Source organism: Lepus europaeus, chromosome 11 (assembly GCF_033115175.1).
Source record: "Lepus europaeus isolate LE1 chromosome 11, mLepTim1.pri, whole genome shotgun sequence".
NCBI classification, from domain to species: domain Eukaryota; kingdom Metazoa; phylum Chordata; class Mammalia; order Lagomorpha; family Leporidae; genus Lepus; species Lepus europaeus.
Window position 1 is genome coordinate 56,017,945 of NC_084837.1, and position 487,338 is coordinate 56,505,282.

Sequence of the window (487,338 nt, forward strand, 5' to 3'; positions counted from 1 at the left end):
GTTATGAACATATATCCCGAGGAAGCCCATTTGGAACTGAATTTGGATCACCAGGACCTGTTACATGATTCCATATTGGAAGCAGAGCACAAATCTAAGACTTTGCTTTTTAAATTTAAGAATTCTAAGAATGAAATGCTTTTGTCTTTTAATTAATAAGGACTTCTTTGTGTTGTTTATCTTGCCACAAACCACATGACCAGTGCTGAGCTTTACAAACCCCAAATAACTTCTTTTATCTTCTGTACCCTAAGTTTATGTCCTTAGTTGAAATGATATTCATTATCTGTAGGTACAATACAGTGATTGCCATTTTGGCTGTTTTTACAGTATTCCTCTGCAGAAGAAAAGGCAGAAAAGAAATTTATAGAAGGAACATGCAACAAGGTTCCAAGAAGGGGTGAATTGAAGAATTTAAGGATTATAGCTGGGCGAGTGATTTTTATGACTGTCAGGGAAGGAAGAAAGTCTTGTCTGTATTATGGAATCACTAAGTTGCCATTAATATAACATTGGCCTCTAAGACATGGGTTCTCATCTCAACTGACTACAGACTGAAGAATTTTGGAGCTAGGGTCCTGTGACATAGTAAAAAACATAATTGCAAGTTGAAGTATTGAACTAAGTGTTCTCCTTGGCTCCAGATGTGGGCAACACTAGTGTAGGACAGCATTCTGTATTGAGGTCTCTGGGTAGATGAAGCAACAGTGTGAAGTATTTGTGTTGTGGCTTTATTGCTATAAAATCCAATGTCACAATTTCCTGAACCTTGACTGGAGATTCCCAGTTGTGACTAATATACAGAGTACTAACATGACATTTTTCCATTTATGTGACAAAGGCCAGAGGGAAAAAGGTTTCTACCCTATAACAGAGCACCATGTATCTGTAACCCTCAAAAATAATATCAGGCTTTCTTTGAGTTTCCCTTCTCCTTCATTTCTGAATTGGAATCTTCATTGGTCCTCCATTTGCCTTTAAAACTAGTGTTTGTCAACCACTTAATAACAGATCATCTCTTGAGTTCTTGGAACTATCTGGAGAGTCTGTATCAATACTCATTACATATCTATGCACGTGTAAATCCTTAGGAAATTATAGCTATGGTAATTTTATAAAATTTTTTAAAAATATGACCAGTTGAATGAGGGTAGTCACATATGTAATTCTGATACAAGCATCCTCTAACCGCTCCCATCTTCTGTGCTTCTTCTCTTCAAGCCCTTCTAACCCTTTCTGTGAGTGCTCGGGGTCCTATTGACACTTCTGGTTGACTAGATACATGCTTTTTTTTTTTTTTTCTTGGCAATCGTCATTTTATCACTCTCAGGGATTTTCTACTAGAAAATAGAAATTTTCTGTTTTCTTGCCCCTTTCTGTCTTCCTCCACTTAAAGTACACCTATGTAGTTAGAACAAAACTTGAGGAAAATAACTCACTAAATATAACAGTAGGTAATAAATGGTAATTGTATTGCCATTCCCAGGGGGGAGATTTCTTTTAAGCAAGGAAGCCTTGAAGACTGGGCAGTATCTTAATTTGAGAAACATCATTTTGTAATATTGACTTATAATCCCTATGATTATGTGTGGGGATCTTTGCCATGGAAAGACATTTTGAAGAGCCTTCCCATCACTCAAGGAAACAGCCACCTTCACTACCTGTGTGACATTTCAGCTATTTCTGTGGTGAAAATCCACACAGCTGGCTGTTGCTTACAGATTTTTGCGTTTTCTCTGCCATTCCATTTGAACTCAGGCAACAAGTAGAAAAATAAAACAATACATGCATACACAAATATTGACTAAGCCTTCTGAGTTACTTATTTAAATTTGAAAAAGCATATAAAGATTTATTTATTGGAAAGACAGAATGATGGAGAGGGCAGAACAGAGAGAAAAGATCTTCTATCAGCCAGTTCACTCCCCAAATGGCCACAATGGTCGTGGCTGGCCAGGTGAAAGCCAGGAGCCAAGTACTCCATCCAGGTCTCCTTCATGGGTGGCAGGGGTCCAAGTACTTGGGCCATCATCTGCTCCTTTCTCAGGTGCATTAGCAGGGTGCTGGATCAGAAGCAGAGCAGCTGGGACTTGAACCTGTGCTCAAATATGAGATGCTTGCATCGCAAGTGGGGGCTTAAACCACTGGACCCTGATGCCAGGTGCTTATTTAAATTTTAAAGTTTTAAATTTAAATTTTTTTACCTTTAAATCCAAATCCTGAACCCTCTCCTCATACTGTGCTTTAAGTTAAGTAGAAGATTATCTTAGGAGGTGCTTTTTGGAGGGTAAAAGGCTTGCCCCATCTTTGCAAAGGAATATTCCAATCATGAGTTATTAACACAGCTTTGTTTTCTAAGCATCTCCAGGCTTCTTTGCCTCAGGATTTCTGGGAGTTTTGATGGATCTGTTTGGTGAGGTCTAGAGAAGTTGAGAGGCCTAAACTAGGCTGTGCAGTGAGTCCCCTATGGGGAAGGGAGCCTTTTGTCCCAAGGCTAAAATTAGTGCACTCCCCCATCTCTCAGGTATAGACAAGTTCTGCTGGTTAAGGGTTGGGTGGAGGAGAGGAAGGGGTTGCAATCAGCCTTTTGGCTAATGCCTTGGGCTGGTTGAGGTCAGCCAGAGAGGGAGGATACGTCATGGTTATGCTTTGATTTGTCACTATGTGATTTATGCTCCCTGTTAGACAAGCTGCTCTCTTCCCCTGTTCTCTAACAGGCAGTCTCATTGCTGGAAATGACTGTCAGCTGCTTGCTCTGCATAGACCCCATCACATGCCTCACCACTGGGGCCTGGGAAGCCTGACCACAGACCGGCGTCTCCAAGGCATGAATAATTAGGGAGGCATAATGGAAGGCACTCACTGCACCCTCCAATTGCATAAGCCCATTACCGAACTCTGCTACATCAGCTTCTATCTGCCAAGAGGAGAAGTCAGAGGATTTTCATACAAGGGCACCGTAACTCTAGACAGATCCAATAAAGGTTTTCATAACTGCTACCAAGTCAGAGAGGGGTCAGACATCATCAGCCTCCGCCGGCAGCCGAACGAACATCCAGGCGACATATTTTTCAAGCAGACTCCCACGAAAGACATTCTGACGGAGCTGTACAAGCTCACAGCGGAGAGGGAGAGACTGCTGGCCGATCTGCTGAGCTCAGACCACATCCTAGGGATTACCATGGGGAACCAGGAAGGGAAGCTGCCAGAGCTGTCTGTGAGCCTGGCCCCCGAGGACGACTGTTTCCAGAGTGCTGGCAACTGGCAAGGGGAGCTCCCCGTGGGCTCTCTTAATAAGAGGAGCACACACGGGAACAGAAAGCCCCGGAGGTTTGGTGGAAGGAGAGAGAGATTCGAGGAGCTCCCACAGAAGAGGACAAGAAGGAAAGGGCGTGGGGGCCAGGAAACTGCTTCTCACCTGGGGAAGGACCAAGTCTGCCCCAGCAGCTCCCTTCCTTCCAGAGTGGAGCCTCAGCTTCGGCTTGTGGAGCAAAGAGCAGACTTGTTCTCGAATGGGGTGCTTACCTCTCCGCCGCACAGGAGGGAGAGCTGCCCCTCGGATATCCTTGGGATGCTGGACACAGACGTTGGCTTTGGGAGTTCTGGGCTTGGCAGGGGAGTGCAGCCCCCAAACTACAGCTCCACGGAGGCGGGAGAGGATGGCGTTGAGGGGCCACTGAGGTGGCCTCCTGGACTGCAGCATCATCAAACAGGTTTGCCTGAAAGTCAGAAGGACTCCGAAAAGCATCCAGAGGCAGTGGAGAGGGCCAGGACGAAGAAGTCGGCTGAATGGGCTTGCAGGAAGAAACCTGTCTGCAAAGCGGTGGCCCAAGTCCAGGATCTGTCTGCTCAGATACAAAGAGTGGTTACAACACCTCCTGAGGCTGAGGAAGGGAATGTCCTTGGCCCAGCACCCCAAGCTGACTTTATACCCAGAGCAGAACTGCTCACCCCCCCAGGAGCGCAGAGCCCCAGACGCTGGGGCAAAGAGCGAGAGCATGGGTCTTCTCAGCCATCAGCCAGAGATTCTGTTTCTGACACTGAGGGGACTGTGAACAAGGTCCTCCTGAAGGGTATAGAGAGCAAGAAGTTAGATGAAGCCACCGAGGAGAAAAGAGCCCCCCATGGCCTCCCAGGAACCAGAAGCAAGAAAAGAGCTGGGCCGTGCCGCAGCTTCAGTCCTGACTCCCCACACCTCCAAGATGGTAACAGGCGGCCGTCGCCCCCAGCGTCAGCAGCTCTGGGCACGGTCTTTAATAATTCATCCCCTCAGTCAGGCACACACACACGGACGTCACCTGTTCCCTCACCTCTGTCTCCAAGGTGCCCCAGCCCACAGCAGCATCACAGGATCCTCCGGCTCGCTCCACTGCCTGGGGAGAGGGGAGCTGCTCTTCATGACTCTCCTGGGGGAAAGAGCGGTGTCTTTCCTGGGTCCTCCTCTGCTGACACCTTGGAGCCACCATCCTCTGCGAAGGTCACGGAGACCAAAGGAGCCAGCCCGGCCTCCCTCCGAGCAGGCCAAGCTCAGTTGGTGCCTGAGGAACCTTTGGAAAAGAGCTTGGGGCCAGGGAAGACCACAGCTGGGTCCCAGCCCCCATCACCTCCAGGTTAGTCCCTGTTTAAGATGCTTTACAAGTGGTGGTGGGCGATTGGAGAACTATCAATTTGCTTGTGCTGTTGTAAGACTGGGTAATTAACGAGAGATGAAAACTCCTAGGCCCGTCAAGTCAGTATATGTCATAGCAAGAAAACTGGGAGTGATACAGGGGGCTGTGGAGATGGTGAGGACAGTGTTGATTCGTGGGCTCAGAAGTGCAGTTGCCTCCAGAAGCAATGTTTTGTAAATGTCGTGGTGGTGGCGGGGTGAGGCATACTTTATAGCTGCCTTCACAATTGCCTAACATAAGGGCTCTCAGAGGAAGCAGGAACCTGCAGAGAGAAGTAGCAACTTGTCCCTGCCTTTGATGGGAGCACTGGGTAATTGGCCCCTTGACCTAAATTCTATTGTTGGTGCTGCTGGAGTCATCCTAGGTACTCTAAGCAGAAGGACAGCAGCACATTTGTGTGTTCATCCATCTGGAGTTAGACATTCTTGCTTTTTTATTAATCACTTTTGTAAGTACCATTTTATGATGAAAACTTACCCCAAGAATGAATTTAGTCTCATATGAAGAAATTTAGTTGAAATTTTCTTTTCTATTATGTTTTTTTAAATCAACACAAAGTAACTATTTATTCTCAAGCTACTGTTGTTACTAGGATAACATCATTTCTTATGCAAAAGGTACTCTAGTTCTAGTCTGATTGGGATGCTTAGTGTGTTTTAAAATTTTACATGAAGATAATTTGGGTGGTTCAATAAGACCAAAAAGGCAGTGTGTAAGAAGTGTCACTCTTGTGTTCATTACATATTTCCAGGCCAACATAGCCAGATGCTTAAAGTTTTGCATGCCATTGTATATGTAACAGGTTCTTTTTCAATGTTTTCTTTTAAGCAGCATATGGCCAATACTTTGTCTAGGGAATAGCTCATTAATATAACATATGGTGTCTTCAGTGTTAGAAAAAACTTCATGCACAATTTTTGAGATAAAAATACTTGTCTAGGAAAGAGAAGTTTCGTACACCTTCTGTTCATTTTGAACTTGTAATTTTATAAATTTCTCTAAATCATTGGACCAGGGGTGCTTCTTTAAAAATGTGTTAAATGCTTATCATCTTGTTTTTGCAATGTGTCAATCTTGCTGTTTTCATATTACAAATAGTCTGCTTCACCAAGAATGTATAGAATTGTAGATTTTGGATTATCTATTATCAAGCCTTAGTGATGAAAATCCTTCTCCTTGTGAATGCTGGAGACTTGGAAATAGTTGTCCTTGGCAAGGAAGCTCTCAGAAATTATTAGGTGAGAGACGTCTGGAGGCTCCATGTGGAATAGCTACCTTAATTTCAAGAGCTGTTTTTAGAAATCACCAAATTCTAGGATTGTGTGTACTACTCATTAAGAATCTGTGCATTAAATACATAGGTCTTCAGTAAAATTCCCCCAACCTTTGTTTAGAATTCTCTTGTTATTTTGTTGTCATTTTCTATATAAGAATATTATAAAAGCCCCACTGTACCTGGGTCAAGTTAGGCAAACAGAAAACAGTTTGTACAGCTTACTGACCATGAGCCCCACTGAGGGATGGCCAGTCTTTCCCTGGTCTTCTCCATGCAATTGGTCATCACTGTTCCTTTTACTTTGGCCTCAGCCTTCATTGGGATCTTCAGTAGTACTTTTGGGATCTTGTCACAGGACTCCTAGGGATTCCTTTGCCAGGGAGAACTCCTGAGCTATTAAGGTCATCATGGAAAGGGGAAGGAGAGTAAGAGTGGGATAGAGCTTTCTTCTGGCATGGATAGCTTCTTTTATACTGATTGCTCTCTCCTGGACATCCAAAGGTTATCTCTTACCAACCCCTCTTTGAAAAGCATTGAGGAAGGAGTTCTCCAGATAAGATCTTTGATATCTGTCCTCTGTTCTGATTCCCCTCTGCTCTTTTGACTTTTGCTTTCCTGTAGCCATGAGTCCTCCTCTATTCTAGATCCTTCTGTGATTTCCTATAGCTGGTGGGTCTATATTGGGAACTGCCTTTGTCTTTTGCTAATCTTCTGCCACCCAATCTCAGCAGAGGCCTCAGGCAGCCTCCAGCAGCCCAGGCAGAGGAGTGTGTAATTCATTCACCATCCCCGAGCAGTGGCTCTTTCTCTGAGTCCAACTCCCACCCTTCTCCCATGTTAGCTATTAACCAGGTTGAGTTTATGGTCTGTGGACATTTATTTCCTGTGGAAATAAGTTGTAGGTATTTTATTGAAGTGAAGTGATTAAGATTATCAAAAGTTCTCATTAACTGCTCAAGCAAGAGATTAAGTCTGGCAGAAGTAATCAGATCCATTTCCAGTTGGAAGACTCCTTAGTGTTACAGACAAGTGGTAATTCCCAGGAAAGGGTACAATCCACATTTCCTTCTTACCGAGAAATTACAGCCGACATCATCTCCATCCACCAAAGACACCATCAAGGTATTAAGAGGCTACTGATGGTCTTCTATTATTGCATTTCTAATTTTCCTCACTCTTCATGCTAAGCGCTACACACAGGAATTTCTTATTTGGCGGTGATAAGATCAAATAGAGAATCTACTAATGAAGAATGGTGGCCACACTTGTCCTCTCATGGTTCTCCTCCCCCACCAGTCTTGGAACTTGTTTCATAGTGGTTTACTCGGGTGATGGAGACAGTTGTAGAAGCTTTCCAAGCCTTTGCAAAATATGGTATTTCTCCAACCTTGAGGATTCTGGCTGTACCAACCAGCATCTCAGTGTCCTTGGGCCTTGGTGCTGGAATTCTTTTCTATTTTTGTTCACTTCCACTCATCTTTGATCTAAAAAGACTCTTTGAATGCCTGAAGAATCATGTGGAGTTTGGCTTACCATGCTGTAGAGATGCCCAGTATTTAGTACACTATAGAACAATCTCATGATCTTTCTTCCTTTGATTGAAATAAGTGAGGGGGAGTAATGCCTGAAGCATTGTTCTTGTTATGAAGAATCATTTGGTCAATTCTTGTGACCATCAAAAGATTAGGAATTGAGAGGCATTCATGTAATAAATTTTATTCTATCTAATGCTACTATCAAAGCTTTCATTTCTTTCTGGACACACATTATAGGTATGATAAATTCCATATTAACATTGAGTTTTGATCCAATTCCAATAAAAATTAAAGAAACTTCATAACATTAATGATATATATATATATATGTAAAGTCACTTAAGATTACAAGGAAAGTATGTGGTATATAGAAAATTGTCTTCAATTGCTTATAGGAATTCAAACAATTGAATATACCATACAATACTCATATAAAACAAATATAGGATTTTAATTGACAGGTAGTAAGTTGCTGTACACCTTTGAGGAAGTAAGGGGATTATAATTGAAACTGTATATAGCTATGACTTAGCAATGCTATTTTTAGTAATTTATCTTACATGAATATATGCATCAATAAGAATATTTGCATATGAATATATGCATATGAGTATTAACTATAGCATTATTTGTAAAGGGATATCTTCTGGAAAAACATCTATCAGTGGAGAAATGGTTAAGTAAATTATAGTACATTTATACTCTATAATAATATGAAACTATTCAGAGTATTCATTTAAATTTATGTCTAAGATACAAAATATTATATAAAATGCTCTCAATTTTTATAAAACCAGTATCACCTCTTCCCATGGGTGAATATGTGTATTTGGTATTTGTTTGAATATTATGGAAAAAAACTGGTCAGGTTATTAATATTCCTCACTGAGGGGCAAGACATGTGAAGAGGGGAATGAAGTAAAAGGAAGGATCCAGAAGCATTAGGGAAAAGCATTAAGTTTTCTCTTTATATATTTTTCCCTATTTCTCTGATTCTGATAATGATGTCACTTTTTTTATTAAACAGCTGAACTTTATTTATTTGAAACGCAGAGTTACAGAGAAAGAGAGATCTTCCATTCACTGGTTCAGTCCCCCAAATGGCTACAATGTAGTGGAGCTGGGCCACTTGGAAGCCAGGGACCAGGAGCCTCCTCTGGGCCCCAACATGGATGGCAGGGGCCCAAGGACTTGGGCCATCCTCTGATGCCCTCCCAGGCACATTAGGAGGGAGCTGCATTGGTAGTAGAGCAGCCAGAACTCTACTCGTGCCCACATGGGATGCTGGCACTGTGGGCAGTGACTTTACCTCCCATGGCACAATGCCGGCCCCTACTGTGTCATTTTCATGGTATTTGAAGAGGTAGGGCTGGGAAGCAGGACTGGCTGAGGACAGAGAAAAATCTAGAAACCAGAAGAGGAAGGCAGTTCAGAAAGACCCTTGGATTAGACAGGGAAGAGACACCCCTGGGCCTGACAGAGCAAGAGAAGCAGTGGTCACTGGAACCCAGCAAGGGGAGATTACTGGAGAGGACTGTCTCACAGGAACAGAGGTTTGTGGTAGCACTCATTATAAAGGACCCTGTGAGTTTAAATATTCTTAACTCTCCATTATGTCTATAAGTCTCTAACTGAACCAAGCAGAAGGCAGTGAGGGAACCAAGGCAGATAATGTGGCCTACAGTCAGCCTTCCAGGGCCACAGCAGATGGAGAAGGTTGGAGAATGGTTCTGGAAGGGCAAGAGGGAGACTAATGCAGATGAATTGGGGCATGAAGGCCAGGAAAACACTGTCTTCTTACTCCCATTGAAGGAGTTATCTCAATGGAATGACCAGTCTAAGAGTAGATTGTAAGAGGCTGAACACGAGCAGGTGATGAGGAACGAGAAATAGTGGTTATGAGTTTCCTCAAACTTATTAATGAGTGAGTGTATAGGGATAGAATGATGTTAAAATTATTTTTTATTTGAGAGGCAGGCAGATATAAAGAATGCTCCCATCTATTGGTTCACTCCCAAAATGCATGTAGCAGCCTGCCAGTGCTGGGCCAAGGATGAAGCCAGGAACCATGAACTCAATTCCTTTCTCCCTTGTAGGGGGCAGGGACCAACTACTTGAGCTATCATGGCCACCTCCCAGGGTCTGTACTGGCAGGAAGCTGGAATCAAGAGCAAGAGATGGAGCTTGCGATTGAATTCAGATGGGCTGTGAGTGTCCTAACCAGTGTCTTAGCTAATTCATTAAACCCCCGTCCCAACAGAATGATATTTTAAATGAGCAACAGGATGTGCTTTATTATCGAACAATGATTATCTTGATGCTACATGATTGCAGCCTTTTCCTTTTTTTATATGTGACTTTCAGCCTCTAAACTTAATGAATTTGACTATCTCGTTTATTGTTTAAAAATAATGTATGGAGAAAGTGAATGAATTAGAAATTCTTGTGGTGCAGTTTTCAGTCCATGATTCAGAAAAAAAAAAAAGAACTGGATTTAAAAAAAAATTCTTATATTTAAAATGACTGTTATCACATTGTATCTGCTTTCTTTTTATGAAAAGTACAGTTTCAAAATTAGTCTTCTCCAATTATCACAAATTAAGAATGACTAATTAGCATATGAAATATTAAATTAGTTTTCTACCAATGAACAATTTGTATTTTGAAGTCAGCTCCAGTATGAAATAAATGATGAGAATTTTTCTCATTCAAGTTTTGATTTTTAAAGGAGTATGTTTCAAAGGTCAGGATCATGGGTAAGATCAAATGTTTAAAATCTCAAGCCAGCTCTATGCTTTGTGAATTTTTTTTTACCCAAATTAAGGCTGAATTGTGCCTCGAGGGTAACACCTTCTACTGAATTGTTTCCCAGTTGTCTCTCTTTCTGTTATTGGATTCAGAGCACAAGATTTAAAGTAAGGGTGACAGTCTGTCTCTTGGGCCATGTGCAACATCTAAAGTTATTCTAAAGATATAGAAATTACAGAAGTAACACCAAGATGAAAAGTAGTACCTGCTAAATAATATAAAAGAGAAAGCCACTTTTAAACGATTCACTGTTTCACTTCCCACATGGCTGATAACAGCCCGGCTAGGCCAGGACAAATCCAGGGGCCAGCTGCTGCGTCCAGGTCTTCCACATGGGTGGCAGGGGCCCAGGTACCTGGGCTGTCTTCCGCTGTCTTCTCAGGCACTTGAGCAAAGAGCTGGATTGGAAACAGAGCAGCTGGGACTGCAACCAGTGAGCTAATATGGGATGCTGGAGTTGCAGCCAGTGGCTCAACCTGCTGCTCCGTAACACTCGCCCTCATCTTCTCTGGATAGCTGGTATCAGGTAACAACAGTTACCCATCTGTCACTTTATCTGCTTTCTCATCACTTACATGGATAGTAACTTCTGGTAGATAATTCTGAAATGGAAATCAGCCTATATCTGATGTATACTTGTGGCCTCAGGACTGGATATTAGGTCATGCTATTCCCCCTAGAGTGCCCTCACAACTCAGCCTCCCCTTGTAGCATCTTCTGGAGTTTTATTTATTTACATCCCAGAGAAGGCTCTAGAGGAGTTATTGTTCTCTTCTCCTCCTATTCCCCCAACCACTGTCATAATTATTCTGCCGCATTAAACTGATACTCTCTACAGAGCCCAGAGCCTTATAGGAAAGAACTTGACACAAGGCCAGAATGGGAATTCAGATGTGACTGTAGGATGTAGAGAGATGTGGGGTCCTGAAGGATGTTGACAACAGGGAAAAGCAATGAGCAGCTGGAGAAAGAGGACCATGAGAGCTCAAATCTGGGCCCAAATGGCTGTTCCTCTTCCTCCACAGTGCCCCTTCCCCCCAGGGAGAAGGGCTTTTGGCAGGAAGCAAGAGAAGCCCTTGGTCGTCAGAGGCCCCTGGTTTTGCAATGTGGAAGAGCTATTCAAGAGAGGCAGAAACGTTTTCACTGGCCAGAGGGAGAGAAGTGGCCCAGCCTTTGTGTTGGAAGAGGTGGTCAGCAACCCAAGGACAGCAGAGTGACCAGAGGGATGAGAGCAGCAAGCCCCCACCCCTGGAAACTCTGAGGGACCCTGGAAGGCATGACTTTCAGGGAAGTTATGTGAGGGAGGAGGAGCCTCAGAGAAGACTGGACTGTGGGCCTGGGGAGTGAGCGAGGACTTGATAGTGAGGTTCAGATCTTTTATCATTCATGTTACACAGTTACATTCACAATAAGGCAGCAAGAGCTTCCAGTTTTCAGACTTTTTTTTTCCCCTAAAATTCTATATTCTTGTTTGTTTTTTAAATCTCAGTTAAAGTTTTGAGTTTTGTGTTCGGGGAGAGGGCCCAAATATAATTCTGTGCCTGATGAAAGCTGTTGGTTTCTGAGTCAGCCCAGTAGAATTGCGGGAAGTAAATTATACGGGCAGCTGAGCCTCAGCTGCCTCCTCCCTGGGATTTGGATCTGTCTGGGCACGTCTGATCATTAGACAGTGGGGCCCACAAGAGTCTTTGCTTGAGGGCTTGGAGAATTACCACAAGACAGGGCTGCTGCTAAGGAAAGCAAGGATTTGAGGCTCATCAGGTGACAGCAGTAATGAGGGGAGGGACAACAGTGAAAATGGCATGACACGTGTCTCCCAGATTTTCTGCTGCCTTAGCCCCATCGACTCATGTCTGGATCCTTGGGAGAGATGACTACGGTTAAAAAAAAAACACAGTGTGAAAATATAGAGTAGTGTTACTGTAATTTATTAAAGATACTGAAGATAAGGTTCACTAAGGAGACTTATAAGCCTTGTGCATGCAGAATCTCTACTTGAGGCACTGATGAAGCATGGTGTCACAGGGGGTAAGGTAAAGTGAACTAGACTTTATCTCCTTCAAGGAAGCAGAAAACTAGGAAGCCAATTTTGGCAGTGGCAAGGGGCCTTTAAGCAGTTGGAGAAGACAGGAAGGATGGCAGAGGAGGCCACATCCACAAGCACACCCCACTTCTAGAATCTGGAGGAAATTGGTGTGCAGAGAAGACAAGCACCAAAACTGAGAGCCAAAGAATGATTGTCGTGTCTTGTTATTCCTAACTGCAGTTGCTGGAAGGAATCATAGCAAATTTTAGGCTTTTTTTATCTTTTTAAAAAACTTTTATTTAATAAATATAAATTTTGAAATTACAACTTTTGGATTATAGCGGTTTTCTCCCCCACAAACCATCCCATCTCCTACTCCCTCTCCCATCCCATTCTTCATTAAGATTCATTTTTAATTATCTTTATATACAGAATATCAACTTAGTATATACTAAGTAAAGATATCAACAGTTTGCACCCTCACAGACACACAAAGTACAAAGTACTGTTTGAATACTCGTTTTATTCTTTTGAGAACCAAATGAAATAATGTCAATGAAATGTTTAATAAGGTGTTAGAAAATGCTAACTTTTTAATCATTATAGATAGGGCTGGAAAATATTTTTTTAAATTTTTTGATTTCTCTATAGTGGTGGTTACCAGAGGCTGGGAAAGGAGGGATATGGAAAGGATGATTAATGGGTAGTAGGTTGTAGCTGGATAGGAGTGAGAAGTTATGATGGTTCTATTGCATAGAAGGGTAACTATAGATAATGTTAAAACATTATAAAGTTCTCTATTAAAAACAAAGTAAAGGAAGAATTTTGAATGTTTTCATCATGAAGAAATGTTAAATGTTTAATGTGAAAAATATATTTACCCTGATTGGACATTACACAATGTGTACATTTACTGATATATCACATAGTACATATGTATAATTTTTATATGTCTGCTAAAATTTTTTAAAAATTAAAATAGAAAGAATTTTAATATCACAATCTTTTTGGTGTTTTCCTGTAGTGAAATTATGCTGCAAATAACTCATAGCACATAGCTTTGTGGATTTCTTGATTTGCTCTTAATTAGAGCTGCTACATGTTTCTGTTTTTTGAGGCACTTATAGTACCTGTGTAACATCTTCATTGGTCTTTTACTGTTTTGTGGAGGTTATACTGGATTTTCTACATAATTTGCTAAAACAACAGGGCAGAGAGCACACATCATACCTTTGATGCACTCCCTACAGAGTACAGCTTAAAAGTGGTTCACTCAGTAGCCTTGAATTTAGTCACGATTTTTAGATTTCTAAATTAAATTAAGTAATAATAGAATTGGGATTGCTTGTGAGATTAATAATGTAATTTAAGTATGAAATCATAAAGGTTGAAATAGCAAAAGAAAAGAAAAGGTGTCCTTCTTACCAATTATTTCTGAACGAGCTGGCACAAAACTTTCTCAGTTTATGCAACTGTTGGTAATGTCCCTCCTGATTTCCAAGTCTCCTTTTCTTTTCTTTTTTTTATTTATTTGACAGGTAGAGTTTTATGGACAGTGAAAGAGAGAGACAGAGAGAAGGGTCTTCCTTCTGTTGGTTCACTCTCCAAATGGCCGCAACGGCCGGAGCTATGCCAATCCAAAGCCAGGAGCCAGGAGTTTCTTTTGGGTCTCCCATGCAAGTGCAGGGCCTCAAGCACTTGGGCCATCCTCCACTGCTATCCCAGGCCATAGCAGAGAGCTGGACCGGAAGAGGAGCAACTGGGGCTAGAACCTGGAGTCCATATGGGATGGCGGCACCGCAGGTGGAGGATTAACCTAGTGTACCACAGTGCCAGCCCCCCAAATTTCCTTTTCAAAGACAGTGAGTTTGCACCTTGATCATCTTATTACTATATACATTTTTAATAATATTCTCTCATTGCTTTGTGCATTATTCTTGAGTTCCCATCAAGCTTTTTTGGAGTTTCCTATCTTGAACTTTGGATGAATGATTTGCAGTTCCTTGAATAGTAGATCAATATGTACTGATATAAGCAACAATGTTCTAAGGTTGTTGAGTTTAATTAAAAAGCAACCTTCTAAATTACAGTAGCAATGCAGTGACTGTGAGTTAAAGGTTGCCCTTAGGAGCAAGCAAACAGAATGACTGGAAATGCTATCAGCTCTTTTTACCCTGCAGAGTAAAGAGACTTTCCGCCATTATATTCTTGGCATCCCATCTTCATTGGGAACCAGTTTCTACTGGTGATAGAGCATATCAGAATTGAAATAGATGCTTCTTTATTTTATTATTTTCAAAAAGCTTTCCTCAGACAGCTATAGTATCACATTCATCATTATATACCTGGAGTCAATTTCAGTAACTGACATATGGCATGTACTCAATAAATATTTTACTGAATGAATGAATAAATGGATGGACAAATGCTAAGAGAACTTGATCTGTAACTAGGTAACAGGGACACATTTTTCCCATTTATGTTGTATTGAACAGGATGAAACTAATTTCATACCATACTATGTGATTGTTCTCAGTACTGGAACTTGATTTTGCTAGATAATGCTTTTTAGTTTTAACTAATGTTAAAACTATATATCTGCATAGGTCAGGAAGATGGGAATGAAATTTGGTGAAACTTGGATACTCAAGGCCAAGTCTTTTACTGAATGAAGAACCTGTTTTTTAATTAAGTTAAAACTTTACAATGTGATCATTGTAACCACTAGAATAGGTTTTTTTTTTAAAAAAAGTGAAATTTAACTTGACTATCAAAGCCACTAACTGAGGGGTAGTCAAGTGATAAAACTCGAAATAGAAACCAGAAATGGCTTAAAGTTTCATGTATTTCACTGGTCACAGATTAACTGTGTTGCATTATGCATGATCAAAGCCCAGCGCACTTTCACTGGGGAACACTTTATGACTCAACCTGTTGGTGAACCAGAGTCTGGGCAGTTACCTGTAATTCTTCTAGGCTGTGATTCAGGGGGCCCTGCAAGGTCCAGCTACTGGGTACCTAATGCCCACCATTGAAGTTTACCTAATGTGTAGGAAAGCACTGTTGCTTGAAAATTAGTGTACAGTGTAATTATCCGTTGAGGCCATGTGATTTATTTTCAAAAGCTATGCATATAACTCATTATAAGTCATTATATTAATTTGTCCATAAAGCTCCTATTATTGCCTAGCAGAGCAGGATCCTTACAGAATGGGCTGTGGAGCAGGTTTCTTTCTCTTTTTTTTTTTGTATTTTTTTAATCTTTTATTTAATGAATATAAATTTCCAAAGTACAGCTTATGGATTACAATGGCTTCCCCCCCATAACTTCCCTCTCACCCGCAACCCTCTCCTTTCCCGCTCGCTCGTGGGAAGCAGAAGTCAAAGCCAGGAAAGGAATAGGCAGACCTGGATGATGGCATGAGAATTTGAGGCAGTCTGAGAAGATCAAGGATCATAATTACATCTGAAAATCCTTTCTCCTTTGCCATGTAGCATAAGCTAATCACAGAAGAGACAGGGCGTCATATTCACAGGTTCTGCTTTCACTGAAGGAGGGAGAGTCATTCTGGGTGTGCAAATCAGGGGATAGAAATATCGGGTAGTATTTTAGAATTCTGCCTACCACAGTAGCCTTCCATTGTCTAGGACTCTCCATTCCCTTTCTGTCCTTCCACTTCCACTGGTACAGCCCTGTCTCCACAGCTTTCCTTAATATAGCATTGTGTATCCATTATAGTTTGTTCTCCATCACTGGATCATATTCATAAGTACACTAATGTCTTCATGTGCTAGAACTTCAAATGCCAGCTCTACTACCTGGCAGAACACTGACAACTTCCTCCATTTCCTCCTCTATAATTAGGAGTGATAATAGATGGCTACTATATATGTAAATACATACACTTCTTATGAGTTTTGGTAAAGGTTATTTAAGGGACTTGGCACAGTGTCTAGCAAAATATTTACATTTTGTTTTCAGTATTTTGTGTCTCAGTGGTTTTATTCATATATTATTTCTCCACAATGGATAATCTGGAAATTCTATGCATCTTTCAAAATTCATCCTAACTTTGGTTATGCAGACTGTCAATGTCAGGAACTAGATGAAAGGTATAGAAAGCTTTCTATGTTTTACTTTTCAGTCAGACCTAAATTCTTTCAAAATAAAGTTACTTTAAAAAAAGAAACCCTAAACATTATCTCCAGTATAAGCTAACCTTCTGACTTCTCTCTGTATAATGAACACTTTTCCTTTGTATTCTCATAGGATTTTATACATGATGTTTATCACATTGCATCAGACTTTATATATCTCTGTCTAGAATTCAGACTCTGGAAGCAGAGAATATGCTTTATTCATCTTTTTGTCTTTAAAATATATAGTATCACAACTGACATAGCTTACAACATATACTACAAAAATGCTAGCTCAGTACTTGTTGAATGGGTGTTTTCATTTATTGGGCACAAGAGATTCCCCAATGACAAATGAGATGTGGTTATAGGAAATGTAAAAGTATGGAGAGTTAGAATAGTGTGGAACAGGGATTGTCAAAATGTGGTCCCTGGACAAGCAGCATTATTAGCTATGACTGGATACTTGCTGAAGTACTATTTCTTGGGCCACATCCTCTGGACCCACTGATTCAGAAACTCTGGGGTTTGGGGCTAAACTGTATTTAAACATGTGGGGAGGGAACAAGATAAAACATAAATTATTATACCAACAAATAGATATATTAAGTGAATTCAAAAGTTTTTATGCTCAAATATTTTATCAGAGGGAAGTGATATAAATGAGTTATCTTTGATAACTAAATTCCCGTTAAGCCATTTTTAATGATTTTGAGAAATTATTATAGACCTTATCAGATTGAGGGACCTAAACACTTGTAAACATAAATAAATCTCATTTTTTTTTCATTAGTTTATTTCCAACAAATTCTTAGGCATTGCTTTTATATAGGAGTGCCATTCTTAACATTTCCATAACATTTGTTTTTGTGATTATGATTTTTTTTACTGTTAATCATAACCATTCTGACCTCAATATGATGTCTTCAAATAACTGTAGATGCCTGCCAAGTCCTATGGCTGTCATGTGGTGTGAGATGATATTCCTCCGAATTGTATTTAAACATACCCTAGTCTCCCAGTAGATAGCCTTTGGAACCAGCTTTATGTTATTGGCAAATATTGGTTGAGTTATAGTATTTTATCTACTTTATAAGCAAAATATTACAATCACACATCTGCAGCTTTATCCTGAAGAGCAGCACCACCAAAGATGGCACTTTGTTGCCATCTTTCTAATTCCTTTAAGGGTGGATGTCTTGAGAAGTCTTGTGATACTGCATGACTAATTCCACAAAGTGCCCGAGTCAGGAGAGATGGACTGCAGCCTCTCTGCTGCAGAAGCTGTCCAGTCACCACCTCTGTGTGACTGGAAGAAAACCACTTCCTTTAGCCTTTGGACAAACTTGACTTCTCAGAGATCTCAGGGCTGCCCTTTCAAAACCCCACCGGCTTTTTGGTCGATTTTTCCTTATCATGCTAAGGAGATCATAATTTATACAGTTGTTCAGTTGAACTGAATCCAGGAAGAAGTTGAAATCATGAAGCAAAAGTTCAAATCCTGCCTCTGTCAATTGCAAGTTGTATCTCTGGGCAAGACATAACCCCTCCAACTTTCATACTTTAACAAAGGGTTAAAAATACCACTCTTGCAGAATTGTGAAATTAAATCGTCCCGTGTCCATGAGAGTGCTTTGCAAATGTCAGGATTTATTATTATGTTTTCAAATGGCAACCTCAAAAAGAGCAATCACCTTTCAGTTACTCTTAGTGAGCCCAGTAGTGTCTATGTCAGAGGCCCAAAGCTAAATGGACATTCTCTGCAGACCACAGCTTTGGAAACTACATTTATTTTCTCATCCCTCAGGGGCATGATTTACTGTTACCTCTTCCAGGTAGGGAACAATGGAAACTGATCATCTTTGTGTTTCAAGGAAACTGCCTCTGGCACTAGTGAGAATGTGACACACCATAAATGAGTAAGACTGAAAAGGGTCCATCATTGTTTTGGTGCTTGGAGATAATTCTAAGACTCTGTAAACTCCTATTTGGATGAAGTTGGTTGGATCTGCTGCTGGAAGAGAAAACTCTTGAGCACCACTCTGAGGTTCTTGCCCTGAGTGTCAGAAAAGACAGTTGCTATATTCAAAAATGCTGAATCTGCAGTCAGCTGAATAGTCGTATTCATATTGTTAATTCATGAAGCTGTGTCAGAACGGAGAAAAGTACCATTGACATGCCACAATACCCATCTCGACTCTGGCTTCTGTTTGAATCTTTCCCTTTCAACATCTTAATCAAAGTAAGAGAAGAACTGAAATGGAGAGAGATACCAGATGATGGAATCTAGCTTGTTAAGGTCTTCCTAAGCTATGTGGATCAGGGATAAAATCAAGAGGATGCTTGAAACATCAGCATTGAGATTAAAATATCCACTTATAAATAAAAAGCACAAGAGAATTTGGCTTCAGTTTTAGTTGACAATGTGTTGATTTTGAATGTGTTGGCTAATAGGGCTGTTTAAAGCAACAAGTCAGGCTACATTAGTAATAGTTATTCATATCAGGGAAGGAAATGTGCTACTGTATCCCAGAAACCTGAAGTTTCTGGGGGTAGTCATTGGTATATATTTGAGGGGTGCTCTTGCCTAATGAGATTACATGTAAGGGACAGGATGGAAACATATCTGGAAATTGTTGCCTAGGAAAAAAGTTCAACAGAACAGCGAGACTGAAAACTGGAAAGATACACACGACAAAGGCAGTGTGGTGGATGCCCTGTATGCTACTTTCAGTGCCAGGGCCTTCACTCCTTCAGCTGCTGGGAATGTTGCTGGCTGGTGGCTTATAGCTAAGTCCTTCCCCTGGTACAGCCCTCTCCAGAAGGGAGCTGCCTTGGCCAAGGCTACAAAACCTCCTGGAGGTCAGCCCTGTTGAATGACATGTGAAGGCCCAGAAGCCCAGCCCTGTTGCCTTGTACAGGACAACTCTGAAGGGCCATCCTTGCTCAGAGCTCCATACGTGACCAGCTGAGGCCTGTGTTGCAACTACATCTCCCCTGTCCAGTCCTGCCACCCGCTCTATGTGTTCTTCCTGATAGCGTTCCCCAGTAAGCCTTCTTCGTGGAAATCCCTTCTCCGACTCCATTTCCTAAGGAATCCTACTTGCAGCGGCCAACCTGACGTGACACTACCTGCAACAGCTCCAGTTATTTGTCACAGGATAGGATATGTTATTCCATCAGTGATTAGGAAAGGGTTCCTTACAAGCACAAGCCATAAAGAAGATTGTTGGTAAATATGTCTATACTAAAATATTACTAAGTTAAACTCATTTGACTATGGCAAGTGCTAGCACTTTAAAAATCCTAAGATATTCTGGGAGAAGATATTTGTGGCATTTATGTCTTAAAAATTAATGTTCAAAATATTGAAAGAATTTGTATAAATTAATAAAGAAAAGGCAAACCACCCAAGAGAAAAAATATGAGCAGAGAGTCATCTTACTTAGGAGAAAGTCTAAAAGATCAATGAGTATATGATTATATAGTCAGTCTTATAAGCAACTAGAGAAATGACAAAAATAGGCTATTTCATTCAATCAAATTGGAAAATGTTATTTTGAAATGATTTCTTTTTGCCTTTCTTTTCCTTCCCTTCCTTTGCCTTCCTTTCTCTGTTTCTGTGTCTTTGAACATTCTCTTTCTATTAAGAACATATTTTCCATTAAGACCAAGCGTAAATGTCATCTTTTCGTGAAGCTCTTTAAGCTCTCTGGTTAGAGTTAACTATTTCTTTTTTTTTTCTTTTTGACAGGCAGAGTGGACAGTGAGAGAGAGAGAGACAGAGAGAAAGGTCTTCCTTTGCCGTTGGTTCACCCTCCAATGGCTGCCGCGGCTGGTGTGCTGCGGCCGGCACACCGCGCCGATCCAATGGCAGGAGCCAGGTGCTTCTTCTGGTCTCCCATGGGGTGCAGGGCCCAAGCACTTGGGCCATCCTCTACTGCACTCCCTGGCCACAGCAGAGAGCTGGCCTGGCAGAGGGGCAACCGGGACAGAATCCGGTGCCCCGACCGGGACTAGAACCTGGTGTGCCGGCGCTGCTAGGTGGAGGATTAGCCTATTGAGCCGCGGCGCCGGCCAGAGTTAACTATTTCCTATTAAATATTCCATGTACTCCTTTGTGTTTCTTCCAATATGAAATACTTGATACTGCTGGAATTATTTGTTTACCTGTGAAACTCTGACACTAGAAGACCAGCCCCTGGGTAGGAGCATCAAATATTTATCTGTGCATTTCTGGTGTTTATGATTGTGTTGGCACTTGAGTAGAGATAAATATTGGATGGGTGAATATACCAGCTCCTTGCCTCTGTAGCTTTTCTGTAGATCAGTTCCTTTCAAACCGAGAGCTGAAAAGTAAAATGCTCTGTCGTGATTACTTCCATTTCTTTTTTGATGTACCCACTGACATTTGTATATTTGTGAAGTGTTCTTCTTGCTCATCATCTCAGTGGAACATGTGATTGAATGTGGTCCCCACTCTATTTAAAGGACTAAGAAGGGGCAGGGGTTGTGTTGCAGTGGGTTAAGCTACTGCTTGGGGCACCCACATCTCAAGTCAGGTTGCTTGGTTGGAGTCCAGGCTACTTGGATTGTGATCCGCCTTCCTACTAATGTTCCCAGGAGGCAGCAGATGATAGTTTATGTATCTGAGAGTTCTTGCTACCCAGGTAGGAAATCTAGGTGGAATTCTTGACTCTGGGTTTCCACCAGGCCCATCCCCAGATGTTATAGGCATTTGGGATGTAAACCAGTGGATTGAAGATCTATCTTTCTGTCTCTCCCTCTTTCTGTAATTTTGCCTTTCAAATAAAGAAATGAATCTTTAAAAAAAGTAAATAAAAAGGATGAAGCCAGATAAGTTGGGTTTTTATTTGTTTTATTTATTTATTTACTATAGGTGGAAAGTTGCACAGGTGCAAAATAAGTTTTGTGTTTGTTGTTCATTGCATATCTTGTGGGTGTATTGCTGCTTAGTGGACCCATCAGGATTTATTTTTGATCCTGAAAAAAATGAAATAAGTAAGTATTCTTTGCCTAGAGAGATAAAATATGTTTATGTACTTTAAAAAATAAAATATCTCCCTCAGTAAATCTCCTTGGAAATGTGTATCCTCAAGGCAATTGAAATCCAATTGCTTTTGAAAAGGCCAGTGGCAGTTCTACAAGCTCTACATGGGAGTATCTGATTTGAGTTGATATTTTTGTTTCTTACAGTGTTCATGAAATATTAAAACTGGAGGGCCATGGCCCAGTAACTTCATGTAACAGATAATAAAAATAAGCTTCTACCTGAAGTGTCATAACTGTTTAGTGATAGATATATTTGATTTTATAACTTCATTTTGGTGTTTTAATTTGTCTATATTCTGTCCCCACCACCAATTTTTAACAATTTTTTCTTTTTGTTGTTTGAGAGAGACTGACTCAGAGAACTCTCATCTACTGGGTCATTCCCAAACAACTAGGGCTAAATCCTGGAGCTGGAATCTCAATCCGGGTCTCTCACGTGGGTGGTGGGAACCCAGTTATTTGAGCCATCCTCACTTTCTGCCACGGTCTGCATTTTGCACAAAACAGGAGTCAGGAGTCAGGCGCCAGGACTGTGTATTGAACTATGTACTCTGACATGGACATAGGCATTTTTACCTGTAAGCCAAATGCATTCCGCATACTACTTTATAGGTAACATGAAATTTATTATGATCTCTAGTGGCTTTTAGGGTTACAATAGATACTTAAATATCCTTGAAATTTTCCTGACAACCAATAGCTTCGTGGCCTTTATACCAATAATAAATAATTTTCATTAGCACCTAAACTGAAGGAAATAAGCAGCTCTATTCTAATGCAGTTCTTCAATTATTTAGACTCATAAGCAATACTATTTTCTCATTAATTAAATTGTGACAAAGATTTTGTTAAGTATAGTCCATCTTATATAATTACAGAAATATCATTAGTAATACCCCTGAACTTTCATTTGCTCATTGGTTAAAAAAATCAGTAAACCTTTGATAATCTTTTTACTCAAAATATTGAGAGCCTGTGATTTTAATAACAGAACATTCACCTGGACTTTGCTTGTCTTGCAAGGGTCACTTATGCCTGAAGTGTTGTTGCTTGATAATCCAAGTTTTTCTTCACCATGTAATATATGATTGTGTTTTTGAAAAGTGATCTTAGACTAAAATGCTGTACTGTCTTGCTGAAAGGTTTCTAGGGGTAACCTTCACTAATCTCCATTTATAAGTGGTCTTTAGTAAGTTCAAGCAAAATGCATTTCATGAAAAAAACATGCATGGATGTCAGCATTTTGGTGGAGGATGTCAAAATAAACTTATCTTTTAATTTCATTTTTCCATAAATTTTTTGAAGCACCCTCGTGTGTTTTCTGTCCTTTGTTAACTTGACAAGATTTTGAGTAATTAAAACTAAATATAGGCATTCTAACCATATGGTTTCTCTATCCTTGATTGGGTGGATGTAAGATTTGAAGGAGGCATCATGGAAGAAAATAGGCAGTTTTGCATAATCTCTCTTAGTTTTCTCTTCTCTGTAATGACAATAACAAAAAGCGTTTCACAGGAATCTTATGATTCCTGTAAAAGTGTTCAGAAATGACCAGTGGGTAGATTATCTTGAAGCTGGAATCCATAGATTTTGAATTTCTTTAGTATGGGATTGTGTCTTTTTCATGTCCGTTTCTGGTACATAACTGGCATAAACTGTGGACATTCTGTAGAAAATATGAGAGGAAGAAAACTTCCTTTCAACTTGTGATGAAAAAGATTGGATTCTTAAAATAAAATTTAATCAAATTTATAAGTAGAAAGTGATGATTTCCTGATACAAGGAGCAACTAAAACCGGTGAAGACTGGTATGGGACCACAGCAAGGGATGATCACAGTAGCTGAGTAAGTGGATGAGGGAGTCAGTTCTGCACCAAACTTAATCTCACCTGAAATTGTTCTCATAGATAAACTAGCCATGAATTTTCAACTGGATTTTCATAAAGAGGATGTAGCATTTTCTATTAAAATTTACTGTATCAAATATCATTTATAGTTTATTTTACATATTTATGCTTAAGTTGATATGCACTGAATGGATGTACTTCTTCATGGTCAATTCTCTTGTTATCACCATGAACTCTCAAATTAAAGAATTGCCTCTGACTTTGGTATTTTTATAGCAGATTGAGACCTTACCTAATTATTGTGAACAAGATTTTCATGCCTAGATTCAGTGAAACCATAATAAATAGATACTCGTAATAGAATGCTGCTTTTAAGGATTATTCTTAGCTCAGAGTGTTTCTCTATTATACCAGTAGCTATTAAAATGATCATATGAATATTAAAATATGCTGATAACAAACTAATTTTTCTATGGAAGTACCGTTTACCAACATACTGGCTGAACAAATATGATATAGCATTGCTTAAGCATTTCATTCCTGTCTGTGGAAAAACTCACCTAAAATCAAGTCTTTGATTAATGCCCTCAGGCTGCTCAGAGTTGATTATTGTAACAAGAAGTCACTTTGTGGCCAGCGCCATGGCTCACTTGGCTAATCCTCTGCCTGCGGTGCCGGCACCCCGGGTTCCAGTCCTGGTTGGGGCGCTGGGTTCTAGTCCCGGTTGCTCCTCTTCCAGTCCAGCTCTCTGCTGTGGCCCGGGAGGGCAGTGGAGGATGGCCCAGGTGCTTGGGCCCTGCACCTGCATGGGAGACCAGGAGGAAGCACCTGGCTCCTGGCTTCAGATCGGTGCAGCGATGGCCGTGGCAGCCATTAGGGGAGTGAACCATTGGAAGGAAGAACTTTCTCTCTCATTGTCTATAACTCTCTCTGTGTCTCTCTCTCTCTCTCTCTCACTGGCTAACTCTGCCTGTCAAAAAATTTAAAAAAAAAAAAGAAGAAGCCATTTTGTTAAGAAATGATGATGGGATTTTCCTCTGGTGTAGACATTTTATGTTAGCCCTGCCAACATTTTCCTCTCATCTTCTGTGCCTCCATTTCTCCAGAAGAGATGAGAAGCATCTGCTCATCGTTAATTGATGGACTGCCAGAACTCAGCTCTTCTTTTCTCCCTTCCCTGGGCATAACATTCTAGAAAAGCCAACTCAGAATCATGAAAATAGAGTGATGGACATGGAGAATTAACATTCATTACAGAGTCCCCAGCTGTGCTAGACTAATTACAAGGAATATAATTTAATCTTTTGGAGTCTGTCCTTTTCCCACTATCTCAAGTCCTCTGTGTATGTTCACAAAAAGAAATGGTATCATCTGAAGGAAGACTCTCTATAGTATAATTTTTTTTTAATTTCTGTATCTTTATCCTTTAAATTACCTTGCCCCCATAAACTCCAAAGAGATCAGTTAGGTAAATGTTCTCTTATAACTGAGGTCATTTGCCAATATTAGCCATGCCGTGAAAGTCTAATCTACCATTTATGTCCTAATGACTTAAAAATGCCATCTGTGCTTTTTAGATTTTAGGGACTGAAATTTATTCTCAAGAAAACTTGGCCTGCTGGCTCATTCTGATCACTTACATCCAATGTGTGCAATTTCATCAACCAAACAGCTGTTTTGCTTTGTCTCAGCTCACAGGTGCAGCCAGGGTGCCACCTTACTCCTTTGGGGAATCGTGGTTGTTTGTGAGTTAGGCCAATTGTGTTGGATGTGTGCTCCAGGATATTTCATATGGGTTCTGAGAAGCTTAGACGGGGGCCTTCAAGACAGTAGAAGCTGCAAATAGTAGGTTTGGTTGTTTAAAAACCAAATCATCTTCCTTATCAGACTAGGCATTCCATGGAATAAATGTTAAGTTGTGTATGTTTTGTTATGCTTGGGCTGAGGGCATAAACTAGCTCATTTGTGATCAAGGACTGGGTCTTAGGTGTGGCTTATTGAGGAACTGGAAAAATTATTTCTTTCCTTTGGGGTAAAGAGTGATCTATAAAGTTCTAAGGGAATGGATTATTTTAAAGCAATTTAAAAAGATATTATTTTAAAATGTATGTTCCAAACATTTCCCTGATCAAAGGCTAAACCTTGATTTTATCACACTTAGCTCAACCTGTGGAGTATTCTTGCCCCAAAAGCTGGATCTATAGGTAGTCGGGTATCTGGAGCGAACTTCCATTGTACAGGAAATGTGGAGGATACTAGATTAGGTGAAGCAATACCATAAGCAAGCAAACAGGTTAGACCACAGTGTGGGACTGAACTGGCATTCTTCAACCAGTCAGAGGCATTAAACAAATGAGACTGATTGAGGAATCAGTTGAGGAAGACTAGCCTGGAAAATTTCTATAAGAGGCCAGCGCTGAGGCTCACTAGGCTAATCCTCCACCTGTGGCGCCGGCACACCGGGTTCTAGTCCCAGTCGGGGCACTGGGTTCCATCCCGGTTGCTCCTCTTCCAGTTCAGCTCTCTGCCTGCTGTGGCCCAGGAATGCAGTGGAGGATGGCCCAGGTCCTTTGGCCCTGCACCCACATCGGAGACCAAGAGGAAGCACCTCGCTCCTGGCTTCGGATTGGCGCAGCACGCCAGCTGCAACACGCCAGCCGTAGTGGCCACTTGGGGGATGAACCAACAGAAAAAGGAAGATCTTTCTGTCTCTCTCTCTCTCACTGTCTAACTCTGCCTGTCAAATATATATATATATATATATATATATATATATATAAGAAACCTATGGACATAGCAGCTAAATGTAGTATGTAGCCTTTGTCTGAAATATGATCGATTCAAGACATTTTTGAGACAAGTATCATTCTGTATTAGTATTAGATGATCCTGTGGAAAAACTATTAAATCTGTTGGGTAGGATAGTGGCATTGTGGTTTTGCAAGACAGAGGTTTTTAAAGTGAGGTCTCTAACCAGGATTACTTGGGAATGCATTAGAGATGGAAATTTTCACCTCACCCTAAACCTTCTGGATAAGATACTGTAACATTGGGGCTTAGCAAAATTGTGCTAGTCACTAATGCAAGAAAACAACCATACTTTAGAGACATATACTGTAGAAAGTAGACATGAAATAATACAAAGGGCTGGCTTTAAAATATAAAAGTTAAAATAAAGCAAAGACTCTGGTGGAGACAGTGTGGCAAAATCTTGATAACTGTTGAGTTGGGATAATTGCTATGTGTACTTTATTATATTTTCTCTATTTTTGCATATTTTTGAAAATATTCATTAGGAAAATTTCTTGAAAAATTACAATGCCTTTTTGTTTGGAAAAAAAAGAGGAATCCTCTTCAGGGAAATCAAACTATTTGGTTCTATATTTTATAAAAGTTTCCATTTTGCCCACAAATAAGACTTAGGGATCTTTTAATATTTTATTCTTTTTTTATTTAAAGATTTATTTATTTGAAAGCCAGAGTTACACACAGAGAGAAGAGGCAGCAAAAGAGAGAGAGAGAGAGAGAGAGAGAGAGAGAGAGAGAGAGGTCTTCCATCTGATGGTTCACTCCCCAGTTGGCTGTAACAGCCAGAGCTGCACTGATCAGGAGTCAGGAGCTTCTTCTGGGTCTCCCACGCGGGTGCAGGGGCCCAAGGACTTGGGACATCTTCTACTTCCCAGGCCATAGTAGAGAGCTGGATTGGAAGTGGAGCAGCTGGGACTGGAATCGGTGCCCATATGGGATGCCGGCACTGCAGGCCAGGGCGTTAACCCACTGCGCCACAGTGCCGGTCCCAATATTTTATTCTTAAAAATTTATTTATTAAAACTTAGGTTTTAGATGTGGCTGTGCCTTTCACCAGTGGGGTGGTCTAGGTAAGTCCATTTTCCAGAAACTTCATCATCCTTAGCTGTGAAATTGAACCCTGTTCAATGAGTGATCAGTTGCAAAAGTTGTTTCAAGCCTGCTTTTCTGATTCTCAGAGCATTCAGTTGGGCTGTCAGGGTCTCTGGCAGCATTTCCGAGGTCTAGAGTTTGAGATGTGGGTGAGCACTTTCTCTCCCCTGACCCCAACATTGCTGTGGATCTCTGACTTCATACCTGTTTCCTGTTTCAGAGAGTAGCGACATTTTTGGGGATGTCTGAGGCGCTGGCACATCAGCCCCAAGAGAGTAAATGTGGTGTGGAATTTCTTGACAGAGGTCTCCAGCAACTTGAAGTCAGAGGTGCCTTTTGGGGTCAGAGATGGTGAAGGCCCAGAGCAGACCTGAGGATGCTGCTGCTCCTGGCAGCAGCCCGGAAATTCTCTTTTGCCTCTGCTGTTGCTAGATGGGGAGAAATGTAAGTGTGACAGTGTAAACTGATACCTGAGTGGGTGTGGAGCCCTAATTCATAGCTCTCACACCTAAAGAGCACTGTTGATTAGAATGACCAAAGCTGTATTTCAATGCTTGTACCTGGCTTAATGATGACAGGGAAGGTCTCTTTATTTTTGGGAGGAGTCAGATTATCCAGGAAACCACAAAAGTAGGAAATTAGTAGACTAATTCAAGCCTCTCTATGTTTACCTGGAGGGGCTTAGACAAGAGGAAGGCAGTATCTCACTGGAGAAAGGTATTGAGGGCCATACTAAGCTGTGTTGGGGGAGAAGGTGGCAGAGGTGGATATGAAGCAACTGCAGGGACATCTGCACAGGTCACATAGAATGGGCAATAAATTGGGAAGAAAACAAAACAGTAGGGAGCTTGTAGAGATAAGGAACAACAGCGGCACAGTCCAGGGGCCAGGAGTTGGTGATGTATTCAATCTACTCATCTTTAGGTTCCCTAATAGAAATTTAATTCCCACAAGCATAGGCAATCAATGGTCGTGCTCCTACCAACAGAACATTTCCTAGAGGCCTTTTCCTGGCACTGGCAACTTGTTTATTTACCTTCTCGTGTTACATCCATCCTTTTTATTTTTCTCTTTTGACTTTGGCCCTGTGTGTGCCACAGCAAATAAGTTTTGTCTGTGGACACTGGCAAACAAATAACAGGAACAGCAACAATAGTCCATTATTGAGCTGTACTATTTATGTAGCAGAAATTGAATTGGACAGTTGACAACTATTATATTTAATCCAAACTACAATCTAAACAGTGGCTACTATTATCTCCATTCTACAGAGGAAGAAACAGAAAATCAGAAAAAGGCGTAAATTGTCCAGGTCACCCAGCTAATAAGTGGCACAACCTGGAGTCAAACCCAGGTCTGACCGACTGCAACTGCAGTCCCTCCCCACTTCTCCTCATTACTGTGCCTTTGTTCCCTGGTGACAGAGAATGGAGTGACAACCTGGACCCAGAGCAGTGGGATACTCTGTTAAGCAAGCCACATGGTAGAGGGTTGCTGTGAGAAAAAACCTGAGATCTGAGCATTGACCACCAGGGATAGAAGGTGCTGTGAGACCAAAGAACAGAGGGCAAATTTAAGATTACAGAGCATATGATTCATTGGGAGGACTTAAAGACAGAAACATGGTCTTAGGCAGCTGTGAGACACAGTGATCTCTGTCCTCACAAGGCAGGATGAAAAAGGGGTTTGTAGGCAAAGGTGGTCCATGGGTAACATGTGGACATTCTCAAGAAATATTAACATTCTAGGCATTAGATAAGACCATTCCAGTTTCTGATCTAGCAAGACAAGCCCAGAAGGTTACCTTCATGACTTTGTTTATTTCATAGGGCTAGGGATGACCTCCAGAGGCAACTAAAGGGTAAGATGGCAGATATGCCCAAAGTGGCTGTAGTCACCACAAGCTGAATACCCACTGGGTCCTGTAGGGGGCCCCCTTCATTTACTTAAGGTCCATGATCCTGTAGAGAAGCTACTCCTCAGTGTGAAAAAATGGGCAAGCATGTCACACAGTATGTTGAGAGGAAATACATTGCTTACTTTTGGTAGTGATACTGGATGGCTGGGAACCCTGGAAGGGTCACCACAGCTCTATTTGGGTTCCTAGCTTCTGTGAGAGAAATCAGTCACAGCTGGAAAAGTGAAAGCAAGAGAATTTTATTAAAGAAAGCGGTAAAGAACTGGTTACCTGACGTTCAGGGAAGCCCCCGAGTTGTTAGGGTTTTACATTTATTGGGTCCAGGAAATGTGTGCTATGTGTGCTAATATTTGAGCAAAATATCCATCCTATTTCTGTGAAAGGGGTGGTTCTACCTCTTTTCCCTCCTTGTCACTTCCATGGGTTGCCATGGCAAATGTAAACTGCTGTGGCAAGAATGGAAAGGAAGTGTTTTTTATTACATTAATGCATTTCAGTGAGGGTTTAATGAGGCTGGAGGTTGGCTAGATGCCATGTTGGATCCAGCCAGTTTGTACCAGTCTCTGGTCTGCCTCCTCTTATCTTCAGTCTTTGTAAGACCTTGGTTTTGCTTCCTGTTTGAGTAGGTGGGGACTGGGGCTTGCCAAATACAATCTCAGGAGGGAAAGTAATTTTTTGAATGGAAGCTGAACAAAAATCAGAATTCTCTCCTGGGAAGAAATGCAGATGCCAGGACACCTCCTTAGTGATAATCATTAAACATCGTCCTTCGGCCTTTAGTTATTAGTTATGGTGTACTCACTCTTTTGGGACTACATTATTTTGGAACCATGCAGGTTTCTTCTTTTTCTAAATACATAGTTACCTTTCTCATTCAAGGTAGGCAAGGAGAACTCTAGAATGCCTCTGAAACTCCTACCTCAGCATCTTCAGTAGAAGAGGCATTGTGGGAGAGGTGTTCAGCTGTAGAGTAGGAGCAGTAGGAAAGGTCCCAGTGTGGTAGGAATGAGAGGACAAGCCTGTTCTAAGGGCAGATGACAGCTGTGAACAAGAGCTACATCTGCAGTGACATCTGTGAGTACACATATCACTGCTTCTACAGAACTTCAAACTCAAAACATTCAGACTCAAAAAATTCCCTGTGAGGTGGATGGTTATATTTTAGTCTGATTTTTTTTTTTTTTAAAAAATCACTATTTAGGGGCCAGAGCAGCGGCATAGCAGGTAGGGCCACCGCCTGCAGTGCTGGCATCCCGTATGGGTACTGGTTCAAGACTCAGCTGCTCCGCTTCTGATCCAGCTATCTGTTGTAGCCTGGGAAAGCAGTAGAGGATGGCCCAGATCCTTGGGCCTACACCTGCGTAGGAGACCCAGAAGAAGTTCCTGGCTCCTGGCTTTGGATCAGCTCAGCTCTGGCCATTGTGGTCATTTGGGGAGTGAACCAGCAGATGGACGATCTCTCTTTCTCTCTCTCTGCCTCTGCCTATCTGTAGATCTGCCTTTCCAATAAATAATTAATCTTTTTTAAAAATTCACTGTTTAGTTTATGTCCTACCTTATGCTAGAAAGGATTTAAGGGACTTACACTCAATATAGCAGATAAAATACCTTTAAAACAAGTGATGAGTCAGAAGACATTTTCTTATAGGGTTATATTAACCAGCACAAATTTATCTTGACTGATGGTGTATTTCATAGCTAAACTCAATGGAGCCTTTAAAGGAATCTTTGCTTCCATTTTTAGGAGTAAATAGCTATAATATTGTTCATCAAGAAAAGCACTTGCTGAAATATGTTATAGAATTAGGAATTGGGAGTTTATCAACTATTCCATAGATCTAGGTTTCAAGTTCTTACTTTCCATTCCCATTAGAAGCTTTTCACAAACACTTCTGTCTCTGTGTTTATGCTTATGTTTCTGTCCTTGTCTCTGGGGCACATAAAAAAATCTCTTCCAAGAGATCTGAAACCTCTTCAAGACCATGTACTTTTTGTGCAATTCCTAATAATTCTGTCTCTGCAGTAGCTGATTTCATCACTACTTTAAAAAGGAGGGATAACCAGGGTAATTTGCTGTATAAATAGCAGAGGGAAGACTTTGATGTTAAATCACACATTTCTCCCTACCACATTGTGATGTTGGCTGTGACCACGAAACCATCATCTCTGAACTTAAGCTGTAAACACAGGTCTGTCATTGTGATTATTTGTATTTATATTTGCAAAGCACTTAAAAAATCATTCATTCAGGAAATATTTGTTGAATACCTGTTATGCATTCATCACTACTCTAGGTATGGTAGACATAGTAGTGGACAAAACAGACAAAACCAAAACTAATTCCTGTCCTCCTGGAGGTCACCTTCATTCTAAAGGGGTGAAGACCAAAATATAAAGCAATCAGTAAGTGTATACCATTTTAATAGGGCATAAATGCAATGGAAAAATATTCTGTGGTTTTATGGCTCATACAATACAAAGTTTAGTGTTGGTATGCTATGCATGATGACAATTCCATTCAGTTTTTTCCCAGAATCCTTTTATTTAAGGTATACAAACTTCATGCATTTCATAAATATAACTTTAAGAACATAGTGATTCTTCCCACTATACCCGCCCTCCCACCCACACTGCTAATCTTCCTCCTCCCTCTCCTATTCCCAGTCTTATATTTTACTAAGATCTCTTTCCAAGTAACTTTATACACATAAGATGAATTCTATACTAAGTAAAGAGTTCAAAAATAGTATGAAAAAAAAAAACTGGCCGGCGCCGTGGCTCAACAGGCTAATCCTCCGCCTTGCGGCGCCGGCACACCCGGTTCTAGTCCCGGTCGGGGCACCGATCCTGTCCCGGTTGCCCCTCTTCCAGGCCAGCTCTCTGCTGTGGCCAGGGAGTGCAGTGGAGGATGGCCCAAGTCCTTGGGCCCTGCACCCCATGGGAGACCAGGAGAAGCACCTGGCTCCTGCCATCGGAACAGCGCGGTGCGCCGGCCACAGAGCGCTACCGCGGCGGCCATTGGAGGGTGAACCAACGGCAAAAGGAAGACCTTTCTCTCTGTCTCTCTCTCACTGTCCACTCTGCCTGTCAAAAATAAAAAAAAATTAAAAAAAAATAAAAATAAAAAAAAAGACTGGGTTGTTGCCAGCGATACTTCCAACTTCCCTTCTAAAAAAAAAAAACAAAACTGTTCCTCAACAGTAGAGATAAGTCATTGCATCTCAAAGTGTCGATTTCACTTCTATAGATTATCTTTTAGGTGCTCTATTAGTTACCACAGATCAGGGAGAACGTATGGAATTTGTCTTTTTGGAACTGGATTATTTCACTAAGTATGATGTTTTCCAGTTCCATCCATTTTGTTGCAACCGACAGGATCTCGTTTTTTTCACCACTGTGTAGTGTTCCATGGTGTACATATCCCATAATTTCTTTATCTAGTCTTCAGTTGACAGACAGTTGGGTTGATTCCATATCTTAACTACTTGTGAATTGAGCTGCAATAAACATGGTGGTACAGATAAATCTTTCATATACTGATTTCATTTCCCCTGGGTAAATTCTCAGGAGTGGGATGGCTAGGTCATATGGTAGGTCTGATTCATTTTTTCTGAGGTATCTCCATACTGCCTTCCACAGTGGCTGCACCAGTTTACATTCCCATCAGCAGTTGACTAGGGTACCTTTTTTCCCACAATCTCTCCAGCATTTGTTGTTTGTTGATTTCTTATGAAAGCCATTCTATTAGGGGTGAGGTGAAACCTCATGGTGGTTTTGATTTGCATTTCTCTGACAGCTAGTGATCCTGATCATTTTTTCATGTGTCTGTTGGCCATTTGGATTTCCTATTTTGAAAAATGCCTGTTTAAGTCCTTTGCCCATTTCTTTTTTTTAAAAAAATATTTATTTATATATTTATTTGAAAGTCAGAGTTACACATAGAGAGAAGGAGAGGCAGAGAGAGAGAGAGGTCTTCCATTCGCTGGTTCACTATCCTATTGTCTGCAACTGCTGGAGCTGTGCCAGTCTGAAGCCAGGAGCCTGAAACTTCCTCTGGGTCTCCCACATGGGTGCAGGGTCCATCTTCTACTGCTTTCCCAGGCCATAGCAGAGAGCTGGATCTGAAGTGGAGCAGCCAGGACTTGAACCGGCACCCATATAGGATGCCAGCAATGTAGGCTGTGGCTTTACCCACTATGCCACAGTGCTGGCCCCTGCCCATTTCTTAACTGGGTTGTTTGTTTTGTTATTGAGTGTCTTGACCTCTTTATATATTCTGGTTATTAATCCTTTATCAGTTGCATAGCTTGCAAATAATTTCTCCCATTCTGTTGGTTGCCTCTTCACTTTCCTGAATGTTTCTTTTGCAGTTCAGAAGTGTCTTAATTTAATGTAATCCCATTTGTCAATTTTGCCTGTGCCTCTGGGCTCTTTTCCAAGAACTCTTTGCCTATGCCAATGTCTTGCAGGGTTTCCCCCATGTTCTCTAATAATTTGATGGTATCAGGTCGTAGATTTAGGTCTTTTATCCATTGTGATTGGATTTTTGTGTAAGGTGTAAGGTAGGGGTCTTTTTTCATACTTCTGTGTGTGGAGATCCAGTTTTCCCAGCACCATATGTTGAAGAGACTGTCCTTGTTGCAGGGATGGATTTTAGCTCCTTTGTCAAAGATAAGTTGGTTGTAGTTGCCTGCGTTTACTTCTGGCATTTCTATTCCGTTCCATTGGTGTATCCATCTGTTTTTGTACCAGTACCAGGCTGTTTTGATTACAACTGCCTGTAGTATGTCTTGAAATTTGGTATTGTGATGCCTCCAGCTTTGTTTTTGTTTTATAAGATTGCTTTAGTTATTCAGGGTCTCCTGTCTTCCCATATGAATTTCAGTATTATTTTTTCTGTATCCAAGAATAATATTTTGGTTGGTATCTCATTGAATCTGTAAATTGCTTTCTTTATTATGGGAATTTTGATTATATTGATTTTTCCAATCCATGAACATGGAAGATTTTTCCATTTTTTTGTGTGTATGTGTCTTCTTCTATTTCTTTCTTTAATGTTTTGTAATTCTCATTGTAGAGTTTGATGTCTATAGTTAAAATTTTTCAAAGGTATTTGTTTTTTTGTAGCTATTGTGAATGGGATTGATCTTAGAAGTTGTTTCTTAGCTGTGGCATTTGTGTATACAAAGGCTATTGATTTTTGTATGTTTATTTTATATCCTGCCACTTTAGCAAACTCTTTTAATTACTTTCAGTAGTCTAATAGTGGAGTCTTTTGGATCCCCTATATATAGAATCATGTCATCTGAAAATAGGGATAATTTGACTTCTTCCTTCCCAATTTGTATGCCTTTGATTTTTTTTTCTTGCCTAGTGGCTCTGGCTAAAAATTCCAGGACAATGTTAAATAGCAATGGTGAGAGTGGGCATCCTTGTCTGGTTCTGGATCTTTCATAGTGATGATCATGTTTCTGTGTTTCTGTGTGCAGCACATCCTTAAGCATCTTTTTTAAGGCTGGACAAGAGGTGATGAATTCTTTCAATTTCTGTTTGTTATGGAAGGTCTTTATTTCACCTTCTTCATTCATAAATGAGAGCTTTACAGGGTACGGTGTTCTGAGTTGACAGTTTTTTGGTTTTTTTTTTTTTCCTCTAAGACTTGGAATATATCTCACCATTCTTTCCTAGCCTGTAGGGTTTCTGATGAGAAGTCATCTGTGAGTCTAATTGGAGATCCTCTGAAAGTGATCTGACATTTCTCTCATACATATTTTAGAATCTGTGGAGAGTTTGACTACAGTGGGTCGTGGTGAGGATCTTTTCTGATCATGTCTATTTAGTGTTCTATGTGCTTCCTGTAGTTGGACATCCCTTTCTTTGCCCAAATTAGGAAAGTTTTCTGTAATTATTTCACTAAAAGGGCCTTCTAATCTATTTTCTTTCTCCACACCTTCAGGAACTCCTAAGATCTGTATGTTAGGTCTCCAAGACTGTTTTTTAGTTTTCTAATTTCTTTATCTTTCTTTGGTCTGACTGTAAAGTTTCTAGAGATTTGTCTTCTAACTTGGATATTCTTTCTTCTGGCTCATCGAGTCTGTTGTTAAGGCTGTCTGCCACATTTGAATTTTTGCTGGCATCAGGAAGGAAAGATCCTTTTCACACTTGACAGAAGTATGCACTGTCCTGAAACAGAAAAAAAGCCATTCCCTGGGGGAAGAAGAAGTCCTCTGGGCAGGGGAGAGTGCAGCTGAAGAAACCAAGAACTTAGCCAGCCAGGTCCATGATAAGTGATACACTCCACTGAAATGCTCCTGGAATCAGGTCACTTCCTCAAGGCTTGAGGAATTCTTCATTTCCAATATTCTGTTTTGATCTCTCTTTGAAGTCTCAATTTCATGGGAAAAATTATCATTCACTTTATTTATGGATTTTTTTAATTTGTGGCTTTGTTTCTGATTACTTCTAAGTAATCCTATGATCAATTTTTTGAATTCCGTTTCTGGCATTTCTTCAGTCTCTTCATCTTCACGTGTTGCCGTTGATTTCTCAACAATGTTGCAGTGGGTTCATTTCTGAGAGGAGCAGCGTGGTGGGGGCAAGAGGCACGGAGTCAACACACAGACCCCGGGAGTCGGGTGAAAGCAGGCCTGAGGCGAGCAGCCCACAGACTGGTTTATTACAGTTGGTACAACAGCTTATATATAGGAGTCGGGTGAAAGCAGGCTTGAGGCGAGCAGCCTGCAGACTCGTTTATTACAGTTGGTACAACAGCTTATATAGCCAAGACCAGCCAATCTGGTCAAGGGGCGGTCTATGCCCCAACCAATCACAGCCTGTTGCCAGGCAGTTTCTAAAGCCATCCAATCACAGCCTGTCGCCAGGAAGTTTCAGAGCCATCCAATCACAGCCTGTCGCCAGGCAGTTTCCAGAGCCATCCAATCACAGCCTGTCGCCAGGCAGTTTCCAGAGCCATCCAATCACAGCCTGTCACCAGGCAGTTTCCAAAGCCATCCAATCACAGCCTGTTGCCAGGCAGGCTCCATTGCCAGGTGGGTTTCAAAGCCATTCCTGACTAACTGACGCTGGCTTGCCAGTGGCCACCTTCGCATGGCCTTCTCATTCCACTACATTCACATTCTAGTATTGAAGTGTTTTTGTGTTACTTTGGACGTGTCATGTTGTCTTCCTTGTTTCTTGAATTGCTGTGTTTATGTTTAGGCATTTGTGGAGATGCTTGTTGGATTCCCCCCACTCCCGACCCTGTGATGGCTGTTATCTTTGGACTATACCTCTGTGGCTTAGTGGAGTATCTGCTCTTTCAGTGAATACCCTGAGGCATGTGCTGGGTATGGCCAGGGAGCTCTGTTCAGTACTCCAGGGTGAGGGGAGTGTCCAAGATGACACCCAAGTTGAGCATGGTAATTTTTTTTTTTAATCAGAGGGGAGGTGTTTAAGCAGCTCTGTTGGCATAGTCTGATGCTCACCTCCTCTCCTCCAAGGAATCCAATGCTGGGCACTAGCATAAGTGGGTACAGTATTCATCTGTGTTGCCAGAAGAACCACACAAAGGATCTGTGCAGTCCATGGTGTGAACATGGCTCCTGTAGCAATGACCCTCACTAGGGAATCAGCCATCCCCGAGCATGTGGAGCCACCCACGGTGACTGCCCAAAGACCCAGCCACACCCTGCACTCTCCCATGCAGCAACAGTGTTTTCTCAGTCCCAGCACACGAGGTTCCCATTGAACCACCTGTCAATGCTCCTAGCCAGATTCAGGTGTCTCTTCTCAGCTGGTTGCCGGGTGCGCAGACACGAGGTGGCGCAGCTGTTATGTATGTCCAAAATGGTGCTCGCCCCTCTCAGCTAATTATAGGACGCCGGTGCTGCGTGGCTGGGGAAAGAGAAATATGCTCCCTTTTTCTCCCTCTAGGTTGGCTGCTACACAGTCCCCCACACAACTCCAGGCTGGACTCAGATCAGGCCTTTCCCGCAGCCTTATTGCCTGCGGTGAGTCTGAAGTCGCCTCACTCTCTAAAGCTGGTGCTGAGGCTCTCAGCTGCTGGGGTCCTGAGCTGTACATGTCCAACCCTCCACCTAGATCCACAATGTCCCTCTAACTTGCATGGAGTTTCCTCTGCAGTTTTCTCTCTAACTGTTCCCTGAGATTGCACTCTGCTTTTTTTTTTTTTTTTTAACTGTCTTCCCTTAGACTAGAGCAGTAAGCTCCCTCCTAGTCTTCCATCTTGTAATTGCTATCCATTCAGTTTTAAGTGGTATATATTAACAGTGTTGCCTAGTCTTGAGGAAGTGACCTGATTCCAGGAGCATTTCAGTGGAGAGTGTCACTTATCATGGACCTGGCTGGCTAAGTTCTTGGTTTCTTCAGCTGTACTCTCCCCTGCCCAGAGAACTTCTTCTTCCCCAGGGAATGGCTTTTTTTCTGTTTCAGGACAGTGCATACTTCTGTCAAGTGTGAAAAGGATCTGTCCTTTTCCTGGAGCAAAAAACAGCTCCAGGGAAGTCAGACTTTATAGACAGACATTCTGCCCCTAACTGGGCTGCTCTGTGCTGTGTCTTACTCTGAGATCTTCCTCTGGTCCTCAAATCATTTATATGTGAAGTCTACAGTGCTTATTGGATTTCATGCAACTCATATATCACTTCATTTGAATTTTAACACTTAAATTCCTTGGGGAACCAAAAATAGGAGGAAAATTGGAAAATAATTTGAAAGGAGAAATTCAGGCAACAAAATGTTTCAGATGTATGGGCTGCTGTTAATTAAACTGCAAAACATTGTGACTCAAATTTATTCTTCTTTGTTTTTTAATTTCTCAGAAAAGGTGAGATAGCTGCATGTCAGTGAGATTTGGCAATACTTTCAGGATCAAGGTTTTCTAGTTTCCTCCCCTCTCCGAGTTCTTCACTTGACCTTGTGGCCTGTAGTCCAGGAGTTGGCTATGGAGTTATCCCAGTCCTTTACTGTTTCCCATGATGCAAACTTCAGATCCAGAACCCTACATAGCCATAGCCAGATACAAGATGTACTGGTAATATAGCCAGAGATCTTGTTTTGAAACTCCATTTATATGGCACACACCCTGCTTTTTATTTAAATTGTTGTTTGCCGAGGTGAGGTGGCACCATTAGCTCAGCATTCCTCTGCTCCACTTTCTCCTGAGCCTTTCCTGGGGTCATACAGTGACATCCTTGCTGTAGTTTTGTTTCTTGTAAGGATTAAGTCCTATAATCCTACTTAAAATTAGTGGAATTATCAATCTCATTTGGTAATTTATTTATTTCATAGAAAGCCGTGGTTTTCTGGGTATTTTTGGCATAGTTTTAAAAACTGTGGGTTTTGTGGGTTGAGGGTAGTGCCTTGAGTAATATCTCATCTGCAGCACAGGCTGGAGGTCAGTGCACCTGCTTGTGCTCTTCTCAATCCTGAGCCAATTGTTTGATGTATTTCATTACATTTCCATCTTAGTTACATTTATTATAAAACAAGTAGAAATGTTCAGGCTTTGTACATTGTCCCAGAGATGTAACAACATTGTCTCTGGGGCTCTTTGGATCCTTTGAAGGAAGGATCAATAGTCACAGTTATCATTTTTCGTAATTATGGAAATGCAAGCACTGAGATGTCGTTTAGACCCATTATTACTCCTAAGGCAGAGTTCCAGAGCAAGGTGACTCTCCCAGTGTCAAGTAGTTAGTCAGGAGTGGAGCTAGGGTCAGGACGCAGGTTTCTAGCAGCTAATTCTCTCTCCTCTGCAGTGCCATGACCCTGTCTGTATTCTTTGATGGGTTTACAGATATGCAGGGATCTCCTGGGTTCATATTGTCAGAGGCCCCCTTGAGACCACCTGTTCTAGCTTCTCCACTTCATAGAGGAGAGAATGGAAGTCCAGACTTGTATCTTGTCCCAACCTGTAGAGGCTGTTGGTGCTGGGACTGGGACTAGCGACTAGGCCCTTGACTCCAGTTCAGTGTTCTTTCAAGCACAGCACCTCCTCTTCCACAATGGCAGAACCTTGGGGCGGTGTTTTAGCTCCCAGCCTAGAGATTCCTATGAACTCAGTCAGTGATCTCTCTTCCTTGTAGGTTGAGCTGTGAAGGATGTCTAGATCCCTGGGAGGATGGTGTTTGATATGGGAGGCAGATGCACGCTTCTTTATGATTTCAGGAGTCATGGTCGTTCCTTAGGCCTCTGTTCTACAAAGTGAGGGCAGTGAAGTGGATGTGCCTTTGTGTTCAAGAATTCTAGGCCCTCTCCCAGCTGTGTGTGATTCTTCATGTTTTGTCCAGTAGAGGGGGTTGTGCACTCACAGACTAACAGCCCCTCTGAGCGCCTACTGCAGGTTAGATTCTGGTGGAGACACCTTGAGGGGGCAGTGAAAGGGATGCTCATCCAGGCGAGGTACATGAGGTGGGGGGAGCTGGAGACAATGATAGAGAAGTTCAAGTGACTGTACTGCATGGAATTAGCAAAGGAATGAAAAGGACACATAGGAAACAAATCACCAGGGTCCCCAAAGTTGTTTGTAGGTCAGTGCCACGCCCAGAAGTATAATAGGCTGGGAAACCACAGGTTTGGGTGCCCTTAATTATGCAGGTTGCCTCTACTCTCAGGTGTAGTGAGTGTCCTGAGTACAATATACAATTATACCATCCATCCAGCACCAGAGCTTTCTGAGCTGTACTTCATACAATCATGCCAGTTCCAGTCTGAGGCTTCTTTTCTAATTTACATAGTGTGAGCTGCATCAGGAAGAAATATAATATCTCCTTTGAGCAGCAACTTGCATACCTGAAGCCTATGTGATGAAGGCTGGGAGGGAGACTAGACGGTCCTTTCACTTTCAGAGGGGGTAGACCACAGGGGATCAAGGTAGAGGAAGACAGGAAAGGGAAACCCCAGAGCTCCTGAGCACAGAGTTGTTTGAACAGAGCAGGAGAGAGAGGTTACAGAGAAGCCAGAGTGCTGTTTTGTCGAAAACACTCCACTGTTCATATTTTGTACTATCAGAATTAAAACAAGCATTTACAGCTGGGAGCAAAGGAGAGGAAGAGGGGAAGCAGGGACAAGTTCTGGAGTGAGGGACTTTGTGGAGGGGATGAGGAAAGACAGTCCTTGGCGTTCTTCTGACCCAGCCACAGAAAAGGTCATTTTAGGTCCTCCCTGAGTGGGGAGGAAGTCACAGGACTTTTCAGGGTACTTCCTAGACTGGGGTGTCTTTGTGTTCTTCCTTTCTTGTACAGAGGGTCAGGGCAGGCGTGGGAAAATAATGATACATGCTGTTTCTGATCAATATCTTTCTCTGAGATCTGCAAGTGCTTTCCTCACATCTAAGTAAATAACATTTAATGGCATAGGAGAGGTGTTTCTGTAACTTGAGGCTGGATCACTCCCAGAGGCATTTACCTCCTAAGTGTTGACTCCAGTTTTTGCTTGCTCTTATCCAACACTTTGACCACTGCTGTGACCTTTACGTCTTCATCCATGTCCTGATAGCCTGTCCTCATGGCTGCTCAGGCTGGTGGCTTTGAGGGGGTGGCCGACAATGATGTAACTGTCTATGTGGAACTCATGCTGGGGTAGTTTCTGGAGGCTCTGAATACTATTTCCTGAGGCAAGCACTTGGCATTGCATATTACGTTCACAGTTTATGAGAAATCTTTCAGAATATACAGTGCTGTGATCCATGCCTACATCAGACCCTACCTGAAAGTAGTCTGGGCTGTGCTGACACACAGTGAGCAAACAAATTGATGACCACTGTGATCTGAGGTTTTTTGTTTTTTTTTTAACTATCAAATAAGTAAGTACTCACATCTATATTAACAGACTTGTTTTATATAATTTTTCCATCTTCAACTGACACTAACTTGTTCAGAAAAAGTGCCATAAAAGTCAATAAAAACAATAACCATGCTCCTCCACCTTTTAATAGGCTCTTTATAGTTTGCAGTGCACTTTCACAGGCGTCATGTTATTTGATCCACCTACCCCCCTGTGACGCCCGTCACAAATATTATTGTTTGCTTTGCAGGTGAAGAAACCAAAACCTAGCATTGAAGTAAACTCCACTAAAGAAACACAGCTAGCAAGAGACAAAACCAAAACTCAGATCTAGTTTTTAAAAATTATAACATATTAACATAGAATAAAGCAAATTGGATAGTTTGGCTCTTAAATTGGAAGAACCACAGTGTGGTATTATGTCTACTCATTTGTTGGAGACACGTTATTTTAAAAATCAATAAATAAGAAGTGCTCCCAACCCTTTAAATATGAAATTGCCACTTAATAATTTGGGCATTAAAAAATGCATATCATGAGGGCCTGTGCTGTGGCGTAGTGGGTAAAGCCACTGCCTGCAGTGCCGGCATCCCATATGGGCGCCGGTTCGAGACCAGGCTGCTCCACTTTCGATCCAGCTCTCTGCTATGGCCTGGAAAAGCAGTAGAAGATGGCCCAAATCCTTGGGCCCCTAGACCCAGAATATGATTCTGGCTCCTGGCTTCAGATCGGCACAGCTCCAGCTGTTGCGGCCAATTGGGGAGTGAACCAGCGGATGGAAGACCTCTCTCTCTCTCTGACTCTCCTCTCTCTGTGTAACTCTGACTTTCAAATAAATAAAAAAATTTTAAAAACGCATATCATGGTGGGTATTTGACCTAGTGATTAAGACTCCTGTTAGGATGTCCATGTCCTACGTTGGAGTACCTGGATTTGATTACCAGCTTAGAATTTTGACTCCAGCTTTCTGCTAACTTGAGCCTGGGGGCAGCAGTGATGGCTCAAATTATTTAATTCCTCCATTCATGTGGGACACTTCGATTGAATTCCTGGTTCCTGGCTCCTGGCCTCAACTGCCCCCCCCCATCCCTGCCCCCAACCCCTGGCTGGTCACTGGGGGCACTTGGAGATTGTGTCAGTGGATGGGAGCTCACTGTGTGTGTGTGTGAAATAAGTAAACAAATATTACATCTATATTAACAGGATTATTTTATATCATGTTATTTTCTTATCAAAATTGCTTAAAATAAATTTTAATGTTTGTACATATTTCAATGTGTGAATTCATCATAAGTTTAAAAACCTTATTATTGTGTTCTTGGGTTTTGTTGGTCTTTGCTATTATAAACTATAGGGTAGCTCACAATACCTCATTTAAATCTTTGTTGACATTTCTAAATAGTTTCTTTTTAAAAAGATTTATTTATTTATTTGAGAGTCTTAGTTACACAGAGAGAGAAGGAGAGGCAGAGAGAGAGAGGGGTCTTCCATCCACTGGTTCACTCCCCAATTGGCTGCAACTGCCAGTGCTGCATTGATTTGAAGCCAAGAGCCAGGGGCTTCTTCCAGGTCTCCCATATGGGTACAGGGGCCCAAGGACAAGGGCCATCTTCTACTGCTTTTCTAGGCCATAACAGAGAACTGGATCAGAAGTGGAGTAGCTGGGAATCAAACTGGTACCCATATGGGATGCTGGCACTGCAGGCAACGACTTTACTCACAATGCCACAGTGCTGGCCCCTCTAAATAGTTTCATAAAAATAATTCATAGACTTAAGCATTTGACTGTTATTTGCTTCATTTTTCAAATGTGTATTTTCATAAATACACACATGGACCAATATTTTTGGTTCTGTAGGATTTTCTGAATACAATGAGATTCTTCTTAATGACTTAAATGATTATAATAAATAATGGAAATAGAAAAAAAATGCTAGCAGAGCTATCTTTAGTGATTGGCACATGAGGAAGTTTTTCTGAATTTGTGAGAACTTGAATCAAGAATGCAAGGATGTTTCGCCAAAGGAAACTGGAGTCTCTTCCAGGTCATATGGGACAAATCCTTTTAAAACTCAGCTTAGGCATCACTTTCTTTAAAGATTTTCCAGACACCTGACCCTATGTATGTAACAAATGTTGATTTCACAGTCTTCCCATGTGTTCCCGCATGCTACATTTGCCATATGTGACTGTGAACCCTTGAAAATAGGGATTTCGTCTTACAAGGTGTGTGGCACATTGTAGTTGCTAGGACTGCCATAACAAAATACAACAGTATAGGTAGCCTAAACAGCACGTATTTATTTCCTTACAGCTCTGGAGGATGAAAGTCCAAGATCAGGGTGCCAGCAGGGTTAGCTTCCTTGGGGCCTTCTCTCCTTGGTTTGTAGACAGTTACCTTCATGCTTTCTCTTCACATGGTCCCCTTTTGTGTACATGCGCCCTGTGTCTCTGTGTGCTTTCCTCTCTTCACCAGTCAGATTTGGATTAGGCCCATGCTAACAACTTCATTACAATTTAATTACCTGTTTTTAAGTTGTCTCCAAATATAGTCACATTCTGAACACTGGGGGTTAAGACCTCAATGTATGAATTTTGGGGGAACACAATTCAGCCCCCAATAGTTCCTAATACATAGTTTTACTGTGAAATACTTGACATGCTCATAGCTGAATATGAAGATAATATTTACATTCAGCATCTTACTTTCTGGATACAATTCCTGGTGGGAACAATCTCTTGCCAGACTTGGAATAAGAGACCTGGGTCCCTTTCGCTCTTCCGATTACCCACAGTGGGATCTGAACCACCCCCAGCTTTCGTCTCCTAACCTGTTAAATTGGGATAATAACACCTACCACAACAGTTAGGAGGCATGATGAGGTCATGCGTACGGGGGTGTCTGGCATGGTGTGTGCCATGAAGTAGACATCAGAAACTGCCAGTTCAATCTGTCAGTTGAAAGGTATGTTGGAAATCAGAATTATTTTAATTTACTGAAGAAGGAGGAGCAGGTACTGACAAAGCTCGAAAGATACCTATATTTCAACATTGTTTTAGTAATCTCACCATGGTTGTTTATACACGCTGCTGTTTCCACCTCACATTTATTTTAGCTCAGTTTGGTGATTTTCCTTTGAATAAAACAATGGCGTGCTTAAATATTTACATTTAAAGCTCTTGTTTCTTACCTACAATTTGTAGATCCCACTGATATCAATGTTTGCCCCTGAATTCTCATAGCTGATCACTTTGTGGTGTTGTCTAATCACGGTTTTCAGTGAGAATTATGTTAATTGGATTTTAAACTATGTCTTTCCATAAAATGTCATGATTTCTCATCCTTAGTGTAATGGTTATAACTCCAATGAAGCTTTTTTTGAAGGGACCTTGGAATGTTGTAAGACTACAAATTCTCCTCAGGAGGTAGAAACAGTATGTTTGTGAATGGAAATGGCAGACAGTTGGAGCCTGGGAGGCATGCAAGTGGGGATGGGATTGATTATTCTTTGAGATCCTTCAAGAATCAGTGATCCATGGGGCCAGCGCTGTGGTGCAGTGGGTTAAAGCCCCGGCCTGCAGTGCTGGCATCCCATAGCAGCGCTGGTTTGAATCCCAGCTACTCCACTTCTGATCCAGCTCTCTGCTATGGCCTGGGAAAGCAGTAGAAGATGGCCCAAGTCCTTGGGTCCCTGCATGCATGTGGGGGACCTGGAAGAAGCTCCTGGTTCCTGGCTTTGGACTGGCTCAGCTCTGGCCAATGCGGCCAATTGGGGAGTAAACCAGAGGATAGAAGATCTCTCTCTCTCTTTCTCTCTCTCTCTCTCTCTCTCTCTTTCTCTGCCTTTCCTTCTCTTTCTGTATAGCTCTGACTCTCTGACTTTCAAATAAATAAATATATATATATATATATATATATATATATATATATTTAGTGGGAGGTAAAATAGCAAGGTTTATTAGGGAAGGGACATCCGTAAGGATGGATGGGCACCTCTCCAGACAGAGCCTGAGAGGGTGCCCAGTTGCTTGGACTGGGTGTGTGTGTGTGGGGAGGAGCAAGGTTACATTGTTGAGTGGAGAGATTACATCTGGCCAGACCAGGCGGGCGGCTCAGCAGAGAGGCAGAGGGCTGAGTGTGCAGTCTGGTTGAGGCTGGGGGTTTTTAAGGAGATGGGTCTTGCTTCCCCACCTCTGCTCCTCTTGGAACAAAGGGCTTTTTGGATGTAAATAGAAAAACTTCTCTCTTGAAGGTCTGAAACAAAGGACTTTATGGATGCAAATGTTATCAGACAGGAGGAAGGGAGCAGGGTGTTTGAGATGCAGATACTAGGCTGCACCTGGGAGATTGTGGAAGATTGTCAGGCAGAAGGGGTGGGGACCTCCACCTGGCAGGTCATCAGTTAGAAGGGGGCAGGGCAGGGTAGGATGTGAATACTGGGCTGCCCCTGAAACACCATTGGGATGACCTTGAGATGCAGCATATGCTGGACATAGATGTCTTCTCTTTAGGCCTGTTACACACACATAAGCTCATAACTGACTTCCTACCTAACATTCCCCCCTCAAGAGGTAACACCCCAAATTCTTCTTTGGGATTACGGATGGAGTTCCGTTTTCTGTAACTTCTTCAAAGCTGGCATGTGGGCACCAAGGGGGATTTGGGTATTTCCTCTTGCTGTCTGTCTTATGGTGTGTGACAGTGGCCTTGGAAAGACTGTCCTGCTCAGTCCAGAGGGCTGCTAAGGTCATCCAGTGGAATGGGCTGGAAGCCTTGTCTGATGACCATTTGGAGTTCATGAGCTTTTAGTCTGTTAGAGACAAAACAAACAAAGGCATTAAAACACATGGTCCAAAGAAAAGCAGCAAGATTACAGAAGTTATTGGGTCAATGAGAGGAAATAGCTAGGATTTCCATGACCAGATGTCAGGCCAGAAATCCCAGCCCTGCTTGGCCTGGTCCAGGAGCTGTTTGGCTTTGTCCAGGAAAAGTACGAATTTGGATTTGTACCTGTCTAGTCTGATTGACCCAGAGACAACATTCTTCCTGGAACATGGCACAGATACCTCCTGGAGCAGCAGTTAGCATGTCCAATATTTCTTTCTTTTATAACCTTTTGTGACTTCTGCACACCTTTTTTAACTTACTTGAAACATTCCATCATTTCCATTCCAGTCTAGAGTAAACTAGCCATCAGGATTCTTACAAACCATGTTCTTTCCTCATTTAAAAAGCTCTTTCCTTTTTAACCCTTCTTATCAACAACACTCTTTACTTCTTAACCTTTCTTACCAAGCACACATTTCTATACTTGTGATTTTTTTATAGAGCCTGGTTGGCTTTTTCTACCTTACCAGAAGACTGAGGTCTCCATGCAGAGTGAAGATGCCTTACAAATCCCTTGTGTGATCTAGAGCTCTGGTTAAGGCAATCAGTTCTGCTAACTGAGCAAAAGTTCCTGGGGGCAGAGCACACTTCAATAACATGCCATGCTGTAACTGTTGCATACCCCGAGAAGCAGGTCCTGTCTGACAAAGCTGCTTCCATCTGTGAACCAAACCTCATCTGTGTTAGTCAGGGGTCTGTCTCTTAGGTCCCTTCTGCTGGCATAGGTCAAGTCTATAGTCTCAGTACAGGAGTGGAGGGGACCACCTTCCTCTGGAACTGGCATTAAAGTAGCTGGGTTTAGAGTAGAGCAATGCATTAATAAATAAATCTTTAAAAAAGAAAAATTCAGTAGCTCAGAACAGAGTCTTTACTTCTGGTGTTGTCTAAGAAAGACTCCCCACCTGCCTCCCTGTCAGGGCATTCTGCCGTGATCTGCTTCTGAGTGTGTCCCTTCTCCTCACCTACCAGTTCTCATGCCCTCCCCTCTTGTTCCTATGTTATTTCCCATCTCTTGCCCTTTACAATCTTATTTCATCCTCCTTCTCTATCTCTCCGTACTCTCCTATACAATGAGCTCTTGGGTGTGAGCAGAGGCATGAGGTCCCCCAGAAACCCAGCTGCTACCTTTGTTACTCTTCTACCACCCACTTCTTGAGAGAGTCCAAAGAATACAAACTTGGATAAGTTTCATGTGATTCTCCATGGATGTTGCCAGTGCGTATGGCATTGGTGTTCTCATAACCGTCACTACAATAAAATATGCCCGAGATTATCTCCTGGATCCAGCATAGCCCAGAGGGAATTTCACAGTCCCAAGTGGGAGCTTCAGTTGGAACAGAGCTGGGTTTGATTTGGAAATATTTGTATTTTAACTTTTATTTTGGTTGGATAGCTTTAGGATTTAGGTTTGTTGTCTGTCTTTACTAGTGATTAAACAATCTTTTTCCAGTTTTCACTTTAATAAAGATGGTTACACTTGGGTTTCATTTAGGAAGTAGTAACTATATTTTTTATTATTTTGTTTAGAGATACATCTGGGTTCAGTCATTAACTCAGCCTGTTAATTGTTCTGGTTCATATCTTGAGAACTGGGACTGAGAGGATGGGGCGGCATAAGTGTGGACAGAATTGTGTTCATTAGAGGGTATTAGGATCTAGGTTGAACCTGGAAGAGCATTAACTATAGGGTTACTTATTTGAGTGACTGTTGTCCTGAAAATCCATGGGGAAGGGTGTCTGTGGTTGGGTGGTGATTCCTCAGTAACCATTTGATTCTTTTTGAGAGAAACAGGTCCTGCCTAACCTTCTCTCTATTTGCAGGAATCTAAGCTGTGATATCTCCTCTTCCCTCCTTGTCAACAGGACCTGTTTTATCCTTTGCTAATACCCATACAGTGCCTGGAAAATAGCAGAAGCTCAACATGTCTTTTTGCAGTGTGTGCCTTGCAGGTTTTCAAACACCCACATGGAACCATGACAGCATCTTGCAGCTCTCTCTGCAGAGCCGGCCATCCACAATTCTTTCTTTGTCGGGCACCACCTTGCCTTTCATCAAGAGGACGCATTTATCCCACTTTGCAATTACACAGCCTCAGTTATTTATGGGTATCAGTTTTCTTTCCCAAAGTTTCAGAGCCAGAGGACTCACTGGGAAGGCAGGAGCAAGAGAGCTCAGGTTTCCTGACCCTGCAAATTGGCTCTTACACTCATTTGTCTTCCTCCTGTTCCTCCTTTCTGCTCCAACCTGCCTGCAGCTTGCATTGCTCTTTCATTGTCTGCTCTTCCCGGCTGGGCTGCTGAGTTGGCTCCTTCCTAGGCATGTTGCCAGGATTCTCAGCTCTCTCCTCTCTGCCCATTTCCTACTTCTTCCTTTTGTGTCTCTGGTTACTGCAGAGTGTGTTAAGAACTCTCAGTTTGAATCTGTGGAACTTTTTTCAGTGAACTTTGGAGGTATTTCGTGGGGAGTAAGAGCAGAGGCAGAGTAGAGCTGGTCTGTATGGAACAATTGTGGACATCATAGATATCAGCCCTCTACCACTTACGCTTCCTTGCTCGCTGTGTCTCACACGATGCTTCCCTGAACAAAGCTCTGTGACTCTGAGCTTATCCATTTGTCAGAATGCTCCGGGCTTTTCTGCAGGATGGGCTGCCCACGGGGCCCTTCTACTTCCTCTCCTGTCAACTCTTGTCCATCTGTGAGGGCCTGGCCTCCTGCTTTCCTTGCGATGGTGCTTCCTGGGTCACCCTGTTCATCTCTTCCTCCTCTGAAATCTAGGAGGATTCCCCGTATCTACACACGGGGCTTAATCACACACCTTGTCTCTAATGAGCATGTGTGCACCTTATGACCGGAGATAGACTGCATTTAATCAGCAGCCATGGCAGCTGCAATGGCAGCCCTGCTGCAGGAGTGTGACATTTACACCGTGGGTTATCGTCTGCAAAGCCCTTTCATCCTCTTTATCTCACCTGGTTCTCACAGCTGCACTGGGAGGTGGGTATTATCCTCTCCTCTCTTCTTCAGAAGTCATGGCCCCAACTCAGAGCCTTTAACCATGCGATTTTTTAAAAAAAGATTTATTTATTTATTTGAAAGTCAGAGTTACACAGAGAGAGGAGAGGCAAAGGGAGGGAGGGAGGGAGGGAAGGAGGGAGAGAGAGAGAGAGAGGTCTTCCATCCATTGGTTCACTCCCTAGATGGCCGCAATGGCCGGAGCTGCGCAGATCTGAAGCCAGGAGCCAGGAGCCAGGAGCTTCTTCCAGGTCTCCCACGTGGGTGCAGGGGCCCAAGGACTTGGGCCATCTTCTACTGCTTTTCCAGGCCATAGCAGAGAGATGGATCGGAAGTGCAGTGTCTGGGTCTCGAACCGGCGCCCATATGGGATGCCAGCGCTTTAGGCCAGGGTGTTAACTTGCTGTGCCACAGCGCTGGCCCCAACCATGCGATTTAAAAAATATGTTTTTTAGGGAGAAATTGGACATTTTTTAGTGGGCTCTACATAGCTAATAATGCTTGGGAATTAAACATTTAGGCATTTAATGCTAATGAAACACTTCCTTAATAAACTCACATAAAGATTGGGAGGCCTCAGTCGCTGGAACTGTGGGAGATTTTACAAAAACTTCACCATAGAAAGTGGGCCATTAGACAGAACTTCTTAAAATTTAAAAAAAAAATTATTTATTTAAAAGGCAGAGTGACAGGGAGAGAGGGAGGGAGGAAAGAGAGGGGGAGAGAGAGAGAGAATTGTTCACCTACTGGTTCATTGCCCAAGTGGCTGCAACAGCCAGAGCTGGGCCAGGCTGATGCCAAGAGTCTAGAATTCCATGTGAGTCTCCCCATGGGTGGCAAGTGACCCAGTGCTAGTGCTATTTTCCACTACTTTCCCAGGTATATTAGCAGGGCATGGATTGGAATAGCAGCAGCCAGGACTTGAACTGGCAATCAAATATGGGATGCCAGTGTTGCAGGTGGTGGCTTAACCTGCTGCACCACAGTGCTGGCCCCTAAAATTTTTTAAGTTGCATTTTATATATCCAAATTTGAGAATTATTTGAACAGCAAATATTACTAATCTGTAAACTCCATTAGATAATTAAATAATTCTTCATTTGTGTTGTCCCAGTGCCTTGGTCCTCATGATCCAAGAAGAGTGTAACTTTCTTCAGTTGGAACTAGTCTTCGAGACAGATTGTGAAACAAAATTGTTTTCTGCAATGATAATTGCTAACAGTCATAGGCAGCTTATTGTATGTCAGATGCTTTCTGTGTATTATCTCTAATCCTTACAGGAGTCTTAGAGCTTATTTCCTCCATTTTATGGATGATAAAAACTAAACTTAGAGAAGAGACCTTTTTAAAAATTTTTTCTTTTTAAGTTGAGAGGGAGGCAGGGGGCCAGAAGAGAGAAAGAGAAAGAATGAATCAGTCTTTCACCCTTTTCTTTAACTCCTCAAAAGCCCCCAACAGCTAGGGGTGGGCTAGGCCAAAACCAGAAGCTAGGAACTTAATCCAGGTTTCCCACATGGGTGGCAGACACTCAACCACCCAAGCCATTGTTGCTGCCTCCCAGGGAGTGCTTTAGCAGGGAGCTAGAATGGAGGGCTGGAACTAGGGGCTGAACCCAGGAACTCTGATGTGGGATGTGGTCATGTCAACCAGTGGCCCAACTCTTGAACCAAGAGTTGATCTTCTTAAGTTGTATGCCCACACCTAGTAAAGGTTAGATCAGGGATTCAAGCTGTATACGCCACTGTATCATGTACATCTCTGGATACAATCCTATTGTAAAGTATTGTGTTATTTTAGAAAGAATGGTAATAGGGAGAAATCAGTCTCTTTTTAATCTTCAAAAAAAAAAAATCTATGAATGAGTAGACAAAGGCTTGAGAAGGTTGTTAATGGGTTGCAGGGATACAACCTCATTGAATTGCCTCTGATTTCAAAGAAGTCCAAGGCTGAGTAGAGGAGAGTACACACAGTGTCATTAACATTGCCCATGTGGCAAGCCAGTTTCCATGACTAGTTTTCCCTTCCAAATTAAAAAAAATACAGATGGGGCTGGTGCTGTGGCGCAGTGGGTTAAAGCCCTGGCCTGAGTCACTGGCATCCCATATGGGCGCTGGTTCTAGTCCCAACTACTCCACTTCCTACCCATTTCTTTGCTGTGGCCTGGGAAGGTGGTGGAGGATGGCCCAAGTCTTAGGCCCCTGCACCCATGTGGGAGACCCAGAGGAAGCTCCTGGCTCCTGGCTTCGGATCAGCACAGCTCCAGCTGTTGCAGCCATCTGGGGAGTGGGCCAGCGGATGGAGGACCTCTCTCTACCTCTCTCTCTACCTCTCTCTCTGTAACTCTGTCTTTCAACTAAATAAAAAAAATCTTTAAAAAAATTTTTTAAATTTTAAAAAGTACAGAAAAATTAAAATTAAGTCCTCTTTTCTCATGTACTGTTGAACTGGTCCTGTGCAAAGAACATAATGAAGAGGGTAAAAGGGTGCTGTTGAGTCAAATATATGATTGGTGTATTTTACTTCCTCTTTCTCCAAACTTTGTAGATCAGTTCTGGAAAATGAAAGTAACCATCTCAGATTCCTCTTCCAGTAGGATGTCCACTATTAAAGTAAATAAAACGTGCACTTTACAATTAAAATACCATTGTATATGTTGATGGTGAAGAGCAAGAGCTTTTCCACCATCTCTCAACTCTGGCTATACATTAGGATCTTCTTGGAGTGCTTTAAAGCAGTCTCCAATGGGGCTGGCATTGTGGCATAGCAGGTAAAAGCTGCTGCCTATGATGCTGGCAACCCATATGGGTGCCGGCTGCTCCACTTCCTATCCAATTCCCTGCTAATGCACCTGGGAAAGCTGCAATGGATGCCCCAGGTCCTTGGGCCCCTGTGCCTATGTGGAAGATCCAGAAGATGCTCCTGGCTTCTGGCTGCAGACCAGCCCAACTCCGGCTGTTGCAGCCATTTGGGGAGTGAATCAGTGAATGGAAGATTTCACTCTCTCTTTTGGCCTTCCTCTCTGTAAGAGAGAGATAAATAAATAAATCTTACAAAAAAAAAAAAAAAAAAGAGTCTCCAAGCTGAATCCCAAGCAGTGATTAAAAAAAAAAAAAAAAACAAACCTATACAGCTGCTTCTTATACTGAGTGGTAGGGAAATGGAGAACGTTAATGATAAAGAAGCAGAATGTCAAGGGCAGGTGAAATGTGCAGACAGACCCCCTCACAGGTTAGAAGTTCTGAGTGGCAATTGAGAGTTTTTACCAGAGCAGCAGGAAGTTGACCCCCAAAATTCCATTTTTGTCTATTAGTACATCAACTTTCAGTCCCCCAGAATCTACTCCCCCTTTTCTGATAGTACTACCCCAGTTTTCCTTTGGGGAGCCACAGCTCACACTTTTTGCAACAGGATGAGGCTTATCTCCTGGAATAGAGATGATCACGTGATCCAGGACTGGGCGATGGGGATTCACTTCAGATGTTCACTGTGTGGTTTCAGAGATAGGCACATTTTCCATGTTGCAGAGACTGACTCCATCATCCTTTGCTGGTACGGTTGGGGTGCCCTCTTTGTAACTATGATTACTCAGCTAGAAGGGTGTAATTCTGAAGCAGTAATGACAGTCTTGATACTACGAGGAAAAAGCAGAACCAAGAGATGCAGAGAGATGCCTTGTGATAGCATTTGAGCATCTGGATCCAGCCATGCCTTTAATTTTGGACTTTTTGGTTATATGAGCTAACAAATTTCATTCTTCCAGTTTAGTTGGGTTTCTGTCACTTGCAACATAATAAACTATAACCAAGCAACTCCTCAGTGGTATCAAAAAACCAAATGAAGGAAATGCTATACTGATGTTGGAGTGAGGAGTTCTTCCTGGAAATCTAAATCTGTTCCCTCAAATAGCTAGCTCTGATCAACCCTCACCACATCTCTTGCCCCCATATAGTAGATTTAATTTTCCTCTCTTTGTGTACTCTTGGTTTTAGGGAGAAACAGATTGTAGACCTTGTTATTTATCTCTTGAAGATACATTCAGACTTAATAAGCTGATACTGCTTTTGGGAGTCATTGGCAAAGATACTCAACCTTAGATTTGTGTCATGTATTTATCCAACACACATTGATTGAATTAATTCTATGTGCTGTAGGTGCTTAGGACCTTGAATGCCAGGCTCAGGAGTGTTTATATTATTTACCAGAGGATGAACTTCATGGAAGGCCCTTGAGTGACATGATCCACGCCTTGATTCAAAAACATTAACCAGACAGTAGAATGAATAGTGGCAAGAGGTTAGGACAAGGAAGGTTGGTTGGTGATTATTGTAACTGATGAGGACTTGAACAGGGGCTGGAAAGAAAGATAAATATGAAAAGCATTATATAAATAGATTCACAAAGCTTAACAATTTTGACTTTGGGGAAATAGAGCAGTTCTAGATAACTCTAAAGTGTAAACTTCAGTTAAGAGAAAATGGAGATGTTATAAGTCCATTTAGTTGTGTGAGTATAGCCAAATTAACCTCTCTTGGCTTGTCTTTTCATTTGTAAAAGTCATTAATAGTAATAGCTTAGTAGATTGTTATGAGACAATATATTTATTACTATCCTTCTGTACCTCTGGGTTCCACATCTGTGGATTCAACTAACCACAGACTAAAAATATTTTTTACAATTCTGTTTGTACAAAACACACACAGATATTTTCTTCTTGTTGATTTTTCCTAAACATTGCAGTACCACAACTGTTTTCATAGCATTTATATTATACGTATATTCAGTATTATAAATAAGCTAAAGTTGTAAGGGAGGACGTGTGTAGATTATACGCAAATACAACACCATTTTATCTGAGGAACTTGAGCATCTTGCATATCTGAGGAGGGTACTGGTACCAATCCACCAAAGATACCAAGGGACAACCGTGTGTATAAGTCAGCTCAATGCTTGGCTCATAGTACGTGCTAAATAAATAATAGCTTCCTTAATTAAGATCAAAGAGCCTGTACTGTGCCAATTGTTTACCATCTTTTTATATAAGAAATATGACCAGTTCTTTTTTTCTTTCAGATTATGTGGCAAGATAATAAAAACCTTAATTCTTAGCTCTTTGGAGTAGCAAACATGATATAGGATAGGACAGCATGGGTAAACTCATGTATTCATGGATTTCATGTAGATATCATGTTTTTTCTCACACATTATATGTTATATCAGTGGCTATTAGATTTGAATATTGCTGCATTATCCAGTGAGACTATTTTAAAGTTGATGTCAGGATATTGGTCTTATTGTTTATTCTGTAGTAGTTTATATACTCAACACATCTCGAAGGCATACATGAAATTTATTGTGGGCTAAGCATTTAAAGGGTAGCCTAAAGCATACTACCTAAAACCATTATTAGTTTTATGAATCTGTTCTAAACTACTTACCTGAATACTGTAGCATGTACTTTTCAAGGGAAACTGTTAATGAATGACTATGTTTTTTTTAAAAAAAATTCTTCTTGAAAAGCACTATTAGGTGAACTTATGGACCAATTTTTTTTTTTTTTTTTTTTTTTTTTGACAGGCAGAGTGGATAGTGAGAGAGAGAGACAGAGAGAAAGGTCTTCCTTTTTGCCGTTGGTTCACCCTCCAATGGCCGCTGAGGCCAGCGCATCTCGCTGATCCGAAGCCAGGAGCCAGGTGCTTCTCCTGGTCTCCCATGCGGGTGCAGGGCCCAAGGACTTGGGCCATCCTCCACTGCCTTCCTGGGCCATAGCAGAGAGCTGGCCTGGAAGAGGGGCAACCAGGATAGAATCCGGCACCCCAACCGGGACTAGAACCCGGTGTGCCGGTGCCGCAAGGCGGAGGATTAGCCTGTTAAGCCACGGCACCGGCTACGGACCAATAATTTTTTTGTTTGAACTAGAACCCGGGGTGCTGGTGCCGCAGACGGAGGATTAGCTTAGTGAGCCGTGGTGCTGGCTATAGACCAATAATTTTTAAAATAAGGAATGGAGGCCGGCGCCTAGTCCCGGTCGGGGCACCGGATTCTGTCCCGGTTGCCCCTCTTCCAGGCCAGCTCTCTGCTGTGGCCCGGGAGTGCAGTGGAGGATGGCCCAAGTGCTTGGGCCCTGTACCCCATGGGAGACCAGGAGAAGCACCTGGCTCTTGCCTTCGGATCAGCGCGGTGCGCCAGCCGCAGCGGCCATTGGAGGGTGAACCAATGGCAAAGGAAGACCTTTCTCTCTGTCTGTCTCTCTCTCACTGTCCACTCTGCCTGTCAAAAAAAAAATAATAATAATAATAAGGAATGGAAACAAATAGAATTGGAATATGATAAAAGTAAATGAGGCTTCTTGGCTTACTTATTTATTTATTTTTGGTGAGTATAGGCCAAAGGTTTCAATTGTAGGCTTCACTTGACTAAGAACATTGCATATTATTCTTTTGGCAAAGCAGAATTTGTTTCATTACATTGTTGGCTATAAGGGCACCCAGAAACTCTTTTATTTGCTTCTAAAATGTTGTTCTTTATTTGCTGATGGCTTTGTTTCCCTGACTGCATTTCCAGTTCCTTGATAGCAGGGATTGTGTCTTATTGAAATTGTTTGCTTATAGTACCTATTTAGTAAGTAAATAAATGAATAACTTACTATTAAAAATAGTAATGGGTATGCAGTTAACTTCTAGATTTTTCTTATTATGGTTCTACCTCTTGCTTTCTTTTTCTTCTTCAGTTCTTAAAAAGGGAAAGTGGTACTTGTTAACTATGTACTTCATGAGGGAGTGATATAACAGATACAAGATTCCCATGTTTGTGTCATGTGGAAGCAAATTTAATACAGAGGCAAATCTCATCGGATACGAGGGAATAAGTAGTGCCCTAAGCCTCTCAATTTATAGGCAGCCCAGGACATTATGCACAATATTGGCACTGAATTGAATACAACCCTGAGACTTCATGTGCCCTGAGGAAGCAGAAATCCAAAGTGATTGGTTATTATGATACTCAGATTCAGAAAAGGAGTATGATTTACGTCATACTTGCAAAGTGCTTTTTGTTACAGGAGATAGGACCCCCTACTTTTGTCTCTTGGTAAAAGCCAGGGCTTTAATTTTTTGTTGTTGTTAAACTAAGGCTTTGGTGAAAGCCCATCTATCTGTGTCAAGTGGAGTGTTATGCAGCTCACATTTTTGGTTCACGTGGATGAAGGCAGGATTATATCCTACCTCTAAAGCCAAAATGCTTACTAAGAAGTGATAAGGAAGAGGTGAACCCATTTCCATCCATGGCTACAGGTTGAAAGTACTATAAATAGCTCAGTGCACAGAGCAACAGATACATTTTCAGAAGCAAGAGTCCTGGAGGTCATGTAAAAAGTGGAAAAGAGATCCAACAAAAATACTAATATAACGTCTATAAAGTTAAATATATAAGGATATTCATTGTACTTCATAGGAAAGAAAAAGAAAAAGTAAGGAAATACCAAATGAGTCATATAGTCATCTACTTCTATCCATAAAAAAATGTATGTAGACACTTAAAAGAATGATGTAGATATGTGTGAACTGACAATGAATAGTAGAAAATAGGAAGATAACCAAAACCTGTAGCAGTAGGAGTGTCTAATGTGGTGGCAAGAGGGCTTTTTCCAGTTTTGCATTGTGTGGTTCTGAATTACTTGAATGTCCCACAGTGAACATGTACAAGATGATCAATTTTGAAAAATTCTCTCCTCCTGGTACATGGAGAAAACTTTACTTGCTAACCCTCTGTACAACCCTCTGTGTAAGCACAGTCTGGAACCTGACATATTGACAGAGAAAGGAAGGAGAGGAAAGTGACTTGAGCAAGCACATCTGTTCTGTTAGCTGATGTGCCATAATTTGTAAACATAAAATATTCCTATTTGCCTTATTTTTATGTTCTTTGAAGCATTAAAGCTAAAGAGCAGATTGATTTTAAAAAATTCAAAACTTTATTTTCATGTACTTGAAAGGCAGATTGAGAGAGAGCTCTTTCATGGCTGGTTCACTCCCCAAATGGCTGCAACAGCCAAAGCTGGGCCAGGCTAAAGGCAGGAGCCCAAAACTGTGGGTCTCTCACATGAGTGGCAGGGACCCAAGCACTTGAGCCATGGATTCTTTCTGAGAGGGAAAAACAATTCTCATTTCAACATGAAGCTCTTCGTTGGTCAGCTGGTTATGTCCTTGAAAGTAGAGGTTAGCGTCCTGAATCAAACTGTGCCTTCAGCTAGCATTGTGACCTCAAATTGAGTCATTTAATCACTAATCTCTCCATTTCCCCACCTGTAAAATTGGTAATAATAGTCCTTACCACCGCATTCCTGGGTGGGGTGTTGTGAAGCTTATAAGATCATGTTTGCAAAATGCTTTGAGCTCCTTAGGTATAAGAAGCAGTATAAACACAAAGTCTCATTAAGGTAATTACACAGGTATTTTTCATAGTTCAAGTTTATATCCAAGGCAAAAATGTAGTCATGGAGGACATTTTATGGGAACAGGGTAGGAGATTGGCATTCAAAACCTGAAAATGACATTCAAAACACATTTTGAAAAATAGAGTGGAAACATTGGATTGTAGACTAGGAGAACCTAGTTTGGAGAGATGATTAAAAAATGAAAATAAAAATAAATTGTTAAGTTCCATTTTGAACTGAAAACACCTTTTCTAAAGCAACATGATCACTTCTGTTACCTGAAAGAGAAAGAAAAAGGAAGCTCTTCACAAATAGTTTTGGTTTTCACAAAACGTTTTGCCATTAATATGACTGTGAAGCGGTGAAACCTGTCTGGCCCACTGTTCATACAGAAGGTTGACTCATTAATGCTTGGCAGAGCCTCTTCCCAGGTGGCACTGTACCAGAAATTCTGGTGATGGAGCCGGGGAAGCACATCCTCTACACAGTTCCTTCTTCTTAGGCCATCCTGAAAACTCATAATGTTTACTGCAGGCTCTCCACCCTTTGGCACCATGGGTGCACGCTACCACTATAATCCAAGATACTCACAGTCAATTTCAGCTCCCAAGATTTGGAAGTGCCGACACAGGAGGTCAGTAACCCCAGAGGAAGGTAAGCTTGAAAGCAAAACCTCTGCTCTTGGTTGCAGACGGCAGCAAGTCGTGTGTTTATTTAAAATAGACATCTATTTAGATGATCAGTATTGAAATTCCTCTTAATAAGTACTTTTATGTTGTTGGCTTTCATGGGCTGAACCATGAAAGACAAATTCTTGGTGAAAGGTCATTGGCATATGAGTTGAATTAGATATCCTCGAGCTGTAAACTGGAGGGGTGCTCATACCATCTGAATTTTAGTATTTTCACTTGATTATGTTGGCAAAACTAATAAATGTGTTTATTTTGTGTGTGAAAAGAAAGGTTTAGGAATAAGCTTTATTCTGGAGAGGTTATATTTATCATAAAGATTTTGAGTAAATGTAACCATTTCTGTTTTTGAAGTAAGATTTAATGCCATTTTTTAAAGAGAGGTTGATGTAATAAAAGGCTATATCAATGTCAAGAAATATTTAATACCAATTATTGGGCAAAATTTGTGAAAGCATTTTGTGTCTATTATTTAATATGGTCATTGTTTAAATTATCCTATTTATATTTAATGCTTAAAATATTTGATATATTATTTAATATTTGTTATACTATTAGGATGTGAAAGGAAGGGATTTTCTAATTTGTCCTTTCCTATAGGAACTGTCCATTACTATCAAATGAATTTTTAATTTATTTCTATGAAGCAGAATATTTAACTTTCTATTCTAATTAGAGAAATTAAGAAAAATAAATTATGTAAAATAAATTAATTTCAGCCTTAAGGGAGAAATTGACCCTTTTTTAACCCTTCTGTTTCTATTTGCTGGCACAATCTCTGTTTTTCTGTTCTGTTCTAATCTTTTATATGGACTTCCTGGTATGCCTTTGAGAATCTCTGTGTTTGAAGGGGACCATTAATGGTTCCAATGGACCCAAATTAAGTAGATATTAAGCTATGAGTAGAATTATTAGTAAAACAAATAAGACTTTGAGTTGTAATTGCTGAGTGAGAACTAGTAATTAAAACACAAAAAGCTGAAGTTTCCCATGGAAGATGTTAGGCAATGAGTCAAATAATTTTAAGTTTGCAAACTACCTTTTGCAATTCATTAGTATTTTTGAGAAATACATGCACATATATTTACATTTGCTCAGAATTCATATGATTTTATTTTATGAAAAAATCAGAAATATTTTAGAAAGATGTGTATATAAATCCACAATATATTGTATAAAATTGTTTTGATTTGAGACACCAGTATTTTTTTCTTTCTAGAACCATAAAAAGAGCATTATTCCCTTTCCCTGCTACTACCCTATCACAAATAACCCAGAATATATGAAGAATAGTCATTTGAGTGCAGGGTATATCCAAATTTTATTCAATATTTACTCCAAACACTAATTTATATGGCCTTGAATATATTTTAGAACCATTGCTTGCTTGAACTGCTATTCCTTTTAAGGGGATATTAATCTTTGTGTCTTTCCTATGTCATTGGGATAGTGCGGAAATGCTGTTTGCTGGATGATGACTACCTCTAGTAGATATGGACGAATCATCTATCAGACCCTAATGTTGTTCACTTATTAGAATCATTGAAAAACATTTATTATTTTTAATTTCTTATTCTATATATCTGTAAATTTTGATCTCTGATGCAGACTCACTAAGTTTATTGAGGTTCAAGGAGAAAATATTCAGTTTAATGCATAGTTGAGATTTTCCAATAGCAATTGTCAAGGTTAAAATGTTTGGGTGAAAAGATGTTCAACAACATGTCCCAATTGAATAAGAATACTCCAAGAAATGAATGCTACCTTATAAAATCCCACAGCCTCTATATTTCTCAGGCATGGCAATCATCGAAATACAGCTATGATTTCCATACCCTCCAGATTTTAAATTACTCTTAAGTAGATGCAGGATTTTTGCATTGTCTTTTTGTAGCAGGAAATTACATATGCTTTCATTGTTACTGCCAGAATCTGAGGGCGTATAGCTTCCAGCAGTGGCACCTGGATTTGTTTTCTTCTTTCTCTTTTGGGGTGGGGGTTGGAGGCTCATGAGAGCTATAGGAGGGGAGTAATTTCTTTGTCAACACCCAGTAGTTGAAACATGTTTCATATATTACTCATCCAGAAACTCTGCTAGTAAAGACCTGTCCCCTTGCACTACTGGACTATACTCCAAACTAGACCTTTTATTTTCTCCACCACTGTTCCTAAGCTCTGGAAGTAGAGATGATATCCCTGGATCTAAAACTAACTTTAATTTCAAATAGGATGTTTTCCAGCTGCAAGATCACCCATAGCTCATTGATTTATGTGCCATGCTTCATGGTAGTGTTAGTAAATATTATTGGTGGTAATATTAGTAATAACAAGTACTTATTGAATGCTATATAAAGTACAGTAAGTATTTGATCGTGTTCAGTCATCACAAAACTCTTTGGGGAACCTCTATTCTCTCCATTTTATGTTCTTTCAAATTTTTTTATTTATCACTTGTTTTACTTCCGAGACAGACAAACTGACAGATGGAACTCCCACCCACTCTTTTACTGTCTAGATGCTCACAGTGAGTGGGCCTGGGCCAGGGTCAGGCTGATGCCAGATGCTAGAAGATGAGAAATCAGTCCAGGTCTCCCATGTCAGTGGCAGGGACTCAGCTACTTGATCTATCACCTGCTGCCTGCCAGGATGGGAATTAGCGGGGAGCTGGAATTCAGAGTAGAGCTGGGACTAGACTATAATCACTCTGATGTGGGATGCTGTTACCCCACTATTCTATCTGCTATGCAAAATGGCCACCCCATCTCCATTTTAAAGAGAGAAAACCTGTCCAAATTCAAGTGAAAATTAACCTTTCTGAATCTAAGGCTTGTAGTCTTTCCTTCGTTCTATATTTTGCATCAGAAAAAAATAACATATCCTATATTTTGTGTCTTATAATCATGTTTGGGATTCAGTATGAATTCACCCTCTACAACTGCTTTATCACAGGCATAACTGCTAGAAGAGGTTGGAATTGAGTGCTAAATGGTGGGCAGCAGTAATTTTATCCTGGGAGGTTTAGTGCATTTGCAGATTTTTTTTCAAGTTTTGTTCTTTGGTGATGCCAGAATTAGTGTGAGCCAAGGATATGTTAAAAGAGTTCCCCCAGTCAAGATGTAATGGGAAGTATAAAATTAGGTTTCTTAGTCAATAGGTGAAAAGGTTGTCTTTACAAGTAACTACTAATATTTTAAGGAAAATCATAGCACTAACCAAATACCAGGGACATGGCTAAAAATTGGGAACTTCCATTCTAAGGTTAATCTCTAATCTTCCTGTCTGTGCCTTTAAGGTTAGAGACTATACTTCATTCTACCCCAAGAACACTCTATTATACAACTGCCCAGAACTACCTGAGAATCTTGCTGTTGATATTGTTGCAAGTGGTCCCATGAAAGAATCTGGTTTAAATTGATAATGATGAAAATGGGCCTGTTGGTAGAGGTCAAGGTGGTGGTAAATGCTGTCATCTGAAAAATCACTTGACCACAAGGATTTTAACAGTCAAGCAGTGATGCAGAAAAGTGAGCTTTTAAAAATTTTTTTAAAAAAAATTTTTGACAGGTAGAGTTAGACGGTGTGAGAGAGAGACAGAGAGAAAGGTCTTCCTTCTGTTGGTTCACTCCCCTAATGGCTGCCACGGGCCCGTGCTGCGCTGATCTGAAGCCAGGAGCCGGGTGCTCCCTCCCAGTCTCCCATGCAGGTGCAGGGCCCAAGCACCTGGGCCATCCTCCACTGCCCTCCCGGGCCACAACAGAGAGCTGGACTGGAAGAGGAGCAACCGGGACTAGTACCTGGCGCCCCAACCGAGACTAGAACCTGGGGTGCTGGCGCCGCAGGCAGAGGATTAGCCGAGTGAGCCACGGCGCCAGCCAAAAAATGAGCTTTTATACAGTGCCTGAAAACATGGCCAGAAGTAGCAACGTGTCAGCTGAGAATAGATTCCAGGGATATGAAAGACTGGAAACATGAGGAAGAACAACAGGTCTAGAGGGAAAAGGTGAGCTGTTCCAAACAATTACCTGATGCAGGTGCTGTGCACAGCTGGACTTCAGGTGCTCAGTGCACTGTGGCTGTGGTGTGTAGGAGAACCATGTGCATTTAAAAACAGAGATAGGAGGAGTGGGTGGGTGTATGTGAGGGAGGCGGGCAAGATACTGTCTCTTCCTGACCCAGGTATTCCCGTGACTTGTGGATGAAACCCAAACTCCCTAGCTTTCATGAAGTGAGCCTTGCCAACCTCTCCCATAAACAGCCCGTTTTCCAATTTTTTGAAGCATATACTATCTTATGAACACATACATTCTTTAATGGGTAAATATTTCACATGGCCGGCGCCGTGGCTTAACAGGCTAATCCTCTGCCTTGCGACACTGGCACACCGGGTTCTGGTCCCGGTTGGAGCACCGGATTCTATCCTGGTTGCCCATCTTCCAGGCCAGCTCTCTGCTGTGGCCCAGGAAGGCAGTGGAGGATGGCCAAAGTCCTAGGGCCCTACACCCGCATGGGAGTCCAGGAGAAGCATCTGGCTCCTGGCTTCGGATCAGCGAGATGCGCAGGCCGCAGCGGCCATTGGAGGGTGAACCAACAGCAAAAAGGAAGACCTTTCTCTCTGTCTCTCTCTCTCACTATCCACTCTGCCTGTAAAAAAAAAAAAATTTTTTTTTTCACATGATTTTCCCAGTGAAATTTTAACCTCAGTACCAAGTATTATTTCTCGTAAGTATTCCTTTCTTGACCTCAGCTTCTCAGCTTCCCATTTTCCCTTTAGGAGCATCTTGGGTAGCTCCCTCTTTATTCCTTCAGTGCTCTCCTTTAATGTTTACATTCCAAGAATTTGTTTAGTTCCTCATTTTCCACATGGGGGCTGGGCTCTTTGAAGACAAGAATTTGTTTTATTTATCTTTGTATCACATAATTCGGTGCCTGGCAGAGTAGGTGCTTAATCATCATTTTGACTGAATGGACAAATGAAGCTTTTATGACCTTGTAAATGTGCTTGTAAACTTCATACATTGATCATATATTGAAATAAAGATGAGCACAGGTCACCATTTAACTTCTGCTGTTTGCTCAGCAAGGAGACTCCTACACTTGTCAGTGGTTGGTTGAACAGTAATTATAGAGATGTTTGCATGTTTTTAGACATGAATAGGTAAAACAAGAGAGACAAAAAAGACCTCCAGAAGGCAGAATCTTCCTACATTTAACAGCTAATATGGAATCATTTTAATTCATTAAGTTATGGTACCTTATGGGCATTTGAGTTTAGGCTTTAGTCAGGTAATGGAAATACAGACTTTATATAGTTCAGGTGAGATATCACTGCAGCCATTACTCCTTATTTACTTACTGTCTCTCTCCAATAAAGGTGCATTGCTGGTCGTACAGCAGAGGAAGGAAATCTTGAGTGCTTTTGTCATGAGACAAAGAGAGACTGACGTCCTTGTGTTATATGCAAACAAGCAGCTGGGTGTTCAAATGGTTGAACCAACAATGACTTATTCCAGATATAGAACAGATGTAACAGAGACAGACTTCTGTGAATCTAATAGCCACATAGTACATATTCAGCTCTTTCCTGAAACTTCTTGACGGCCATTGGAGGGTGAACCAACGGCAAAGGAAGACCTTTCTCTCTGTCTCTCTCTCTCTCACTGTCCACTCTGCCTGTCAAAAAAAATTTTTTTTTAAATTCATATTTTAATGATTTCTGTGTATTATGTTTTCATCTAAATGTTTAAGACACAGAGGTCAATTATTTCTTCTTACATCATTGGCCTGAAGCTAGGTTTAACATCCTGGGCTGCCTGATTTTTCTTTCTTGGACAATCAGGAGTTCATAGGAGAGATCCCCCATAGGCCTGGACTGGGCAGTTGCATGTTCCTTCCTGTCCATTCTTGCATAGCATCAAGTTGAAGGGCAGGCACTGGCACTAGTATCCTACAGGACCTCCAGGAAATAGTAGATTCTGAGCTAAACCAGGTTGACAGAGCAGCACCAAGAGAAGACATTGGTAAGAAACCAGCCTAGGAGACTATGGAGAGCTGCCACAACAGGGGGCATGACTTAGACCTCAGGGAGCTAAGCCCGGAGTAATTCCTGAGCTAAGGAGCAAGACACTTGTGGGTAAAAACTTAAGAATATTTAAAGGGGGATGGTGAGCATTTGGCACAGTGGTTAAGCTGCCACTTGAGATACTCAGCATTCCATAGTAGAGTACCTAGGTTTGAGCCTTTGGTCTGCTCTCCATTTCACTTTCCTGCTAATGTCTACATTGGAAAACAGCAGGTGATAGGCCAGGTAATTGAGTCCCTGTTGCCCATGGGAGACATGGATTGAGTTCTAAGCTCCTGGCTTCAGCCTGGGCCTGCTTTGGTGGTTGCTGGCATTTGAGTGCCAGCAGATGGGAGAACCATTGTCTATACCACTGTCTTGTGGTATAGATAGATATGGATGTATGTATATCTCTCTTTTCCTTTCAAATAAATTATTGGTCAACTAAAATTAGAGTGACAGGAGAAGTAGTTTTCAGTTAGGGTTTTGCTGTTAAAGCTCTGCTTTGAAGTATAATGGTGCCTCAAGGGCATAATGTACTGGGTGGTGGTCTGAAGGAATCAGGCTAGGAGGATATGACCTGGCCATAGAGCTGGCTCTGAGATGGAGCACCAGATCTCTAAGATCTAATGTGCAAAATGATGGGTTGAAGCTGTATTTGATTGTGGCTGATGTTATGTAAGGAGCTTCTATCTAGAAGGCAGAGAGACAATGGTAGCCAAGGTGAGTGGCAGAAATGTTTAAGCTGGAGTGTGGGGTAGGCTATAGAGGAAGGTGCCTCAGTGTGAGTTACTTGCATTTCCAGTAGGGGGCCACATATTGGCCAATGGAAGGGGAGCAAGGTCTTCTTTCACACAGAATGAATCATTGGATAAATGAAGCTTTAAAATTATGTATATCACCCCCTGTGTTTCCAGCTATGTTGCATACAAAAGCAATGCAATACAATAATAAAAATGGTGTAAAGAAAGAAGGCTGGCATGAAACCCACTTAAATATTATAGTGGCTCTCCTGATATTGGGCCTATGTCAATTTATTCTTCTACTCATATGTATTTCCTACAATTTCAGTGTAAGTAACTCTATCTTGTTAATGAAGAGCAAATTAATATATTTTTAAAAGTATAGATAGAAAGGTTTGTAAAATAAAATGCCACAGCTCCACAGTCTTGCTTAATTTTTATTAACTATTAGTTGAAGAAGTAAGAGTCTTGGATGATTCAAAATAGGATAATTCAGAGTTTGTGGTAGACCTCCATCACAAATACATTGGAATATTCATGGTGTTTAATTCCTACAATGACATTGATTGAATTCATGCCAAAGAGCCAGTTGACCTTTCAGAAAGAATGTGTCAGAAAGTGAGTAATCCATTAACAAATAATGACATAGTACACAGGTCAAGCTTTAGGGGGACGACATCCTAATTACACCAATAAATGAAGACATTTGAAAGGTGGTATATTTGGAGTTGGATTTGCCTCAGGGGTCTTAAACACCTGGATTGGGCTTTACATGTAAATGTGTTGTTCCCTTATATCCCACCCCAACACACTGAGGCACTGTGAAGAGAATGGAGGAGACTCACTCTACTGCCAATGTGCCTAGTAGCAAAGATTCTCCAAGATTCTTCCTGCTCTTTCCTCCATCACTGCAGAGGGGGACCTGAACCTGGCAGCTAAGCCCTTCTAGCAATGTAAACCCAATACCTCTGAGACTCAGGATTTGTGTTTAACTGTTCCGAAAGCCCTTTATTCCCTGTCATCTCCATACATCACTTCCCAGAGCCAGGTTCATGGTATGTGTATTACACTCCTGTTGCCGTTCTTTAACAACCTGGTCTGAGCTCTTGGAGAACAGGGCAGAGACAGTATCTTAAACTTCTAATGATTAAGCAGCAACGACTGTTACAATGCACTTGATAGGTGCAGGTATAAAATATACTAGATGTATAAGCAGAAAATGCACCAGTCACTTAAGGAATTGGAGTTTTGTAACCAACTTGTTTCCACTAGTGTTACTCAGTGTTTTGTGATAGAGTATAAATAATATGTTGGTATCCAAAATTCTTCCCTACACAGTGCTCTTTTTGTTAGACGTCTCTAGGAAACTTTTGGATTTTATTGGATTGGTGTGGTTAGCAGTAGCTTCATGGAGCTATAACTGTTTTTTTTTTTTTTTTAATTAAAAGGATTATATTAGGGAAAAAAAAACCTCCAAAAGGAAAAATGTGACAATGCAAGTCTTCTTTTTTTTTATTCTTTATTTTTTATTTTTGACAGGCAGAGTGGACAGTGAGAGAGAGAGAGACAGAGAAAGGTCTTCCTTTGCCATTGGTTCACCCTCCAATGGCCGCCGCGGCCGGCGCGCTGCGGCCAGCGCACCTCACTGATCCAAAGGCAGGAACCGGGTGCTTCTCCTGGTCTCCCATGGGGTGCAGGGCCCAAGGACTTGGGCCATCCTCCACTGCACTCCCGGGCCATTGCAGAGAGCTGGCCTGGAAGAGGGGCAACCGGGACAGAATCGGTGCCCCGACTGGAACTAGAACCCGGTGTGCCGGCGCCACAAGGCGGAGGATTAGCCTGTTGAGCCACGGCGCCGGCCGCAAGTCTTCTATAATGCAGCCACCTCAACTCTTTACATAGAAGAGATTTTAAAATGATTTATATCAGTCTATTTTATATTTTATATACTGTGACCTATGATTATTTCAAACTTTTTATGTTTTTATAACAAAAATTATTGATTATGGCTTTGTGGTCGTAATGGATACTAATGTTTTAGTATGTAAATTAACCATAATGCTAAACCCATTATTAGATACTTAAATTGTTTGCAATTTGAAACTGATAGCAAATACTGTAGCTAGTATCTTTATTTTCTTTACTGTTTTTTTTGTTTTTTTTTTTTTTTTTGACAGGCAGAGTGGACAGTGAGAGAGAGAAACAGAGAGAAAGGTCTTCCTTTTCCTTGGCTCACCCCCCAATGGCTGCTGCGGCTGGCGTGCTGTGACCGGTGCACTGCGCTGATCCAAAGCCAGGAGCCAGGTGCTTCTGGTCTCCCATGCGGGTGCAGGGCCCAAGCACTTGGGCCATCCTCCACTGCATTCCCTGGCCAGCAGAGAGCTAGCTTGGAAGAGGAGCAACTGGGACAGAATCTCTAGTCCCGACTGGGACTAGAATCTGGGGTGCCGGCTCCGCAGGCGGAGGATTAGCCTATTGAGCTGCAGCACCGGCTTATTGTTGTTCTTTTAAAGATTTATTTATTTTGGGCCAGTGCTGTGCACAGCGGGTTAAAGCCCTGGCCTGAAGCACCAGCATCCCATATGGGCGCCAGTTCTAGTCCTGGCTACTCCTCTTCCGATCCAGCTCTCTGGTATGGCCTAGGAAAGCAGTAGAAGATGGCCCAAGTCCTTAGGCATCTGCACCCATGTGGGAGATCTGGAAGAAGCTCTTGGCTCCTAGCTTTGGATCTGTGCAGCTCCGGCCAGTGGATGGAAGATCTCTCTCACTCTCTTTACCTCTCTCTGTAACCCTGACTTTCAAATAAATAAAATAAATCTTTAAAAAAAAAAAAAGATTTATTTTATTTGTTTGAAAGGTGAGTTACAGAGAGAGAAAATCTTCCATCCACTGATTCACTCTGCAGTTGTCTACAAGAGCCAGGGCTGGGCCAAGCTAACAGGATCACAAAGCTTTATCCAGGTCTCCCATGTGTGTTGCAGGGGCCGAAGCACTTGGGCCATCTTCTATTGCTTTCCCAGGCAAATCAGCAGGGAGCTGGATTGGAAGTGGAGCAGCTGGAACTCAAACTTGTGCCCATATGGGATGTTGGTGTCACAGCTCGTGGCTTTACCTGCTACACCACAACACTGGCCCCCAACATTTTCATACTCAGAGTGTTTTGTTTCCATTAAATTATTTCCTAAAAGTAAACTTATAGAGATACAACTAGTAAAAATATATACTTTGGTAATTCTATAGTTATTCCTAAAAATTAGCCTCATAGACAGTACTACCAATTTATATTAAAAAAGCATTATTGAGATGTAATACACGTCATACAATTTCCTCATTTAAAATATATAATTCGATAGTTTTTAATATATTCACAGGGTTGTACAAGTATTTTCATAGTTAACTTTAGAACATTTTCATCATACCCTGCAAAAAACACTACACTCATTTTTTAAAAAGATATAAATTTATTTATTTGAAATTCAGTTACACAGAGAGAGGAGAGGCAGAGAGAGAGAGAGAGAGGGAGAGAGAGAGAGAGGTCCTTCATCTGATGGTTCACCCCAATTGGCCACAACGCCCGGAGCTGTGCGGATCCAAAGCCAGGAACCAGGAGCTTCTTCCGGGTCTCCCACGCAGGTGCAGGGGACTTGGGCCATCTTCTACTGCTTTCCCAGGCCATAGCAGAGAGCTGGATCGGAAGTGGAGCAGCTGGGTCCCAAACCGGTGCCTACATGGGATGCTGGCACTTCAGACCAGGGTGTTTACCTGCTGTGCCACAGTGCTGGCCCCAAAATGCTACACTCATTAACAGTCACTCTCTTTTTCCCTACAATCCCCACCAGCCTGAGGAAACCGCTAATTCACTTTGGATTTGCCTATTCTGGACACTTCAAATCAGTGCATTCATTCAATATGTGGTCTTTTGTAACTGGCCTCTTTTACTTAGCACGTTTGTGATGTATCCTTTCTACGGACAAATAATATTCCATAGTACGGCTAGAGCACATTTTTGTTTGTTTCTACTTTTGGCTGTTGTGTATAATGCTGCTATGGTTATTTGTGTAAAGATTATTGAATATTTATTGGTAAGGCAGAATGACAGAGAGAAAGAGAAGGAGGGAGAGAGGAAGAGAGAAACATCTTCCATCTGTCTCCTAATTCACTTACCAAATGCCCATAATAGCCAGGACTGGGCCAGGCCAAAGCCAGGATGCAGAAACTCCTTTCCAGCTCCCGTGTGGGTGGCAAGAGCCCCAGTACTTGGGCTATCATTGGCTGCCCTCCCAGGCACATTAGTAGAAAGTTGGATCAGAAACTGGGACCCTTGGCCTAGAACTGGTACTCCTGTGTGAGATGCAGTTGTCTCAAGTGGTGGCTTAACCTACTATGCTAAAACACCCACCCCATTGTGTACATGTTTTTGTGTGGATATACTGTTTTAATTTCCCTTGGCTATATACCTGGGAGTGGAATTGATAGGTCATATTGTAATTCTATATTGAATTTTTGAAGAAATACCAGAATGTTTTCCAGAGCTACTGTACCATTTTATATTCTCAGCAACAGTGTGTAAGCATTCCAGTTTCTTTAAATCCTTGTCAATTGACACTTGTTATCTGCCCTTTTGATTATAGTCATCCTATTGGGCATGAAACAATGTTGCACTAAGATTTCAATTTGTATTTCACATGATTCTTTAAATTATTTTTTCATATTTTAAAACACCTATGTATGGTTGAAAGCATTTTACAACACTTTAAAAAATCAGAATAATTTATAAAGGACATACACAAAGCACTCTTGAAAACACACAGTGAACTAACTCATAGATTTTGAGGCAAATACGCCATCAGAAAAGGCCAGAAACAGCATGCCTTGTAAATATTAAAGTTAACATTTGAATAGCAGTTTATAATTACATAGCACTTATATATGTTGACTCATTTGAATAATTATTTTCTTAAGTGATTTGCAAAGACAATTAAAAATGTAAAGGCTGATAAAAATATGTTGCATGCCACAGCACTAAAATTTATTTTACTGTGGGAAAATTATTTTACTAAACATACTGACAAGTTTTCTATATTTTTACTTCAGTAGAAAAGAGAATAACAAAGGAGTAGCAAATGAATTTAATAAATTTTAAACAAAATGTCTTGTTGCTTTGTATTTTCAGGTTCTGTCCTGAATATAGGCAAGCATTAAGAAGAAAAAAGAGGGGAGAAGGTCCAGTGTGAGGGTCTGTGGGTCCCTGTTCTTTTAATGTTATTTGAGATGTCTGAGTAGTTCTCCTAAGAAAGTGCTCATCTTTTGCTTTGCCAAATTTGACTTTTTTTTTCTTTTGTTTTGAGTCGGGTGTCAGGAAACTATTATAGTGCTATTTTAGAAAAACCTAGAAAGATTTATAAAGATAGCCAGAAGAAAACCTTCTATATGGGCCAACATTGTAGAGCAGTGGGTTAAGTTGTCATTTGGAGCACTGGCATCCAATATAAGAGGGCAAGTTTGAGACCCAGCTACTCCACTTTCCATCCAGCTCCCTACTAATGAGCCTGGAAAGGCAACAGTGGGTGGCCCAAGTACTTGAGCCCCTGCCACCCACATGGGAGACCAGAATGGGGTTCCCGATTCCTGGCTTCAGACTGGTCCAGCCTGGGTGTTATAGCAGTTCAGAGAGTGAAGCAGTGGACAGAAGATCTCTCTCGTGCTCTTTCTTTCTCTCTGTCTCTCCATCTCTCTTTCAAATAAATAAATAAATCTTTAAAAAAAAAGAATACTTTTGATCATCATCCATCAACCATAGAAAGATTACTGTTAAAATTTATATTCCTGTCCAATCTTTTTATACTAAAAATATAAATAAATTTTATACTAAATATATATTTATACCAAAAACCTACTACATATTTTAGCTCAGCATACTATAAACATTTCTCGTATTTTTATACATACTATAAATATTTTAACTATTGTGAATTGTTCCTTATGAAGAATGGGCCATCCATTTCCTATCATTTACCTAATTTTGGATGCTAAGATTGTTTATAATTTTTTCAGTGTTCTAATATGACAAAAATTTTTGCAAGAGGTGTTCATATTTTTCTATATAGTAGATTCCCAGGAGATGTAATACATTTTCAAAATTATGATAATTATATGCATTTTAGTGTTTATCAAATTGTTCCTCAAAATTTTATTAATATAATTCTACCCAAAGAGTACTAATATACTTGTTCATTTACTGATTCAACAAAGACTTGATGGGAACTTGCTGTTTCCAGCCATTGAGTGAAATATGGGGGCTAACATAAATATGATGAGCATAGACCTGCTTTATTAGAGCTAAACACCTATTTTTCTACTCTGTTGCCAATATTACATATTTTCAAGGGTTTAGGCTTTTTTATTTTATTGGAAAATGTTGTATTTTATTATTTTAATTTGCATTTCTGTATTACTGGATTTTTCCATAATCATTGGCTGTTTTTCCCTATTTGCCATTTGCCCACTTATCAAAGTCTTAACAAAAATATGGAAATTATTATGGGTTTGTATGTTGTCCTTTCTCAGGATTGTCACAAATCTTATTTGCATGTTAGAATAAGACTTTCATAATTCAATAAGATATTTTGGTTTTTCTGTTACCATGCTAAATACCCATCTTTGTCTTGATAGAATCATGAGGCATGTTCTAGAACAAGTATGGGTCATTATTCCTTGCCTTTGGAGGAAGAAATGGAATGTAAATGGTCAAGTTATGAGAACTTTACTAGGTTGTTCAGTTTTTTCTTGGACCAACCATGAGCATTGGCCATTTTGATTATTAGAATGGATAATGCTTTCCCTGTTCTGGAAACTGATTGATCATCTGAAGGATTCATATTGGGAGGCAGAGCGGTAATCAATATTGTAGGCTGAGGTCACTGACAGGGGCCAGAGGCAATAATGTGTGAAATTTAAGATGAATTGCTTTTTGGGTTTTATCTGAATTTAGTAAGACTGGGGAGTTGTTTGTGCAAATGTTGTCTTTTTAGGGTCTCTTTGAAGTGATCATCTAATGAATCAAGGAAAAGGCAGTTAAATCCCACTTGGTGAGAACATCAAAAGAGGAATAGGATACAGTTACATGGTAGGAGCCAAGGGCTATCAGTTGACCTTTCTTAAGAGTAGGGTGAAGAATTTGGGTGATTGGATAGTTTTTATTATTTAGTGGTCTTTTTTATCCTTTTGTTTTTATACTTTTCCTTTTTTCTCCTTATCTTGTCTAGGCCTGGGCTAGTTTACTTATTTAACAGCTGAGTTAGAAAATTAGAAAATAAAAGAAATACTTACTAACAGCAAAACATCTGGAGTTATACCTGTTTTTTAGTTCCTAATATCAGCGGATTACCTTTATCCTTTAAAGTTGAGGAAGCCACAGCAATGATCCTTCAAGTGTCTTCCATATCACATCCTCAAAATTTCATAATTTAATCTACTATTTTACTTGAAGGATAGGGAAAGTAAGAGTCTCATTTTGAATAATTATTATTGTTTAATTATTTTTATATACCATTTTCTCCTTTTTTCTATTCACAGGGGTAAAAGACATGTTGATGGTTCACACCCTCTGATTATTTCAGTATGATCTGTAGCTTTATATATTATTCCCTCCTACCAAAACTTTTTCCAAAGAAGCAAGTATTTAAACTATCCAGTTGATTATCATATATATTTGGTTTTCTCGTTAAGCCAACAAGGTTGTCAGTGATTAAGAAATACCAAAAATGGGGCTGGCGCTGTGGTGCAGCAGGTTAACACCCTGGCCTGAAGCGCCGACATCTCATATGGGCACTGGTTCTAGTCCCAGCTGCTCCACTTCTGATCCGACTCTCTGCTATGGACTGGGAAAGCAGTAGAAGATGTCCCAAGTCCTTGGGCCCCTGTATCTGCGAGGGAGACCCAGAAGAAGCACTGGCTCCTGGCTTTGGATTGGCGTAGCTCCGGGCATTGTGGCCAATTGGGGAGTGAACCATCGGATGGAAGACCTCTCTTTCTCTCTCTTTGCCTCTCCTCTCCTTGTGTAATTCTGAATTCCAAATAAATAAATAAATATTTTTTTAAAAAAGAAATACCAAAAATGAATAGACAGAGAAAGAAACAGAGGGCTTACTCAAAGAATGGCAAGAACATGGCATTCATCTCACACTTTTCTCCTGTTCCAGGGCAGGCACCATTAATAAGTCATAAGACTTTTCCACTGAGCCTGAACATAGCCCCAGAATTCTTGCTAATGTTTTATTCTTTTTTTTCAAAGATTTTATTTATTTATTTGACAGGTAGAGTTACAGACAGTGAGAGAGAGAGAAAGAGAGAGAGAGAGAGAGAGAGAGAGAGAGAGAGAGAAAGGTCTTCCTTCTATTGGTTCACTCCCCAAATGCCCGCAATGACTGGAGCCAGGAGCCAAGTGCTTCCTCCTGGTTTCCCATGTGGACTTGGGCCATCCTCTGCTGCTTTCCCAGGCCACAGCAGAGAGCTGAACTGGAAGAGGGGCAACCGGGACTAGAACTGGTGCCCATGTGGGATGCCGGCGCTGCAGGCCGAGGATTAACCTAGTGCGCCATGGCGTCGGCCCCTGCCAATGTTTTATTCTAGCCACTGTTTCCTAATAACTTATCATCCAAGCTAAAACCTATGTCCTTTTCTTCATAAGTTTACCAAGCACCTCTGGGGCTTTAAAAGTTAACTGTAACTGATCCATGTCCTACATGAGATACAAAATACATTAATACTTCCTTTTTCTGTCTTTTCAAAGAGGGGACACGCTAATGCCATCTACAGTAGAAGACAGACCTGAAACCTTGCATTGTGTCAGCTAACTTTGAAACTCATTAATTACATAGTTTGGGGAAATGAGAAGTTCTATGGGTAACATACTTAGGAGAGTTGGCCGAGAGGTAGTTACAAGAGGCATTTCTGCTGGAAGGATATATGAGTAGAAACCTGTGTGGTGTGAGGAAGTCAACCATGCGGCAGAATGGGGGATGGAGTTCCAGCAGAGAAAACACTAAGTGTAAATGCCAGAGATAGGAGTGGGGTTAGTGTATTGCAAAGACAGCAATAAGGTTGAGGTGGAGTGAAGCAAGTAAGGAAAGGAAAGGAGACAGGGGAAAGAAGTAGCAGGGGTCGGATCAGGTAAGGTTCTCCAAGGCCAGGGTTTTGAATTTTATTTGAACTATCATGGGAAGTTATTGGAGGATTTTGTTCTGAGAGGTGGTGTGACATTTTGGGTGCTTTGTGGAGAGTGTTAAGAGGGGCAGGAGTCGGCCGGCACCGCAGCTCAACAGGCTAATCCTCCGCCTTGCGGCGCCAGCACACTGGGGTCTAGTCCCGGTCGGGGCACTGGATTCTGTCCCGGTTGCCCCTCTTCCAGGCCAGCTCTCTGCTATGGCCCGGGAGTGTGGTGGAGGATGCCCCAAGTTCTTGGGCCCTGCACCCCATGGGAGACCAGGAGAAGCACCTGGCTCCTGCCTTCGGATCAGTGCGGTGCGCTGGCTGCAGCGCGCCGGCCGCGGCAGCCATTGGAGGGTGAACCAATGGCAAAGGAAGACCTTTCTCTCTGTCTCTCTCTCTCTCACTGTCCACTCTGCCTGTCAAAAAAAAAAAAAAAAAAAAAAAGAGGGGCAGGAGTGGAAGAAGGGAGAAGAGCTTGCGACCACGTCAGTTGCCTAGATGAGAGTAGATGGTGACTTAGACTGGGTGGCAACTATCAGTGAAATTGTCAGGTTTGGGACACTATTAGGGAGCAGAGCAAACAATATTTAAGCATAAAACACACATGGAATGTGAAGGAATCAAAGGACTTAAGGATAAATCAGGTTTTTGACCTTGGAAACCATGTGAACATTGATGCCATTTACTGAGGCAGGAACAAGTAAGGAGGAAAATCAAGAGTTTGGGATGAACATTAGCCAGGCAGTAAATGATTGAATGCTTCAGCGACATAGGAGAGTGAGTGGTCATGGCTGGATAAATTATTTGGGAATTACTAGAGTTTAAGTTATATTTACAATTTTGCGGGTGAGTAAAATGATGAACAGTAATGAGTGAAGATGAAGACAGCCAAGTCCATGTCTTTGGGGTGTTGAAGCACCTAGGGCAATGGTTCTGTTAGGTGAGATGGCATCCCCCAGGTGATGCCTGGCAATTTCTGGAAGTATTTAAGTCATTGTCTTTGCCAGGGGAAGGAGGGAAGGATGCTACTGACAACTAGGAAGTAGAAGCCAAGGATGCTGCTAACCACCCTACAATACTGGGAACATTCCTATACTGAAAAGTATTATCTACTCCAAAATGTCTATAGTAATGAGGTTAAGGAGCTGATTGAGAGGTAAGGAGGATGAAGAGCCAGAAAAGGGACTGAGATGGAGTGAATAGTGAACCAGAAAGAAATGTGGAGAGTGCTGAGGATATATTTTCTAGAATGGGATTTCAAGGAAAAGCATGTATTCAACTCTATTGGATGCTACTGAGAGCTTCCATTATATGAGAATGGGATTGAGAATTGACCACTGGATGTGATGAGAAAGAGGACTTTGGGTGGCAGGTACCCAAATACTTGGAGCCATCTTCTGCTGCTTTCCCCAGGCCATTAGCAGAGAGCTGGATTGGAAGTAAAAAAAATCCAGGACACAAACCTGCACCCATATGGGGTGCCAACATTGCAGGCAGAAGTTTAATCTGCTATGCCACAGTGGTGGCCCATGAAAGGTAATAGATTTAAATGAAGTTTATGCATTTTTGTAGAATCATGTGCACATTAAAGAAAGCTGGTTTGTTAAGATGCCAGTTAGGAAGTTCATGATCCACATGAGTACTGAGTCTGATTCCTGGCTCTGGCTTCTGATTCTACCTTCCTGCTAATCGCTTCTGGGAGGAAGAAGTGATAGCTCAGGTAGTTCAGTTCCTGCCACCCATGTTGGAAACCTGAATTGAGTTCTCACCTCTCAGTGTGGATGCCCCAGACATCACATACATTTGTGGAGTGAACCAGTGAATGGGAACTCACTCTGTCTCTGTCTTACTGTCTGTCCCTATTTCTCTCACTCTGTCTCTCTCTCTCAAATAAATATATTAAATTTTGAGAAAATTAAGCTGGTTTTAAGAAAAGTTATATAAGCAATACCAAGTGAAATGTTTGGTGCTCTCATTGTTTAGTATTTTTGTGTTTTTGAAGCTCTGGCTTTGGTGATCCTAATTAAACCAGGAGTTCCTTGATAGAAAATCATGGTATGTTATGAAGTTAGGAAGATTTGCATAAATGAGACTGTGCCATAGCTCTGAGGCCCTCAATAAGCAAAAATAAATGGATATTTTCTACCATTCACAAGAGTACTGGTTCAGTGACTCTGGTTTTTCAGTTAAATTTTCCTAATTTTTTGGAGGAAAAAAATCTGTTGGCACTGGTTGGAGTCATGTAGCCATTTTTTGACCAGTCAGGTTTTAAAGAGTCCAGGTCATGGCAGACTTGGCTGCTCAGAGCCTTCCCTGTGTACTGGGAACAGTTTGCAGAGAAAGAGGAATGTTTATGGAACAGGAAGCCATTCTAAAAAATATCTTTCAGTTTTCACCCCTTTATTTTTACAGCCCAAGTATGTCCACAGCAGTATGCTGCAGTCCTGCTGTGCATAACTACAGGCACTTCCTTCCCGACAGGAGACAGAACAAACATACAGTGACTAGATCTGGAAGTAGCATCATAGGCACACTGTTCTCTGAGTCCATAGTCTGAAGGTGGTATTTTTTTTTTTCTTTCTTGTTCAATCGTGGATTCCTTATAGTATTTTATGAGTCAAGTGGATACTTTTATTATAACTAATATGCCTTAATAATAAGATAAAAAATGAAAAAGTAAAGAATATTTATTGAAGGATAAAACAGAAATGTTCAATCTAGATATCCCAACAATGTGTAAGAAAGTACAGATTTAGTCAAGACCACCTAATTTTCCAGCTGTGAAAAGGTCATGCAGTACACTGAGTCTTTCTCCAGTCAAGTTGTCTTTGACTTTAGCCAGCATTTTCATCTGTCTGGGCTTCTTGCAAGGGGTCCCCTTTGTTTCTGAGGGATTTGGCAGTCCACTCAAGATAACAAACACTGTGAGAGTCTTCTGAGCTCAAAATAGCTCAGAGAAAAATTTTCTTTGTTATTCAAAGAGGTGACTCCTACTCCCCACTCGTGATGTGGGAAGAGACCTCCACGTAGCAGTGACACAGCTTCCAGCCTAGAGTCATCAGAGCCAGATAACAACGTTTAGTATAGTATTGAACTGTGCATTTGGCCCAGCAGTTAAGGTGCTGGTTGGGATGCTTGCATCTCGTATCAGTGTGTTTGGGTTTATATCCCCTTGCTGCTGATAAAAGAGCAAACTGCTACAAATTCTTCATTTGTTCTACAAAGGTCTTTTAAGTCCATTATACTCTGAGGATGCAAGAGCCATGATATTGTCTCTACTTACAGAGAGTTCAAAATGTTTGATACTGTTCCCAAGAATGGAGTAACATTGTTCCCCAGTCTATTTGCCTTACTATCACCAGAAAGCTATTTTTTTCTAGGATTGATGTACACTGTGGGAGGCAGCAGATGACGGCTTAAGTACTTGAGTCCCTGACACTCACGTGGGAGATCTGAATTGAGTTCCTGATTCCTGGCTTTGGCTACTGTAGGCATTTGGGGAGTGAACTGGTGGATGGGAGCTCTGTCAGCCTGTCTCTCTCAAATAAATATATAAAAATTTTAAATGTTTAATATTAGCCCTTCAGTTTCTGATTTTCTGTATCCAGCAGGGAGAGAGACAGCATCATGTATTGGTCATCAGGTTGGAGCATGTACTTCATGTCCTGAGGCAATTCCTATAGGCCAGGGTGGCCCCTCCATCACTCTGAGAACCGCTGGAGAGGGTCCATCTATCTTCCGTGTGCTGCAGAAACCACCACAAATGAGGCGTAAACATTCTCATTGCTTTGTCTTCTAATGCTGCAAATATTACGACTTGAATTAGCATTATTTTTTAAAGATTTGATTTTTTTCATTTTTTGCAAAGAAAAAATAGTGCAAATCAGGTCAGCAAAGTAATACCTCTATTATTTTGCCTTAAATTATCCAATTTTTCCCTTTTTTTAATTTTTAATTTTTTATTTTTTTTTATTTTTGACAGGCAGAGTGGATAGTGAGAGAGAGAAGACAGAGAGAAAGGTCTTCCTTTTGCTGTTGGTTCACCCTCCAATGGCCGCCGCGGTAGCGCGCTGCGGCCGGCGCACCGCGCTGTTCCGATGGAAGGAGCCAGGTGCTTCTCCTGGTCTCCCATGGGGTGCAGGGCCCAAGGACTTGGGCCATCCTCCACTGCACTCCCTGGCCACAGCAGAGAGCTGGCCTGGAAGAGGGGCAACCGGGACAGAATCGGTGCCCCGACCGGGACCAGAACCCGGTGTGCCGGCGCCGCAAGGCGGAGGATTAGCCTGTTGAGCCACGGCGCCGGCCCAATTTTTCCCTTTTTGGTTAAATCACAGTATCCTTGAATCTGTAGCAAATCACGGAGCTGTTTTAGAATTAACTTATCTGGAAGACACATTATTACTTTATGCAGTAATGGTATTTATGTTTTCTTAGCCAATTTGGTTCTCAATTGTCAGAGCTAACATGGGTGCATCTCCTCTCAGTTACGCTGAGTCCTCTGGTATGCCATTTCCCCTCACCTTGTGTGAGGGTGGTTAGGGCTTTCCGGGGCACTTTTCACATCCCTATTGTAGGGTTTTCATTTACAATAAAGGAGAGAATAAATTATCTGGTGCTTCCATTCATCAGCAAGGAGTCCTAGCTGTGACTCATACCATTCTTTTGAATTATAAATTGTGCCAATAACTATGTATATAAATGAAACCCAGGCTCACCATAAAAAACTTGCCTCCTGAAATGCTTATCAGCAAAATACAGTTCAGTCTTGTTCTCTTGCCCTTTTGAAGCCATAATTGATTGTATCTGCTTATTTATAATTTCTCAATAATGCTAGGCTCAGAGCTTCTTCATTTATTGCTTGATAGAATCATTCTGGAAAAAGTTTATTTTGAACATGAAGGTATTGTTAAGTCCTTCTTGGCTTAAAAATGTGTAATGAACCCATTTCTATTCTTAGCATAGATTTTGCTCACTTTATAGATCAAGGGCTTTCCTGAAAAAATTGCCTATGAAGTTAATTTTCTTTTAGTAAATTTATTCTTATACTAACAAGCATAATACATTGCAGCTATGTGTTGGGTAGCTCATAACCTAAAGAAATAATAACATTTCATTTGAGGTTATAGTACTCCTCTCAGGGGGAAAATGGCAATTTTCAGGTAACGATAAGATGCTAAAATCAAATTACTACACTAAAGATCATTAAGATTAATTTTATGATTGACCAAATAGAGTCAAGGTGTAAAGAAAAAGAAACCTTGATAACTTAGCTGAACATAACATTCTGAAAAGAACCTGCCTCCTTTAACATTCCACATGAAAACATGAAACTTATTTTTCTGTCGCTACCCCTGCCACCTGCTCTTTAACGTATTGTAGTTTGACGGGAGGACAAGAAACAACAGAAATATTTCAAAATGGATAACATACAACTTGAGAACATATGTGTTGAACCACCATTTGAACTTGAAAGTGTCTGCTTTTGATAAATGGAGTTCTGTGCCTTTCTACATTTTTGCTTCCATGATGTCTAACCAAGCCAAGGGGAATGATTCTGACAAGAGTGTATGTAGTGCTTATAGAGTGCCAGGCATTGCTCTTAGTGCATTGCTTATATTAACTTTACTCTTCAGTAACTCCAGAGGTGGAACCAATATTCCCCTCTCTTACAGTGGAGGCTGGGACATAGGGAAGTTAAATAAATTGCCACAGGTTCATGGCTAGCAAGAGATTGGAACTGAGATTTAAATCTAAGCTATTCTGCACCAGAGTTCATACTAAGCTCAAGAGTAGGTGCTCATTAAAACTGATTTAAAATTTTTTTAAAAAAAAACAGAGCTTATCACATCAACAGCCTGGATGTTCTGGGGGATAACATTGTGTAATGGATTAGGCTGCAGCTTGTAGCATCAGCATCCATATCAAAGTGCCTGTTTGAGTTCCAGCTGCTCCATTTCTGATCCTGCTCCGCTAATGTGCCCGGAAAGGCAGTGCAGGAGGATGGTCCAAGTACTTGGACCCCCGACACCCACAGAAGTCTGAATGGACTTCTAGTATTCTGGCTTCATCCTGGCCCAAAACTGAATGTTGACTGGAATTTGGAGAGGGAACCAGTAGGTAGAAGATCACTCTCTGTCACTCTGCTTTTCAAATTAAAAAAAGAAAAAAGAAAAAAAGCTGTGGATGTTCTGTATATAAACTGTTCATGTAATGTACAAGGCTATTTTATTTGTGGAAAAATAGAATGAAAAGATGTTTATATTTGGGAAAAACTTTTTTAGAACTATGTACCGTTTTCTCATAATATGTACTTTCCATAAACTTTTTGAAGATCCCCTTGTGTCTAGTTCACTTAATAACTATCATATACTTGTTAAAAGTAGGTAGATGTCACAATGTAGGTTAAGCCTCCACTTAGGATGGCTGCATCCCTTATTGGAATGCCTGGGATCTATTCCCACCTCTGTTTTTCTGATCCAGTTTTCTGCTAGAAGCACTAGAAAATTGCACAAGTACTTGGGCTCCTGTCACCCACGTGGGATACTCAGATGAAGCTTATGGCTTCAGCCTGCATAGCCCTTGCCTTTGCAGACATTTGCGGAGAGAACAAGCTGGTGGAAGGTATCTGTCTGTCTCTGTCTCTCTCATTCTCTCTCTCTCTTTTTTGACAGGCAGAGTTAGACAGTGAGAGAAAGAGACAGAGAGAAAGGTCTTCCTTCCGTTGGTTCACCCCCATATGGCTGCTATGGCCAGCGCATTGTGGCTGGCGCTCTGCGCCGATCCAAAGCCAGGAGCCAGGTGCTTCCTCCTGGTCTCCCATGCGGGTGCAGAGCCCAAGCACTTGGGCCACCCTCCACTGCCTTCCCAGGCCACAGCAGAGAGCTGGACTGGAAGAGGGGCAACCGAGACAGAATCTGGTGCCCCAACCAGGACTAGAACCCTGGGTGCTGGTGCCACAGGCGGAGGATTAGCCTAGTGAGCCGCGGCGCTGACCACTCTCTCTCTCTTTCTCTCGCTCACTCTTCCTCCCCCCCTCCCTCCCTCCCACACTCTCTATAACTGTGCCTTTCAAATAAATAAGTAAATTTTTTAAAATAAAAATCAGGAAGTATGGTGGAAAGCAAGGCAAGAAAGGGTCTGCTCAACTCTTCCTCCCCATCAAAACTTTTCCCTGTACATGAAAGATAGTTTAACGAGTAAACTAACACATTCTGTAGAGAAAAAAATAGATTGCTATCATAGTAACCACTGGAGACACTTGATTTAAACAGGGAAATCAGAGAAGGTGTAATTAGCTCCTGGTCTAAAAGTTGGGTAAATGTAAATTTCTTCATATTAAATACCCATATGAGAAAGTTTTATTATAATCATTGATCTGGTGGAAAAGAAGTAAAACTGAAATCAGTGTTTTCATAATCCATTTCCACTTTAGGAGGCTTGTGGAAGGGGCAAAAAGCAGAGAGACATCATTTCATTTGGCTTTGCTCAGGGGTAGTGCCTGATGATGCAGACTCCTTGGGCTTGTCCCGCAGTTGTGGTGCTGATAATTCCCAATATCAATTACATCTTATGGTGGAATCTTTCCCTTCTCAAGAAGAGAAGGATGGCAGGAGGAATGGATAAAAGCAGTGAAGAATGGAGGAAGGAAGGAAAGAAGGAATTCTGTAATTTAGGGGTGACACAAGACTAGACTCACCTCCCACCTGAGGAAACTAGATCCCATTTACTTAAATTTTAGCCTTATGAGAATAACTCAGTTGTGGAGTTTGAAAGAGAATTTCCATCTTCCCATTCTCTCAAGTTTTTACTCTTCTAGTTATACCTGCTTATGCATCTTCCCATTTCTTCTACAGCTCTTTCTTTCCTTAAAAACTAAGGCGGAAAAGATACCTCTGAATACAAGTATAAATGCTTCTGAAACTTGTTCTCTGTTGCTTGTGAAGATGCAGCCCTGGGATAAGAACGCAGTATGAGACTCTGAAGTCTTACAGCCTCGTAGTTAGGCAAATGTAAATAAGATAAATTAACATACCACAGAGTGTAATCCAATAGGGCCATCATGCATATACCTATGGAGAACTCCAAGATAACAGGAAAAGGGGAGACTTAGTCTGGAAGGACATGAGTTAACAGTGCAGAGGAATTGAGTTTTAAGGAGAACTCTGAAGGCTAGGTGGCACTGTGTCCTTCAGATACAGGTGGGTGGTCAGTGCAGCTGAAGTGGACAGATAAAGTATGGTATAGGAAACGGAAAGCAGCCCACTGTGACTGGAAGTTGGGATACCCGTGTGCAGTTATGGAGTGGTTATGGGAAAGAATGTTTCATTCAAGCATAAAAGGTCTTCCTGCCCAACCGAAGAATTTTAATTCTATTCTTTATGCAATGAGAAGTCATTGAAGGTCTGTAAACTGTCATATCAAGGACTGAGGGATAAGATTAAAAGCATACACAAAGTCTTTTCAGTTGTAAGCCTCCTACTACTAAAGAATGACAGAAAGAATAAGCTGTGCTCCTGGATTAAGATAGAATTTGGGGAATGATGATTTTACATGGTAGAGTCTCTGACACTGGTACTGATGTCAAAAATAAGTTCTGACTTGTTCAGGAAAAAAAAAGAATTTATTTTATGTTTTGGATGTGGATATGAATGAGGTGTGGGGCAAGGATTGCTATGAAAGATTACAGGATTACCCAGATAAATAGAGTTACAGTTCTCAAATTAGGATATATTTCCAGACTTTGCCAAATGGGCCACCTTCAACATGCACATCTTGAAAGAATACATGACTAACAGATAGTAGTTTGGATTGACCTGCACAATTGGGCTCACTTTGCAGCTTCAGTTTACTAGAGAATTTTCAATGTTCTGCCTTCCTCCTTTGGTAGTTATGACTTGATCAAATCCATTTCTTACACTTTATAATTTTTAAGTATTTTTTTCTGATTATAAAGGGAATATTTGCTCATTTTATAAAATTTAGAAAGTCCATTGAGAAATATAGAAAGCAGGGCTGGCATTGTGGCAGAGTGTGTTAAGTTGCTGCCTATGATGCCAGTATCCTTTATCAGCACTGATTAAGTCCTACCTAATCCACCTTCAATTCAAATTCCTGCTAATGTTCCTGGGAAAACAGCAGAAGATGGCCCAAGTGCTTGGGCCCCATATCCATGTGTGAGACCTGGATGAAACTCCTGGCTCCTGGCTTCAACTTGGTCCAACCCTGACTGTTGTGATCACTGGGGAGTGAACCAATAGATGGAACATCTCTCTCTCTCTCTCTGTGTGTGTGTGTGTGTGTGTGTGTCTCCCTCTCTCTCCATAACTGTGACTTTCAAATAAATAAAGGTTTATTTTAAGATTTATTTATTTTATTTTAAAGGCAGAGTTACAGAGAGGCAGAGGCAGAGGCAGAGAAAGAGATGGAGAGAAGTCTTCCATTCACTGGCTCACAACCCAGATAGCCACAATAACCAGAGCTGTGCCTATCTGAAGGCAGGAGCCAGGAGTTTCTTCCGGGTCTCCCATGAAGGTACAGAGGCTCAAGGACTTGAGCAACCTTCTATGGCTTTCCCAGGCCATAGCAGAGAGTTGGATTGGAAGTGGAGCAGCCGGGGCTTGAACCAGCATCCGTATGGGATGCTAGTGCTGTAGGCAGCGGCTTAACCACAACACCGGCCCCATAAATAAAGATTTATAAAATTCTACTTGGAAATACCTTTTTAAAAATGTAGAAGGTACAGGAATATAAAAAGAAGAAAATGAAACATGTTACAAATATTTTGGTCTCCTTATACGTATTAAAATTTGGGTAAAATTGCATTTTGTACTTTATTTCATACCCTGAATATTCTCTTATCAAATATTCTTTGAAAATATTATTTTACACCAAAGAGAAAACCTGTTGAAGTGAAATGGACACTATAAGAAACAATGACCTGATCAGCTCTTGTCCTGACTGTTGATGTACAGTGTAATACTTTATCCTTTTTAGTATTTTGTTGTTGTTGTTCTAGTACTAGTGGTTGAACTCTGTAATTAACACACAATTATTGTTAGGTGTTTAAATTTTAACTGAAAAGTGATCCCTGTTAAATATAAGAGTGGGAAAAAGAGAGGGAGGAGATGTACAATTTGGGACATGCTCAATCGGACTTGCCCCAAATGGTGGAGTTAGAAACGTGCCAGGGGATTCCAATACAATCCCATCAAGGTGGCATGTACCAATGCCATCTCACTAGTCCAAGTGATCAATTTCAGTTCACAATTGATCACTCTGATAGGTCTAAGAGTCAAAGGGATCACACAAACAAGACTAGTGTCTGCTAATACTAACTGATAGAATCATAAAGGGAGAGAACGATCCAACATGGGAAGCAGGATACACAGAAGACTCATAGAATGGCAGATGTCCTAAATAGCACTCTGGCCTCAGAATCAGCCCTTAAAGCATTCGGATATGGCTGAAGAGCCCATGAGAGTGTTGTAGGCATGGAAAGCCAAGACACTGTGGGGAAAAAAAAAGAAGAAGAAGAAGACCTAAATGAAAGATCTCTGCGAGAGAGATCCCAGTCAAAAGAACGGGGCCATCAAAGAAGGAGGTACTTTTCTCTGAAGGGAGGAGAGAACTTCCACTTTGACTATGACCCTATTGGAATAAGATCGAAGTTGGCAAACCCTAAAGGCTTCCATAGCCTTGGCAACTCATGACTAGAGCCAAGGGAGATTACTGACGCTATAAACAAGAGTGTCAAATTGTTAAATCAACAACAGGAGTCACTGTGTACTTATGTCTCATGTGGGATCTGTCCTTAATGTGTTGTCCAGTGTGAAGTGATGCTTTACACTTTGTGTGTCAGTGTGGGTACAAACTGATGAAATCTTTACTTAACATATACTGAATCAATCTTCTGTATATAAAGATAATTGAAAATGAAAAAAAAAACCTGGTGTTAAATTGGAAATTGCATACAAAATTAATCAATTTTTTAAAAATATCATGTAGGATCTCTGTCTTTAATGTGCTGTACACTGTTATTTAATGCTATAACTAGTACTCCAACAGTATTTTTTCACTTTGTGTTGCTATGTGGGGGCAAACTGTTGAAATCTTTACTTAATATATACTAAACTGATCTTCTGTAAATAAAGAGAATTGAAAATGAATCTTGATGTGAATGGAAGGGGAGAGGGAGCAGGAAAGGGAAGGGTTGTGGGTGGGAGGGAAGTTATGGGGGGGGAAGCCATTGTAATCCATAAGCTGTACTTTGGAAATTTATATTCTTTAAATAAAAGTTGAAAAAAGAAGAAAATATTATTTTAAATAACTGCTAATATTTCATAGTATTGGCTATATCATCACTTACGGCATTGGTTTCTCACTTTTTTCTATCATAAATCACACTTTGACTTATGAATGTACAACTTTTTATAGTAGATCTTGACTATTATTCTTCTAGGATAGAAGAATGATGGAAGATGATTATTCTTCTGGGATAGATTCATATAAATGGCTTTTAGGGTTTTTTTTTTTTGGTTGAAAGATAAGAACATATTTTCAGTATTTTAGAATGCAGGTTGGCAAGCTGTTCTGTAGACTCAAATAGTACCTATTTTTGACCCTGTGGGCCATAAGGTCTCTGTTGCTGAGGCTGGTTCTCTTCCTCCTCCTCTCATTCCCTTTCCACCCTCCTCTCTTAAACATGTAAGGAGACAGACTGTAGGTTCTCTGTGACCCTTGGGGGCCATTGTTGTCACCCCTGTTTCAGTTTTAAGTTGGCAAATAGCTTTTCAAGGTTGTGTATGAATTTATACTTTTACAAGGAATCTTTGAGTATATTTGTTTCACAGGTAGCTTCCCTGTATAGTCTTGTCTTTTTCTTAAGGATTTATTTGAGAGGCAAAGTTGTAGAGAGAGAAAAAGAGAGTGAGACCAAAGAGAGAGATCTTCCATCTACCAGTTTACTCTCCAAACGGCCACAGTAGCCTAGACTGGGCCGGGATGAAGCCAGGAACCTATTCCATCCAGGTCTCCTACATGGATGGCAGGGTCCCATGCACTTGGGCCATCTTCTACAAGAGCTGGATTGGAAGTGGAGCAGCTGGGACTCAAACCAGTACTCATAGGGGATGACTGTGTTGCAGGGAGTGGCTTAACCTGCTGTACCACAATACTGGCTGCCATGTATGGTCTTAATATTGCTTTGGGAAAATTCATTCATTGAGACATTCACATTCATATACTATATTTTCTTAATGGGCACCTCTACATTTTTTTTTTTACAAATAGAGTTAGATAGTGAGAGAGAAACAGAGAAAAAGGTCTTCCTTCCATTGGTTCACTCTCCAAATGGCCGCAACGGCCGGAGCTATGCCAATCCAAAGCCGGGAGCCAGGAGTTTCTTTTGGGTCTCCCATGCAGGTGCAGGGACCCAAGCACTTGGGCCATCCTCCACTGCTATCCCAGGCCACAGCAGAGAGCTGGACTGGAAGAGGAGCTACCGGAACTAGAACCCGGTGCCCATTTGGGTTGCCGGTGCCGCAGGCAGAGGATTAACCAAGTGAGCCACGGCGCCAGCCCACCTCTACATTTTCTACTGGTTTTTATTCTACAAATGTAATATTATATGTTCAGTTCACAATATTCTACTTGGAGCAAACATTTAGCCTAGTGCTTAAGACCCTGGTGCAGAAACCCATGTCCCACAGGGGAGAGCCTTGATTTGAGACCCAGTTAAGGCTCTAGATTGCAAGTTCCTGTTAATGTAGATCTGGGAGGCAGCAGGTGATGACTCAAGTACCCGGGTCCCTAGTACCCATATAAGGGACCTAGATTGAGTTCCTGATTCCTAGCTTCCAGCTTGCCCAATCTTGTCTATTGTGGACACTTGGGAGTGAACGAGGGGATGGGAGCTCTCTGTCTTTGTCTCTGCATCTTGATTAAGTAAAGTAAATGTACTAAAGACAGTTATTTTGTTAGGAACTGAATTAAATAAATATACTTCTAATGTATTACAGCCTGGAATGGCCAGGGAGTGTTTTCTGCTTTCTGTATATTGAAATCACAACTATATTTCCTCCTGAAAGTGTTCCTCCTTCAGACATGAAAGTTTCCAACTTCACCAAGTGGAGGGTTTCAAAGAAAGGAAGCAAAAATTCTTTAAGTGATTTAGTGGATATAATAGTGAGAAATGCAATTGGTTTCACCTCTACTTTTGGCTCCCAGATCTGTGTATTGTAAGAAAAATGTCATCATATTTTTCCTACTAGTTGAAGGCATATATTAAAACCTGGACAAATGACAAAGATTTGTGTTAACATCAAAGCTGTGAAAGATACAAGGATGGTGATTTATAAAACAGTCCCACTTAAATTTCTTTCTGGTTAGTGAGAAAGCTAGAAGGCTTTTAGCAAATGACTGGGTTATTGTGAACATACTTACATTAGTATGCCAACTGCAGTTGCTGTTTCAGATATAGCGTCCCTACCAAATATATTAGCACGGCTCTGTGGACCTAATATGCACTTATTGATTTAGAAAGTGTTTTGTTTTCATATCAATTAATTCATTCTCACCAAGAAGCAACAGAAGTATACTATCACTGCCTTACTTTAAGGCTATGAGAACTTCTTATTCTGTGTCATGATATAATCTGAAAAGAGTTTGATCATCCAGATAGCTCACAGAAGATTACACTGGTCCATTACATTGCTGCTATTATTTTAATTGGGTATAGTGAGCATCAGGTAGCAAGTACCCTATATGCCTTAGTAGAATGCAAGCATGCTAGGTAGTAAGAGATAAACACCATCCATGATGCCAACTGTTGTATCAGAGTCCTGACAAGACATAGTTGGTACATTCATAAAGGTTTAAACTGAATATAACTTAAGACATTATGTCCGGACTGAAGGGGAGGAGAAAGGAGACAAGCATGGGTTTGTGAGGTTCCCAGGAACTAGCAGCAGCCAAGAGCCTTTACCAGCCTTAGGCCTGAAGGGGAGAAAGAAGGGGTGAGTATTATAGAAATGAGATAAGAACTGGAAGCGTGGAAGGAAAAGGCCATGCAGCAAGAGCTGTGGGTATAGAAGAAAGTGACCACATCTAAAATATTGAATCATCAGGGGTGGAGTGGCATGGCTCTTTGTACCTTTTCTCTCAAGTTTCTGCTGTTTACTCTGTATGTTAGAAGTTCTCCACTGGCTGTCTCATAATCATTGGCTGTCTGTAGCTCCTTAAAATCTGAGGATTTGGGACACACTTTGTGGCATACAGAGGGTCAAGCCATCACTTGGGATGATCACATCCCATTTTGTAGGGCTAGTTCAAGTCCTGGTTGCTCAGCTCCCAATCCAGTTTCCAGCTAATTTGTCCTGGGAGGCAATGGATGATGGTTCAACTACTTGGGCCCATGCTACTCACATGTGTACCTGGATGGAATTCCAGGATCCTGGCTTCAGCCTAGCCCAGCCCTAGCTATTGTAGGCATTTGGGGCATGAATAAGTGGATGGAAGCTCTCTCTCCCTTTTCCTTCCCCCTCACTGGCTCTCTTGCTCTCTGTCTGCACTTCAGGTAGATTGAATATAAAATAAACATTTAAAAATATTTTTTAAAAAAAATCTGGGAACTGTGAAGCTAAATGGAAACCTTCAGTGCCTATGTAAAGATGTACTAGATTTAAAAAATATATATATTTATTTATTTGAACGGCAGAGTCACACAGAGAAATTGAGAGAGAGAGAGAGAGAGAGAGAGAAAGAAAGAAAGAAAGATCCATCTTCTATCTGCTGATCACTCCCTAAATGGCTACAACAGTTGGGGCTGGGCCAAGCCGAAGCCAGGAGCCAAGAACTCTATCCAGGTCTCCCACATGGATGGCAGAGACTCATGTACTTGAGTCATTATCTGCTGCCTTCCCAGGTGAATTATTAGGGACCTGGATCAATATCAGAGTAGCCAGGGCTTGAACCAGTACTCCAACATGGGATGCTGGTACTGCAAGTACTGGCTTAAGTCACCGTACTCAAACACCTACCCTGAGATGCATTGGATTTAAACTTCATGGTAGGGTGACCTGTGATGACTGTTTATTGAGGAACCTCCAATCTCTGTATCTCCAAGTTCTTTCTCGTGAGCTGGCCATGTTTTTCCCACAATAATGGGGAAACCGTACCTGCTTAGCCCTAGAGACTAAAAAGTATTCTGCAATGAAAAAAAGCTAAGGCCTCAGCATTCAGTACTCAGGAAGCATATGGTTACCGAATCTTCTGTTTTCTGTGAATCAGCTAGACATCAGTTGTGTCTGACCTACCTGTCGTCCAGAGGATAAACGTTGTTGACGAGAGCGAGGAGCAGTCACTCAGTGCTAAGTAAGGCTATCCATTTCTCTCTGACTACTGCATTAGCTGCATTCCAAGTATTTTCTACTTTCCCTTAGGATTCTTCTTTGGTTGTAGTTATTCTTAAGTGTATTGCCTGATCTCCAAATACTTGGGGTTTTATTGATAAATTCCATATTCACTTGAAAAGAAATGTATTCTGCAGTTATTAGATGGAGTCTCGTATGTGTATCAATTTGGTAAAATTGGTAGTTGGTGGGATTTAATTTTTCCATATCCCTATTGATTCTTCTGTAAACCTGTTATTACTAAAAAAGGAGTGTTGAAATTTCCAAATATAATTGTGAATTTATCTATTTCTCACTCTATTTCTGATAGCTTTGCTTATGTGTTTTGAAGTTCTGATACTAGATACAAAATATCCAAGTTTAGGACTCTTATGTCTTTTTGATGAATTCACTGTGTCATCATTGTGGAACTTGTCCTTTGTCTTACCCCTCCTTCATTTTTTTTTCTGAAGGGCTTTTGGCTCTTTAAGGTTATCATTCTGTTAAATTCTGGGTTGCAGACTCTGACGAGAAGTCTGTCCTAAGTCCTTTCTTCAGTTTTCTATACATAATATTCTTTTTTTTTCTCTGACTACCTTTATAATATGTCTTTTCACACTTCTTTTCAGAAATATTATTTATGATGGTTTCTTTGTATTTATGCTGCTTGAGGTTTATTGAGCTACTTTGATCTGTGGGTTTATAATTTCATCAAATTTGGAATGTTTGAGTGAATATTTGTGTGAACAATTTTATGTCCTTCCTCATCCCCTTCCTCCTAATTATGCATATATTAGACTGCTTGGTAATGTCTGCTGGGTCACTGGGCCTCTGTTACATTTTTTCATTCCAGAAATCCTCCCTTTACAGAAAGCCTAGCAATTAGTGGCTCACCTCCTTCATTTTCATTCTCAAGGATGGTGGGACTGCTCTGCTTGCTAGTGAATACCTAAAAATAGTTGTTCCAATATTTTGTTTAGTTTTAGTTGTTTATCGCAAGAGGTTAACTCTGAGCTCTGGATTCAGAGCCTAGTTCTACCACTTACTGTTGAACCCTGAGCAAAGTCAATTACCAATTTCATTGTTTTCTTATCTTTCACCCCGGGGTTATTTTATGGCTACCTTGCAGAACTGTTGGGAAGATCCTCAGTGATAAACAATGTGTATAGAATGTGCGATACAAAGTACATGTTCCATATGTGGAACATAACTCACATTTAAGAAAATGGATCTGCTGAGAGGAAAGTGATAAATCAGTCCTCTAAGGCACTGGGTGGAGTGCAGGGCTCTTCCTCACTACTGAGGCCTGGTGGAAGAAGGGAAATGAAAACCTCTGGTGCCCAAGATGTTTGGGCAAAAGGTGGCAACGTGGACATCTAGAGGCCACCACTTAGCCACTCTTCTGGAGAGCTCACCACTTTAGTTCCAAATCATTGGACAGTCCAAATGTATCCAGACTTTTGTGGTGAGAAGGACAGAAGTTATTGGTAGAAAACTAGACCAGCCTTATTGGCTCTGGTGCTGACAAAAAGCTCATAAATGTCAGTGTTGGTCAAAATATCCAGGGTGGAGCTCCGGCGAAGGTGAGAACTAACTTGATTAAACAGCCATTTCGCTCATAATTTCATATGAAAAAGTCTTTGTTAGACTTGCTCCTTTTTTTTAGTGTACTTTTTAAAGAAATTTTATTTTTAATGATAAATGTTTGAGGTGGTAGATATGCTAATTACACTGATTTGGTTATATATGTGTACTGAAACATCACATTGGGTCTTAAAAATTTGGCAAATTATTATTGTATTTTGTCCTTTAGCAAATGGTGTGAGACATTGTAATGTACTTTTAGTTGGCAAGGGTACACAGAGACATGTTGGCAAGGGTACACAGAGACATGTTGTTTTCTTAATGTCTTAAATGTTTACCATTAATATTGATAAATGTGCCTTCTTTTTTGTTCATGTTTCATATTATCAATATTCCTTTTTTGTGAGTCTCTTAAGATAATTTGTTTTTGGAAAGGAATTTTTAAAAAATCATGCATAGTATACTCATATTTTATTTAAAGGCTTAGTATTTCATATTTTTCTTTATCATGCCTCCTTACCTATTAAGATAATTAGTAGTTCTAAGAGTTGGGTTTCCCACTGGTGCAATTATCCATTTAACAACAATAATATATAAAGGGGAAATGCTATTCAAACTTACTTATAATGAATGTTAGATGACATTTTCTGTATTCTTATTCTTTACTTCAATAATGATTTTTGTTAGTAAGCAGGTATATTCCTTGTAACCAAAGATACCAAGATTTTTGATAACTTAGGCATTTGAAATGTCATCTTATTTCTTGAACATTTATTTCTGAGAATAGACAGAAGCTCTTAATGTTTCAGTGACTTCTACAACTTTCTGAATTTGACCCTTTCTTGGTATTTCCTGCACCAAACCTTACCTAGTTGTATCTGCCTCTATCTTCTATCAGTTCCCAGCATCCTTTGTATTACTTTCTTGAAATATGTGCCCTGTTTTTCAAGTGTTTTAAACATTTATTAATTTATTTGAAAGGCAGAGTTACGGAGAGAAAGAGGCAGAGAGAGAGAAAGAATGAAGTCTTCCATCTACTGGTTCACTCCCCAAATGGCAACAATGGCTGGAGCTGGGCCAATCTGAACCCAGGAGCCAGGAGCTTCCCCCAGGTCTCCCCTGTGGAGACTTGGGCCATACTCCACTGCTTTTCCAGGTCATAGCAGAGAGCTAGATCAGAAGTGGAGCAGCTGAGACTTGAACCAGCATCCATATGGGATGCCAGCACTAGAGGTGGCGGTTTCACTGGCTATGCCACAGAGCTGGCTCCTCAAGTATTAAAATATTCAGTATAATTGTAGTGAGTTTGCTGACTTGAGTTATCAATATTTGCCACTCATCTAACATCTGTACTCTTCATAGAAAAAGACCATGGAAGGACGTTACTCATAATAATTTCTATGTAAACAGCTACTTAAAATGCTACTTCATTTAAAACTATGCTTAAAAATAGTTTGTTCGTGGTTCTAGGCTCATGTATTTGACTTTTAGGGACGTCAAAGGGTGTTTATGAAGGACTGTGCAGAGCTGTTCTTTGTGGAGACGATCAGCTACTTGCACAGAGCTACTGCATTTGATGACGAGGATTTTATTTTTAGAACTTGAACAGATTTTGGATCTGCTGCATTGCAGTGCTATTGCGAATTCTTCTGAGCTTAATGATTCTTTTCATCTTCTTTGACCCCCCCCAAAAAAAAGTCCTTCACATGAGTGTGTGATGCTTAATACAAACTCATTGCCTATAGGTGTTTTACTTAAACAAGGACTTGTTTGCCTCCTCCATCCAATCTGTCCACTTCCAACCTGGGAAGTTTCCTAGAAGAAAGCAATTTTGAGCCAAGCTCAATTTCAGGTATATTCTTATTATCCTCATCTTATTGATGAGGGAAAAAGGACTCAGGGATGTTGGTAATTTCACCAAGATCAAACAGTTAGTAAGAATCAAGAATCAAGCTGGTGCATGCTCTTAACCATTCACATTGACATCTTTCTCAGATCTCAACATTCCCATCTGTGAATTGGTGACAGAATCCTTGTGCAAATAGCATAAATGCTTTCCCTAGAACTTGGATTTTAGTTCTGCCTTTGTCACTATGTTGGGTATGTTGAAAATCTCATAAACTTTCTGGATTTCAGTTTCTTCAACAATAAAATGAACAGGTAATTGGGGAGGCATACACGATAAATTCTGTTTGATTTCATTTTAACTTAAACATGATTTTAGACATCTAAAAAGTATTGGTCTTGTTTGTGATAACTATGGGTACTTTTCTCATAGATTTTTTTAAAGATTTATTTATTTGAAAGGCAAAGTTACAGAGGAAGAGAGACAGAGATGTAGAGAGATCTTCTGTCAGCTGCTTTACTCCCCAAATGGCCACAACAGTTGGGGCTGGGCTAGGCTGAAGACAGGAGCCAGGTGCTTCTTCCGGGTCTCCCATATGGGTGCAGAAGCCCAAGTGCTTGGGCCATCCTCTGCTGCTTTCCCATTAGCAGGGAGCTGGATCATAAGTGGAGGAGCCCAGACCCAACTGGTACCCATATGGGATGGTGGCATCACTGGCAGCAGTTTTACCTGCTCCACCACAATGCTGGCCCCAATATGCTTTCTTAAAATTCTGTCTACTTAGCTTGTTTGATGACACTGCATCATTTAATACCACTGGTAAAGAAAAGGAGAGTGTGGGATTGAGGAATGTTGATTTCTAATTGACAGAAACCAGCCATGAAGACTATACTTTTGTCAAAGTTCTGTCTTCCTGGATAGACACAAATAGTTATGCACACAGGCACACACCCTCCTTACAAGTACTTAACAATGTCACTCTCCATTAGCTACACATCTAGATGGCTGCCTGTCTTACTTTTAAGTACATGTTTGAATAGCATAACAGAAGACAACCTGCCTATCTTTACCTATCAGTTCTGATATTCACAGTTGAGAAAACTTTACCTTTCCAAATTTATTTCAAGTCAGGTATGATGGATGGGTTTAAGAATTATAGTATGAGAGCTAAAACTTATGAGAGCTTCAAGCTGAGATTTCCTCCCCCCTCTCCTTCTCTCTCTTTGAAGCATAACCACTTCATCATTGCTGTCAAATAAGGGCTTGGTCTGACAGGAAAATTAGAGGAGAAAGCCTGAAAGGCCCTGTAATTTTGTTCCTTGGGAACTTTTGTCCACATCTGATGATTTTGTAGTGTGATTGAAAACTTTCCCCTGGAAGCAGATGTATATGCATATATTACCAATATTCATTAGATGATTTAGGACAATGCCTGGTAAATAAGGGCAATGTTTCTAACAAAATTATTTGTATGTAGTTCTTGGTATGAGTGAGAAAATGGGTATACCTTGACTTTTCACTTAATTTTTCTAAACTTCTGTTCATTGAATAATTGTTTTTGGTATTATTTACAAAATACAAATACCGTGGTCTTTAGGCCCTCTCTGTCAAAAACAGTTTAAATATGTTAGTAGTTAAAGTGTTTCTGACAGAGGCAGATGATAGTATATGAGGCAACTGTTTAAACAAATAGGACTAAAATCTCAATGGCTTACAGCAAATATTTATTGTTCTCATTCACTGGCCTGAGAATTGGTTAAGGTTCACTTGATCCAGTGTAAATTCAACTGAGCATGGTTCCCGGCTGCAGGAGTCTGTGTTTGGGTCTATTCCATGTGTCTCGTTCCAGGTTCCCCAGGCATACATGTCTCATGGTGATGGCAGAAGCACAAAGCAGGACATAAAAACACACAATGACTCCTAAGGCCTTTGCTCAGAATTGTTGCACTGTCTCATTGTCTGTGTTCAGTTGGCCAAAACAAGTCAAATGGCAGGGGAGATATACAACACTGACTGTTGGAATAAGCTGCAGACGCAGCCAGAAAATGCTTCTGGTGTGAGTTTATAACGAACGGGGAGACTGGAGAAGTGAGTGTAGTCATCTAATGTACCACAGGTAGAAAGACTGATTTTATTTTGGAAAGATAAGCTACAGCCATTGCCTCCATTTTAAATGGCATATTACCTTTCCTTTCTATCTGCTTCTGTTGTTTTGATCATTGATGGCAAAACCCCAGTCTGATGTTATAGGTTAGCATCAGGAAATGCAGCTCATCATTTGAATGGTTGGGAAAAGCACAGACTTTCAAGGTGGTCCCAAGGTAAGTCACCTTCCATTCACTGTAACTGTGCTGTATGTTGTATTAACCATGCTCAGCTATAAAATTAACCCATGTGTGTATCTGTGATCAATCAAACTGTTGAAATGTCCTTCAGAAATAAAGTAACTCATGAATATGGAGTAACAGACTTGTAATGAGTATATGATCAAATTCGTAAAACAGCTTTTCACAAAATGTTCAGTGAAATTCTAACACTCCGAAATCTGTATTAGTAAATCAAATGACAGGCTGGCGCCGTGGCTTAACAGGCTAATCCTCTGCCTTGCGGTGCTGGCACACCGGGTTCTAGTCCCGGTTAGGGCACTGGATTCTATCCCGGTTGCCCCTCTTCCAGGCCAGCTCTCTGCTATGGCCCTGGAAGGCAGTGGAGGATGGCCCAAGTCCTTGGGCCCTGCACCCGCATGGGAGACCAGGAGAAGCACCTGGCTCCTGCCTTCGGATCAGCGCGATGCGCCGGCCGCAGCGGCCATTGGAGGGTGAACCAATGGCAAAAAGGAAGACCTTTCTCTCTCTCTCTCTCTCTATCCACTCTGCCTGTCAAAAAAAAAAAAAAAAAAAAAAAAAGAAAAAGAAAGAAAGAAAGAAAGAAAATCAAATGACAGTTGACTGTTTTGACGGAATTTATTTACTTAATTTCATGTAATTTTCTTCTCTCTTTATTAAATTGATTTAGCCAAAGTAAGTAGTGTAGGCAGTACCCATCTTAATAAATACAGACACATGTTTTATTTCTAACCAAAAAACTTGTGCCTGTATTATCAAAACTCTCCATATACAAAACCACTTTGTTGTGATGGTCTTTGGAATGATTCATTTGTTCAGTGTCCTAACCTCCTTTGTCAGACTTTTCAGAATAAGAATTTTATGTTCTTTATTTCTGCCCTTGGTCCTTTCCTATCCCAATGATCCTGATCCAGTGATTATGCATCATGAATTAACCTCATGTGTTTTTCTTCATAGGGATATTGTCTGGTTAAACATCAGGTGTTAGGAATTGGCTCGCTAAACCTTAAACCATTTCTAGAACATTTATTGTTTCTGCTTCCATTTTATGTTGCTTTTCTCTTGCATAAAGAGTGAATTGGATTGTACTCTTTCCCTCATTAATGCGCTGTTAAATAGCCACATCCAATGTGTTTGCCTACATGGGTGTATGCATAAGCATGTGCTGTGTATATACATATGCATATATGTGCATGTGTGTACATATTTGTTATATCTCAGGACCCCAAATCCTTGCTATTTTAGGGATTTTTCCTCTCTCTCATGTAAACAATGAACTTATACTCACCAGACAATGTGCCTCTGATCTTACAGATATCTTACCTTAGGTGTTGTACATTGTGTTTTGTGATTGTATATTTCAATGTTTTTATTATTTTTATAATCTGTGTATACTTTGCCCAAAGCCAGCAGCTATTCCACAATAAAAATGGAAAGTGGAAGGATTTATAATGAGGATATATTTAGTCATTAATAATTTTTAGAAGTTACGATAGCATGGTGAGGGCACACTGTGAACCTAGGGAAATTGTTTCCTTTTTTTTTTCTTTTGGTCAAACATGAACAGAAATATACCAGAAGGTGGGTAAGCCGAATAAATGGAAGCAAAATGAGTCTGAGCTTTAATTTTATCATCTATTAAAGTGTAGGTGGTGCTATCTTCTTCTCAGGGTTGCCATGAGGACAAGGCACAGGTACTTAGCGAGCTCTTGCAAGGATTTGTTCCCATGTCTTTGGAGTAGGAGTGAGGGTGCCTTGCAGACAGAAGGCCCTCAAGTAGAGGTCACAGTGAGCAGCAAAGGGCAGGACTGCAAATGCACTCAGTCTCTGGCCTCTGGCCTACGTGAAGGAAGAGCCTCGTTTTCTCATTGTAGAGGCACTACACAAGACCTTGAACTCTCATTTTCCTCTGTGCCTGCCAGAAGGTGTTTTGCGGACAACCTGCCAGAGGGCACACTTTGACCTATGTCACCTTTCAGTTCAAAGTATTATTAGAAACCAACAAACTGAATAAGCAAACAAAAAAATTAGCTCTTTTCAAATTTGTTTTCTTCTAAAATGCTACTCTGTTATAAAGGAGAAGCATGTTAATCCACAGTCTCTTTGTTTGCTGACTTATTTCCAGCTCAAGTTACTTGTAAGTCAGGTTTTCACCAAGGTAAAGGCTGTTGGCTGGCTTTTGGGTCACTGCCAAATAAACTCCCTAACAAGGATTATATGTAATAAACACCCTATCATATATCCAGTAGTGATCCCTTTGCTGAAGTACATTGAGTCAGAACTTCAACTTCTGTCTCATTGCTCAACATCTTCCAAGGTTACTTACCAGGAATTAAAAGAGAGCTAGGAACTTGAATGTTGTATGAGACTTTAAAGGTGATCTAATCTAGTGTTTTTCTAATTATGTTCCAGGAAAACACTAGTAGCTTGCAACATGTGTACTGAGTGTCCTTTATATGGATCCCATGATCAAACACGTTTGGAAACCCCTATTTTAAAGAGTTAAGATTCTTTACTAAAGGACATCTCAAGGTCTTTAAGAGACTGACATGAGCCATGTCTCTCCAAGGAATGCAATGTGGAATTTTTGTCACACTTATTTGCCATGGCTTCCTTTTGTTTTAGAATACACATTGTCATCTCAGAATGCCAGGCAGAAGCCATAGTGTGGACCCTAGAAGTATGACCTCTAGTGTTGTAGCCTGAGTTCCTAGCTTTACCATTAACCAAGTTTATGGTCTTGGGCAGATTGCTTAACTTCTTTGTACTTGAGTACACTAATTATACCTAACTATAGGCTATCTTAAAAATTGAAGAGCAGCACTGAAAGCAGTGCCTGGCATGTAGTAGATTATTATTATTATGCAAACATAGTTTAAGTGAGAATGAGCTAACCTAATCCTCTCCATTCTGGAGATGACAAAATTGAGTCCCAAATAGTTTATTCATGGAGCACTCACCCATTTGACAAACATACCAAGTATCAATGTGCCATGTATGATGTTTCTATACCCAGAAACAAAAATGAACAGGGCACATTTCTAATCCCGGAAGCATGCACACACTAGTAGTGTGTTGTAGTTGTAGTAGTAGTTAGCTCAAGTGACACCATTCAACAGTACCGCCAGCAAGCTAGGCCTCCTGTCTTCCGTCCTTCCCTCTGATTCCATTCTGCATGAACGGGAACTGGGAAGTCTGGATTGGAAGCAAGAATATGGAGCCTAGAGTACAGCTAATAGACATATTTAAAATTGAGGATAAGTACCCACATTTCAATTTTTTGTTAGTGTGATCCTGAAAGCATAATTAAAGGAAATACTTTTGGAGGAAAGCAAACTCTAAAAATATAACCTAAAAAGTAAAATAAGAGATAGTTTGAAGTGGTCCATGTTGGAGTTCCCCAATATGGCTGTCTTGTGTTTTGTTTTTGTTTTTGTTTTCTTTTAAGCTTCTGGGAAGCTAATGGTCTCTGTGTTTGTTTAGGTACCTCTGCTGATGGCTTGCCCTGGGACTGTTTCAGTGAACAGACAACAAAAGACCTTCCCAACAGGGATGGAAGTGCATGGGTCTTGGGCTATAGAACAGGACCAGCCTGTCCATTTCTGTTCCATGAGGAAAGAGAGAAGCCAAACAGAAGTGAATTGTACTTGGATCTCCATGTAAGTAGAAATTTTTGTATTTGTGCTGTGGTTCTTTGCAGTCAACAGAGGCTTATTTAATATGCACTTAATGTAAATTGTATAAGAAAAAGCTGCTGAGGATGCATTTTGTGTGAGAACCATTCTTTTAAAAATCATTGGGGGCCAGCGCTGTGGCATGGCAAGTAAACTGCCTTGTGAGTGCTGGCATCCAAACCGGATGCCGGTTTGAGTCCCAGCTGCTCCACTTCCAATGCAGCTCTCTGCTATGGCTTGGGAAAGCAGTAGAAGATGGCCCAAGTCCTTGGGCCCCTGCACCCATATGGGAGACCCAGGAGAAGCTCCTGGCTCCCAGCTTCAGATTGGTGCAGCTCCAGCCATTGCAGCTATCTGGGGAGTGAATTAGTGGATGGAAGACCTCTCTTTCTCTTTCTGCCTCTCCTTTCTCTCTGTGTAACTCTGACTTTCAAATAAATAAATCTTTTTAAAAAATCACTGAGTTGCAGAAATTCAGAAACTTGGTGATCTGAAGTTTGTGCACTAACCAGCGATTTCATCTGAAGAGATGGTGTTTGTAATGTATCTGAATGTTTTCAGAGTGCTTTATTCACATTAGCTTTTCTGTCTAAACCTTGTGGGATCACCCAGTTGCTGATAGTCACTTCTGAATACCATCTTACTAAGAATTTGTGAATAACATATGTCAGCTGTTGGATATGCTCTGGATACTCAAGTGAAATCTAAGTAGCTTGTCTTCCTTGCATATTTATAACCTTTTTTCTCTCTAGCTGTTCAGTTAACAAGTGACCAGGTAGACAGGAAATCTGATGGCTACAGGATGACCTATTTAAAACACATAGCCTACTTATTCTCATTCATTTGTGTTCTCATCGACCCAGAAGCATTGAGTCCCCAACACAAAGCACTGGGATAGGTTTCATCTACCAACACATTTAGATGGCCTGATCCTATTGACCAGACTGTCACAGCTCTCACCACTACTTTAGCCACCCCAGATCCTGTCACAGATGCAGTGAGCACTGAGCATCCAAGATGCTTTTTGTTTTCTTTTTCCCATTAACTTTAATGTCTACTGACAATCTCATGTTCTTCAATTCACTACTTTCTGGCCTGGAACTAAGTATTGATGAGTGTTATTATATGAGTGGTGATACAGGGTGGTTTAGTTCAGCCATGTTCATATGAGTGGTAACAAATGAGCGAGAGAATCCTGTGCTTTTTGTAGCTCTAAAGTTCATAGTCACTGTATGTGATTTTAGAAAAGTTTTCGGCGTTGATTATTATAAAATGAGGTTTGGACTGGAGTCTAAAGATGACAAATCTACACCCATTGGGAGATGACATGGGAATTTGTAAAAGGTTTTGGTTTTGCCTTCTGATCTGAACAGTGAAGTTGTGCATCTTTAGAGATAAGCTCAGAGTAAGAAGTCTAACAGTGACATCTGTTGGTGAGTTTGCTTGTGGCAAACTGCGGGCAGGCTGGAGTATAAAGGTGCTGAAATGAATTTTGAACTGCTACTTTCTTTTCCACCTATGTTTTGAAATCAGCTAAATGATTTATTTCTGGTTTTTCCTTCTTGCCTGTAAATGAAAGTGTCCTGTAACTTCATAAATTTATCATAATTGTAAAATTCATACACAATCATTATAGAAAAGTTGAAATATGTAGTTGAATTGGAAGAAGAAATAATCCACAGTCTTAGTAGTAAGGACAGCAACTGTTAAAATCTGAGAAATTCTCTTTGTGTTTTTCACTATGTGTGAGTTATTTTCAGTGAGAAATTTTTAAACATATAGGCATGCTAGATTTTATAACCTAACTTTCTTTTCCTCTTCCTTCCTTCCTTCTTCCTTCCTTCCTTCCTTCCTTCCTTCCTTCCTTCCTTCCTCTCTCTCTCTCTCTCTCTCTCTCTCTCTTTTTTTAAACCAATTGCTCTTCTACTGCCTATCCATGTTACTACAAATTCCTTATGGATGTGTTTAAGGTGGTTGAGTCATATTCTACTAGACAGTGCGCCAGCATTTATTCAACCATTTCTCCATCATTGGCTGTTAAAGTTGTTTCCAATTTTTGGAACACTTTTATTGTTTGGAAATAGGTGAGCGGACTACACATAATTTTGCCTCTATCTTCTTTTGCCACCACAATTATGTAGGGCTATTCCTTAGTACACCTCTGGAGGTGATTATCTTCTGTAAGCATTTTTAGGCTTTTGGTATATATCACTTTTTTTAAAAAAAGATTTTATTTATTTATTTGAAAGGCAGAGTTACAGAGAGGCAGAGAGAAAGAGAGAGAGAGAGAGAGGACTTTCATCCACTGGTTCACTCCCCAGATGGCCGCAATGGCTGGTGCTGTGCCAATCCGAAGCCGGGAGCCAGGAGCTTCCTCTGGGTCTCCCACGTGGGTGCAGGGGCCCAAGGACTTGGGACATCTTCTACTGTTTTTCCATAGCAGAGAGATCAGAAGTGGAGTAGCCAGGACTCAAACTGGCGCCCATATGTGATGCCGGCACTGCCATGGTGCTGGCCCCATATCACTATTTTGAAAAGGTCTTTTCTTACTCAGGCCTTTATGATTTATGTATATATTTATACATCATATATTACATATATATGGTATATAAATTATATACTATGAGTATTATATATCTTGTAAATAAGTAATTTTGTTATATATTTATATAAAAGGCAAAATATGTTTTATGTTTCTTAGTTTTCTATAATAATTTTTAAACATTAGAATAGTTTAATTACATTATTTTATTTTTTTAAAGAGATTTGCTTAAAAGTCAGAGTCACACAGAGAAAGGAGAGGCAGAGAGAGGTCTTCCATCTGCTGGTTCACTCCTCAGTTGTCTTCAATGGCCGGGTCTCCCACATGGGTGCAGGGGCCCAAGGACTTGGGACATCCTCTACTGCTTTCCCAGCAGAGAGCTGGATGGGAAGAGGAGCAGCCAGGACTAGAACCGGCACCTGTATGGGATGCCTATGCTTCAGGCCAGGGCTTTAACCTTCTGCGCCACAGCGCCGGCCCCATAATTACATTATTTTCTATATCAGAGGTTTTTATACTTTGGGCTCTACAAGTGTCTCACTTCCAAGCCCTCTCCCCTCTTTAGACAATGTGATTTGAATCCCATATGTTTATATATTGATATGATAAGTAAGATTTCTATTGGAAAGGGTTCTGTTGATTTAGGAAGAGTATACATGATGTTAGTGGCTATCATACCAGCTGGCAAGGACATCCTTCCTTCCTCTGGTGGCTTTGAACTCTAATGTCAGAGAGGAGTACACTGCTAAGCAATATGTGAGTCAGCTTTCAAAACTGGACAAGCACCACCCTGATTTCAGTTGTAAGCCTGATTTGCAGCATTATTGTTGAGATATTACTGGGCCTGTTTCTCTGGCTGTGCTGACCCTCATTAATATGGAAGAATGACAGCTAAAATATTTAATAATACGTGGAAGTCTGTCATCCATAATTTGGGGTGGATGTAGTGTCAAGGTTAAGGTTGTTACTGAGTTCCATGGTTTAGTTTGGCATTCATCTTTTAGTTACTGAATTATAAGAAGATCCAAGGGTTTCCTCGGGGGATGGCAGAAGTGGTGTTGGTATAGAGTAGACATTAAGGAGACTCAGGGGAGCACCTATTTACCAAACTAAAAAAAACCAAACCAGAATAGCTCTCTTTCTCTCCTCTTCCCACACTTCTGACACCAAATGTTTGAGTTGTCCACATGAAGCAAATCTCTGTCAACTCCCAATAAATGTTGAATAATTCAATTCAGTTCTGGCACTATCCCCGAGTTAGCATCAGTCTCCATAGCTTAAGGGCACAGTCCCACTAGACCATCCCACTTCAGGTGCCAGTGACAAGTAATGGGGTTCCAGTTCACTGACTGGGATGCTAATTGGAAGCTTCCATGAACTCCTACTTAGGTTCAATAATTTGTTAGAGGGGCAGGTTTTTTGCACTGGGGTTAAGATGCTGCTTAGGATACCAGCATCTCATATCAGAGTGCCTGGATTCAAGTCATTCAGTATTTCAAAATACATATATACATACTTACCAACATACATACTTAAAGATAAGTAAGGTATTTGCTAGAATGGCTTACGCAACACAGGTAACCAATTTCCTTACTATTTCCGATTTATGGCAAAACATGTTTGAAAAGGAAATAATTGAATAGCTAGATGAAGACATACAGATAGTGAGGTCTGGAAAGGTTCTGAACATAAGAGCTTGTACCCCATAGAGACAGAACTCCTTTGGTTAGGGTTTTTATGGAAGCCTCATTACACAGGCATTATAGGTTAAATTACTGAATGTTGGTCCAACTGCTTTGTGGTCAGTTCAGGTCTGTTTGGAGCTGAAAAGTCCAACCCTGTAATCACAAGACTGGTTTTTCTGGCAACCAGCCCACTGTCCGAAAGACCTTCCCCAAACTTACCTCATTAGCGAAATCTTAGGTGTGGCAGAAAGGGGTTTCTTGTGAATAACTAAATACTCTACTTGTACTTTGCTGCACCAGAGCTGTTTCTGGAGCTGGGGAAAAACTCAATATTATTATCTTATTAATAATATTAATATTAAGCTTATCACTTAGGAAGTTACAAGGCTTTTAGGAGCTCTGGTCAGGGACCAGAGGCAAGGACCAAGTACATATTTCTTATTAGATCACAAGGTCACATAACCAATATGTATTTCAGTGGTTAAGCAGCCAATGCTGCTGTCTTGGTGCCAGACTGCTGTGTAGAGAGGCTCTGTTTGGGTCATGGTCCTGCAGTCCTGCTCAAGCAAATTTCATGCACCACTCTGAGCAAAATACAAAGCCGTTGGAAGACTGAACCCATGTGTTGTCGTCTCCACTTTTGGATGCTGGGATTGTCAGATACTGTATTGGACATGCTAATAGTAAAAAAAAAAAAAAAAGGTTTATATTTGGTTGAAATTCAAATTTAAATGGGTGTCCTATATTTTACTGATTAAAATCAGTATAGCCCTAAGTACCACTTTTGGGACAACATCCAAATGCACTAAATGTGTGAATTGGTCTAGGGTAGCATCTATATATGTTAAAATCTAACTCCCCCCAAAGTGCCCATTTAGAATATGAAAGTTAAGGAGTTAAATAACAGCAAAATAGGAGCTACCATTAGCCATGTACCTCAGATATCAGTGCACTTTGAACCAGATGTGTCAAAGGCAACTGAATGTGGTCAGAGACCAGAGTCAGTGGAGCCTAACTCCTTATAACAAATTCAGTTTCCTGGAGAGTCCATTTGAGAGGCATGTTCATCAAAGTGCCTGTAAACATGGGACATGGTTGGGGAGAAAAGACATGTGGCCTGAGATTGAAAACAAAGACAAATAGCAGAAATGGTAAATGGTCATTGGAATTTTATGCTGCTTACAACAGCCTCTGAAAGTAGGATTTTGCACACCAGCTTCTTGTGACAGGCAGAGTGGACAGTGAGAGAGAGAGAGAGAGACAGAGAGAAAGGTCTTCCTTTGCCATTGGTTCACCCTCCAATGGCCACCGTGGCCGGTGCACCATGCTGATCCGAAGGCAGGAGCCAGGTGCTTCTCCTGGTCTCCCATGGGGTGCAGGGCCCAAGCACTTGGGCCATCCTCCACTGCACTCCCGGGCCATAGCAGAGAGCTGGCCTAGAAGAGGGGCAACCGGGACAGAATCTGGTGCCCTGGCCAGGACTAGAACCTAGTGTGCCAGCGCCGCAGGCGGAGGATTAGCCTATTGAGCTGCGACACCAGCCACACACCAGCTTCTAACATACAAAGTCTGCATTCTTTTTGGTGATTCTCATTTCCAGGGATCATCACGGTCTTCTCGCCCGTGAGTCTCTGGAGATTTCGTACCAAACTGGCCTGACTAGGGAAGCAAAGGATGTAATTACCGCATCCACACCCACTCTTGACTGTCTAAACTAGTAGCAAGAATTTCCATGGGTTGATCACTTCCTATGTGCCAAACACAACTGTTGGAGGTTATTTTTGTGCTTGATGTACAAAAGAGAGAGATACAGAAAGGGCAGGAGCCAGATTTGAACAAAGGCCTGACTCTAAACCCAATTCCTTAAATGTTCAACCCTTCCACTTCTCCACTACTTTAGGTGTGTTTTGATTGGTTTTCTTTTACTTTGCTTTTTATTTAAGAACAAAAGACATTCATTTAATGGCTATAGATTAGCTTCCACAATCAGTGAGAACTGAGAAGCAGGCTACCACCGAAATTACCCTGGGGATTTCAGTTTCAAAATTGTACAGACTGCTTTCTGACAAAATGACTCTGCATTACATGGAAAGGGCCCCATCTTTGGAAGGCTTTTATGGAAGCCAAAGAGAGGCTACTCCTTAAAGGTAATGGCTACAGCACTGACTTACCCAAATCATTAGGATATTCATGACAAAGGACTTGGAAGTAAATTCAGAAATAGCTAAGAAGATTGTTTCCTCAATTAGTGTGTTTGTGTGTGTAAATATGTGAGTAAGTGTTTATGTGTATGAGAGATAGAAGATGTGTCTGTTGTGTGACCACATCTTCCATCCACTGGTTCACCCTCTGGAAGCCCATAGTAGCCAAGGTGGCCAGGTCAAAGTTAAGAGCCGGATCTCCCATATGGTGTGGCAGGGACTCAAGTACTTGAGCCACCATATGCTGTCTCCCAGGTTGTACATTAAAAGGAAGCTGGAGTGGACCAGGGACTGAAACTCAGGAACCCTGATATGGGATGCAGGTATCCGAAGTGGTATATCTTAACCACTAAACCAAAGCTCATCCCAATCTGATTTGACTCCTAACCTTGAACTATAACCAGACATCTCTCCCAAATTCTAACTTTGGAATTGATGTGGAGGTTTGTTATTACATTTAAATAAGAATTCTCTTTTCTGCCATTCATGAAGATCATTTCTTATGCATATATGCATTTTCCTTGACATCCTTCTTCTTGTATTCCCTACATACTGCAAGATAATGGTGAACAGTAGCATTTCATATTTCTTTATAAAACAAAAAGAATATCAGGCTCAGCTTAATCATTGAAACATGTTTATGGTTAACAGAACTGTGAAATTCACTTTTCTGTTACATTGATCACACTCATTATCCTTTTTTCCTTCACCTTTTCTGATATGAAATATAATAGCTATTCATATAAAATTTGGACTCCAGAGTATAAACACAGAAAATTTTGTGTGGGCTGCCAGAGTCTCAGGCAATGGCTTAACCCACCATGCCACAGTGCTGGCACCTCGCTGAAATTATTAAGGGGTTTAAAAATCAACTTGGAGGGGCTGGCATGTGGCATAGATGGTAAAGTCACCACCTGTAATGCTAACATCCCATGTGAGCACCAGTTCATGTCCCTGCTGGTCCATTTCCAATCCATCTCCCTGATAATGGCCTGGGAAAAAGCAGCTGAAGATGGCCCAATTGTTTGGGTGGAATTCCTGGCTTCTGGCTTTGGCCTGACCCAGTCCTGGTTGTTGTGGCCATTTGGGATGTGAACCAGTGGATGGAAGATCTCTGTCTCTCCCTCTCTCTCTGTAGTTCTTTCAAATAAATTAATAAATCTAAAAAAAAAATCACCTTGGAACTCAGGAAACATAATAAAGAACAGGGTGAACTTTTCCTGCAGCCTGCAGTGGCCACCTGAGAAAACTCTAAGCTAATTACTCTTTTCAAGTGCTTCAGATTAAAAAAAAAAAAAAAAAATCCAGACAGCACTGGCCCTGAAACACCCAAAGGACCTACTTGAGTTTTCTTTGGCACTTGATTTGCTCATGGCCCAGCTGTGGGGAGGAATTGTATTTAGCCCCTCTGTCCCAGTGTATAGATTACAGGGAGCTACAGGGGGCATCTTCCTTGTGGGCTGTCAGATCATTAGTAAGTAATTGTTTCTTATTAATGCAGTGTTTTAAAATACTGTTAGATGCTGCTTGGTTTGTTTCTTTCTTATAAAAAAAATATGTAATACCTATACAGTCTTTCCATGTGCCACACTTTGAAGAGTACCCATCACATATTAATCTATTTAGTCCTCATTAACAGCCCTTGAGGTGTGTGCTATTCTAATTCACAATTTCCAGATGAAAAGGCAGTAGCTTAGCTGTAACTTGCCCAAAGTCAGGCTTATAGGGGCAACGCATGGTGTAAGGCCTGAACTGAAGGCCATGCTTTTTTTTTTTTTTTTTTTTTTTTAAGATTTATTTATTTGAAATTCAGAGTTACAGGGTTTAGGTATATATATAGAGGGGGGGGAGGGAGGAGAGGTCTTCGATCCATTGGTTCACTCCCCAGGGCTGAGTCAAGCTGAAGTCAGGAGGCAAGAGCCTCTTCTGGGTTTCCCACATACGTGCAGGGGCCCAAGGACTGGGACTATCTTCCATTGCTTTCCCAGGCTCATTGGCGGGGAACTGGATTGGATGTGGAGCTGGGACTCAAACTGCCACCCATGTGGAATGCTGGCATTACAGGCAGCAGCTTTACCGGCTGTGCTGCAGTGCTGGCCCCAGGGCCATGCTCTTAACCTTGCACACTGCCCTTGTTCCTTTTTCATCCAAAGACTACTGCTCTCTTCCAGCTTCACAACATCCCCTGGCCTCTTGTGTTCCCTTGTATTTTTTTCTAGTTTGTTATCAACATTCAACCTATTTCCACAGAAGCCTTGTTACTGCCTGCCGGGAGTGGTCATCACGGTAGGCAGGTGCAGCCTGTTTTCTTTTTAACCCATTAGTGAAAACAGTCGTGAAGTTTTGATAGGTTGACCCAGCGGGGCTGTTAGAAATCTTGCCCTGATTGGCAGGGGCACGTACCACGCCATCAAGGCAGTATAACAGAATGAGAAGTCTCGGGAAGCCTCTGTCTGTCTTTCATTGGGCCTCCTGATATTCCTGTGACTTAGCAAGGTGGTGTTCCCATTTCAAAGATGTGGAAAGTGAGCCTAAGGCAACTGCTGATGAGAAAGAGGGTAAGAGTGCATGACAAAAAAATTAGATTGAAATTCTGACATTTGCAGCTGCATGGATGGTACCAGAGATCATTATGTAATTGAAAAACCAGATGCAGAAAAAGAAGTACTGCATGTTCTCTTTTCTGTGTATAAGTTTAAAAAAAAAAAACAAGTAGTTGATTTGACCTCATAGTAATGACGGTAGAGGCTGGGAAGGGTCAGGGGTATAGGAGTTGAATGACAGGAATCAAAACAGAAACAGGAGTTCTGGTGTTTGCTAGAACAGTGGGCTGATTATAGATCATAACATCGTATTATATGTGGTATAAAGAAGTGAAAGAGGGGCTGGCACAGTGGCTCAATAGGCTAATCCTCCGCCTGTGGCACCGGCACACCAGGTTCTAGTCCTGGTTGGGGTGCCGGATTCTGTCCCGGTTGCCCCTCTTCCAGTCCAGCTCTCTGCTGTGGCCCGGGAATGTAGTGGAGGATGGCCCAAGTGCTTGGGCCCTGCACCCCATGGGAGACCAGGAGAAGCACCTGGCTCCTGCCTTCGGATCAGCGTGGTGTGCCGGCCACAGCATGCTGGCCACAGCGGCCATTGGAGGGTAAACCAACGGTAAAGGAAGACCTTTCTCTCTCTCTCTCTCTCTCTCTCACTGTCCACTCTGCCTATCCAAAAAAAAAAAAAAAAAGTGAAAGAGGAGCTGGTAGGCTCCAAACACAAAGAGGAAATAAGGAAAGTGAAAGGCTAGTTGTCTGGTTTGAGCAATTTATGCTGTAGAGTATATGTGTTGAGATGTTGCACTGCAGCCCATACAAATGTATAAGTATTACATGTTAATTAAAGAGTGAAATAGCAAGATGATAAAATAGTTCATAAACTGTATCAAAGAGAAAGATCACATGGCCTCTCAGTAAGAGGAGGTGTGGTACACAGGAGATAGGAGACCTCATTTTCAGTCTGGTCCAGCTCTGTGAGCTGGGACCAATTCTCCACTTCAACTGTTTCATCTTTAAAACAAGAAAGTTAGGGGCCAGTGTTGTGGTATAGCAAGTTAAGCTTCCGCCCATCCTATAATGGGCACCAGTTCTGAGTCCCGGCTGCTCCACTTCTGATCCTGCTCCCTGCTAACACCCTGGGAAAAGCTTCAGATGATGGCGCGAGTGTTTGGGTCCCTGCACTCACATGGGAGACCTGAAGGAAGCTCAAGGCTCTTTGCTTGGGCTGGGCCCAGCTGTGGCTGTTGCAGCCATATGGGGAGGGAACCAGTAGACAGAAGATATTCTCCCTCTCTCTCTCTCTCTCTCCCTCCCTCTCCCTCCCCTCCTCTCTTCATGACTCTGCTTTTCAAATAAGTAAAAAATAAATCTTTACCAAAAAAAAAAAAGTTAAGCTAGATGGTTTCTAGTATGTTTAAGTTCTCATTCTGCCTCTCAATAACTTTGTTCTACCCAGATTCTTCCACAAGCTTACTCTCCTTTTGAATGACATTCAGTCAACAGATGTTTTCTGAGTACCAGTGATGTCATCATTTCCTAAATTCTCCCCTTTTGTAATAGACTTCATGGTTAGTTAAAACACATCCTGAACACCCCTCAGCCCCAAATTTGTCATCACCCGTTGCCCTACCTATATCTTTATTCATAGCTTACTGACTTTCCCCAGTCTTCCATAGAAAGCTTCTACCCTCTTATTTCCCTTACTAATTTTAACTCCATGTTCTGCATGTTGTTTCAAACATCTTCACGTGAACCTATTTGAACTCGTTTGGGAGGCTGGAAGCAATTAGTCATTTAATTCAGGTTGGGAACCTAAATCACGTAAGTCAGACAAGGAGGAACATGACAATTAAGTCGTCTAATCCCCGTGAAATGTAAGCTCCTTTGCTTTCCTTTCACCTTGCCATTCTGGGGTTTTATGAGAGTGTAGTAATGCAGTGAATCATCTAAACTGCATGATATGCGGGAGACCTACCGAGAGTACGAGGGCCTGTAGGGCATTTTCTTTTCAGGCAGTGTCTAAGTTTTACAGAATGATTTTTAAGAAAGCAGTTTTCTAATGTCACGAAAGTCAAAGGCCCAGGCTTTCCTGCCTGTTGGTGGAGGTGTGTTTTTGTTGCAATTGTTCTTTTAAGCGTGTCTCACCAAAGATCTAATTGTTGGACAGGTGTTCTTATCTCTCTGGACTTTGGAGGTCCAGCTTAGAGGATGGTGACATGGAAGAAACACAGGGAACTTACTGGTTTGAATTTTAAAATGTAAAATGCTGTGCTCAGATTTTAAGTAGTGAATTACTGATTGCTTTTAACAAACAAAGCATGTTGGTCAAATGTGAATTATTTATCATGTGTGTGTTGACTTAATCGTCTGAGGTGGACCACTTTCACCTGGCATTTCACACAATGTGGCTACTGGAAAGTATCTTGAAGTTAGAACAAAAACAATCAGCTGAGATTGTAGTAGGTGATGAAGAAGGAAAACTTTGACTTCCATTGATTTTGTGTAATAGGGGCTTATTAAGTGTTAGCACAGAATAAGATGACCCTGAGATAAATAATGTCTAAGAGAAGTGATGGTTTATACTTCTTCCTCCCCCAAAAACATTAAGGCCTTACAGAACTGGGGAATCTTTTTCAGCCAAGGGCCATTTGGATATTCATAACATAGTTTGTGGGCCATACAAAATTATCAACTTAAAAATTAGCCTGCTATACATTTATTGAATTTTGAGTCTCACCTGTGGTTGCATTGGCAGGGCCAGACCAAATAATTTCACAGGGCCTTAATATGGCCTGTGTGTCTCTAGCAGGCTTAAATAGACTCATTTTTCAAAACTGATGTAAATCAAATCTGTAGTTTCCTTATGGTAACACTAAAGTCTGAAACTTTTTAATTCCCTATATGACCACAGACAATAACGTTCCATATAGTCATGAGAACCAGTGACCTAAAGATGTCAGTGCTCAGGGGCCGGCGCTGTGGCGCAACGGTTTAAGGCCCTAGCCTGCAGTGCCGGCATCCCATACTGGCTCCGGTTTGAGTCCCACCTGCTCCTCTTCCGATCCAGCTATCTGCTATGGCCTGGGAAAGCTCAATTCCTTGAGTCCCTGCAACCGTGTGGGAGACATGGAAGAAGCTCCTGGCTGCTGGCTTCGGATCAGCTCAGCTCTGGCCATTGTGGTCATCTGGGGAGTGAACCAGTGGATGGAAGATCTCTCTCTTTCTGGCTCTACCTCTCTGTAACTCTGTCTTTCAGATAAATAAAATCTTGGAAAAACAGAATGTCAGTGCTCAAAAGCCCTCCTTGAATTCCCATACTGCTCTTGCTGACCTAGCTTCATATTTATATGGGCTATGCTTGCTTTCTCTCAAAATTGTTTTGGGTCTAGCAATTGCTATTCAGACTGAGCCTACAATACTCAGTTACAGTCTATATAAACACTCTCTTGACTGACATGTTGTACTGAACTATACATTTTATGAAGGTGGAAGGCTGGGGTATCTTCATTTTGATTGTTCTGGAACCTAATTAACTCATGAGTTGGTACTCATTATAATGTTGGATGAACAAGTCTGCAAGAGGAGTTGTGCTTCATAAATAAAGGAGAATGGTGCAAGTAAGCTGGACATTTTGATGTTTGGTTACAGAGGTTTCTTTGCCTTATCTATGGTCAGTAAAAAAGCCAGTTAGGTGTTAACTAGAATTTTCTTTTAATGAACACTTCTAGATTTTGTTCCCAAGTTACAGAAGTGGAAAATAAGAATTAGTCTCAGTGTTAGATTTTTATGAAGTCTGTCTTCTGTGTCCTCTTTGCAGGGGCAAGGAGGTTTTTTTTCTGCTAAATGTCATTTGGGTATTTATAACATCATTCACAGGCCATATAAATTAACAACTTAAAAATTACCCTACTATAGATAAACTGAATTTCAGGTCACTCCTGTGAGGAACAGACCCAGAGGATCTTATGTGGCCTGTAAGCCGGACATTCCCTACCCGTTAGAGGGTAAACTACATTTCACAGGATAGTGAGAGTCCACATTGAACTGGGCCTAAAAGCTTTTGTACCTCCAGACTCAGCTGTCTGTGGCATCTGCTGGTGGCAGGAAGCTGAGCTCTGGGCCTTAGAAGACATGAAGAGTACAGGATTTAGAGCATGAGTACCTGGCTCTGTGCACGTGAGCAAGCTATTTCATCTTCCTGTGCCTCAATTTTCTAGCATGGAAAGAGAATAATAATATATCAACCTCACATAGTTGCTGTTTGTATCACAAGAGTTAATACTCATGGAGCACTTAAAACAGTGCTGGGCACACAATAAATACTCAAATGTTAGGTATTATTCTTCACCATCTACTAGATGTGTAAGGTGATCTGTAACCTCTCAGCTATGATTGCCTGACTTCTAAAATGAGCCTTTGGCTGGCATTGTGGTGTAGCAGATTAAGCTGACACCTGCAACACCATCATCCCATTTGGATGGTGGTTTGAGTCCCAGCTGCCCCACTTCTGATCCAGCTCCCTGCTAATGAGTCTGGGAAGGCAGCAGAACATGGCCTGAGTGCTTGGGCCCTGCCTCCCACATGGGAAAGCCAGATGAAGTTTCTGGCTCCTGGTCTGGCCTGTCCCAATGCCAGCTGTTACAGCCATTTGGGGAGTGAACCAGCAGATGAAAGATCTCTCTTTGTCTCTCCCTCTCTCTCTGTCTTTAAAATGAATATCTAAATAACAAGTAAATACAGAAGAACTCATTTTTTAAACAAACCTAATAATAACTTGTTTTAGAGTCAAAAGGCTGCAGTCAATTCGGGACCCAAACTTTCTCTACTTGCATGGAATTGTGTTGGAATCGGTGGGTATATGGATACAGAGGGGATGCAGAGACTCTAATCCTGTTCCATGCTATGGAATTAGAAGGGCCAGTAACCCCTTCCAGCCTATGTTTCATTCTGACCAAATCTGTAGAGGGTCCTGGAAGTCGGCATTAGTTAAGTTCCAGAAAAAGGAGATGTCTCATTTAAAAAAAGAAAAAAGTAGCACCAATGTGTGCCGTGTCCTCCTGCTCATCTACCCCATCTTACACCTATATCAGATGGTCTTTGAAACCCATTAGAAGACCAGTCTTATTATCTAGTATAGTGATGTCTTCTTTCTACAGTCTCAACGCAGCAGAAGTCTTAGGTTTCCTGCAGGAAGGAAGTCTATTCTGAGGTTTAAATGACACGGTTGAATTTTTTTCTGGAGTGTATTAGTGGCTTTTTGATTAAGAGTGCTTCAGTTAATTTAAAATATACTAAAATCAGAAGTAGAAAGGAAAGTGTCCACTTAGACACAAGATCAAATCAGCGTTTAGAAAGCGAGTGCTCTCAGCTGGCGCCACAGCTCACTTGGCTAATCCTTCGCCGGTGGCACTGGCACCATGGGTTCTAGTCCCGGTCGGGGCGCCGGATTCTGTCCCGGTTGCTCCTCTTCCAGTCCAGCTCTCTACTGTGGCCCAGGAGTGCAGTGGAGGATGACCCAAGTGCTTGGGCCCTACACCCACATAGGAGACCAAGCTCATGGCTTCGGCAGTGTGCTGGCAGTAGCGGCCATCTGAACCAGTGGAAAGAAGACTTTTCTCTCTGTCTCTCTCTCTCACTGTCTAACTCTGCCTGTCCAAAAAAAAAAAAAAAAAAAGTGAGTGTTCTCTTAACTGTCCCCATAGGGTTAGGTGGGATACAATGATAGGCACCTGTTTTTTATTATTTGTTTGAGGGTCCTTTTTGAACACATTGCTGAAAATGTGTTATAGCAGTCAGAATTTCTTCGTATTATATGGAAGAGGATTATTTGCAGCACCGGGGAACGTGGCACAGGATATCAGTGATAGCCATTTCCAGCTGTTGATATGGTAAGACTGTCATTTTGCTGTGGCTAAAGCTTGCTTTTCACAGAACAAAATGATGTGTTTTTTTTCACCATTTTGCAAAATTCTTCTTGGAGCCTCACTCAGAGGGAGCTGGCAATTGCTATTCAGCCATTTTGCCTCTCTTCCTCATCCAGCACGGTTCCCTGTCTACCGCAGGTGCTCACTGCATACTGGCTGGCTGAATTGGCTTTGGAAAACACTGACGGGAGCTGTCCCAGGAGGCAGCTGTGCAGACGGAGCTGAAATTTCTCTTCTGTGCTTAGTTGCCAGGCCCTCAGCACAGAATCAGTGATGAAGGCTACACTGAGCCGAAGTGTGAAGATCCGTGTGTCTGTCCGGGTTTAGTTCTAGATAGCTGGGGTCTGTGACAGAGACCTGACTGATAAAGACCTTTCAGATGTTTTGCCCTTGAGGGGACTGTGGCTCCTTGGCCGACCTCTGATGGATTGCTTTGCCTAACAAGGCCAGTTGAGGGTTGCCTTGTGTGGTGGCAGCTTTCATTTCGTTGGCTGCAACACCAAAGCAGAGAGGGGTGCCCTGAGCCGGGCAGTCACAGCTGCTGAGCAGAAAGAATTCTGTGGTTGGCACAGGGAGTGTGCAGGGTAATCAGGCCTGCCAGGCGGGGGCTGTTTACTCTGCAACCCTATGGCTGATGGACTCTGGGCGTGGTGGCTGTGCTTGCTAAGTACCTGTTTGTAGGACACGGAGACAGCCAGGGCAGAGCTAAAACAGCAGTAATATGAAACCAGTCCTGTTGGTTTCCTTTCTCCCCAGCTGCCAGCTAAAATCTGCATTCCAGATGAAACCTGTGGGGGAAGCGGAGGCAGGGGGTGGAGGTGGGGGGTGAGGGGGATGAACTCCAAGGGCAGTAAATTAACTGCTTTGGAGAGTTCTGGGCGTTTGGGGATGGCCTCTTTTGACTTGATCTGGTTTGGGCTTTGCGAATGGCTGTGGACCTGGGTGCACTCCTGGGTTCTGGGCCTGATTGCCATCCGCATGGAAAGGAAGGCCCTGTAAGAAGCGTTTTGGGCATTTTCTGCTGATTCACTTCTGAACCCCTTGGGCAGCTCCCAGGAGGTGGTGGCTACCGCCTGTTGTCCGGGGCCAGCTTGCCGGCTCAGCACTTTCAGGAACCTCCACTTGCTCACCAATGAGGAAGTTGAATGCAACCAGGAGAACCGCAGGCGCTGGGGCGGAGCTCCCCGTGAAGTCCCGGGCTGGGATTACAGGGCAGGCTGACTTTCCCTCCGACAAAAAGCCTTTTGTCGACGGGGATAAATACGGAAGTCCCAGCCCCGCAGCCTCGCGGGTCCGTGAGTACTAAGGTGCGCAGCCTCGGCTGCTTCTGGGCGTAGAGCACCGCAGACGGTTTACAGTTGCCCTGGGCGGGCCGTCACCACGCACGCCGGAAGGAGGGCTCAGTGACTCCTGAGAGGCGAAGTGTGTTCGCCGCCGGGCAGCCCAGAGCCCGGCTGCCTCCCAGGTCCTGTCGCTCTCTGTCCTGGAAGTGAAGAGTGAAGATCAGATGGAGTGGATACACTGAGGGAGCAGGGGAAGGTAACACGAGTCAGAACTTCCACCAAGGGCGCTGCTGGGACATGGAGGACGATGGTAACTCTCTGAATGAAAGTGATGTCTCAGGACCTGAGAAACCCGAAGCTGGACTTGAAATGGCTCAGTCGATCCTGAGTAAGTTTTCCATGAAGTCCCTGTTTGGGTTCACCAGTAAGTTGGAATCTGTGAAGCCTGAAGAGGAAGAGGCTGTGCTGAAAGCATTCCGCAACTTGGAGGGAGATCCCACACCTCCGAGAGATGAGCCCAGCAATGGCTCGGAGCCGCAGGAGGCGGAGGCACCGGTCCCACCTGAAAATGGTGAGAAGACTGCAGGCGTGGAGATGCAACCCAGAGGAAGTCAGGAAAAAGCAGAAGCAGGGACTTCACTTCCTGGCCAAGAGCTACCTCCACTGGATACCTCGAGTGCGAACAAAGATGAGGCCATTTGGGTCCGTGGGACCCTCGTGCACACCACCAGTGATTCAGACTCTGATGATGGTGGCCAGGAGCCAGAAGAGGGAAGCAGCGCCAAGGGCCCAGAGTCTCCGGGTGTCCTTGTATCTGAGCCCTCCCAGGAGCCCAAAGAAGAACCAGGAGATCCTAGGGAAAGCACGGCCGCTGGGGGCATGGATGATACGGAGCTCTGGACAGAGGGTCCTCCGCGGACTCCACCTGAGATAAGTGGGGAACCGGAACCTGGCAAAGATGGCCTTCAGACAGAGCACAGCCCTGGCCTGGGCCGGGCTGGAGAAGAAGGGTCCCGGGTCCCACCTGCAGGAACTGGCCAGAATTTGAGTGCTGATGTCACCAAGAATGCTGCTTCTAAAAAGGAAAGCCTGGGAGAGAAGCCATTCCAGCTTCCAGCTTTTTTTAGTGGGCTTCGTGTACTGAAGAAGGGGGCAATGGCTGAGGGAGGGGAGACCATCACTGAAATTAAACCAAAGGATGGGGACCTGGCTCTGCTCAAATTGACCCAGCCTGTTCAGAAGTCCCTAGTGCAGGCAGGGCCCCAGACAGTGAGGAGTGGGGAGAAAGCATCTGATCCCAAGGCCACTCCCACTCTCCTGGAGCAGCTCTCTCAGCTGCTCAACATTGACATGCCCAAAACGGAGGGGAAAGCCGCAGACCCCGGCTCACCCAAGGAAGAAGAGATGGGCGGCAGTGCTGACCAGGAGAGCCACGAGGACCCCGGAGAAGCCCAGACACAGGGTGGTGAGATCAAGGCCAAGCCACCGGAGACTGCCCTGGAGGCCTTTAAAGCCTTATTCATCCGGCCCCCCAAAAAGGGGACCACAGCGGACACCTCTGAGCTGGAGGCTCTCAAGCGCAAGATGAGACATGAGAAGGAGTCGCTGAGAGCTGTGTTTGAACGGTCCAAGGCCAGGCCAGCGGATGGCCCCTCCGACTCCAAAAGTGTATGTAGAATTGGGTTTTTGCATTTCGTCGTTAATACGTGGTGCTCTCGATCCATTTTTAGGCTTCCTGTAGATATGAATGTTGGTTGTCTCTTGTTAGTGGCTCCCTTGTAGGTAAAAAGATGATAATAACAGAATGAAATCATCCAGGAAAGGAGAATAGAGTCGGACAGAAATACTTCTCTTTCCTCCTCATAGTTTTCTGGAATATTGTAAGAAATTTATATGTAAAGATGTGTAGGTAGGAAGAAGGCTTGTCATTCTGAGTTTAAACGTTTACAGTAAATGCCTTATAAAAACTAGCCAGCATGGGAGGTGAGGCAATGTGGATATGTAACCCAGGTTTACAGGAATTTCCTCACCACTTAATTATACCTTTGTGAAAACTATATTTTTCCTTTGAAAGTCTGCCATTTGGCAAGCTGTGTTTTTGTGATTTGAGCTCAGTGTTCCACGTTCGTTGTGAGACTTCTTGACTGAGCTCTAGATTTAGAATGAGACCTGGGTTTTAATTCTGTATCATTTCCTGGCTGGATGGCCTTGATAATCTTTGAGCATCAATCTTCTCATGTGTAAAATCTGGAAAATAACCCTTATGTTATGTGGTTGTTGTGAGGATTATTTCAAGTTAGTGCAGAAGAGACATTTAGATCATGGAAATTGCTGCTACTCAAAGAAAAAGAACTTTTAGAATACCAAGTATGTGTCTAGTAGATCCTAAAGTTTCATAAGAACAATAAATATAATTTCTTGCTTAATATCTGTTCCATATACGATTGTCACTCCCTCTCATGCAATTGGTATATTCAGTTGAAATGTTAAAAGTTATCTTGGATTGTAGTTAAACACTAAGCATACTTGTGAAAATCAATTCCTATAAAAATAGCTTGACTATGAAGGCAACCTCATTCGTTTTATTTAGTAGGAAAGAAAAGAAGAATTGAAATTAGTAGTGTTGAATACCTGGAGAAGTATGTTTTGTCTTACTGTAAATGTTCATGGAATAAGCAAACCTAGTCCTTATTTCTATAAATAACCCTGGAGTGGTTGAGGATACATTTACAATCATTCCAGGATGTACCTGAATATGATACATTTGCGTCTTTGTCTTCAGCTTAAGATGTATTTGTGCTTTTAAAAAGTTACCTAATAAAAAAAATTACCAAGGGCTATGTAATACTTAGCCTTGAGTTTTTTGTGTGTTGTTTCTCAACTTTCACCCAAACAACTGATCGCTTCACATTTCTGGAAGAGACTCAGACAAGTAGTAGGATGATGAGACTGTAATTGAGATTGCAGTGAATGAGAGCAGTGTGCGACTGATAATTAAAATTAGTTTTAGAATTAGAGCTACAGTGTTTGCTTTCAAGAATTAATTGGCTCTGGCCACATTTCATTTAATATATTCTTTGTCCACTTTTTCAACAGTCTGACCAGAGCCCCACAGAGCAGGATGATAGGACTCCTGGCAGACTCCAAGCTGTCTGGCCACCCCCGAAGACAAAAGATGCAGAGGAAAAAGTGGGACTGAAGTACACTGAAGCAGGTAATGTGAAAAGAAGCCAGGTACCCAGGAATGAACCTTTTCCTGCAACAGCTTTCAGTTCTGGTTTAGCAAACTCTCAGAACTTGGGGTTTTGTTTCATTACACGATATAATACTGAAAGCTCCTCTTTCTGGTTTTGCTGTTAACCTTTGCACATTTATTGTTAACGCATCTCTTAGAGGTGAAAGAGGACTGGAGTGGAATGAGTGGAAGGGGGCATGTGTGTAACACAGGAGAAGCTTTGGGGAAGTAATGGAGAAGGTAGGCCACAAATTCCTCAGGAAGCAGGTGGTTGGCGCTCATGAAGGTTTGCGTGAGCTGGCCGTGCTGCTGCAGGAGGCTGAGCATGATTCTCCAGAGCTGAAATCTGATTTGTTGTTTGTCTCTGAGTAATGTTCCTGAGAGAAAGAAACCTTGTGCAGTGCGAACGTACAGATACCATATCAGTTACTCACTGGCTGTTGTTAGACAAAGCTTTATTTAATGCATGGCCAATTTTAAAGCAATCTAACTCTCTGGAAGAGGTCCCAGGAACTTTACTTGAATCTATTTAAATCGAGTAGGAATCTGGATTTTTTTACTTTTTAAAGTGAAAGGTTCACACAAAATTTAAAAAAAAAAATGACCAAAGAATTAGAGGATGGGTGTATCTTAAGTAGGTGCATGCACAAATGTGTCTATATCCCTGATGAACCCGCTTTACCTTCTCCTGATATTTGGAAATTACCTACACATGTCTTATCTTTTTTTGTTGATTGTCATTGTGTGGGTGGTTTTGTGTGTGTGTGTGTGTGTGTATTCAGGTCAGCTCATGTGGTTGTAGAAAAATGCTTATTTTCATTCCTACTCATTAATAACAAATAGACCAAAGTTAGGGTGATTCAGTATGTTCTTGTGGAATATCAGATTACTTCTTGCATCTTGGGATTGTTTCTAGTCTGCATTTGCACAATTGGAAACTTGGGACTTTACCCAGACATTAAGAACTACAGAGAAGTTTTATTTCCTGTGGTATTTGACTCACAGATTGAACACTATCATATCCTCAGGGAAAATATACATGTGTAGCTGTTTCAGGCTTCTTGCCCATTTTTTAATTCCCCAAAATTAGAGTGTGATCCACCTGCCAAGCTATTTTTCTCAGAAGATGACAGAGTGTGAATGATTGAAAGTCCTGAAGTTTGCTTAATAATGAACCCTGTGAGTTCTTACTCCAGTTTGTAGTAGTTTTAGTCTTGTCCCTACCAGAGACAAGATTGTTGGTGCTCTTCCTGTAATTACATGTGTAGGGAAAATATACATGTGTAGCTGTTTCAGGCTTCTTGCCCATTTTTTAATTCCCCAAAATTAGAGTGTGATCCACCTGCCAAGCTATTTTTCTCAGAAGATGACAGAGTGTGAATGATTGAAAGTCCTGAAGTTTGCTTAATAATGAACCCTGTGAGTTCTTACTCCAGTTTGTAGTAGTTTTAGTCTTGTCCCTACCAGAGACAAGATTGTTGGTGCTCTTCCTGTAATTACAGGGCGTTTGCCATGTAAAGAATTAAATAAATAATCGTAATTGGTTTTTTATCCCGTGGTGAGTAATATTTGGAAGCTTTGTACCCCTACAGATAGCCCTTAGTCTTTGTTTACTCTCTGCTTCCACTTCCAGAGGTTCAAAGCTGCATTGCAGTTCACCATGGTAGTGGTTTTCTCAGTCTTTGTATAGTGAAATGTGTACTCAGAGCTACTGAAGATCTTAAATGAAGTGGGGGAGAGGAGGAAGGCAAGAAGAGGTTGCTAATGATAGTTCTGTTGGGTGAGCTCTGTCAGAACCATTGTACTGGGAGACAGGGAGGGCAGGTGTCTGGAGAGGGCGACTGGCTCCGCAGCCAGCTCCGGGTAGTGGGCAGTACCGTGACATAGTTCCTGTGCTCCTGGTCAGGGCTCAGCTTCTTGGAAACCTTCTGGATGCTTTTTAATGTGCTCATCTGGAAGTGTGTTCCAAAGAAGAGTGAAATCTTCCATGTCTGCAGGAAACTTATTTTCTGCCCCATTACTGGATATAGCTGTCTTGTCATTTATTGCTGATTTTGAGGAAGTTAACATGTTCTCTGAACAACTGGTCTCTTAGAAGCATTTGGTTTATAATTGAACACATTTTGTGAACCTACCATTGGTTTCCCTGCCCTCAGAGAAACACTTAGAAAATTTGCCATCTATGGGAAACACACAGATGAATGGAGATTACATCCTGGAATAGTTCAGGGTGTCAGTCTCCTGTTTTTGTATCCTCAGTGTTCCTTATTTTTCCTCTCTTATGTTATTTATCAAAGTAGTGAAATGGGAGGTTAAGACTCTTAAGATTCTTGTTTCTTAAGTGCTGTTAGAATTCTGTGCTGTTCATCCAAACCCAGACCTCAGCAGGGCTGAGAAAGGGATGATGTTTGTTGTCATCTTGAGCCCCGCCCACTGTCCTTGGCTGCACTCAACCACTTTGGACTTGCTACTGCTTTGTTTTTAATGTTCAGAATGTACTTTATTTAATTTGTCATTTTTTGGAGGAAAATGATTCTTATTTAAAATATTCTTTCTTGTTGCTTATCTGTGATTTTCCTTTATTTAAAAAATATCATTGAGTACTCTTTTTATGAAGCCTTAAGAAAACACCTAATAGTGCAGATTAACATGTATTCTGCATTAAAAGGGAAGAGGGTCAATACTGCTGACACTGTCCCTTTAAACTGGAGTTCATCTCTGGGGTTCTCCTGGTAGTTCAGGGCTATTGAAGTGGCAGTGACCAAGGTTGCTCTCCCTGCTGCTCCCAAGCCCCTCCGCACCATCTGCATCTACTCCAACTGAAAGTACCTCCTTGGCAGCTGAATTCTTTGACTTCTGCCAGTGCCTCCAAGACCATTCTGCTGATACCATGCCTACCATTGAGGTGTTCTCACTTGTCTGAGCTCTTGGAACTTTGTTGATGTGCCTGTTGAAACTCCCCAGCGTTCTCCAGAGCTGTTACTGAAGAGACTGCTGTAGGTGCTGGAGTCGACCTGTTCTGGAGGAAGGGGAATGGAATTCCCAGTGTTGATTCACTGCCCTGCCTGGGTTGCTCTGCTCAAATGAAGCAGAATTGTTTTCCCCAGCTCCTGTGCTGTGCTTTCCTGCATTATAGTCACCAGTGTGTTTCTGTGTTTGGAATGCCTTAGAGAATGTTGGAAGGAAAGGAGCGTTTTGTCCTCTTTTTTCCTTGAAATGGGATTGGAATGACAAACTCCATGCTTCTGTAAGAATTGTCTTTCCTCTTCTGAATGCCAGACCTTGTTATTGAAACAAGCTTATAGCAAGGTCTTGCTTTTTTCTCTGGAGTACTTTGAGTACTTTTTCTTTTTCTTTTTAAAGTGGGCTCTTCTGATCCTTAAATGGTTAATAAACTCCTGGTGACTTCCTGTTACCTTTTCTGTGCTGTATACCAGACAGATCTGGATCCAGTAAACTTGAGTAGCAAGTGAGTGAAGCTTGGAGCTAATGTAAAACCCAACCTTGAACTAAATGGACGTGTGTTTTGTGATATTAAACAAGGTCGACTAAGAAGAAAATGTCCATCTTTAAATTTGATGTAGCAAAAGCTACATTTGTCTTGCATAATAAGCAGTGTTTTCTTGCATTCTTAGTACACAACCCCGAATATGGTGGGTGTTATTCAAAGGAACTTCAAAAGGTTCATGGAAAATGGAGTTAAAAAATAAGTTTATTTTGGTACAAAAAAAAATCCACAAACTTTTTGAAGACCTTTATTTGTATTCATGAATTTCAAAAAGTTTTTTGCATCAAGATAAACTTACCTTTTAATTTGGTTTTGGTTTTTTCATGAGCTTTTTTTAAAGATTTATTTATTTGAAAGTCTGAGTTACACACAGAGAGGAGAGGCAGAGAGAGAAAGAGAAAGAGAGAGAGAAATATCGATCTTCCATCCGCTGGTTCACTCCCCTATTGGCCGTAATGGCTGGAGCTGTGCCAATCTGAAGCCAGGAGCCGGAAGCTTCCTCAGGGTCTCCTACATGGGTGCAGTGGTCCAAGGACTTGGGCCATCTTCTACTACTTTCCCAGGCCATAGCAGAAAGCTGGATCAGAAGTGGAGTAGCCAGGATTCAAATTGGTGTCCATATGGGATGCCGGCACTGCAGGTGGCGGCTTTACCTGCTATGCCACCGCACCGGTCCCCCATGAGCTTTTTAAAGTAAGTGTTAGTGACTTGCTCCAAAATCCTTTTAAAAGAATTAACTTGAAAATATAAGGATATTCTAGGTAATTGAAACATAGCATAGGGCTAATCTTCTGTTTATTGCAAACTTGAATGAGACGTGTTTCTAACCCACGTTAGATCACCTTTTTCCTTTTACTTTGTTTAATCTTAAGACTCTTCACTTCATTTTCTCTTGGGTAATTGTTTCTGTGTCAACTAGAGTCCTGTCACAAGTCAAGTAATGCTCAAATTGAATGATTGAGGGGGTTTTTTTCCAGGCCATTCACAAAGGTGTGAGCTGAGTTTAGGAAAAGCCGTGAGATGGAGCAGGATGATGAAAAGCTTTTCCTGCCCCTAGGCCTGAATGATCATGAGTAGGAATAAGCTTTGGAGAGCTAAGAACCTCATAGGAATCTAAGTAGTATGGAATCTAAGTAGTACGGAGAGCTGCTTCCAGACAGGAACAGTGTCCGTTAGTAAAGACAGAACCAATCCATGGTTACATGCTGGGTGTGATGTGGAGGAAACAGCCTGACCCCATTCCATTTCTACTCCATGGTCTCCAGCTCTCATCCCCACTGGCCACACCCAGAGAGAAGTCCGAGGACTGGGAACCTCTTGATGCCATCCTTTGGGGAAGCTGACAGAGCCTAGAGTGGGGCTCAGAAGTGAGAGAGTAGATGTAGAGGGGCAGATAGGTCATCCTCAGTACAGTTCCACTGCCAAGCAAGCAGCCAGCCCCAGCAGAGAGAAGCTTCTAAAGCCTGCCTGGAGAAGAGCATTTGCCTGGTTCTGCCTCACAACACCGGGCATGGACCTCTTAACGCAAGGGCATGACCACGCTCCTGTCTGATCATCCCATGGGTTATAGTTTCTGCTCTAAAGAGTTCATAGAAAATAGATGGCGAGTCTTCAGAGCCTCACTCTGAGGATATCCTTAACATTTTGAGACTTCTTCCAAAATCTGGAGATGACAGAAAGATACAGGAAAAAGAAAAGTATTGCAGTGAGTTTAGCATGCATTTCAGAGCCTTCTGGATGTCCCAGCTGTCTCTGCAGGTCCCAGACTCCAGGGAAGAACCCCGGTTGCAAACACTGAGACCAAAGCCGAGCTTCCTTTCCCATTCAGCTCCTGTTTTGTCTAATGGAGGACTGCCTGAAATGTCTCATTTTTGTCCCCACAAAGTTTAAGGGAAGATGTTGTCATGGTGTGCCTCAAAATCCTGGAAGGAAATGAGGTTAATGTTTTTGGAATTAAAATGGGACCATGTGGGGAACTGTCAGTGAGTCAGTTACACCACAGAACAAATGTAGGAGAAAAAAATCCAACGAAGGAACGCACTCATGTTTTCTGAAATGAGCTGTGCACATTTAGTTTCTCTGCCAGTGTGTGTCTGGAAAAGTTTGTCTCAGCATTTGCAGGGGCTGGCCTGTGTACACACTGCCCTTGCCTTTGCAGAAGACAGAACTTAGCAGGAGCTTTGTGGTTACTGAGTGAACAAGCTGTCTGTACACATGGCATCTGCTGAACTTCAGAGCAGCTCCGTAACATCCTATTCAGAGTGTTTTGGATGAGAGAGAAATAGCCCATCCCGCAACTTAGTAAAGATGCACTTTCTGGTTCGTTTCTAATTTGGGTTTGCCTCGTTATAAAGTGATAGAGCTGTTCGTCACCCTTCCTGGTGAGTCAGACATGCTTGCTTTACCAGCCAGAGAGAGAGCTATAAATATCTTGGAATATTTTATTGGTCTTCTGTAACTTGAATTTTAATTTCCCCACTCATAGCTAACAGGCTACAAGAGTCACACATGACTTTTCTTTAAAGTCATAGCATGCAAATTGTCCTAAGCATCCCCTTACACACCCTGGGCAATGGGTTTGTCCATCTTTCATGAGGCTTTGTGACATGCAGCCATCACTTGATTGTGATAGCCCAGAAACTTGAAGCTATACAGACAAGAGATCAGGATGGCTTTAGATCTGTAAGTGTAGAAAGGGGTATACTGGGACATCAAAAGTGTGACAGACATGCTAAACTGCCACACCCTGCAGAGCTGGAAGCTGTGGAGAGCAGACTGACTTCCCCCAACCCTCCCAACAAGCAAATGGCAGCCAAAGTTTGACCTGAAACAGAGAGTACCCGAAAGTGGGGACCAGGGACTCAAGAGTTACAGTTGTGTTTAAAGAAATATTAGAAAAGATCTTTGGTTCAGGGAAGTAGAAGCAAGAGATTATAATATAGAACCTCAATGTTTATAATTTAAAAATGCATAGCAGTAGGAGCATCTTGGAGATCATTTAGCACATCCTGTTCGTTTTATGGATGCAAGTCAGTAAGGTTTTACTTGTTGAAAGAGACATAATTAATAAATGTGCTGAAGTCACAGACTGAAGAGTATGTCATCTCCAAATAGGAGATATAGTGGAGAGTGATGGATTTTTTTTTCCCCTGTCAATGCACTACTGTATAAAGATCCAACAAGGAAAACACATGGGGACAGGAGCTTTTAACAGTTATGCTGGTTGACAGAAGAAATTATGGGACCTGAAGTGCCAATATAAACCATAAAAGACAGTATATGAGGGCCTCACTGGCTCACGGCAGGTCTGCAGATGGTGACTTGGTTATCTCATACTGCTGTTTGTTTGATTCTTCGTGAAAATCAAAGAAGAGAATTTAAAGATGAATTTTATGCTAGGGAAGCTCACCTAACTTTTAAAGCCAATAAAAATGTTTGTAGTCTGTGGAGTCCTGCTGTGTTCAGGTGAGGCTCATTCAGTTAATACTGATTGAGGCACAGTCTGTGTGGTAATGTGTGATGTATGTGTATTTGATTTTAGGAGGTGAAATAATGTTTTTACTTTAGTGGTTATTTTGGTAGTTCTGTGGGGCCTAAGAAAAACCATAGCCTGCACATTCAGTCTACGATGTGCCTCTTTTGGGGAGATGAAAATGAACTTGCTCTGACAAATTGTATGCCACATTTTACAGTAGCTGTTATTGTCAAAATCTATATGCAGGTGATTCCTGCAAATTTTTTTCCTCTCCTGCTACTCTTTATTCTAGCCACCAAGTATCCTTTCTCCAGATCCTCCACCAGGCAGCCTTTCGCCATTCTGCCTTCACTTCCGCCATCTCTAGCCCCAACCCTAGGTTTCCATTTTCAATTTAGTGCCTTTCTCCCAGTGTCCCTTTCATGTGCTCCTAGCCATCAACTAGTTCAGCAAACAGAGGACACTCCTTTGAATCCCTCTTATAGAAGGTACCTGGGAAATTATAAATAATACTTTTTTATTCTGTAGAAAAACAGAGTACTTCTGTTTCTGAGAAATTGTAAACCCCAAATTTCAATATATAAAGTGAACTCTCAAACCTTCTCCTCCGAGATAAAAGCAATCACCAGATGGAAAGGGCAAGAGCAAGCAGAAAACTATCAAAGAGAAAGAAAAATAGAACCAAGGAAATCCAAGGACATAATTAAGTTTGGCATTATCTTTACTGTTACTTCCATTGCTTGCACATCAACCAGACTTGAATTTGAAGCCTGGCTCTGTTTTGTGCTATTTGTAACCTGGAGCAAGATATTTAACCATGGTTCTGTGTCTTCATATATAAAAATGAGTCTTGAAAATTACTGAGCTTCAGGTAGGAGGTAATGCAGGGACTTTCAAATTGGTGGTCAAGTTGGGTAGAAGTTAGGGCAACCTAGGACCTGAGTTCTTGCAACTGACCCCTAAAGTAAAGACAGTGTAGTCTCATGAGATTGAGCTTTTAAACCTGTGGAGTTTGAAGCCAACTCCAAGTGGCTGGTGTCTGAATTTAGCCAACTCCTAGGAAAACCAGGCAATATCATAGAATAAGAATTGATGTAGATATTGGAGAATTGGTTGGTGTCAGAAAAAAAGATATCAGATGAATGAAGTAACTATTTTCCTTTCTGAATATTTATTGAGGTCATGATACCATGCAGATGTATTTTGCATGGATGTCACCTGACTGAGGCCATTATTTTTATTGAATTCCCTCTCATCCTGTAGACATTTTTCATGTTTCGATAGCCTTCATAATAATCCTTTTTAATGGTTACTTGCTGATGATAATTTTTATAAATAGCTCTAGAGCAAATGTTTTGGGACATTTCAGTTAGGAAGCTGGAAACCTGAGGCAAGTCACCAGCCTACCTAATCATTGCATTAATATATTCTTTCAAACTGGAAGGAACTTTGGAGAATATCCCTGCTTGCTTAGGTGAAGAAATGGGTGTATGGAAAGGTCATCTCACTTGCTACTTCATGGTACAGCCAGAACTAGGATCGCAAGGACTTTTTTCTTTCCATTTGTAATGCAACCCGCTTGTCTCTCAGTCCAGTACTAATTCACCTCCTCCTTTTCCCCAGATTGTTTCTCTCATCCTGATTAAAGAGGGATCCATCTGACTTTCAGGAAGGAAAAAGGAAGGGAGCAGTCTGACAAGTCCAAAGAAAGATAACCATTATGCATAACTCAGTGTGAATTATAGAGAGCAAAAAATCATCCTTCATACTGATCCCTCAACCCACCTAGAGGGGTACCTGTTAATCGCTTTTGTATAGCATTTCAAGCACTTTGGTATGTGTTTGTGTATACATGTGTACAATAACATACCAGGCAAACCGTTTCCACATATATGGGTTCCTCCTGTACAAACTGTGGTAGTATTAGCTACTGCTTAGCCTGTATCAGAGGCCTTCACGTGTCAGTACACGAAGAGCATTCTCATTCTCCTAATGGCTGCATAGTATTCTGTAGAGGAATAGCTAACTTAATAAACTATTCCCTTATCAGTGGACTTCTGAGTGCTCAGAATCTTTCATTGTTACAAGCAATGCTGGAATGAAATTCTTATACATCTGCTTTAGGCATGACTGAATTTTAGGGTAGAATGGAAGCGAATTACTATGTTAAAGTCCTGGCTCACTTTAACCACTGATAGGTACTATCCAATTGGCCTCATAAAATATTGAATCTATTAATATTAAACCAAGACAAGAATAACAAGAATACACATTACACTTTAGGAACATTCATTTAATACATGCCTATCTAATGGGTTAAAAATGACACACTATTGCTTTTTAATACACTGTTACTTTTAATATAGGCAAAATGGAACATCTTTGTGTGTGTGTATTGCCTATTTAGATTTCTGCTTCTGACTTGTTTGCTGGTGATCTTTGCTTGTTGATTACCTGGGTTTTTGGTCTTTTTTCTTACTAATTTGAAGGAGCTTTTTGTATATATGAAGGAATCAATTCCTTTTTTACAATTTCCTTTTTTACAATCTCATTCAGCCTGTTATGTCTTTTTTTTTTTTTTTTTTTGACAGGCAGAGTGGATAGTGAGAGAGAGAGAGAGAGAGAGACGGAGAGAAAGGTCTTCCTTTTCCGTTGGTTCACCCCCCAATGGCCACTTGGGTGGCACGTTGCGGCCCGCACACCGTGCCGATCCAAAGCCAGGAGCCAGGTGCTTCTCTTGGTCTCCCATGGGGTGCAGGGCCCAAGGACTTGGGCCATCCTCCAGTGCACTCCCGGGCCACAGCAAAGAGCTGGACTGGAAGAGGGGCAACCAGGACAGAATCCGGCGCTCTGACCGGGACTAGAACCTGGTGTGCCAGCGCTGCAGGTGGAGGATTAGCCTAGTGAGCCATGGCGCCAGCCCTGTTATGTCGTTTACCTCATATCTTTTATTATACAGAAGTTTTATATTTTATGTTAGCAAATCTTTTCTGAATTATTTGTTGTGATTTGTGGTCGTAAGGAAGGCTTCCTTAACGTCAAAATTAACAATATGTACCTTATATAACTAATACATATATGTTTAGATTCTAATTCTGTTGATTGTATCTATGTGTGATAAAGACATGCTAAAAGGTGGCTGTGTACCATAATGTTAGCGAGTTGGGCTATGGGATCTGATGTTATAGAATCAATTGTAGGCTTCAGCAGCAGCTGACTCCATAATTCTAGGAAAATTAACTCCTTTTTGGGTCTCAGATTCCTTATTTGTAAAAATAAAAAATGAGGGCCAGAGTGCTGTTGGGCAGTGGGCTAAGCTTCTGCGTGCAGCGCCAGCATCCCATATGGGTGCTGGTTCGTGTCCTGGCTACTCTTCTTCCAATCTCTGCTATGGCCTGAGAAAGCAGTGGATGATGGCCCAAGTGCTTGGGCCCCCACACCTGCATGGGAGACATGGAAGAAGCTCTTGGCTCCTGGATTCAGATCAACGCAGCTCTGGCTTGCAGTCATTTAGAGAATGAACCAGTGGATGGAAGACCTTTCACTAGCTCTGCATCTGCTTCTCTGTAACTGCCTTTCAAATAAATAACTATCTTTTTAAAGAATAAACAAAAGAATAAAATAAAGATTATTTGTAGGGTATAAAGAAATAAAGTATATAAAGAGCTTAGGAAGTAGCTGGCTCATTGTGAAACCAAAGTTATGTCAGGTGTTAATTTTGTTTGTCCCAAATTGATAACTACCTTCCCTGGCAGTATTTAATAAAAACTTCATTCCTTCATTCCTGCTTTGCAGCAATGGAGTGCCAGCTCTTCCATAAATAACTTGCTTTATATGCAGATCTATTTCTGCACCCTTTATTATTTTGTGTTGATATATTTATCTTGACCTTGTGCCATTGCTACATCTTTGTAATTAGTATAGTGGTAAAGTTATTTACATGTGTAGTCATTCAGATCACCTCAATTTTTTTCTTGTAAATTTTGTTTAGAAACACATGTATTTATATTCTTGCATATGAGCTTTAAAGTCAATTCCTCAAGAACTCTGGGAGCGAGGGGGACAGTGCTGTGGCTTAGTGTGCTGGGCCTCCACCTGTGGTGCCAGCATCCCATATGGGTACCAGTTGCTGTTGCGGCTGTTTCTTTTCTGATCCAGCTCCCTGCTGTGGCCTGGGAAAGCAGTGGAGGATGGCCCAAGTGTTTAGAGCCCATGTACCCACATGGGAGACCTGGAGGAGACTCCTGACTCCTGGCTTCAGATAGGCCCAGCTTTGCCTGTTGCAGCCATTTGGGGAGTGAACTGGCACTTGGGGGACCTTTCTCTCTGTCTCTCCCTCTTACCATCTGTAACTCTGCCTCTCAAATAAATGGAATCTTAAAAAAAAAAAAAAAAACTATGAATGGTTACCATTGGAATTTTGACTAAATCATATTAGATTTTATATTAATATATAATGTGATTATAGATTTTATATTTTATATTACATTATGTATAATGCTTATAAATCAGTCTTCCCATCCAAGAGCATGATTTTACTCTCTAGCTACTCAGAATTTCTTTTATGCTCTATAGTAAACTTTTAAGATGCTTTAATATAGCTTTTAATACTTTATTGCTGGATATATTAAATGGGACATTGTTGTTTTTATTTTTAACTCTTAAAAATTTATTCATCTGAGAAACAGAGTTATAGACAGGGAGAGAGGTCTTCCAGCCACTGGTTCACTCCCCAAATGGCCTCAATGGCTGGATCGAGGCTGATCTGAAGCCAGGAGCTTCTTCTGGGTCTCCCATGTAGGTGCAGGGGCCCAAGGACTTGGGCCATCTTCTACTGCTTTCCCAGGCCATAGCAGAGAGCTGGATAAGCAGTGCCCATATGGGATGCTGGCACTACAGGCAGAGGCTTAACCTGTGCCACAGTTCCTGTAGCAAAGCTTTTGATATTCTTATGCTTCAATTAATTATTTTACTAGTTCTAGTTGTTTGGATGAAGCTTTGGATATTTTTGGGTAAGCAAATAGGAACTTGCATATTTTTAAAATTGTGGCAAAATATGTGCGAAATTCAACCATTTTTAGTGTACTATTCAACAGTGAACTATATTAACATTGTTGGTGTAAGATGAACATTTTCATCTTGTAAAACTGAAATTATACCCACTAAACAGCAGCTTCCTACCTTCCTCTTCCCTTTCCCCTGGCAATCACCATTCTACTTCTTATGAATTTTCTACATTAAAGACCTCATATAAGTAGAATCAGGCAATATAGCCTTTTTGGTGACCATCCTATTGCTTTTAGAATGATGTCCTCAAGGTTAATCTATGTTGTAGCATGTGTCAAGATTTCTTTCCTTTGTAAAGCTGAATAAAATTCCATTGAATGTATAGGCCACATTTTGTTTTTTCCATTCAGCTGTGAATGGGTTGCTTCCATCTCTTGGCTATTCTGAATAATCTGCTGTGAACATAAGTATGCAAATATCTCTTCAAGGTGCTGTTTTCAGTTCTTTTGGATATTTACCCGAAAGTAGAATTGCTGGGTCATATGATAATTCTGTTTCTACTTTTTGAAGATCTACTACACTATTTTTCATACCAGCTGCACTGTTTTATATTCTCACCAACAATGTATAAAATTTCCAATTTCTCCATGCCTTTGCCAATACTACTGTTTTTTCCCATAACAGCCATTCTGATTGATATGATATATCTCTTTGTGGTTTTGATTTGCATTTCCCTAATCACTGGTGATGTTGAGTATCTTTTTATGTGCTTTTTGGCTGTGTGTATATATCTTCTTTGGAAAAATATAATTTAAATACCATGCCATTTTAAAAATTGAATTGTTAACATCAGGAAAAAATATCACAAATTAGCTAGTTTTCTAGGACCTACAAAGCAAAGCTGAAAAATCATGAATAGACATTCTTGTATTACTCTTGATTTGTAAAGGCTGTCTTCTAATGTTTTCCAGTGAGGTGTTATGTGGAGATTTTTAGTTAACAGTGTTTATTATGGATGTGTGCTTGTGAGTATTTTTACCACAAAAAGATGTTTTAATTTAATGTATCAGTAGTCTGCTTTTTGAAATAAACATATGATTTTCTTCAATGTGATTAGTGGTTTTCATTTTAGATTTATTAGAATGGAACTATCTGTACTTGAGATTAATTCTATTTAGTCATAAGAAAATGCTGAATTTGATTTGCTGATATGTTGGTTATTTTAGGTAAGGAAAAGTCAAAAATAGTCCACCTTATTAACTCAAGATAAGGAAAGCTAAAGGAAATGATGAGGATGTTTTCTAATATTTAGGTAGCAAAGAAGTATATAGTAATTGTGTAGTAGAGCAATAGATTGGTTAAAATAGGAAAAAAAAAAAAAGGTTTTCAGATCTGTCCTCTGTGCTATTCTCTGATGTTATTATCCTTCAGTGTACCACCAATCAAGTCCTGGAGAAGTGAACTTTGATAAAAAGCTGCTATTGTGTGTTGAGCTACATGGCACGGCTAAGGTGTCTCCTAGGGGATTTCCCTTGTCTTTGTTAGAGCACACATTCTATCTTGTGCTGTAATCTTAGAAGGTGTAGGTAAATGGCTGTGACATCAGAGTCACTGATGCTCCAAGTATATCTACCTCTTAGTAACACCAGGCACTTTATTACTGTCTAATTCACCAGTGCTGTTGTTAAGTCCACTGTCACAAATAATAATACATTCATTCATTTAGCAAATATTTGCCAAGAATCTACTGTGTACTAGTAGGAATGATATGTGCCTAGAATACAAACATGAATTGCATAAGACCCTTGCTTTCAAGTGGTTCATGATTCTTTTTGAGAGAATGAGAGGAGGTGGTAAATAAAAAGAGTAGAGTGAGGGAGAGGTGAAGTGTATAGAAATAAATGCAAGAGAATCCTCTAGACGCCTTTATAGAAGAATGCATAGCATATAGTAGAACACAAAAGAGAATGTCATCAGTTCTGTTTAGGTAATTAGGATAAGCCTCATCACTGGACTTGAAGACCATAGTCTGGGTAAGTCAAAGAGGCAAGGCAGAGAAAATGTACAGAGGAAAGATGGTAGCACGTGTTTGTGAGTTCTTATGATTGGTATATAAGGGAAAAGGGGGGTAGGGTTTGCAAGCATGTTAGGCCTGTAGACTTGGATGATGCCTGGACCTGTGAAGGAGAGAGATTATATGTCATGCCATGTTGACAACTTGGGTATTACAGACAAAGGAGAGGAGCCATTGAACGGTTATAGGCAGGAAAAGAAAAAAAACTACATAGGAGTTTTGTAAGACTCCTCTAGGAGTATTGAGGATGCATATGAATCGGGGAGAGAGGTGAGTGGCTGCTTCCAGGAGGTAGGAAGGTCAGTTTGTTGTGACCTCTAGGACAGATGACTGAGGCAATCGATAACTTGTTTCTCTCACTAGCAGAAACATTCAAAAATCCTTATTACTCATGATACTGAGTGATAATGAAATCAGAGATAATAAAAACCAGTAGATAATCTTGTTTTTTTTAATGTATCAGAGATAATAAAAACCAGTAGATAATCTTGTTTTTTAATGTTTCTAGAGCAGACTTCACTTTTTTATTTTATATTTGGGAGGTAGAGTTACAGAATGACAGAAGGAGAGACAGAAAGGTTTTCCATGTACTGGTTCACTCCGCAGATGGCTGCAACAGCTGGAGCTGGGCCAATCTGAAGCCAGGAGTCGGGAGCTTCTTCTGAGTCTCCCACATGAGTGCAGGGACCCACGCACTTGGGTCACCTTCTAATGTTTTCCCAGGCCATAGCAGAGAGCTGATTCCAAAGAGGAGCAACTGGGACACAAACCAGGGCCCATATGGAATGCTAGCTCCACAGGTGGAGGCTTAACCTACTGTTCCACAGTGCTGGCCCCACTCTTGTTTTCTTTTTAGGTTATGACTCATACCTCTTTTCTTGCTAAATTTATTGCCAGGGCTATGAAAAGAATAAAATGAAATCATTGTAGTCAACTTTTAAAAAACATTTTATTTAATTATTTGGAGGGAAGAGTGACTGTGTGTGTGTGTGTTTGTGTTTGGGGGTGGGAGAAGGATGGAGTCTTTGATCTGCTGGTTCACTCCCCAAAGCGTCCCAGGAACCAGGAGTTTGTGGCAAGATACCAAGTACTTGGTCCATCCTCTGCTGCTTTCCCAGGCACATTATCTGGGAGATTGATCAAAAGTGGAGCAGTTTAATTTGTGTTTCTTTGCCTAGCCTGGGATAAATATGGAACTAAACAGTGATTTTTATTTTTCCTCATTATGTTTGTTGATTATCTACTTCTTCAGCTCTAGGTCAATTTTCATGAAGTGAATTCATATAAAAGCAAATACTTAAAACTAATTCAGCTGAAAATTTTTCTCCAAAAGTTACTGAATTGTTTGTTAAAATGAGGCAATGTAAGAAACAGACAGATAGACATACAAAAAGAGTGCTCCCATCTGTTGGTTCACTTACTAAATGCCCCAGATAGCCAGGGCTGGGTTGGGACTGAAACCAGGAGCCTGGAACACAATCCAAGTCTCCCAAGTGGGTGGCAGGAACCCAATTACTTGAGCCATCACTGCTGCCTTCCAGGGTCTGCATTGTCAGCCAACGAGCCAAGAGCTGGAGCTGTGAATCAAACCCAGGCACTCCAATGTGGGACAAGGGCTTTTAACTGCTAGACTACACATCTACTTCCTTTTTTTATTTTTATGACAAGTGATTATCATATTTGCAGCACTCAGAAAAAATAATGTAATGCCATTCCACCAGGGTCTCTCTGATGAGCCTCATACTGTCTGAGAGTATCTGCTGCTCCAGCCTAGCCAATAACTCAGTGCATGTTACCTTTCTTTCTTTTTTTTTTAAACTTTTATTTAATGAATATAAATTTCCAAAGCACAGCTTATGGGTTACAATGGCTTCCCCCTCCCAAAACTTCCCTCCCACCCACAACCCTCCCCTCTCCCGCTCCCTCTCCCCTTCCAATCACATCATGATTCATTTTCAATTCTCTTTATATACAGGAGATCAGTTTAGTATATATTAGGTAACTATTTCAACAGTTTGCCCCCATATAGCAACACAAAGTGAAAAAAAAATTCTGTTGGAATATTAGTTATAGCATTAAATAATCACTGACCTCTGCTCCTTTGTCTTTCAAATTCTGCCTGTGTCCCTGTCCCCTTCAGATCCAGGGTTGCTCCCTTTCTGAAGCCTCTCATTGTTCTCCCCTCCTGGGATCTTTTCTGAATTCCTCAGCAATCAGAGACTGCCTATGATAACTCTTTTATTGCTGAAGTTTTAATTAAATTTTATCTTGTTCTAACATTTTATATGTTTGTGTTAGCTCCTAATTCAGTCTTTCTCAGTCTTAAGTTGGGGAGGCAGGATCATCTGGGGAGTGTGTTATAATATTCAGAAGTCTGGCTTTTCTTTTAAAAAAAAAATTACTTGAAAGAGAGAGAGAGAGACAGACAGACAGACACACTCTTCCATCTGCTTGTTCACTCCCCAAGTGGCCTCAACAGTCAGGGTCGGAGTTGGGCCAAGCTGAAGCCAGGAGCCTGGAACTCCATCCAAGGTGTCCCACGTGGGTGGCAGGGACTTGGGCCATCTTCAGCTGCTTTTCTCAGGTATGGTAGTAGGGAGCTGGATTAGAAGTAGAGCAGCCAGGACTTGTACCAGCTCCCATTTGGGGTGCTGGCATTACAGATAGCAGCTTAACCCACTGTGCCACTATGCAGGCCCAAGAAGTATGGCTTCTTGTTAAGAAATAAGATGTCTACACATTTTGGATATAGTGAGGTGCTAGATGGGCAGTCTCCAAACTCAGGGACACAGACGATCCTTCCAGGGGACAGTGGAGGCATTGGTAATTTTGAGCAAATTGCTTTCCTGATATTCAGCTCCTATTAGTATTTTTAACTTAAATGGGTCTTTGGTCTAATTTCCAATTGAAAGGCATCAGTATCATCCATTTTACATATTTCTAGGATGACACCATGCTCAAGTATAAACAAATCACAGGGTATTAAGTTAAGGATAATTTTAAATAATGGTATCTGAGAAACCTTCTTTTATTAAAGTAACCAAAAGACCCATCCCATTCCTTCCAATAAGAGGTATTTTCAAGAAAATTTAATTTTTATGCTGTTTTTTTTTAATGTGCGGTTTTCATGGATTAGGAACTAATAAAAATTTTTACAACTTAGTCTGGAATTAAATCTTTAAAGCCAGAATTCTTGTGAATGACAGGAAATTTTTACAACTCAAATTATTTTTACATTTGTGTCAATGGATATTATGAAGAAGTGATTAATAAATGACATTCAAGTATAAAACTATTAGTTTTGGATATGTTCTGTAAACAAATGAAATTGAAATATTTTAAGGCATGCAAAGGAACCATGTAGAATTTCTAAATGTTACAATAGGATTCACACCATTTTAAAACAGATGATATTGGGTGGTAAACCAGAGTTATTAGGTCCCATTGGCTATGTTTGAAAGAATGATGTGATAGTTTTAAGATATAAGTATTCATAAATTCCATAGAATTTGTCCTGTGCACCTATTTTTTATTTTTAACTTATTTGAGAGGCAGATGAGAAGTGGACTGTCGTCTGCTGGTTTGTTTATTTATTTAAGATTTATTTATTTAATTGAAGGTCAGAGTTACACAGAGAAGGAGAGGCAGAGAGAGGGAGAGAGAGGTCTTCCATCTGCTGGTTCACTCCCTAGTTGGCTGCAATGGCCAGAGCTGCGCTGATCTGAAGCCAGGGGCCAGGAGCTTCTTCTGAGTCTCTCACGCAAGTGCAGGGACCTAAGGACTTGGCCATCTTCTACTGCTTTCTCAGGCCATAGAAGAGAGCCCATAGCAGAGAGCTGGATTGGAAGTGGAGCAGCTGGATCTCGAACCAGCGCCCATATGGGATGCTGGCACTGCAGGCGGCGGCTTTACCCACTCCACCACAGTGCAGGCCCCTATCTGCTGGTTTAATCCTTGCAAATGGAGGCAGCAGGGGCTAGGCCAGGGATCAGAGCCAGGAGTCAGGATCCCAATCCAGGTCTCCCACATGGGTAATAGGGTCCCAGTTACTTGAACCATCCCTGTTGCCTCCCTGGGTCTGCACTAGCAGGAAGCTGAAATAAAAAGCTAGAGCCAGGTGTTAACCTAGGTACTCCTATATAGGATGTAGGCATTTTAAGTACTAGGTCAAATGCCCATCCTACAACTATTTGCAGTGATAATGAAAAGTTATAGAGATCAATTTTAATATATGTGAGGAGTGTGTTATCTTTTAGAAAAATGTTAGTGGACGCATGAGCAACAGAGCTGAAGAGCGGTGTTCTATTTTATACTTTGAAAACTATTGCATCCAAATCACCCGTGATGGTTTCAAAAATGTAGATTACTGGGTCTCATCCAGGAATGATAATTGGCATGATTATGGCTGACATTTATAATGTGCCAAGCAAGTGAAAGTGACAGGTTCATCATTTCTACAAAGGCCAATGTCACTACTGTTAATCTTTCCTGAGGGCATGACAAGGTTCCTTTCACTGAGGCAGGGTGCCTGACTTTCAGTGGTTACAAACAGAGCCCAAGGTTACAGAGGACACAGCCAGTTCTAGCAAAGTCCCCACCCTGTCCAGCTATGGAGTCAGTTGCAGCATATGCAGGCTCTCAGAGATTCTGTACTCTGTCCTGCACCCCTCATACTTTCTTTCCCCACCTCACCCAAATTCAGTCAGGTGTGGGTGTTTGAAAGGATGAGGCTGTGCAGGTGAGTGGGGATGTGGATATTTCTACCAGGAATAAATCAGTTCTGTCCTGTTGTGTATCTGCACATCCCCTAGCTCCTGTGTCTGGGGTGTGAGCTCATCTTCCAGAACTCTGGGACTGGCCTCTTGAGTTCAGCAAGAAAGGGCTGTGATTTCTGTTTTATTTATTGCATTTGTGATTTTTAGTAAGATCACAAATGAAACAAATCAGTGACTGAAGCGTTCAAGATCATCTTTAAGGTCAAATTTGAGCCCTGATAAGGACAGGAGAATAGACAGAAATGCAGCTTAGAGGGCTGGATTTTCCTTTGTTACCTCAGTTCTATGTGGTCTTCTCATATTACTTTTACATGAATGTTTTTAAAAATATTTTCTAAATTACGTTGTCCTTTTTGAGAGATGGAATACTAGGTACTGATCTGGAATACAAATAGATACTATGCCACATGTACTACAACAAAGTATTTCCATGTCTAATCAATATTAATAAAATATTTGTTTTATAACTGCCAAGTCCTTAGAAATGAGTTGTATGTAGTTAAAACAATTGAATTTTAATCCTTTCTGTAATACTATTAGGTGGATAATTATCCATATTTTACCAAGGAGGATATTGCCGTTGAGAGCAGTTTCATATGTTGCCTGGGCTACAGAGTAGTAGTAAAGAAAGGAATCAGTATTTGAACGTTGGTGGTTGGTTCCGTTAAACTGACAGATATGTCAGCTTGTGCCAGCAGCCGTGGTAACCATATACATGTGTATTTATGTATTTGAAAGGCAGAGTGACACAGAGATAGGGAGAGAGGGAAGAAGCGAGGGAAAGAGAGAGAGAGGATGAGGGAGACAGAGACAGAGAAAGAAACAGATCTTTCATCAGCTGGTTCACTGCTCAATTGGCTGCAACAGCTGGGGTTGGGCCAGGCTAAAGCCAGGAGCCAGAACCTCCATCATGGTCTCTCACATGGGTGGCAGGGACCTAAATGCTTGGGCCATCTTTTGCTGCTTTCTCAGGTGGCATAGGGCGCTGGATCAGATGTGGAGTAGGCAGGACTTGAACAGGTCCTATGGTAGGGGATGTGGGCATCCAAGTTTAACCTATGACACCACAATACTCACCCCTATTTTATTTCATTTTAAAAGTTTTATTTATTTATTGAGAAATAGTCACACACATATACACAGATATTTTCAATATGCTGGTTCACTTCCTAAATGCCCCCAGTGCTGGACCAGGCCAAAGTCAAGAGCCAGGAACTTCATCCAAGTGCCTCATGTGGGACAAGTACTTGGTTATCTTCTGCTGCCTCCCAGGTGCATTATCAGGAAGCTGGATTGGAAGTGGAGTCCAGACTCCATTTCAGGCACTTTGACATGCGATACAGGTGTCCCAGAGGTAGCTTACTTCACTGCACCACAATGCATGCCCCCTTACTCCTTTTAGACTAAGTACAGGTATACTTCTAAAGACTCAAATGGGGATTCACTTAGGAATGAATGGAAAGAAAACTATTAGGTATATGGTGATAGCGAATATTCTCACATGAAATTGTGTGTGGAGAAAATTTTTCACATGTGGCATATATATAGTTATATATATATAGTAATATATACATACTAATATATATATTATATATACTATATATACTAATATATATATATATTAGTTTAGTTGAATCTGTGACCCTGTCAGAAATCACAGATATTATCACTATTATACTTGTTGTGGTTATCTCAAAATGTCTTTATAATCTTTTCAAAATTATGTTAGTTACTAGGCCTTCCCTAGGAATATATGTTATTATATCATAATTAAAAATATTTTCACAACTGAATTGATTGCCAATAATCTGTTTTATCTTATAAACTTAAACGTCTTGTTCTGAGACATTTCCATAGACTTTGTCAATTGTCAGAGGAGTCCATGGTCCAAAAAGATTAAGAGTCCTTTGTTGGAGAACGTTGTAGGCTAGTGTGGGATATGCTCTGTTGTTGACTTTTGTGCTGAGTGGAATGGGCTGTTGGAGAATTTCGTGTTTGGAGATGCTGCCTGTGGCTGCTTTGTTGAACCAGAGATTGGATATGGTTGGTAGCCCTAGAGCCACAGGGAAACCATATACTAGGAGATTATTCTGGTAATCTGGTAAAGACAAGAGATTGCATCTGTATAGCTTGTGGGGCAGTAAAAAGTAATTGGATCTTGGCTTTGTTTAGGAGGTAGAGCCATGAAGATTTCCTAACAGATTAATATGAGGAAGAAAAATCAGGGATAATCATGGTTTTTGACCTGAGCAGTAGAGAATGATGGGCTTGCCATGGGCTGGAGAAGGACACTGTGGTAGAGTGGTGAATGTGTGGGAGTAAGATCAGGATTTTTTCTGAAATGGTAAACCTCAGATGTTGATTTGACACATCAGGAAATGCTGAGCAGACATTTAGGTATAGGAGCATGGAGTGGGGAAGAGAGCGTCTAAGCATCATTAAATGTGTACCAGAGAGTCATCTGAGAGTGGGGAGATTGTGCATATAGACGGGGATTGGGAACCAGGACTGATTTTGGGGACCATCAACAGGGAAAGATTGAGATGAAGTGGAAGAGTCTGCAAAGTGGGAAAGAACATCCATGGAGGAGGAGGAAAACCAGGAGACTGTGGAGTTCCGGGTGCTGAGTGAGTAAAGTGTACCCAAGAGGGAAAGAGTGTGCCAAATTATGGAGCAAGTGAAATAAGGACTTGGAGTTAGCCTTTGAGTCTGGAAGCCTGGAGGACACAGTGATCATCTTAACGGAGGATGCTGGTAGAGGTATCAAGCTGAAAGTCTAATCTGGAGTCGATTTAAGGATCATGATTAGAAACCGTATGCTTCTACTTTCCTGAGAGGTTCTGCTGCAAAAAGAATCAGAAATATAAGGTAATAGTTGATAGGGCAAGGGGGAATCAAAAGAAAGATTACATGATGGGGAAAATAACACATTTTTGTACGACAGAGGGAAGGTTCTAGTCGGGGTGGACATTTGAGTAGGAAAAAGGGAGACTTGTTGGGGCATTGTCTTTGAGAAAGCAAGAATGTTGAATGCTTTTGTGTAGCAGCAGAGGGGGGGGGGTTGGTTTTGATAGGAATATGGAAAACTGTCTCCAGTACTAGGTCCCAGGACAGTGATTATGGGTGTCAGTGGTGGTAGGTGGGAGGATGTGGCAGGTCTTCTGATTGCTTCGGTTTTGTCAGTGAAGTAGGAAGGAAAGTTGACAATTTCGAGTGAGGATGAAATAACAACAGTAGCTAACAACAGGTCATATCGTAGGCTTATGTGTCAGGAGCCACTCTAAAGACTGTGCAAATATTAGCTCTAAGCTTTACAACAGCCCTGGGAGGTACAAATCGTTATTACCCTCATTAGATGAGGACACCAAGACAAAGGAGGTAAAATGATCCCCCAGGTCCCACTGCTGATAGGTGGCAGAGCTGGAATTGAGGGCAGCCCTGCTGGGTTCAGAGTTCTGCCTCAGATGTACTAATCCATCTAGAGTGGTGATGCTTTGTCTGTCAAAGGAGATCAGTTCTCCAACACTTGATTTGGAACCAGAGCCATGCATATAAACCTGGACCATTGATGTAAATCATTCTCATTACACAAATGATACAAGTTTGTTGTAGAAAATTAGAAAATACATGCAAGCAGAAGAAAATAAAAATCATTAACATTTTAATAACTCTAATATAGTGTTGATGGACAGTATTCACTTAATAAGTTCGGTGTTAAACTTTTAAGTTGCTGGTATTTTATTTCACCATTATAATGGCAATGTACAAATACTTTTACATGTTTGAGTATATTTTAGATTTTCTTTTGGGGAGAGTAGTGTACAAAGGTAGAATTGTTAGAAACATCACGAGTTTGTTCGGTCTTTGATATCAGTTGCTAGATTGACCTCCCAAAAGGAAGTACCTATTTAGCATTCTTAACCAACTCTAAGTGTCCTGCGAAATGGAGCACTGTGAAGTCTACTTCTATGGATTAGGGAACATAAGTCATGTAAAATGCTTAGCACAATATCTGGTTCACAGAAGATAGCTAGTAAATATTAATACTAGCAGTGGTTTGAGCAGCAGTAATTATCTTTGTTGATAATGAACATAATAATCATACTTATTGACTTTTAGACTTTGAGTTTCATGGTTTAAAAATATTTTCCAAAGAGACAAAAATGATATCTTATTGCTTTATTAATGTTTCTTTGGTTACCAGCAAGGCTGAACATTTGTTCATGTGTTTTTAAGAAATGGAAACAATGACTGTAGCTTTCTTTTTCTCTGACATCTGTTACCACAGTAACTAAGGCAGTGAGCTGTAAAGGAAATGCATGAATGTCATGAGGCTGGCCTCCAGCTTGTTGGTTATGAAAGCAAAGAGGAGGGAACAGCCTGGGGCTGTATAATCTGATGGCTGGATGCATTCGGGTGCTTGTTCATCTGTGGCTTCTCTATTGGAGGCAGCTGTGAATGTGGCTCCAGGAGTTGCCTTCATGAAATGAAGCAAATGATGATGACGGGAAGAAGGGGAGAAGTACATATTGTTAAAGATGTAACGGATATAGTAACAGTTGAGAGTTAAAAACCTGTGGACAGATGTGAATGAGTTGATCGTATTCATTGTGCCAAGAGAGCTGTATTTCAGAAAACCTCTAATTGGGGTGGATCCTACGTAAAGGACAGGGCTGAATCAGACCTGTCCTGTGAAATATGAGTCCTCCCGGAGGAAGCCCAGGTGCATCAACAGCAGGATCTCCACAGCAGGCTCTGAATGGTGGAGAGCATAGGTTCATGTCATGGTTGAATTTTTTTTTTTGGGGGGGGGGTGTTTTTTTGTCCTCTAGTGAATGTTAATTGAGCTAATAGAGTATGCTGTGACATGACAGGTATAGATGCTGGAGCTGGGCTTCCTGGGTTAAAATCTTGGTTTTATTCCTTACTACCTTTGTGAACTTGGGCAAGTATTTAACCTGTGTCTTGGTTTCTTTGCCTCTAGTATGCAGGTGGTAATAATAACTATCATATAAAATTTGTATGGGGATTACATGAGTTAATAACATTCCATGTCTGAAATGAGGTTGTCTTTTATAACTGGCATTTCGCAGGTTTGATTGGGAACATATTTTGCTTTCTTTTGAGTACAGACATACTGTTAATTAACTTAACAGTTGATGATGTATGGTGTTCAAGGGGATTTACAAAGCATTAAAACAATGTTTGACAATAGATAACGCTTCGTGTTCACAATCAGATCAATAACCTCACTGAACTAAATGAATAGGGATTATAGTTATTGTGTGCCCCTTATCTTTGAAAAACAATACCAAAACCCAGGAAGGAGTCAGAATGTTTTATACAAAGAGTCGCATGAACTTTTGGTCCTCTGGGGCTTCGGGGATGTATTATCTGACTTTCAAGGCTACATTTTCTTGTTTTACTCAATACCTTGACCTCCCTGGTCCCATTTTGCTGGTCTCTATTTTAATGACTGCACAGATAATCCATTCCAAATCTTGTCCTCTCCTCCTTTCCAGTAGTGGTCTTTCTGTTCCAGTCAGCTAGTGCTGTTGATGTCTACATCCCGGACCTTATATTTTCTTAAGAGAGCTTTATCTTTGAAATGAGAAATTATAAATTTGGGACTCTGTCCACTACCTTCTACTATTACAGTTTTCTGTCTCTATTCTCTGAAAATACAGACCCCTTCTGTACCTTAGGGTTTTGATGCTATATATCTTTTCTTCTTGTCTTATCGGCCCTTCTTGTCTTTACTTTCTTCTCGGGGCCGTTGGGATTCTATGAATTAATCTGCTTGGTGATGTTCTGGGTTTCTTTACCTTGTTGCCTTCATCAGCAGCCATCTGGCCAACCCCAGCCCTGGAGATATCCAAACGTTTGTCTCTTACTACTCATTTGGATGGCAAAAGCTATTGAAGCAAACTATACAACTGTCAAGGTTCTGCTATGGATTTATGATCTCTGCTTAAAAGTGGGCCTTCGTGGTGCCCACCAATTCCCATAGGTGTTCCTACTCTGCACTTTTCTCCCAGTAGCTGCTGTTGCAAATGATTTTCACCCTCATTAAAACATCTAGTTTGTTTTCTCTTTCTCTCCTTTTACTGTGAACATTTGACCTCATTTAAAAGCCATAAAGAGGATTTGGAGTATGGGAGAAAATATATTAGTCTGGGAGTCAGGAAGCCTGCATGCTGTGATTTTTTTTGGTGTGTGTATTCATAAAGTGTGTTTCTATCTGCATATGGATCTAAGATTCTCAATGCTGTAAATTAGTCAGTATATTTGAGCATTACTTTCCTTAGTTTCTTCATATATACTTGGGAGGGGCATGTGATGTGGTGCTGGCCTAAGTGACCTCTGAGATTCCTTTTTTTTTTTTTTTTAAGATTTATTTATTTAATTGAAAGTCAGAGTTACACAGAGAGAAAAGGAGAGGCAGAGAGAGAGAGGTCTTCCATCCGCTGGTTCACTCCCCAGTTGGCTGCAGTGGCTGGAGCTGTGCCGATCCAAAGCCAGGAGGCAGGAGTTTCTTCCAGGTCTCCCACGTGGGTGCAGGGTCCCAAGGACTTGGCCCATCTTCTACTGCTTTCCCAGGCCATAGCAGAGAGCTGGATCGGAAGTAGAGCTGCTGGGACTCGAACTGGCACCCTTATGGGATGCCAGCACTCGCAGGCAGCAGCATTACCTGCTAGGCCACAGCACTGGCATCCATGATTCTGTCTTTAGGAAATATATTTTAGAGGCTGGTGCAGGTGCCACTATTACATATGGGCACTGGTTGAGTCCCAGATGATCCACTTCAGATCTAGTTCCCTGATAATTATCCTGGGAAAGCAGAGGAAGATGGCCCAAGTATTTGAGTCCCTGTACCCACTTGGGAGGCCCCGAAGAAGCTCCTGGCTCCTGATTGGCCCAGCTCCTGCTATTGCAGCCATTTGGGGAGTGAACCACCTGATGGAATATAGCTCTATCTCTCCTTCTCTCTCTCTCTCTTTCTCTCTCTCTCTCTCTCAATAACTCTGCCTTTCAAATAAATATATAAATCTTAAAAAAATAGAAATATGTTTTGTATCTTTTTTGTGTTTAAAAAATGAGATGGCACATTGCATCATTCCTGATTTCATAGAACTTTGTGAGAGGTTTTAAATATACTTCTATTTTGGGAAAAAAATTCTGTAATTCTATGATTTTACTGAAGTTGGTATGTTTCTTGAAGGTAGTATTAATGTGCAGGTGGACAGTGCTTCTAACAATGTTTTTTCTTAGGTAAAACAAGAAAATTATCACTTGTCACAAAATCAGGAAGCCATGTTTACTTTGTATGGTGGCAAATGTATCATTTTTTCATTGTCCTGTTTCTGGAATCAGGGAAGTTGCTTGGTGTGGCTTGGACTATCATTGTATCAATACTAAGGAGCAAGTATGTGAAGACCTTTGAGAAGTGTCTTGTGCCCAACAGAGTTCATCCAGACTTTGTTTTCAACCTCAGACTGGGGCTTCTAGGAAAGAGGGTTTCCTGCCCAATTCTGCTCTGAATGGTGAGGGGTGGGGTGGGGGGAGGCCTGCTGGCCAGCAGCCCCATGAACTTTGCTACCAGACCAACCTGAACATTTCTATGAAAAGAGTTGATACTCTAACATGCTGTCCAGATGGTGCATTTGTGACATGACAAACTGGCAAGTTAAGTTGGGATTTGCCAGTAAAGTAGGATAGATAAAATGGCTTGCCTTTGTAATTTTACTTTTTTTCTATCTGCAGTCTGTTTTTGATCCTGCCAACATGTGAACATTGTTTCTGGATGCTAGAATTTCAGCAGAACTTCAGTTGGGTGGGGAAGACTCCAATTCCTTTATATTCGTTCCTGGCTCATTGCAAATTTGGCTTTTGTGGGCTCATCAGCCTGGATGGAAGAGAGCTTGCTGGTTGGCAGCAAAGGGAGGGGCACGGCTTTTATAATTTAGATATATGATGTTGGGGGTGGGGAGGTGGTAACTAATAAATTCAGTGCTTCTGAGCTTTGGCTGATAATCGAATAACCTGGAGAGCTTTTCTAAAACCCCCAATGCCTAACGCATTCTCATACCAAATGACGCTTATCTCTGGGGTTGGGATTCAGGCGTAAGTAATTTTTAAATCTTCCCAGGTGATCCTAGTATGTAGCCAATGTTGAAAACCACTGTAATAACAGCTTTATGAGAAGGATTAAATAGATTGGCTGATTGAAAGTTCTGGCTTTCAAATTTAGGCTGGTTGTATCTCCAGTTTATCTTTTCTGCTTTTGAGGTTTGGTAGCTGTAGTGAGACAACAGGTGGTCGGGTATGTATGACGAATTTTCAGAAATGGTGTTACAACCTTTGTGTAACAGCTGTATTTTTCCTATTAGCCAGTGTGTGCTTGTGTTCCTATGCTCTTGTGCGTGCTCTTCCTAACTGTCTGCAAGAAGAGGAAGTCAGTGATGTGTGTATTTGTGCGTTGGCTCCATTTCATTTAGTATCTTCTTGTCCATCCTGTTTCCTTGGAAAGCTAGGTAATTTCTCTCTGACTTGTCAGTTATCTGGAAGGGTCAGATAACTTAAGGGGGAAAAAAAAATTAAACGACTACTGTAAGCCACCACAAAATCTAGAAGACTTTTTAAAAAAAAAAAAAAAATGGTGTGTTAAGGGGCCGGCACTGTGGCAAAGTAGGTTAATCCTCTGCCTGCCACGCCGGCATCCCATATGGGCACTGGTTCTGTTCCCGGCTGCTCCTCTTCTAATCCAGCTCTCTGCTGTGGCCTGGGAAAGCAGTAGAAGATGGTCCAAGTCCTCGGGCCCCTGCACCCACATATGGGAGACCCGGAAGAAGCTCCTGGTTTCAGATTGGTGCAGCTCCAGCCATCGCAGCCATTTGGGGAGTAAACCAACGGACGGAAGGCCTTTCTTCTGTTTCTCCTTTTCACTGTCTTGTAACTCTACCTCTCAAATAAATAAAATCTTTAAAAAAAATAAAAAGGTATGTTAAGTTGAAATGTCTAGCATCAGAGCTTCTGGCTATCTGAAAGATTCTGATTTATTCTGTTTCCACCTGTGTGCAAATGTAGTCTCCAAATTCCATAAATTTTTGGCTTGTTGTGTACAGTGCCCACTAAGAATTCTTAGACATCATAACTCTGAGTCACCAGGTGAAATATGGGATGTCCAGTTAAATGTGAATATCAGATAAACAATAAATAATAATTTAGTGTAAGTCTGTTTCAAGTATTGCATGGGACATACTTATACTAAGAAACTAGATGTTGTTTATCTGAAGCTCACATTTAACTGAACATCATGTGTTTTAATTTTCTAAACCCGGAGATGCTATGGTTGTGTGGGCTGGATTAGAGGACTTGAGCCGTTTTTTCTGGGCCCCTCCAATATGACCCTCTCTCTCCTCCTGTTCCTGCAGAGAAACTGCTACCTGACTTCACCCTAAATCTCAAGTTGGCAGGTTTTCCTGAACATCTCAGAGATTTCCCAATCTTGAGTGCTAGGATTGAGATATGCAGACTTTAAAATTGTCAGTGTGTGGATACATGCACACACACACACATACACATTTAATACCTAAATTCTGAATGGTAGAAGCCATGCAAATTAAAACCATAGCCATACAAGCAGTAAACTTGACAGTTGCAATATGTTAAGTTTTGGAGTAGTTTTCCACTATATGGGAGACATGAATGTCCTGTCTCCTTTAGAAACCTGGGCAGGTAGCCTGGCCTCCTGGGTACTTGTCTGGTCTGGCTTATGAGGAAATTGCACTCTCATGCAAGTTAAATCCGGCTGACTTTCTGTGGCCTCTCCAGAGACTGACCTTCAGCTCTCTTCTGAGGTTCATTTTGTCAGCAAGAAATAAAAGGTTTTGTCGCTCATGGAGTCAAGATACAAGCTAAAGAGTAAGGAGTTTCTCAAAGTTTTCAGTGAAGTTTTCAGTGAAGTTGATGGATACGTAAACAAGACACATGAAGGGTGGGGGTGGGGTGGGGTGGGGTTTTACTAATACTTTGTATATTTATTCTGTTTGAGGTAAGATATTTTTCTCGCACTAACTGTACGACACCTGATCTTATGAATGAAAAGATATAAATGTGACATACTTGACATCCGTCCACAGTTTTCTCATAATGTGCATTCTGAAGAACTTTTTAAAGACTCCTTTGCATGAGCTAAAATTTTTGTGTCTTTTAATTTCATTTTCCTTGAATACCCTCAAATGTATGAAATTTTGAATATATCCATAATAGTGTCTAGAAGAGAATACCAAATAATTTCAAACTAATTGAAAGGAGAGGAAAGTAGAATGAGTGCTTGTATATTGACCAGTTATTCTTAAACATTTCACTGTGTCTTCTTCAGATTTTTAGTCTATGTGTGGAAATCTACATAATGAGTAGACTTACATTTGGAGTCCTAGACAGTGTGTAGATACCATTGGTTGTCTATACCTTATGCAAATGCTATCACAGTATAAATTTTTACAATTATATAGTGATAATAGTAGTAATATTAGTTTTGTCTCTTTCTTTCCAACTGTTAAATCTCCTTTATTTTCTTACTGCATTGTCTCAGACCTCTAGTGTAATGTAAGAAAATGTGGGTGATGGTAGACATTCTTAAATTTGCCTCCTCAAATTTCACTAATATGTTTGAAGTTCACTGAAAATTCTTGATGAATATCCCGATTCTGAATTTGTTCTACTTAAATTAGCTTAGAGAGTTGTTGTATGATTGATCATTTTAATCAAGAGTAAGTGTTAAGGTGGGTGTTCGGCCTAGCAGTTAAGACTTACATGTTGGAGTATTTGAGATGGATATCCAGCTGTGGCTCTCCATCTCCAGCTTCCTGCTAATAAAAATCCTGAAAGGCAGCAGTGATGGCCCAATAATAAATAGACTCCTGCCACTCATGCGGAAGGTTTGAATTGAGTATCCAGCTCTTGGCCTTGGCTTCAACCTTGGCCCTGCCGTGGATAATGTAAGCATTTGGAAAGTGAATCTGGATGAAAGAGCTCACTCATACTTTCACTCTCACTCTTGCTATCACTTTCTTCATTTCAAATTAAAAAAAAAAAGAAAGAAAATGAGTGTTGATCTTTATCAAGATGGTATGGAATGATACAGAAAACTATTTTGGGATATAGTGGTTTTACTGTTAGTATGTTAATATGGTGGATTTCATTGATAAATTTTCAGATGATATATGGTTCTTGCTTTCTTAGAATAAACCCTGCATAGTTGTATGGTTTGCTTTGGCTGCATTGGATTTACTGACTTTTTTTCTTGTATTCTTTTTTGTCTGTCCCTTTATTATTGATTTTAATTTAATTACATTATAGAAAGACGATATGATCTGCATCACAATATTAACTGGAGAATTTTTGAGTTTTTAAATGAATCACTAATTTTTGCAAATATATGTACCTGAAAAGGATACATGATATTGGGTTGTGGGGTCCTAAAATATATATAATCAAGGTTGTTGAGTGTCAATCATGTTTTTCTTTGCTTGATCCATCAATTTCTGTTGGAAGACTATTACTTATCTCCTATTGTTTAGCTTATTTCTTTCTTATTATATTTGTGTCACCTTTGGCATTATGCATTTCATGTCTATGATGTTAGTTGCATTAATTTTATAATTCTACCACTCCCATTCTAAAACATTGCTATATATTTGAAGTCTTTGTCTGCCCTCCACTTCTCATAGGTGAATTTCACTAGCCCCATGTACTTCTTGATATCCATAATTATAAAATCTCCCAACTGTATTTAACATTGTTATATATATGACAAGTTATTTATAGAAATGGCTTCCTACCATGTGTAATTTTTGTCAATTTTCCCCCTAAATTGTATTGGTTAGATTCATTTGCATTAGTATGTATGGCTCTAGTTCAATCATTTTAGTTCCTGCATGTTATAAGTTAGGATGTTATGAGTTATGAGTCATGATAGCACTTAATATTTGCCTGTCTGTATTATTGGCTGTGAAAATATGATTTTTTTTACTTTTATAATAAATGCTTCCATAAGAGTTTTTTTTTTAATTTTTAAAGGTTTATTTGCAAAGCAGAATTACAGAGAGGCAGAGACAGAGAGAGCAGTCGTCTATCACTGATTCACTCCCCAGATGGTTGCAACAGCCAGAGCTGAACCTATCTGGAGCCAGGAGCTTCTTCTGGGTCTCCCACATGGATGCAGGGACCCAAGGACTTGGGTCATCTTCTGCTGCTTTCCCAGGCCACAGCAGAGAGCTGGATCAGAAGTGGAGCAGCTGGGACTCGAACCGGCATCCATATGGGATGCTGGCACTGCAGGTGGCAGCTTTACCCACTACACCACAGCACCGGGCTCCAGAGCTCTTTTTAACATTTTTGTTCATGTGTAAATGTTTCACTACTATGTAACTCAGGTGTTTGATTTCTGGTTTTTATTTATGTACGCCTTTAAATTTAACATGTGGTCCAATTGATCTCTAAAGTGAGTGTTGCACTGAACATTCCTTGGGTGGACTTTGTGGCACAGTACCCTAATCCACTGTTTGGAATACCTGCATCCCATATCACATTGTTTGGAATCCCGCCTCTGCTTCCAATCCAGCTGTCTGCTGAAGTGCACCCTGGGAGGCCGCAGATGGTATTATTTCCAGTACTTGGTTCCTTGCCATCTATCTGGGATACCCGAATGGAGTTCCTGACTCCTGACTTTAACCTGGTCCAGTCCCAGCTGTGGGGCATTTGGGGAGTAAGCCAGTGGATGGAAGATCTCTCTTTCTCTCTCTCTGCCTTTCAAATAAATAAAAACATAAACTTTAAAAAAAGTACACCCATCAGCAGTGTGTGGAATTCTTATTCTCATCAGCAGCATTAGCAGACATTTACAAATCTGATGTATGTGAAATGTTATCCCATTGTGGTTTTTAGTTTGCGTTGTCCTAAGGAAAAGAGAGGATGAGTGTTTTTTTCTAGGACTTGTTTATTCTGGTTGCTATTTTTTTTTTTTTTTGGTCAAATATTTTGGAATTGTTTTCCTCACATAGGTAGCTTATCTTTTTAGTGGTATCTTTGAATGTATATGATTTTATTGATTTTCATATAGCTGATTTTTTTAAAGACTTATTTGAGAGGCAGAGTCACAGAGAAAGGGAGACACAGAGAAGTCTTCCATCCACTTGTTCACTCCCTAAATGACCACAATGGCGGGAGCTGGGCTGATCCAAATCTAGGAACCAGGAGCTTCATCTGGGTTTCCCACGCGGATGCAGGGGCCCAAGGACTTGGGCCATCTTCCACTGCTTTCCCAGGCCATAGCAGAGAGCTGGATTGGAAGTGGAGCAGCTGGTACATGAACTGGTGCCCATATGGGATGCCAGCACTGTGGGTGGATGCTTAACCAACTGCACCATAATGCCAGCCCCAGATAGCTGAATTTTAAAATCTTTTAAGTTTTTAAAAATGTCCTAATTGGGGCTGGCGCTATGACGCTGTGGGTTAACACCCTGGCGTGAAGCGCTGGCATCCCAAATAGGTGCAGGTTCTAGTCCTGGCTGCTCCTCTTCCGATCCAGCTCTCTGCTATGGCCTAGGAAAGCAGTAGTAGATGGCCCAAGTCCTTGGGACCCTGCACCCGTGTGGGAGACCCAGAAGAAGCTTCTGGCTTCTGGCTTTGGATTGGCGCAGGTCCGGCCGTTGCGGCCATCTGGGGAGTGAACCATGGGATGGAAGACCTTTCTCTTTCTCTTTGCCTCTCCTCTCTCTGTGTAACTCTGACTTTCAAATAAAATAAATAAACCTTTAAAAAAAAGTCTTAATAAATTTTTCTGTATCCCCAAGACATAAAGATACTTTTAATTTTCTGCCATGGGGTTTTAAACTGCTGTGTCCTTCACATTTAGATATTCAGTCTGCTGGAATTGATTCTTAAGAAAGATTTTAAATACAACTTTTTTAAAAACATTTAAAAAAAAATTTTTTTTTGACAGGCAGAGTGGATAGTGAGAGAGAGAGACAGAGAGAAAGGTCTTCCTTTGCCATTGGTTCAACCTCCAATGGCAGCCGCGGCTGGTGCACTGCGGCCAGTGCATCGCGCTGATCCAAAGCCAGGAGCCAGGTGCTTCTTCTGGTCTCCCTTGCAGGTGCAGGGCCCAAGCACTTGGGCCATCCTCCACTGCACTCCCTGGCCACAGCAGAGAGCTGGCCTGGAAGAGGGGCAACCGGGACAGAATCCGGTGCCCCAACCGGGACTAGAACCTGGTGTGCCGGCGCCGCAAGGCGGAGGATTAGCCTATTGAGCCACGGCGCCGGCTAAAAACATTTTTAAAATGCTGTATTCTTCCTCTTCAAATTTCAGTTCAACCTTAGTGCAAATATTATACTTTATAGGTACATGGTTCTGTCTACATATTTGCTTTTCTTTTTCATTGTCTATTTTGTGATCCACATCCCCATCTGAATACTAGAGTTTTTCTTTTTAAAAATTTTTAGTAACAATCATTGTACATATGTGTGAGCTACAGTGTGATTATCTCACTCTGTGAAAATGGCATGTGCTGATCAAAACAGGGCACTCAGCATTTCTCGGTCTTTGCTGGTTCCTTGTGATTGGAGACTTAGAACTTCTTTCTGTTCTTGTAGTATCTGCTAGGTGAGAGTGTCTTTATTATGATTCATTCCCATTACCCTTTCCTAGTGCCACTTGCACGTTCAGTTAACTGTTGGACATCTTTTACTCCTTCACTGTGCCAGTGTATCCAGCTCTTCAGCTGTTCATTTCAATGGCTGCATTTAGTTTGTGGTATTTCACAATGCTATTTTTTTCTTTTAGTGTGCTGTTACCGTCATTGTTTATAGTGATGGTTATTCTTTTATATATCTTGGCAGTTATTCACTGCTTCAGTTGATGATTTTTGTTCCTCCTCTTGATGTTTAGGTTTCTTCATGTTGCCAGTTTGTTTCGAAAGCTCATGATCCAGAGGCTGATTTTTAGAAAGCTTTCCCCTTTTCCTTTATCTGTTTTGTATGTGTGTCACCTGGTCCTTTCAGGACTCCAAGGCAAGGCCAGAGGTGATGTGGATTTTACAGATCTGCTCACTAGGGACAAGGATGCATAGGATTTGGGACTTCAGGCTTGGACTTAATTCTACTGTATATCTTCCCCTTTTAGGCCATTAGGCCACAGCTGACTATAACTTCTTCCAGCTTCCCTGTACCCTCTGGGGAATCACACCCCAGTCCCATTTCCTAAGTAACAAGCATGTGCCACAGGGGTCCTTTCAGCCCCTGTAGCCCTGCCGTAACCTAACTCCAGGCCATCTGCCTGCTGTCTCCCTCTGGAACTAGGGCACAGCAGGCCCAAAGCACCACTTGGCTGTTGTGTCCTATTTGTTTATATGAGATGTTTGCTACTCACCTGTAACTTTTAACTTTCAAGCTTTATATTTTAGAATTCACTGCAATATAGTCTTGGAAGGGAGCTAAAGCACCTGAATTTGTAGCAAATGTGAATCTGTTGGGTTACTTTAACTGTTTTGGAAACATGTACTTGGAAATAATTTGCAATTGTTCCAATTTTTCTCAGCTAGTTAGCTCACCAGGCAGCCTTTCATATCAGGGAGCAGTTTTGGCTCACCATCATATCTTCTCGCCTTCATATTTCCCCAATCTCCCACCCCAGCCAAATATTTCAGGTGTTGCTGGGGCACTTCATAACCACCTTAGTTTAAATAGGAAGTATTGTGACTGCCACCTAGTGATGGGAATTAAGTACTTCGAGTTGTTGTCTACATTTTATTCTAAGTGCGTACCTAGAACAAGATTTGTTTCTTGGTTGTTATTTAATTGTTGTTGACTATGATTTTTAAAATCACCTAGGTAAGAGAAGATCATAAGTTTTAGGGATTTTATGTTCCTGGAATTCTAAACTTCTTTAACATCTTTATTCTAGCAGAACAGACAATACCGATCAGAGGGCAAAGTGAAAGGCAAATTTTGCAGGGAATGGGAGGTGGATTTTGATTTAATGACTATTTTCAGAAGAAAATAAGCTATCTATGAAATGGCCCCAGCCAAGTATACTTACTTGGGGAATGTAGGTAAAAGTCACAGAGACATAGTTATGAATTTATTCCTGTTTTTACGTATTTCATTTAAATACCCCAAAAGATAAAAAGATTTGCTTGCTGTTCTATTTTTTTTGAGTGTTAAACAACAAAAAAATTCATTCTTTCTTATTCCTCTTTCTAAATTCTATGTCGACTATTTAGAGCATCTAAAATGCTATGAGCCTCTAAATAGCTAGAAACCTACTGTGTGTATTGATCAGCTGTTGCTGCAATAATGCTGTGAAACAAATCATACGAAAATTCAGTAGCTTTGAATCAGGCACAAAATTCAACTGTGGTTCAGCTGAAGCAATTTGGAATTTTGGAGGCTGGGTTTGATTGCCGACTGTGGGTTTAAGTCTCAGGCTGAGTAAGAGCTATCTAGGATATGCTCTTACTGTGTGAAATAGCAGAGGTGTAAGAGGTTAGCCAAACTGCAACCAAATGTAAATTCCCTCCTTACATCTTGTCAGCTCATATTCTGCTACCCAGAGCAAGTCATGTGCCCAAGCCAAAAGCCAGAGGAAGTATTCAGACTCCAGAGAAAGAAGAAATGGAAAGTGGTGAATATTTATCAAACGGTACTAATGACTTTCACATCTACATATAAAAAATTGAGTGAAATCAAATTTAATCTTTCAAGAAAACAAAGGCTTAATGCATTAGCAACAGAGTGTAAGTGGTAAAATCTTTTCAAGCATTTTGAAGATGAGGCCCTGAAAAGCCTTTTAAGGTTAGAAATAGGTGTGTTCATTTTTCATATATGCAGAGCTTAGTTCAGTACTTGGCTTATAGAGATTCTAAGCACGTACATAAAAGAAGCTACAAAGGGAAGTGAATATCTTAGTTTGGGCTGCTGTAACAAACTGAACAATTTATTTCTCACAGTTCTGTAGCCTGCAAAGTCCAAGATCATGATGCCAGCATACTCATTGGCGAGGACCTATTTCTTGAGTCATATATGGTGGTTTCTATAGCTGTGTCCTCACGTGATAAAGGGATGGACTTGCTGTCTGGGGTCTCTTTTATAGGGGCATTAGTCCTCTTCATGAGGGCTCTGCTCTCACAACCTAATCACCTCTCAAAGTCCACCAACTTGAGTGTTAGGATTTTAACATGAATTTTGGGGGTACATTCAAACCATAGTAGGAAGAGACTAGTGGGCTTGGAGAGTTGGGATGATCTCTCTCATTTTTAAATATTGACATCTTTGTACTCCTGTTCAATAAAATTCTAAATGTTCTTGAACAAGGAGAGAGGTGAGAGTGATACTTCCTAAATTCATAGGAGTTCTCTCATCTACTATCTAATTTTATATTTTTCTGATATGGAAACTATCCTTTCTACACATACAGAGAACAACATGATTGGTTGGTTGATTGATTATTCACTTCTGCATGGCCTCTTGCTTTCTGGAGAGGCAGGATGGTCCTCTTCCCTAAAATGTGATTCAGATGCCTAGATGAATAACCACACACACAGGGGTGAATGAAAAAGTTTGTTACGTAATGAGGCTTCTGGGGAAAGCAGGGAAGGCCTCACGATCTGGTCCAAAAACGCTTTGAGAGAGAGAGCAAGAGAAGGAGACTGGCTTGGGGTTTTTATGGTGGAGAGTGCAGCTAAGCTGAGGGTTCCCACTTGTGGGCAGTAGCTTCTGTGGTTAATCTTCTTTCTTACTCACTGCCTGTATGTGGAACACAAGGGAAGAGGAAGGGCTGAAAGCTATTAGCAAACATAAAAAATAGGGTTGGATTCAGTACTGTATTTTCCTTCCCCGAGAGTGGGTGTTAAAGGTGTTATCTCCACAGGACAGGTGATTGCCTCTCACCAGCTGCTATCTGAGGCACTGAGTCCAACAGCCTTTTTTTTTTTGGCTTTGATGACTCTGAATCCTCCTCCAGTGTATCTAATAGATACAAAGATGATTGTGCCTTTTCCAAACAACAGAGTCACTGTGGATTGCCTTGTCCACAGGCACATGGGAAAGAAACAAGTCTGGAGGACTTACTGGGCACTGAGGCCATCTTCTATCCATGACCATTTTGCACTTACGAAAGTCAAGAGCTCAAAGCTGATTTTATTCTTGGGTTGGGAAATAACTGCTTGTGGTTTTGCTTCCCATGACTCTGACCATTTTGGTCTATGTTGGAGATAGTTGGAGAATGTTTCCACATTCACTCAAGGGTGAACTCGTTTGAGTTTGTATGCATCTGCTAGTAATTAGCATGTTCTTCCAAATGTAATCCTTTCTGGACCAGCTGCTTGAATCTTGGCATATATTTGTACATGAACTTTTTCTTAAGACAGTGGTTCTCAAACTTCACTGTGCATGGTAATCACTTGGAGGGCTTGCTAAAGCATCCTCAGAGTTCCTGACTCAGTAGATGCAGAGTAGGAGTGAAAATTTGCATTTCTAAGAAGTTATAGGTGCTGCTGATGCCACGGGTCCAGGGCCCAGACTGTCTTAAAGCATTGATTTCCATGAATTTAGGCTTTTCATAAGCTAGTTTGATTTTTTTCACTAATGCATATTAAAATAAATACCCAACTCTAAAGAGTTGTCTGATTTAAAAAAAAATGACCCCTCTGGGGTGTGTGCTAAGCTTTGGGAATACTGATTGAGTCTCCCCCAAGTATAAATCAGAGGGACAATTCTTTTCCTTTAAGACTGAAAGTATGTACTTGAAAATGTTTGTAAAAATGAGAGATGGTATGTAAGAGAGGCACAGGTAGTGTGAATCAGAACCCATAGGTAAGAATAGAGCTGTGGTTCCCATTCAGTTGGGATATCCTGCATTTTCTAATTCCCCAACTGTGGGCAATTGTGTCTAAACAGTGTGATGTGAGTGTGTATGAGATGGGAAGAGGCTGGTATGCATGTGTAAAGGAGTATTAAAAAAAGTTAACCATGGGCACGTGACTATGGGCCTGTAAGTCCCAATAGAGACTTGATGGTAGCAGCCATTATAACTCACATCTTTCTCTCCTGCTCCCAGCTCATCAGAACTCTTTGGGATTAAAAAATAAATACCCAGTCTTTCAGAATTATGGAAAAGGCTTCCCAAGCTTGCAAGTGATTCTTGTGTTTAGATAAAGCTATCGACTTTTAAGATCCCAGAGATTTTGAGATTTGTTTGTACCTGATGTTTATCCAACCAAAAGAGCAATAAACATAAATGAATACAGTAAGCCAAGGAGACACACAGGTTCTTCGGTAAATAGCACGGGTTCTTTGGCATGAATACCATCACTGGCACCTGGCATATGATTTTTGGCAAAGTTCCTCAGCCTGTGTACCTCAGTTTCTTCATCTGTAAAATGGGTTTTGATGTCAGAGGGTCTACTTTGTCAATCTGATGTGAGAATGACATGAGTTAATCTGTGTAAAGTACTTAGAACTATTTCTGAGAAATTGCACTTAATAATGTTCCCTGTACTAGTATATAATTGGGACCAACTCGTTCAGTCAGTGATGAACTGACTGCAGCAGGAGTTACTCCATGACATCCATGCCAGTGAAATCATCTTTAATTGTGCCCTTGGCACATTGGAAGACATAAACCCTGTAATGACATCAGGCAGAAGGGATGTTTGTTTTTGAACTCCCAAAAAGACAAGTTTGTTCAACAAAAGGGAGGGCATCAGTTAGCCTGAGTTCTTCAATAGAAAGAGCTTTCCTTTCATGAGGGAAATTCTTTCAGACTTTTCTCCTCCAAAATGTTGCATTCTGCCAGTCAGAAGCCTTTTTCCATCTTTTGTGTAGTATATTATTTTCTTAGAAGACATTCTTTTATGTCAGCTGTTTGAATTCATTAACTTCTACTTGGGCTAAGGCATGCTCAGAGGAATCTGCCCTTTTCAAGTGCTGATGTTCAAAAATCTCTCTTCCTCTTTTTCACACATTATAAATGTGTGAGCTACTGATGCCAGAGTCAAGACCTCTTTTTAACAAATATAAACATCTGTGGTCTTGAATCAATACCTCTGCTTCACCATTCTCACGCCCAGGATTTGCCCTCTATCACTCTAAGACATGTGAAAATCTAAAAAGATGGTGGGGAAAGAAGGCTGCTGCCAACATAATCTTGACTCATGAACATTATCCTGTTCCATTCTTTGTGAGCTTTCAAAGTGATCATTCCATTACTGAACGCATTAGCTTCCTCGTTCCATATGCTGCCTAAGGATTTTGTCTTGTAATCCTTATTGGGATGGGTTGTGCTTTCCTCTAACTTGATGCAATGGAACTGTTGACAAAAAAATATTTGTTTAAGGAGGAGATTAATTATGCTTTGCTGGGTGTTCGCTTTGCAATGGTCTCCTTCATCAATTTGTTACTCAATTAGTCATAACTATGTCTGTCACACCCTTATAGGCACAATTTACACAAAATGAATCATTTCAAACATACAGTCTGTGTAATTTCTATTTATAATGTTCTTCCCAAGAGGCATCAGTTTTGCAAGAAGGTTGATTTAACCAAAGTCCCTTTGACTATTCTGTAAAAACTTGGGAGTTGTTTAGGGTTTGGCATTTATCATCATTTGAGTTAGGACCTACCATTTATCAAAGGCTCAAACTCACCGAATTATTTTTTACTTATTTTATGAATATAGAGATTCTCTCATGACTATATAATTACTTGATAAATGACAAAACTAATACTATAACCAGTACACCAATGACAAACATGTTTCCTTTTATTTTGTTAGACATTCGTAAAGAAAATTGCATAAAACACAGGCTACAGAATAATGGAATACACCTGTTACACAATCTTGCTGTAATGTACCCCAACTCAATTCCTTTTCTTTTAGATGCTACCATTCTCCTGAATTATATTAGTCTTACTGTGTAATTTCCTTTATAATTTTATCATTTATATGTGCCTAGGATTGGAGTTGTTGGATTGGAAGACATGAGTATCTTCGATGGTTTTAGAAAAGGCCAGACATTTTCCACATAGATATTCACACACCTATCCTAAGAGTTTGAGAGCTCCCATTGTTCTGTATCTTCATCAATACTCAATTTTGTCAGACTTAAAATACTACTTACTAGTAGGAGTGAACATCTTTTAATACATTTATATTTTATTTGGGTGTTGTCTTAGAATATCTGTTGACTTTTTTCTCATGTGCTCCATTTTCTATAGTTTTATATGTTCATTTATCTGTGTATGCTAGATTTTGGTTGATTATTTGTGTTTCAAGTATATCCTCGCACTCTTACCTTTTTCTCTCCTTATTGTGCTTTTGGAGGAAAAGCAGTTCTTCACTTGTTAGTCAAATATATCAGCTTTTTCTTTCTTTAAATTGGTGCTTTTTGAGTCTTTACATATCCTAATCTGAGGCTATAAAAATATTATACTAGATTATCTTATATTTATGGTTTTATGCTTTACAGGTTACCTTTTAATCAACTCAAGACAGATGTGTGTTAAAAATGTATTTATCTGGGCCGGCGCCGCGGCTCACTAGGCTAATCTTCCGCCTGCGGCGCTGGCACCCCGGGTTCTAGTCCCAGTCAGGGCGCTGGATTCTGTCCAGGTTGCTCCTCTTCCAGTCCAGCTCTCTGCTGTGGCCCGGGAGTACAGTGGAAGATGGCCCAAGTCCTTGGGCCCTACACCCGCATGGGAGACCAGGAGGAAGCACCTGGCTCCTGGCTTTGGATCGGCACAGCGCGCCGGCCATAGCAGCCATATGGGGGATGAGCCAATGGAAGGAAGACCTTTCTCTCTGTCTCTCTCACTGTCTAACTCTGCCTGTCAAAAAAATGTATTTATCTTTAAAGAGTTTATTTATTTATTTGAAAGACTTGGATAGACAGAGAAAGAGAGATCTTCCATCTGCTGGTTCACTCCCTAGATGGCTGCAATGTCCATCTCTGGGCCAGGATGAAGCCAAGAGATTTATCTGGGTCTTCCTTGTGAGTGGCAATGGTTCAGATACTTAGGCCGGTTCAGATACTGCTGATTTCCCCTGTTCATTAGCAGGGACCTGAATCAGAAGTGGGGCAACTGTGACACAAACTGGCACCATATGGGATGCTGGCATAACGGGAGGTGGCTTTACCCTCTATTCCACAAGGCTTGCCCTTGTGCTAATTTATTTTAAAGTATGAGTGACAGAAAAATGGAGAGACTGAGCCAGAGATCTTTGTCTACTGGTTCATACCCCAAAAGTCCACAACAGTCAGAGCTTGGCCTTGCCAGGATCTTGGAACTCCATCCAGGTTTCCCACATGGATAGCAGAAACTCAAGTACTTGGCCCACATCTGCTGCTTTCCCAGGTGCATTAGCAGGGAGCTGGGCCAGAATCAGAGCAGACAGAGCTCAAATCAGCATTCTGATATGGGATGCTGGCATTAAGTTGGCAGCATAACCCACTGCACCACAATGATGGCCCCAGTATGTGATTTAATGTTGGGATCAAATTTTCTTTTTCTTTTTTTTAATAGAAAAACTTTCATTTAATAAATATAAATTTCAAAAGTACAACTTTTAGATTATAGTGGTTCTTCTTCCATAACCACCCTCCCACCCGCAAACCATCCCATCTCCTACTCCCTCTCCCATCTCATTCTTCATTAAGATTCATTTTTAATTATCTTTACATACAGAAGATCAACTCTATACTAAGTGAAGGTTTCAACAGTTTGCACCCATACAGACACACAAAGTATAAAGTACTGTTTGAAGAATAGTTTTACCATTAATTCTCATAGTACAACACATTAATGACAGAGGTCCTACAAGGGGAGCAAGTGCATATTGACTGTTGTGGGATCCAATTTTATATATCCATAGAGTCTCCAAGATTATTCTTTGTGCCAGCAAAGAACTGTAGTACTTCTTCTGTCAGGACTTACCACTTATCCAAGGCTCAAACTTACTAAATTATTTTATACTTATTTAGTGAATATAGAGATTCTCTTGTGACTATTTAAATATCTGATAAATTGTAAAACTAATATTGTAATCAATTTGCAAGGAACAAACATGTCATATCTCAAGTAATAATAAATTTATTTCTGTGTTTGCTATTCCATGTTGTCTGTTATCCCTGTGCTAGTACAACATCATTTTAATTAAAAGTAAATCTTGTGAGGTGGTAAAGTAAGTGTCTTAATTTATACTTTGAAGATTTTCTTGACCCTTATTTGCATTTTTTAGAGATTTATTTATTTACTTGAAAGGCAGAGTTCAGAGAGGCAGAGGAAGAGAGAAAGAGACAGAGGTCTTCCATCTGCTGGTTCACTCCCAAATGGCTGCAATGGCTGGAGCTGTGCCAATCTGAAGGCAGGAACCAGGAGCTTCTTCCGGGTCTCCTACGCAGGTGTAGGGACCCAAGGACTTGGGCCATCTTCCACTGCTTTCCCAGGCCACAGAGAGAGCTGGACCAGAAGTATAACAGCAGGGACACAAGCAGCACCCAGTGGGATGCTGGCACTGCAGGAGGCAGTTTTACCTGCTATGCCACAATGCCTTTTATTTGCATTTTGCGTTTCCATGCTTCCATATATACTTTAGAATCAGCTTGTAAGTTTGAAACAAAACAAAAACCCTCGAGGAATGTTGAAGAATTGTGTCTAACCTCTAGATTAATTTGGGAATTATTATACAATGTGAAGTCTTATAATCAAAAACATAGCTTAGTCACCACTTTCTTGATAAGACATTTAAAAAAAGTTACTATTTTTCATATGAGCCCTTTATATAGTTTTTGTTACGGTGTTTCCTAGGAGCCTTGCATTTCCAGGGGATACTGTAAATGTTATCTAAAAATTGTGGCTAGCATGAGGGTTTTTGTACTTTTTTGTTTATATCCAGCAACTTCACTAAACTCACATATCTATTTCATTTGTTAGTCTTTTGAATTTTTCTAAATACACATGGTGAATAATATGTGATCTATGTTTATTTTTTCTTGTCCTATTGCATCTGCTAGGAACCCTAGAAAAATTGTGACTGTAAGTTATAGCAGAACATATCTTTGTGTTATGCTTTGTCTTTAGATAAAACATTTAAGAGAATAATATTTTGTGCAGGGTTTTAAAAAATTACATAGTATAGAATTAACTTTTTCTCTTAAAGTTTTCACACATGTATAGATTCTTGTAACTATCACTATAATCAGGAAAGAGAATACTTTTCATCCCTAAAATTCCTTTGTGTGCTGCACCTTTCTAGTCCAACTCTTCCCCATTGCTAGCTCTGGCAGCTACTGCTCTGATTTGTTTCGTATTCCTCAGTTTTGTCTTTTTCCAAAGTCATAGAAATAGAATTAGACAGTGGTCAGCCTTCTGTGACAGATGTCTTTCACTCTGTGTCATGCCTGTGAGATTCATCTGTGTTGAAGAGTTTTTCCAGTCATGCAAGTTTGAGTTTATGTTGACTGATTGAAATATGCATATTTTCTGGCTAAAGCCAGAGTGCTGGAGTGTACTGAGCAGGGGGAAGGAGTAGCAGAAGAAGATGGAGAGGGATGCAGAAGCCAGGTCATGAAGGGCTGCCTGGGCTGCAGCAGGGAGTCTGATTTCACTCTAAGTGCTTTGGAAAGTCAGAGATGAAACAGGATCTGGCTCAGTCTTCCCTAGATAACTCCGGCTGCGGTGAGGAGCATCAGTTACAGTGCTGGTAAGAATGAAAGCAGGGGTCCCTACTAGAAGGATCATATTGTAGTCCAGGGGGAAAGGTGGTGGTGGGGATGGTGACGCATGGTTTGATGGAAGGGACTGTTTGGATGTAGAACCTAGAGAACCTGCAGGCTCGGTGGGCACGTTCCCCCAGCATGGCTGGTCATAATGATTAGCAGTAACACTCCTCCCTCAGTAGGCCTTCCCAGCGATTCCCCTCATCCACTTTTAGGACTGAAACCGCAGCTTTCCAACCTGATTCATGAGATCCATTTGAAGAAATAGCCTGTCTTCCATGTATTTTAAAATGAGGTTTATCTAACTTCTTCCTTCCTCATTCTCACAACCCCAGACACATTTGTAAAGTATGTGCTCATCCCAGAAAAACGTTGGCCACAGCATTTTGCTCTGTGCTTCTTTGCAGTATGTATAGTTCTGTGACCCCACATACTTAGCTGTTCTGCTGGAAATAAAGTTGTCTTGGCTGCTTCGTGCTTAGCCAGTGGGATGGTAGTTTTAGTGATTGGCTGGAGTTCCTTTGCACACTTGGGACATATTGTTGGAATAAACATGGTTAGATTCAGATTAAAATTGGACCAGAACAAAAAAATTTGTTCCCCTTTCAGCCTCCATTTACCCTAGAATCTCTCATCTAAAAAATACAAATAGTCTTGACTTTCTGAGGTGATCTAAAGATTAAAATCAGGCCTTGGAGCTTGCATTCAAATGGAGTCTCTCTCTCTCTCTCTCTCTCTCTCTTTTTTTTTTTTTTTGTTTTGTTTTTTTGAACAGAGTTAAAAATAGAGTTCTCTGATCTGGCATAGAAAGTTTTCTTTTATTTCCTGCTGTGTCTGTTCTTAACAGTTCTGTGTTTGTTCTCGATGAGGCCTTGTCGTCCACTCCTCCTTAAAGACAAACACCTGACCCAGTCCTTATCTGGTACACACTCATCATGGTTTGTTAGGATTTCTTTTTTAATCTTCTCATATCTGCTTAATTTGGGGCTTTTCATGCTTCAGGGTTTGCTAAAAAGGGAGGGATCTCTCTTTTATCTTGAGGTACTTGTCATATCTTGCCCCATTTTTAACATCTCTTGTCAGGCTATTGTCAAATGATGGTATTAATTACTCAGTTTATTTGTACAAGGTCCTCTGGAATCTAGAAGAGCTTGCATGAATTTTGTGCCTAATTTTGTGCTTCTTTTGTGATCTTACAGAATACCAAGCTGCCATTTTACACTTGAAGAGGGAGCACAAAGAAGAAATTGAAAACCTACAGGTACATTTCTTTGATTCTACCGAACTAGTTATTGGATATTTAGTTTGCTCACGTGCTACAGTGAATATTCCTCTTGTGTTGAAGTATTGAATAGAACATTGTCTGCAGCCTGCACTTGCTAGTAGGCCCTGAGTTTATCCTGGTAATAAAAGCCTTGGATTCTCTATTTTCTGGAATTCACTTCCAAATTTTTTAAAAGTACCATTAATGTATTTTATTTCATTGGGAAAGAGATTGTTTTACCTTCAAAGCAGAATGAAAAACAATATTTAGACTGTTTAGAAAAATGACCTTTAGAATATTTTATATAATGCACAGTGTGAATTATGTTCTATTTACTACCGTTCACACTTTCATGACTATATGTAACTTAGCACACCTTGCAATGTGATGTCATGCAGATTAAGGCTACTAGGGAGGGGCCTTACTAGTAGGAGTCATTCCATGCCAAGTCATTCCTGTCCGCAGGAAATGTTGAGAAATTACAAAGTTATCCTCCTTTGTGAAGCCTGGAATGACTCGGGGATCATTTCTCTTATCCTGTCATCTAATTGTCCTCCCTTATGTTTGGTGTAGACTTGCTGTATCTGTGACACAAAGTTCAGAGTCTTAACTTTAGAGAACCAGTGCTGAGTGCAGTTACCTGGTAGCTGGAGCAACCTTATACTGCAGGAGAGAATAATAGCACAATTTAAATATAACTTTTTTCTTAAGTACCAATTTATTACTTGCTAATTTAATGAATTTGTGATAAAATACTCTTTATTTTATTGAAAAATAGAAATTGTATATATTTTTGGTGTGTGACATGTTTTTAAATATGTTGTATTGATGTGACTACATTGAGCTAATTAACATTCATAACCCTATGTACTTACCATTTATTTCTGATGAGAACACTTAAACTTACCTCTTAGCAATTTTCACATATACAATACAGTGTTATTCAGTACAGTCACCCAGTTGATCTTTTGAAAATTTTATATCCTTTAATCAATATCTCCCTAATCCTTTCCCCCACCTGCTGCCTCTCCCAGCCCTTGGTAACCACCATTCTACTCTTTGTTTCTCTGAGTTCTACTTTTTAGACTCCACATGTGGGATCATGCCACATTTGTCTTCTTAGCCTGGTTCATTTCACTTAATATTCTACATGTTCATCTCCGATGTTACAAATTATAGCAATTTCTGCCTTTTAAAGGCTGAATAATATCCCATTTTGATTATATATGGCCCCCACTTCCTTTATCTGGTCATCCATTGATGGGCACTTAGTTTGATTTCATAGCTTGGCTTTCATGACTGTAGAATGGATTACATATGAAGTAATTGCAAATATCAAAAACCTACTAGACAAGTACTATGATGTGAGTTCTAGCATCACTCATCCAGCCGGATTTAAGTAGTTCAGAAAAAAGAAACAAATCTGTTTGTTAAAGAAAAAGGAGTGGAAAAGTACCTTGTCTCCTGGGGAAAAGGAGACATGGAGGCCCTTATCTCCTTTGTTGCAAGATGCCCTGTAGAGACCTGTCTTTTACTTTGTTCTGCTGTGACAAAGATTCTTAGTGGTCTCAGATGAAATGAAGTTGATAGTTAATAGGGATAATTTAAGAAACAGATTCTTAAAGAAGGTAGGTACAGAAGTATTTCTAGAGCAGAAGTTTTTAAGAACAGCTAAGTTGCAAGAGTTAACACTAGCTTTCCTTAAACTGTAGATCAGCCTGTGAGAGCTTTGACAGCTAGCAAGTAGATCCTTACTATTTTTGAATTCTTACTACATGGTAGGTGTTATCCTAAGCAGATTATATGTATTATCACACGTCACATTTCTGCAAAATTTCTATGATCTTACATCTCAAACTAAAAAGGTTGGAAATGAGGAAGGGAGGAGTAAAAGGTAGGAAAAAGAAATATATTGCGATCAGTGGTGATTTTCATTTAACATATATGTTTATGCTAAGGTATGATTTAAAAGTAGTAAAGTTTCTAAAATTGTTTTTTTTAAATATGTGTCTAAAAGAATTATCTGCTCTTTTGATGCTCCTCATCACATTTTTTGACTTGTTTTTATGACTTATACCTAACTGCTAAAACCCTGTGGTCATGGCACACTGCTGCCCTTGGGGTGGAATACTTGCTTTACACGTTTATCTGTGGTTTCAGAGTATTCCAGCAGTCATAGATGGATCATGCTTGATTGGAAACTGGCACTCATCTCTGATCTGACCTGGAATTGGGAAGAAATGTTTCAAAAGTTGGTGATTTGCTTAAATAGCAAAACCTGGATTCTTAGTTGTTTCTGACAAAAAGAATGATAACTCTGGCAATGTAGAGTTGATTGTCCTGTCTGACTTCAGCCTGATGGGTTCGAGCAGCAGGTGCAGGTGCCCACTTCAACTAGCTCATGTGTGCTCCAATCTGCCACTGTACACTCTGGGCCATTTTACTTACTTGGTTCCTCTGTGCTTTCATTAACCTTTGTTCTCTGGGTTATATTTAAAATAAAATGAAACATCAGATTTGGCAACAACCTCACCTAGTGAGAACAGACCGTTCATAAAATTAACAGATAATCACCCAGCCTGGCTGTAATAGTTTGTACTAGATGCGTATCATCTGCATATCGCCCCTTTTCATTCCACAAAGTAACAAAAGTCCCATCTGTTGTGCCAGGACTTGTGCAAGACAAGGGGTAGAAGAACTGCCATTTTGGTGCTCCATTCCTTATGTGTAATTTCTGTTAGCAGCCTTCGTTTCTCTTTTTAGATTTTCTTTCTCCACTGAAGGTCACAAAGAAGTCCGATGAGTTCTGGCACTTCTTCAACATGCCCTTCTAGAATAAGAAGGATTATGTGTGTAAAATATGCATGAAAAATGATTTATCTGGTCATCATCAATAGGAATCCAAATGTATTGCATGGCATTTAACTTGTTTTGAATGTTTTTTTATGGAATTTCTATAAAGAGTATGACATAATAAGTGGAGACTCTAAATTCAGCTTTCCATTTTTGACCATTGATTTGTAGGAAAATCACTTTAATTGTTTAGTTCCCCCACCAGTAGAGGAGGAAACCTTCGCACCTAAAATACTTTAATTGGACAATTGACATTTTTAGCCTGTAGTCTCAAGGCAGTTAAGTGGGGTACCTGATTTTTTTAATCTTGTGCCTGCTCTGTAGTACATGTTGAGTGCTGCTTTACTGAAAAGGCAAGGGGCTTTGTCTTAGACTGACTTTTTGAACTGTATAGTATCTTATATTTGCCTTGGAGTTCAAAAGCCAAGATTTATGAATGACTTGAATGAATTTATTCCTAGCACCTTATGTTTATACACCTTTGTACAAACCTAAAGACTTTGGCTGACTTCTCTGTTCAAACCTCCCATGGGAGAGTGATGGTAGATCAGGTATTTTCCATGACTTCACTAGATTTTGTGCCATTCAGAATGTAACCACAGCAAAATTCTCTTGTTTAGTTTTGTCCAAATATTCTGCCTTGAGAGATTATGGTTACTCCATGGTATTTATCACCACCTGGTTCATTTTCCAATTCTGGATAATTCTAGGCTTCTAACTTCATTTTTTAGAAGGTGGCACTTTTCCTGTATTTTTCTGTTTTGTGTTGCTATAACAAAATACCCGAGGCTGGGTGCTTTATAAAATAAAAAGGTCGGGAATTCCAAACATCCTGGCACCGGCATCCTAGTGGGAGTCTCCTTGGCTGTGACAACGTGGTGAAGATGTAGAAAGAGAAACATGGCCGGCGCCGCGGCTCAATAGGCTAATCCTCCACCTTGTGGCGCCGGCACACCGGGTTCTAGTCCTGGTCGGGGCACTGATTCTGTCCCGGTTGCCCCTCTTCCAGGCCAGCTCTCTGCTGTGGCCAGGAATGCAGTGGAGGATGGCCCAAGTCCTTGGGTCCTGCACCCCATGGGAGACCAGGAGAAGCACCTGGCTCCTGCCATCAGACGCGGTGCGCCGGCCGCAGCGCACCAGCCGTGGCGGCCATTGGAGGGTGAATCAACGGCAAAAGGAAGACCTTTCTCTCTGTCTCTCTCTCTCACTGTCCACTCTGCCTGTCAAAAAATTAAAGGGAAACATGAGTGTGCCGAAGGGGCTGGCACTGTGGCGTACCAGGTTAATGCCCTGGCCTGAAGCACCAGCATCCCACATGGGCACCGGTTCTAGTCCCGGCTGCTCCTCTTCTGATCCAACTCTCTGCTATGGTCTGGGAAAGCAGTGGAAGATGGCCCAAGTCCTTGGACCCCTGCACCTGCATGGGAGACCTGGAAGAAGCTCCTGGCTTCAGATCGGCACAGCTGTGACCATTGCGGCCAGTTGGGAAGTGAACCATTGGATGGAAGACCTCTCTCTCTGTCTCTCTCTCTCTGTGTAACCCTGACTTCAAATATATATATAAAAGAAAGGGAAACATGAGTGTGCTGAAGAGGGCATGTAGGTGGGGTTGCCTTGCTTTATCACAACCTGATATTGTGGTACTTGCTGAGAAAGATGCACTCTAATGAGAAAAGCAATAATCCCCCTTAAATACCTAACCCCCACCCACTAGGCTCCACTTCTTAAAGGCTCTGCCATCTCTTGACACCACCTCACTGAAAACTAAGTTTCAAGCACATGAACCTGCTCAAACCATATCCATATCATAACATTACCTTTATAGGTTCTCACTTATTTCACAAACTTTTGCCATTGCATAGCAAATTCATAAATATTGGGTAGAAACATAGTTCAGACCTGCCCACTAAGGCATATGAGAAAATCAATTCTCCCACAGTACAAATAATAAATTTTTTGAGGTTGCTTAAGAGCTAGGATTTGAAAGTCACTGTTAGAGCCATTTTGCAGAATGATTCAGTATATAGCTGTCTTCCATTTTTACAGTCCCAGTTTTGAGTCTGATATAACTTAATGCATAATGACAATGTGAAAGAACATGGGTTTTAGAATCAGGACTCCATTTCAACTTCTTGCACTGTGATGTTAAAGTTAATCAGCTCCTCAGAGACTTATTTTTCTCAGTTTCAGGAAGTGTACGATAATATAATCATGTTGGTGATGATACCTCCCTTCTAGGGTTATTCAGTATGATGTACTTTGATGATACCAGGTACATGGTGACTACTCGGGGAATGTTTTTTTTCTCATTCCTTCTTTCCTATGCAAGAGTCTATAATTTGATAACTTGAGCTTAGGCCTCCCTGAACCTTTTAGGTTGAGGGTTTCTTTGAGACATTTGACATAGTCTCTGAGGGTGTCTTTTCCATGATCTTCCAGCTGTTTGCCTCTGTGCAAGGTGGACTATAACAGGATTTCTCTGTGCTCCTCTCCATAAACAGTGATCTTTAGGTACACCTCAAGAAGAAGTTATTATGGCAAAGTAATATTGATAAATACCTTCTTTTCCTCTCATAGAGGTTTACTATGTAGAAGAACTATAATAGAGAAAACTCCTTAACACTTTCCACTCTTGAAACCCATTTATAAAATACTACTCTATTCTGATTGATAACATCTCAATATAGAGCCTTCTGCCTGAGTGAAGTTAAGTTCTTCGGGTAGTTTCAAGGATTTGCTTATTAACATACTGACTGTAGACACCTTGGAAGGAACAATGCTTTGATTTTATTTCTGTCCTTGATGGTACCTAACAAAGTTCTTGGCACACAAATAACAAATATATATATATATATATATATATATATATATATATATTTCTTATAACAACCTATGAATAATTAATTTTATCAAATCCCTTCTACATCCAATTTCTGATCTATACACTTAAGTGTTAGTATTTTTTTTTTTTGACAGGCAGAGTGGACAGTGAGAGAGAGACAGAGAGAAAGGTCTTCCTTTGCCATTGGTTCACCCTCCAATGACCACCGCGGCCAGCACTCTGCAGCTGGCGCACCGCGCTGATCCGAAGGCAGGAGCCGGGTGCTTCTCCTGGTCTCCCGTGGGGTGCAGGGCCCAAGGACTTGGGCCATCCTCCACTGCACTCCCGGGCCACAACAGAGAGCTGGCCTGGAAGAGGGGCACCGGGACAGAATCCAGCGCCCGACCAGGACTAGAACCTGGTGTGCCGGCACCACAAGGTGGAGGATTAGCCTGTTGAGCCACGGCGCCGGCCTAGTGTTAGTATTATAAAGAATAAATGTAGAAATATAAGCAAAGCAATAGGTTTGCCCCCCATGTTCTAGTTAACAGAATATGAGGCTCTGAGATTATGGCTTGTCAGAAGTTCCACACTAGTGAGTGGGGAATCTGAATTTGAATCTGCTTAGGTTTATCTGACTTTGAAGTCAGTGTTCTTCCAATCAATGCAACATTCATGGGAAGAACATTATTGGCTTTGGAATCAGAAGGACCGAATTTTGGTCTCACGTTTGGCACTAGGAATGAGGAGAACTTGAGGTAAGATTTTGGGCTCAGTTTCCTAATTTCTAAAATGAGAGATCAGGCTATATAATCTCTAATGCCTTCTTTGAATTTTATGATTGTCTACGGCCATATCAATCTGACCACGCCCCATCTCGTCTGAATTTTATGATTGACCCTGTCATGCTGGAAAAAAGTTTCGAAAATTTCTTTTCCACCCTTGCTTTCAATTTAAGATTATCTGACTCAGGATCTCTAAATCCCCATTATTTACACTTCTGTCTCATTAAAAATTAAAAACTTCTTGGTAAGTTTTAGAGGTTCTCCTTTCCAACCAGCAGGGCTCTTCTGTATCCTGCTTGTGGAACAATGTGTTCAGGTTTTCAGTTATACTCTGAATGGAGCACTCTACCCATGTGTGCCTTTTTAGATGTGCGACTCAGTGAAAGGATGCAGCTCTTAGAATATTACAGAAATTACTTGAGGAGCCCCAGCTCTTCATTATCAGAGGAGGGAAGTACAAGCAATAGATGGGTAGGGTTTCTTTAGATCTCTACTTCTTCCATTTTGAAAGGTGATGAAAAAAATGCGTTCCCTATGTCTGACTTGTGTAGAGTGAGATAAGAAGAATATTGTTGTCTTAAAAATTGTTTTTAAGTGTCTATTTTTATCTGCTTGAAAAGCTGAGTGACGATGCGGGGGAAGATATTGATCAATCAATTGATCTTTTTATTGGTTTATTTTCCAAAGCCCACAAGAGCCAGGATGGGCTATGTCAAAGCCAGGAGCCAGAAACTCCATCTGGGTCTCATTACATGGTTGGCAAGACCCGAATACCTGGTCTGTCATCCACAACCTTCCCAGGATGCATTAGTAGGAAACTAGATTGGAATTGGAGAAGCTGGGACTTGAACCAGCACTCAGATATAAGATGCAGGTGTCTCAAGCAGTGGCCTAACTCACTGTGCCATAGCTCCCATCCCAAGAGTATTGTTTTTGACCAGCACTTTAAGCAATTTGGAAGTAGGTGCCATGGAAATGACAGATTGTTTTATCTGTTTTTAATTACTGTTCTTTGGGTTGTGGGATGTAAGAACTGGCCAACAGTGACATTTCCTTACGGGAACCTTTCTCATTTACTCCATTCATCACATGCATAGTTCCTGACTGAAGGGAAACTTCAGGAAGCAGTGGCCTCTGGCAGGCCCCTGCTCATTGTGCAATGCAGTCAGTTTTCTAATATAGTAATTCTCACTGCAAATTGATCCTGGGAGAGATGCCAAGCTGAACATTAACTTGTGTTGTACCTTGTTTTCCCCAAGAGAACCAAATGTTATATTGGCCTTCATTAAGAAAAGTTTGTAGACATCCTTATTTTTATGTCTACAACCCAACGTACTGGTTCCTTTCTAGTAGTTTACATGTTGCTGTTGAAACAAAATTGAGTACAGACCTCATTTAATTTCTTACTTCTAGATTTATAAAGATATAAATCCTGAGCCATTTCCACTTGTTATATTCTTCATTATCAAATGATACATTTAAACCTTTTATTCCTAGAGAATGCTGTGAGGGAAAGAGTAATTTGTAGAACAATAAACAAAATTTTCACAAGTATGAAATATGATTTCATAAACCCTCCTGGTATTCCCCTAAGTGCTGATATTAATATAATTCATTACTGAGATGCCAAAAAAATTTTAAATATTGAGAAATGTTTTATTTCATCATTTCATTGTAGACATATAATAAAATGTTATGAGTTTAATAGATTTTCTGGCTTGCTGGTGTTAAGACTCCTCTTTGGCCACTGGCTACCAAGAAGCATTTAGAGTTGTATTTTGAGGGAAAGCATGAAGCAATTAATTTCCTTGCTGACTTGAAGATGCTATCTTGTTGCACATAATTCAGATACATAAGCTGTGCTTACCAAGGGAAGGAGATTAGTTGCAGAATGAAGAGTGTGTTCATTTCTCATTTGTATAATTGAGGCTGAAGCTGGTTTCATGTATCTGTCATGTATTGTCCTTTCCAATCATCCCTGCTGAATCTTGACTCCAGAACATGAGTTAGTAAATGGGGACCAAGACACTGTTTTTTTTTCCAGTGGTTTTTAAACTTTAGGCAACTGACTGATACTGGAACAGGTGACTTGTCTAATGTTGACCTTTGATTCTTCATGACATGGGAGTCAGTAAGGCATAGTAGAGCACTGTGGGGAGAGCTTCCTTTTCTCTTGATTTGTCGTTAACTGATCAATAATTCCCTGGGTTGTACACAGTCAAGTTTTACTGTTCTTTGGCTATAAAATGAGAACATTGAACCATCATGAGTTATTTTTCTTCTAGCCATAAAATGGTATTATTTCTGGCCTGGGAAAAAGTGAACCTATGTGCCTGTCTCAACTTAAGCCAAAAGTCTGAGACTTTCCCTTTTCCTGTGGTACCAGGACCAGTGGTAGGCAGCTAGCTGACATTTTAGGAATAGTTGTCAATTGAGTGTACTGGCCATTGCTAGAAATCCTTTCATCACTCACAGTGTTAGACAGGTGCTATTTTGGGGATAGCACTAGAAGAGACATAAAGTTCTTAAATTTGTGATACCATCAAATATAACCCAAAGAAATTTGGTTAGCACAGTGCCATGTATAAAATTATCTTTGAATAATTTTAAACAATTATGGATGTTCTTATTGTCCCCTCCCCTCCCCCCAATTTCCTGTTGTCTTATATCCAGGCTCCTTTACTTGTTTTTTCTGATTGGCTGCTATAGACATTAAGTTTGTAACCTTGGTATGGAGGATAGAGAGGCTGAGCATTAATGCCCCATCCACTTTTTCCCATGCTTTCAAAAATCCCTTGAGTTTTAGATCTTTATGGAATTCTGTATTTCTGTTTCTTTTTTTTTTAATTAAATTTGTCTTATTTATTTGAACGACCAAGTGACCCAGAGAGAGAGATCTTCTATCCCCTGGTTCATTTCCCAAATGGCCATATTGTTCTGGGCTGGGCCAGGCTGAAGCCAGGAGCACAGAACTCCATCTGGGTCTCCAACGTGGGTGCAAGGGTCCAAGTACTTGGGCCATCTTCTGCTGCTTTCTTAGGTACATTAACAGGATGCTGGATTAGAAGTGCAGCTGAGACTTGAACCGCTGCTCTGATATGGGATCTGGCATCACAGGTGGGCAGCTTAACACCCTGCGCCATACACCAGTCCTCTTCTCTCCTCCCCATTCCCCCTCTCCTCCACATGATGTATGTATGTATGTATGTATGTATCTATCTATCTATCTTATTAGAGGGGTGGGGGGAGGGAGAGAGGGAACAAACTCTATCTGCTGATTGAGTGGTTGCAATGACCAGGGCTGAGCTAGGCTGAAGCCATCAGCCAGGAGCTTCTTCCAGGTCTCCCTTCTGGTGGCAGGGGTTCTAACACTTGTGCTGTTAGCAGGGAGTTGCATCAGAAGTGGAACAGCTGGGGCTTGAACTGGCACCCATATGGGATACCATCATTGCAGATGGGAGCTTTAACCCACCATGCCACAATGCCGGCATCTCTTCTTTTTCTTGTCCTTCCTTTCTTCTTCCTTCCACTTTTCATCTTTTCATGATATAGAAGGAGGAGCTGTTTTGGAAGCAAGGGTGAAAGAGGAGCCATAGTGGTAACGATTAGATACAGTCTATGCTCTAGAACATTTTAGAAAGGCATAGGAAGACATTCTGTAGGTTTTAGAATTTAAATGCTGAGTACACCTTGTTTTAGGACTTGAAGATGTTTACAATTATAGTTATTGGATATGAAGTGTCAACTCTGTGCCAGGCACTGGACTTGCACTTCATACATACAGTTTCTAACCAACTGCAACTGAGGAATCAGGTAGGAGTCTGAGTTTTCACAGCTGATTAGTAGGATGGGTAGCTTTATTAATGAGGTCTGTTTGGTTTCTAAAGCTGATGTCAACTGTTTTGATCTCTAGTATAATGGTTTTCTAAGTTTAATTTTCCCTCTTCCTATTATCCTATGGCAAAGAAGCCTGCAGGTCACTGTCTGTTCATACCTTTTACATGCCCCTCATGTAATAAAAAATAAGGCTGAATTTCCACAGTGTAGAATAAGCAACAAAGTCCTCTTATTTCACTGATTCCAGGAATGACGAGATGGTCTTCTGTTCCTCCTATCTAGGTACACAGAAAAGGAGCAGATAGTGATTTATCTCTTCAACTTTATTTCTCGTAGCTGATTCTGAGCCCAGTCTGAGGAGGCACTCCTAGTACTTGTCTCCCATTATCTTGATATTTACCTACATTCATCTTAGAGATTTGAAACCTGAAACTCAGAGAATACAATTTCAAGGTCATAAATTGAATAAAGGAATACTGAGGCAAACCTTCTGTGCATCTTGCCAGCTTCTTCTTCATCGTGTTTCTGAGATTTGAACAGAAGGGCTTCTCGGCCATCTGTGCATCGTCTTATCTTCCCCAAGGTTCTTCCTGAGACCCAACATTATTAATCTTTTAGTAAGTACACAGGGTGAGGCAGCTGTGTTCCCCATGCTGTCAGTTATTTGTAGAATGTGTCCATGTGATAAATGTGATAAATGGCACCTGTTGCCTCTTCTAACAAGCCCAGCCTTATATGGGTTTTGGAATCCTCAGTGTGAATTTATTGTATGTTTATGTTTGTGCACATATATTCGTGTGTGTGCCTTGATCATTTCACTACAGTTTATTCTAGCTTTCTCTCATGTTGGTGGGGTAAGTAATATAATAATAGACAGTATTTATCAAGCATTTATTGCATGCTATTCTTTACATGTGAGGAGTAAATGAGTTATTACTACAGCCTTGAAGTTGAGCTATCCCTGGAACACCTTGAAGGTCCTTGCTTAGAAAGTATTTCCAACATGACCTTGTTTCTGGACAGATGCTTCGTTGCCTTTGATCCATCTGGGTGGAATACCATTCCTTAAAAAATGATGATCCCTATGAGCATAACACACTGAAGAATGAACTCATTTGAAATAACTTTATGAAGTTCATGGAAAATGAACTATGTGTAGATTTCACAATTCTTTTGTACCACAATGAACTTTTAATTTCATTTTTTTCATAAACTTTTGAAGCACTCTTGTCCAAAGAAGTCAACTAAGCATTCAGTCGACAACATGTGATATAACTGGGGGTAGGACAGCTGAATGGAAGCACAGGTATCTGATCTTCCCTGAGTTTGAATTGTGTGTCTACTCTGTGCTAGATGTATGGTCTTGTACAAATTATTGAAACCTTTCTGACCTTTAGTTTCTCATCTGCGAAATGAATGTGACAATGATATAACTTTGTGGGTATGCTGCTGATTGTTGGACTGTTGTGATAGTTAAGTATAGGACTTATTTGCAACAATATACAATAGGTAGCTGGTAAGTATCATGTCTTTTGAGAAGCAGCATGTTTAGCTTGTCAGTGGCTGTTCAAGTGTATTTTTGTGCTAAAGTTCTTTTGGTACAAACCACTTGCTTAAATAAAAGAAAAACATTTCAGTTTACTATTAAATCTAATGCTCCAAAGAGCATTGCTTTTAATATATTTTGTTTAAGAATGTGATGTGGGCTGATGTTTGGATACCAGTGAAGTGTCCACAGTCCAGGCTCCAGTTCCCGATTCCAGTTTCCTACTAGTGCAGACCCTGGGAGGCAGCAGATGATGGCTGAAGCAGTTGAGTCCTTGATACTTGTGTGGGATTGAATTTCCGGCTCCTGACTTCAGCTTGACCCAGCTGTAGCCAGCTGTCATGGGCATTTGGAAATGAGCCAGAGAATGGGAGCTGTCTTCTCTGTTTCCTTCTCCCTCACACACTCAAAACAAAAACAGGGAAACAAAAACCTCACTACGCTGTGCTCGTTTACATTACTGTTGGTTAATGGAAATATTGCTGCTGCTGCTGCTGCTGCTGTGGTTTTAAGAAGGAAATATCTGAATATATAAAGCATCCCAAGGGCCAGCATTTTGGTATAGCAGGTTAAGCTGCCTCCTGTGATGCTAGCATCCCATATGGGTGCCAGTTTGAATCCTAACTGCTCCACTTTTGATCCAACTTCCTGCTAAGGCGATTAGGAAAGCAGCAGAAGATGGCCCAAGTGCATGGGCTTCTGCACTCATGTGGGAGGTGTGCATGAAGCTCTTGGCTTAGGTTTGGCCCAGCCCCAGCCATTGTGGCCATTTGGGGAGTGAACTAGAAGGTGGAATAACTCTCTCTCCCTCTCTGTCTTTCCTCCTTTCTCTGTAACTCTGCCTTTCAAATATATAAATAAATCTTAAAAAAAAAAAAAAAGCAACCCAAAAATTATAGCACGGATTTAGGCAAGGACCCTAAATGTGATGCTGCATTTCCAAATTGTTTTTACTATAAAGACCAAGTTCCTAAAATATACAATTTTGTATACTTAACTCTGCTTTTTGTGGTATATTTCTCTTATAAACACCAACTATACACTTACCAGATTAAGAGATGTGCTGAAGATAAAACCTTAGTTAATTATGGTAGTGATAATAGCAGTCAGTATTTTTTGCATTTTACTGTTTGCTAGATGCCACACTTTGTATATGCTGTGAATTATTTTACTTAATCTTTACACAGATGCTGTACTCAGAGGGTTTAATCATAGTTGAAAACAAAAGTTAGGGGCCAGCACTGTGGCTCAGCAGGTTAACGCCCTGGCCTAAAGCACCAGCATCCCACATGGGCACAGGTTCTAGTCCCGGCTGCTCCTTTTCTGATCCCGCTCTCTGCTATGGCCTGGGAAAGCAGTAGGAGTTGGCCCAAGACCTTGGGCCCCTGCACCCACGTGGGAGACCTGGAAGAAGCTCCTGGCTTCTGGCTTTGGATCTGCGCAGCTCCAGCCATTTTGGCCAATTGGGGAGTGAACCATTGGATGGAAGACCTCTCTCTTTCTGCCTCTCCTCTCTCTGTGTAACTCTGACTTTCAAATAATAAAATAAATCTTAAAAAAAAAAAAGTTAAACCATAATACCAGGACCAGCAGGTTAAGTCACTACTTCCAATACCTAAATCCCATATTAGAGTGCAGATTCAGATCCTGGCTACTCTGCTTCTGATTCTGCTTTCTGCTGATGTGCTGGGAAATCAGTAGATGATAGATGATAGCCTAAGTCCCTGGGCCCCTGCACCCATGTAGCAGACCTGAATGGAGCTCCTGGCTCCAGGCTTCTGGCTTCCCGCTCGGCCATTGTTGCAATTTGGGGAGTGAGCCAGCAGATGGGAGATCTCCCTCTCGCTGTGCCCTTTTTAAATATATATATATATATATATATATATATATATATATATATATATATAATTGTAATTATATTTAAAGACATTATTTGAGAGAGTTACAGGGAGAGGTCTTACATCCGCTGGGTCACTCCCCAAATGGCTGCAACAGCTAGAGCTGAGCTGATCTGAAACCAGGAGCCAGGAGCTTCTTCCTAGTCTCCTATGTATGTACATGGGCCCAAGCACTTGGACTATCCTCCACTGCTTTTTCACTCCATATACAGAGAGCTCAATTAGAAGAGGAGCAGCTGGGACACAATCAAGTGCCCATAAGGGATGGTAGTGCCGCAGGCAGAGGCTTAACTACACCACAGCACTGGTCCTTCACTGTGCCTTTAAAATAAATATTCCTTTAAAAAAGTTATAAAGGTTAAACAACAGGCAATTTAAATTAAGTGTATAACATTACTCAGAGACTAACGAAGGGAAAGACAGACTATGTCACTTTAAGTGTTTTTAAATAATTTAGAATTTGCTAATTTCATATCTTAGATCCAAAATAGGAGGCTTATCATATCTTAGATTTCCTGATTTCCGTAAATGGGCAGCAGTTTTTTATACTTTTCTGGAAGCTACTGTGGATGTCTTTGTAATATATTTCTACTTATTTTCACTTAATATGTGTATAGTGTGTATGTGACATGACCCCTATAATTCTACAAATACACACACACACACACACACATATATATATAATAAACAGAATTCAAAGTATTAATTGACTGGGCCAGCTTTGAGGGCTAAGCCACCACTTGCCACATCTGCATCCCATATCAGAGTGCCTGTTCAAGTCCCACCTGTTACATTTCCAATCCAGCTTCCTGCTAATGTGCATGGGTTAGCAATGGAGGATGGCCCGGCCATGTGGGAAAACCAGATGGAGTTCCTGGCTCCTGGCTTGGCTTCAGCCTGGCCTAGCCCTGGCTTTTGCATCCGTTTGGGGAGCGAACCAGCAGATGGAAGATTGTCTCTGTCTCTCTGTCTCTCTCTTCAAATAAATAAAATAAATATTCTATTTAAAATATCAATGAAGAAACATATATTGCATAGATATGTGGTTCTGTATGACCGAGAATCTGGGTTTGTATTTTACAGTATTTTAGGAGCCATTCTACAGTCTCACCACTGGAGGTCAGCTTAGCCTTTTCTCTGTTAAAGCTCTGAGTAGATTTTCTTTTGATTGAAGCGATCACTCCAGTTTTGTTTGAAGAGATTTTGCTTTAAACACATGAAAAAAAATTGTTGGTTTATCTCACAGAAAAACATACACTGAGAAGTATTTATAGGTCTATACTCACAGGTACAATGCTTAATACACTTATAGATGCATTACGTGCTACCCTTATGGATGTATATACACACAGGGGGTCTTCAAAAAGTTAATAGAAATATATAATATGATAAAACTATGCATGGACTTAAAAATACTTGTACCCAAATATAAGATTAAGTCCTTACTGGGTCCAGTCACTATGTTCAATACCAGAGGGTACAGAACAGACAGGACTTTCTTGGGGCTTACAGCCCTCAAAGGCGTAATGATAAAATAACCACTCAGCAAATATCTAAGTGTTGTGGAGCTGCTCTAATAAGAGTATAATATAGATTTGGGAGTGAGGGAAGAATATGCTTAGGAAGTGATGTTACGCAGCAGCCTGAGCAGGGAGGAGGGCTTGACTTGCTTGGTGGACAGCAGCAAGGCTTTTGTAGCCAGGCACAGTGAGCAACAGAGGGAAAGATTGGGACTGAAGCTCTAGAATAGAATCTTTCAAACTTTTTGCATTGCAACCCAGAATAAGAAAAGCATTTTACATTGAGACCTAGATTACACATTTATATGTATATGTTTGAGAAATAAAAGCTTTATTAAACAAAACTCATTACTAGTGATATACTCTGATATATTCAACTCTTGTTCTGTTTTCAAAATGCTGGTGATCAGTTACAAAATGACTTCCTCAATAGCAATCACACGGGTGGATCACTTGAAGATAGAAAAACACTGCAAGGGAGGAAGGCAAGGAGCTGGATTCTAGATGGACCTTGTATATTGGTCTTTTAAAATGTTTGTTTTTATGTATTTGAAAGACAGAAGTTTGGAGAGAGAGAAATCTTCCATCCACTGGTTTACTCCCCAAATGCCTGCAACAGCCAAGACTTGTCCAGGCTGAAGCCAGATAGCCTGGAACTCTACATGTGTCTCCCCCAAGGGTGACAGGAGCTCATGTACTTGGACCATCATCTGCTGCTTTCCAGAGTGTGCATTAACAGGAAACTGGACAGCAAGCAGACAGTCAGGCTTCAAACAAAGCACTCCAATATGGGATATGGACTTACCAAGTGAAGGCTTAACCTGCTGTACCACAAAACCAACCCTATAGATCTTTTTAAGGTTTTTCAATTTCATCCCCATAACAGTGAGAATCTGCTAATTCTTAGCAGAGGAATATGTGAGAGAACAGATTTGTGTTTTCAGAAGCACCCTCACTCTGCCACTGCCCTGGCTGCTGTAGTTGAGATGGGCTCTGAGGGCACAGGGAGGAAGTGGAGGGACCTTGGGGCAGTATAGTAGCCAGAAAAGAGGTACCAGTGGCTCATACTGAAGTTGGAGAGAGAATTCATGCTCTCCCATGGTAAGAATTGACTTCCTATCAGTGCTAATGGTTGCTGCTGCTAAAACTGTCGTTGTTGCTTCCCAGTAAGTGCTCATAGCTTGATTTTCTCTCTAGTACCTGCAACATAGTAAGTGCAGTAAATATCTCTTGAACAAATTAATAGGGAAGAAAAAGGTTCTGAACACACCCTGCCCTTTTGAGAGTAAAATGAGAAAGCTGTTTTTTACCATCTGGATATCCTTCATTTATCTTAAACTGAATTTATACACAGCACCAGGACTTACTTCTCTCCATCAGTAGGGAACAATTTTATACTATCTTACTCTATCACTTGAAGCTGCTGCAGGTGTCTATGAAATACTTTTCCATTTATTTGGTTATTTTTTTTAATTTGACAGAGTTAGAGAGAGACAGAGAGAAAGGTCTTCCTTCCATTGGTTCACTCCCCAATGGCCGCTACGGCCGGCGTGCTTCACCTTTCTGAAGCCAGGAGCCAGGTGCTTCCTTCTGGTCTCCCATGCGGGTGCAGGGCCCAAGCACTTGGGCCAAGCTCCACTGCCTTTCTGGGCCACAGCAGAGAGCTGGACTGGAAGAGGAGCAACCGGGAATAGAACCATATGGGATGCTGGCGCCTCAGGCGGAGGATAACTAAGTGAGCCATGGTGCCGGCTTATTTGGTTTTAATACCATATATGACATGAACTCCATCTGCTGAAAATAGATACAGTTTAAAGTATTAATTGAGAAAGCATAGACTATTTTTTCCCATATTTAACAGGTGGAGCTTACAAGTTGAACCATTTAAAATAGTTGACAGTTACCTAATTTTTTTTTTAAAGATTTATTTATTCATTTGAGAGGCAAAGTTACAGAGATGGGGAGGGAGGGAGGGAGAGAAAGAGAGAGAGAATATCTTCTAGTTCACTGGTTTACTTCCCAAATGACCACAATGGCTGGGGCTGGGCCAGGCCGAAGCCGAGAGCCTAGAACTATATCTGGGTCTCCCACTTGGTGGCAGGGGCCCAATTACTTGTACTATCTTCCACTGTTTTCCCAGGAACATTGGCAGGGAGCTGGATGTGAAGTGGAGCAGCCAGGATTCAGTCAGTCATATGGAATGCTAGAGTTGCAGGTGGTGGCTTAACCCACTGTGCATTGACTCTGACACCAGTTACATAATTTGACTTATAAAACATCACTTTTATATGGCTTAATCTATTCACCCCAAGAGGCAAATGTGTATTGGAGTGCCATTACCCTGTATGAACCACACTGAGGCCTTGAGCAGGAGTTAAGAAACTATGGCTGAAAACACTCCAAGACATTGCCCCTGAGAAGGTGAAGCATGTGTTCTGTGGTGAGTCCCTCTTCAAATTAGAATTGTTGAGGCATCTCATGTCTCATGTCACATGACGCTCAAAGACTAATCCCTGTGAGCAAAGTGCTTTGCATTAAATTATTCCCTGGTCTACAGGATAGGCCCCATATACCATTAATCTTTTTAGCCAAGCCCAAATTGAGTAAAATAAGCAATGTTATCTGCCACTCATTAATAAATAACCTGGAGGCCTTTGATTTTTCTAATTCATTTTCAATGAGTCCTCCTGGAAGTTTATGAACTCTAAAGTTGATCATATTTTTGCTACTTCAAACTTGTATCATTCTGCAATACAACATCATCTGCCCATCTTAAGTAGTGAAAAATCTATGATTATAATGCAGAAATTGTTTTTTATTTCTGATATTTTGATCAAATAAAATGACATTAATTGCTATCTTAATGGATACAATATAGTATGACTATTTTTCTGTGAAATTGTATTCTGGCACAGTGGCTCAATCTTGAAGGTTGATTGCCAAAAACAAATTGAAACTCCTTTGCTAATGCTATAAAACAATGGTAGATGGGCTCAAAAATGAGGAGGGGAGAAAACAAGATTGCATTACAGATCTGGCAACATCAGCCACACTAGTAAAATCAAATCCAACGTTGTTTTATGGCTCTGAATTTATGTGAGTGCCCAGGATCAAAGGGCTTGAATCCCACTGGACTACAGGGTCCATAGTTCATGGCAAGAACTCATCAAAAAGAACAGTTTAGTTGTTTAAACTTTTCATTTTAATCAGCCACAGTAATAAAAGAGCCTTTAGGTGTCCAAAAACATTTTGCAAGATCAAGGGGTTGTTCTCTTGCTCGTAGAAGCAGCCTTCTTATTGGATCCATATAATGCCTGTGGCCTTGGAGTGTCAAAGGGCCACTGCCTCCACATTGTTTGCCCTTGTGGGATGGTTTCTTTTGGTTCTTCTAACTGTGCATTATGTGATAATAAATTATAGTGTCTGATGGAAGGACCATAAAATTTTCACACCATTTATCAAGCTATTTCAGCCATTTAAAGTTCAGTCTCTGACAGCAGGCCAGGTACTTTATAATGTTCAGACAGAAACCGTCTACTGCCTGCCTCTTAGCCAGTACCAGGAGACAGCTCTGTGTGGAAGAAAGAGCACGAGGGTTTGGAGTCAGAAGGCTGGGTCTTGAGTCACCACCGGAACTCTTCCTAGGGTTGTGGTTTTGGACAACCCATAAATGGGGATTTTATTTTCATTGCAGTGCTATTCAGATTATTTAAGGTAATATTTGTGCAGTTGCTGCCCAACAGTAAGAACCGTTATGCACTGGTTGTAGCTTATATGTAAAAGCAACCTGAGCAATATAACATTTTCAACAGGACACCTGAGTGTAGATAAAGGGTAAACTTGGCTAGAAGGGAGCCAGTTAATGATAATCTCTCTGAGAATGTGGAAGACAGTGAAATGAAGGGTCCAGGAAATTGAATTACCACTGGGAGGAAAGTGGGATTTATTTTGCAACAAGAAAATAAAGGAGAATGAGTTGCTTTGTCTCTGGACTATTAGTATTTTATTGCTGCATAGTTTTTAGCTTTAGCCCCCATGTATAGGAAAAGAAGCTGAGACACCTGATATTTTTTCACCTGGTCTCTCTGATGTCATCCTCATACTGCTTCTTCTTCACTTTTTCTCACTTGTTCCCTTTTGGGGAACCATTTCTAGAAAAAAAAATCAACTAATATTTATGTTAAAATCCCTTCCTGGGCTGAGTATTCTGTTTGGTAGGTTAACCCACTCTTTGGGATACCCACTTCCAGTATTGGAGTACCTGGAATCAAGTCCTGCCTCCACTGTCAATCAAGTTCCCTACTACTGCACATGGTAGTGCTTGGTGGCTCAAGTACTTGAATCCCTGTTACCCACGTGGGAGCCCTGGATGAAGTTCCTGGCTCCTGGCCTTGTCCTGGATGTTCTCGTATTTGAGTAGTAAACCAAGTGTGTGTGTGTGTGTGTGTGTGTGTGTGTTTCTGTCTCTCCCTCTCTCATTCTGCCTTTCAAATACATAAAAAAGTAAATCGTACATCTTCTTAAAAAATCCCTTCCCTTGAACATAGTACTTTGAGTTTCTGTCCTTCCTGTTACTTACTTGCAGAGTCCTCAGATGTTAACTATATGCAGCAACTTCTCCTACCTCTTGCTTTATATTATAGCTCTTATGAGATGGCCTCAAAGCCTCAGATTGACCTAGAGCTAGAGTCAGTGTCAGTATGGAAATCCTGCAGCACCCCAAACAGAATCTTCCAAAAGGCAGACTTCGATCACTTTGTATCTCAGTCAGCGGGAAAGGGGAGGGTTGTGGGTGGGAGGGAAGTTTTGGGAGGGGGAAGCCATTGTAACCCATAAGCTGTACTTTGGGAATTTATATTCATTAAATAAAAGTTTAATAAAAAAAGATTTATTTATTTATTTGAAAGGCATAATTTACAGAGAGAGAGAGAGAGAGAGAGGGATCTTCCATCCAGTGGTTCACTCCCCAAATGGCTGGAGGTGAGCCAATCGAAGTAAGGAACCAGGAGTTTCTTTCAGGTCTCCCATCTGGGTTCCTAAAAACTTGGACCATCTTCTGCTGCTTTCCCAGGTGCATTGGTAGGGACCTGGATCAGAAGTGGAGTAGCTGGGTCTTGAATCGGCGCCCATGTGGGATGCCAGCATCACAGGCAGCAGCTTTACTTGCTATACCACAATGCTGGCCTCACACTTTGTCTCTTAAATATTTCATTTATTTCTGCAAGTTTATCTCTATGAAAAGTCTTTTCAGACCTATATATTTGGATTCAGGCTTTTTCTTGATTTCCAGTTAACCTTTTTGGGAAAGCTACACTTAAAGTGTGTTTAGTGTCTCAGACTTGTTTCCAAAGCCATCAGAAAAATCTCAGAGCCCTGGGTTCAAAAGATGTCCTCATCTTTTGTCTTCTGCCATTCTACCTTTGCCAATATTTTGTGCCCAGTAGGGTTTCTTCATCATTTATGAAGCCATATCTGATTTCCTTAGATTCCACCCTCATGAATTTTGGACACTTTATTATACAGTTTCGATACGTAATGGACTCTTTCTCACATTATAATCATGAAAACAGAAGTGTTTTTCCTCACCTCCCATCACTAGTGCTATGCACAGGATATACATAAGCCTTCCACCAAAGACACACAGTTGAATCTACCATCACAGAAATATGCATCAGTGCATAAGTTAAACACTGGGTATTTTTATTTTTCTCTGTCCCTGTAGTGGATACTGGGTTTAAACCAAGGTGATTTCATAGAAAGTATTTTTCAGATTCAGAGAGAAAGGTACACTGTAGTAGGAAAACTCTATTCCAGGGTTTTTTAAAGGTGTTTTTTTTTTTTTTTTTTTTTTTTTACTGTTTGATCTTCAACTGGAAGAATGATTTTTTTTTTTTTTGCTTTTGATAGTCTTACATGCATATTTTGAGATGTTCCATGTTAAGACAGCTTATGGTGAGTGATTCTTAGTATTGGTTTAAGTGAAAGCATCATGAAATTACTTCATGATTGTGAACGTGTTTATTTTATAGATGGGGAACTGAAAGCTGAAGGAGCCAGTCTTAGGATATACTTTAATGGTTCTCACGCCTTTCCTCTTCAGTACATTTAGGAGAAAAGATTTATTCCCCTATAGACACAGGATTACTTATAGTCAGGATAGTTGCCTACTCATTGTGAATTTGTTAACAACAATAGAACACAAAACCATGTAGATGGCTGATAGCAATTTTTCAAAAAGTCAGATCTTTTCCCAATCACTCATGCCATGGGGAAGCCACTCTACCAAAGATGTAGAAAGTGTTAACTGCAATGTAAGTGATGGGAAGAAAAACCATCATACAGCCCATAATGGTCAATAGAACAGAGAATAAAAGCTAACCAGTGTTAAATTAGCGTGTTTTAATGCAAAACCTTCAGACACACAAACAAAATTGATCTTCTATTTGGAAGGCAGAAGTCAATTTGTGAAGGATAAGGCCACCTCTTTAAAATATGAATTTTCATTTCAAATTTTTTCTTTTTGGTATCAAAAGGTTGTCTTACAATTTTCACCACTTTCTTGTCTGTCTGTTGCAAGGGTTAGAATTGCATCCGGCGTTTATATATAGGAACTTGGTAGATTATCTTAGAATTGCCAAATTAAACTTTTTTACATTCATGAGATAGAGAGGAGTATTCAGATTGAATCTGTTTTTCTGTGACATGGACTCACACATTGGACTCCAACAATGTCACTCATACCTTGCTAGTTAGCAACCTGATCCCCTAAAAAATGGTGGAGACAGAGGTTGCCAGCTGGCAGGAATATCTCATAGACTTCTCACATTTTTTTAGTCCTCAAACCTACAAATAAGTACCACCCATAGCAAGGATTTTAAAACACCATTATTGAGAATCTGTGAATGTTGCTAAAGGATTTCACTAGAAAAACCCCCAAACCAGCTTTTAAAATCGGTCATACTCAGAGACAGAAAGACAAGTATTTCCTCATTTAAAAGCTCTGAGGTTTAGTGTTGGATTGTTAAATGTTTTTCTCACAGGTAGATCATGTTTGGCTTGAATTCTGTACTTTTTTTTCATCTGTGTTACATTGATTTGAAAACCTGAAAATCATATGAAAGACAAAAATGGAAGTACTTCAGAAGAAAAGAAGAATTTTAAAAAATATCTGTCAACTACTAATGGGATGAGCGTGCGTATTAACACTAAATGCTGCCCAAGAAAGGTGGCCTTCATGCCAATCTTTATAAAGATCAAAATTCCTTTCATTCAAACACCTCAACCATCCTAATCGGTTTCATATGTTATATTAGAATTGTGCTCAAGGACATGCAGTTAAAGAACTTTCTGCTATTCTGATGTGAATGGAAGAAAGGTGATGTCCAACAGGGAAATTCCTAGTAATCACAAAATTTAGAATGTAAGATGTTTGTCATTATTTAGAGTTGTTATTAGAGACGCCTAGCACAGACGCTTGAGCCAGGTCATTTTTTTCATGGTGGGTGCAGAGCTCAATACTCTCTCATGGCTGGCAAACACATTCTGTAAAAATGGCACCATGTTGATGGTATAAAGCCCTACAGCTTAGATGAAAACATTCTAAGGCTGACCCTGTGTCGTTATTAACCTGTATGTTTAGTTACTAACATCTGAATGACTGCAGAAGAAATTTCATGAGTTTTCGAATAGTGCCCTGTCTTTTTCATATGTATTAATAAGTGAAGCTGTAACATTTAACCAAGAAAGATTGCTGGTGAGAGAAAATTACAGTCATCTATATCCTTCTGTCAAACTAAATGTGAAGTGACATTTAAACTTTGCCTACAACAGTTAAACATTTATTTTGAAACTATTTCATGAGTTACATTCCATGTTTGATCAGTTAGGAAATAAGACCAATTTAAATTTGTATCTTCCAATTACTGGAAAAAGAACTGAACTATGTAATTCTTGTAACAATTATCCTTTCAAAAAACACCAATCATGGAGATGAATATCAATCAAAAGTAATATAGTTTAATCTAGGGGGGAGGGGAAGAAAAGAAGAATGTGGCTTGACTGTATTCCAGGAGAAAAGAATCAAGTCAAAATGAGATCTGATCCTTTCCAAGTTATTTTGTCTGCAAATTACTACAGTGTAATTCCCCATGCATCCTGATGTTCCAACTGTCGTTAAACATCTAGTAATCAGAACAAATGTTCTGCCAGATCCCATTTATTATCTTAACTGTTTAAGGCATTGAGCACCCTAGATTTATAAATATATAATTAAAATCCCTATTTTTAAAAAAATAAACCTAGATGGGGGATTTACATTTTTCTTAATCCATGTTTACAAAAAGAAGAGAGCTGTTTTTAAATATTACATCAGTTCTTTGTGAGCTGAAATAAATCAATGTGACACTTCGCCAAAACTGTTTCTAAAAATGATGGGTATCAATGCCCATGGTCAGGGGACCTTCTCTGTAGAGTTGTGTAATTATCTTGTTCCCCAGCTTTACCACTCTCCTGGGTCCCACTGTTGTTTTCAAGCATATAAGCCTAGGGGCTATGGGTGTGCTTTATCATTTGTACAGTGTCAGCCCATATACATCCTTGGTTGCAGATATTCCAAATTAAACAAGCACAGCTCCAGAACCATTTCTGCCTGTTCTTGGATAGGTCCATAACTGGAAATGTTTGGTAGGCTTGATTGCTCACACATACAGAAACTTAAAAAGAGCCTTTCTACCACAAAGAATAAATCCGTTACCCACATTATCAAAGGCACGTTTTCAGGGGACTTTTTGTTGCTCAAGGCATCTCCATGACCCCACTTCCTGTTATTTCGGTGTCTCAGTGAAGGGGGATTGGAAAATAACTCATGACACTGCACACACATGGAATAGAACACTTCCATTGATTTCTTAATGATATGGAAATATATTTAGACCTATAAAATTCTAATGTATATTTAAAATGACAGAAATGTCAGTATCTTTGTTGTGAAATGTTCACTTTCACTCTGTTGAGGTCTGCTTATTTGCCACCTCTTGTGTGGGCTCTGTGTATTTTCTAAGACAACCCAGAAAGGAAGACCACTAAAGAAAACCGTGTCTGTATGGAGATGGATGTGTAACTTTGCACTTATGAGTGCTAGGATTTCATAAGGTTTGTTGTCATGGTCAGCTGTGTCCTTTTCAGCTTTGACCTTGTGGAGGAATATTAGTAATAATCATTCAAATCAGTTTTGATCTTGTATGTAACGGGTCTTTCCTAGACACTACTCAATAGTTCTTTATCCACTTCTTGTCCTTCTGCTAGCTAAACCCAGTAGTCATGGGTACAATAACTTCAGAGATTTTTAAGAGTTGACTAAAGACATTGGAAAACTCATTGATTCAGGATCCTTACTAAAGAGAAACATCAGTGAAAAAAAGAGAAACAAACATCTTCCATAAAGTTCACATATCTAGAAGATGGAGCGAGGGAGGGGCGGAGGTAAGATAGCACAGTAGGCAGGAAAATCTCACAGGTAGGAAGAGAAAGGGGATACTGTGCTATCATAGAAACCAGGAGAGGCTGTGTTCGAGTTGAGCTGTGCAGAGTTCTGGAATGAGAATGAGGAGGAAAACCCTACCAAATTGGGTGATTTAGAAAAGTCATTAGCTGTTTATGTGAGCATTTTCAGTACAGTGATGCCAAGCTAAATGAGATTTTTGGAAGATTACACAAAGGATATGGTAAAGATATGAAGACAATAGCAATGTCAAATCCTTTGGAGTAATATCTGTCAGTGAGCACAGTGTGTGAGTTTCTTTTCAAGAGGGAGCAGAGTTAAGGCTAAATGTTCTGTGTTGGTTTTTCGTTGTTTGTTTCATGAAGGTGGACAGCTACAAGAGAAAAGGAGACTATAAGCATGTCTTAAATGGGATGAAAAAAGAAGAAAAAAAATACTGTTTGAGAAAAATCTCAGTGTGTGTCTTGTACATGAATGATATCACAACTTTTATTGTATGATACAAGGCTAGTTTATTTTAACATGTGATCTCCTTTATATGGAAGAAAGGCTGAATTTTATTTGACCACAATATGTTCACTCTTTTCTGTATTGCTACCCCCACATAAACCTGAACATAGGGGCTAAGTGGGTTATATATATGGCTTCTGATTGACAATGAACTATGACCCCAGGTAGTTGATATAAGTTGTTTCCAGTAGCACACCAGCCCTGTAGTGTTTCTTGACCACAGCATTTTTAATTTGTCCCAAAGCTTCTTCAGAATCTTTTAATTCCCATGAAGAATATATTAGGAAGTAAAACAGGTAATACCATGCTTATTTTGCAGACTAGGAACCTGAAGGAGAGTTTGCAGCATATTGTTGTGTTGGAAAAATAGTCCTCCTCTGTCATTGAGACCCTATAAGGAAGGGAGGAACATGTTCTAATTGCAACATAGGAAAAACTATCTGTTTTGATAGGTGGTGTTCTCTGTAACTGAGGAAAAAAGAATTATGAATCTGTTGCTTAAAAAGAAAAAAAAAAACACCAGGGTATTCTTTGAACCTAATACTATCCTTGAATTGGAGACAGTCTTAAGGAAAATACTCATAAAGAAAACTGTAAGTTGGCCTGGAAAAACAACTAAGGTCCCCTTTCCCTTGCAGAAGCGAAGTATTAGAACCAATTTTACTTGGAAACTTTTATTTTTCAATAGCTATATGAAAATCAGATTCACCAGAGGTAATGTGATAGAAAATAGATTGAGAAAGGGAAAGAAATGAGACACCTGTTGTTAAAAGGGACATAATATTCTGAGGTTTGGGCCATCATCTACTCACTTTCATGGCCACATACTTGTGTAGCTACAATGTTGGAGTGATGCTGAATAGTGGGAGTACCATTTTATGTGATTACCTTCAATGACATCCCAGCCCAGACATAAATAGAAAAAGCTCTGGAATGTGGCTGATGGGAGTGGTATTGCTGTAGTATTGATGGAAAGTGTTAAATTTTTACCTTGAGGAATTAGGGCACTTGCATATGTCTAAGACAAAAATCCTATCATGTAACTCATAGGTGCTACTGGAACTATTTGGGGGACTCATTTGACTCTACTCACTGCTGTTTTCTCAACTTTTTGTTAGAAAAAAATTTTGCTCTGAAGTCCTACTGAGAAGTGGCATTTTATTGCTGTTAATTTCCTTTACCAGTTAAATTACATATAATTTTATTCTAATATCAATCTTTATAAACTGATATAATTTTAGATACAGTAAAAATTAACCTTTTTCAGTACCCTGTTCTCAGTTTTGACAAACACGCACAATATGTAACCATGTTAGAATCAAGATATAGAACATTTCTGTCACCATAAAAAAATTCCCGAGTCCAAGACAACTCCTCCTCTTGACCTCCAGCTACTGGCAACTGTTGATATGATTTGACTTTCCCAGAATGTCATATAAATGGAACCATACAGTATGCAGGCTTTTGAATCTATCTTCTTTCACATAACAGAATGTATTTAAGAGTCTTCCATGTTGTTGCATCCACCAGCAAATCTATTTTTTGCTTCTTAGTAGAATTCCATTTTGTGCATGGACTACAGTTTGTTTATCCCTTTACCAGTTGAAGATTTGGGCAGCTGCCAATTTTGGGTGATAAATAGAGCTAATAGGGAGTGTTTATGTATGTGAAAAACCATATAGAAACAGATTTATTGTGAAGAGTTGGCTCATGTGATTATGGAAGCTGCTAAGACCTCGAATCTACGTGGTGAGTCAGCAGCTGGAGATCGGGGGGTGTTGATGGTGCATTGTTACAGACTGACTCTAAGGGCCTCAGACTAGGAGAGCCATGGCATAGTTCCTATCCAAAGGCTGGCAGGCTTTAGACCCAAGAAGAGTTGGTCCTTCAGGATGAGTCCACAGGCATGAAAAAACCTGGGTTGCACTCTGCAAACCATCAACAGAAGGAATTTTTATTTATTTATTTTTGTGGTAGGGGGAGAAGTAAGCTTTTCATTCATTCTGCCCTTCAGTTGATTGGCTGCAGTCATCCATGTTAGGGAGAGAGATCTGCTTTACTGTGTCTCTTGAATTAAATGTTATTCTCATCTAAAAACATCCTTGCAGACACATTTAGAACAGTGTTTCACAAAATAACCAGACACTTTGTGACATGGTTTCTTTGATACATAAAGTTAACCATCACATGTGATTATTGATGAAGCTGCTGAAAACATTGGGTATGGATTTTCATGTTGACATTTATTTTTATTTTTATTTCATTTGAACAAATTATCAAGGATGGGATTACTAGGTAATAGGGCAAGTGCATATTTACCTTATGAGAAATGTTCAAACTGCTTTGCAAAGTTGCTGTACTATTTTCCATTCCCATTATCAGTGTGAGAGTTCCAGTTACTGCACATCCTTGCCAGCACTTGCTATTGTCAGGTCTATTCATTTTCCTTCCCTACTTTCTTTTTTTTTTTTAGATTTATTTTTTATTTATTTGAAAGACAGTTACAGAGAGAGGTAGAGACAGAGAGAGAGGTCTTCCATCCGCTAGTTCACTTCCCAGATGGCTGCAATGGCCGGACCTGCGCCAATCCAAAGCCAGGAGCCAGAAGCTGCTTCTGGGTCTCCCATGTGGGTGTCAGGGCCCAAGGACTTGGGCCATCTCCTACTGCTTTCCCAGGCCATAGCAGAGAGCTGGATCGTAAGAGGAGCAGCCAGGACTAGAACCGGCGCCCATATGGGATGCCAGTGCTTCAGGCCAGGACTTAAATCCACTGAGCCACAGTGCCGGCCCTCCCTCCTTCCTACTTTCTAGTTTATTTGTAATATATTCTACTGTGGTTTTAGTTTGCATTTCTCTGACTGATGATATAGAGCATATGTATGGGTTTATTTGCTCTGTATACAATCAGCCCTCCATTTCTGCGGGATCCACGATTGCAGATTCAACCAACTGTGGCTCAAAAACATTTTTCAAAGATTTCATCTGTACTTGAACATATACAGATTTTTTTTCTTGTCATTATTCCCTAAATAATACAGTGTAACAATTATATGCAAGCATGTCATTTTATCTAAGAGACTCGAGCTGGAACTCCTTGGTTTACTGAAAGACAATGATATCCTCCTCGGGTGAATTGTCTACTCTGATATTTTACTCATTTGTGTGGGGAAGGTTGTTTTGTTATTTTTGTTTTAACAGTGTTATCTCTAGGCTCTGAATACAAGTCCTCTGTCAGATAATGTTTTCCTATATTTCTCACAGTCAGTGGCTTATCTCTTAACAATATCTTCCAAAACACAGAAGATTTTAATTAGGAAAGAATCCAATTTATTCATTTTAAAAATGTATTGTGTGTTTTAGAATACTTATTTTCTAAATTACAGATAAAAACCATACATATTTATGGCATGCAATATGTCGTTTTGATATGTGACTACATTGTAGAATAGCTAAATCAAGATGATTAACATATCCTGAATTGGTCCTGATTTTGGTGTCATATTTAAGAACCCTGCCTAACCAAGGTCACAAATAGTCATATGTATTTTCATTAAGATTTTTTTTGATGAATACAACGTTGAAATTAGGGGTTTTTGACTTTTGAGTCTGTGTTAGCCACAACATCCAGTCAATTGCTATGTTATTTTACTGATAGAAAAATCTCTAACATCTTAAAAATTACATAGCTACAAATGAAAACAATTTTTGAAGGTAAAAGTTTATTTACAGTCCTGGGATTTTATTTAGTTAGATAATCTCTAAAAATAAAATGTGAATTATAGGAAATTTTTATTATAGTTTTTATTACAGCAACAATTAAGAACTGAATGTTTGTTAGTAATAAACATTCTTTCAGAAAGCACCAAGTAGAAAATTGAATGTTAAAATCATTATTCTACCCATTCATGGGTGTGTTGTGCACCTGATGGCCATAGTAAGTAGAGGTGTGCACACATCAGTGAGCCTGAACCTTGGCGGTTACTTAACTTTATATGCTACAGATGTGCACATACTTGTGTGTATGTGGAGGAACTTGAACTTTAAAAAACAGAAAACAAAGTCATGAAGGAAAAGAGATTAGTACCTGGTTACAACTTTCCTAATCAATCAAACTATGTTCAAGATTTCCAAGTAGATCCAGGAAGATGTCCAGGAAAACCTCATATCCCAAATACTGCAAAAACAAAACTCAGAACTCTATCTCTTAAAAACAACAACAATCACTAAGTACCCTAAAAGTGCTGATAGTATGAAAATGTATAAAACATTTGGGCCGGCACCACGGCTCAACAGGCTAATCCTCCGCACACCAGGTTCTAGTCCCGGTTGGGGCACCGGATTCTGTCCCGGTTGCACCTCTTCCAGGCCAGCTCTCTGCTGTGGCCCGGGAGTGCAGTGGAGGATGGCCCAAGTCCTTGGGCCCTGCACCCCATGGGAGACCAGGAGAGGTGCCTGGCTCCTGGCTTTGGATCAGCAGGGTGCGCTGGCCACAGCGGCCGTTGGAGGGTGGGCCAACGGTGAAGGAGGACCTTTCTACTCTCTCTCTCTCTCACTGTCCACTCTGCCTGTCAAAAAAAAAATGTATAAAACATTTGATGTAAATAGTTTTTAAAATGTTTTTTAAATTAAAATAGGTTTTAAATAGTTTTTAAAGGCAAAATATTCTTTCAAACTTAGCATTAATACTAGGTGCATGCAGAACTACTGAAGCCCCTCTGTGAGTCCCTTGAAACCTGATTTGTAAACTCCCTGATCTTGCTCTGATCTGTTTTACAGAGAAGAAAATAAGAGCCAGTTACATGAAGCAAATTTAGGTTAATACAGCAGCCTTACACTAAACTGATCCAGGTTCTCTGACAACTATTTTAGTGTTTTTTCTGTTACCTTACCCAGAGTTGGATTTTAGCAGAAAATATTTCTCTTTGGGTTCATCACGTAAGGAATAAATACTATACTCAATGTTGTGAGCTCTTTCCTGGCATCTCAACTTATGTCTTGTACAATGAGTATACCATTTGGCTGGGGTAAGCAGTTTTTGGAAATTTATACATTTCCTTTGTTAGCTTCCTCTATAGGAGGCATGGTAGGCTGGAACTCATATCCTGATGAAAAACACATAAACCCTCTTGTTTATATTCCCTGTCAATTGGCCTATAATTTAAAAGCCACTTATTGGCAGATTTATCAAGTGGCTAATCCATGGGAAGATTTGGAATGGCAAGGAAAAGGTGGTTGTGGCCTAGGCATATGTCATTGGTCATTGGTTCAAATAAAGAAGGTAGGAAACAAATACTTTCTTGCTTACTCATGAAAATCACTTCAGGGAGAATGGTTATGAGTGTTTGGGCCTGGAGAAGCTTGTTATAAGCATAATGAAAGCAAAGCACATGACCTGAGATATCTTTGCTGGACATAGCAACTTGTATGGTACTTGGTTTTCTTCAGTTGACAAGCAAAAGGTTATGTCTGAATAATAATATCTTAAAACTCATACCAGGTCGACTGTTGGGAAAATTAGACATAACTTAATGAATACATTATTATTTTCAGTTAGAACCTGAGCTTCTTAAAGTATGCATTATTGTTACTTCTTTTCACAAGATCTGGTGATGTTGCAAATGTTCATTAAAGCGTGTCTAAGTATTAGATGGTAGAAAGGTCATCCTATATATAAAGAAGGCTTGTATGAATTTTACCTGGCTCATACAACACCACTAGGAAGAATAAGTCTATACGTTGGAAATTTACCACAAAAAAATCCCCTAAGCCTCTTCGTACTTCTAGAGAACTATATCATTTGTAAAGATACAGAAACGTTTTATAGTCTGTAATCCTAGAGACTCGAGCCTATTATATCTTTACTTTAAATTTCCTTAAAAATTTTAACAGCTGACCTCTTTTGATGTCAACTGGACCCTATTTGATAATTTTTATATAATAAACCTGATACCATTTTTTCATTTCCTACATAATTCAAGTAAGAAAAAGAAAGAAAAATAAAACAAGCAGTAAGTTGGTAGTGTGTAAGGCAAACATAATTAAGGAATCTACATCTTACTTCCATATTATGGGGCAGATAAGGCAATAGCTATATAATGCTCCTTAATAGACAAATGTGTGAGTTATCAAGAAGGAAATATTAAAATGATTGCTGTAATTATTTATTGAAGTGACAGTCATAGTCACTTGGTGAATCTGCCAGTTTGTCATGGTTTTAAGGTTTACATCTGCTGCTTTTAATCTCATGTACTCCAAAATGGGTCCTATCCCATTGACCTAGCTGAAGCTAAGTTATTATCAGTAGTGGTAATAAAGCAATATAAAATTTCACATCTTCTCTCCTAATAGAGAAGGAATTAGTAGATTGGGCTTATTGCCTAAAAATGTTCAGTCTTGGGTTAGCTCATTAGGTTTAGAATTACTCTTTGGAAAAAATGAAGTCTGAAAATAATTTCCACAGATATCCCAGTGTGTATATCCATTCTGTGACTTATACTAATACTCTATTTGGTGACTATATATTATAGTAATGACTTAGAAATAAAATGTTACCAAAATTCCCATGAACAATGTTTTCTTTCTTTTATTTCACTAAATGCACTCTGGTTTGAATCTGGGGGTTTGGGTTTTTTTTATTTGTTTGTTTTGTAATTTTGTGGCTATGTGTGTCCCAAGTGGGAATGTCAGTGCAGATTTCAGGCATCTTTATGGTTTACTTCCCTACTACCTCTTTGGATGGCTATCTGTGGTTATATTTGCTTATTTTGAAAGTGTATTCCTGAATACGTAAAAAAGCAATCACATTTCAAAAAATAATTTTACAATTTCATCTGAATTGCATACTAAGCCAGTGGTGTGTTTCAGAGCACTTTAGTAAGTCTGTGACCTCCTGTGAACATTGCATTCACTATGAAAGTTGGAACTCTTTTTTTTTTTTTTAATTTTTTTATGTTTTTTTTTTTTTTTGTGACAGGCAGAGTGGATAGTGAGAGAGAGAGACAGAGAGAAAGGTCTTCCTTTTTGCCGTTGGTTCACCCTCCAATGGCCGCTGTGGCCGGCGCATCTCACTGGTCCGAAGCCAGGAGCCAGGTGCTTCTCCTGGTCTCCCATGGGGTGCAGGGCCCAAGCACTTGGGCCATCCTCCACTGCACTCCCAGGCCATAGCAGAGAGCTGGCCTGGAAGAGGGGCAACCGGGATAGAATCCGGCGCCCCAACCGGGACTAGAACCTGGTGTGCCGGTGCCGCAAGACAGAGGATTAGCCTGTTAAGCCATGGCGCCGGCCTGGAACTCTTTCTTTATGTAGTTCAGATACTTCTGCTTTATGCCCTTATGAAGCTTTCATGAATGGAGCTTTAATCAAGGGAGTTTTGAGACGAAGAGATATAATGAAGTCTTGGGTGTGGAAATTACTAGTGTTTTAGAAATAGAGGAAACCTTAATGATTCAATATTTTAGACCTCTCATTTCAGATGTTAATCAAATGAGGTTTAGAGAAAATTGTTTAAAAATTGGCTAAGGGCGAGTAGCTAATGGCTGCTAGAACTGGGAGTGTAATCCAGATCTTTTGACTGTCAGCCAGTGTTTTACCCACAGTTTACCTGGGAACCAAAACCCTTCAGATCTGTTATTCATCTAATGACTCTAGTTTGTAAGTCAGGATAGAGGGCAAATATTTTAAAGAAATCATATCTGATTAGAAATATTTATGTTTTATGTTGTCATTATAAGTTCTTACAGTGCACCCAATAGCAAAGATTTTAATCATTGGGGATTAATGATAAGGTGAACATTTGATTTTCAGTCTATCTCTTACTAGCAATGTGTTTAATCTCTTTATCTGGAAAAAAAAGCCACAATCTCAGCAGTCTTTGATTATTGAAATAACTTCACATTGACATACTACAAATGAATTGCAAGCAATAGAAAGTACTCACATACAATGCTATTAATCAGTAATTATAATTATGAGGTATCATTGTTAAGTTATTACTACTTTCAGGTTAGGGGGTCAGCTTGATATAGATTCAAATTGGTAATTGGGTTGGGGAAAATTGTTCACCACAGTGATTAAGACACTGGTTGGGTTGCCTGTATCCCTTTGCAGTGCCTGGTTCAAGTACTGGCCACTCTGCTTCTGATCAGTTTCCTGCTAATGTATACGCTGGAAGTCAGTAGATGATGCGTCATGTACTTGGGTCCCTGCTACCCACATGCGAGACCTGGATTGAGTTTCTGGCTCCTGGCTTCAGCCTGGTCTAACCCTGTTGCAGGTATTTGGGGATAAACCAGCACCTGGAAAATTGCAGGCTCGCTCTCTTGCTCTCTCTCTCTCTCAATATTTTTAAATGGCAAAGTAGAAAGAGCATAAATATTAATGTGTACTAGGATTCAAATTCCTTTTTTATCACTATTTTCTAGCTATAGGATCTTGTCCAGATTAGCACATCCCCACAATTTCTGCATCATGCAGATGCAAGGGTTAAATGAAAGCACTTAGTACAGTGCTTAGCACCAACACTCTAAATTGGCTTCATTTCTCTTCCTGTCTTTATTGAGCATAAGTAGGGCAAAAATCTGAAGTTCAGCACCATTTCAACCCATGTGTTATATAAGTTTGTACTTTCTAGCATTGTATACATTGGATTTTACTCTTGAGTCAACTTGAGTTGATGTTAGGTCAAAAAGTTCATGGAAAGATGGAACTGAAAGATGGTGCAAAATATTTGTGAAATCTATTTTTTCTTAATACACATTTCTGTGAATGTTTTGGAGACCCAGTCAGATTTTACCATGTTGATTGCCCATTATTGCTTTATTTTTCCCCTATTTTTCTCTTTGTGCCTCATGATTACAGTGTTGTTTCATGTTCCTGAGTTTCCATGAGATGGCCTTTCAGTTATAACTTGGTGTGTTTTTATTTCTGATAAAACCAAAAATTTAAAGATGTTAGTGAATTAAAACCAACTGTAGTTAATTTATAAAAGTTCTCATCAAACTCAGTGCCATTCTTTTCATCAGTTGAGATGTTAGTTTTCAGAATGGCAAGTATAAATCAGTTGAGTAGGGGCTATTGAAGTCATCTCACAGCCTTCAAAAACAAGACAAAAAAAAAAAAAAACCCTAGTGCCTACATCCAAAGCCGTAGAACTAACATCTCCTTGCCTTAACTAAGAACTCTGTAAAACTAAATCCCATCCCTTCAAGATGTTTTATGCCCTGGAGCCCCACTTCCTTTATTTCCCTTTGCTCACTCTGCACTTTTCTGAAGTGGTGAAGCTTATTGTGCTTCTGCATAGCCCCCAGGAATTATGTAGCTTTCCCCAACCTGGGGATTTAGAATTTGGAAGAGTTCTTGGAAAAGATTGACTTACTCAAGTTGTACAGCAGATAACCTGATTTTTTTACTAGCCCTGGCAGCACCACTAGGAGAGAATGTTCGTAAGAGCAAAATGGTAATGGATGATTTTTCCACTGTGCTTGGCACCAACATGATGTCTTTCATCAGTAGGCACTTCTCTACTTTCTTTTTGACAGACATGCTTGTGGGGACCAGACAAGCAAAAGTCTCCTTCTGTTGCTTGGGTTTCAGCACAGTGTGTTCCTTCGATGATATCTCTGAGCAGTGGTAATGTGGAGGATATTAAAAAATAATGAGGATTTCGTAGGGGAAGGGAGAACTAGTCCCAAAGGAGGCTGGGGGAGTTGCCTAGAGCCCAATTCCTAATCAGATTAGAATCACAAATGTGGTTCAGTCCTACAGGATAGTTTATTATACGTATGGGAATAGCCTTTGAGCTTACGGTGGAGAGCACATGTATCTACTTTAAGTATCTTGAACTGTTAAAACTAAACACATCAACTTTTAAAAATTTCTTCATATTTTAAAATACTTGGATGTTTTATTTGAGTTTTCCAGGCCCAAAGTAGAGAAAGTAGGTAGAAAACATATCAGAAGAGCTCTCAGTATGTCTGCTCTAGTTTCAGTGTTAGTCTGTTAAAATGATAAATAATTAACAAGAAGGAGGTAGTATAGTTTATACTGTATATGGGAATACCAAAGAGGAAGGAAACAATCTCTCTTTAATTCTTTTTGAGCTTCAAATGTAATTGGATGAGTAATACAGAGGCACAAGGAAGTCTAAATATTTAAGGCTAAAGAAATCAATCAATTCAATTCAATAAGCATTTGTGGATTACTAACTAGCTAGGTAGTGTGTAATGTTCTAGAAGTTCAAACATGAATAAGGCGTGGCCCCCAACTGCCTGGAGCTTTTAGATTTGCAAAGAAGATAAACATAAATGACTATAAACCAACACAAACCTAGAAAGTTCTTTGGTAACAAAGACAAAGGAAAACTTTTGTTAAGAACAATCAAGAAAAGGTTCAATTGAGTTTGACTGAATTTTCCCTTAGGAATTTTGCTAGGTGAAAATGGAGAAAAAAGATGGTATAAACAGAGGAAACAGCATGTACAGAAAAAAAAGAAATAGAAAGATGTGGAAGTTGATTATATGTCTGAGTGTATAGTGGCGCAGCATGGGGAAAATATAGGACAACGTCTGGAAAAGTAGACAGAGGCCAAGTTCCGAAGAGTCATGAGTGTCATGGAAAGAATTAGACTCATCTGCTGTGCAGAATAACTATTCTCAATATGTGTAGTAAAGGGATTTCCCCTTTATTGGAACATATCAGCATTAGGAAGAGACTTTTTTAAAAAACATGATCCCTTGGAGATTCTGAAATGACACATGGAGAAGTCATTGCCAAAAGAACCTACTGATACCATGATGTCATACTGTCTGAGCTGCAGAATAAAAATTAAGGACAGTTGTCATAGGTTTCCACTCTGGCTCTCATTGGAATCCCCAGAGAAGCTTTACGGATATGAATGCAAGAGTACCTCTCAGACTAATTAGATAGGGAGATCTGGGGATGGACCTGAGCATCAGTGTATTCTACAAAGCAATCCAGTTTTTTCTAATGGGAAGCAAGAATGAGAACTGTCCCATTAGATAGATAAAAATAGTGCCAATGAGAGAAAGCAGGATGGTTTAGCTGGGATTGCCCTCCAGAGACTGAGAGTCTTAGTTAGAAGGAGGTGGAGATAGAGCAAGACTAGCACAGGTAGCACAGATTGGGATTAGAAAAGAAAGCCACAGATGCAAACACATTATAAAAGAAAACGGGTAAAACTTGGAGAAGACTGGAAAGATGTCAAACTTCAGTACCTGTCTGCTTTCAAATGATGTATTGGGGCTATTGCAGAAGAGAATCAGATTTTTAGCAAGGAATCTGAGGGAGAAGGAAACCCTTGATACTTCATGTATCCTAGAGCACATTTATATATAAAATGAACAGTGAAACATTATGTTCCTTGAGCTAGCCTTATTTGTAGTTTTGGCTATAGCAATCTGTGCTTGATGTTTTGTAAAGATTCCTAGGATCCAGGGAAAAGATTGTTTGGGAATATATGATAGTCAGATAAAGTTCTACTCTGTGTTCAAATCACCAAATCGTTGCCAGATCTTCTACCTAAGAATCTTGATAAAGAAGAGAAAATAGCATATAGATTCTGTGTGCATGATACACATAGCAATTAATAGGAAGTAGAGTGCAAATTAGACCTTAAAACTAGCTTTCCCAAAAGCTTTCTTCATGGTGTGCATAAAGCTGAACCACTGCATCTATGCATGAAATGATTTTTAGGATATGGACAAATAGAGAATGAATGGAGAACTTATTACTTTAATCAGTTTGAGTTACCGTGTCGTGCCGAACTAATGAGCACAACCAAGACAAATTGAAGTGATCAAAAGGGATCATGAAACAAGGAAGGGTAAAGGTAAGTTTCTTGGAGGTTGGAAGAGCATTTAAGTCTTAGTGGTCAGAAGGATTTCTTACTGTAATCCCAGCGTATTTATGTAGAGCACATGGAAATTCATTACATTCCTTCTTATTTGGTCACTCTCCATAGCAGTGAATGCAATTTGTGAGGAATCCATTTATGGAAATCTATGGTCTATCATCTGTTTCTTACATGAGTATTTGCATCAGAGAAAGGCTATTGGTACATGGCAGTATTTGCAAAGGCCTAGACATTATAAAAGCATGGTTATAGGGGAGGCAGGAAGTTATATAAGACTGGAATCCAAGGCAGACCTGGAAGATACATGAGCCAAAGTGGAGAGAGATAGCAGAGAACAGATCAAAAGAGCTGTCATAATGTCTATGCTGAAAAGTTTCAGTGTTATTATATAAGCAATGGATAATTACTGAAGGAATGTTAAGGAATAAATATCTATGTTTTATTTTTAAAAAATCTTCCTGGTACCCATGTGGCTAAACTTGGGCCAGGAAAATTAGTTAAGTGTCTTTTTTTATAAAAAAGATTTATTTATTTGAAAGTCAGAGTTAGACACACACACACACACAGAGAGAGCGAGAGAGAGAGAGAGAGAGGAGAGAATCGTTCATTTCCTGGTTCACTCCCCAAATGGCCACAAGGGCCAGGACTGGACCAGACCAAAGCCAGGAGCCAGGGGCTTCATTCACGTCTCCCACATGGGTGTAGGGGCCCAAGCACTTGAGCTATCTTCTGCTGTTCTCCCAGGCATATTAATAGAGATCTGGATCAGAAGTGGAGCAGCCAGGACTTGAACTGGCACCCATATGGGATATTAGCACTGCAGATGGTGGCTTAACCTACTATGCCACAACACTGGCCCCAATTAGGTGACTTTTACAATGTCCAGATAAGAGAACTCAGTGAAAGCTTGCTGCACTGAAAATATAAAGGAGTGAATCAGTCAATGAAACTCATTATTCTAAACAGTATGCTGAGAATGTGAGAGAGCAAGGGATCAACATGACATCCAGGGCAAGTGATCAATGAAGGAAAAGGAGTCCACAGGTTGATTTTGGAAAGAGCAGAGAAGTGGGAAGAAGAATGGAGCCAGGAGGAATCAGAAGTTCTGGAAAGCAGAGAGAATTTCAAGGTATTGCAACAATCAACTCTAATAGATGTGGAAGAAAGAGCAAAATTGCTATAAAGTGCTGACCAAATTTAACAGTCAAATCATGATGTTACAGTCTGGCAGTGGGATGGAAGCCAAATGGAATTGATTGGAAAGTGAATAGATAAGAGAATGGATCAAGTGAGGGTTGGAGGCTTTTGTCAAAAAGCGGTGCTGTGAAGTAATACAGGGGAATGAGAAAAAGGATGCCAGCTAGAAAGGTATCAAATGAGAAATTTAATGTCTTTATTTTTGCTTTAGATGCAGAGTAGTGTAGATAGAGATGATTCAGAGACATGCTGAGTGTCCAAAACAGGCTACCATGGCCAGTGGCCTATGATCTGCCAGGCAATAAAAAAACAGTAATAATGATCCAAACTTACATAGCACTTACTATGTCCCAAACAGTCTTATATTTTGTTTACACATGTTAATTCATCTCCCTCTCATGGTTACTCTGTGAAGTGCATTCCATTATTATCCTTATTTTACTCACAAGAAAACATGCAGAGAGAGGTTCATTGACCTTCCTTATTTCTGTTGTGCCATCTGCATTAAGCAAATACATTATAATCACCAAAATGACATACACATATAAGCATCAGCTTCAGGCTTAGAGGATCATTGGTCAAGAGGTGAAAAGGATAATAGGTGGGGGTTAGTGCTATGGTGCAGCAGGGTAAGCCCTGGCCTGAAACGCCGGCATCCCATATGGGCGCTGGTTCTAGTCCTGGTTGCTCCTTTTCTGATCCAGCTCTCTGCTATGGCCTGGGAAAGCAGTAGAAGATGGCCCAATTCCTTGGGCCCCTGCACCCATGTGGGGGACCCGGAGGAAGTTCTTGGCTCCTGGCTTCAGATCGGCACAGCTCCGGGCATTGCAGCCATCTGAGGAGTGAACCAGTGGATGGAAGACCTCTCTCTCTGTCTCTACCTCTCTCTATAATTCTGTCTTTAAAAATAAATAAAAAAGAAAGGAAGGAAGAAAAGGATAATAGGTAGAGACCTTTGATTTAGGCACAGCTCCGTAAACAAAAGGGAAGCTTCTCCATGAACTATGTCTTTGCCACTTTTCCATGTCATTAAAAAATTGAAGAGTGAATAGAATTATTGCCTTATCAATATTCCTTGACTTTTAATCTTCTTGAAAGGTTTAGGGGGAAGAACAACCAAGAGTTAGTTTGTTGTGACAGAATTGAACTAGGAGTTAGAAGAAAATTAAAATGCAGGTGAATAATTTAGGATAGAAATTGGGCTATGCCGCCAGTAGAGCTCAGTAGATGAGAGTGAGTGAGTGAGTGAGCTAGAAAATTGTAGATGGGTAGGATGCTGAAAAATGATTATCTTGACCACATAGTTGAATGAAGCTCGGAATTATTATCAGAACTCAGGAAAAGTTGGGTCGTATTTTGTCTTTGTAGTATGCTGCTTATCCTATTTGCTTAAACTTTTTCAGATTTTATGCCTATCACTCCAAAAAAGGTGCATTATTTAAATAATTTTGAAAATAATTAGGAATTTGTTAGTCTCTTACTCTAATATCATTGGGAACAATAACTAACAGTAGCTTTTACTCAGAATTTGTGATGTTGCAAGCAAAATGCCTACTGTGCTATATAAAGTATCTCATTTAACCATTTTTAAAAACTTTTATTTAACAAATATAAATTTCCAAAGTATAGCTTATGGATTACAATAGCTTCCTCCCCCCCCCCCCCATAACTTCCCTCCCACTTGCAATCCTCCCATCTCCTGTTCCCTCTCCCATTCCATTCGCATCAAAATTCATTTTCAATTATCTTTATATACAGAAGATCAGTTTAGTATATATTAAGTAAAGATTTCAACAGTTTGCACCCACACAGAAACATTAATATGAAACCTAGAGGTGGCTGACTATTATCCTCACCACTTTACACTTGAGGCCACAGGGCTGGAAGCACTAGTCATAGAGCTATCCCAACATCGTACAGCTTGCAAGTGGCAAGTGGAGTTTTTATTCCATTACATTGGCCTACATGTCTTATTTTTGTGCCAATGCCAGGCTGTTTTGATTATAACTGCCCTGTAGTATGTCTTGAAATCTAATATCGTGATGCCTCTGGTTTTGTTTTGTTTATAAGATTAATAGCTTTAGCTATTCTGGGTCTCTTGTGTTTCCATATGAATTTTAGCAGTTTTTTTTAGATCTGAGAAGAATGTTACTGGTATTTTGATTGTGATCACATTAAATCTGTTCATTGCTTTCAATAGTATGTACATTTTGACATTAATTCTTCCAATCCGTGAACCTGGGATATTTTTCTTTGTGTGTGTGTGTGTCTTCTATTTCTTTGTTTAATGTTTTGTAATTCTCATCATAGAGATCTTTCACCTCCTTGGTTAAATTTATTTCAAATTATTTAATTTTTCTGTAGCTATTGTGAATGAGATTGATCTTAGAAGTTCTTTCTTGGGGCCGGCGCTGTGGCATAGCAGGTAAAACCACAACCTGCAGTGCTGGCATCTCATATGGCTGCCGGTTCAAGTCAAGGCTGCTCCACTTCCAATCCAGCTCTCTGCTATGGCCTGGGAAAGCAGTAGAAGGTGGCCCAAGTCTTTGGGCCCCTGCACCTACATGGGAAACCCAGAAGAAGCTCCTGGCTCCTGGCTTCAGATCAGCGCAGCTCTGGCCATTGCAGCCAACTGGGGAGTGAACCAGCAGATGGAAGACCTCTCTCTCTCTCTGTCTGCCTCTCCTTCTCTTTATAACTCTGACTTTCAATTAAATAAATAAATCTTTTAAAAAAGTTCTTTCTCAGCCATGGCATGGTCTGTGTATACAAAGGTTATTGATTTTTGTGTGTTAATTTTATATATTTCCACTTTACCTAACTCTTGTATGAATTTCAGTAGTCTCTTAGTGGATTCTTTTGGTTCACATCCACTGAAAATAGGGATAGTTTGACTTCCTCCTTTCCAATTTTTATCCCTTTTATTTCTTGTCTTGCCTAATGGCTGTGGCTGAAACTTCCAGGACTATATTGAATAGCAATGGTGAGAGTGGCATCCTTGTCTGATTGCAGATCTCAGTGGGAATGCTCCCAACTTTTCCCCATTCAACAAGATGCTGGCTGTGAGTTTGTCATAAATTGCCTTAATTGTGTTGAGGAATGTTCCTTCTATACCGAATTTTCTTATGGCTTTCATCATGAAAGGGTGTTGTATTTTATCAAATTAAATAATAGTATAGTTTTTGTTCTTCAGTTTGTTAATATGATATATCATATTTATTGATTTGCAAATGTTGAACCATCACTGCATACCAGGGATAAATCCCATTTGATCCAGGCAAATGATATTTCTGATGTGTTGTTGGATTCAATTAGCTAGTATTTTGTTGAGGATTTTTGCATCTGTGTTCATCAGTGATATTGGTCTATAGTTATATCTCTGTTTCTTTTTCTGGTTTAGGAATTCAAGTGATGATGGCTTCATAGAAGGAGTTTGGGAGGATTCCCTCCCTTTCAGTTGTTTTGAATGGCTTGAGAAGTATTGGACTTAGTTCTTTAAATGTCTGGTAGAATTCAGCAGTGAAGCCATTCAGTCCTGGACTTTTCATTGTTAGGAAGTTCTTTATTACTGATTTGTTCTCCATCTTGGTTATTCATCTGTTTAGGTTTTCTATGTCTTCATGACTCAATTATGGTGGATTGTATGTGTCCTTTAATCTATTCATTTCTTCTAGAGTTTCCAATTTGTTGGCATATAGCTGTTTGTAGTAGTTCCTGATGATTCTTTTTATTTCTGTGGTATCAGTTGTTACATCTCCTTTTTTAATCTATGATTTTGTTAATTAGGGTCTTCTCCCCCTTGTTTTTGGTTATTTGGGCCAATGGTGTATGAGCGTTGATTATTTTTTCAAAAAACCAGCTCTTCATTTCACTGATTATATATTTTGTTTCCATTTTGTTTGTTCTCTATTTTTAATTATTTCTTTCCTTCTACTAATTTTGTGTTTGCTTTGTTGTTGTTTTACAAGGTCCTTGAATTGCATTGATACCTCATTTATTTGATGCCTTTGTAATTTCTAGATGTAGGCACCAATTGATATAAACTTCCTCTTAAAACTGCTTTTGCTCTATCCCATTAGTTTTGATATGTTGTATTGTTGTCTTCAATTGTTTCCAGAAATTTTTTGGTTTCTCTTTTGATTTCTTCTATGACCCACTGTGTGTGTAGCACATGCTTAAGCATTTTGTAAGGCTGGATGAGTGGTGACAAATTCTTTCGATTTCTGTTTGTTATGGAGCATCTTTAATTCACCTTCATTCAAAAATGAGAGCTTTGCAGGATACAGTATTCTGGGTTGACAGTTCTTTTCTTTTAATACTTGGACTATATCATACCATTCTCTCCTAGCCTATAGTAATTCTGATGAGAAGTCAGCTATGATTCTCATTGGAGCTCCTCTGAAAGTAATCTGGTGTTTCTCTCATGCACATTTTAGAATCTTTTCTTTATGTTTTACTGTTGAAAGTTTGACTGCAATGTGTTGTGCTGAAGATTTCTTCTGATCATGTGTATAAGGAACTCTGTGTTTCTTGTGTACTTGGACATTCCTTTCTTTCTTCAAATTAGGGAAGTTTCTGTAATTAATTTCACCAAATAGACCTTCTAATGCATCCTCTCTTTCCATACATTCAGGAATTCCTAAGACCCATATGTTGGGTCATTTGATAGTATCCCATAAATCTCCAACACTGTTTTCAGTTTTTCTAATTTATTCTTTTTATTTTTGGTCTTATTGAAAAATTTCCAAATATTTGTCTTCTAGCTTGGATATTCTTCTTTTGGTTCATCAAGTCTGTTGTTAAAGCTTTCCACAGTATTTTTTGTTTGTCATATTGAATTCTTCATTTTTAATATTTCATTCTGATTTCTCTTTTAAAATATCTAGCTTGTGGGAAAATTTTTCCTTCATGTCATGTATGGACTTTAACTTGCTTTTCATTGCTTCTGTGTAATCCTATAATTAATCTTTTGAACTCTATTTCTGGCATTTCATCAGTCTCTTCATCTTCACGTTCTGTTATTGAAGTGTTTGTTGTTGTTTTTCCTTTCAAGGGGGTCATGTTGTCTTCCTTATTCTTGTTTTTTGAATTTCTGCATTTATTTTTTTATTATTTTTTTATTTAATAAATGTGAATTTACAAAGTGCAACTTTTGTATTGTTGTGGCTTCCCCCCCAACCTCCCTCCCTCACGTGGCCCTCCCCTCTCCCACTCCCTTTCCCATCCCGACCTTCATCGAGTTTAATTTTCAATTACCTTCATATACTGAAGATCAACTTAGTATATCCTAAGCAAGGGTTTCAACAGGCTGCACTCACACAACCGCACAAGGTATAGGGTATTGTTCGACTAGTAGTGTTTTTAAGTTTCATAGTAAAACACATTAAGGACAGAGATCCTACGTGGGGAGCATGTACCCAGTGACTCCTGTTATTGATTTAACAATTGGCACTCTTATTTATGACGTCCACAATCACCCGAGACTCTTGCTATGAGCTGTCTAGGCTATGGTAGCCCCTTGAGTTCACCGACTCTGAACTTGTTTAGTCAAGGCCATATCACAGTGGAGGTTCCTTCCTCCCTTCAGAGAAAGGTGCCTCTCTCCTTGATGGCCTGTTCCTTCTGCTGGGGTCTTGTTCACCAGGATCTTTCATTTAGATTGTTTTTTGCCACCGTGTCATGGCTTTCCATGCCTGTGAGACTCTCATGGACCTTTTAGCCAGATCTGAATGTCCCAAGGATTGATTCTGAGACAGGAGTGCTGTTTGAGGCATTTGCCATTCTATGAGTCTGCTGTGTGTCCTGCTTCTCCTGCAGGATCATTCTCTCCCTTTTAATTCTATCCTTCATTATTTGCTTACACTGGTCTTATTTGTGAAATCTCTTCGACACATACCCTATCTTTTTGATTGGTTGTGTATTTATACTTATCACTTTACCAAGTGCACTGGCATTGGTACCTGCCTCCTTGGTAAGATTGATTTGAAATCCCCTGGCACATTTCTAGTTCCACCATTGGAGGTAAGTCCGAGTGAGCATGTGCCAACCTATATATCTCCTCCCTCTCTTATTCCCACTCCTATGTTTAACAGAGATCACTTTTCTGTTAATTTTAAATGCCTAAGAATGATTGTGCATTGATTACAGAGTTCAACCAGTGGTCTTATGTAGAACAAACAGAGCAACAACAACAACAACAAGAATAAAAATACTAAAAGGAATAAAATAGTAAGTTGTTCCTCAACAGTCTAGACAAGGGTTGGTCATGTCATTGTCTCTCATAGTATTCATTTCACTTCAATGGGTATCATTTTAGAGAATTTCTGCATTTATTTTTAAGCATTTGTGAAGATACTTGGTTTTTTCCTCTGATGACTTTTGTCATTGAATTATTCCTCTGTGGCTTAGTGGAGTGTCTTCTCTTTCAGTGAATACCCAGAGCCATGTGCTGAGTATGGTTAGGGAGCTTTGGTCAGTGCTCTAAAGTGAGGTATCTAGGGTGATGTCCAAGTTGGTCATGGTGGATGTCTTTTTAGCAGAAAAAGGATATAATCACTTCTGTTGGCATAATCACCTCCTCATTTCTCCTCCAAGGTGATCAGTGTGAAGGTATTAGCCCACAGTAAATGCAGTATTCTTCTGCATTACTGTTTGAACCACACAAATGATCTGTGGTGTCCTCAGTGAGCTTGGATCATATTGCAATGACCCATCCCAGGCAATCAGGGAGCTCTGAGCTTGTGGAGCTACTCACATTGATTGCCCAGAGACACAGCTATACCCTATGCCCTCTCTTGCAATCACTAGAGTTCCTACATTCTCAGCATACAAGTATCCCACAGTCACAGGGTGTAGAGGATCTGCTTCACACCACAAGACTGCACCATCTACAGAGAAAGAGAGATGTTCCCAGAGCCAGCTGCCTGTGGGTACTCCACCTAGGCTGTTTGAGCCCTGGGGCCTGTGATATATAGAAAGGCTGGGGGCATCTCACAGTCTCACGTGGGTGCCCAGTCCCCTGTCAATCCTCCTAGACAGACTCAAAGTCAGTGGGGAACATGGATTTTTCCCTGTGGTATAATCACTGGATCACATGCATGCACAAGAGTAGCTGGTCACAGCCCCTGCTCATCTCATGATGGTGCCTTCTCCCCACTGGTTGCCAGGTATGCACACCTGAGCTGCTGCAGCCACTACTGCAGACAAGATGGTGTCTTGTCCCAGCCAGTTGTTGGGTGCACACACAAGAGCTTCCACAGCTGCTGCTTATGCCCAAAATTGCACCTGCTCTCAGCCAGTTGTCTATACCGATGTTGGAGGATGGAGAGAGAAACATGCCCTGCCTTTTTTCCCCTGGGTTATCAGGAACCCTATCCCTCTTAGGGCTCCATGCAAGACTCACGCAGAGCTCTCATCAGTTATATCACTAGTGACACTGAGTGCTGTAATTTGATCTCACCTCACTCTCCAAAGCTGGTGCTTTCTCCTGCTCTTCACTGCTGGAGTCATGTTATATCCATGTTCTTGTTGTGCATCCACACCTTCCACACTAATCCATGGTGTTACTCTTCCTTCCATTGAATTTTCACTGCAGTTTTCTCTCTAACTCTCCCCTGAGAATATACTTCCTCCATTTTTTGTTTATTTTTACTATTTATCCCTTGCCTAGAGTAGTTTGTCCTTCCCTGTTCTGCCATCTTTGAATCCTAGTGATGTGTCACATTTGTCTATTTGGTTATGTTGAACCATCCTTGCATACCAGGGATAAATTCCACTTCATCCAGATAAATGATCTTTTTGATGTGTTGTTGGATTCAATTAGCTAGTATTTTGTTGAAGATTTTGCATCCGTGTTCGTCAAGGATATTAGTCTACAATTCTCTTTGTTGTTTCTTTTTCTGATTTTGGAATTAAGGTGATGCTGGCTTCCTAGAAAGAGTATAAGAGGGGGACCGGGGCTGTGACCCAGCGGGTTAACGCCCTGGCCTTAAGTGCAGATATCCCACATGGGCACCGGTTTGAGTCCTGGCTGCTCCACTTCCAATCCAGCTCTCTGCTATGGCCTGAGAAAGCAGTAGAAGATGGCCCAAGTCCTTGGGGCCCCTGCACCTGCACGGGAGACTCAGAATAAGCTCCTGGCTTCGGATCTGCGCAGCTCCAGCCATTGCGGCCAACTGGGGAGTAAATCATCAGATGGAAGACCTCTCTCTCTCTTTCTCTCTATGTCTCCTCTCTCTGTGTAACTCTGACTTTCAAATAAATAAATAAATCTTTTAAAAAAGAGTGTAAGAGGATTCCCTTCCTTTCAGTTGTTTGGAATAGCTTGAAAAGAATTAGTTCTTTAAATGAAGCTATCCAGTCCTGGGCTCTTTGTTGGGAAGGTCTTTATTACTGATTCATTCTGCAGCTTGGTTACTCATCTGTTTAGATTTTCTCTGTCTTCATAACTCAGTTTTGGAAATTATGTTTGTCCAGGAATCTATCTTTTTCTTTTAGAGTTTCCGATTTGTTGTCATATTGCTGTTTGTAGTAATTCCTGATGATTGTTTTTATTTCTATAATATCAATTGTTATATCTCCTTTTTCATCCCTGATTCTATTAATTTGGGTCTTCTCCCTCTTGTTTTTGGTTATTTGGGCCAATGGTATATGAATTTTGTTTACTTTTTCAAAAAAGCAGCTTTTCATTTCCCTGATCTTTTATATTTTTTTTTTGTTTGAATTTTATTTTCTAATTTTACTTATTTCTTTCCTCCTACTAATTTTTGGTTTGATTTGTTGTTGATTTTCTAGGTCTTTAAGATGCACTGATAACTCATTTTAATAAAATTCTAAATTTGGTTTTTTCCGGTTAGCTGTTTTAAGTCTTCTGAAGTTTAGGAAATGGGCAGTTAATGGCTAAAGGTACACCAGCAGTTTGCCAACAAGAATACAACCATAGAAATTATGTATTGACATCACTGAAGTAATGAGCATTAAAAAAGGCTGATATCTTATAAAATAGTTTAAACTGCCAGGTGTACAGCAGAATAAAACTTTAATATCATTTCTATACATTTGTATTGCTCATTTATTACTATTTTATGACACAGACACAAATATTGATCTTGGGCAGGTTTGATAGAGGAACTTTTTGGAAATAGGTATCACTGCTCCTCTTCATGCCTTTTGTTCTTGCTGTATTGTCCTGGAAACCAATGAAGGAGACATTTAAGGAAGAACTCAGGAACAACAACTCCAAATCAGAAGGATCTCCAAATCTATTTTTTTCCTTATAGTTTTCTTTTTCCAAACCTAACCCCAAAATTGTAAAGGCTATATTCAAGGATACCCAACTATTTATTAAAGATGTTATTTTATATTTGATATTAAAGTCAAGTAGAAGTTCTTAGGTTCCAGATTTATTTTAAGCCTTAAACCATGGTAATTGTCTCCTGTGAGTGCAGAATGGATGAAATTACGTTGTCTCCCAACTGTTTAGCTCCCTGGAAAATTTATTAAAATGAAATTTACACCTTTTTAGATGCTTCAAAGAATGTCTCTTTATTTCCTCGTGTTTATGTATTTATGTGGGCTGTGCTACAGCAGCACACTGATGGTGTTGGTGAATTTTTAATTTCTGATATTTTTAATAAACTTGTTGCCACTCATTTTCTTCTTCCAGGCCAAGTTTGAACTTGAGGCATTTCATATCCGAGGCGAGCATGCAGTGATAACAACAAGGCTGGAAGAAACCATAGAAAATCTCAAACAGGAGTTAGAACACCGATGGCGAGGAGGATGTGAAGAGATGAGAGATGTGTGCATCTCCACTGATGACGACTGCCCTCCCAAGACCTACAGGAATGTGTGCATCCAGACAGACAGGGAGACCTTCCTCAAGCCCTGTGAGGGTGAAAGCAAGACAACAAGAAGTAACCCAGTAATACCCAAGAAGTTGAACATCACCTCTTTAACTCAACTGTCTCCCCCAAGTGACAGCAAAGACATCCATGCACCACTTCAGTCTGTGGAAGGCATCTCATCAAACCAGCAGAAGACATCTGCTCCCCCTCCTGCACCACCCCTACCCGCACCACCCATCCCTCCACCTCCTCCCCTGCTGCCTAGTCTTGATCCTTTGCCACCAGCACATCCAACACCACCTGTGAGTGCTGGGCCCCCACCACCACCACCACCACCACCACCTCCTCCGCCACCACCTCCTCCACCACCCCTACCACCTGCTCTGCCTCCAAGTGCTGGACCTCCCCCACCTCCTCCCCCACCACCACTTCCTAACTCCCCCGCTCTGACGAATAATGAGGGGCCTCCTGCCACTCCAGCACCCCCAGGACTTGTACCTCCACCCCCTCCTGGACTCTTCTTTGGACTCACCTCTTCTTCCAGCCAGTGTCCTCGAAAACCAGCCATTGAGCCCAGTTGTCCCATGAAACCTTTGTATTGGACTAGAATACAAATAAGTGATAGGAGGTAAGCTCTTCCCTCAGTGGTTCTCAGCTGTGAATTCCCAGGATTTTGACCATGTAATGTTTTATTCTTACCAGTTCAATGTCTGCTTAATGTAGCACCCATTCTCCAATGTTGACAGGGTGAATGCCTTGGATAAGCAAAACCAGGGTGCTTGGGGAGGATGTCTGTTTCCACTAGGTCCTGTCTGCATCCCCTGTGAATTTCTTTGTGAGAGAAACACAGTGCTCAGCGTCAGGGTCTTCCCTAAGGTAAATGTTTTAATTTTACAAATTAGGCAGAAGTCCAGATCAAAGAAGCTAGGGCCTTCTTTAACATCACTGGGGTGAATGAGCCTGAATCTGCACTCTAGGTTTACTGAGCATTTTTGGAATATCTTTTATAATCTGTCATCTTGTTTTTAGATGTTATCATCAGCTCTGTGACCTGGATATTTGACCAATAGGTGTACTTTTCATTTTTTATTAAAAGATGTGTCTGAGTTACCAAGTCTTCTAATCAGATGAGAGACATAAACTCTCTGCTTGAATGCTAGTCCTTCCAATTGCTGGATTCCCTCACATCTTTATTCGCTGTTGCTCTTCAGTGAAAGTGCCAATATGTGGTTAGCTAAAGTGGAAAACATCTTCCATTTGTTTGGATTGTTAAGATGGGCCTGTAAGGCAGAAGTTAGTGGTAACTTGGAAACATGCATAGAGAAAGATTTGAGTCTTCCTTCTTCTGCCTCACTTCTGAGTCTGTCAAGAGGATTATGAGAGAGATGTTTTTTGACTACTTTCTGGTTCTGACATTTATTTGCAATGAAAAACAAATGCAGAAAACGTTTTTAAACTTACTCCCCAAATAAAAATGTAATAGTGAATTTTTCAATTCATATAACATTTTGTTTAGGGAAACTACAATACTAAGCAAAATAACATGTAATTCACAATTACAAAACAATCAGAAATAATGATTAAAAGAAGGGGAGTACTTTAAAATTTGGCACTTGGTGAACCCAGTTGATTATGTAGTTTATATCACCCCTTTACTCTCACCAAAGTCAAAAGTTTATTTGTGAAATATACTTACACTTTTTTTAGTGTTGAAACTTTATAACTTCCCAAATGAATGACTTAAAAAAAATCCTATCAGATGATCCTGGAATAGCTTCTACCATTAATTAGAGGGTTAGTATATATCCCTTTTCTGGTTCAAGACTCCAGTATTTCCAAGTAAGTTATTTTCCAGAATTTTTGAGTTGTGTTCTTTTATGAGTGTTCTCATATTAGTGTACAGCCAATCCAGGGTGATGGCTGACACAGTGTGTCCTGGCAGCACATGGAGCTGTTCCACACATGGGTCTCACTAGCCCACCTTCACTCCTTCCCTAAGAGACATCATGAGCAATAAATAGCAGAGTCCGTAGGGACCACACAGCAGTATGTCCAGGAGATGGGAGATCTTCACCCACCATTCAAGATGGGATAGCAGCACGCCCAAGACAAGCACTGTGTCTTTGCCTTTTGCAGTCAGCTGTTTTGAGAAGGAAATAATTGAATTCTCAAGTTCTCATGAGTTTCACTGTATACCTATGGTTTCACTTTTAAGTGAAATGAAAAGTTGATAAATGGGACATCAGGAGAGCCCTGCTTGGTGAATGTGTCAGCCTTGAGCCTGAACTGGGGTTTGGGGACTGCCCCTCTAGGTCACAGTAAGACGAACTTGGAAACTTTCTGCCAGTACCACACTTGGTCTCTTCTATTATGGATTCCTCAAAACGTTTTGCATGTTTAAGTATAACTATTCTTTTCAATGAAAATTTTAGTCTGTCTTTTGGGCAGCCAAAAGCAAAACAGTCTGTAATACATGAAGTGCCTCTTACCTACTTAGATTGTGTTTCACTACTAACATGAAACTTTTTGCTTTTGCTCTTGGTGTGTTTGTGTGTGTGTGTGTCTTTGGCATCTATCTTCTAGACCAAGGAAGAGAAATTTAGTTAAAGAAATTTCATATGACTACCTTTCAGCTTCCTAATAAGTCTCACCTTCTTCTCTCCTCCCATCTCCTTTCTCCTCCTCTCTTTTGAGCTGAAACTGTGGTCAGAAAACGCTTGAACAGTGTGAGCAGGTCCTCCTTATTACCAGTTACCCCCAACTCACTGAGAAGTAGTGTTCCAAAAATTGTTTTATTTGGTATAGGAAATGCCTTTCCTATAGAAATAATGTCACAGTGCTGATGGAGTGCTCAACTTGATTCCCAGTGCAAATCTACCCCGGAGTACAAGTGAGTCATAACACTAATCATGGTAGCCGGAATCCAAGAGCTTGGAGCCAGGCAGGTGCAGGAGAGAGAGGGATGGGTCTGACAGAACCTTTCTGAGGCCCAGATCAATGGCCCTTAACTTGCTGTGTGCTCCCAAACTCCCTGGATCCCTTAATTAGCCAAGGTCTCCCTTTCTTCAGTGCAGCTGAGATAACCACTTAACAGGAATGATGTCTGTGTTTCAAACTGAAAGTGAGTTGCAGAGGGGCATGGCTGAGGAAGGAATACAAGGGTGGATGCCATACAAAATGTGGAGGGCCAGAAGTGAATACAGCCAGGACTAAAATGCCCTGTTTCACCGGAAGGACAGACCAGTAGCAAAATATGAACAGCAGACTTGCAAAGTGTCATCATGTGTTTTGAATATGAAAATGGCTGTGTAGTATATAAAAAGATTTTGTACATCACCACATATAATGAGTTAACTTTATTGGTTGAGAGAGTACATATTTGGATTTATGGTTTTGAAAAACAATATGTAGATGAGACTATCTTTTTTATATAGTCTGTGTATGTTAATAGTGTTTAAAATTAAGACAAAGTAAGAAAATACATTAAGAAGTAAGCATTTGGGGACAGCATAGTGGCGTAGTGGGCTAAGCCTCCACCTGAGGTGCTGGCATCCCATATGGGCCCCGGTTCTAGTCCCAGCTGCTCCACTTCTGATATAGTTCTCTGGTATGGCCTGGGAAAGCAGTAGAAGATGGCCCAAGTGCTTGGGGCCCTGCACTCATGTGGGAGACCCAGAGGAGGCTCCTGGATCCTGGCTTCTGGCTTTGGATCGGCCCAGCTCTGGCCATTACGGCCATTAGGGGAGTGAACCAGCAGATGGAAGACCTTTCTCTCTGTCTCTCCCTCTCTTAGTCTGTAACCCTACCTCTCAAATAAAAAATATATTTTTTAAAAAAGTAAACATTTGGAAGAAGCTTTGTTCTGACTTAAGTGAGCCTACAGAGGAGAGTGACATTTTTTAAAAAAAAAAACTATTTGCTTGAAAGGTACAGCAAGAGCGTGCCTATGTTGATTTTCCATCTGTTGTTTCACTTCTCAAATGACAACAGCAGTGAGATCTGGGCCAGGCCAATGTCTGCATCCCCAGCAGCAGCAGCGGCTTAACCTGCTACATCACAACACCTACACATCCTAGAGAGTGACTCCTGTTAGTCACCTTGCAGAGGCCGCCCTGATGGATCAGATTTTCAACAACTCTTTGCTTCAAAACTAGGATGCTGTGGGGCCAGCATTGTGACAGAGCAGCTAAGCCCACCAGCAGATGCAAGATACATCAAGATACATCTCTCTCTCTCTCTCTGTGTCTTCTCTGTCTCCCAGTCTCAAAAAGGAAAATTCTTCAAAAACAGAAAACACCTAGGCAGCCTTTATTTATAGAAGACCAGACAAACCATTCTCCCCGCAGCTGCTTTATTGAAACTGAGGGCTGGTGCAATGGAAGAGTTTGGGGTTGGTTTTATTATTGTTTGAGGGTATGCAGGAAATACTATAAATCATATTTTTTTCTTTTTTAAAGAGTTATTTATTTACTTGAAAGGGACAGTGACACATATAGAGAGGGGTGGGGTATCTTCCATCTGCTGATTCACTCCCCATATGGCTGCAACAGCCACAGCTGGGCAGGGCCAAAGCCAGGAGCCAGGAATTCCATCTGGGTCTCCCACATGGTTGGGAGGGGCCCACATACTTGGGCCATCTGCTGTTGCTTTCCCAGGCACATTGACAGGTAGTTGGTTGGGAAGAGGAACAGCTGGAACTTGAACCAGTACTCACGTGGGATGCCAGATGATAGGGGCAGCTACAATGCTGGCCCTCAAATTGGGTATTTTTTAATGAGCACAGTTTGTTTATTTCTTAAGGGTCCTGCTCTGGGTTTACCCAAGTTAATCCCAAAAATCATACTTAAAACAGGTAGATAAAGTTTGAAGAGGGGCAGATCCTTGTGTTAGGACTCCCTTTGCAGTCTAGGAAGTCTCCTGTGATGATTCAGAATTGGTTCTTTTATTGACCTCTATGTGATGCCCATTTGTACCCATCATGGCAATGTCACAGACTGAGGGAAGAGCTGCATGAGCGGCACCCACAGTCAGAATCCCAGGATTTCGTGTGTCATGGGTTTTTTTGTAGAGCATACCCTTTGATTCTGTTCTAATGGCGATCCTTTTTTGAAATGTGTGTGTATTTAAGTGTTCTGTAGCATGCTTTAAGTTGAAAAGTGCAATGCAAAAACCTTTTCTCTAAGGTTTGTTAGGATCCTGGGGCTTTTTTTAATGAAATGAATTAGAGAAGTAGTTCATCATATTCTCTTCTGTTTTGTTTCTTAAGGTTAACTTGTTGTTTTCTCTTTTAAGCCAAAATGCTACACCAACCTTATGGGATTCCTTAGAAGAGCCTGACATTCGGGACACTAGTGAATTTGAGTATTTGTTCTCTAAAGATGCAACTCAGCAGAAGAAAAAACCTCTGTCAGAGACCTATGAGAAAAAAAACAAAGTCAAAAAGGTATTGAGTGATTATAGTAATAGTTATAATTTTATACACACACATATTTATATATTTGTTGTTCATGGGATTTCATTATGTGGTGCTGGTTTGCTTTCCTTTTGTTTTTAGAAAATGTCTTGGAAAGGATAGGTCCTTGATGGCAAATACAAAGAAAACCCACCCAGTATTTCAAGAAATCTGTGCTTGCTGTTTTGTTCATATATTCTGAATTTTCAAAATTCAGTCTAAACCTTTTTTAGCCATTAATTATTGTTGAAAACAAAAATTTAATTTACTGTTAGTGAAAGTAGTCTGTAGGCTGTATAAAAAATAGGTCAGATTTATGATTTCATTCATTTAACAAGTATTTATTGAGAGGTTATTGTGTTGGGTACTATTCTAGGCATACATTTTCTAGTTTGGTAGCAAAAGGCTAGTTAAGTTAAATAAAAGTCTGATTTTTCAATTGCCATAGCCACTTTCCAGTTTTATTTTTGTGGCTAATGGCTACCATACTGGATATTGTAGATATATAAAACATTTTTTATAATTACTGAAAGTTCTATTAGGCACACTCTCTGAGCATGTGGGATATGTTGGTGAAAACAACTCCAGACATCCTTGCCCTGTGGAGCTTATATTAGCAATCAACATGAAAACAGACCATGTATAGGTGAGCATTGAGCCTTGCAGTTTAGGAGCCTGTGTTCCCCTCACAGTATCTGGGTTCAGTTCCTGGTTCTGGTTTCTGACTCCAGCTTCCTACTAGTGGAGACCCTGTAAGGCAACAGTGGTGGCTCAGGTAATTGGGTTCCTGCCACCCACATAGTCAACCTGAATTGAGTTCCTGGTTCCAGGCTTCTGCCTGACCCAGGCCTAGCCATTGTGGGCATTTGTGCAGTGAACCAACAGATGGGAGCTGTGTGTGTGTGTGTTTGTGTGTACACATTTGCCTCTCAAAAAGAAAAAAAAAAAGTAAACTCCTTAGTAAAGCAGGGTGAAGATCAATTTTGCAGCATGAGGGTGGGATCTACAATTTTAAATTGAGTGTTCAGGGTCAACCTCATTGAAAAAGTGGCTACTTAACAAAGATTCAAGGACTTGAAAACGGAGACTCCCAGCCTTCTCTAAGAGAACAAGGTTAAATTGTCAAGTAGTCAGAGAGCATGACTTTGAATCCTACCTCTGCCACATAATGTGTGATCTACGTCAAAGAAACCAAGTCCTTCCAGTCCTTGTGCCTTAGCCACCTAACCATAACATGAGACTGTCCACTGCTATTGAAGTGATGATTAAATGGGTAATAAATTGCGTATAGCGTGCTTCCTGGCACATAGACAGCCCTTAACCTATGACAGCTGGTCTTATTTTTGCCACTGTTGGTGCCACTGCTGCTGTTTCTTTGTATTGGTGTTTTGTTAACATCAGAGAAGGTGCTGAGGAAAAAGTGTTCTGCTGTTGAACTGCTGTGTGAGGTTGGGCTGGCTGTCTCCCTTCTCACATTTTCTCCTTTCTATAAAATGAGATTAACAAGATTCGATTCCATCTGACCTGCCAGGATGTCGTGCAGTTCAAATCTAAGAAGGTTTGAGGAAGTGTTCGGAAACTGTATATCAACCAGTATTATCAGTCCTTCCTTCTTAAATCACACCATGGAGTTCATCAGTTCAAATCTCAAGTAATGTGATGATGATGAAGTCAGCTGCAGCTTCCAGAGGGAAAATGGGAAAAATCTGAACGTAGTTTTCTATTGATCAAATCAGATTTTACTGTTGAATTTTATCTGAAAATCATGATAAAATTTGTCATCTTTGATGCTCATTAGAATTGTGCTAGGAGAAAAATAGTCCCAATAATAATTATTAAGTCCCAATAATTATTATAGTGCCAATAATAATAATTAAGACAAATCTTTTTAAAAGATGGACATACTGGACAGAACAATGTGAGTTTTTCTAAAAACACAGCAAATTCCAGGCAGGAGGTCAACTGATACAGTATAAAATGTGTTCCCGTGGGTTAGATGCATCTGATAACTGATATGATTAAGGGTGCCTTGTAGCCAGGCTGACTTTTCAAATGCCATATGTAGAAACAAAAGACGGCTGTTGCTACATGACGTGCAAAGCCAGACTTTCTACGTTCCAGAGCCAGCTCCAGGTTGCCTCTTCCAGGGAGGCTTCGGGAACTCCCCTGAATGTTTTCTTAGACAATATTGTATTAAAGTTGTGTGTGTTCTGTATGTCTTCTCAGGTTGATACTCCTTTTGTTTCTCTCTGGACACTTAGTCACATCTTGTTTACTCATAAAATGAATTCTTTCTGTTTTGGTGACTGAATATTTGTCTTAAAGGATCAAGGCAGTTAATAATTTTTTTTTCTTTAATCTCTGTGGGCCAATTCAACAAATGGTTTTGACTAAAGCCGTTAGTACTTGATGTTTTTAGTTTCTGTCCGTGAGAGGGTAAACCTTCCCCCAAACTCTTCAAGCTTTCTGAACAGTGACGTTGCTGATACCCCAGAGTCTACGCACACGTACTGTGCTTACTTTCTTTAAGAGGATGCAAAATATGGGTCTGCTTGGCTTTGTGGAATGGTTTCTGCTTGGTGTTTTCAGTGAGCTTGGTGACCTATCTTAGAGCTGAGGTTTTAACTTTAGAGAAAATAATGAGCAGATTCAATGCCAGAAATCTCCAAACCTGCCTTCTACAAGACTTCCCTTCATACCCTGTGGCCAGATTTCTAATATTAGGGTGGATCTCTTGGTCTCTTCTAAGAGTCAGATGTTTCTTTCCTCCCTCCTTTCTTCTCTTCCTCCTTTCTTTCCCTCCATCTCCCTTTCTTTCTCTCCCTCTCTCCCTCCTTCTCTCCCTCCCTTCCTTCCTAAAATAAAAAGATTTATTTTATTTGAAGCAGAGTTCAGAGAGGTAGAGGGAAAGAGAGAGAGAGAGAGGTCTTCCATCTGCTGGTTCACTCCCTAAATGGCCGCAATGGCTGGAGCTGGGTCAATCTGAAGCCAGGAGCTTCTTCTGGGTCTCCCACTCGGGTGCAGGGTCCCAATGACTTGGGCCGTTTTCCACTGCTTTCCCAGGCCATGGCAGAAGTGGAGCAGAAGTGGGACAGTCAGGACTCGAACCAGCACCCATATGGGATGCCAGAACTGGAGGCGGCGGCTTTATCTGCTATGCAACAGTGCTGGTCCCCCCACTCTTCTTTGTGAAGTGAAAATGAAACTGTCTTTAGAGGTTGTAAACAGCTGAGGAGCTTGAAAATTGGAAGCCCCCTCGCTTAGCTCAATCATCAAGTGGATCCCTTACAAGCAGACAAGGAGAATATGTGCCAAATATGTATGTGTTGGGGATTTAGAAATCCAGCATTCTGAAACTAAGCTGTGGGGGCTCAGCACTGAGACACATGTGAAACATCTTGTACATTGAGGTGGTCCTCGTCCCTCCTCATATTCTACATCCGTGTTTCAGAAATAGTGGACACAATTGTCAAGAGCCTCTTTTAAATTCAAATACTAGTTTCTGGTATCAACTTCTAAAACAGTATTTAAATATTCCATAATTGGCACTGGTTTTTAAAATAAGTAGATATGTACTAGTCTATCTCTGCTCCATCTCAAAAACTGGGCAAGGATACTGTTTTTAATATCATGTAGTCTAAGAATTAGAAGGAACCTTACCCATCATCTGATTCTCTTCCCTCATTTGACAAATAAGAAACTGAGACCTGAAAAGATGAAGTGGCTCATGGGAAACTGCACACTTTTAACTGAGACGACATTCATAAAGATGAACACTTGGGATGATGTCTAAGGACCTCAACATGTGTCTGCATTTCCTTTTTATTTATTTATTTTTTTGACAGGCAGAATTAGACAGTGAGAGAGAGAGACAGAGAGAAAGGTCTTCCCTCCATTGGTTCACCCCCAAATGGCCACTACAGCCAGCGCGCTGCACCAATCTGAAGCCAGGAGCCAGGGTACAGGGCCCAACCACTTGGGCCATCCTTCACTGCCTTCCTGGGCCACAGCAGAGAGCTGGACTGAAAGAGGAGCAACCGGGACAGAACCAGTGCCCCAACTGGGGCTAGAACCTGGGGTGCCGGCGCCACAGGTGGAGGATTAGCCTCATGAGCCGTGGTGCCGGCCTCCTTTTTATTTCAATAGTAATTTGCCGTACTACTAATAGCTACTTCTATTGGGATGTCAGATTTAAAGTTTATGAATGAGTGCAACCATTGCTAAAATCTAGATACAGTTACACTTGTGTGAATCCAAAGTGTTTTCAGTGCTATGAAATTATTCAAAGTTTTTTTCAGAGTTTTCTAAAAGGAAGCTAAATATTTTAATAAAATGATCCTCTTTACATTTAACTCTAGCAAAAAAAAAAAATGAAGTAGATTAGAGCTTAGTATTTTCCATTGGTTCTATCCATTCCATTTTAAATAATGGCTGTGGGGAGTGCCTTTGGTACAGTGGTTACGACACTGGTTGGAACACACTCGTACTGTATTGAGTACCTGGGTTCATGTCCCAGCTTTGCTCTCAGCTCCAGCTTCCTGCTAACGTGTGCTCTGAAAGGCATCAGTAGTGGCTCAGCTGCCTGGCTTCTTGTCCACTGGACTCTGCCCTGCCCAGCCCTGCCTGTTGCAGGCATTTAGGGAGTGAACCAGCAGATGGGAGATATCTTTGTCTCTTTGCCTTTCAAAGAAATTAAATAAATAAGCAAGTAAATATGTAAATAAATTTTTAAAAACTTTAAAATAGAAACCGGAGCTCAACATTAAAAAAAAATGTAAAACCTATAACAATAAATTTTAAGTATGAAAAATTAGGATTGTACACCCATGTAGGTTCTATCTTCATTTGTGACACCAGACCACTTTGCCACTTCAAATACAGCAGTAACCAAATTGAAAGCTGGAGCTTGAAACATCAGCTCTTGGTTTTACCTCTAACACTTATTTTTCCCCTCTCTTAAAACCTCCAGAAAATGATTTAACCTTCCCACATTGATTTCTTTTGTATTAGGAATATCAACTTCTTAACATGGTTATTATGAAGCTAGAATGAAATTATGATTATGAAAATCCACTAAGCAGTCTCTGGAACTTGGTATTAATCTGAAGTTTATAAACTAATGTGAGGGCCAGCACTGTGGCGTAGCAGGTAAACCTGCTGCTTGCAGTACCAGCATTCCACATGGGTGCTGGTTCAAGTCCTGGTTGCTCCACTTCCGATCCAGCTCTCTGCTATGGCCTGGGAAAGCAGTAGAAGATGGCCCAAGTCCTTTGGGCACCTGTGTGGGAGACTTGGATGAAGCTCCTGGCTTTGGATCAGCCCAGCTCTGGCCATTGCTGCCAATTGGGAAGTGAACCAGAGGATGGAAGTCCTCTCTTTCTCTCTCCCCCCGCCCCCACCTCTGCCTCTCTGTAACTCTGCCTTTCAGATAAATAGATAAATCTTTTTCTTAAAAAAAAAAATAATAATGTGGGAGGTTTGAAAATAAATTCGTGAACATCACTGATAAACCATTCTTATTTTTTTAATATTTATGGAAGCATTCCACAACTTCCTTCAACAATACATTCAGACATAAACTAGTTCATCTTGTACTGGCATATACCCTCTCTATGCACTGTAAAATAAGTTCCACTGTCAATATGCCCACATTTACTCTGTCCTGATGTGAGATTTGTTCCTGAGTGACATAGGTCAGCACCTTGACAAGGAGCCAGAAATCTACCTTCATCATCTGAGATTCTTTCCCCTGGCTCCTGTCAAGGAACTGGCTACTCTGATAAGCTGTCCAATTGCAATCTAAACTTGCCTAACAGCTTTCTGAAAATCGCAAGACCTGCCAATACTTCTCCTCTCTTGCAATGCCAGGATCTGACTTTGAATTATAAATCATCTCTGTTTTGTTTCCTCTTCTGTTAGATATATAAAAGCATTCTTCTCCCTCTGCTGTTTTAGTAGATATTTCTTAAGAATTAATGAGATAATGGCTGTTCTCCGAGCTCTTTGCGAAAGGAGAGTTGTGATGGCTCGGGAAACACTAGTCTGTGGACACTTTCTGGTGCCAAAAGACATCGGCATCGATTGCAGTTTGGTCGCTTTGGCGAGGATGATAGCTGTAATTCTCGAATCCCAGACTTTGTGTCTCAGTTTATTGGGGAGGGGAGAAGGGTGGAAGGAGAACATTGTTTGGAAGCCTGAGCATAAATTTATAGGGTTTTCATAACCTGATGCCTTCCAAGTTTATATTATTTCAGCTTTTGTGTACAAAGATAATTTCCTTGAGCTGCCTTGGTAAGGTAGGTGCATTATTTTTTTCCCCCGCCTGTTGGGATGGTTTGTCTGCCCCTTTACGGTTCTCATGAATTTGATAAATGAGTAGTAAGGTTAGGGGTTATCATCTATAGAGTGCCCATGTGTTGATTGTACCGATGTATGGCCTGAGGGTCATTAGTGCCGTGTCCAGATTCCTTGAGTGATAGCTGGGATGACCAGGGCTTTCCTGTTCTTCAACCTAAAGAGGCCCCCTGACTGACCAGATTTAGCAATAGGAAACAGGAGCTTTGACTCCATGATAGACAACAGTTTAGAAAAATTCCATCTTGTAAGTTTTATTTGGAAATGAGATGGTCCAAAAATTTCATTTGTACATTTACTTTATTTGCCTATTTAAAAAAAAAAGGTGGTTAGAACTTGTCAAATATTGATATCAATGATTCTTTCAGAATGTTGAATCTGAATATTATTCTTGGAGTTCAACTGTGTTTTTCTTGTTGGCTGTTGAACAAGTCACTTAATCTGGGTTTGTACCGCAAGCCAGCAACAGTATCATAGGACGCTCATTACCTACCCCAAACCACAAGAGGGCACCTTAGAATGCTGAGATACAGATCGGCATTTGTTTCTGACCTGGAACTCTGAGAAAAGGAACCTAGAAGAGAATAACTGCCCTTCGAATCCCTAGTTATTCTTGTTCATCTCCTTTTTGTGGACCACAAGGCCAAATTGCACAGCAAATTACCCACATGGAGTATTGGAAGCCAAATGCACATTAGAAAGGCTTGTACATATGAGTGGAATAAAAATCATTCGTAGATGTAGCCCCAGTGCTTAGAATGAATGATTACAGTATAAGAAATTATGAAGTATTCAATCTAGTCCCTTTGGAACTGATTCTGGAATCCTCTCCCCAACATACACATGCACACACACAAACACATACCTTTAAAATAAACCATAAAGATAATGAAGATTTATTTGAAAATATATTTGGAGTTACCTAATTGGAAAGCACAAAAATTATTACATAATATGCTATGAAAGAACCGTACTAAAGTATTTGTGTATTTTATCCCTTCCTCTTACTTGAGGAAGATTTTGAAGTCTTGTCTATATGTTCCTGTGTCTCATTCATGTATCCTCAATGCAGGCCCTTTTAAAAAACTGGGCATAAGCTGGAGCTCAGCAGTGAGGTGAAGCTGAGTTGCCTGTCTGGGACTTTGATGGTAGCAGTGACTCCTCTGGGCCCCAATTGTAAGCCAGAAGTGTGTAAGGATATAACAACAAAAGGGAAAGATCCTAGGTGTCTGCATCCTTCGGTGACAAACTCTAGTCACAGGGATGTTTTTGCAGCTGAACTTGTAAATGCTTTAAAAAGTATGCACATCTCTGGTGGCGGACACAAAGATCAAAGCAGCCCCTGCATGCGCACATATCCTGACAGCCACATGCTTACTACAGATACACATCTTCCTAGCCTTGGATTTATTTCATATCTTTCAAGTGAAGATGACATGTGGAGATTTAACTAGAAGTAATAATGTCAATGCTGTGTGAGTGGTTTTTGGTTAAGTTGCTTGGCATGTATTAACTTATTTAATCTCCCTGAGAGCAGTGAGATGCTCACTCTTATTAGTCCCATTTTACAGCTGAGGAAACTGGAGCTTGGGAGAACTGAATGCCTTGCCCAGCACCACACAACTCAAAAGTGGCAAAGGAATGACTCTAGTCACAACCCTGGAGCTTATGCTCTTAATTATGTGACACATCATCTCTTAGTATAAATTCACTGCAAGTCTTGATTGTAAATCCACTTGGCAAAGCTTGAGTTTCACTTGCTGGAAGTTGTACAGTAAAAGAAACACCGGCTTTGACATCAGTAGACATCATTTTTACTTCTGACTGACCCTAATAGGCTATTGAATCCCTGGCAGGTTCCTTAAATTTTGTGGGTCTCAAGTTTCTGAAATGTCAAAAGATGAACTTTAATTAGATGAGTTCCTAGATTCTGACCAGGGCTTTTACTGTAGAGATGAGAACAATTAAGATCCACCAATTTTCATTGTCCTACTTACAGGGCTAACAGGGTAATCAGACTTGAAACAACATGTTAGCCCTTGGGCCTAGGTACCATCTGGTAGGTCAAGCAGCCTTAAACCATCAGTAGCCTGTTGTCTGAATCATAGGTATATGAAAGCTCAGGGAATAATTGTCATGGCCTTAACACCTGCTCCACAATCTTAAGAGATGTGTAGGTTAGAGAATGACTTTTAAATAAACCAAGTTCCTTGATGTATAAGGATTTCAAAGTATGGGAATGTCATGGGGAAAAGGGCAATGGAAATCAGGAGGCAGAAATCTAATCCTGAAGGTAATTGGTTGGCAGTTGTGTATCCAGCCCCTGAAGCTCTTGGACCTTAGTTTCTATTAACGTACATGGCATCTGGAGTGGAAGCTTTAAAAGATGCCTTCCTGGTGGAAAATGGAAGAATGTATTTGTATGTGGACACCTTTAGACACACATTTTAAAACTGAGTGTGTGCATGTGGCTCAATACAGTGAAAGGGTACATTTGGATCTTGTCTGGTGGGTAATATGGGATATACTCCGCATACCAGGCTCAAACCACCATGGTTCTTCCTTCAAAGATGTGATATTCAGTCATTGCTCTTGTCCTCAGAAGACAAATATGCCTCTTCAGCCACAGCTTTTAATGGAGCTGGCCAGCCTCAGCACTGGGCTGCTGTGGCCCTTCATCCCTCAGAAGAGTTTCCAGGGCCCAGAGGCCAAGAGTTCAGATTACACCAGACAAAGCTGTCCACTGACTTCCTAGGACAGGGTGGCTTGACCCCAGCACTATGGCCACACTTCCAATTTTTGATAAAATACCTTTGACCCGGTGCTTGATTTCATTTAGGCCTGACCTGATTTCTCTCCAGCTGAGGCTAATTTGCATGGCTGTAAACACGGGCCTTACAAAGCTCACCAACTGTGATAAAAGCAAAGGAAACCTGAGACCACTGGAAACTCAAAAATCTGCCTTCAAGTATCCAAGGCTGACTCTGAGTCACGCCTCAGCCCAGGAGGCTGCCAGCATGCAGCAGCTAAAGAAATGTTATTCTGATTGATCTGATTAGGGCAGCAAGGTTAGCCATGGTCAATTTACAAAGACAGTATGAGAAGAAATCATGTGTGTAGCCATGTAATGGGTCAGCGAGGCCCCTGCCAGAAGTTATGAAAAGCCACAGCTCTGCCAGAACCATTATCAGATCTCCTCAGTGGGGTACAAATAGGATTGGAGGTTTAGGGGCCCCTCCAGTGGAATGAATGACAAAAGGGATTGGACTGTGAGGAGCTAGTGAATCAGGCTGGCTTCCAGCTGGATTCCTTAGCTGCCAAGCCCCTTCATGTGAGGGGGAGAGCCTGGAGTCCCCAGCTACAGTAGTGCAGAGGGCTGGCTTCAGCTCCTCGAAGCAGTGGAAAGGTGGAAAGGCTAATTTGACACGGACACGAGGCTCCATGTTGACCCACAGAAGCAGCCAGATGAAACCTATTGGGCATTTTGATCCTTTGCCTCACCACAAGAGTGGTTTAATTGGGATCTGGCTCCAGGCCCTGGTTACTAAATAACCTGAGTTTTAGTGTTTTCATTTTCATTAGTGAACTTTTATGCTAGGTGCCTTATTAGTCACATTAAGGCATTTTGCATGTGCAAAAATATACTGGGAGGTGAGAAGAGGGTCTTCAAAAGGGGTAGAGAGTTGCAAGTACCAGGGGGTTAATTCATGACCTAATTATCACATGGCTTTTCTATCTCCTGTAGATTCCTGTACTACTTCCTTAGCTTAAAATCAGCACAGAACCCCCACACATTTTAAAACTTTGCTTTTTTAAAAGAATTATTTATTTGAAAGTCAGAGTTACACAGAGGAGAGGCAGAGAGAGAGAGAGAGAGAGAGAGAGAGAGAGAGAGAGTCTTCCATGCTATGGTTCACTCCCCAGTTGGCCGCAACGACCAGAGCTGCACTGATCTGAAGCCAGGAGCTTCTTCTGGGTCTCCCACGTGGGTGCAGGGGCCCAAGAGTTTGGGCCATACTCTACTGCTTTCCCAGGCCATAGCAGAGAGCTGGATAGGAAGTGGAGCAGCCGGGGCTAGAACCAGCGTCCCTATGGGATGCCGGCGCTTCAGGGCAGGGTGTTAACCCACTGAGCCACAGCGGCGGCCCCAAAACTTTACTTTCAAATTATTCTTGCATTCATATTGATTCTGAATATTTTTGGATCCTCCACCTTGGGGTGTGGTTCTCTTCCTCCCTGTCCAATTCAGGAACATAAATGTTACTTGTAACACTGGGATAAAGCACATTAATTAACAAAGATTTATTCAAAACGAGGCCAACCGAAAGCCACACTGCTCTAGCTGGGGCTCATTATAAATAGATCACTCTGTTGCCATCTTAGACTAATGGAAAAAATGAGACGAGATGATTGCTTGGTGAAGAATGTGATTCAGGAGGTAGCTGTAAAATGCCTAAAGCATATGCTATGTTTAGAATGTTTGAGTAAGACCCTGCAGAAGCTGGGCCTGAGATGCTTTTGTTATATACACGTATATTCTTGGGGTGTGGAAATATCTGGAGAGCTGATACAGGACTCAGCCATTCCTTTGCCACCCAAGGAAGGGATGGACCTGAGGCTGAAGGTGCATGGAGAAGGATGTAGGCTGTATGGGGCAGTGTGGAGAGTTTATCAGTGGAGATCTTGGTGTTTGCCTCAGTGGCAGGGAGACAGTGACCAGGCTGTAGTGGAGGCCTATACCACTAACTGCTTTTTCCACCATGCCCAGTACAAGGAGAGTCCCAAGTGGACAATGGAAACCCTTGTGCGACAGGAGGGCTTTCTGAAAACCAACAGATCTGGCTTTTTCATCCTGAGTCATCACTCTATGCAACAGATCCCTTTCTAAGTCTTTCTTATACATTTCCCTCACCTGTAGAGTGTGTGAATAATGGTACCTACTTCAAAGGGTGGTTATGAGGGTTAAAATATACAGTACTCTACAAAGAGTGTTCAACCTGGTGCCTGGCACATAAGTGTTTGCTGCTTCTGTCTTCTCATCACCACCATCAGGAATAGGAACAAGAATGGTGAAAAACCCCTAATGTCACCCAAAGAGCAGACAGTTGAATTACGACCAGCAGGTACACCTCTCATTCACTGATCCTTTTTATTGTTTTGGTTCCATGTATCCCACTGGCACAGAACAGTGCAACTAAAGCAAATTAATTTAGGCCAGACACTCAAATAAATGCTCTCAGTGTGTGCCAAGAGAAAGATAAAAAAATAAAATAAAATAAATCCTGCAACAAAACAAAAAGATGATTGGCTTTCTTGATAACCTGTGTCTGTACTACAAATTTTTTTCAAGATTGGTTTAAAGATAGATATTCCATCTTGTTCACTCTGCCAAATGCCTACAGCAGCAGCTGGGGCTGTGCCAGGCTGAAGCCAGGTCTCCTATATGGGTGACAGGGACTCAAATAATTGAGCCATCATCTGCTGCCCCCCAGGAGCACTAGCAGGAAGCTGGATTGGTTAGTTTCTCTGCTAACAAACTAAATTAACTCTTATGCTTTATTTAATTTTGTCAAAATAGTACAGGAATATACTTAAATATCAGTATTCAAAGACTTAAAGTAAGAAAAAGTTCTGTAAATTGCAACAATTTTAAGGAACCTTTCATGTCAACTGCATCCTCTAATCAAAAGGAAACTAAGTTTAAAATCCTCTATCAATAACAAGAAGACATCCTATAATATCAGAAAAACCTCCTTTCCTTTCAGAGTTTATCATCACACTCATAAATAAGTCATGGATTAAGAAACTAATTGTATTGGAATTCATAAAACACTTTCAACCAAAAGTTAAAATACTGAATGCCAACACTCTTTGGATGCAGCTACAAGGTAGAGTCAAAAGTATTTATAGTAAAAAGAAAAAGATACATGAAAAATGAATTAAGCTTACAAAACTAACAGTTAAGAAAATAAAAATAAATAAGCCAAAGAAAGTAGAAGAAAATATTAGGTTGAACATCAGGAAAAAAGCCCTTTTTTTGAAGGTCAGATATGGTCAAATATTTATAATTTCGACAATAATGGAAATTTAAAAAAAAATGTAGACACAGTATGAAGATCAAGAAAGATGAAACTTCATTCGTTGAAGCCAAAAGCTTTTGTAAAGTACTCCACAAAAATATACAAGTATTACTTGTTCATCAATTTTAAAAATTTTATGGGAAATGCATATTATGGACAATCTTTGGATGGATTTCAAACTTGTTTTGCCTCCAAATAAACTTTTCTTTTAATTACAAAACAAGGGAAAAAAAACTTTGAGGAGACTGAGCAAAACAAAAGTAAAATTATGAGGGCGCTTCAAAAAATTCATGCAAATTAAAAGGTAAGCTTATTTGGGGGCAAATAAGATAACACCATGAATAAACTTGCCAATAAATGAAAATAACCTGCAATAATTTCTTAGAAAAATAATGAGTGATCAAACAGAGTTAAGGAGAAACAGATTACCTGAATTATCCTATAAATAATATGGAAAGTAGATCATTCATTTAACATCTACAAAGGAAGTACCAGGCCCAGATCATTTTATTACAGTGAACATCTCCTTATAGAAAATAATTTAACCTAATCTCATGCTAAATTCAAGGATAGTTTATATAATCTTGAAATCACATACCAGATGAGGGTAAGATGTAAAATAAAATGACAGGTCAGTATCCCTCATAAGCATAGATGTGAAGATCCTAACCTGAATTCAGCAATGTATGTAAAATGTATGATGATTACATGTGATTTGTTCTAGATAGACAAATTTGATTTATAATTAGGAAATGCTTTCATAAATTAGTAGCTCACTAATAGATTAACAGAGGAAAAACTATAGATAATTTGAAGATGAAGGAAAAACATTTGATTGTATTTTATTATGATTTATAATGGAATTTTGTAGCAAACTAGGAATAGAAGGAAATACTTCTAAACCCTAAAAGGGTGTCTACACAAGAGGGCATATGACAAAGGCTGACTGGGTGAAAATTTAAAAGTTTTCTTTTTGAGATCAGATGAAAAAGAATATCCACTTCCACCTCTTTTATTTAATATTGTTGGTGTGATCCAAGCCAGTGTAGTCAGGTAAGGAAATGAAATAAAGCATTTTGGAAAGGATGGAATGAAAGTACGTTGTTTATGGAGGATGTGATTTATTTTGTATAGACAAATAGTGTTGGCAAGTTGTAAAAATAAGAATACTGTAAACCTGGTAGATATACGATCAATATGTGACATTCAGATACATTTTAAACACTAGCAAAGAGAAATTGGGAAATGGTTTTTTAAAGATTTATTTGCTTATCTATTTACAGTAACAGAGAGAGGGAGAGTCAGAGAGAAAGGTCTTCTGTCTGCTGGTTCACTCCCCAAATGGCCACAACGGCTGGAGCTGGGTCAATCTGAAGCCAGGATCCAGGAGCTTCTTTAGGGTCTTCCATGCAGGTGCGGGGGCCCAAGCACTTGGGCCATCTTCTGCTTCCCCAGGCTGTAGCAAAGAGCTGAATTGGAAGAAGAGCAGCAGGAACTGGAACCAGTGCCCATATAGAATGCCAGCACCATAGGCAGTGGCTTTACCCATTATGCCACAGCACCAGCCACAGAAAATGAAATTATTAAAATGCTCTTACAGAATCTTAATATAAGAATAAATGTAGGCTGGCGCCATGGCTCACTAGGCTAATCCTCCGCCTGTGGCACCGGCACTCCAGGTTCTAGTCCTGGTTGGGGCACAGGTTCTGTCCCACTCTCTGCTGTGGCCTGGGAAGGCAGTGGAGGATGCCCCAAGTGGTTGGGCCCTGCACCCGCATGGGAGACCAGGAAGAAGCTCCTGGCCATTTTGGGGGTGAACCAACGGAAGGAAGACCTTTCTCTCTGACTCTCTCTCTCTCACTGTTTAACTCTGCCTGTCTAAAAAATAAATAAATGTAAGCAGATGTCATCAATATTTAATGTAGAAAATTGCTTACCTTTATTGAAAGCATTAAGGTAGATGTATATAAAAGAGAGAAATTGTCTCCATGAACAGGAAAGCCAATATTATAAAGGTGTCAATTATCCAGATTGGTTTTTTAATTTCAAAGTAATTGTAATCAAAATTGAAATTGGATTATTTGGAATCTAACAAACTTTTTCTAAAATTCTGAATGAAAGAAGACTTCGGTATAACCAGAAGCTCTGAAAAAGCAAAAAAAAAAAAAAACAAAAAAGGTAGGAGACTTATTTTACTTCAGAGTATCAAGAAAAATAAGATAATATGTAGTGAGGTAGCTATAGAATGATAGTAATTAGCACAGTGCAAATAAATGAAAAAAATATGGATAAAAGGAAAGAAAAGATTCAAAAGTAGACCTATGCATGCATGTATCAAAAAAATATGTGACAAATGTAGGATCTCAGATAAGCTTGCAGAGTTGACTTTTTTAAAGAAGGACTTACTATGTCATCTTGTTAATTGCTTTCTGTGTATCTTGCACATAGCCTTTTTTTTAAAAAAAATAAGGAAAATGTTGATTTTAAAGGCTAAATGACTGAGAAAGAGAAGAGAGAAATCTTCCATCTGCTGGTTCACTCCATAAGTGATTACAATGGCCAGGGCTGGACCAGGTCAAAGCCAGGAACCAAGAATTCCATCCAGGTCTCCCACATGGGTGGCAGGAGCTCAAACACCTGGGCCATGCTTTGCCACCTTCCCAGGTACTTCAGCAGTGAGCTATATTGAGAGCAGAACAGCTGGGACTGGAAGTGGCATTTTAATATGGGATGCTGGCATCACATGAAGTGGATTAACCCACTGTGCCACAATGCTGGCCCCCAAAATTGATTGTTAAACTATTTAGAAAACTGAATATACAGATGGACATTTGGCCTCTATATTAAATGCTTGTTTCCCATATCAGAGTACCTGCATTTGATACCTGGCTCCAGCTCACTCCAGCTCTTGAATCCAGCTTCCTGCTAACATGCATTGTAGGCAGAAGCAGATGATGGCTCAGGTAGTTGGGTCCCCGCCACCCACACAAGAGACCCAGATTGGGCTCCTGGCTTTGGCCTGGCCCAGCCCCTGGCTTTGTAGACGTTTCAGGAGTAAACCAGTAAAGGGGAGATCTCCATCTCTCTTTACCTCCCTGTTTTTCAAATAAGAAAGAAGTAAAATTTTAAAAGTGAACTGTACCAATCACTCTTAAAAATGATGTTTGATGAAAAAGCAAGTCTCAAAAGGACGATTACGTTGGTCTGAAGTTCAAAGGCATTTGTTAAGCTGAAATATTTTATGCCTACATTTGTGGCAAAACTGTGCTGCTTTTTAAGAAAAGCAAGGGTGTATTAAACATAACATTCAAAAAAATGGGTCATTTGGAGGACAGTCATAGAAGATGAAATCCCATGCAGGCATTAGCAGTTGTCAGTTTCTTACTATGAGCATGAGTACACGTTTTATCATCCTTTAAATTGTATGTTTGTGTAGATATGCTACTCTTTAGTAAAGTATTCCCCAGCTTTCCAAAATTAACAATAAAATTGCTCTGTTGCTGCTGTTCCACTGCTGCTTTGCACTGTGGAGGCACCTGTGTTCAGAGCCCTTAGCTGTCTCTCTGGTATGTGCTCTGCTCCATACATGTGCCAGAGTGTGGGGTGTCAGCCTGACTGCTATCATTTGGAGAGAGAAGCCAAGGGAGGATGTGGAACTTGAATATCATCACCTCATTTCCAGTGCCAGACCTCAGCCCTTCTCGCTGCTATGCCTACATCTCAGAGTCCTAAGTCTCTAGAAACTATGCCTCCTGCTTATGATAGGATTACAGACTAGGCACCAAATTGCTCCATTTGCTGACTTTGAAATGATCCCCTTATTTGTAGCTTCTCACCCGTCTTTCACAGCACACACTGCTCTTTGGTACACACCCAATATTCCACCTTCCATCACTTCCATCAAGGATTTTACCACTCCCTCTCTCTCCTTCAGACTTCACATTTTCTGTTTTGAAATGAAAGGAGTCTGCTAGATGCATTCAAGATGGACTTTGTGTTTCAGATCCCCAGTCTCATCATTTTGGGCCAGTGTTAGAAAAGAAAGGTGAAAGGCCTTTACTCTGCTGCTATGAGACTTAAAAGCAGTTTTGATTTTTTGCATCTTAAAGGCTCTTGCCTCGCTGCTACATAGCTGATGAGGGCTGAACATCTTTGCTAGAGTTAGATGTATTTTAAGGAAAATGGTACAGGACTGAAATCAGATGTCTGTGTTAACTCTGGGCAAATCACTTACTATGTGTTTGCTATGCTCTTGCCCATATGAGGGAACTTCATTGTAATCATAATTCTATGAAGGGTGGGATTAAGGGCTCACTCTTCATGGATGGAGGTGAGGAGGTTGGCTGTGTTACTGCACTCATATGGAAGACCGAAGGATAGAGGATACCATGTTTGCTTCCCATGGGAGTAGCTGTGCTGTCAGAGTAGGGAGGATGATAAGATTATGGGGACATGTACACCACAAGTCTTAACAGAATCTTGTAGCAGCTCGAAAATATGTGTGTTCGATATTGTTTCACATTTCTTTTCTTACCAATACTTCCTGAAATTTTCATTCTATGTTTTTGGAAGGATCCCAGCCTACCAGAAGCAAGGTAACAGTTGGGTCAATAGTTGTTGGTAAGAAAATTAACAGAGTAGAATGAGTTGGGTTATAAACAGTGCACATTATGACAATGGTGGCAAATCAGGATGAAGTAAGAGGTTGTTCTGGATGAGGTGCATCTGCCAAAGCAGAGTACAAAGTTGCCCCAGGTATCATTAGAGGAGAAAATGATTCCCTTTGAATTCTGTCTCGGATTTTGCGATCCGGTGGCTTGAGGCCCTAAAGCAAGGAGTGCTCACTGCCACTAGCGCCTCACCTTCCAAGCAGGAGTGGGAAAGCGCCAGGTAATTTGCATCATGGATATACTCTTAAATCAAGAGCCATCCATCATTTCTGATATCTTGAATGCAAAGATTATCATATCAAAGACAGGCAGTGACATTGAAGATAATAACTTTTCTGTTGCCCATTATCTCTAACCAGCTTGGAGTAATTATTTGCATGTGTTCTTTTCAAAAGCCTAACACTCTAAATTTTGGAAAGAAACCCACTTTAGAGTCACCAAGGATATATAAGACTGGGCTCAAGGTTTTATTATTAGATGAGAAATTATATCGACAAGACAGGAAGTCCAAAGGTCAGGCAAACTTTGTTATTTAGAGGCTTTAGGAGGGTAGTATGGCTGTCTGAGTACTGAGGATTAGCCTTAAATGAGAAAGTTATTTGCAATCCTTATTGGCTAAGTACATAGCTTTTGGAGAGGACTCCATGGAAATTGACAGAAAAAGGGGACATATTTCCAGCTTTTTAAACTAGCAGAAAAAAAATCCCTGGGAAGCAGGGGTTGTATAAACATACAAAGTGTGTGCTGGTCACTGTGCTAACCACCATTGATGGGAACAGAGTCATATGTTTACTTGTATTCATCTTGCTACTCAAAAGTATGGTCTGTGGATTAGCAGTATAAGTACCACCCAAAAGCTTATTAGAAATAAAATATCAAAAAAAAAGAAATATGAAAGTATCAAGCCCTGTGTTAGTTTCTTAGGGTGGACTTAACCAATTATTAAAAATCAGTGTCCCACAAAAATTTATCATCTTATGGTTCTGAAGTCCAGAACCCCAAAATCAAGCTTTTGGAGGCCCATGCTTTGGTCCTGTTTGCAGATGGGACAGTGAACGCACTGTCATCACTTGGTCACATCCTCTTGCACGATTCATGATCAATATGAAAAATGAATGTGGTTTTGTCCTGGGGTTTGTTTTCCACAAACTATAAAAACTCTAAAACCATGAGAAGTTTCTCCTGCCCGTATTCTTGTTCTTCCAACTTCTACTCACCTCCATGCTCAGCTACAGCCTTCACCTGCTGTGGCCTCCTCTGCATTTGCTTCCTGAATGGAATTCATCAGCCTGAAAACCAATAACAAGGTTTTTTCTGTCTCATCAGAATGGCATTGGATGCCAAATATGTTCTCAGACTCAGGACAGGATGACAATCTGCCTTTTCACATTTCTTGGTGGAGAGCCTAAATCCTTAAAATAAATTTCATCCAAGCAATTTTATGTGTCCCCAAAAATAAGGCCATGGAAGAAATTCAGACCTAACAGTCTGACAGAACAGTGAGGCCTAGTTTTTCTTGAAACATTTAATGGGAGAGATTATCAGGCTGCGTGTGGAAAGCTTATTTTAATGGCATTATCAGGCCCGTTGACAGAGGCCTCTACCCAAAAGTATACCAGGCCACGCTGGCTATCGAGAGTGAGGGCTTGTTTGCACCAAGTCAGATGACATTTCATAATGTGGCACCACAGAGACAGCCAACCAGCTCACCTGGGTGTGATGCCAAAGAGTGGCAGGGGGTGGAGTGGGGGAAAGCAGGAGAAGGAACCTGAGTCAGCATTTATTTTCCTGGACACCCACCAAGGAACAACTGCATGTATTCAAGAAGTGCTGATTCTCCCTAAGGAGAGAGAGCAAGATGCTGGCCAACTCTGGTCGTGCCTTTCCTCAGCTGGCACTCACTCCTGGTATTGGCTGGGGCGGGGTGGAGGGGTAGTTGCTTACCTGTCTCATCTCCAGTCACTGCTGTGCTAGAAAAGGCAGCAAGGGCACAAGAATACTCCCAGTTAGAAAATGGGCTTGTATCATTAGCTTCCTCCTCTGATTCTGTGTGTGTGTGTGTGTGTAAGCCTCATATCCATGGGCTACCATGCCTCATTGCCTTTCATCATCTGTGTCACTTCTTGGAATTTCCTTCCATTATAAAACTTTCACTATTTTTTAAATTAGTTTTCTATTACAGTCATCCCTCTATATCCAGGGTGACTGGTTCCAGAACGACTCATGGTTACTAAAATCCACAGCTCAAGTCTCTTATATAAAATGGCATATATTTGCATGTAACCAGTATGCATCCTTCCATGTACTTTTAAGTCATTTCTAGGCTACTTATGATGCCTAAGGCAGTGCTGTATTAACAGTTGTTATCCTGAACTTTTAAGGAATAACAACAACAAAAGCCTGTTCAGTACCTGCACATTTCCTTTGGTCTGTATTTTGAGTGAATTATTTCTTGAAAAGATTTAATTTGTTTATTTGAAAAGAAAAGTTACAGAGAAGGTTCTTCTATCTGCTGGTTCACAGCTCAAATAGCCACAATGGCTGGGGCTGGGACAAGCCAAAGCTCAGAGCTTGCAACTCCATCTGGGTCTCCCATGTGGGTGAAAGGGCCCTACATATTTGAGTCATCTGCTGCTGCTTTCCCAGGTGCATTAGCAGGGACCTGGATAGAAGTGGAGCAGCTGGGAGTCAGACCAGTCCTCATTTGGGATAGCAGCACAACTCTGGCCCCATGAATTACTGATTTTTAACTGAAACATAAAATCGTTTGTATTTATGAGGTGCTATATAATGTTTTTATACATGTATACATTGTATAATGTTAAAATCAGGGCAAATATATCTCCTCAAATATTTACCATTTCTTGATGGTGAAAACACTAAAAAATGTTCTATTTTTTCAGGAAAATATATAATACATTATTATCTATAGTCACACTACTGTGTAGAACACTAGAATTTCCTATTGCTGTTTAACTGTAACTCTTTAAATTACCCTTTCCCTCACCATCCTCCCTCACTACTCTCTATAAATTCTGGTAATCATCATTATACTTTCAGGTTCTGACAGTAAATCTACTACAGAGTGTCTATCTGTAGCACATGAAATCAGTATGTCAAAGGGACTTCTGCACTTCCCTGTTTATTTCAGCACTATTCACAATAGCAAAGAAATAGAAACAACCTAACTGTCTGTCATCTGATGAACTGATGAGAAAATGTTGTTGATACATATTTATACTATGGAAAAATATTCAACCATTAAAAAGGATGAAATCTTGTCACTTGCATAACTCATTATGTTAAATGAGAGAAGTCAAGTACAGAAAGACAAGTGCCACACGACCTCACTCACATGTAGTAAGATTCACTAAATAGTGAATCTCATACAATGTTTTTCTTTCAAATATTGTCAATCACGGTTGGTTACATCCCTGAATGTAAAACCTACAGATGTGGAGAACCAACTAACAAAAGAATTTTCAGTCTGGGGATATGTGAATGGATGACAGTTAAATGAGAATGAAAATTAAGGTTTCCCTAATATTCTACTTTTTATCCCCAAAGCTGTTGTTCTGTAATCCAGTTATTACTTATATTCTACACTAATTTGCATTTATGATTTACTCAGGAAGTATCCTGAGTAAAGTATCAGCTCCAGCATCAGAGCTTATAGCCCTATGGATAGGTACATCAATTTCCATATCTTCAACAGAGGATTCTACCTGCCTTTCAAGCCAGTCCTCAAGCATGTCTTAAAGATAAATGCAACAGTCATTATGCAAGTACCTTGATCAATTTGGAGGCCCACGACTTAGAAATGTCAATTATTACTGTTAATAAGATAAGCTGACTTGTCATCAGTAGTGCATATGCTTTACACCAGCCTCTTAATGCCCAAAATTTTACCAAGTAGTGGAATTCAGTGAGGGTTGATGTGAAGTATAGGCAAGATGTATTGTCAGTCTGAATGCACAAAAGTAGTAGTTATAGTTTTTGGAATCTGACTTTGGAGAATCATATTATCTGTTTTCTATGTATTCTCTCCCATGTTGTTCAGCCTTAGTGAGAGAAGCAAATATTGTACCTAGTTGTTCTATATAGCTGAAAGTGCATTGCATGTGTATATTGGGCATATGCCATTAGCTTGAAAATAAATACCTATGCATGTAGCTCCTTCATTTATTTGTTTGTGTTTGGTGAGGCCCGGGTAGTTGATTTGGAGTGGAAAGTTGACAACTTTCATATGCGTTTATTTGCCTGAAGTGACCAGAAGATGTAGAAGATATTTGTGGGTGGTAACACACATGGCTCTATTTAAACAGATGGGATGCCTATTCTTTAGGCTTTGTGACAAAACAGACTTTGCCAAAGATGGAAATTCTAGGACTGAAACTGAAAAAAAATTCAAATGTGAAAATGAAGCCAAAGAACAAAATATTCGCTTGATCTGGAATGGATGTGAATGCATTTAGTTTCCAACAAAGGTGTAGTTGTAGAAATTAATCAACCTCATTTCATACAGGGAAGGCTCCATGGAAGAAGAAGGCTTCTATGTTTCTCTTAATTTTGTTGCTGTGCCAAGCTCACTAGGCTGAGCATGCTTCCAGCATGCATGGCCTACTCAGAACCATTTATTTTTATTTGCCGTTTTGGTCCTGTCTGCCAAGCTTAGCCAGAAAGCTGAAGATATATATGGATTTTCTGTAGATGTGAAAGTCTCACTGGACCTGGCAAGAATTCTTTCTTAGTCTGTCTGGCAAAGCTTTTCTAGTCGACCGGTCAGGGTGTGGTTTTTCCAGTGGAGCAGATCTGTCTTCTCGTTTTTGTTTTAATTCTGATTTAAAGAGGCAGATTTAAAAAAAAAAATCCACATAAGTGAATAATAGTAATAATTTGTATATCCTGGCTCAAGGAACAGGTTTGGAGAGTGTGGGTTGTAGGCTTGCCTTTCCTTTCCTCTGGAAGGTATTGTGAGAGTTTCTTAGGCAAGGTAATGGTACGCATGTGTGATATGCTCTAATCCTGGCATGTGGCAGGGGTCTGGAAAGGCTTTGCCTCAAACTAGGCATGTCTAATAGGGCTTAACGCAACCTGTAAATTTGCCCCTGTGCAAGGTCAGCATGTAGGTCACTGGAATGCTGCACAGATTGCATTCTCTTCCAGACTGTAATTATACCTGGGAGAAGGCCATGCACTGCCAAGTTCAGCTGGTTCCAGATAGGACCAAGATAAACTGAGGGCCAGCTAACATTCCTCAAAACTGATTTTTAAGGGTTTGGTGTAAAGCATCTCTTGTTAAAAATGGATGGTCTTGAGGTTTATGAAGGAGCCTAGTGTAGAGGATGGTGACCAGCTGTTGTCTTCCTTCCCTGAGAGCACAAAAAGATTGTTCAAAATGGGAGAATGAGGAATTTGGGTCAGACATAAACTAAAACATTTCAGTGCCAAAATTGCTTAATACTAGAAAATGACCTTGAGGATGATTACAAATCAAGTAATATGCACATGTGAGGAAAAAGAATGAAAAGTGGATGTGACGAGGGTCATAGCATGAGAAATGTGCTTAGTTTGTGTTTACAATTAACTAAAGTAGGGCTATATTTGGCTTGTTTGATAAAAATGTCCATAAATGTGTGGGCATTGTGTGAATGTAACCTTAGTAATCTCTTGAAGTGTGAACATTCTTCTAAAAGTAAGGTTCATACTTAAATACGTAGGCTTTTGGCCAACTCAAAGGCAAAGGGATAAATTGGGCAATTTTTTGAAGTTTTTCTAGTGTCAAGGGTTAAATGATTTCAAAATTCAGTTTGACCAGTGTATGTGAAATTTTACAAATATTCTTACTCTCCAGTAAATGCTTTCTGAAATATCTTCCCTGAATAGACCAAAATAGGCAAGTTTTTCCAAGAACTTACATGGAATGAAGTCATGTTGAGAGCCTAAGACATAAATTCTGCCTGTTGGCTCCATATAAACATGGAAAATCATTAATTTGACATTCATATGATGAAGCTGTAGACTAATAAAGTCAGGAATCCTACCGATGTCCAACAATTAAATGTGGTGGACTGAACTTAGTCTTCCACGGGAAAAGCCCCTGCTGCTGCTGCTGCTGCTGCTGCCCTGGAGGCACCTACCTCCCTGGCCACACAGAGTGAAGAGAGCGCCTTCTACAGGGACAACCAGAGACGGCTTACAGTGTCCTTGGGGTTCTGGGTTTGCAGAGCTCCTCATCTCCCAACTCTTTCAGGGAGAGTCTTTCTGAAGGTGAAGCCTAGGCTTTTGGAATATTTTTGTATTACCTGGAGAAGGATGGTCAGAAACAGCCACCTCACTGAAAAATCTCTATTTAAATAAGAGTTGGCATTTTCAGAGATTCGGGAAACTTTCTGATTCCTATAAATGGCTTCCTTGTGTTAGTTTTTTTAAATATATATTTATATATGTTTCTCTTGTAAACTAGTCTTTGAACTCCCATTGAACAGGAATGTGTGTGTGTGTGTGTGTATAATCTTCATGTCCTTTGCAATAGATGCAGGAGTTTGCATATTGTGAGGGCTGTTGCCTTTCAACACTGATGTTATGACGAGTAGAGACAGGCCTAGAAATCAAAGGCTGGTCTCCTGATTTTCTTTTAGCAAATAGACCAACGGCAAAGGAAGACCTTTCTCTCTGTCTCTCTCTCTCTCTCACTGTCCACTCTGCCTGTCAAAAAAAAAAAAAAAAAAAGTTCTCCAGATCATAAAGCCAATCGCATTCAATAACTGGCCAAGGGACCATGAAAACTCAGCCTGTGACAGTTGAAGGTTAGGTGGAAGGACTGTTGTGTTTATGGCTATAGTTGTGTGGGTTTTCTATGTCTACTTAGATGTTATGTCATTAGGAACCTTTGACTTAGACCAGACAACTTAAAAAAAAAAAAAAAACTGTTGGGATAGCATAGGTTAATAACAAACAGAATATTTAAACAAAGAGTTCATCTATGGATTTTAAAAAATATTAGTTACATTTCCTGCTATTAAAAGTCCGGAATAATAAGCAGCTAGCAAGCTTAGACAACTTAGGATTCTAAAAATTTTCCAGGTAATTATTGTAAGCACTAGTCCATAATGACCAGTAAATAAATATGCAAATATGGAAGATGTAATTGATTGAATTTGATTTCTTTCAAGTCCAGTATATGTTGGAGAAGCCAGTGTATTTGAGATAGTAAATATACAATGTTAGCTTATCTTTGTATTTTATGATATTTCTTTTCCAAGAGAAATTTTTGAAACCTACTTTACTTAGAAGTTAGCTTATTAACAGTGGTTACTGTTAGTGCAATAACAGTGGTTATTGTTTAGAGCAATAAAAGAACATGTCAGGAGAAATTTTGGTTAACAGAAGGCTTTCATAAATTTGGTTCTGAAACTTTATGATGATCTTAAACAGCTTTAAAAACAGCTTTAAAAACAAAGCAATGATAATTGTCGGTAGGTAACTAATCAAACACCTTTTAAAAAAATTCTTTTGCCATATTCCAAATCTTTTCTCACCATCTTTCTTTGCTTTTTTTTCTCAGTCTTTTTTCCTGCTTAAAATTTTCTACCTAGTTATCACCACTTTCAAGGTAAATTCCTCGGATAATGGCCAGGACAAGGAGGGGGTGATACTCCTTTGTGAAGACTGGGTTAGCAGAACACAATATTCTTCTAGTATCTGTGTCCCTCGATTCCATGCCCTAGCAGTGAGACAGCCACACTCAGTTTATAGGACTCTTGAGCATGAGGTGTCCTCATGCTCTGGCCATCCACAGGCTACTAAAGGAATAAAAGTTTACAATACTGTGGTGCCCACAGGCCCGGTTTACAACTCTCCATTTGGATTGGCTAATGTGGAGAGGAACACAATACTTGGAGCTTAGTAGGGGTGTGGTAAAAGGTAGTTCTCTTTCCTTTATTTTCCTTGGAAAATACCTTTGCTTCACAGAAATCTCTTTGTAAAGTTTTCTTTCTCTTTCCTATTCAGGTATGCTGTTATTTAAATTTCTTCACCATTGTACCAGCCTAATAGATCTAGTAATTGAGAAAAATGCAAAAAGGATGTAGACAATTCACGAGAAGGTGTAACCAATAAACCAAGTCTTTAATCTTACTATTAGATCATTAAAAATGCAAACTAAGATAGTGAAAAAATTTATCTATTTTTTCCTCCAACATTTTAAAAATTGGTAATACCTGTAGTGGGTGTGGAAACAGGAAAACAGTTAGTTGCAAATACATGGCAGGGACGTAAATTGAAACTATTTATTAGAAATAATTTGATAGTAATTTTAAAATGGACATCCTATGTTAATGAATTCTATAAATGTATCCTATGGAAATACAAAGTCATGTGACTAAGGATATGTCTGCATGGTTGTTCATTGCTTTGTAATTTAAAATAACAAATTCACATAGAGAAAAGAAAAACAATAACAGGTCAACTATTTCTTTGAACTTTACAACTCTCCAGAGGCACAAATTCATTCATCTTTAATCCCTATCTCAATATTTGTCATTCGATAAAAGTGTGTTCAATGAACAGAACTTTGCTTATTCTGGCCTGTGCTCCCTTGACCAGGTTGGCTAAGACTTGGGTAGAAGTTCAAAATATACAGCCAGAGAGCCCACAGAACATTTCTCTCTTTTTTAATCTTTCAGTCCTCAAGTTTCCTTTTCTCTCTTTCTCCCTACCCTCAACATTTTCTCCTCATACTCTTTCTAGCCCAATTGTCTGTCCAGATTCACAAAGTTCTTTTTTTTTTATTTTATTATTTATTTTTTGACAGGCAGAGTGGACAGTGAGAGAGAGAGAGACAGAGAGAAAGGTCTTCCTTTTGCCATTGGTTCACCCCCCAATGGCCGCTGCGGCCAGCGCACTGCGCTGATCCGAAGGCAGGAGCCAGGTGCTTCTCCTGGTCTCCCATGTGGGTATAGGGCCCAAGCACTTGGACCATCCTCCACTGCACTCCCAGGCCATAGCAGAGAGCTGGAATGGAAGAGGAGCAACTAGGACAGAATCCGGTGCCCCGACTGGGACTAGAACCTGGGCTGCCGGCGCTGCAGGTGGAGGACTAGCCTATTGAGCCATGGCGCCAGCCCTGATTCACAAAGTTCTTAATATATACACCAAAATCTTGCATCAGATGTTTCAGCTGGGTGAACCCTTACTTGGTCTTTTTATAAGTCCAATGTGGTGATTTCTTCTGTTAGTTTAATTTTGCATATCTGGATTTAAAAAAATGTTTTAAAATCCATACTTCTTCTACTCTTTTTTTATACTTCCTCACCATTCCTTGCTCTTTGACTTGTAATTTATGTGACAATGTCTGCATTTATGAAGGAGTAGCCAATCTGAAGTCGGTTGTTACTCTCTTTGCCGCCTGGGCCAAGTAAACCACCTGCTAAATGGGAACATGTTTTGGTGGAACCCAGCCACCTTTGACTCTTATCTCCAGACATGAGATAGCATTTGCCTTTCAGGAACTGAAGGGAGGTAAGGTCATCAAAATGGCAAAATAGGGAGTGCCAAACTACCCCATCAAGGTACCAATAGGACAATAACACAGAGATACCTAATCCCTTTATGAGATATCCAAAAACCAGTTCAGAGACTCCTAAACTCCAGGCAAGTGAGAAACCAATCATTCTGACACTAGTAGGAAAACACATGACATTCGTTCACTGCAAGATGGTGCAAGATGGTGCTTTAGCGAAAACTCCCAACTCCTGGCTTCTCCTAAGGTGGGAAAAGGAAGACTATAATCTGTGTCTAATGTTCAGACTCTTCAGGACATTTGTAAGGGACTGGTTTCTGTTGTGTCTAATCTCAGTTTGAATGGAAAGGATGCCAGGTTGGGGGCCACTAGAATAAAGCATATGATTTGAACTTGCTGTACCCATTCACCCCTGCCCCCCCCCCCAGCTCAGTACAGAGAGAGTGGGAGTAAATCCCCAGTTTCTGGATTTTCCCTGGGAAATGAAATAATTGGAGTGTATATCTGGCATTCTGGCTTTTTAGAGGACTACACAAGGGACTGTTTTCTGTCTTGCCTGACATGGAGTGCTGATGAGACCCAGAATATTCTAGATGCTTGGGGACTGCTGAGAACCAAAAATTGCTGGGCACCTTACTGCTGCTCCAGAAATTCTGAAGTTCAGCAGAGGTCATTTCAGTTCAGTGGCTTCTCCCTCAAGGATTGCAAGGAAGGGAATAGTGGAGTTAGTGTACAATATCACCAGCTTTTCATGGGAACGCCCAAGGGTTAATTTCTTTCTTATCCAATTCAGTGAATTCATGGGACCTGACGTACACTAGATGCTTGCAGGTTGATCAGAATACAAATGAGCTGGACAGTCTATATAACACCTCCAGAGAACCTGTAGTATCATAGACATCAGAGGGAGCAAGGAATTATGAGATCCTGAACAAAGAATTCAGCCACAAGTCTAGGAAATGCTCATCCACAGAAGAAGCTTGAGAAACCCCCAAAATCTATAGTGTGACTGATTGACAAAGATCTTTCTTATATCAAATCAGTTTGTAAAGATGGGGAAAGGTGGATGTTTTTTCAAATGTGCAGATGACAACACAAAGCAGCAAGGCACATAAAGAAACAGGTAAGCATGGACCAGCCAAAGGCAGAAAATAAACCTTAGAAGCTAACCCTGAGGAACCAGAGAGATTAGGAATCACTTGACAACTGAAATGTCATGAAGGTGATCATGGAGCTTAGGAAAATGATGCATGAACAAAATGAGACTATCAACAAAGAAATAGAAAAGAGCAAAATGAACCAAATGGAAATGTTAGAAGTAAGAATGCAAAGCTGAATTGAAAAATTTGGTAGAGGAGGTTCAACAACAGACTTGATCAAGCAAAGAAGGAATCAGAAAACTTGAAGACAGGTTATTTGAAATTGTCTACTCAGAGAAACAAAATGAAGAGAATGAGAAAGAGTGAAGAAAGCCTAAGGGACTGTGAGGACACCATGAAGCAGACAAATAAATACATATGGGAGTTAGATGGGAAGAATGTAGAAAGCAGCAGAAAGTGTATTTGAGAAAACAGTGCCCCAAGCTTCCCCAAATCTAGATAAGGAAGTAGACTTCCAGAGTCAAGAAACCAAATGGACCTCACCAGACTACATTACAGTCAAATTGTCAAAACTCATGAAAGCAGCAAGACAAAAGCAACTCATTACATACAAAGGTGCCCTCATAAGATTATCAGTAGATTTCTCAACAGGAACTTGCAGACATGAAGGGAATGGGATGATAGATCCAAAGTTATGAAAGAAAACTGCTACATAACAATACAACATCCATCAAAACTGCCCTTCAAGAATGAAAGGAAAGGGCTGCTCTGTGGTGTAGTGATTAAAACCACTGTCTGCAGTGCCAGCATCCCATATGGGTGCCAGTTCGAGTCATGGCAGCTCCACTTCTGATCCAGCTCTCTTCAATGGCCTGGGAAAGCAGTGGAAGATGGCTCAAGTGCTTGGGCCCTTGTACCCATGTGGGAGACCTGGAAGAGACTCCTGGCTCCTGGCTTTGGATTGGACCAGCTCTGGCTTTTGCAACCATCTGAGGATTGAACCAGTCCAGTAGATGGAAGACCTCTCTCTGCCTCTGCCTCTTTGTAACTCTGCCTTTCAAATAAATAAATAAAATACTTAAAAAATATAATGAAGGGGAAATAGTTTTTGTGATGAATGAAAGCTGATGAGTTCACTTCTGCTAGGCTTGCCTTACAAGAAAAGATAAAGGGAGCCCTTTAAGTTGAAACAGAATTATAACACAAGAGCATATGAAAGTATGAAGCTTGTCAGTAAAGATAAATGTATTGACAATTAAAGAACACTGTAATGGTGGTGGATAAACAGTTCAGGATATAATTTGAAATACAGATATAAAAAAGTTATAACTATAAAGGATGTTAACTTGTGACTTCAGTAACATAAAGTACAGGAGAATGAAGGAAAACAGAACTTTCAAATGCAATTGAAATTATCAACTTAAAGTAGGTTATAAATGTATGATGTTTGTGTAAGTCTCATGACACAAAGAAAATATCTAGAGAAGATACATAATAGAAAATGATAAAGGAATCAAAGCAGCTCACTACAGGAAATAACCAAAACATAATGGGGGACAGTGAGAAGGCAAAAGTGACAAAAATCTACAAAACAAGGCTGGCGCCGTGGCTCAATAGGCTAATACTCCACCTAGCGGCGCCGGCACACTGGGTTCTAGTCCTGGTTGGGGCGCCGGATTCTGTCCCGGTTGCCCCTCTTCCAGGCCAGCTCTGCTATGGCCCAGGAGTGCAGTGGAGGATGGCCCAAGTGCTTGGGCCCTGCACCCTATGGGAGACCAGGAGAAGCACCTGGCTCCTGCCTTCGGATCAGCGCGGTGCGCTGGCCGCAGCGGCCATTGGGGGGTGAACCAGTGGCAAAAGGAAGACCTTTCTCTCTGTCTCTCTCTCTCTCACTGTCCACTCTGCCTGTCAAAAAAAAAAAAAAAAAAATCTACAAAACAAATTAAAAATTAACTGGTAATAAGTACTTTCCTAGCAGTAATTACTTTAAATGTAAATGGGTAACACTCCCTTATAGGAAGACATAAAATGGCTAAATTAAAAAAAAAAACCATAACAAACAGTATGCTATATGCAAATGACTGATTTTACATTTTAGGACATACAAAGGAAAAAAGTAGAAAAGAATGAAAAAAAAATTGAAATTGATTTTTTGCAAAGATCAATAAAATGACAAATTTTATCTAGACTAAAAAAAGGCATAATTATATCAAAACAGACTAAAGTCAAAAACTATCTCAAAAGATGAAGAATGTCATATGATAAATAGTTAACTCACCAGGAAATTATAACATTTATAATATACATGAACCTAATAGCATAACTGCGGGAGAAACAGGCAGCAACACAATAATAGTAGGAGATTTCAATACCTCACTTTAAATAATAGAACAACAAGAGAGGATAATAAGGAAACAGAGGACTTGGATTAGACCAAATGCATGTTAAAGACTTGCAATTGGCCCACTGTACCCACAGATGCCATGTTTGAAGATTCAACCAGTCAAGAATCAAAAAATACTTGAAAAAGCCATTGGCATTTGGCCTAGCAGTTAAGATGCCTGCATTCCCATCAGCATGTCGGGGTTCAGTTCCTGGCTCCGGCCCCTGACTTCCTTTCAATATAGACCTTGGGAGAAAACAGCAATTACTTGAGTGATTTGATTTCTACCACCCACTTTGAAGGAGTCCTGGATTGTACGTTTGCTACCTATCCTGTCCCCATCCATTATGAGCATCTGGGAAGTGAACTTGCTGATAGGAGCTCTCTGTTTCTGTTTCTCTGCTTCTCAAAAAATTTTTTTTTGAATTCCAGAGAACTAAAACCTGAATTTGCTAAACACCAAGCACTATGCTGAATCCGCACTAGTGATCTAGTAGCCATACCCTGCTGTAGCCCCCTGCCACTTCACACGTCCTCAGTTTCTCTGCAGCACTCATTCTTTGAGCGTCCACAGAACATTTCACCCAACAAGAATAGAAATCGTATTCTTCTCAAGTGTACATGGAAGACTGTTCAGGTTGTTCCACATCTTAAGTCACAAAACAAGTTTTAACAAACTTAAGAAGTTTGAAATCATACCAACTATTGTTTCTGACCACAATGGAATGAAACCAACAACAACAGAAAAGAACTGGAAATTTCACAAATATGTGGAAATTAAACAGCACATCTCTGAACAATCAATGGGTCAGAGAAGAAATCAAATGGGAGAATAGCTTACTACAACAAAAACAGAAACACAACATACCAAAACTAAGAGGAAGTTTATAAGGGTGAATCCCTACATTTAAAAAGATCTCAACTCCACCTCAAGGAAGTGGAAGAAGATCAAACAAAACCCAAAGTTACTGGAAGAAATGAAATAAAGATTAGAGCATAAATAAAAAAAATAGAAAACAGAAAAAATCAGTATAATCAAGATTTATTTGCTGCAGGTTGGGATGCCCACATCCTGTATAAGAGAGCCTAGATTCAGATCCCACTTCCACTTCTGATCCAGCTTCCTGCTAAAGAACACCCTGGTGGGGTGGGGGAGGTGGGGACGCAGATGATGAGTTATTGCCACCCATGTGTGAGGCCTGAATGGAGTCCCTGGCTCCTGGTCTGGCAATGGCCTAGTCCCAGCTTCTGTGGGCATTTGGGGGAGTGAACCAGCAAATGGAAGATATCTCTCCCCCTCCCTCCCTGTCTTTCCCTCTGCCATTCAGATAAACATTTTAAAAATGCAAAATGGCATTAAAATACCAAAAATAAGAAACGAGTACACAGAAGTAAGTTTTATAAGAAACAAGTAATATGCCAGGAAATTAGGTGACCTAGGAGAAATGGATCACAATGCTTCTCAAATTCTTTCAAAAAAAAAAAAAAAGTTGAAGATAGAACATTTCCAGTTTTATCTTATATGGCAGCATTGCTCTTATACCAAATCTGAAGACATTATAAGAAAGTTACAGGCTATCTTCTCTTATGAAAATAGACAAAACAATTTTTTAAAGATTTATTTATTTGAAAGGCAGAGATACAGAGAGGCAGAGGCAGAGAGAGATCAATCTTCCATCTGCCGGTTCACTCCCCAAATGGGCTCAATGGCCAGAGCTGTGCCCATCTGAAGCCAAGAGCCAGGAGCTTTCTCTGGGTGCAGGTGCAGGACCCAAGGACCCAAGCCATCTTCCACTACTTTCTCAGGACATAGCAGAGAGCTGGATTGGAAGTGGGGCATCCAGGACTCAAACTGGTGCCGGCCCCCACATAAATTCTTTACAAAATAGTAGTAAACCCAATTTGATCATACATGATAACAAACTAGGTTTTATTCTCGAGATGCAGAGATGATTCAACTTATACAATGTGTTATATCACATTAACAGAACAAAGGGTACAGAAAAGAGAAAAGATACAGGGCACGTTTTCTTGATAAGAAGAAAAAACTCATCCAAGTAGGAATGGAAATAAATTACCTCAACATAACAAAATGATATAAAACAGCCAACACCTACATTGTCCTAGATGGTAAAAAAAAAAAAAAAAAAAAAAAAAAAATTTAAAGGTTTTCCTCTAAGATCAAGAATGAGACAAAGTTGCTCTCACCAGCTCTATTGAACACTGCCCTGAAAGGCATTAGGATTAGAAAAGAAATAAAATTCTCTGATTGCAAGATACTATGATCTTACATGTTTAAAACCCTAAGTATTCCATACACACACACCAAAAAATAAACAACTTTGGGAATTAATTTATTCAGCAAAGTTGCAAAATTCAAAATCAATGTAAAAAATGAGTAATCTTTTTATATATAAAAAATGAATAATCCAGAAAAAAAGCATTTCTATTTGAAATGTCAAAAAGAATAAAATATTTGGTAATTAATCAAGGAAGCGAATAGCTTGTACACTGAAAACTCTAAGATATTGTTCAAAAAATTAAGGAAGATACAAAAAAAGTGAAGACATCTCATGCATGTGGTTTGTTTGATTTCATGTCAGAATGTCTGTCTCAAAGCAATTAAATTCAATACAGTTTCTCTTAAAATTCTTAGAGCAGTTTTGCTGAAAAAGTAGCAGTAATCCTGAAACCCATATGGAACCCCAGAAGACCCTGAGTAGCTGAAACAACCTTGAAAAGGAAGAGCAAAGCTAGAGGTTTCACACTTCCTGACTTCAAGATGTACTATTTAGCTACAGTAATCAAAACAGTGTCATATTTGCATAAAGACACTATAGACCAATGGAACCGAATAGGGAGTCCAGAAGTTAACCTGGGAAAATATAGTCAAGTGATCTTTGACCAGGGTGCCAAGACTATACAATGGAGGAAAGCCAATCTCTTTCACAGATGGTGTTGGAAAAATTTGATACACACATATAGAAAAATAAAAAAGCAAAACTTCTTACACACGGAAGTCAATTCAAAATAATTAAAATTGTAAGCGTAAAAATTCCTAGGAGACTAAGAAGGAACGCCTCATGAAATTTACTTGGCAATTATTTTCTGGATATGACACCAACAGCACAAGGATCAAAAGCAAAAGTAGACAAGGGGACTGCATCAAATGAAAAAGCTGCTGTGCATAGGAAAGGATCAGTAAAATGAAAGCAACCTACAAATGTGAAAAAAAAATTGCAAACCATGTATATGATGAGGGGCTTTTACACAAAATATATAAGGAATTCTTACAATTCAACTTTTTTTAAAGTTAAAAGATGGACTAAAAACTTGAATAGATGTTTCCTCAAGAAGACACAACATGTTCAACATCTCCAATCATCAGCAAATGCAAAACCGAACTGCAATGAGATTTCATCTCACACCTGTTAGGACAGCCATTATTTAAAAACATTTAGAGCTTTGGTGAGGATATAGAGAAAGTGAGACTTTAGCAGTGTTGGTAGAAATGTCAAGTGAAAAGATGCCATGGAAATTAGTATTGAGATTCCTTAAAAAATTAAAAATAGAAATATCATTTGCAGGGCATTTATCCAAAAGAATTGAAATCAGTATTTTGAAGAGCTATTTGTACCTCCTTGTTCTTTATAGCATTGTTCACAGTAGTCAAGATTTGGAAACAACCTAAATGTCCATCAGTGGATGATTGGCTAAAGAAAAGATAACATATGTTCAGTGAAATATTATTAAACCATAAAAGGAAATGTTATCACTTGCTCACCATGGATCAACTTTACTTTGTAAAAATAATTCAGCCTCAGAGAGATGAGTACTTTATGATTCCATTTATGTAAAGTAGCTGTAGTACTTGACTTCACAGGGAGAGAAACTAGAATGGTGGTTGCCAGGGGGAAGGGGAATTAGGAAGTTGCTTTTCAGTGGATATGTTTCAGTTATAGAAGGTGAAAAAGTTTGAGATCTGCTTTACAACATTGTGATTACAGTTAACAATAATATAGTGTACACTTAACATTTGTTAATATGATGTCGATTTTGTGGATTTTTTTTAAATTTTTAAAATTTTTTTGACAGGCAGAGTGGACAGTGAGAGAGAGAGACAGAGAGAAAGGTCTTCCTTTGCCACTGGTTCACCCTCCAATGGCCGCCATGGCCGGTGCACCGCGCTGATCCGATGGCAGGAGCCAGGTGCTTCTCCTGGTCTCCCATGGGGTGCAGGGCCCAAGCACTTGGGCCATCCTCCACTGTACTCCTGGGCCATAGTAGAGAGCTGGCCTGGAAGAGGGGCAACCGGGACAGAATCCGGTGCCCCAACCGGGACTAGACCCCAGTGTGCCGGTGCCCCAAGGCGGAGGATTAGCCTATTGAGCCACGGCGCCGGCTGATTTTGTGGATGTTTTACAATAATTTTTAAAAACATTTTTAAGCCTTCAAATCCATGAGAGGAGAAAAAACTAAGAAGGTTTAAGACATATAATTCTGTGTCCACTGTGCTCCTACTGGTTTTGGAAAACTTGGTATCCTCAATGAGAGACCATATGGAACTTAGAAGGATATTTGTAGGGATCTAGTCAGAAGTAGAAAAGAATTCAGTACATATAAGGGAGAAAATATATGTGTTTAGGAGGCAGCATCACATTTAGAAAAAAAGCTATGTAGACATCAGACCAGCTAAAGGTAACGCTGCAGACACCTGCCACACCAAGTCACTAGATAACATTCAAAGGGCAGCTTTCTGTAGTCACATCCTGTCTGTGATTCAGCCTGGCTGAATAATCAAGTGGGGAAGAATTTGTGTGGTTGTCTGCAGTGACACACACAATCCATCTTTCTTTCTCAGCTCCATCGTGGTCCAGCTCTTGTTTTCTTTTAATCACCAAATAGAAAACCTTGCATTTGAACATTGTCATTCTTGTCAGCAGTATGTGTTGCTGGTGGGTTTCAGAGTCAGCTTGGTGCACGTTCATTTGGAGAAACTTTTGTGACCCCACTGTGATGTCATCATAAATTTGATTCCTTTGCCTCTTTCCTGGGTGTTGATAAGCATGCCATGGCTGTGTTTGTAACAGTCACTATTGTGGACACTTAAGAATAAATTGAGTCAGTTTCCAAAGCCTTTCCTCAGTTGAAGGTGATGATTTTATCTGCCTTTTATAATGTATGGAACCATTTTATCACAATGATTTTTTTTAAAAAGATTTATTTATGAGGCCGGCACTATGGCACAGTAGGTTAACGCCCTGGCCTGAAGCACCGGCATCCCATATGGGCGCCAGTTCGAGACCTGGCTGCTCCACTTCCTATCCAGCTCTCTGCTATGGCCTGGGAAGGCAGTAGAAGATGGCCCAAGTCCTTGGGTCCCTGCACCCACGTGGGAACCCGGAAGAAGCTCCTGGCTCCTGGCTTTGGATCGGCACAGCTCCAGCTGTTGCGGCCAATTAGGGAGTGAACCATCTGATGGAAGACCTTTCTCTCTCTCTCTCTCTCTCTCTCTCTCTCTGTGTGTGTGTGTGTAACTCTGACTTTCAAATAAAATGAATAAATTAAAAAAAAAAAGCTCCTGAAATTCTATATTCTCCAAGAATCTTTCTGTAAGGCTAATGTTAAAATGATTAAACAGATTATACTAAAAAAAAATTAAATTTTCCTTACATCTTGATTAAAGCTTAATATTGGCCGGCGCCGTGGCTCAATAGGCTAATCCTCCGCCTGCGGTGCTGGCATACCGGCTTCGAGTCCTAGTCGGGGTGCCAGATTCTGTCCCGGTTGCCCCTCTTCCTGTCCAGCTCTCTGCTGTGGCCCAGGAGTGCAGTGGAGAATGGCCCAAGTTCTTGGGCCCTGCACCCACGTGGGAAACCAGGAGAAGGACCTGGCTCCTGGCTTCGGATCAGCACGGTGCGCTGGCTACAGCGGCCATTGTGGGGTGAACCAACGGCAAAAAGGAAGACCTTTCTCTCTGTCTCTCTCTCTCACTGTCCACTCTGCCTGTCAAAAAAAAAAAAAAAAAAAGAAAAAGCTGAATATCTATTTTATACCTATAGTTATATTAAAGTACCCATTCTGAAATAGGAAAGGATTAGTTAATGTGCTGGCAATAATTAATTCAGGAACAATCAATAGATGAGTAGGTACGCAATTAAACTCTTAAGTAGTCTTGATTGCAACAAACTCTTGTTATCCCTGTTATCCAACCAAAAAGCAACTCAGCTAGCTTAGCAATAATACAAATGTTTAGTGATCTTCACTGTATTTTGAGGAATCTATAGGTACCTAGGTGGGAAAGAAAGTATAGCTATCTAGTTTGTATTTTACCCATCAAAGCACATTTAGACATTTGTAAGATTTGATGATGTTTTGTGTATACTTCCTACTGGTTTTTATAGTCCTGCCATGTGAGAGAAAAGACAACTTTTGTCCCTCAGTGGCCATTGTGTGATATGTCTTTAGGACCTGATTTTGTTTACTAGGTTTTGAGAAATACAAAATTTTGTAGACCTTTCCATGGAATATTCACAAAGGTTGAATAATTGGCAATGAGGTATTTGAAGTTTCTAAAAAGATTGTAAAAATTTTGTTATATTACAAAAAATGTTTTAAGCATTTAAATTAAACACTTGTGGGGCTGGCATTATGGCATAGGTAGCAAGCAAAGCCACTACCTGTTAGGCTAGCATCCCATTTGGGTGCCAGTTCATGTCCCAGCTGCTCCACTTCTGATGTAGCTTCCTGCTGATGGCCTAGGAAAAGCAGCAGAGGATGGTCCAAGTGTTTGGGCCCTTGTTACCCACATGGGAGCCCTGGATGAAGCTCCTGGCTTCGGCTTGGCCCAGTCCTGGCTGTTGTGGCCTTTTGGGGAGTGAACCAGTAGATGGAACATCTCTCTTTGTCTCTCCCTCTCTCTATATAACTGTTCTAAATAAGTAAATAAATGTTTTTTAAAAATTAAAGAGTTGTGGCCGGCGCCGCGGCTCACTAGGCTAATCCTCCGCCTTGCGGCGCCGGCACACCGGGTTCTAGTCCCGGTCGGGGCACCGATTCTGTCCCGGTTGCCCCTCTTCCAGGCCAGCTCTCTGCTGTGGCCAGGGAGTGCAGTGGAGGATGGCCTAAGTGCTTGGGCCCTGCACCCCATGGGAGACCAGGAGAAGCACCTGGCTCCTGCCATCGGAACAGCGCGGTGCGCCGGCCGCAGTGCGCCAGCCGCGGCGGCCATTGGAGGGTGAACCAATGGCAAAGGAAGACCTTTCTCTCTGTCTCTCTCTCTCACTGTCCACTCTGCCTGTCAAAAAAAAAAAAAAAAATTAAAGAGTTGTGTATAAAGTATTGTTTGCTATCCTACTTGTGGTAGTATTAATGTAATCTAATTTTCTGAAATTGAGTTTGATTTAAATAAGAAGATAATGAAGAGGCTTCAAAAACATTCAGGAAAATGGAGAGAAGACATGATGCAAGCTCTCCGTGGACTTTTTGTACCTCCATCATATGCCAAAAACTATTTTAGGTGCTTTGAATATATTAGCATATTTAATTTCTAAGATAAATGTATAAACTAAATATACTCAATTCTATTTCAGGATGAAGTCAAATTCCTAAAGGTTGTCAGTTTACCAAGAGCATACTTGCTGATAAATGGTGATCTCAGAAAGAGGATGTTCTTTCTCTTAAACCATTCTAGAGACGAGATCACAAAAAAGGCTGGGGACTATGAAGTGACTTAAGAAGTGACAATTTTAAGATAATACAATGATAAATGGAAAACTGCGTTTAACAATGCCCGTAGTATTGCCACAACATCTTAGGATATATTTGACCAGAGTGAAGTGTTATGGTTTATCATGTTTGGATTGGATTGCTGGAATTTTGTGTTGTGATTATCCTTTCTTTTAAAAAGTTTCTGGAATTATTGATAAGTTATTTTCCAGATAAGTATAATTTAAAATAGAGTGCTTGTAGCATTGGTTTATTTCATTGATCAGTATAAAATTTCTAATATTTTTGGTCTGTGTTCTAAAAGATTGTGTGGTCTTTTGAGCTTGTATTTTTGTTTTTAATGCTAGATTATCAAGTTATTGGATGGCAAGCGATCTCAAACTGTGGGAATCTTGATATCCAGTTTGCACTTAGAAATGAAGGATATCCAGCACGGTAAGTTTTTTCCATCACTGTTTTGTCTAACTTAAAAAAAAAAAGTAGATATTTTATCGTGAAAAGTTTCTAACACATACAATATCAGAATGCCAAAATGATCCCATGTACGCAATGTCTGGCAACAGAAGTGTCTTGCTTCATCCAAAGCACCCCTGTCACCAGCTAGATTATTGCAAAGCAAATCTCAGACATTTTGAACTAATCTGTTAAATATATTAATACTACTGCTGAAATAATTTTTCAAACATAACTCCAGTGCCATCATCATGCCATTAGAAGCATTAGAAGCATTAACAGTCATTTTTCCATGTTATCACATAAGTAGTTCTGATTTCCCATACGCTAGCTAATTCAATCGTTCATTCAGAGTTTGAATACAGTCACAGTTTATGCATTGCCTTTGATGTGTCTCTCGAGTTTATTTTATTCTAAAGATTTCTACGCTGCATCTTTCTTTTACTTTGTAATTTGGTTGCTGAAGGAAACCAAGTCACTTAGCCTATAGAGTTTCCCACATTGTAGATTTTGCTGATTGCATTGCCATATTTTTTATTTATCATATTCCTCTGTCTCTTGTTTCCTGTAAACTGCTAGTTTGATCTACAGACTTAATCTGATTAAGGGAAAGAAACTTTTTAGATGCTATGTGTATTCTATCAACAAATACTTATGTGTATTCTATCAATAAATACTGATGTTCTTAGATTCACTATTTCATTAAAAGTTTGCAAAATAATGATATACTGATTCCATCATTTTGTTTTCATTAGCTGGAATGTTTCATATAGAAACTCTTTCCTTCATCAGCTATTTGATTATGCCATATGGTGTCTCAATCCCTTCCTTTTTGTCTTTTAAGTGACTTCATATCTACTTTGTTATCTCTGGCTCAATTATAAATAGAAGGCATTTAAAGTGAAGAAACTTTTATGTATTTTTCTTAGTTTCCAAAGAAGTGGACAAAAGCCGTCATCCCCTTTTGAAATCTGTGTCTTGCATGAGAACAATACTCGCCTTTCTCAGTAATCAATTAAATGTAAATCTTTATTTTCACATGTCACTTAGAATATTTTCTGGGTGGTAATACAATCTCTTAGATGGTTTCAGTAGAATTCAGCGTGGGTCTGACAGTGGGAACACTCCGAAACCACACTGCCCTTTAGGTTGCAATGCTTGTTGCTCAAAGTTATTTTCCTCTGTTGCTTAGAGGACTCCCATAGGTCCTATACTAAAAGACACTTAAGATCCTTTCACACGCTAGTTTTCCTTTCAAAGGAGCCTTTGTTAGGGTCTTAAACTTCTGTTCAATTGCAAAAAATTTAAATCCCATACAAAAACTAAAAATATTCTAAATTAGTTGATAGTCACAAAGTATTTAAATAGGTTATTCTTTTTTTTAATATTGAAACTCAGTAGTGGAACTGGGTGCATATGTAGGAATATTAAACCTCAGAAAATGTTACAGTGGTTGATTTGAGTTTGGGGCAGAGGTTAGTTAAAAACTCCTACCACTGAAGTTAGAATGGGATTCTTCAGTGTTTCAAAAAGGATCTCAAGTTAGACCTTCTAGAATAGCTGAGTTTCTGGTATATTCAAACAAGAGATGTGATGCTAGCACAAAGGGAAAAAAATGGAAAAAAAAAATCTCTGCAGAGAAAGTTATAGCCTTTTGGTAAGGAACTTCTGGGGGACAGTCATAGAAATTAGAAAGGGGCTCTTTGAGTATAGTATGAGTGAGTTATGTCCTAAGCAATGCTCTTCAGGAGCCTGGTGAAACTCATATGTGCCTGGTTTCATCACCATGGTGTATCACAATGTGGACATGGGTTTTCACAGCCTCAACATCACTTTAGACTCCATTCAGTTTGGTTTAGGTATAACCTGCTGCAGGATGTCTGATTGCCACATTGGATGAGAGCCATGGCAACCATGTGAAATTTCAGCTACTAACCGAGGGCCATAAACCTCTTCCCATAGCATTCTTTCCTTATTGGATTGTTTATGGTGAGTTGAGTAAATATTGATTTATCCAAGCCTTTCTAATATTCTTCTGTGGACAAAAACATGATTATAGGGAGAAGAAGTGAAATTTCATGTCCACATCAGAAGTCCTGATCACAAAGTTCCAGGCCTTGTGGATAACATTTTAGTTCTTTCTCCTGCCTCACATACCTTGGTTATCCACAAGAGAGTTGGCTCCTAAAGTCTGAAAATTCATTCCCTTTCCATTTCTTCATTTAGTAATATATTCCAGTTGAATATGGCAATATGACTGGAGGTTAATTTTCCTTTAGAATCATTGACTGGCACTGGTATCTGAAGGTCATTAGGAGCCCAGACTCCATCAGTTATATTTCCCTCTGAATCCATGTCTGGGCATGAATGGAACGCACTTGGCCTTGTGTTGTCATCCTGTTGAAAGGGCCCCTATGATCATGTTACCTAAAATGTCTATGTTAATGTGAGGGGGCTGCAGAGAGATCTGAGTGGGACAACCAACTGACAGCCACGGCAGATCTCCTAGCTATCAGCCCTGGAGAAATGACCACAGTTCAGAGGCTGTTCTTCAGTTGTCTGTTCATACACCGATCTTTGTCGGCAGACAAAACCAGAGGCATCAACTCGCACTTTCTAAACTCACAAGAAGCTAACGTATTAAACCAGAGAGGAGAATATTTCTTTCTTTTGACTAAAATATTTATCATATCTGTTCATTGCTTTCTCTGGATCATCCATCTCTAGTTTATGTTGTGGATATCTTTATGCCATTTTCTTCCTTAAAATGTCATTTCCATTACTGTATTACAGCACATGTATAGGAAGCACCAGTATTTTTTGAATCAAGGAACAAAGAGTAGGGTGAGAAGGGGTTGATGAAGGCATGAATACAAGCACAGTAGTTTACAAACATGTAAACAACACACTTAATTCCTGAAAATGTGCTATTCAGATGGTAGGAACATAAGTATCTACAGGGGCTCCTGGAGAGCTTCTGTCCTTTCACTTTCTAAATAACAACGACTTTTCAGTCTTGTCTTGCTGAGATTACAGTTTGTCATCTTGCTAACAGTTTTGGGTATTTCAGTACACAATTACCTCCTATAGATAGATAACCTGTCTAGATAACCTGTCTTCTACTGACTTGACTCTTAAAAAGCAAGCTTATTTTCTTGGTTTGTAAGATGAGCACTTTTCTTTGGTCCACTAGGCACTGTCTATGAGGTACATTTAGCTGGTGGAATGTGGGCCTTGTATGTGTCAAAGTCTTACAGATAGCAGAGCCACTGTTCATACCTCTGCATTGTATAGCCTTGCTTTGCTAGGAGTTTCTCTGATAAGTAAGCAGTTTTTACAACTAGTTGGGCTAATATGTCACATGTTAAAGTCGTGTATTCAAATGTTTGTTGAATTTAATTTTTAAAATAATGTTGAGAGAATCGGAATGTCAAAATTAACATTTCAGTGCATTTGGACAGAATCAACCGCCTGCCTGCCTTCTTTCCTTCTCCACACCTTCATGTATTGTTGTCTCTGTATCACACAGCGTGACTGTAATACTCTAGATCAGACTCTAACATTTTCAAGGGCTACAAGATGGCGGGACAGATGTACAGACAGCCCAAAAAGAATGTAGAGGTGGCTATAAAACATCAGAGAGCAATGTCTTTACTGTTCCTGTGAAGCTTAAGATGGCTCTTACAGGACAGGATGGAACTCATCGCACAGAGGTGGAGCTTTTCCATGTGAGGAAAAGCATGAAATGGTATCTGTGAAGAGGAGCCACAGCTGGAGTGTGTGGAGTGCGTGTGAACCTGAGTTGCTTCAGAACATGGGGCTTGGAAAACCAAGCAGCGTACAGATGAGAAGGGCCCCTGAATATCATCACAAAAACCACGTCAGTGTAGTGAGAAGCATCGTTGTGATACCAGTCTGAGGGCAGCAGGATCTGTCACTGTCACATGGAAGACTGACCTCTAGGGCCTTGCATGCTCTGGTCAGAGTGTGTATCACTTCCTTCACTGTATGCCCCACGCTTCCCCTCATAGCACTCTAGCTAGCCACAGAGCTCTTTCTTTATCCCCTAAAAAGGCCAAGTCCTTTCCTTCCTCTATGTCTTTGAACCGACAGTACTTTTTAAATGAACTGTCAAACCTCTGCCCTCTATTTGACATACTTCTCTGTCCATTCTCTGTTTAGCTAGCTCCTGTGCTTCATTCTAGGTTTCAACTTCAATGTTACCTGAGATCTAAGATCCTCCTCCCTAAGAAAAGTCATCTTCACTTCATTCTCTTATTTTCTTCACAGCACTTACAATTTACCTTCTCACTTGTTTATGTTTTCATTTACACCCACCACCAGGACACAGGCTCCAAGAGAATGATTGCTCACTGGTGTATCTTTGAGCACCTTGCACTTGTGCCTGGCACACAGGCAAATGGTCATCAAGTGCCTATTGAACAAATAAATAAAAATAGTACTGGGTGGATAAATCTGTTAGCAAGGAGTCATGATTGTTCATAGGATCAGTGATGAAGGTCAGAATCAAGGTGGTGTCTATATTAAGGCAGAGGAGAAGACCATGAACAAGGGATATTTGGAGAGAGAATTGCTACAGTTAGAAATGTCAGATGCAGGGAGCAATGGAAAAGATATCTCGGCTGTACCTTGGCTTTCTGGATTTATCAAGAATGTGTATAACGTGCCAGAAACCAGAAGCTGGAAATATGGGGGCAAAATCAGGGGTTGAAGCACAAATATGAAGTCTGTTTTAAAGAATCTGAGTGCAAGATGGCTGGAGATTTTAAGCTGAAGTGTTCAGTCAGCATCTGAAAATTCTAGCCTGTGGCACCTAGGTAGGGTTATGTTAGAGATACAATGTATATCAAACAGTGATCTTTATCTCTTTCTCCCTACCCAAGATGATTTTTGACATCTTGTAGGAGAAAGCCAAGTCTATATACTGCCTGAAGTTTACAACACTAAAACAGGGTCTGGCATTGTGGCATAGTGGGTTAACCTGATGCTTGAGTTGCTGGCTTCCTTTAGTGGGGTGCTAGTTCAAGTCCCAGCTATTCTGCTTCTGATCCAGCCCTATGCTGATACACCTGAAAAGGCAGCAGATGATGCCCCAGGTAGTTGGATCTCTACCACTGATTTGGGAGACTCAGATGAAGCTCCTGACTACTGGCTTCAGCCTGGCCCAGACCTGGCTGTTGCAGCCATTTGGGGAGTGAACCAGCAGATGTAACTCTGCCTTTCAAATAAAATAAATAAATCTTTAAAAAATAAGTGAAACACAGGGACACTGAAAGAAAGACCTTGGTTGTGGGGACAGAATGGTTTCAGGAGGCTGGCCCTCATGCCGGAGCTTGTATTTGGCCCAGAAGTGAATCAATGATTTACTTGCTTCTGGTTTCCCATCTGCTAGATGGGATGACTTATATTTAAAAGCATTTGGCATCCTTGGACACAGAGACTCTCTACATGATTGCAAATTAGTGTTTTCATTCCGCGTTAGTGATTTCCTCTTATTCTTGTCCCAGGGGAGATGGAAAATTGTTGTTGACTCTTCTTGATATAAACCTCCATATGCATTGCAACAGACTAGGTGCCAGAAACCTCCTGGCATTCATTTGGAATTTCCCGTACACTTGGGATTCATATTTATAATATTTAATCTAACATCAAAATAAAACATTTTTCATTTTAGTAACTACTAGTTCAGAATCTTGGTTGGAAAGGTCAGCTCCATCACGGACTGCCTTTGTGCTTTGGACTCTCCATTCAAATCTGAGACGGGTGCCAGTTACTTACACGTTAAGAGTCTTTAAGTCCAGATCTGAGGACACCCACTGGACCCACTAGCTTTTGCCTTAACACTTTCCAGAAATCTCTGTCAGAGTTTGTGCAAGTAGTCTAAAACATAATGAATTTGACCAGGCGTTTGAAATTCACCATGGGTTATCTAGGACTTTTCCTGAGAAGCAATCTTACTCTATCTTAGAGAGCCTCTACCTAAAAGGCAGTTTGTGTCCAAAACATTTTCATTGTGGGTCTGGCATTGTGGTATGATTGCTTAAGTTGCTGCCTGCTATGCCTGCATTCCATGTGGGCACTGGTTTAAGTCCTGGCTGCTGCACTTCTAATCCAGCTCCCTGCTAATGCATCTGGGAAAGCAACAGAAGATGGCCCAAGTGTTTGGGCCTCTGCCATACACATAAGAGACCCAGTTAGAGTTCTAGGCTCCTGGCTTTAGCCTGGCCCAGTCCTTAACCATGTGGCCATTTGGGGAGAGAACCAGTGAATGGAACATCTCTCTTTGTTTATCTCTTCATCTGTCTCTCTAACTGTCTTTCAAACAAAGCATGCATATGTGAAGCTTGACAGCATGCTTCTCCAGGTATATTCTTTAAAATGTGTGTGTTATATAAATGTATGAAAGAACTAACATGCACATTGCAAAACATGTGGAACTCTGGGTAAGATGAGATTAATAATATTTTTAAAGTTCTGGGTTCTCATTAGCTCTCAAGGCTCATTATGCAATTAGAATGAAGCTTATTAATAATAGTGAATTTAACTCCATATTTCAAGTAACCCTTCTGATCTATTATATTTATGGGGCTCAACTTTTTGGCAAGTCAGATTCAACTGTCCTTGTTTTACCTCATCCCATGACTGATGGGGAGCTTATTCTAGCAAAGTGTCTGCTCTGCTGTTTTCTTATTGTTGATGGATTATCTTCAATCTGGGGTTACTCTGCAGGAACCTTTTGAAGCCAACTTGTTTACTTTGTGAAGTTTAGTTGAAAGCAGATCTTGTAATCGGAAAACTTCTTACAATCAGAAAACTTCATTTAGTTGCCCCCCCCCCCAACAAATCGCAATATGTTAAAGCAAAGGAAATGAGGATGTCACTTAAGAAATTACATGCGATTGTGGCCTGCTGACATACCAACTGAATGAAGGGGCCAGTGTCAATTGACTTTTAAAATGTTTGGTAGAGCTCATTTTTCATAGTTTTTAGATTAAATAAATATAATAGTAGCTCTACTACCCTTTGCTTTTCCATGTTTTCCTTCCTCCCACTGGGTCTAAAACACCTGAGCAGCAGGGCTCCCACACACCCCTTTCTAAGCCTCTATACATTCCTTCAGTTCCTGAGTCCAGGAAGCAGAGGGTGGCATTTCTTTGTACTTTACCTTCAGGCAACTGGCTGAGACCATCCAATCTGCTTGGAATGTAATTTTGGCTTAAAAGAACCAGAACTAATGGAAGAACAGAAGCAGATTAACCCAAACTGTTTCTCATTCCATTGCCTTCTGGAGAACAGAGGGAATATGGGGGGCTGGAGGGGTTGTGAATTCTATGCCCTATGCCTTTCTTTGAGATTTGAACCATGGATGATTTTAATTGTACCTATAATATAGCATCTTGGGCATCCTCTGATGCAGCCAATGCTTAGACCGTTGCAAGAATTGGAATTTTTGCTTTATAAAATGGAGTAGTTTTGAGGTTTTAGAATAGATAAATATCCCTTATGTGACTGTCATTTCTTCTACCTCCCAGCTAGCTCCTGTTGATCATGTCTTTTGCGCTTGTCTCTTACTCCATCAGAGCCTAAATTAAGGTTTATGCTAATGAACATGACACATTAGCAGACATTTAAGAATGTGAGATTATAAATTATATTTCTTGTTTTTCATGTGTTTGGAAGCAACATTCATTTATTCCTCTGCTTTTTGTGTGCATTATTTTCCTTTTTGGTATGTAATATACAGTTACAATATCTTTTCAAGAAAATTAAAATTTGTTAATATAGGTATCTTAAATCTTCCCTTTATCTTTCTTTTTTGTCAAGATAAGGGATTTTCAAATTCCACATTTCCTTTTTTTGGAAATTCTGTTGTGACTCAGCTGTAATACTGATTGTTTTGAATAAGATTGACACTTAATCTTTTCTACATATATTGAAGTAGCATATTAGTGTTGAACAAAGTATTAGCAATAATTAAGTAATGTTGGAACAGTGTCTGTGAACAATATATAAATGAAACTTCCATAATTTGGGTCATATGTGGTTCCTACTCAGAGAATTCTGATTAATACAAAAAGCATATGATGCCAGTTGGAGACTAAGATTTCTTTATGGACTCTGTGGGTTGTTAAGGTGGTAATGATTTTAAATGGCACGATTGCTTTTAGCCTTATACTTCTAAAAGATGCAAGAAGTGCAATCTGGGTCCAGTAAATACCCATGGCCTTAAAGGATAGTTGATGATTATAGAATTGCGCTTAGGAGATCAAGCTGTGCCTTAAAGGACAGCAGCAGCACTCACATCACAGGATTAAATGTTAGAACACAAAACAATGCTTGGCACAGAAGAAGCTCCCAATAAATACTAGCTATTAATTATTAATCTCTGGTAAAATCTGTCTGCTGTCTCCCGCTTCTGGTGTAGTAGACAGAGACTTCTTTTAAGTTGTTTCTCCATTGGTGTCCTTAAGCATGTCATTTGGATATTTGGCATTGAGGGTTTGTGCATCTCTGTGATGCTCAGGCATGCCTGGGGGTAGGACATGAGGGCCCATTGGGAAAACCCAAGGCATGTTGAGATTGAGATAAGGTTCTAGGAGAACTGTGACCACTGTGAAGAGATTTGGTTAACAGAGTTCTGCAGAGTTTCCTGTCCTGCTCTCTGAATGCTTCTCTCAGGCTCCTCTCTGCCTGCCCCTTCCTTTCCACTCTTGCAGTTTCATTATGGACTTAGCTTCCCTCAGTGATGACCTCATTGTTGGGAGGTGACACTATGGGGTGTTTCTGCTCTCCTCTTCTTCAGCTCTCAGATTCTGCCACGGACTCCTTTCACGGACCCCAGGGTACCCTTTCCTTTTCCTTGGTAGGGCCTAGGGGTCCAGTGGGTACATTTTTCAGAGTTTTGTGAGCTAGGTTGCATGAGAGAGTTTGTTTTTAAACAACAAAAACTCTTCTATGTTACTTTCCTCATTCTATTATTTTTTCTTTCTAGTTGAGTTTTTATTCGGTATCAATACATTATCAATAATTTGGGGGGCCGACGCTGTGGTGCAGCGGGTTAAAGCGCTGGCCTGCAGTGCTGGAATACCATATGGGTGCCAGTTCAAGTCCTGGCTGCTCCACTTCCCATCCAGCTCTCTGCTATGGCCTGGTAAAGCAATAGAAGATGGCCCAAGTCCTTAGGCCCCTGCACCCACATGGGAGACCCAGAAGAAGCTCCTGGCTTTGGGTCAGCTCAGCTCTGGCCATTGCAGCCGTTTGGGGAGTGAGCCAGTGGATGGAAAAGTTTTCTCTCTCACTTTCTGGCTCTACCCCTCTCTGTAACTCTTTCAAATAAATAAAATAAAATCTTAAAAAAAAATAATTCAGGCAAAAAGGTTAAGTTTTAGGGTGGCTGTTTAGAAATTAACATTGTTAACAAAATAATTGCTATTAGTAGAGTCAAATAGTCATTAATGTTTGCTTTAATATTAATAAGATTATTAATAAATATGGCCAGATTTATTAATTATAAATTATTAATAAATAGCTATTAACATTCACTTTGTGCAAAGTAGTCATGTCAGGTACTTAAAAAACGTAAAGCTAAATAAAATGGGCTACAGAGGAATGTATTCTTAAAGTCAACATCAGCTGCAGCCTGGTGAACCAGCCCACCCCTGTGTATCTGTGGCATCTTCCACATGATGGATGACCAGATTGACTTTGGCTAATCTTCAGCCTAAAAGGTGTGCCTTCTCAGCCCCAATCTCCCATGTATCTTCATGAAGGAGCTATTTCAGTCAAAAAGGAAGCTCCCTGAGTGATTCTTCTGGGTTTTTGTAGTGTGTTCATATATTTTTTTTTTTTTGTGCAGAAGCTTTTCAAACAGCAAGCATATTCTTTGTTTATTTGGATGTGGTGCACTTGGAGAATAGGGTTTAAAAATGGCCAGAAGGCTGAGAGAATTCCTGCATGTTGTTTCTACTTAGGCTGGTTTTGGGAAAAGTGGTCTCTGAACTGGAGAGGGAATTTATCCATTGTGTAAGACCTTGACCCTGTGCATGTGCCTAAAGCAGGCACATAGCTTTTATGTGTGCCTGTTAGTTTGAATTTGTGATACGGATCTGCTTTTTGTCCCTGCTGACGGTTATTCTATCTTAATGGGCGAAGCACTACTCTAATGACCCTTGTGTATATAATTCTTGTAGTACAGAGCAGGCACCAGAGGACCACATAAAAATGTTTGCCTCAATTTCCCTGCAAAAAAGAAACTCAGAAGCCAGACTTGACCAAGTAACAGATTTTTAAAGGTAAAGGAACCCAATAAAATTACCAGCTTTTCACAGCGTGTGTCTACTTCCTTTCGACATATTGTGAGGTGTAGGTGAAATATTCTAACTGAACTGACAGTGGGAGTGGGGACAACTAAGGAGGAAGGGAGATAAAAGTAAAAACCACCAGCAATGATTGATATTGCAGTAGCAATGAGTTGCTGGGGTCTCCCCTTTGTGGATTTGACACTTCACCTTTCTAACACCATCTGCAGGAGTGTTGGTATAATGGGCCTTGTACAGACAGGAACAAAAGCTAGGATTACTTGGAATTACTGTACTGGGGCTTTGAGGCTTGCTGTAGAATTGTGGAGACTGGTTTTGTTTGTTCATCTTACAAGATGAAAGATGTATGTGTGTGGGTATGTGAGGGAAAGAGGCATATAAAGAGACAGGGTATGTATTTTTATAAAGTCTAAAATGGAGAAAGATATCTAATCTTAGGTAATTCCAAAAAACACTTAAAGACTGACTTCTTTTCACATTGTGATCATCAGTTAACTAATTATGAGTTTATGTAATGGCTTATAGGTTTATAGTAAATGCTTTCAAGCATGACTTCATTAGAGAACTTTTGTTCATTCTCTAACACATTGTCCAGTATTTGGGGAATATAATTATCAACTATAGAATCTGGCTCTCCAGGAGCTTAAACTATATTTGGTGACTAGGAGATGGAATTTTGTACATGTAAGACAACTCTCCCAGGAGCCCCTGAACTCAAACCTTTATATTTTTCAGACCTTCAGCCAATAAACTAACTGTCCTTGGCCATCAGTAGGGTAGAAATAATTTAATTTCCTTAGGTTCCTGGACTTTACTAGATGAGCCCTTGATACTGCTTCTTCTACCTCTTGAGTTTTATCCTACTTTTTAAATTTTATTTTTATGATCCTTTTATAAAAGAAGAGAAGCAGTGGGATACTTGGCATTGGCCCTAAATGAGTCCCTTTATCTGTTTCTTCCTTTATCAGTCCCTTTCTTCTGCTCCAGGATGTAGGGGACAGATCGACAGGCATTTCCAGCCCTTACACTTGCCTATTTCTACAAGAATGACAGAAAGCGCTTCCCCTAAATCTAGTCTTAAGAAAAGAGTGATTGTTTTTTGACTTTTAAAAATTTATTATTTGATTGAGAGAGCTCTCATCCACTGATTCACTCCCCAAATGGGTGTCAGAACTGCCAGGAGACTGAAATTGAGAGCCAGGAACTCAATCCAAGTCTCCCACCTTGGTGGCAGGAATCCAAGTATTTGAGCCATCAACACTGCTTCCCAGGATCATCATTAACAGTAAGCTGGAATGAGGATCTGGAACTAGTAATCAAGTCCAGGTATTCTGATGTGGGACAGGGGCAGCTTAACTACCAGACAAAATGTTAGAGTGCTCTGATAGATACTGCGATTTGCTCAGCCCCAGAGCTGGTTAGTGATATCACCATACAGTGTTTCTAGTTTCTCCTCTGCCCTGTCTTTTCTGTCTACACTATTCAGGCTTTTGCTACTTCTTGCCCACTACAGGAGTTTCTAAACTGGTCTTTCTGAATTTTGACCTGTCCTGTGTAATATGACTCTGTTCAGTTTACCTCCCTACTCATAACTGCTTAATGCACATCAAATGTGTTGCATGCTCTTTGTTATGACTTTCAAATTCCACCAGGTCTAGTCTATCTACCTAGTCCTTTAATTCCTTCTCAAAGTCATAATTGAATTGCCTGGCATTGCCTGAATGTTCCATGAGCCTGTCTGCAGCTGCTGCTTGCAGTTGGAATATCTCATATCCTTCTCATTGATACTTAATTATAAATTCATTAATTGGCATTGCATCAAGTGAGTTTGGCTTATTTTATGATAATTAGTAACTGGGCATTTCAGGGGTCTGGCTGAAGCAATATGTATATTAGTTGAACTTTTATTGTTAACCTCTTTTTACCAAGGTGAAACTACTATTTATAATTTACTTGAAGGTTAGAAATATGAGCAAGATATTTTCCTTATTGATTTATTTTAAATATTTTATTTATTTATTTAAGAGGCAGAGTTACAGACAGTGAGAGGGAGAGACAGAGAGAAAGGTCTTCCTTCCGTTGGTTCACTCCCCACGTGGCCACAATGGCCAGAGCTGCACCAATCTGAAGCCAGGAGCCAGGTGCTCCTTCCCAGTCTCCCACGTGGGTGCAGGGGCCCAAGCACTTGGGCCATCCTCCACTGCTTTCCCAGCCACAGCAGAGAGCTGGATTGGAAGAGGGACAGTGAGACTAGCTACCACATTACCCAGTAATCCCACTCCCACTACCAGGTATATATCCAAAGGAAATGAAACCAGTGTGTCAGGGAAGACATCTTTACTTTTCTGTTTATAGCAGCACCAGTCACAGTGCCCAGGAAAGGAAAACCACCTAAGTGTCTATCAACTGATGAATGAATGAAGAAAATGTGACACATACGTACAAAGGAAACTAATCAATCATAGATAGAGTAAAGTCCTGTCATTTACAACAACATGGAACTGGAGAAAATAATTTTAATTGAAATAAGCCAGATACAGAGAAAAAAAAATACCTGATGTTGTTACTGAAATATAAAAAGCTTGGTCTCATGGAGGAGAGGAATAGAACAGTGGTTACCAGAGACTGGGAGAGTAGTGGACAGGGAGGCGTAGGGAAAGGTTGGTCAATGGATACTAAATTACAGTTAGGAGGAACCAGTGCTGGTGCTCTACCATACAGTAGAGTCACTGTCGATGATGATGTGTTGTATGAGTTATTTCAAAGAATATTGGGAAAATTTTGAATGTCCTCACCATAAAGATATGATAAATGATACACATTCTTATCCTTATTTAGACATTATACGGCATGCATATGTATTGAAGCAACTCAGAGTGATCAATAAATGTGTACTAATTATTGTGCCAATTTTAAAAATTTAAATAGAAAAAAATGAAATACACCCCCTTATAATATTGTCACATGCAGAATTCCATCCTCTTTTCAAGTGTAAACGTTCGTTCTGTTTTTCAAGAAACCTTTCCTCACATTCCAGCAGAGGGACTCACTCTGCAGGAGTCCTGTGGTGTATACCACATCCACAAATCCTTATTTTATACCTGTTGCACCCAGGTTCTATTCTGGGAAGTAGAGTTGCCAAGATGCCTAAGAAATGATCCTTGACTAAAGACACCTTACTGCCCAGTAGCAGAGGGAAACTGTTAGGCAACACACCATAGCACAGATTCTTAAAATATATTATCCTCCCTTACATAAAACATGAATGAGGTGCCTTGGAAATGGGAAAGATCAAGGACTTAGTGATCTGAAGGTCAGGGGTTGTCCTTCGAAGGTAGGAAACCTTTGACCTCTGGGCCTTGGAAGATGAGGTGTTGAAAGGGAGGAAGCCTTGGCATGTTCAGGAATGGGGAGTTGTGCAATACTGCTGCAGCCCCAGGTACATGGAGGGAGTGGTAGGATACGAGCTTGGAAGTGTAGTTTGGAGCCAGGCAAGGAATGAGTTTAAAAACTGGGCAAAGGAGTTAGGACTTCATCTAATGTTTAATGGAGAGGTACTCAAGGTATTTTAAACAGCAAGATAAAATTATTTTTTTAAAGGTAGAAAGACAGAGGTCTCCCATCTGTTGATTAACTCCCCAAATGTCTGCCATGGCTGGGGCTGGGCCAGGCTGAAACTATAAGCCGGGTCTCAGTCCAGGTATCCCACATCGGTGGCAGGGATGCAACTGCTTGATTCATCACCTGTTGCTTCCCAGGATACACATTAGCCAGAAGCTGGACTCAAATCCAGCACTCCAACAGGGATGTGAATGTCCCAGGCAGCACCCTAATGACTACAACAAATGCCAATCCACGAAGTAAGATTAAAAAAAAAAAAAAAGACTTATTTATTTGAAAAGCAGTGTTACAGAGACACACACAGAGAGAGAGATAGAGAGAGAACCATCCTGTGGTTCACTCCCCAAATGGTCGCAACCACCAGGACTGGACCAAGCTGAAGCCAGGAGCTTCTCGCGAGTCTCCCATGTGGGTGGCAGGGCCCTAAGCACTTGGACTATCTTCCACCACTGCTTTCCCTGGTAAATTAGCAGAGAGCTGAATCAGAAGTGGAGCAGCTGGGACTCAAACCCATGCCCACATGGAATGCTGGCATTGCAGGTGGCAGCTTAACTTGTTACGCCACAGCACCAGCCCCCCAAATTAAGATTTTTAAGATTGTGTAGTTTTTTATTTAAAATTTTCCTTTAATTTTATTTAAGAAATACAAATTCCATTTATTTCATATATACAGATTTAGGAGCATAGTGATACTTCCTACTCTACCCTCCCTCCCACCCATGTTCCTACCTTTCCTCCTGCTTCCTCTCTTATTACCTTTCTTAATTTTTAAAATGATCTACTTTCAATTTACTTTATACTCATAAGAGTAACCATACACTAAGGAAAGAGTTCAACAAATAGTAAGAAGGAAGAAAGAAAAAAAAAAACTGTTCAGGGCTGTAGGGGCTAGCATTATGGCTTTGTGGGTAAAGATGTCAACATCCCATATGGGCACTCGTTCAAGTCCCAGCTGCTCCACTTCGTATCTAGCTCCCTGCTAATGCTCCTGAGAAAAGCAGTGGAAGAAGGCCCTTGTGTTTGGGTCCTTACACCCACATGGGAGACCTGGAAGAAGCTTCTGGCTTCAGCCTGGTCCAGTCCTGGCCATTGCAGCCAGTTGGAATGTGGAAAATCTCTCTGCTTCTCCCCATCTCTCTCTCTGTCGCTCTGCTTTTCAAATAAATAAATAAATCTTTTTTTAAAAAAGACTTTTAAAAAATTACTTTTTTAAAATTTATTTGACAGAGTTTGACAGTGAGAGGGAGAGACAGAAAGGTCTTCCTTCCGTTGGTTCACTCCCCAAATGGCCACTACAGCCGGAGCTACGCTGATCCAAAGCCAGGAGACCAGGTGCTTCCTCCTGGTCTCCCATGCAGGTGCAGGAGCCCAAGCACTTGGGCCATGCTCCACTGCCCTCCCAGGCCACAGCAGAAAGCTGGACTGGAAGAGGAGCAACCGGGACTAGAACCCAGTGTCCATATGGGATGCCGGCGCTGCAGGTGGAGGATTAACCAAGTGAGCCATGGTGCCGGCCCCCAAAAATTACTTTGATTGTAGTAGGATGGATTGGGAAGGACTACAATTCGAGGTAGAAATTAGGTTAACCTCAGTGGACCCATAGGTATATTGTATTTGCCTTAGGATATTTGATATTTTTTTGTAATTAGAGATATTTGTGCATATACCTTTCCTATTAATAATAATGGAGTTGTGCTGCAAGTGGTGTTTTAAATGACTGTAAGAACTGTGTAGAAATTAGTATCAAACACCCAAGAATTCTTTAGCATTGCATTTATGGCACAAATTACTAAGTAGTTGAATTTTCTTACCCTAATTCTTTCCAGGTGTTAGGGGAGATAAGACATTAATAAGCATTAAAACAGCTTCACAACGTGTTTAATTGGAATCCTAACACTCATAGCTCATAGGCACCATTTTGAGTTCATTTCTTTCTCTGTGTACCACGCCAAACACACACATTACCTCACTTAGTATTTTCATGAAGTGGTGTTAGATCTGGTTTACAGATATGCTGAGGCACAGACAATTTAAGATGTCAGCCTCACATAGTGTTTTTCCATCCTTAGTAGTCATCGGGATCTTTTTCTTTGCCTTGAATATGTTCCTTCAGCAAAAAGAAGAAACGTGGGGCTGGCGCTTTGGCATAGCGGATTAAGCCACTGCCTGCAACACAGGCATTTCCATATAGGCGCCCGTTCATATCTCAGTTGCTCCACTTCCTATCCCACTCTCTGCTAATGCACCCGGGAAGCAGCAGAAGATGACCTTAGTACTTGGACCCCTGGACCCACATAGGAGATCCAGATGAAGCTACTGGCTTTGGCCTGGCCCGACCTTGACTGTTGCAGCCAATTGGGGAGTAAATCTGCAGATGGAAGATCTCTCTCTCACTGTGTCTCCTTCCCCCTCTGCCTTTCAAATAAGTAAATAAATTTTTATAAAAGAAAAGAAATGAAAATAGCTTTTCCAGTTCCACTTCTCTATAGTGTTCTTTTTCCAGATTCACAAAACTGACCTCTTCAGGTCTTAATTATCACTTCCTCAAGGAGGCCTCCTTGATCCCATGCTACACATTTCTTCATTTTGTCTTCTCTAAAGCACGCTGTTATCTGAAATTATGTTTTGTTGATTCTCTGTCCCCTAATCTCAGCTGTAAATTTAATGAGATCAAGCACTTTGGATGTTGCATACACTTCTAATGTACAAATTTCCAAAAGTTTAGAACAATTTCTGGAACTTACTGCACATTCAACATATATTTATCCAAGCACTAGATGAAAGAAACGATGAGTAAATGCTGTTTGCCACTCACATTCTCTCTAGGGGCTTGCTTCCTGCTACTGACAACACCAGGGGGGAATTGGCTGACAATGTAATGTGCTGGTCCCAGGCTTATTAACTTTCCATAACCAAATATTTACTTACTAAAAAATAGGAACTCAGATCATTCATTTTCTCATTACTTAAGATAACTAGATTGCATCTAAGCTTGTGGTTCATACATAGTACCTATGAGAAGTTATTAATTTAAAGTAACAAAATTTTCAGATAAATAATTTTTAGAATTTTACCTTTTTTTATGCATTCATGTTGACTGATTTTGGTAGGAGCGTATTTGAATTTATGCCAAACTGACATTGTTTCTGACTGTTTTGTTGCTTATCTGATAAGTTATAAATTCATATTCTCTCCATATACAAAATAATAGTCCTGGGGGGATGCAGATTCTTCCATTCTTTCCTCAAAGTACATTTTTCTCTTGTGGTTTCAGATTGGCCTTTTGGGAAGTGTAATTTTCCTTTTTCTTGGTGGAATCTGAGACTACTGACTTTCTCACTAGCATATTGGCCTCTTCTTTCCTCAGTACCTAAGAATAGTTTGCTGAGTAACTCCTAAGTTAGAGAAGGTGGCCTGGGGAGGAAGTTTAAGTACATTTCTTGGTGTTTTGTGGAGGTATGTGGTCTTAGCTTAGTTCATTAACTTTGTGAAAATTCTATGAAAATGTTCTTATGACTCTAAACCACAGAGGGAGCAAAGCAGTTCCAAAGCAACCTGCCTTTTTTTCTTGATCCCAACCTTCTCCCAAAACCATGGCAGAATGCAAGTGAAGAGAAAAATGGTTGACGAGCATAGTTTTAAGGCGTCCTAAGCATCACTGGTTGGTTTAATAAAATTAATTAGCCTGCCATGGAGAAAATTTACTAGCGTGCTGGTTAATTTCACAATGTAAAGTCAGGGAAGGAAGGTAGAGTTGAAGGAACAAACCTTATTAATTTTGAATAATTATTTAAAGATGTGGGCCTCTGCCTATTTTAAACACTTTGATAGCCAAATCTATGAAGGCTTTAAAATCTCAATTTTTTATCATAGGATATCTGAGAAAGAACCCCTCTAGGTGAAATCACAACCACATTAGTTAACAGCTAAATAATTTATTTAAATACAGCACAGGAAGTAGAGATCTAATAAGCTATAGGAATGAGAATTTACCTGAAAACTGGCTCATGGGAGGTTTCCATTATCTTAATTTGCCATTGATGCAATCATTGCTCTTTCTTGTCTTTTTAATCCAAACAATATGTTTGCAACGGCTATGGAAAGGTGCCTGAAATCACATGCTTGAATTCATTTAATTTGTAGGGTTGTCTTTTCTCTCTCTCTCTTTCTGGTAATGGGTAAGAGTCAGTTCTGGTGCATTAGGTGCTAAATCTCTTCAATTACCAGCGGGAAGAAAGATTTAACATTGTGCTTCAAACCTACAAACTGATTTAGTTTTAATGCACAAGCACTTTTCCTGTGGAGCCTAAATTAAACTACAGAAAGGACACAGAGTCTGAGGAATGAAACAAGGAACAGCTAAGGCTTAGGCCAGTGATAGGAACTTTTTTCTTTTGAGCACCCTGTTGTAAAAGGAAGGGGAGCAGAAACAGGCCAAAAGGTATAACCTACACAAGAAAGCCAAGTGCTACTTCCTTTGAAAGCTGGATGTGGAGTCAATGTTGGTGCAGGGGATCTCAGTACATCTCTTACCGCTTTCTTTTTCTGGGTTTTTGGCAGCCATTTTCAATGTGGATGACTCCGTGGTTGACCTGGAGACCCTGGCAGCTTTATATGAAAATGTGAGTAGCAACAATATTCAGAGCTAGAGTTTCTACCCCAAAACTCATTGAGCTCTTCATATTCTTCAGTGGTAAGAATTTCAGCCTATCCTGGAAGAGATTAAAGCACAGAAATGCAAGCTTGAGTGAGTTGACACGACAGGAGCACTAGGTTCCTAACTCCCACCATGCTCATCTGTGTTAGTAGATCTCATTGAGCATCTACAAGTCAGGGTGGTTCAAGGTGGAGACCACCTACTGTTGTGCTCTAGAACTCATTTCTGTCATGTGCTGGCAGAGTGACTGAAGATAAGATTGAAGAAGACACTGGTTAATGTTGGCCTATACCAGTGTCTTCCTCTGAGGAATGGGAAGTCAGTACCAGCTTGGATAATTACTCTTAGTCCAACTGAGCTAATGATGTTGAACGTGGGAAGGTAGTGTGGAATGGTTGTTGTGATTCTTGATTTCAAAGTCAGATGGTCTTAGGTCCAGCTCTGCCATTGCCTGCTGAATGACTCTGGGCCAATTACTCGAGTTCCTTAATCCTATAGACCATCAGCATAATGGGAATTATAGTGGGGCCCACCTGATTGTTTTGTATTAAATGTGATTTAACACATGTAGCAGTTGCAATGTATTTTGAAAGTAAACAGCACTACACACATATAAGGTCTTTTAATTTGAGTAATGAGTGGATATAACCAACAGAATGAGCAGGCTGTCTTGAGTAGATGACAGCAGAGAATCACAATTTCCACTACTGTTAATTGTTCTGGTTTGCTGACTGTTAGGATGCAAAAACATAGATTGAACTGGATTCTTTTTTTTTTTTTTAAGATTTTTTTTTTATTTGACAGAGTTAGACAGTGGGAGAGAGAGAGACAGAGAGAAAGGTCTTCCTTCCGTTGGTTCACCCCCTAAATGGTCACTATGGCCAGAGCTACGCCAATCCAAAGCCAGGAGACCAGGTGCTTCCTCCTGGTCTCCCATGCAGGTGCAGGAGCCCAAGCACTTGGACCATCCTCCACTGCCCTCCTGGGCCAGAGCAGAAAGCTGGACTGGAAGAGGAGCAACCGGGACTAGAACCCAGTGCCCATATGGGATGCTGCACTGTAGGTGGAGGATTAACCAAGTGAGCCATGGTGCCAGCCCCCTGGATTCTCCTAAGTAATGGTATTTCCCAGGAAGTTGCCTGGGGCTCTAGGGTATGCCATGGTCACCCAGCTCAAAAGATGATTCATTTCAGTATTTATGTTCTTTGAGGCTTTACGTCTCTTATAGAAATTGTCCATAGTCTAATATTCTAGGTGTGGTGGGCTCATCAGTTCCCTACTCATTTTCATATACTTTATATGTACCAGGAGCTATTTGTACAGGCAGGTAGAAGCTTTTCCCACATTTCTTAATACCAGGAAAGCTTTCATTAATAAACCCAAAGGCACTGAGACATTAGGAGGTGATTGTGAACTTGTTGATTACCTGGAGGGCAGCATGATATAGTGGGAGAAAGAAGGACTCCTCGTCAGAAGCCCTTCACCAGTTTCTTAGCTCAAGCCTCAGTGGGTCTTTCTATAAAATTCAGATACAGTCATTGATGTTAAATGATTTTGTCAGGGGCAGAGCACCTTCCAGATGCTTTTTGTTGTCAGCATGAGCTCAGGGCTATGCACATGGTTGATACTTGTTAGCACATCTTAGAGTCCAGCTGCATTCAACTAAATGCCAAAATAAGTGGTCCAGACAATAGGTACTGACGAAATTCAGAACAAGGGAAACTGGTGAACAGAAATAAATTAGGCACCTATGCAAGTTAGAAGTGCTATTCTGAGTGTGGTAAGGACAACTTGCCCCCTCTGCTTACACCTGAAGAGACAGGGAATTAAAGGTAGTAATCAATCGCCCTGGTTTCCTTGTGTGACTGAGTGTGCTTGTTTGACCTTCTGTATCAGCCTGGGGCTCTCAAACTTCCACATGTACCAGAATCACCTGGAGGGCTTACAGGGTCCCACCTTTGGAGTATCTTGTGTCTGTGGTAGGGTTGGGTTTGCATTTCCAGCAAATGACAGCTGATGCTCCTGTTGCTAGACTAGAGATTGTACCTTGAGACCCACTGCCTTAGACAGATTCTCACTGCTTTTTGTTTTGTATTTCAATACAGAGAGCCCAAGAAGATGAATTGGTTAAAATAAGAAAGTATTACGAGACATCTAAAGAAGAAGAATTGAAGCTGCTGGATAAACCCGAACAGTAAGGACACTGAACTACTTTCTGGTTAGGCCGAAAGGAGAACCATGGTCTCTGTGTTCCTCCCTCCCCGTTCTGAGAGACCAAATCTCTTGTGCAGTGAGCTAAGTCACAACAGTATCATCCCCGTGACCTATTGCAAGCAGCAGAATGATCCAGCTGCCGGGAAAAGCAGAACTGAGATGTGTGCTGCTGGATACAGTATGTCTCACCCCACCCCCTTCTCTCACCCCACACAACTCCCCATTCTTGTTCTAGCAACTTGTTAATTCCTCCTAGACTAAACATTTTAGCCAAAAGGGTAACCGAGGAAGGAAGAAGGCATTGCTCTGTTTAAGCTTCTGCTGATGCAGTTAAAATGATGATATCAGTGTCACAGAATTCAAATTCGTCTTCCTGAGTGTCATATTCAGTAAATGGAGCCCAAATGCGCCAGTGTCGTCCTAAATTTCTCCACCTGCCCTGGCCTAATTTGGTGAGACTTCCTCACCCTCGCACTGTGCTTGTTCTTCTCTCCACGCACATCTAGAGTTGCTTGCTCTGTTCTTAGAGAGATCATCTCACAGGTTTTGACAGCCCATGCACTCTAAGTACATAACTTAATGACTCTTGTCCTTGCTTGGAGGGTGTTCTGAGATAAGCTTCTGGGGCTTATCTCAGACCCCAGGGCCCTACCCAGCTTTTCGGGGCCTAGGACTCTGAAAATGATTAAGTGGATAGGTGCCTCTTTTGCTATCTTGAATGCCTCATATCCAATTGAAACCTTCACTCAGCCTGGAGATTAGTCAGTTGTAGAACACAAAGTAGAAACAAAGTGTTCATGGCTATGGTCACAAGTCAACCTTCAAGACCTCCGAAGTTCTATGGCTTGCACTGACACCTTCCATGCCTTGTCTTTGGGTTTTCCAGAATGCCCCAACCCCCATAGATGCCTGGATAATCAGACCCAGAAAAGCGTCTGTAAAACACAAAGGGTGGGAAGAGAATTCTAGGTTTACTCAGTTATTGATAAGCCTAATGGCAGTTTTGGAAACCTTAGATGAATTACTGTCACGTGGAACAAGGGCCAAGGCCCCTGCCCCTTACCCAAAGTTAGTTCATGAAGCCTCTGATATTGTAAATCTGTGAATTTCACCTGCTTTTGTGTTCCATTGACTTGAACCATTCTCCTTAGCAGTTCCCACCACAAACTGATCCTGTGATTTATTCTCAAATGTTTCCTAATAAATTAATTCTTGCTAAAGTGGCAGTGGCTCAAAGTAGAGACTATTAATGGGATGGTTAGGCATTGACAAGGCAATAGGGGATAGATGGGGACATTAGGTCATATAAAGCATTTAGGTTGTACCAGTTGTACAAAATTGGACACCAGTACTCTAAGCCTGGAATGCCAAACATTTTTAAATTTTTTAAAGCTTTATTTCTTTAAAAGGCACATTTATACAGAGAGAGGGAGAGATGGAGAAAGAGATCTTCCATCTGCTGGTTCACTCTCTAAATGGCTGCAATGACTGGTGCTGGTCCAAGCCAAAGCCAGGCACTTGGAACTCCATTTGGGTCTCCCACGTGGGTGACAGGGGCCCAAGTATATGGGCCATCTTCTGCTGCATTCCCAAGTGTAGTAGCAAGGAGCTGGATTGAAATGAAACAGCCAAGACTTGAAACGGTGCTGTGATATGGGATGCTAGTGTTGCAGGTGGTGGCTTAATCTGCTGCACCTCAAAGCTGGCCCCTAGAATGGCAAACTTTTTCTATCAAGGACCAGATAGTATGTATTGTAGGCTTTGTGGGTCCAAGAGAGCTATCACAACTACTCAAGTCAGCCATTATGGTGCAAAAGCAGTCATAGACAATATATAAACAAATGAGTGTGGCTTTACCCTGATAAAAGTTCATTTGTGAACACTAGAATTTGAATTTTGTATTATTTTACATGTCATAAAATGTTATCCTTCTATTGATCCTTTCTTCAACTATTTTTTAAAAAATGTAAAACACTCTCTTATATCACAGACCTTAGAAAGCTAGTGGCAAGCTGAATTTGGCCTGCAAGCGGAACTTGACAACCCCTGAGCCACTTTGCAGCCTCTATTCTCAGCTACAGGAATGGGTGACCCAGTGAAATGCATGCTTGGTGAGAGAGATCATGTGCTTCTATAGCTGGAAAGAGTCACCTTTTCCTTTTGGATCCTTTCCTCCTTTTTCCTTGTTTTTCAAGAATGATTGCCAGCACATAGAATAATAGTGGCTAATGAATTAGTAGGCAGCTTATTCCTATTTCTTTGCTACTGATGTTCAGAGAAAAGCATTTTTAAATTCGTGAATGGCTTCCTGGACATGTACAGCTATGACTGATGGCAACAGGGACTGTCGTGTTGTGCTGGGGAGGTGATGGACTTGGGCTTAGTGGCATGGAGAAGTAATGGCCCTAAGACCTTTGTGAATTTCACCTTTGCTCCCAGCCTCCTAAACTGGTAGTAATGCAAACTTTGCATTTGTTTGATTTATGACGAAGTCTGACTTTCTGGCAACTTATTTGCCATAAAGTCCAAGTGAGTCTACTATAAGCATTTTTTGCATACTGGGAAATAGGAATCATTTATAGTTCTAGCATGACAATTTCTTAAGTGTCCTATAGTACCCAGTTCTATAATTCACAGCACAGAGAGGTTAGCCTCATCACTCACTCATCAGCTGTCTTACACCTCAGTGCCAAATTTACAAAGTCATTTCCCACAGAGGTGTTCTCTACTGGGGACCACTCTTAAGGAGAGCTGCTCTGGTTGTCTGTGAGCTGCTCCCTTGAAGGATGCCCCATACCTCTCTTGCTGCCTGTTGATGGTGGTGAGGTGAGGCGGACCTTACTATATTGGATTAGGCCTGATGCACACTTGCCTTGGCCTAGAATGAGGACACCATAGACAGCTTATTGGGTTGCTCCACCAGGGTCCGTGGCTATCTAGGAACTCCCACAAACTAGGCTGTGTTAGTGTACTCCTCCATAGTCTGATAGTGTTAGCGTTCTCTTCTATGAATGAACAGAAGCTGCAGCATGAAATTATGAGTGGATGCAGTCCTGTGTGATAATCCCAGTCAAGGATTTGGGGATGATAAACAGTGGGCCCCATGGCGTCATGAGACCTGTGAGCTGAGTTGTAACCATGGATTGGTAACCCCAAACAGTGTGAGGCACAGAGCTTCTGTCATATATACATAGTGAAGTTGCCCTTCCTGGGGAAGTCCGAATGCACAAGGGGAAAAGGGAAAAGATGCCTTATGTGTGTCACTTATGGAGGGTATTTAGTCCTCTCTGTTATTCAAACTAAGAGTATAAATTTGGACTAGCCCAAAAGGAAATCTGTAAATATTAATAAGTACCAAGGCTCAATGTTCAAAATCCTATGTTTAGAGATATGTAAGAGTTGCTAACCCTATCTTTATGTTTAGAGTGTAACGTGCACTTGGTGTGGGGTCAAGGTATTTAACAGACATTTGCTTTCCATAGACTTTGTGGTAACTAATACTTCTTGTCCTTCACTAGATAAATGTAAAGGCTACAGTGCTTTGCTGCAAGCTTTTGCATGGCTATTTTGGGGAAGAAAAATTCCCCCAAATATCTTCTCCAGTATTTTGAATCTTCACATTCTTCCAGGTATCCAAGCCAAAAAAACCCATAACTCATCCTAGACTCTTCTCAGTACCCCTTGGGAAATTATTTTCTCTGGGTCTTGCTAGCCTAGGAGCTTCCTCATCCACATTGTATTCACATTGCAGGCCCTCTTCTGTTACTTTTCAGAAGATTCTGGAGTAGTCTGATAGGACTCCCACTTGGGAATCTGTTATTATATGCAATCAGCCAAGCTACTGCATGTTCTTTCAAAAATAAAAAGCTCAAAGTGTCACTTCTCTGTTTTCAAAAGCCTTCATTTGTTCAGATAAAGTTTAAAGTCCTTGTTTTGGAACACAAAATCTCATTTTAGCATCTGACTTCTGCTCACCTCCCCCTACAGATACTATTCAACCTGTCTTGGCATGTGTCCTACCTGGAGCCCTAGTTGACTTGTCATGTCACCAGGGCTCTGACTCCAGTGCCCTGCAGTGTCTTCCATAGCTCTTCTTAGGGATCCCATTGCCAATAGCACTTGCCACACCCCAGAGTATTCACTGATTTATTTCCCAGGTTATCAGGAAGGAATTGTGTTAAGTTAAATGCTATTCCCAAGTCTTAGTGTGATGCCTGACACACTGAATGCCTCATACACACTTGAAGGATTGAATGACAGTCTTGGTGACTGATGCTCTGCTCTGGCATTAATTTTCTGTGACATGATTCTATCCCAAAGTAATGCATAATCCCTGAACTTCTCCTCCCCCTTAAACTCTTCTCCATACAGAGGACGCTGGAACTCTGAGAGTCTTCCCAGTGTAATCCCTAATCCTAGTATGGCTTTCACTCTAGAAAACCTTGCAGTTATATATATATATATAATTGGTTAATGTGAATTGATGAGTCTGCGATTTGGTCTCCTCCTATTGTTCCTAAGCCTCCTCTTCTGAGAATAGTTATAATTATTTGTCCAATATTTTCTCCTCTTCATCTGTTTCCTTGTCAGTGAGCTGAGGCACCCATCTGTATGTTCTCTCACATAGTCCCTGTACCAGCTCCACTCACTGTGTTCATTTCAAGTAGGAAGTGTGAGTACTCTGGGAATCTAGGTCATACTTTGGGAATGGTGTCTTATGGCACATTTGGAAGGGGGAAATGCAAGGTCCTTCTTCAAGATAGCTTTTAGCATCTGAATAAATAAATCTTGTCAAACGTTATCCCAGGATCCAACACAGCCAGTCCTAGGAGCTTTTACTGCTCAGATATTTGTGAAAACTGCTGATAGCACTAATTCCAGTCATTGGAAGTGATTCCACTGTTTAACACTCTATTTATAAAGATGTAATTTAAACATAGACTGTGATGTTTTTCATGTTATGCTAATCCAGAATTCTTTTGGGGTCCTACTTTTATATTTCATCATATGATTTTCATAATAATCCCAGTTGTAGAACCTTAAAACAAGAGTGTGTTTTCTTCAGTGGTTATTCTTTGCTTCATCTTAATGTCATTTTTAAAATAGAGGAGATGAACTAGCTGTATGATAAGCAAGAAAAATAGTTCGTAATTAGAAGTAGTAATTAAAACCTAAGTAAAAGTAAAGAAGGCATGGAGTATGAGCTAAGAACATTTCTTTGGGAATAGAAAGAAAAAATCCATTATTAGTGAGAAGTTGCAAAATTTCAAGGTAATGATTTTATAAGTTGATCAAGACTTCAGAAAATCAGTTAATCATCATTTCAATTTCAAAATGAAATTAATGATAGTGCATTCTCTCCTTTTCTGAATCTGTGTCCAACTGTTTCCACTCATTTTAGTTTATACACTTTCCTCTGGTGGTTGGCTTGGAGAGTATGTAGCTCTTCCAGCTTAATTTTGCAAAGGATACCAGTGCCCAGCTACTCAGACAGTGAGCTACTGTGTGTAGGTCAATCCTCACCTTTAGCTTTTAAGATCTGTCTTGCCATATTTTTTTTTTAAGAAACTTAAGGTTGTCTACTTAATGAGTGCCTACTTTGTTCCAACTTCTGAGCTATGAACTGTGTCTATACGGGTAAGTTGATGTGAAAAAGTAAACAAATAGCTGGAGAATTTGATCATTATTGACAACTGTGTCATTCACTGGGCAGAAATAGTAGCTCAGTTTAGTGAGAGAAATTTGTTGTTGTTGTTTTTAATCACTTGTCAGTAGACATTTTCCTGAAGTCTTTACTTTGCTGCTGGTTCTATGAGAGGTGTAAATAACACCTTTAGAGAATCCTGCATTATAAGAGAGTATATTGTGAATTTTTTCTTAATTGCTAGACTAGTGCTTTGCATTTGGATTTCATCTTTTATTCGTTCAGCAAGAGAGAGAGAGAGAGAGAGAGAGATAACTTAATATACTTGCATTTACTTTATGTCTCTAAGCAGTTTATTTGGCCATCATAGGAACCCATAAAAATCTGGTGCTGTGGATGGGCATTTGATGTAGAGAGGAAAGCACCACTGATGTACGTTTATTCCATATTGGAGTGACCGGATTCCAGTCTTGGCTCTGTTCCCAATTCCAGCTTCCTGCTAATGTGTATCCTGAGAGGCAGCAGATGATGGCTCAAGTGGTTGGGTCCCTTCTATTCACATGAGAGATCACTATTGAGTTCCTGGCTTTGGTCTGGTCCATTCCTGGTTGTAGCAAGTATTTGGGAAGTGAAGCAGTGGATGGGGGCTCTATCTATCTGTCTTTGTGTCTATCTTTCTGTCTTTCAAATGAATAAATAAAAAAATTTAAGGTAATTTTTTGAAGAAGTAACCCTGTTGTCAATAGAATATATATCCTTGGAGTTCTTTGAGTTACCCTGATATCTTTTTGTCAAATGAACATTGTCATGGTGAATCTTTTTTCAGCTCTTTATTTTTCTTGTGATTATATGTAGAGGTAACCGATTCATTTTTATTTTTACAGATTTTTACATGAATTAGCGCAGATTCCTAATTTTGCTGAACGTGCCCAGTGCATAATCTTCCGATCTGTCTTTTCTGAGGGTATAACTTCCTTGCATCGAAAGGTAGAGATCATCACTCGAGCTTCTAAGGTATGTCTACTGCCTAATTTAAAAGATAGCTTTGCTCTTATTGAAAGTAAAGGACCAATTATCCTGCCCTTGTAGAAAACCTTTTGGATATAGGGTTCTATGTTTTTCTAAGTATAAGTATCTGAACCAATTATGAGTGTGTATGAGTGGAAAAGAGAGAGTGAGAAAAGATGATACTGAACAAGAGAGGGAGAAGGAAAGAAAAGGGTGCTTTTACAGATTTTTTCTAAAAATTTCAAATACCTTCCAGTGGATACACTACCTATAAAAGCTAACATAAATAGCATAGTTTGCTTTCTATTTGACTCTCTGGATTTCAAAAGATGCATTTGATGATCTGATGATCTGAAAAATATGTCTACCCAGTGAAATTAAGGATTCTAGAGATAATGAAATAAATGCAATAATGAATGATAGGCAAATTTATGTTGGCTTTACTATACCATTGTTCATTATGAAGTTAGATTCTAGCTCTTGGCTTTTTCTTACACTGACCAGTTTTCATAAGAGCATGCTAGCCTTCTCCACAAATATTGTGGAGTAGTGCTTACTTGCCTATCTGGAGGTAACATTTGTTTTCCTCAAAATTATACAAGATTTCAATAAAGAAAGCAAAATACTGCAAAAATAATGATATGTACCCACTAGGAATACCTGGAAGCCAGGAGCAGATGTTTGCCTATAGCTGAATTTTGCTTTCTTTCTTTACCTAAAATAAAGGAAAATAAATTCACGTAAGACTATAGAGAAGAAAATTTCAACTTGGAAATTTGCACTTGACACAACAAAGAAAATAAAAGAGGAAAAGCACATAAGATAGATAGCTGAAGAAATTCCTAAGCAGCTTGATATTGTAAAACTTAATAGACAATACAACAAAAACTTAATAATCATAAGTTTAATAAAATTAATAATTATAGTCCATGGCCTTAAAATGTATTATCATAGTTTCCCTTGGAGGATCACACACAGGGATAAGGAAGAACATGCTTACTATTATGTCTACTCTGCATTTAATTGGACAGTTTATATAGTTACATAACCGAGTCTCAAAAAGAATTAAATGCCTTTCTGCTTCGAAATCATTAACGGTCAACCCTAACTGCATGAACTCCATTTTTCCAATTAAATACTTTAAGTATTAAGACTGGCTCAAATGGCAATATAAATACTAATATTTAATCCTCAATATTAAAACCAGGACTGTTCATAAAAGATTGAGTGAGTAGAAAATGATGACTGTTAATGTATTTTTTTTTACACTTATGGCTTAGTCAAATCTATTTTTCATTTCTGCAACTGTTAGTCCTGTTGGTAACAAGCCACTAGCCTATTGGGTACTCAGCAAATATTTGCTGTTGAATGAGCATGGGTCCGTTTGGAGTTCAGCTCCATACTAATTAGTGTTTGCCGTCACAGGGCTTGCTGCACATGAAGAGCGTGAAGGATATTTTAGCTCTCATTCTGGCTTTTGGAAATTATATGAATGGAGGAAATAGAACTCGAGGTCAAGCAGATGGATATAGCTTAGAAATTCTGCCCAAACTCAAGGACGTCAAAAGTCGGGTACTTATTTATTTTTCATGATGAGTTCCTATGATCTGTCATTATTTTGCTTCTTTACCTTTACTTTAAAAAAACAAAATTCCAGATTGTTCCATTCTTCATTACTCTCTCCCTAACAATAATTTATTTTATTTTTAGACAGATGTTTTTTCTTTCTTGTAACTTTTGAATAAAGGTCAGGTTTCTATGTTGGACCTTATTTTCAATGCCACAATCCCCAATCTTTGTTTGCTCTAAGGTGTGTGATTAGATATTAGACTAGTTCTGCAATGAGAGTATAAATAGTCAGCATTATTAGCCATGTTAGCCATGCAATAGCTGGAGTCTGTTTGACCTTAGTGTTGGCAACTTGTAATTTACTGTTTTCTGATTGGCAGAGCAGTATTGAATCACCCATTGAACCAAGCATTTGAATTATTCTTTACCTGTGACAATTGGGCTGGGGGTCCACTGTCAAACTCTCTGAGCCTGATTAGCATTTGGCTCCACACCCCTGCAGAGCTACCTCTTTGGAAACAACCAGCCCATATCTAGGCATCCCATGGGGAACAGGGGGGAGTTCAGGGAGGGGAAATACACAGGCAAATTAGAATTAGACCCCTGTGAACAACACACAAAGGCTGCCTTGTGGGAGGGCCTGCTCGCCCCTGGCCTCTCAGGGTCATAAAGTGGCTTGGTGTTCCTTTTAAACTAGCCCTGATTGTTTTTCACACCATTAAGAACACACATTTTTTTGAAAGGTAGAAAGGGAGGGATGGTTTTCTGTTCTAGTCCCTGGTTCCCTTTAGCTCAAGCCACCCCCTCCTCTCTTGACTTTATGCCAGAAAATATTAGCAAACACTTTGTTTGTTTGTTTGTTTAGCCATTATCTCAGCAGATTTAGGAATTATCTGTTTGTTTCTCCCCAACTTCCTCCAATTCCCCCACCACCGCCAACACACACACAAAGGCTAGGGTTTGCCATTTCTTTGCCTAGCTGGAATTTTCTTTAAAAATGGATGGGACAAGAAGGAAAATCTTGGCAGTCTTAAACAGAATTAGGACCAGGTCTTACAAATTAGGAGAGTCACAGTCTGAAATTTCAGCTCTGACATTTCTACCATAGAGGAGTCTTGTGTGAATAATTTTCATTTAAGCTTCTCTTTAAACCTAGGATAATGGGATTAATCTGGTGGACTACGTTGTGAAGTATTACCTGCGGTATTATGATCAGGTAAGAAATACTAACGTAATGCATTTCAACTTTTACATGTTATTTTCACTCAAAAATTGGATGATGGGTAGAAGAAAGGGGGATTTCAAGGCCAACATAAAATCTGAGAGCTTTCCCTGACTCCTTGGTTTACACATGAGAACACTGAAGTCCAGGGAGTTTGGCTCACTCTTTTAAAGGGAAGCACTATTCAGTGGCAGGAGCATAGCACTTCTCAACCCACCTTGCAACACAGCTTCAGGGAGACCCCCAAACTGCCTCAGCACATTGTGACCCCATGTGACAGTCTCTGTAAAATCTATATTAATTCAGTAATTGGTTATAATTGAAACTAGACTCTGAGATGCAAAGCAAGATGTAGGAAATTTAGGCAGTAATACCCAGTATTTTGCCAGTAATGCAAGTGTGAACAAGTTGAAGACATGGAATTCGAAAAATGCGTCTCCTCTGCTTAGATTATATTTGCAGTTAGAAATAAACATTTCTCTGAGAATTCACCTGAGCACAATTTTCTGTTTTATTCCTTCTTAAATTGAGAACAAGGAGTCCTAACTTTGAGAAGAAAGAGGGACTGTTACAAGTTGTTGAAAAACAGTCATCAATATGGATGGAAAAAGTGTCCAAAGAAAATGTTGTCAGAGCATGGAGGGAAGAAAATTCAAGATTCCAGGGTCTTGTTTTCAAAAGGCTTACAATTTTATTCATCAGACAAGCTAAGCCCTGATGAGCTACCTTCTGGGAGAGTTTATCAAACTATTCCCAGTAGACCCACATTTGGGTTCATCCTCCTCCTCCCTCCCTCCAAACTTCATCCTATTTCTAATGAAGATATTTTTTCATCATTCAGGCAGAAAGACTTACACTGTTCTTCGCTTCACCTCTGTCATTCAGCTGCATAGTTTCTACCTGCTGGCTCTGGCTGATTCAGGCTAGAGATTTTCAGTGGCTTCCCAGCTCATCTCCCGTCTGCAGGTGCTGATGCTCTGAACCATCACACACCTTCACATGTAGTTCTGATCATATCACTTTCTTTACTCAAAATGGCAATGATTCTCCATTTTCAAGTGAATTAAGACTCTACTCAAGTTAATTTCATTTTCTAACAACCAGACTTTTATTACTGTCTCTCTACACATATCTTGTGATCCAACTCAAGACCCGAGGTTTTCCAACACACCCTGTGCTTCCTCACTAATGTGTTTTCTTCTGATGTTCTCCCTAACTCTATCTTGGTTTAAAGACTTTTTCTAAAACTTTACTTTTTTAAAAAACTTTAATGTGCTCTGAAAAATAATCAATTTAATGATCTTTTAAGAAAAAGTTCCCACTGATATTATCAATATATGTGCTATAAACTTATCCAAAAAAGTACCAACCCCTTGTGAAGAGATTTACATAATTTTATGGAGAGCCATAAGAAAAATGACTTAAAAGTATAGAGTAAGGCAAACAAAATTTGTTTAAAAAGATGAGCAGGGGCCAGTACTATAGGACAGCATATTAACTCACTACCTGTGACACTGGTATCCCATATGAGCACCACTTCAAGTCCTGGCTTCTCTGCTTCAATCTAGTTTCCTGCTAATACTCCTGGGAAAGCAGCAGAAGATTGCCCAAGTGCTTGGGGCCCTTGCCACCCACATGGCAGACCTGGGTAAAGTTCCAGGATCTTGACTTTGGCTTGGCCCAGCCCTGGATGTTGTAGGCATTTAGGGAGCAAACCAGCAGATGGAAGATGGATTCTTTCTCTCTCTCCTCTCTTCTCTCTTCTCTCTTTCTCTCCTTCTCTCTTTCTCTCCTCCTTCCCTCCCTCCTCTCCTCCCCCCTCCCTCCCTCCCTGTCTTCTCTCTCTCTCATCAGTCTTTCAAACAAACAATTCTTAAAAAAAAAAAAAAAAAAAAAGATGAGCATGGATGGGTATTTGGCCACCACCGGACTCCAGCTTCTTGCTAAAATAGACCCTGGGAGGCAGTGGTGATGGCTCAAGTCATTGGGTTCCTGCCATTCATGTAAGATTGAACTACTTTTAAAAAAAAATTATATAAGGTATACAAATTGCATGTATACAGATTGAGAAACAGTGATACTTCCCACATTATCCTCCCTCCCTCCCAGCTCCCAATTTTCCTCCTCCTTCCTCACCTAATCCCTCTCTTAATTTTTACAATGATCTATTTTCAGTTTACTTTATATTCATAAGATTAACACTAAGTGAAGAGTTCAGCCAATAGTAAGAAGAAGAAGAAAAAAAACTGTTCAAGACTGTAAACAATCATCATAGCTGAAAATGTTGACTTCACTCCTATACATTACATTTTTGGCACTCTTAGTTATCACAGATCAGAGAAAACATACGTAGTTGTCTCTTTGGGACTGGCTTATTTCACTAACTATAATGGTTTCCAGTTGCATCCATTTTATTGCATAAGATAGGATTTCATTCTTTTTTTATAGCTGAGTAGTATTCCAAAGTGTATATATACCATGATTTCTTTATCCAGATATCAGTTGATGAATATCTAGCTTCATTCCATATCTTAGCTATTGTGAATTGAACTACAATAAACAAGGGGTACAATTCTTTCATATGTTGATTTCAGTAAATTCCCAGGAGCAGGATGGCTGGGTCATATCATATATCTGTTTTCAGCTTTCTGAGGTATCTCCATACTGTCTTCCACAATGGCTGCATCAGTTTATATTCACACCAACAGTGGATTAGGGTACCTTTCCCCTCACATCCTCACCAACATTTACTGTTTGTTTATTTCTGTATGAAAGCATTCTAACTAGGATGAGGTAAAACCTCATTGTGGTTTTGATTTGCATTTCCCTGATGGCTAGTGATCCTGAACATTTCTTCATATGTCTGTTGGCCGTTTGAATTTCTTCTTTTGAAAAATGCCTGTTCAGGTCCTTCACCCTTTTCTTAACTGGATTGTATGTTTTGTTGTTATTGAGTTTCTTGAGCTCTTTATAGATTCTGGATATCAATCCTTTATCACTTTCTTAGTTTGCAAATATTTTCTTCCATTCTGTCGGTTGTCTCTTCACTTTCCTGAGTGTTTCTTTTGCAGTGCAAAAGCTTCTCAGCTTGATATAATCCCATTTGTCTATTTTAGCTTTGATTGCTTGTGCTTCTGGGGTCTTTTCCAAGAAGTCTTTGCCTCTGCCAATGTCTTGCAGAGTTTCTCCAATGTTCTCCTCTAGTAATTAGATGGTATCAGGTCATAGATTTAGATTCTTGATCCATTTTGAGTTGATTCTTGTATAAGCTATAAGGTAGGGGTCATATTTTATAATTCTTCATGCACAGCTCCAATTTTCCCAGTACCATTTGTGGTGAAGAGACTGGCCTTGCTCCGGGGATTGATTTTAGCTCCTTTGTCAAAGATTAGTTGGTTGTAGATATGTGGATTAATTTCTGAAGTTTCTATTCTTTCCCATTGATCTTCATGTCTGTTATACCTATATTTGTGCCATTATGAGACTGTTTTGATTATAACTGACCTGTAGTATATTGAAATCTGGTGTTGTGATGCCTCTGGCTTTATTTTTGTTGTCTAAGATTGTTTTATCTATTTGGGGTCTCTTGTATTTCCATATGAATTTTAGCATCATTTTCTCTAGATTTAAGTAGAATGTCATTGGTATTTTGATTGGGATTGCATTGAATCTGTAAATTTCTTTTGATAGTATGGACATTTTGATGATATTAATTCTTCCAGTCAATGAACATGGGAGATTTTTCCATTCTTTATGTCTTCTTCTGTTTCTTTCTTTAATGTTTTGTAATTTTCATCATAGAGGTATTTACCTCCTTGGTTAAATGTGTTCAAATTTTTGTAGGATTGAACTTGTTGTAGGATTGAATTCCAATTTCAACCTCTGTCCAGCCTTGGTTATTGTGGTCATTTGGGGATGTTCTCCTTTGCACTCTTTCTTTTTTTTCTTTTTTCTTTCTTTCTTTCTTTCTTTTTTTTTTTTTTTTTTTGACAGGCAGAGTGGATAGTGAGAGAGAGACAGAGAGAAAGGTCTTCCTTTTTGCCGCTGGTTCACCCTCCAATAGCCGCTGCAGCCGGCACGTCATGCTGATCCGAAGCCAGGAGCCAGGCGCTTCTCCTGGTCTCCCATGTGGGTGCAGGGCCCAAGCACTTGGGCCATCCTCCACTGCACTCTTGGGCCATAGCAGAGAGCTGGCCTGGAAGAGGGGCAACTGGGATAGAATCCAGCACCCCAACCGGGACTAGAACCTGGTGTGCTGGCGCTGCAAGGCGGAGGATTAGCCTGTTAAGCCACGGCGCCGGCCGTACCCTTTCTTAAGTTAATAATTATTTAATTATTTTTAAAGGAGAAAAATGGGCAAAGGACTTGAATAAACGTTTCTCCAAAGCCAAAATTGTCATACATATAGCCAATAAGTAAATGAAGAAATACTCAGCAGCGCTAGTCATTAGGTACATACAATTCAAAATCACAGATATTCCCTCATCTACATTAGGTTGGCCCTTATAAAATTATAAAATTAACAAGTTTTAACAAGGATGTGGAGAAATTGGAACTCTAATCACTGTTGGGAATGTAAAATGGTTTAACCACTATGGAAAACAGTATGAGTGTTTCTCAAAAAAGTAAAAATAGAACTATCATATGATCAAGCAATCCTACTTTTAGATATTATCCAAAAGAATTGAAACCAAGATTTCAAAAGAGATACTAGCACTCCAACATTCCTTACATCACAAAGTCCCATGGGCAAGTAACTGGACAAGCACATAGCATCTTTATGTGAATTTTTTTTTTTTTTTTTACAAAAGTACCCTCTGTAGGATACATAGTTTTGTGAGTGGAGGGCAGGCTACCTAAGACTGCTTTTGATCTAGAGACCTTAAACAGAGATCAACCCAGTTTAAACCTGATGAACTATATGATAGTCCCGAGAAAGGTTTGCTCAACTTACATTATTACAACTTATAAATCTAGTTGGTTTTTCATATCTTCTGTTTGTCTTTTGTAAATTGCCTGCCATATCTCTGGCCATTTCTTTAATGAAAAGGAGCAAGTTGTCCTTTTCTTGTTGATTCTGAAGAGCTCATTATCCATTTTGTTGCATGCATTTTCCATAATATGTTATTTAGAAGTTGGTTTAAAAAAAAAAAAAAAGGTTTATTTGTCTGTGTCTTTTTTGAAAGGCAAAGAGAGAGATTGAGATTGAGATTCTCCATTCCCTGGTTCACTCCCTTAGTGGTTACAACAACCAGGTCTAGGCCAGGCTGAAACCAGGAACCAGCAAATCCATCCTGGTCTCTCACATGGGTGGTAGGGATGCAAGAACATGGCCATCTTTTACTACCTTCCCAAGATATTAGCAGGAAGCTTGAACAACTTGCTAATATGGGATGTCAGTGCCTCGAGTGGTGGCTTAACTTAAAGCACCACAACACCAACCTCTAGAAGTTGGCTTTCTTTAAGTAGTAATTATATTATTGTCAGAGAATAAGAGTGACAGTTGGATGAAGAAAGTGCTTATCCATCATTTTACTCCTTAAAAGCCAACAACATCCTGAACTGGACCAGACCAAAGCCAGAAGCCAGGAACTCAATCTAGCTCTCCCACAGGGATGGCAGGGATGTAGTCACTCATGTATTGATCACTACCTCCCAGGGTTAGTGTGAGTCAGAAGCTGGAGTCAGGAGTTGGAGCTTGGTATTAGACCCAGGTACTATGATGTGGGATGTGGATATCTTAACCAATGTATTAACCATGAGGCTAAACACACATCCCAAGTCCGTTTTGAGATTCTAAATGTTAAAATTTTTAATTAAGAATTAAAGATTTTTTTTATTTTTATGCTTTCATGGTTATTCTCTCCTTTTGTGGCTTTTGTCTAAGTTTGAATGCTTTGAAAGGATTTTGCTACCCCAGTATCAGAGAACTATTTGCCTATATTTCCTTACATGGTTTTGTGATTGCATTTTTTTTTTATTTTTAAATTTTTTCTTCTTTAGACATCACTTTGGTCTTTGTTATCAGGTGGAAGATCTAATTCAATTTTTTCCTTTCCTCAATTGCTTGAAATTTCTCCTTTACCCCATTCTTAATATATATTAACTTAGATCCATTTCTGATTATTTCCTTTCTATTTTCTTGAGTTTTTAAATTTATTATTGCATAATTGCTTTATATAATACTTAACACAAATTTACTTAGGTACATTTCTGAGATTTCCTTTCCATTTCCTTGAGTTTTCTTTTTATCTATTCCATAATTGTACTCTTTTAATTGTTACAGCTTTGTAACACGATTTTTCAATTCTGATCAAATGTTGCTAATTATTTTAAAACCATCTTGTCAGTTTCTGTGGTTGGTAGGTATTTTGACTCCTGTATCCACTAGAGAGGATAATATCACTTTTATTTTATTATGTTAAAAACCACTAAATGAAATCTACTCTGGTAAATTTTTAAGTGAACAGAACAGTATTGTTAACCACATGCACACTGTTACACAGCAGATCTCCAGAACTTTTTCATCTTGCATGAAGAAACTCTAATCATATGTCCATTGAACATCAACTCCCCCTTACCCTCTTCCCCTGCCTTTTTGCAACCAATGTTCCACTTTCTGTAAGTTTTACTGCTTTAGATACTCTTAGGTGGAATCATGCAGTCTTTGAACTTTTTTGACTAGATGGTACTCAGCATAATATCCTTATGATAGAGCCATTAGTGACATATGGCAGAATCTCCCTCCTTTTTACAGTTAAATAATATTCCATTGTACATAAAACAATATATAATCTTAAATGTGAATATAAATTTGCAGAAAAACCTAGAAACCTAGATATTAAAATGTTTGATCATTTCTGGTTGTTAGCATTATAACAGATTCTTTTACTTTTTTCTTTTTCAAAGTACTAAACACATTGAACATATGCTACCTGTGAAATGGGAAAATGGATATAATAAAAAATTTAGGCCAATCTTATATGACCCTTGTTCAATGAAATCTTTGCTTAAATTCTCAGGTTTGAAAGAAAGCCTTGAAGCTTTCAATTTTCAAACTTGAGACACTCTTTTTGAATCTCTCATGATATGTTATATTCTGCCTTGTTTATGGATATTTATAGTGGTAACCTATTGTCTTGGCATTGCTCCTTGAAGTCAAGAATTCATTATTGTTTTTTTTAATATCTATAATGTAAGTATCTGATAAATAACTTGATATTTGCTAAGTTGGATATAATGTAAAAACCCTCATTGTACATCTAGAGATATCTAGGTGTGAGAAAATGATATCTGTTTTCTGGTGAAGAGTAGTAAGCACATTTTTGAGTGTCGTGAAAAAAGAAATAGCTAGCATGTTTGTATATATCCAAAGTTCTGAGAGCAGGTATCAGTGCAGCACAAGAAATATATTTGGATGGGCAGATTTACCTGGTAGTTTTTCTTTCTCAAATAATACACATTCTGTAGGAAGGCTAAAACTTGCATATGTGTCGTGACTATCATTGAAGAGAACCAAACCCAGTGGAGTCAATATCACAGAGAATGGTCTGAAAATTAGAATAATTTCAAACATGGGATGACCTAGTCTAGGAAAAATTTAAGACTTCTACATTTGTGTGGAGCTCTCCTGGCTTTCCTGGTGCAAAATGCATTTCACTCAGCAAGAGTGTAGAATTCTGTGATTTATAACACTATCCCTTCCCCCCAGCAGCATAAGTGATGATTTCTGTGGTCGGTGGTGATGAGCAATTAGCTGAAGAAAGGTGACTCCTGCTCCAGGCTTCCTCCAACTCCTGGTTTTGGGTCCAAGTCTATGTCTGTGAAGTTTCAAGAAATCCACATGGAGTCATGTCTTTTGAACTCTAATTGAGCCGCTTTCACAAGAGCTGCTACCAAACTTTTTACTCGGCGGCATTTTCTCTTTTCCAGCTTAAAAAAAAATTTTTTTGAGAAGTCAGTCCGAGTCTGATAAAACGGTTTGGAAAACAGGAGATATTATGCCTGAGCTCTTGCAGTGTAGATTACTAGGGAGCTTTGTGGTAAGCCTTTTAGATATTTTTCCACCTTGGAACTCAGTCTGGAATGCTGCTATTGTTTTGAAAGTAGTCAAATAAGTATAGGAAGATGAAAAAAAATGATAAGTTGAGTTCTGGTAAAATGAAGAAAACCATCTTCTCCTAGCATTTAACGTTGAAGTTAAAGTTCTTAACAGAAAGGGAAGAATCTGGAAGATTTCTGAAACTATAAGGAAATGTGATGATCAATTAGATGTCTCGTGCTAAGGGTATAAACATCCCAGGACGGTGCTTTATAGGCTCTCTGTACTGGTGCCCACCCACCAAACACCAGGTTTGTTGACATGGCAGATGTTGTGTAGGACACTGAGAACATAACACAGTTTCTGCCTTTTAGATGTTTATAATCTGGTGGAAAAACATACAGGTCTCACGTGGGAAATTTTAAGATTAATTACGGTAAATTAAAAGTGATAATGGAGTACCATGTCATGGGCTAGGGGCAACCTTTGAGGAAGTAATGATTGTTTTGAGACAAGGAGGATGAGGATGAGCAAGAAAGTAGGAGGGAAGCCTTTTGGAAAGGATTGGGAAGAGAAAGATCTCTAGACAAAGGTGTGTGCTGTCTGTTATCTCATGAAGATTTGGGAGCGAGGGAGTTGGTGATAGGGGAAAATAGAAATAAGGCTAGAAATGTAGATGGAGGCCAGATTATAAAGTGCCTTGTAAAGCAGTTCTGAGTTTGGAATTAGTCCTAATGGCAGTAGGAAAGATGGAACTTGAAGGAAAGCTGGCAAAGTAGCCCATGCAGAGAGAGAAAGAACTGAAGACTGCCTAAGATATGCAAGATACAAAGCTTACATTAAACAATGCAGGGAGGAAACCAAGCTAGGCTAGAAGACAGCTGAGGCTCAGCTTATGTTTCAGTAGTCCTGAAGATTCTGTCTCTCAAAATGTTTCTCAGCTTAGATCCTCTATTACCTGTAGCTGTGCAGCTTGTCAAAACCATACCCAACCGTACATTCAGTAAATATCTCTTAAGATGGGCCTAACATCCTTTGGGAAAGGTTTACAAATACATGAAGAATTTGATCACACTAGGTTCATACACAAACTTTCAGCTGCTGAGTAAAACAGATAAAGGCAGAGGGTTATTTTCTTTTTCACTGCGGTAACTTCTTATCCAGCACCTCCGATTTGCGCCTATTGACATACCCCAAAGATGAGTTATCTAATTGCTAGCAGGTGTAACTCAAACAAGGACTTTAAATTTAAATATTTTCATGTGTTCCCTGTATACCTTTTTCTATGGCAATAGAGTATATAAAATAGGGCGTACCTGTTAGTTTTCTTTTTGATTCATAAGGCAAAATAGAACTTAAGACATGCCATAGCCAATGCCAATCTCAATGCCAAAAAAGACCAAAAAGATGTTGTGAGAGACACAAGCACTTCAAATTAGCAAGTCCAAATTTGGGAATACAGAGGAGCATTGCTGTGATTCTTATACAAACATCCAATAAAAACTTTTCTCCCCTGAGTTGTTTCAACCAAAAGTGATGCTAAGGAAGTCTAATGTACTTTTGTTCGTCATATCTTTTAGGAAGCTGGAACGGAAAAGAGTGTTTTCCCCCTGCCTGAACCACAAGATTTTTTTCTAGCTTCCCAAGTCAAGTTTGAAGACCTCATAAAAGATTTGAGAAAATTAAAGAGGCAACTAGAAGGTAATAGAAACTATTCTGTTATTATGATAATAGCTGAGATTACTTTCTTAAAATGCTTTAAGAGAATTATTTATGTCTGGCTCAGAGAGGAGAACTGGTGCAGAGTTCAGTTATGGTACACGACAGTCCTCGTGAAACTTTCCACTTCTATGCACTTGTGTAGAAGCACTGTATTTATGTAGGTCTCTCTGTTATGAGTGCTGATCATTGGCTTATAATATCTATATCTTACAATATTTACATTTTCTAGTGTTAAATAGCTACAATTAATAGCAGCAACAGGCCGGCGCTGCGGCTCAATAGGCTAATCCTCCACCTTGCGGCACCAGCACACCAGGTTCTAGTCCCAGTCAGGGCACCGGATTCTGTCCCGGTTGCCCCTCTTCCAGGCCAGCTCTCTACTATGGCCCGGGAGTGCAGTGGAGGATGGCCTAAGTACTTGGGCCCTGCACCCCATGGGAGACCAGGAGAAGCACCTGGCTCCTGGCTTCGGATCAGTGCGGTGCTCCAGCCGCAGGTGCCGGCTGCAGCGGCCATTGGAGGGTAAACCAATGGTAAAGGAAGACCTTTCTCTCTGTCTCTCTCTCTCTCTCTCTCTCTCCCTGTCCACTCTGCATGTCAAACATAAATAAATAAATAATAGCAACAACAATTATTAACAGACAGACAAAGAGACCTTCTATTTGCTGATTTACTCCCTAAATGGCCTTAACAGTTGGAATTGGGCAATGCTGATGCCAGGAGCCAGGAGCCAGGAACTCCATCTAGGTCTCCCATGTGGGTTTCCCACATGAATGGCAATGACTCAAGTATTTGATCTAGCACCTGCTGCTTCACAGGTGTGTTAGAAGGTGCTGGATTGGAAGTAGAATAGCCATGACTTAAACTCACAGTCTAATAGAGGATGCGTATGTCCCAAATGGAGACTTAACCTACTGTGCCACATGCCAATCCCTCATAAAATTCTTATAATGACAATGGCAAGCTGGAACTACACTAACTCCATTATACATGGGAGAAAAGTGAGATCTAGGGAGCTCATGATCAGAGTAAGAGGCAGATGTACTGAGCTCTAATTGGATCTATCCAATTGGAATTCATGCATTTTCTGAGCTTACTACGCTGCTTTGTTTATATCATATGTATGCACACACATGCACATACACATGTCCCTAGATACTAAGTTTATGTTTATGAGTTTAGTGATGGTGGTGAGACCCCACTGTAAACATTCTGCTTTAGTTGAATTTGCATTTTTAATCATTGAAAGCAAAATGCTGAAGGCCTCTTTTTGGCTTTTTTAAAAGGTGAAAATATGTCTCACTTGGGCAGGAATTTTCCTTTGGCATTTCTAAAGTCCTGTGTTTTCACTGAGGAGACATCTCCTTGTCCAAGAATATAAATACTTGCCTTGGAGCTCGTATAACTCCAATTGAAGAGCCCCACCAAGGATTTAGGGAGCGTGTTAATGTGGAAATGGAGCCCAGAGTGCCAAAGGGGGAGCTTGAGGAAATGAAGAGCTTCAACCAGGAATATTTTTACACCAAGACATAAAATAAACATTTTAAAAATGTTTATTGTGAAAGAGTACTCAGAAACCTAAGTCTTAGACAGAGAACAGCTTGGAAATGCATGTAAAGTGGGAAAGATCTGCTCCCAGTGGCAGAGAAAGCCATTTATTTTTACTTTGAGCATAAAACTTGCTTAAATAAGGATAGTGGTTACAAGTGAATATTTTTACCTTGTAAATTATCTTTAAAGGAACATGTGGGTTTCTTTTCTCCTGTTGATGTGGTTGAAAGAGTGAATTCAGCCAAATGGCTGCTTTGTTCAGGAATATGATATGTGAACTTGTGGTCATTTTTTTCCCCTCTCTCTCTACCCTAAAGGACTGACAGTTTTATCCTCCTCGGAGATGAGGGGCTTGGTTTGCATTGTAATGAGGCAGGGTTAAGCCGTCATGTGGCAGTTGTTTCTGTCAGGGCTCAGGCCAGTACTCAGTAGGGTACAGGCATCAGTAATGGCCAAGCAGGACTCCGGCTTGTTTCCTCTCTGCACTGTCCCTGACTGCTCATCCTTCTTGTCTCCTGGCCCCTTCGCCTGACCTTTCTTGTAGTCTCTTGAGCAGAAACCTGATCTCTGTTTGATCTTTCCTCTTCTCCTTCCAGGGCTTGCCTCGCCTGACATCAGGAGTCTGGTGATAAATAGCAAGGGGGCAAGAAGACTGAGTGGGGAGGGGGTGGAGAGGCAGGAGTTCCCCTAGAGCTCCTCACTTCGGCACACCTTATTTTGTCTCAGGAGGCTCCCAAGTGTCTTCAGCCTCTTTGAATGAAATACAAGGCCTTCTGAACTATCAGGCCTTCAGTTATTTTTCTTCTGTGTCCTAGGCTTTACCAGAAGATAAGAAGTCCCACAAAGGCAAATGAGGAAATGACTCCCCCTACCCCCCACACACTGAATATTTAAACAAAAATGCCCTGCTAATCTTTAGCGATGCCAGTGTTTTTAACACATGAAAGGTACCCAGTAAATATTTAAAGAAAATACAGACCATGGGTTCTCTAATGAATTTCTTTTTCTTCTAAATACCATCTGGCAAGAAGACTAGAATGGTGGCGGTCCGTTTCATCTCTAGTTCCCATTCAGGTTTCACCTCCTTTTCCATAAGGCCTTGGTGTGAGCTGAGATTGAATGTTTAATTGAAGAGAACATAATTTTCACACATACAGCAAAGATTTGATGAGGCTTTGAGGTTTATTGTAGCCATTAAAATGTCGTAGCTGCTGGCAAAATCCCAGAAAATGTCTAAAGCTAAACCAGATGTGATTAGCAAATTTCAAGAAGTATCAGGCCCCGGTTTTCCAGGCAGGCATGACCCTTTAGATTAGAGAACATTTTGAGTAGCATTAACCACACCTTAATAGCATGTGAATTAACCCATGGCTGACGGTCACATAAATGTCACTGATGGAAGTAGAGGTTGTCAAGCAGCATCTTTCAGTGAGATGAGAACTTTAAGAAGCCTTTTTTTGCAGGTAAACATTGTAAAGAATTGATAAGCACATCAACTTTAGATCTGTTATGTGATTCTTATAAATCAGCTGCTTTATATAAATCATCTTCTTTAATGCTTACAAGGCCCCTAGGAAGCTTATATGTTTGCTCACTCATGAGATAAGGGAACTCAAGCTCATGTGGAGTATTTGTAATTCTTTTCCTGTGTTGCAAAGTCAAATTTTTTAATAATTAAAAAAATTATTTATTTTAGAGGCAAAGGTAAAGAGAGGATATGCCTGCAAGCACAAGCCTGCATTCACTGGTTCACTGTCCCAAATACCAACAATGGCCAGGGCTGGGCCAGGGCTTGGCCAGGGCTGAAGCCAGGAGCCAGGAACTCAATCGAGATCCCCCATGGGTGGCAGAGACCCAATTACTTGAGCCATTGTCAGTTCTTCCCAGGGCCTGCTTTGTTGTGGGAAGCTGGAATCAGGATCCAGAGCTGGGAATCAAACCCAGGTACTACACTGTGCGTCATAATTGCTAGGCTAAACATCTACTCATAAATCAAGTTTTTGATGTTTAGGAGCATATTTCATATTTTGTTTATTGTCCTATATTCCTTAATCAATAATTTTTACTTCCTTCATATCATGATATTGTAAAGAATACTTGGGGAAACACATATTACGCCAATATTTACTTTCTGACTCCTAGGTTTTGTTGGCTGGCCCAAATTCTCTACATAATTTTACCAACCTGTATATGGTAGGCAGAATTATGGCCCCCAAAGAGATCAAAACCCTAATCCCTAGAATCTGTATGTTACCTTTTATGGCAAATAGGGAGATTACCAATGTTGAGATGGGGAGATTATCCTAGACTACCCAAGTGGGCTTAATATAACTATACACAGCATTGCTAAGATTATAGAGAATTTCCCAGGTAGTAGCCCCCATCAATATTGCATGAAATATGAATTGGTACTCTCCATAAAAAACTATGTGGTCAAATAAACCTGGAAACGCTCCATAATGTAGCTCATACCATAGGGACTCACAGTGCACATGAGTTTATTAAAAACTCTGAGAAATCTTGTAATTTAAAAAGGAGTTACCTCTGCCTAAAAGAGCATTTCCCAACTTAAAACACAGATCGTAGTTTTTTTTATGTTCTGTCATTGAGTGCTTAGTGATGCTTTACAGCACATGCATTCTGAAATATAGTTTAAGAAGGCCTATTGGTACTATAAATTTTTAAAAAATTATTTATTTTTTTGAAAGGCAGAGTTAGAAAGAGGAAGACACACACACACAAACACATACAGAAACCTTCCATCTGCTGGTTCACTCCCCAATTTCCCACAACACTTAGGTCTGGGCTAGGCTGAAGCCCAGTGCCAGGAACTCCAACCTAATCTCCCATGTGGGTGGCAGGGCCCCAGTTACTTGGGCCATCATCCACTGCATTCCCAGGTATATTAGCAGGAAACTGGATGAGAAGGAGGGCAGCTAGGACTCTAACAGGCATTGTGATATGGGCTGCCGGCATCACAAGTGGTGACTTACCCCACTACATATATGCTACAATGCTGGCCCCTTACTCTCAGATTTTTTTTTTTTTTTTTGACAGGCAGAGTGGACAGTGAGAGAGAGACAGAGAGAAAGGTCTTCCTTTTGCCGTTGGTTCACCCTCCAATGGCTGCTGCGCTGCGGCCGGCGCACCGCGCTGATCCGAAGGCAAGAGCCAGGTGCTTCTCCTGGTCTCCCATTGGGGTGCAGGGCCCAAGCACTTGGGCCATCCTCCACTGCACTCTCGGGCCATAGCAGAGAGCTGGCCTGGAAGAGGGGCAACCGGGACAGAATCCGGCGCCCCAACCGGGACTAGAACCTGGTGTGCCGGTGCCACAAGGCAGAGGATTAGCCTGTTGAGCCACGGCGCCGGCCTACTCCCAGACTTTTAAGGTAACACAGTTGCTGGTTAAGTAGAAATTACTGAATGCCTTCTTTGGAGTTGAAATGAACAGTTACAGCCTTTGCTCTTTAATATTGCTCTTAATACTCCCTTGACGACACTGTCCTAATTGAACTTGTTATTCAGATAAACAAATAAAGTGAGTCAAATCTTGATGTCTTGATGCTTGAAAGTGAAAATAAATAACACTAATGTTATTTGAGACTACTTTAGTATCACCTCCCTCTTGTACATGTTTGTTTGACATGATTCTATGATAGTATTTTATTATGATGAAAAATTGTGGCTGTGAATCTAGAAAAGCTATATTAACATTTTATCAGAAAATGAGATAGGAACTCTTCAGATGTTTAAAAGCCAACATATTCTAGGCCAGCGCCGCAGCTCAATAGGCTAATCCTCCACCTTGTAGCGCTGGCACCCCGGGTTCTAGTCCCAGTCGGAGCGCCAGATTCTGTCCCGGTTGCCCCTCTTCCAGTCCAGCTCTCTGCTGTGGCCCAGGAGTGCAGTGGAGGATGGCCCAAGCACTTGGGCCCTACATCCACATGGGAGACCAGGAGAAGCACCTGGCTCCTGGCTTCAGATCAGTACAGTGCGCGGGCCACAGCGCGCCGGCTGCAGCGGCCATTGGAGGGTGAACCAATGGCAAAGGAAGACCTTTCTCTCTCTCTCTCTCCCTCTCTCTCACTGTCCACTCTGCCTGTCAAAAAAAAATAAAAATAAAAAAAAGCCAACATATTCTAGAAAACTTATCTCAGAATAAAAGTAAATATAAAAACCTAATAGCCTACAATAGCTACTTAGTATACTTTTTATACTAAAAAAAATAGTATCCTATATTATCAAAGTTCAACTACTTAATGAATTAGCTGCATATTAAATCTTTCTTTGAAAATGGTGCATTAGTCTTGTATTACATAAACAAATTGGGAAAATGTAATTAGTAGTAGTTAATCCTCAGTGTAAGACATTCAGACTTGTTTGAGAATGTTGGCAAAGATGCAAGTTCGTGTATGTGTTCTTTAAGAAAATTCTGATGATGTCTTTTTCTCTAAATATTTAAGGCTTTCTATTTGAACATGTTCTTTCTTATGTATGATGTAGAAATATTTGGGAATACACTTATACAATTCTATAAAGGAAAGAATCTGTTGACTCTTTTTGATATCTGTTGTCACTCTATAAATGTTTATCCTATAAATATTTATTCTAGAATTTTAGCTCTTTTAAACCTTCCTTCCGTGAGATGTCACATGAAATATGTGGTTCAGGCGTTCAGTAAATGTTAAAATGTTCACTCAGAATTTGGTGAGTGGTTGTATTTAAGACTAGCTTCATAATGAAATTCATCTATCACATTTCTGGGCATTTTCAACCCCATGTTGTTCATGGATTGATAGGACTAGCTCAGAATCTTCCAGATGAAGTTCTATTTTGTCCAGCACTAGTCAATTCTATCTCAAAATTTAAATACAAGAGAATATAAATTCATATATAAAATAGTTCACAAGAAAGTGAGGTTTCTTTCCTGTAGATTTTATAAACTATAGTCAATATATCTTCCAAATGAAGATGACACATTAAATTCAGTTAGCTATACCCCTTTTAAAAGAAAATAAAATGATATTCATGTTACTTGAATTATGGCATATCATGGGGCTGGGCAGAGACTGGTATGGTAGACAGAGTTTCTTTGAATATGTGTATGTAATTTTTATAATTAAAAATAAACTTAAAACATGAATCATAATCCACTCTGAATTACTGATAGGTAGGTAGGTTAGTGAGGTTAAGGTTCAGCGATAGTTTTAAAAATATATATATAACATAGGAGTGCTTCAAAAAGTTTGCAGAAAATAAAATTAAAAGATAAATGGACTTTTATCCAAAAAAATTTTTTTAAATCCATGTGTCATTTTTCACAATATGAATAATTTTTCATAAACTTGTTGATAACCCCTCACATTTTTTAAAGATTTATTTGTGAGTCAGCCAAACTGTTTACATGTTGGAATATTCTTCCTGCTTAAAACCATATGGTAAGCGGGGCCGGCGCTGTGGCATAGTGGATGAGGCGGCCATCTGCAGTACTAGCATCCCACATGGACGCCGGTTCGGGTCCTGACTGCTCCACTTCCGATCCCACTCTCTGCTGTGGCCTGGGTATACAGTACAAGGTAACCCAAGTCCTTGGGCCCCTGCACCCACGTGGGAAGTCTTGGAGGAAGCTCCTTGCTCCTGGCTTCAGATCGGCGAAGCTCTGGCCGTTGCAGCCAACTGGGGAGTGAACCATTGGATGGAAGATCTCTCTCTCTCTCTCTCTCTCTGCCTCTCCTTCTCTCTCTTTGTAACTCTGACTTTCAAATAAATAAAATAAGGGGCCGGCGCTGTAGCACAGCAGGTTAAGGCCTCCGTCTGGGGCGCCAGCATCCCATGTGGGCACCGGTTCTAGTCCTGGCTGCTCCTCTTCCCATCTAGCTCTCTGCTATGGCCTGGGAAGGCAGTGGAGGATGGCCCAGGTCCTTGGGCCCCTACACCCTTGTGGGAGACCTGGAGGAAGCTCCTGGCTTCTGGCTTCGGATTGGTGCAGCTCTGGCCATTGCGGCCATCTGGGGAGTGGGCCAGCAGATGGAAGACCTGTCTCTCTCTCTCTCTCTCTCTCTCTCTCTCTCTGTCTACCTCTCTCTTTCTCTACCTCTCTCTGTAACTCTGTCTTTCAAATAAATAAAAATAAATCTTTAAAATAAAACAAAACCATATGGTAAGCAATAAACTAGCTATTATACGTATGTTCTGCATGGTAGAAACAATCACCTCGTTTACCATTTAACTCAATTAATTAAAAAGTTCAGTGTCTATATAAATAAATTGATGAGATATAAAGTACTGAAAGCTGAATGAGTGGAAGGTGAGGTTCGCAACTTTGGCCACTGATGGCACTGGGAAGGGAGGCTGCCTACAGGCTGGTGTCCCAGGGGTACAGAGAGGGCAGAGGCCTCCTCAGCACAAACAAGGCTTCACATCATCTTGCTCTGGATTTTGCCCTTGGCCAGTTTTGTTTTTATTTTGATTTGGGATAATAGAGTGGTGTTGTTTCCTCTTCCTATCATTTCAGTCCAGTAAGAGTTGGATGCAAGAAGTAATGAGGGAGGCAAATAGTTGGTGTTGTCTTCTACTAATGGATTCCAAGTTCATTGCAGAAAGTGGAAAGGATTCCTCTGTCCCTGCGTGATGGTCCAGTTCATTAGTCCACGTTTGCCTTGTCACTATCCTCCTTGAGTCTGGCTTTGCTAGAACCACTGTGGCTCTCCTTCTGTTGGGAATCAATGTTTCTGTCCACCCTTATAATGAAAGTAGGGCCTGTAACAAGACTAAGTTAGCACAAAACAGTTTATAAAAAGTTACTTCCTGTTGATATCATCTTAGGAAGCAAAGGAAACCCTTTAAAGGAAATCTGTAATGGTTGTTTCTTACCCTGAGGGTTGCCAAACTTGTTATATAAAATACAGAAGTCCCAGTAAATTTCAAATTTCAGATAAATGAGGGATGTTTAAAGTATGTAAATATGGCTCAAGTATTGCATGGGGCACATTTATTCTAAAAAAAGATTCCTTGTTTATCTCAAATTCAAATTTACCTTCATGTACTGTTTATCTGACATGTCTGTAGAGAATTTAAAAGCATAATAAAGCTAGCTAAAAGTTGGTCCACTTTTTGTTATCATATATTGACAGTTCTAAACAATGGACTCAAGGTCTATAAATATGTTCTAGGGTGTGGTGTGTGTCCATTTCCATCATGACTAATGGCAGCTCTTACCTTTTATTGACCACTTACTAAATACCAATAAATCTGCTCATGTCATTTCAGTTTCTTAAAAGTACTTCAAAGTTAGTTAACATGATTTACCTGCATTGTAACAGTAAGAAGGATGAAGCAACTTTGCTACTATGGGCAAAGCTGAGATCTCAAGCAGGCTTATCTGATTCCAAGGCTTGGGCTTGTTCTTCTGTTCATAGACCCGCCCCTGGAACACTAATCATATGATATAGAATAGTGAAATTTGAAGAATAAGCCCCACTTTGTCCTCTAGTTCATTTTCTAAAGGTATTATAATAATTGAGTTATATTCAGTCTCCTTATCTCTGCCTGTTACTACTCAACTGGTCTACCCTTGTAACCTCTACAATCCCACCTCCTGCCTCCTGTCATTCATTTTGGTTTCTCTCACTGCCCATCTCTTTCTGACATAGACTAGTCTATGTTTCATTCTTTCATGACCCAAAAGATAAGCAGACCAGTCTGATGTGGCTGGTCAGACTAACAGCAGAGGACTTAACGACCTGCTTTGTTTTGACTCCTTTGCTATTCTTCCATTTATGGAAATTGCAAGTAGTAGGATTCTGATGTAGACAAGAGTAAAAGAAATTTTTAGGACTTGTCAGGTCACATAGCAGAGCAAACAGTACCCCCACCCCACCCTGTCCCCATGCCTGGGATGAATCCTGATTCTGCAAGTTACGTAAATTCTACCAGCCAGTATTATCAAGTGCCATTCTCTCCACTGAAGAATAAGTATTCCCTGATTGGCAGGGAAGGGGGAGATAGTAACAGTGTGGCTGTAGTAAGCAGGGGTGGGAGTCACTGGAAATCTTTTGGAGGAATTCAGAGGATAGATGGTTGATTAAACACTCATCTAGGATTGAATACTCATCTAGGCTTTTAGTACCTCTTGAAAATTCTCAAAACAATAGTAAAGAGTTCTTTAAAAGTGTAAACTCAGAAGAGCTGAGAGAACCACAAAATTTGTGAAACAAAAAAAAAAAAACCAAAAAAACCAACAGTAAGTGGTTATTGAGCTTAAAAAAAAAAAAAAAAACCTGAAAACCAAATTCTAATCCAAGGATGGAGAGAGATGAGAAGCACTCCAAATTCATAACTAAATAAAAATATATACATACACACAAATAAATTAATGTAGACATTCACAAAAATGTCCCACGATGACAGACATGAAATTCTAATTTTAAAACACCCAAATAGATCCAAGTTGGGGGCAGGTGAAAAAAAAAATCCATGTTATTATTAGAACATTTCAAAATTCTCAGTGCAGAAAGACAATTTATGTACTTCTAGAGGGAGTGGGTGGTGTGGGTGGAACTTGAGAACAGATTTACACACAGGGAGTCAGGACATAGAATGGCATCAAATTTTTCAATAGCATCCTAAAAAATATAATTGTTCCAAATTCTGAGGTAAATTATTCCCAAGCCATAATCCTCCAAACAATCCATCAAATATGAGAGCAGATTAAACACATTTTGAGGGGCCGGTGCTGTGGTGTAGTGAGTAAAGCCATATGGGTAAATCTCATATGGGTGCTGGGTCCAGTCCCGGCTGCTCCACTTCCAATCCAGCTCCCTGCTAATGCACCTGGGGAAGCAGCAGAGGATGGCCCAAGTGCTTGGTCTCCTGTACCCATGTGGGAGACCTGAAAGAAGCTCTTGCCTCCTGGCTTTGAATCGGCCCAACTCCAGCCATTGCAGCCATTTGGGGAGTGAACCAGCAGATGGAAGATTCTCTCTCTCTCTCTCTCTCTTTCTCTCTCTCTCTCTCTCTCTCTCTCTCTAACTTTGCCTTTCAAATAAATTAATAAATCTTAAAAAAAAAAAACATTTTGAGACACGTGAGTTCTCAAAAGCCATATCCCCGTACAATCATCTTCAGGTGGTTACTAAGGAGTGTGCTTTACCACTGAAGAGGAAAACGGAAATTGCAGGAAATCCAATGGACATGAAAACATTCCAAATTAGATTAGATCAAAAGGAAGATGCAATAATGTATCTGTTGTCTGAATGTTTTGACAATATATTTATACAGTAAACAATAAGTTTAGGGCTCATTTAAGGAAAAGTGCATAGAAAATAAAATTAGAAAAAATTATTCTGGGGTGGGCATGAGGGAGGGTGGGGCAAATATGCAGTTAAAGAAAAGTAATCAGAATTTCTATTAGCTTGGACTAGGAGTAACAACTTGCAATGTCATAATAGTGTCAACGTTGAATTCTAGTTTAGCCAACTCATGGTAATGATATATTGGGGTGAAGAAAGTGGAGAGGTGAGAGTGGTTGAAAGAGCTACATCATTTATAGCACATAAAGAGAAAACTCAAAAAGTACCAATAGAACTTGTTAGGAACATGTAGTTAAGTACCAAAATAATTAGGAGAAATGGGTAGAAGTGGTTGCTTCTGTTGAGGAGGGATTAGAGAAATCAGACTAAAACAGAGAATGTCTTGTCTTAGAGTGAATAGAAAATAGTTATTCTTTAAACTTGTACCTGTAGAATCCTGATTGGTATCCAAAAGAACCCACACCAAATAACAATAAACCAAAGCTTTTTAAAAATAGTAGCTTAGTTAAGTTTCAGTGGCAGAGGCTGGTATGTTGAAAGTAGTTCTGGATTGGGACTTAAGAGACACAAATTTCAAGTTTAGTTCTGCCACTTATGAACTGTGACGATAAGGTGTGCAATTTTGACAAATCACTTAAGCTCCATTAACCTTGGCTGATAAAAAATGGAGGTGATCATTCCTCTCTATGCTGTCCAAGACTCACAAGTATTGGATGTGTCAAATGAGATGATGTGTGAGGAAATACTTCAGAAGGTATTGGAGGTTGTACTTACACTCATTCTGAAGCGAGGCAGTATGCTGTTTGCTCAGTAGGTGCTGGTGTCCTAGAAGGGAGAGAAGAGAATTGATCCATGCAGACAAATCTGGTGAATTTATCACCTTTTAGGAAGCTCCAGAAGGCATGACTTGAATGATTATTGACTATGCCTGATTTATTAGCGCCTTCCTCATTTGCAGCGCATTCATCCACGGCAGTAGTTTATTAAGTCTGAACTCTGGTACGAGACTGGATACATTAGCCAGAGTACTGACCATGTTGCCATGGTGTTGAAAATATTTAGTTTTGCAAGCAAAGTTTTAGAAATAATTAAAAAAACTTTGATATGATTTATTTTTGTAAAATGATTTCAACAAAACAGACCTTAAGGAACTGGGATAAGTATTTCAGAAAGGCAGTGGGTGTAAAATGTTGCTCAGCATGGTGACTTTTGATGCAAAGAGTTCAATTAAGTGCAGCATGGTGCTAAAGGTCACACATTTCCAAATGGAATGCTTTCAAAGACAAGTTGTACAGAAAAGAGAGAGGATATGGAAACTGAAATTTGATTCATCTGTTTAATTAATGAAAGAAGTTTGTGTTTTCCTTTGAAGCCATGGTTGTGACATCTCTAGGTGGGAAGGATGAGTTATGTTGTCCTGGCTTCCGCCTCTCAGTTTGTACTCTATTTCTGCCCTCATTTTCTAAGTCAACGTGGTTAATAGAATTCGTTTTGTTTGCTTTTTCTCATTGACAAAAAACATAAAACATTGAAATAATAACTATCAAGGAAAAGTCTGACTCAAAAGTCTTGAATTCAAATGCTTGCTTCACAAGCTGTGTAACTCTTTCCAGGTAGTTTAGTCCCTCCCAACACCCTTCTCGGAGGCCTCCTATAATAATGGGGTGTTATTACCTGCTCCATTGATGGTTTAAGAAGATTTTCCAGGACCAAATACAGGAAATTCTATAGTAGAGTAAAAGTGAAATGTGTAGTTCTTACAAACTCATTCCCCCTTTTTGCCCTTGTGTCTGACATCTAGTCCTTCAGCAAGTCCCGTCAACTCTACCTTCAAGACATGTCTTGAGTCAGTTCATTTTTCTCTGATGCCACTCTGTTTCTAGTCCAAACATGTGACAATATATTTTTTTCTTTTTAAAGTTTTATTTTTATTTATTTGAAATACAGAGTTACAGAGAGAGAGACTGAGAGAGAGGTCTTCTCTCAGCTGGTTCACTCCTCAAATGGCCACAACAGCTGGCACTGAGCCAATCCAAAGTCAGGAGCCAGGAGCTTCTTCCAGGTCTCCCACATAGGTGCCGGGGTCCAAAGACTTGGGCCATCTTCTACTGCATTCCCAGGCAATAGCAGGGTGCTGGATCGGAAGAGGAGCAGCCAGGACTAGAACCAGCACCCATATGGGATGCCGGTGCTTCAGTCTGGGGCTTTAACCCGCTGTGTCCCAGAGCCAGCCCCAGCGATAGAATTCTAACAGGTTTTCCTGCTTCCACCCTTACCCATCAAGTCTCTACCCTCCAGAGAGGTTATGTTCATGTCCATTGTTTTTAGAATCAAATCCAACCACAAAGCCATGCCCTCCAAGTTCTATATGACTTGACAGCTTCTACCCTTCAAGTCTAAACTCCAGCCATGTTGGCCATCTTTGTGTTCCAACCCAATGAATTTGTATCTGCTTCAGAATCTTTGCAGTAACTGCTGGCTTTTGTGTTAGAAATTCAATTACTTCCTTATAGTCAAAGATGTCAAATGAGCATCAGTAGGTAGAAGCTTTAGGGAAATAGATCTTAAAGCTATTGGAAGGGAAAATTGATGGCCAGGAAAGGTAGTATATTCACCCACTGCTTTTTGGAAGACAGTATGTATTTTAAATAAATAGAGTGGTTACCAGCAGGAGGGTAGTTTGCTAGGTGATTTTGAAGGTACATTCTAACACTCAATTTCAAAGATTATTGTTGCTGTGGTATTTTCATATATCCTGCAGTTCTCCTTATTTAGTAAGGGTTATTGGATTTCTCCTAGATTTTGTTAATTAGAACATCTTAAAATTCTATCAGGATTGGACTTCATATACTCTATTTGTGAATGATTGTGAATGACTTAAAGATCTGCTCTTGAGTTAATCCATACCTTGAAAAATTCTTGTGTTGATGCTATCTAAATGTAATCTTTATAGAGTAAACTCTTATCCAGTGTGGTCAGTTAATGAAAAAAGTTGGTTAAAATTAAGAGTCATAGAAAATGATTCTTGTATCCCTTAACCTTTTAATTAAAAATAAGCAAAATATAGCATGATGTAGCTGTCTTCTGATGCAGGAATGAGGTCTTTTCTTAAATTATGGATCTTTTGAGGAGAGTCCTGCAAGTCTTCTCTACATATTCCATATCCATAAATCGTCTATGTATTTTTTTTGTATTTTTAAAGTGAAATAACGAGTTTTGTAAAGATCACTATAGACTATTTCCAGATATTATGGAAATAATTTCTGTTTCTGCTCTTTTAAAAATGTCTTGCCTGTATCTTTTTTCCTAGTGTATTAGAAAAACTTGAAATTTGCAGAAAAATTGCAAAGATTGTATGAGAGTCCTCATTTAACCATTGGCCAGTTTTCCCATTAACATCTTTTATTGTTGTATTATATTTGTCATAACTAAGAAACTGGCATTGATACGTTTCTGTCACCTCAACTTGTGTTTTTATTTGGATGTCACCAATTTTCCCATGTTCGTCTTCTTTCTGTCCTAGGATCCAATCCTACATACCTCAGTGGGTTCAGTTGCTATCTCTCCTATTTCCACTAATATCTAATACCTATATTTAACAACAATACTTCAGGTTATTTTATTTAATTTTATAAAAATAGTGCTTTTTCAGAGTCTTGTATACTTGTGTATAGAGCTCTGTGCTTTGGAGAAAGTAGGACAGTTTACCATTAAGTAATTAAATTATGTACCTACAACAAAAAAACTGCATATATTGATTTGGAAACAACACAACTGCTCTTCTTAAATTTTATTGTGAAAGATTTATTTATTTATCTGAAAGTCAGAATTACAGAGAGAGAGGGAGAGACAGATATATAAAGAGAGATATCTTCTATCCACTGGTTCACTCCCCGAATGGCTCAATGGCCAGGTTGAAGCCAGGATCCAAGAGCTTCATCCAGGTCTCCAACGTGGTTACAGGGACCCATGCACTTGGGCCATCTTCCGCTGCTTTCCCAGGCACACCAGCAGGGAGCTGGATCAGAAGTGGAGCAGCCAGGACTTGAACTGTTGCCCACATAGGATGCCAGTGCTTCAAATGGCTGATTAACCCACCACGCTACAGTGCCAGCCCCAACACAACTGCTCTTGTTAAGGATTATACTCAACTGTGGCAAACTAGAATCACCAACCTTCGGCTTCAAGCTTTTAGCCATTGGAATCAGATAGGAGAAATGGAAGGTAACATTAATTTGACAAGCTTATTAACAGAGTCTGATATTTCCCATTCAAAAAAAAAGAAATAATTGAAGTGGTTATAGTGGTGATACTTGTGTATAGAGCTCTGTACTCTGGAGAGAGTAGGACAGGCCTGTGTGGTTGAGAAAAGCATTTTGAGAAGGGAACAGAATGGCCAGATTCCCAGAGAACAGTCTGATTGCCAAGCCAGTGTTCAGGCTGTGGTACCATAAACTTATAAAACATTCTGCTCACAGAAATAGATTTGTGGGTGGTTTGGTGAATATCAAAATATTTTTCTGCTCAAGTAAATTGTGTGTCTTGAATTTTGTGGAAGATTTGCAATCCAGAAATGGATTCTTTTCATATCAGGCATGCAAATGAGTGAAATTAGAGGGAGAGCTCGTTAGTCCCCACATAGGGGATTGGTGTTTTTTGACAGTGCCCTTTATCTCTCCTGGATTCTCTCCCAAAGTTCTTGGCTTCAGGGTGTCTCTGAGGTGTATGGGGGCAGTGGAGTACCTTTTAGGTACCCATAGAAAGAATAGCCTTCCTGGGAAATGGTGGCTCTGCTTCAGATCTGTGCTATACCCTTTAATAACTGAACCTCTTGTTATGCCTTCTCTTTTTCTGTTTGAAAGGAAGACTTGGTCCTTCTGGTGATACTTGATAATTTGTAGCTTACATTTGCCTACTCTGTACAGTTTACAAATCACTTTCATCAGCACCCTACATTTTCTTCTAGAACTTCCCTGTAAGTGGTACAGGGAAGGGAACAGAACAGCACAAAGCCCGGGAGTTTGGATTCTAACTCAGATGCTTGCAGTCGGTGTGACCTTACTGCTTCTCCTCACCTAAACAGGTAGACAACACCAGGACCGAGCACACAGGGTTCTTGGGAGTAATAGAACGAGACAGCACAAAGCAGGCTGAGGTCTAAGACACCCTTGGCCATTTAAGGGCTGTTGGCATTTGATCTTTCGGGTTGAGAACTCAGTATAGTTTTCAAGGAATTATTGGACAGAGATAAATGGCAGTGTGTCCAAGTCAGCATGGATGACCAGGCACCATGGAAACAGGTACTTGCCCTGTGTTCTAATAAACAGAAGTAGGGAACACCCAAGGGAAATGCACTAAAATAGCTAATTTGACTGCATTTTTAAATTGTTTCTCTGGACCATTTTGATGGCCTTTGAAAACATCATTTAATTTCTGGGTATCAGAAGAAAAGGGATAGAGAAAGAGCAAGGGAGATCTGCAGAATAGGAGGAGGACAATGTCTGGCTTTTCCAATCAGTTTATTTGTTCAGCAAATATTTATTCCAGGCACTGAGTTAACTGCTAATTTTAAATAAACTCACTGAACTATCAAGTCATTTATAAACATATTTGAAGAGCCAGTATTACCCTCCATTTTTAGGGAAGAAGCTTTTTCCTGCTTACTCTTCTGGTTTCTCTTCTGCCAGGAGCAGGAATCAGACTGTGTATGAGAACAGCGATGAGGGAAAGCTAAGGTGTCTACTCTCCAGCTGTTCTGCAGAGTCACAGAAATGTTTGCAAACCCTTCCCAGCATGTGCTCCCCTACAGAGAACCAATGAATATTTGCTACCTTGCATACTCTGGATTTACAAATCACTATTTTTTATCAATTCAGGTCACAACTGCCCAGACCCTCAACCCCCCACCCCCATCACATGTTTTAAGCTGGGGCCGAGTTTTTTAATAGTTGAGTACATTTAATATAAAAAGTTTGTGGAAACTGTATTATGTAAGAGCTATGCACCAGTTTCAAAACTTGGTTGACCAAAATGAATTTATCTTTTAATTCCATTTTTCTAGGAACATTTTGAAGAACACTTCTATTACATTTTTGCTTTATTTTAAACCTGTTATAAACTTAATTTAACTCATAATCAATAGCATATTCCTTGAGGAAATTAAGTAAAAATAGAAAGGCAGCTCAACTACTAGGAGTAATTAAATGATTGAATATTTTGCTCAGGTATAACCACAAGTACCTGACTCATTTTAAACACAGACAAGTTCCTAGGGCTCTGCAGGCCAGCAGGAGATAGCTTGGATGAGCTTCCTTTGCCTTTAAATTTTATTGCTTGGGCTCATTAACTTTAGGGTTAAAGATGTTAGAGAGTTTAATAGGCATTTCAGAATCTCTCATCTCTAAGCTCTCTCAGGGGAATCTGCTTATCCTTACTTCTGCTATCTTGTTCTTCCCAGCAAAAACTCTGCTCAGAACTTTCCCTTTCCTCTAACCAGGCTTCCTAACACATAACATTGCATTTGTCCATATGGGAGCCTCCTGTTAAAGACTTTACCAACTCATCTTCTGTAACCTGACAGGCCCAGAGATGCAGCCTACCATGGGCAGCTGGACCAGTAACTTTCCCTGAGCCATAACTCAGGAGAGAGGTAGGATCAATGACAGGTTTACAGGAGAGCCCAGCTTTAAACAGCCACGCTCAGTGTCTGGAGGCTTCCCGTCAATGCCACCACCAGCATCCAACAAGCGAGACTAGTGGCCACTCTGTTACCCACTCTAAACTATTTCTGATCATCAACTTTATTTGCAAACACATCTTAAGAAATCCTGACTCCTAGCAAATTGACAATGCAGCCCTCTTTATATGAAGCCTTGTTTATAGGCCACAATTCTCCTGACAGATTTACAAGTGTCTGCGAAGTTTTAAAAGACGATTGCTTAACAGGCATTAAGTGAGACACATAGGACTGTGTAAATATTTTAGCTGGAATAGAGGGTTTCTTTTTTAAATGTCTGAGCCAAATATTGCATTAAATCTGAAGACAGTGGCAAATTGATTAGCCGTAGTTGCCAGCATGACAGTTTGCCAGCAATTGCTATAGCCAAGACTCAATACCAGACTCCATCCACGGGTTCAGGTTATGTGTTTTAAAAAATCGCTTTCCACACTTTTCTTTTCTCTCTTCTCCTTATGCGTTTCCATCCCTTCTCCTGCATTTCCTCATAGGTCATTTGGATGTAAACAATTTCCAGTGAATGTGACTAAGCAGCAAGGGCTGAAATGGGAACATGGGCTCAGAGGTCAGAAAAACCATGGAAGGCTTGCAGCTGTCTTGGCTGAGCAATGTAGAAACAGGTTGCTTTTTGCTAATAGGCTTATGTGTCTTAATCACTAGCCTCTTGGTAGCCAGCTGTTGCACTGCTGGAAGGGAAGTAGTCCTAGGATCAGCATGCCTCTTCTTCCTCTTTCTGGCTTACTTGAATCATAAGGAGGCAGGCCTATTGCCTTGAAGATTTCTGTGTGAGAGAATCAGTAGCTAATTTCCAGTAAAAACTGCTTTGGCTCCAGAGAATATGTGCTATTAAAGCATTCCCTTGAAGTAAAGAAAAATAAAAAAATTCCTATGGGAAAACCATTTTCCTGATGTGAACAGTGGGCAAGATGTGTGCTTTATGTGGAGCATACAGTTGATTTCTGTGGGAATGAGGTATTCTACCCAACAGAGCCTTCCCTGCCTTTGCTGATGCCCCCAGCAACCTTCCAGCTTTACCCTCTGATTTCCACTAATGCGGAGTGCTTATACTCAATGTCGACCCTCTCAGTTCTTCACAAATGGCTAGAAACAGGACCATGTGTGCAAATGATTATTTGAATATTGTTGATCAGCAGGTATGAGCATCTTGAAATCATGTATGCTTATAGTTATATAAATGTGTATTTTCAAAATCATGTAAATTTTTGTCATAAATTTGCTTGTGCACATCCCACAAATTCAGAGTGCTCTTATGGTATTAACAATAATGTAACCCTAAATCTGTATATGTGAAATACATGAAACTTGTTATTTACATTTAAATCAAATAGAACCCATTAGGGCCTTTCAAAGTCAACAGCTTTAGTGCATTGGTCTCATGCCTGGTCTGATGCTGTGCTTAATCCCAGATTGTTTTGTATCAACTTCTAGCTATTGGTGCTTATCATGTGTATTTGATTATACTCTTCAGTGGATGAATGCTCATTTCTCTGCTTTCCATTGTTCCATCAGTTCAAATGCATCAAAAGCCCCTGTAAGAGTACTGCAGTGGCAGACAAAGTTGTAGCTCCTGTGGAACCAGCCGTCTTTGCAAAGCAATATAGAAGACCTAGTTTTCCCCTTCATCTCTCCCATTGTAGTACAACCTCTTCTTGTACTGAAGCAGTGAACCACCATAGATCGAGAATTCTAAAAAGGTTTCTCTTAATTTATCCATAATCTCACATCTCCTGTCTATCCTAAAGAAGTAGTCTTAAACTCAGCTTAAGTTTGATGTACGCAGACATGACTGAAAGCCTCAGTCACCATGGGAATAATGTAGAAAGGGCTTCACACCCAACTACAACAGAAGTATTAAGTGATCTGTGGTATATCTGCTTGAAAAACTTATATGGCTATTAAACATAATTTGTGGTTTTTTTTAAAAAATAATATGAGAAAGTGTGCATGATATGTTAATGCAAAGAATCAAAGTATAAAATTTATTTATCAAATATAAGTATATAAAGAGTGGCATAAAAGGCAGCTCCTATGAGACTATGATGTGGCAAGGACCATGATGATGCAGAAATCCAAACAATGGAAAAAACACTGGTGGCTTTGTTATGGTCACAGTGACTTGACTGCTTTCTTTTCCTACTATTTTTTAAGTGTTTTTCAGATTTCTTATGTGTATATGTTATCTTCATAATACTTTTTGGAAGTTAATTGCTGTTCTCCACAAAATGAGTTCCCTTCCCCTTTAGATACCCACAAACTTCATACTTGGGGTTGCATGCCTAAGGCTTCCTATTATACAGTCTATCTAGAGGTAAGAGCCTTTCTGAGTATGCCTTTTTCTTCCATTGTAATAAAAATCTTCCAGATGGGCATTTGGTACATCGGTTAAGATGCCACTTGAGATACCTACATCCCATATCAATGTACCTGGGTTCAGGTCCCAGCTCCACTTCTGATTCTAGCTTCCTGCTAATGCACAGCCTGGGTGATCTCTGCTACTCACATGGGACATACATATTGAGATCCAGGCTCCTAGCTTTGGCCTGGCCTAGTGCCAACTGTTGTAGCCCTTAGGGAAGTAAATTAGCAGAAAGAATATTTCTGTGTGTCTGTTTCTACCTTTCAAGTAAAATGAAAGGAAAATAAATAAAAACTTTCCTAGCTTTGTTGAAATCTCTTACCTTTCCAAAGTAGTCTTAGAAATACATTTAAGCTAAGGTGTTAATGAATTCTACTTGCTAATGTTCTCTTTTTTGTTCTTTTTTTAAAAGATTTTATTTATTTATTTATTTGAGAGGTAGAATTACAGACAGTGAGAGGGGGAGACAGAGAGAAAGTCTTCGATCCATTGGTTCACTCCCCAGATGGCTGCAATGGCCAGAGCTGCGCCAATCCGAAGCCAGGAGCCAGGTGCTCCCACGTGGTCTCCCACGTGGGTGCAAGGGCCCAAGGACTTGGGTAATCTTCTACTGCTTTCCCAGGCCATAGCAGAGCACTGGATAGGAAGAGGGGCAGCTGGGTCTAGAACTGGCGTCCATATGGGATGCCGGCACCACAGGTGGAGGATTAACCTACTGTGCCACGGAGCCGGCCCCTAATATTCTCTTTTTTAACTAATATATGAGAGTATTTCAAAAAGTTCATGGAAATTGAATTTAAAGATAAGTTTATTTAAAAATAATGTTTATTTATTTGAAAGATAAGGTGATGGAGAATAAGAGGGAAAAAGAGACAGACAGACAGTGGGAGACAGAGAAATTCCATTTGCTGGTTCTCTCCTTAAATGGTTCCAACAGTCAGGTCTTGACCAAGCTGAAGCCAGGAGCCAAGAACTCTATCTGGGTCTCCCACATGGGAAAGATAAGTATATTTTGATGCAAAAAGTGTTTGAAACATACATAGTTCTTTCATAATAGGCATTTCAGTGAACTTTTTGAAGATTCTTCATATATGCATTTCTAACTAGATCATCCAGAGTGACCATCTTGAGTACAAGGGAAGGTAGTGATTTTCATGGAGACCAGTGGAAGGGATGCTTGTTGAATAGAAGACTGGATTGCTTATAACCCAATAAATCAAATCATGCCCAGTGAATCAATATTTAGACCCAGTCATGGGTAGGTGATTAATGAATATTTTTCCTGTAAATGTCTCTCCGATCAGGGCTATGTCCACAACCAGATAATCAGAATGAAAATTCTGACTCTGCTATGATGTTTGATAGGAAGGATCTTTGAATGAATGGTGCTTAAGATAATTCCACGCAGAGACTGCAGTTGGTGGCCTGGCCTTGCAAGTCTTTCCAAAAGTCCAACAGCATGCTGCATGTCCTCACTTGGCCCTGTCACTTCTGTTTAGATCTTTTCATGGAATATGCTCATGATCATGGGATATTAAGGTGAATTTGATCTTGAGCAGACTCCCTTGGTGGAGTGAATCAGAATCATGGGATTTCCCTCAGCTCAAGCTTCCTGATAGGTTTGTTTCTACACATTGTTCCTCTGGGGAAATGTGCCCACTGTCTAGAGAGCTATGTCAATACTGCACTTGGTCAGAGTGGAGGCCTAGAGGATGTTTTCTTTTATATATATATATATATATATATATATATATATATATATATATATAGTGTATGTGTGTGTGTGTGTGTGAGATAGAGAGAGAGAGAGATCTGTGAGTACAAATAGAAATCATCCTAAGTTCTGTGACCTAAGAACAATTTACTCCAAAATCCCATAGCCAAAAAACAAAGCTACCTATAAGATTTGACAGAAAGGATATTGGTGGTATATGGGAGTACTTCTGCCTCTTTGTGAGGCTTCTGTGTTCTGCACTAGGTCCAAACTCAGTATAAAATTTACCTCCACCTTTGGTATTCACACTCACAATATGAAGTGTTGTGAGCTCAGGAGGTTTTACTGAAGGCAGTGGAGAGGCCCCAGAGGCCACTTTTCGCCAATTTAGTTGTTCCTGTCTCTTCTGATCCTTATCAATCTCTCCTTATTTGATAGCATTCATGTATTTAGCAAACATTCATTAACCATCTTCTATGGGCTAGACATAGTAGATGCTGGAGATAATAGTGAGGAAAATATAATGGGGGAGATGATCAGCTAATCACGAAAATTATACTATAATTACAAGAAGGAAAGTATACAGTGCTAGGACTTTGTAACAGAGGAGCCCTTACTAGTGTTGAATAGAGGGTCAAAAAAAACGTTCCAATGCAAAGCTTTTGAGCTGAGGTCAAAACGTTGATTGACCACTAATTAGGCCCTAGTTACAGGGAGGTAGAGGTGGATGTTGTGATAGAAGAACACTGTAATGGTGGAAAGGAATTGAGCATATTTGAGGAACTAAGAGAGGGGGCAATTCTGGTAAGGTGGGATGAGATAAGGCGGGGAGGAGGCAGAGAGGAACCAGCTCATGCAGTGCTTCACAGACTGGTTACAGGAATCAAGGACAGTCTCTAAAAGTATTGGAAGCCCTGGTGCATTTAAGCAGGAGACTGGCATAGCCATATTTTAAAAGGGTCACTTTGAGTCCAGTTTGGAGAACAAATCAGAAGGAGGCAAGGGTTTTCTGGGTAGAACAGTTAGGAAAGTACTAGAGAAGTCTGGAGGGGACCAGTGAATTCAAGAGCTCTATAGGAGGTGAGACTACAGCCAGACATATACACTTGGGAGTCACATCCTAGTGATAGTAAATGAAATGTTTATCTGAATGAGATTGTCTAGAAAGGGAGAGAGACAGACAGACAAACCATAGCATGAGATCAAAGAAGAGTTGTGCCATACTCTCAAGGACCACACATGTAATGACGGGATACAGGAAGATGAGTGTGTAGGGGAGCAAGAGCAGTCGGACACAGGAGGAAAACCCAGAATGGAGCAAGAGAAACTAAGGGGCACAGTATTTCAAGGAAGGAAAAGTGGCCAACAGAGTATCATCTTACTGGACAATCAACTCAGAGGAGGTAACACAAAAATGGTATCAGCCATAAGAGGGGTTAATAATGACTTAAGTGTTTTTCTTCAGTGTCATAATGGGGGTGAAGTAATTTTCAATGGGTCAGAGAATGAGTGTTGGCAAAATTTTAAAGATGATTTGGCCGTGAAAGCCCATTTATAACATAATGATTTGTTTATTAAACATATAAATATTAGGAATTTCAGTTATTGAAAGAATTTGTAGAGTTGTTATTGTTTAGCTGTTCTTGGAAAAGACTAAAAGAATAAAGCCATGTACCATATGATATCTAGCCAGGCTTTCTACTCTTTGAATATTTTAAATGGATAAAGAATATTTGGGGTAGCATTTTACTGTTCAATATATGAAATACCTTTTCTTGTATGTTTTACTCTTCACAAGATTTTATATGTGAGAAAATTCAGCATGCAAGAGGTATTAAATTACTTTCCCACCCAGAAAAGTATATGGAAAACTTAAGAATAAGTAGATGCAACTTCAGCCTAAGAATAGTTTGAAGAGGACATTTCTCTTATGATTCAATATATGTAAATATATACATATATTGGCAATATGTATATATAAATATATATAGATATATGCATAGCTATGTTCCACATTTAAGAATGTATCAAAGCCCATATTTTATTTTCTTAAAAGTTAGCAAACTTCTGATTTAAATATCTGCTATTTATTTTGTCAAGTCTATTTTTGGTAGGTGTTTTACGTTGGTGATATTTACTGCTATCTTTTAAAAATAGACTAGTTATATTTGATTTCTCAAGGATATGTGCATCCCGAACTCCATTTCAGATCACTTATCTTGTGTATGTCATAATGAAGACATCATTGCACCAGAGATGTTAAAGCTTACTTTATCTTGTAGGTAAAAATGGAACATTCCTCATTTATCTATTCATTGTAGTTTATTTTAGGCTGAGTTTTTAGTTAGCTTTTTAAAAACAGCTTTATTCAGGTAAAAATACATGCCATACCCATTCAAAGTATACAATTCGATGGCTTTTGGTATTTCAGAGTTGTGTAACCATCATTACAATCCAACTTAGAAAGTTTTCATACTCTAAAAGGAAGCCTCATACCCTTTAGTCATCAGCCATAATCCCTCTATGATTCCCTCTTCTCTGCCCAGCCCTTGACAACTACTAATCTACTTTTTCTCTACAGATTTGCCTGTTCCAGGCATTTCATTAAGTCCAAGTCATGCAGTATGTAGTCCTTTGTGACTGGCTTCTTTCACTTAGCATGTCATCAAGGTTAATCCATGCTGTAGTATGTATCACACTTCATTCATTTTGATGGCCAAATAGTATTCCACAGGAAGTACATTTTAACTGCCCTTTCATCAGTTGATGGATGTTTGGGTTGTTTCCACTACATGGAATATATCAAAGCTCTTTTCACTTAGACTAATATTCCATTTGGCTTAAAAGACATAGACCCTGTAGAAGTGCAGACAAACGGCAGCATTTGCATGTCTGCATCCTGTTGTGTATCTACAGTATTCTGAGGCAGCAAACTGGCCCAGGTCCCATGTGTCTGAGGCAAGTGTTTTAACTTCCCTTTAAAGTTTTATGACCACTTTAAATGCATATTCTTGTCTTTAGTTGAGCAGAGTCATTGGGAGGAATAATTTGGAAGTGATGTCTGCTGAATCCTCAAACCAAAGTTAAAGAAAGAAAATGCCTTTGGTTACATATAGGTTGTCCACTTATGGGTCATTAATGCACAGTTTTCTAATTTGACCTCAGAAGTTTGGACTTTGGATGGATGTTTAGCAGAAAATGGATCTAGCAGTGCCTTCCATGATCTTATCTATGTAGATCTCTCATGGAATAGATTTTTCTTGTATGCCCCCACTCATCCATCACCACCCTGGAATTTCTCATAATACCATTCACTAATCTTTACCATGCCAAGACTTAAAATTCTGTTGGTATTTAGCATTGGAACCCCAAAACATGAAATATGTCCTTTTTATTTGAAGCCTCTGTCATTTGTTCTTGACTTACTTCAACTTGAAATTTCCCCATTAAGTGGTCTGTTCTACATGTCCTTCAAAAATACATAGTGCAGGGGCTGGTATTATGGCACAGCAGGTTAGGTTGACACTTGCCACATGATATTCCATATTGGAGTGCAGGTTTGGCACTGCTTCCAATCCAGCTTCCTGCAATGGAAGATGACCCAAGTACTTGAGCCCCTGCCGCCCATGTAGGAGACCAGGACAGAGTTCATGGCTCATGGCTTTGGCCTAGCCTAGACCTGGCTGTTGTGGCCATTTGAAGAGTGAACCAACAGATGGGAGATCTCTCTCTCTCTCTTACTCTCCCTATCTGTTTCTCTCTCTCCCCCTCTCTGTTGCTCTTTCAGGTAAATAAATCCCTTTAAAAAAAACAGGATGTGCTATGATACTCCTAAAGAGATCATAATTGAGTGAATATAAAAATAATTTATTCACGTGTTTGCACACAATATCCTAGAAGCAATCATGACTGTGTGTCATAGTCATTAAGAAATTTTTGTCAGTGACCCATCGTGTGTATTGGAAAAACCAACCCATTTCCTTCTGCTATCATGAAACCAACATAGAAGGCTCCTATGACCTCAAAAGGTGTGACAGTGTCCCTCCACTTGCAAGTAGCAATGCTGCAATAGTGGGTACCAGTAGGTGTCCTGTAACTCAATTCCATTTTCATACTGTCTACCTGCAGTTAGCATCAGATCCCATAAACTGGGAGTTCAGTCTCCATGACACCCTTTCACAGCCCCCATCAACTTCAGGTGTTCATTGCATGCCCCAGGTGTTTTGCCTGTGCTCTGACCAGCTGGGTTCTGAATCATCAAGGTTCTCACCACCCTCTCCCTGAGTTTGATTAATTTGCTTGAGCATTCAAGGAACTCAGGGAAACATTTGCTTACATTTCCTGGGTTATTTAAAAGGATGTTAAAGAATACACAGATAACATTATGCATAAGGGAAGGTATACAAAAAGCGCATGGAGCTCTCCTACCTTCTCCAGTCATGCCACCTTCCAGGAATCTCCATATGTTCAAGTGCCCCAAAGTTCTTCAAACCTTGTCCTTCTGAGTTTTTGTAGAGATTTTCATTGCATGGGTGTGATCACTAAGAGATTGAGTAAGGATCCCCAGGAAGTCCTGTTTGTTCAGATGATTCTGCTTTCTGTTTTCTTATGGGATAGGATTCTTCTGAAGTAAGGAGGGTGTTAAGATCTACTGTCTAAGTTCTTTTGACCTACCTGAGGGAGGGAGTTATGAACCAGGAATCATGAATGAAAACCAAAATATAGGGGGGCTTTGGGAAGTTCTTGGAGATGGCCAGTGTTGTGTTGCAGTGTGTGAGGCCTCCAGTTGCCACCCCAGCATCCCATATCAGAGGCATCCTATACTGAAGTGCAGGTTCAAATCACAGCTGCTCCACTTCCAATCCAAATCCCTACTAATATGATGGGGAAGGCATCAGAAAATACTTGGGAGACTGGTTGGAGTTTTGAGATTCTGCCTTTGGCCTGGCCCAGCACTGAACTGTCATGGCCATTTGGGGAATGACCCAGCAAGTGGGCGATTTCTATCTCTTCCTATCTCTGTTGTTCTGTGTTTCAAATACATAAATAAATATATAAAAGTTTTGCCTTGGACAGACCACATTATGTTTTAATTCCATTTTTCATGAACTTTTGAAGCACTCGCATGTATGTATACAATAATATTCTACCCATTCACTGTAATGTTTGAAAGCAAGCACTTATTCTGTTTGTTTTATCTTGGTCTTCCCTCTATATTCTTCTAACCAACTTATGCTTTTTGTGGTTCTTAATAAGTTTTATTCCCTTGTTACTAGAGATCCAAACCAAAAAATACATAACCACCTATAACGTTAACAGGCTAACATCTAAAATCTTAAGTCATTTAAATCCTATCTTTCTTCCACTAAAGTGTTTCACAAGTGCCTAATTTTTATGACAATGCTGTTATTTTAGTCTCTACTATTTCATTGTGTATTAGTTTTAATATTTGATCTCTCACTCTCTCACAATGATTACTTACTAGCAGCTAACTTCAGGCACTAATACATTTTTTATCGTCAAAAATTTTAGAGAAAAATGAAAGTGAGAAACTGGGGTGCCTTTTAGCTTTTAATGTTGAAGCTCCTGGCACAATCTGTGTCTAAGACAACCTTGGTGGTCTAGGAATATTGTAGATGAGTCTTCTGATTGGACGATAAACGACATTCATGGATTTGTCCATGACCTCTGTCCTTTGTGCACTGCCAGTCTCCACTGTCATCGTTAATTAGTCTTCAGGTCTTCCATTTGTCTGTTATAAAGTGTCTCAGATAAGCTAAGTTAATAAATTGGGGCAGGCAAGCTGCCTGGCCACCGGAACGCACGACTGTGCAGAGACAGTTGGAGGGCAGCCCTCTCCTTTGATCGTGTGGAGAAATTTAATTCTAACAGGCCACATGGGAGTCCCAGCTCAAGGGGGTGCAGAGAGCACCTCCATGCACAGCAGTGGAGCTGTTCTAGTTTGTACTAGTTTCAGTTTCTGATTTCAAAACCATGAGGCTCAGAGGCCCAGGGGAATTGTTTCACATTTTGCTTCATCTTTCCCCAGGAGTTTGTCTATATTTTTCCGTGAATTCTTACAATGGGTAGTAGAACTTCATCAAGAGAAGTAAAATCATTATCCCTGTGTTCTAAACAGATTTGCACTGTGACGTATTTCCATAAATATAGTGCATAGCATCTTGAGCAAATAATCCCCAGTCATGACTCTCTTGCTCTTCTGGCTGTGACGTGTTTCCCAATCAATGTTATTAAATCATGAAAATAATATTTATGAGCCTGCTTACAAGTGCCAAGGCATTGTTCAAACCCTCTTTGCATGCATTATTTCATTTAATTTTCATTTAGTGTTGTGAGAGAATTTCCCATTTTGCAGATGAGAAATACAAGCCACAGCCCACCTGAGCACAGACAGGTGTCTACCAAAGCACGAGCTCTTTACCACTCCATGATCTGGCCGCATAACACTTGAGCAGTTTGATGGGCACACCATGGGCTGTGTCACCAGAGTCAGGACGAAGGAAGAGCTGTAACGATCAATGCTTTCATTTCATGTAGAAGTGCAAGTTTTCCTTTTGTAATTGGGAAAGTAAGTACTGCCTTTGGGTTTGCTTTGGTGAGTTACAAGTGACCTTGGGGGAATTGTGATGCCTTCAATTATATCCTGTTATTAAATTGCAGGTGTGCTTTGCCTTAAATTATTATTCACATTCATGAAAAATTTGCTCTGTGTCAATGAAATTGTCAGAATTTGGATGTAGTAGAAGGTTAACTCGCGAAGTTAAAGGATTCTCCATATATATGTATATATAGTGTGTGCCTATATATGTATATATTATACACTATATATACATATGTGTATATGTGTAGTTAGAAATTTTAGTATTCCTTTAAATGGCTACATGTTTTCTCAGAATCATAGTTGGATATAGTCAGAGAAGTATATCCTTGTCATTTGGTCATGAAAATTCATTGACAAATTACTATTCTTCTGGCCGGCACTGTGGCTTAACAGGCTAATCCTCCACCTTGCGGCGCCAGCACACTGGATTCTAGTCCCGATTGAGGTACCGGATTCTATCCCGGTTGCCCCTCTTCCAGGCCAGCTCTCTGTTATGGCCCAGGAAGGCAGTGGAGGATGGCCCAAGTCCTTGGGCCCTGCACCCGCATGGGAGACCAGGAGAAGCACCTGGCTCCTGGCTTTGGATCAGTGAGATGCGCCGGCCACAGCGGCCATTGGAGGGTGAACCAACGGCAAAAAGGAAGGCCTTTCTCTCTGTCTCTCTCTCTCACTGTCCACTCTGCCTGTCCAAAAAAAAAAAAAAAAAAAAAAAAAGACACCTGCTCTTAAAAAAAATTATTATTCTTCAAAACAGTTGTCTTTCAAAGTGTATCTAGCCAAAGGCAAGCTTCTTGGCCTACCCTCAGAGCTGCCCAATCAGAATACCTTTGTTCTCTTGCTTATGCTTTATAGGTGGAAGTGGTTTTTTTTGGGGGGGCGGGGCAAAGATGGGGATTAATCTTTACAGCAGACCTTCAAAAAGTTAATGGAAACTGCATATTATGAAAAAATGCAGAGAATCCCATTTTTTTGCAACCAAATGAGTTGATCTTTCAAATGCATTTTGCCATGGTCTTTTAGAAATCCCCTCTTAAATTAAGCTCTTTCAGATCAACTTGGAACACCTCACAATATTTAGGAATGAAGAGAGTACAGCCCTTGGCTCACCTCTCCTGGAAGGGGAGGAAAAGAGGGAGAGACAAGCAGGTCACATCACATGCCTGGAAAGCCTATTCTGAGCCTGAATCTGCACTGCTAGTTTTATCTAGACTTTCCTCCCCAGGAGAATCTAGTTAAGGTGAGGAAATCTGCTCCTTTGCTCAGATTCGTTGATCTCTCTAGAGGAATTTGAGGACACAATGATGACTGCTCAGGGATGAGTATAAATACACAAATAAATATAGTTGAAAGTAAAACATACACCATACGAAAAGTGCTGGAGATGTTTGAAGGATGCACAAACTTGAATGGAAAGGCATTTAGTGGTTGTGGCACCTCAGAAACCTTTGAGGATGAACAGGCCTTTGTCAGCTATAGTGGAAAGTATGTATGGAATGAAAGTAGAGAGCCACAGGAATGAAGATAGGGAACTGGGAAGATTGGTTGACATAATTAAATTAAACATCATTGAATGGTTTTGGTTTGGTTGGTCAAATATATGTGGGATGAGGCCGGCACTGTGGTATATAGCAGGTAAAGCCACCACCTGCAGTGCCAGCATCCCATATGGGTGCCAGTTCATGTCCCCACTGCTCCACTTCCAATCCAGCTCTCTGCTATGGCCTAGGAAAGCAGTAGAAGATGGCCCAAGTTCTTGGGCCCCTGCACCTGCGTGGGAAGGTCCAGAGGAAGCTCCTGGCTCCTGGCTTCAGACCAGCACAGCTGCAGCCATTGAGACCATCTGGGCAGTGAACCAGTGGATGGAAGACCTCTCTTCCTCTCTGCCTCTCCCTCTCTCTCTCTCTCTCTCTGTGTAACTCTGACTTTCAAATAAATAAACAAATTATATATATGGGAAATAGTACTGAGAGATACCTTGGTAGATAAACCCTTAAATCCTAGGCTTGAGAATCTCAATTTAATTGAGCTAACAATGAAAACTTATTAATAGTTTTTTTTCTTTTTTGTATCTTTCCCCTTTTTGTTTTGAGTGGAAGATCTCTATAACTCATGGAGACCAGATAAAACTGCATAAGTTTCAATATTTAAGTCTTGATCGCCTCACCCTATTTGGAAAAAAATAGAACTGAATAAAGACATGCCAGTCATACTCTTCCCCATGTTTGCAAATGGCTCGTCCAGCTACCCATTGCTCATCCTTCATCCTTACTTCTCCCTCAAGTCTACATGGAATGCATCAGTAAGACTTGATTTATCCACCTCCAAAGCATATCCCAGCTCTAACTATCTCTCTCTCCCTCTTCCTCTCTCTCCTCTGACACCTTCTAGTCCAAAGCACCCCTATTTTGAGAAGAAAACAGTGGTTAGAAAGACATCCTGACCATTTGACTACAAGTCCATCTGCTAGGAGAAATCTTCTAGGGAAATTGATAATAGCAGAGAAGTTAGTAGTTACTACACTACAGAAAGGACAAGTAGGCTTGCAGAGAATACTAAAAATGTGCAACAGAAATGTTTTCTTTTTAAAGATTTGTTTATTTACTTGAGAGGCAGAGTTACAGACACAGAGAGGGAGAGACAAAGAGAAAGGTCTTCCATCCACTGGTTCACTCCCCAAATGGCCACAACGGTCAGAGCTGTGCTGATCTGAAACCGGCCAGGAGCCTTTTCCAGGTCTTCCAGGTATGGGGACCCATGCACTTGGAGTATCTTCTACTACTTTCCCAGGCCATCAGCAGGGAGCTGGATTGGAAGTAGAGCAGCCAGGACTCTAACCAGTGCCCATAGGGGATACCGGCACCGCAGGCAGATGCTTAACCTACTACACCACAGCGCTGGCCCCAAACAGGAATATTTTAAAATGAGGATTTTGTTTCCCATCTGTCCAAATTTGTTATTTTTTAAATGAGGTAGATCATTTTTTTTAAAAATTCATCATTTTGGTTTTGATTCATAAATTAGCCTCGGTATTCCAAAGAACAGGGTTTCCTAACTAGCATTGGAGTAGTTGTCAGAATAACTAATAGCAGGTATTCTGCATCAGTTCCCTTAAAAATTCTTAGAAAGTCACAATGTCAAGAGATACAACTGAATCAAGACACTTCTATGAACCAGCTTCCTTGTCTCATGATGAATGCCTAAATACCCTAATGCAGGTTATTCTGAATTTGACTCAGAAAATGGCAAGGGGTTCTGTCAAATCATGCTTTCATCTTTAGAACAGTCCAGGACTTTAGGAGTCTGGTTAGCAATATTACAAATGAACAATATCTGATAACTAATGTCAGAGGGCTTGTGAGTGCATTTTCTGTGTTTTGAAGCTGACATGTTCTTTGTTTTGTCTGTAGTAGATGTTCTAGGATGCTAATTTTGAACATGTCAAATTATTAGATAGGAATTTCTCAGTGTAAATACCTGTTTCCCAACCTTAATCTTCCAAAATGCTTTATCTTTTTGTTTGTTAATTCATCTAAGACCTGGGGTGTACCTTTCTCTATTTTTTTTTCAATCAGATGGCATGAATTCTTTGCAGGTGATAATCCAGTGCTCCAATATGTTCGCTTGGACAAGGACATATCAGTAATTTCTGCCCATGGTCAACAGACAAAAATTATCATGACTCAGCTCTAGCTTTGGAGAAATGAAACCCTTTTTCCCCCTTGGACATTTCCACAGCTGGAACAAGCTTTTAGAAATCTTGAGGAGATACCTTGTTCCAGAGCCAAATCAGAACTATCCTATTTTAGGACACCTGATTATCAAAAAAAGCAGTTTTTAAATAAGTCTGTCTGAAGTAAATCACATGCAACTGTTCCATGTGTTTGTGTAGGCCACTAATCAGGAGGGCAAATGAATGGGAAACATGAAGAACAGACACGGTCCTTCCTAATGTGGGCTTAGTTCTTTTACTTGGATGTGTGTGTCACCCTGAGACATCATCAGTTTGCTTGGGAATCCCTGCAAAATCTTTTGCAAGCTCTACTTTTGGAGGATGACTCTGAAGACAATTGGTGCTCTTAATTCCCTATGATTAGCCCTTAAGTCCATGTTTACTTCTCATTATTTGGGGGAGACCAAAAGCAGAACACACGGGGTCTGGCATCATAGTACAGCAGGTTAAGCCACTGCCTGCAATACTGGCATTCCATATGGGCATCAGTTCAAGTCCTGGCTGTTCCACTTCCAATCCAGCTTCCTGCAAATGGGCCTATATAGTCAATGGAAGACGGCCCATGTGCTTGGGCCCCTGCCTTCCACATAGGAGGCCTGGACGGAGTTCCTGGCTCCTAGCCTTTGCTTGGCTGAGCCCGGGCTGTTGCAGCCATTTGGAGAATGAACTAGCAGATGGAAGATCTCTCTTTTTCTCCCTTTCTATCTTTCAGGGCTCTTCAAATAAATAATTTTTTTTTTAAATGGCAGGCCATTTTAACTATCCTGGAAAGTGATATATTTTCTCTGTTCCTGAAGACAGGTATAGAGGAACTAATTATTTTTGTTGGTGTCTTTATTATTTCTCTTTTTGTTCCTTCCCCAATCTACTCCTGGAATCTGGATACACAGTGATGGACAAAGGAGTCTGCACAATGGATACCCAAGTATATGCTACAGTGCCTGCCCCTCAACAAAAGCTCAGGCTGTAAGTGTTCTTCAGTAATTCTAATTCTAGATTTCTCTTCGCAGCCAGTGAGAAACAGATGATGGTGGTGTGCAAGGAGTCTCCCAAGGAGTATCTGCAGCCTTTCAAGGACAAACTAGAAGAATTCTTCCACAAAGGTAAGACTCACCAATCACACACACATGCTACTCTGAAACACCCTTGGTGCCATGAGCCTTTCTCTGAGTCCTGCTGCCCTGTGCATCCTGGCTGACCGCAGGCCACTCCAGTGGCTCCATCAATCTATCTTCTTTCAAATCTGTTCAAATTTTTTAAATCCTTTCATGATATTTCTGATTGTGTAAACTCCTTGAGGATAGTTTTGTCTCTTCAGGGGATCCTTGGTGTATGTTTAACTGAGAAATAGTGTATACCCTAGAATTATAAAGCTGTGCATTTCTAATTTGTTAGCTTAAAAAGCAGGTGGATGGTGTCTTGATGAGTGTATCAACCTGGAACCCTGCATAGCATTTTCTAGTTCTTTTCTGATAGGAAAATTGGGTCAAGTCAGTGTTGTGCATCTAGTCACTTTGTACTTATCAGTCCTTTGGCATTAGTAGATGAACATAACAAGGCAAGCCATCTTGTATTTAGAAATCTCAGCAGATTCGGTTCCTTTCTCCACAATTTGGGCAGGAGTAGAAAACGACTGTTGATTGGGGTTAGTGAATATAAGAGTTGAATGTCTTTTAGATATTTCTTATTCTAATTTCTCAAATTCACCTTATGATATTAAACAGAAAATAAGTGTACAATGGTTGGAGAGAGATTTCTTTCTTTGCTAGAACTGGAAGAATTGCAAGTAGGAGCCTTGAGGGATATCTCAATGTGCTATTTCTATCACTGAGTAAGGCCACATGGTACTACATCATCTACAAAGATTCTTAGGCAGAGTGAATCCACAAAGTATGGCCCATTCACCTTGGGGCTGGCAGGGAAACTCTCAGTCCATAAGTTAGCAGAATTCAATTCCAGTCTCCCCATCCATCATGATGAGGGACTGTTTGTTTGAACCAAAAGGCAGAGTTCTCTCTTGGCCATTACTTCCATATGATAAAATTAAATAAAATATTCCATTAAATAAAATATCATCTTGAGAGCAAGCAATACCACCAGAACCCATAAACTATGTGACTGTAATTAGATGGATTTTGTATATGACTTATCAAAGTAAATAGATTGCTTTATATTATACCATACAAGTATAAATAGCTTGAAGAAAAGCATTAAAAACTTCCCTCCACTGATCCCCAATTAATAATATCTACTTTTGACATACATATAGAATTAACTTGAAATGAGGCTCATTGTACTTTAATTCTAGTTTTTTAAATTGCTACTATTCCATATCTGGAAAATTCTGCAGTATGTATATCAGGTATTATCTATGTTCTAATGACCTTAAAATCTTCCTTCAAACTAGCCGACATGTTAAAATGCTTATATTGTTAATTTTATTTCTTTTGTTGAAAAAAGACAAATATGAATAGATTTAGAACCTTGAAGATTTTCTTTGGTATCTTAGAAAAGGAAGTTATAAATCGCCCTTTGTGATTACATATTGACCTCTTCTTTAATATGTTTTTCAAGAAATTTATGGTATGTCCAGAAAAAGGGAATTGGCCAGAGGCCAAGTGGATAGTTTCAGGGAAGCAACAATATACCCATGGTAAGCTAGTCTAAGAAAGCCCAAAACTAGTGGTTCATGACACTATTGTGTAGTAAGAGATTTTTTAAATTCTCAACATCCCAGACAGGTTCTAGACAAAACACTGGCATTTCTGGTCCAGGCATTTTTTTTACTCCACAGGTGATTCCAATGTGGAATCCAAGTTGAGAACCACTACTGTTGAGCTTAGTTTACCTTTTAATGTATAGTCACAGATGATTTATCCAGAGTCTGCTATTCATTAAGTGTCAAGATAGACCCTGGGAATACTCAGATGAATCCTATTCTCCTGGACCTTGTCTGAAGGACTGCCTTCTTGGGAAAAGATCTACAAATGAATATCATCAGCTATGCTTTAACAGAGTAAAGAAAAGGTAAAAAGAACATTAGAAATAACAAAAAACCCATGGTTAAAACAAAGTCAGCCAAAAACAAGGTACAAGATTAATTTGAATGAAAGATTATCTTTCTGTTATAAAATTTAAGAACATTAAAAATAATATTGTAGGAATTATAAACCTTTCCAACAATGTGTGGTGAGAAACCTATTGAAATAGCCTGTTAATGTTATTTTGCTTCTAAATTTTTGTTTAAAAAAAAATCTAGAATTATGCTATCCAGTATGGCATACCCTAACCACATGGGGCTATTGTACAACTAAAAGGAAGCTGATCCAAATTGCTACAAGGGTAAAACACACACAACCTTTTCAGAACTTAAGAAAAAAATATGCAAAATTGTTCATTTGTGATTTTTTAATGTTATTACATGGTAAAGTGATATGTTGGCTATATTAGGTTAAATAAGTAAAATAGATAATTAATACTAATTTATCCATTTCTTTTACTTTTTAAGTATGGCTACTAGAAAATTGAAAATTCTATTTGTGACTTACATTATATTTCTATGAGAGAGTGCTATTGTAGCAAAAGAGTCCCAAGGCGTTCTTTCACTCCACTCTTCAAATCATTGTGCTGTCTTCTCTCCATGAGCCCTGGGTTATTGGAGTGTAGAGTTTGAGAAGGTGCCCTGTACCCATTTTCACTGAGTCTAGTCATTGTTTGTTGTCAGGACTGCTTCACCGAAGGAGGTAACAGTATACTTCTGTATCAAGTGACACCTTCGTGTTCCAGAAGGTCTGCAGTTAACAAATACATGATAGTGGAAGGTGTTGTGGCACAGCAAGTTAAGCCACCAGCTAGAATGCAGGCATCATATATAAGCACCAACATGGCTGCTCCCCTTTTAACCCAGCTCCCCACTAATGTGCTTGGGAAAGTAGTGGAAGGTGGCTCAAGTGCTTGGGTCCCTGCCACCCATATGGGAGACCAAGATAGAGTTACATGCTCCTGACTTTGGCCTGGCCCAGCCCCAGCCATTGTGGCCATTTGGGGAATGAACCAGTGGATGTAAGATCAGTCTCCCTCTCCCCCTCCCTCTCCCCCTTCCCCTCCCCTTCCCCTTTCCCCTCCCCCTCCCCCGTGATGACAATGATAATGATAACTGACATCTACTGAGTGCTTCTATTTGCTCAATAAGAGAAACAAATCACCTTTTTTATTTAGTTCTCATAAAAACCTTCAGACATGAACCCTACTATCACCCAGTTGCACAGATGGGGACATCAAAAGTTAGGAATTCACAATGGACAAGTTACAATGGGCATTCCAGGCAGAAAAAAGCACTGTGTGTCGCAGGAGGATGAAAGATACAAGGTGTTTGAGGAATGCGGAGAGACTTGGTGTGGCTAGATCCCTGGGCAGATGGCATCAACACATGAGCAAAGACGAGAGTTGAGTCACAGTTTGACTTGCCAGCCACTCTGAACTTTGCCTTATGGGCAACAGAAAATAGGGAAACATGGTAGGCAGAGGAGTGACGTGATCATATTGGGTTTGTTTTTTGTCCATGTGTGGGATTTTTGGGTGGACCACTTTGGTTTTTGTTGTTGTTTAACAAATACTATTAACAGCAGTACAGAAAGGTTGGAAGAGTAGGAGGCTAGTGAAGAACTTGAGCAAAAGCACTGGCTGTAAGAATCCAAAAGGAATGGACATACTTGTAAATATTAACAAGCTATTCTGTTAATAACAGAACAGGACAACCAATTGTTAGTACAAAATGAAACAGAAGAAAAGGATAACTCTCCTTTTCCTTGTTTGGTTCGCTGGATGCTGCAGAAGATTAGATTTGGAATAGAAGACAGTGAAGTAAACTTTGGACTTGTTAGCTTGACATATGTAGAAGACACACAGGTGGAGTCCTAGGCTTCAGGAGAGAGAGGCAGATGAAACTTAGGGTGTAGCAGGTTAAGTCAAAGGAATGCATGAGACAGCCCAAACAAACAAACAAAAAAAAGGTGAAGACGTTTTCTGTAGTGTCAGAATATCTGAACACAGGGTGTCACATAATAACCATAACTGACCAAAGATACCCCTCTTCTTCTGTAGTATAACCTAAGCTAGTTTTCAGTTAGGGGTCTTCTCACTCACACCTTAAGCATTTATATTCTTAATGGCTGGGAAGTCTCTTGCATTGTGAATCAGTTGGTTTATGGTTAAGATTATTTTTACATAAGCTGCAATTCAAGGGGCTGGCATTGTGGCGTAGCAGTTAGCCACCTCCTGTGATGCCAGCATCCTGTGGGGGCACTAGTTCAAGTACTGGCTGCTCCACTTACTGATCCAGCTCTCTGCTGATGTCCTGGGAAAGTAGTGGAAGAAGTCCCAGGTCCTTGGGCCCCTGCACCCATGTGGGAGACCTAGAAAAAGCTCTTGGCTCCTGACTTCAGTCTGGCCTAGGTCTAACTGTTGCAGCCATTGAAGGAGTGAACCAGTGGATGGAAGATCTCTATCTCTCTCCTTTCTCTCCCTCTCTATCTGTAATTGTGCTTTTCAATTAAATAAAATCTTTAAAAATAAAGCTGCAATTCAGTTCTTCTAACAATCATGAAAATTTAATTTTTCATTTGTAAATAATATCCTGTTGCCAGACTCAAATGGATAGGATATAGTTGTCCTTATACCTATTATCATCTTTCCCTTCTCAAAATGTCCTTAAATAGTGTTATTTGACAAAACTGTGGTACTTGTTATTAACTAATTTCATTTCCTGAGCAGAATTGAGAGTAATTTTAATGGGACCACTTTCTCATGGTTGCAATCTCCACAGTATATATAAGTCCTTTCCCTTACAGGTTTTTTTTTTTTCTGTTCCACAGTAGGCTCTTGTTGATTCCAATTTACAGCTCAGTTCAGAGTAACCTTATGCAGGCAGTTTTTGAACTCATGGTTTCCCACCCTTAGATCAAACATGGTCATAATGATATGGCCTTCAAAAATGTGATGCTCAAATTAAAAGTCCCCATAAACATGGCAGGGATCCTATAATTGAAAGAAGGTGCAGAGCAACTGATTAGATCCCAGGTATAGATGTTGTAGGTGGTCTTTTCATGCTGTTAAATTGGTCATTTGTATTTATAGCTTTGGCAGGGAGGGCTGGAACTTAAACTAGCTCTAATACCAGCATTCTCCCACACTTGGCCTTATCTCCCTCTCAGTTAATGAATCTGAACCATTTTAGGCCTATTTTCTCAAGCTAGCCTCTAATATTCTTTGACCAGCTAAAATTAAAGATATTCAGAACATTAAGAAACTATTTTCTGGCAAAAGTTAAGTACCCCAAGCTAAAAACAAACACAAAACAACTTTTATTTTGCACATTGAATGCAAGAATTATATCAGTTGCTGAATACTTCATGACAGCTGAGACTATGTCTATCTGATGCTGTTCTAGTCCCAACATAGTATAGACTCAGCCATCCCATGGTATTATTGTTTTTGGAGCTTAGGAAAAGACATTGGAGTCATATAAAGTAACTGAGGAATATGTTTTTCCTTCCATGGATTTCCTATTTAAATCCTTTCAAAATTGATCAGTTGTGCCACAGAGTCTTGTGAGATGAATTTTTTGCATGATTTCTGTGACCAGATCTGTTCTAAGGTGTTCTTTGTGATATCAAAGCATTTTTTTTGTGTGTGTCAGGCCTATCCTATATTCCATTCTTCAGAAATAATAAGGTCCGATTAGATTGACAGGGACCATAACTGAAACTCTAAACTGAAAAATAAGAACAGGTTATTAGATAATCTCTTCACTTCAACTTGTAGAAATATAGAAGCAAAATCTTCTGAGTCATCATATTTAACTATATCTTTACAGAAAGAATCCAGGTGCCTGGGGATCGGAGCTGTGGCGTAGTAGGTTAAACCTCCGCCTGCAGCGCTGGCATCCTGTATGTGTGTCATTTGTGTCCTGGCTGCTCCTCTTCAATCCAGCTCTCTGTTTACTGCCTGAAAAAGCCATGGAAGATGACCCAAGTGCTTGGGCCCCAAAGCCATGTTGGAGACCTGGAAGAAGCTCCTGGCTTATGGGGAGTGAACCAGCATATGGAAGACCTTTCTCTTTTTCTCTCCATCTCTGTGTCTGTAACTATACCTCTCAAATAAAAAATAAAGGAATGAGTTATCTGGACAATGTGTCCTGTGAGCAGAAATAATTCCTACATTGTTTTCAGTGTTTGTGGAAGGAAGAACTGTGGCTGGAAGTGTGCGCCCTGCATGTGCCAAATGGGCTCTTGTGTATCTCACTGCTACTCAGGAAGTGTGAGCAGGGTGGTTCCTATTGTCATCATATGGCCAGGAATTCAGATAATCTTCTGTGAGCTCACAGCCATCCAAGAAAGAGAACAATAATCTTGGGAAAGTGGAGAAAGTCATCTTATCAAGGTATATTAAGTAGGCTCTCACCTTAATGGGTTTATTTAAATTTTTTTCCCAGAAATTTCTGGAAAGATCCATGTTTTAACCCTCTTTAGTCTCTCTCTCTCTCTCTCTCTCTCTCTCTCTTCTCTCTTCTCTCTCCTCTCTCCTCTCTCCTCTCTCCTCTCTTCTCTCTCCTCTCTTCTCTCTTCTCTCTCCATTCTCTCCCTCCCACCCTTCCTCTCATCATCCACCTGCTACAGCCCCTCACTTAATATCTCTTTTAAAAGATTTATTTATTTATTTGAAAGTCAGAGTTAAACAGAGAGAAGGAGAGGCAGAGAGAGAGAGTGAGGTCTTCCATCCACTAATTCACTCCCCAGTTGGCCGAAACGGCTGGAGCAGTGCTGATCAGAAGCCAGGAGTCAGGAGCTTCTTCCAGGTCTCCCATGTGAGTGCAAGGGCCCAAGCACTTGGGCCACCTTCCAGTGCTTTCCCAGGCCATAGCAGAGAGCTGGATCTGAAGAGAAGTGAAGCAACTGGGACTCTAACCAGCTCCCATATGGGATGCTGGCACTGCAGGCAGCAGCTTTACCTGCTATGCCACAGCACTGGCCCCCACTTCATGTCTTTGATTTACTTAATTTTTCTTTTTGACTGGGCATCTCATAGACTATCTTTTCCATAACCCTAGTTCTCTTTCTCTTTTCCTTTCTCTTCAGTGAAAAATGTTACAAAAAGAATAAAAATGGCTAAATTCTTTTTATGCACATATAATACTAATATACTTGGCCGGCGCCGTGGCTTAACAGGCTAATCCTCCGCCTTGCGGCGCCGGCACACTGGGTTCTAGTCCCGGTTGGGGCGCCGGATTCTATCCTGGTTGCCCCTCTTCCAGGCCAGCTCTCTGCTATGGCTCGGGAAGGCAGTGGAGGATGGCCCAAGTCCTTGGGCCCTGCACCCCATGGGAGACCAGGAGAAGCACCTGGCTCCTGGCTTCGGATCGGTGAGATGCACCGGCCGCAGCGGCCATTGGAGGGTGAACCAATGGCAAAAAGGAAGACCTTTCTCTCTGTCTCTCTCTCTCTCGCTATCCACTCTGCCTGTCAAAAAAAAAAAAAAAAAAATACTAATATACCTGTTCAAGAGTGTACCTCTTTCCCAGAAAAAGAAAGATTACTCAACAATCTCACTCTAGCTTTAGAATTCTAAATAGCAGCCTGCGCTGTGGCGCAGCAGGTGAAGCAGCTGCCTGCAGTGCCGGCTCCCATAAGGGCACCAGTTCAAGTCCCAGCTGCTCCACTTCCGATCCAGCTCTCTGCTGTGACCTGGGAAAGCAGTAGAAGATGGCCCAAGTCCTTGGGCCCCTGCATCATGTGGGAGACTCGGAAGAAGCTCCTGGCTCCTGGCTTCGGATCAGCCCAGCTCCAGCTGTTGCAGCCAACTGGGGAGTGAACCAGCGGATGGAAGACCTCTCTCTCTGCCTCTCCTTCTCTCTCTGTGTAACTCTGACTTTCAAGTAAATAAATAAATCTTAAAAAAAAAAATACCAGCTATAGAAGCAGGCATCCAGTCTGGCAGTGAAAGTGCTGGCCAGGACACCCATCCTTTAAAAAAAAAAATAATTCTGAATAAAACTTATAGCCAATTTCATGACAAAATGGAATGTAGTCCCAAAATGTGAACATAATCTGATACAGGGAAATCTATTAATATAATTTATCACTGTTAATAGCTCTAAAGAGAAAACTCAAGGAGTCATATCTCAACACTAGATCCTAAAAAACATATTTGACAAAATTCGACATCCATTCTTCATTTAAAAAGCTCATTAAAACATTAATGCATAATTTTTCTTTTAAAAAATTTCTTTACATCTCTCTCTTTTTTTTTAAAGGCATTTCTGTCTTTTTTTTTTTTTTTTTTTTGACAGGCAGAGTGGATAGTGAGAGAGAGAGAGACAGAGAGAAAGGTCTTCCTTTTTGCCATTGGTTCACCCTCCAATGGCCACTGCGGCCGGCGCATCGCACCGATCCGAAGCCAGGAGCCAGGCGCTTCTCCTGGTCTCCCATGCGGGTGCAGGGCCCAAGGACTTGGGCCATCCTCCACTGCCTTCCCGGGCCATAGCAGAGAGCTGGCCTGGAAGAGGGGCAACCGGGATAGAATCCGGCACCCCAACCGGGACTAGAACCCAGTGTGCCCGTGCCACAAGGCAGAGGACCAGCCTGTTAAGCCACGGCGCCGGCCTACATCTCTCTTTCTCTTCATCTCCTGATCTCTCTCTTTCTCTCTGTCTCTTTCTCTCACAATCTCTCTCTTACACTCTTCTTCTCCCTCTTTTTCTTCTTTGCCCCTTCCCTTTGGTCTGGTTTCCCCCAATAAACCCTTTCCCTTAAAAAGAAACTATTTATATATTTGAAAGGCAGAGTTACAGATACAGGGAGAGACTGATAAAGAGATCTTCCACCTACTGGTTCACTCTCCAGATGGCCACAACAGCAGGGATTGGGCCAGACTGAAGCCAGGAGCCTGGGATTCCATGAGTCTCCCACATGGGTCACAGAGGCCCAAGTACTTGAGCCATCTTTTGCTGCTTTCCCAGGTGCATTAGCAGGGAGCTGGATCAGAAGTAAAGCACCTGAAATTCCATCTGGCACCATATGGAATGATGGCGTTGCAGGCAGTGGCTTAACCCACTGTGCCATAATGCAGGCCCCAATGCATACTTTCTTAACATAAAATCTGTTGGGGCCTGCACTGTGGGTTAAAGCCCCGGGCCGCAGCACCAGTATCCCATATGGGCACCAGTTCAAGTCCAGAGTCCCAGCTGCTCCACTTCAGATCTAGCTCCCTGCTAATGTGCCTGGGAAAGCAGTGGAGGATGCTTCAAGTCCTTGGGCCTCTGCACCTATGTGGGACACCCGGAAGATTCCCCTGTGTCTTGGCTTTGGATTGGCTCAGCTTTAGCCATTGTGGCCATTTGGGGAGTGAATCAATGGGTGAAAGACCACCTCTCTCCTCTCTCTTTCTCTCTCTGTCTCTCTCTAATTCTTTCAAATAAATAAAATAAATCTTTAACAAAAAAGATAAAATCTGTCATAGCCCCAATCATAGCTCATATCACAGACAAAAGACCAATCTACCTAATATCAAAGAGCTCATAGACATTGTTAAGAAGAAAGAAGAGTAAATTTCCCATAGAAAAAGGACAAATAATATGAGCAGTGATAGAAACTGCTCTTTAAACATGTGAAAAGATTTCATTTACAGAATAGAACTCTAAAATTACGTTGAAGTTGCATTTTCTATTTATAAGATTAGCAAAATAATAGAAGTTTGATTACAAACTTTGGTGTAGGACAAATATCACTTTTCTGTATTGTTTTGTGAAACTCTAAATTGTTGTAGTCCATATAGAGTTTAATTTATATCCTCTCTTAAAGTTATAAATGTATAAACCTTTTAACTTGGCAATTCTACTCCTAGAAGTATCCCCTCAGATATGTTCACACATGCAAAGTGATGTATGTACCATGTTAGTTACTAAAACATCATTTGTAATTGCAAACCATTGGAAGCAACTGAAGTGATCATTAATAATGGGACTGTCAAATTATAGTATTCCCATACAGTAGAGTAGCACACATTTTTATTTTTTTAAAGATTTATTTATTTATTTATTTGGAAGTCAGAATTACACGGAGAGAGGAGAGGCAGAGAAAGAGAGAGAGAGAGAGGTCTTCCATCCGATGGTTCACTCCCCAGATGGCTGCAACAGCCAGAGCTGTACCAATCTGAAGCCAGGAGCCAGGCGCTTCTTCCAGGTCTCCCACATAGGTGCAGGTGCTCAAGGACATGGGCCATCTTCTACTGCTTTCCCAGGCCATAGCAGAGAGCTGGATCAGAAGTGGAGCAGCCAGGTCTTGAACTGATGCCCATAGGAAATGCTGCTGCTTCAGTCCAGGGTGTTAACCCACTGTACCACAGCACCGGCCCCACATCTGTATTTTTTTAAACAAGGGAAGTATTTGAAAGATTTTCTAAATTACAAATTTTTTAAGTGGAAAAAATAAGGATCAGAAGAGTAGGTATTTAGATGAAGAGAAATGGGTCAAACGGATACTACTGTTTAATAAAAATCTGAGGAAAACAGGAGCTGATATTCAGATGGCTCTCAGTATAAGGACCATTTAGGTTATCTGTTTTGCTTAGGTGTTACCCAAACTATTGTTAAATATTTAGAAATTTTCCCATGGGTCTAGTCAAATAAGTATATTGCTGTAGTAGTGGATAAAGAAGTGGATGAAGTTTGAGGTAGTATCAGATTTTTCATAAATTTTGGTAGTTTAACCAATGTACCTTTCCAATTAAGCATTTTTAAAGATAGACAACTTCTTATGGTACTTTGCAATTCAGACTTTTAAAAAAGATTTTATTTATTTATTTATTTGAGAGGTAGAGTTACAGGCAGTGAGAGGGAGAGACAGAGAGAAAAGTCTTCCATCTGCTGATTCACTCCCCAGATGGCCGCAACAGTCAGAGCTGCACCGATCCAAAGCCACGAACCAGAAGCTTCTTCCAAGTCTCCCACATGGGTGCAGGGGCTCAAGCTCTTGAGCAATCTTCTATTGCTTTCCCAGGCCATAGCAGAGAGCAAGATCTGAAGAGAAGCAGCCGGGACTGGAACCGGCGCCCATATAGGATGTAGGTGCCACAGGTGCAGGATTAACTTGCTGGGCAACAGCACTGGCCCCTGCAATTCATTTTTCTGAGACTGTGCTTCTGGTTCAACGCTTCCCCTTTATTGTAACCATTAGGCTCCCTTAGCCTCCTTAGCTTAGATCCTTGTGGTGTTTCCAAGGAATTTGGAACTAAATGCTCTCACTCACAGGCCCTTTGCTTTTTTTTTTTTTTTTTTTTTTTTTTTGAGTACTGATAGAAAAAGAAGTCTAAGTCCCTTATATATTTTCCTTTTCTTAAATGAAGAGCCTGATACATGAGCTGGTACCTTGCTTGCTTACCACTCATCCATGGTAGATCTCACAGTCATTGAGAAAATGCAAGGAAATTCTTCAGAGGCATTGAGAGCTCAAGTCAGTCCAACACATACACACACACACACACACACAGAGAGAGAGAGAGAGAGAAAGAGAGAGAGAGAACCCATAGAGCTTCTCATTCTTTCTCTTGCACTTGGATTGACTTCACTCATTTTTGCTCATGGTTCCATCACTCTCTTAGGATGACCAAAACTGGAAGTAATATGGAGAGGCCTCTAATAGCAGTGTTGTTTTACCATGTAGATATTAAAGTAGCAGAGTCCATCTCATGATAGTGATGTGGTATTGGGTATCCCGTCATTTCTCTTTCACTGTAGCAGAATCTAAGATCCTCGCATGAGACTGTGGAGCTGCAATTGCAGTAACCCCTTTCTCATCAAAGAAATTGCCCCAAATAGAAGTAGGGGTTGGAGCCTAGTGAGTCAGGTTCTTTCTGCAGATAGACTGTTCACTTGTGAAGCTCTCTTTCCTTTTTTCATGGGTTTCTTTTGGAAAAACTAAAAGTAAACTAAGGTGTGTTCCTCAAAAGCAAAGTTTCAGTAACTTCTGAGGTTTTATTTATGATACTGAGCCATGATCTCACAATTTGCTCATCCTGTCATGAGTACATGTATACTTTTTAGGTTTTTATATACAAAAATCTCTATTTTATTACATGTTAAGTGTTAAGTAATACTAATTTCTGTATACATATGATAACGTTTTATTCTTATTATGGTGGCATTAGTACTTCACATGAGATCTACTCTCTTCATAAATTCTTTTTTCTAAGATTTTAATTATTTATTTAAGAAATAGAGTTACAGACAGAGAGAGGGAGAGACAGAGAGAAAGGTCTTCTATATGCTGGTTCACCACCCAGGTGACCGCAATGACGGGAAATGAGCCAATCTGAAGCTAGGAGCCAGGAGCTTCCACTGAGTCTCCCACATGGGTGCAGGAGCCTAAGCACTTTGGCTGTCTTCCATTGCTTTCCCAGGCCATCAGCAGAGAGCTGGCTAGGAAGAGGAGCAGCCGGGACATGAACCCATATGAAATGCCGGCGCCCCAGGCGAAGGCTTAGCCCACTGCACCACAGCACCAGCCCCTCTTCACAAATTCTTAAATGCACAATATAGCATTGTTAAGTCTAAGCACAATAAAATGTGTGTGAGTGCTTCAGTGTTCTGAATGCGGTACAGAGAACACTGTGCTTGAAGGTAGAACTCAATTTGAACACTAGCTTCACCATGTAACTTCTTTGAGTGAATTTGAGCAGGTTTTTATGTTTCTCTGACCCTTTTTTCTTCTCTGAAGGAGAGTAATAATATGTATTATACATCTCATTATAAAGATTAAGTGAGATAGCGCACACATGAAACCACCCTCAATGAACAATAAAGCTTTAATAAATACAGTGTGTTTCATTTGCAGCATTATTATTATTGCATCTCCACTCTCTATGAAAGACACCAATTTGTTGAAAACTTCCCTCTTGAATTTTCTGTTCAGGGATGGGATGATGATGGTGCTAGATTTCAACTGTTATAGCATAGTTCTTTTCTTTCTTTAAGATTCATTTATCTGAAAGCCAGACACATACACAGAGAGAGAGAGAAAGAGAGAGAGAATCTTTTTCTTTTCTTTTTTTTTTTTTTTTTTTTGGACAGGCAAAGTTAGAGAGAGAGAGAGAAAGGTCTTCCTTTTCCGTTGGTTCACCACCCCCAAAGGGGCCACTACGGCCGGAGCATTGCAGTCGGCACGCTGCACCAATCCGAAGCCAGGAGCCAGGTGCTTCTTCCTGGTCTCCCATGTAGGTGCAGGCCCCAAGGACCTGGGCCATCCTCCACTGCACTCCTGGGCCGCAGCAGAGAGCTGGACTAGAAGAGGAGCAACAGGGACAGAATCCGGCACCCCGACCGGGACTAGAACCTGGGGTGCCGGCGCCACAGGCAGAGGATTAGTCTAGTGAGCCACGTCACTGACCAAGAATCATTCTTAAATCCACTGGTTTATTCCCCAAATGGCCACAACCAACTGAGTAGACTGATGAAGCCAGGAGCCTGGAATTCCATCCAGGTCTCTCCTGTGAATTGCAGGGTTCAAAACACCAGTGCCATCTTCAGCTGCTTTTCCCAGGCACATTCACAATGAACTGGATCAGAAGTTGAGCAGGAGGCACTTAAACCAGCACTCATATGGGATACTGGCATCACAGGCAGTGGCTTACCACTGTATGCCACAACATTGGCAGCAAAGTATAGTTTCATTTAATCTTTGCATCAATCCTCTAAGACTGATTTGTGCCATTCTTAACCTTCCAAATAAGGAAACTGAGTCTGAAGGTTTTAGTACCTTCCTGACATTATGATCTCAATCCTCTTGTTGTTATTGTACCATCCTACTAACTGAGAAGATCATTTGTTTTCTGTGTGCCCCAAGACCCCTGTGAGCAAAAAGAAGTAAACATTTTTTCCCTCACCATCTGGAGGAGAAAACACCTTTCCTGGAGTCCTAATAGAGACCCCATTTTACCTTTCCCAACAGTAACAAAAACATAGTTTCAATTGTAATCTGTAAAGAATTGTGGTGACAGTATTTAAATATTTTATGGAACCAGCACTGAGCCCTACATCTTGCATAATAGTTGTTTTTGTGACAAATAGCTTCATGTAATTGTTGGCCCAGCCACCAACCCACCACTTCCTCTAGATTCTTCAGAACTACAGAGTTTTAATCAGTGATTTATTGCAGTTGCTATCACATGACTTCCCTTAGACTTACTCATTGCCTTCTTGGTGATAGAAGAACCTAACAATCTATATTGCCTTCTGGGAGTTAAATTTGCAGAATCCCTATTTTATAATGCATAGTTTTGTAGATAATGTGCAACCCTGGAATGATCTCTTCATTCCTTCAAATAAGACAGGTCTGTTTCTTTGAGTTCATTTTACCTTAAAAGAATTGGTAGCGTTCGTACAAACCCAGGACCAATGTATGGACAGCATTTAGCACAGACCCTGGCACTATATATGAATTAGCTGCTGTGGTTTCAGTTTCAGTTGTTTCGTCACAGTCTTGTCCGGTGGTTCAGAGGGTGGGGCTCAGAAAGTCAATCACAGAAGTTTTACTTGCCCAAAGGTAAAAAGAGCATTGGTCCCAGGTTCAAATTACAGGTACTGTAGGTGGGCTCTGGGCCTCCCTATCTGTGACTTCTGTATCTGCAAAGTCAACTAACTTTACATCAAAAATACTATGACAAGGACTACATAGTAAGACCTACAATGGCATCTGTGAGAACACATAAGGACTTTTAACACAATCAAGATTCCCTAAACAATACAGTGTAACAACTATGTGTAACATATATACCATATTGGAGATGATTTAATGTATGCAGGAGGGCATATGCAGGTTATATGCAGATACTAAGCCATTTTATATAAGGAACTGAGCATCCTCAGATTTGACATCCATAGGGGATGTCCTGGAACCAGTCAATCCCCATGAATTCTGAGAGATAACCATAAGTATTAACTACAGAGGAAAGTCTTAAGTATTAGGACATCGTTTTCATCTTGCTCATCTCTAAAAGTAAGACAAAGAAATGGATATAAGCTGGGATTTTCTAAGACTTGAGGTAACCCTTTTGTTATAATTTGTACATCATCATCTACATAGTCAGGAGAGCTCAAATGGTACCAGATATGCATGTAGCTTTGCTATAGGATTATCTTCTACATTAAAATATTTTATTTGGAAATTCCACTGTAATTTCTGTAGTTAAGCCTTAAGATAGAAGGGATATACATAATTCCATTAAAGATGGCATGCCTGATCTGTCACATACTAGGGCTACCAAAATCAACAATATTACCACCTAGTGGCAGCTGAATTGAACTGCAAACACATAATCCTTGGGTTTAAGAACCTGAGTACCTGTTTCAATGGCTAAAAGTGTTGGAAAAAGACAAAACAAAAAAATACTAGAATTCACAACTTTAGTTATCCTCAATAACTTAATTACAAGCAAAGCCTGCTTTCTAGAAGATTGGGAGAATGATGACAATTTGTTTTTCCATTTTTTTGAGCAACTGAACAAGGTGCTAAACTGAAGCTTAAGAGAATATGATCATTTAACTCTTAAATCCTTTTATTAACCTTTTGAATTGAAAAGAAATACTTTTACCTTTCTCTGCCACTTTTTGTGTTTAAATTTTGATTTATTGATAGCATTTTCCTTCTGCAAATTAAAAATATGTATTTCAGTCAGGACCATTTTAAACAGGGCTAAAAATGCTTACCTCACTATAGGAAATATGCAGTGTCAGTTCATGTCATTTAATAAATTTAACAAAACCTAAAGTGTTTAGTTTCTTGAAATGCCAGCCCTTGGTAGCTCATCCTTACTCAGAGGCAGGCATCGGAACCTCTATTTGCCACTTTCCCTCTACCCTTAGCATTCACCAACTTGTTGACATCCAAAGTTATTGAAATAAACCATCTGCCTGCTGTGCTCATCGCGCCATCCCATTTCCTCGCTGAAATACTGATATGTGGGATGAGTAATTATAACAATCTAGAGAATATAATATATTCAAGAGGGTAATATAGAAAGCCACTAAAATCTCTCTTTGAAATTGCTGTTCTTCTCAGGAGGGTGCTACTCTTCCCCTAATCAAAATACATCAAAAATACTATGACAAGGACTACATAGTAAGACCTACAATGGCATCTGTGAGAACACAGACTTTTAACACAATCATGATTCCCCTAATAGCTTCCTTTCAGCTTCATGATTTTAAAATTAAGCCTAATTGCTAACATAATCTATATCCATGATTGTCTGCTTTCTTAAGCTTCCTCTGGCATTGGGTCCAGATTGTAGTCATGGCTGTAGCATTAATCATAATTGGTCTGAGCTTCATGTGGTAAAATAGGCTCCAACGTGTTGTCTGCAATTAATGGAACTAGATAGTCCTGGGTAAGAATCAAGGCAGGAGGATGGTTGCATCTCTTTCTAATTGTGTTTTTTTTGTCTGCTGTAGTCTCCTGGGAGTCTATTGTGAACTGAGGGCTGCCTTTAGGATTACACAAACCTGAGTTCAAATTCTTTTGCTAGCTGTCTGGCCTTAGGAATTTCCTCAAAGACTGGGTCCCTTCATCTCAGTGATAGAGGTTATAACACCAATACCATAAGGTTATTGTAACCATCAAGTTACCTAAACTGTCAGCCCCCTGTTATGGTGCCTAACTTAACCGTGTGAATAAATATTTGTTCTCTGCCTTCCCATTACCCTCTCTTTGTGTTCCCTTGTGCTTTGCTATGACTTTTACTTCTTAGGGTAAGACAGAATTTAGTTTCAGCTAAGAGACTTTGTTAACCATAAGTTTTTCTCTGGCCACACTTGCACAGATGAAGTTGTTCAACTTGTTCATTAAATATTAGTTTAAATCTTTCTGTATTCTAAACCCTTGTTTTTGATACAATAATGAGCAAAATGAATGCAGTCTTTGCCTCTGGAACTTATATTTGCTGTAGAGGTTATAATTACAGCCTAACCAACCATCTGAAAGTTTAGTAGCTTAAACTAATCTACTACTGTCTCCCACAGTTCTGTGGATTGTGCAGAGCCAAGCAGCTGATTCTTTCTCAGTTCTTCTACAAGTTAGGAGAGGTGGGAGCTGGAATTGTGGTGAAGGGTTCTTCGTACACAGGCCTGGATTCTGGGCTGGGATGGTTGAGAGATAGAGATTGGGCTGACTTCTCTGAGGGTCTATGCAATCGTTCCACATGGCTTGAGCTTTCTCACAGTATGGTGGTCTTGGGGTCATTAGACTTTGTTGTAGCTTGCTTTTTCAAGAACAGCTGTCCCAAGGAAAATGAAGCAGAAATTGCCAATGCTTCTGAACAATCAAATAAGACATCTTGTCACTTTTGGTCAAAGAAGTCACAAGTCAGTTGACTTTCAAGAGAGTGATGCAGTAGACTCTACCTCTCACAGAGAGAACAACACACATTTCTGGGTAGGAAACAATTGATGGGGACCATCTGGGAGGCAAGCTACTATAGTATATAATTTATTATTCCTGAGAATTGTGTCTCTTGGTATCTGGACTCTTCTCTCTGGGTTTAGTGCATTGATATTTACAAAGCTGACCATTTGTGTTTACCCTAAGAAAAGGAATCAGTATTATCTATCAGACTCAGTAAATAGCAAAATATAAATCTGTTTGTTTTGGTCCTTAGAACTTGTCTAGGGCATACAATATTTCCAGGGAATGAGATTTCGTCACCTCCTCAATCACTCTCTGAAGAAAACTGATTTCCCTGTTACTACCTGGGAAGAAACATACAGTCTCATAAATACAGCCTCACAAACCCAGCCCTGCCAAGCTACTCGTATTACATGCCTACTTCAGTGCGTGAGAGCCATCACTCTCAGCCAGAATATATTTCCTGGGACTTAATATAAAGTCCCATTTGCTGCAGTTCCTACTCCACTTCTTCTGAGATATACTCCTTGGAGTTGGAGCCGCAACAGACAGTCCCCTGAGAACTCCACACTTTGTGCACTGATGTGATAAGATTCCTCTTTTTTTCCCATGGACAAATGGCAATCTACTCTCCTAAGCACTTTTCTAGTACCATATAATGTTCTTATTTTAACTGTGGTTCAATACATTAAGTAAATCATAAAGGTACAAAAGTTAGCTTTCCCAACACAAGTATAAAATAGATGACAGTTCAAGTTGCCTATTCTTATTGTCAATGTAATCACTGCTCAATTTAAGGTCTGGATTTAACTTTTTATAGCTTTCAAAAGAGTAGATCATAGAAAAACATAAGAAATTGGTCCAGATATTAATGGGCTGTAGTGAGCAAAATTGGGAATAGTGGTATTTCATGTACTCTTCAATGTAATTGTCTGCTTTAAAGCCCTGTGATAAGCTCTCATGCCTTCCTAATAGATCCTGGCTTACCGTCTGGTCTCTGAATGGCCATGTTAGTGATGCCCACTCAAGAAGAGCTGAAGATCAAGCTGTGCTCCAAAGCAGAAACCCCCAGTTACTGACATATTTTACTCTAATGTAAATCCATACACATGAGATTTTCCCCAAAGGGTAAAGAATGTTTAAAGAAAGATGCGTGAAGACTCTTCTTTGATGCAGCCGACTGTTACAGTCATGTGGGACCAGAATGTGTCCTTTGTACTTAGGAGTTCTCCCTTTGAGTGTTGTGGTTGACATTGAGCTACAAAATAACAGACAAAATAATTCTGACCAAATGCATGCAAATGCTTTAAAATGCTTTCTGATTGGGATGGGGCAGCAGGAAGGGCTGAGAGAATGTGTAGAACTGGTTAAGTCACTTCTAAATCACACTGAAAATAATTTTTTTTCCAGTAAACTAGCCTATTCATGAAAATGTAGATAAGAAACCAGAATTTGGAATTTATATTAAAGTTCATGAGTTTTGGCTGGCACCGCAGCTCAATAGGCTAATCCTCCACCTGCAGTGCAGGCACCCCAGGTTCTAGTCCTGGTTGGGGCACCAGATTCTGTCCCTATTGCCCCTCTTCCAGTCCAGCTCTCTGCTGTGGCCCGGGAGTGCAGTGGAGAATGGCCCAAGTTCTTGGGCCCTGCACCCATGTGGGAAACCAGGAGAAGCACCTGGCTCCTGGCTTCGGATCATCGCAGTGAGCCGGCCATGGTGGCCATTGGAGGGTGAACCAACGGAAAAGGAAGACCTTTCTCTCTGTCTCTCTCTCTCTCTCACTGTCCACTCTGCCTGTCAAAAAAAAAAAAAAAAGTTCATGAGTTTTGATGCCATTTTCCAGGTGGATCAATTTGAAGTACCACTTGTCTTAATTTAAAAGAAGGAAATTATTCCCTTAGGTCTTTGGAACCTCTTCTCCAGGGACATACTACAAATACTCTGAGATCAAAATACCATCTCTCCCCGCCAACTGTGTGTGTTTGTGTGTGTGTGTGTGTGTGGATGGATGGATGGATGATGGATGGATGGATAGATAGATGATATATGTAGTTTCTCATAAATATTAAATGTGCAACATACAACAGGCAACTTAGCAGGAGCAATCTCGAAAAACAGCCTATATTGTTTCCCACAAAACATGATGAACTAAAACCCAAGATCAATGAGCTGTCAGAAAAAGGGGGTGATGGTGGTGGGGAATTCCACAGCAAAAATATCTAAAATGATAGCCAAGGGGGAAGCAGAAAACCACTTCCTGGGTAAACTGTGATAAATAATGATAGCTTGTTTATTTTTCAATGTTACTCCCGCTTGTGAATCCCAATTTGAGCAAGTGTCTGTGTAATACAAATCTTTTATATTCAGTGACACTCCTGTTTGTGTGTGTCTTCCAAGGATTGGGGAGGGTATAGCACAGAGGTTTTTTTCTTCTTAAACAACTACTCCTCATAGTTTAAGGTTTAAAGATTTAATCAGTTGCACTCACATTCTCTTTCCAGTATTCTAGTTGTCCAAAATTGCAGCCCACTTATTACTGTGTATGAATGGGACACACAAATCCTTTGGCACAGCTTTCTCTTTCCACTTTTGTGCCTTCTTCTACCTTCTTGGATACCAGGACGGGTCATCTGAAAGTTTGCTCTCCTGCTCACCCTCACTCTTTAGGGCCATCATCATTACCTTGGCACTTAATGAAGTAATCAAGTATCAGGGACCCCTGTAACTTTTCTGTTTGTAAAATCCCACATGATTTCTTTGCATTTCCCACAACTACTCTACCTTTGAAGGAAAATGGTTTTGGTCATTTGTATACCATTATATACAGAGGTGAGTCATTTCAACCATAGTGTCCGTAAGGTGCTCATACCAAATGACCCCAGTCTTCTAGTCATGATCTAGGAAAAGTAGAGCCTCTGTCAGCCACATACTCAAATAGTGTCGAGGCCTCTTCTGAGAATATGATAGTTCTGTAAGTAAGCTGGGCCTCTGCCCTTGTGCCAGCTGCTCTAATAGGTGCTCACTAAGGACTGGGGCAATGCAGTGACAAGCAGAAAGCCACATTGACACTCTTTACACTCTTGAGTTTTGCCTACAGATGTTAGGTGGCCACCAACCCCATTCTGTTTCAGATTCTAGGGCTCTGGTCCTTTTTCCTGGGAGGATCAGTCACGTCTCAGGTTGATTTAACACTAGTTAATTACATTTCTCACGTGTGTTTCTCTAAATGCTCAAAGGGAAAAACCTGAAATAGTTTTTATTGACTTAAACAATATAGAGTTCTCTATCTACTTAGGTATACAGGATTAGTGTATCAATACGATTAGTACTGGATAATTAGAAGCAAATTATCCAGGACACCTTCTGTTGTTGCTTCCCATTTCATGACTATGTTGCTGCATATTAACATAATATGTAGGGGCTGTGCACTTGGGAGGTCGATTTTTTTCAGCCCAGTCTCATGTTGAAAAGCATTAAGTTCTTAAGACAATCCACAATGTCCTATTTCAAGGCGCCAGCCAGTATTGATTTCCACAATCTTCCAAGGGCATAGCTGAGAACTCTGGGTCTTTTTTTGTCTTAAAAAAAAAGCAAAAACAAAAACTATCATTCTGATGTCAGCAAATAAAAAAAAATCCAGAAACCATGTTAAAAGTTCTAATGATCATTAATAACCATAGGGATTTTCTGGTCAAAAGTCCTTCACTTGTAAAGTGCCCTTCTGTGGAGTCTGGGGACTTCAAGTCCTTGTCTGCAAGTTGCTTACACTCTAGGAGACAAAGGAAACACTAACTGCAAACAGTTCTGTGTAGCAAATGCCAAGTGTCCAGTGGAGTCTGAAAGAGCTGAGAATTTCACTAAAACAGAATTGTCTTGGCTACCAAAGCCTAGGGGTTAACTTGGTGTTGACACTGTAGTTGAAACTTGCACATGAAAATTTCAAAATTTCCTGACTTCAGGCAGTGTGGATCCAGCTCTGTGCCAGGGGGTAGGAGAGAGGGTAGCATCCAGAAAGTAAGTGGTATACCCAGAGCTACTTTGGAAAGCCTCTTGGTTGAACCAGTCTTTGCTCAGCTCACTGGGCCTTGGCTTTGATCTGGAGGCACTTTCCCATGAGAGTTCTTCCTATTCCTCCTCTGTCACATATTTCAGGCTTCCCCCAGTTTGGTCCAATTTCAAGGGAAATGAGCTGTTTGTCCAGTCCCCATTTCTGAGCTGTGTAAACAAGCAGATGGGCAATTAGTGACTTTGTCAGGGCCTTGGACCGCCACTCTGCTTGCACAAACGGAGAATCATCACTCATCTTTTGGACTACAGTCGTGCAAGCATGAGATAATGGGGACTGCTCAGCTTTCGGGATTTCTTCATGCTGTTTAGATTTCCATCTTCACGTCAAAATCCTATTGTTCAAGTGATTTTGGCAACAGCAGCCACTACCACTCAACTCTTTGGGGAAAATAATAATAATTTAGGTTCTATTGCCTTGATTTTTTTTCTCTATAAAGCATGTTTGAAAGAGCTGGAAGTAAAACTGAGACATTGAGAACTATAGGTAATCTTTTCTTAATTAGCCGAATGCTGACAAGAGAGGAGACCCTGCTGAAGGCCATTCTCTCCCTTCCCTGTTAGGCAGCCCTGTGTGTTAGAAGACAGCCCCCAGTCAGGTCACTTGTGACCCCAGGGCTGCTGTCTTCTGTGTTTACTTGAGCCCTTCATCCTAGTCCGTGTGTTTGCTCCTTGGATTCAAAACGCCTGGAAGCTCTGTCGAGGGCTCCCTGCAACCTGCCATTTGTCTCTTCTTTAGGCACAGGGAAATCAGACACCAGTCCCATAGCACCCAGCCTGCTCCCAGCAGAACCTAGTGGCATTGCATTCCCTTTGCTCTTTCTCCTGCTCAGGTATCTCCTCCTCAGGGTTTTTTCTTTATCTCCTGTTTTTAATTTTCTTTCCCTCTTACCTCAGTTTTCTCTGCCTTCTTTCATAGCTTTCTGTTTTCTCTCAGGCCCCTCCCCACCCTCTTTTGTTTTTGGTTCCTTGAGACTTACTCTCCAGATTCCTTCTTATTCATGGGTCACTGTCTTTGCCCAGAATCCTTATAAACATTCTGGTCTTTTTTCCTTTTTCTACATTGCTTTTCCTCTTGCTTTCATTTCTGCCCAACCCTTTTGGATTCTTTACTGAGAATGTCTCTGGATAGTGCTATCTTGTTGAGGCAAGAGCACTTGGTGGTCCTGTCAGGATGAGAACTGTACAAGTGGTCATCTTCCCCACCCCCATTCTCTCTAGCCTGGGCATCTGTTCATGGACAGAGAAGCAACAGACAGCACACTCAGTTTTCTGTGACTGATCATAACCATTGTTTTTAGTTCATTCAGCATTCATAGGTCATCATTCCATGTGAGACCCTGAGAAGAATGTAATGAATCAGATACGAATTCTAGCTTCAAGGGCCCCATGTCTCTGACATTTTGTATAGTTGATCAACCTGTCCTTTAGAAAACCTCTCCAAGCTTCACATCATCACCCTCCTTGACTTCTCTGGACTTCATGGATGTTCCTCGGTCTCCCATGCCCGTTCTTCATCTTCCAGGTTTCTAAACATGGAAGAGCTTCTGGATTCAGTCTATATATTTCTTCCCTCTCTGATTGCTCACTTACCAGGTCATCTCATCACAGCTTTAAATACCATCTTTATTCTAATGATCAACAAATATATATTCCAGAAAAGGGGTATTCCAGATTTGTATATCCAACTTTCTGTTCAACAAATGAACTTGATGCCAAATAAATATCTCAAACTGGGTGTCCAAAACCAAACTTTGATTTCCCCACTTCACCCTATTACCCTCACACATCTGCTTTCTCCAAGTAAACGGAACTACCATTTTTCAAGATACTGAAGCCAAAACTCTTGGGAAATCATATCTTCTCTGTCTCTCTCACACACACTTCATAGTCAATCCATCAGCAAATCCTGTCAGCTGCTCTTTCAAAATACATCCAGACTCTGACATCTTCTCTCCACTTCTCCTTTGACCACACTGGTGGTCAAAGCTGTCATTTCTTGCCTGTACTATTGTCATATCTTCTAATTTGTCTTCCTGTTTTCAGTCTTACCCCACAGATCCTTTGAAAATTCATACTGGATTAAATCATTTGTTTTCTTGAAATGCTCCAGTGACTTTCCATTTCAGTCGCTACAAAATTCAGAATTCTTAGGGAACTACAAAGTCCTATATGAAATGAGTGTCACCATCTCACTGACTTCAAATTTGTTCTCTCTGCTGAAACATATTAGTCTCCCCACTGTTCTTTGGGCTACCACCAGATTCCATACTGGCTCTTTCCACTGGCCAGAATCACTTTCCTCAAACATCCTCATGACCTGCTCTCCCACCTCATTCCTTATCAGGGAGAACACCTGTCTTAATCCAGTCATGTTGCTATAACAAAATTCCTTGGACTAGGTAACTTATAAACAACAGAAATTTATTTCCTACAGTTCTGCTGCCTGAGTAGTTCAAGATCATTGGAAATCACGTCTACTGAAGGCTAGCTTCCTCAGAGATGATGCCTCCTTGCTATTTGTTGACTTGGTGAAAAGGAGTGGACAGACTACCCCAGGCATGTTTTATAAGGGCGCTAATCCCTTTCCTGAGGGCTGTGCCTTCATGACCTAGTCACTTCCCATAGACTTTATCTCATAATGTTGTGACATAGAGTAGTAGCTTTCAACATATGAATTTTGGAGGCTACACAAACATTTAGACCATAGAAATACCCTATGCAAAATAACACTTTTGGCCCTTTTACCACCTCCTCTCCTTTTTCTGCTTTTTTTTACAGTAAATTTTAGAGTAATCACAGATTATTAAAACAATAGTAGTATAATATTTGTAACCAATGGTTTGAGAAAGGTATAAGTAGCTGAACACTTTTATCTGAAATATCAGGTATTTGTTTTGTTGTTTTCTTTCTTTCTTCCTTCCTTTCTTTCTTTTTTTTTTTTTTTTTTTTTTTTTTTTTTGTTTTGAAAGACATTTATTTGAAAGGCAGAGTTACAGATAGAGGGAGGAAGAGACAGAGAGGTCTTCCATCCCCTGTTTCACATTGCCACAGTGGCCAGGACTAGACCAGGCCAAACTCAGGATCCTAAAACTCCATCCAGGTCTCCCATATGGGTGACAGGTGTCTTCTGCTGCTTTGTCAGGTACATTAGCAGGGAGGTAGATTCAAGGTAGAAAAGCCAGGATTTGCACCATTGTTCACATGGAATGCTTGCATTGCAGGCTGTGGGTTAACCTGCTATATCACAACACTGGCCCTTTATTGTTTTCTTTTTAGCCCCTATAAAAGTGTGTGTTTCTCAAAGAAATTCTATTTTACTCATGGCCCACAGTGCCTGTAGGAATTCTCTGGATATTTTTGATTTAGTTAATAAACAAAGCAGATGCCTTAGAGAAAGTACATACAAAAGACCATGTAACTCAGAAAACAGATACATTAGGAAAGAGTGATTTAATGACTAAATATTGATGTATGGAATGTGAAGAATATTCCAAGGGGATTGACTACACTCTGTGGTACATATACAAGGTTGTGTGTGTGTATGTATCCATTGTGCCTGCAGCATTACTAGCTCCATTGTCCAGGAGCCCAGGCTACTTTGGCCAGGCTTTGACCAATCTGACATAGGTGTACTTGCCTTTCACGGGTCATATTTCTGAATGTCCAGTGCTAGGTCCAGAGGAGAGCAACAAGGTGGGAGGCTACTGATAGAACTAGGAGGTACTCTTGACATACCACCTTTAGAGTCATTTTGAAAGAGTATGAGAAGGACAGCAAGGAAGTAGATATAGAGAGGCAGTGACAATTGAGTCAATTGGTCGAGATGTTATAAAAACTGGAATTTTTTTTTGACAGGCAGAGTGGACAGTGACAGTGAGAGAGAGAGACAGAGAGAAAGGTCTTCCTTTGCCGTTGGTTCACCCTCCAGTGGCCGCCACGGCTGGCGCGCTGCAGCCAGCGCACCGCACTGATCTGAAGCCAGGAGCCAGGTGCTTCTCCTGGTCTCCCATGGCGTGCAGGGCCCAAGCACTTGGGCCATCCTCCACTGCACTCCCGGGCCACAGCAGAGAGCTGGCCTGGAAGAGGGGCAACCGGGACAGAATCCGGCGCCCCAACCGGGACTATAACCTGGTGTGCCAGCGCTGCAGGCAGAAGATTAGCCTATTGAGCCACGGTGCTGGCCCAGAACTGGAATTTTAAAAAGGACATTCTACATCTGTATCCAACAACAGCCTCTGATCCACCTAGATTCTCTCAATCTTTAAATACCATTTCCAATCTTTAAGTAGTTGCCCCATTCCACATGGACTTTTTTTCCACTGAGCCCTTAGGTAACTTTACTTCCTGGGACCAGTGCTGTTTTATTAATAAAATGAAGATATTGGTCATTGGAACCCCAAAGATGCCATCTAGTATTTTATATATCTATGAGTAGTAAGAAAGAAAATTGGAAAATGTTAAAAAATGGGAAAACGTAGGTAGGTTGTAGAGAATCTAGAATGCTAAGATAAAATATTTGTACCTTATTTTATATGTAAGTGAGAACCATTAAAAATTTGAGCAGGAAAGTGATAAGAGCTCTGGCCATAGTGAACTAGAGGCAAGAGGGACAGTGATCAGAAGTGAAATGACCATTTACAAAGCTGGACAGTAGTACAAGTAAAAGTCTATGAGGATCTGAATTAGGGTGCACTTTACAGTGAGAAAAATACAAGAATTTGAACATGAGTGACCTTACAGAGGCTACATCTCCAAGATTAAGGCAGTTGATAGAACATAAGCTCCACTGAGGCAGAGACCACCCCTCATCTCCAGGATTGAGGCAGTTGATTGAACATAAGCTCCATTGAGGCAGAGACCACCCCTCCCTCATTTGTGTTCACTGTCATATCTGCAGTGCTTTGCACCTATGATTGTATGTTAAATATTTGCTGAATGGGTAAATGAGAGTAATTGAATGTGGATAAGTAGAAGTTTAAGATGATAACGAGAGTCAGCACTTAAGTAACTGAAAAATTAAAGTATCATTAAGAGCAAAAAAAAAAAAATACAGGAAAATGAACAGGTACTAAAGAGGCTTCATTCTGGAAGATTCAGGGCTGAATAATGTGAGAAGCAGGTGATGGCTTGAGCCTCATAGTTGGGGCTTTAGCCGCAAAGAAGTGATTAGTGAATCAGGATTGAAAAGGTAGAGACCAAATGTATTGGGATTGAAAAGGTAGAGACAATAGAGAATGAAGAAAATTGAGTTATGGTGAGCAACATACCATTAGGAGGTAGACAAAACAAGAGAGAGTCTGAAGAACAGAAGACCTAAGAGAGTATACTACATGACAGCCAAAGGAAGAGAGTTCCAGGGAGCTGATATCATTAGTGTCCACTGATGCGGATATTGGAAACGGTGAGTATTGAGGGTCGATAGAAGCTAACTCTGTCCATAAGATAATGAAGACTGGCAATCAGAAGTGATCATGGGCTTACAGTCCGGAAAGGCTCTGAAGGAAGAGTCTCACCTCGGCTCAGGAGGCTGTGTTCAAGTCACAGCATTCTGTAGTAGCTCCATAGCCATTCCCAGATGTCTTGATGAAGCACATCTTAGACCCAAACTTGCCCAGAAGATTATCTGTGTATAGAAAGAAAGAAATTTCAGCACATACTTTTCATAATGTTCAAGCATTTGTCTACTATTAAGCTGCAGTTGGGGGATATTTACTATGTTGAGGGTATTATGTGAGTGTACTCTTAGGAAGGCCTTAGAAGAGCAATTGAAAAGACACAAGGATCTGGAACATGGGGATACAGCAAGGACATCAGCTACGTCTTCACAGTGCTCTGCCTGATCCCAGAGTTCCTGGTCACTGCAGGGACCATTCAGTTTTTACTGTTCTCTTGTTGCTTAATCGAAACTCTTTTGTCTTACTGTCAGGATCTCTGAAGTGGATAAAACCTTGAGACTTTCTAGTTGATAAAATGGACAGTTAAGAGAGCAACAAGATATGTATGTAATCAGGCAATGGCTATATCATGTTTTTCACCTAAGAGTAGACAGGTTTACATTGATTAAGTGTAAAATGTGTTAGATATAACACTTTAGGTTTTAAAAAAAAATCTGAAGTACATGGGTCTAAGGAGAGAGCATTTGGCCACTTAAAATACTGACACTGAATATATTGCTGGGGTAAAACTAAGTTAGAGTATGGATTATTATAACCATAAATTACAATGAATAAGACGAGTGAAGTGGGAAAGGTATAAGCATTGTTCTACTCCTAAATAACAGTAAAGTTAAAGAGCAGTGTGAAGGACATCACATACAAAGCTCTTTCTTTACTCTCAGGGATTTGCAAGCTTCATCCTCTGCTCCTTGGCACCAGACAGATGTTTACCATTGAGAATTCTCCTTGTATGTGTCCCAATGTCCTGTGAACACCAAGATTACCCTTAAGAGGAAGTGTTATCAATTCAACGAGATTGAAATGGGATTCCCATTGAATTACCCATAACAACTATTTGAAAACAAATCCTTGAAAACCATCACATCATGGAAATCACAGTCCATGGTGAGAAAACTGCCAAGTTTTTGAGGTTGCAACTTAGACCACAACAGAAAAAAAATGTGTCTGCATCTCCAAGTATCTTGGTTCAGAAATTGGAATAATAGGGCATCCAATCAGGCTTCTTCAAAGGATGTCTAGGACTTTCTGTATTTCCGGTGGCAGAAACCTGGCTGGTGGTCTGAGCCAGGAAGAAAAGTGATATTTCAGTTTGGAAAAGGAGAAAAATTCTAAGTTTATTTTTTAGAGTCAGGACTTAGAAAAAAAATAATAAACTAAGACAAGGATTCCATTTATTTAAAACCAGTTTTCATTTTATCTGGATGATTGGCTATCCCTTGGGAATGAGTGCCTTTGATTACATGGTCAGACTCTGACATGCATCCCAGGAAGATGGAGTGGCATCCATTTGTATTCCCTGACACAGCTCTGCTTCCAGCCTCCCTAATTCAAAATTCACCAGCTCTACCAAAGGCACTGCTTTGCTCATGAGAGTATCCAAGAGCCACAATGCCAACTACATGGCAGTTTTGCTTATAGCAAAGCTTTGGTAGTTCTTCATAGCATAATGTTAACATTTTGATACATTGACATGAGTAAAACCCTCAGACTTCTCTGTGCAGGACTCTGAAACACCCATTTTAAAAATAATCCAAGTCCGGTTGCCCCTCTTCCAGGCCAGCTCTCTGCTGTGGCCAGGGAGTGCAGTGGAGGATGGCCCAAGTGCTTGGGCCCTGCACGCCATGGGAGACCAGGAGAAGCACCTGGCTCCTGCCATCGTGCGCCAGCCGCAGCGCGCCTACCGCGGCGGCCATTGGAGGGTGAACCAATGGCGAAAAGGAAGACCTTTCTCTCTGTCTCTCTCTCTCACTGTCCACTCTGCCTGTCAAAAATAAATAAATAAATAAATAAAAATAATCCAAGTAATAGGTGGAGATTAGGCAGGTCCCTTCCTCTTCAAGCAGTGATTCCATTTTGAAGATCAGTAGAAATAAAAAGAAAATGAAAGAGCATTTGTTCAAAGGAGCCACCAATGTTATCTACTCAGTTCTGGATGCTATTGCTTTTGCTTTAAAAGCCAAATTATTGAAAATAATAATGGTGGAAGTGAAAGCCAGGAAGGGGATGAGTTTCCAACACTTCCTAGGAGAGGGAGGAACCAGATGAGTAGGGTTTGGGCAGTGGTGGTTGGGTTTCTTTGTTTAGGGGAACTATTGTCTGGATTTAGCTTCTGCTGTTTTGTCTTTCTCTTGTTTATGTTCCATGTGCCCATTCTTTTTGTCTTCTTAAGGCATCTTGAAAGTGCCAAGGAGCAGGGCTAACATGGGCTGAGAAACACAACTCTGGGTCATTAAGGTGTGCCTCCCTCAGTTTCCTGCCTCTGGAACCAGAGCAAGACCCAGTTCTGTTTCAGCAGCTCTATCAGAGAGAGAGTGATCCAGATGAGTTAGGGTTTTATCTGATTATTGACCAAGGGACAGAGCCCCCAGAGTTGAATTCAAGATCATGGTTTAAATGCCATGAATATTAACTTTCCTAATTTTTTTAAAGGGGAAAAAAACAAATTTATGAAGAGGGAGTTTACCACTCCAAGGGTTAATTTGGTTTTCTTTTTTTTATTTATTTTTAAAGATTTTATTCATTTATTTGAGTGTTAGAGTTACAGACAGTGAGAGGAAGAGACAGAGAGAGAGAGATCTTCCATCCGCTGGTTCACTCACCAAATGGCCACAAAGGCCGGAGCTGTGCCTATCTGAAGCCAGGAGCCAGGAGCCTCTTCTGGGTCTCCCATGAGGATGCAGGGGCCCAAAAACTTGGGCCATTTTCTACTGCTATCCCAGGCCATAGCAGAGAGCTTAATGGGAAGAGGAGCAGCCAGGACTAGAACTGGAACCCATGTGGGATGCCGGCACCGCAGGCAGAGGATTAACCTACTGCCCCACATCGCCAGGCCCTAATTCGGTTTTCATCAGAATATATAAAGCAGGCAGACTAGGGCCTGGGCTCAACTAACCAGAGTTTGTGACAGCAAGTGGAACTGGGTTGGAAATGAATGCCAGTAGGTACTGAGGACCAGAAAGAAAATTGGGAAGAATCAGTATGGAGATGATAAAGGGCTGTCACTCTCAAAATCCTGCTGCAGTGTGAAAAGAGTCTGCCCTTAGTGTAGGAACTCCATTTATGAAGGAGCATGAGAAACTGAGAATAAAGTAGATGAAGATGCCAAGGTTCCTTTTCCCTATGGATTCCAGAGGTTGAACTTGAGACCTTTAATAGGTTTAAAACTGACAATGTTTGCTGAGTTTAAAAAAAAAAAAAAAAAGCAGCAATTGGTTCATCACAGTCCACAGAGAAATATGAAAATACCACTTTCCAGTAACTTCCATGAAGAAAACCTCTGGAGACCTTCAGAAAAAACATTTTTAGATATCTCATCAGGTTTCAAGACTTGTTAACCCTTACAACTAGCTAGGATTATGAAAACAATATCATACTGTAGAGTCAGCAATGTGCATGGAAAAGCATTCCCTGGAACCTGGTTCCATCTGCTCCGTGGGCTAATTCTGGGGCACACTGGATGCCTAAGTCACAAGGCTAACTTCTCTCTGCTTTTGGCATTGGGGGACTTTTTTTGTTTGTTTGTTTGTTTGTTTTGTTTTTTATTTACAGGCAGAGTTAGACAGTGAGAGAAAGACAGAGAGAAAGGTCTTCTTTCGCCATTGGTTCACCCCCTAAATGGCCGCTATGGCCGGCGCGCTGCCAGGTGCCAGGTGCTTCCTCCCGGTCTCCCATGCAGATGCAGGGCCCAAGCACTTGGGCCATCCTCCACTGTTTTCCTGGGCCACAGCAGAGAGCTGGACTGGAAGAGGAGCGACCAGGACAGAATCCGGCACCCCAACCAGGACTAGAACCCGGGGTGCCGGCACCGAAGGCGGAGGATTAGCCAAGTGAGCCATGGCGCTGGCCTGGGGACTGTTATGATGTGAGCCGAGTTTCTCTAAGGCTTCTCCCTCCTCAGTGTGGAATACACCTCCCTTCTCCAAATAAGCTCTTTACAAAACAACTGTGTTTTTTTCCAAAAGACATCACTCTAACAGAAACTCTTTTCTCCCCATCAGTTACCCTAATTAAAGACCAAAACCCCTTGTTTTTCTATATGTCTTGTCTTATTCTCTGAGAGGAGACTTGCGGGATAGAGCTACTCTAGATGTGGTAGCATTCATGATTAGAGAAGAACAACCTAAAACATCACCCCTCTAATGAGGGGCTGGCATTGTGGTGTAGTGGGTTAAGTTGCCACCTGCATTGCCAGCATCCTATGTAGTCTGCTCCACTTCTGATCCAGCTCCCAGTTAATGAGCCTGGAAAAGCTGAGGAAGATGGCCCAAGTGCTTGGGCTCCTGCCCCAATGTGGGAGACCCGGATGAAGCTCCTGGTTCCTGGCTTCATCCTGACCCAGTCCTGGCCCTTGTGGCCAACTGGGGAGTGAATCAATGGGTGGAAGATCTCTGTCTTTCTTCTCTGAGTAACTCTGCCTTTCAAAAAAATAAATTTTTAAAAAATTATCATTAGAGACAAATTATGAAGCCAACTAACACAGTGAACATTCAGTAAATGATTAGGGCAGGGAGGGTAGAAACTCTGCCTTTCAAAATAAAATTTTAAAAAATTATCATTAGAGACAAAGAAATTATGAAGCTAACTAACACAGTGAACATTCAGTAAATGGTTAGGGCAGGGAGGGTAAAAAAGTAGGATATAGATGGAGAGTGGAGAGTTTTTAAAGAACACAGAAGTGGAAGATACTGTTCTGGAAGGAGGATAGAATTCGGGGGAAATAAAAGTCTGTGTCTTGCTTTTCTCCTATTGTCAAATCTAAGGGTGACATTTGCCTTACCTCATCCACACATACATTAAAAAATCATAAAGGATTCCAAAGTCAGGAAACCCTGGCTCAGAAACGAGAGTTGGAATGGAAGCTTCCACAAATGGCTTATGCATCATCAGGCCTTGAGTTATTAGAAATTTCAAACCTTACTTTAATAACTATCTCAAAATGCTCTTCCTTCTTCTTTTGAAGATACTTGTAGTGTCATTCTTAACTGCCACCGCGTTGAATGATTTCCCCACCCTGAAGCATGATTGGCAAGAAAAAAAAAATTAGGGAAGCCATAGGGGGACAATAGTTCTTTTGCTAATTACTGGCACCTTGAAGAAAAACTGAGGCAGCCATATAGTATTTTATTTTACAAACCACAATCAACCCCCACATTTGGAACCCAGAGTTCACAAAAGCATTAAATCCATCATAGGGCTCTGTGAAGGGGCAATCCTTTTTCACATTTTTTTTTTCCGGGCTACCATTATTTACATAACAAATTGCTGCAAACTGCAATCATGTCAGATGTTGGAAATAAACTCTTTGGGGTATAGCTATTTTTAAACAACCCATACTTATAGGGATGTTTTAAAAACATGCAAAGCCTGAGTTTGTGTTTCAAATCTTAAGTGGTTGCAGGAACTCTGTATTGTCAGGCTGGTGCTGACCTGTGAGACAGAGAAACTTTTTCAGCAGAACCTGAAAACCCTCAAGAATGAAGAAATTACCAATCTATTAAGAATGATGATATTTTGAAGAGTTGCAAAAATTCAGATTGGCCTTAGATTAAAGTCTTGTATTTATAAGTAGGTACAGAAATCCCCGAGCCAGTTTTTCCCCTACTGTCGAGAGCATTGATCTTCTCTTGCAAATACTCAAAATCCACCCCCTCCCTTTCAGTATTTCATTTACTGGGATGGAGAACAGGCATTCCTTCCCTGCCCCCATTCTTCACTCCTGGGAATCAGAAGTTAGTAAAAAGAATGCCACATTCTTTGGGATGATTTGCATGAGTGGATTATTTGCGTCACTCTCTGGGAGGTTATATTTATGGTCTTTATTCTACTTATCCAAGCTTAGTGCTCCCACAAAAAGATTTCCCCCCAGTCTCATGAGTCCCATTATTGTCTCCCTGATCCATGCAGCACACACACAACCGTACACACCCTCACCAGTCCAATTTCTCCTTCAGCCTCGCATAGGCCCTTGCTTTTGTGGCTTCTTGAGCTTTAAATACTTGTTCTGCTTTCCTTTTTCTAGCTAAGGAAAACAGAGCCTCCAAAACTGCCCTGCAGTCTCACTTCTATAGAAACTCTCCAAACTCCTAGAATATTTGTGATTGATGCCCACATCCCACATCAGAGAACTGGGGTTTTGATACCCAGCTCCAGTTCCTGACTGCAGCTCCCTGCTAAATCACAGCTTCAGAGGCAGCAGTGATGGCTCCAGTACTTGGATTGCTGCCACTTGTGAGGGAGACGTGGATTACATTCCCAGTTCCCAGCTTTGGCACAGCCTCATTCTTGCCATTGCAGGCATTTAGGGAGTGAACTGGTGGATGGAAGATCCATTTCTCTCTCCCCATCTCATTCTTCCTCCCTCCCTCTCAATTAAATGCATGTTTTTAAGAAGAATAATAAAATAGTATTATTACCTAGCATTTATATAACACTTTTAGCCAGATTTGATAGTAAATACTAACTCATTTAATTTTCATTTTAAAAAAATCTGATGAAAACCCTCTCATCTCCATTTTACAAATAAAGAGAATTGAACACATACATGGTAGATCTGTTTGATGTGAAAGTAGAACTCCAATAAGAACAAGTAAAGAATTCAGTGTACAGTCTGGTAGCTTGGAGTAGAGTGGTTGGGTGAGTGGAGGGTGTAGTAGAAATGGGGTTCATTTACATGGCACAACCCACTAGACTTGGTGTGGTTAGGCTATCTGTCAGCCCTGTTTCATGTATTGTTTGTACTTCCTGAAATACTCCGTGAGACTCCTGCTGCTCCTGCCACTTGCTGATGTTTACCTGCGCTGGTATCTCTTTATGTAACACTTCCTCAGAGAAGCAGGGCTACTCTAAATCTACTGCTGTGAAAATTCATTCCCCACTGTTAATATAATTTTTGTTGTCTGAACTCTGTGGAACTTCTCTGAATGTTTAAATTTTGGAGAAATTACCAAGCTAATAAGAGAGGGAGTGTCTTTCAATCACTTTAGTATCTCCTTTGTTGTGGGTGCTCAGGAAATACAGGTTAAACTTGCCCAAGAAAGGAAAGAAGAATTTAAAAGGCTCCTTCCTCATTTAGATCATAAGTGGAATTAAATTCCATCATAAATGGACACCTGTCAAGAGATGAGAACAAGATTTTAAAAGGAAAAAATCACATTCTTCCTATTACTGTCTTCCTAAAACACAAGGCCAAAAATATGATCTGGAGAAAAAAATCAACAAACTATTAAAGAGTGGAAGCCAATGAGTTTAGAGTGACTACCCCTGCAATGAATTCACAGCCAGATGATTTTTTAAAAATCTGTATCTAACATTGAAACACAAAAGATAAGATTTCAGTATTTCTTGTCATGTGTTAGAATACCATATCTAATAGCTTTATTTTAGTGTTTATTTGCCTATTTTTACATTTATCTTCAGTCTTTGGTTTTCCAGATCCCTACAATTTTAGATAGCATGAAAGTAGAATCCTTTATTACAACCCAAGGGAGTGAAGTTTTTTTACTTATCCATTTGCTTGAAAAGTAAAGGAAACATTAAAATAGGTTGCATGTAAAAGTAATCCTTATTTAGTTATTTCTCATTTTTAGCCAGCGTAGCCTCTCTATGTAAGGACAGACTTTGAATTAATAGCTCCTAACTCTGCCACATGGTAGAAATATGTCCCACTTCATTCTCTGTGGTTATCTGTCTAAACTCTCTTCTTCCTTTCCACCACTGAGTTCTGAAACCTTGGAGAATTATATCTGCATGTAGAACATGGGTTTATAGGCCAACAACAGAATAGTTATTATTTTCATCACTTGCAGACCTTATCCTTTAAACAATTGAAAGGGAAATTTACGTGGATTGGCAGGGGTCTGAGAATCCTTATTGCTGTCATAAGCTGAGACAATAGGTCCAGTCCATAATGACACCAAATAAGGTGTCTTGGAATGTGATTGCATCCATATGCTTTCAGCTCATGCAGTATGGGCACAGAGAACCAATCTGGGAAACTGGCCTAAATGGGAAGCCCTGCTGCTGACTTGATTTCCACCATTCTAATTCAGCAGCCATCCGTGGAATCCTTAATATGGATTAAAGTTTAAGAGGAAATTTTTAATTTTTGGAAAAGCACCCCTAACCACATGCCCCCACTCCAGTCTTGGGTCCTTTGTTGTTCACTGGCTAGAAACACCAACAGCAAAGAAGTAGAGATGGCCTGACTAGTCCTCCTGTAGGTGTACTTCTGAAGAGCTGTGAGGCAGACAGAGCTTTTGTGTGCGAGTCTGATTCTAACTTGGTGAGAAGAGTAGATGAGTCTCATGAATGGTTTGTATAGTCTTAGACCAGATATTGTATAGCAGAGTCCTGTGATGGGATATTTGGCTGTGATATCAATGTTACGTTAGAACAGACCTTGAGAAAACAATAAAGGAGGTTATTCTTCAGATTCGGCTAGAATTTTGCTGTTCTGTTTCTGTGGCCTTACAAATTATGCTTTAAGCTTGTGATCAAATGGCCAGCTATTGCTCCAAGAAAGCAAATATTACCATGTTTGCTATCCACCAGGGTCTTTTGTCTAACTGGATGGCAGAACATTTGATGCACAAGATAGGTAGCAGATGCCAGCAGATAACAAGGTTTGCCTTAGAACATCTACCAAGAAATACTGTGTCAGACCTGCCTATCTTTCTGATAATTGGAGTTACCATAAAATAGCATAATGAAGAATTTTTCAAATCTTTAAGTAGAAAACACTGAACCCACTAAATGTTTCTTTGTGGTATTAATCAATATTCCTAGTAGTCAGAAAACATTCTTTCTCTCCCTAGCAACTTTATTAAATTACTGAAAAGTCACGGTTTGATTTGGAGGGAGATTGAACCTAGTGGTAGATCTAAATCCTTCCTTTTTTCCTGAGAGTCAGATAATATATTTTTTTTGACAGGCAGAGTTAGACTGTGTGAGAAAGAGAGAAAGGTCTTCCTTTTCCATTGATTCACCCCACAAAGTGGCCGCTACAGCTGGTGATTTGCGGCTGGCGTGCTACGCCAATCCAAAGCCAGGAGCCAGATGCTTCCTCCTGGTCTCCCATGTGGGTGCAGGGCCCAAGGACCTGGGCCATCCTCCACTGTACTCCCGGGCCACAGCAGAGAGCTGGACTGGAAGAGGAGCAACCGGGACTAGAACCCGGGGTGCCGGCGCCACAGGCAGAGGATTAGCTTAGTTAGCTGCGGCGCTGGCCTCAGATAATATTTTAACCATAAGTATTTATCCCTAATTCTCAGAGAAGGAATGAAGCTGCTACTCTGAATTGTCCTCTATAGGATGTAATAGATGCTGTACAGAAGCATTATCAAATGATAATTAGATCTTATAGCCAGATAAATTCCATTCACTGTTACAGAAACCCAGTGAGGAAAGAAAACACTAAATGATGAAGAATTAATGGATCATTTTTTAATTAGCTCCATTGATTTAGAAAACCATTTTCCTTTTGGATGACTTTCAGTAATCAAAATTTACCAAAGTAAGAAAACATCCTGACTTTCTTCAAAAAAGGCAGTATAAGTATAGCAGAAATGATGAATTATACTGTGTTTATTATTCTGCATCCTTACTAATATATCTTCATATTAATACATGTGGATCTAAATACTTTTCATTGTTATAGATTATGCCTTTGGGTGAATAACTCATGTCTTTTATTTATCCTTACCTCTTTTCCTTGCATTGCTCTGACAATCCATTGTGAAGGAAAACTAGTCATCTGTATATCTTCTCTTCTTCACAGCAATATTGGGGAGATGAACAAGACAATGACATGAAACGAACAGACCTTTTTGTTAAGGAGGATAGATTATTAACCTAATACTACTATCTTAAACCTTAATAGTCTCCAACTAGGACACAAATTATCAAGCATTCTTTTTTTTATTTAAATAATGTAATATTGATAAATCCATATGTGAAAGTGGTAATAGTGTAAAATTAGACAAATGTGGTTAGTTGGATCTTAATACCACAAATTCAGACCACAGCAAGGCTTCAAAGACAATCATGTTTCTGCTTATAAATGATAGTTTAAGCTGAGTGGCTGAAGTTCCAAGTTCTCCTTAGTCCCTAGATGGACAGTAATGCTTCTTGGACTGTAATTTTCCATCTTTCTTTTTGGAAAGATTGACTAGAGGCTACTCAGTAAAAGAAACCTTGGAAATAAGACTTCTGTCTTACACCATCTATTCATGAAAGAGAGCTGCAAAAATAAACACATACCCAGAACCTAATGGAGACATGGCACCAAGCCTAAGGAAAATGCCATCCCTTCTGCCTCTTTTAAAATTCCCTTTTAGTTTTATTTAGTTTTAGGATATGGCAAATGCATCAGTTGTAGACCAACGTTTGTGTTTTCTGAATTTGTTTATCTAGAAAGCAGTTGAAGATGATAAGAATAAGTAACCTTGTAAAGAGCCAGCACTAGGAAAACTGGGACGGGTATCAAGAATATTATTTCTGTAGCTGTATTGCTCTCTGGAAGCTACCTGGAATATTTTAACACTGTACTCTGTTATATCATCATGTGTTCTGGTAGAAAGTGGGTCTCTCTTGATTCCAACATAAAAAAAAAATCCAATTTAAATTCACAGGTGGACATGAATTAAAAATTTCATGAAGCATTGGAATTAAAAGACAAGAAGTCTGCGTTCAGTAATGGATCAGGAAGCGCATCAAGAGAGACTACCCTTGTTTCTCACTATCTCCGAGATTTCTGGTTAAACTGATCTGTGCTTTGTGCTTCTCAATCCTTTGATTCTGGTATTTTTGGTTTTATGTTGTTTTGTTTTCGCTGTCTTTTCACTAAATCTTCCTTGGGTTTGATCTGATGGCATCAACTCTTTCTACAGTTTCTAAGCATATCCTCTTGGCCTGTTAACTCTTCCTCCACCTCCATACCCCCAAACATTTTTCCCCAGAGAATTCAACTTTGGGTTTTTTTTTTCAACACCATCACAGTTGGCACACAGACAGCTGCAGTAAGCAGCACCCCAATCCCAAGAAGTATTCCATTTCCCTTAGAGAGCTTCTTCTCCAGTGCACTGTGGAGCACTTAGCCTTGCACCACCTTGCTTGTCCTCGCACTCCTCATGGGAAAGAAGCAACCATGAGGCCTCTTGCTGTATGAGGGAAGTGATGCTTTGAGAGGCATTCCTCCAGGGACCACACTGCCAAGACAGTGATAGGTTTAGACATCTAGTGACAGAATCTGCTCTTATTTCTGACTACTGTTTCACACTTGTTTTCATCATTCAGGTTTTGTTATCTGAACAGATTTTATCTGTGATTTGCTTAGCCTCTGATTACTAACAATATTTTTTACCTCTCAAGTCTACTTATACTAAATATCTCACACACTGATTTTGTATGTTAGTCTACTTATACTAAATATCTCACACACTGATTTTGTATATTAGGTCTACTATAACTTGAAAAATATTACTAAGTGCCTAATCTTAACCATTTGTTTCTTATAGATAGGCCCACTGCATGTCAGATATTGTGCCAAGAAAAGGCTAGAGACAGTTCCCTGGCTTAAAGATCTCAGGAGATTTCAGGAGAGCCGGAGAGCCAATTCCAGACATATGGCTGTACAGTAGGGCCATCACAGTAGATGGGATAGTAGAGAAAACTTATTCAGCCAGTTTTTGAGAGCTTGCTACATGTCAAGTATGGTGGTGGGCATAGTTTTTGTTGTCATAAACAAAATAAATAAGCCTATAATCAGTAAATCAAAGAAACACAAAAAGCAAATAGGTAGCTCATTGTATAATTGCAATTTGTGGGAAGTTTAGGTTTGGTAGGAGACAGGGTTTTCAGAGACCTACTCTAAAAGAGTGAGGAAACCTCTTCACAGTGATGACATTTAAGCCAGAGAAGGATCTGGTCACAGGGAGCATAGAAGAAAAACATCACAAGCAGAAGTGTCACAAGTGGCAGCCCATAAGTGGGGAAGCACTTGGCATACTGAGAATGAAATGAGTTAATGACACTCTAGCTAGAACAAGCCACCCATGTAGCACCCTGAAGGTCATAAGAAGGAATTTGGACTTTATTCAGTATTCAATAGAAAGCCTTTAAAGAATTTGTAAAATGAAAACATGACTGCATTTATATTTTAAATGATTACTCTGTTGCTCCTTAGAAAATAAATGGAAGGGGGAAAGAGTAGATCCAAGAAAAGGATTGAAGTAACTCAGGTGAAAAATGAGCACTTTTGAACTGCGAGGTGAAAATTAGGGTGGAAAAGTGTAGATGAATTTAAGATATATTTTCAAAGTAGAAAAGGTAGGATATAGATTAAGGCATAGGAATTTAAGCAAAGAGCCAGAAATAATTATGAGGTTTTGATCATCTTAATGAAGTGTAATGATGTATATGGAGGTGAGGAAGACTTTTGTGTTATGACAGGGCTCAAGGGTAATTTGAATTCCTGGATAGTTATTCATCTCAAGATGTCCAAAAAGACCAAAGAAGAGCAAATCTGATGTTGAGAATACAGTTTGGCATTGAAGGTAGTAGATATTTGAGATTCATGAACAGAAAGAAATAGCTGTATGGATTACTAATTATATGAAAATAGAAGAAAGTCAAGAGAGAGCACAGGGAACTGAATATATCTAGAGTATAGGAGGAAGAAGAAGAACAAATGTAGAGAGTGGAAAAGTGACCAGCATGGTTGATATAACTGACCAATACTGAACATGAACCTGTACAACTGGCTACTACTGTTTATTTGAAAAGTAGAGTTACAGAGAGAGAAGGAGAGACAGAGATCTTCCTTCCACTGGTCCACTCCCCAAATGGCCTCAACAGCCAGAATTGGGCCAAGCCAAAGCCAGGAGCTTCATCTGGGTCTCCATGGGGTGCAGGAGCTCAAGCACTTGGGCCGTCTTCTACTGCTTTCCCAGCACATTAGCAGGGAGCTGGGTTGATCTGCCAGGACTTGCACTGGCACCCAAATGGGATGCTGGCTTTATAGGCAGCAGCTTAACCTGTTGTGCCACAATGCTGGGCCCAGGAATACTTTTTGAATATGAAATTTACCCATAAACCATTATGTACCATTTGTGTGACTAGACCCCTAATATGAATTGAAATAGTGTGTTTCAAGGAATTTGTTTCCCACAGAGCACCTTTAAAGTAGGTATTTTTTTAAGAAAAAAAATTATTATACCACCACATTATTATTTGATGATAATAGTATAATTGCTACTTTGGCATTTTATCTGCTTTTTAAATCTAAACTGTGCTAATGTCAGGCACCATAGAATCTATGGAAGAGGAAATGTAAAACTTTGAGTTTTGAAATTTAAGCATTTCCATGGAATTGTAACACTGGAATGGGAATCTTCTCATTGTGCAGAGACAGGACTCTGGGCATGCCTTGCAGTATACAATAACAGTAGAAAGTACCTGTCTCTAAGACAGAACCATGAAAGGGACTTTTGTCTGGGGAGACAGAGCAATGCCTTGGGTAGCCAATGATGTCTCAGTACCTGCCTAGTGCAGTGTTGTTCCTCTCCTCGAATCTCCCCAAAAGAAATGTACTACAAACTGCAGCATACTATGTACCCAGAGGAGAGACTCAGCTACAAGGGTTGGTTCACTCTTTAGAATCATCAATTGAGGAAAGCCAACAAAGCCAGTGAATAGAACTTAACTTCTGAGAAAACACGTCTGTGGGCAGAACAGGACTTCAGAACATGCACATTTCATAGTAAGAGAATTACAGGAGACTTTCACCTCCATAAAAAAGAATCCAGTAGAGAACATAGAAATGAAAACGTTGGTTGATTTAGAAACAAAATCAGTGTATCCCAAAATGATAAAATGGACATCAGGAAAAAGTAAATTAACAAGCTGAGAGGTAGATTAAGCCAAGGAATCCTCCCCAAATAGAAAAATAGATGGAAAGTATGGAGAAATGGTACTAGATGGAAAATAGATGCAGAAATTTCTCCTAGTTAATTCCACATCTACTTAATATATGTGAAGGGAAGGGAGGAAGAAAGATTCAAAGTAGTCATAGTAGTCATACAAGATAACTTACTAGAAATGAAGAAAGACTTGCATCTTTTACTGACAGAGTCTACAAAGGCAATGGAAAAGAAAGGCAAAAATGTAAGGGTACTTCAAAAAGTTCATGCAAAATGGAATTAAAAGTTAAATTAGTTTTGGTACAAAAAATTTTCAAATCCATGTATAATTTTTCCATAGTGTGAATTTTCATCAACTTTTTGAAGACCCCCCCTCATATGCATGAATTTCAACATTTTTTGCACCAAAATAAGCTTATCTTTCAATTCTGTTTTCCAAGGTTTTTGAAATACCTTCACATACCAGTTCACATTCTTAATTCTTTATACTGGACTTTAAGAAATCATGGATTTAAAAAGATTCTAAAAGCTAAACAACAAACGTCTCAATAGGAACACTAGATAACAGGAGAAAAACATAGCAATAAATTTAAATTTCTGAAGGAAAAGATTCATCTTAGAATTCTCTATTTAGCCAAGTTATCTTTAAAGTGAATGAGAAAAGTAAATTTTTTCTGAGAAACACAAGGCCTAGAAAATTATTACTCTAAGATCTTCTCTTGAAGTTGTACTTCTTCAAAAAGAAGTTGAATCCATGAAGAAGTGGAATGGCAAAAGGCATAATGGGCAAAAAATGCATTAAGTAGTGGTTAAATATTAATTGTAAAGCATTTGTTTTTTAATAATCTGGACATAAAAGTACAGATGATATCAGCTTGCGATGTAACCACAGAATTTGTCAGAAGGAAGAAAGGAAAAGTATGCCACCCTTATATTGTTTTGGGCTAGGGTGCTGTTATATAATTAACTCTAGGTACGGTTAGAATCATATATGTTATAGACAGTGAAATGGAAAAGTGTTCACTAGTCACAAAGTATCTACCATTTACAAACCAGTAGAATAAAAATAAAGCAGAGACTAACAGAAGTGAGGGAAGAGTAAAAAAAGAAAAGAGCTTGGTAAATAAATGTGGTAGAAATAAATCAAAATAAACATGAATGAGTCAACCTTACCCAAACAGCTGAAAGCCTTAGCCAGGGCAATGTGAAGAGGACAAAACTACCATTGTTTGCATATTCTGGTTATCCATTTCTGAGAGAGAGAGAGAGAGAGAGTGAGAGACCGACCCACCTTGCACAATTCCAAATGATTAATGACATAAAAAGACAAAGGCAAAACCAAACATATAAGCAGTATTATTTTAAAAAGAAGGCATCTTTATGATCTTGGAGTTAGAAAATGCCTATTTGAAAGTGCTATGAAAGCAAAAGATGTGAAGAAAGTATTAACTTGACTCTTTGAAAATTAAATTTACAAATGACAGAAATTATGAACAAAGTCAAGAGGCAGGCAAACACATGAGGAAGATGTTTGCAATATATAATGAAGGATTTGTACTAAAATCCATGTGATCTGCAAAAATTAAAAAGTTTGATAACAATTGTCGGCCCTTAGGAGTATAAAGTGATAATGCATAAGTGAGGGACTATTTGATGGCCTCAAATAAATAGAAACTGTGCACAGCTGATGAGCAAACAAGTCTACTTCTTGTAGCAGACTTGCACTGTTGCCCTCAGTCACTCAGAAGTTCTGGAAGGGTAGATCCCAAACTGATGATAGCAGTGGTCTTAGGTAATGACTGACTGTTGGAGGAGAAAGAGGAAGCACTACAAGAGGGCTGTCAAAAGGGACTTCCTCTGTAATGTGTATTAGTTTTACAAGGAGAATGATGATTACCTAAAGCAATTAAAAAATAATTTTTCAAGTTTCTGAGAGTGGAAGTTTTATCTTCAGTTTTATAGTATACCAAATGAGAGATTCTGTGTTTGTAGTTCTGTCTGTTAGTGCAAGGATCCAGGTTGAGCTCAGTGTTTATGTCATCATGAATCTCTGTTATGATGTTCTCTTGCTACAATAGGGAGAGTTTTTAGATGAGCATGAAGTTTGTATATGCCCTTCACACTGTGTTGATGGATTTGGGTTGGAAGTTGTCTGCATTTATCTTTAGGCATATCAATTTTAAATGTTTAAATATCTGTAATTTTTTTGTTTGACACTGACGTGGTTAGACTTATTTAGTTCACCATTTGGGATAGTGAGATCTTAAAAAGTCTATCAAAGGCACATTATTCTCCCCAGTCCTGTTTCAAATGTGCAGAAAGTAGTAGGTTATGCACTTAGATTGTTAACTTCATTATATAAATGACCCTAAACCAACCATAAAATAATTGCCAATAATAGCAGCATTGTTTCACTGAGCTTTTATCCGTGACTATGAGTCATTTTTCCTCTCCAAAATGAGAAGTGTGTGTGTGTGTGTGCGTGTGTGCAAGTTAGATCCTAAATGCTCAACTTTTGACCATATTTTCTTCTGCTTTGGAATTTTTTTTCTATCCATCATTATATTTCTTTAGAAAACTTCTTTAAATTTTTTAAGGGAAGGAACAAAGCTAGCAAAGAAACAGATGTGTCCCATATAAAATATGCAATAAATCTTGTCCCACAAATTCTTTGCTCTGAACTTTCTGACAGAAACTGTCAAATATCCACTTTAATTCAGGTATAAAATGTTCACTCCGTGTCATGGCGCCAACCACCATATGCCAGAATAAAGCTAGTGACCAGCCATAAAAACAGGCGCAGAAGCACCTTGGAAACGGTGCAAGTCATCGTGGGTGAGAACGACCCGTATAAATCCATGGGGAATTAATCTCGGCTTTGCTACTATCCCGCTGCGCATTTACAATGAGCCGCGGCTCCCACACAGCAGAAGCAGTCATACTTTTTAAGAGGAGAGAGAAAATAAGAGAGCCGTGTGTCCACCTAATGAGCTTGTGGGTGGGGCCAGAGGGCCGCTTGGATCAGAAGGCAGTAGCTCCCCAAAGCTCTCCCCTTCAAGAGGCAGATCCGAGCCTCAGTGGAACATGTGGGGTTCTTCTCCAGCTCGCCTTGCTGGGCTTCCCAGATCATGTGAAACCAATCTCCCCAAAGTGCAATCACCAGAAATGACTTCAGCTTCATAAATCATTGTTATCATCCCACAGGAGGAGGTAATGCTATGGTTTTTCTCCAGTAAAACATTTCAAGCCTCTGGTTTCAGGAGCTCCCCACCCCCACCCACCCCTACCAGAAATCGGCCTCATGCCACTTGCACAATTAGCTTTAGGCTCCTGCCTAAAGGACACAGTGGCACTTCTCCAATTTACCTGCGGTAGGAACATTTTCCACTTGGCTCTCAGATTTCTCCTACTGAGGAGAGAGTGTGTGTGCGTATCTTGTCATATGCTCACAGGCCTCCCACTTGCTTCTAAAAATACACTGACCCTCAATGTTTTTTCCTATTAAGGGTGTTATCTTTGTACAATATTTTTCAAATACAGAACAAATATATTGGGTTTAAGCCTCGTAGAAAGAAGTTTTAATTTATTTTTGCAGTATTAGACATTCTTTGTGCTAGTAGCCATCTGAAACAGTTCTCTACTAAGATATAAAAATAGACTAAAGGGCAAAGAGATACGTTATTTCCAAAACAAATCCAAAGGTAAAAATTTTCTTTAAGGACATTTGAGTCTTACGTCCGCTTCCAATTGTAGCTTCTTCTAAAATGTGACCTGGGAGACAGCAGGTAACGGCACAAGTGCTTGGGTCCCTGGCATCCAAGTGGAAGACTCAGATGGATTTCCTGGCTCCTGGCTATGGCCTGGCTCAGCCCTGGTTCTTGCAGGCATTTGGGGAGTGAATGGATGGATGATCTGCTTCTCTTTCTCTCTCTCTCTCACTCTTTCTATGTATGGCACTCTTTCAAATAAGTAAAAATAAATTAATTATATTTAGTTGTATTTGATAATATTTCAATAGTCCTTCATAATTAAGCATTCCCTCCCATAACATATCATTTAAGAAATATAGTCAGTATTGAAATGCTATCATGGGTTTCTAGAAAATTGTTTTATCTAAATAAGTTGCACATTCACTTTGAAATAGAGGTTAATTTCTCAATGATTACTGTCATTAAATAGATTTAAATATAAATAAACTATAAGACTATATTTAAAAATTGACCTCCACATTGACATATTAAAAGAAAAAATCAAACTGCATTATACTCATATCTGGTATAATTTCAACTGTGTGACAAGGAAAAATGAGTATATAATTATAAATATGTGTCCACCTTTATAAAAATTAATAAAACTATTAATAGAGGCCATTACTTAAAGAAAGGCTTACATATCATTTTCTTCTTTATTATTTCCTCTAATATCTAAATGTTCTACAATGAGGACTGAGTCTTAATAAAACTGGGAAGAATATAAAGGTTTGGTAGAAATGAGAGAGAATGTGACCCACTTTAACGTTTAATTTTACTATTTATTTATTTATTTAAAAAGCAGTGAAAGAAAACAAGCTCCCATCCACCAGTTCATGCCCCAAATGCCCACCGTGGCTGGGACTGGGGCTGGGCCAGGGCCAAAGACAGATGCTCAGAACACAATCCACATCTCCGAGATGGGTGACAGGAATCCAAACATCTGGGCCATTTCCGCCACCTCCCCTGGTCTGCTACGGCAGGAGGATGGCGTCAAGAACCAGAACTGGGAATCAAACCCAGGCACTAGGATTTGGAAGGCAGTTGTCTCAACCACTAGGCTGAACACCCCCTTTCTTCTTCTTCAGTCCATTTTCAAATTGTTACCACAGTATAGTTTATTCAGTTTTTATACAGATTTTCTTTAGCAAAAGCCTTTTCTACAAGAGAGTAACAATATTGTTAGAGGGTGACTCTGGAGGAGTTTGCCTGGAATTCTGTAAAACTCACTATGACCCAGCAGTCTTGTAGTCAGTGTAACTTTTAAAACCAAGCCTCATTTCTTTGTCTCCTTTTACTAACGCTGATAATGATCAATTGGTGCTGATGGTCTTGGACATCTCCTCCTGGTAGAAGAAACTAAATGTGGAAAATGTCTTCCACCGCACCTTCTTTGTAAATTTCTGTTCTTCCATTTTCTTGGAAAGATCACCCGAGAACAGAACATCACTTACCTTCATTACTCTTACATAGTTCGTGACATTATACCTATCGAATTTATGGTCATTCTTAGGTGCCACGTCTAGTGACCCCATTTCTGTTCAGAGCTATGACAAATCCTTGACCAAATGACAGAAAAATAGGTGAAAAATATCCTGATGTTAAACACATAGCCAATAAGAAGAAAGTTAAACATTTTTCAGTTTCTATGACCCTGTAAAAGAGTTTTCTAAGTATACTTAACATTCGCCAGGGTTCTAAAAGACTGCTTTAAGGGTATCAAGAGGAATTCCATGAATCATTACAAGATATTCTTGTGTTCTTTTCACTTTATGATTGGACATTTGAACAATTATTTTCAAGAGGGAAAGCTTCAGTTATTTAATATCTTAAGCTACAAAGATGTCAGAGTTTAGCTGAGAAAGAAAAATTTGGGGTGCCATATTGTATTTGTCTCATGTATGAGTGTAGATTTTGTCCTCTCAGTTTTTGATAGGTTAAGATCAATCTTAAACTATTAAGATATCTACCATGCATAATGGATTTTATCCAAATTTTACTGTTTGTAATATGGTTAAAATCATTCTTCGTATTGGACAGGTTTCTGCATATTTCATAAAAATATGTGGAGTATAGACATTGTGTCATTTCACATCTGTGTGTATATAAGGCAAAAAGAAAGGACTTCCTTGTGGTTGACTGTCCATTTAAATTTAACTCATTAATGCAGTTATTACTTATGTCTATTGTGCCATTCACTAATGATATGGCAGTTTTATAATTTTTAAGCAAGAATCTAAAGAGCATCTGTGGAATAGTGAAAACTAGATTAGGCTCAAGGGACAAGGTCAATCTTTTTTGCCCAAAATTAACTGTGTAACCTTAGGTAAATCATTCACATTCTGTGTGCTCTGCAGCTGCTTCCAAACAGCCACCTTTTTTTTCTGATCATATTAAATGAGGCTAATTTTTTGGAAAACAGTTTAAAACATGGGAAAAAAATTTAACTAGAAAGACAGAATTATCAGCCATAATATTTTAGTATATTACTTCTGATTTTTTATAGATAGAATAATTTTATAGTTATATACCATTGCTGTGGTAAACATTCTAAAATCATCTTATTCATACTGTATCTACTGCTTTATATTCTTTTTTATCACTTATAATTATGTCATAGCACTTTCCCCGTGATACTCTTTTCAAGTGTGGTTCAGGGTATAAGGATCTAGTGAGAGTGCCTCAAATGTTGGGAAGTTTATTGTAGGATATCCATGGTACTAAAGGAAAAATAGAATGCTCAGTTGCGTTTACAAGTCTCAGGCACCCAAAAGAGACTGGACAAGCAAAGGTCACTGGGAAACAAATAATTGGGGTAGTGGTGGTAGCTTATTTGCTGAATGAATGTGCCAGGTGCAGTGTTCAAGCACTTTACAAATACCTTTCAATCATTACAATTTTCTAATGTAGGTCATATTGTTACTTCCATTTATAGATTAGAAAACTGAGTCTTAGCCAAATTAAACAATTTACCAAAAGTCAGCAGTTATGGGGCAATTGAAGCTTCAGCTCCACAATTATATATACATTATATTCCACATATATATATATATATATATAATGTATATATATGAGTTGAAAAGATTAAATGATCGGTATGAACCCCTTAGCGTAGTACCCGCCACACTGAGTACTCAGAGTGTTCATCATCATTGCCACCACCACCAATCTGATCTTTCCTCTCAGTTATCTTACCCTGCTTGATAAGCAACTACTCAGCCAGTGGATTGACTATTCTTGGGTCGCCTGTGGTACAGGAAGGAGATGCAGTCCAGTAGGCCGTTCTATTATTGGAAAACATGATTCCTATTTCTTTAGGCTCCTGTTGTTTAACTTAGCTTTATTTTAAACTATAATGTGAGGTGCTTACATTAGGTAATTTCTTAGGTTTCTTAATAGCTCTGGTGTTCCCAAATGTATGGCTTCATTCTATCTGGTGTGAGGATGGATAGGCTAAGGTATAGAGAAGCAAATGATAGCTCTAAGTCATCAGAGACAATTATGGTAAAAATCTAGAGAATTTTTTTCAATTTGTTATGAGGTACTTTCTTTAGATTTGTTGAATATCAATAAAAATGTATGAGATAAAAGCAAAAAAAAAAAAAAGAGAGAGAGAGAGCCTTGCTTTTAAACAGTACTACTTTAAGTTAGAAAGCAAAATGAGTATACAGCTGGTTTCTGCTTTACACATGAACCTGCTAAAAATTCTAACTACCCACTGCTTTTGTAGGCATTCTCGCTAATTAATGGAGCAACAGGTTACTGATTTATTAACACTAGATTTATGGTCTCAAATGCAAAGCATTTAAATATAACATTGAAAAGAAAAAAACCCACAGCCTATGACATGCAGAAATTATACATTATGCTAGTGCTAATACCAAGATAGGACAGAATTATTTGGGAAAGGATATCTTCTTCTAATATTAATATATTTACAATTTATCAATAAATAGTGCTTTAGAATTTCTTGACTCTAAACCCCATTATTTTTGAAATTTTACCAAGGTTCTTGATGAAAAAAAAAATGGAACAGTTCTCTCTTAAAACTATAGCTTCTTTGCAACATGCCTAATACTTGTTAAATGATAACTGCTCCCTGACTGGTGAGGCTACAGAATTCAGTATCCCTGAATGACACCCCAAAAAGGGTCCGTAGGAGAAGCTCTGAGTCTTCCCATTAAGAATAAGACAACTAGGAGACAAGTTAGGCATTGCAAGGAGGCAGGATTAATAGATAATTATTCTCTAAGTGAAAATCATATCTTATAAATATGCTTTTTTTTGGAGCTATCTGTGAAAATAACTTGAAAAAATTTTTATAAAAGACAAATGCCACTTCTATTACTGTTGATAAGTTAAAGTTATACATAGGCCTAGAAGATGGCATAACATGCAGAATTTCAGACCCTGTTTGAGAATGCAACCACCTGACTCCCATTAATGTTAATAAGCCTCTCACCACATCATTCTAAAATTTTACCCCCATGGTCTGCTTTAAAGCATCAAGAATCAGGAAATTTAGAGTGAAAGCTGAAATTCCATCTTGAAACTTTCCCTCTGATGTACTTTTTTACTTCTGTGGAAAATGTGGAGTACAGTGCAGCTCCAAGTCATCATCGAGTGTGTGAGGATTCTGGAAAAGAACAGTGCCCCAAAGGAAATGGCAAAGGGCATTGAAAATAGATTATGAGTGAGAAGACCTGGATTCCACCACTCTTAGTGTAACTCAGGAAAGTCACCTCCCAACTTCAGTATCCATCTTCTCTCCAGTAGCATTAAATAGTCTGCCTAGGTTGTAGCTAGATTAATGAGGTTATACGGTCTTAGCTATCTGAAGTAACCGCATCTGTAGCAACTTGAAGCCAAGAAATCACTATGTACAGAGAGTTGTACAGAGGAACATCACTGGGCTACACATAAACAAAGAGGAAAGGGTAAAAGTATATTAGCTGCTGGGCTGGCACTGTGGCCTAGCGGGTAAAGCCACCACCTGCAGTGCCAGCATCCCGTATGGCCGCCGGTTCAAATCCAGGCTGCTCCATTTCCAATCCACCTCTCTGCTATGGCCTGGGAAAGCAGTGGAAGATGGCCCAAGTCCTTGGGCCCCTGCATCCACATGGGAGACCCAGAAGAAGCTCCTGACTCCTGGCTTCCAATATGTACAGCTTTGCCATTGCGGCCATCTGGGGAGTGAACCATTGGACAGAAGACCTCTTTCTCTCTCTCTCTCTCTCTCTCTCTACCTCTACCTCTACCTCTACCTCTACCTCTCTGTAACTCTGCCTTTCAAATAAATAAATAAATCTTTTTAAATGGGGTGTATTAGCTGCTAATTAAATGGTTTTATTTAAGAATGACCAAGATTTCTCAAAGTCTGAAGGCTGAGTGTTGTTGGTATGGTGAATGGTTTAAAAACTTAATTAGGGAGACAGAAGGGATAACAGTCTTAACTGACTTGCAGTTATATTTCCAAAAATATTAAAAAGTCTGGCACCTTTCCAGGGGGTTGACTTGTCAATGTAGATGGATCTCATTTAGACCCCAACTGTACTCAAGTGTGATTACTGCCTAGAATTGTGACTTGATAAAACATGTACTTTTGCAATGGTTTTACCATAGAGCACAGACCAGACATGTAACCCAATGAACACAGAATATATTGTGACTCCTTAAACTGTATTGATCACCTATACAAATAGTCATCAAAAATTCTAAAAAATAATATTATTCTCCTTGTATGAGACTTTCCACAGTACTTTCTAACTCAAATTGTTATAAAATATTTTGTGCAGTATTTGAATGTTATCATACATGGACTTGGAAGTGTGAAAATGTAAATTAAGATCTTAAGTCATCTGTAAGTTTGGTTCTACTAGGACTGACCTGTTCAACCATTGGTGTGGGAAATAAGCACTACTACACCAAGCACACCATTATGTGTATGCAGTTAGCATCTCTTTGAGCACCTAGAATGGTGCACGTGATGTGCAGATGGGGAAACCGAGAGAACAGCTGCCCAGATCATTTTCCATGTTCTGCATTAAATGAAGAACCCTGGTTGAGAGTAGCCCCAGGAGACCAAGTTAGGCAGTGCCAGTATTTTGCTTTTCTTTGATGCCATGCAGTTATTCAAATTCACTCATGAAGAGCAAATGGAAGTGCAGATAAAAATGATGAAAAAGAGATCTGGGAAGACTGACTGAAATAAGTGGTCCCAGGAGAGTTAACACTGAAAAACCTTTACAGTCTTTTTATCTGGTCTTCTAAGATTTTGTGACTCTGAAGATCTCTTCAGAGTCTTCTGATACGATGTCTTTCACTTGGTACTTACATCAAACACTTAGTTGTCTCCTTTAGACTCAGGTGGGTGACCTGGGAATCACACTACACTCATATGTCAGAAACCTTCAGATGCCATTCATTACCCAGCTTCACACCGATTTATACCCAAAATCCCACAAATAGCCCCTTAGGCTCTCAGTGTTGCCATGCAGCTAGACACTCGAAAATGCCAACTCTGAGACAGACTGCAAAAGTTCATTCTTCCAGTTTAACCACAACCAGGAAAACTAATAAAACAAGAAGACTAGATAGGATATTGTCCTCCATAGGCAAGCATACCAAAAGGAAAAAAAAAAATCTAAGGGTAAAAGCTCTATATAACTCAAGGGTTCCATATATCTGTGCTATTCCCCCTCTCAAATAAATGTTAAAAAGCCATTCCTCTTTCCATTGTCACCTCTGCTAGCAAAAGAAAGCACTTCTCTCCTGGGAAGTGCATGACGGGGCGATTTCTATGAAATGAAAAATGACCGCTGTGTTCACATCAAATGGATACCACATGAAGTAGAGTACGGGCCCTTTGTTCCCTCATTAGCATCACCCAGCTCCTCTATTTGTAGAGCTGTAATAAAAACAGCTTCTTTACTGTGGGTCCTGTTGGTTTACACCAACCATGTCGGGTCCATAAACCACGGTATATTAAAGTGTAATAGCCTGTGTAAAGAATACTAGGAAGATATTCCAACCACCATTCCTGCCCCTCATTTCACCGTTTACTACCTTCCAGATGGGTATCCATAAATATGACTTAATTATGTTGGCATTAAAAACCCCACTTTCTCTGAAGAGTAACTTCTTTCTTCAGCCACTCTCACTGTGTGAGTGGCACTCTCAATAATAAAGTTCTGGGTATTTTGAAACATTTAAATGTTGAATATTGTTAGTCTGAACATTTTCTAGAAGTGTCATTTTACTTATAAAACTCCTCCCCTTTTCCAAGTGTGTTTAAAAATTCAGTATGAGACAGATGAAATCTGAGGGTTAATGTTCATTGTGCCTATGAAATATTTCCATCCAAAACAGGACATAAGGGGATGGACAAAGTATTCTCTCGCCTTTCAGGGCTGCTCTTCTACAGCGTTGTCGTAATGGAAATTGGAATGTTAGAAATTGCCAGGCCAAGCAGTGGGCTCTGATCCCAACGTGAGGACATATGTTCTGGTCCCTCTGTTGTATGTTCACCCATCTATCAAATACTGAAGGAGGTGCCTCTTGTGTGTTAGTTCAAGGAAAGTCTACGGAACTCATTTTGGTCGTAGCCCTCAAGAAGCACAGTCTAGTGAAAAAACAGTGACCTCAGGACACTGTTCTGCATCCTGGGACAGGGAATTATGGGGATGCAGTGCTGTTGGAGTGCCACAGAAATATGTCTCATCATTCTTTGGGGGAACTTTTAAGCATGGTTTTTGAAGAAAGAGAAGACATTTACGATAGGGGTGGAGAGTATAGAGGAAGGGAGAAGGCCAGGGAAGAGAACACATTCAGAGCAGAAAAAACATGCCCCAAAATAAAGGCATGAGAGAGCAGATTGAGTCCAGAGAATAGCAAGAACTGACACGTGACAGGAGCACTGGGCAAATAACGGCAGTGGTAGGAGCCCGGTTCCTAAGGAATTGCTGTGCAATGCAGGTGTGCTTCATCCTGTGAGGAGGGAGAGCAACAAAATCATGCAGCCAGGATGTTGTAACTCAGTTTGCTCCTTATGGTGCCGGTTTTGGAGGCAATACAGAGAGGTGAATTCCCTACAACACAGGAACTTGTCACAGGTCATGGTGTAGAGTCTCGAGGTTAAAGGAGGAATCTTTACTCACAGGAAACTTATCTTGTAAAATCAGACCCCTGTATCATTATCTTTGTTTTGATATCAAGGAAGTGATCCAGTTGATCAGGTCAAAGATTAAAGACAAGAATGGTTATTAAGTGCGAAAAAAAATAGTGTTAGGTGAGAATCATCCTAAGTACCTCTCCTTTCAGCCTACCCACTCCTACTTGACTCTCAAATTTTTTGAAATTATAAATCAGTTTTTCTTTCTGTCCTGAGGATTAAACAAAACCAGTGAGCTGAAACAGCAAATAATGTGACTTTAGATTAGAATACTAGAACATCCTTTTAAAGAAAAGCCTTACAGACCTTGGGAATGACATTGGCTTTGTATATGAAATGGGAAAATACATTTTGAGCAGAGGACAAATGATCTGCATTGAAAATGATCACAAGCAAAATTTGTGTCTACTGAGAGCCATCATGGACATTCTAAATAAAAAAGATTTTACCTGAAATTCCATACTGACCATCTCAGACTACTAGCATTTCCTTCTAACCATTAATCATAATTGGCTTCCATTCTTAAGTGCCCATGCTATGCTAGTCACCAGGTTAATCTCGCATCTCATAGTCACAGCCACCTTACAAGGTAGGTCTTATTCTCATTTGATGCATGAGGCCCAGTGGAGCAAAGTGAGTTCCCCAACGTCACCCAGGCGATAAGTGGCAGAGCACACATTCAACCTTGGTCCACCTTATGCAAAGCCCAAACTCTTTACACTGAGCTATACTGCATTTAACTTTGTGCCAACTCACTGACAGTTTGAACCCCAGGCAGCTTCAACATGGCATTGAACCATCAAAGGTCTGACGTCAAAGATTCTCTTCAACCAAATACTTTTATGTGCCTGCTCAGCCATGTGGGAGGTAGATATCATTTCCTCCACTTAGAGAGGGAAAAACTGCAAAATGATGCACAGGACTTGGCTACAATATTGAAGTAACAGAGCTGAGATTAAAACTTGGCATTTAACTCTCTTCATTCTGATTTGCATTCCTTGGGCTCACAACCATTCAACAGAAAGTGCTATTTCTGCTTCATTAGGTTGGCCACAGTACTTAAGAATTTCAGAATTGTTACTATGGGGTGATTTTGTGATGACTAAGGAGACAATGGCCATCAAATGAACCAGGAAGCAAAATGCCAAGGCATTAAAGACTTAGACAAACCAAGTGGTTTTTACTCAGTACAGGCTATATTAGATAAAATGGCTATATTAAATAAAATGCCTATGAATATTTCTCAAAAAAAAGCACCTTCTAAAGAAGCCATTGCTTTCTCTCTGTGACATAGAATTATGAGAAATAAAAGATTTTCCTCCTTGAAGAAAATTAAAGTTTAAGAAAAGAACATAGTACTACTAACGACAGAAAACATATTGTAGGTGAAAGGTAGATAAACTTACCTCTCAACTTTCCCCAAGCACTTTTATTATAATTTTACTTAAGGTATACAAATTTTATATGTATGCATTCAGGAACATAGTGATATTTTTCACCCTACCCTCCCTCGCGCCTTGTGTTTCTACCCTTATTCCTCCCCTCTTTTCTATTCCCATTCTTAATTTTTATAAAGATCTATTTTCAGTTAACTTTATACTCTTTAAGATTAACCCTACACTAGGTAAAACATTCAACAAATAGTGTGAAGGAAAAAAACATTGTTCTGCAACAGTCGAGACAAGGGCTATTCAAAATCATCACATCTCAAAATGTCAATTTCACTTTTTTAGATTACCTCTAAGGTACTCTATTAGCTAGCACAAATTGCAGAAAACATATGGTGTTTGTCTTTTGGGGACTAGTTTTTTTCATTAAGTATAATGGTTTCCAGTTGCATCCGTTATTTTTTTTTTTACCACTGTGTAGTATTCCATAGTGTGTATTTACCATAGTTTCTTCATCTAGTCTTCATTTGATGGACATCTGGGTTGATTCCCTATCTTAGCTGTTGTGGATTAAGCTGCACTAAACATGGGGGTATAGATAACTCATTCATATGCTGATTTCATTTCAATTGGGTAAATTCCTAGAGTGGGATGACTGGGTCATATGGTAGGTCTATATTCAGAATTCTGAGGTATCTCCATACTGTCTTCCACAGTGGCTACCCCAGTTTACATTCTACCTTTTTCCCCACATCTTCACCAGCATTTGTTGTTTGTTGATTTCTGTCTGAGAGCCAGTCTAACTGGGGTGATGTGAAACTTCTTTTTGGTTCCCCAAGCACTTTTACAGATGCACCATCATCAGAGTGTGCGTATAGCCTTGATAACAAAGTTTGGAGGACAGAATTGATATGAAGAAAACCTGTTTTAGTCCTCTGACCTGTTTTCTGCATCGCTCTTATCATCTTGAAAACGAAACAATCATCATCAATGCTGCTACTATTTCCCCGATTTTGAACAGAATGAGATTTAGCTTGTTTCAGACAAAGAGACAGTTATTTGTGAATGAGAGATGGAAGAAAAGAGCAAGGGGAGGGAATGTCTGTTATTTTCCTGTCTCCCCTGGTGACATGTCATTATCTGACAACCTCTTCCAAAGTTATTTTTCTGAGAGCTCACCTACCCCCATGCACTCACTATACACTTTTTGAAATTGAACAAAGAAGCACACGAATACGTATATTATCCTTGTTGCTTTGTAGAATAGAATATTAAGGAAATCTCATACATAGATTCAGGGCTACTATTAGTTAAACTTTTAGGGTCAGAACAGTTTCCATCTAAGACATGCCATCTTTAATTTCAATGTTATCTCTCCTTTTTTGTGCCTGGTGCCAATATGGCATGCTGTATGGCATGGTCTGGCTGCCCAGGCATGCCTAATTCCCTGAGCCACACAGAATCTCTCTCTTTTTTTTTTTTTTTTGACAGGCAGAGTTTTTAGACAGTGAGAGAGAGAGAGAGAGAGAAAGGTCTTCCTTCCGTTGGTTCACTCCCCAAATGGCCGCTACAGCTGGCATGCTGCGGCCTGCACGCTGCGCTGATCCAAAGCCAGGAGCCAGGTGCCTCTTCCTGGTCTCCCATGCAGTTGCAGGAGCCCAAGCACTTGGGCCATCCTCCACTGCCCTCCCGGGCCACAGCAGAGAGCTGGACTGGAAGAGGAGCAACCGGGACAGATTCTGGCGCCCTGACTGGGACTAGAACCTGGTGTGCTGGCACTGCAGGCAGAGGATTAGCCAAGTGAGCCACAGAGCTGGCCAGCCAGCTTTCTACCAAGGCAAATCCTGTGAGGCATTGATGGTGGGTGGCTCCAGCAGTTGGGTTCCTCCAACTCAATGGGAGACCCGGATTGTTCCAAATCCTGGCTTCGGCCCTGGCCCAATCCCAGCTGTCTTTAGAGGAAAATCTCTTTCTAGCTCCTGTCAAAAAAGTAGATCTTGTAACTAGGCCAAGTACCTGTCCTTTCTTAAATGAGGCACAGCTTTCCCATTTCCGTACTATTCACTATCACTTACTCAACTCACTCTAAGACTGTCACCAGTATCAAGAAACCAATAATAGAATCTTGGAATTCTGGTTTGTTTTTTTAATCTCTGATCCACAATCAACTTATTTGTTGATGGTATTGGAATTTGAGTTTGTGGCTCCAAACACTTTCTTCCCAGGCAATTCATTTGTTTTTTTCTTAGATGGGGCATTTTGAAGATTTGAAATGTATAATGACATGGTTGGAAGTTTCACACATTATGGCAGGAGAAATATTTTAGAGTGGCAGAGAGTCCAAGTCATGCCATGAGTGTTGATCCCTTTTCCATTTGTTCATGGTCCCTTTGCTTACCAAAATGGAAATTTCTGGGTTCTTCTCATTTTGCTAAAGGTTCTTTTCCCTGAGCACTCATAGATTCTGCAGTATACATTGTCCCTTAATAGTATCTCCTTTTGTATCTGGGTGATTTTCCAACTCACCACATTCGTAAATCTGTGGCAAAATCTTATCTAACAATTGTATACTGTATTTCTTTGCAATACTTTCACCCATGGTGACGGCTTGGCCACAGTCTACTTAGCACAGCTTGGAAGTGGCCAGTTAGAAACCCTCTGGTGATGGAAATAGCAAACACACTCCAGGAAGATCACGCAAGCCTCAAAGGAATTTTCCCTCCTGTTTAGCCATGCACATAGTCTAAAATCACTGATTAAGAACAAATCACTCGTTTGTTTCACATTTTGGTAGCCTAGGAGAGACACAAGAAACTTCTTTGTATCTGATTGGCTAAGTACCAGACTATTTCACAGAATTTATTGCTGTGAGTATTGGATTCAGGGTTGGGGAGAGAACCACACAGCAAAAACAGCCATCAATATGATTTAATTTCATCTAAAATGGTGTATTTATAAAAGCCAAATCATTTTCATATAGAACAAAATAATTTTTCTTCATTTAAATTTACTGCATTTAAAGATCATAGTGTATCCTCAGCCTCATAGTCTTCTGTAGCTTTTGTTTGTATTCTAAATATAAATTTATACATTTAGGAAAGGCAATTTGTCTCTTCTTAAACAAGCTTTATCCAATACAATTTGAGTGTCCTTTATCCAAAATGCTTGGACCAGATGTATTTCAGATTTCAAAGTTCTTCAGATTTTGCAATATGTTAATAGGCTTTACAGGTTAGGCATTAGGTATGCTCAACTTATACATACATTTTTAATCTGAAATAATTGATTTAACACATGGATTTTTTTTTTCCACATTTAAGGTTATAGCAGAAAGCAAGTCAGATATTGCTCTCCTAGAACTTACATTCAATTGTGTAGTAAACAATGAGTAGAGAAATATCTGGCAGATAGTTAGAGGCTATGGGGGAGAAAGGTAAGACAAGAGGGGCAGGGGTAGATGGTGAGTGATAAAGGATGATCATTTATTTAGTGAGGCCAGAGAAGGTGGTGGTTGAGTTGAGACCTGAGTATGGTGAGGGAACCAATGGTTCAGAGACTATGGACAGGGAGGGAAGAACTGCAGGTGCAGAGATCATCAGGTGCATGGGTTTGCTGTGCTCAAACTGCAGCAAGCCTACTAGCCAGGCGGGAAAGAACAAGCAGGTGGAAGTGGAGGTGACATCACTGTGGAGCCATGGACTAGCCTTACAGGGTCTGCTGGGAAACTGAAGACTTGAGTTATTCTGCCAAGATTGATGGCAAACTTTTGGAAAGATGTGAGCAAGAAGGCAACTTGTTAAAGCTTAGATTTTAAAATCAATGAAGATGAAGATGATGATGATGATGATGATGATGATGATGGAGTACTGATAATGCCTGCCTGTGAAATATTGAACACCTATCATGTGCTAAGCACTCTACATGTATTACCTCATTCAGTCTTTATGACAGCTTCCTGGCTGTAGTCACTGTGACTCTTCACATAGGACAGACGAGACAATAACTATAAGGTCATGAATATCTAAGCCACAGTCACACAGGAAGTGAATGGCAAGGGCAAACTTAACAAAATGGTGGGGCCGGCGCTGGGGTGTAGTGAGTAAAGCTGCTGCCTGCAGTGCTGGCGTCCCGTATGGGCTCCTGTTCCAGTCCTGGCTACTCCACTTCCAATCCAGCTCTCTGCTGTGGCCTGGGAAAGCAGTAGAAGATGGCCCAAGACCTTGGGCCACTGCACCTGCGTGGGAAGACCTGGAAGAAGCTCCTGGCTCCTGGCTTCAGATCGCCACAGCTCTGGCTGTTGTGGCCAATAAGAGAGTGAACCAGCAGATGGAAGACCTCTGTGTATATATATACCTCTCCTTCTCTCTGTCTGTAACTCTGACTTTCAAATAAATAAATAAATCTTTTTAAAAAGTGGTGATGTTTTCATGTCTTTTAATGACTTCCATGTGGTATCACAACAAAGACCCTGAATGTGAGTTTTTGGTTCATTTACTTTTCTGTTATTGTAACCTTAAATGAAAGGAATATTAAAGCTTATGTAGATTATGTTACAATTTGCCTATTTTCCTAAACATTTTAAAACTATAAGAATGGTATTATTATCCACAGCACTATGATCTGTTAGAGAAGAATATGTAAAAGAACTATTCGAGGGGCTGGTGCTGTGGTGTAGCAGATAAAACCGCCGCCTGCAGTGCAGGCATCCCATATGGGCGCAGTTCGAGTCCTGGCTGCTCCTCTTCTGATCCAGCTCTCTGCTATGGCCTGGGAAAGCAGTAGAGGATGGCCCAAGTCCTCAGGCCCCTGCACCCACATGGGAGACCCGGAAAAAGCTCCTGGCACCTGGGTTCAGATCGGCACAGCTCCAGCCATTGTGGCCATCTGGGGAGTAAACCAGCAGATGGAAGACCTCTCTATCTCTGTCTCTTTCTCTGCCTCTCTTTATCTCTGCCTTTCAAGTAAATAAATAAATCTTGAAAAAAAAAAAAACTCAAAACTAAGCCAATTACTAAATAATTTCTACAGATCATTGTTCTTTATCTGTAGATTCAGAATTATATCTTAGTATCATTGATTTCCTTAGTTATTGTATGGTTTTTGTTTTTAAGTTTAAACATTTTTTAAAAGATTTATTTATTTATTTTAAAGGCAGAGTTACAGAGAGGCAGAGGCAGAGAGAGAGAGAGAGAGAGAGAGAGAGAGGGAGAGGGAGAGGGAGAGGGAGAGGGAAAGGGGTCCTCCATCCGCTGGTTCACTCCTCAGATGGCCACAACAACTAGAGCTGTGCTGATCCTCCAGGTCTCCCACACGGGTGCAGGGGCCCAAGGACTTGGGCCATCTTCTACTGCTTTTCCAGGCCATAGCAGAGAGCTTGATTGGAAGTGGAGCAGCCAGGACTCGGATTTGTGCTGATATGGGATGCCAGCACTGCAGGCGGCAGCTTTACCCGCTACGCCACAGCGCTGGCCCCAAATTTAAAAATGTTTCAGATTTACTTGAAAAGCAGAAAGAGAGGGACAATGATCTTCTATCTGCTGGTTTATTCCCCAGATGCCCAAAACACGAGCCAGGCCAAAGCCAAGAGTCCAGAGTCTGGGTCTCCCATGTGTGTGGCACAAACGCAAATACTTGAACCCATTATACTATGGTGCACATTAGTAGGAAACTGGAATTGGGAATGGAGCCAGGCCTTGAATCCTGGTACTCTGATATGGGATAAGGGCATCCCAAGTGGTATCTTAACTTCTATGCCAAATACCTCCCCAGCGTGTATGTTTTTTTCATTGAATTTAAAAAACATTATTCTGAGAAAGGACTCCATAGGTTTCCCCAGACTGCCAATAGGACTGGAGTGTGGAGGAAGTATGTGTAGTAATTCTCATGAATTCATTTATATCCAGGCAAAACCACAGCAAGTAATACTGGATTGTGTGTGTGTGTGTGTGTGTGTGTAAAAGTTGAGGGAAGCACAGGACCAGGTTCACAAAGAGACCAGCTATCTTTAGGGTTACTTCATGTGTCCATCTGCTCAGGATTTTTCCAATATATATCTTTGTTCAGGTACAGTTATTAGTATCTCCCCTTTGTTCTCAAACGTGTCCCAAAGGAAACAGTCAGTTCTTTGTTCACTTTTAGCCATAGCTGTTTTCAGGCAAGCAGTGTGGTAGCTGTATCAAATCGAATGCTCTCTCCAGGACATGTGGCTGCAACTCCTAAATTCAGGCTTACTTTGATAATGAGTGAGTCAAAGCTGTAAGATTATCCAAAAGGTGTGATGGAAGAAAATCACGTTAGTCATAATTATTTCTCTTTTACAGCTAAAAAGGAGCATAAAATGGAAGAAACTCACTTGGAGGATGCACAGAAAAGGCAAGTAGCTCTGCTCTGACCCCAGTTCTTTCTTTGATTGGCTATTCTTTATCCTTTATTATTATGTGAATTACGCACATTCACATTGCTGTGCAACCATGCATTTCCAGAACTTTTTCTTCTTCCCCAACTGAATTTCTGTACCTGTTAAACTCGAACTCTATTTCCCTTCCCCTCAACCATTGGCAACTGCCATCCTGCTTTCTGTCTCTGGGCTTTGCCACACTAGGTACTTCATGTAAGCAGAGTTGGTCTTTCTGTGACTGGCTTGTTTCACTTTCCTAATGTGCTGCTAGCCATTATTTTGGCTTTGTTTGTCAAGACTGTACATTCATGATCCATCCATGACCAGCAAGATGCCGTCAGGAGCTAGAACAGGCTTTGTAATGGACTTGGGAATGGTTTTCCTCAGGAGGCAAGGAATCACCCAGAACTAGCTCACCTGCCTCACATACCTGTCATGACACTATTCTATGCATTTGCCTCTACTCTTGAACTGAAGTTAGGTATATTTTAATCTTTCTTAGCATTACAATGAACTAACTCTAACCATTGTTGCAAATACCTAAGAGACTTGTGTCTTTTCTCAGAACCTAGAGGATATTGTAGTCAAGGGACAAGTGGGAAGAAGGCACTGGCCTCTATATAAGGAAAGTCCCCAACCTCCTAGAAGTTGAGAGAGACCTTGGAAATCCTCCGTCTAATCTCTCATCCACTTCAGGCCTCTTCCTTGCTCTTCTTTTCTCGATAGATGTCAGAGCAGAACCACGTGCTTCACTCAGTGGAACCTAAAAATTGATGGTTCTGATCTCTTAGGAGTTTTAGTCAACTTGACTCTCCCTGTTTCAAGCATGATTGGGAGTACTCCAAGGCATTCTCATATTCAGGGCAGACTTACTTTGTATTCATTTGTATTCAAACATTTTGCTGGTACCAATTCTAAAAGTACTAGAAAATTAAATGAGAAGTAGGTAGAGGCAGAAACCAGCAGCTAAAGAGAAATGAGCTCTATCAGTGGTTGAGAAGAGTTTTCCAGCTTAGGATTGAAGTACAAATGAACAGACTCTAGAAATGAGCCATTTTCCTCCAATCTAGCTTCAATTTCCAAGAGTTCAAAAAACCCATAGACAGTGCTGTCTGCCCTGCTTTGACAGGTACCAACATCTTGGTCTGCTTCCCAGTGTAATTGCCAATAAAATTAAAATGCTGATGAAAGCAAGGGGAAGGCAAATCTCGTAGTTTTCTATGTGCAGACATGTTCTTGAACCATGGATATTATCGTGTCATAAAAATTACTGAAAAGTAAGACAATTACCTGGTTATGCTTTTAGATTTTTGTGCCCCACTGTTGGCCTTAGGTTTCCCCTTCCTCAGTGCATAAACTAGTGAAACTAGTGAGCTACATTATAGAAATACTCAGCATATACAGAAGAGACCATCAACAAGAACACACTGGGATCAGGCCAAACCGAAATTCAGCTTCCAAGGCGGATGTCAGATTTCTAATCCTTTTTCAAGACCCTGAGTTTCGGAAAAGGGGGCCCACCTTAGAGGGGCTGAAGCTGCTGCTGTGCATTAGGTATGCTGAGGGGAGTCATAAATTCTGGTTGTCAGCGTTTTCCGTGGCTTTGTGGTGAAGGTAGTCTAGCTTTCATGTCATACATGAAATATGTTTGATCCCATCTTTAATGTAGAAACCACAGTTGTTTGGTTACACTCTTTAAGGAGGTTGTGGTCAGTGTTGCAATATTCGTGTGAGATTTAGTAAATTCCTATGTTTTATTCTCAAGAGAAACAATTTACTCTGAGGCTAGGGAATATTTGCTTTTCCTAAGCAGTTTCTGAAGGCACGCATGTAAAACAATAAGTGGATATGTGTTCCACTTCGGCATCTCAGCGCTGCGAAAGTAAAACAGTTCACTTTGCTATGGGCTCTTTGATATCATCATCATCTGTGCTTTTAAAAATGTTGGGCCTAATTAAAAAGATACAAATCAGACAAGGAATTATGGCAGAGAGAAAAAGAATGAAGTAAAAAGTTATAGAAAACAAAGCATGATCAGAAATCGATGTTTTTAAGTTGAAAGCTCTCTAAGAGCGATCTGCTGACAAACAGAAAATTTGAAAAGCATGATGGACCCTGTGTTTCTTCCTGTCTGTTGGAGAAAATTCTCCTAGTCACTGAGTGTCAGCAGTTTTGCTGCCCCAGTCTCAGAAGCTTTTCAACAATCAGTCTTCTGTGAATCAAACCTGAATTTGAAATGCGGAGAGTTTTGTCTGGAAAGGACAGTAGTCTAGACCTTATCAGATAGTCATAGGTTCACAGTCTCGCTTTTGGCTTTTTCCTAAACAAAGAGCTAACATGGAAATCAACCAAGGCACATCCTCGGAGCGACTCTGTCGAAGTTGCAGAATGCCAAAGCCAAGCAATCCTCGGGGACTCTGTTTGCTTTCTTTCCTCTGAAGAGGTTCACTTGCTTTCTTAGTTTCCAAAACAGAGAGAGAGAAAAATGCTGGAATTCAGTAATTTTTTTCATTTTCACCCCCTTTGAAAAGAGGGTAAGCAAGCAAGGCCTCGCCAACCCCAAGGGAGAGTGGCAGTGAGGGTAATGGTTGGCTTCAAGCTTCAGTTGAGAGCTGGGGAAAGCAAGCCCCCAGGACCATCACATGCTTTCCTCAGGCTCTGTGATGACCACCAAACAGCAGTGTTGTGCTCTGCACCTCACTAGTGTTTGCCATGTCTTGGTCTCACAATCTAAACTAGAAAGCATGCCAGAGGTGTTGGGGTAATGGACAGAGCACAGTGACAGGGACGCCCTGTGCTCTTCACCATCCGCTGCTGCAGAACAAGAAGATCGCCAGTCCCTCTGAATACTTTTTCTCTGTGAACGTGCAAGTAACTGTGGCTCTGCAAGAAAAGTGAGCATAAGGAGGAGAGAAAATATTCATCCTGTGATGATGCCGGTTATGTGTGCTGCGGAGGGCAAGTGGGTCTGGAGTATAAATGGGGATAATGATCGTTCCACTTCCTAACTGCCTGTGTTATCAAGCCCGGGAGAGTAGAAAGAGAATTTCACAGGGAGTCCGGGCAGGCACAGGTCACTCAGTCCTTCCAAGCCTCTGTTTCTTCATTCATTCAATGAAAATGTTAGACAGGTCAACCTGTAAATCTCTCTGAATTTTAGTCCTATGACTTTATAGGACATCCATGGCCTGTTCCTTTAGGTTACATAATCCTCCACTTATGTACTACCTTCAGCCTAGTTTTCATTTTAGATGAAATAAAGGTGCGTGCTGTAGAGAGGCCATTTGTATTTATCAGTGTTCTGACTGCCGTGGAATTAGGGGTTATGCCTGGGGCAAGAGTGAACTTTGCTCCTTTCTTCGATTACTTGGTTTTTCTCCAGAATGTGTATGTTTGGAATTATAAGAGAGTCCCTTAAAAGAGATCACTGCAGTTGTTGCCTTTCTCTACTTAGGCACTTCTAGTCATTTAATAACTGGGGGCCAAAATTCCCTGACCAGTAGTTTTAATTTGCATTAAAAGCAGATTTATTATTTACAGAAGCACAAAGAATTTATGGGACTCAGAGCTGCAGCTCCAGCTTGGATCTCACCTACCCATAGTCATGGAATCAATTAACAGTTCATCTGTGAAATGTGATAAAACCTTATGAGATACATATTGCCCAATAACCAAGACGGAGATGAAAGTATGCTGCATAATAGTAACAGGGCGTCAGAGTTTTACAATCACTGTTGAATAGAGTTCCATTAGAAACTCAGTATTCAGGATGGCCACAAAAATGCACTGTGTCTGAACAGATGATAGAGCATTGAGTAATAAACCTGGCCAGCCATTCCTGCTTTGATTAGTTTCCAACACCCTAGAAAAGGGGTCATTTATTTAAGTGTTCTTGCTTATGGCAAATGAGCTTGTGAGGCTTAGGGTGGGTGGGGGTGAGGGGGAAAGATTGAGTTCAGGGCTATAAATTGCTGCAAAGCTAGTGCCTCCAAGAAGGGCTGCTTGGGAGGCCCGTGTAATCTGTTGTGCAGTGAGCTCCTTGGGGTAGGTCTTAGTAGTATGTGGGAATCTACTTTGAAAAACCCAAGTTCTTTTCTTACCAGATTGGAGACCATTTTTCAAGATCCAGGATGGATTTTTATCCAAACTTTTATATGCCCACAATCATGCCTACCTTTGTGTGTTGGTAGTTTCTATTCTTGTATCATATCAATCTTTCAAATGGAACCCTCTTAAAGATCATATAATTTACCTGTCTTATTTTGCCCTTGAGAACATTGAGCGAGATGCAGAGCCATTGATCCTGGATTACGAGGCCAGTATGTAGGTCAGAATAAGAATAGAACTGGTTTTCTGTGAAACAGCCAGCAAAGTAATTCTCAATGGGCTATCTCAATGACCACTGCCAACACTATAAAATCAGTGTGTCATCAGTCTTACCTATAATCATCAAACATAACATGAAGAGCAAATGGATTTGAGATGAAGAACAAACTCCAAAATTTTAGCTTGCATGCCCCCCTGGAGTTATACATGCTGTTTTTTTTTTTTTTATACCAGTAAGATATGCCCAAGATTATCCCCCAATCAAGTTGCATTTCTTGGCAAATAAATTTGAGCAAACGGGTTTTCTGAGGCTTAGGATAAGTTCTAATAAGTATATGTCAAGCTCCTTGTAGATAATACACATGTGAGAGACTCCCCACAGTGTCTCTTCTGCTCAGCCAAGTGGGTTTTGGTGTTGACAGTGGCTTAACCTCTACCTCCCTGCATTTTTTTTCTCTTGTCTCATGCAGTTTTGAAACAACAGTAGGATATTTTGGGATGAAGCCCAAGTCTGGTGAGAAGGAGATCACCCCCAGCTACGTGTTTATGGTGTGGTATGAGTTCTGCAGTGACTTCAAGACGATTTGGAAACGGGAGAGTAAAAACATATCAAAAGAAAGGTAAGATCCTGAGAAAAGCATGCCTATGCCCTTCTGGAGACTGGGAAACTGCCTGCTCACACCTAACAAAGTGCGTATTTCACACGTGTCAGTGTTTTCTTTTGGATCAAGTGGACACCCAGGAAGGATTATTGCCTCAAGGTTCCTAGGGAAATGCAGAGAAAGCTTGCAGTCCACACAAGCAGATACGTTCACACAATCTGATCAGTTACACTTTCTTAACCCCTTCCAATTACAAGCTAGTAAATGAAAGGGGAGTTGTGCTAATTTGCAACAGATTGCTTCCCTGTGTGTTTTCATGTTGGCCCAGGCTAAATGAGGCAGCCTTGCTGTGGCAGACAGTACAGACAAATAAAAGGGAATGCTTTTCCCATTAATATACTGAACTTGCATCAAAGGGAAATCTCCGAGACTCAGGCCACACTTCACACAGTGTTGAAGTCCCGCGCTGGATTTACAGCGCCACTTCTGACTCCCTGTATCCTGCCGAGGACATCAAACTGCATGCCGCTCGGCCTCATTGCAGCCTCTTGATTTTATTAGTTGGGGAGTAGAAGAAAAAAACCTCGACTCTGAGTATTGGCTGTATGTGTGCATGTGTGCGTGCGTGCATGTGTGTGTGCATGTGTCTGTGTGTTCATTCTCCTTAGATTGAATAGGATGCTGGTAATCTGGGAAAAAAGCACTTTTGCTTCATCACTGTTGTGATAATGTTGCCATTGTTATGAAGAGGGTGTCATGGATTTAAACTGCAAACAGGTCTTGCTACTTCTGCAGGAAAACAAATACGCATGAATGCCATTTAAAATGCAATGGAGGGAGACAGAAAATTCTACAAAGTAGGGAAACAATTACTTTATTTAAAATACCTATATCTCACAAACATTGAGACCAGATAGCCCATAATTCATGATTTTTATTCTTCACTTTGTAATAGAATAAAAGACATAATATACTCGTATTTATATGTACACACAAAATATACACTAATTTGTTTTACTTTATAACACTGTTTTTAAGAGGATCAAAATTTAGAGATTTTGATTGCAATATTACTCTCTAAATATTTTCTCAGGAAATTTAAAAAAAAATCTCTCTTTCCAAAGAAGCCTAAGGTCTTTACAAATGTCTTCTTTGGGAGCTCTTTGGGACCTCAGGGACTAAACTGAATAGGTCCATTATATAGATAAGATGAAGCAGAGAACACTTAAGCGACATTGTTAAGAAAGTACATTGTAGAGCATAACATGAGGAAATACTGAAAATCATGGCATGTAATTCATCACCATGGCCCTACCACTGCTTATTTAGCCCTTTAAAGTCAGCTAAAACGAGCTTCTGTGGAGTAAGTTCTTACATGAAAGTCGCAGAGTCAAGCAGCTCCTCTGTGACAGGGCAGCCACCAGCCAGTGGGCTCTCCATGTCCACACCTTTAAGGCAAGGAAACCCAGCCATGGTCTTTAGGAATTCGCACTTTTTATTTTAAGCATAGTCCTTAGTGAGTTTGTCCTTGGAGTCCAAAAATACCCCCAAAACAAAAAAGACCAGCAAGTAGGCAATGAACTGCTTTTCATTTTCATAATCTTCCATTGAAACACTAAGCTGCATTCCAAATGAAGGGCTTTACACTATCACAGATGTTAGACCAAACAAATTATGGGTCTGCCATGGAGGTGATGGCCAGCTGCCCTTCAGAATGGTATTTGCCCTGACTCTCAGCCACAGACATTTGCAGCATTGCTTCCTGGTTGCAGCTAGTGAGTTGCCTGCTTCATACTTGTAAACAAATACCTTTTTTAAATAAAAGATTCTCTCTCTCTCTCCCTCTCCCTCTCCCCTCTCTCTCTCTTTTCTCTCTCTCTCTCTCTCTTTCTCTCTCTCTCTCTCTCACACACACACACACACGCACACACGCACACAGAGGGAGAGTGAGACAGGCAGATCCTTCACCTTCTATTCCACTCCCAATCCCCAGATATCTGCAACAACCAGGCCTGGGCCATTGCCAAAGCCAGGAGCCCAGAACTCCATTCAGGTCTCCAACATGGGTGGCAGGGGACCAAGCACTTGGGCCATCTTCCTCTGCCTTCCCAAGCATATTAGCAGGGAGCTAGATAGGAGGCAGAGCAGCTGAAACTTGAATTGGCATTCATTTGGGATGCTGGTATTGCAAGCAGTGGCTTAACCCACTGTGCCCACAGCACCAGCCCCAAAACCAACATGTTTAGAGGATTGTGACTTCAGGAGACCTTTTCTCCATCTTTGTCAGTCAGCAGTTTCAGGGCTCCCTTCCTTCCAGGGCTCTTCTCGTCCGGCTTTGTGAAATGATCCCCAAGGTTGCCAACCTCAAACAACAGCTCTGAAAGTTCATGATGGCTGATAAAATATTTTTGAAAGCAACTTGTTTAGAAAACTATGCTTGTTAAGAAAGGTACATATTACTATATAACCAATTGATTGATAAATAGGTGGGTTTTTTGTTTAAATCGTCCTCTATTTGATACAGATTTTAGTCTTTAGATTATTAGAATCATGTAAATTCTCCCATAGTTAAATGAGAAATGACATGGTTGCTTTGCTGTGATACCATATTTAATGATATTTGAAGTTAGAATTTTTCTATTACACTTCTCCCAGATATCCAGTTAATCTCAACAACAATAAATGTCAAGAGGTGACATAACATCATTAACAAAAAATTGATGCAAAGACATCCTAAAAAATTAAATTCATAAACAACATGACAACATAAAACTTACAATTTTTAGGGAAAAATTCTGTAGCTTAGGATCTCATCAAAAGAAATTGAACATGCTTGATTTTTAAGTGTATTTGAAGATCAACTAAAACCCAAAAAATCACTGGAAAAATTAAGAATCAATTATAGTATTTTCAAAGGAAGAGATTCCATGGAAAATGATGTTTTCATTAAACTCTACTTCCAAATGAAATGGAAGTGTTGAAAGCCATTCTAGACTACATGAAGTTAATTTTAGGTGATAGAGAATATTTGTTGCTTTTTTTTCCTTAGCATAGTCTTCACGAATATGCATTAACTTGAGGCAAAGTTGAAATCAGTGCATCCCCATGACAAGGTAATAACTGCCCCTCATAAAACACACAACAATCTCGAAACACAAAAGCAACCATATAAAAATGCTCTGAAGTTGTTTTGCCATGTGAGTAAACAATGAACTCCATCATTAAACTGATGTCAGGGCATGACTCTGTGGTTGAGAAGAAGTAGTGAAATTGGTTTACATGTCATAGATTAACTATTAGAGGGGATCTTCCAAATGTTCATGGAAAATCATATTATGAAAAACCACTAAAGGGTTTCAAAGATTTTTGGCAGCAAAGATAAACATATTTTATTCCATTCTCTGAGAACTTGAAGTACCCTCATATCATCAGCAGAACAATCTATTTATGATGGTATATTGATGGCACTAAATTTTCCTTGGCATTTAAGTCAGCCTAAGGCAAAAGAGCAAAGTTCTGTGTCCAGGCACAAAACCAGAAGTCCCCTCCCTAGACCTGCATTTCCTGGGCTCCCTTGAATATGGCCATGAGACCAAGTTCTGCCCAGTGGGCTAAATGAAGTGATTTGTGCCATCTTCAAGCTCATATTCTTCAAAAGGGTGTGCCGTTCTCTTCCAGCATTGGTGGGGGGCATGAAGAGAACCATCTTTAACCTTGTAGGGACCAGCCCTTGAGAATGGAAACCACAAAAGAAAAGGAAACTGTGTCCTTGACATCTAAACTCCTCCAGTGCCCACCCAGTTACTGTGCTGCCTCTACTAGTGCACAAGATTCATCCACTGGTGAAGCTTACCACTTCCTTCTCTTACCCATTCTGAGCACAAACAATGCTCAGTAGTATAAAAAACACTTTCAGACAGAGAATCAAAAGAGTTGACATTTTTATCCTTCACTCTGCCATTAATTTTCTGTGTGATCTTGGGCCGGTCACTTACTACCAGGGGTCTCAGTTGTCACATCCGGAAAACATATGTACATATGTACTCGTAAATTAGATAAAGCAAGAATTTAAATGTTAACTATAGTCGCTTCTAGCTCAAAACCTTTATGAATCTAGAAAGTACTTTTTCTAATGTTCTAAGGAACTGGCTTTTCATTTCTGAGATAATGCCCCTTACTTTTGGTCTTGAGCTCATTTGGAGGACATTTCATGCCAAGAACTGACACGTAAGTTGGGGAGAGATTCGGAGCAAGGAGAGTTTTCATTGATCTCTTGACCTTGGTAAATATCTACAGCTAACTTGCCTTACTTCCTCATTTCTTCTCATAAAATAATAATGTTGGTCTTGAAGATTACATGTTTTTAGATTATTTATTAATTTATGTGAAAGGGAGAGAATGAAACAGATAGGCAGATAGAACTTCCATCTTCTGTTTTACTCTCCAAATGCCCACAGTGGCCAGAACAAAGCCAAGAGCTGGAAACTCAATCCAGGTCTCCCATGTCGGTGGTAGGGACCCAACTACTTTAGCTGTACATAGCCTGCTGCTTCCCAGGGTGTGCCTTAACAGGCAGCAAGAATTGAGAGTGGGGCTGAGACTTAAACCCAGGCACTTCAGTATGAGATGAGAGCATCCCAAGAGGCATGTTAACACTACACCAAATACTTACCGTGACATATTTTTTTCTATTGACAGTATACACACAGAATATTTTCTTCCCCTTTTCTGTATCTGACATTGCATTAGTGATATGTGATATAGTTCATTAAGACTATGTTCAGGGGCCAGCACCATGGGAAGGTAAAGCAGGTAAAGACACAACCTTCAGTGCTGGCATCCCATATGGGTGCTGATTCGAGTCCTGGCTGCTCCACTTCTGACCCAGCTCCCTGCTATGGCATGGGAAAGCAGAAGATAGCTCAAGTGCTTGGGCCCCTGTACCCACATGGGAGACCCGGAAGTAGTTCTTAGCTCCTTGCTCCCGACTTCAGATCAGCCCAACTCCTGCAGCTGCAGCCATTAGGGGAGTGAACCAGCAGATACAAGACCACCACCACCCCCCTCCCTGTAACTCTACCTTTCAAAAGATAAAAGAAAACTGTTCAGAGGCAGATTTGACTCAATTTTACCCTTACATTCATTCTGTATTTGTGCCTCTTGCTAGTCTAACAGTCAATGTGCTTTTGAAACATACATTTCTTCTACTTATTAAATCAACACATTAGCCAAATACATGGATTATTACAAGGAGATAACCTATTGTTTGCTCATGTCTTTTTTGGCTATTGCTTATGCATTTTCTGCTCACCTCCACCACACTATGTAATTACTCTGAGCTAGAAAACCCTTAGTTGCAGGAGATTCCACTTTAGGATATCTTTAGACTGCTCCCACATATGCCCACACATGCATGCAAACCACGGCCATCTACAAAATGAGCTATGAATTTGTGAAAGGTAAAAAACGCCCAGGGGAGTCATGAATCCAGGAATAAAGTCTCAGCAAATAATTCACCCTGTGCCAAAGCAAACTTTAAAAGTGCCATTTAAAAAAAAAAAACTCATAATGGAGAAATAATGAGTGGATAACAAGATCAGTGAATTTTATATGAAATGCATATAAGAAATTTCGTTATGCACTTAGCTATGATTTACACTATGGGGAAATGGATGATTACTTTGTTTTTTCAGCCCAGCAAAATACCAACAAGGTTTTTGTTTTAAGTGTATTACTTACAGCTATAAGGTTAATTTTGCAACTGTGATAGCATTGACAGCAGACAGTTCAAAGCTCTTGTGCATTATCTCAAAGGCTCCCAAGTTCACTACTGTTTAGGTTGCTTTAGGACAGGGTTAGGGGCAAACCCCCATAGGAACCATTCATTGCAGGGTATACATCACGAGAATTTATTTCTTTATAATATAGAGTTATTCCTGGACAAAGCTCCATAAACCAACATTTTTATTAATAGAATTTTGTTTTCCTGCTGATACACATACATGATCACTGCAAGCATTCCTAACAAGTTCATTTTCTTTTCCTAGCCCTCCCTTATGTAATTCATTGGTTTATATATACTTAACTGCTAAGAAGCTAAATATTTAGAAGGAATCCCTTAATAATGTTGATAATCACCCTCTAGTTGATTGATAAAACATCAGATTTTCCTGTCACATTTGAAAGCAGTTCTGTGATGTATAAAAACAATGCCCCCAAAGACGTAACTTATAAATAAAATTATCATAATCACAAAGAATAAGACCTGCTGATTTCCCAAACAATAAATTTAAAACTCTTCTGCAGAATTAAAAAAGTCCCAAATAAGGAATGGAGATAGACTTTTAAAATGATAAGATTTACAGTATTATTAATTTAAAAGAAACTAAACACCTCTCTTGACCCTCCTTCCTCTGGAAACTGTCATTCAATCTATTTTACTTTCCTTTTTAACTTATTTTAAAAGAGAGAGTTTAAAGAATGTTCTTTTCCTTGCTCCACACACCTTCCTGTATCAGAAAGAATAAACTCTTGGCTGCCCTAACAGAGACCAAAGCAACTACTACTTAAAAGGAAAGTTATTTTTCCTCTTGCTTAAAAATCTACATTTGAGGAGTTTAGATGTCAGGGACACAGTTTCCTTCTTATTTGGCTACCATCTTTTAAAAGCTTTTATTTAATGAATGTAAATTTTATACGTACAACTTTGGGAATATACTGGTTCTTCTCCCAATACCCACCCTCCCACCTGTCTCCTGTCCCACCTCCTACTCCCTCTCCCATCCCATTCTTCATTAAGATTCATTTTTAATTAACTTTATATACAGAAGACCAAATCTATACTTAGTAAAGATTTCAACAGTTTGCACCTATACCCACACATAATGTATAAAGTACTGTTTGAGAACAAGTTTTACAGTTAATTCTCATAGTACAACTCATTAAAGACAGAGGTTCTACATGGGGAGTAAGTGCATAGTGACTTCTGTTGTTAATTTAACAATTAACACTCTCATTTATGACATCAGTGATTATCTAAGGCTCTTGCCATGAGCTGTCAAGGCTATGGAAGGCTTTTGTGACCACAAACTCCATCAGTATTTAGACAAGGCCATAAGCAAAGTGGAAGTTCTCTCCTCTCTTCAGAGAAAAGAGCATCCTTCTTTGATAGCCCCTTCTTTCCACTGGGGTCTCACTCACAGAGATCCTTCATGTAGGATATTTTTTGCCACAGTGTCTTGGCTTTCCATGCCTAAAATGCTCTCATGAGCTTTTCAGCCCCATCTGAATGCCTTAAGGGCTGATTCTGAGGTGAGAGTGTTACTTAAAGCAGTTGTCATTCTATCGGTCTGCTGTGCGGACTGCTTTTCATGTTGGACATTCCCCTTTTTTTTAAATTATATTATTATTACCAGGCACTTGATGCTATTTATATGATCTCTTTAACACTTAATCCTATCTATATCTTCACTTTAATGCCTAACATGATCACTTCAACAATTAACATGGCATTTTTACCACCAATTTTAATGGGATTTAGAGTCCTGTGACACGTTTTTAAACTGTACCCTTAAAAGGAAGTCCATCAGATGTATGCAGAATTATACAGCTTTATAAACTTCCTCCTCCCTCTCTTATTCCCCTCTTATTTTTTTACTGAGATCTTTTTTCAGTTGACTTTATATACATATGATTATGTTAAATAAAGAGTTCAACAAATAGTATGAAGAAGAGGAAAAAAAAAAAAAAAGACTGTTCCTCAACAGTCAAGACAAGGGCTGTTCAAGTCATTGCTTCTCAAAGTGTCAATTTCACATCTACAGTTTTCATTTTAGGTGCTCTATTAGTTCTATTAGATCAGGGAGAACATATGATATTTGTCCCTTTGGGACTGGCTATTTCCTTGTGATGTTTTCCAGATCGATCCATTTTGTTCCAAATGACTGGATTTCATTTTTTTTTACCACTGTATAGTATTCTATAGTGTACATATCCCATAATTTCTTTATCCAGTCTTTGGTTGATGGGTATTTAGGTTGATTCCATGTCTTAACTACTGTGAATTGAGCTGCAATAAACACAGAGGTACAGATAGCTCTTTTGTTTGCTGATTTCATTTCCCTCGGGTAAATTCCCAGGAGTGGGATGGCTGGGTCATGTGGTAGGTCTATATTCAGATTTTTGAGGTATCTCCATAGTGTCTTCCATAATGGCTTTACCAGTTTACATTCCCACCAACAGTGGATTAGGGTACCTTTTTATCCACATCCTCTCCAGCATTTGTTGTTTGTTGATTTCTGTATGAAAGCCATTCTAACTGTGGTGAGGTGAAACCTCACTGTGGTTTTGATTTGCATTTCACTGATGGCTAGTGATCCTTAACAGTTTTTCATGTGTCTGTTGGCCATTTGGATTTCCCCTTTTGAAAAATGGTTGTTTAAGTCCTTGGCCCATCTCTTAACTGGGTTGTTTGTTTTGTTGTTGAAGTTTCTTGATCTCTTTTTAGATTCTGGTTATTAATCCTTTATCAGTTGCATAGTTTGCAAATAATTTCTCCCATTCTATCAGTTGCCTCTCCAGTTTCCTAAGTGTTTCTTTTGCAGTACAGAAGCTTCTCAATTTGATGTAATCCCAGTTGTTTATTTTGGATTTGGCTGCCTGAGCCTCTGTGGTCTTCTCCAAGAACTCTTTGCCTGTGCCAATGTCTTGCAGGGTTCCCCCAATGTTCTCAAGTAATTTTATGGTGTCAGGTCATAGATTTAGATCTTTAATCCATGTTGAGTGGATTTTTTGTGTAAGGTGTAAGGTAGGGGTCTTGCTTCATACTTTTGCATGTGGAAATCCAGTTTTCCCAGCATCATTTGATGAAGAGACTCTCCTTGCCCCAGAGATTGGTTTTAGCTCCTTGGTCAAATATAAGTTGGTTGTAGATGTTTGCATTGATTTCTAGGGTTTCTGTTCTGTTCCATTGGTCTATCCATCTGTTTTTGTACCAGTACCAGGCTTTTTTTTATTATTATTATAACTACCATGTAGTATGTCTTGAAATCTGGTATTGTGATACTTCTCGCTTTGTTTTGTTGTATAAGATTGCTTTAGCTATTCACGGTCTCCCTGCCTCCATATGAATTTCAGCATCATTTTTTTTTCAGATCTGAGAAGAATGTTTTTGGTATTTTGATTGGTTTTGCATTGAATATGGAAATTACTTTTGGAAGAATGGACATTTTGATTATACCGAGTCTTCCAATCCATGAACATGGAAGATTTTTCCATTTTTTTTGTATCTTCTTCTGTTTCTTTCTTTAATGTTTTGTAATTCTCATCATAGAGATCTTTGACATCCCTAGTTAAATTAATTTGAAGGTATTTGATTTTTTATAGCTATTATAAATGGGATTGATCTTAGAAGTTCCTTCTCAGTCATGGCATTGTCTGTGTATACAAAGGATTTTGATTTTTGTGTATTGACTTTATATCCTGCTACTTTATGAAACTCTATGTGTTTCAATAGTCTCTTAGTGGAGTCTTTTGGATCCTATATATATATGGACTTCTTCCTTCCCAAATTGTATCCGTTTGATTTCTTTTTCTTGCCTAATGGTTCTGGCTAAAACTTCCAGGACTATACTAAATAATGATGGTGAGAGTGAGCATCCCTGTCTGGTACCGGATTTCAATGGGAATGCTTCCAACTTTTCCCCATTTAATATGTTGCTGGCCATGGGTTTGTCATAAATTGCCATGACTATATTGAGGAAGTTCCTTCTAAATCTAATTTGCTTAGAGTTTTCATCATGAAAGGGTGTTGTATTTTGTCAAATCCTTTCTCTACATCTATTGAGATAATCATATGTTTTATGTTCAATTTTTTTTAAAATTTATTTATTTATTTGAAAGAGTTACACAGAGAGAGGCGAGGCAGAGAGAGAGGTCTTCCAATCAATGGTTCACTCCCCAATTGGCCGCAATGGCCAGAGCTATACCGATCTGAAGCCAGGAGTAAGGAGCTTCCTCTGGGTCTTCCACATGGGTGCAGGGGCCCAAGGTCCTGGGCCATCCTCTACTGCTTTCCCAGGCCACAGCAGAGAGCTGGATGGGAAGTAGAGCAGCCGGGACTAGAACCAGCATCCATATGTGATGCCAGTGCTTCAGGCCAGGGTGTCAACCCGCTGCACCACAGTGCCGGCCCCCTTTAATTTGTTAATATGATGTATCACATTGATTGATTTGTGAATGTTGAGCCATCCCTGCATACCAGGGATAAATCCCACTTGGTCTAGGTGAATGATCTTTCTGATGTGTTGTTGGATTCAATTGGCTAGAATTTTGTTGAGGATTTTTGCATCTGTGTTCATCAGGGAAGTTGTTCTATAGTTCTCTTTCTCTGTTGTATCTTTTTCCAGGTTTAGGAATTATGGTGTTGCTGGCTTCATAGAAAGAATTTGAGAGGATTCCCTCCCTTTCAATTGTTCTGAATAACTTGAGAAGAATTGGAGTTAGTTCTTCTTTAAATGTCTGGTAGAATTCAGCAGTGAATCCATCTGGTCCTGGACTTTTCTTTGTTGGGAGGGCCTTTATTACTGATTCAATTTCTGACTTGGTTATGGATCTGTTTAGGTTTTCTGTGTTTTCATGGTTCAATTTAGGTAGATTGTATGTGTCCAGGAATCTATCCATTTCTTCTAGGTTTCCCAGTTGGTTGGCATACAGCTCTTTATAGTAGATTCTGATGATTCTTTTTATTTCTGTGGTGTCTGTTGTTACATTTCCTTTTTCATCTCTGATTTTATTGATTTGGGTCTTTTTTTTTAGTTAGTTGGGACAATGCTGTGTCAATTTTGTTTATTTTTTTTTAAAGAAAACAGATCTTCATTTTGCGCATCTGTATTTTATTGGTTTAATTTTGTTGATTTCTTCTCTGATTTTAATTATTTCTTTTCTTCTACTTTTGGGTTTGGTTTACTATTATTTTTCTAAATCCTTGAGGTACATAGATAGTTCATTTATTTGATGACTTTCTAGTTTCTTGATGTAGGCACCAATTGCTATAAACTTTTAACACTGCTTTTTCTGTATCCCACAAATTTTGTTATTTGTATTGTTGACTTCATTTGTTTCCAGAATTTTTTTGACTTCTCTTTTGATTTCTTCTGTGACCCATGTTCATTCAGAAACATGTTGTTCATTCTCCATGTGTTTGCATATGATGTAGAGAATCTTGAGTTGATGATTTACAGCTTCATTACATTGTGGTCTGAGAAGATGCATGGTATGATTCTGGTTAATCTGCTGAGACTCACTTTATGGCCTAGCATATAGTCAATCCTAGAGAAAGTTCTATGCACTGGAGAGAAAATTGTGTACTCTGTGGCTGTAGGGTAGAAGGCTCTATAGATAACTGCTAAGTCTATTTGGTCTATGGTGTCGATTAACTGTTGTTTCTGTGTTGATTATCTATCCTGTTGATCTGTCCTTTGCTAAAAGTGGAGTATTGAAGTCCTCCATTACTATTGTATTTGAGTCTATATCTCCCTTTAAATCCTTTAACAACTCTTTTAAATACTGGCTACCATTCTCAAGCACTGGTCCCTACAAGGTTAAAGATGGTTCTCTTTGTGCCCCCACCAATGCTAGAAGGGAAGGGCATACCCCTTTTAAGAGCATGAGCTTGAAGATACCTGAATCACTTTTTCATTTAGCCCACTGGGCAGAACTTGGTCTCATGGCCATATTCAAGGGAGCTCAGGAAATGCAGGCTTAGCTGGGAGCCATGTGCCCATCTACAGTCTTGTGTGTTCCCTTACTAAAGGAAGCAGAAGAAATGTATGCATGTTGAGACCATTAGCAGACTTGGCTACATTTCCAAATTGTGAAGTCAAATGGAACCTTCTAACTATACAAGTTTTTTTTTTTTTTTAAGATTTATTCATTTATTTGAAAGGCAGAGTTTCAGAGAGAGGTAGAGCCAGAGAGAGAGAGAGAGAATCTTCCATCTGCTGGCTCACTCCCCAAATGGCCACAATGGCTGGAGATGTGCTGATCCATAGCCAGGAGCCAGGAGCCAGGAGCTTCTTCCAGGTCTCCCAAGCAGGTGCAGGGGCCCAGGGACTTGGGCCATCTTCTGCTTTCCCAGGCCATAGAAGAGAGCTGGATCAGCAGAGGAGCAGCCAGGACTTGAACAAGCACCCATATGGGATTCTGGCACAGCAGGCAACGACTTTACCTGATACTCCACAGTGCTGGCCCCCCTAGTTTTTGACACTGTTGATATGAGGGCACTTCTGAAAGTTCAGGAAGATGGAATTATAAGATAATTTTCTACTAGGATAAAATATTGAAATCCATGTAGTAGTTTTTTTTTATAATATACATTTTCCATGATGTTTTTGAAGACCCCTCACATGTGTACATTTAAAGTTTTTCAGATAGAAATATGCATATTTTAATACAATTTTACCCCCAAATCTCAAAGTACCCTATAATTTGTTCTAAACTGAAATGCTTCATTGCCCTGAGAGTGTACAGAATCTCTTTCTGCAAAGCAGACTACCTCTCCTTTTCCCTCATTAATTCCTCTTTTTCTTCTTTTCCTTCGGTGTGGACCTAGTGTTACTCTTTTCTGCTGTATGCTCTCCCCCTTGCTCACTCCAGCCTATATTCATAGCTTTACCTATTGCTTCTTTTCCTCCTATGTCTTCCTACCCAAAAGTGACCTCTAAGTTTTACGTACCTCTCCTTCTGTATGCTAAAATTCCCACAGGATGCCTACCCTAATATGCAATTCTGTACATCCAAGTTGGAAATAATTCTATTTCCATTCTAACTTGTAATTTTAGCAATTTATGTGTCCTTTTTCCACCACTTGGACATATTTTGGTTTTTGTTATAATCTTTTGTGCGGCACTCTCTAGCACAGAACCTGATACATGTTTATTGACACAAAAAAGACTTTGGCAACATAGCAAAAATGTTGTTAAATGAGCATGGAAGATCCTAAATGATGTAAGAATTTGGAGGACATGGGGCTGACATTGTGGCATAGCAGGTAAAACCACTACCTGTGATGCTGTCTTCCCATCTGGGTTACTGTTTGTGTACCAGCTGCTCCACGTCTGATCCATCTCACTAGTAATGGTCTGAGAAAAGCAGCAGAAGATGGTCTAAGTGTTTGGGACCCTGCCATCATCTGGCCACTTGGAATGTGAACCAGTGGACGGAAGATCTCTCTATCTTTAGCTCTTTCAAATAAATAAAACTTTTAAAGAAAGAATATGGAGAAGGAAATGAGTCCAAAGAAATGGGGAAGCTAGAGAGGGCTTTAGGAAGATGTTTAGCCATAAACCCTAGGCGGGTTGTTATAGAAGAGATTAAGAAGCCAGTGGGGAGAACATTGGAGGTTAGCAGTTCCAAAGCCTGAAAGATCTTCCAAGTCACCCTAAGAGTACTATAAAAGTTGAATAACTCCACTGAGTCGGAGTCTCAGGTGGAACCTAAGAATCTGATTTTAGATACTCCCCAGTGATGATGGCAGAGCAAGAACACAGTTGGTATTTGGTTATCTCTATAAATGCCTTGGCTTCACCCACCTCTTTTTTTTTTAAAGATTTATTTATTTATTTGAAAGTTAGAGTTACACAGTGAGAGGAGAGGCAGAGAGAGAGAGAGAGGTCTTCCATCCAATGGTTCACTCCCCAGATGGCCACAACGGCCAGAGCTGTGCCAATCCAAAGCCAGGAGCCAGGAGCTTCTTCCAGGTCTCCCACGTGGGTGCAGGGGCCCAAGGACTTGGGCCATCTTCTACTGCTTTCCCAGGCCACAGCAGAGAACTGGACAGAAAGCGCAGCAGCTGGGTCTCTATCTCACGCCCACAAGGGATGCCAGCGCTTTAGGCCAGGGCGTTAACCCACTGCGTCACCGCGCCTGCCCCTCACCCACCACTTTTTTAAATATCCCAAGTAAGCTCTGGAAGTGAGAGAGAGGAGAACATCCGGTGATTCTTATCTCCTGTCAAGTGTAGGAGTTACTCATCATAGGTGGTCTTGAAGGTCCCTTTCAAACCTGATCTGCAGTTTTAGGTAGAGTATGATCTGGGCATTGACAAGACAGATGAATTTGGCAACCTGGATAAGGAAGTGGTAAGGACATTCTGGGAGGTCACATTGCAAAGGTGTGAACTTGAACAACTCAGCACACATTTTGGAATTATGTAATTCCTGGGATCTGCCTAGCTAACAGTCCTCTGCTCCGGAATCCTTCTCTGAGTGCTTGTTTCACATGTATTTGCATACTCCCAAACTATAAAATTATAACATTTAATTTAAGCACACACTTTAAAAATCATCTGTTAAATCCCAAGTGATGTGCAAGCTGTGATACACTATTCAGGAAGAATTGAACCTACTGATCACATAACTGCCTCCATGGAGTTTTCTCCAATCTCTGTGAGCCATTGTTCCTCCAAAATTCTGGGGTTCACTGTGTCCTCAATTTTGACACTTAATAATTTGTTTTCCATTCATTATGTTATAGGTGTTTTCTTGTTAACATAACTCACAGGCCCCTAGAAGGCAAGTGCAGTGTCTTGTAATACTTTGTTTTCTTTCTAATTCCTTCTATTTTCTTATACATAGTAGGTGGTTAGTTAATACTTGTTGAACAAATAAACCATCACTGGGTTTCCTTTTGTCATGTTGAAATAATTACAAAATTTGCTCTCTACTGCTGATAGATGAGAAATCTTTGTTTATTTGGATTTTGGTGGTAGAATTCCTCAAATATATCCCTTGTGGGTCACTTTTGCCCAAGAATCTAAAATCTTAATAGCTTTGTTAAAAGAAGATAGATGTGTTAAGAACAAGTAAGATTAGTTTATGGGGCTAAAACAATTGCCATCTCTGTCCTTGACTGTATTACTTTGAAATTGTTTAGGAAAAAAAAATAGAAAAAAAGGAAGTGATGATCCTTGGGATTTGTGGCTTTGCCAAATTTCAAACCTCTTTGGAGCTCAAACTGGGACCTTAGAGAGCATCTGTCCGCACTGTTTTTCTAGCTTGGCAGAGAGCGGTGGAAACCCAAAGTAAGTCTCCTTCATCTAGGGCATTTCTAAATTACTTATCTGTGGGGCTCCTGACAGCTCCTGCCTTGGGCAGAGATGCAACAGGGGGCTGCCTGGGTAGTATGATTTGAGGGGCGCCAAGAAGGCTCTCTGCTCCAGACAATCTCCCCTGTTTCCTCACCCTTTTGTTTAGTCACCCGTGCAAACAGGCTCTGATCAGTTCTTGGTTTTTGGTGAGACTTGGTAGGTGGTATAGGTTTCAAAACCAAAAAGGGGGGATTTGGCTTCTGCAAGCGCTTGCATGTCTTCATTATCAGTACTGGAAATGTCTTCCAAAGATTAGTTGTACATTTCAATTACATTTGCAGATTTATGACACGGGGCCAAATTCAGTTTTCAGGCTGCCTCCCAGACGCCTCTGCCTGAATGAGGAAATGCAATGCTGTTACCTTTCACTCCGCACCTAAATCGCCAGGTCTGCTCAGGGTGTTATGTCTACCAAGTGCAGAGTGATTGGCTTTAACTGATCATGCATTCCAGTGCAAGTCCGGCCCCCACCCCCACCCCACTTCCACTCCCCTGTGGCCTGGGGGAGCCACTCTGCCCATGGAAGCAGCCTTTGTTCTGCCATTAATCACAGAAAGTCAAAGTGTGTTTGGGCACTGCAAGTGATAACCCACAAAAGCTATGAAGGGGCTGGTTTGTGAGGCTGGTGAAATTCAGTTTCTAAGAGGACTTCCTTGGTTGTAAATAGAAAAATATCTGGGAATGGAGTAGGACAAATTTAGGAAGTGGGAGTGATAGGCTAATTTATCATGGAATGACTTAAAGGCTAGATTCTGATTATAAGGAGCTGTCTTGTAAGCCGAAGGGCTGTATTACTTTCCTGCCAGCATGTCTCACCACTGGCTGCTGTGAGACTGACCTGAGGGATGGTGGGGGTGGGGGAAATGGGGGTGGCCAGGGTCAAGGATCAGACTCCAAGGAGAGAATGTACATAGGTATACATCTCTCTAAGGATGTGGCCCCGTTGGTCTGAGATAAATGCATTTGTGATCACCCGTGATTTCATATTGTCTGTGGTATTTTCTCCAAGTATTGTTTTCTTACCCTTTGGAGACATTCCATGTATAGTGGTCAGTGATGTTTTCATCAGCTGCTATTGTGAAAAATAAATTTCCCTTAACATGGAGGAATTAAAGAGTTTGGGCTTTTCATTGTTTGCTTTTATACTGACAGTGGAGAGTCACTTTACTTATTTTCTCTACTTTCATAATGATTAATCATGTGTAACAGTTTTATCAAGAATTCAGGAATACCTAGAGCATGAAAGTTATCAAAGAAGATAGAAACAGGAGTTGTCCCCACATCCCCCAACAGGTGTCAAAGATTCCGCTTATTTAGAACTGAAGCTGGGCATTAGCTTCTTTTCTCCTGGAGAAACACCTGGACTCAGTGAACTAGGACAGTAGCTTGAGGAACTTGAAGAGCTTCAAAGACCCAAACAGTCTCCACAGAGCCTTGCTTTGGACATTCAGACTGCTAGGCAGTGGCTGGAAGGAGAGCTGGATATAGCCGTGTTCTTACAAAACGTTAAAAACAGCCCCTGTGATGTTAATACCATCTATGCTTATGGGAATCCTAATGAGGAAGGTAGCAAAATGTTCCCTCCGAGTCTTCTCTATCTGAAGTGCCACAAATATATGATGCTGAGCTTTCTGAGTTAAAGCCACAGCCATACCTCTCTCAAAGTCTGTATGGTACTCTTTATGCCTTTGCCTAATATTACTAAGTTCAAGCCTGCAAGATCACTGCAAAGGAGTGACTAGCAAGTTGGTATTTCATCTTTGCAGATTCCTAGATCCCATCTCTGACTTTTTTTCCTAAAGGGAAGCATAAAAGTCTCATCATTTGCTTATGGGAGAAGCTACCACTAATAATGATTGGTACAACCAACCTAAATAGGATAGGATAATCAGACCAGCAAGTCTTTCATTTCACAAATGTGATCGACAGTAGTAATCAATACCTTTTTCATCCCACAGAAACCTTATCTACCATTCAAAGGACACCACACTGTAATTAACTGGACCAGTGGCAGAGGCCTGTTTTCCTCATGTTCCTCTGTTTATCATGTCTCCTCATGTATGACAGAACAGTCAGCAGAATGAAGAGTTCTAGCATTTGTTAGAAAATCCTGGTTTGTGTGTTTTTATATTTTAGGATAAGTCTAACTGCATAGCAGCTTGGACCTTCAGCTTTTATCACCCTACTTCTTAGGAAACTTGGGTATACCCTGTGGTGTGCTGACATCCAGGCACATGACTATACATGTTGGCACACAGGGCACACCTTGTCTATTTTCTAGACCTTTCTGACCTCTCTTTTGCAGTGGATGTTATTAAGTCTTTAAGGAGAGTCATAGTACAGCTAGTCTGGTTTTATGCTTTTCTCAACATATGTTTCATGAACTATATTCCCTCACTGCCATTCTTTTCTTTTTGCTTTATTTTCATTTCTAATTGATAAATACTTGTGCCTATTTATGATGTATAATACAGTAATTCAGTATATATATACACACATACATATATATACACACAATGTGTAGTGATTAAATCAGGATCATTAGCATTCTCATCATCTCAAACATTAATCTTTACTATGTGTTGGAAACATTTGGACTGTTCCTTTTTAGTTACATTTAAATAGTTCAAGAATTTTTATAGACTATTGTCACCCTACTGTACTATAGAATACTAAAACTAATTCCTCCCTATCTAGTTGTAATTGCCTCTCTTTTCTTTGCTTTAATCCACCATTATTTCCAAAGCCATTGACTTTTAACACCATGGATGAAGAAGTGTATACCATCTGGATGATACAATAATTGTTTTAGATCACACTTTACTAGTTGGTTGATAAGGCTTCCTCTTTGAAGCTAGTACAATTGTAGACCAAATCTTTACTTCTGTGTTCCTGAAGTCACTTCTTTGGTCTGATTATTTACAAATAACAACATTTAGTGATTTATTAGCAAATACACCCTGGTAACATTACCAGATCGTATTGTTTCCACATGCCAAAATGAACTAGTCATTATAACTTAGAATTTGTAACATCACAAGTAGGCATTTCAAAGGCAGTGGTATTTTTCTGGAGCCATTTACCCATCTTTAAACACTAAAATTTGGTTTAGAATGTAGAGCCCAACCTAACCCATGATTTGATACCAGTTATGCCCCCAAAACAGTTGTCAACCTGACTTTTTTTTTTTTTTCATTAAAAATATAACTTAGCCTCATAAGAAAGGGTTATTTGAAAGTTGATAGGTTGGCATTCTTGTTACAGTTGAGATGGACAGATACTCAAACTGGTAAAGAAAGGAAGTAGAAAAGAGAAGATGAAAAAATATTAATTGAAGTCACAGAATTAAATTAGGAGGAGCTTGAGTGGAGTAATACAGATCAATTTCATTTTCATTATGGGATTATTAAAAGCAAAGGACACAAATAGACATTGGAACGTAGAATATGGCAAGAAATCTGCAAAAGTGTAAATAAAATAAATCATAGTGGAATGTGAGGGTATTCCTGCCTCTGTGAAAGGGAACTAAGCAGTGTTCCGCACTTCCACGTTTTGGCTCATCTGGATCTCTCCCTACAATGTCTGTCTCTAAGTATTGGCCAGAAACTGGTACTCTTGCAACCTAAGAACAAATCTGGAAAGTAACAAGCAAAGAAGGGTGATAGACCTGGCCATGTTCTGATGTTTTGCAGAGTTGATGTTTTACTAGAAGCTAGAAAGCTGGAATCTGGAAGCTATGACTGGCAAAAATATCATCCTTTTAAGAAGGTTTGTGTCTTGCACTCATTGTCCATCTCTGGACTGTTCTGTAGGAAGCAGGCTTCAGTTGCCTCCATTCTCCTGAAAGAGGCAGCTTTGTTGGTTTTTTGTTTTTTCTCTTTCTTCATAAGAGCTTCAGTAAACCCTATACAAAGGAGTTATGCAGCTTTAAAAGAAAAAAAGCAGGGCTTTTTTTGGCCAAGTGAAAATATACATGAAACATCAATATATAAAATACATAAAATTTTCTTACTGAAGCAAGGCCTAAAGATGTTAGGGTCTAGAAGGTTCCACAACTTATGGCTCTTTGGTAGATAGTTTCACAAAACTGCTCTAGTTCTTGATAGTGACAAGGATTATAAAATAGCCTGAACACTCTGGAACCCAGTTCCCCAATATCTGATTCACTTACCTCTTTATTTGCTATTGCGTTCAGTTCCTGTGGTCAAAAACAAATGTACGGCCAGCACCGTGGCTCAATAGGCTAATCCTCCACCTGTGACGCCAGCACCCCGGGTTCTAGTCCCGGTTGGGGCGCCGGATTCTGTCCCAGTTGCCCCTCTTCCAGGCCAGCTCTCTGCTGCGGCCCGGGAGTGCAGTGGAGGATGGCCCAAGTACTTGGGCCCTGCACCTGCATGGGAGACCAGGAGAAGCACCTGGCTCCTGACTTCGGATCAGCGCAGTATGCCGGCCGCAGTGCGCTGGCTGCCCGGCCATTGAGGGGGTGAACCTACGGAAAAGGAAGACCTTTCTCTCACTGTCCACTCTGCTTGTCAAAATAAGAATTAAAAAAAATGTACTTCTGTTATTATAAACTTATCTTCTGCCTTATACATCATGAAAGAGTGAAGTACTGGATATCAAAATAATTATGAAGACATGCTCCCTAAATCTCATAGATGGCTGTATTCTGAATTGGCTATAGGCATGTGAGTGTAGCCTGTAGACTATTGAGCTTTTCTGGAAGATGATGCTGTAATAGTGGGAGCCTAAGTCTCCAACTGAGAAACCATCTGATTCTTTGAATGAATTTATCTGGCTGCTGTGACTTCTGCTCTCTGACAGGTTGAAGAGAAAGTGATTTTGTCCATTACCCTGCTCTTTTCATTGTTAGGATGGGAACAATGTTCTATGGGAGCTTTCTGCATTCTAAGTGGAAGCAGAAATCCCTCCCCAGGTGGTTCTAATATGAAACCAAAGTTACAAACCACTTTCATAAGGACTAGGCAAGAACATCACAGAACAGGCTTCGTTGTCCCATCTCATATTGAAATTTATTAAGACACCCCCCCCCAATAACTCTTTAGGGATCATATGTATTATAAAAAAGAAGAAAATATATGGCTTTCAAAAATCTTGCTAAAGCAAATAATGAATTGAAAATGTTTTCTTTCTCCCATATATTTATATGTTATTTTCCTATATTTCAGATTTTTTTGCTAAGAGTTTCCACATAACCTTTAAAGTCAAGTCTAGGCTCTTACCTATGAGTAATCATGAGCAAATGTGTGTGATATTCCAGATAAATATTTATCCCAGAAATGAAAACAGAGCCCACATCTAGTCCAGAAACAAAACAAGTCCATAAACAATGGAGCCAAGGAGAAGGTTGAGCATTTATGTAGCTAGAAATTATCTAACCAGCAGGTTTTATTTGATTAAATATAAAAAAGTTCTTAACTCCTAAGTGAGAGAAGTAAATTCCAGACCTGGGACAAAGTTACAGAATCTCTCTCAGTCTCAGTTTCCTTGTAGGCAAAATAAAGTGAATAATCACAGAAATACTGGAATGAGACATAAGTTGACATATATAAATATTTAGAACATTTTGGGTGGCCTTGAGCCCCCTTTCTCTTTTCTTATTTAGGACTCAATCAGCTAATCAGTAACTGGAACTACTTTTTTTTCATGCCTTTTGTGGGTTTATTTCCTACAAGGATAAATACAGAAAGTATACATTTGAAAACTTTGAGTATTCTCAAAACATTTGAGAATGAGAAGAAAAAAGGTAAAAAGAATTATCCATTCAAATCACTTGTCACTTAGATATTTTCTCAGAATGGACTTGTGCATGGTGCAGGGCTGGATATAGGAACAGAAAAGGACCCAGAAATGCAAAAACCTGGTTGTTGTCCTCGAGTGGTTCCAGTGGTTTAAGGGAAACAAGATAACTACCCAATTCTAAGATGAAAAGTCCTAAGTGCTTTAAGAGAGGCACAAAGTGCTTTTTCACTTGAGAACAGAGCAATTATTTCTGGCTAAGAGAGATGAAGGAAGCTTTCATGACTTTGGCACTCAGGCTGGAAATAGAAGAATGGCAAGAATTTGAACACATGGAAATGAGTAAGACAGTCATTGAAGAAACAGCAAAATCAAGATGCAGAAGTTAAGAAAAGCCATGAGAAGAATGGTGAGTCTCTTGACTGGGCAATGGAGCGTATAGAGTGAGGTGAAGGAAAAGAGTACTTGATAAGTGAGCATACAGAATATTTTCCTTAATTCGCACAGCAGCTGGATCTTGTGGCTGTGGTATTCCCAGTTTTAACAGATGCGAACATTGGGGCTCAGAAGGAGTAGATGACTTATCCAAGGATACTCAGTTACTTAAACTGCCAACACAAGAACCGATCTGTATATGAAAAGGTGACAGATGAGTTAACTAGGTTTAGAACCAGGAGAGATTCGATGGGCAGGCCAAAGAATTTGAACCTATTCTCTAGAGTTTGGCAAACTACAGCCTATTACCAAATCTGGCCTACTACTTGTGTTTGTAAATAAAGCTAATTAGAACACAACGTTGCCTGGCCATTCATGTATGAGGAATCTTGAAAAAACTTCATGGAAAATGTGTGTTATGAAACAACCATGGATGGATTTCAAAATTTCTTTGCACAAAAATAAGCTTTTAATTCCATTTTTCCCAAAACTTTTTGAAGTACCGTGGTATTTTTTGTGGCTGCTGTCGCACTGCAACAGCAGAATTGAGTCATTGCTACGGCGACCATGTAGTCCACAAAGTCCAAAATATTTACTGTTTTGTTCTTTATAGAAAACACTTGCTAACCCCTGCTATAGTTCACTGGGCATCCTTGAAACTGTTTGAGAAGGGGAATGATATTCCTAGAGTTGTACACTGTTGATTGAGACCATCTCACCCAGTAGGATGGACGGGATCCTTTAGAAGATCATTTCACTCTTCTGGGCTCTCATTCTTTCACTCGTGGGCCATCACAGTGGCCTTCCACGAAGCCTCCTGGCTAGAAAATTCAAAACTTACAGAATTCAGGCAGGCAACAAAAATCAGTGAAGTACAGTCAGTGTAATAAAACCAACTGTGCAAATTATCTAACAGATGGCACTGCCAGACAACCTCAGAAATTGTGGATATGGTAGGGATGGAACATGCCACCAATGAGCCAGTCCTGCCCTCTTGATTGACTACACAGTAATGCCACTGCTTGTTGCCGTACTTTCTGATTTTTTAAAAATTTATTTACTTATTTGAAAGAAATACAGAAAGGGAGAGACAGAGACAGAGACCTTCCATTCTACTCCCCAGATGGCCGCAAAGCTAGAGCTGGGCCAGGTCGAAGCCAGGAGCCAGGAGCTTCTTCCGGGTCTCCCCCATGGATACTGTAGCCCAAGGACTTGGGTCATCCTCCTCTACTTTCCCAGGAGTATTAGCAGGGAGCTGGACCAGAAGTGGAGCAGCCAGGACTTGAACCAGCACCCGTATGGGATGTTGTCACTACAGATGGTGGCTTACCCTATTGCACCACAGCACTGACCCCATACCTTCTGATTTTATAAGACAAGTAAAAATTTGAATTCTTATGTGGAATATCTTCATCTACAAATGATGACAAATGAATTAATTTATTTAGCCTCCTATGGCTTATCAAAACTGAATGAATATTTTAAAGCCTTCTGCACTTGACCAAACTGTAGCCCTCCAGCTGCAGTCTTTCCCCCATGTAATTGCCACTGCACTGATTCTGAGCAAATTTAATGCAATCAACTGCAGCAGCCACTGTAGGTTCTTTGGTAGGCGTAGGAAACTTTGCCCACAGTTTCTGAGAACACTTTTAAAGTAAGATAGATAGATAAATAAGCAGATAACTTAGTCATCAGTCTTTTGTAAGCTCAAAGTAGTTTTAAAGATCTACCTTTGTGGCCGGGCTGAGGCTCACTTGGCTAATCCTCTGCCTGTGGCGCCAGCACCCTGGGTTCTAGTCCTGGTTGGGGTGCTGGGTACTAGTCCCAGTTGCTCCTCTTCCAGTCCAGCTCTCTGCTGTGACCCGGGAGGGCAGCGGAGGATGGCCCAGGTGCTTGGACCCTGCACCGGCATGGGAGACCGGGAGGAAGCACCTGGCTCCTGGCTTCAGTTTGGCGCAGTGCCGGCCATGCAGCCATTAGGGGAATGAACCAATGGAAGGAAGACGTCTCTCGCTGTCTATAACTCTACCTGTCAAAAATAAAAATAAAACTAAATTTTGAAAAAAAGACCTACCTCTGTACTCTGTCATACTAATATACATGATATAGCTAGAGTCTCAAAATATTTAAGCATTTGTTCCTTATGCTAGGTATGACAAAAAAGCGGATGAAAACCAGCCTGACCCCATAGACATGATGTGGACCCTAATGTTATGGGTATACAAATAATAATTTGCCGGCTTCTAATTGCAGAATCAGTCTTGAGCATTGATGATGTTATATTCCCATAAGATTTGAAAGATTTTATGTTTAAATGGACTTCCGTATTTTCCCCATTACCATTCTTGATGCCTGAATTTTTATAGTTTAGAAGCTAATTATTAGTTTCATGTGTTTATTCCATGCTTAATGATAATTTGATGTATGCCAAGTATTATGCAAGATGCTGAGGGAAGAAAGACAATGAAACCTTATCCCCTGCTTTTGAGAAGCTCTAGTGTAGTATGAAAGGCAGGTGTCTAAAAGTGATCACAACAAGATAAATGAATGTTGGAAGCAGGTGCAAAGAAAAGAGCGAGGGAGGGTGTCAATTCTATGTAACTAAATTTACCTTTCTTTTTTAATAAATGTTACCTGGAAAAAGGTTGAAAAATGATGCACTTCCATCACAAAATGATTTAAAATGTCCTGGAAAATCAAAGGCAGAAACAACTACATAATTTTGAGGCCCCAGGTTCAATGGTTGTGATTTCAGTTGGTATTCAAACAAGAGACCTTGTTCAACTGAACAGGTTGTATGTTCAGGAGGCCTCCTGGGCCCAGCATATTCAAGAACCTCAAGTAAGCAGTATTTTAGCAAAGTATAGCATGTTTTTCAGTCGTCACTCTCTATTTATGGCATGCATATACATGCCATCAGCTGTGTCGAGGGATTGGGATACAGCAGTGAAAGTGATAGTCCCATATCTATCTTCGTGGATCTTACTTGTGACAGTTTTCATTATCTGCATCTATTATGTTTGGTTGCATCCTGAGAAAAACTATTAAAATATCCAGTGAGTCTTATATTTTCTTAGTATTTTTGAATATGTAGTATAAATTTAAAATAGCATTTAACATGTATAAATACATAAAATTTCTGTAAGAGACAGTGTTATTTTGATTATCAGAAAGGTAGGTTAATAGGAAAATTTTACTTAGAAGTTCTGTAATACTTGAAGCTCACAGGAAGCTTAGAAAAAAAAATTAGGAAATGTATGTAACCTTTATTTTGAGGTTTGAATGGTTACTCTTAATTTTTGTCATACTTGTATATAAGTTTGTCCTCTGGAAGTGACTTAGAATCTGTGTTTAAGAGCAGAGAAACAGAGGTGAATTATTTGGCTTGCTAAATATCAGAGAAAGAACACTGGTTGACTTGCTTTTCTTTCAGGGCACATCTGAATGTTAGGACCACAAGATAGTTCATGGCTAGGAGCTCTATTTGTCTCGAGTTGGAAACTCTTGTCATGCGTTCTTAAGGAATTCCTTTATCTCTTTTTTAACCCAGAAATATTTTATCTAAGGCATACAAACTTCATGCATTTCATACATACAAATTTAGGAACATTCTTCCCACCCCACCCCCCTCCCACCCACACTCCTACCCTTCTTCCTCCTCCCTCTCCTATTCCCATTCTTGTTTTTTACTAAGATCAATTTTCAATTACCTTTATAAACATTAAACTCTATACCAAGTAAAGAGTTCAACAGATAGTATGGAAAAAAACAAAACAAAAATCCCTGTTCCTCAACAGTTGAGACAAAGGCTGTTCAGTCATCATCGCTTCTCAGTGTCAGTTTCACTCCTTTATCTCTGATGAAGGAGTCAGTGAGAGCTGTCCTTTACTGAGCCCTTGCTATATGGCAGGTGTGCTAGATGTTCTACATATATTAATTCATTTAATTCTCACAGTGATACCATGAGAACCATAGTATCCTTTATAAAGTACATTTATACTGAAATTTAGAAAAGTTCACTAACTTGTCACAGATCTTTTAATAACTGGCAGAATTAGAGTCCAGTCTTGCTAATGCTGAAGCTCCTTGCCACTAGGTGTGCCTTCTCCCATTCCTTTGTCAATAATGTCCTGTGAAAGGGAGATGTAAGAACTAAATGAGAACATTTGCAGAAGAACCAGCTAGAATCACTGAGGTCAGATGTTTTCCAGGAAATCGGTAGTGTGTACGACTGCCTGCAGTCTGCAGAACAGCCACGGACCATTTGGAAAGGTTGACAGTGGGAGCAGAACTGTTGGTTTGGCCTCCTGCCTCTGCACTCCCAACCACCATCGCCATCCTGGATGTCCAGGCCACATGGACAGTGGTTGCAGGGCCACTGAAGCATTCTGGAGTTGGGAAGGTGAAGCTGACCATTTCTGAAAGAAGAAACCAAAATCCAAAGGTGAAAAGGAGCCTCCAACAGGAAGGAATGGAAGAAGGCAGAGCTTAGTGGCAAGGAGCTTCAACGTCAGCTAGACCCGATTGGAATTCTGCCAGTTATTAGAAGATTTGGGATAAGTTAGTCAATTTTCCTAAAAGTTCTCTTATGCTTAGGCAGCCCTAGGAGAAATAGTGATTCCCAACCATTCCCTTGGAACTGGGATTAAAGGGTCACTAGTCAATGCTGGATTTGAAAAGAAATCTAGCTGGAGAGAAGCCAACTGTGGCTTCATTTACAGCAACATCATCTTGGTTAGTAAATCCCTTAATAGTCAGCGTCTCCAATGTAGTCTGACCTGGATTTGATCCATTTAGTGCATTCTTTTCTTGTGTGGGTGTAGTCACAGTTACTGCTGCAAACAGAAAAGTTTAGTGGCAATGTGGTGTAGACACTGAGCCCTAAGTCAACATTGAGAAATGCCCATTCTTGCAAACTGTTGAAATCTTTACTTAATATATATTAAACTGATCTTCTGTATATAAAGAGAATTGAAAATGAATCTTGATGTGAATGGAAGGGGAGAGGGAGCGGGAAAGGGGAGGGTTGCGGGTGGGAGGGAAGTTATGGGGCAGGGGGGAAGCCATTGTAATCCATAAGGTGTACTTTGGAAATTTATATTCATTAAATAAAAGTTAAAAAAAAATGCCCATTCTCGGGGGGCAGCTTTACAGATCTACTTCTTTATGGGTTATATAAATTGTTGCTCATCTTTGTCTTGTTTTTATTTATTTTCTGTTGCACAAGCCAGCATGTTGAATTCATTGTTACTAACTTGCGCATATGGGCTGGGAGATTGGATTACTAAGTGTGGGTTTTATGCAAATTGTGTAAAATCAGTTAAGTAAAAAGAGAAGCCACTCCTTAGCTTGAAGTTGCTAACAAGTATGTAATTAGTACGGAGTGAATTTTTTTGAGGTTCTAAAAGAAGAACATGTTACCGTAAACATAAATATCTGTGACTGTTAATCTCTAAATACTTAGTATTTTAAAAATATTTTTGGGCCGGCGCCGTGGCTTAACAGGCTGGTCCTCCGCCTTGTGGCGCCGGCACACCGGGTTCTAGTCCCGGTTGGGGCGCCAGATTCTATCCCGGTTGCCCCTCTTCCAGGCTAGCTCCCTGCTATGGCCCGGGAAGGCAGTGGAGGATGGCCCAAGTCCTTGGGCCCTGCACCCGCATGGGAGACCAGGAGAAGCACCTGGCTCCTGGCTTTGGATCAGCAAGATGCGCCGGCCGCAGCGGCCATTGGAGGGTGAACCAACAGCAAAGGAAGACCTTTCTCTCTGTCTCTCTCTCTCTCTCACTATCCACTCTGCCTGTCAAAAAATATATATATTTTTGAAGAATTTTTAAAAATAAAAAATACAAAAAATAACATACCCATGTTAAACACCTACCACCTAGAATTACAACTATTTAATGTTTTGTCACTTATTCTTTAAGACTTTTTAATAAAAAATCATTTTAAAATGAAATTCTATTTAATATATTACCTCAATCCCATTCTCTTCCTTATCATTCTAGCATTAACCTCTATCATGAAATTACTATCATTCCAGACTGTTTTGGATACTTTGCTATGTGTCTGTGTGTTAATACGTCCATAAACAGATGGGTGTTTGCATGTTTTTATACACATTCATATTTGTGAACAATGTTATTGTGTGGGTACTATTTAAAAACATATACAATGTAGCATACTACCTGTACAGTAAGAAAAGTAGCTCACATTATTTATTAATTGATTATAATGTACCTGGAACTGTACTATCTCTGTCCTTTCAATGATCCTGTGGAGCAGACACTTCTACCTGTTGTTACCCATTTTTAATACATCAATCCCACAGAGAGGTCACTTGTGCAGGACCACACAGGTAAGTGGTGGGGCTGAGAATCCACAGTCGGGCTCTGGAACCTGAGTTATTGACCATCATACTAGATCACCTCTTTACTGTATCGCTCTGTGAGATTCTTCTCTCTCAGCTTATGTTTCTGATATCTATGATGTTGAATTCATAGATGTACCTCATTCTTTTATGCAGATATACCATAGTCCATTGAATGAGTGTAGTGCATAGACAGTGTTACATGGTAGTGAAGACCTGTAAAATGAGGTTAACAATTTCCATCTTACAGGCTTGTTGTAAGAATTACATGGCTTAGCTCAAATCAAGCTGGTAGAACAGTACCTTGCACAGATTAAACATCCAGTAAAGTTATATATGTGTGTGTGTGTGTGTGTATGTTAACCCTATTAAACCTAATTATTAGATTGCTTCCAGTTTTTCACTGTTGCATAGAGTATTACCACAATGAAAGCCCTATGTTTTTGTAGAAAAGTTTCTTTCAGGTATCTCTGTAGAAGAGCAATTGTAGGTTCATAGTGTCTGTGTGTTTCAGTTTTATCCATCATTGCCAAAGCCAGCCATACCAATTTACACTCTAGTATGTCATGTGGTAGTTTCCATTTCCCAACAACCTCATTAGCAGCTGATGCTGTTAGATTTGCCTACCTGAGGTATAAGAAATATGTTGTTGAATTGGTGAAAATTTTTAACAGCTTTATTTATGTAATTCACATATTGAACAATTCATCCTTTTAAACTATATAGTCCTGGACCCAGCATTGTAGTGTAGTGGGTAAAGCACCACCTTTAAATCCAGCACACCATATAGGTGCTGGTTTGCATCCCAGCTGTTCCACTTCTAATCCAGTTCCCTGCTAATGGCCTGGAAAAAGCAATGGAAGTTGGACAAAGTCCTTGGGTTCCTGCCGACCATGTAAGAGACCTCTGTGAAGCTCCTGGCTCCTGGCTTTGGCCTGGTCCTTCGCTGGCCATTACGGCCATCTGGGGAGTGAACCAGTGTGTGGAAGACTCTTTGTCTCTGTCTCTGTCTCTCTCTCTCTCTCCCTCCCTCCCACCCTCTACCTCCCCCCCTTCTCTCCCCCTCTCTCCTCCTCTCTCTCCCCCTCCCTCCCTCTCTCTCTCTCCATCTCTCCATCTCTCCCTTTCTCTCTAACTATGAGTTTCTTTTTATTTTTAAGATTTACTTATTTATTTGAAAGAGTTACACAGAGAGAGAAGGAGAGGCAAAGAGAGAGTGAGTTCTTCCATCCGTTAGTTTATTCCCCAGTTGGCAGCAATGGCCAGAGATGCATCGATCCGAAGCCAGGAGCCAGTAGCTTCTACCATGTCTCCCACACGGGTGCAGGGGCCCAAGGACTTGGGCCATCTTCTACTGCTTTCCCAGGCCACAGCAGAGAGCTGGATGGGAAGTGGAGCAGCCGGGACTCGAACCAGCGCCCATATTGGATGCTGGCACTGCAGGCAGTAGCTTTACTTGCTACACCACAGTGCCAGCCCCTCTGACTTTCAAATAACTAAATTTTTTTCAAATGTGTACAGTCCATTGGTTTTTGCAACCATCATCATCAAGGATATGCAACCATCACCACTAATTTTAGAAGAAATCTTTTACCTATTAGCATTGTCCCCAAGACAGTCCATGGCATTGCTAATCTACTCTCTACCTCTATCAATTTGCCTATTCTAGACATTTCATATAAATGAAATCCTTCAATTTATATTTTTATGACCAGCCTCTATCACTTAGCATGTTTTGGGGGTTCATCCATATTGTAGCAGGTATCAGCATTTCATTCCTTTTTATGACCCAATAGTACTCTACTGTCTAAATTTATCACATTTTGTTCATTCATTCATCAACTGAAAGAAATTTGGGTTGTTGCTACTCGTGGCTATTAAGATTAATGCTACCATATGCATTCTTATGCAAATCTTTATATTTAAATAGTTTCAGTTTGATTATGCACATAGAAGAACACACTGGAATGTTCATGGAAAATGGAATATAGAGTAGTTTATTGTAGTGCAAAATGTTTAGAAATCTGTGAATAGTTTTTTTCATGATACACGTTTTCCACAAACTTTTTAAAAATCCTTCTTATGTGTAGATTTCAAAATGATTTTTGGCAAAATAATCTTATCTTTGTATTCCATTTTTCTGTGACTTTTCAAAGATACTTTTGTATCTTTATACTTAGCAATAGAATTGCTAGATCATATGGGAATAACTCAATGTTTAACTTTTTGAAAAACTGCCAAGCTATTTTTCCAAAATGACTGCACCATTCTTCCACCCCATTAGCAATGTGTAAGACTTCCATTTTCTCTATATATACTTGGTATTGTTCTTTTTTATTTTAGCCATCATAGTGAGTGGATTCACATTACATTCCCCTGATGATAAATAAGGTTAAGCATGTTCTCATGTGCTTCTTGATCATTTGTATTTCATCCTTGAAGAAATTTCTATTCAAATCCTTTGCCCATTTGAGGGTACAGGAGTCTAATTTGTCTTCTTCTTTAAGTTGTAAGAGTTCTTCGTATGTTTTACATACAAGTCTCTTATAAATGCTTTTCAGTTTTTTTTTCCATTCTTAGGTTGTCTTTTCATTTAATTGATGTAAATTGGTAGATTTTTTGTGTTTTGGCAAAACTTCAATTTTTACAATTGTCTTAATGTTATTTGGTGAGTGAATCACAAGCCAGAGTGCATTGACATGGCAGCGCTATGTGCACATAATGTTATATTCATCAAAATCTACTGCACTGCTCACAAAAATACAGACTTCCCCAGGTCATCCAGGTGAGCTTCTTGGATAGTGAAGAAAACTTAGTTGTTTTAGGAGCTGGAGGATCTGAGAATGCTGGACATGGAGCTCAGCTGCTGGAGGGAGGGAGGGGGAACAGGAATGCACCTTGAAGCCCTTGTTGCCTGCCCGGGGAGGAGTGCTAGGGGAGTTCCCACATCCTTGTGAAGATGACATAGTTTGTAAATGTACCACAGATGAAAATAAGGGGCCTTACTTCAATGCCCTTGTTTATTTAGAAAACAAACAGCAAATTGGAAAAGTAGATGAAGTATTTGGACAACTTAGAGATTTCATTTTTCAGTTAAATTGTCAGAAAACATGAAGGCATCTTCCTTAAAAAAAAATAAAAATAATAAAAATTAAAAAAAAAAAACCTACAGAAGTTGTATTTAGACCCTTTATGTGGCCACTGCAGAGCTTTTTACCTTGACCTCCTCGGGAGAAAGCACCTCCAGGAGGCAGTGGCAGGGGAGGTTGAGGAGGAGGAGGAAAGGATGGAGCTGGCAGAGTTGGCGGCCTGAGGGGTGGAAAAGGCGGTACAGACCGGAGCTTCAAGGGGGGGGGAGGTTTCCGAGGGAGAGGACATTAGATATAGTGGTGGGCAGACTTCAGCAGTTGATTTCTGCATTAATCTGCATGATCTACTTGTGCTATGGATTGAAAATTTGTTTCTTGAGCAAGCCTTGAAGATATTGACATTTTGTAACAGTGCAACTAAGATATCAACTTTATGCAAAAATGAGTGCAACGGAGCAGTTAATTCCACTCTAAAAGAGCATGAGCAATGTTTCAGTGTCTTGTACAGTGACTGGCACTCTGTGGGTGCTTAATAAATGCACAAGAGTCTTCATTTGAAATATATTTGAATTTAAAATAAAGCATTTTATTTCTTTAAAAACTAGTGTTGATAAAAGTGCAGGAGAAGCTTTTATACCTAATTAGAGTTTAGTGATGAGAAGCATTGAAAAGGCATTCCTAGATTCTCAAACTGTTAATTGGTTATTCTGAAAGCATGCAGATTTTATGTAATATGACCTCTTCCCTTTTTCTCTTTCTCCTCTCCCCCTCCCCACTCCCTGTTTCTATTTTAGACTGAAAATGGCTCAGGCATCTGTCAGCAAGTTGACATCGGAGAAGAAAGTGGAGACAAAGAAAATCAACCCCACTGCTAGTCTGGTGAGATGTGCTTTATAACATAGACCCTCCAGATTTTTCATGATATGTATTTCATTATAACTAGGATGTACCCAGGAGTGTGTCTAAATTTAAAGCTTAAAAGTCATACATTAAAAGTAGTATCCAGATTCTCAGTTCCCACCCCAGAGTAGCATTAATATATACGTGTGTGTGTGTGTGTTCCCTGCAGATTCAACATAGCTCATTTCTGATAAGCCTAGTCTAGTCCCTTGCCTTTTCACATCTACCACCATTCCTTTCAAAGTACCTTTCTCCTGACATGTTTAAGTGCTTCATCCTCATCAGTCTGTTTTCCCTGCTAAAGATGAAGGCGAGGATCATCCTAGTTTGATACTTGGGAAAATGGAGATGCAGGAAGATACAGCTCACTTGGGGTCATTTGGCAAATGGCTAACAACACTGGACCACACTCTGGGTTCCCTGGCATGTCTCCCTAGGCTGGAAATGAGAAGTCTACTCTGTCTTCCTAGGTTTGACAGAAAGTTGTCTTCCAAAGTCTAGTTTTCATAGAGATCACAAATATGTTACAGACTAGCCAAAGGAGTAGGAACCCAGGAGGTTGGGGAAGAGACTGGGTTCAAATCCCAGCCCTGCCACTTAATCTTTATAAAACCTTAGTAAAGTTAAATTACTTCTTTCTCTTCAGTAAAAAGAGGAAAATAATATTACCTTTGCTTTAGGATCATTTTGAGGAAACTTAGAAAACACATATAAATTGTCTACCATATAATAAGAACTCAAGAATTATTAGCTCTTGTCATTATGAATTTTGGCAGCTTTGGTTGACCTTGAAAGTAGGGACAACTCCCCACTGGTTTTCAATCCTTGCCTTCTCTGGGCCCTGAGTTCCCACAACTACTTATTTTATCCTCTCACCTTACGAATACTTTTTATTGGCTGCCATTAGATCCATATGGAGTCTAACTTATAAAGTAGGATTATTTCTGTCGATTGACCTTGGTATTTTTCATAACAACCTCATCAACTCATTCAGGGCCAGACAACTTGGTTGGTTAAGGCTGTGGCTAGTATTCATAGCCTAAATCTGAATGGATACATGCTGTGGGCTCATTTGAAGGTGCATTTGTTACAGTAATTCATATTTTCACTGGCAGTGGCCTCAGCCCTAATTTTTAGCCTCCTCCTTCACTGACCTCTATTCCTTTCTCATGGCCTCTTATTTGGACCTTTATCCTGACCTCCATAACTAAATCTGTTCTCTCCAAGCAAAGAGCAGGGTGAGTCCTGTAGACAAAGGGGCAACAGTGGGTTTACTGTGGCATCTTTTACAGGTTGATTTTTACTGTGAGCAAGCTCCTAGTTGTTCTCTTTAACTTGCTAGGGTTGTTTGTTTTATTGTCTGTGTAGGGGTGTGGAAACTTAAAACTAAGTCCTGGCTTAGTTTCACAAGTCAAGGATGGGTACAAAACTCAGAACGATGTCTGAAATGATCAACTTAAGTTTCTATCTAGGCCAGTTTTCGTAACTCACTGCACTATCACATCTGACAGGTTATCAGCAGATGAGGATCTGTTCTCCAGGATCTGTTCTCCTCTTTGCAGAGGAAGGCCACTTTCCCATTTCCTTTCTTAGCCTTTTATTGGCACTCCCAGGGGACCAGACACGGCCCTTGTCACACCTACAACATTTTCTCCTCTGGAGTCACAGACCCAGTGAGGGCCTATGTTTCTGTTTGGTGTACTTCCATTTATTTTTACACCTTCCCAGCAGGCTTCCTTGCCCTTCTGCTTTAGAAGGCTCTCCCTGAAAAGGAAGCTCAAAGAAAGCAGAGCAAAGCATTTATGGGGAGATGGGAGCTTCTGCCGTTCTGCACAGGGGAAGCTCTTCCCCTTCCATGCACATGGCCTTGGTTTTGTTCTGCCAGGTAACTCATTTGCAGGTGCATGTAACTTGGAAACAGAGAAAAAGAGAAAGAGAGAGGGAAATATCTTCCATCCTCTGGTTTACTCCTTAAATGGCTACAACAGCCATGGCTAGGAAGGACAAAGCCAGGAGCCAGGAACTCCATCCAAATGTCCCAATTGGGTGTCAGGGATCCTTCTCCTTGAGCCATTATTTGCTGCCTCCCAAGGTGTTCAAGAACCTGAACTGAAAATGGAATAGCCAGCATTGAAACCCAGGCTCTCCAAAATATGTGGATGTCTCAAATGGCAACTTAACTTACACACAAAACACCCACCCCTGCTTTTTTTTCATGTCTCTGATCCCTGAAAATTATTTCTTGAGCATCATCCCCTAATTCCATCAGTGTGGTGAGCATAGGGGTGGGAAGAGTCTTAAAGTTCAATACAAAATCAGGGTCATTGACACAAAAGAGGAGAACAGAGCTGAGCGGCCTGGCATGGTAAAGATCCACATTCTAGATAGATGTAGTCGATGATCTTTTGTTAAATTATTTGTTTTTATTTAAGAGGTACAGAGGTACACAGAGAGAATGCTCATCTACTGGCTGACTTCCCCAAAAGCCCACAATGGACAGGAAGTCAAAGCCAGGAGCTGGGGACTCAGTCCAGGTTTCTCAAGTGGGTAGCAGGAGCTCAATCACTTGAGACATCACCACTGCCTCCCAGGGTCTGCATTCATAGGAAGCTGGAGTCAGGAGCTGGGGCTGGGAATTGAACCCAGGCACTCAGATGGGGGATATGGACATTTTAAATGGTAACTTAACCACTAGGCCAAATGTCTGCCTCTGGTTGTTCTTTTCTTACATGTTTGGTTTTTGGTGAGTAATGATGATAGTTTGGGAGGGGCAGATAAGTGTTTAGGGAAAGAGGGATTGAGATACTCTCATTTCTCAGGTTCTTATGTAATCTTACTCAGCATGCTAGGCCAAAATTTGAAAAAGATAAAAATGAGAAAAATAATAATAAATTCATTTTTTTCCCTAACAGAAAGAAAGGCTGCGTCAGAAGGAAGCCAGTGTGACCACCAACTAAAGTGGGGACGCGTGAGACACAGTAACAGTGGAGATGTACCTTGTGTGCTCCTTTCTGACCCTAGGGCTGAGGAAGTTCCTGGAAGATATGCTGCTAAATGTGTGTTTTGCTCATGTCTTTCTGAGGTCCTCTGCACAGAGTGCCCTGTGCCTTCCTATTATGTCCCTTATGAAGCCACAAAAAACAATGAAAAGCTACTTAAGGGAACATTTCATGTGTATTTGATAATTGTTACTTGTAGCAGTCTAAAGTCCACTCCCTTATAAGACCTGAAGACATACTAAAATTTTCTGAATATTTTTAAAAGCTGAGATTTCAAGCTGTCAAACTCAAGATTCATACATGTAACCTTGTCCCAAAACAGGAGAGAGATCTTTTCTGACAATTGCTTTGACATAATTTAAGCTTCATCTTTACATACTTCTCTTTTGATTATTGGTCTGCAGCATTTTTCTCACCAATAATGTTGAAATTTATCCACCCTGCTTTTGAAGAGGTGCAAGACTATGTATTCCCAGACTAGCGAGCTTATTTGTTGTCTGTGCAGCAGGAAGGAGAGAAAACAGCATTGTACATGGGTGGAAAGGGAATAAATCAGTGTAAACTTCATCCTGGAAAACAAACTATAATACAGGGCATTGGCTTCAAGCCATTACAAGCCATTAGGCAAGGCTCCTTCAGTTGGTATATCAGCTCTTTGTGGTTTCCTGGGTCAGCAGAGGTTCAGCACCCCAGGTCCTGGAAGAAACTGTATGACTTGAGGAGGGACAGCCTTGGGGTCAAAGCACCTGCTTGGACAAGCCACCCACATTTGGGAACACTTGTGAACAAGTGACAATATGTTGACAGGCAGTCACATTCTACATCACGGTCTGCAACTGCGTGCTAGTTTCCAGACAGAAGAGCAAATACTCCTTGCAGCCTTTTATCATGACCTTGGCTGACAGGCAAGTGAAGTCGGGTAAAGCAGAGATCTTTGATGTCAAAAAAAAAAAAAAAAAGGCAGAAGAAAAGTTCTTTTCATCAAAATGAAAGCAAGATGATTATATTAATAATAAACTTTGCGAGGAATATCGTGCATAGACAGCTTTTTCTGACCCTGGCCCTTGAATCATAGAAGGAACCCCTTTGGGCCTCCCTCTGACATCTTTTCTTTTAAGCCACTACTCTTTGAATCTGTCTTGTGAGGGGGAAGAAAGAGGACTAGGGGTGAATTGGGAACAAAACCAATGACTGTCATTTCTAGACCTTGAAGGAAGAAAGGCCCAAGCTTACCCCTCCAACTGTGGGACAGTCTAGAGGTGAGCAAGAATCATCTTAAGTGTCCCCATGTGCCATGTGTGGCCTGCCCTTTGCCCCAGCATCTTTCCAGAACTGAACTTGCCAGCTGCCTGTCATCAGCCGCCTCAGGGACACTCCTAGGATGGATTCCGCTAACAAAGGCAGCGCTGCATCCTCGTGTAACACCAGCCTCGGGAATCAAGAATGCACGGTGAGGATCAAACCAAGTCACAGAAGCCATAGCCATGCAGGTGCTAACGGCCTTTCCTAGTGGTTCTGAAGAAAGCAAAATGGCAACTTGGTTGGATTTTGCAATTCAAAGTGAAGGACTTAGACAAGCAAATTAGAAAAGTCGATCAGGATCAGGAACTTAACATGATTAAGAAGGCTTGAAGTTGCGGGTGAGCAGCAAAGCTTTTCAAACTGCTTTCTTATTTGGTTTGTCTTCATTTTCATTTTACTGTGAAGAAAGCCAAGGGAACTCATCACTTGAAAACAGATTCCACTTAGAGCCATCCTGTGTTCTGTGGTGTTCCTTCTAATACTGTCATAGAGAAGAAAAGTGGCAGTTTTGCCCATGCCGCAGAAATCCGCTCTGGGTTCAGTGAGGCCAGCATAAGACCAGGTCGCTATGAATCCCTATAGACTTGAAGGAAGGGAGCAGGAGGCGATTTTCAGCAGAGCCACTGTGGCCCACTTCAGGTCTCAAAGTAGGAAACCCATGGAAAAATCCCTGAAGGTAGGCAGGACTGGCGCTATGGCCACATAACTTTTCAAGGCACCCTCTTAAGAGACAGTGCTGAAGAGTAATGAATGAAAGCATTTGAGAGGGAGATAAATGGAGCATATGTTGGATTTCAGCAGAGTGAACACTAATAATGCATGGTAGAGTACCTATTTCCCAAGAGCAAGAATTGCCTCTATTGGGGAAACCTAGTGATTTTCTAATGCCAGTCAGGTGTGTCACATCAGTGTTTTAAGGCACTATGGCAAAATCTCCAACGTTCTCTCCTAGTTTGAAGCCTTCATTATTTCTCTTGGCTACCCACTCTCAGTGCACCACAGTGATGTCAACTTAAGTTGATATGCAGTAAAGTTAAAGGGAGTTTGTTCACAGTAGTCCCTCTAAAACAATGTGGAGGCGTTTAAAATGATCCCTCTACAATGCATCTGAGGGTGCATTAAATGGAACAGGTATGCTAAAGCTTGTCAGGGTATAAAGTTCTGGAATAGTACTTAGCAACTTGAGCACTGGAGGTAAGCAGGGTTCAAGTAGCTGTTCTAGGCATAACTCTTCCTGAGCTAGGAAGAAGAGTGGCCAGGATTTGCTCTCTTGTGTTTAATCAGACACTTACACCTAACTTACTACTAAGACCAGAAGAAAACTTGAATTTACAAACATCTCTGTCTCTTACCCACCAAGATTCACCAAATCTGAGGGCACAGTTTGATGGCACTTCAGATTTTTTCATAAGAAATGGAATAATTCTTGAGCACACATTGATATCATATATTACATTAAAGCATTATGTAAAAAGCATCAGACCTATGAGTTGTCAAAAAGATCAGGAAGTGTGCTATTTGGATTTTTACATGAGAAGAGGCAGTTACTTGGAAAAGAAGTGAGAAAAAGTATGGCCAAGCAGAAGAGGACATATGTGATGGTGGAGATTTTGGGGCCACAGCTGATGGTCTTGCTGCCCTGCCTTTTGAATCCTTAAGTTTCTTTCTGTGATGTATTTTCACACACTCATTGCATCTATCTATGAATTATAGAGACAGAATTTCTAAAATCCAAGAAGTAGAATCAAGAAATTCATTGGTGCTGTTACACCTTTAAATGTTCTAGGCCAAAACAAATTGCCAATGTGGTTGAAGAATTTTATGTCAGATTGGGTATTGGGCTTCCAGTAAAGATAACAGAAGCTGCAGACCTGCTGAGACTCCTTTAGGCACCTCCTTGTTTTATGCACACTAGAAGGAATGGCACTTCCTAAATGAAAACCTCGTATGCTGCTGGTGGAGAATCCAGAAAAATTGAAGGAAGGAATAAAACATGTTGGTGTATTTGATACCTCTAGGAGAATTAAGAGATCATTAGCACAGTTTCTCCAAAGACCACAGTAGGAAGTAGCATAAGAAGTAGAAATTTATTTTTGGGCAAAGATTTGCCTTTAGCCTGGGGTTGCACATCTTCCTGTAGATTATGCTACATGAAACAGAGAAGTTTTTAATTTTAGTTATATTCTTTCTTGAAGTGATAGATTCACAATTGCATGCTAGTGTCATTGATGGGGATCATTGCATATAGCAGCACAGCAAACCACCCCTGAACAGTGTATGAAGGGACCTGCAGACCATTGCTCCCAGCAACCAGGCTGTGACATTGATGGCAACGTCTAACATCCTAAATCAGTCCATTTTGCAGTACTTGCTCCCAACTCCCTCCATAAAACCAATTTGGAGCTTTAGGTGCAAAAAGAGGGAAAAAAATCCAAGAAGTATAGTCTTCTCCCTCCAAGTATCTGATACAAATATATAATGTCCCAAATTATTGTTTAAAAATTGCCAGCAAGAAGTATCTGCTGGACTTGAACTTCACTTTTCTTTTATCCTGCCTACCCTAATTTGGGGGGGGGGGGGGGGGGAGGATGGTTGAAAGGTGAGTAGAAAAAGGGAAAGCTTCCGCAGACTTGGTATCTTGGTATAATCTACAATCAGTGTATTACTTCATGAATCACAAGAAAATGGACAGACCATGAAGTCCAGTGTTGTAGAAGTCCTAAGCACATAAGAATTTGAACAGCTGTGGTGACTGATGGATGCATACAAAGGAAGCACTTCTAGTGCCTCCTTGACCAGGCAATTTAAAACAGCCACACAAGAAAAGTGGTGTGATACAGTGAGAGAAATGCTAGACCATTAGAGAGTCCTTACTCTGGGTCCTCTTAAGAGCAGTTTATATGAGTAGCACACCCAAAATACCCTGAGTCCCACATTTCATATGTGCCTTATTTTACCTCCAAAGAGAGAAGACTGAATAAAGAAACAAACTGTCATTCATTTCTGCTGCTTCATCCTCATAAAGAAATCTTTAACATAGGTCAAACAAACTGTTAGGGTTTGGAAAGAATTGATAGTTTTTAGCCTTTTAAACATGAAAATAACTTGCTGGATATATTTGCCTTTTCCAGCTACAAACAACCCAGGTGCTGGAAACTGCTGTTGATACAAAAGTGGCTTCAAGAAACTGGACTCAGCAGATCTTTCTCCTTTAGGCTTATGTACCGTTATTCTTAATTTCATTTAAAATTGATCCGAGGCATAAGCAGGCCCAGATACACAACTGTATGTGACCAAGAGGCTCATTTTGTGCCATCTCTGCATGCCCATCAGCTGTTGACACATTGTTAGAGTCACTGAATTTTAGTTTCACAATTCTTCATGACCCTTTCAAAGGATTGGGCAATCTACCGAACTCTCCCAGATCAACACTTTGCAGGGAAGTAGTGGATTTAAGACAGTTTTAACCTATCAAACCTGAAGCCAACTCAGTAGCTTTACTTGATCCAAGACTTTACCAATATTATGATATAAATGTAGTATTTGGGAAGTTTGTGTAGTTAACAACTTTCATGGAAACAAAGATACTAAAATGGTAGCTAGGTAACTCTCTCTCAAGCCACCATGCGGTTTCCACCAACAAATAATTTATTAGGGAAACAAATCAAGCCTCATTAAGCAAGTGGGCTATTCCTCAAGGGGGAGTTTTTTGGACTTATTTCCCATCCTCTCTAGTTGCCCTCCTGACCACCCCACTGATAGCCAGTGGTGTAGAAAACCTTTCTTTCTCTCACCCTTCCCTTCTTGATATGGTTGTTCTCTTGTTCAAGAACTTACAAGAACTCCAGACTTCAGTGCTCATTACATTTATGAAATACTTGATCTGGGGAAGACTGATTTAATCTCAGTTTTTACATGAAAGTGGTAGATAAAGTAATTAATTTATTCTTCTACATTCCATTTTGCTCAAATGACTTCCCATGTTTATGTACTCTCTTAAATATATTAAGAATCTCCGGTTTGTCTCCTCCTTTTCTAAAGACTGATTGACCTATTTCCCTGGGCTAATTTTTTAGCTCTGTCTGAAAACTTGATGTTCCTAGGCTAGAAAAATGCAAATGATCCCATAATTTCAGGCAGAAATTAGTATCCAAAGAATCTGGCATGGAGTAAACACCTTTCTACACATTTCAGCAGTCACAGAGGCTGAATATTTTTCTGAATTCTACCTGTGCATTGATGCTGAGGGGCCCGCTACCTTGGAAACTTAAGGGGAATGAGTATTTTCCCCACATATAATATGAGCTGCCCAATGCACTGTCTTATTCTTAGCCTATCAAGTACAAACCAAATGTTTTCAGACATGCATTAGCAGTGGTTTGTCAACATCTTTGGCAGAGTTGTACCTATTTTTTGTTGTTCTCCTCCAGGGCTTTCTTCCACTTGCATTTCTTGAAGCAAATTCATTCTGATTGTTCAGCTAGGTTAGCTTTCCAAGGTCCATCTTTCCAAAAGAAAGATTGGTTCCACAGACCATTGAGTGCACAGGGAAATTACTCTGTACCCTCTGTGCCATGGATCATAGATGTTTAGGAATCAACAACTCTCTGGGAACTTTTGTGTTGGATGTTGAATTCCATTTTCTCTCTGTGATCTGTATAAAAAGGAAGATACAGCATGCCAAAATTGCATTTCTCTTCCCAATGAGAGACTAGACGGACATTTGAAAATCTTTATATTTTAGGTGTATTTTCATGAACTAGCAACAGTTCCTCTTTTCCCCCTTTCTTGCCAGCTTGTCTCTAGATATAATCTTATTTCTTCATTTGTATGACCATAAATGCATAAAGAGGCAGTCTGAGCCCCAGAGACTGTGTTCTGCATGATCCTCGAAAGGCATCCATTCCCACTAGAAACAAGTCCAAGAGTAAGGGAAAAAATCAAGTAACAGTTCTCTTGGCCTGTGGTAAGATTTTGGAGTCTACCAAGGGAGTACATCTATTCCAAAATCAAGAGTTAATAATCCTGCAGTTCTATAGTTTCCCAAGACAAATAATGTGACCTACTGTCAGCTGTAGGATCTCTGAAGAGTATGCTGCTTAAGAAAAAGAACTTCCCTTTAAGGTAACAATTTAAGGTACTCCTAAAGAGGCAGAAACTTTTAAAATTAGAAACTGGATAATTTTTAAGAATCATTAGAGAAAGCATGTCATCAATTTATCATAGTCCTTTCCTTTCCCTGAGCTTTAATGTAGACTAGCATGGGAAGCAGGGTGTCCTTGGACTTTGATTTAGAGGATCGTGATTTGGCCCAGGAAATAAGCACTGGCCTGCATGCCCAGAACCTAAATAAAATCATCCTGCATCCTAATGTGAATCAGACCTAACAGAAATGTAAATTATTTCAAAACCTTTAGGGTTTAATTTTTTTTAAACACCCTGGATGTTGCTTCCTAAAATGCACTTGGTCCATGTGGTTGTCTTCATGTGGCCTTGTCAGATTCCAAGCAATGGATAACAAAGACAGGAGATGGGAAGAAAAGAAATTTATGCAAGGCCAATGCAATTTTTTGCCAATGTAATGCATCATTAGGAAGCTGATGATTCTTGCCATGGTGGTATCATGGGCAACTTTTCAATGGAAATTCAAGGAATCTGTATTAGGCAAATGTGAGTGTCTAGTAACTGCTTTTGGTCAGCACCACACAATCTGATGGACAAGCAGGGAACCCAGTGAAATGTGTCAGTGTCCGGGTAACTCAATTCATTTCAGGTTTGCTTTCATAAAGTTGCTTGTCCTTGGACCTCCTTTTTTTTTTAATGCTTGTCCAGAAGTCATTTTGGCATTTAGCTTCATTTTGCTTTTCTCCTCTCAATACTTCTGCTTTAGCCTCTGCTTTCTTAACATCCTACAGCTATGTTTTCCTTATTTTTACTGTAGCTTTTCCTGTGCCCAACCTTTTGCACCTCTCTGCATCACAGGCAATTGAACTCCACCCTTACTCCATCCTCTTGGACCCAATGGTCCATTCCCCTGCTGTTTGGATAGGGAGCTCCACTGTCACCAAGGAGCCCACGTGAGACACTGCTGTGACAGCCTCTTGTTAATGTCAGCATTATTTCATCATTTAGGCAAAGGGGAAAATCCATAAAAATCATGCAAAAATACATTTCTCTTTCATTTAATTCTCTTTTTTTCATTATTTTAAGGAGTCTGGGGAAAGGAGGCAATCTAATCCTCCTCCATTTCTCATGGGTTTTACTTTAAAACTATCTGATTAGGAGCTGTTCTTTTTAGTCTTCAGCTATTTGATACATAAGACAAAATTTTTGGATCTCATGTAACTCTGTGCTGCTGAACAAATTGACTTGGTTCTCTGCAAATATTTTGAATCTAAGGCTTTATATATTGTCACACCATTCTTGCTACTCATGATTCAAACACCAACCCTAGACTAAAGCAGGATGTTGACACTTTGTGGCTATCTTCCGATTAATAGTAACTTACACTCTTGAAAGCACTGTAGAAAAGTGTAAGCATGACCTATATAGTCAATTATATGACCTGGTAAAAAGGTTGACTTTTCTGTTTAATTGGGTGTTATACCAATCTGTAGACACAAGCTTAAAGGAATTTAAGCAATAATGATGACAGTTTGGTAAAGGAGAAGGCACTTTGAAGACATGAAACCTTACATGCTCTTGGGTATTTTTAAACCTAATAAGCTAATTGGATTCAGGTATTTTCCCTTTAAATTTTTAAAAGTATGCATTTCTAATTTGTTTGCACATTTAATTTTGTCAAAGCTGAGAAATTGCTCATGAGTTGACTTTGTAAATGTCATTTGCAACTAAAAAGTATTTATTTTTAAAAAGGGTGAAGAAACCAATATTGAATTGTACATAATGAGTATATATATATATGTGTGTGTGTATATATATATATTTTTTCCCTTCTTGACACTAATTGGTCACCATATCAAGTGTATTTTTGTACATAATATGTATTGGTTAGAAAAATATAGATTGCCTATTCAAATAATTCTATCTCCATGATAGATTGTATTTATCCTAAACTATTGATACCTCTGTTAATTTAAGAGATAGAACTATATTTTTTGGAATTTGCAGAGAATTGCATTCAAGGCTTCTAACTGTAAATATGCTAAAAATATTTTAATAAATCTTGGTTTCATGTCCATCTGGTATCTAACGTAGATTGATTTTCAGGAAGCATGTAAAGCAGTATTCCAATGGTACTTTTAATGTGGAGAGTATCAGACGTTTCTAACTTGCATTACCACTTACATACAGTATTACTATTGAGCCACAAGAGCTGATCTCACTAAGTCAATCATTTATATTTCCTTCTTTCTCCATGTCCATCCTACCAACAGAGGGCAATCTGGATAAGCATTAAAGACTAACAAAAGGCAAACTGAACCAGGCATTGTCTTAGCTACATTGACCCAAAAGCAACACTGCTTGAACGTTAATTTCAAAGGAGTGGAGTACACAGGGATTAGTGACTTTAAGTGATGGATTAAAGACAATATACCAGGGAAACAGAACAGAAACCTAATTGTATATATTCTGACACTGATTCTTCCCAAGCATTATGATATAAAGTATGCAGGTATTTTAGGAACAAAAAACCACAACACTTTAATCCACTCTTCTTCCTAAATATAACTGTGTTTTTTAACTGATTCACTTGTTCAATGTTCCTGAGTGCCCATGCACTCTTCCCAGATGTATCCTGGAATATTTATTTAGTTGGGAAAAATTTTTATTACATGCAGAGTTTTTCCATAATACACATTTTCCATGAACATTTTGAAGATCCCTTGAATGCATGGATTTAAAAAAAAGTTTCATCAAAAGAAGTTTACCTTTTAATCCTATTTTCCATCAACGTTTTAAAATACCTTTGGAAGGCCCATTATGTAAAGCAGCATTTAAAGAACATAGTTATTATCTAAGAAGACATTTAATCATTAGGAAACCTAAATCATAGAATCATTCAGCTGCAAAAATTTTCAGATATTGGAGAAAATATCTCAGCAAAAGTATTGAAGTTCAACAGCCTTGCTAAAAATCATACTCAATAAATACTACACTAAGAACCCAAAGCTCTCAACATCATAGCCAAAGCTTTTCCAGCTGCTCAGTTTGTTCATCAAATTTATCCGCTTCCTAAAAATACTCCATATGGAGAAATGTTCTAAAACTGTTGTTTGAAAAAATGATCCACACGCTTCTAATGTTTTATAGAAAACATTATTGAGGTTGTGTTCTGAGTACTTCAGAGAGGGTCACGGCCGGGGCATCATGAGGACCTGGGAGAAAACCAGGACACTGGTTCACCTCAGCGATTCTCTCTGGTGGAAACAATCTTTACTCTCCCCTGCTTCAGGGGATGTTATCACCTATTCTTTAAGTTGTCTGTATAGCTGGTGGTCCAGCTACCAGGATGTACTACTCTATCAATACCTAAGGCTGGGTTATTGATAAACCAAAATGCTTTGGCTCACAATACCGGAGACTGAGAAGTCCAGTATCAAGACACCAGCATCTGTTGAGGGTCATCTTTCTGCCTTCACGTGGTAGAAAACAGAAAGGCGAGGAGCAGAAGTGTGCCCAACTAGCCCTTTTCTAACTGCATGAATAATACCCAGAAGGGTAGAATGCTGTGGCCTCTTAAAAATGCTGCTCCTTCAAATACTGTGAAAATGGCAATCAAACTTTAACATTTCCAAACCGTAGCACAGGCTGTACATTACTGAGACTAAATGCTCCACCTCAGACCAACTCCAGGTGCTCCCTTTCACCTTGCTGATCATATTCTTCAAAATAAGACTTTAAAATTGCCCCACACCAATCCTGCCTGCTTTACTTCACTTTGGATGTCTCCGAATCTGAATCTTCAAGGTAAGATAATCTTCATGCCCATCATTGATGATGATGAATGGTAAGAGGAGATATTTTTATATTAGCTATTCATTTCTATATATCAGAATATCCCCTGAAACTTGCCAGATTAAAGCAACAGTAATCACTTTATGTTTCTTTTGGGTTTTGTTGGTTAAGAATTTGGAAAGGTCTCAGCTGACCAGTTGTTTCTTGGAAGCTCCCATGACGTTGTAGAAATCCATCAGTTGGGTCTGTTGTCATGAAAACTGGAAGGCTTAAATGAGGCTGAAAAAATGGTCTCTCAAGTGGCTGACTTCATTGGTAAATTCTTGCGGGCTCTAGGCTGGAGGCCTCCATCCCTCTCCACATGAGCCTCTTGAGTGACCCAAGGTGAAATAGATCATTTATTTGTCCCTGGCTATAGCTCAAAAGTCACACTCATTCACTTTCATGCTGATTTGTTTCTTTGGCATCTACAAAGATCTGTCCAGATTGGCGGAGTAAGAAACCAGACGGCACCTTTTGAAAGAAGAATGTCCACACTACTTGTAAGAACATTTGGGAAGGGCCAGCAATGTGGCATAGTAGGTAAAGCTGCTGCCTGTGATGCCAGCATCCCATATGGGCAATATTCCAGTCACAGCTGCTCCACTCCTGATGCAGCTCCCTGCTAATGTGTCTGGGAAAGCAGCAGATGGCCTACGTGCTTGGGCCCCCACACCCACACTGGAGACTTGGAAGAAGCTTCTGGCTCCTGGCTTTGGCCTGGCCCAGCCCCAGCCCGTGCAACCATTTGGGGAGTGAAGATGGAAGATCTATTTTTCTGTCTGTCTCTCTCTCTTCCTCTCTGTAATTCTGCCTTTCAAATATTTAAAAAGAAAAAACATGTGGGATGGATACATAGATAATAGAGATATAGAGAGGTAGATAGCTGTCACAGTAGCTTGTCCTGGGCTTTCTCCTTTCCTTATCCTTATTTTTGTGCTAAAATTAAAGTTCAGATTTCTGTTTCAAAATTTTCCCTACTACTTTTTCTCAAATCTTCCTTCTCTCTCCCACATCAGAATACAGACATGTTTGTCTTACTTCTCCGAACAGAGAGGCATTCTTTACCATGAGGAAAGTAAAGTGTATCCTAACTGGTGAGGAATATAGACTTGCAGTTGACAACTGACTTTATAAACATGGACAGAGGAACAAAGGACTCAGAGGTGATCCAGTATCATCAGCATTTTTCATCATATGAGTAGGAAAGGAGCTTATCTTCCCTGAGGCTGGGTCTTATTCAGTAAGTAAATGCAGCCACACCTTTTCTCTGGTTTAGAGTCAAGCTTTTTGTGATTATTATGATAGCATGCATGTATTAATACAATAGAATAGTATTCAGCCTTTAAAAGCAGAGATTCTGACATTTGCTACAACGTGGTTGAAACCAAGTCACAGAAACACAAATATTTTAAGATTCCACTTACATGAGGTACACAGAGCAAATTCACAGGGGCAGGGAGTAAGATGGTGGTTTGCCAGGGCTGGGGAAGGGGAATGGGAGATTTTGTTTAATGGGTACAGAATGTCAGTTTGAGAAGATAAAGTACTGGTAATGAATGGGAGAGATGGTTGCACAACAGTGTGAATGTATTAAATACCAAAAAGCTGTACACTTAGAAATGGGTTTAAATTATAAGTTTTATGTATATCTTGCCTTAATAAAAGTATGTATGAAGGCTTCCTGTATGCTAGGTGCTAGGTTCAGTGTTTTATATGCAATACTTTAAGCCGCGTAATAATACTATGAGTTAAATTTCACAAACAAGAAAACTGAAGCTTGGAAAAAATGGTAAGTTTCTCACACATTTGGTAGGTGGAAAAAGCAAAATTCATGCACTCCAAAAATCATTCCCAGTCACTCTCCTATCTCTGGGTTCACATGAAAGGTGTTAGCTGACTCAGAAGAAATAAGGGTATATAGCTAGAGATTATAAGGTCTATTTTTTTAAGATTTATTTATTTACTTGAAAATCAGAGTTACACAGAGAGAGAGAAGGAGAGGCAGAGAGAGAGGTCTCCATCCAATGGTTCACTCCCCAACTGGCCACAACACTAAAGCCTGTGCTCCCAAAGCCAGGACCCAGGAGCTTCCTCCTGGTCTCCCACGTGGGTGCAGGGGTCCAAGGACTGGGGCCATCTTCTACTGCTTTCCCGGGCCATAGCAGGGAGCTGGATCAGAAGTGGAGCAGGTGGGACATGAACTGGCGCCCATATGGGATGCCAGCACCGCAGGCGGCGGCCTTACTCACCATGCCACAGCACCAGCCCTGATTATAAGGTCTTGACACATAAGTGGTTTATAATTTCATTTTTGAGAGACAGTAAATATTTACCACCTAACACGATACATTCTCCTACATTACTTCTCTTTCAGACTGTAGTGTACTTTTGTCAAATATCTGGTCCAAGAATATTGGCACCACCAGTAATTCTGTAAAAGGCAAAGAAACTCAAAATATTAAAAACAAATCTTCCAGGAAGCAGCTAATGTTTATCTACCAGAGCCTTTTTCCCTCTCCAGGTAGGACAGAGTAGGCTATAACAAAAGGCAAGAAGTGAGGAAATTGGCTGAGGACCGCATGGAGAATACTGTGAAACTAAGAGGAGCAACTGTCAGACATCAGATCTATCTTTGTGCTGTTTTCATCAAGTTATCTCATAATCAATCAGTCTAGAAATATAACTGACAAGGTGGAACCGTAACCTATCCACAAAAGATAATTAATGTTCAAACAAAACTGGATCATGTTTCAGCTCCCTGCTAATGGCCTGGGAAAGCAGTAGAGGATGGCCCAAGTCCGTGGGCCCCTGCACCCACATGGGAGACCAGGAGGAAGCTCCTAGCTCCTAGCTCCTGGCTCCTGGCTCCTGGCCTCAGATCCACCTAGCCCCAGCCACTGTAGCATCTGGGGAGTGAACCAGTGGGTGGAGGACCTCGCTCTCTGTCTTTCCCCATCTCTGCCTGCAACTCTGCCTCTCAAATAAATAAATAAATCTTAAAAAACACTAGATCATGTGGCACTTGAATTTCCCAGAGCCATCAACCGATGTGATGTGTAGCTGTGTGCATTGCTTGATTTGAAGCTGAAATGAACTCAGGTGGACTTCATCCCAGGCCATTCTGAAAATATTTGCTGCTAAAATGAAATTCTTTATAGAGAGAACATGTTATTGCTTAAGAACCACAACAGGTGGTTGTACTCAGCTTTCTTGTGCCAGCCAGAAGGAGAATGAAAAAGAGAAATCTTTAAAATGCCCTCCCTCACACTTCCAGTTCTAGAAGACGTCAAGAGTTGCCACATTAGTCCATCACTTTCCCTTATCTCCCAAGACTTCCAGCTCCATTGCAAAGATCACAGTGGCTCAGCTGCCTCTGAGGAACCATGGCATCTAGGAGGATTTCTCCCGCAGAATAATTTTGGCCTAAGCAGTGGAGACAGAGTGTGGGCCCAGAAAGTCAAAGCACCTCTGCTCCTTAGCATCCACCTCTGGCTTTGTGTGACAGGTGAGAGCAGGAAAGAGCTGCAAGGGCTCATCCAGTGGCTGTTACACTTGCTTCTAAGAGGCCCTTTCTCATATATGTCCTCTCTTCTCACTGAATTCCTACTTGAACTCAGTGGTTACTTAGGAGAAAAATGGTAATGGTCTCCTGTAATACATGTTCTTATTTACATGTCCTCAAATGAAAAGTCACAACCGTAAGGCAGGCATTGTGGCACAGTGGGTTAAGCTACCTGCAACACCAACATCCCCAATGGTGCTGCTATGAATCTCTGCTGGTCTGCTTCCCATCTAGTTCCCTGCTAAAGCAGCAGAGGATGACCCAGGTGCTTGGACCCCTGCCCTCATATGGGAGACTTGCTCCTGGCTTCAGCCTGGTCCAGCCCCAGGGGTTGCAGCCAGGGACAATGCCAGCCCCCAAATCAGTGGGTTTTTTTTAAAAAAAGATTTATTTATTTATTTAAAATATAGAGTTGGAGAAAGAGGGAAAGAAAGATCGAGATTGAGTTCTTGCATCTGCTGGTTCACTCCCCAGGTGGCTGCAACAGGGCTAGATCATACCATAGCCAGGAACCTAGAACTCCATGTGGACCTCCCACAGGGGTGGCAGGGGCCCAAATGCTTGAGCCATCTTCTGCCTGCCGAGACACATTAGCAGGGAGCTGGATTGGAAGTGGAGCAGCCAACACTGAAGCTGGAGCTCATATGGGAGACAAGGATAGCGTTAGCATGCAGCCTAACCTGCTGAGCCACAATTTGGGACCCCCAAATCAGTGTTTGTAAGGAAAGTTATAACTAAATCTATAGTTACAAGATAATTGAATGTTAATGAGCTAATACCTATCTCAAAAAAGTGGACAAATAACATTAAATAAAATGAAGAAATAATTAAAATAGAATTGGGATTAACAGTGCAAACAGTTGATTCTTTAAAAATTCTAAAAAAATTTTTTAAACTTTTGGCAAAACTAAGTTAAATGAAAGAGCGACAACTATTATGAGGAAAGGGACATTGAACTTCACTAAAAGATGACATTGAGTGGCATACCAATATAATTTATTTTTTACTTGCTTGAGAGGCACAAAGAGAGAGAGAGAGAGAGAGATCCCATCCTCTGGTTCACTGCCCCAAAGCCTATAGTGGCTGGGGCTGTGCAAGGCCAAGGCTGAGAAGAGGGAAATGAATCTGGGTCTACCACGTGGGTGGCAGGAACTCACCCAGTTGAGTCATCATTGGCCGCCTCCCCGGATGTGTGTTAACAAGAAGCTGGAATCAGGGGCAGAGCCAGGACTCAGAGCCACTCAAGTAAGGGGTGTAGGAATTCCAATGGACTTTCTTAACAATTAGGCCAGATGTTTGCCCATATACCAATATGTTTTAAAATTTACATGAAATGAAAAAATTCTTATAGAAAATCCAGTAAAACTAAAAAATAATAGAATATCTGAGTACTCCTGAAATTATTAATGAAATTCAACGTAACCAAAGTGCTAAACTTAAAGCCTTCACTAGCAAAAATATATCACCCATTTTATTGTTTTTATTATTTTTTTTTATTTGACAGATAGAGTTAGACAGTGAGAGAGAGAGAGAGACAGAGATAAAGGTCTTCCTTCCATTGGTTCACCTCCCAAATGCTTGCTAAGGCTGGAGTTATGCCGACCTGATCTGAAGCCAGGAGCTTCTCCTGGTCTCCCATGTGGGTGCAGGGGCCCAAGCACTTGAGCCATCCTCCACTGCCTTCCCGGGCCACAGCAGAGAGCTGGACTGGAAGAGAAGCAACCGGGACTAGAACCTGGCACCCATATGGGATGCTGGCACCGCAGGCAGAGGATTAACCGAGTGAGCCACAGTGCCGGCCCCCATAATCACCCATTTTAAAAGTAGACTGCAAACTATACCATAAACAGAATCATATATGGTTACACTCCAAAGAAGTGGGAAAAGGATAATATCAGCAATGAATTGTTCTGGCATATGTATTTAGGTGGGAAAAGGAAAATTTGGAATTAAAAGGACAGACAATAACCAGTATTAGCAAGGATGCAGAGCAAGACAACATCTGATGCTGTTGGAGAAAGGATAAATTGAGCAATTACTTTGGAAAACTGTTTGGCATTATATCCTGAACTGAACCTACATACACCTATGACCTAGCACTTCCACTCTTAAATAGTTGCTCAGTTGAGGTGCATTTGCTTTGTACAAAGATACACATACAGAATGTTTATAGGAGCCTGATTAAGGTAAAACATTTGAAAAGCTGAGTGAAAGAGAGATGGTAGAATATAGAGATGATAGACATGGAAATTTATATATATATATATATATATAGTATATAATAGAGAGATTCCATCCATATATAAAAAAGAGAGATCTTCCATCCGCTGTTTCCCCAAAAGGCCACAACAGCCGGGGCTGGACAAAGTCAAAGTCAGGAGCCTGAAATTCCATTTGGGTCTTCCACATGGATGGCAAGAAGCCAAGTACTTGGGCCATCATCTGCGGCATCCCAGGGTGCATTAGCAGGAAGTCGGTTTGTAAGCATTATAACTGGAACTCAAATTGACACTCTGATATGCAATGACTATATCCCGTGTGGCAGCTTAACCTGCTGTGCCACAATGCCCACCCCTACAGCATCCTTCTTCATAACAGTCAAAACTGAAAGCATCTCAGTTTCCATCAAAAATAGAATAATAAGAGATAATGATTTATTCACAGATAGGAGTATTATACAGGAGTGAGACAACTACAAATATGAGTAGCAAGTGGATGAATCTCACAGCCACATACACTCAATAATAAGCCATGTGTTGCCATTCTTACGGAGCTCAGAAACATGTTAAATAGCCTGTAGTGTTTACATGGGCGCACTGAAATGATAAACTACAGAAAAAGTGAAGAAGGAACCACCATAAAAGTTAGGATAGTAGTAATAGGGGAAGAGGAGGAGAGTATTATTGGGTAGGAGCATAACTGGATACATCATTTGACAGGTTAAGTGCAAAATGAAAATGTAGGCTACCTTGTTCTTAAATGATGAAGAAATTCTAACCAGTAACAGTACAACATTAAATCAAAAGGTAGGGCTCTGCTCAGTGTAGGATCCTATCTTAATCCAAGAAGCCAGCCCTGTTAGGAACACAAAAAGGGCCTCCGTAGTGCTGCCAGTGTGACAGGGGCTTTTGGGAATAATCCAGCCAGCTCTAGATGCTGGTCTCTCTTTTTCTGTATGCATATAATACATGACAAAGAAAGGACCACTGATTCTTAAAGGGCCAGAACAAAACACAAGAGCCCAATTTTTTATTCCATTCCAGATTGGAAGTCAGAGAGTGAGCGTGTGTGTGTGTGTGTGTGAACTAAACTGAAGCTTATTCTCAAGAGGTGAATACCAAGAAGAACTCTGGTCCTTTAGAATAAAATCCTCTCATCCCTAAAGTAATTTGATCATGTCGTTAGAACTTCACTGGCTTTCATTCCACACTTTGGGAGTCTTCATTCCAATAGGATGAAGTTTTCGCAAAAGCATGACTGTATAGTGATGAGGTAGGCCAGCCCCAGATCTGAAGTGACACCTTGAAGCTGTCACTTTAAAAGGCCTCTGCACAAAACAGCAAAACCTGCCACATCAGCAGTTCCGTGACTTCTTATGAACACATCTCCATGTGTACCTGTTTGGATATATTCCTAATGTTTGCTGATCTCAGATTTTTCAGTGTTTTTCCTACTGTCTTGTCTTTAGTACACACATTGGGTCTTCTATTTTCCATCTATTTGCTCAAAACATCTGGTACAGTGCTTGGTGAATGCTTAGGAAATGTGCCAGGGAGACCTGAATGTTCAGTGCAGTGAGACCTGCATTTCCTCCCAAATTCACATCCCCTCCTGTCTATGCTTTGAGTTTCTGAAGAGCCTCTCCTGGGAGCCATCACTATCAGACTTAAAAGCTTCTGCTGTGGCCATAGTTCATATTTCAGAACTATAAAGTGGAAAGAAATGCTTTATAGCCTGGTACCCTGGTACTCAAGGAACTGATTGAAAAACTGACCTGAAAATCTGATAGATGCATTGACACGAGGGAGCAGCCTAAACTCTGCTTCCACTCCAAAAAGGTGAGCTGTGCACAGACCACCGGGAAAACGGCAGTGTCTGTCTGTTTGCTCATTCCTCTCCTCTCTGACACTCCTGAGGCTTGTCTTTGTTGTAAGGAAAGGTGTTGGGGACCCTTGGGGAGAAAGACCAGAACTGTGCTGTAATGGTTGCTTCCATTTGCAAAGGCGTCTTCCCGACAAAATCTCCTCTGGGCCTCACAGTGCACAGGTGCAGAGGCCTGAGGCAGGTGGAGCATATTGGTAAGCAGACATTGTGCATGAGGACATTGGAGTTCCTATCTCACCTTTGTCTCGGGCTAGGAATAAGGCTTTGACCAACTCCTGAACACCATTAGTTCAGCTTCCTCATCCTGAAATATGGAGAACAGAGCTGCTCTGGAGACATTGTAGGGTGGGGGTAGGGAAATGATGCTGTTTATTGAGGTCAAACAACAATCTGATTGTGGAAGTCCCTTTAAATTTAATGGAATGGTAGCAACTTGAGTTTAACCAGTATTTCAAATGAGAAAACAGAGATGAAGCCATGACTTACTCAAGGTCTCACAGCTTAAGGAAAGCATGCTGGGACTCGAATCCCTTTTCCTGCCATGGAACTGGTGTTCTTCCCAGAACAGGATGGTGTCTGGGGACAATTGTTTGTTTGCGGAGACGGGGCCAAAGGTTTGTACCCGTTTGATTGAGTGCCTCATCAATACTGTTTCCTTAACATTAATTTAAGGATATTCCCAAATGCCAGTTAACTCTTCTTACTGGGAAAAGGTTTGGGTTCTGAGATCTGCATCTCCCCATCAATAGGACTAGCAAAATGAAGCTCTTGGACTCAGCTGATTGCCTGACATAGGCTGCACTGTCAAAGATGGGAATAAAGCCTTAGTTGGGGTGAAGGTTTTACAGGGCTTAGGAAAGGAGGCCATTCTGATTCAGGTTTCTTCACTTAAGCCAGATTCTCTGCTTTAGGGTGCTTTCCTAAGAACGTTCTACAAGGAATTCTTTCGGGGATCTGGCTGGGACTGGAAGCAGGTAACTAATTTTGAGTTAAACAAATGGAAAAGGAAAAGTTCCTGTCGCCAGATAAATTTGCTTTGTTTCCTTCTAGAGACTCATGCATGAGGCTCTGCCCAGCGCTTCTCATAAGCTATTGGCTTTTTTTTTTTTTTTTTGGGGGGGGCCTCCATTGAACCACCCCAGTCGCCTGTATATAGCCCTGTCTTGTGTAAAGAATTTAAAAAGCATTAGAATGCAGAAATCAAAGAGACAATAAATTTAAAACCAATCTTATTGTCTGCAGCCTAAAGTGTTATTCAGATCAAAGGGGAGGGGACATCTGGCTCTGGCTTGCTACAAAAGGCAGATCACGTTACCTACCAATAGCTGGTTTTGTCCACTCTCTCATTCTCCAGGTCTAGAGAATGGAGCTTTTTTAGTTCCCAGTGAAGCAAACTGGATGAATCAGAGCTCCTGATAGTTTCAAAAAGAAACAAGCTCCAAAATGTACTGAGGAGTTCCCCTCTATGCCTCTCTGGTCCTCAAGAGCCCAAGCCATGGCCATGTTGTGTGGTGCAGGCCTCAGGCCACTCTTCCCTAGCCCTGCCCCCAAAGCTAGAACTTTCAGGTCTGCAAAGCTAACTTGATAGTTGAGAAAATTCATTCATTGCAGATTATGTGAATCTGTTTAAGCCCAAATTTCAGTTTTTGACTGAGTCATCAAATGTTTACTTGAAAACATGCATGCCTTTCTTCCATTTTGCTTATAAAAACATAGGTTTGTCCTACCATAAATTTTCATAAAAACAGCTTTCAAAGAAAGGTCTACTGTGCTCTTTGCCTGGAAATTGACTTAGTGTCTGCATAAATCCTATTTTAAATTACATGTGTAAGTTCTCCTTTATGGCAAAGATGGAGGAATTATAACTATTTAAAAGCCTTTCATAATATCCAAAACTAGGAGCTCTTCAGTTTGCACATGACTCTGACTTCATTTGTTCTCATGAACAAATAGCATAAACACAGGATATGATTTTTTTTCTTCAGATTGTTTCAGAGGGGAGCAAAGAAATAGTAAGTGCCACAATTAACAATATTTTCCAATTAGTGCCTTAGTACAGACTTCTTTCTGCTCACCAGTTCCTAACCCACCAAAAGCATAGAGCAAAATGCAGACAATGGTGATGTGGATTCTGAATTTGGACCCTAGTGGCAGTCTTCACCTCCTATCATGATTCACTCACTTTCCAAGTTAGTGGAATAGTTTCTATGGAAGTAGCTGCTCAGATTGCTTCCTACTAATTGTTCTCTCTACACATTTCCCTTCCACAACTATTTCCTCCTACTAATTTTGATTCTTTCCCTGCATAAGCACCTTCTGAGAATTTACAAAGCAAACCTAGATTTTCTGTTTTCCCTATTATCTTAGCCTTCTCTTCTGCTCGCCTATTCTCACCTACTCCAATCATTCAGGTGAAAGTGTCTCTGCCAATCAAAAGTTTAAAAAATTAATTGCCAAGAGATTTAGCATGAACCTACCCTAATAAACCTCTCTAAGAGATGAGCTTTTCTTCCATAATTTGTTTTAGTTTTCACTAAGCATGCCATTTGTTTCTGATGAAAGACTTCCATTCACAAATACAAAGAATATTGGGTGAGTATTAAGAATGAGTGGAGGGAATTTTAACTTGATCTTGTGATGGGTCTCAGTGTAGAATACTTGAGGGTTATCAGTTTCTGGAGGGAGTAAACTGAGATTTTTCCATCTAGTATTTCATCAACATTAGTGCCTCTTTAATTTTATGTTGAGAATAGCCCCAGGTTCCCTTGAATCATGGATGAGTATCAGAAGTGACAATTTGGTGTGGATCTGGCACTGAAGTGTTGACAGCATGTCTGGAGATGAGATAAAGAACTGAACAGTTTATAAAATAGACAGGGGAGACTAGCAGAGGAGAAAAATATGTCTTGTACCCTTTCTCTCAACAACTGAAATGGTACATTTCCAGTGTCAGGACGTGAAACCCAAATAACTTCTTTAAAAATCTGCTTCTATTTTCTTTTCTCCTCAGCCTCTCTTTGGGGCTCAATGCTACAGCCCACAGACTTTCCTGGATGTCTCATTGCTCTCAGAAAAACCAGGGAGAGGTGGTTGTACATATTCTAACTACTAATAACTAAAAGAAAAAATGAATGCTTTTCTTAATTGGGTTGTTGATAACACAAAATAGCTTGATTCTGAAAAGATTCAGGAATGCTCCCAACAAGGGTCTGTTCATTCTTATAGGTAAATGTATCTATGACAGATAAAATGGCAAACATGTTTTATCTTCCTCCACTAGAGAGTCTAGGTTTTATTTTGATAGAGAAATAAGTTTCCAATTTCTAAAAAGTGGATCTTTTCCTTCTACCCTGCCCTCTGCCATTCCTGGAGAAAGCATAATCCATACACCAAATTTTGGCAGTAGAGAAAAAAATGTGAAGAGCAGAAATGAGTGTCTAATCATTGAAAGCCTCATGGTCCCCATTATGGTTTATGGCCTTGTTCTTGGGGTCGGATGAGCACACTGTAAAGAATGTGGCACTAAATTTATTAGCATGGTTATCATCTTTCAGAAAAGACATAAAGCTGAGGGGACCCAATTCTTCCATCACCTGCCATCAGGAGAGATCCCATGGCACCTTCTACAAGAAGAGTCGAGTTATCCTGGCCCAGATCCAGATTCAATGATCTGATGACTTATATTTCCTTTGTAGTATGTCTGGGAGACATTATGGGTTCTTCCTCTTTGAAACCCAGTCACTGTCTTAAGCACAGCAAAATGGGTTCCTGCAAAAAGATGTGGGGCAAAAATCTTCACATGCCAGCATGTGGATCCAGTGAACAGAGTGAGCAGTGTGGCCCGTGGTGTCAAAGTCTTCCCTGTTTGTCATTAAATAGGTCTCTGACAATGACTGTCCATTTGTATCACAAAACCCACATTGAGAATGGACCACTCCAATGCCATACAAATTCTAATTTTTCTGAACTCTACGCCTTGTATCCACTATCCTCAAAAAGTTTTTAAAAGAAATGGAAAAGCAATTTTGTTTTCTCTGACTTGCTTTTATACTCTTTAGACTTACTTCCAAAACACTTTCTTAGAGGATTTAAAAGAAAGCAAATCACTCATACAAACCATTTTATGTCTCTGACTTCAGCTTATACACCTCTAAAATAGAGATCATGTAAGTGTCTCTCTTTTCTCTCAGAATTAATAAGACCCAACTAAAATAATGCACATAGAAAAGTGTTTTGTTGTTTTAAAGTACTTGAGACGTTCAGGCATTATGGCTCAGTGGATTAAGCCACCACTTGGGACACCTGCATCTGATATCAGAATGTTGGTTTAAGTCCTGGCTACTCCACTTCCAGTTCAGCCTCCTGCTAATGTACTTGGGAAGTAACAGATGATGGCCCAAGTACTTGAGCTTCTGCCCCCACATGGGAGGAACCTGAATGGAGTTCTAGGCTCACAGCTTCAACTTGGCCCAAACCCAGCTGTTGTAGGCATTTGGGGAGTGGACCAGCAGGTAGAAGCTCTCTCTCTCTACCCCTCAAGTAAATAAATGTTCATTTATTTTTCTTTTTTAAAAAATATTTTATCTATTTCTTTGAGAGGTAGAGTTACAGACAGAGGGAGAGAGAGAGAGTGAGGTTTTCCATCTGCTAGTTCATTCCCCCAAGTGACCACAATGGCCGGAGCTGGGCAGATTCGAAGCCAGGAGCCAGGAGCTTTAACCTGGTCTCCCATGTGCATACAGGGGCCCAAGTATTGGGCCATCTTCTACTGCTTTCCCACGTCATAAGCAGAGAGCTGAATCGGAAGAGGAGCAGCTGACATGAACCAGTGCCCATATGGGATGCTGGTGCCACAGGTGGAGGCTTAGCCTACTACGCCACAGCACTGGCCCTGTAAATAAATTAAAAAAAATAAAGTACTCTGCAAAATTTAGTTGTTATCAAGTAATAGTGGATATAAATTGTTGTTGGACTCAATACCACAATGAATTTATCTTTTCTTTCTGTGGAACTCCATTAAACTGAAAATAGAGAATTTACAATATGTGAACATGTAAGAACAAAGAATAAGGACAAAAAATAATAGAAATTGAATGATTTCAATGAGCTTTTCAGGAGCTGGAAGTCAGACAGCAGCATAGAAATTGACGATACAACGGAAGAAGCTATAAAACTGAGTTAAAAACCCTAAAATAGGCCGGCGCTGCGGCTCACTAGGCTAATCCTCTGCCTGCGGTGCCGGCACCCCGGGTTCTAGTCCCGGTTGTGGTGCTGGTTCTGTCCCAGTTGCCCCTCTTCCAGTCCAGCTCTCTGCTGTGGCCCGGGAGTGCAGCGGAGGATGGCCCAAGTGCTTGGGCCCTGCACCCGCGTGAGAGACCAGGAAGAAGCACCTGGCTCCTGGCTTCAGATCGGTGCAGTGCGCCGACCGCAATGCACCAGCCGTAGCGGCCACTTGGGGGGTGAACCAATGGAAAAAGGAAAACCTTTCTCTGTCTCTCTCTCTCTCACTGTCTACTCTGCCTGTAAGAGATTAAGTCCACATTTGCCTAGAGAATAGCTGAACCCCATGTCTCTTCTCTCAGCCAGTGAAGTGGGTGCAATAGGTTAAAGACAACCACAGATTACTTGATACTTCTCTCCTCAATGGTAGGGATATCCCTTTGCTTGAAACTATGACTGCTTTGACCAACTGGCTATGGTAGAAACAACACTGTGCAGGTTTGCAGGCCCAGCCCTTAGAAGCTAGTAGCTTTCCCTTCCTTTTTCTTGCAACACTGGCTCTTGAACCTGCCACAGTGTTCTAAGAAGGCCAAGACACATGAAGAGACCACTTAAAGAGATGCTTTCAGCTGTAGCCAACATCAACTGCCAGACCCATGCATCATTTCAAGTATCTACCCCATTTGAGCCTTCAGCTGATTGCAACTCCAAATGTTATCTGATGGCAACTGTATGGGAAACCTCATCGCCAAATAAGAACCATTCAGCTGAATTCAATCAACGCACCAACCCATCAGAGATAATCATTTAAAATTAAGCCCCTGAGGTTTGGAGTTGTCATGCAACAGCAGGTAAGTAGAACGGCCAGCTTATACCAGGCCTTCACAACCTCAGCTCACCTAACATGGCTGAGAAAAAGCTTATTCATTCAAGAAATTAGATCTGGAAAGGTCTGAACTTAGAAGGAAACCCACTGCAACTGAACAGAGACGAGGCACGGAGCTGAAAAAAGGAGAAATAAATGAAAGGCATCTCCTTGAAGAAAGAGCTCCTTTACCCCATTTCTTCAACCCTCATAGAACATCTGACCCAAAAGAAGTAAATTCCTCTCTTGGGAAACCGAATAGCGCTAGAGAAAGGGCACCACACGCTGACATCTTGGAGTTTCCCCGGTGAAAAGTCTGCCTCTCCAGCAGATTATCTTGCAGTGAGGATGCTCAGTTTAATAACCCTCCCATACACGGATTTTACCATCAGTTTACAGTAGCCCTAGAGTTGGTGGGGAATTTTCTAGTTAGTTCATTTCTGCATCAATATTCTCTTTCTGGACCCTCAAATTTGAAACTGCAATGTAAACAAGTGCCAATTAGGTCATTTATTCTCCTGATTGAAAAATTATTCTAAGATTTTGGTCTATGCAGAGGATGCTGTGTTGGGAAGTTGAAGAGGGAATGGATCACGCCCCAAGTCCCTCCACAGCACTGACCTATAAAGCAGACCTGCTAGGAGACAAGTGATCGAGGCTGCACACTCAAGTCTTGCCTTCTGCGCAATGACTTTGGTGTCACTGATAATGCAGACATAGGACAGTCAGAGTAAAATTACTCTGCTGCACTGGATCTTAAAAATAAATTCACTAGATCAAAATAAGCAACATCTGAAACTTTCTTGGTGATTCAGCTATAGATACCAGTCAGGAATCTTTATTTTATGGAAACCAATAGAAGTGAAGCCAACAATAAAATGTATTGATTCATATAACAAAGTGTGATGGTTTCAAAATAGAGCCACAACGTTTCTGATACTGCTTCCTTCAAGAGGTGAGGCCTAAATACATTCCTCATGGTGACTTGCTTCTGATGAATAGGATAAAAGAGAGCGGAGAGTTGTGTGTTTTTGGAGACTCTGCCATGAAAGACACTGTGGTTTCCTTGTTGATCTCTCGTGAGTTACTCTGGAGAAATCCAGTTACCATGTTGTGAAGGGAGGCCCAGCATTGTGAGGCACTGAGGCCTCCAGCCAACAGTCCCGAGAGTGAGTCGTTCTGAAAATGGATTCTGCAGCCCCAGTCAAGCCTTCAGATGACTACAATCCCTTCTCACACCTTGACTGCAAACTCAAGAGAAATATTGAGTGGGAATCACCCAGATGCCTAGCAGAAAATGCATGCAATAATACTTGTTGGAAGCTACTAAATTTTGATGTTGTTAAAGAGTAATACATAGGGGCTGGCGCTGTGGTGCAGCAGGTTGAAGCCCTGGCCTGCAGCACTGGCATCCCATATGGGTGCCGGTTCATGTCCCTGCTGCTCCACTTCCGATCCAGCTCCCTGCTAGTGCTCCTGGGAAAGCAGTAGAAGATGGCCCAAGTTGTTGAGCCCCTGCACCCATGTGGGAGACCCAGATGAAGCTCCTGGCTCCAGATCAGCTTAGTTCCAGCTGTTGCAGTCTTTTGGGGAATGAACCAGTGGATGGAAGACCTCTCTCTCTCTCTTCTGTCTCTACCTCTCTCTGTAACTCTTTCAAATAAAATTAAAAAGATAAATCTTAAAAAAAAAAAAAAAGTTATATGTAACTAGTACAGGGTGATTCAGAGGTTGACCTGACTTGAAACATAACTCAATGCAGGAAAAAAAAAATCTTTCTTCAAGATACTTTCTGCATCTCATGGCTCTGCTTTTCTATATGGGGAGGCTTTGTTTTTCGATGTCATCCACATACCCAGAAAAGACAGCTTTTGGCAGATTTTGGCCTAAGTGCTTGTTACAGTTGGTGAACCTAGGAGGAAAAAAATCTCTTTCTCCTAGCCTCCATATTCAAATCTTAAAGAAAATTTTTTTTAACCCTGAGTTTCAAGCTCATTTCTCAAACCAATAATGGTGATCAAGTGGAATGAGTATTTTGATTTACCAGTGTGGTCTTACATCACCCCAATGTCAATAAGAAGCCTAGATGGTACACACAAAATAGGGGAAAGTTAGCTCTATAAACAGAGTTTTAAGGAGAAAAGATAAACGGAGCAAAAGACAATAAGTGTAAAAGACAGTAGGTGCCTATTTAAAAATTCATCTCGTATTTAATTTTTTGCTATCACTTTGGTGTATTAATACATTTCTATATTCAAGAAATCAGTACTGGCACTTATGGAACAGATTATCTGGACAGCAGTGAAGCTCATTCCCAATGAAATTGTACTGTAGTGTTTAATGATAAGAGTATAACAAGATAAGGTGGTTTCAGGCATAAACATAGGTGATAGAATGAATTTTTTAATATTAGTATCTAAACCTTGTATTTATTATAATGAGGAATAGTGAAAATTTGATTAAGTAGTTAAAATATTTTAAAATGTTGAATTATTTTATTTCACTTTATTTTATTGGGGTAAGAACACTTAACATGAGATCTGACCCACTAATAATTTTTTAAGTCTGTAATTTGGATACAGTGCTGTGCAGCAGATCTTTAGAGCTAACTCACTCTGTTTAACTGAAACTTCACATCTGTTGATAAGTAACTGCCCATTTCCCCTCCTCTCAGCTCCTGGAAACCATTCTACTCTTTGATTCCATGAATGTGACTATTTCTGATACATCATGTGAGTGGAATTGTGCCTTTATCTTTCTGTGACTGGCCTATTTCACTTACTATAATGTCCTCAAAGTTAATCCATGTTGTCCCATACGGCAGAATTTCACTCTTTTTAAAGGCTGAATAACATTATACACACACACACACACAATTTAATTTATCCATTCATCTGTCAATGGACATTTATTTATTTAGTTTGCTTCTGCATTTTGGTTTATCGAGAATAGTACTGCAATGAACATGAGAGTGCTAATATCTCTTTGGGATTCCAATTTCATTTTTTTGTATAAATACCCAGAAGTGGAATTGCAGATCATATGTCCCGTTTTTAAATTTGAAGAACCTCCATGCTCTTTTCAGTAACAGCTCACCATTTTGCATTCCCACCAACAATAATCAAGAGTTTCAATTTCTTTACATCCTCCCAAACATTTGTTGTCTCTTAGTTGCTTTTTTTTAAAAAATTGCCATTCTGATGTATGTGATGTCTCATGAATTTGATTTATTTTTACTTGATGGCATTGCGCATTTGTTCATAAAACTTTTGGCCATTTGTATGTCATTTTGAAGAAACATCTATTCAAGTCCTTAGTCCATTTTTTAGTTGTCTCATTAGTTTCCATTGAGTTGTATAAGTGCCTTATATGTTCTATAGATTTACTCTTCATCACCTATATGGTTGTAGATATTTTGTCTCCTTCTAGGTACTGTATATTTGTAGTGAATAAGATTTTTAGCTTAATGAAGTCTTACTTGTTTCTCTTTGTTTTTGTTGCCTGTATTTTTGGTGTTACATCCAGAAAAATCATTGCTAAGACTAATATAATGAAGCTTTCCCCTATGTTTTCTTTGAGGAGTTTTACATTTCATTTTCAGGCCTTACTTTTAAATCTTTAATCCATTTTGAGTTTATATTTTTGTATAGTGTATGATAAAGGTTCAATTTCATTCTTTTACATAGAATATCATTTTTCTCCAATATCATTTGTTGAAGATACCAGCTTTTTGGCTGGCGCCGCAGCTCAACAGGCTAATCCTCCGCCTTGTGGCGCCGGCACAACAGGTTCTAGTCCCGGTCGGGGTGCCGGATCCTGTCCCGGTTGCCCCTCTTCCAGGCCAGCTCTCTGCTGTGGCCTGGGAATGCAGTGGAGGATGGCCCAAGTGCTTGGGCATTGCACCCCATGGGAGACCAGGAGAAGCACCTAGCTCCTGCCTTCAAATCAGTGCAGTACGCCGGTTGCAGCGCACTGGCCGCGGCGGTCATTGGAGGGTGAACCAATGGCAAAGGAAGACCTTTTTCAGACCTTTCTCTCTGTCTCGTTCTCTCTCTCACTGTCCACTCTGCCTATCCAAAAAAAAAAAAAAAAAAAAGGTACCAGCTTTTCTCTATATTGTGTATTCTGTTTTTAAATTGAATTGATTGATTGATTTAACATACAGTGACAGAGAGAGACATAATAGATGCACAGGGAGAGCTTCCATCTGCTAATTCACTTCTCATATACTTACAATAGCTATGGCTGGGCCAGGGCTGAAGCCAGGAGCCAAAAACGTGGTCCTAGCCTCCCACATGGGTGGCATGAACCCAATTAGTTGAGCTATCACCACTTCCTCTAAGGGTCTACCTTAGCAGAAAGGTGGAATCAGGAGCTGGAGCCAGGAATCAAGTCCAGGTACTCCAGTGTGGGGTGTGGGCATTCAAAGTGACATATTAAATGCCATGCTAAATGCTGACCTCTTCTTCACTTTTTGTTTTTGTTTTTTGGGTTTTTTTAGGTTTATTTATTTGAAAGAGTTAGAGAGAGAGTGTGTGTCTTCCATCTACTGGTTCACTCCCCAGTTGGCCGCAACATCCAGAGCTATGCAGATCCGAAGCAAGGAGTCAGGAGCCTTCTCTAGGTCTCCCACGTGGGTTCAGGGGCCCAAGGACTTGGGCCATCTTCTCTGCTTTTCCAGGCCACAGCAGAGAGCTGGATCAGAAGTGGAGCAGCCAGGATTTGAACCGGCGCCCTTATGGGATACTGGCACTGCAGGCGGCAGCTTTACCAGCTACACCACAGCACCGGCCCCTCTTCTTCACTTTTTGAAGGACAGTATTTATTGGCAGTTCTTTTCTTTCATCACATAATATATCATCACATAACTCGATGGCCCGCGAAGTCTACTGATAAATGACTAATACTCTTCTGGATATACTCCTGAATATGACAGTTCACTTTCCTCTTGCTATTTTCAAAAATCTCTATTAAACATATGACAAATTTACTATGATGTGTCTGTGTGGAGTTCTTTGGATTCATCTTATTTGGTGTTCTTTGGCTTTCACGGTTCAGGATGTCCATTTCTTTCCCCAAAGTTTTGGTAAGTTGTCTTTCATTATTTCTTTTAATATTCTCCTCTCCTCCCCCTCCTCTCCCCTCCCCTCCCCACCCCTCCCCTCCCCTCCTCTCCACTCTTCTATATCCCCCCACAACACATACACCTTTTCTTCTTCTAGGACTCCCCTAATGAAAAATAGTGGTCCATTTTATGATGTCCCTTAAGGTCCTTAAGTGTTCTTCACAGTTTAAATTTTTATTTCTTGTCTGACTTGAATGTTGTTCAATGCCTTGTGTTTGAGCTGATTCTTCTGCTCAACCTTGTCTGCTATTGATTCCATCTAGTGAATTTTTCAGTTCAATTATTGTATTCTTCAACCCTATGATTTCTTTTGGGTACATTTTTATATTTTCTATCTCTTTATTGAAATTCTCACTTTGTTCATACATTGTTCTCTTGACTCCGGTGAGAAATGACGATTCTTTTGAATTCTGTCAGGTGATTCATATAACTTCATTTTTTTTATAATTGGTCTCTGAGATTTTTCTTTTTCTTTAGTTTGGAACATCTTTGTGTGATTCTTTGTTGTCTTTGACTCTCTGTATTGGTGTCTACACAGACAAACTAAAGACCAGTCCCTATCTTCACTGACGGTGAAGCAAAACACACCCATCAGTAAGCCTAGTCAGACATTCTGGAGCCTCTAATAAATCATTGTGTAACCTAGGAGGGGCAGGCAGCTGCAGTTTTCAACTGCTGAATCAGGGAGGAGATTGGGTTCTAGGGCATCACTATCTGTTTTCCCCACAGGCAGCTAGACTTCTGGGTAGTTTTCTGGGTAGTTTCCTTAGAAAAGTTGATGCACCAGACACATGACTCAGCACCACCTCTCCCTAGGAGAGGCTGAAAGCTGGAGGTTTTCTTCCTGATCATATGGTACTGTGCTGGTGGTAGGGATTCTGGAAAGACAGTGTCCCAATTCCATACCAGCTTTGGTTTGGCTGATTTTTAGACACCTGGAGTCTAAGAGCTTTTCAATGAGCTCTTGAATTTCTTATAAAGGAAATTTCTCCATGAATTTTTGCTCAGTTGGTATGTTTGTCTGGGGAAGGAGGGCACAGGGCTTCCTATTACACCATCTTCCTGAATCACCTGCCCCAGCGTATAGCTATTCTAGCTTTTTTCCTGGTAAACTGCAACAGGAGGCAGAAGATGCTGATAATCCTCATCAAGATTATAGAAAAAAATTTAAAGGCTGGCGTTGTGGCATAGTGGGTAAAGTAGCAGCCCATCCCTCATGGGCACTGGTTCATGTCCAGGCTGCTCTACTTCAGATTCAGATCTCTGCTATGGCCTGGGAAAGCAGTGGAGGATGGCCCAAGAACTTGGGCCCCTGGACCTGGGTGGGAAACCCAGAAGAAGCGCCTAGCTCCTGACTTCGGATAGGCCCAGCTCTGGCCATTGATGGCATATGGGGAATGAACAAGCAGATGGAAGACATCAATTTCCCTCTCTTTCTTTCCTCAGCCTCTCTGTAACTGCCTATCAAATAAATAAATAAATCTTCAAAAAAAGAGAAATATGTTTAGGGTTGCCTTAATTCAGGACTTTATTTTTTTCCCTTAAATTGTTTGCAATCAGACTAAAGTATAGAGTTAAGGGATGCACACTTTGATAATGAAATTATAAAGATATGAAAAAGATAATTACTTTAAAAGTTACAGTGGTTACCACTATGGTGCATAAAAAATTTTAAAATTGAGGTTGGGCATAATGATAGCTTTAGGAGAGGCTAGAAAAATTCTATTTTTTAACCTAGTGGCAATTATAAGGTTATTTTCCTCACTTCAATCCATTTTTGGGTGTTTTGAAATCAGAAAGTGTGAATCCTCCAATTTTATTATTTTCCAAGGTTATGTATACTAATGTGGGTCCCTTTCATTTTCTTGTGAATTTTTGTCAATTTCTGCAAAGAAACCAATTGAGACTTTGATGAGGATTGTGTTCAATCTGTAGAGGAATATTAATTTTTATAATCAATGAACACAAATTGTCTTTCCAGTTATTCAGGTTCTCTTATTTTCTTTAAGTAATATTTTACGTTTATCAATGTGCAAGTAACTCATTCCTTTCTTAAATTTTTTCCTACTTTTTTTGTTTCTGTCACTATTGTTAGTTGACTTATTTCTAAAATCATTTTTTTAAATTATTTTCAAATTTTTATTTATTTGGAATACAAAGTGGTGGGTATTTCCATACACTAGTTCACTCCCCGAAAGCCTGCAACATCCAGGTGTGGTACAAGCCACATTCAGGAGCCCAGAACTCAATCCATTCTCCACACAGGTGGGAGGGACTTCAGCCGTCTTTTGCTGCTCCCCGGGAGGGTGCACATTAGCAGGAAGCTGGAATCAGAAACAGAGCAGGAACTTGAATCCAGGCATCCCATATGGCATTTTTCCACTGTGCCAAACTACTGCCCTTCATATTTTTCATTGTTAATATATAGAATACTATTAATACATGTATATTGATCTTATATCCTGCAACTTTGCCAAATTCTCTTATTAACTCTAATAGTCATTTATGGATTCCTTAGCATGTCAGCATACAAAATCAAGTCACTTGATTTACTTCTTCTTTTCCAATACGGATTATTATTTCTTTCTCCATTACTTGCCTAACTGCCTTGGTAAGAACCTCCAGCGCAGTGTTGAACAGAAGTAGTGGAAGCAGATAACCTATTAGTTCCAGATCTTAGGGAGAAGACTTTCAGGCTTTCACTTTTCTGTGTGATGTTAGTTGGATTTTTCATAAATGCCATTTATTAGATTGAGCAAATTCCTTTCTTTTCCTAGTTCATTGAGTGATTTTATCATGAAAGGGTATTCACTTTTATCAAATGATTTGTCTGTATCTATTGAGATATTTATGTGATTTCTGCCATTTTATTAACATGATTTGTTACATCAATTGATAGTTACGCCAACTTTGCATTCTTGGAGCAATCCTACTTGGTCATGGTATATAATCCTTTTAATATGGTGCTGGATCCACTTATGTAGAATTTTGTTGGGGACTTTCAGATCTATATTCAAAAATATTGATTTGTAGTTTTATTTTGTGATATACTTGTCTGGATTTGATATCAGCATATTACTATACTAGTCTTATAAGATCAAGTGAAAATTTTACCCTCTTCTATTTTGGGGAATAATTTATGAATATTTTGTACTAATTCTTTAAATATGTGCTAAAATTAACCAATGAAATCACCCACTCTTGGGCCTTACTTTGTAGGAAGTTTTTTTATTACTAGTATAATATCTTTACTTGTGAAATTCTATTCAGATTTTTCCCTTGAGTCACTTTCAGTAGTTTGTTTAGAAGTGTTATGATCACCTTTATAAACAGTATGGACCCATCTCAAAACTTGGTTCAGGCATTAAGGCTGATAATGTCACACCTACTCTAAGACGAAATGAAATTTATTGTTCGCATAATGTCTTTCTGTGAAGAGCAGAAGGGGCCTCCCAACCTCCTCTGAAAGTAACTTGAGAGAGCAGAAAAAGGAGACTTGCTTGGATTTTTATAGTGGCAAAAAAAGTGAGTCTTAGATGAGGGTCTTTCCCAGGGTTTGCTGTTTGTTTCTTTCTTTGCTGAATGACGTTTCTGACCCAATTCTGTAAATTAGATTATTCATTATGTGTGGCCACTGAAGTACCTGCTTGTTGAGATTAATGGCCAGTTAAGAATTGAACAGTGATTTCCTTTAATAGTTAGAACCCATAGACTATCAGTCTTTGCCAAGGAGCTCTGTGACAATTTGGGAACATCTTCAGCACTCAGCCAGAAACTTGAGAACTCTGCCTTAGCCTTCACTTCTGTTTGCGTAGCATCTCAAGATCGGCCGAAGGTCAGAGCTGAGGACCTTCTACACGTCTCGCTGGAGTATGTGGAGTCCTAGGCCTGCAGAAAGCCCTTTGCATGCATTTGGCCTTCTAGTTTCTCACTAACATGTCGGAGCTCCTGATGATAGCAACTATTCAGCCTCAGGGTGGCCTTCATCATTAGGTCAGAATAATCAAGAGTTGGATCTATTTTAGAGTCCATATTCTGTTTTAGAGTTCTGCGTCCTTCAAAGAACAAACTAAAGTTGAAATCTTGTAACTTTTCATTGTTGAAGGACCCAGGTACTACAGAAAGACCATATAAGTCCACTGCTTTTAGCAAGAATAATAATAGTAGCTACTTTGGACTAACATGAGGATTAAGTGAGAAATAATTCAGTGTCCTACATAAGCACTCCATACAGAGTTGCTGGGATTTTTATAACTGTCAGAGCACCAATACTGACATATAATATTGTGTTCCAAATGGGAAGGGATCTCAGAAAGCTACTAGTTCAGTTGTGCTCCTAAAGAAATAACTCATTTTACCTCTCATCCCTATCACATGGTATATGGCATACTCATATTTTAAGATATTTCCAAAGAGAAGGAGTTTACCACTCAAGAGGCAGCTCATGGTATCACTGAATCTCTATCATTAGAAAGCTCTTCCTCCTACAGAACTCAAAATCTTCCTCCAGTTTTTCTCCAGAAAACCCGAGATTGAGCTATTCTGTCTGTGGAACAACTCTTCCTCTACCACGACCCTCTCCGGCTCTTCCCTCTAGCAGAAGCTCTGGCGCTTATAACTGCAGACCCGGGCTCCCTTGCCTCTAACTGCCATGGCCCCAGATGTCCCCGTGAAGTCAAGCAAGGTCTGGAGGGAAGGAATCTATTCCATTTACGCTCACCGGGGAGCTCAGCATCTCTTCTACCTCCCTCCCCAGAAGTGAATCCTGTCCCACCTGTGCCCTGGGAACATACCAGGTAAAACACAAGCACACAGAGAGAAGAGGTTTAATTTATTGGTTGCTCTTTGGCAAAGGTTATATAGAACATTATTGGGGTAAAAATTAAAGTCTAGTGACAGATTTATAAAACGTTAAGCCAAATTAGCTTTTATGCGATTCTGAAATTCCCTCTCACCCTCAAACTCAGCAAGACACCTCAGTTACAGTCTATATCACTCTTTGTTGTTTTAAAATGATTAAAGTAGACATAATATATAATGAGGTTGATATTAAATATCTTAAGGAATAACAAATCAATAGAACTACTTTCATTCTTAAGCATTAACTGGTCATTTATAAATGTTCTGTACATACACTTATCATTTTAGATTTTTCCTCTTTACAGGACTTTGTGAACTATCCATCAGTATCTGCTATTTGTTTGTACACACACATCATAAGTCTTCCAAAATAACATTTAAAGTCTTTCTTAATATTTCTTCAGCAATGTTAACCTTTAAGGAACACTCAATTAAAAAAATAAAAGCTCAGATCTTGACTCTGTAATGCAACTTCAGATGTGTCGAGATTCTGTTTCCCTCTGACCTGTTAAAAGTCTCCAACAACATACACTGTGCCAGCTTCTTCTTTGCCCAGCTCAGAGGAAGTCACATGAAGGAGAAAAAGAAAACAGGCTTGAAATCACAGTGACCAAAGGCTTTGAATTAATAATTACATTAAATAACCATAACTTTCTGTTTAACTATTCACATTCCACACAGTGGAAATTATCTTTTCCTCCAGATTTTTCACTTATATTTTTAACTTTGAAGAACTACAGTAATAAAAAAAACGACTTACAGGGTGTGTGTTTTTGTCTTCTAATGCCAAGCACAAAGTGTACATCATAAAACTCCTATTTGGTGCTTGGCATTATTTTAATAGGTAAGATTAAGATCACAGATATCTTGCCATTAAAAAATTCTACTAAAATAATGAAAAAAATATACCATTACATCATCGGTGACTCCAATAAAATATGTAACAGATATGGCATTTTCAATAAACATTGGATGACACATCATACTTGTGCTAGTCTTAATATAGGCACAGTAAGAAAAGCAGACGTTTCCCTCTCAAGCTATTGCTGTGTTTTTCGGGTGGATATGCTGCTGATTATCCCCGTGAAGTTAATTTTGAGGAAACTCTCTTTACTTGAGCCAAATCCGACTTACATGCAAGACTGTGGTACAAGCTCCTAAAAGAAGATTACTGCTGCCAACTTAAGTCATCTCTTTTTAACAAAATTGCATGCTTGTGGCAGAGTTAAAACAGCAAAAGAAATTCAGTGTTTGCCGGTTCTGAATGTCATCTTTCCTCTCTAGTGTGGGTTTCCATGTTCCGTTTCTTCCCCTTTCTTTTCCTCTCCCCCACCCTCAAACTCCTGCTTTAGCATCTGTGTGCTTAATTAAATCCATTCTGTGCTTTATTGTTGGAGGATGTGGATGATACAATGATTTAGGGCAGGGGTATACAGTGTATACAAAATGCACAGACTGTGTGTTCGCACAAATTTGCCTAGTGTAGAATCATCAGTAGTGAGTTTCAAAGTTTTAAAATTAGACCCAACGTTTTGGGTGTTCAAGATCATTTCTGCCTTAAAATATGGTTCCCGTTTACTTGTTAGATGGGAAAGCACTGGACCAAAACAAAAACAAATAAAAACAGCTTCTTTGGTTGCAATGGTTCTTTGAATGCTGGAGCCTTGATGGGCAATTGAATCCCAAGTCTGTGGTGTTTGCTTTCCATACGACACGATTTGGCTAGTGAGGCTGAGAAGATACAAGGCAAAAAAAAAAAAAAAAAAAAAAAAAAGCATCTGAGGGGAGGGGAGACTGGTGGTGTCTACATATAAAACCTTAGGTTTAAAGAGAACAGGTCATCTAAATCCAAAGTGCAGTGAGTTTCGTCTACCCTGTACTTTGGCTCTTAGGTAAATTCTAAGTAGGCATTGGAAGCAAACCAAGTTGTGTCTCAGGAAGGACAGAAAGGGTACAATGTCACATGGACACACCAGTAGATGGACAGCTAAGGCACCCCACGACCTGCTTTCTTAACAGAATTTCCCCCTAGAACCTTCAAGGGAAAATGAAGAAGTCCAGGTCATATCCCTTACAACTCCTTCAGGTTTTAAGAGCTAACTACTCCTTAGCCAGAGACAACCCCCTTCATTTCTTTTAACCTTCTCTTCTCTATGGCTAATCTCCTCACAATGGCAAAGCCAGGAAGACTCAAATATACTTCTAGCTGGTCTAGTTTGCTTACTTGGTTCCAAAAATAGGAATAAATATTTATTTTTGCAGTTTGGTGTTGGGTTGTAGCTAGTTTCAGCAGATCACAGGGACAGTCAGAGTTAACGATTTTTTGGCAATCACATTTCTCCTCTGTTCACTTGGGTCCATTAACTACCGGTAAAAGCTTTCACTGAAGCAGGGGTCTCATTGGTTTGGAGTTGCCTTTTAAGGTCTCTGCACATTTCTCTACTGAACTGTGCTGAGTCCAACAAGTCCTCACCGTCCGTCTCACTCCTCTATCCCACTTGTCCTTGCCCACGCCAAACTTCCCCAGAGTCTGGAGGGTCTTTGCAAAAATGAAAAACATCCATGGTGAAGTGAATTAGTTCAGAAACCTGGGCAGACACGGGGTTAGACTGCACTAATCACTGTGAACCTAAAAAAGGATGAGTGGGCTGTGGAAGGGAGCGAGCAAGCACAGGTTACAGGAGCTTTTCCAAGTCTAATGCAGCACGAACACAAGTCTCTTTCCCACAGAGTAGCCTCATCCATTCAGATTCGTTCGAAAGGGAGATTGTGGTCCCCAGGAGGGCACAGGGTGGCCAAAGCAGAACCAGACCACAGCCGTGCCCCTTTCGGATGTGAGTTGGGCTGCTGTGGGCTTTTTGGACCATCCCCATTTTAAGCAGATAAGTTTACATAATAGGAAATATCCTCTAACAGAGATCGTGTTTCCTCTGGTGTCTGAAAACACTCACAGGCCCCCACGCACACTCATGCACACAAACTACGCACAAGCAGGCTCCTGCCAGGAGGCAGCTGCTAGTTCTTCTGGCCTCTCAGTTGAAGCCAAGTAGAATTGGGTTGTTTGGGGTCTGGCTCTGAGCCTGCCTGGGGCTGTCTCCCTCGAGCAGGCTGACTGTGATGGGATTTGGCTTAATCCAAATCGATGGATATGCAACGACACTGCTTCACACGTGTGACCCTCTTCTTCTTGGTGGGTGGCTGTAGTTCAGGGCAGTTGAGGGTGACCATCATGGTGGTGAACTTCTTGGGCTTGCAGAAGGAGCAGGACTGAAAGGAGCCTTCCTCCTTCCGGATGTGCCTGGGGATGTAGAAGGAGTTGCACTGGCCGTAGCAGAAGCGGTTGATGATGGTACGGCTGTTGCAACCCTCTTCGTGGATGGTCTGCTTAAGGGGCTGGGTCTTGCACCAGTCTCGCTTCAGGTATTTGCGCTCGGTCACATGCAGGGCCTCTTGGCTGGACTCCAGCACCTCCTCCCCAGGCATGGCAGTGCCCCGCCCTTGGCCTCGTCCCCTGTTCCTGGAGCCAGGCTGCTGGGGTGACTGAGTCTGCTCCGAGTCATTGTGCTGGGCCTTGTCTGGTGGGGGTATGGCGCCTTGCGACCCTTTCTTTTTCCCTTCTGCGGCCGGTAGCAGTGTCCCCAAAAGGAGAAGCAAGGCTCCTACAGTGTAGGCTGTGCGGCTCATACTAAAGGAAGGATGAACAGAGAGGGAGAGACATAGAAAATGAAGAAGTTAATTTAAGCATGAAGAGTGGTATCTCACATTTTATGTGGCATTTATGTAAAACATTGCACTTAGATCTTACAATAGTCCTATGAATTGAGTGCCCTTATGTCCATTACTCTCCAAGTCACCGAGCCAAGAAATAACTTGTCCAAGCTCACACAGTGAATTCCCCAAGGTTCACATTCAGCCAGGAACTACCTCTTCATTGCATGAACTCTCACAAGCATTTCTGCTTGCCTTCTGACACCAACTAGATCAGACTTTGTATTGTAGGGTTTTGGTTACATTCATTCTTGTATTTGACCACATTTAGTAATTTTCTACAGTGCCAATGCCATATTACCTTTGTACTTCATTGGGAGAACATATTTTCTGTCTTGTTTCACAAACAGAAGAATTAGTCTCCCTGCCCAGAAGGCATCATCCACTAGGAAAGGCTCTTTTTCCCAAAACCAGTATGAGAGTGGCCTGGGCTGTGCCTTGCTCCACCGGTTGAATGCCGGGAGACTTTGTGTTGCTATCAGGCGTCAGAAGGAGGGATCCATGAAGGAGACCAGAAACCACTTGACAGGGACAACAACTTAACGAGAAGCACAAAGGTAGAAAAGTCAAGACTGAATTCTCATCTCAGTTGGGGGACAACAACTTGATAGCTGACTTTGGCAAAGTCACTTTACTTCTCAATAAATGACTACATTGAAGCAAAGATATAACTATCTCTCCTCTCAGATCAAATGTGATGTAAAAGTGAAACAATCTGAGAACTGACCAAATGTATAATGCCACTGCAGAGAGAACAGATACACTCAGCAGATCACATAACCAGTAAGATTCCTTGATCTCTCTCTGCCAACAATTATTCTTACCTTTAAACTGGGCACAAATATTTATTTTATCATTCTTTATATAATGACATGCATTTTTCTACCCTTCAAATGGTAATATGTCATCTACTAATATGTCATATGTCTATGTGTGTATTTTTTCTATTTAAAAGAAAGAAAAAATGGCACAATTGAATAGATATGTGCACACATTTGCATTGATAATGTTCAATAAATTAGTGACAATGAATTACTGTGGATGAGTCTGGAGCTAGATATGGGTTACCTAGGAACAATGGAAAAAATAAAGGGTGAAGTAGAGGGGAAAGTGACAAAAAGTAGGAAAGCACAGACGAAGAGAAAAAAATGGAGTGAAGAGTGCCAACTGGAGAAGGGAGTATTCTTCGGGGGAAAGTGTTCAGGGAAGGTAGGGCATGCCAAGAAAGAAGAGGAGGAAGACCAGGAGAACCACATTTGATTTACAGGACTGTGCAGGAGAGAAGTGTCACACTATGAGGATTCTCCCGGGGACAGGGAATTGCTCCTTATCCTGACATGGACACTGCACATTGTATGCACATATTGAATTATCACACCACTCCCCTGTTGTGATCCGAGTTCTGCTGTGTTATGGTTCTTCTGAATATAAGTATATTGATACTGTAATTATGGTTAACGTAACTATGCTTGGACAGTACAGATTTCATTTTGAGCTTGTTCTTGTAACAATCTGTAACTGAGCCAAGTTGCTGGCTGATATGTAAATGAGACCATTTGGGTCCTGGGCTACTCCCTCCAAGGCTGGCATCTGGAAGCTAAGATAATACACCTTTGGGGACAATAAATTCCAGTGTCTAAAAAATGCCATTTCAGACACATATGTCTGTGACTCCATTTCCCCTGAGAGAATTCACTTTGAAAAAGCCTCAGTCAGCTGAGACTCTGCTGGAGTGACAAGCTCTTTACTGCCTATGGCTTGGTGGGATCGGACACATGGAACATCACCTTGTGGAACACGTGTCTACTGTGGATGCCCAGCATTTGGTTCCTTACTAGCATTCTGTGCTCAAGTAACTTTCTTTAACCTACATTCACCTACATTTCCACGTATTCATTTTGCTTATTTTTGCTTATTCTGCTTTTGTGTGCCCTGTAGTATCAGTTAATTTTGGGAATTACCTTTGCCTCATTTGGCTTATCATTTGATTAAATGGTAAAAGGACCTCTTGGAAAAATGATAATCCCTGAGGTTGAAATTGTCACCAGGTACTGGGGAAAGGAAATACACCACCCAGACTGGTCCAGAGGACAACACCATAAATACATACAATTATGATGTGTCAGTTTAAAAAAGGCTCTCCTGGGCAGTGCTTCTTGACTGGATGTGTAGATTGTCATCTGGAGATATTGTCAGAAAGCAGATTTTGATTGAGTAGATCTGCCTAACAGACTTTGAGTGGCAAAGCTTTAGCACTTATAGTCATGGGTCCAGAGGGAATTATTAAAATATGGAAGGATGGGGCCAGTGTTGTGGCATAGCAAGTTAAACTGATGCCTGCAAAGCCAGCGTCCCATATGGGTGCTGGTTTGAGTCCCCATATGGGTGCTGGTTTGAGTCCCTGCTGTTCCACTTCTGATCCAGCTCCCTGCTAATGTGCCTGTGAAAGCAGTAAAAGAAGGCCCAAGTCTCGGCCGGCGCCGCGGCTCACTAGGCTAATCCTCTGCCTTGTGGCGCCAGCACACCGGGTTCTAGTCCCAGTCGGGGCACCGGATTCTGTACCGGTTGCCCCTCTTCCAGGCCAGCTCTCTGCTGTGGCCAGGGAGTACAGTGGAGGATGGCCCAAGTGCTTGGGCCCTGCACCCCATGGGAGACCAGGAGAAGCACCTGGCTCCTGCCTTCGGATCAGCGCGGTGCGCGGGCCGCATTGCGCCTACCGCGGCGGCCATTGGAGGGTGAACCAATGGCAAAGGAAGACCTTTCTCTGTCTGTCTCCCCACTCCCCCGTGTGTAACTCTTCCTTTCAAATAAAATAAATAAATCTTTTTTAAAAATACAGAAAGATTTTCTTTTCAGTGAGTACAGTTTCAAATTCACAGCCTCTGTCCTGAGGCCATCATAGATTCTGACCCAAAGGCTGAAACCCTCCCACTTCATGCCTGTGATTTTCTGAACCTAAGAGCACAGCTGTGAAGAACCCACTGCCCTGCTATACATCTTTTTTTTAAAAAAAAAAAAATTTATTTATTTGATAGACAGAGTTACAGAGAAAGGTAGAGACAGAGAGAGAGGTCTTCCATCCGCTGGTTCACTCCCCAGATGGCTGCAATATCCGGAGCTGTGCAGATCCTAAGCCAGGAGCCAGGAGTTTCTTCTGGGTCTCCCATGTGGGTGCAGAGGCCCAAGGACTTGGACCATCTTCCACTGCTTTCCCAGGCAGAGAACTGGATGGGAAGAGGAGCAGCCGGGACTAGAACCGGCATCCATATGGAATGCCAGCACTGAAGGCCAGGGTTTTAACCCGCTGCACCACAGTGCGGGCCCCTCCTGCTCTTTTCTGAACAGTGGTCATAGAGTGATCACCTCTACATGCAATTTAATAAGAACCTTATAATTTCCACCCCCTAAGAAACTGGACAAGTCCGTATTACTATCTCAAGCAATTATCTTTCAAATACAAAGGCAGTGCAGAAGCAGCATTCTCTAATGAATGGCCTCTGGTGAGCGAAGACTGTTCAACCCTCAGGATAATGTCAAACTAAGATAATTAAATATTCAATTTAAAACATCCTTAAATGGTATCATCTTTTAAGCATTAACCTAATACTTTGGGCAAGTTTGAGTTTGGAGCTTGATAATGTGACATTTATCTCCTGCTCTGACTGTAGGTTCCCTGGCTTTTGTCAGTTTATGTTACAACATCCCTGTTCTTTAAACAGAGCATTTTCTGCCACCAACAACAAAAATTAATTTCTTTGTTTTGTCTTTTTCGAAAATCATTTATGAGAAAAGTCCAGTTATAAGACAGTACTGATTTTCTCCAGAGACCAGGATAACTTGAGCCATGACCATTAAGTCTCCTGGGCAAATACACTGCAAATTTGAGAAGCTTTCCTAAGTCTGTGCTATTTATTCAATTGAGGCCAAGATCTAAAGGGAAAGGCCAAGGTCTAAAATAAAATTCATTCACTGCCCATTTCAAAGGAGTAGTACATAAGATGGCCCTACGCCTGTGCCCACAATCTTCCTCCACATACTAAACACAGCCCCAGGCCAATTCAGCCCTCACAAACCAATACTCTCGGTCTGTCTCAGAGGCTAAGCTGAGATCCACTGGGAACAGATGTTGACTGCATTTTACAGCTTCACAGCATAAGGCCATCCTCTTTCACAAACAGCAACCCCCAAAATGTAGTTTTCTTCCTCTGGACAAACTTAGGGCCATCTTTATACTCAGCTTGTTATTCTCGGCATTTCCACATCTGTTGAAGAAATGCCTGGTCTGAAAGTGGATGAGGATTTATTCTTCACCTCACCTTATTCATCTGGTACAGACTAGGTTATCATGAAAATTCGTTAAATGAATGATTGTTATAGTGATTTACAGAGTCTGTATTTTTTGAATATTTAAAAAAGATTTATTTTATGTATTTGGAAGGCAGAGAGAGAGTCTTCCATCTGCAGGTTCATTCTCCAAATGACTGCATTGGCCAAGGCTCAGTCATGCTGAAGCCTGGAACTCTATCTGTGTCTCCCACATGGGTGGCAAGGACCTCAGCACTTGAGTTATCCTCCACTGCTTTCCCAAGTGTCTAAGCAGGAAGCTGGGTTAGAAGCAAAGCAGGTGGGACTCAAACGTGCACTCCAATATAGAAATCACAAGTGGCAGCTTAACCCTCTGCACCACAATGCAAGGTGCCTTCACTGGTGCCAATGAGCAGAAGAGCCAATTGCAATGCTTTTGGTTTCTGGTTAATCCACAGCTTGACAAACTGCTAGTCTTGCAAGCTTCCTAACACTTGTCTTTCTTTTTCTAGGAAAACTCCAAATGTTCCTGACTTTTCACCTGGTCCTATGCAGAACACTGAGGGTTTCATTAGTTAACTGAGTCCACTGCCCACACTCTGACAGAAACCAACACAAAACAGTAAATTCAAAACTGGTCAACTGTGGTTTTTCGGTTTTAATGTGGACAGACTTCTTGTTCCAATGAAAGCCTGTATACCATACGTCAAAGAGGTCCAGAGTACAGACTGGGGTTTTTCTTTATTTAAGAAAAGCAAAGTTTTTTTTCTCAAAAAAAAGATGTTTTAGGTACAGAAATAAATGGATTTTCATTTTTAAAAAGCACGTTATTTAAAGGTCTTCAGTGCTTATGTGAGGCTTTGGAGTTCTTATCCTTCAGTTTTTCAGCAAGAAAGGCAAAGCCATCTTCAAGAATGGCCTCCTTCAGGGAGCTCAGCTTCTGAGAGCAGCAGTGCTCTGAAGCTCGTGGGTATTCTACATGAGAAAGAGGGAGGGGACGAGACTGTAACTGGGACTGGGACTAGGGCTCTGTCAGGTCATGGGGTCCAACACCCAAGCCCTCCTCACCCCTAAGAGAGCTTGATTAATCAGTAGGGCCTAAGAATGTTTTGCTCTTGAAGTCCCAATTGTATTGCCACCAAATAATTTGTACTTTGTAAATATCATAGATGTGGAGGAAATTGGGAAAATGTTAATTCCTTGTAGACATTTTTTTCCAGGTCAACCCCAAACAGGGTGCCTATACCAAAAATCAGTCCTAATGCTGACCCACACATCTGTCACCAGTGTCCAACCATTAGCTACAAACACTGTATTTCTGCTTGTGAAATGACCTATTCACATCATTAATTTGAAGTTGCATCCTGTGCACCCAGACACATTCTGGAACCTGATAAACATCTGCCTTGATTCTCCGTTGCAGATAGCATCATTCTCCCCTCCAAGTCCTACCTCTGCTTCCCCTTAATGCATTTCTGCTTCTCTGAGTAAAGGTATTTTCATAGTTATCGATGCCAGAGTGCAGAGTGCTAACCCTTACACTATGGAACCCTCCTTACGGTTAGCCATCTCTACAGCTGTTCTCCCTACCACCACCTTTTTTTTTTCTTTTGCCACCTTCTTCTCAACTCCATTGCCTCAGAGAGACACACTCTAGAAGTGGATCTTCTCTACTGCTTTTCTCCCGGTTTCCCATAGTAATCAAGGGTAAAAATCTACAAGCAAGATAAACCATGTTAACACCTCTACCTGTGCAGCCTTCATAAAGCCTTTATCAACACAATCTTCTACTCTGGGACTCAGAAGTAGACTACTAATGCAAAGTGACCCGTTTGCATTTTCCTGGATGTCTCTGGGAAAGTTTAGACCAGCTCCTTTCAACACTTTTCTGGCTGTAGTCTTCATTTTAGCTAATTAATCTGCTCACAATCAGTTAAATTGAGTTTTCAGTAGAAATTACAGTGAAAGCTAGATTCTGTGCCTGAACTTCTGGTGAATTCCACCTGATGAACCACATTTAATAAAAACATTCAACAGGTATAACATCAAATTATTCTCTCGGCATAAGGAACAATGGAAGTGGCTACAAAAGCTCTAAGTGCTGGACAGGTTTTAGAATAAACTATTCTTCTCAGAAGTTTTTGGGAAGAATAAAGGTTATTGTTAACTAGATCTTTACAAAAGTAATCAGCTTTTAGAAATTAGAGAATTTCTTGAGAATATATCTTTTTTCCCATATAAATTGCATCAAGGAGATAAGGAGAGTTAATTGTTGGCACATTGGCAAGAGGATGTTACACACAGCCTAAGCGCAACCTGCCTGTTCTGAAGATCTTGGGCAAAAGCCAACACTGCATAGACGTGGCAGTAAAATACCTCAAAAGCTCAACGTTGATTAGACTTTTTAAACAGAGTTAATGATTGCATGCAATTCTTGAGGTCAACAGGAAACAAGTTAGAAATTAATAAATACTATGTGTTCACTGAGCAGCTGCTATTGAGACAGCCAAGTTATAGGTTCTGTATTGCAGTAAATGATGTGTGCCAGTCACTCTGTAAGTGGGATCTGGGACTTAATTTCAGAACTGCCCTGTGATATATCCTGGTGTTGTCCACTATGACTACTTCTCCCAACACCACCACTAATAATAGGAGTTGCCTTCTATTGTTGAACCCTTATACTACTCCAGGCATTGTGCTAAAGTCTGCCTGAATGTCGTCATTTTTTTCACAGCAAAATATAAGGTAGAAAATACTGTCTTCCTTTTGCTAAGCAGGGAATCCCCAGACTCAGAAAAGTCAGGAATCTGTTATACAGTTCTGAAATGAGAGAGCCAAGGTTTTGGCCAAGATTGTAGCCCAATTCTACCTGATCCCAAACAAGTGTTCTTAGCCACTGTCCCATGGACATCCAGCATACTGCTTAACAAGGGACACAGATTTATTTTCTAATGCAGTAAACTTTGAGGAATATTGTAAACCAAGTAATTATCTGTTTTGTATCTTCATGTTCACAAGTGAAGAAAAAGTCCTCCCCCTTGACAGGAATTCCTGTTGCACTTTGCATTTTTGAGAGCATATGTGAAAACTAAAGGAGATTCCTTGCAGATGTAAGACATGGTCTGGTAGCACTTGCCTGAGCGCTATCTTTCAGGAAGACACAGCAGTCACCTCCCTAACCACAGCCACCACCACCCCCCCCTTTTTTTTTTTTTTTTACAGAAAGGGTTTAAGTTTCCCTGTCTTACTTTCCATTCTAGAACATGCTGTAAGCTTTGCTGTGATAAAGCTTTCTTGTCTATCGCAAGAAATTTCTTCACTGTTGTCATTCTTGACCATTATCACTGAGATCATCCATGGTTTCAGTTTAGGAAACAGGGTAGGCAGTTCTTATACAGGTTTCCAGTCTTCCCGGTGGAATCACCCACAGAAAAGACTACATTAGGCAGCCTGGATTTCCTACAGATGATAGGTTACCAAAACATTTCACTCAAAATGAACTTTGAAGAAAATAGGAAACCTGTGAAATTACAAAGTTTACAAAAGCCTCTAATTCCTACAGTGACCTCGAGGTTAAACACACACAAGCGCGCACTCATAGAGACACACACGCTGCCGCCACAGTTCTAAAGGACCCTTAAACAATTAGTTAACACGAACAACCCGAAAGTGCCATTTATTCAGCGATAGTCATCAAACCACTTACTGCTGTAGACTTGGCTGGGGGAAGGGAGGAGAAGTCTACAGCTTTCTTAAGATCTTTCTCGCCTTGCCTTGAAAAGTCCATCCCCTCAAGTCCCCCTTGTCCGCAGCTCCTTCTCAAAAAATGGGGGGAGGGAGGACTGGGAAGGAGTAAGCCCTGGGGGTGAAAGAGGACTCCTCACCCTGGGATCGGGATTATCTTAACCTCTTCTACGCTATTTATTTAACTTGTGTGTACAGCCAAAAGGAAGCCACTACTCTGGGGTCCCTGGGGCAGCTTACAACCCCGGTGACCCACTGAACACCATAGATTGTTTTAATCACTTCGTGTCCTGGCACCATCTCAGGGGAACATAAACAGACGAGCACACCGCTCAGATTCGCCCTTTCCAACAGGAGATCCAATTACCTACTGAGGCTCGCCTCTCTGCCCTCGGACCATTTAAAAGGAGATTTTAACCCCTAACTTCGAGGCTATATTTCTGTCTAAAGGAGCCCGAATTCGGAGTAGAGGGAGGAGGTCTCGGGGATCGAGCCGGGAGCGTACTGGGCACATCTCTGGGCGAGGGAAGGGATTCGCCGCATAGGCTGGTCGCCTCGAGTCTGTCCCCGCCTCAACAGGCGACCGTCGCCGAGCGAGCTGGGGGCGCCCCCAAGGCGGCACCGGAATCTTGACAGCAACGGCGAGCTAGACCTGTGCGACGACGTCCGTCCGTTCTTCCCAAGCCTGAAATCTACGAATAACTCCGGCCAGGGAGGTGACAGCTGACGACGCCCCCTCTCCAGCACCTCGCCTTGCAGCGCAGCCTGTGGAGGGGTCGGCGGAGAGAGCAGGGAGGCCGGAGAGGACTAGGGACCACGGTCGTCAACCGCGCGGCGAGGCGAGGCGAGGCGAGGCGGGGGCCTCAGGGACGCAGATTAAGGGGCTCCCGCGGAAGTGGGAAGCAGCCGGTGGTCTCTGCCCGGCGCCTGCCCGTCTGCAATCCCACCCTTGCGCGCCCAGGGCGGGGAAAGGCTCTGAGTAGCAAACCGCCAGCCCCTGGCGTGCGGTGTGTACGGCGTGCGCACTGCGGGCTCGCTAGATTCCGTGCCCGGGGCCGCACGCCGCACTCCAGCTGTCAGGTTTACCCGACGCCGGGGTTTCCGCGGCATCAGAGCCCAGCGCTCCGGCCATCTCACCTCGGAGACCGGCCAACGCGTCACCGATTCTCCAGAACCTTCGGGCCAAGGCAGGGTCACCCACGCAACGCCGAGGGCAGCCCAGGACGCCCCCGGGCCCTGCACAGCGCCCCATCCTCAGGGATGGCACTTGGAGCCCCGGAGGTCGTAGCCGCTGTGGCGCACGGGCCGTCCGACTTCGCGCCCTCACGGTGCTGCCGGGTCTGGCAGACGCTGCTGCCACGAGCACCGGGAGCGTGTTCGCGGAGCTCCAAGAGGCGAAAAAGATGCGAAGTCGCCCTGCCCGCCCTTGACATCCTTGCAAACGGCAAGATCACCGTATCCCATGCCCCCTGCAGAAAGGGCCCCCGAGACGGGTTCTTCAAGGTTCATCCCCCCAAGGAACCGCGGGACCCGGCCTGCGCGCCCTGAGGGTTCCTGCTCATCTGAGCCCAGCGGCACTTGGGAGGTCGCTCGCTGCGCCCTATATACCCCACTGCGCTCACCCAGGCAGGGGCGCACATACGCACACACACGCACATACAACAGGCCGATACACACGCGCGCACACACCCTGCTGGGTGTCTCCGCGCTCACCTGTCAGGGCGGCGTGGCTTCGGGGCCTGCGCTCTCGACGCGTGGCGCTGCGTGCGGCCGCGGCCGGAGCCGCCCGGGCTGGACGTGGGGTCAGCAGAACCGAGAGGGAGGCTACGGCTGTGCACTGGGTCGCCCGGTCCGCGAAGGGCGCACCGAGTGTCGGGCATCGCGCCGTCTCCGGTTTAAATGCCGGCGGCCGAGCGCGGCGCCCGGGGCCGCGCGTCTCCATTGGCCAGGCGCCGCCGCCGCTGCCGGACCCGCTATCCGCCCCCTTTCCCGGTACTGCCCCCGCCCCCGCACCCCTCCTGCTCCCCCGCGGGGTCCCCTCTCCGCCCGCCTCGCCTCTTTGTCTGCTCCCCCCCGCCCCGGCCGGCTGGGAGAGGTCACCCCAGGGAACCGCGCCTGGAATGCACAGCAAATCACATTTTCCGCTCCCGTTGGAGAGGGAAGCGCGGGAGGAAATCCCCCCGGCTCTCGGCCCCTCGTCCCTCCTCGGCCCCAGCTCTGGGCTTTTCCTCTCGCACGCTCCGCTTCGCCTGCGTCGGCCCCGCGCGCAGCCGTGGCGGCTGCCCCGGAAGAGCGAGATCCCCGCGGGATGGCCGCCGACCCAGCGCTTCATTCCCCCTAGAGGGAACGGGCCTGAGGGACGCTCTAGTCCGGGCGATCGCCGCGGCTCCGCCCGAAGCCCCCCGACTTCGAGGGCGCTGACCCCGGCGCCCCGGTTAACCCCGCGGGCCCGGCGGCCGCCAGGAGAAGCCTGCCGCCGACGTGACACCTTCCTCTCCTCGCCCGCCACGGGCCTTTCTGCTCTGAGGCCGGCGGCCTCGGCTGTGAGCGTGCAGGGGGGAGCGACCGGAGGATCAACGAAGGGGCCCGCACCGCCCAGCTCTCCCTGTCTCGTGATCCTGGAAAGGGAGAGCACGGTTGCGGGCGAGAGGGGTTTTCTGTAACGTATTAAAGAAGCACACGTTAGGGAAACACAACGTTAGATGAGAAATCTGAGCCCCACACCTCCGTCCGAGCAAAGCCCGTGTCACCATGTGAGCGTTCGGGACTAAGAACCCGATGGAGAGTGGAGAACACAACCGCGGGTCAGTGGTTTTCCAAAGATGAGCGAACGCTTACATTTGTTCTCTCAGCTGGAGAGCTGGTTCCTCGAAGAGGCCGCATTTTGTGAGTCCAGGTTACAGCCCCTGCAAAAGCCGAGCCATCCGTCGGACGGCTGCAGGCCGGCTCCAGCTGCTGAAACCGAAGAAGCATTTGGTAGCGGAGATGCGAAGGGGTCTGTGCTGCCTACAGCCAAACAAACAAAGCAGCAGTGAAGCTCCTCGGAAGGTGCTCCTGGAACTCCGTGGCAGAAGCACCACACAGCTAGCAAACAGCCTAATTTTTGTCTCTGTAGTCCATGGGTTAAGAGGGAGGGAGCAAGGAACGTGGATACTCCCTAGCTATTGCTGGGAACTTGAAATAGACTTTAGAAAATACATGAAGGCAAAAGGAGATCTGTATTCATAATAGCTAGAGAATTTCAGTTGTCTGGATGCTCTGTGAGAACAGCGGTTTCTGTACGTGAATTCATTTCTGCACCTGAAGTGTTTCCCGGGACCTTTTTGGAGAAATCATTCCATGAGCTGTAGTCTATGGTTGCCTACAGGATGAGTTCACACACTGGGCTTAAAAGACCTATTGGAGTCACATGAGCTCTTTGACAGGTAGGCAGGCAGAAATACACAAAATGCTTAGACAGTGAAGAGTTGGCCCAAGGCCCTCTGCTGTGACAGAGCCGGCCGTTCTCTCCCGGTGTGAAAACTAGTCTCCCAGAGAATGGCATGTTTTACACAGTCTTCCAGTAACTTCTTCCAACCTAGGATCAATGCATTCAACACAGTTTTTGTCAAGTCTCAAAGTGCCCCACAGAAGAACACTCACCTCTAGAAATGGAAGTGACTGGTTTGGGAGCCCAGAGACTGGCTTCATACATCCCTACCTAGGAAAAGCTGATAACCAATAGGACGCCTCCTTAGGAAGCTTCTGAAACCATGGCAGGTCCATGGCAGGACCCCTGACGCCCCTCCCTCCACATGCCACTCTGCTCCATTGCACTGCACTATTTCTTTTCATTGTCACATACCCTCCCCTCCATGGTATATGCCGCTAAAATGTAAGCTTCAGGAGGACAGGGGTTTTGTCTATTTTGGTCACTTTGATTATGTGAAGCCCATAGAATATAGAGTGTTCAACAAGAATGAGATTCAATAAGTAGTTGTGGATTTACAGGCGAGAGGGAGGGCGGGGGGGGGGTGTGTGTATCACTATATTCCTGAATCTGTATGTGGGAAATACATGAAATTTAGATCCATTAAATAAAATTTAAAAATTGTTGTGGATTGAAAACTCCCAGCATATCCCCACTGACCAGGATTAACATCTCAGCATGGGATGCTGAGGACATTCCATCCTGGATGTAACCCACAGAGACCCTCACCTTCACACAGCTTATAGTCTAGTATTTTTGCAAATATTTACAGGGATATGCAAGTATTTTGCTTCATTTTTGTGTTTCCCCAAGTCTCAACCAGTCATTGCAAATCATTAATCAGGATGAAGGCATCCGAGTACAACCTCCTTAGACCTCTTTAAGCATAATTTCATAACTGAAACCTGCTCTTAGTAGGAGGGAAGAAATAGAATGACTCCATCTCAAAGCGAAACTTTAAATCTGAGATGTCTAAGCAATGATCACTAACTGATACATTCACTTAGTGAAATTACTTGCAAACTACTTTGAGGCTATGGTGAGAAGAGTAGACCCTGCTCGGCTACTGGTCCATTTCTCCTGTTTTGCCACTTCTCTACAGAATGTTTATCTCTAACCCCAAGATGCTAAGAGGGGGCTGATGTCTAGGTTTCAGGATGAGCTTTGAAGGCCTTTTGCTTAGACTTGCAGAAGCTGCTTACAGGTAATCATCCAACTGCAGAGACTTCATACGTATCTTGCATTGCTCTAAGAAAGGATAAACCTCTTTTCACACTTGAAACTGAGTTTGATGATCTTTCTAAAGAAAAAAGTGATAAACAATTTTTAAAGAGTGACAGACATTGATCTTGACAATAATGAAAGAAAAGGATATTTGCGACAGCCAGATAATGGTTAAATAATTCATATCCAGGATGGATTTCTGTTATGAATAAGGAAAGAACTCCACAAAATGACCCAATAGGAAAACAATAAGCACGTGACTAGGGATCCATGAAAACAGAAACCAGAAGAGCTAATAGACATGAAAAAGATTCTAGATTATCCCAGTGAACAGGGGGAAGACAATAAGAAGATATTCTTATATTTCTATCAGATTAGTGAAGGTTTAAAAGTCTGACAATATCTAGCGTTCAAAAGGGTATGGAAGCAGACAGCAAATGAATTGCTAGTAAGAGTGCAAATTGTCACAGTCATTTCAGAGAGTGACTTGTCAATAATTTAATAAAATTAAACTTGCACCTAATAAGCACTCAGCCATTTACACTTCTATATAAGCATCTTAGAAGAACCTGACTACATATGTGAGGACTCAAACTGTGTGTAGCAAATCTATTGCAGTATCATTTGTAACAGCCTTAATATATTTCAAAAGGATATGAGAGGCCGGCGCCACGGCTCAATAGGCTAATCCTCTGCCTTGTGGTGCTGGCACACCCGGTTCTAGTCCCGGTCAGGGCGCCGGATTCTGTCCTGGTTGCCCCTCTTCCAGGCCAGCTCTCTGCTGTGGCCAGGGAGTGCAGTGGAGGATGGCCCAAGTGCTTGGGCTCTGCACCCCATGGGAGACCAGGATAAGCACCTGGCTCCTGCCATCGGATCAGCGTGCGCCGATCGCAGTGCACCAGCCGCGGCGGCCACTGGAGGGTGAACCAATGGCAAAAAGGAAGACCTTTCTCTCTCTCTCTCACTGTCTACTCTGCCTGTCAAAAAAAAAAAAAAAAAAAAAAAGGATACGAGAAGGCATAATAATTTTATTAAAATAACAAAATATTTCAGTATATAGAGCAAAAAATATTTTAAAACAAGCTGTGCTAGTCCTGGTTGGGGCGCCGGATTCTGTCCTGGTTGCTCCTCATCCAGTCCAGCTCTCTGCTGTGGCCCGGGAAGGCAGTGGAGGATGGCCCAAGTGCTTGGGCCCTGCACCCGCATGGGAGACCAGGAGGAAGCACCTGGCTCCTGGCTTCAGATTGGCGAAGCACGCCAGCCATAGTGGCCATTTGGGGGTGAACCAACGGAAAAGGAAAACCTTTCTCTGTCTCTCTCTCTCACTAACTCTGCCTGTCAAAAAAACAAAAACGAAAACAAACAAAAAGAAAAAAACAAGCTGTGGAATGATATTAGCAGAATGACACCATTATGTATATTTTATAATAAGCACACAGAACAAAAGTATAAATTGTTTATAAAAACATATGTATTCATGTAAATGTGCAAACAGTGAGCTGGAAAACAACATTTGATGGTGCTCGCTAAAATGAGGACAAGAGGAGGTGGGATGGGAATGAAAGATGAAAGAGATTTCAACTTTATAGTGCTTTAAACATCCTCAAAATTATTTACACAAATATAAAATATTGACAATTTTAATTTCTAGGTGATGGATACATAGATATTTATTGCATTATTCCATCTACATTTTGATTAGTTAAAAAACATGTCTCAAATTTTAAAAATCTTGACATTTTTGTCATGATTTCAAGAGTGGTTTTGATCATCCTTTGGGTACTGAGAATTTTCACTTCCTATGAGTCTTCTGTAAGCAGCTCCAATTAGACTGGGTCTGTTTTCAGGTTTCAGTGAAGCCCTTACTAGTGATTATATACGTCCACTGGTCTGCCTGAGGGTGGGCTTCTGGACGTGCCCCTTGCTCTGCACACATAGGCAGTAAAATGTTTACCAGTTCCCTGTATATGAAAGACTTATGTGCCAGTGAAATTTTTGAGTAATGCTGCCAAATACAAATACATGAAAGAATGAATTTATTCAGACCATTTTAATACAAGTTGTATCAGGCCCCATACAAATATTTCTCATGTACTCTACACAGGCAGTGCAGTATACAAAGGGTGAGAGCATGTAAGTATGGTCAAGGACCTTCAGAGTTAATAGGCAGGCACAGTGGAAAAAAAGCACTCAGCTTGGAGTCAGAAAAAAATCAGAATAAGTTCTTGACTCCTCCTCATAGAAACTGAATGCCTCTGGGTTAAATATACAAACTCTGAGCTTAACTTCACTCATCTGTGTTAGAGGGACAGAAATGATACCTTCTTCTGGGTGGATGAGGGGATTGAGCAAAATAAGCTCTAAGAAAGTAGAGCGCACCTACTAAATATCAGTGTCTGCATGGATGCTAGAGTTCAACTGGAGCTGGAACAAAAACCACTGGAACATAAGATCAGCAATCCTTTATCTTCACAGCAGCGGATGGCACTTGAAAAATTTACTACGTGAGTATCTGAATAGGGAGAAGGAAGAGAGGAAGGAGGGAGGGAGTGGAGGGAGGAGAGAAATGAGAGACCTTCTCCCAGGAAATGGCACAGCAACTTCTTCTATACTTTGGTAAAACCAGGAACTGGTATAACTGCCCCACAGAGGGGCACAGTAAGAACAGCAAACCCTTCTGGTTCTGTTTTGATCATCCTCCAAGAATCTTTGTAAACAAAAGTTACCATTCTCGGGATGTAACTAGGAGGTGACTAAGCTTCCTGAATGTGTAGCAAGAGAGACTGCAACTTCCAGGCTGAGACTGCAGAGACTAGGGAGTGAAACAAGACAGAAAGGCAGAGTGAGAAATTAGTTCCCAGCAAAAATCCACATCCCCAGTGTCTAAATACAGCAGGACCGTGAGGCATCCATCCTCATCTGCCGATTGGACAACTCTTGCTAAGTCTGAGAAGTTTCTATTTGTGTTCAGCTGTTTGCCTTAACCTCATTCTTGGGGGGAAAAAAACTGATAGGGCATCATGCAATTACTGATTTTCTGCTTTCCCTTATAGCATGAACTGCTGAAGTTTTTCATTTTCTAAATATTTTTTAGGTACACTTTCCAAGAAAAGCTCATTTTACTGAAAATTTGAATGCCTAGGAGAAGATCAGTTAAAAGTGCTTGGGAAACTGCAGGTTTCCCACTGTCTCGGGCTGCCCCGTTCCTTTTTCTTTCACTCTTGACTGATTTAATTTATTTCCAATTCTTGCTCTATTGAGGTCTGTGCTATTTACTAGGAGCCATATTTTAGGATTTTCCTTCTCATTTCTTTGTTCTTTTTGGAAGGCATGGAAGTATATGCATGATTTTACTCTGTTGTCAACTATACTGGTTCATTACACCCTTTAAAAGATTTTAGGACCTAAAATTATTGGAAAAAATTTACAAATTCATCATAGAAAACTTGGAAATAGAGAAATGTATAAAGAAAAAAATCTCCTGTAATCTCATAATTTCCAAATACCCACTCTTTATACACAGATACATACAGACATGATATCCATATATACAGGGACTCCCTGCCAATTATATAAAATGTGTGAGTGTATGTGAGAGACAGGAAGAAATAGGTTGTTGGGGGAGGGGTCATTACTTTATACAATAAAATATTTTATTGTATAAATTTTTTACTTAATCTAATATTATACTTATTTTTCAGAACATTAATAAATTTTTCCAAAATACTATTTTAACAGTTATATAATATTCCCTTGTATAAATGATGTACTATAACATTTTAACTATCTCTTTTGTAGAATTAAGAGTGATGTACATGTATTTATGCAGTATATAAGCATGCATATATACACATCTCTTTTTTTAAGATTTATTTGAAAGTCAGTTAGAGAGAGAGAGAAGAGGCAGAGAGAGAGAGAGAGAGAGAGAGAGAGAGAGAAAGAGGCCTTCCATCCAATGGTTCACTCCCTAATTGACCGCAACGGCCGGAGCTGCACTAATCCGAAGCCAGGAGCCAGGAGCCTCCTCCGGGTCCCCCACGTGTGTGCAGGGGCCCAAGGACTTGGGCCATCTTCCACTGCTTTCCCAGGCCATAGCAGAGAGCTGGATCAGAAGTGGAGCAGCCAGGTCTCGAACCGGCGCCCATATGGGATGCCAGCGCTTCAGGCCAGGTGTTAACCCGCTGCACCACAGCTCCGGCGCCACATATATCTCTTAAAGTTGGCTTTTATTAACTACCTAGTATATATCCCAAACTAGGTTTATATACATTTTCTAATTTAATTCTCATAGCAATCCTACAGGGTTACTATTACTATTTGTTCTTTGTCAAGATGAGGAAGTTGATGTCCAGAGAGATCATGTAACTGGCTCAAGGTCACACAGTCATATGACACAGAGGGACTAAGTCCTTTATACTTAGCTTCTACATGGCATATATGAATTGGAGTCTACATCGTGCAATATTCAAGTAGTTTGAATAAAACTAATATTCAAGTACCAGGACTAGGATTTCTCCACTAGGAAGCAAACCTAACTACCACTCAATTTAAATAATTCAATAACTGGTATTGTCAAGACATTTGATTGTATAAAATATGAACATATATATGAAAATATATGCTTGGATACCACATGACTTTAATTATAAGAATTCTGAACAAGTGGTTGTTGAAAACTCAGACTTGCTCTCTCTTCTTGGGATCTTATATACAAGCCTACCTTACAGCTACAATAACTGTTATTAGTGACTGTATCATTATTTTTTAAGTTAGGTGCTTATAAATAGGTTCAGTATGTGGGGGGCTGTTCAAGTTGGAGAAGCATGGAGCTGAAAGTGGGAAAGAAAATTCAAGACCTGCTTTCTCTTCTAAAGATCAGTGTAACTTTTATGCCACTTTGCTCTTGGCCCACAGAGTCCAAACATATCTCTTTTGGAGCTTGCTTTCTTCTCCACTCCTTCCCTTCATAGCTTAAAAGGTTGGATCATCTGGAATATGATTTCTCATTCCTTTTTAAAAGAAAGGAAAAAAATGTAAACTGTGGGCTCCTCACTGCTTATGTCAGAGCAATACATGTGTGCTTTATATAAACTAACCATTTGTCTATTAATGTTTGTAAAGAGCTTCGTAGACTTAAGGCATTTGGGACATACTCCCTAGAGAAATGTGGTGCTTTTGGAGAGAAGTTCAGAGAAGGAAGAAGCCAATAGCAAGAGAAATTCCTTTATACTGACATCCAGAATGTGAACGGAAATCTGTGATGAGCATTGGGCCGCATTTTCTCTTATGTTGAAAAATAGCCAGTAGGAGGGAAACTGCTCCAAGGAGATTAGGTAGCCTTGCCTGTAATGTTTGTTTCTACACCCTGTGTTACTTGTCTGCCTGCCAAGGGAGATAAAATGAAGTGGACGTATTTTGCTTGGGATCACATAGCAGTGCATCCCCAGAAACCAGCTTCCAGATGATCCCCCAGACTCTCCCAGATGCGACCAGGGTCTCCTGGTAACTTTGGTCACTGCAGCAGTCCGAACAGTGAGGGGAGCTCTGGATTTCTCAGGGGTGCATTTTTGTCTCCCTGGGAAGTGTCTATCTATAGGGAAGTGACGGAGACCAAGACAGACTGTTAAAGGGTGTAAAGTGGGATGCTTGGTCTTAAGGACATGGAGCCAAGAGGGAAAATCACTCTGAAAATAAATCATAATTACTCATGCAACAGTTACTCTGCTATAGAGTCGTCTTTGTAGCTTGTTTTTCTCTGCACTGGCAACCTTGAAAAGTCTACCTAGCCCACACCTGAGAACACTAGCCTGAACCCCTTGCTAGGCTTCCAATCCCTTTGGAGGGAGGGAGGGAGGAAGTGAAGGGAAAGGGAGGCAACAGGAGGGAAGTGAAAGGTACCAGATTATTTCAGAAAATGGCAGCTTCCCTTAAGTAGTGCCTAAGCTTTAACTCTGTACTCCTAAGTGTCTGGTTTTTTTTGTTTTTTTGTTTCTTTTTTTTTTTTTTTTTGACAAGCAGAGTTAGACAGTGAGTGAGAGAGAGAGAGACAGAGAGAAAGGTCTTCCTTTTTTCGTTGGTTCACCCCCCAAGTGGCCACTATGGCCGGTGGTGCGTTGCGGCTGGTGCGCTGCACCGATCCAAAGCCAGGAACCAGGTGCTTCCTCCTGGTCTCCCATGTGGGTGCAGGGCCCAAGGACCTGGGCCATCTTCCACTGCCTTCCCGGGCCACAGCAGAGAGCTGGACTGGAAGAAGAGCAACTGGGACAGAATCCGACTGGGACTAGAACCTGGGATGCCAGCACCGCTGGCGGAGGATTAGCCTAGTGAGCCATGGTGCCGGCCCTAAGTGTCTGTTTTAATAGCACTTATTACTAGGTGGTTGCCGTGCTGTCAATCTAGAGGGGGAATATCTTGCCACTGGGAAAAATTTCAAAGTAAAAGTTTGCTTTTGGGCCAGCGCCGCGGCTCACTAGGCTAATCCTCCGCCTTGCGGCGCCGGCACACCGGGTTCTAGTCCCGGTCGGGGCACCGATCCTGTCCCGGTTGCCCCTCTTCCAGGCCAGCTCTCTGCTGTGGCCAGGGAGTGCAGCGGAGGATGGCCCAAGTCCTTGGGCCCTGCACCCCATGGGAGACCAGGATAAGCACCTGGCTCCTGCCATTGGATCAGCGCGGTGCGCTGGCCGCAGCGCGCCTACCACGGCAGCCATTGGAGGGTGAACCAGCGGCCAAGGAAGACCTTTCTCTGTCTCTCACTGTCCACTCTGCCTGTCAAAAAATAAAATAAAAAAAAAGTTTGCTTTTGATGCAGTTATTTAATCCAGATATTAAGTTGCACAGATACATCAGGATGAGGTGAGATGAGAGGTGGCTGAGTAATAAGCATCCCCTTCTGCCCTTGGCATTCAGTGCTTGCCTGATGGTCTCAATCTCACTTCCCACAGATCTAGCATTTGAGCCCAACAGGAGCTGAGTTCATTCCATGGATGGCCACTTCCATGCCTTTGCTCCAGCTACTCCCTCTGTTTCGAATTCTCCATCCTCATCTCTTTCTGTTCTAGTGTCAAGCCTCCTTCTCAGACCCTCCCACATTTTCTATGATTCTCATCGTGTTTTTACTTTATTGTAGTTACATGTATACTGTGTGCATCTTCTTCCATGGAAAGTAGACCCGTTAGGTGCATGAAGCAATTACTTCCTTATTCTTGTCCCTGTGGGTCTAGTGCAGGCAGGGTGGAATCACAACTAGAGTGCTCTAGGGGCCAGGGTTGTGGCACTGCAGGTTGCTTGCCACACTGGTGTCCTATATTGGAGTGCTGGTTGGAGTCCAGCCTGCTCCACTTCTGATCTAGCTTCCTGCCTTCTTGGGAAGGCAGTGGAAGGTAGTCCAAAAGCTTGGACCCCCACCACCATGTCAGAGACCAAGATGGAGTTCCTGGCTCCTGTCTCTCTCTCTCTCTCTCTCTCTGATTCAAATAAACAAGTAAATCTTTTTAAAATATAAAATGTTCCAGGTATCCTCATTATTTCCAATTCTGTCTATTTTATTCCATCACTTGTGGAAATCATGTCACAAGTGCTAAGTGCTAGAGATCTCCTGAAACTTGGTTGCTGATGACAGTTCAGATACTCAGCTCAAGCCCATCCGGCCTTTTTGCTGCCATCACCTTAGGCCAGGAAAAGGTCATTTCTCATTTGGGCATTTGCATTTGCTTCATTTTTCTCTCTACCTCCACTGATGCTGACACAGCCACTGTGGTGAGCCCTCCACATCAAGCACCAGATCATGTCCCTCCCTTACTAGTACCCATCCTTTAAATTATTTTGAAGTATTCAGTTTCTTAATTTGCTTAGTTTTCCTTTGCCTTCACCACATTACTGGAAGCTCTATGTGGTCTGCAGTCTCCCTGTCCTCTACCATGGTGTATGTGACACATATGTTCACAAACATATGTGAAGAGAAGGAGAGGCAGAGAGAGAGAGAGGTCTTTCATCTGCTGGTTCACTCCCTAATTGGCTGCAATGACCGGAGCTGTGCCCATCCGAAGCCAGGAGCCAGGAGCTTCCTCCGGGTCTCCCATGTGGATGCAGGAGCCCAAGGACTTGGGCCATTTTCTACTGCTTTCCCAGGCCATAGCAGAGAGTTGTATCACAAATGGAGCTGCTGGGACCTGAACCAGTGCACATATGGGATGCCGGCACTGCAGGCGGTGGCTTTACTTGCTACGCCACAGTGCC

The 487,338-nt window shown here is 40.6% G+C and overlaps 2 protein-coding genes and 1 non-coding gene across 5 annotated transcripts; 2 read left to right on the forward strand and 1 right to left on the reverse strand.

The window, feature by feature from the left end:
* Positions 1 to 2,848: 2,848 nt before the first annotated feature.
* FMN1 (formin 1) lies at positions 2,849 to 436,749 on the forward strand. 3 transcript variants are annotated; one of them, XM_062205569.1, is made up of 18 exons: positions 2,849 to 4,610; positions 98,672 to 98,847; positions 118,134 to 118,251; positions 163,092 to 163,153; positions 211,156 to 211,964; positions 216,629 to 216,779; positions 254,974 to 255,061; positions 273,601 to 273,662; positions 275,803 to 275,891; positions 282,440 to 282,569; positions 283,989 to 284,135; positions 285,289 to 285,348; positions 294,976 to 295,096; positions 328,169 to 328,261; positions 388,895 to 388,946; positions 393,768 to 393,917; positions 425,490 to 425,574; positions 428,508 to 436,749. In XM_062205569.1, exons 1-18 carry the CDS (start codon positions 2,849 to 2,851, stop codon positions 428,550 to 428,552), a joined length of 4,200 nt encoding a protein of 1,399 aa, XP_062061553.1. In that variant the 3' UTR covers positions 428,553 to 436,749. The 3 variants fall into 3 exon arrangements, with proteins under 3 accessions (XP_062061553.1, XP_062061554.1, XP_062061556.1); XM_062205572.1 differs by lacking the exons at positions 2,849 to 4,610; positions 98,672 to 98,847 and adding an exon at positions 114,897 to 116,705 and having other exon boundaries at positions 428,508 to 436,718; XM_062205570.1 differs by lacking the exons at positions 98,672 to 98,847; positions 118,134 to 118,251 and having other exon boundaries at positions 428,508 to 436,748.
* Positions 82,561 to 82,627, forward strand: LOC133770815 (small nucleolar RNA SNORD52). Its single transcript, XR_009867498.1, has one exon. It is a non-coding gene; the product is annotated as a small nucleolar RNA SNORD52 (small nucleolar RNA).
* A 27,592-nt stretch (positions 436,750 to 464,341) lies between the features above and the next one.
* GREM1 (gremlin 1, DAN family BMP antagonist) lies at positions 464,342 to 476,245 on the reverse strand. Its single transcript, XM_062204736.1, has 2 exons — positions 476,124 to 476,245; positions 464,342 to 466,278 (listed from the first exon to the last, which is right to left on the reverse strand). Exon 2 carries the CDS (start codon positions 466,275 to 466,277, stop codon positions 465,723 to 465,725), a length of 555 nt encoding a protein of 184 aa, XP_062060720.1. The 5' UTR covers position 466,278; positions 476,124 to 476,245; the 3' UTR covers positions 464,342 to 465,722.
* Between the last annotated feature and the right edge of the window lie 11,093 nt (positions 476,246 to 487,338).

Bases quoted from the DNA above. Each gene is read 5' to 3' on its own strand.
- GREM1 (XM_062204736.1), bottom strand. From the start codon at position 466,277: ATGAGCCGCACAGCCTACACTGTAGGAGCCTTGCTTCTCCTTTTGGGG.
- FMN1 (XM_062205569.1), top strand. From the start codon at position 2,849: ATGGAAGGCACTCACTGCACCCTCCAATTGCATAAGCCCATTACCGAA. The intron at 4,611-98,671 runs GTTAGTCCCTGT...GTGTTTGTTTAG, and splicing joins CCAGCCCCCATCACCTCCAG to GTACCTCTGCTGATGGCTTG. The intron at 295,097-328,168 runs GTAATAGAAACT...TTCTCTTCGCAG, and splicing joins ATTAAAGAGGCAACTAGAAG to CCAGTGAGAAACAGATGATG.